The sequence below is a fragment of the Argiope bruennichi genome, chromosome 1, assembly GCF_947563725.1.
Source record: "Argiope bruennichi chromosome 1, qqArgBrue1.1, whole genome shotgun sequence".
NCBI lineage: Eukaryota > Metazoa > Arthropoda > Arachnida > Araneae > Araneidae > Argiope > Argiope bruennichi.
Window position 1 is genome coordinate 45,304,771 of NC_079151.1, and position 537,324 is coordinate 45,842,094.

At 27.7% G+C, this 537,324-nt stretch overlaps 1 protein-coding gene across 3 annotated transcripts; it reads right to left on the reverse strand.

Annotated features, from left to right (window-relative positions):
• Positions 1 to 312: 312 nt before the first annotated feature.
• LOC129969680 (lachesin-like) lies at positions 313 to 276,779 on the reverse strand. Of its 3 annotated transcripts, none has more exons than XM_056084353.1 (10): positions 276,415 to 276,779; positions 47,328 to 47,449; positions 33,747 to 33,957; positions 29,018 to 29,188; positions 27,215 to 27,343; positions 15,109 to 15,396; positions 13,830 to 13,898; positions 9,255 to 9,353; positions 4,256 to 4,351; positions 313 to 859 (listed from the first exon to the last, which is right to left on the reverse strand). In XM_056084353.1, exons 1-10 carry the CDS (start codon positions 276,470 to 276,472, stop codon positions 780 to 782), a joined length of 1,323 nt encoding a protein of 440 aa, XP_055940328.1. In that variant the 5' UTR covers positions 276,473 to 276,779; the 3' UTR covers positions 313 to 779. The 3 variants fall into 3 exon arrangements, with proteins under 3 accessions (XP_055940328.1, XP_055940336.1, XP_055940321.1); XM_056084346.1 differs by having other exon boundaries at positions 314 to 859; positions 4,256 to 4,354; XM_056084361.1 differs by lacking the exon at positions 13,830 to 13,898 and having other exon boundaries at positions 4,256 to 4,354.
• Between the last annotated feature and the right edge of the window lie 260,545 nt (positions 276,780 to 537,324).

Genomic DNA, 537,324 nt, shown 5'->3' on the forward strand with positions numbered 1-537,324 from the left:
ACTGTGGTGAAGTTGTTGAAATAATATATTTCTAAAAATTATAATATACGAAAAATTATTAATACTCTTACATTTAAAGATTTATATTTCAATTTCATACATAATTTTTGGCAGTTAAAATGAAATTATTACATTTTGTAGAAATTCAGTTAATTTAACAAAAATAAAAAATTTCACAATTTGTTATGTTCCTTTATTTACACAAATAATTATATTAGTGTTTTAGTAACAATAATAACATTATTGTTTCAGTGTTTGAAAGTTTGAAACATTTTTCATTATTTAATATTCATTTAATAACTTCGATTTTTGAAAAAAAAATTACGTTTTACTAAATAAATACTTTTAGTATTTCTGTTAAAACTGACTGAATTGTTTTGCTAAGTTATTGAAGCAAAATTTCAGATGCCGGAATATAATTTTAAGTTTGTCATTATTTAAAAGATTTCTTGCAACAATATTATTTGCATTTCTTCTTCGATGCTAAAAACGAACCAAAATTCAATAAATTTGTTTTGTATTAATGTACGCTTTTCAAGAAGTATATGGATATCAGCTCGTTCTTTTTTACCACTGTTTAGGACAAATATTATTGGCTCGTATTGCTATCAACACTTCATTTGAAGAGTTTTTTTTCTGCAAGGGCAGATCTCTTCCATGGTTAAATACCCGCTCTTTCTACTCAGTCTTGTTCGCTGATGAAAGTCAACTGTACAGTAAGCATGCTGTTTGATCTTCTTTGAAAAGAGAAGCAAGAGTCTTTGTCTCTAACTGGATGCTTAGTCAAACAACAGAACAGCCAAGAGGAAAGCTAACTGAACATGGATTGAGAAGCTAATTTGGCACGATCCACTGGAATCTGAAACGAAAAAAAAAGTTTAGTTATTAAAAGATCTAAAAAAAAAGGTTCAGCACACTTCTTTATTAAAATTACTAATTGGAAAATAATTGCAAAGTTACAAAAAAGAAGTATAGAAACACTATATCACTTGAGTTAAATACTCCGATAGTAATTATTTTTTATTCATTGTTTTTTCTATTTTATGGGTAGGATGGGTAGGAAATGACTGAAAATTTGTAAGATAGCTGATGCAATATGCAAACATTCAAATTATACAATCCAAATTTCTTTCTGGATGTGGTATTCTTAGAATAATAATTGAATCATATAAAGTGGGATAATACTAAATAATAAGAACGATATCGCAATGACTTTATAAAAGAGAGTTACGTTTGAATTATGTATAAGTTTTTCCTCATATAGTGAAGAGTATGTAAGCTGGTACGTTATAAGAGCTTTATTACCACTTTCCAGCAGTGCTATATAAAAAAAGAGGATACGAGATATTTCACAGTGTCTTGAAATCATTCATAATCGTTTAGGTGCTTTTAAAAAATTTATGCGAATTAACACTACTTTCATAGAACAATACAGAGAAATGTATTCTTTTGTATGAAACCTTTAAATTAATAATCTCATATAATTTGCATCTTTTATTGTTTTGGTATTTTTTTGTAATCAGTATTGCTGAAAGTAATATATATATATTAATTTTATAAAATATCAGAGTTTTTATTTCATTCTCGTTAGCAATCTGTCATTCTGCTTAATTCTATATAATTAAAAAAAATCTTGGTAAGAATTTGGAGTTTTTTTTAAATACATCCTTGTTTAAGACGTGTTTTATAATATAGTCTTAAAACTTGCATACAATCTATAACATCTCTATTATGTAAGTAAAAACATTAGTAAAAAAAATTATGGAACCAGAAATTAGTTCCAGAATGTGAAACGATATTCTATGAATTTTAATTATATTTTCTTATTCCAGTATAGTTTCTGTTATTATCTCTTTTATTTCTATAAATTGAATTTCCTTCACTTTATTGCCATAAGAGATTAGAATGATAGATATACTTTAGCTAAAAATTTTGAAAATCTTTGGACTAGTAAATTATATTTATAATAATTTATTTCTGGAGAAACTGCTTAAGAAATGTCTCAGATAGTATACATTAACTATAATTTAATATTTAGAAACTTCTTAATGGGCTTTATGTGAATTTCACTTTAGTTAAGAGTATATTTGTTTAGTTCTTAATTATTAAGATCTGTTTCCTTTACAAAATTTCCTTTTACATCTTTTGTGCTTCAACAAATAATTCAACTATTAGTAAAACAATTGTTTCTGGATTCTAAAGACAAAAGTTTAACTTCCGTGAATTGTAAAATAGTAATTATAGTTTTGATTGTATCGCTGTAAAATGGCTTTTGATAATTCTTAAATGATTCTAGACAATAATGCATTTTAACAGAAATTTCTGTCCAATAAAAATAGTATTTAGTTCGCTTAATATTTCATAACTTGTATTTATCCCTGAAAAAAGTCATGGATGTATTAACATCTTCTTTCAATTAATAGAATCGCCAAATTTCAAATTTAATTAAAACTAATTATAAAAATAGTTTTTCATTGCAGGAAAAAAGAATAAAGGAACAAATTAATACGATAGAAAAATAAAAGAGAAAAATTAATATACGAAAATAAAATCCTAAGTGATGATTAGAGGGAGACATTTATCAATAGATTCATGATTCCACGAAAATTTAGACTGCAACATACTATATTCCAATCATGAATTGATAAAATTTTGAATTTTGCCTGCTTTATTATTGAAATCGATTTTTAAAATAGAGGGTTTTTTTAGAAATTAGATTTTAGAATGTAATTTTTCTTCTATAAGTGAAAAGCTTAGCTAAATTAATGTTCACTCCCTGGTTTGTAAGTGAAATTCTTTGTAAAATTAATTTTCCGTTAACTGGTATTAGCACCATTTTCTTAGATCTGTTTTTAGTTGGTTGTATTTTATTAAAATTTGAGAGTGTATTATAATTATATGTTTAAAGTTCTTCACCGTAGCTTTATTTATTCTTTAATATCAATATTCAGAAATTCCAAAATTCGAAATGTTCCGAAAATAAGCTGTAATGAAACAATCTTTATGCAGACTTGGTGTTAGGATTTATGATGAAAATGGAGTTTATTAGTTAAGGAGCAGAAAAGAAAAGCTTCTTTGTAACAAGCTACTACTACTACGGAAATAAACTAGAATATGTTGAATAAAAAGAATTTCACTGTATGGAATTAGAATGCATTTTAAAATACAAAAGCTCATGAAAGATTTACCATCATTTTTATGCATTTAAACAGAAGAAGTGAATATGAAATTACGTGACTCTGAAGAGCAAGAATATATTGTTTAAAAATAATAAAAAATACAATGCACTTAATACTTTTATTATTTTAAGAGTTAATAAAATAATTAAAATTTGTATTGAAGCACTCAATTTAGTAATGAATAATTTTGTTAGTGTTGTGGAATAAGATGGAATGTTGTGGAAAATGATTTCAGAAACAACAGAAGTTAAATAAAAAACTTATAGCCGCAGAAACTATTTTTGATTTACCAATATAGACATTTTAGATTTATTTGCGTCTAAAAATTTAGTTGTACATTTTAATAAAATCACCTACTTTTTTTATTTCTCGTATTCAAAAAATATAAAAACACACATTTTAGTTATTTTTTCTCTAATTAGCTGATTTGCTTTATAGGAGTAAAAATTAAACTCAATAAAAAATTATGGAAAGTTTATTCATTCTGACTTATTATTATTAAGTACAGAATGGTAATGATATTATTTTTCAACTTATAATATTTTTTAGTTTATATATATATATGTGTGTAATCAGATGAATGGCCGAAAAGAAGGAACTTTTGAAATTTTAAATTCTAATTATTTCACCATTGGAGACAATTTAAGTACAGGGAAAAAGCGGTATGAGATGCATAAATCTACATCGCGAAACAAGATCTAAAGAGAAGGACATTTTTCTCTTCAATGATATAACTATGGAATTTTAATAATGATTTCCGTGACGCATTCAATTTTAGGAAAGGGAATCTTTGGTATCTTAAAAGAAATGTTGTAAGTTTTAGAATTTTTTACCCCTTCTTTAGGAGCCTGAGAAAATGCTAAATTAACTAGTTTTGAGCGCATGTTAAAAATAATTAAATAAGAAGTGGGAATTGGATTAGAAAATGCGAAAACATTTTTCAATTAACTTAGCATGAGCTAATTTAGGATAAAAATTTGGAAATTAATTAGGATTTAAATTATATTTTAAGATATCATTACATATAGTAGCACATTGGTAAACAATTTATAATGCAATATAGTTACTATTGTTACCTGTTTGGCTTCCTTGCGTCGGATGTTGGTTCTGTTTTCGCTTGGGCTTGTCACTGTCAAGAATGTTACCATCCTTTGATGAGCTCAACTGTTTCTCTTCTTGCAAAATCAAACAAAAACACAAATAAAATATCATGTTTATGTTACTTGTATGCAAACATTAAAATTTTACTTAGCATAAAAATAACATAACATCAAATAACAATGCATTCAAAGATTTTTTGATTACAGACATGTTTATTGCACTATATAAAACTATATTGCAATATATAACTATTAGGAACTAGTTTAATATAATAGTATATTCCAGAAATTAAATAGTGCCATTACACAATGTATTATTAGTATCCAAGCATTTTCTGTTCAGTGTTCATTTTTACAGTCATGGCAACCAATTGAATGTATATTTAAAATTCAATTAAAAAAGAAAACTAAACAAACTTAAATAAAATAGATGCTATTATTGTTAAAGATATTTAGTTTATAGCTAACAAAATAACTCATAATAAAAAGGAATTGAACTCTCTCCCTCTCTTATGTCTGAATAAATACAAAGAAAATCATATTCGGAAAATGAAAAAGTAAATGGGAAAAATTAGATTTAAGAACTGAATTAAAGTTAAAGTTAATTAATCAGGTTTTTTAGTTCATTTTAAGAATTTAATTTCTTTTATTAGAAAATTCTTCGAAGATTTTGTGTCAAACACTTACGAATTGGAAAGTAACAATTATTAAATAACAATGATTAAATTTATCAAATATGTTGACATAAAATAACTTCCAATAAACTTTAAAAAATATTTTACGGTTTCGTTCTATCATCGCAAATCAATTCTAGAGAACGCTGGTTTCAAAAAATTTAATCAAACAAGGAAACAACCAAACTCAAAATGATGAATTAAAATTAATGAATTTGAATATTTTAATGATGTTTAAAAGTTAAATATTTATTCAATTCAATAATGATTATTATAAAAATTGAAATATAATATTGCCACAATTTAGGAGAACATTTTTTTTTTTTTTTTTTTTTTTTTTTTTTTGCTTTATCAAATACATTTAAAAATTGAAAAACTTTTTGAGGTAATAGCTTAAAAATCCAAAACGACATTTTGAATCTCAATTAAACTTAAGAAAGCAATTATAATAATTGATGTTAAACGCAAAACTATTCTATGTTTCTTTATTTCTTGAGAAAAGGTTTTGATTCTGAATCAATACAAAGAGAAAGATAATATTTTGTCCTTTCAAGATGCATAGAATTTCATTTTTAAATACTGATACATTCTGAATAGACTGAATAAAAATCATGAAATACGCAAAAATTTCATTAAGTCTACCTAGAATAGCAAATTTTTCTGAACAATTACTATTCCGACTAACAAGGAATTTTTGTGCCAAATTTCTTAATATAAAGACTGATATCGTGTGCTTCGAAGCTGTAATGAAATAAATGATAGACATAGAGTCTTACATCTTCAAGTATAGGAATCATTTCACAATTTTATTGAAAGTGATATTCCCATGATCTTATTCCTCCTTCTGACTTATTAAGAAGGAAAGACATAATATGAGAATCTCCTTATAATAAATTAATAAATTTCTTGATAATAATAATTTACTTATAAATTAATTCGAGGAGAAACAAGACTTGTAATATATGTTAATTTATTCATAATGTAAAACCAAAATCGCTTAAATGAGACGAAACCAGAAATTACCTTATCTTATAAGATGTTTAAAGAAAATTAAATATGAGAGTTTTATAGTACTAAAACCTTAAATAATATCGAAGACTAATTGTATTTCTATGCTCAGTCATCTCCTTAACAATAAACAATAAAGGAACTAAATTAAACAATAAATATATGAGAGAACAATTACTGCACATAGTAATAACTATAACACCACTATTTGACGTAAGAATATAGTGTTCGTCACTATATGACTCTAAGAATAATAAATATTAGCAAATAAAAAATATGCAAAATAATTATATTGGACCATATGGATACAATACATGCTACAAACACTTTAATTTTAAGCCTTTCTGTTTGTCATTATTTCATGTTTGTGAAGATGGAGATTTATAACCTGCAATTTATATTTTAAGTGTTTAAATGTTTCTACAATTATATATTCTCGATAATAGTACATTTTTTAAAATTTTTTTTCATCTTAATCTTTCATTTTCCTTAAATTTCAGTTTTTTTAGTTATCAATTAATGGATTAATTTCATTAATACTTGATTCTGTACATCTTATATTGTCTGATAGTCAATTTTACAAACAGTATATTCTTATAAATTTTAATTTTTAATAAAATTTTTTAATATATACTTAAATAAATAGCTCCTGAACTTAAGTAAAATAGAATAAAAGCATGATTTTTTGAGGATTAGTGTATGCATTTTGCTTGCACGAACGGAAAAGAATAAAGTCATTCAGTAGTAAGTTATTTGAAATTTATTATGTTATCCGGATTTCTCTGTAAGGAATTAATTTATAGATATTTAAGAATTTTCTATAATTGATAACTATCCGATATTGATTAATTCACAAAGCAGAATATTAAAAAATATAATTTACTGTTTGGACATTTTAAATGAGGCTGAAACTGAAAGATCGTAAATACGCATGGAATTAAAGAACTATTATGAGGAAGTACTTTTCATTATAAATATTAAAAAATTCTTTGGAGCCTGGAACTTATACATATTTTTACTACATCGGTGATAATGGTTCTTCTCTATCGACTCTACTTTTCAATATTAAAGTCAATAAATTATAAAATACTTTTACTTTAAAGAATAATTTTATTTGAAAGAGAAAAGAGAAAAATAGAATTATAAACTCATGAAAATGAAGAAAAAAAAGAGTGTAGGTTTTGTTCTCACAAAAAAATCATTTGATGGGGAAAAAAATTGGTGTTTTATCTTTAAGATCTTTTATCCTTGAGAAAATTAAGTTCAATGAATAGTAGGTAATTTATAGGAACATAAAAGTTGTTAGTTATCTCCTTAATCAATCTCGGAATCACAAGAGACATCTATCCCTCTTGTGTCTATAGCATTGTAAAGTCAAGAAATAGTACTGGATATGAAAATAATGATCAATCAGTGAGAATATGATTGTTGAAAGAAGAAAAGTATTTGAAACACCTTATTCGAACGAGATAGGAATAATCTTGCTTTCATTGCATATAAAGATAGGATCAATGAAACACCTTCGAGAAAGTTTCGGATCAGAACAAACCTTGCTCTGCATACGTAAGATAAAAAAAAAAGTACCTGACATTAATTGACAAAAATTTAACGAAAAATCAGACAGTTCTTCTTTCCATAGTGATTGAATGAAGATTCTGTGACGATTCCTTTATTCATAAATTAGACTCAGAGAAAACTGTGAAAGTTATTTGCCCCGTGGTTAGAAATATTCTTGGTAACCACATGGCTACACTGCGTGCTAATTCAGTTAGAAACAAGCTTAAGAATTTTTTTTAAAAAATACCCTAACTTTACAGTAATTTAGCTTTTCAAAAAAATGGCTGTGCTAATAAATATCAAGGTGAATTATTTCATTAAAATATGTAAATAATGGAAGATCAATACCAGAATGAGATATGCTTAGTCGAACAGTATATAAATGTACAAAGAGACTTAAACAAAGTACACTCAAGAATGTGATACAAATGAAGCTCACTAAGCGAAACAAAATAACTGACAATTTATTTTCATTTGATTCAATTTAACTAATTGAAGATTTAATTTCCCATTTAATTACAATTTTATATAATTTATTTAGGAAAATGCTTTTTAAATTCAACAACCACACCTGAAGTACTAAATTTAATATATTAACTTAAATACTGGTGATAATTATATGTATCAGGTAGCTATGGACTAAAATTAAAATCGTACTTGTTTTCAGGTCATGAAATAAACATAAAGACTTTTTTTAAAATATCAACTCCCAAATATGTATTGGCCTTTGTTGCCATACCAAATTTAAGACTCTCATCTATATTCATTTTATGGAATTCATTTATGTCTTGTATACGTTACCGGCAAAATATGAAATCTGGCATTGTATATAATTTCTAAAAATAGCCGTTGATTCGTTTCGAATATCCTATTTCAGAGTTTTTATTCTTGATGTAGAACAGTATATTGGCCGTTGTAATGAGTATAACAAAGGATTGTTTCTACCGTCAGGGAATTTCTAAAGGAATTTTAAAACAAGTATAAGCGAGATCGAAATCCACTTTATGCTCTAAGAAATTGCGTAGAATTACAGATTTTCCTACGACACAATTTTACTCCGGTCAGTTGCAAATGATTAGTCCAGTCGAAACGTCAAAAAAGTGTCAAAATATAAAATGTTTTTACTTTTAACGTGTAGTGAAATGTGATTCAAACTGTCATTAAAGTCTGCCATGGCGCAGCAAGTAGGTTTAATTTCTTATTTTTATATGAAAGTTTTGCTTTCTTTAATAAGAAAAGTATAAATTTTGTATTATATAGCTATAATTTTTTTTACATATTTTTAATAAATTATTTTTAATGGCACTCTCATTATTTTTTCAGAATAACACTTGTAGTTTTTAGGAATGCATGCCATTTATTTAATAGTCTATCATGATCTTTATTTATACTTTGATAAAAAGCATTTGTCATTCTATAGAATGCCTAGGTATTATATATAATGCCCAGGGAACGTTCTGTTCAATAATTATCATATTTAATACTTTGTCTAAAAACGTCCGGCATTATATGCAATGCCTAGGCATTCTATAGAATGCTTACGTTTCATACTTTGCCGGTCCTCGAAAGTTTTGAATACAAACATTATGTTTTTCAATCTAAAATCATTAATACAGCATTTTGTATTATGTTTAATGATATGAAAGATTCTTAATAACGTTAAATTTAATTTGATGACTAAATTATTTTAAGTTGGAAATTTTTTTTTCGTTTTCTGAGTTCATAATGCTACTAACCTGATGATAAGCTTTGAGACTCATCGCGAAGTGAATTCGGAGCAGGAATACCGTAGCCCTTTTTCATAGGAGAATCATTCTTTGACACGTCAGAGGAACCTAAAATATTTGTTTAAAACAAGTAGTAAGTTAACAGCAATATCAAAACATAAAAGTTGTGTTTCGCATTTATATAGCTCTTATTTGCACACATTCTTTAAAAAAAACAATGGAACTATTTTCTATGTGAAGTTTTGATAGCAAAAAATGGATTGAAGAGATATTAGAAAAAATATACAACTGAAAGTTAGAAATATGTTTCTTTCAGTTAAAAGGAAATTCACTGGAAATTATACCTGCGATTTTTCATGTATAAAATTTTTAATGAAAATTGTTTATCACATCTTTCACAAAGGCTTTATTTTGAAATGCCTTTTTTTTTTTTGCTATTCTAAGCAGTCTGGATCAGAAATACATTTTTTTATAGCTGAATCACGATACAGTGACAAAAATTCATTATTTGAATTTATCTACATAAATTTATTATTAACAGTGAAGAGAAAAAGCGTTGTACGTAAAGAGATAGTCTGAAAATACACATTTTTTATGCTAGATTGTAAAAATGGGAACTAAAAAATGTTATATTTCTACTATGGAAATAATTTTTTTAAAAAAGGAGCAAAGAAAATATTGCATCTAAACAGCATAATTTTTCTGTATGTGATATTTATACAAAAAGAATTGTAATTATTTCTTTTTATGAAAAGTGATTCTTAGGAATTTCAAGAAAAATTATATGGGAAAATGAAATTTATTAAACTTTGTTTTGACATTTGTCATTTTTTAATGTGGGAAGGAAAATTTCGTCATATTTTTTTAATATATCATAGTTAGAAATTGCTGTAAAAAATAAGCAGACTGTTTATTGTGTCAAAAAATGTATTAAAAAAGTAAATTTTGCAATATTTTGCATATAAATGTGTTCGCACCTCTAAATATATTTTCCTTAAATACAAATATTGAAATTTGGCCTTCTAAAAATATAATATATCAAGAAGAGCCATCTAATCGAAAAGAAAGTAGATATTGAAGATGTGCTTGGAAATTACAATTTGGGAAAAAATGAAGGGTAATTGAAAATTTTTGAACTCGGCTAATATTCTTTTTTGAATTACAGGTGCTTAATTCAGCACCTTTATCACTTAGCATTTGTGTACGGGGAATATGAATTCAGGGAAGTTGAATAGCATTTTTATTACATTTTAATTGGATAGTTGTAGATTATAGTATTTTTTATTCCAGATTGATTAAGTTCCCTTGTCAAAGGTTTCATTTTAATCAAGAGCACGTGAGATTTTCAAAGATGTCTGTTCATCGGAATGAAGAAGCTGAATGAACATATCAAAGAATCACTCTATATTAGTGTCTTAACTATTAGAAAGCCAGTTGTGAGAGGAACTAACAAATAAATGGCACAATCATCAGAACCTCAACATAGAGTCACAATACAAAGAGAAACGAATTGAAATACTGTCAACTCGGATACTATAGAATGGGTTTCGTCTTTATGATTAACGTAAATATTATCCTACACATAAATTTTTAGTATAACCATTTACTGCCAACCAAACTTTATTCTTGTGCCGAATGTTGTACGATTTTTCTCTTACCCATGTACTTTTTCACTTACCCTTGAAGTGATGCATAGAAAGATCAATTTGGAAACAAAGCTTATTGTGAATAAATGAATCTTGATGGTTTTCAAATGTATCCTGATGATCAACGCACGCGCGTCTGGGGACATACAGGTTACTGATCTGGTCGCAAATCACGTCACCCTATAAAAGGGTTTAAGAAAAATACCATTTTTCTCTGATAACTGGGCTCCTTTTTTAGTGTATGACAATCTTATGCCACATCAGTAAGTAAAGGAATTTTTACGTCTTCTAATGTCATTTCTTTTCCTCCATGGCGGCGCTGCATATAGAACATTTTGTTATAAATTATAATAAATCTTTCCGAATGGGTTCTTAGTTATTTCACGTATTCTCTTCCTCAAACATTCCATTTGAGACCTTATTGGGAGGAATCTGATTTTTCCCTGTTTATTTCAACATTAAAAGACAATTTGGGAAGAAATTCCTGTACTGAATACACAGGAACTTTATTATTCTATATCATACCATCTGGAAGTTTACATACAGATGATTACTAGACCAATGTTTCAACGATTCTCTTCCTATTGTTAAAAAGAAATCTGCAATAAATCATCCAATAGTTTTGAAATGATTGTCGTTTTCAGTGAAAGTAGCGTTCTTTATTCATTTTGTACATTATATCAATCTTTCCGGTGCGGTAAAGTTTATAGATTAGAATTTGTTTCAAATATGATTAGAGGTGCTGCTTTACACATGTTTAAATATAACTAAATATAGTAACAAAGTTTTAAGTTATATGTGTCTATTTTATGGCAATACAATTAATGCTGTAAAATTTAAATGGACGATACATTGACTTCATCTATATATTCGTAATGCTTGTTAGATACTGAATTAGCGTAAGCATTGTAACTTGATAATATAAAGGAAAGAAAATATTTTTTCGGTATATTTAAATTATAGTAAGTCAGAGCATGAGTTTAATTGAGAATACCATTATTTACACGGATAAAGCCTTTGACAATCCTTTTGTCCTCTACAACTGTAATATTCATTTAGAAGTATTTCGATAAATTTTTACATCAAAAATTCAGTTGGCCATGCAAAATCATGCTGGAGTTATTTCCAAACAAGAAGATACAAATTTTTACTCATAACCATTAACTGGCTGCTAGAAACCTTCTTATTCGACAATGAACCACGAATAAAAGTCCGATTTTTCACTTTTCAAATTACATAGGCACTTTGACATAAAATTCTACTTGTGTTCACTTTGGTTGATAACTCGGGTTTCACACCACGTTATTGTTAATGTGGAAACAAAGAATATCTTAGAGTTTTCATCGAAAAAAGGTGACAAAAAATAATGAATAATAAATATAATAATGAAGTTAGAAGTAAAATTACAATAAATTGAATAGCTACGAACATTACATCAAAGTATTATAAAACAAAAATTCATTTAAAATTCAATATATTCAATAAAAGCATTTTTCCATATATCTATAATTATATGAATATTTATTAAAAATTAGTGGAACTATTAATTAAATGAAAAAAATTAGCTTGAAAAGAATAAAAAATAATTGTAATTACAATTATTTTGCACATCTTAAACTTTATTATGTTTATTAATTCTAATGAATAATACAAAAATGCGCAAATGTAAAGCAAAATTTCTTTTGATATGTTTGAAAAAAAATTTACAGAATCGAAAGTATGAAATAAAACTTGTTTATCATGGAAAACCTTAATTTATAGCCAGTCTATAAAGATGTATTATTCTTTATTGGATATCTTTATTAGTCATTCATTTTTTTTTGTATTCAGTAAGTCCATAGTAAATAGTTTCCTGCGTTTTAATTTATTTCATTAAAGTAATATAAAGATGCTTGATAAAAGCAAAAGAAGAAGGGGAAAAAAACAATATGAATCTGATTGTTATTTTTTGTTAGATTCTGTAATTTTTAGAAGGAAAACTGAGATTTCAAATTTTATTGCTCTTTTGGCCCTTTGCTTATTTCAATTTTTTTCCTACAAATAAGTTTTCAAACCTCGAATTACTTTTATTCTTTATACAATTTCATCAAGATTTAGAACAACATTGGAATTCTTTATGTTGTTTTGTTCATAATATGTTTAATCATTCTCTCTAAAGAAAGCATATTTATCGAAAAAAGGTGAAACAACCTAGCAAGCTAAGTACCTACGATTTTTTTCACCTTCCGTGATTTTGTACTTTTGGAAACAGTGACCAGCAAATGAGTATTTCATGCAAACTTTACTTAACAATACAGGAAGATATTTGCAAACGAAAACAAAAAAATATAAAATCTACTTTCAAGTAATTTTATCACTGTATAATCAACCGTTTTCGAAGTAAGGAAGTTAAACTAGAACTTTGTCACTAAGTACGGCTTGAGTGATCTCACTATTTAGCTATATTTTATGCCAAAGCTTTCACTATACTCTTTTGAATATAATCTTCGGCATATTGAAATTGCGAGGGAATAGTGGACATCCTTGAATAAGATATTAAATAATCAAACATTTGTCTGACCATAATGACAGCAACAAAGTTTGGAAATAAGTTATTCTAAAGGTAAAATGTTCATATTATAATTTAAATGTATTTTATTATTATAGTTCTTCTATAGCTGCTGGTATGAAATAATGTTTTAACATACAACTAAATAAATTTAAAGTATTAAGACGCAAAAAAAAATCACGCAAATTTTTTTATAAAGCGTGTTTCTATAAAATTATTTAAACTAAAAAGAGCTAGCACACAAGATATTTTAATTTCAAAGTAACTGAAGAAATCTGTACATGAACATCACTTTACTTAAGCAATATTTGCAACGAGTTCCAGAAACTTCTGTTTTATAATTATAATAGATTGTTCAGAGAGCAATGTGTGTAAAGTGTCTTTCCATACCTTTATGTACTGGCACATAAAATTCTTGAGACTGTGTTGAATGCGGTATGCTTGTAGGAGGGCTGATTTCTGTAAAATATTAAAAAAAAGGATTCTAACTCAGAGATGAAATTAAAAAAAATTATAATGCGCAAAGAAGAACGTTGTTGTCAAGAATTATTTCTATTTCGTAAGTGAAAAGAATTTAATCTATCAAACAATACAAAAAATTATCTGTTTGGTTTTTAAAGCAAATTTTTGATTATAAAAGAAATTTCATGTATATTTGTGTATTTGTGTTAAGGATTTGGTGCAGTTATATAAAATGCAATTAAGAAATTTGGCACAAAAATGTGATGCATTATCTGTAATATACTCTTAATTGTATATTCAAAACCTAAAATCATTTTGCTGTTAAGCAAATACTAAACATTATTCAAAAATGTTTTCAAATACACGAGAAAAAATTTACTAAAATACTCTTAATTTTCCTTAAATTTCAGAAAGTTTACTTAGAAATGATGAAACTATAGAGCATTACTCTTGAAATGGGAATTTTTTTATTGTCTGCAACTCAGAAATGATAAATTCTTGTGAATTTCTGTCCTTATCAGTGCTTTAAATTAAACTGATTTCCCGTTAAACACTTTTATGGACAATATTTATAAACTTCATTTAAGTCAGTCTACTTTCTAGGTTGTCATTTCGGGCTACAAATAAAAAAAAACTGGTATTCCTTAAGAAATTCTACTGTTTTGTCACTGTAGTTGAGCTAATTAATGCTTTAGAGGGCCATTTTTTTCTAGTCTTATTATGTTAAAATATTTTTAGGCTTGAAATTAGAATAAGAAAAGGGATTCATTTAGCTCATTAGATAAATTTAATTTGATTAATTAATTAATTTGGTTAATTAATATTTAAGTAACAAATCAAGACACATCATTTTGTCTGAGATAAAGAACTGAAGCATCTCAGTTTCTGACTTACTAAAAAAATTTGTCCGAACTTATGCCACCCTACATAATTTCATACAAAGATTGATAAATTTGGTGGGAAGCATACTTCCCACGGCCTTAGAAAGGGTTAACTGATAAATTTAAAGACATGAAAATGCATGTCTTTAATGTAAAAACACATTTAATAATATATGCTCTCAATAAGCGAATAGTACTTTGAATATTATCTAAAAAATTTTATACGCCTAGCTAGCGTACACTTTAAATTACAAATGCAATAAAAAAGAAAGCAAAATATCACTGCCTTAAATAAAGAACAATTAATGCATAACAAAAGGATTCACCTATGAGTCTGACAAATCCCTCCTTGTCTCCAAGTGTATTCTTGGCAACGCACTTGTAGTGTCCGAAATCTTTTTCCTCCAGATTCTTGATTTTGAGTTGCATGTTGATTCTGTAGGAGTCTGCCTCCTCCGTTAATTCGTATTTCTGATTGTTGAGAAGAATGACTCCATCGTTGCGTATCCAGGAAGTGAGGGGACGTGGAGAAGCCTCCAGTCGGCAACCGAGAACAACATCACTGCCTAGAGCAGCTCCAACCATCTGGTTGAGAACTCGGATTTTTGGTTGAACTGGAAATTGAAATCTGAATTATACAAAAATGTTGAACGGTTGCACATTGAAGATTTATGTAACAAGATGGATGACATATTAGTTAATTATTCCATTTCGCAGGTACTTTGATTCGTAAGTACATGGATTTCACACCAATGTTTGAATAAATTAACGTGTAGAAGTTTCTGCAAATGAGGTAAATTCGCATGAAGAAGAATATACAAAAGGAAGATTCTGAGAAGCCTGTAATCCTTTAAGGGCAGTCAAAGTTGATACATGATAATGCTTTGGTTTTCATTGACTTTATATGTGATAGTATCAAAAGAGAAGATAAATCCGTATATATTGTGTATGATTCAACCATTTAGTTGAGAAATCGTATTTTTGGTTGAACTGGAAAATCTAGTTTGAATTAGTGAAAAATGGTGATTGATTACACAAAGAAGGTTTGTGTGACAAGAAAGATGATACATTAGTTGAATATTCCATTTCGAAAGTACTTGGATTCGCAAGTACATGAATTATTAGAAACTTTGCTCCAACGTTTGGAGTAAATCCACATGGAGAATATTCTATTTCAGCATATAATCCTTTAAGAAAGATATCACAATTGATGCATGGGAATGGTTTAATTTTAGCGGCTTTATTTGTGATAGTATCGAAAGAAATCATTCACATGTATTGATTAACATTTAGTATTTAAGACAACATGTTTCAAACACTGTAAATGCACACGAAAAAAATATACTCAAGTATATAATCCGTTAAGCAAGCTGCCAAAATTGATGCATGGAATATCTTGGTTTTTATTGATTTTATTTGTGATAATATCGAAAGTGAAGATTATCCATATATATTTTAATGCGTGGATAATCTTCTCTTAAAACGATGTTCCAATCATTATGACATTTAAGGACAGATCTATTCATTTCCAAGCTCTCAATTTTGAAATTCTTAAAGACTATAAGCATTTACAAGAGCAATTCAATCGTTCATCCCTCTATTATGATTAAAGAAATTTATTTATCTTCATTCATCAGGTGGTCATCCTACTTAATCAGAGATCAGCGCTCATTCCAAAAATGAAGCTCATTCTTCAGAGATATTATTCTTTTTACTCTTCGGATACAATAAGAAATTTATTTCTCCGAGAAAGCGTGGCACTTTCGATTCTCGTGTCGTAAACGCTACACCACAAAAACAATCACAACCTAATCCTGAATTACGATTTCATTTGTAGTTTAATCTCATTATAATATAAAAATATTTCGCACCTCTCATATGTATGGAAAATAATTATTGTCTTTGTATACATTTTAAAGTAATTAGAAATTTTTTTTTTAAAGAATTCAATATCCTTTGCTGAAAATCTCTAAATAGTCTCATTACTAATAAACAATCATGTAAAAAACGTTTACGTTTATGTAAAATAAATTATATGTAAAGAAAAAGAAACTGGTTTCATTAAGCACGAAAAAAAATGTTTAATTTGTTTCTAGTCATGTTTTACAATTTAACTAGTTCAACAATTTAAAGAAAATTTTTGATTTACACTTAAGCATTATACACCCAATATGATTTTAACTTTATTGTTTAGAGCAAAGTATTTATTTTCAGCTCTTTATAAAGCTGATTTTCCGTGGCGCAAATGTTCAAGATATTAATTCACCAGAGGCGGCAAGACAAATATATCAAAAGCTGAAAAATCTGCTTAAAATGTAAATCATGACTTGAAATGTCCAGTTAAAAATATCGCACTCATTAGTTTCTTGTAGCAAACTCAAATATCCATTTAACATTCGTGGTTTGGCGGAAAAAAATACTAAATGATTGCGAACTCTGGCGTGGAAACTAGTTTAAGAATGAAAAAAAAAATCATTTCCCAATGGGGAAGGCAATTTAATGTAATCGGAATCAAATTTCACTCTTTCGAAAGCCGAGGGGCCATTTATTTCAGTAAAGACACTATCACATTTCGAAAGGGTAATTCGAAACCGGCGCTCACAGAGTAATAATTACCCTCATTTGCCAAAACGCGACTTTACAAAAGAGTCTAGGAGTGGATGTAGGTTTTGGTCGATGCGAATAATCGCAGAAGTTTCGCTTATCCCGCGGGAGCCACAGGGAAAGCGAAAATAAAAGATTTTTAACCCACCATCCGTTGCCAACAAAGCCTGCTAAAAGTGATACAGGCTTTTATGCATTATTGCGCATTATAGCAATAACGGTTTAAGTCAACTACTGTAGAATATAAAAACATCCGAGTCTAATGCTGATTTATAACATAAATTTCAGTTCCTTCGTAATATAAATTAAAATATTTGTTACCAATGATTTCTTAACTTAAGGTTACATACATACTAGAAGATTTTTTTAAAAATATTAACTTTAAAAATTCAGTTTTTTTTTTACAGTAGTTCATTAATATATGTTTAAACTCATTTCAGTGAGAAAAAACCATATTATACTAATTATTAATTAAATAAATAATATTTAATGAACTAATTAGCATATTTTTTGAAACATGATGTATTAAATTCTAATTTGTACACACACGCAATTCTAGTTGGAAATTATGCCTAATATCAGTCTTCATGTTGTCCGCCTCAATCAAGTTATAAAAATATATAGCGTTTTTTTAACAATTTTTTCATCAATGATGAATAGAAGAAGCGAGATTTATTTCTGTAATTTTAAATTTACATAGCTATTAATTTTTTTCAATAAATATAACTTTGATTGAGGCACAAAACATCCACTGTTTCATACAGATTATTTTGATATATAAATAATTGTATTTGTCTAATTTCTTGTTGAGTTATGATTATTTGAATGAAGCAACATAGTGGAAAAATATCATTCTTCATAAAATGAGTTTAAAAAAACCGAAACTAGAGTTTTTAGTGAAAGCACCTCTAGAAAAATAATTATAACTCGAGAAATATTCCGAATATTGACAACATCTTGGCATCGTTTGAAAGCTAAAAGATCAGAGAACATTTTGAAGCAATAAAAATAATTCAATATTTTGAACGATTTTTGAAGTTTCAAATGTGTGCGTACACCTTAAGGTCGCATGGTAGGCAATAAATAAGCGTATTTCTGATGGATGACATATTGCGTATTTTTGAGTTTTTGAAAGAATATGTGTTTTTATGCAAATATCTCAAAGATATTAAACAAGTTTTGATTTTAATAAATAATATATATATATTATCTTGCTAATTACTGATAAGTAAAATTGAAATCTATAGTAGTACACTAATTATTTTTAAATACAGCATATTATGTAAAAGAAATATAAAATCAAATATTTAGTAATTCTGTCATAAGGAACCAATTCAAAAATAGATTTTAATTCATTGTTGTTTCTTATTATGAAGAAAAATTATTCTACTGGTGGAATTTTATAAATTAATTATTATATCATGAAGAATAATATTATACTGAACATAATATTACATTTGGTATGATTTTCAATGAAGCAGATACTTAATGAAAGTTACCGAGAGTAAGTCTGAAACTCATAAAATAGTTTATCATTTCATAATTATGTCACTATTCAGCCATTTAACTGGAACTAATGCTTTTCCGTCATTAATTAAACATTATTTGTCGTCATTAGCTAAATAGAATTAACCCTCATACCTAGATTCTTTTTCCTAAAATATTAACTGGTGAAATAGATAAGCATATAATATGTATTAGTTATAAGTGAAATTCACGGCTTTGTAGTAATTGAAACCGGTAAATCTTGAAAGAACATTCTATACTATAGAAAAATCACCAAAATTTGTTTTCATACTGCTTAGAAAAAAAATATTTAGCAACTTTGGAATGACATTTTATGGATATTTTATAGATTATATGAACGAAACAGAAGCAAAAGCCGTCATATAAAATGTAAAACTTCATTAATGTTTTACTTCCTAAATGAACAACTTTCCAAGGAGAAATATCTATTTTGCGTTGGTTTGAAATTAAATTAATCCGGTTCGATGTTCAATATTCACGAATTTATCACACGAATTTACTACATATTAACAATTTAAATCCATGAATATTTACTAAAAATTTAATTAATGAATAAACAAACTCCGGTATGGGATAACAAAAAAAACAATTCTTATAAAATAAATAAAAAAATAACAAATATTTAAGTGGTTTTAAATTTGATGTGCAGGTATTTGGGTTAAATTGTTTGAAAAATGAAAAATACTTAAAATATAATATAGGAATTTTCAAGTGAGTATCTTAATTATAAAACAGATTATCAACTTACTATAACAAAGATATGGATATACAAAATTTATACAAGTTTGTATATGAATGCAAGTATTTCAGTTTTTCGAAAAATAACTTTGACGATTTAAAAAGTATACAGTTTAAAAAAAATAAAACATGGTAAATCCATCACTCCCATTATTAGTAGTTCAGCAAGAAGAAGAAAAAAAATCCGATGTTTTATCCATACTTAGTGGATTGAACTCAAAATAATACTATAACTAAATATTACTATAATGAATAATAATTGAAGAAAAGTATTTTTAATTTCTTTTCATTACGTTGAATGAGAAAATTAATTAATAGAGAGACATAAAATATAGTTCATTTTGTAAGGCTTTATTAATCAATTGACTGTTATTCTTGTAAAGTAAAAGAAATCTGTTAATTAAATTCTTGTAATGCAACTTCATGACACTGTAAATTAAATACGTGTAACGGACGAATAAATGAATCTTAAACATCTAAGTTGTTGTCCGAGAGTAAAACTAATCTTTCATACTGAATAAAAATACGGGATATTATTTTTGTTCACATTCTAGATTTATGACATAATTAATAAAGTTGTTAAATAATGTATCAAATGCTTTTCACTTTATTTCTGTTCTCAAGAGATTATATTGCTTTTCTCAACCACTGAATCCAGACCTTTGTTGTTCGGCGTTAATACGGGGTTCTTACATGGGCTCTTATTTCATGATATGAATCCATTAATCAAGTAAGTTTAATCTACCATGACGGATGCACTCGAAAGCGAAAAATGTATAATAATAACTAACTGCAATACACAATTTGAAAAATTACAATTTATTGAATAACAGCTGTACTGAACAGTTACAAAGAATTTCGACTTCTGTTAAATCTCCAAAGTCCATTTGTATATTCTATAAGCATATATATATATATATATATATATATATATATATATATATATATATATATATATATATATATATATATATGTATATTTGTGTGTGTGTGTGTGTGTGTGTGTGTGTGTGTGTGTGTGTGTGTGTGTGTGTGTGTGTGTGTGTGTGTGTGTGTGTGTGTGTGTTAAAAAGTGTAATAATGTACGACTGAGAAAAATTGTGAAAAAAAAATATAATTTCTGAATTACAAATAGATAAAAATATTATTTTAAAAGAAAAATGCTGTTATAAAAATAATAAATAACTAATTAAAAAGAACTTTTTCTTTCAAGACAATGTTTAAATTTCAAAAACAGAATAATAATCTCAGCTATTTATACTTCTAATGGCTGAGCACACATATTTAGTTCAATGTGGCAAACAATTCCCTTTCCAAGTCTCCGCAGCTCTTGAATTATATTTAAATCATCGACATCTTGAATAAGCAATGAGGAGCAAAGACGCTATCTCTTAGCAAACAAAGCGAGCAAATTAAATAAACAAAAATCAAAAAGGCATTCGTTCTAGTGTCAACAGTTTTCCTGAAAGCACTTTTCCTGATTAGCGTGCCTGATGAATTTAACGAATTCGGATACTCCCTTTTCGAATTGCTATTAGAAGCAAGAAAGCAAACACCTTTCCATCGATTTGTTGCCCTATCTCCCTTTTCCAGATATACACAAATTGTGTATACTCATTAATCAAATATCCTCACAAACAGCTTCATTTCATTAGCTGACAGCACGGGTGTCAGAGCCCTGGATAGTTTTCTAACCACTGACAGCTTCCCCCATTTATTCTTTTGCTTAATTGCCGCTCTCTTGTTATGAAAAGTGGGAAAGCACTTTGATGGAAATGGTTCGCAAAGACCTTACGGGGCGAAGACTCTTTTATGGCAATTAACTCGTTTTGCTTAAGAGCGGATGACAGCGACGCAGTATTTAAATGCGACTTCTGACAAAACTGTTTCGTTTGCACCAAGTACTTTTTAATGCAATTATTTCGTACAGTATGGTTATTTAGTATTATTTATTAGGCCTCTTATAAAAGTTTTGCAGGAAACAATGTCACTCTCTTTTCTTGAATATAATTTTTGCTACTTAAAAATTGTCAAACTTGGAAGAAGTTAATAGTATAAGCTTAAAAGGTTGGTTTTTGGCCATCAGAATAATGATGAGGTTAGAAAATCTTCATACCTAAGTTCATAATATTTATTTAAATAGTTCACTAGTTCTATCAGTCAGACAATTTTACTTTTTGCAGCAAATAGTAATTCACTTTTTTTTTTCCAAGCATGTTTTACTGAGTAAATTTTTGATTTGGTTTGGTTTGGTTATATTAACGTCCCGTTTGAAGCAACACTAGGGCTATTTTGGGACGGACCTCGTAATTTTGAACCACGGTCAGATGACGAGGACGACACCTGAGCTGGCACCCCCCTCTCCACACCTCACCACACCAACGGGAGGACGTTTGGCATGACGGATTTAACGTGAACAGACCCCCTTACACGACGGTTCTTCGGTGGAATCGGGTCACGAACCTGAAACCCTCCAGTTCCGAAGCCGAGACCTTACCACCGGGCCACCGCGGCCCTGAGTAAATTTTTGAATAAGTGAATGAAAAATATTCACCCAAAAAAGTCCTTCCAATCTCAGAAATTTATTTATAGCCATGGAAGTACAAAGGTAAGAAGACATTAATGCATTATTGAATATCCCGATATTGTACAATTCATAGAAAATCGCATCTATTTTAAACGGTTAGTGAAATGTCGATTTTAAACATATGTGAACCAAAATTTTGTGTTTAATTTCTTTTTATTTGATATAAATAAATGAATGCCTACATTTGCAACAGTATAAAGTGTTTAGAACTTTCAGTAGATTCTATAAATGGATAAATAAAGCTAAGTTAGTTACTTTAATGTTATCAAATATTTTTATTTAATGTTATCAATTTTTTTTTAAATTTTTATTATACTGAAATGACATTTAATGATAAAATGCATTTTTAAGGAGTTGATGTGTATGTAAAAGAGGATCGGTTTAACTGGTATTTCTTATTATTTGAGAGTTCTCTGAAATCATTACTGTCGTCCAACTAGTCTATAGGTATTCCACCAATCGAAAACGGGAGAGACTTCGCAATGAAATCCGACTGGTGCGCATGCTAGTTTCGTTTAACGGTCGTTTAGGGCCTTTCAATATCTATAGAGTTAATGCACAATTATTTATTCTTTCAAAACTGAAATTGATTTTTATTTTTAATAAAAATATCTTTGGTTACTCTCCAAACACTGCACAATGAATCAACACATCACAAACACATTTAATCAGCTTATTCTGGAGACGAATTCCAAATTAGAAAAAATAGTGAGTTTTCTACCTCTGAAACGACATTGATTCATCATATTCTACCTATTTTCAAAAACAAATGAGGATATCACAAAACCTATGGATTTATATAGACTAAAATTAAAATTAATTTAGGGTCCCAACCACTGACTCAACACAAAAATTTTTCTAATCTTCTATAAAAAATTAGCATACTTATCTATAAAGCAGACAAAAATAAATATTATGCTTTTAAATACATTTTATAAAATTTGTAAAATGATTACGTTTCATAGTATGAAACAATTTTGCGTTTGGTTAATTTTTATTTAGTAACGAAAAAAATTCCAGATTGTAATCCATGTACTTCAGAGAATTGAACTTCTTAATTGAAAGTTTATGTTATGAAATCCACTCCAGTCTGCCCGAAACTTTAGAGAAGATTAACGCATAAAACACAAATGGTCATCGTTTGTGAAGTACGACTCATGAATACTTTAAATGATATGTTATGAAGAATGTTTATTTGTGAACAATTTTTTGTTACTTTCAAATCATTCTATTTCTTAAATAACCTTCTATTAAAGTATAGGCAGGATTTTACCTTTGGGCGAATATAATCGCCAAATGCAAATTTCTGAACTTGAATCTTTTTTTTCCTTCCTTTTTGGAAATCGAATGAAGTGCAGATTTTTTTTAAATTTTACTTTAACTATAATTGTATAAAAAATATCTAAATGCACTATTTCTTTATTACTGCCAAGATTAGACGTTAAAGTAGAACAGGAAATAATGTGGGAATATAAAAATAATTTTATCTTGGATTTCTTTTTCTTTTCCACTAGTTGTTAAATAAAAGTTTCTAGCCCAGAAGAAAAAGAAAAAGAATTCTTTTATTTTTCTGTCTTTCGAAAATAAGAGTATGAAGAAACAAAAATAAATATTCTTTATTTTATAATGAAAATAAATGAATAATACCTTATTTTTATATTTTCATTTCCAATTGTTTTTCTATCATAAAAAAAAGATATGCAAAGCTAAAAATTATTTAGAAGAATGTGTGATTCTTTTAGAATTTTTATTTCAATTATAAAATTCTTCGTCGTCTCGTACAAATCATTAACTTAAAATATACCTTTGTTCGTAATGATGCTTTACTATGATTCGCTTTGGGAAGAAGGTAAAAAAATAGTATTGATCGTTTCTAAATCTTCAAAGTTTTTATAAGTATTTTTTATTTCAATTAATTGCAATAAAATAGAAATATTTATACGGACATGATATTATTTTTAAAAGTACATAAGTACGTTGCATTAAAAAACCCCTCAAAACTTAGATAAAACCTCATTCCTTTCATTTTTATTTGATAATTCGAAATGAAATTTATCTTCTACGATAAAATTCTATTATGAATGAAAAAGAAATATTTCTAATTGTATTTCGTATTTCAGATTGCAATTAAATATATCCGTAATTTTCAGGATTAATTTAATTAATTGGAAATGCATATGGATAGCAGTATGGAAAAAGCATCGAAAAAAATCATTAACTACTCTTAGTACATTGAATAACTTATTAATTAAAGTTAATTGTCGAATCATATTTTTCTAATTTGTAACTTTTAAGATTTCCTTCGATGTATTGAAATATTCATTATCTTTTTGAATTTTGGGTTTTATTTTAAATTTATACATGCAGTTTGATAAAAAAAAAAGCCACAGGAGTTTTTTTAGTCAATAAAAGAAAATGTTAAGCTGATCAATGAGCGAATCAGAAAGTTAAACTAAATATGAGCTAAATATAAACTAAATATCAGATTATAATCTTTATAAAACTATTGTGGACCTCTAAATAAATTTGAGTTTTATTATATCATTTTGCCGTTGTTGCTATTTATATCTATTTTTTTCAATAGTTAAAAGGAAATCTTAATATTGACAATAAGTCCTAAGAAAAAAAATATGTTTATAATATTTAATTTTTATGGAATTTATATATGTTGATTTGATTATAATATAAATTCAAATACCGGGTGATATGAGACTAACTGAGATAAATTTGAAACACAATAAAAATTTCATAATTTTCCAGTGACATTGCTAAAGAGGAAAAAAATTTTAATTCTATCATCTGCAATAAAATAACGAAAAATATGCAATTTAGCCAGTACAAATTTATTAATAAAAGTGTAGCAATTGTATTATGCATTGTTCATTTATTCGAAAATGGAATTTCTTTTGGAATTTCAAAATTTGAAATTATAGAAAATTTTAAGAATAATGTCTGAATGAAAAAACAATACTTTAAAATGACTAAGATATTTCGTTGAGAAGTGGAACCCATATCATTGCATTTTATAGGCTGAATTTAGTAAGTTTGTTTTAAAGGCATCACATTTTGCATTAAAATGTGATTCTATGCCCTTTCCGTTACCATTTCGATTGATCCTTGAACAACAATTACAAAGACTATCGTGTAATAAATTTCAATAATAATAAACAGTTACTTATTTTTCGTTGTAAAATTTCAAATAATGAATCATTTCTTAAAATTTATTTAATATTAAATGTTTTTTAAATGTTTATGTCTTATTCCATTTTAAATGTTTGGCTGATAAACAGTCATGTACATTTTATAACAGTAATTCATTGTCGTTTTTCTAAAATAATATTAGGAGTCTAAATTTTAATTTTTATAATTTAAAAAAAATATTTCCCTTGGTTGCTCATTGATATTAACTGAAAATTCATGACATTTCTCCAAAAAGTACATAACCTTAAATAAATAATAAATTTTAAAGCTGCATGTAAAATTCTGAAAATTTCAGAATTTTAAGTTTTTATTTTTCTTAAATTTAACGCCAATTTAACTTATATGTGTTAAATATATCGCATTTTTTTAGCAATATGCCATAAATTGCTAAAAAAATGCGATATATTTATTATATTTTTATTACAATTTATAAAAATGTACATTGTAATGTGAAAGAATAGTTATTCACATGTTATTCGAATAATTTAATCATTTTAAATTTAATATAAAATCTAAACAGATGAAAAAACTTCGAAATCCCGATTTGGGATTGTTGTGAAGAAGTTAACTTCGTATTTTAACTCAACTAATAATAACAACATAAAATAGGCCACATAATCCTTAATAATTAGTTAACCGGATAGCACGTAGGAAGGTAACTCTACTTAAAGTAAATTTGTACCAAGATTCGTGAGAAATACATAATATGCTTTTGAATTAGTCTTTAATTTAGCTTGAATTAATATGGAAAAGATGCATCAGTATGAATAAAACTGAGTAAATTTACTCTTATAATATTCATAGTTCATAAAAATCTAACCTTAGGAATTGTTAATTAATAAATACTTTTAATTCCTTTTCTGATTTATTATTCTAATTTCGTAAATTTTTCTAATTTATATTACTACGGCAATTATGTTATTACTACATTTTTTTAAACGTTCTTTATATAAATTATTAGCAAATGTTTGAATATGAATAAAATATATTGGATGTGTATTTCATTAAATTTAAATTCAAGAAACAAAATGTATATTTTTAAAGCCAAATGTTGCGCGATCACCCTATTATGTTATTCCAGTTGAAATGAACAAAAACAGATAGTTTCTTGTATTATTGTTAGATGAAGTTAATCGATTTAAAAATATTACCAAAAAATAAGTTTTAACAAAATTACACTTTTTAACGCAATGTCTTTTTTACGAAACGACTTTTACATATCTTATTGAGAACGCAAATCACCGAAAATGATACGTCATATAATACTTAGAAAAACTCAAATTTTTGTTCTTATTCTTCTAATTAGTATTTATATAATCAACTTTTATAACCCTAATTAGGTCGTTAACTGATAATTACATAATTAAAGAACCCATCAATCTTTTTAACTGTCTGTTGCGAAGTTATGTTTTAAAGAAATTACACTTTTAAGATTCAGCAGTTTTCTTCTTTTTTATAATTTTTTTAAGAATAATTATATGTATTTTTAATGCTTTTCAGGCGATTTTGAAACCGATTTCAAATGATAATAACGTGAGTAAAATTTATTTTTTAAGGAAATTTTGAATTTCGAATTATAAATTATATTTTTATTTTTAGAAAACTGAGATCTATTCCATTAACTTTTTACTATGCCATTAAATGCAAATTGTTCCATAATATTTGAGTTCATTCTATCAGATATACTTGGGTTGTCCAATGTATTCAGAGAGATGTCACAAGTGATACTTATTTATAAACTTTCGATTAATTTATTAGCAAAAACAAGAACTTACAATTAACATGGAGTAATATCCTTTTACTAACAGAAGGAGGAATCCCATTCGATGCTATACACAAGTAAGCGCCCATATCTTCTCTTGTGACTTGAGTCATATTTAGGAATTCTCCTTCCATTCTAAGCACTATAAAAACAATCAATGCAAATTTTGTATATAAATGCACAATATTGAAACTAAATGTATACAAAATAGTTAAGAAGCACTCTTGAGATAACTGTAGAAACAGAAATGCTTTATTCGTCATTGTAACAAATTCCAATAATATACATTTCAAAACTAGGTAAAGAAATAAGAAAAAAAAATAAGCATATGAATAAAGGAAAAAGAAGTTATAATACTTATTCACATAATAGAAATTCACAATTCAATTAGAATATATTAAATTAATAAATTAATGACAAAATTTAGGATCTATAGCGCCAGCTAAAACCATGGTAAATACATTTAAGAATTGGAATTACTATAAAAGGATAGTTGTATTGTAATTGTATATCGGCTCGTTTGATAATAATGATAACATACAGACCATTTATTTCTCAGAGATTAGAAACTTGTACCTATGAGTTTTGGCTTTCATTTTCGTTTTGAGTATCACTCCCCCCCCCCCTTCTCTCTCTCCCCTGTAGAGCTCTCAAATGAAATTAAGAAATGTGTAAAACTAATGTAGAATAAATACCTTCTAAAATTTAAATTTTTGTCAAATTTTTATGCTTGTAATTTTGTATTTTTATGCTTGTTTGTAAAACTTTACCACTGAAATTACATTTTCAAATTTAAAGGAAATATTTTCAATTCCTATGAACATCAACTTTTTTATTTTTCCGCGTAATTCAGATAAAAAAAAGCAAGAGAAACGAAATAAATATGATTTTTTTTTATAGTTAAAGTTCTTTTGGTATTTATGTATGAATAACGAAACATTTAATTTGCAATTTTGATTCAAATGATCTGAAGATTCTGAAACATTCAGAAACAAAGGATATCAATGAATTAAAAAAAAGAAGAATTACTTCTTTTTGACTAGAAATTATTTGTAACGTTTGATTATTTATATACAGAGTAACGATACAGTAATAATGATATGTTCCAATAATGTTTTCATGGAATTTAATCATTTCGTTTCCATGTTTTGCCACATCATGAGTAATATATTTTTACTATAAAGAAGTCACAAAGAGATTATTTCAATTTACCAAAATGTTTTTATTACTCAAAATGGCCATCCATTTGAAGTTTTTGGTTGCTTTTATTCGGTTATTTTATATGAAGAAAACGATTAAAATAGCAAAATCTGGATTAAATTTCTGGGTTTCATGTATTTGAAGAGAGCTCTCGTTCAAGTGATAGAATTTCATTTCCACAGTATCTTTTATATATATATATATATATATATATATATATATATATGTGTGTGTGTGTGTGTGTGTGTGTGTGTGTGTGTGTGTGTGTGTGTGTGTGTGTGTGTGTGTGTGTGTGTGTGTGTGTGTGTGTGTGTGTGTGTGTGTGTGTGTGTGTGTGTGTGTGTGTGTGTGTGTGTGTGTGTGTGTGTGTGTGTGTGTGTGTGTGTGTGTGTGTGTGTGTGTGTGTGTGTGTGTCTAACCATAGTGGTATTTGATAGAGGTATCGCCTTTAATCTTTCTGATTAAAACAATGTCTAATTACACATCCTAATCACATTCTGCTCAAGCTTTTGAAAGATTTAAAAAAAATGTAAGAAAAAAGTCTTCAATTAGTTCCTTTAATATTAGTAAAAATCTTTGGGTAAAATGATCTTTTAAAGTATTATTTGATTAGCACCTGAACTTTTCTGAGCACCCATTGGTCCTAGATTTATTTCTTTTCCGTCCTCTCTCCTCCAAATAACCCTTGGCTGAGGATATCCAGCGGCCTTGCACCTCATGCTAACCTTTGATCTCTCGTCAACTGTGATGTCCGTACTAGTATCCTCCTCTACGATGGACGGTGGAACTGCAAAGAATGAACTAAATTTTATTTTCTTTGGTCTTTATAGTTTCAGAAACATGGTTCATAATATAGCATTTTAATATTCAATGGGATATAAAACAATGTTACACTTACAGAAATAAAGAACAAAAATAACCATCATTAATTCTTTAGTGCGCCTCCCCCTCAAGAAAATGAAAGTCGCGCAATATATATTACTTTTTTAATTATTTTTTATAGATGTTAGAAATAATGCCTGAAATTCATTATTGTTTTTTCCACATAAAACTTTCACATTTTACTAGCTGGTATTATATTTACAGTATGAACAAACGTTTATTCCGTATAGGAAATATAATTATTGCATTCTAAATTTGTAGCTACATGTGAATTATCGTTTCCATTCTTTTTATTATTTATGTCCCCTTTTTTTCTTTGAAATTATAAAAAAAAATGTGAATGTATTTTCTTTTCCTATACAAATAGTTCCATGATTACTCCGAGGGTTTTTAGTTGGTTCAAACATCCATTAACTTCGATGTTTTCCTCCCGAACGATTTGACCCGTGATGGTGTAAATGGCAAATCTGAGAATTTAAAAATATTAATTAATTTAGAAAACATAGAAAACTTGAGGGGACCAACAAAAGTGATTCAGGTTGCTTCTAAAATCTGTTAGTCTAATAATATAAAGAGAGTTTTACAAATACATTAATGAATGCCGAACTAATGCAAAATAAATGATTTCCGGCCTTAGTGACCAAAAATGACGATTGCCGAATATAAGGGACATTCCCCTAACGAAGTATTTCTGCACTGTTCGTGAGAACATACCCTGTGCTTCGGTTTGCAAAAAATAGAAGATTCTACGCAAGAAAAATCAGGAAACAGCTTTCTTGACTAGTCATTTTTTTATTTACATCGATATCTCTACATGGTTATTTTATAATGTTCTTTGCACTGCTGGAGATTATATAAAATCTTGGAGGGAAGAAACCGTGGAGTAAGTTCAAGTAAATTATCTCTGAAATGTTGATCGTAAAGCTACTTTTGTTGGAGTCAGTGAGATATTGTGCTGTATATTTATTCAGTTTATGATTTCCTCTTTTACCATGCGTTTGTGATTTCTAAAATTTCTGCCTTTGTGTAAACGTTGGCTTTGTTTTTCTGTTTGTTTCTTGTGTGTGCGTTTTTTTTTTGTTTTTTTTTTTGGAATAAAGCGTCGCTGTTATCGAGCTATTAGACATTTTACCATATACCTACCTGACGGATTTTCCGTAACAATAATCTAAACGATAGGGAAAAAAATTGTCTTGAATATAAAAGAGTAAATAATAAAAATTTTAATGAAAATATTAAATATCATTTACAATAGAAGAAAAACACAGTTATTGCATTCTCCCCAAATATGTAAGTCATTAAAATATATAAAAAATATATCTGTCAATATGTGAAGCAGCATGTGCATAGAGGTCTTTATACAAATGCATAAAATATGTATAAGTTTCGGGTCTACAATATATACATTACATAATACAATACATTTTTTTATTATAATATTTTTCAATGTACTAAATTTGTAAGTTCAGAAAAATTATAATTTTCTTTAGAACATTAAACAAAAGGGGAAAAAAATTTAAAAAAAACTTTTTTCCTGTAATGAAATTAAATATTAAAACTTTAAAAAAATGTGTGTTACCGGTAATATACAAAGCGCCGACATTTTATAGAATGACTATGCAAAAAATAAAATAAGAGATACATTTTATATTTCTTATTGCATACATCACATTCTTCAGAATGGCAAGTGTTGTATAGTTAAAGTATGAAAAAAATTGCATTAAGGCTATTATTTTAAAGACGTTCATTCTTCAAATAATAATAATAATAAAAAGAGTTATTTTTAAAAAGTGCTGAAAGAGTGCTATTAATTTTTTTTTAATTCAAAACATGTAAAAAAGTTGTGCAAAATTAAATTTATGAATTTTTACTAGTAAAAACTAAATAAAACAGACAAGAAAAGAAATAATTTTATATTTATTTGTAATTTTATTTCTTACTAGCCATCTTTGATGACCAGTCTGTTCCACGGGATTAATGGTCACTGAAATTTTCAATTAAATAGTTTATGTAACTTGGTATTAATGGTTTTCTTCGCATAATAATTTTAAGCATGTAATTTTGGAGTCATACAACTCATACGGTTACAGAAACCTTACACTATGCCTTTTATTTTTTATACTCTCCCTTAATTTTCTGTCATTTTACCTAATATTTAATCTCTATTTTGAAACGGAAGTGATTAAATTTCAATTAATACAGAAACATGTTAGTAGAAACGAAGTATGTTTTTTGGGGAATAGAATTTTTCCATATTAAAATATTTGTACCGCGGGATTTTTTTTTTTTTTTTGCAGTTTATGCATATTCCAAATTATTATTCTACTAAAAGTTTACGTTTTAGCATAAAAATGTAAAAAAGTTTTTATTTTAATTTAAAAAGTTTTTAAATGGCATAAATAATATAATTTTATTTTGTTTCGATTAGTAAATGTGCTTATGAAGAATTTAGGAAATTTAAATTTTCCTTCATTCAGTTCGATGAGTAAAATATGCTTCATACTACTAATTTTTAATAAAAAATGTCAATTTAGTGTTTTGCAATTAAATTTGATCGAATTATGTAGCTTTGATTATTATTACATTTGAACAATAAACAATTTCATTAATTTAAGCCACTCAATCTCTGATAAATTCTTAGTGCCCATAACTATATTTTCCTCGAAGCAGTCAATCGAGTGCTCTAAAATCACAAGTTTTTATAAAATAGTGATATTCAGATTTTTCATAGCTTAAATAACTTTTAATCACAAAAGAATGTGAATTTTAACTGCAATAAATTAAACTTTTTTTAAAAAAATGTTTCCAAGTTCAAATTCTTTCCTTTGAAAGTACTTAAATGGCAAGTTTTATATATCTTGGTTAAACGGTCTTACTTATAGAACTAACACACAAATATACACAAATTCATCTTTATCGTAAATTAGCATAAAAAGGAATACATGGTAATAGGAGATCTATTTCATAATTTGCCTTTTTTTTCATTTGAAATTCTATAGAATGCCTAGGAAATGTATTATATATTAAAGACTTTAAAAGAATTATTTATTTTTAAAGAAATTCGTTAAAATAGTATCTCTACACTTAACTGTGCGAAATGTCTTGCACCTATCAAGTTTATATAAAGTTCCTGAAAAATTGAAAAATGCTTAAGAATAGAAAATGTAGATTATAGGACTGTATTTCAGATGGATTCGTACACGGAATGTGATAGTATTCTCTAATCAACCGGTAAATAGCAGCCCATTTACCCAAATGAAATTCCATTGTCTTTAGTGCTACTCTTGGCACAATGCCCTTTAAACTATTACGTAATAATAGAGTAATTTTTTTTATTATTTCAGTTCACCCTAATAGACTAGTAAGACGGAAAGGTTTATTATTCAGTTTATTCATATTATCATAGATAGTATTCATATTCTCATAGATTCTTATTCATATTCTCATAGATTCTTATTCATTTTATTCATATTCTCATAGATTCTTATTCATTTTATTCATATTCTCATAGATATAATTTTATTCATATCCTCATAGATTCTTATTCATTTTATTCGTATTCTCATACGGATATTATTCATTTTATTCATATTCTCATAGATTCTTATTCATTTTATTCGTATTCTCATACGGATATTATTCATTTTATTCATATTCTCATAGATATAATTTTATTCATATCCTCATAGATTCTTATTCATTTTATTCGTATTCTCATACGGATATTATTCATTTTATTCATATTTTTATAGATAGAGTATATCTCTATAAGAAAGAAAATATCATTTGTATACAGTAAATATATCTCCATGAAAGAGGAAATATTTTCTCAATAGTATCTAATTTAAAGCCTCCTTTTTTGTATTCTTCAGCATATAGTTAGTCTTAAAATTTTCATGACTAAAGAGACGATTTCCTAATTATAAAAAATTTTCAAGTTCATTTTTCAGAAATATTAGATAGGAAACAATATTGATTTTCTGATGATTGTAACGGTCATTTATAATTTCTTTAAATCATATTGATGCCATTGAAAATAAATGCACTGGGTAAAATCAAATTTAAAATTCACTGCAGATCTTATATAAGGGGAAAAGCCTAGACTTTAGACTACAGAGAAGGACACGTGGAAATCAGCCTTTTAATATTCCTCATGGCATTTCATATTTCATATATGACTGTGATATCACTTGAACTTATTCTTTAAAGCTTACTCCATACTTGAATAAATAAACATATTTGACATCTCAGTCACTTAAAATAGTGAGTTTAATATCTTTTCATATTGACAACTTAAGAGCAGAAGTACATGTTTTTCGAATTCTTACAGCTTTTACATTTCTTATTTTACTTTTGATAAAGACATTTCAAATTTCGAAATAGTTTCTTTTAGTTAACACTTGAGTAAAAATTCATTCAAATGAAATAATTTCAATAATTAAATTTTACAAGGGTATACAAACCAGTCACATCTAGGTACCCCTTTTCACTAATCATAGGCTCTGTGTTAATCTGACACATGTAAAATCCCCTATCCGATACGTCCAGATTCTTGATATGAAGGAACCATTGTCGGTCACTGTTGCTGTTCGTTACTTTCAATCGGTTGTCTCGGGGAATAACATGAGTATGATAGCTCAACAATGTCTCTGTGTCCACTTTGATCCAAGCGACCTAGAAAAGGGCGGATGGCATAAATAAATCACTTGAATTATATATTAATATACTAATGCAAGTAATTACGAATATGAATTGAACAGTGTTACTGGATTGTATATATATATACAAACAAAATTATAAAAATAAAAAACAATACAAGTTGTATGTGCAAAGAGAAAAGTCTAAAACAAATGAAAAAAATAGTAAAGTTTTAAAAAAGTTTGTGACACCAATGTAAAGCTCACGAATAAAATGTTTGTGATGACAAAATGCAATAACGAATGTGTTCAAATCTACGATTCAAGGAACACTGCAAATAAATCATAAATCAATTGTAAAGGTGGAAATAAAATAAATGTAAAACATGATGTAAAGCAAAGAGATAGATGCATTAATTTCTCATTAGGGAATGAAATTATAGAGACCGTAAATAAAATTGCAGCATTTTATGCAAGAATATCGAACAGAATATGTAAAAATATATTTGTTTACCTGAAATACTTTTCGCAGACCAATGTAGGGAGATGGAATAAAAGGTGCAAATTAGAAAACCAAGGTAAATTAAATATGGAAAGTTGCAATATGTTTATAAATTTCATTTTGCTTGATATTTTGTTTTTTTTTTTCCTTCAAAATTATACATATTGCATTTTAGTTTCTCTCAAACAAGCACTTAAGGAATAATATACAGATAAAAAATCTGTATTAATATGTTGTTCGGTATATATTTGCTCCGAAAAAAAGGAAAAGAACCCAATCTTCTAAGACTAAAATTGATGATTTATAAATTATTGATAATCATTATTTAAAAATACTTTCAACATTTTGAGCAATAGCTTCATTGAAAATCTCAGAACATATAAATGGTATTTCTTAGAGGCATCCTTTAACTTATATAAAAAAATAATGAAAGTCTGTAATGAAGACATAAAATTCTATCTTGATACAAAGCATATGAATTAAGTTTATAATATTGAAAATGCAAGTATTACAGATCTATTTTATTGAAACTAATTAATAAAATCAGAGCAATGAATAAAATTTATATTTTGTAATTTTCTTGAAAGTATATTTACTGCTTCAAATAAAATAAAGAATAATTATATATTTCCCTTAAAATATTTTTCAAACTAATGCTAAAATTTATATATGCTAAACTTTAGAAGTTAAAAATTCTTTACAGGGCTGCTGTTAGAATGGACATTCCATATACGCATTTATGGAGAAAAGAAAAATGAATATTATTCGAAAAGCCAATCAAATATTTGGATTTAAAGTGCATTTTGCATAAGAATAAAACATCTCAAAGCAATTAATTTTCTTTATCATAAAGATATATTTCAATATATTTAACAAGTTACTAAAATACATTCTTTGATAAAATTTTAACATTTCTAAATTTCGTTTTTCCATTTTGTAAATATTGAAAATTGAAAATAGAAAGAAAAAAATTTTGTCTCGAGACATTCAAATGAAAATATATATGCATATAATGTTTCTTATATGTCAATGCTATATATCTAAATTAATTTCGATTCATTGCAATTTCCAATTTTTTTACTAATTTTTCAGCTATACGAATGTTGATGTTCAAAAAACAAGTAAAAGGGTTTGAGTTATGAATGTATTATAATTTTTATTTGAAATAACCTTAAATTATCAGTTAGTTTCAGAATACTATCTTACTTCTTAAGTTCTGTACTTTTATGATATATTAGCACTCTCAGAAAAACTATTTTATTTAGTATCCAAACTATCTTCATTATTCTATGCAAAAGGGTAAAAATATTTAAAATTTAAATCCATTTCACTACGCTATCGCAAATATAAATTTCTTTGCCAATTATAAAAAGGAATTACGACATATTTTGGTAATGATAAGGAAATTTCAAATGACAGAAATCAAACAATATTAGTTTCCTAAAAATAGCGAAGAAATTCGAAATCCACTCTGATGAATTTTCATATTAAAGAAATCAAAAATGTTATTAAAAATTGAATTAATAAGCTTTCTTGAACTCTTGAACGCGTTACTAAAGAAATTTTAATATGATTTTTTGTCTGAACATAAAATGACACACTACGAAATCATTTGTTATACAGTTTTTGAAAATAAATAAATAAACAGAAGAAAGAAACAAAATATTATTGAATAATCATTTTACGCATGGAGAAGTGTAAAATTATGCACTTTTTTATATAAAAGAAATTACAAAAATCCCTGCTTCTTTTGTTCCCAACCATTAAGATATAAAGAGCAAATAAAAGACAAAAATAATAAAGAACTGTTTTTATATCCCTAGTATCTCATTCCATCAGATAATGAAAACTGTTCAGCTTTAAAGATAATTCCCAATCCACTTACCTTTTTTTACAGCAATAAATAAATCAGATGAGCAAACATTCGATTAACTTTGTTTCAAAATTCGTAACCCAATCAAAGAAGTTTTTAATCTTTTATAGTTTTATATGAGCAAGTTTTTCTTAGACGTATTTTATTACTATTTCTTCTATTCATTTATATCGTAAATTTCTATTTACAGATTCTTTTATCTTTATTTCTCATTCTTCATTTTCACAGTTCATTAAACTCTTTCTCTGCTTTAGCGTATATCAAATTTCTATTTCTGTGTAACAAAACTATTTTGTTTCATAATATATTTCCATATTTAGATTCCTGTTATTAGAAAATAAAATATTACTTTATTTATTTTTTTATTTTTTTTTTAATTCTTAAATTTTTAGTTTACTGTATTAAAGAAACGTGAGTGCATAGAATTGGAAGAGCGTGATGACCTTCAGAATTTGAAGAAAGTTCTCAGGTTCAAGACCTATTAATTTTGAAATTCAGCGCAAAGAATATTTAAATTCTTGATTATTTATATTTATTATATTTATAATTCTTTATATTTGAATTCCTGATATCAGAAAATAAAGGATGGCTTAACTTTTATTTATTTAATTTCTATTTTTATTTTACTGTCTTATAGAAGCTTGAGTACATAGAATTGGAAGGGCATGATGACCTTCCAGTATAGTTTCTGAACCCGAAAAGTTGTCAGGTTCAAGACATATGACATTTGGATTTGAAAGCATAGAAATAAAAGTATTTTCTATATTTAGATTCCCGCTTTCAGAAAATAAAGGATTACTTAATTTTAAAACTTTTATGCATCTTCTATTTGTAGTTTACTGTCTTAAAGAAATTTGAGTACATAGAATTGAGCGGGCGTGATGACCTTCTGGTAGAGTTTTTGAATCTGAGGAAAGTTTTCAGGTTCAAGACTTATTACTTTTTGATTTGAGTTGGCAGAAATAAAAGTTGACCTACTAGAAAATAAAAACGATCTTGAAATAAAAAATAAAGTTATTCTTACTAAAAATGAGTGAATGTTTTGAGAGTGAGGTGCCAGAATTTTTAATATTCAAAATATCAAGAAAGTCCTTGAGTTTTTAAAAGCATTATTTTGAACTTATAAATCACTTATAAGTTCAAATAGATATCACTTATAAGTTCAATTATATCAAATAGATATATGACTAAGATTATGGCCTGTGATTGCAATTCTTTATCGAAGGATATGTGAATTATATTATTATTAAACATGAAGTCACTGGAATTTTGAATCTACATAGATCAAAATAATTTTTAACAAAATTAAAAGAAAAAAAAACTCCGCAATCATTTGTATCTAGCTAATTTTTTGCTTTCAGTCTATTGTAATGTAGCATGTTTTATAGGATTTATTTGTGAGTTATTAATGCAAGAGAAGATTTTAAGATCTCAAAAGTGTTATATGCCATGTTACTTCTTGTAATATTTTTCACTTCAATATTATTAAATGTTCTTCCTCGATTAAAGTTCTTCATTGTTTATGCAAAATACAAAGGCAAATAAAATGTTCATATTTTAGTTATTATAATATATATTTTATGATAAGTTAAAATTATAAATCTTAAAACTTTGAAATAAATTTTGAGTTTTTTTTTCCTATAGGGATTTTGGAACTGGTACACAATTGAATTGATTATCCGAAATGTAATAGTGAAGCCATTTACTGCTGGTTATTTTTCAAAGCAGTTTATACTTTTCAAACTTACGTGACTAACGCTTTCTGGAGCAACTTAATAACAATAAGTTCAAACATAAACAAAGCCTCAAAGTTTCTTCGAAAAACATTATAATCTACATGTAAAAGAATGTTCCTTTTTTACCTAAGTTTGGTTTCTGAAATTTCTCAATAAATCTGCGCTTTACAGACAATAGAAATTGATTGACATAGCTTCGCTGAAAAGAAATATATTACAATTTAAGTTGAAAGTAATATACTAAAAGATATTATATTGAATATAGGAAGCTGTTTACTAAAGTTCTTTCTGGTATTAAATCTTTTTTGAGGGACTGGGAATTGATTTTTATCATACAAGAGAATTCCAAAGTTATTATCAAAATAAATGTTTTGGAAAGTTGCAACTTTTTATTAAAAATCGATATTTTATTTATTTATTTAGCTTTCAGGTAGGAAAATTCTATATCTACTTTGAAATTAGCTCTCAAGGAAAAAGAGAGGTATAAAATGTTTCTTTCTATTATATCAAAAATTATTTTATCCTTGCGTTTTATTCGGTTTGTGTTTGGTACATAACTAATCACCTGACTCATGGCATTCGAAGTTTATTTTCCCAGTATTGTTTGAAAAATTGAATGAAAATTATTATTACGCATTAGTATTTACATTAAGTTGCCAGTGAAATTATTGTAAAGCGGTAATTGACATCAAAAAAGTTTAAAACAATATTATTTGTTAATTCTGCTTTTAGAAACACCGTTTGTGGCAACACTACTGAATAGCTTTCCTGTTTGTTTACTATTTTCGAGTAACTTAGTTTTTCCGTGACTTGGTAAGCAAACTTCTGAATGCTTAAGTAATGCACGTGTTAACCTTGCATTGTTTCTTAATAGGGCGTCCTGAGATATCAGATGAAGGAAAATTACGAGGAAAGAACAAGCGAGAATTTGACAAGATTAATAGAAAAGCTGATAGTGAATCTGTTATGCTGGCGGCAAAACAAGAAAAATTGAATCAATATTTAGATACTGAGATATCAGAAGGAATGTCCTCATTATAGAACTTTTAATTTTAGAGCACAAATACGTCTATCAGAAATGTATGCTCCCGTCATTTCCTTCAAATTTTTCTGGCTTTCCACCTGCAAAGCTGTGCTTAAAGCTAGATTGTATTGTGGCGTTGTTAAGAAATTTGTGCAATAGCGATAGGATTTGTAATAGTTCCCGCTTTTTGGTCAGAAAGATTGAGTGTCACATTTTCAGATTTGATAGGTCACAACAAAGGCACGATTGTTCATATAACACGTATTACTTCTGATTCAAACAATGATGCCCATGTGCCATTCATATTGAAAAGGCTGCAATTTCCAGTCAGACGAGTTTCTGCCATGACCATCAATAAATCACAAGGTCAAAGTTTTAACATAGTTGGTCTTATAATTAATGATAAAAGTACACTATTTTCACATGATCAAATTTTATATGTCATTGTCCAAAGCGAAATCTAGAGCTGGGATTAAAATAAAATTGGAAGTAGGCCGCATTATAAACATTGTTTTTAAAGATACTCCTAGTAAATATTAAGCTGCATGAATTACTATATTAATAAGTATATCATGATGGTTTTATAAAAGCATTTATTTAATTTTAAAAAAATGTTTTCATGTCATTTTTTAATTTATTTCCTTCCAAAAAAAGAAAAAAATTGATGAGATTTCGTCTGAATTTTAAATAATGCTGAAATATTTCTTTCTTTTTTTTAAAAATTCTGAACTAAAGTTTTTTTTCTCGTAGCATGTAAAAAAAAAAAACTTTCATTGATCTTTGTTGTCTGATGTGGGGGGGGGTCAATCCCAAAGGAAACTTAAAATATTCGAGGACAACTTTGGGGATGGCGAGAGAAAAGGAATTGGGAGTCAACCCCCTTTATCTTTATACAAATAAATAAGTCATTTTAACATTGTTTGCAAACTTTAGTAAAATACCGTAAAAAAGTCCTTAAAAATAAAATGATTTTTCTTTTAAAAGAAGTATTGTATAAAGAGTTTTTAAAAAAGTATCGCTGGAAATTTTAACCAATTATTTTGCTTGGTATTTGTAATTCTTCTCGATCGATTAGATTTCCGCTTAAAAAATGTATATAACGTTTCCAGAAAGAAATCCTCAGATTTCAGAATGGAATGACTTTTGATTTAAAGCTCGATAGTTTTCATTCGATTAAACTAATTGACGTTTAAAAGTTATTTATTTCATTTCCTAAGAACAATATATACCCCTTCTAATATTTAGAAAGAGATGGTTACAAATTATTCCATAGATATGGATCGTTTTATTATTTGTCCATATTCTGATGTATATAAAATGTTTTGAATCATAGTAGCAAAATTTATATTTAATAAAAAATGCTTTACATTTGCGAGAAAAATTATTGTTTTTATTTCATTCATAAACATAGATAAAGCAATCCTAAATGGTACTATTTAGGTACATAATTCAGTTGAAATGAAAATGAAAGGATGCTTAAAATATTTATAATATTAAAAGGATTAGAATTTTTTTACAGCTGAAGAAATTAAATCATCACATCAGACATTAGTGAAATATAATAAATTACATAAAAATTCATATTTATCTTAAATAATTTTAAGAATCATTTTCTTTCTGAATCAAATTTAACGCTTTATATCTATCTACATACAAAAATATCAAGTGCTTCTTACGTTAATAAATGTTCAACACATTGAATTTATTCCACTCAAAGAAATGTTTACTCCCCTGGAAGAAATCCTTTTATTCTTCTAAAAGATCTGACTTTTTCATTGAGATAACTTATTATTATAAAAATTTCCATTGATAAAATCAGAGCTTTAGAAACATTCATTCTTAGAAAACAGATATGTTCATGCTTTGAATACATAAAATAAACACATTTTTTATAAACATTTTCTTATAAACTCTCTAAGAGGCATTACAGAATATTTCAAATAATCTTTTCCTCTGAGTATCTTTCTCCCTTCTCTCATTTTTTTTCGTTCAAAATGATCCTCTCTTTTTCAAGTTAATCATCCGTGAGTTTTCCAATAATTTTTGCAGGACCCTTTCTCGTTAGCTTAACGCTTGTTCAATAGCATGAGAAAAATCTGTTCCAAAGAAAGTCAAATATAAAAACACTTTATCCGCTTACAAACTAAACTGAAGGAAAAGCGGAAAAAATCCTATTTCCCATTGAATGGTTTGAATTTTTAGACACTTCAGTTCTTTTAAAGAAAAGAGGGTGTTATATCCCTTCAATAATGTTATTCAATGTCTTCCTAATGATTACCAGGGCAGCAAATAGGCTTTGGAACTTTATGAATTTTGTTTACTTTTTACACTTGTATTTACTTTTTCTGTTGAATCTGAGACGTTTTCTTCGTTTTATTTTAGATGAATGCATCTAACGTGCATTTTTTCCCCTTTTCCTTACTAATTATTTTTGCTTATTAGCTTATTTTGAATATTGCAACTTTTTTCTTCTAATTTTTAGAAATAAATGAACATTTTGGAAATAAATGATTATATTTTAATTACAGTTAGGTTTTAAAGAAATTTTAATTTATAAGCAAAATAATATGCGAAAAAAGATTATTAAAAACTGATTATTTATATTTAAAATTAAGTATAATGTGATAGTTTGCAGCAGCTGAAAAATATCTAAGCCATTACATTAGATAGTTAATTAATATGAATTAATTAAAAAAACATAGTTAAAATTAAAGAAAAATTGACAGCAGTCTTAAGCAAATATATTTAAATTAAATAATATGATAATTATAAATAATATAATAAATTAAAACAAATATTTTTTGGATAAATTATATACACAACTGCTAAGAAATTATATTTTAAATGACATTGGCATAAAATTATTCTGTAGAAAGCTTGTAAATGAAATTGGTGTAACCACGCAGAATGGAAAAAAAAAACGATGCTAGAACAAGAAATGCCTGAAGAAAATTAGTTCTTTATAATTTTTTTTAATTCAGAAAAATTATAGATTACTATTGTATAGCTTGTTATCATCAATATTTCAATGTATGAAATTATTGACTTTATACCCTAATATTGAATAAATTTTATATTGATAAAAATATGAATGAAAATATATTTTGTTATATAATTAATATCACATATTAATCTGTATATTAGAATAAATACATTAAATTTGATAACTGACGTAAATATTATAATTAATAATCGGAACATAATTATGAAAATGAATCATTTCTTCAAACATTCAAAATATTTAAAATATATAATTAAAAACTATAATTACTCCCGCATTCAATTTTTTTTAAACATTTTCATTAATTGGTACATTCGATACTGTTTCAGATGAAAAAAAAATGTTTTATAACGATAAGTGACCTACCTAAATGAATTGTCATCAAATCTACGGGAATAAAATTTAAAATATGGAAGTGCTGTAAATTCATTAAAAATAATAGAAAAGGATCCAATGGTTGTAACATTTTTGATTCGATATCAAGTCATATTCAGATGTAATCATTAAAAATACGGAATTATTTTTGCAAAAAAAAATACAAGAAATTTATTCAAACAGAGTGCTAAAACGAATTTAAACGCATATTTATGCCAATCGGGATTTTACTTAAGCATTCTTTACCCAGTTAAATAAATCTGGATGTTATATGGGGGTATTATTGAGTAAATTTATTTGATTGACGATTTTTAGTAATATCCTTTTGCATGAATATTGAAATTTCAGCAAACCCAAATTAGCTTAATTATCTAAATAAATAATAAAAAAATGGAAGACAATGGTGCAAGGATTTATGCTAGTGCAGAAAAGAATCTTTATTATGCACATTCCTCAAAAATAAAAAAAGGACATCCCGAAGCCACATTTATTTGAAAATACATATTTTTGAAAGAAAACAAACAAACACTCAACACGCATACACCTCAATCCACTATCTGCAAATTCTTATCAAGTCTTTTAGCATTCGTCATTTTTGTTATTCCATTATGTTTTATTTCATATTACATAGTGGAATTAAATCGTTAAATACATTTTTTTTATTATTGAAAATTACATCAATTCTTTAAAAAAAATTATAGTTTCTTTAAAGATGGTATACTTCAGGATTCGAATAAGGAAATTCAACTGTTAAAATTAAATTTATTTCTACTGAAGAGAAAGTAACAGGGGCTAATTTTGTGATGCATTATGTTTCATGATATCATCATATTTAGCAGGGGAAAATTATTTTTACAATTTAAATCTTTGCGAAAACACAAATTATGAAATATTAAAAATATGAGTCAATAAGGAATTTACGTACTTTCTCTTCGCGGAATGAATATCCTTCTAAGGCAATAGTTGAATTATAAGAAATGAAGTAAAGCCTGGCAAACTACAAAAATTACTTTTTTTTATGAAACATTTTGATTCAATAAGGAAATATTTGTTTCTGTTTTCTGAATAAATACATAAAAAAAATAATTGAATTAGCAAGAAAATGAAAGTTCTTCTTTAAAATGTAAACAAAAACGGCGATGTTTTTTTAAACCATTCTATGCATTTTTATTTCAATTTTATTTTGATTACATTTAATGATATAATTTAAATTTCATTAAAAGGGATTTTAATACTTTCAATTTCGTATATGACAATATCCAAAGAATTTTTAAGCGGAATGATATGTTTACATTTTAAATTTTATAGAATTATACAGCAAACTCAAAAGTCTCGAACAGTTTCGAGATCGATACGTCTTTAACTCCATTAGCTTTCTCCAGAGTACATGACAAAAATCCAGTCTTCTTTCCTCGGAACTTTTTCTTCTTCTGTTTGGTTGGACATAAAATCGAATGTTAATTCACAACCGAACTTTCCCGATCTCTTAAAAAGCTGAGCGTCTCCGCAGTGATGGAGTAAGCCGTAAATAAGAGACAACGGCTCGAGTTCTTTCCGATCTTTTAGTGCTACCTTTAAAATAAAATAATAATAGTTGTAATAAAAAGCAAGACGGTTGAAAAGCACTCCATGGAATGAACGGACTGACAGTTAAAATGATGGGCAAAGGAGTACTCCGCGGAACTGTTCCAGACGTAATTTATCGAGTTCTGGAAAAGAAGCTCGCTCGGATAATGGCGGATTAGAAATGAAACAGATAACAATAAATTCCCAATAATAATAGCTGGAAAACCAATTCTTCAGCAGGCTACTCGTTGAAATCTCTTCGGTTAAAGACATGGAACGGAGGATTTGTATTGCAGTGGAAACCGGATTTATAAAAAGAACTAAATGCTTTAAACTCTCTGAACAGTTTTACGAAGAGTTGAAGTTCTTTACCATTCACTAATACCCATTAAGAAGTTGAAGAAAGTTTTAGTTTTGAATTTTAAGCTGACTTTTCATTTCTAAAATGTTGTGATTTTTTGCGATTTTTTTGAGATATAATAAGATCAGTTTCAAATAATTTAAGTTGTATAGGAAAGAATAAATCTAAGCTAAACAGTACAATCTATTAACTGCATCATATTCCTTAAAATATATTAACTAATTGTGTTAAGACAAATAATCCTAATCCGATTAGTACAATCTGTTAACTACATCATAGTTATAAATTTAGTTAACTATTTTTTTCTATTAAATAAAACATAACGGATATTTCATTTAAAGAATACACTCAAAAAATGGAATGCGGCTTCATAAATTGAAATTGCTGTAGACAAAATAAATAGATATACCACATTCATCTGTTCAATCACCATAGACTAATGTTTAAAAAAATTAGTGCGCCAATTTTGCATTATGGCATCATTAAATATTTCCACTTTTTATATAGACAGTCAGACAAGACTTGTTTGCGATCTGTCATTCTAACGTTAATAAGGATATAATTTTTATAGTATGGTCTGTTTCTAAGTATGGTCGGTACTGTGACAAACTTCTCCTACAACATAAATTTCCATTTAATACCTCTTTTTATTGAATTAAAACTTTTGAGAGAAGTTTATAAATATAATTTTTTTTCAAATATTCAGTACCAATGGAAACAGGGGCAACCTACTTTTCTATTATTGCAAAACATGTCATATGACACTCCGAACTGTTTTTTCACACCATAAATTATATACACAATCAGCAGTGGTCACAATGTTTTCAGAAACATATATAAAATGGAAATTATAAATTTACGTGTTCCATTTGCCTTATGGTAGAAATAAAGATTTCCACTTTATATATATATATATATATATATATATATATATATATATAATCAGACAAGACTCGCTGACAACCCGACGTGGTCTTCGGTTGACCGTCATATGGTCTTCTGTTTATTTTTCTACAAGTACTGTCACAAGTTTTCCTAATAAGCATAAATCTCCATTGAATACCTTTTCCATTGTATGAAACCCTCTAAAAGGTTGATTTTAAATAGATTTTTCCAATATTCAGTTCTTCTGGAAACAGGAGCAGTCGTACTTTTCTGTTGTTGCACACATGTCAGATGAGACTTCATATTTCTCTTTCATGTCACATATTATATAAATTATCAACACTGTTCACTGCGTTTTCAAAATCATAAATAAAATCTAAATAATTACTATAAATATATGTATTCTATTACTTAACATTCAATCATATTTTCGTTCATTTAGCCATTTTCTTTCAAATAAACTCTTATATTATGATTTTCAGGTTTACTCAGTCATTATGACATTATGACATTTTCATATTGCCATTATGACAGTCTTTACTCAGCTTTGTGTCAAATCTTTGCTCTTTTGCAGTTCATGATGGTTTTTATCACTTTCCTTTTTAGTATTTACTTGTAGTAAGATTTATCCCCATTTGGGCAGTTTTTTACTACCTTTGATCTTCCTTTCTTTCAGCATATGTCTGATTTGTTGTTTCCTTTTGGATGTTTTGGTTTGCATTCTTTTTGCAGGTGAAGATTTATCAAAAGATACAAATCCCTTTGACAAATCTCTCTTGATTCTTCTTGTGGGCGTAAAATTCAAGATTTTGCTTTCCCGAAATATGAAAGCTGAAGAAATAATGCCAGGAGATAAAGTAATGTCAGATGTCATTGTGCGAGTTTCCACAGTTTGATTTGATAGAAAGCATAAACAATATTTACAACTATCAAAACATGGCTAAAGATGCAAGTTGTAAAAAAGCATCAAAAGACAAAAAAAATTGGGTTTAAAAAAATTAAAAACTATGAATCGAAAAATTAAAAAGAAATGAATAGAAAACCTAATAAACTAAAATATTACACTTCCATGTGTCTTTTTTTTTTTGCAATGATAATTTTTGTTAAAATAAACACTTCGCATGTTTTAAGAAAAGCAAGTATGAACTACAAGAAGTGCAATAGGGAATAAATCTCAGAAATGTAGTTTAAAAAAGATGGTTCTGAAAATATGAAGAAAAATAATCTTTGAAACTGAAAAAATAGTCTCTCAACAATTTTATATCACCCTTACGATGTAAAGGATCTTCTTTATGTTATGACTGCATAAAAATTATAATTCTCCTTTGAGAGTGTATGTGAAAAGTTTCCGATGATAGATGCAAAGGCACTTTACATCTCTCATTTTTAACTTTTACCCTTTTAATATTAAATAATTAGAAATTTAAAATAATTTTACAGCATTCGCTATCTTTTTGTTGTTTCATTTTTTGCTCCAAAATTCCTAAAATTCGTGCAGTGGCAAACGGACTGGACAAAAGTAGCGTCAAATAAATTGACATGCACAAAATGTGCTTTTATATATATAGATACAATTTCTACAGGTAAAATGACTTTATATATTTTCAGTGTTGAAAATGTTTGGCATATTTTAGCATTCTATTTCATATGGCTTTATGTTTGTTTTATGTGATGTTTTTCTTTTTGCAATTAATTGTATGCATATATATAGAGAGAGATATATATATTAAAGCATAAAATTCAAAATAAAATCCTTTTACCTTTTTACATTATCTAAAATATTGCATTTACATAATTCTCTGAGTAACATCCGTTCATTTTTATACCATATCTTGTTAAATTAAAAAAAATATAAACTTTATATAAACAAGAAATTGCAATTTTATATTATCATTCATTTTTAAATGATTTTTTTTATTCCTTTATTTTAAATGAATAAAAAACTAATGTTAAATTATTTGGAAAATTATTTCAATTATTTTGACTTTTATTAAAAAGAATTCATTATTTTCTTAGCAGCATTTTTTTTTTCTAAAACTGTATGTTTAGTAAGTTTGGATGGAAACAAAAAAAAATTATCTTACTTTGTATGAATCTAAATTGTCAATTGTACATTGCAAAACAGCTTCTCTACCAACAGCAGCGGTTACATTGGGAATAGGTTCCGCAAAGGATGGTCGCTTTGGAGTCTGTGCAGATGTCGACGCTGAAAAAGACGAATATTATCATTTTTAGAGATATAAGACATTAATTATCAATATATATATAATATCATTAATTATCAATATATATATATAATATCATTAATTATCAATATATATATAATTAATTATCATATTATATATAATCAACATTAATTATCAAAGTGAAGCATCAAATATATTTTATCTAATTATCTAATTTCATAAATTATTTCATTTCATAATTTTATATATTTTATCTAATTTCATAAATTATTTTCATCAATCAATGATTCTTTTTCCTGTCTTCATATTATATATGAAAGCAAAATTGCCGAAGTGTAATTTGACATATAAATTTAGAGAAAGTTTATTAATCTGTACAAAAAAAATAACTTCATTTTTTTTTAGAAATTAAAAATAACTAACATCAATTGTAACTCCGCTATTTTTCTAATATTTACTGTAATTCTTAATAAATTTAAAAATTTGGAATACATTACATGTAATCCTTAAATTTCAAATTAAAGTGTTTGAAAATTGAAAATTCCTATCTTCCGTTTATTCTGTTCCTTTTGTTCATTATCGAAATGTTCCTTAAAAATAAAAAAACAATAAAAAATTAAAATTAAAACATTTGAAAATATATGCAATAAGGAGAGTAAATATATATATCATGTAAACATAAATAAAGACAAACAAGACAAAAATGCATACCCCACTGTGCTCAATGATATATAATCATTTTAGATTTATCATTTTTATAGAATACATATCAACAGGTAAATGCTATTTTCAAGAATTGAAAATGGGAAATATATTTGTATGATCTTATTACAAAAATATTTTTATAAGTTTATATTTTATTATACTACTTTGATGTATTCATAAAAAGGGATGTTCTGAGTAATAAAATTTACCTTATAGACGTGAATTTTCCTTTTCATTTGATGGTTCAATATATTAAGAAATAATGATATGGATGGAAAGTAAATTTACTCAAATATATTATCACTTTTACTGCTGGTATATAATTGTAACAGTCCTTTTCATTGTTATTATGGTTTTCTAAAAAGTTATCTATATATTATTTCTTTGCTCTTCGCATCTGTCTTCATTATGTATGATGTTCTATGAAATGTTTCCATTTCCGAATTCTCATATTCTTCTGAATAATCATCTTTTTTCTATATTTGAATAAATTAGTAAAATGATAAATAAATTAAAAGATGTTCCACAATCAATACTTTACACGTATCGGGGGAAAAACCAACTTTTAAATTTTAAGAGATTAAAATAAAGAGAAAGCATTACTGTAGGGGAAATTAATTTAACATCTGAGTAGATGAAACTTTACAATAATCAAAATGGAAATGTTCCCTATTTAACATTAAAAGATATGAATAGTAGACAACTTTTCTTTCTTATTCTTTTCAAAAATAGATAGTAGATGAAAGCCTTTGATCTAAAATAATCATCATTAAATATTATGATTCAAAAAATTATGAATTCAGAAAATATTGACCACTTTATGAAGCTCCTCCTCATCCTTCATTTATTATTTCAAAATAATTTTTTATTCTCACTTTAACCCCAACTTAGACGTTTTAGAACCTTTACCTCTCTTAGGAATAAAATTAGAATCTTTACACATAAAAAATGAAGCAGTGGAAAGAACAATCGAGATATACAAACATCCTGTAACAACAGATAATTTCTACGGAATTAAATAAATTATTCATAGTCATATTAAATTTGGTTGCAGCTGCAATCAGGTATTTTATCAGCTTCTTGTCTTAAATTATGAATAAAGATAAATGCATGGAACTAGATTTAAAAAAAAGAAAGGAAAACAAAATATTATGAACATTTAAAAAAACTATATAAAATTTGTTTAAAGTTTTACAGTCAAATTACAGCCACAAATATAAAATAAGAGGCCAAAATAAAGTTATAATGGCAATGTATTTTAAAGCTACTAGTTTCCACTATTTGCTTAAATATCTTTTTGAAAAATCCAATATAATTTCATAATAAAAAAAACAACATTTTGAAGTAATAAAATAATATTGCCTAGTTTACAACTTCATAACTATTATTTATCGTCTGTTCTTTCATGCATTGATGTTACGATAATCTTTTAAATTAGTTAAAAATTTATTACATAATCATGTGATGTATGTAATTAAAATCATCATTTGAGCATAACTATTTATTCCGATATGAATATCTTTGTTTGAAACAAGAAAAAAAAAAAACAATCAAGAATTAAACTCTTTGCTAGGAATAATTTGATTCGTGTACAGACATTGTAAGATGAATATTACTTAACTTCTCAAATTGCTTTCCTATTGTTCCTTGAAATCATAAAGATATGGACATTGAAACTCATTATAAATTATTGCATTTCATTCGTTTCGAAAATTAAAATTGTTTTGAATCATATTATTAATTACATGAATAAATTAAGTTCAATAAAATTTGCATGCAATAATTTTTTTTCTGTAGTAACTGTTAAAATCTGGTCAATTTAAAAATCTTTCATTAAAGCTTTAGCAAACTGCAACAGAGACGCATTAATTACTGTCTGATAATCAGCTAAAATTTCCTCTCAGAGAAAAGATATCGCTTAAGCCTTTCTGAAAGAAACACTTTAATTAATTAAAACTCAGAAGTTCTTTAAAACACATTGGCGCTTTCTCCCCAACAATAGGTCCGATCTACCCTGAAATAACAAGAGACAGAGCAGTTTAAAGCGACCGATTCCGCTGAAAGCAGTGACCCGAGAAACAGATTCTAGAATCACAATGGATTGGCGACGAGGATTAGATCGCCAAAATGAACAAGTTACAAAGATAAACTTCGGTAAGGATTTGCATGAATGCTACGAAAACAACCGGCAGCATCGCTTGAAAAGTGATGGGATTGAAAAGAGAAAGGCATTGTGTGGACAAGTGGGACAGAAGGGGAGATTTGAAGGATTGAAGTAATAAAATTGCAGTTGTACAATCATTAAAAAAACCAAGATAATGGTAATAGTTAGTAATTGGATTGGAGCTATTTTATGTAATAATATAAAGCATATAAATTTGGAAAATGAATTTTTAATCTTTGACTGGAAAGGTACGGTTTACAATCGCATTTTCTTTACACACAAGGTAAATCTGCTAATGAAAGTAATTAGTATTAAAATCAGCCAATATATTCTACAGATACTTTTCTTGATATATGAATATATTTTTGAAATATATTAGCAGTTAAAAAGTAATTGTGTTTGAACATGCAATTTCTTCCCAAATTGAAAAAAAAATAATATTTTTGAAAAAACATATTACTTTTTTACCTTTTAAACCACATTTATTTTTCCAATATACAAAAGTATATTGAAAACAATATGATGGAAAATCCAACAATTATATGAAAAATAAAAATAAAAAAAAATTAAAAATGGGTAAAGTCAAACTTTACCCATAGTCAATTTTTTTTCGGCATCATTTCTACACAGAAACTTGTGAACTTTCGTACAACAGTTTTCAAGAAAAATTTAAATATACAGGTTAGATTCTGGTATAAAAATCAGCCTGCAAATTCTGTAGATATTTTTCTTGGTGTATTAATATATTTTACATTTTTTTCAAAATACATTATCACTAGAAAAGTTAATTATATTTGAACAGAAATATCAGAATCACTCGAATGTGAACTTTCATTGAAAACAATCTTTTATACAATTATCCTCATCACTAAAATCATTTTCTGCTTCATTTAAAAGTATTTGGAATTTGCTTCATAAGAGGATCAGTAGGTTGAATGATATTTTGTAGACTAAGTTTTAGAGCCATCTGCTAAGACTTGTATAATACTGGCACACTAAAAAAAAGGTGCGGTCTCACAGAAGTCGCGCAAAGAAATAGGTGAAATATTTTTAAAAAGCGTGTGCTGAAACCGGTTGAAAAAATGCATGTGTAGTGAAGATCACGAAACAAGAAGCTACAGGGTCAATCCATTCGATTGAACTAAAAATATAATAGAGGTGACTGATAGTCCATCCTTATGGGTCTGAGATACCGCACCTTCCCAGTTAAGGGTTAATAACTCACAATTATGTACTTTTTTATTTTTTTCTCGATGTATAAATTCCTTGTGTGTCAAAAGCTATACCACAAGGCTTACAAACTTAAGTCACTACGCCAGTACACAATTGCTAGTGAAAGAAATTTCAAACATAAAGGACACAGGCAAAATGAAAAGAAAAAAATCTTGGACAAGAAAATATACAAATACAAAGATAAAACAAAATTGCTCATATACTAACGAAAAGCTACAGTAAATGATATAATACATTTGGTGAAGCATGATCAAATAAAAATGAAATATTCAGAATGCAAATACAAAGCATAAAAGTACATATACAAATATACGTAGGCAAACAAACATAAATAAATAAATAATAGGAGGAAAGTACTATTAATATATGTATAAAAAGAAATAAAAGATGATTTATTCTGTACAAAGGCAGATAAATGAGGAGGAAAAGTTATATTCTTCTTTAGAAGGCAATTCCTGAGTTTACGTATGATGGACTGGTAGTTGTAGTAACTATGTTTTCATTTGCTTTAGAGAATACGCAGAAAATTCCTTGAATTATGGAAATAAAAATGCAATATAAATTTAACAATTTAGCTAACAAACTGCCTGTTTATTAATATCGTCAGAATTCTGAATTATTAGCATTAATGCATAAAAATTAATAGTTTGTATTCCTGGAACATTTTCAAAGTTTGTTTGTCCAATACAGAACCAGAAAAATTAGAGATTTTTTAACATATAATTCAGCCGCAATTTTCTATTCACAACAAAAACGCCTCTCTGTTTTAACAATATTATTTATTGTATTATTCACTTAGTGCATGTTTGTTTTGTACTTTTATATAAAGCATTTTGAAAACACATCTCTAACTACTTATTCGTTGCATCATTTTTATTCGGAGTCTAAACTCTGCTCTGTTGCAATAGTGTTATTTGTTTTTTTGCAGTATTCAATTAGTGCATATTTATTTTGCATTTTTATATAAGTTTTGAAAATACATTTCTAACTACCCATTCGTTGCATCATTTTTATTCGGAGTCTAAACTCTGCTCTGTTGCAATAGTGTTATTTTATTTTTGCAGTATTCAATTAGTGCTTGTTTATTTTGCACTTTTATATAAAGCCTTTTGAAAATACATTTCTAACTACCCATTCGTTGCATCATTTTTATTCGGAGTCTAAACTCTGCTCTGTTGTAATAGTGTTATTTTTTTTGCAGTATTCAATTAGTGCATGTTTATTTTGCACTTTTATATAAAGCCTTTTGAAAATACATTTCTTATTACTCATTCGTTGCATGGTTTTTCTTCGGAGTCTAAATAATAATAACTAAAAATTCAAATTCGATTTGGTGATTTTTTTAGTGTCTTTGAATAATTAATATAATCACAACATCAACAAGTGAAATTGTGCTAAAAATAATTTTAGGCTGATAATTAATTCAACATCTCAACACATTCTGACAAGAAGAAAAATTATTTCCAGTCTGCCTTGCAAACTAGATTAATCTTCTGAACAATTTTTTTTCTATACTGAATAATTTTAACTAGATATACTCCCTTCTGTTTTCTTTACATATTCGGAAAAACATCGCTAATATAACAAAAAAGATTTAATACAACCAATATTCAGGCATTGTTTCGTTAATGACAAAAAATAATGCAAAAGATTAATATTTGAAAATGTATTAACAGAGTTTCGAAAGGCTAATAAAGAATAACAGATTGATTTATATTTTATTAAAAGGTGTTGTTGTTCTTTGATACTACCACAACAGAAAATTATTTACTGCAACAGAAAACCTCATAAATATTAATATCATAATCATTACGTGACTTTGCAACAGCTGTTGTAATATAATATTCGAATAATCTGAATACTTAATTTTTATTTTTTCTCTATTTGTCTCTCTCTCTCTATATATATATATATGCATATTTATTTAGATAATTTAGATATACAATGCACCAAAGATAATTACAAATTATTTCATTTATGTAATAAGACAATTATTATTTTCATTTTACTGTCAGCAATATTTAGTTCAGTTCATTTGATAATCGTAGTTTAATAATTTAACAGAAATTAGCATTATATCAACAATGTGCTTTAGCGAGAATAAAATTTAGAATCCCATTAGTTAGATTAATAATTTATACATAACTTCATAGTTGCAGGAATGTTAATTAAAATGTGAGTTGTTAAGAGCCCTCTCAAAAGCATGAAGATTATGGGTTAATTTCTATTTCCATAAGATGAATTGGAGGCAATATTTTTTTAAAGAAAGATTTTGTAAAGTTTCTTCTGCCAACAATTTTAATTATATTAGAATATTAGACATTTTATGACAAGTCGTAATAATAATTTTATATCACTGATGTATAACGGGAATATGACATATTTACTGTTCCAAAAGTTAAGATCGTCTTATAAGTTCCATATATCTGTGGAATAAAACACCAATTTTCATACATAAAGCTCAACTACCCATTTTGTTTATTTGAGCTTTATCTCTCAATTATAATATTTTATTCCTGTTGATTACAATGTACAGAACATTATTAGTCTGTTTTCACTTACAGATGTCCCTATTATCTCAAGATATTGTGCGATATTTCCACAATGTTATTGGACATTTTGTGGTAATAGGGAAAGTAATTACTTTTTTATATTTATTTGCATATTCTAGAATTATAATAAATGTATGCAATATTGAGTATGTGATGTGGCAAAAAGAGTATGAACTGAATTCCAATAAGTTATTTATAATCATTGCTATATTTCAAGGGCTTGAATTAATAATGAAATATTGCACCAAAAATATATATACACTACAATATTCACATTAACTCATTATGAAAGACAATTTTTTTTTAATTAGAATAATTTAAATTACTTTTTTAAAAAAAGAATTAAAAAAACAGGAGCGTATAATTCATTATTTTTTTATTTCAGTGAAAAAATTATGTTAGTCTTTTTTTCATGCAGGGTAGGGAAATTTGGCATCATTGGAGTTATCCATTTTTAACGATAAATCAATATAATCTTATGATCTCAAATATCATTTAAATATTCTTATTTGGCAACAAACTTTTGAAATATATATGGATGAATCATTGCAATTAAATATCCTGGATGAAATAAATGATTTTAAGCACGAATTTTTGCTTAAATCTTTTACCATATTTCATTTTCATACCAACAAATAATAATAATTATGTTTGCAGAAGATCGATAATTAGTTTCTAAAGTTTTGTGTAGAGGATTTAGAATTGATATATAGCCACGAGTGTTCTGCAATGATTTCTAATATATTTGATGAGTATATTGATTAATTTGTGTGTCATAAATCCAAACCTCATGAAAGGCCGTTTCCAATTCTGAAATGTAGTCTGATGATTGTAAAAGATCACAGAAACTAGGCATTTCACCAAGCAAATCCCACTTATGCTATCTAGGTATAATACGAGGAGAGTTAAAAAATTCTGCTGGAGCTGGATGACCTTCTATTTAGAAATCAACGACCACTGCTATGCAGATAAGTCGTAAATCATCTTTGAGGGATACGGATAGACAGCTGATAACATTTCGTGAAAACGAAATGAAAAAATTAAAAAAAAAAAAAAAACTTTTTTTGTGCATCTTTTGCCATTTAGCTTTACTTAGATCATCAGCAAGATGACTATAATCACAATAACTTACTTTAAATATTTTTTTTCTCTTTCTTTGTATTTCTGCTATGTAAAACAGATTTCATATTCTCGTTATATATTTTTACAACTCGAAATATATTTCCATATTCATGTTCCAAATTCACTGTAATTATGTGAATTACAATACCTACAAGTACTTATCCCTTGTCTTAAAATTCTTATTCGTGTGACAAGTATAAAACATGAACTTTAAATGTTTGAGAGAAATACCCTACAAAAGACACATTGTTAATGTCGAATATCGCTTTCGCTCAAAATCTATTACTGTGCTGTGAACTTATCTGGTATCGTTTAACATCAATAATATGCATTAATAATATATTGAAAACATTTTGCATACGCATAAGATCATACACTCGATATTTAACAAATAGAAAAACATTAAAATGCTCTTTTTTCTTTACAAATATAAATAAATCTGTAGCTCAAAATTAAAAAGAAATAAATCTCGTATCAATATGAATTCCTATATCATATTAAAAAGAAAGAGTTTAGCCGAGACGCTGAACTTACTTATTAATTTTCTTGTATCTTTTTAACAAAAAAATTATATGATATTTCGATTTGAAAAAATTCATTTTAGTAAAGCAGATACAGAAAATACATAATTATCTTCAGAACAGTACTTTTTGTATGATGAGTTTTAAGATTTTTGAGTAAGAAAAAGATTTACAGGAATAATGTGTGATACAAAATAATATTTGGAAAACAATATTCACATTGAAAATGGAATTGGTATTTTAATAAGTATGTCTGTACACCATTAATAGTTAAATGTTTCTGAATTCAGTATATACATAAATACAATTCAATTCATCTGCATATTGATTTCAAAAAATATAAGTTCAAGAATCATCTCCTGTAATTATATTCAATATCAAGTACACCTCAATATAAATAAATTATTTAGTCTCTTATTTTTAATATTTTTTCATAAAATAAGAAAAGTTAAACAGTTATAAATTTTCCTTAAAAATTCAAAACGAAAACTTTATGTTCAAGTCTTTTATCAATTTTTTTTCCTTCGTAAAATTGATAAGAGAAATAGACTGTGTTGAAATCCATTCAAAGATTTTTTTCTAAGACATCAGTATCATAGTTGTCAATTATTTTAAAAATATAACCTTCATTGCCCAAAGAGTAATCTAAATAATGTAATTATTTAAAATTCAAAGATTCTTTGATAAATTATTTTAGATAAATCACATTCTGCGACTTCACTATCTCTTTAGCGATAAATTATAATGCTAATGCTTATTTTGTAGTTATTTGGTCTCAAATTACAAATACTTATTGAAGATGGTAGTTTTAACTGCATCACTTAAATGATAGTGCTAGAATTTATTAGCAGTGTTAACTAGTTTATTTTATGTCCAAGAAAAACAAAGTAAGCGCTGTCCATTAAAGTAACTGTTGAATAGCTAATTGATTTTGATTGTGGAAACTTACGACTTGCCACATTATCAATAATTCCGGATCAATTGTCTTCTCAGCTTGATGGCTTAATTTTGCCGTCAATGATATATCTAATTACAAATAAAGGCAATGATTTAAAGAAAGATTTAAACATCAATGAATGAATTAAAAAAATTAAATATGTTAAACTGATATTATGTGTAAGAATTTAGTAAATAGTTTTATTGCAATAAAGAAAGTTAGAGCATTAATTCTAAATAAGTTAACGAGAGAGTACTTAAAAAATTTTAATTATTAATTTTGGAAATACTTAAATTAGCACTTGATTCTCCTTTAATAAGTAAGTATAAATCTTTATTTTAACATTGTATAAAGAATATAAATAAAATTTAACTCAATAAATGTTAAATATAAAATCTAGTAATATTTTTCCAATATCAATAATCACAGAATTTAATAGATATTTAATGGTTTTTATTAAAGATGTAATTTCTATCATATTATGATTCAATGGATTATATGTATAATATAATTCGATGTTGAACTTATCTTTTTTTGTATGCGCAATTTTTAAAAACATTTTTTTAAAATAAGAAATTTTTAATTTCTGATCTCTGGTTGATTTTATGATAATAAACTACTTTAGACAAAAATCTATTAAAATATTATTCATAGATCGTTTTCTAGGGTTTTCTTTTAAGAAGGAAATACAAAATAATACAGCTGCACTTCCAAAAGCAGTATCTTTCTAAAAATATAAAGTAAATAAAGCAAAAGATATCTGATAAACTTCGTGACATTTCAGAATAAATGGAGCGTAAACTAAAAAGGCAAAGAAATGCCAGAAAAATAAATTTTAATCGGATCCTTAGGTAAGTCAGCATTTTTATCATCGCAAAAAATATGTTACTAAAGGATTACTTCAATAATACTTTCTGAAAACAATCCAAGAACCATCAAAAAATATTATCTCTCTTCACTGGTACCCTCAATAAAAAAATGATTCTAATCCTATGTATTCATAGACTTCATGCAATTTTTTTTATCTTCCTTTCTTGCCTTATGAAATCTGTGATAGCGTTAAAAGATTTAATCGAAAGAAAAAAAAAAGATTTTTTTTTTTTCATCCTGATTTCGATTATTGATCGGTTTCTCTCCGAATCATTAGTCTGCAGGTAGAAATAAATTTAACATTTTTTTTCTTTTCTTTTTTTTTCGCACATTACTATACAAAGTATATTTTTCTTTATTAATGCACCAAATCCTTCAGAAAGCGTAAGAAAGATATTGCGATCGAAGAATCGGAATTTCACTTTTCTTTTCTTTTTTAAATCTTTTTTGGCGTTGTTAGTCTGGTGTTTTACTAGAAGAGTTTCCCTTCGAACCTTTGTTAGATTGCTTGTACATAAAACTGAAAACATCCACATGAATTGTTTATGCCACTTTATGAGATAATGGTTTGGATATTGATTTGAGAGAAATAAAGTTTTTTCACTTGGAGCCTATAATGTCTTAAAATATATCATCTGAATATATAGAGTGTTAAGTAATTCAAAATTTATCTAAAATTCAATTTATTTTGCATGGCGAATTCTGATTTACTTCTGCATTATAAAATAAATGCTATAAAATATTAATAAATAATGCTGACGGAGCAAAATATGCTCCTCAAAATTTATATTTTCATCCATCTATCCTTCATTTCATCATTTATTTAATCATTTTTCATAAGATTTCATTATTTATTTAATCATTCATCACAAGATTACATCATTTATTTAATCATTCATCACAAGATTCCATCATTTATTTAATTATTTAAAAACTTCATTTATTATCAAAACTTCAAACTAAATTTTTACTTTCATTTTTTGTCAGGAAAAAATATACCATCATTACAGACATGGATTTATCTTGCCACATTCAAAGATTCTCATATTATTGTAAAGGATTAATCTTTTGTAGTAATGAAATATTAAAATAGTTTTAAGAATAAAACTGATGCAGCCAAAAAAAATTATATAAATTTTAGTTGTGAAAATGAGATAAAATTAATTTGATAAATAAATATTGCTTAACAAATTTAGGTAATTTTCATTTTTGAGGTAAGAAGTTGAAGTTTCTGAGTTTTTGCTTCTTCAAAAAAATTTATTGGAACCACTTTTTTCGGTACAAATTCGTTTTATTGATAAAATAACACTTAGGGATCATAGAGCTTTTTAATATGTTTTGTGGTTTTTGAAGTTGTTAAAAGATAGCGGGTATACTGAAAATTAGCTTAATATGAAAGCTTAACTTTTCATGAAGAGTTTACTAACTAGGCTTTAAGATCAGTTATCAGAAGACTTAACTCATTTGCATCTAACTAGTTAGGAATTCACATAACTAGTTAACCACTATATTTTAAATGCTTGCATATTTCAAAGAAGTTAATGGACTTATAATCACAATACAACACAAAAAAAAGAAACGCATAAAAATATATATTATAAAAAATGTACATTTATTTTTAATGAACTTTCAAAACATGAAATGATTAAAAAGCCGATGATTGTATTTTACAAAAAGGTTCGGTTCGGGTATTTTTTTTTCTTTAAGAAAAATGTTTTAATATTTTTAATATTATTAGGTATTTTCAAGGTAAGGAATTGATTTTAGATGTTTTAGTTAATTATATAATATTTATGGAGAAAGATTTAAAATTTTTCACATAAAAGTTTCGTTTATTTAATGTTTCATTCCATATATGTAATAGAAAACATTTGGAAAATTTTAAAGGAAATAAAGTAAGGGTGGATTATACTAGAAACATTAAAAATTATAAATCTTTTGTCTAATGTTACGATTAAAAAGAAGATCGGATTAATAATGTTTATCCTGCAATGATGATTCTTGATAAATGAATTTCGATGTCAAGATAGAATATATATATATATATATATATATATATATATATATATATATATATATATATATATATGATTTTTTTTTTGCTCTCTTATATCTAGTTTTCTAGAATAAATATTTCATAAATATTTTGACAGAATTTTTCTTTTAAAAATAACTCCCTCAAATGCATTAGTATTCAGATTGTTCACCAATCATATAAATTGTAAAACAAAAATATTTCTTTCAAATTTGTCTTCCTTTTAAGATTTTAAAAATTATTAAAAAAGCTGAAGGAAATTTGTGATTATAAAATTCATATTCACATTTTTAATTAATTACGAAATAATTTTAATAGAATTATGAACTTATAATAGTAAAATCAAAAAAAAATAGTTTCAAACATACAAAAGAGAAATAAGATCAAGGATCAATTCCCAAACTACTCTTTCCATTATAATATTGTTTAGTTGGAAGAAATGAGAATCCTTTTGAGGATACAGATAAGAAATCATTCATTGTAATATTTTAATTTAGTGAATCTGTATCATAATTCAATGTATTATATCACTGAAATTGCTTGACAAATAATGATATTCATGATATTTGTTAAAAATAAACATTTATCAGATAATTAATTTTAATTTATATTTATGTTGGTCAAAAAATGTAATAAATAATTGTTAAAATAAAACAAGCAACACATAATGAGGTATGCGATTTCTGATAATTCTAAGTTTATTTTAAAATAAAGAACTAATATGGAACAAAAAAAGAAAATTAATTCAGTGAATTTGAGTCTACTTCGAAAAGTTACGTTGTTTTTTGAAATTTTAAACCTTTTAAATTCATATTCCATTTTTGGCCAATGTAAGCATAATATTATTTCCTGATTATTTCTAAATAATAAAATATTTTCTCATGTTAAAAATAATTTACAAGATAAGTTTTTAAATTCTGGTTGACAAATTTTTCAAAAATAATTATTATTTGGTGATTTCAAAAAATATGTTATTTTGGTTCATAGAAATATTCAAATTATTAATGAAGTTTTGCTTTATTTTTTCTGATTTCTTTTGCAACTAACATCGAAGCATAAATTAACTTTCCTTAAATTTAAATTGATAACAAAATATATTAAACTATTGTATAATGATTCGTTAAATAAATGTTTTCTAAAGTATTTCGATCAGTCCATCGGAATTTTAGTGTTTCCCTTCTGAATTGGGCTTTGAAATTTCAGTATTATGGTAGTGCCGAAACTCATAGAGACATTTTGATTTTTTTTTCTCATTATATCAAAATAAATAATTAAATGACAAAGAATAATAAAAAATTCCTCAGTTATAAAAGCTTTGATAAAAAATACAATTGAATATGTTTCTGATTTAAGACATTACCTGAAAGTTTTATTGAATACACTGTATATTTATACAAGTTATTTATAAATATTTTTTCAAAATGCAATAGATTTATACTATTAAATAATATTAAATTTTGTAATAATAAGCAAAACAATTTCCGAAACATTTATGTGAAAACTAAATGCAATATGCAAAGTATTTGTGCATATTGTCCTTTGCAAATATGTCTTTGTAGCTTTCCTAAGGGTTTCTGCTTCTCTCTCATTCAGCTCTTTATAAATCATGAACTCAATAAAGGCCTTGCAAAATAATATCATTTATAAAATATTCTTCGACAATCAACTGCTTTTTTTTTGCTATTTTCCTTAATTAAAGAAGTTTCAAATTGTTTGCATCTTAAAGGTTATCATTAAATTTTAAATAATTCAATGACAACGTATTATTATCAAAACGCGACTAATTCGTTTATCAACTTATGGAAATACATTTAATTATTTTCAGTCATTTTCTTTCATCATTATCCTATTATTAAAAACTTTTTGTGGAAATCGAAAGTAAAAAAATTGTCAAGTTTTTGGAAATTAAATGAATCTCTCTAAAACACGCTTTAAAATATTAGTAAGTGGATATTTAAAGAAAATTAAACGTTTTCCTTGTCATTTACAACTTAGCGACGCAAATTGCAACTGTTCTTTTACTAAGCAATGAAATTTATTTTCACACATTCTGCGAACTTAACTCCATTTATCGAATTCAGTATAATGACTGTACTTAAGTAATTAAAATTAATGTTTCTTTTTTCTCTCTCCCGTAATCATCGTTCTGCGCTAACGCAAGTGATTTTTCTTCTTAATTTGTCGATTACAAAGGTGCTATTTAAAGTGATGATGAAGTACCGATTTTTTTACGCGCGAACGAATTAAGTAATGTTAAATTTAATCAGATAAAATGACTATTTTTTAATGCTGTTCTTTTTGTAGTTCTCTGACTCGTGACCTTTTAGAAACATAAGGATCCTTATGTGATTCATTTTAACAAATTTTAATCCGAATCGTTTTGTTTGTTTGCTAAAGTATTAAAATGATGAATTTTTCTTTTGCTAAATTTTATCATTACGGTTTGATGAATAGAATAATTAAAATAGGTGAAAATAAAGTAATAGATTCTTCAAAATAATATTTAGAAAGTGAAAAATTAAAAATTATTAGATTATTGGGCATAAAATGTCACACTTGAGAAATTAATTAATAATGTCCTAATGGTAACTTGTGTCTAGTATCCAGAATAGATTCTATTAAGTGTAATATGTTTACTTTCATCCGAGCAAGTAACTTAGAAATTTTAGTTTAGAAGCAACTTGGACCGAATAAACTCTTCCAATGATTTTACTACATCTGTTCTTTTGGTGCACTGATCTGTGCAAAACTGATTCCAATAGTTAAAAAAACCAATAAATCAAAAGTTCTGGAAGTCATGAAGGTAAGGAAAACTCTCTTAAAACAAAGTTTATTCTTTTCAACAGTTTCTCTAGAAGCGTTTGTTCTAGCATTTTTTTTAACCATCGATATACATTCTCTTAAAAATTTACACGATACCCGCTTTTTTACTGAGTCATTTGAAAGGCTCCGTTATTATTCCTGGCTGCCTGCGCTGTCATTCATCTTGATCACAAAACTAAGAAGTTTATGCATGTGACTTATTCTCAAATTCAAATTGTAATATTAAAATTACCATTTTAAAGACCTTATTACACAGCGGATATACCCTGGACCGATTGAAAGTTTACTTTATGAAATTGGATTTCAATCATCCAAATGAAAGGGGGTATTTTCAACTCAGGCAAGGATTTAATACAGGAAAAGACAACAACTCCATGAATTATTGTATAAATAATTTATATGCCAGATATTATGTAATTCGAAAATAAATTATTATTGTTGTTTTATTGAGCCCTAGTCACTATAATAAAAATATATTATTTTTTACTATGATAATTCTCTCACGTATACTGTGACATGCAGAATACTCAGAAGGAATAAAGTAGCTATCCATAGTAAGTTAATTTATAAGCACAACATAGATTTCGTTAAAGGAATATTATATGTCACAAAAATATAACTAAAATATTATAAATAATATAACTGAAAATTATCTGTCAGATAGTACGTAATTCGAAATTAAATTATTATGGTTGCTTTATTGTGCTCCAGTTACTATAATAAAAATATATTGTTTTTTACTATGATAATTCTCTCACGTATATTGTGACATGCAGAATACTCAGAAGGAATAAAGTAGCTATCCACAGTAAGTTAATTTATAAGCACAGCACAGGTTTCGTTAAAGGAAAATTATATGTCACAAAAGTATAACTGATAATGTAATAAATAATGTAGCTGAAAATTATATTACTTAATATAATACAATAATATTTGGTAGTTGACTGCATTATCATATATATTAGGATTTAGTTCAACAAGTCAATAATTATACCATTTTTAGATACTTTACTTGAATAAAATCACTTATTTTCTCTTTGTAACATTAATCTACATATTGTCATCAAAATTATCTTTTTTTTTATTTTCAGCTGAAAAAATTGGAAAATCTAAAACTGCATTTTTAAAATTTGTTTCTAACTTTCATAATATACAAAAATATAAATTTCATACTAAAATATAAATTAATATTCATGAGAATATATTTAATCGAACTGGCAGGGTTAAGCAAATAAAAAAAAGCTGAATATTGGAAGAAAAAAAATTTTTAGCTTCACTTTTCTTTTAATCCAAATTCCTAGTAAACTAGGAAGTTGAATTATCAGAATATTGGCCGCATCAAATTTCCTGTAAATTATTTACTGATGATAAATTATTTTATAAACTTGATGCTTATTTCTTCACCAAATTGCTTTTAAATCTCAAATTGTGACAGACATTAAATTCGAGTTATTTTAATAACTTTATACTGGTTTTGTTTATTATGTGCATGAACCTTTCTAATTCAATCAAGATCCATAAAATTGAACAAACTTTTTAAGAAAATTCCAAGATAATTCATTCCAGATTTTATATTATAAAATTAATACAATTTCACTTTCTGATTTCTCATGTAATTAATACGTAGATAATGTGGAAGCAGATTCGTTCCTCCTTGGCTTTCAATAATGATGTTTTAGATTATCTGATGAAACAATGAAAAGATTTGTAATTATTATAATAACAAATTTTATTGCTGAAAATTTTGCAAACAATATTTAAAAAAACACCAAATGTATATAAAGTTACATTTTTGAAAGATAATTTCTTTAAAATACAGTAAAGATCAATTTTTTTGTTTTAATATTCGCTGGAATTGCAGAAATAGACGCCGAAATTGTGCTGTAATTAATTTAAATTCTATTTAAAATTTCAAAAAAATCTCCCCGAAGCACTCTCTTTAAAATTACATCTGTGCCAAATTAGGTCGATCTAATCTGTTGAGAGCAAACATATATATATTCTCATTTATTATTATCTTAACAGCGTATAATTGGTTCATTGAACAGTAATTATTTTCTTAATTAATGAAGTATTTGTTCACACATTATCACATAAGTGATCGATTCAAAAATGAAAAATGATTCAAACTTTAAACATTTTTTCTGTTTAAATGAATTTGTAAAACTTTTGAGATCAAATAAATGTCAGCAAAAAAATTTAATTTTGGAGCTGCAGTAATTATTTTTAAAAAAAGAAATTATAATTCCCTTACAAAAAACATATATTTTATGCTTTCGAAACAAAATTATGATTAAAAGTTAATTGAAACAAGGTGTTTTGAAGTAAAATATTACATACCCATAAAAATGCAAATCCTTATGTTCATGAGCACATTCATTTAAATTTTATGTTCACATTAAGCGAATGTGTCACCTGTTTGAAATAGTTAGAAAATAAATAATTTAGTGCCATATTGTTGAAAATATATTTTTAATATTAATTCTCTCTAAGTAAAAATAGAATATTAGCGTTAAATTATGGCAGTAAAAAATTCATATGCATAGACCAAAGATTACTAAAAATGAAGATTTCTTATATATTTTTAAGTTATACATTTATTTTGCTTTAATTTAAGAATAATAATTTTGATGCAACTTCGGGTGGATGGTGATTGCTCACTTCGATAATCTGATTAAAACTGTAATTCAAACAAAATAAAATTTACTTTTCAATGAGCATTTTCCACTTTCTCCTGAGTGTATAAAAATACTTGAGAAAATCTTATACCAAAAATGTTTGAAGGATTAATCATTCTTCGAATTTTACTCCATTTAATAATCTTTGTAAATTGCTATTTTTCTTAAAGGTGTAGAACATTTGTGATTTATCTCACAATTAAGAGCAACAATTTTCTAATTTTATAACGTAATGAAATTAATTTTAGTTAGCCAGTTAATGGCAGAATGTAGAAAATTAGAATGATTTTTTTTAATTATTGCCCAAAATTCGTTGATTTTCTTTTCATCAATTTAAGATGTAAATCTCCTGTTGAGAAGTAAATTTGAATTATACAGTATCTTCTCGTAATGAAAAATAATTGATGGTCTTTAATTGTATATAAATTTTTGAAAAGGTTTAAAATGCTAATAAAAAATGAGCTTTGAATTTCTAAATTGAATAAAGAAGATTTTTTTTTTCAATTTGGTAAATATCGGAATGTAATTATCAACCATCAAGCTATGCAAATTTAAAGAAAGATTTTTTGTTAAGATATAAAGCTATATTTTTTTTTTTTGTAGAAAGAGAAGGCTGAAAAATATACCTGGACATTTTTTTTAATATTTATGCAAGTATTTGCAACAAATTAATTCCCCTCCCCCGAGATATGTTCATTCTTAAAACCAGGCATTATAGAAAGAACTATAACTCTAAGGATCTATAAAGAGTTAAACATTAAGAACAGTCTACTTCTGTTAAATTGATTTTTATCTCGTGACTATGACAAGAAAAAAAATACATCGATATTCAAATTTTTAGCTGTTACTTGAACATATACTTATTTAATCAAAAATATAAACAATTCAGTCAGGCATTCCCATAATATCAAGACTGCTTCATTGCATTGATGCAAAAACAGCGCTTATAACTGTTTAAAGACTTACAAAAAGTTTTAAAATTTATATTACTTCACAATATCACCAAATTTCTCAATAATATGATTTCTATAGTATTTGAAACGTTTTTGCTTATAATGTTTAAATACATAGAGTTGCACGGAAAATTTGCAATATATTTGGAGAATAATATATATATTTTTTCTTTTTTCTTAAATATACCATAACGAATTTGTAATATTACTTCCCTACAAAACTAGTCTGAAAGTTTTACAGAAATAAGTTGAATGGATACTTGATCAGTAACACAAGTCCTTGGCGACAAACTTGGTAACAAATCTTGTAACTTTGGCGGTACAATTGAAGGTACTCAAGTATGTGCTGGAATCTTGGGGATATCTTTATTGACAGAAAACATTTGAATTATTCTGCAGAATTTGATACTTTGTCCTGAATCGATAGAGTTGAAGCTAATAGTTAACTAAATTATCTTTTTAGAGCGTAATCTCTATCGAGTGCTTCGTGATGTTCAGTTGTTCAACAACAATTTGCTATTTCTGTGAGTTGTATTGATTTTTGCAAATATTGTCTTTGTGCACATTTCAGTTGGACTTTATTTAACTACGGCTTCGGATTTTCATCAGTGATAAAACATCCTTGTTTGTTGTTGAGTTTGTTAAACTGTTCATCATACACAAAACACCCTCAAATCGGGGTAGAAAAAAAATGGCTCATATTTTGTGTGTGTGTATGTGATAAGCGTTCGCCAACCATCAAAAAAATTCTAGACTTAAGAATAAGAGAGATAACTTAACCTATTCCACATATTCTCTTACGGAAAAATTTCAAATCTATAAAGCATAATCCTATGTATAAACTCAAGTCAAATTCTCCCTGTGGTTTAAGAAGTAGATTTTTTTATGAAAGATTTAAATCAGAGTCTTTTCAATTTTTCTATGATTGGTAGAGTCAAAAAAACTGCCTGAGTGCTGATAGCACTTATCTCTTAGAGAAAGAACCGCCCGAAACCATCGAGTTTATAGAAATCGGATTTCGAAAGTCATCATTTTTTTCTTCTCCTCCCTCTTGGACTGTCTTTCAAAGTGCCCATTGGAAAGCAATTCGAGGAGTGCTCTAGTTGAAGAAGAAGAATAAAAATAGATGTCCGACACTTGTGTTTCTTGAGTGTTCCTCGGGAGAAAGTCTAGTGTCAAGAGAAGTGTTAAATTGGTAAGAAATAAAAAAAATGAATTGTAATAAAACACTGACAAGTCGAAGAATTTTTTAAGAATATGAACTTTCGGTCAAAGATTATATATATATATATATATATATATATATATATATATATATGTATATATATATATTTATATATATATATATATATATATATATATATATATATATATATATATATATATATATATATATATATATATATATATATATATTTATATATATATATATATATATATATATATATGTGTGTGTGTGTGTGTTCTCTAGAACGCATTGTATGGATACAAATGATATAAAATTTGAACTTTAAATATTATAAATAATGAACTTGACATTTATTCAGTAAAACAATTAGTACTAAAATTGACCAGCAGATGGGGCCCCAATTAGTGGTATTTAATTGCATATATTAAAAATGATAAACATCATTTGCGTTATAGCGCATGACTATTAGCATTATGCTTTGAATGAAAAGAACTCATATTCAGCACGAGCATTCGTTACTTCTCTAAGCATCAAGTTTATATTGCAAAAAAATAAAATAAAAAAAAAACTGCTCTATTGCTTGAATTATTTTATAGAACGAGTAGAATTCCACTGCAAGTATAGAAGAATTCCATTGTATGAAGTGAATTCCAAGAGACCCAATGTCTCCTTCTGCCTTGAACAAGATGATATAATAATTTGATACAACTGGGCAACTTTGTATTCTTCCATTAAGTGAACGAAATAAATATCATCTTCTAACTTCGAAAATGGGGTTACCATGGTCATTGAAGCTAGCAGTCAGTCATCGCAAGTCAGTTATTTCCCATCTATTGGATATGACATATTCCACTGCATGAAAAATCTTTCGGTGGATTTTGCATTTTCATTCCTATAAATTCAAGCCAAGCACCTATTACATGATGGGGAATTAAAAAAATTGTAAAATTTTTGCACTTCAATTCTTTGTTAGAATGGAGATTGGCATCACTTGGTAATGGAACATTCTTTGGCATTACGAAGCCAACTTTTGCCTGAAAGGGAAAATTTATTCCAACAATTGTCGAATTTCGACAGCGGTAAACTTTCACGCTATCCAGGAATAAACCTTGCATCTTGAAAAAATGACTGCATGTTGTGATTTTACGGCTATTATTACTTGATCGTACCTTTTTTTTTCGGAGAATAGCTGAAAACAGAAGCCAAACCTTTTCCGTCACAGTTAAACTCTACATTGATATGCTTAGGAATTTTATAATAAAGCAACTCCAACAGCGTTGATACCTTCAGAACGAGTGATCAGTCATTATTTTCCAGTAACATGACATCCTTCTTCGCCAGATATCATTTCCTACAACTTTTATTTGAGGGATTTCCTGAAGGACAATATCTACTGTCAAAATTCAGCATTTGTGCTTAATCTGAAGGAGAGCAATCGGCGCCATGTTCTTGATATTCCTGCGGACGTACTCCAGTCAACTGATGAAAGTATGGTTCTGTAGTTAAAGCCCATTGTTGAACATAAAGAGGGACATACTAAGCAGTTTTAATATTAGTTTTTTTATATTATTTAACATTTATAAAAGTATATAAATGTTTTATGTGTATTAATGTGCCATTTACTTGTGAAATTTGCATTAATGAATTTTGTTTAATAAATGTCAAGAGCATCATTGGGATAATCTATAGTTCAAATTTTATCTCAATTAGTACAAAATGAATTCTAGAACCTTCTGAAATGAAAATATTTCTTGCTAATCTTGTGTATTAAATCTATGTTATTTTAATAATCTCATTCCTGCTCTATGTGCTGTTACATAGGCTTTTCCAATTGGGTTCATTTTTCTCAAATTTCGTATATCTCCATCGAACAGACTGTCTTGAAACACGCCAGTATGCACAAATATTTTTTTATTATTGTTCATTAAGATATCTACGCACAATTATGAGTCAAAAATTCATATGAAAGAAAATGTTGCCATCTTTTGTTCGTTGAAATAACCCCGTAGCGTTCATTTTTTGATTTCGCGAAAGAGTCTTAGAGACGTTTCGTCCACATTTATCTATCCGTTACGGAAAAAACTAAAAAGATCCTTTATTTACAAATGAGGCTGCTAAAAGGCACATTTACTAGTTGGTTCTTGTATATTGATAGTTAGAGGTAAAGACCAATAATTGAATCCAGAAAACTTCATCCTCTTGTCTGTTGACTATGCAAGATTTATTCTACTAGATCATAGTCGCAGAACATCTATTAGTTCTTACTAACAGATCATCTTAAATATGTGTTTGTTTATGTTACCATTGGCATTCGGGAAATAGATAACTTAGAACGTATCGTTAAAAAATGAAATAAAATAAAATCGTAAATCAATTGACTCGGTATTTTAGCACTTAGAAATAAATGCTTTACATTTATTAAATTTCGAATTATTTTATTGATTTTTTCTCTTCAAGTTGATTTTATTTTAAATATCGATATTATAGAATTTAATATTCATTTATATGATTTTTTCATACAGTTTCCCTTGATGCATTTGAGCGAAATTTCGCAATGCATTCTTTGGCACCATGAAGGATAAAATGCTGCGCTATTAAAATCTTTCGACTTCCCTCTAAAGAGAATGCAAATGGAATAATCATATTTAACATTTTACTGTCTTAACATTGAAACATATCATCATGTAAAAAAAAAATATATCAATTTTTTCTTAATTAAAAAATGACTTTTTAATCGCATTAATTTCATTAACATGCAATTTCACATTGATTTTAATCAATTTTGCAAAGTTAATTTTGATTAAATTCCTTTTTTTTGTCGATGATCGTCATGCTTTTACCAATGTTAACTTTTTCAGGTATCTTCATCTTTGCTTTTAATACTTTACTGTCTAGAATTTGTAATTACATTAAGACACCTAAATGTGCTGTTACATTAAATATCAAATCTAGGAACTATAATTTAGACTAAAGAAATTACAAGCTGCCTCTTCATAGCAAAGACAACCTCTAAAAATAAAATGTGATATCTTAAATAAGTCAGTTTAATTCTAGAAACTCAATGATTTAATAACGATCAATAATATATTATTTGCTGCAAATCAATCTTTATAAACGAAATTTGAAATTAAAAATGATTCATTTAGTCGAAACCTTTAGATTAGAATTCAGTTCCGGTTGAAAATCTTTAAACTTCTTAAGGGATTTATAATAAAAATTCCACAATGTAAAAATAAATGTATTTTGCTTTTTTACCAATTTATAGAACAGATAAACCAAGAAAAAACGCAGTTACAGAGGCTAATATAAATATATATGTATATACATCTTCGGCTTGATTTCAAATCCAAAATAAAATTCAACACTGCTAATTGTTTAAATTGTCCACGTGAGCAATAATTAAGGCTTTTAAAATGACCATTAAGAACCTTAATTGTGTTTTCGAATGAATGCTGAAATATAACATTCGACTATATATAACATTCGTCTTAAATATAACATTCGACTTAACTAAGGTTTTAAAATAATATCTATCAATTTTACAAACAAATCACATTTTCATAAAAATGAGGGGTTAACAAAGTTTTCAAATAATGCCCATAATGTGTAATATAAAACCCAGTATAAGATAAAACGTAGGATGAACAAATGCATCTTTTGTCATGATTTTTAAGCGAAAAAACTAAGATTGTCAGACGTATTTCAAATTTAGAAAATATTGTAATTTAGAGTTAATGTGTTATCAAACTGATGAAGTGAATTTCTTTTATAACAAAAATATTTCTATGTGCTTATGAGTTATAATTAACGTATTACCTTTCTTTAACAATAAGTAAAACTTACACTTGAATTTTTATGAATAAAATTATATTTTCTTATTCATACATTTCAAATTTTTTCAATTAAATCGAGCACAAAAATAGTGATGTGAGTGGAAGACTAACTCGACATCAACTAAATATTTAACTGGCATTTGAGACTGGGGTATGTAATGCGAGCAAATAAACCGCTAACATGAAAACTATTCTCTGATGAGGCACACTTCGAGACAAAACCTATTTGTTCGACATCCTAGAAGTTATGTGAAATGTTGCAGTTAAAAAAAAAGCAGAAAGTCCCAAAACATCTTGGATGGACTTCAGAATACAAATGAGATTGTACTATGTCATGCACAGTTTGAGATATATTACATAAAATTGTGAAATAAAGATTTTTATTGGCAAAACACATTAATTTAAAATATAACCAATATATATATATATATATATATATATATATATATATATAGGATTTATGAATTTTTCTATCTTTATCCATCTGCTCAGAAAAAACAATTATAAATTTTCATAAAGTATCTGTAAATATGTGAAAATTTAATAAAGGATTAGCTTTTAATTGTTTGTTTTTAAGTATTCATTTTTATTCAATGTTTCCTTTCAAGTTAGATATTGTTTTAAAGCGAAATTAGCTATATTTTTATTGAAAAAATGAAAAAGAAACCTTCAAATTTGACACGTTTGCTAAAATAATTGCAATAATTTTAATTTAGGTCCAATGGGGCGACATTGATTACGGATGAAATTCATTGGCAGTATTAATTAAATATCAATTCAACTAATTAAAATAAACTTTTTTACAAAGAAATCATGAAATTTGATTTTTGAGGGATTATGAAAGTTTTTGCCTAAATGCATAAACCGTAAAACAAAATTTCATTAAATTTTCAGTCAGAAAATGCATTTGTAAAATACGATTTATTTTTTATGTTATTTTTATTTTTCTGAGTTCTTGGTTAACAAATTACTTCACTTAAGTAAGTAACAAATGAAGACTTGAAGTAAGTTCTTCAAATTACTGCACTTGGTTACTGATAAAAGCAATTTTTCACTTACAGAAAACTTTATTTTGCATGAAATATTTCAATTTAAGCAAATTTCTGGTAGGTTAATATATTTTAAGAAAAATGCATTTCAGTTGGAAATCTAAGGACTGAACAAAGCTATTGAACTCTAAAAAATTTCCGATATTCTGTTGAATTTATATCCAGTCGTTTCATTTCGAAGGATTTGTGCAGAAGAATAACTGGAAAATAAGTTCCATGATCCCGGCAAAATCAGAAAATTCCACTCACAGGCCAACTCTATTCAACAAGCATGTCGCTTTTTCTTGTTAAAAGCATAAATATTTTTTTCAATCCTGGAAAAACATGTTTGACAGCATCAAAAGAAAACATTCTGCCGGTCTAAGATACGGCAATTCGGCAACACATACGAATTTCAAGTCTCCGAATCACAAATACGTTATTGAGGAATAAAAGAACCGCAGAAAAAATTTACGAACTTGAGAAGGAGATATATTTAGCCCTACTTCTTTGTACTTGAAACTGCTTTTTCAATGGGATTTACTTTTATATTAAAATTAGCCATATAAAAGGTAGATCCAGTAATTAATGAATGCCAAAATCTTATTTCATGTAAGGTTATGTAAAAATCGGAAACAAAAGAAAAATTAGCTACATGAAATATAATACAAAATAAATTTTCTGCATTTTTTCACTTTTTTTATCTAAATACATTTAAAATATGCTTACCAGAATATTGGTATGACCCACGAAACAAAGCCTGCTTTCCATATTTATTTACAGTGAATAAATGCCACCAAATACATTTAAAATATTGTTGGCTTTTTATGACTTGTTGTTGTAACAATTATTGCGAAATCAAATAAAAAAAAATATATATAGTTGAACCGAAAATTGTATATTGTTTGTAGAACCAATATAGAAATATAATATACTGTAGTATATATAGAAATATGGTATTTGTTGTATCTTAAAAATTATTAGGTTTTTTTTGAAAAATGTTACATAGATAAGCCAAATTTACCCCTCACATTCATTGGAAAAAATTTTCTTATATGGAATTTGCCTTAGAACGCGTATGATGTGTAATAGTAATAGTGTATTCATGTAACAGAAGTCTAAATGATATAGTTTATTTTACTACGCTTTGTTGAAACGTATACAAGATAAGATAACCAGAATTACGCACTGAGGAGGAACAAAATGAAATCATTCGCTTTCTAAATAAAAAGACAGGGATGCAGTTATAGAGATTAATCCTAGGTTCTCACATTATGCGAAAGACAGCATGTTAACACGAAGATTTTTCCTTTCAAAGATGCATTGAATGAAGCTACTTTCTTTTACAACTGGAAAAGATCAGCTAAGCATGCAAAGCTATGTGTCATTGACTAATAGCAATGCAAGATAAATGAAATAAGGTAAGGAATTATGTCTTTATTCACTTTTCGCTTCGATAGTATGCAATCATCACAAAAAAAATAGGATAATTATTTTTTACTTTCTAGAAGGGAAAATGATAACTAAGGTAAGTATTCAATTAAGAAATACACCCTCATACTAATGCAAGCAAAAAGTTCCAAATCTTTAAATATATGGCGAATGTAAATAAATTTGATTTGCCTGGAAAGGTTTCTATGTGTTCAAAAGACACAGCGTATTCACAAAATATACAGTTTTTAACTAGTTTAAATAAGTACAGTTATTAAAGGCATTTAAAACATCCGGTTGGTGGGAAATACCATGGGATGGAAAAAGCACAAAGATTTTTCCTAGTGCCGAATAATTCTCAATACTTCTAATTCTGGTACATCAGAAATGGGCTTATTCTTCGGATTTTGCGCCATGTGATTTTATTTTAGGATAAAGAACTTTCTTAAAGGGGTTACATTATTCTATTTAGAATTGCATCGGCTAAGTACAGGTATCGGCTAAGTATCGGTTGAAAGATATGGCAAAAAAAAAAAAAAAACTTGCAATCTGCATATTCATTTTTGTATGAAAGAAGACAAAAGTATGTAGAGAGAACATGCTGAATATTTTTTAAAAAAAGCCTCACCTAAATATTTTCTATTTCTGTTTATTTTTTCAGAAAATCATTGGAAATTTTCAAACATAGTAGTATTATACATATATAGGTATTAAGGATGCTTTGGCATATTTTTAAATGAAAAATAATTAATGTCTTAAACACAGGTTTATGGGGATTTCAAAATAGCTGACTTTTGAATAAAATTATAATTTATTAAATGGGAGACGTTACATATTTTTCAAATCAATCTTTATGACTTTCTAAAGTGGTACAGTTGGCGAAAACGGCCGAAGAAGCTATTATTCTAAATGCATAAATTCTATAGCTTTACAATATGATCTTCAGAACAGAATTCTTTCCGTATTGCTCTGGTGCTAATACTTAATTTCTGGAACGTATAGTTTAATTTCAAAACCAAGATTTAACAAAAATAGTTTGTATGAATTCGTGCTTCTTAATAGGCTGCCCTTATATGTAGTGGGGAGGTTAAGCATTAACGTATTGTCTCACTTCTCCTTCTCTTCATCTAACTACCATTCAAAATTGAAAGATCTCTATCAGCAAAGCACTATTAATGCATCAAAGCAGAACATTCATTAACATATTAAAATGAATAGCAAAATCATAATGCTGGTCTGCTTAGTTAGTTTGTACTACTTCACTGGAAAGAAGTTCATAAATACATGTATATCAAAGTTATTGAATCAATTCAAGAATACAAATGCTTTCATCTGAAGAACCGACAGCATGTAATCTAAAATTATGATAGCTAAAAGGAAGGGTTGTACAGAATTATATATCTTTGAGAAAGAGTAATGGAATTTATTTATATATTGTTCTTAAGGTAGAAACAGAAATTTCTAAATAATACGTTTACAGAATCGCAATATAAAAGTTTATCACTCGTCATGGCGATTAATGTGTGACACTCTCAGTTTACCGTATACTATGTAGAACAGCACATTGCACAATATTTTACAATATTGCGAGATATTACATAATATTATTCGATATTCAACTGTATTTTGAAAAATTCAGAATGCTGTTTATTATCATAAATATTGCACAATATACAGGGTGTTTATAAAGTCCCGGACCCATTTTGATGTTTAATAACTCATAAAATAATAAAGATATAAACACACTTATGACATTTATTGATGGAATAACTCATATATTTTCCTTTTCAGGTTTGAATATTTTTACTTTTGTAAATATCGTCTGCGCGTGTGGTTAATTTCAGATAATTTCATTTTCCAGTCTAAATATCTGTACTTTTCTAAATATTGTCTGCTTATTAATTGCATTTTTCTCTCTTTTGTTTTTGGCAACTATTGCAATGTTATGTTTACTTTTGATGTGTTTGTTCTATGTAGTACTTTTGTATGTGATGTTTTATTCGAGCGGATATTAAGGAGAATGCATACACCACAAGAGAAAGCACAGATTTTATGGTGGTTCATAGAAATGAAATCGATAGTGCAAGCACAGAGAAATTTCAGAAGAATTTACCAAAAAGATCCTCCATCCAAAAACAGCACCTTGCGGTGGAAAAAGAATTTGCTAGAAATTGGAAGTATCGAAGATAAGAAACGTTCCAGACGTCCTTACACAAGTGATTTTGATGTTGAGCGTGTCAGAGAGACATTTTTACACAATCCTAGAATATCTGTGAGATCAGCGGCAACAGAATTGGATATGCCAATTTCGACGGTGTACAAGGTTATTAAGAAAAAATTAAGACTGCATGCATACAAAGTTCAAATTGTTCAAGTTTTGGAACCGAACGATAGACCTAGGAGGATGGCCTTTGCAACAGATATGCTAAGGAGGATAGAAGATGCTGCTGATTTTGCTTTCTGATTTTTCTTTGCTGATTTTCTGAAGAGCATAATGTTCTCCGATGAAGCATCCTTTCATGTTTCTGGCATTGTTAATCGCCATAAAGTGCTCAAATGGCTCTGTGGATGCCGACATGCTTGTCGCTACCTGGCGTGAAATTGACTATCGACTTGATATTCTCCGTGCGACGAAGGGGGCACACGTGGAAGTTCATTGACAAGGGTCATGAAACTTTTTGAGTCTATTTAACCATTTATGTTATTAATTTAAATCTATCTTTATTATTTTATGAGTTATTAAACATCAAAATGGGTCCGGGACTTTATAAACACCCTGTATGTGCATCACTAGGAATAAGCAGCAGAGTACTGCACACTTAATAATGCCGAGCTGCAAAATACAATGTGTGCCAATATTCAGTACTTCAAAGGCTTTCAGATGAGATCTCATTTGTAAAGAAAAAATGACATGTGAAGTATTGAACAATTTGTTTCGTTTGCAAACCACAAACCTTTTATTTTATGTCCTTATATTTCAAAACGGTCTTATTCGACGATCTTAAAATATAGACCATAATGTTGAAAAATTCCGGGATTTGTTCAAATAAATAAAACTCATTGTTTGAGATTTTATATAATTCGGTTTTTTATTCTTAATATTAATTTACAAGTTGGTCGAATTAAAGTTTTCCTTTCATTCGACGTTTATAGACACTTTTCTAATTTAGTTTCTTTTCTTGTGGACTTAAAATAGAAAAGAAATCAAAATATTTATAAGGAGAAGTCACTATGAATTTAAATAAATACGTTTCAATTGAAAATCACCATATCTTGGCGTACAATTTTGTATCAGTTTCTTTGCTTTACATGAAGAATAACTATTTTATTTAATGCTTAACTTTAAAAATATTCCGCCTGAAAGGTTTCTTAAAAGCAAATATTTGCTCTCTTCAGAATTCAAAAGGATATTCTCTTCTGAAAAACTGTCCACTCCTTTTATGTTTGCAAATATAAAACAGCTCTGCACTTAAAAGAAAATGGTTTCACAAAATCGGGTCCCAAAGAAAAATAAATAATCTCCGTTTACCTACTGACCAAAATCCATCTGATCCTTGGCATTGTAGAATTAAGACAAGATATAGCCAGTGACAAAAAATTATGCAGTATTCAAGGTCTGAAATATTTTTTAATATGCTTTTTCAAGAACATAAAAATAATTATTTTATTAAAATTTTTTTGCCTTCTTATTTTTAAGCTCATTCCAGTTTAGATACATCATAATAATAGAACGCCTTAATATTTAATTTAATAATAATTGAAAAATTTTCTATTTCAAATATTATAATGACAGTCCGTAATCTTAGATTATATGCAAACCTATAACTGCTTACTCTGATCGATCCGAAGACATACGGAAAAGTCTGAATGACCGCAGCAACAACACTGAAGGAACTGCGGTTGAGTTCTAAAGGCCATCACCGGCCACGATACAACCCTTCCCTTGGGAAGTATATCCGTCATCGATAGGAGGAAGCCAAACCCCACCTATTTCTGTACCCACCAGGGAGGTGAGATCCAACCATAATACTCTAAAAATCTCATCCTCAATTACGAAGTGCCCACATGGGATAGATTATATAAAAAAGAAGACTCTGCTTAACTGACGATTATTCAGCAGATGTATGTTCAGACATCCTTTCAGAGTTCTCAGGAACACTCTCCTGTTCCCCAAACTTATCTGAGCGAACGTCTATAATACACAAAGTACGAAGCATCTTATCACACTTCACTATCTTTGCTAAATATATCTTGCTATATAAATGACTACAAATCATTTATAATTAATACCAAAACATCAGTTCAATTTTGTTTTCATTAACATAATTTTATTTAAATATAGACTAGTAAATAATTTTACCTATAAATATAATACTATGGAAAATGCATGCCACATTAATAAGAAGAATGGAGTAAATAAATCAATAAATGAAACTTTGAAAAAAATTACGGAAAAGATCTTCAGAGTTAAAAAATATTGCAGAAAAGATCTTCAATAGATCTATTTAAAACGGATTGTTTGTGTAAATAAGTTGTATAATTACAATCAATGTGAAATTTTACAAAATTTTAAATTAGCTTAATTTATTTTTCTAGAAGAACACGCCTATGAAATATATAAAAAAATTAATTAATATAAAAGACACAAACATATATTTGTCGTTAGATATTTATGGACGAGATATCTTCTTCTTCAAAAAGTAAATAGATTATATTTGCCCCAACATTTTTTTTTTAAATTAAACAATGAAAAGGAAACAGAAAGTTGACTTTGTTATTATAAACCTTGTAGCATAGAGAGAAAGGGTTAAACCGGATTTCAATGACTTAAGGTGAACAAGTCTGCCCTTTCTGTAGAGCTGTTATGTTTCCTGCTTAAATTATGTGTCCTCATTATACCCTGAATAGAGCCTAGAGGGATCGATTGAGCTTCACCATCGATAAATAGAGGAGAGAATTCCGAGCTCTTCTTGAAACTTAAGCCCCTCGAAACTGATTTCCCAAAACAGCTTTTCATACCGAAGGAATCGTTCCTTTGGGTACTTTTGTCACAATTTGCGGGTCGTTCTTCCCGACGATTCTGGAGAAACAAATGGAATCGCAATAAAAATATGTCCCCGAAACCACGTTATTTTTAAAATGACGTTGGTTTTCTTTTTGTCAACGTATTTCAGAGTGACAAGTAAAAAAAAATCTTGGGATTTGTTTCAGTCGAGCAAATTTTTATGAATAGAAAATGTCAAGAACAAAGCTATATTTCTTAAGTTCAGGTCTCGGTAGATTTCACATGTTTATATGATTTGTGGCCATGTTCAAAATGACGTAAATCTCTGTTTTAAAACATCAAATGGAAATATTTTCACTTCCTGGATTTTCATTACTATTAAATATCCAATTCAATTATCAAAATAATTAAGATAAAATGAATTTAATATTTTTACCATATTATATAAACAGAATTTTATTAATTACATTATATCAAAAAAATAAATATTTGAGTTTCCATATTAAAACTTCATTCCAAATACTGGCTTGTAAGATCTGTCTAAATATTAGATTTAAATAATTAAAAAATGTAGCCTAGATAAAGGAATTTATAAATACGGAATTCCAATCTTCAAAAAGTATCACTGTGAGCAAATTCAAAGTTTAAAACAATTTAATTAAATATGATTCATATACATTTTAAATAATACTTAGCAAGAATCAACAATACAATACAATCTTAATTTAAAACGTATAATGCAAATATTTACAAAACGTTTGCATTAAATTTCATTTCTAATTCATTATTGTTAATCCAACTTTCATATTTAGGGCGCTTTTCACTGTTTAAATAACTTCTAACATGAATTATATATTGTTAGGTTTTGGTTTTTCATACTTTTATCTTAAAGAAAAATGAACATTATAAGAACTGAAAAGAAATGGAGACAAAATATGGATTAATCGGATTATATATCCTGGATGAAGAAACAATTGGCAGTTTTCGAAATAGTACTAAAGAACATGTATTCGTCAACCTCTGATTCACAATACGAAATTAAAACAAGCAAGCTTAAATAAAATTGTGGATGTATTATAATCTTTTATATTGACATTTTTTTTCGGATTTTGAATAATAAGCAATATCAAGGGAAATTGAAGAATGAACACAATCATATTGGTAATATTAATTCAGAATAATTTATGGGCAATGTTTTTCTTCATCTTCATTGTTTATAATTATATTACATATTGAGAATGTTTTATACTGTCAATTATTGTATGTAATTATTACATAACAAAACAATTCAATCATCACGAAAAAATTCGTAATTTTGATTCTTCACATACCATTGTTACTTGTAATTTTGCTTCGACCTTGCGCTCTGATGCCACAGTTTGAGTCTCTTTTCAAAGCATAGAAATTGCTTGCAAAGTATAATAGGACGAAATCTCATTCGCAGATACTCGATTTTTAGTTACATGAAGTATAAAACAGGCAAACATATAAAATAAAAATCTGTCGTTTTAGTATCTTTAAAATCTGATTTTAATAACATTTTTGTGTTTTATTTTCAGTGATTTAAGAAAATAACCCAATACGGAAAATACCGTGTAATAAATAATACTGTAAATAAAATGAGGAATTCAATAAAAAAGTTTTAAAATCAATGTAGATAAATAATTGTAGCATACACACAATAATATGTTAGAAATAAAAGTTGTTAAAAATCTAATTAATAACTAATAATCTGATGAATATGAACAACAGTTTATTCAATACAGTATTAATTACGGCAATTCCTATATTTGATTCAAAATAGTTTCTGCAAAATTTATGTGTATAAAAAATAACCAAAATAAATATTGTATTTTAGGATACAAAAAAAATGACGATGCAGAAAACTTTTATAATGTTTCTCGAATGATGGCCGAAAATATATGCTTACTAGAACATGCTCCATAATTTAATTACAATAACTGATCTCTGAAGAAATGTTCAATATTTCTAACCTAAAATAGTCTTTCGGAAATGCAAAATCAATTTCAGCGATATCATAAATTGCCGTGATACATACTTTTGAAAAATAAATTGTAGTTGATACTCGAATCATAATAGGATTGGAGATTAATTTTTTAATTAAATTGAAATTTTTAATTATTTATTAAAAGAAAATAACCACGATGTTAGTCATTATTTGAAGCCAGACAAGATATTTGCTAAATCAATCACAGTTAAATAATTTCCATTTGGTATTATTATATAGAAGTATATTAGAAGTATATTTGGTATTAGTATATTAGAAGTTTTTATTTAAAATATTACATTCATGTTAGAATCTTTTTAAAGATTTATACTTAAGTTCAGATATCTTCATTTCTGTTTCAAATTAAGAGTTTTTATCGCATGGGCTTCAACTAATAAACACATCATTTTCAATTATTTAAAAGCAAATTCGTAGATGAGGTTCAAATAATTCCATGAAATACCGGAGCTATTATTGTTTTCTTTTGTATATAATAAATTATTCAAAACAAAGGAATATTAGCTTATAGTGGTTTAAAAACTTCATATCAAATAAATAGGGATTCAAGTTTTCAAAAACTCTCAAAAAAGGATTTAATTTTACAAAAAAAAATTAAGGAATATAATAATATCATTTTATTTTTTTAGAAAAATTCTTACTGCCGCATTTAAGAGCAATGCCGAAATCCGTAGTACGTTTTACAAACAGTTACAGAATTTTTAAAAAAGAAAAGAAAAGCCATAAATAAATTCTAGAAATATTTTTTAAATTTAAACGCCTCTTTTGCAATTGATGATCTTCATTCTTTGATTTATTTTATTCTAGGAATCTCCACTTTCTCTCTTTCTCTCAAAAAGCACGTAACTAAGTACAGACCAAATGGAATACAGAAGGAAAAAAAAAAGAAAAACACCACGAAAATTTAATTTTCATGCAAAAAAAAGCTGTAGCATAGGTCGTAAAAACTAACCAGAGGTTGAACATGAAAGAAGAAGCAATTTATTATCGGGAGCAGCAATAAAAAGGAAAAAAATCCTAATAAAACATGAGGGCAGCAGAATAAGAAACGCATCATTAAATTTCCTCAGTGCCACAGATAAGGGAGGATACGGCTTTTAAAGAAGTCCGGGGTTTTCTTTCCGTTAAAAATCAAACTTCTTTTCAGGAAAGCGTGAGACTTTATCTAGAGTTATTGCCCCTCAGTTTCAAAATTATTGAATAAATGAGATTGTTTCGCAGTACTTCGTCAATGGAAAAGGAAACCCATGAATTACATTTATGGATATGACTTCTTTGGGAGTATGAAGAAAAGAGGGTCTTCAGGAAATGAAAAAGATTCACCTTTTCTTTCTCTTTTTTGCTAAGTATTCTAAAAATGTAGGATTGTGTTTTCATAGAGAAGGGCTTAAGATGTTTCCAAAGGATATGCTATGTATTGCTAACATTTTTTTATTATTATTTAGATTGTTATAAAGTATTGCTGAACCTTTTTGAATCCGATATGGACATTTTTGACCTCAAGTGAGCAAAACTGCTAGTGCATAATGTTTGAGAAAATGTATTGTTCATAAAAGAAAAATATTATTTAGAAATAAAACGCAATTAGTCTACAAAAAGTATATATATAAATGACCTTCTTTCATTTCTACAATTATAAGGTGTTTTTAAATTTGTGAAAAAAGATAGTCTTAAACTGGCTACTGCTATCTGCCGGATGGCACACGGAAAAATCTGAATGACCGTATCGCCGCAATAGCAACACTGGCAGAAACTGTGGTTGATTCCTAAGGACCGTCACGGTACAACTCTTGCCTAGGGAATTACGTCTTGTCATCGATGGAAGGAGCCAGACACCCACCTTTTTCTATACCTACTAGAGTGACCAGAACCAACCACCATGCTGTAAGCTTCACAATTTCATTTCTGTGGTACCCCCTCCCAGTGAGAGTGTATAGGAAGACAAGAAAATCCACACGTACTGTGTAGCATTAAATATTTAAGACAAAATGTTACGAGTCATAACATTTACGACGAAAAAAAAACAACATAAAGAATTCTTATCTGAACCTTTTTATTTATTTATAATATTTAATAAATACATTTTTTATATTTATATTATTATTACTTTATTTATTACATTTATTAAATGTTCATAAAGTTGTAGAGTGAAAAAGAAAATATAACTATATATTTCAGCCCTTTGTTCGAAATCAACTTTTCAGGCATCCTTAACAAATTTTGTGCTCATTTAAATTTCAGATCAAATAACTAATATTGCCTATGCATTTTTCCAATTGCATTTCTTCGTCCTAACTTTTATAATTTTTCATTTCTTTATCATGATCTGCGCAGTTTTCAGATTCTAATAATTATTCAGTTAAATTCCAGGTTGTTGCAGATTTTCAAACTAGCAAAATCAACTTACAAATATTTTTTGTATCTGAGTAAAATAAATGAGCAGAATCTAGATCTCAGTAAATATCTATAGGGTAATATAAATGCAATTAATATACAAAATCAATTAAGATTTAAATGCAAGGAAAAGAAAAAAGAAATCAAGTATTCAATTTCAGAGTTAATTTTTAATTAAGTATTCATGTTTAAATGAAAATTTAAATATTTAATATTGTAGTGATTATATAACCCTACTACCTTCTCTTTTGATACAACAGATGGCGCTATCAAATTAACATCAAAATAGTAAGTGTCGTGTATTTTCGTGTTCGTGTTTGTTTTGTATAGTGAATTGTAGTATTTAGAAAATAAATAAATAACTATTCCTGAAAGTCATCTATTATTTCCATCTATCTCATAACGAAGCTATACAGAGTCTAGTCCCTCTACAATATTTTTTTTATTTAAAAAAAAAAGGGAATTGTAGAACAAACTGATATCATGCCTTGTATTTTTATCTCGATTATGCTAGAAGGACATCGAAATAACAGTAAGCTGAATTAGTTTGCAACACATCTGAAAAATGCTATATGTTTTTGTAAATCAATTTTTTTATTATTGCAAATACGGAAGAGACACGTTTACTCAGGCAAGGACTAAAGCCCTAGGCAGCTGTTATTCAGCACATTTCCAATTTATTGCAGATCTCAAGAGCAACAAAATCACCTCACAAGTATTATTGCTCCCTGGGGTACTATATGCTGACCGTCGGACATCGATTCGATTTTGCTACAGGTTTCCGAATTTATCACACAGATATAGACGAATTGACTTTTTTTTTACCTCTGTGTATTTTGTAATGGAGTATATATTGCAGATATAAAAAAAATCAAGCCAGATAAGACTCAATTTCATAATTGTTTGAAAGACTTATTTTTTACTATCGAAACTCACTATAAAATTTTAAAAACTCAGGAAAAACGTTCAGGAAACTGACAAAGCTTTGAGGTAATATTTATTTGTCTTTCCTTTGAAAATAAGAATTAATTTTAAAACAGTAACTTAAAAAAATCAAATAATATGATAAAGATTTATAGATTTTCATATTCCAGTATTAAATACAATCTTTCAAGCAGTGGAAATTAAATTTAGGATTGTTACTCTACCAAAATTTCGTAAAAGGTTTAATGACTAACCATTTAAAGGACTGAATTTATTAATCCATTAAAGAATTTAGTCTTTTCATGTAGAAAAAAAATTATTAATGTTAAGTTTTGTTAACAGTTATTATTTTGGGTCAATATTTTCGGTTAATGTATGTGTAAAAATTTTAACGAAAACATATCGATATCAATAATAACAATGATAAATTTACGAATATATAATTAAAGATCATAACAAAAAAAGCCCTCATATATGATAGTTTTTCAAGAATTTATTCTAACATGTTGCTTATGTGTTTATCATTTATAGCGTTTTTTAATAGAAAATGTTAGTTTTTAAGTTCTACTTTACGTATCAAAATAACAGTGATAGAATAATTTTCATTGTTAACTTTATTTTAGTTTATTTGCTTATCTCGTCTTTTCTATACATGGATTTATTATTAACTGTAAGCATGAACAACTTCACATATATCGGTTATAATACAAATATTATACGTATGATACTAGAAGAGTGTATATACACACTGAAAGTTAAAATATGAATATTGAATTAAAGTGATATTGTTCTTATTTGATATGAATAACCACTGTTTTGTAACACGGTTTTGAAGCAAAGTGTAAGAACAAAACGTTGATGAATTTCGTGATCAAATGACTGTTATTTTAATACAGTCGATTCAACGATACCGACTAAGTCAACATTGATCACTTCATTAAATAACCTCAAAAGCTTTATTTTCTAAAGAAATGGCTAATATTTAAAGAAGAATCGAAAGTAGAGTAATTTTTGTAAATTTTGAAGTAATCACATAAAAATCAAACTACTTATTTATGGAAAAACATGCAGTGAAATCAGTGCTTAATTTGATTTAAACACTACCTTTCATATGTTGAATTATAATTAAATTCTACAAGGGAACAGTTTCCAAACAACACAAATTTATTTTGAGGTGTTTCCCTGTAATATAGAATTGTAGGATATAATAATATTATCTGACAGACACTCTAACATTTCAAATCTAACGAAAGAATGTTTTACCGACACATTAATTAAAGCTTGTTTCCTGCAAAAGAACTTTGACAAGATACACATGCGTGATTCTTCAATATATCAGGTTTCAAATTCGTTGTCTTCAGCACTCAAAGTTTCCTTACAAATACACTTACTCCAAGGCGTGCAGCAGTTATACAAATTATAAATGACATGAGAGACAGCAAAAATATCCTTATAATTTTCACTTAATTTCCATAATGAAGAACGCAGTTGCCAAATGGGAAACAATCCCGTATGTGTATTAAAATAGAGTATTTATAAGTATTCCTAAACCAAAATACCGAATTTCTTTTACACCAGAACAAGAAATTCCACACGAATTCATCCAACAAAACCTTAATTAGAGAAGATCCCAATTACAACTCAATTATCCAAAATTTTAGTTCTTCCCAATTACATATCTATGCCTAAATAATATATAATCTTCTAAACATTTGTTTAAAAATTTGATCGATGCTTTTATTATATATCAGATATGAGGGGAAAACATTTTTATTAGAATCCCTAATCATTTTTATCATGTATAAAAAGTTAATAGAGCAAACTTTCTCTCCTTATGCTCTAATGTGTTATTATCAAAAAGATTATTTTAAAATATAATAGGAAATCCAAGCTCCTTGGTCACAATCTTCAGATAAATAAACAAAAAAAAGCATGTTTCTAAACCATGGGTACGTTTTATTGACCTTAAACTTACGAGGAGCTGAATTTCATCTTATATACTCAAAGTGAAATTTCATAGCCACCATGTGGCTTACGAAAACACGACAAACATGGTTCATGAAATATGCAACGCTCTGTAGAAAGACAAAGAGAAAAATTGTTGTGGAAGCTGGGATTATTCTCTTTGAATATTTCTCAGTGAGACTCTAAGTTACTTTTCCCAGGATTCCAGATAATAGAATAATGTCAAATTAAGTTATAAAATCCTTCTAGAGGATTTTATGCCTGGTATATTATTAAATAAAAACTGTCGTCAAACTAAGTAAAACTAATTTTTGGAATGAAAAATGTTGGAAAAAAGGAAAACTATAAGCAGTTTTCAGCCACTGTAAAAATGGAAAATTTATTTAGAATGGTAGGTTTTTTTTAGATTTTAGTTGAGCTGATAGTGCGATAAAGTGATAATATTCATACAAAATCTAAATGAATGGAAGCTTATCTATATTATACAAAAAATTTCTCTGTGATAAAAATAGATCTTGAATTTTCAAATACATTTTTAATATAATTTTAACAAAATGTTTCAGCTGAAACGACTATTTAACTGTATAATTATTGAATTTAAAATTTTTAAATATCAAATACGTTTTAATCTGGAAATAAATGTCGTTATTTCTCATTATATAATAGAAACAGCTATAAATAACCTGATATTACTTTAAATGCTTTTGTAATCAATGTATATTTTTAAGGCAATGAAATTAAAAATCTTTTTATATCATCTTTTTCATTTCTTTTCTTATAAAATTAATTTAATTATTTGTTTTGGATTTAATTTGGTTGTTCTAGTATGGGTATTTATATTCCATAAAATAAGGAAATCTATTAAATATATGATTAAATATTCTATAAAATAATGCATATTAAATATTAAATAATGAATTCTAGATCTATTAAATAATGAAATCCAGATTATTTACATATCTCTATATATTTTTCATAGTTTTGGCATATCCTTATATAGTTTAATTGTTAAGTTTACTTCGATAAAACTAAAGAATACAATATGGATTTTTCATTAATTTTTGTTCATAACATGAAAACAAATAAGTTATCGTATTTGGAAAACCATTGACATTAAAATATAACAGCTTGGAGTTTTTAACCTATTCTTTAATTCAATCTATATGTATGTGACACTTAGTGTCTAATGATGGACGATTCTCTAATAAATGAAAGTTTATAGACTTTTCACCATCATGGGTGTATATTTTTTCAAGCAATTCAAATTTTATCCATGAAAAATATAATTTTTAAAATTTCGCTAAACATTTCTTTTTACTGACATTAGCGAAACGGATAAATATTTGCAAATCTAAATTGTTCAAGTGCAGTCAGATTTTAATAATAATAAATAATTTTAGTAACGGTGTTTATACGTAGAATTAGAAAACATAATTTTATATGCTTATAAATTAAAATTACTGACATATTTTCCTTTGCATATTTGAACTATACCTCTCCAGAAAATTTACGAAAGTCATTGAGGTTGCACCTTAATATCTTGAATCCACATTTTTTCCAAATGTACCTAAAATAATGTTGTTATTAACAGTGGGAAAAATATTATTCATTTAATCATTTTTAGGAAACTATAAGCTATAATAAACGAAGCTGAAAAAAACATCAGAATCCTCATGCATTAACATATGATTTTTTTTTTCTTTTTTCTTTCTTTCTTTTTTATTTTTTATGAAGGGACGAAAAGGAATTGTGACTGCGTTTACGAGAATAAATTCATATATAAAAAGTCCACGAAAACTCCTAATTAATTGTATTAACACCAATGATTTCTTAACTCAAGATGCAAAAAAAGGTCAATTATATTTTCCGACTGATGAAAAGAAAGAACACAAAATATCACTGATTAAAAATCATGGTTAATTACTCCATTGATTACACAATGCATTAAAGTCCTAATAAAATGGAAAACTTGGCAAAGTTCGCGAAAAAAATTCGAAACACTCCAAATGCCAAATTACGAAAAAAATAAATAATTCACCGACATATGCTTTAACTACAACTTTTATAGAGTCTGAATAAAAAAAAAAGTTATTTTTTTCTAAATTATAAAAAAAGAAATGAGATTCACATTCGTGGCTTTTTCATTTATTTGATTAAAAAAACAGACTTTAATTGGAAGGCCTTTTTGTTTTCTTTTCTTAGAAGAAAAATGCAATTTAAAAAATAAAACATTTGACAGCTATGTTAAACACACAATAAATATTTCTACTAAAAATAAAAGATAAATAGTTTTATCGTTAATGGCAAAGTTCTTTAATTATATACATTAAGAATACAACGCCTGGAGTAAATAAAAATAAATGGCTCCTACTTAAATTTAAGTAGAATTAAACATTTTTTTGATATTATTTTGCCTGTTTTTTGTTTAACTTTTTCAGTTCATAACAAACATATGAAGAAAAGAAATCATCAAGGTTCTTTTCTATTACTTTTTAAGTAATTCTTGAGGTTAGTGAATTTTTAATATCCGGAGCATTCAGTATAAAGTTCTTTTAAACAAAATTTCTGATTGTAGTTGTTATGTTTTAATGAACGGATATGTTTTCGTATTTAATAAATTCATTTTATGAAACTCATGAATGTTTTTTATATATAAAGAGGTTTTTTTAATACAATTTTTTTTTATTTTAGATTTCCATTACAAATGGCCATTAAAAAATTTCTAATAACTTTGAGTTATGATTCATAATGCCATGTTTCTAGATATTATAAATTACATTGGTAAGCAAGTAAAAAGTTCGGATTTTTTTTCCTATTCTAAAGGCATAAAAATTTTTCTATTGTATTTGTATAGCGATATAAAATATACTATTGCTTTAGCGTTGCCATAGCAGATAGACCTTTTATCTGACTTTTTTTTCAAATTCAAAACATTTCCAGTTGATTATATTAAATTATATATGTTAATCTGTTTCTAAAAAAAGAATGAATTTGAAATTTTGCTCATGAACATTTCTTAATATATTTTAAATAAACGGCGAAACAAAGGTGTCAATCCAGTAAAAGAACTTTTCAAACTCTGGGCTGGTTTCATCAAATATTTTTTATATAAAAGTTGATGAAAAAGATCATGATCTCAGATCTATCAATGATTACCTGCCCTCGAAATACTCTAGACTCGTGAAAAAATTCAAAAGCATTGTTTCATTATCCATTATATATGGTGAAAGATCTACGATAGAGTTCACCAGCCCGAACTTGTGGTTCGATTTTGATAGTTATTGTTTTACCTGAAAGCTCATAATTTCAAAATATGCAAGCAAGGGTCATCTTGCCACAGCTCTTTGTTTCTTAAAGAACTTTGATGAATGCTAATCCATTATATATTCTTTATGGGAGAAAAAATCTCAATTCGTTCCCCCATTTTCAATTACTGCGCTGATTTCGATTTTTTTTATTATTATTTAGATGATTAATTTCTAGATATACAAACACTGATCATCTTACCTCACCGCTATTTGTTTCAGAAAGAAATTTGAAAAACACTATTTCTTTGTCTATTCTTTATAAGAAAAATTTGTAATGCTTTCTCCCAGCTTCAAACACTGCACCGATTTCGATATTTTTAATTTTTTTTTATTTCATTTGAAAGTTAAAGACATCTAAATACTCAACAGTAATCGTCTGAATCCATACACTCTCATTTTCAAATAAACCACAAAAAAAAGCATTATTTTGTCGAGTAATGTTTCACTTTTAGTAGTCTTAAACTATAAGCGGAAAAATGGGTATATTAATAGGGTTGCACTTCACCGCACGAATTGTGGCAAATTCAAATCTAAATTCTGGGACAACCTTAACAAGGACTGATAATTACAAAGACCACGTATGTCTATTAAATTATTTATAAATAACAATTTTTCACTGATTTGACAAATTCTAGATTCTAAAAATTGTTCTCACGGATGATTAAAAAAATTGATGAATAGAAATCATTATTACGTTACTATTCATAGAAATGAAACAATGAGCACAAATTAAATACAATTTTACAATTTACAATGTCGTTACAATCGCATTCAATAGTATTGTACGCCTAGCTGATACTAATTCATTTCTTCTTTTAATATCGACTCTAGTAACTTTTCGAAGAAACCAATCATTGTAACATTAAAATAAAATAGTTCTTAAAATTCTATAAATCAAACAAATCAAATTCAACAAAATACATAGGTATTCCCCCAAAATATATGTTCGAAGAATTCCTAAAAAGAATTGCAACTCAATTTAAAAAAAATGACTTTTAAGAAAACGAAAGTTCCAGAAGTCAAGAGAAGCATGCAATATACTTTTATGGTTAAATTAAATAATTTTATTAAAGTAGTTTTCAGTAAGATTAAAACATTTTACTGAGTAAGGTATAAAATTGTCTTGGATATGAACAAATGTTTTTAATCAATTTTATCTTCCGCTGGTATTACCAAGATCTAAGCTTTCTAAGACAATGAACGACTTCGATTCTGTATGCATTTTACAACAATAAATTAAAATAGCTTGCTTTGAAGAATTTGTAGAATTTGATTATATATATATATATATATATATATATATATATTTCATTAAATGGCACTTCAGAGATATGGAGATATTTTTAAAAAAAGCAGTACTTCCTTTATGTTTAGGAATGTTTTTAACATGATTACTCTACTCCAAATCATATTAGGTAGAAATTGTTTTAAATAGTTTAATAATTCACGAAATACCTTTATTAATATTCTGATTTTAAATTTTAATTAGCAAATTTTAACGAGGTGATCACGGAATAAATGCTTATTTACAGTTATTGCTCTGTCAATGAAGTCATCTTGCGGCCCTTTTTTCATTCTTTTGACGCCATGCAATCTCACACATCCGCTATCTGCTAAAAATAAACTTACGGTTTCGATGTGCCTAGGGGATGATATAGAATAGCATCAAATTGTTAGTATATCATAAAACATTTGCAGCGAATCTAATAACCCTCGGCGGTCAGAGATCGAAATCACTGAGGGCAACCGAAAAAATATATATATATATATTTTTTTTTGCCATTCTTTTTATGAGAGAATTCTATGATGGGAGCAATTTAATAGATCAACACGCTTTTATTTATCAGAAAAATATTTTCTTTTTTGAGGAATTTTCAAATGATTCTTCGGTATTTCCGAGGTATTTCAAATTCTAGAGCGAAAAATGATCGTTACGTTGAAAACACATTATTGGTTATTTGGGCCTTTCAGATTTAGAAAAAAAAGTCAATGCATTTCAAGAGTCATGTCGAAGTATCAAGTACTAAAACATGTTACATTTTTGTTCCTAATTTTTATAAATATTTACATACTTCTTTCTGAAATATTTAAATACTTATCTTATTTTTCAGTTTAAAGTAATCTTAAGGAACATAAATTTACCAAACTATTTACTAAATATGTATACAATTTCCATCATATACTTAAGACTTCTAAGATTTCTATATTATCCTTAATACTATTATTCCATAAGCAAAAGAATGTAATAGATTTAAAATATATTTTTTATTGTAATTAAAAAAATATATTCCAAAAGTGGTATTGATATGAAATTGAAAAAAAGCCTTTCAATGTAAGTATAATGCATCTGAATTTTTATTACAAGACATTTTAAAATAATTTTAAACTTTCTGTGAAAATATAAAGAAAAAAAATTCTTTTGGAAAAAATTTTGCCACCCTTTTCCACCTAAAATATGACTTAATGAAAAGCTAAAATATGACTTAATTAAAAATTAATAATAATGTAACAAAGTATTTATGACTATCTAAAAATACATCTAATCATATTTATTGCATTCAAATTATAATAATCAAAAATTAAAATAAATTACTCAGTGCCCATCTAAAGGAATTTTTAGTTCAGATTTAAACATTACAACAAGCACCAAATAATGTTTTAAATGCATAAATTACAATTTCTTTTCACAATTATAACGTTAAACACTTGGTGAATAATTTTTATATTGCAAGTAGGAACTTAGAACGCATTTAAATATTTGTATCCTACAAATTTAATAATACCCAAAAATTTCTTGCAAAAAAAGAAATAAGAAATTTTCTTAATAAAATTCTTCAGAAAAAGTATTTTCGTTAGAGAGAAAGCAATATTGAATTGTGATTTTTTTTTATTTGGAATTTTCTTTTGTAAAATTAAATACCCTCCAAATCAATTTCTATTCTTTCCACCATAAGAATGCTTATTCAAAATTAATAATCTTAGAAATATTATAATCATATTTTAGTTTTTTTTTTTTAAATTCTGAAATAAAATTTTTCAAACGCACATTTTATTTATGAAATACTCTTATGCATGAATGAATGAAAAATTTAATTGCTTTATAAAATTTGTCAAATATAGAACAAATTTCCTGTAACCTATTGATCTATTCTTCCATGGTACACACCTATTGGAAATTTTCTCTGGATAAATTGTAGCCTTACGGCAAAAATAATAACAGTTGACTATACTGCCACTATTCCGATGACGGATCATACTTCCTGATGAAAGATTGATGCATGAGGCGCAACTGATTTTAATATCATGCAACTATTTTCATCGGGTACATCTTTTTGTGTGCCAAAAATAGCTCGAAAGCATCAGATGAATTTTGTGTGTGATCATTCGAACGCATTGGATATATTCTGTATGTTATATCTATTATTTCTCAATTTGCGTTCCCGTCTTTAAAATTTTCCCTTCATTTATAACACATTTTTCCTTTTTCGTTATATTTTCAGAGTATCTTTACTTTCATTTTCGTATTTTCAGAATATTCAAACCATTCTAGAACTTGATATTTTTACTTAAAACTTTCTTCTGACTTCCCTAAGTCGGAAAAACACACTTTTTATAAATATATTTGTAGATGAGTAACCATCATTCAAAATTACATCGAGTGGGATGCATACGAGTTGGAGCATGGACGTTATACTTTCTTCGATTCCTACCAAATTTTGAGGGAAATTAACTTAGAGAAAGTTTGTTTTTAACTCTGAGTACAAGTGAACACAAAAGTTATGTAATATATAAAGCTAGATAACAAAATGTAGAAGCGTATCAATCTTTAAATTAAAATCTTCGAGGTTATTAACGGTATATCAGTCTTTATATTTGCATAAATTTAAACGCGATATCAAAAACTCAATAACTTAAATACATTAAATTACTTATTCTATATTTTTTTTACTAAAATTTTACTCTCTTTCAAATTTTAGTATCAACTGTATGATAAAATAATGTCAAAAATTCGTATTCACTATTTTATAACAATATACAGATATGCACGAAGCGTATATTAACTGGAATATGAAAATAAAATCTGAGCTCTTAAGGTGATTACGCTTTGTCAAAAATACACAATTTTTATGTGGAAGGCAGGACGCATAACACCTTCATTTAGATTGTGCGTTACTTTTTTAGAGACCACGCCTTATTTGGGAGTGTGCGTTACTGTTTTGGAGAGACCAATCCTTTTAGTTACTTATGTAAATGGCATTTATGATTTACACTCCCGCACCACTCCCTTCTGCTTAATTTCTACTATTACAGACAGGAAGAAATGGTCTCTTTATATAGAATATTCTTGATTTTTTTTATTTATTTTCTTTAACAGAATCTTATTATTACATCGAAATCAATAACGTAATTAACTTGCTAAATTTAATAATTTATTTATAAAAATAGAAAAGGGAAGATCCAGCAACAAGAGGAACGAGAGAGCACTAAATAATTAGAGAGAATCACTTATTTGAAATTTTTGCTGGAGGGCAATTTGGATACAGAGAATATAAGGATGGGAAGCATCTGGTATGGTATATAGTTTTCTTTGCCTTAGTTGATACAGCAATGGTGTGGGGTCGGGACTTTAATGAAGGAACACACCTTTTATGTAAATGCACACCATGAGATGTAAAATGGTAGGTAATGGTCTTTATATCTCAATCTTAATTCCCATTAGTATTAGGATTGAGCCTTAATTCTCGTTAGTATTCAGTCTCAACCCTAGTTCCTGTTAGATTAGGACATCTTAGTGACAGTTTTTAAATTACTTTCCACTCTTCGTCAGGTCGGCGCCAACTTCGTCGTTCTTACATAAAATATAGAACTGACCTAAAACTTTCATATTCAAAAATTCACATTATAAAATAACATTTCAATATGAGAATTCTAAATTAAAATGTGGAATTTATCGAACGAAAGGATATAAGGACATCATTATTTATATTTATACAAATGAATTATTAAATTATTCCTCAGGATATTTTATTATCGCAAAAAGTGAATCACAAAACTCATTTGTTTAAATCATAGCTTCTTCAACTACCCCAACTTTTCATCCATTTTTTGAAGAGACATTTCTCTTTATTTCAATTTATAACTGTTAAATGGCAGTTGTTAGACAAAGCAAATATTGGTGATAAAAGAAAAGAAAATCAGAATTACATAAATTATTGGTAAATTTAAAGGATATATTTTTTAATTTTCTGAGAATATAAATAATAATAAAAAAAATATGTCACGGAAATTAGAAGATACGGGACAGGTTTTCAACTTTCTATAGTATTTCGTCGCGATCACACTTCATTTTAAGAGATATCATTCAAAATCTTAATTTAATTAATTACAGAAAAAGTTAATCTGTTTCGATGTATTAAATTGACTTCATTAAGCTTTCATCAACAACTGCCATTGCAGCTATGCCATTTAACTAAATTAAAGTTTTATTTTAAAAGGATGTTTTGTTTTGATTTCTTATTCATGTACGGTTAATTCCTTTATAAAGTGACTCGAAATTATTATATAGTAAATATATCTCTAGAATCTATATGTTATGCCACTTCTTATTAATATCAAATATGTACAGGTGTTTTTAAATATTAAAAGGAAGCAAAAACTTGATTCAGTAAAATAATTTGTGAAAATATTTTTTTTTATCATGATACATCATGCAAGAATCTAGAAGTTGCCCTGGTCTCTTATGCAAACGGAATATACCTCGGTCTTCAAAAGAGCAGTAAAAGCAAGAAAGAAATGAAATGAATGAAAATGACAGATAGATAGGAAAGAAAGAAAAAGGAGGGACAAAAAAAAAAAAAAAAGAAGAATGGCAGACCTGACTTGACATTGCCAGATTTATTTCTGTCCTCACGAACATTTCGAAATGCCCAAAGAAGACCCTCGAAAAGAAGGTGAAACTATCTCTCTCGCGAAGAAGATGGTTGTGTGTCATAAATCATATGCTAATAAGCTAATATCTTTTCCGAAGAGGAATCGTGACACAACGGAACATGGCTCAAGCCCGTTGCCATGGTGACGACGCCACATGTGCAAGTATGTGCCTTTAACCAAAAGGTTATTACAAAGCGACAGGTTTTACGCTGGTTTTCTTAATTAAATTTTCCCTACGGGGTTGTGAAAAATTTCCCATTTAAATGCCGAAGCCTCCGATATCATTGCAATTTCAGAGAGACAGTGGTTTGAAAGCATGAGTAACCACTGATATATTGCGCAATATGTTATTTGCTAATGGCATCGAGGAAAAAGTTTTCATAGGGGTTGTGACTCCACTCAAAACATTTGCTTAGAATTTAATTAAATATCAGCAGAGTTTCTGAACAATCATCATGATTTTCTAAACACTAAATTCTAATTGCTCCATAGCAATATCCTTTGATGTGACACAAATAATTTCGAGTTGTTCGAATTGGTTTGGAAGCGAAGACAGTCGTCTAGAACAGACGGTATCTTGCTAAAATTCACTCAGTTAGGTAGAAAATTGTATTTTTAATAATTAATAAAAAGTAACATAATACTTATTATTATTATACTGAAAACATATTGGAACGAGCGGGATCCAAGCATACTAATTCTATTTGAACAAAAGCAGAATATTCAATATTTTATATTAAATATTTAATGAAACAGATAACGGATTTTACAAACAGAAGATTTCTTAAAATTAGAAATACGATTTTTTATTAATATCATTTATAACGCAGAAAAAAAACTCTTACAAAGAATACTCATAGTGTTTAAAATATTCGTAGGGAAATGAAACCCTTTTGTGTCATATATTGTATAAAATATTAGAATTCAGATAATTTAATTATATTTAAATATGTAAAAATTGTTGAAACAATTTGCCTAATTATTTTATTTTTTGATTTTGCATAAAACCTTAAATTATAATCGCGAAAGAAGGAAAAGAACTAGCATTTTAGTAATTTATTTTAGTTTTCTTCATAAGATATTTTAATAATTACAGTGACAATTACAATTATTCATTTAATTATATTCTATGAAAAAAAGGGGGAAAGTTCCACTTATAAAACTGTGTTAAAGTCAATTCATACCAGCTAGCTATTTCCAAAACTTAATACTTACTTGAGGTTAAAATTTTCTCAGGTATCTTAAAATAACAAATTTATTTTAATTACACAATTTACTCATCTAAAAACATTTTAATAACAATGCAATTAAATATTCCATATGCTCTAAAGATTATGCTCTTTAAAAATAAATCCTTTAACATTCATTCTAAATAAATAAAATATTCAAAATACTTTAAAAGACATCCTTTGCGTAATTCTCACTTCAGAAATATTACTGAAATCAGAATATATTATTTTTTTTATTTTTATCTTTGCCAAATATATATTTTTGTTAAAAAAATAAATAAAATAAAATAAAATCGTTAACACAATCTTACACCATTTTTCACTGCAATGTTTTCAACTGCTCTTTTGAATCTCAAAATCAAAATTTGTCTAGGTCCAGCATTATTCGTATTCGAGCAGCCTCTTTTAATCATTTTCAAAAAATTTTAAAGCGATTCTATAAAATGGGCTCTACCATTTTTTCTAAAAGTTTTCTGAACAATTTTGCTTAACAAAAAAACTATTCAATCTTCAACTTTCTTCAAAAATTTTCGGCATTCGGATTTCTGTTTTGTATTCAAGAATCTAAGCAAGAATTTGCTAGAAAGAAAAAGAATGTGTCACAGTAAGCAAATGTCTGTACACATATTAATAATAATAATTTTCTCTGTCTGCATAACATTTTTATTTCTTTGGTTAAGGATTTGGTTAAAAGATTTTTCCTGTGTTTATATGTACGTATTGAAAACAAATATTTAAAAAAGTGTTTAATTTTTACAAATAAGTTGCAAGCTAATTTTTAAATTTAAAAATACAATATTATTTTCAAATTACTTTCCTTAATCTAATATAAGGAAAAAAAATAAATTTTATCATTAAATTTGTTATAGCATAGTTTTGAAGACCAGGTTTTTGATACAATGTGCTTGAAGGCCTTGAATTTAAAAAATAATATTTCATAATTTCTCTATATCTAAGTCTTTTAATAATGTGTTTTCTTATTTCTAATAAAAATAAATATATACATAGTTATACATTTTTTTTAAAGAAGAAATACTGCACAGAATCAATTTGAAACTTATCGTCATTTATAAAGCTTAGTGAATGAGTAAACTATTTCGCAAATAAATACAGTTACACCACCATTGCTTAATTTTGAAAGGAAAACACTCTAAAAAGAGCACAGCTTCTGAAACATAGTCTAAAACATAATTTAAATATTAAATAGTTATATTTTTTTCTTTTCAGACCAAATTCGACTTAGCAGAGTTTAAAATGTGCATAAATATATATTAAATTATCTAATGTCAGGCCATTCATGGTTACGATGTTGCGATTTACTTCCTATTTGATATTAAAATAATTGATGTCATATATATATAATGGATTTAATGACATAACTTTAGAATAAAATTTCATCACATAAAATAAGTAAATATTTTTGCAAATATTATGATCACTACAATAACATTGCTATTTACCACCAATCTATTTTCATATACGTGAAACTCGGAGTGGTATTAGAAAACTGAAACCATACATCTGATATTTGAAAACATTTATTTTGGTTGACAGATTAAGAACAATGCTTTGTTATCCGATTCGAACAGAAGCTTTACATAAGAAGCCATACAATGTTGTAGCACAGATAATCCTACAGTTTCCATACATGATTAAGCGATTTAAATGTTTCTTAAGAGATAGAATTACATACTTCATTTTGCCAGCAATGTATTTTGTTTTGTAATCTGTAATACTAGCATTGTTATTTTAGAATATTTACATGTATAGTGAAAAAATATTTAGGAACCAAAAAGCAGGCTAATTTCTACTTCGCCGGCTGGCTACATTCGGCTTGTTTTCAAAACATGCTGTTACTTTATTTTTGCTTTATTTCTTTGTTTTCTTATCACTTTTTCAATACAAAACCGTAACCAATAATTGTTAATCTTCAGAAATTTTTATAATTATTTTTCTAGTCATAGTGTGCTGTTCATCTTGAAGTAAATTTATATTTTTTCCTGGGATGAAATCAGTTTAAGAAGAAGAGTTCATAATATTTCTTTCAATATATAAAGAAGAGAACAACACGCGTATAAAACATTAAATATAAGAAATAATTCGGAGGATATCAATTACAATTGAATGTTAGGTAAGCCAGAAGATGTCCAAATAAATGTTAAAATAGACTTTCAATAAATAATGTAAAATTATTGCTTTGAAATTTTTTATGTTCATTTATTAAAAATCATTTTTTATAATTTACAATTTTTAAATACCAATTTCCGAAAATTAAATATTCTGAGATGATTTATTTTAATATGAGAGAGGTGCAAAGCAAACTTTAACATTTAAAAGTTTTATTATTTGTTCGTAGCATTGGTTTCATCCTTAATATTTTATATATCAATAAATTTTATCTTTTTTTTTGGGGGGGGGAGCTTTTGACTTTCTGTGCTGCTTTTTATATATCGATGCTATTTTGATATTTGTGCATTAAATTAATAAACTGTTAGAGCAACTTGGCCAGTATTGGACCGTGTGCCATAAAAAGACGCCGATTCAATCAGTCATTCAAAAGTAAAAATTTTATCCGTCTCTCCATACCTCCATTTTATTATCCAATTGAGCTTATTGAAAACTATTAGATATTATTTTAGAAAGTCAATGCATTTTCATAACCGAAATAGTTTATATAAATGAATATTTTTTAAATTTCAATGTCTAATGATTTTTATGTAATTGGAGAACTTTTAAATACATTTAATATAATGCGTTATAAGTATATATGCATGTCATATAATATGTCATTAAATATATTATTTGTATGCCATAGAATATGTATACTATATGATACTAATGTCCAAGCCTATGTTTTTATTGCATAATAAAATCTATATATTTTAATTCCAAACATTAAATACTAGTACAGATATATTTAAAGTGGAATTATCAAATTATCAAAAAAAAAAAACCTCTTGAAATGAATCTCTTAAATATTTAAAATTAATTTATTAATCATAAAATATCCGATTGTAATTAGTTGTGCAAATAAGGGCACATGGCAGTTCCAACATTAGTTTAAAATTTATCAATAAAGGATTATATTATCTTAAAAATGGAAAGTTAAGGACATGATAAAGAAATTTTTTAAACTGAATTTATTCAATAATCTTTCGAGAGAATGAAGAAGTCTGTGCTTATTTGTCAAGCATTATTATCTGCTGTGTTTATCCTTTTGTCATGTAGTTTTTGAGGAAATCTAATGTACCGTTGAATTTGATAATTCTTTTAAATTTCTTTAATTGCATATAATGAATTTTACCTATACTTTTATGAACTATATATGTATTACAGTAGATTTGTAAATTTAATTGTAGAAAAGTCAAGTCTGGTGGTTGTAGAACCGGAATGGTGTTATTCCTTCAAAATCCTACCCAACTGCATTATTCCACCTTATCATATTATGAGTTTTCGCCAATGATTTCATTTTTTTAAATTTTAGATTTTTAACTGATTTAAATTCATTACCAATCTATCGATTATTCCTTAAAATACTTTGGATATAATAAGATAATTTTCATCAATTTGAGTATTTAATTCGTAATTCCTCATTATTTATATGAATATTATAATTTCTTGACGTAAATTTATATAGCCTATCAAGTGATTCCACTAGAGTAGAATTATGTGAATTACAATATAAATCACAATTTATATTTTGAAAATATTACAAAAGTATATTTTCTTTGATAATACTTAAGAGAAAAATTAAAGAGCTAAACACATCAGTGAGGTAATGAGAATCGATTAAAAAATTATTTCTTTGTAAATAGACAAGTTAATTAAAAAAATGCTTGATAAGAATTTGAATTTTGTTATAATTAATGGCATTAACAGTACGGAAGTTAATGTTCATATGCAATAAATGAGCAAAAAATTATAAGCGTTCAATTATTTTTTTCGTTTCTTATTTTATATAAGAAACATAATTAGAGAAATGACGTTTTAATTAATCAGGAAATGATTGAATTTCAATATAAAAATAGAAAAACTATTAATGATGAATATACCTTTACATTGTTGCAATAGAATAAATTGAATTTTGGATAAATGTTGATAGGAAATTCAACATACAACAAGCAATACATTACCACTTCATTAAAATTTCAATTTCGAAAAAAAAAATCATTTCAAGCTCAATTTCAGAACTTCAATTTTAGCCTTGTACATTCAATTTTTAATTGGTTTGATTCCTTCAATGAAAATCTTTCTTAAATTTCCAATGGAGTCGTTGATGTTTTGATCAATAATAAAATAAAATTGAATTTCAATAAAAATAAAATGTTAAGATAAAAGCAGAAATTTTCACTCTTTATACACACTTGCCTTTTAACAATATACCTTTTCAGAAATAGGCGTCTTTGAAACAAGATATTCATTGATATTAAGATATTCTATGAAAAAAAATCCTCTTTCTAGACAGCATAAACGATTCCATCATTAAATTCATGACTGAAAAAGTTCAAAACACGGTAAATGTCATTCTGTCTTAAAATTTTCGTCATAGCGTAATACTAATGTTTCAGCCACCTTGCATTTCTTTGTCGCTACATTCGTGCTTCCAGGAACTAGTGAATCTCCAGATTCAAAGCATTTTACGCCTGATTACACATTTTCATTCATTGCTTTCAGTTTCTCTCACGTGATTGAAATTTCGCCTTTTTCTTAAATTGTATTCAAATCAGTCGTTTTTTTCTTTCTCCTATTTTAGAAGAGAAAGAAGATAAAGGAAATTGGCGAATGCGGAAGACGTTAGACAAAAAAAAGAAGAATGCTGACTTCTCCTTTAAATGAGAGAGATGATCTTTAATAGAAAATTCAGTTTGTGTCAAAGATCAGGAATAAGAAATTTTTATTGATTATTTTGAAGAGTATAAATATGTAAGCCTGATCTTTAATAGAAATCGTATCCTAAGTTTTATTTTTTTAAATCTTTGAAACCTTTTCCCTGCTTTTCTCTGTCTTGCCAGTTATTTTCAATTCCAAAGATGGGTTAATGTAATAGCTGCTGATGAAATCAATGGATAAATGCAATTATTTATTTTAAGAAATTAAGTGTTAGGGTCATAAAATAATCGTTTTGATGCTGCTAATATTAAAAAAGCTAATTCGAGAATTATGATAAAATATAGACATTTTTTTTCATTACGATGTTGTATTAAGCTCATTATATATATGTATATATGTATATATATATATATATATATATATATATATATATATATATATATATATATATATATATATATATATATATATATATATACAATATATATACAATAAAAGTATATATATATACAATTATATATATATACAATATATATATACAATAAAAGTATTTTTAATTTCTTTTCATGAATTTAAAATATAATTTTGGAAAATATAACAAATTCTCTTCGGAAACTGTATATTAAAAAAATAAAGATTTTAGCTAAAATATCACTGAAATAGGAGATCTGTTGTAAGCAATCTAAATAATAACGTGACCCGCTTAAATTCCATTTTAAAAATAAATTACTCTAAATTTTTAATGAAATAATTATACTGTATATTTCTGCAATCAAATATCTCACTAGAAAATAGTTAATTTTAAAAAGTAATTGTAACTTTCGGAATATCATACAGAAAGTAAAATCAATCAATATTTTGATTTCCAATACCAAATATATAAATACTAAATAATATCATTAATAATAGTATTAACTTTCTGATCTGTTGTGAGGCTAGGATCAAATCTGAATGTTCAATTCCAAAGCATCGTGAGTGACATCTAAAAGGATTATTTTCTCTCGTGAAGGAAAAAAAAATCACTATCCTCCTGATTCCGTAAGCCTCCAATTAACCGCCCCTTTGCTATTGTCCACGATCGGTCAGGTGTCCTAATATGGGGCGTATTATGAAGATCCCATACGGCTCATTGCCAGCGAGGGCTCAGAAAGTAGTGGGTTGTTATTTCATCCCTTTGATTCTTTTCCTTTCAGTTCATGCAGAATGATCTCTCCTATTGTCAGTTTTCCCACTCCGTTTCGTCTAGTAAACGAATGCGATCAATGCAGTGGTGGGTATTCAAGCTGAAATTCAACTTTAACTTGCGGATGTGCCTGTTTTATGTACATGTATAGTAATATCGGTTCCTAGAGGGTCAGATGAGAATTCGGATGCTTATATGCAACACTAACAACTGATAAGAAGCGCTTTTTCATATTTGAATTAGATACTTGAAATTTAGATGTCAAGCAGAGTAAATGGCAACGGCGGCTATAAAGCCATCAAATCATTGTGATACGTGTTGTATACAACGTTTTTTTTAATTGCAATATTATCTATCAATTTCTAAGTTTGGCCCCGAATTTGTTCAGAAAAAGTAAAACCAAACTTTTCTCGAGAATTTTCCTATTTATTCTCTATGCTGATTATATTTATGATTTGTTTTGGTTTGCTTATGCTTCATTGGTGTAAGAGCTATTTTGCTAGCATATAACGTTACTCTTGCATTTCCTTAAAACCCACTTGCGTCAGCAGTCAGAAGTAAAAAAGTTGACTCGATGACCAAAAAAATTATCAATGAAGGACGAAAAAAATCATAATTTGATACTGTTTGACGTCTGGAATGAAGGAAAACACACACATTGAGGACGAAAGGAAAAAATATGATATGAATGGAGGAATCGGAGAATTATGATTTTGACTGTATCAGAAAAAAATCGGAGACTATGACAATAAGGATATTAACTTATATGGAATCATCAAATAGCTAATGTTTTACAAGTATGCATAGCGGCGATTGATATTGTTTAAGTGTAAGACTGACGGTGATAAATTGGATGCAACATATTTAATGAGCATTAATTTTGCTAAATCAAAATTGTTTTGATGACGAATGAAATGTAATGGTAAGAAAAAAAATCAGTTCCTTCTTGTGATACAATTTTAAAAGAAAAATTAATTAAAAGTTGGAATGTTTTTTACCTGGAATTGGAAGTTGGATTAGATAATGTTTAATTAAAACATTCGACTAAAATAACGTTCAAATCATTGAATTGAATTATCAATTAGATTATTACTTATATTTTTAATTATGTTTCAATTGTTTTGGAATAAACATCCCAAATTTAAATCTCTATGTTCTGATGAAGAGGACAGCATCTGAATCAGTTTCTGTAAGTTTGGACAATCAATACTATTTCATAAGAAGGGCGATTAATATTATTTCTTTATAAACTATATATCCATACAATATATCCTTTAATGAATTTTTAATTTTTCTTACACCTATGGATCTCTGTTAGTATTTCACCACCAAGCTACCATGTCGAAAATATTATTAGAAACACTGCAGCTAGTATTTGCAATGAAAATTTATGAAAGAAACAGGACTAGTCTTGTTACCACTTTTCTTCTTATCTGCTTTCACAACATCTTTTTCTTATATTTATCTATAATACAATAACAGATGCTGAAAGTCATAAAAGTTCTTATATAGAATTCTCAAAAATAAATAAAATTGATACTTTTATAGCGATAAATCTTACTTACACAAAACATTCTAAATGCTTACGTATACCAAGATTATCTTTAAAAAAAGTTACACCAATGGATTTTTATTCTTAATAGTAGTTTCGATAAAACATATTAAAAGTAAATTTCTATATTTCACTCGACATAAGTACATAAATATAAATAAAAAAGATTTATCTCTAACTTGTGCCGATTATTACAATTGCCTAGAACGTTAAGTGGTGTAAAGTAATATGCTGAAATCAAACTCAGACTTACTTTGTTTTTAAAGCTCTTTTTCTTCCTGTAATCTAGTTTGCTTTATTCGATGAATCCTCAGACCTTTGACAACAAATTTATTTAGGCCGTCATAAAGAAAGTTTTTTATTAAAATTACTATGTTTCAATTTATATAATGGATTTCTTTTTTTCTAGATATTATTTCTAGGTTTAAATTATGAAAGTGCGTGATTTCAGGTAATTTTTTCGCTAGAGAATTTTTACGAAAATACAGTTGGTGATGAAATCTATTTTTATTTTTCTTCTTTAATAGTAAATTTATACATCACACAAGAGATAGAATAGAAAATTTAAGAAAGAGTATCAGCATAATAATTTGAGACTTCCAAAAACCATCTGTATTAAGAGGATGGAAGTTCTCAAGAGTTAATGCTCCAAAATATGTACCAGTAAATCCGCGGTAGAAAAAAAAATTATTCCGAAATTGAAATTATGATGTGAGAAAAGGAGCTAAAGTAATCAGTTAGATACGGGCATTTAGATCTAAAAACATTTCAACAATATTTGTACTTTCTGTCGGTGCGTCTCATAATAAAAACAGAAATATAAGTTTGTTGGAAAATTTAACCACAAATTTTTAAGTATTCCAGTAAAATTATTTAAGTTCCAATAGCTCAATTTCACATCCTCTGAATTAGTGTCTTTTAGATTAATTATATTTATGTCTTTATTAGAAGTAGCACGAGAACTATTTTCAGATAGATCTTCAAATTTTGAGCAGTAGTTAGATAACAACAAAGATATCTGAGCCAGAACCCCCATCTCTTCCACAAAGCTTACATCGGCAGATTCGTTGGATTAGTGTGTATTTAGTCCCTATGGATTTACAATACACCAGGCGAATTTGCAAGTTTATTCTTCGGTGGAATCGAGTTTCGAACCTTTTTTCCTGTCTCAGAGCTTCTCATCTTCTTACGCTACTTATGCTATTGTAAAATGAATTTTGTTAAGCATTCCCTGCGCTATGTTATTTAAATATCTTATCGCCAAATTCTGAAATTTGGCATTCTGTAGAACGTTTAGAACTTTCAGATGGAATCTGAAACGATTAAAATTTCACACATTTTCTTGAAATTTTTCTAACGAATGAGAAACTGACGAAATAAGAAACGTATATTCTGTTATATTTCATGTTACAAATAAATCTCCCTAGCACATGTTTTCTAGCTATCCTTTTTGTAAATTAAACCATCGATTTTTGGTAAAATGATTTTTTTTCTAAATAATATTCTTATTTTTATAAAATGACTTTCAAATAAAAGTATTTTCATTACATTATCACATATACCTTGAGAAATAGCATTTATTTATTCACAAAATTTATCTAAGTATTGTATAAAATGTCTATGGAAACCATATACCAGAACAGAACGCCGGCTTATACCCCCATATCAGAAACCATTCCGTCACTGAACTATTTGATGGACATGTTACGGGAATTTTATTAAATACCAAAATATTTACAGAAGATAAAACAGAAATAAATATGTACGTAATTTACAAAGATATAAGAAACGATAATAATATGAAACTGTTCACTATGGTTTTCTACTTTGAAATATTATAGAAATGTTATCTGAAGTAATAATAGACTGGAAGATATTTGGTGTAAAAAAATTTATGCATTCTGTGATTTTTGATATTGTTATCATAACATAGTAAATGAGGAGGCATATGAAAAAATCTAAAATAAAATAATTTGATTAATGGTTACAGAGAAAATAAATTTATGAATGCATATGAATGTGAAGAAACTGTGGTATTTCCCCCCCTTTGTCCTTGTATATATGACGACACTTGATGAAAGCTAGGGAGGCAAGAAAAGATCTCCATCTTTACTGATAAATTTAATTATCCAATAGAGAAACCATATAACATGTTCAAAAAATTATCATATTTCTCATTTTACCTAAAAACATATTGGTATTCCAAAGACTGTTCACGTTTCATAGTTTTCAAGCAACATATTTATTAGAATTATGAATGAGAGGTATTAATACCTGATATATCCTGTTAGGAGTTTATCAAAATAAATATACCCTCGAAGAAATAAGATGCAAATTATTTCTTTTTGAAATACGCAAAAAAAAGTATTTGAAAAGATATTTTAGATATAAAGGAAATCATTTCAATTTATCCTCACTATAAAAATAATTTATTATTTATAATAAACATTTTAATCATTCGGAACTTATTATTTACTTATTAACGTATGAGTAACCCAAGTTGTTATTGAATGATCGTGTTTGCACTTGCTAAACCTAAAATACTGTTTCAGCTAAATCTTTCTGAAATTGCATCTATTTCAAATGCTTTCATGCCCTCTTTTTTTCCTCTCTTCCTATTTAGACTGCATCTTTCACTGGTCATGATTCTAACAAAGAAATTTTTAAATGTAAATATTTCCATAGTGTTGATTCTAATAAAATATATTCATTACAGAATTCAAGATCTGCTTTCCTTTCCAGAAAATATACCACCGCATACGCATATTCTAAAAAAACATACTAATCCACAAATTAAACGGGCAAATTTAAAAGAATGTTATTCGCAAGTACTTTAATTTAATTTCTAGCAGGCAAAATAAAATTTACTGAATCCTCTTCTTGGTGACAAATGTATGAATCAAATAAATGGAAACTCCCCGAAAAGGTAGCAGAGGTATCAAAGGAAGCAAATATTCCTCACACATGTGAATTAGTGCTACTCTCTGAGCTTTGTTTGCACTTATTCTTACATGTTACTCCTCTCCAATCAAAAGAATCACGGTACTTGATAAGTTATGCCTCATTGATTGTCTTTCACGCTCAGAAATTCTTGCTCTTCATCCTCAGATTTAATTGTTCCCCAAGGTTTGCACCGCTTAGGTAAGAAGATAAGTTATGGCAAAAGTTTGAAACAAAAAAGATTTATTGTTGGTAAGAGGTAGCGGTTTTATTCATATTAAGAGCGACTGTGACCTAGCAGATAAAAATGGTTGGATAAATTTCTGCAAAGTTTTAATTGTTTTATTCTTTAGTTACTTTAAGGCAAAATAACTTAAATAATTTGATTTTGAATGAATTCTCTTAAGGAGGATTTATTAAGAATTTAATAAGAATTAAGGAGGATTGCTGCTAAATTGTAGCTGATTAAATTTGTGTTGCTTTAAGTCTTGAATTGTGAAATTTATTTAATTTTTCATTATGTTTGAGTTGAAAATTATACATAATCGCAGCTTTATCATATATTTTAATTAAAATTACTTACAAAAAAATCTCAAAATATTGAAAGCATTTTTTTCTGCTAGTCAATTGACAATTAAAGATGCATTAAATGTTCATTAAACCAAGTGTCAAACAATTTTAATTAATCTTTTGAAAATATTTCTATCATTCAACATGTTTACGTGATTGTTGTTCTAATCCCATTTGGTCTAAAAAAGAATTCACACTCCATTAAGCAAAGCCTCATGATAACAAAAAAGTGGAGAATCTTTAATCGATCGGAGATTTCTTACAACACTTAAAGATTAATTTGCTTCTAAATTTGAAATAAATAAACTTTCTGATGAAATTTTAGCGAAACCAGGATCACATTTTTATGTTCTAGGAAATTCTAATAGTTAATCTTAGCTAAAATTCTTCTTTAATCATAATTTCTGATTAATGCATGTAAGTTTAGTTTAGTTATACTAACGCCCCGTTTTAAAGCAACAATAAGGCTATTTTGGGACGGATCTCGTAATTTCGAATCACGGTCAGTTGACGAAAATGACACCTGAGCTGACACCCACCTCTAAAAGCTTCCACCCCGCACTATCTAGACGGCGTTTGGCCCCGATGGATTTAGCGTGCACCAGACCCTCTCATGGGACAGTTCATCGATAAAAACGGGTCCCGAACTTGAAACCGAGACCTTGCCACCTGCCCATCTAGCCCCCTTAAAGCAGGTAAGAGAAAATAATATGGTTAGAACTTATAACTTTCCTTATTCCCGCAATTCGCATTCCTGAATTTTGACAATACCTTAATAACCAGAAAGTTCATTGGTCGGATACAAAATTTTAAAACTTTTTTTATTGGGATAACGTCTAAATTTTGAGCGCATCATATTGTAAGTTAAAATTCTTCAGAAAATTAGAAACTACACACACACACACACACACACACACACACACACACACACACACACACACACACACACATATATATATATATATATATATATATATATATGAATGTGATAATACAGGAAATTATCTATATATAATTTATAGGCTTCTACGTTCTAAAATATTGATTTAATTATTAGATCTCTGGTTTCCTTTGACATTAGTTCCAATATAGTAAGCACATTAACATGTACAAAACCAAAGCACAGTGTCGGCAGACTCTTTTCTGAAATATATATATATATATATATATGTTTGAAATCCTCACACTTTTTTTTTCTATCATATTTTTGCCTTTGTAGTCGGTTAGGTGCGCTGAGATCGTCATTGCGTTTAAAAAATAATAATAGATAAGAATTAGATAATTTCTTTAATATCTTGAAGAAACCATTCAAAGCTATTCTATAATAATGAAAAAAAATCAAAAAAAGATTATGTAATAATAACAAAACATTGAAAAAATATTCCCTAATAGTAACAAAACGATCAAAAGTTATTCTATAATAATAAAGAAAATCAAAAAAATATTCTACACACACGTATGTATGAGTGCGTGCGTAATAGTGATAGAGAGTGATACTTTCTTATCGCTTCTTATTATTTTTGATTTCATGGATAAGATGGAATTTCAGCATTTTTTTCAAGATTTATTTGTCAAAGCTATGGCGAGAGCAGAGATTTGATTCATGTAATTGAGCAGAAAAGACGTGAAAGAGAGTTAAATTAAAGGAGTTCAATTTTGCGTTTAGAAGCGCAGATTTCATTTTTTTCATTCCGTGTCAAAATTAATAACCATTCGAATTCCTTGTCAAAATTAATTAATTAATAATGTGATAAATATATTCTTTGTGGCATTTTTTACTGCAAATATTAATAGATAATTTTGCCAAAGATTTTGAGATCCCATAAGTATATGTAATCCTCAGTTTGATAGCTTTTAATTGGTCTTTACCGATTCAATTGCGTATTAGACTCGAAGATTTTTAGTAATATATTATAATGGAACTGAGAGAAGAAATCATTTTTCCTTTGGTATACTGCCTCGTTCTTATCACATATGAGAAATTTGAAAAATAAAATGACGATTACCACATACAGATATTTCAATAAATTTGAAATATAATAAATAAACCAGAAAATGAAAGAGAATATTATAATTATTATAACACATTATTATAAATCAAGATGAATACAAAACTGTGCATTATATTTTATGCATATACAGTTTTTAATTTTATTGCTGCTTGTAATTGTCATTCTTAGTTTGCAAACTCTTATTTAATGTTTTCTCTCTTTTGTTAGACTCATACTTTATGCAGAAATGTGCACTAATTTTACCTCATTTTTTATCAGTATTCTTTTAGGATAATACATTGATGTCCAATCAGTGATTGCGCTTACCCTATTCTATTATCTGAAATGCAAGCTATATATGCATTCATAAATATGTAAGAATACTTTCATTTTAGGAAACATGCAGACATCATAGAAACATTAAAATATCCTGTCAATGCTCAATCCATGTCACAAGATAATTGCAACTCTAAAATTCTTTTAAAAGATACTAAAGTCCATTCAGATCCAGCAGTTTAAAAGTTCCCCGACACTATATTAATATCATCCAAAACGACAAAATTTTTCCTAAAACAAAGGAAGAAAAGAATTCTTTGGTAAGGAATTTCCTCTTTCAGGATTGTTTCGCATTTAATTAAATAATTTTCGCATTTCTGGAATATTTCCTCGCATCGTATTGTTGACTGATCCATTAAAAGTCACAGAGGCACAATCAATGAATGGATCCTAACAATGAAAATAATTTTCCGACAATCGAAGGGATGTAAAAAAATGACGCAAACCAACTCTTCACGGAACAATCAGTTGTTTTTCTTGGCCATCCATTAGTATGAGACTGCATTGTAGCTTGAATTAAGCTACGGGTAATTTGTACGGCCGACTAAATTCTTTGTTTAAGCTTCGTTGTGCCCCTTCCGGCTCATTTCTCTACAAATGTTCCTTTTCCAATTTGCCGCTTGTCTTTCATTTACAATTACGTTTTATTGGAGCGTGACTTTTATTTCTTAAGATCTTTTAAGCTTACGACTTTGAACTTCAAAAGTTTGCGTCTTCCCATTCTTAAAGATTACGGCGGGCACTGGCAAATCTTTCTTAAGCATTGGATGCGACACGTAGCCGGTAGAAGTTAAATGAATGCGTTCTTTATTGTTAAGGTTGATTGCAGGTCAGTGACATTCTTATTGGACCTCAAATCAAAATTAAAAACTTCGCCGAGATTTTTTTTCATTACTCTTTTCGACTTTCTATCCTTTTTCAATAAATAAAAAAGTAAATTGTGCAAACTAATAATAATTTGGGACTCTAGCTTTTTAAAACTTTTTTTTTATTAACTCGCTTTCTACTCTCTCTGTTTATCTATTTTTGTAATGGATTTTAAATTAACTTCTTGAACAGCTGGAGACTTAAACGTAATTCAGAACTAAATGGTAATACAATATTAACAGGCTTTCTTGGCTCTACTAATTTTTCTATTGGGTACAAATTTTGCAATAGATTAAAAGTTTTCACTGCATACATATAGCAACAGTATAGACAACGGTAAGTGAGTTTAAAATCGATTCCAAAATTTCGCTCCCATAAAACGGAAAAGTAAAAAATAACTATATTAATAAAATAAAAATAACTTACCACGTTTTTTTTAAAACGAATAAAAAAAATTATTCTAAATCTTAAATTTACAATCATATACATTTTAAACAATTTGTAAAGATGCAATAAATCTATAAATGGCTAGAGAATTTTTTATACTTTTTTTTCCGTTTTAAAGCAAGGCATACTATTTTTTTATGTAAATAAATATTTCATTAAATGATTTGAATGAAAAGAAAAAAAAACAGATTTGAAGAAAACTGAAGAACTGATCCGAACTGAAGTAAAAAATTAATACCACGTGAATTTGCCTCGTGGCTGAATCAACTCAATGCAATTCCGTCCTTTTGTTATTAAAGTTGCTTTCGGATGTGTGACATTTTCATTGACTCGCAAATCAAAATTAGATGTTTTTTCCAGGTTATGCATCTTTTTTTACTTGATATTCAGGTAAAATAATATATATATATATATATATATATATATATATATATATATATATATATATATATATATATTACATTCATTATTCGTATTAATACTTCAGGAAATATTTCATCATTTACGTATAAAGAAAGCCTGATAAATGAAAGTCAGGCAGCATTATAGTTATTAGTTCCACAATTAATGAAAGTAAATAATGATTGCATACATTATTCTTCAAACACTAGTATTATTTTAAAAACAAAATAATTTTCATAAAAATATTGTATATCATATAAAACTCTTAATAAAATAGTTTTGTTAAAATAATTATAGTTCCACTGTACAAAAGAATAGGAAATATTGTCTATACTATGTTACATTCGCACAAATAACTTATTTATGGCATCTACATTTCTAAAATATGCGTTTCTTGTTTATATTTTTTTTTCAAAAGAGCATTCTGCTAGTAAAAACGTACAGTAAAAAGACTTCATTATAGTAAACTAATTAGGTGATGGTGGAAGTATTTTTCATGTCATCATGAAAAAAAGATCAAGCACTAATTTTTACTGCTTTAAAAAACAAAACGCACTGAAATAAAGACATTAAATAAAATGTTTCGCCGGGCAAGAATTTTCTTATCGATAGATTTAAAACAAAGGCACGAAAATGAGTTAGTTAAATAATGGCAAAATCATTAATCTTTTCCGTCTGAGGCGACAGAGATTAGAATAGCTATTAGTAGAGATAACAAATGCTTCCTCCACGGCAGCGTAGAGTTAAATGCCGCAGAAGGACTCACCATTTCTTCTTTGCAGTCATTAGATAAAGAAACAGTTATTTAGTTCTCATTACACTGTACTGAGCAAAGGCAGAGGACTGATACAGTGTAAAGAGTTTATAAACTTCGCAAAAAAAATTGCAGTTAATGAACTGATAAAAAATGAGGAGTTAGTAAAAAGTTTATCATTATTTATATTAAAAATATGGTGGTTTAATCTCGAAGGAAAACTTAAAAATCATTACACCAGTTAGTGTAATTACGCATGAGGTTTAATGTATATTTATAGAAGAACTTTTATCACTATGTATCAAGAATAAATCAAATAATTATACATCAGTTAAATAAGGAAAAAAAATCCTAAAGTTTATATGTTTTTTTTTAATCTTGTAAACCGCGAGAGGTCTCTAATAACGGGAGTGGACTGGTAAAATCTCTTAATTTAAAACTGAATAAAAAATGCTCCATGAAAAGAAATTAAATTGCTATTTAAGGTAAGCAGTGTTTTTATATGTTTTATCTAATTCATGTAGGCAGCAAACTTTTTTTTCATCATCTTTAACTCATGATAACTTATTTTTATTATAAACTATTCGGTAGTTTATGCTTGACTTAAAAATATGTTTCAGAAAAATTGAAAACTTTATTTTTTTTTTAAATATGTAATAAATGTTGCAGGGTTAAAATAGTATTTAACTCTATTTATTTTATAAAAAAAATATTTCATTAAAAGTTAAACTATTATTTATTTGATGAGTTCTTTCAATTTAGTTGCAAAAGTTCTTTTCATGTTGAAAATATTTATACATTTTCCACCAAATTAGTTATTATAAGCATTTTTTTATTTTTTGTGAGTCATTGGGCATTTCTCTAGATTTACAAATTGTTAGTTTAATTTCTGACATATAGAATATAATATAGATAATTACTGTTAGAATGAGAAGAACTGCTCAATTTAGAAAATTATGAATCACTTCTTTTCCAACTCTGTAAATGTTCCAAATTAAGCAATAAGTCGCAATGTTATTTTTTGAGTAAATATTACATCTATAAATAAATGTAAATTAGTATTTAATTTAACAAAACATTTACTAAATAAAGTATTTATGAATATAATGCTAAATTATTTATGTATTTATATAATAAAAAATTAAGTTTTTTTTTTATTTATTTTTAAAAATTATTTCTAAACTTTAACCAGTTACATCAATCAAATCGAAATGAGTTCAACATTGCGTAACAAAGTGCTTAGAAATCTGAAATAAGTTTCAGGGAATATCAAAGAGGAGTATAAGGGAATTATTTGTTAAATATTATATTAAATAAAAATGAGTAATTTGATTAAAATCATACCATATCACCAAGCACAGAAGTCTATTGAAAAAACTTTTAGTTCAAACCAAATGGGTATAACATCGACAGTAAATAGTAACTATATATTCTATTAGATTTTTTTTTAACATTATATATAATTTTACATGAGATGAATGATAGAATAACAATGCCCTAATCCAACGGTTGATTTAGTGTGAAAAAAATGATTTATATCTTCTAGTATCAACAGTCTAACCGTATCAAGTGTCAACAATTAATTTACAAAACAGTTGAACCGCTTGGCCGCTGTATGGGTTACTACCGATGACTTAACTATGGAAATTGTTGACCATATCTTCTAAAATTGTTTTCTTCCAAAAAGTGTTTTTGCCCCAGCTGAATTCTCTAAAAAGTACTTTTCAATTATATCAATTTCATTTTTGTATATTTTTTCTGCCTTTAATAATGTAATTTAATTTAATACACAATCTGTAGCAATGTTTTAAAAGATATGAAGAAATTCGAACTCATCCAAAAAAATTCTAACTAAAACACAAAGAGTACTTTCGCTGATATTAAAATTAAGATTTTAAAAAAATGATTCCTTTGGACATTAACAGTGAAATAGAATTTACGCTTTCGCTTTTATTTCTTAGTATATTTGTCTTTTAATTATCACTTACATTATTTTCTAAATTATTACTTGAATTACTAAATTCACGGTTTTCAAGAATTCGAAATTTTAAGAATATGCATTCCACATACATTTATTAATAGTTCAAAAGGTCAATAATCTGGAAGAACTGATTAGTCTCCAAAGGGATTAGTATAGGAATAAGAACATAAGTGCCAAAGAAAGAAATACATGGAAGTATATTAAAAGAAATAGAAAAAAAATAATGCAAAAATTTCGAAATAATTTGGTTTCTGATTTTAAAAAATAATGAAATCAACAATTATGAATACACATTCACGCTCTGAAATATTATATAATGAGCTGAAATAAAAAAAAGACCAGTTGAATCTTAATTGTAGCTTTGCAAAGCCTGTTAGTAATATTTTCTGTACGTGGCAAATGAAATTTTCCTAAATTCTCGGGACGTTACTTCAGTTTTCTGTATTAAATCTGATTTCAAAGTTATTTTCCATAATTTTATATGCAAACAGTGCAATATTATTTTTTTCAATCTCTCTATTTATTTTCATATTATAACTACAAATTAGATAAACTTTTACATTTTCATTAGTAATAAATTATTTTAGATTAATTCTTTAATTAACTATTATTATTACTAATACCATAATTATTTAATTTACTATTTATTACCTAATAAAATTTAATTAATTACTTAAACAAAAACCTTCAGACAGTACAATTTTCTGGCGAAATAGAACATTTTCTACCATTTATTGAAATATTAACGAATGAAATGAAAAATTTCAGTCCTTTACAAATAGTAATCAAAATGAATTAATCATTAAATATTCACAAGATTATTGTGCAAGATATTTTTAATTCCTGATGCGAGCCTTCAGATATAATATAATCTGTCTAGGTAAGCACAGATCGACATGTAGTTGGTAATTCTAACCGATTTAAAGTTTTATATTTGAAGAGGTCTTCATCGGGTTCATTTAATTTCTAATAAATGCTCTTTTTTTCTTTTAAATGATATGCGAAACATTATCCATAAAACTAGTTCCATATAAAGAAGTAGTTTTGCAGAAAGTGGTAATTTTGATAAATGTAACAAAAGAAATGCTTATTTATTTCTTCAATATTATTTCAACAGCTTCGGCTTACATTATGTCTGAATGCCGAAAGGTTGCAAAGGTCATTCCATTTTTTTTCTGTAAATCTAATAGCTATTTTATTTTATTTCATTTAAATTTCTATGCTAATCTTGCGTTTCGCCGTATTACAAGGTGAAATCAAATATCATACCTTTCACCTCTTAACTTGAATACAAGGTCATTTGTAAATCTTTAAGGATATACTTTATCATTATTTAAAGTCTATATCATAAGTTTAAAACCACACTGCAAAGTTCCTATCATGCTATTATATTATTATGACATTTTTCATATTTCTTTTCCAAATTTTCTTTAGAAAAATTAACATAGAAAGAAAACTTTCTCAAAATTCGCGTCATAAAGAACTTCGAAAATTCCATGGTTAATCTTTTGTTTAAAAAAACTCAAAAAAAAAATCATCACATTATTTCTTAAATATTTTCTCAGTCAAAATTCAAATACTAAACGCCATAAAATGACTCAATCCAACGCTTTAAAAATTGGTAATTGCGGTTGTAATAGTGAAGATATTGAATTAAACTGAAATAAAACAAAGCAAACACATTTATTTCCAAGTATAAAAATTATGATTAAGGCTGGATTCTTTCCTTTTAATAATATTCTTTGCATTCATAAGAAAGCATTGCGGAAAAAAATAAATTACTTTATTCTCATGCATAAAAGTCAGAGCATTCAATTCATAAAACGTTTTCCACAACAATGGTATTTCTCCAGACTATCTTCAAATCAGCGAAGAAGGAGGAAAAAAACTATTTAAATACCGCCGTAATTGAATAATATTTACCCACTAAACTAAGGGTCGGGTTTTTTTCGCCAAGATTTTCATAAAGCTGTGTTTTCTGTTCGTTATAGCTCTGACAAAGAAAAATAAGAAATTTTAATTAGTTCGGAGATAATTTATTCATTGTTCCTGTAATAAATGCGCATTGTCCTAATTAAACATAATAAACGTTTTTTTTTCAATAATTTCCTTTTCGTAATAAAAAGTTGAAGCTGAAAAACTATTCTTTGTCTGAAACTTAACATAATGATAAAGTCCAACATATCTTAAAGTAAAGAACAAAATGATTTAAATGCGCTTATACTTTAAAGATATTTTTTCTTTGATATTTTGAAATGAATGAATGGAAAGAGGAATTAATTATATGTCTTCAATATTATGGTTGTCTGTTTAATTATCAGTACTATGAATCCAGTCTACAATTATGGTTTTATTTATATTCAAAAAAACACAATAAATAACAATGATTTTTGAATTCCTTTTAATCATTGCGAAATTTATAATAATATGTCAAAGGAACTTTTTTTAAAAAATAATTTTAGAGGATTTAAGTTGCTGCTTTTTTTATCAGACTGAATTTATGTTTTGAACTTAGAAAAAAATGCATGCTTTTATTAATTTCGAGTTTTGATTAGCGGTCAAATGTCTAGTATGCTTTTGTAAATCTCTTTATAGTTCATAAGTAAAAATAATGGCCTTCATTAATGAAGGTGAGTTTTGTGTAATCTTTTGAGATATTTATGCGCATTTCTTCCATCAACATATTTTTAAAATGAATTAATTTAACAGTGACATAAAATAAATGTAATATCGAAAGAGTTTATATAGATAGTACTTATTTTATAAGTCTATGACTTTGATATGTTTTATGAAAACCATTAATAAATTTTTAATGCAACTCCTCCTTGTATTCTTGTGAAAAGTGTAACATGATATGCTAAAAATTTTATTATCTTATGAATTGTTGTTTTGTTTCATAATATTACTTCAAATTTAAATTATTTATATTTCTTTGAACAAAATACATCAGATATGACATTTAGAACTTAATAAAGAAGCTTCTAGAAATACTTATGTTTATAGATGAATAATTTTTTTGAAATGCCAGGAAATATTTGATTCCCTAGATTATAGACTAGATTATAAAACTGTCAGTTGGATTATCCATTATCTCTACAAGATACCATTTATGTATGACAGACTAGCTTTTTATTTGTCTACACTTATCGAAAATTTTATAGATTTTAAGAGACTGTGATGACCTGATTGTAATATCCCGATCTCGGGAAAAAAAGAGTCTCTCATTTGAAACAGATACCAATGATCCATCATGTATGTAAACCTGATGAAAGCTAGATCTGAAATCGAGGGTCGTCTGCCCTACCGGCTTTTTGAAGAATTTCAAAGAAAGGGCGCTGATTTCAATGATACTCTTGTCACATGACCTTAGTTCAAACTAAGGTTCATTGAATGTTCTTCTCGATGCTGTAAATTGAGACACAAAATGGCACTAATTTTTAACGATACTAAAAGTTACTGATAACTGTTATTTTTCAACGGAATGTAAAATTCCGTTAAAGTTAGGAGTCTTTTAAAAGCTATACTATATTTCAAAAACAGCTAAATAATTAATTTGTTTAGCAATGAATTAACCAGTTTCAAATATTTCTTTACATCTTATAAAAATACTTTTAAATTATTTTCTGAAATGACTTTTAAAAACATTAAGTGATCAATGTAACAAAACTTTCAAAATATTTTATAGTGAAATTTGAATTTTGATTATTTTTAATATAATATAAATAATTTTGATAGTTATTTTCATATCTCAACGTAGTAAGCCAATAATTTTAAGGTTAAAAAAGAATGAAATTAATAATGCATGAATACAAATTAGAAATAGTTCTTATCTTTTGGAGCAAAATTGTTAGATATCTTAAGACTTTTATTGTCATTTTTAATTAATCTTAATGTGAAAATTTACTGATTTCTTAAAATTGCTAAATTGTAATAAAATATTGTATACAAATTACTTAAATAATAAAGTAATTTAATAATTATATTTTGATTATAATAGTTCTTCCATCATTCATGTTTTAACTTCTGTACTTTAAATATATAGGTAATATTTCTGTGAAACGCATTTGAAAATAATTACCTCAATTATTTTTACCCAATATCTTATTTTATAAATGTAATATTTCATTATTATAAAAGCCTAGCCATAAAAAAATAATGCTAAATTTTTTCCAATGTAAAATAAATAATATCTCACACATGAATCTTAAAAAAAAATGGGCATGATATTTACTTCTCCCACGATTATAAAACTAAATGTATTGGCTGATTAACAGATAAAAGAAAACTTTCCATTTTAATGAAGTAACTTTTAATGTTAAGAGAAAAATATATTTAGAGACGATATCATTTCAGAAAAAAAGTAATTATATCTACATAATAATTATAATATTAAAGAAAAAGTACAAAGGTCAATCTAGATATTTATATTATTTTGGAAAATAGTAGTTACATTTACTTAAATGATTTTATTAGCTGAGAAGAAAGTTTTGAATGCATTTAGATATTATTTTCCCATGCATATTAATAACTTGCTTTCAAACTGTATATTAATTTAACTTATTTAATAATGTTAATCTGAGATCCAAACTGACATTAATGTAATATAATCTGAAGCATGCAATAAAGTATTAATTGACAGTGTGCATGTTGCATATGCGACAACAATCTGCTATAAGCCTGTACCCGTCTGCTACAAGCTACATCGTTACGTATTGTAATTCCTTGAATATATTCGTTATTCGGATACTATAATGTATTTCATTTCAGCCGATTGCCAACAACATTTTTAACTATACTTTCAAAAGAATGATTTTTTTAATTCTTTGATTAGATTATCGTTATTGCCAAAATAATATTAATAATCATAATGCATATCATGGAAATAAAAAGTAATTTCATTTACCTTTTTTTAATTATTACTTATATGGTTTGCAGTGCGAATTGAAAAGAAAAAAAATCACTATGCTTTTTGTACACAATTACAAAATTTTTACTAATAATTGAAGGTAAAAAGTAATTCTGAATTTGCAATTTCTAAGAATTCTTGATATGAATGAATTCAATAAGTAGATCCCATAGTAAAATTAAGAAGATATATTACAATTTTTTTACGTAAATTTGAATCGGCATTGTTTATTACATTTTTTATCTGAATGCATTTTACATAAAATTTTTAATAATTCGAAACAGCAAGATAATTTTAATATTGCAAATAAATTATAGAACCAATAAAGAAAATATTCTGCTATTGTTGTATGAATTCATTCATGAAATATGATGGATATTCTTTATACTGAAGTAAAACCTTATGAAACGAAATATTTCTTTTTTATTTACTTCATTGATTCTTTAAATAACTGCATCTTGATGTAAAACCCTTGTTCTTTCCCCTCCAATTTGAAAACTCTCCATTTCTTTTTATAATGACAGTCTTCCTTGTCTACAAAATCAATCCAGATACAATTCTTTTTAAAAGAAATCATGTTCTTTTCGAATATTTCTTCCACAGGCTATAACACTATGTAATGGTGTGAGGATGAAAATACTTCCTATAAATTTTAAACTAAAGTTTTTCATTTTTGTTCACCTTTAACTCTCTAAACTAACTCCACGAAACAAGTCGTGTCCCTTTGACGACTCAGCACCAAACGAATCCCAATGTCTTTTGGAGAAACTGCAAAACTCACGAATCACGGACTTCGTGAAAAAAAGGGAGACCGAGGAGGAATAAAGGGGTCCGAGGGAGAAAAATACATAAAAGTCTTTGACAGTTACTCCGGGACATGACATGAAAAGAGCTCCTTTTTCGCTTTCTCAAAGGTTTATTCCAAGTCGGGCTCCAAGCAAGAAAAGACGTCATTCTCAATATCTGTCAGCCCCAAAGTAGTTTTCAGCTTTGTGCTGGAAACTCGCAAGATGAGCGATGCTTCAGTTCACGTACAAGATGTGGATTTGGCGATCTTCTTTTTCTACTTTTTTTTTTTTGCTTTCTTTCATTCATTTGTCATGCTTTTCATACTCGCGTGCATTCCTCAACTGTATGTCGATGCTCAGAAGTTCAGATGCGATGTCTATTGCATCAAAAAAATGCACGAAAAATAATGATGCCTCTTTCATGACTTGAATATCGAAGTAGACATCTAGATTTTTGATTGAAACATGATACATGCCTATTAAATGAGCAGTGATGATGATATATGATAGGATATCAATGAAGATATTTAGTTTCAGAGATGCTTGAATTATTAAACAATGCATAGTTTCATTTGCCAACAATTGTTGCCACTTTTTGTGCAAAATTCAAATGTTAGAGTGAAAAACACCTGAATTGTTTGTTTTTTGTTTGTTTGTTTCTTATGGCACTAAGCCTGAGAGGGACGTCTCTTATTTTTTTATAGCAGCGCCAACTAGGGTCAAGAGTACGACTTTGCCATTTCACGCATCATTCATTCGCTTGCACAACCCCTTTTTACAGGAGGGCACATTCACACATCTCACAGATAGAACAACAGAAGAACAACCATGCCCAAACCGGGACTCGAACCCGGGATCACGGGGAAGACGCGCTACCCCAATGCCAGGACGCCGGCGACACCTGAATTAAATGCCGCTATTTACTTTTCTCAGATGTGCGACATAATGGTATTAGATTTTTTTTTACTGAATATATTTTGCACTATCCCCTCCATTTATAAAACTATCTCAAGCTTTCTTTCATGTTTTCTTTTTGCTTTATCAAATAGGTGAGAGACGAATACAATCATAATGAAACAATACAAAAAATATTACATATTTTTATGATTCAGTTCAATAAATGTAGATCTAAGCATTGATTCAAAAACAGCATAATGCTAATCCCATTCACTAGTTTCTGGTATTTTTAAATTTGAACATTATAGAAGAATAGTAATTTTCAAACTTAGAAACGTTTAAATTTTTGGATAAGTGCTACCTCTTCTTTTCCGTCGTACTTTCTTATCTATTTTACTCTTAATATTGAAGCAGAGATATTTAGTGATAATAGACTGTGTTTTTGAGTTCCCTATAGAAATGTTAATGTCTTTGTAAATACCAAATGCATTACAGAATTTTAACATAAAATCTTCAACATATATGCTTTTATTTCACTAGTTGTAAATTGTCGTTTTCTCCAGTACTTTTTACTAAACATTGCAACAACATAAGAATAATAACCGTTATTTGACAATGTCATTAAGAATTTGTATAACTTTCCTGATATACAATTTATACTTATACAAATGCTTAAATAAGCATTAATCTTACTACCGAAAACAACCAGATTATCTAAACCTGCCAACGTACTTTATTCTTTTGCAAAAGGAAGAAACTCTTGTGTAGTACAAGAAGTTAAAGTATAGTTAAAATTTTCTAAATATTTCTTATCATATATTAATCCGTAATTTAATCAATTATTTTAAGATATCTCATTCTGTCAAAATGTATAAAATAAAAAGTATATTTTTAATATCAGAATATGAATCAATAAATTATTTTTAGATTTTTTTTCTTTGAATGTAAAAAGCAAAAACACAGCTTTATTTTGATAGCTAAAATTATATATTATTCGTCTACTTATAAAGGAAATAAATACATAATGTCAGATGTTAAAACAAAAATTCCTTTCATTATCTTTAATAAAAGAAATTTTTGTTATCTTTAAACTCCCTGGCACATTTTTAATCCCTGATTGAAAACTTAATGAGTGTGAAGCAATTTTTTTAAAAGATTTTACATTTTTAAAATTATTATAAATGTAAAATTATTAACATCATGTTCTATTCAATTAAAACCATGCATACCATTCTTTATAAATTTTGAAATCTTTTGAATTTTACAGATAACTTTAGATAGCATTTTTATAGCCTGAAGCAAAATAAATTTCCTTCATTCATGCAACAGCAACTATCTTTTTTTTTAGCATTTAGAAAGTCATTCCTTTGTATGCATACATCCAATGTCAATCTTTCTCAAAGCTTCTACATGCATGTAGAAGACACCGCTTAAAGTGAATTTATCGCTTTTTTATACGACGACACAAGTTTGACGATCAAAGAAAAGTTTCTTACATCCCTTTTATTTTTCCATCTTCCTCTTTCCTCCATTCTTCACTCGTTTCTCATCTGTATGTAAAGATAATCCTGCATTCGTTCTCTTTGAATGCATGTAAAATAACATTCGCTGGTTTTAAAAGGAAGGAAATGATCATTTTGAGGTTAAAGTTGAGGAATCAAACATCTTCGTGTATTACATGAAACCTGACTTCATGTATATTTATGGGGTTTCCATTTCTACTGAGCATTTGGTATGTATTGATGAGAATAAAGATTTTTGGATTTGAAAATTAGTATTTTTTGATAAATCTATTGCATTAAAAGCTGCTTGTAAGTAGGCGAATATGTATTAAAATATATTTCTGCTCATCTATTTCATGCGAGCTATCGAAGAATGTGGATAGAAAATTATGAACTTATTCTGAATTTCATATATTCTATAAAATACTGTATTTAATTCATTTCAATTTTCCTTTATTATTTAGCATTTTTTAAAAAAAATTTAGTTATAATTTTAAGGAATGTAGATTTTCAAAAGCCGAGTTTATAAAAAACTATAAGTAAATATATTTGAAATCTTATTTTTTTAAAAATTATTTTTAGAAGGAATACCAATTTAAATGAAAGAACACTTATTAGTTTGCTAATAAATACGAAAAGATCATTCTTTTCTTCATGAGACAAAATAATTTTTAATAAGTACATAGATATTTTTGTAATCTAATCGAGAATATAATGAATTTTATTCTCAATTTCTGAATATTTAATTTAATTCTCAGTTTTAAGCCTTAAAGAGAAAAAATGAAAAATACTTTTTTGAAATGCATATATGAATTTCTTCATTGGATAGCCGATCTTATGGTTATTTAGCTCACAATTTTAGGAAAATTTATAAAAATATTAAAGAGAAATTATTCCCTATTAATGTATTTATTAATTATTAAACTTATCTTTAAATTTAGTTTTTTTTAAGAAAGCATTAAATTAATATATATTTGTTCAGAAAATTTATTGGTTAATGAGTTATTTAAAATACTGTTAATAGTTAGAAAATCAGTATCAAGCTATTTAATAAAAAAGGATTACTGTAGACAAGTGACATGAATTGAAAACAATTATTAATGACTTAATTTTTTTTAATTCATTTCATCCTTAATTTATCAGACGAATACTAAGGAGAGATACTTCAACTCATTTTTTTAATTTTTTTCTTAAATTCATCAAAAGTTGCTTGAAAATGGCATATCTTATCTTCTAAAATTCACGAGTTACTTATTTCATTTACCATTACAAAATTTCGAAGATTTTACAACCATTTAGTTTATTTATTTTACAATTGTGCGTACTTGGTTAAAATGGACATCCTTAAAAATTTTATTTTTTCCAATGTCAACCTGGGAATAATATTTCAATTTCTTTTTTGTATTTTGGATATCCTAGCTATTACTTACAACATACATTGACTTATATGAGTTTAATTACAGTAAAGTCATACCAGAATAAATAGCATTGCAAGAATTAGAGAGACGAGGGTATTAAACGATTCTTTCCCTTCCAATCTTCATCAGAAGTTTAATAAGTATGGTACCCAGACAGGACATTACTTTTCTATCCCTTCTTAATATTTTATTTCAAAGAATTGTATAAACCTATTAGTAGTTTAGATCGATGGTTCCTTAAAAAACTATCTTCTGAGATATCCATAGCCTCCTTGCCCAACCCCACCGACCCCGCCAGTCACTGAGCCACTGACCAGAATATCATAAAAACTTAAATATAATTTATGTTAAAAGTATTAAAAAAATACTTTCCTAATTTTGAGGCATGTAAAGTTTTAAATTAATACTTTTTTTTTAATTTTATTTTAATTCAATATTATATTTGTAAATGGATGAAGACAATTCTCTGATTTATTTTTTTTAATTATTTTTATTTGATAGTTTACGAGCTCCATAGAGTGAATGCGATGAAACTAAATAAAACAGATAAGAATTACAACAAATTATCTTTAGCATGGAAACCTTCTGGAAAATGCATATTGACGGAAAATTAAAATATCTGAAAACAAAACTGGGTTTTAGCGAATACTTTTATTATGCCTCAATTAAGATTAAAAGTATTATAATTAGATATAATATCTGAACTCAATCTGATTTTTCTTTCTAATTTTTTCTTTTGGCTTTGGTTTGCAATGAATATTCAAAGATACATGAATTTTTCTTTTCTCCTTATATCTGTATGCAATGTAAAATATTTTCAATGTTTATGTAATTGTAAAAATGTAACTAACTTTTTTGTCTTTCATTGAAAAAATCTGGAGAAGAATTAACTTCAAATCCGAGTTTTATTAGTTACCTCTTGATTTGGCAAAAATATAATTAAAAAAAAAAAAAAACTTTTAAAAGTCCATTGCCAAACTCACGATCAGGAACTAGGCAAGACAATCTCACCACAGCAAGGCAACAGATCGAAAAAGATAATCAATTCATTCAAAGCTTACATTTCTTTATGAAATAGATTTTTACTGAATTTTAAATGAACATGCATTTACTATAATCACTTAATTTTTACAAGAAACTGTAGCTTTAAGTTGGACAGTTAAATTAACATAAATTAGATCCTGAAAAGAGTAAGATAGCCAGAGCCCTGTATGACTCATAAATTAATATTAATTAATATTGATGTTAAGTTGTTAGAATATATATATAGAGAGATAGATAGATAGATAGATAAAGAGGTAAAAATTGACATATATGTTTGAAATGACATGAGGTTTTATTCAACTCCAAAAAGTGCAAAAACGTGCCAACAGATAGTGCTGCGTTGTAAAACGTAATTGAACCCCGCATGAAATGAACTGTACTGAGAAAAAAATGATATGCACCAGAAATAGCGTCATGTTGATTTTATCTAAAAAAAAGTACTGTTAATAAAACTGTACTATCAGAATGGAGAATCAGCTACTGCAGCTGTACGCTCGTATCGCCACAAGAAGTGTATTCATACGGGAAAATGTTATGTGACTAAAATGCTAAGAAGAAAATTATTACTAAGTTCGAAGACGACTTTCCCGTAATGGACGACCAGATTCAAGTGCTAGTTCTGCTCGGACATAGGAGGAAGAAATAGGTGTTAGTGGCTTTGTCTACGCATGGTTAACTCAGTAATGTTCTGTCGGCCCTTTGCCTTTACGGGTATGGTAGCAAATCTCCCATTATAGGACCACCACCGTCTGTGAAACGTCTATCGGGTGCCTCCCACAAATTATCGGCAACATAAAAATACATCAAAGTATCTCGGAAAACCACAAGAGAAGGGAACGAGGGCAAAATGGGCCAATCCGCCAGAACGGGACTTAAAGCGTAACCTCTAAAGCTATTCAGATATTTTGAGATTTTGTCAAGCCCCGTTCCGGGTATGGTTTTAAATCTGCCAACTGATCCATTGCAGGACTACCCTCGCCTCTGGACGTTGGTCGGTAGCTTCTCGCAAATTGTCGGCAAGATGAACAGACATCAAAGAACCCCGGAAAACCATAAGAGAGGGGAAAGTGGGCAAAATATGCCTATCTGGAGATATACACGGGTTGTCGGAACGGGGCTTTAAAAAAAACATAATCTTTTTTCGGAATCAATATAGTGAAGATTATTGTTTTTTCTATCACATAAAAAGCAATCTATTGGCCATTTTTTGCACTTTTTTTGGTTTAAAAAACCATGTAATATGAAGTATGTATCTCATTGTTTACCTCTCTAAGTATAATATACATAAATGTAATGATTAAATTAATTTACGCTCTAAAATAATTTTATAAACGCTCTAAGTATGACTTTACAGGAATTTTAACTTCTAAGTTGCGCGGTCTTTACTTTTTCCCAGAATCAATACACTGTGTGTTAGAATACTATATCGCTATCTTTTTTACCTGGTTTCAGCCTCTCGTTTCTGTTTATTGCGCCATGCTCATCATGCTTTTTAAAATGAAATCTTCTAGAAAATTGTATTTGTATTTGTTTAAATAAAATAATAAACGAAATAAAAAAAAATATTTTATTTCATATCACATTTTGCGCCACGCTCATCATGCTTTTTAAAATGAAATCTTCTAGAAAATTGTATTTGTATTTGTTTAAATAAAATAATAAACGAAATAAAAAAAATATTTAATTTCATATCACATTTTTTGGAATAGAAATAGTTAATAATATAGCAGAATAAATTTAGAAACCTTAATGCAGATTTTTATTTTTTCAAAAATAGTATCGTTAAAAATTGATATGAAGTTTTCTTTTGGCTTACAAACTTTAACAAGAATTATAACCATAATACAATTCTAAATCATCACTTTAAACCAAGATTTCAAAAAGTAATATTTACGAAATATAACACAAAAAACACTAATAAAAGAAAAAAAGAGATTTATATACCTTAATGTTAAATAAAAAGCAAACAGCGGGGAAGAAGTTGCAACTCTCTGATAAAACGTTTTGCAAGAACAAAGGGCAGCTCACCCAAGAGAGCGAGAGCTCGGAGAAAAGCTGGGAGGCAGCAAATAACGATAAAAGGGACTATCATAGCACAGGGAAGAAAAATCAAGTTAAAAGCAAGTAAAATAAAAACAAAAAAAATATCCCACTAAGTTAAAGAAACCTGTGGCAAATACGAATTCCGATATCTCAGAAAGGAATGAAAAAGGGGTCAGGTCGAGAAAAGAAAAAGTATCATTTGTATATAGATAGTTTAAGTAAGAGTGGTGCAAAGATATCTATAATTCATATGGGTAATTCTGTGATATCCTATACTATGATTGCATGACTTTTAGTATGTTAAATAATTAATTTACCATTTTCTGCCCTAATTACCTACTTTATAAAAAAATTTGTTCAAATTTTAATCTACACATCAAGATAGATAGACACTATTCATTTCAATATCCTGCGATGGCCACTTTTCGACGATTCTATCTTACTAAGGGGTGAGAGGCGGAAGGATATGCGTATTTGCGGAATTAACTTTATTGCTAAATGTAAACATCTTTGTCTTTCTTCTTTCCTCTCACCCCTATTTTGTCGAATTAAACCCATCCTAACGCATGCGCAAAGGCGCGGTGGATTTTAGAATCCGTTGGCAAACAATAGATAGTAAGATTTAGCGGCACAAGAGCAATATTTAAATTTACTGCGCCAGTCATACGGTTAAAACATGTAAAAAAAATTATGTAAAATTTTGTAAAATTAGAAAAGGATTAATAAAATTGCAAAGCCAAGTCCCATAACATTGAAAACAAGGTTTCAAAAATGACAACAAATTGAAATGTTAAATAAAATGATGAAAACCAATTGCTTTAAAAAATTAAACACTTTTTTGTATTACACTTTGGAAGTTGCAAAATTCACGAAAAATCTGTCAAATAAATTAAAAACTGTAGATTTAATCACGATAATTAAAATGATGTAGATGCCAGGCAGAAATTTAAAAAAAAATTAACAAATCATAACTGAGATAAATGATGTACTTTATAAAAATGCGAAAAATGAAGTCCAGTTTCATTTTTGTAAGAAAATTAGAATCTACTGTCAGCATTGTTAAAAATTTACTAATTTTTGAAATTATTGTAAAATTCCGATTCATTCTGTGCATTAGAATATAAAGTGTAAGTATAAAGGTAAGGTAATAGCATGCGAATGCTCCATCTTTCAATCAAAATTACAGCTGTCCGACAAGAAGCCACAAATTTCCAATGCAAAAAGAAGCTATATTCTAGTGGCTTAATTTTTGCCATATTGCTGGAAATGTTTGCTTCATAAGGCATAAAATGTGATTCCTCATCCAACTGGTCTGCACTGAAAAAAGAACCATCAAACTTTTGTACGCTTGTACGACTATGATAGTTTCATAATATGTAATGCACCAATGTACTAATTTTGAAATTGATCTAATTACGTTTAATTTTCTTAATCATCTTTTACATTTGAATGTAAATGTGAAACATAACTGTGGAAGTAATTACCTGCAGATATTTAATGCTTCGTCTCTCACGCAGAAACATCAGGTGAGAAATCACACTTATTCATGGCAACAAGCTACATGGTTATGTTTCTACCATATCATAAGAAACCGTAAGTGAGTTTAAATGTTGCTTAATAAGGCGAAACTGTTATTGCATGTTTGACTATATTTGTATGATGTCCAAATTAAATTGCACAAAGCTAGACGCAGTAATCAAATCCTCTTCCCAACAATCAACATGATCAACAATTACTTTGCGCAGGGCCATAATGTATGTGATTTTGCGAGAAAGTTGGAAAGCTGGAAAATAATATCGCATCTCATTCTGGTTTCCAGAGATTCAACAGATTAAGTCTAGATTCGAAGACTTAATGGGGATAGTATAACGTTAATGGAAAAGCATTTAGGGTTTTCTTAACCGCTATGGATGTTGGTCTAATCGCCACTGTTTCTCTTGCCAATGTTGTAACAACTCTATATTTTAAATAGTTTACTATGAAAATAGTACTTCCGTGTAAAAAATAGATGCTTCTAATGAAGCCGTAATTGTGATATTTTTCACTGAAACCGTAATTATGATCTCTAAACTATTGCTTTTCACGTCATTCTTAAACAGATATAGTGTAATATCTCAATTCAAAATTTTATTCCTATCCCTCGAACGGCATGCTATCTAAAAGGATATATATCGACATTTTTTTAAAAATGAATTAACAAATTAAACTTCTTTTCGTCATTAAAAATGTTTAATCAGTTTTTATATGAATATACGAAATGTTACACATTTCTGCTAAAAATTATAGATTTTAACAAATACTTCATTCTTTTTGCATGCAAACTCTAATAGAAAAATAGATATAAAACCTAATTTTATCTTTTAACTTCCTTTTATTAGTGATTCTTAATAATTGGATTAATTTAAATACAAATTATTAATAAAAAATATACGTATCGATATTGTCCTGAAAGTATTTCTCGAAATAATATAATTCTTCTTTTAAAAATTTATAATAAGTTTGTGCATGAAAATAAGGAAATTATGACAGCTACGTTAAGTTTATAACAAAACATAATTGTCTGAAAATTAATGTCACATCTTGCTATTGTTTTTCTGCATTCTTTTAAATAATTTGTAGAGAAACAACGCATTTTATATACAAAGTAACAAGGGCCTTGTGCTTAACAAATTCAGATAACATATGGAAAATGCATACAGCATACATATATTATTCGAGAATTTGATTTTGAGCAACTTTATTATTTTGTAAAAGTATCCTTCTATAATAACCTTTAATCTCAAAAATCTTTAAATGATTTCTAAAATCATCATGTAAATCATACAAAAATATAATAATCTCACATAGGTCATACTAAGGTCAAACCATGTTCATACAAACTATAGAAATGGCGCTATACAGCGAAAAATCTTTTTCCGGCAATCTTAATCAAACCATTTATTTAGTATCGATCACTTGATCGATATATTGATTAATTATTAGAGGATCATCAAAATCATAGTTAGAGAGTTACCAAATGAACTTCGAAAATGATTTTGTCAGCAGATCATTAATTTTTCTCTTTTTATTTCTTGTAAGAGTGTTTGAAACTATATTGGCTTCTATCAATCTTCAAATAGGTATAACTTCTCACGACTGCAAATTTCAACAATTACTTTTCACATCTGTTTTAATATTGCTTTTAGTTTCGTTTAGTTATTATTAATAATTTATGCCATTTGGAGTATCTATAACTTTTAAATCTTTACCTATATATTCTTTGTCGTTTTATAATAAAGCTTTAGAATATTATTTATATTTAAAAATATATCACATTATACTTATAACATGATATATGAACTTTAATTTCTTCATTTCATTTTTTCCAATTTATTTCATTTATAGAGAATTGATTCATAAATATCGGAGAAGCTGTAAATTTTTAGGTGGTGCTATGGTTAACCTTACTTATATTTTCCTTTCGGCATGTCCGCGTATTCACATAATTAAAACATAATTTTTAATTAATTGTATTTTAAAAATTACTTTCGAAGGAAAAAAAAGAAATCTGAAATTGTTATCTGACGAAAATTGCATGCTTTATTGTGTTAAATACTTGGATGTTCATCATGAGGAAATAATCTGGTTATCCATAAATAATGATTATTCGTTAATAACCTGCAATTACAAAATGCCACATATAAAAAAGCTGTTAAATACGAAAATAATCTTATTATTTTAATTAATGTGATTATTAGGTAATACTGAAAATCCAAATAAAAATTCATATAAATAAAAATAATTGCTTATAAAACTATTTTTTTATTTACAGTAATTTAGGAAATAAAAAAAATCTAGTAAGATTTCGTATATTTAATAAAAATAAATATAATAATTTCAAGAATATAATTTTTATTAATTCATTCATTAAAAATTAAATTATTTAGGAAAGTATTTGTATCATTTTAATTAAAAATAATGTGTTTGTGATTATTTATTTTGCATGAAAAGATCATCAATATATTTGTATATATCCAAAAATAAGAAGCAAATACTTTAAGTACATTTTATACAATTAATATGCATTTCAAATTTTGTAAATAGAAGGCGGAAACCCTCTTTCGCCGTTCAAACGCAACTATTCAATATCTGCAAACAATGAAGAGTGGGAATTGTTCTATGCAATTAAGGTTCTTTCCGACATGTACTATCCATGTACATGTCGGAAAGAACCGACATGCAGTGACAATATTTAGTATCTTTTTGTATTTTTCTTTCGGTACTATGCTTACTGCCTTTATTTCAATAAATATTGTATTTTTGAATTTTTTTTATTGCTTATTTTATTTTATGAGAATATGAATTTTGATAATTTTAAAATGTTTTAAGTAAGCAACTACGTTCTGGAAGAATTAAAATAAAGTATAGTACATTTCTGAATTTTTTTGAGTAAAATAAATTAAATAAAATCGCTACGAAATAAAGATATATCAATTAAGGTCAAAAGTTTGTGAATTTTTTTAAAAATATAGAATTTTTGGCTAAAATATGAATAAATCAAAAACTTTTAATAAACAAATTTATCAAATGATTTACCGAAACTTTTCAGATGACTAAGGAAATATAACGCCTAGTACCTAAACTAAGAAGTTAACAGCATTTCTATCTAATCCTTTAATATTATGATTAGACTGATAATTAACATAATTTTTTCCATTATAAACATTAAAACTACTGCAAGATATTTTTTTATTGAACAGGTGTCTTGTTTCATAGTTAACAAACTTCAGAGCCCATTGGTAAAATATCATAGAAAATTCGAACAATAAACAGATTTTAGATTTTAATTTTTAAGGCTCTTCCTAAAAAAAATATTTTAACAAAATTTCGAATTTGAGTAAGCGACATTTAAAGATGTAAAATAGCATTGAAACAGAGGTTATCAAAAATAAAAATAAATATAGCATCCCAAAAAATAAAGGTAGAAATGAAATTCAACCAATTTTATAAATAAAACGTTTCGGATATTAAATAAATGAAATCAAAATGCAATCGAAATTTCTTCCAAAAGTCAATTCTACAAAGTAATCATCTGTCTTATTCTTGATTCAGGGATATTACTCATGAATATGTTTTCTCATTTATTATAATTCTAATAAAATCAATTCCATAACAATTCACAAAAAATAACTTTTAAATAAAGGTACAAAACACAATGAAATTTTAAAAAAAATCACCATTCCTTTTTCACGTGTCTAAAATCCTTCTTGAAGATGCAGTTCTAAATATCGAGCATTCGAAAATTGAATCTAAATTTTAATTTCAATGTCTTAAGGAAACATAAAGCATTACGCTAGTTAACAATACCAAGCAGTTAATATTTTCTCACATCCCCTATTCAAGTGACTTCGTGCTATAATTTTCCGTTACTTGCTTTCTTTAACAGATTTTCCATTACTTTCTTTCCGCAACTTGGTCTTTAAGTTTCTCGTGCCACTCTTCATCGAAGAGAGCTAGGATGAACTCCCTCTAACCGTAACAAGAATCCCCAGGCAATACACAAAGGATTTACCGAACTATTTGGGGGTGCAAAAAGCCCGCGGGTTGTTTATGTAAATTTCGCAATGTTGTTAGCTTAAGCTTGTCGACTGAGCGAATTGTATGTTTCCTCCTGAAAAAAGACCAGTGGAAGAAGCTATTGGAATATGGGGAACGTATACCATTTGCAAGAAGTAAAGATCGTTGGAAAGAGAATATGTAAAGGATTAATTAATTTAGAACTTTTATTTCCACTTTCTCCCTTTACTTCTGGGACGATAAGATATAACTGCACTGGAATGGAAGGATTTTTCTGATAATTTTGAGTAAGAATACAAAGTTAGCTTGCATTAACAAAGTTTTAGATAAACATTCTATCTCAATGTTTCACTTGCAACTTAGTTTACAATTACATTTCTATCACACAGTTACTTCTCTGACAAAAAAATGATTATATTATGTCAATAAAGATATTTTAGTGTGTTAGTAGGTTTATATGTTAATCCAGACACATTTGTATAAAATTTCTGAATAATATTTCACTATAGACAAATATTGACATTTAATAATTCCACATTGAGCATAAGAAAAATGTATTATGTAAGTTACAGGTGCAAATACATATAATACATCTTAAATATTCTACTTGCAATTCATAATTCATCAAAATAAAGCTGAATATATTTTTATAGTAAGGAAAGTAGTTAACGAAGTTAATTAATTCAGGGACAATAAAACCAAAGATAAACTTCTTCTCTAAATGGAAATACCTTGGTTTTATATAAACATTTTTAAACAAGCTAATGTAGGAAAAATGTGGAATTTCAGTTTGTGGTAAATGTGGCGATTCAGTGTTAGTAAGTTTATATATTACTTCAGATTTATTTACGTAAAATTTCTGAAAAATATTTTATTATAGTCAAATATTGTGATTTAATAATTTCACAATGAGCATAAGGAAAATTTATTATATAATTTACAGGATCTTAATCATTTTGCGTACAATTTTTAATTCATGTAAATAAAGCTGAATCTATTTTTATAGTAGGAATAGTACAAAATTATTTACTTCAGTGACAACAAAACCAAGATAAACTTCTCTAAATGAAAATATCTTGATTTAATATAAACATTATAATTTTCGTTTTCTCATATTCAGAATTTATTTATTTTGTATTACGTTATGACAGAAGCTACTCTGAATTGTCCATGATCAGAAAAAGGTGGAAGTTCGATTAAATTTTAAGTAGATCCAATACTTTTGTAATAGACAATAGTCTTTCAATCCAAAGAGTAAAAAAGTAGAAATAAAAAAAGTTAATATCTAGAAGAGTACACTGAAGCTAATGTTCAGGATAATAAAGCAAAATTCATTTATCATCAAACTTTAATTTACACATAAGCCTCGCTTTGTTGCTTAGTAGAAAAACCGATTTCATCACAAAGAATGTAAAAACGTGAAAAACGATGAAAAAAAACCCGCAAAAATCCGAAACAGTTTTCTAAAAAAATGCAAAGCAGTTTGCAAAGGGAATTAAATAAGCGAAACTAATATCACTTCATCATTTAGAAGAACTCATATTTCACAAGAAATTAATACATTTATTACATGAAGCAAAATTAGTTGTTTGAAACTTTTACATAAAGCAGTATAAAAATTAATAAACACGAACGCTGTACATATTTAAACAAAGATGATTTTATGAAGCTGTAAAGAATAAAGATGAGATGAATTGTTGATCATATCCCAAATATTGTTGATTAATTAGTTTGACAGTTATTCAGAGAATAATTTATTTTAATCAGATTTATATATGTTTCCTATATTATTTTGAATTATTCATATCAAAAATTTAGAAAAAAAGTGGATAATTTATTTTCATGATTATTTTATTTTAAATTAACTAAGACTCAGTACAATGACGTAAAATTTAAAGACGAATTATTATGTAGTTTTGTAGTTTATATCATGTCTTTTTCAACAAAAAAACATCTTCGATTTTATATTAAATATTGTTAAGTTTACTTTACAAAAATTATTATTATATTATCAATTTTGATTTACCTTGAACTGAGTTCTTAAACTTGATCTTATACTTCCGCAACAAAAGTAAACACATATACTATTGAAAAATGAAAATGATTCAATTCATTTTTTAAAAATCTTAAATATTTTAAAATTCAGAAGTATGTTGGCATAAATTATTACTTACAAAATTTTTTAAATAATAAATCTCTTCGATGGTTTGAGAAAATTATACTAGTAGTAGTTAAATTTTTAGAAAGCAAAGCATGATTCTTCAGTCTTTCAAACATGATGAACGATGTTAAAATTATATATCATTATTCTGGGTCAACAATGCATACTACTATAGATGTCAAAAAAGATAATATATTTGAAGTAATTATAGAGAATTCGATAGCTTAACAGCTGTGATAAAATAACAAAGCCATAATTGATGCTCTACAGAGCAGGAAATCAACGCGTAAGTAAGCAAAGAAAAGTAGGATGAAATTTTCTGAAGAAAAAAAAAAAGAAGAAGAAGAAGAAGAAAGTAAAGGCACAGAAATAAAGGAACCAAAAAAATAATTAATTGGACCAAAAATAAAGGAATTCGTTTTATCCTTCTACTTTCAAAAAGAAATCCTGAAAGAAATCAAAAGTTAGCAATTGCTTATACAGACAATTCTGTTTTTTCATTTTTTATTTAATTTTTTTGTAGAATTGTTGAAAATAAGATATTTTTATCTCTTCAATCATAAAAAATATCTTAATATTTTATTTCTTATTAATTTCAAGTTGCTTGTGCTTGATGGTCATTGTTTAAAAGACATTTTTTACTATTAAAAATTTTAAATAAAAAGGTTTTAACCTTTGGCCATTTTGATGATTTTCAGTATTTTGAATAAACTCTTTACCAGCAAATTAGGAAAAAAAAGCGAAAAGCATTATCTCTTGATTTTAAATTTATAAAAAATCAATCATATTAATTTGAATTAAGTACATAAATATAAGTAACCAAAAAAAGTTTTTAACGCCGAAGTAATTAACTTTGCTTTTAGCTTTCACTATCAGGCGAGTATAAAACTATTTTTTTATTAAAGATATTAAACTGATTTTTTTCTTTGCAGATGCAACAAAAAGACATCATCGTTTTTATATTTCACTGGTTATGTACAAATTTTTAAATAATGTGCGTTTCCTGCTTTGCTACAAAGTATAAGATTGTAACAAAGTTAATTATTTTATCACAAATTCCCTATTTCCCCAATTCCTGCACTAAATGAATATCTTTTTGACTATAGATTAATTACGATTTCATTCTGAATATATTAATTGAACCTTTTACATTTTTTATTGATATTTGTAATTTGGATCGTTATAAATATTACATCTGTTGTTAGCATCCGTTTTTCGCAGTCAATGCAAACACTATGACTATGAATAAATTATCGGCGATATTCAGCTAATACTTAAAACGTTTTTATTGTTTAAAATTTAATTTTAAGAAAAAATTAAAACATATTAGGTATTATAGCGAATCACCCAGCATTTATCCAAATGTTAATGGCTTAAGGATGTGAGAGTGCATTGCCAATCGTGTTTTTTTATCGTCTTGGCATAAGGGTAGCACGTCTTCCCCGTGATCTGGACATCCCAATTTCGAGTGTTGGTTCGGGCATGGTTATTCTCTATCCTGTGTTCTATCTGTGAGGTGTGTAAAAGAGCTCTCCTTTAAAAAGGGGTTGTGCAAGCGAGGGTGTAAATGTCATCTTCATATGAACTAAAAGTCAAACTTCTGCCCTCTTGAGCTCAGGGGTCTTTATCCTTAGAAGATACTGTACCCTCTTTCCATGGTAAAGCAGACACGACATCATTATCAGTAGAGTTTTGAAACCAAAGAGAATTTCTGTCTGAGTAAGTTAAACATTGCAAGTGTAGGCGAGCAAGCTTTGTGGGTATGTTGAACGTGCTGTAATATGCATAACGATGAAAAGTTCGATGGAAAAGTACACGTTTATCATTTTATAAATATGATAATCAATACTGAAGATATTTTATCCAATTTTATTAAGGTAATCAGTATAAAAAATAACACAATCTTATAAATATTTATGCGATGTTTTCAAGAGTCTAAATCTCATAAGATTTTCTTATGAATAACAAAAACGTTACTATCTAAAAAATGAGAGATGATTTCATTCTGACAGACTTTATATATAAAGAAATTATATACAATATGAGTCAATATTGTTTGCATTTGAAATTACAAATATGTTGACCTAAATAAAACAAGCTTTTTCAATTTTAAATAATATGCTAAGAATATAAATAAGCAATCGTGGTGTACTAGTTTTGTGGCAACGGATGGGTGGAAGGGGTAGAATAGTGTATGACAGTTTCTTGAGTGCTTTTTGGTATTTTCTAAGCTTTAAATAAAAAGTAGGTAAAACTGCATAAACGTGGCATATGGTTGAAAAATGAGATCACGATTACATTTTAAGATAATAAATAATTCCACCAAATAGTTTAAGCAAGTATATATTAACCTGATTATACAACTCAGATTATTTTATTTAAACACATGCATTCATATCATTTAAAATTTAAATCTTTTAAAGCCCCCTAATTAGTAGTAATTGATTTTATAGACCATAATTTATGTAAAGCAATGCCTATAAAATTATTCCTTTGTTAAATACATAATAATTTAGTAATTCATAAAGACAGTTAAAATAATTAATTAATTTAACTGTGCTCTAATTTCATGCCTGAACAATTCTTCAGTCACGGCCAGTTTACTAAGTATGCGAAATGGGTTACTGCCTCATTTCATCTAATAACTTTTAGAGGTCTTAATATTATGCTTTAATTTATTTTTAAAATCCGCATTATCGACTTTATTCAAATTAAGTTCATTTGCATTTATTTTAAAACATTATTCAATTCTAAATTCTAAAAAATTCTGGAAATCATGGTATTTGATGACTTTTAAAAGTTGCCTGATCCTATTATTGAATATTGCTCAAATTGTTATAAAGATATTTTTTTCTATTTTGTTTAAAATAATTTTTAATGCGCATTTTTTATATGTAGTAGATTGAGAATAATTTTTTGTAAAACGATTCGAAACTAAGCATTTTTCTATTTCAATTTATCAAGATGTACTACATTAAATTATTTATATGAAAAATAAATTTTCAATAAAAAATTAAATTTGAAATAATTTATTCCAGAAAAAAAGTCGCCAAGATTTACATTACCCAAAAATCCTGGGCATAGATACAGATGAGTATGAAACTAAAACAATATTTTATTAAACATATATTAGAAAAAATATTAAAAAAACATTACAGCAATATTCTAAAAGTGAAAGCTCTAATTGTTATTTCCCATTGAAAACAATATTCATTGTGTAGCGAATTCACATTAAACCGATTTATCATACCTTTTTTTTATGTTAAGTTTCTTATTTCAAAATATCTATATATTTTTTCGTTTCTTGCAATCATTCAAATAAAAGAGGAAAAAATCAGTTTTCTTAATATACAAGTAATCAATCAATTTCTCTATGATTATCTGTTATGTTATGACTTAATTTCATTTTATGGGGTTTCCTAGTGAGTTTGAAAAGCCTGTTGAATCTCTTGGTCTTTATTGCCAGTGCGCTCGAGAAGCCTGGTGTGTGCGTGTTAGATAGAATTCATGAATATCTCTATAAATGCTGCGAGAAGTGATTGACGTTAGCTCTATCGTGCCATTCGGCACTTCTTGAAGCCTGAAGTATCATCTAATAGACGCGCCTTTATGTCGGGACAGAATTATGAATTAGGTAAAGTAACTAACTAACTTAATGACCTCTGAAATTTCAATATAATCGTTGCGTTATTTTTAGAAAACATGATTTTAATATTTTCATTTAATTTACAAGGAAAGTGCTTTCAAATTATTTGTTACTTTAACATTAAAAAAACACCTCCAATTCTATTATTATATAGTATTTAGTTTGTGTTCTAAGATTTACCATATTGTTTAGAATTGATTCTATTTTTGAATTCTTTATATGCGAAATATTGAAATCAAGTCTTTTAAAAATTACATGTAATAGTAATTTTTTTATATCATTTAATTTGAGTTACATAGTTTATCTTCTCTTAATCTCAATGCGAAGCGTAGAACTTTGTGTAATTTTTTTTCTTTGACCCTTTGAAACCAAACAGATTATTTGAACAAAAATAACTTATCTGAACTGTCAAAAAGTTCACAAAGAATTTTTGGTGGAACCTTGTGTACTAGTCACTTTAATATCATTCTATGGAATACCTATTATATAAGCATGTAAAAGTGCTTCCATTTTTAAACACCAGCTAATGATAATAGAAATATTAAATTAACAAACTATTTTTAACCATCAACTAGTTCGCTGATAATATTTCTTGTGTCAATTTCAATTTAATCTCTTAAACTTAATCTGATGATTACGATTACATCATCAAATAACTAAAAAACCGTGTAAGTTTAGCTGTTGTCTATTTAGCTTTTCAATTACGTATTATATTTCTTGTGCTCATATGACTTTCAAATGGAGCAGAATTCCTCGACATCATTGCGTGTTTAAAAAGGTAATCTTGGTAATCTGTTTTAAACTACATTTTATCTTTTGGCTTTCATTATTTAAATTTAGCAAATAATTTTTAGAAATTTACAGAAAAAGAATTTGTATTTTAATACTTATGAAGAAAACGAAGTTGAATCTCATTTCAACATGAAATTTATCATTGAAAATTATGGAGAAAAAAACCCTGTTTTGAAAAATATCAAAAATTTGAGATAAAGGTAAAACGTTAAGTACATTATTATCAAAATGGTCTAAGAATCAATCAAAAATATTATTGCCTAAAGGCAATAATATTTTTGGAAGTCATAGAAAAAATTCCAAATTTCGCCTGATTTTTAATCAATTTTTGAAGCGTATTTGAAGTTCTCAATGTAAATCTGTGGCGGATTAGATAACTCTAAATCAAATGGTTTATCCTGTAAAACATAAACAGATTCACACAGAAAGCATTTGTGTATACATTTAGGTACACATTTATACACAAACGCTTTTATTATTAAGTAGCCGCCTTTGGCGACCAGCCGGTTCACCAATCTTAATGCACGTTAAAATTTTAATAATTAAATATTTGATGGAACTCCCATTTTAATTGCTTCTTCATTAAAATATTTTAAAACTTCAAATTTTAATATTCATATAATTCACTCATAATATTATAAAGGCCTTCAGCCATAACGTAATATGTACCTCTCTAATTTTCTGTTAGCTCCCGTATTATGCTTTAAATTAAAAGCTTTATGCTTTAAATTAAAGTGAAAATGATTAAACTGCAATAAATATAATATTTTTTTTTTCTTTTTTTTTACTGAAACGCAGCATTTTTTTAAAAATATGAGTACTGAAAACAGAGTCGCTGAGTATTTAAACCTTATGGGCACTAAAGAACATTTCTCTTAATTTATATAATACCTCAAGAAGTTTTCAACAATTTTTTTTCAGATTTATCATGAACAGATTGATTAATTAACAATGTTTAGTTTTAAATGCATCAAACACTAAAAAAATAATATAAGCCTTCAAAACCAAGTCTGTATCCGTTGTCAACAATCAGAACACAATGCGCATGTGTCAGTTTTTAATGCCAATTATGGTAACGCAAATGCGTGTTCTACGCCAGTTGGGGTAAAGCTATACAGATTAGAAATTTTTAATTTCCTTTATTGTGTTTTATTTTAATTCAAAAGTACTTCAGAATGAATCTGAAAGATCGATTAATTAACAATGTTTAACTTTAAATGCATCAAACCTTAAGGAAATAAACAGAATTCTTTGAAATAATCTGCCGAAAATTTCTTAAGCGTATCATCTTTTGCGTGGAAAAAATAACTGAAGCCTTACTCATTTGGCGGTGAGGAAATAAAAAAGATTTTTTTCGGCGGGAAAGTTAGTTTTTAATTAATAATTAATAAACCCCAACTCTGATTTTTTTTTTAAAAAATTCAAAAACATTCCTAGGGATATACCTAACAATTTCCCAAATTTTCACGGCGATTGGATGTATGGTTTTTGAATCTATCGAGTACAAATAGACGGACACACATTTATTTTTATATATATAGATAACGGTGATCAAATTTTGATTTAATCATTAAAGGATATAATTTTTATTCTAAACTAAGTCGTGAAGGACGAAGACTTATAATAGGCGATTGCAAGTATTTTAATCAGCGACATCTATTGGTATACATGCTAACTATTTATATAAACGATAAGGATTTTGGGTTTTATTAATTTACTATTACTTTATTGTTATCATTTTGAATTTTTTCCATTTAGTATTATTGATTTATTCAGTGTATAAATACCCCAATCATAGGACGCTATAAATTACACTTCCGACATTCATTTTTTTTTAATTTAAAGAAATTTGCTGCCGAAGCCAATTAGACACTTTTAGAAACTTATGTGATGCTGCTCTATCATATCCCAATTGTCGGTTTTGTTTTCAACGATTTAAGCGTGGTGCTTTCGATGTCAATAATAAAGAACGGCTTGGAGGACCAAACAAATTCGAAGACAATCAGTTGCAAGTCTTATTGGGCGAAAATGGGAAAAAAAAAGTTGTAGAAAATGTTGGAAAATATTTTGATTGATATATATTGTACGAATTTTTCTCCATAAATACATTTTTAAAAGTGAAAAAATGATCAAAATACATGCAAGCATCTAATAAAGTGGAATCTGTTATTGTACAGGTGCCCCTATAGACCATTTGTGAACCATCCCCAACCTTCCGTTCCGACGTTTCTTGGCCAGCACCACCACGGGAAACATTCGGCTTTCAGGGCACGTCTGGTGGTGTTCATGCTCCCGTGATCCGCAGTCACGATGCCGCCTTGGAAAGGGAGAAATACGGGAGCGTGCGTCAAAATCAATTATGGCCACCGTAAAAATCGGGTTTCTTTACAAAATCTCGGCCGGCCCCTTGCATTCCAACCATGCTCAGAATTAGTTTCTCCCAAACACATGAATGCAATAAAGTCTCCCCTCACCCCTTTTATTTTTGGGCTTCCTTCCCAAAAAGCGCGGTTGCCATTTCGGAGAAGAAGAATGGACCAGTCCCGCAGAGGGAAAAAGTTCTCCGCGCAAGATTGTCTTCTCCTGGCCGCTAATGAGTTCTCCTTTTACGAAAGAGGTTCAGTTTTCGCTGAATATCAATTATCGGAAGAGACACATCGAGGACGCACTATTTTATGGGAAGAGAGTTCCTTTTTTTTTTTTTTTGTATGTGTTTTCTTGCATTTTCTTGTTTAGTTCGATGCAGTTGCTGGATTTATTTGAATATAGTTTATGTGAGGCCAGGCAAGCGTGGAAATGAGTCTTACGGGAATTTAGAGAAAAGACAAATCGTTAAGAAAGTTGCAATTGTGCAATAAATATTAATGATAATAAAATTTCTTTTGCTTTTATTTTGCTTTATATTTAAGACGATACGAATGTATTTTAGAAGAAATTTTAGACCGATACATTCATTACTGTATAAATTATATGTAAAAGGCTTATAAATAATCACTTACTGAAATTTCATTTTTCGGTCTAAATATTCCAATTTTTGGTCTTAGCTATCTTTATTTTACTTTACATTAATTTCCAATAGAAGCTTTAGAACAAATGCATATAAATAATTTCTCAGTTCCACCGGCGACAACAGACCATCCTACGAATTCTATGCACTATAATTTTTTACAATTTCCTCACGAATTCATTTTTGATTATCTATAGAGATATTTTTCAAAAGTGAATTCATAGAATATTTAGAATAGAAATTCTTTCCAAAATATTGTTGTAAGCGTGATTAAACAACCGAAAATTATAATTCCAATAATCCAGTGTGGACAAATTTAAAAACAAACTATTTTGCGAATATTTTTAGTGAGGAGGAAATGTTGTAATCAGATTTTAGAATTACGCTGTGAATGTCAAGAAAAGTTATTCTTGAAGAAATGAAGCAGACTGAAAGACGGTTGTCTTTTCCGAATAAGAAAAAAATATATATATAAAAATGTGATGTTTCCACATAGTATTCTGCAAATTGTGTGATTCTAAAAAAATTCTAGATTCTAAAAATTTTTAAGATAAAAGGAACTTACCAAGAAAGAGATTTTCAAAGTTAGTGATTTTAATTAATTAAATTTATTTAATTAATTTGACTCCTATTTGGTACATATTATAGCACAAAAATATTTAACATCATTGTTTTATTTTTTAAAAAAAAAACATAATGTTCTGCATTAAAAGCTTCATATCTAAATATTTTTTTTTAACTTTAATGATATTTTTCATATTTTTTTAATAAACAGCCGAAGCAAGATATTTTCCCCTATTAATCCACCATTTAAATTCTCATTCCTCTGCTTGAATACGAATTTCTTTTCTAGTTTAAGTTTTAATTCAGAAGATCATTAAATTTGTACTTGATAAATATTTAAATAACAATACATGTGTGCATTCTTTTGTTTCAAATATAATGTAAGTATTTTATATTTTGTATTATTAAAAAGAAAAATATTTGAAAATAAATAATATCTACGTGGTCTTAAATTTCTTATGGAATAAAAGTTTGTGAAATCGTATTAATGATTCAGACTGGGGAGAAAGGTTCTTTCTTTCTAATCTTTATCTTTATAATATCCTTTATAATATCTTTATAATATAAAAATATCTTTCTAATTTTCCTTGTTAATAAACATATCTTAAATGGTGATTTACCTAGGATAAAACATGTTATGGCAAAATGACATACATATCCTCAGCTTGATAACCTTTTTTAGAAGCCATACTGTTATTGACTTTTGGAATTACTCGATCCCTGAATCGCATTCTGTTTTAATGCTTCACATCTTAGTATTAAAATGTATGATTATAAGCGTACATAATTATGGGTATCTGCAGTTTTACTACACGAACTCTGAAACCTGGGAATGATTGCATTTCCTTTAAATACCATGATGTGCTTTCTTTCTAGTAAAATCAATCATAACCTTATTATTTCAAGTAAAGTGATTTCATCTTTACCCTTTGGGCGTAAACACCATTTTTTTAAAACAAATGTGAAAAGTTATTATTGATAATCATTACTGATTTTTGAATTTGACTTTGTCCTCTGAATCTCATTCTACTCAGTAATTCAAATCTTAATGTTAAAATATATGATTTTAAGCTCATAGAATTATAACATTCTATCTTTTTACTTAATAAGGCCTTAATTAATACCTAACTCTTTAACACCATATCATATGTCTTTTTAAATAAATTCAGTTTCAACTCAAAATCAACAATACATGTTTAAACATTGAAGAGCTCTTCAAGCTTTTCCAATAAGTTATTTATATCATCCTTATCGGATAAAAAGCAAATTTCCTCTAAATCATTCCCATATTTTCATTCTGCAAATCCCTGAATTTTTGGATGGTAACAAGAAAACAATCATGAATGTGATTCAGGAAGTGAAAACTGTTCTTCCAAGGGGAGGGTTAAACCCTTCTTTAAAGTGAGAATCAATTTCAAATCAACCCTGCGGAGTTAAGCGGAACAAAATACACAGTGCCATCTTGATAAGTGGCTTTCATTTCGCTTCGCAACGGAACAATTCCGGATGCGATTGTTTCTTCTCCCTTCTTTTCTTCATAATACCCTTAAAGCTCTTGTGAAAAAAAAAAGAGGGAAACGAATTGGCGAAAAGAACTGCTAATTATCCAGCAAACAGCATTTCCAGGACGTACTGCTGCTTTCTTTTCTTTTTAATGCAGTGCTATCTGCAGAAAGGGTGAATGAAGCTCAGTGAAGATGGGAAAAAAAAGAAAGAAATTCTTATCATTAACGCTTCTGTTATAGAGCTTGTCTGAAAAGAATAAAAGAAAACAGTCTCGAAAATGAGTTGGAATTTGCGGAGAACAAAATGAGGAAAATCCTCCTGTGGTCTCGATAGTGATTTAAGTCAGAGATTCAATGGATTTTTCTGAACCATGTAGGCAGTGTAGTAAGGTCAAAAATATGTTGGTTCTTGTTGGCAAGGCTTATCTGAAAAGATGATAGAACTAACTTCTCAATTCTTAATTCATTTTCATTACTTACATCAGTGTTGATTAACTTATTGCTACAGATAACCCAAAATCTATTCAATCGGTATATGGTGAAAAGTCCGACAGGCTCAACTACGGATAAAGATGTTTTACTCTAATAAAATACAGCGGAATCGCATACAAGAATAGCATTAGCAACAAACATAGCTCATAAAGAAAAAATCGCTGTTAAACAATTGCAACAGCAGAGATACACAGATAGATTTCATTTAACTATTTGCTATATTCACCTGTAATCTAAATTTCATCAAAATTCTCGAACATTATGTATTTTTCACCCTTATCTCCACTTATATCTTTTTTTATCTTTTACACCGGTGTCCATTTAGCATCTATTAGAGTTATTTGTGGAACTCTCATTTTTTTCCCATCAAATAAACTTCGCAGGGAAGCAATATTACAAATTTGTAACAATTATTACTACTTGTGTACTTTTTTTTATAGAAACGTGGTTACCGAATGTTTATTTGAGATTTTATCTTAGGAAGATCAAAAGGGAAGACTAGATTCAACTATACATACCACGTATTTGAAATTAGTAGACATTAAATTCCTTGTCATAGATCAGATGTCTTGATATAATTAGTTGTGTTTTTTTTCCCCTTATTTCATGAAAACATATTCCTATAAATATTTCTAAGGTACCTTGTCAATTGAAGGAGTTAGCAAGAATATTTATTGAAAAAGAATTAAATCAATTGAAAAACAATTAACACAATATTAAATCACAATGCACGATATATAAAAATGTAGATTATATAACGCATAGTACACTTTTTGAGGATTAATGAGTGCATAGGATTTGATGTAAATTTTAGGTTGCTTGGAGATAAGACTTGTTTTGGTGTATTAATAAAATGTTGATAGTGGTTTGCTTGAGAGTGAAGAAATTATTCTAAGACACGATTTGGGAAAAGGAGCCCTTCGTTATTATTGGTTATCTTACAGGAATTGCATAAAGTTTCTTGTTTTGATAATGGGTAGTTCCGTTTTTATTATCATTAGACTGGCTGAAAATTTTAAAATATATTAAATGAGAATGAAAGTAATCATCGATGTATTATAAATAACAGAAGATTCTATATGAAATATTTCAGATTTATAAACAATTTATTCAATATCAATGAGCATTTTGCACAAATTCCAAACAAAATAGAGTCACTTGTATCAACTATTGTTGCTACTTTTTTTTCTGGAGAAGATTTCACTATCCCTATACAAAATAAATATTTAACAATTGTGTATTTTAAGAAAAAATGTTAAATATTTCTAGCATATTTTTAAGTCAATTAGTCTTCTTTTTCAATTTCTACCCTTCAAAGGTTTGAAAACATGACAACACTTTAACAAGAAAGGATTCCTTGTTTGGAGAGTTTACGAAATAGAATTAAAAATGTAATGCAGTGAAAGACATAATTCACATCAATTTTTACTGAAGATAATTTTTACTTCGTGTAAGCAAGTTTCCTACTTTATCAAACAGATCAGATATTAAATTTATAAATAGTACGTCTGAAATTGTAATGTTATCTCAGATAAACAATACTTTTTAATTAAAAATGGAACTTCGAAAGGAACATTCCTGTCAACCCAAAACGCTAATTGAATCGAAGTATTTCACTTCAAAAGTATCTGATTAATATTGCCAATGGTTTTTTTAAAGTGTCACATTGAAACGGTTTACAGTATTTTAAAATTACGTATTCTAGATTTCAATTGAGACTTTCAAAAGGTAAGAGATGGCCAAGAACGATGACAACGCACTGAGTCCCGTTCGTGGAATCGAAGGGGAGTATAGATGGTTCTGGCGCCATGATTAAAAACCCACAATGCTTTTTAGTCACCATTTTAAAACAAATACTAGAAACAACACGTTCCCTGCTTCTAGTACAATTTATTCTCAGTAATACTCTCTCTACTGGGCCCTCGTTTCTGATATATAGATATGCATGAATTAATTTTCCAAAGATTAAACACATATTTTATAATTAAATGCACATTTAAATATTATTTAAGCGACTTAAATGTGTGTTTGTTATATTCACCCATACAAGACAATTGATTGTTTTGAATATCTGTGAGGTTGAAGGTAAAAAAAGTTTTTATGTGAATCAGCATTCTCAAAAATGATTTATCACTTTAGATATTTTATATATAGAATCCAAATTAGACTAAAAAACTAAATTATGATATTAGCAAAGAATTTCACATAAAAAAATGAAATGAAACATGCCAGAAATCAAATAAGCAATTTGCAAATCAAGTTCAGTTTTACAGATATAGAAAGCAATATTTTTTATTATTGATATTTTTTGTAATTCAAACGTTAATTCTATAAAAAAAAAATATTTGATTATTTATTATTTCTAATCATTCCTTATCGAACAATATGACATCAGACTTTGTAATATAAATATCCGTGAAATTCAACAAGTTATTATTTTGTTGTGTGAAATTTGTTTCTAGGCAACAAAAATCAATTTTGCAAGAAGTTGTTCTTTTTTGGGGGATCTGTTCTATCCATAGAAGAGATTAAAATGCAAATATAATTATTATCTTTTGTTGTGTCATATTTCTGATCAGATTATTATTTCATTGACTAAAGAGTGTTTATCCTTTAATTCTTATTGAGTACTATAGATTTAAAGCCGGCAGTTATATAATTATTTAAATTTATATGAACTGTATGAAGCTATTTGCTGTAATATTCTCAGAAACTATTTTTACTGAACAACAAAGCTATCAACAGTTAAAAGAAGAACCAGATTGGTATTCTTAAACTCCATTAGCTAATAAATGATTTAATTAAATAATTTTATTATAATTAAAATTAAAAAGAGAAATAATAATTAAAATAGGAATAAATTTTTTTAGTAAAGAACTAATGTGTTATTTACATCAGCTAAAATTAACGAGCTCGGATTTTTTTTTTTTTTTTTTAAATGAACATAGTTAAGATAGAGGAAAATTTTTCTCATATTCTGTTCTCTACCAGATAATTTTCTGAAATAATTCTTCCTTTTATACTCCAAATTTGAATTCATAAAAAAAAAAATTATTTTATTTAAAAACGGAAATTAAAAAATTACATGATGTTAATTAATGAGCTAAATTATTTTTGTATCTAATTCATTAGTTTTTAGCAAAGAAGTAAATAAATGAAGAGTGTATCTAGTCTGATTATTTAGCGGTAGTATTGTGTTTCCTATAGGAGAAAAAAAATGATTTTAATAAAGCAAAATCTTTAATTAAAGATTATTTAATTTCCAAAAAAAAAGTGATTTACTCATCATTAAGAGGAAAAATTTCATCCTCACTAATTGTCAATTATATAAATTTAGAAGTATTTAAGGATATTTTATGGTTTTCTGCTAATAGTAAAGTAGAAAAGGTAAAGTTTCTAATAGTAATAAAGTAAAAAAAAAGGATAGATAAGAGCAACAACGCCTGTCCAAATGACAAGATTATTGAACCTAGAACTACATTACTTCATTTTATACAAATGAATTATTTAAACAAACATTGTACAGTTAACAAAATTTTTATCTCGAAGAAGTAAGTGTATTTTTTTATCTTTCTAGCTTTAAAAATGTAATTTTCTTTCCAGTAATTACTCATGGAAAATTAAATTCACGAAAAAAAAAATTTCTTGTTTTTAAAATTTAAGAAAACATTCTAAAATTAATCCAAATTTTAATGTTGTGCACTTTTCTAATAAATAAAAATAAAACGGTTCTAACGTTTTTTATTAACAGCTTTATTGAAAGAACATCATAATAGTAATTATGATTTGATTTCTAAATAATATATTTCATTGTTATAAAACTCAGATAATTCATATGAGTATTTACTTACAAAATTTTTCTCACATTATTAAAATAATTGCAGATGCATATAGATTTAATTATAATGACAATTCATTTCGAAGTTTTGTAGCTTATTTTATAATTATTGCAATGAAATTTTATAATATAATATTTTTATTATTATTATTATATATTGTAAAAATACTAAAATATATATGCATATTTTATTATTGAATGTTTTTTATAAATTCTGCATTCGCAATTACTGCTGTTCTTGTTGTGATATAATTTGATACATAAAAAATATTCAGACTCTTTCACTTTAAGTTCTTTCTGTTTTGTATTATAGCTGTCCAGCAATAATTGTATTTTGAAAGCAAAAACTTTTGTAGGGTGATCATTCTATTTATATTTCCTTTTATTCTTAGAAGTATGTTTCAATTCTATTAATAGACTCATTCATTAATGCATATTAAATTTTAAATATTCACTGAATTCTCCGACCCACAGAATTCTGAGGGCTTCTGTACTTTTAATGTATCAAGTAAAGAGATTATAAATTAAAAATCTAAGAGCTTCTACCAGAATTTGAATTTTTGAAGTACCCCGAAAGGAATTCAAAATGTACAAAATGTTTTGATTTAAGTAAAATACAAACAATATTTTGAAAGAGCAAATTGATTACTAAAAGTAACTAGTTTACATAAAGAAATTAATATTGACAAAAACTCGCTAAAAGAACAATTTTACAATATCTTAAATATTTTTTTGAAAAATGTATTAAAACAATTTAATTTTTTTTCAAAAATTATTATTATTTTTTAAATGAATTTTTTTATCTTTACATAAATAACAATAAATAACCATTTAGTCAATTTGGCGATGACAATTAATTAATAATTGTCATTGTCAGATTGACTAAATGGTTACTATCTGTTTACTTGAGAATCATCTTCATATAAAAGGAAACAATTAGCTAACTGTTATATCAGAAAATGTCGGATTTATAGATTTCAGCAACAAGGTGTTTAGAAAAGTCAGACAGATTTTTTTTTTCTCTAAATATGTTTTTTTTTTTTTTTTTTATAAACGCAAATAGTTTTTATAAATTGGCAATATTTTTTTTTGTTTTAACATATCGGTATTACAATATTTTTTTTAGCATTTATATTTTTCGTTCCCTAAAATCGTAAATTAAAAATAAAATACAGTTAAAATATATTTACTTTCCTAACACTTAAAAAGTTGACATACTCCTTTCACACAAATATGTAAATAATTATCAAAAATTGAATAATCATCAAATTTTAATCCGACTTTAATGTTTATTTTCATTTATTGCAAAAATATAAGATATATCTGCGTAGTTAAAATCATGTCATGTCAATTGAATAGGAAGAGGGAAAGTTCATGCTACATTTTTTGGCATGCAATATAAATTTACTTAAAAAAATAACTAATACAATTTAACATTGCTTTAAAAAAACGACAATGGATACTTATGTGATAAAAATATTTCAACAGCGCTATTTCAAGCTTCAGCTGTAAGACATGAAGAAACATGTTTTATGTAATCATTTAAGATTTTAGAACTCGTACCTCTCTATTAATTTTCTTTTGAGGTATTAATTTGGTGTATTATTTACAAACCTTTTATTTCTGGAAAGAACTTTATACTCATACTTTTAATTCATCCCTAGAAGCAGGAATTACATAACGAATAGCGTTTTGATTGCTCATAGACTATTACACTAACTCTCTGAAGTATTAATTGATTATAATTTGTCCAGACAATTCAATATTCATTCACCGATTATGTGTAAATAATAAACAGCTGGGGGGTAAAATAAATTTATTATTGAGCTAAAAACAGCTAGTTCAAGCTTCTTCATATAATGTAACAATTAAATTTCTGAAAAGAGCTTCTTTTAAAAAAACACTCACACAATCTTTTTTTTTTAATTTTTTGGAGATGCTTCTATAGCCAAAAACCTGTAAAAACAAATATCGCACAATCAATTGCAATCTGACCCCTCACAGATTTCCACGCACAATCAATGCGAGGTTTTCATTGATTATACCTTTTCCAAACTCAATTCAATACTCATCTACCCATCATGTGTAAATAATAATCAGCTGAAGAGCAAAAGAAATCTATTATTGAGGCAAGAACCAACTAGTTCATGCTTCTCCAAACAGTGGAAACATCTAAGTATATCTTATGGTGCTCTCTTGACCCTGGATATAATCAGTTCCTCAAGGAGGAAGAATGGCTTTTCTTCTTCTAATTGTTGCCCATGAAAACAGTAGGAGAGAATCAGAAGAAAATATAAAAGGAAACAAAAAATACCGAAGCACAATAGAAACTCTCTTAAGCGTTTCCCACTGACTCAAACCACTAGATCCTTACAGATAGCTTTGACGACAACCAAAATAAAAAAAAGGAAGCGCTGAATACTGAGACTCTGGCTATTTTCTCCCTTTTTGTAGCCGAGTACATTCTTTTTCATTCTCATCTTCTTTGTTTCTTTACTATCCTAAGTAAATGGCTATGATTTTGTTGTTTCGTTTTCCTGGAATTTTCTCTTTATTACAGCATTTTTTTTTTCTTCTTCTTTGTTCTTCTTCTTATATTATTTCCCTGCGTGTTTCATTGAAGGGGGCAAGAGGGTAGTGGGGCAACAATCGATGACTCTCTTCCCCATTCGCAAAACAATCTGGTAACGTAATGTATTTGTGATGACGAAAGACTGCTGCGGTTGGAGGCTCATTTCTTTAATGTAGCCAACACTGGCCCATACGGTGGAAAACAAGATCAAATGATGAAAACAACGGCTATTGCCGGATGGGGTCGTAATGGAAGACAAGGCAGCATGGAAAAAAAATCGAACACATTCCAGATCGTCTCCGTATTTGTCAAGTGCTCGAATTATTTTTTTTTCTGTTCCTTTTAATTCTTTCAAATGCTCCAGATGATTTTTTTTTCTTTCAAATGTATGATTTTTTTCTGTATCTGTAGAAATACTTTATTCGTTGGAATCTTGCATTAATGGTATGCGTTTGCTTTGGAGTGGATGCCATTTTAGTAAAAGAGAAATAAATTTTCTTAAGCATGTGCAGCAATCAAAGTTGAAGGATTTTTTTTTCTTCCAACGGAGGGAAATTTATATCGCAAGTAGGTAGAAAATAAATGTGAATGAATCGAAATGATAGTAACCATCTTTGTTTTCTGTTGCTTGATTGATTTCTGACGTCAGATCATTATAAAATAACAGATAACAAAGCGCTAGATATTCTTGATTCGTTACCCTTAATATATTTTTTTCTGTCAAGGACTCATAAAAATGATATTTACTTCATGTTCTTAACATTTTCCTTTTTTTTTTTTTTATATCCGCTATTGAGAATTCTTTAGGTTTTGTTATAAATATATTTTACGATATTTCATATTTCTTTATAAATCATGTTAAGAGGAATTTATGAAAAATTGAAGTAACGAAGTTTCCTATCATAAAATAAGGAACTTCGTTTCTTGAACTATGTTTTAGAAAGTGTTTTATTGTATGAAATTGAATTATAAGATTTTAGACAGTTTCATGGTTGATGTTTGAACATTTTTTTTATCATTTGAAAAAAATCTAAGAAAATTTATTTGTTATCATTTAGATTATATTTATCTGATTTGTTATCAAATATTATTTTTGGTACAAGCTTATTTTCAAATAAAAATTAATTAAAAAAAATTAATTTATTAGTGTAATTAACAAATAAAACAGTTAGTGACTGAAAATATTAAAAAAGATTAAAATATTATATAATATGTCTCGGAAAAATAAAACCAATTAATTAACAAATTTAATACAAATTTACAAAATATAATTTCAATATGCTTAAATGCACATTAAGATTTTAGTACAAAAATGCTATGTTTAAAAAAATGGGCACAAAAAGGCTTTAAAGAAATAATTTTATATATTAAATTTATTGATAAAGATAAGCGATAGCTAATTGAGATAATCGAATTTAAGATAACTAGTTTTTTTCCTTCTTTTATTATGCAAAGTAAATTTTCGTGCATGTTAGAGAAATCTTTATATATTTTTATTAAATTTAATATATAAAGAAACAATAATAAGCATAAAATATTTTTAAAAACTATTAAATATTACTTCTAATCAAAAACTAGAATGAAGTAACTTGTGATTTTAATTCAGCCTTAATTCGTGATTTCAAAATTTTAGGATATTCTATAAAATTTTTGAAACAACTTTAATTAGAAGCTAAACTATGCTCTTAGTTGATTCCTTCAGTTAATATAAGATTAAAAATAAAATAATGACAGATTCACAGGTTTTTTTAAAAAAATGAAAGAACCTCTTTGTAAATAAAAAGTTAAAAATTGAAATGTATTTCATTACGTAACCGCAACTTTCTTATTTAAATTTCTAATATTATAAATAACATAATAAAGAAAAATCAATTAATCCTATAGGCAACTACTTATCAAATATTTAAAAAAGTGAAATTGTTATTAATAACATCTTTTTTAAAAGCCATAGTTCAATTTTAATGCAGAAACTAAACCAGTAAAGTCGAAATTTAATAAGGACAGAAAGTCATTTATAACTTTAGTCCATTCAAAATCTATTATCCCCAACAAGTTGTAAGCATTAATCCTTGTAGTTAAACATCTTTATAAACATACTGCAGAATAATCCGTTACAGTCACATAATTCATTCAAAGATCTTACTTTTAATAGTCTTCTTGTATCAAGAAAAGACAGCATTACCTAAAAGGAAAGAAAAATGCAAATTAGTTAAAAATTTCATTAAAGTTTCTTTGTTTATCTTTAACAGTCTCGACACTTTAAAAAGAGTTAAATGCAGAACAAAAGACAAAGAAGAAACAAATTAGAACGAAAAATAACGCTTTAATTTCGTAGAAGAAGCTTAATTTTCTTCTCCTACATAATTTCTCACTCCTTTTTCATGCATATTTTAAATAGTTTAAGAATTTAAATTCAATCTTTCTAAAGATTTAAGGAGTGTTTTTAATTGAAAGAATTATATTATCACTTATTTATGAGTATAAAATGTGAATAATTATATTAAGGAAAATAATTATATTAAAATAGAATTATTTTTAACCTTCTACTAATCATTTCAACATAAATGGTTAATAAAAATTAACAAGTTAATTAATAAGCTTTTGTAGTAAGTAAACATGAAATTAAAAGGTATTATTGTAATTAGATTTGAGTATCAAAAATTTATTTTAATTGAATCTAAATAAGTATTCGTAAGTATTTCTTAGCAAGTAAAATATAAGGCTTAGCGTCCATTAGTTCCTTTTATAAAATATCATAAATATTTTTCTTTAGAATTTTCTACTTTTGATATGCAAGTTAAGCTATCAAGTTAAAATAATGAATTTTCGTTTTACGTGAATGAGATACATTTTCATAGAGCTTAAGCCAAAAATTGCATTTTTGTATGACTTAAATACTTTATTAAATAATGAATAAAAGATAATGTGGAAATGTATACAGTTTTTATATTCTCTTTAGTTAGTTTATATAATTTCAAATAGTTTATATAATTCCAAATAGTTTATATAATTTCAAAAGAAGGGTTTCCTTAAATTCTGCTGAGATGATATTCATTATAGGAACGTGCAGACACAAAAGGAAGGGAAATGAAAGCGCCCTTGTTTTACAATTTAAATATAATAAAACAGCACTTTAAAGTGAAGTTTTAATTAATGTAATTATACAATAATTATTTCCGGAACGCGAACAAATTCAAATTATTACATGAATACAGAAACCCGAATCATTTAAAAAAGAATTGTAATCAGCTTTACAATTTGTGTAAGCAATTATATTATCTTAAATCATTTAATCATTTTGATACTATTTCATGTAGGTCTTATCATCGAGACTAATAAATGCTAATAATAATTTATGATTTTAATAAATACTAATAACAATCTATGATGCTATTTAATGAGGGTTTTATTATCGAAACTGATGATAAATATTAATAAATATAATAAGCATCATGAAAAATATTAATAATAATCTGTTATTTTAATTAAAATGTCATTTCACTACATAATTAATAAAAATAAATATTATTATATGCTAATCATCTAAGATTAGATGGGGAATATCAATCAAATCTTAAACGATTATTATCATAAATTTTAACAAAAAGTTTGACAATAATTTAAAATTTTATTCATATTAGTACCTTCTAATATTTAATATATATGAATAAAATATAAGAAATAAATTCCTTCATAAGAAATACATGATTATGCAACTAACAGAATAAATGCCGAAATGTACGTTAAATTTAGTGAAAACTGCAAAGGAAGTTAATTTATAAAGAGAAACTAATTATCGAAGAATATTGAATTTGATGCTTCTGTTTCCGAGTTGTCACTAATTGGGCATTTTAAATAAAGTTGAATATACAAATAAATTCAAGCTCTAACGCATGAAAGAAGAAAGTATTTTTCAATCTCAGACCCGATAATAATGAGCATCCACTGCTTTAGAAAAAAAAAAAAAAAAAAAGAATGAAATACAAGTATTCCGAAAATGGCCAAATTTAATTATGACATAACTTTTAAGATTTTTGAGCTGAAAATTATTTGGATGCCAAATTATAATTAATTATTTACATACAACGCTTAATTTTTTTCCGCAAAATGCTATAAATATGGAATTGTGCATTATTCTTTGAGAACGGAGAATTCCCAATATAGGCACATTATATATCATGTTTCACTTGTCTATTTCACTATTTTACTTATATTTGAAACCGAAATCTTTTATCAATTTTTTTATATTTATTTGTTTGATTAATAAAGCATAAAACTAAAGGAATGTTCTTAGTAAAAAGGTTAATTAAATCTTCTCTGATAAAACTGATCCTGTCCTTGAAATCTGTTATTACTTCTGTCTCGCCTTTTGAATCGTGAAAGACATTCACTAAAACCTGCCATCAATATCTTATTCCACATTTGAGCTATATTTAGCTCTGAACTATAATATCTACCAATGGTCAAATGTTCCCTTCCTTATCAAATCCTCTATCCAGCGAGGAAGCATTAAGCAAACAGCAGCCGACACAGATGGACAAAAATCTAAAACTTTTTATGTGATTCGGAACGATAACTCTAAGGGTCACCATAATGTCCACCGGAGAAGCCGTTACTGCGGCCCCGGGCAGGATTACATGCCCTTTTAGTCATCGGTTTCGCTAACACGGAACACCCAACATCCCCTCTACTTTCTTTGCCCTTATCCGGTCCTTTTTTATCCTTCTTTTATTCTTAACCTCATAGCCATGGGCTGGTAGCCGGATAAGAGGGTAACCCGGGTAGGTTTGCCCCGACATAAGGGAGTGACAGCAAATCGATGGTCTTCTGTCTATACAACGAGAGATAGATCCGATGCCGTATTTGTTGTAGAAATAAAAGTGTTTGTGATGAAGATATATCTTATTAAAAGAAAGATTTTTGTGGGAGAAGTTTTTTTATGCGAAGTGAGCGGACAGGAGAGAAAAAGATAAGGTTATCGAGTTAGAGATTGTGATACGGGTCGGAAAAGATCAATAGAGAGCAGTATTAGTATTTAGTACTGGCACAGAATAAAGATATTTTCTTTTTATTGTTGGAGTATGGTAATAATTCTTTAATAAATTTCTGACACTTATCGTACAAGAATGATTGTAAAACTATGGTAAAATATCAAAATTATCAAGGTAAAAAACAGATAAATTAGTACTAGAAAATTATTTTATATTCAAGCCTAGTATTCAAGGACACTCTATGTTTATAAGAGAGGTGATGCTAGTAAAATAATAAACAGAATTCAATACATCCGAAAAATCAGTCATCAAATCTCTACTAAATAAAGGTATTGAAGTTTTTTCAAATGTATTTTCATTGAAGACAATAATAATTTCTTTTAGAAAAAAAATATTTTTTTTTTATTGACCTGAAATTTTCTGACATATCTCTGATAAAAGTGTTATCTGCTTCTTCATCCCCTCATAATACTGAAAACTTTGGACAAAACCGAGAACATAATGAGTGCTCAGATTTTCCTTTACATAGTCCCACACATTAGAGTCATAATAAATAAATATAATAAAGAATGCCAACATTTGTGTATTGTTATCGCAAATTCTTCTATATTCAATAGTTATGAAATAGCTTATTAACCTGCGATTTTTCGCGGATCTCACTGAGTAATTAATCGCTAGGGTTCAGTTAATGGATAAGTTCAAAAGATCGAACTTATATTTTGGGCGTTATTCTTTTCTTCATGATCAGTTGGACAAAAATTGGATACGAAAATGCAATTGTAATCAAAAGATTATATAGAAAGTTTCGTTTATATCAGTCATTCTGTTTTTGAGTTATCACGTTTAGATATATGTAAAAGTACAAATTCAAATGCGATTCTAATGTGTCTGATTCATATTATTCAAAATTTGAAAAGGGTCTAAATAATGAAGGGCTAAAACTGCTGGTCAAATTTCATTAACCTAAGTTGATGGTTGATGAGCTCTTTTTTTTTATTTTATCACGTTTACCTGCAGGAAAAAGTAAGTACAACAAGTGGATGTGGTTCTAAATTTCACAGAGATCTGCACTTCATATGCCAAATCTGTATACCAAATTTTATCCATCAAATTCTTTTCATTTTGTAGTTAACGTATTCATTTGAATTCGGATAGCCAGACAAAAAGTATTCATCAATGGATTTTTTATTCAAAATTTGATGGAAAACTTTAAAAAAAAAATGTAAAGACTATTTACCAAATTTCATTCGTCACCTCAAAACATTTTTGAATCATGGTATTCACAAACAGACAGACATAATCCCAAAATGTTTTTTGTCTCAGATAGCAGGACAAACAGAATTCATCTGAACTGATTTTTCATTCAAAATTTGATGAAAAATTTAAACGGTGTAAAAACCATATACAGAATTTTATTCGTCAGCTCAAAATGTTTTTCAATCATCGTGTTCACATAAAGACAAACAAACATAATTCCAAAATACAGCGGAATGAAATGTGGAGTTTGGTCAATATCTTAAGTTCAAATTTTTTTCATGGATTTTGTGGTGAAAAGCTTATAAGCTAGTTAACAGCTACGCTACACGAGCAACTGCTTTTGTATTGTGGTCATGTTACTGGGCTGCGAAGCACCAGGTTCTGTCCTCGCTCAATCCATAATTTAAGATTAAATATTTTGTATATTTTGTTCACAAGAAAGTAAAAAATATTTGTAATAATTTATCATATTAAATACCTAACAGTTAGCATTTAAGCAAAGGTACAAAAATTTGACATATGATTTAATCTGAATAATTATCAACTAATAAAGGTTATGATAATGCAGTTTCATAGTTTGCTTTGCATTAAAGCCATCAGATATCATTTCACTATGTTCATTCCTTGCTGTGCAGAAATATTGACAAGTTTAAAAGGTAATTTTGATTATGTTTGTTACGTTGATAAATATCGTATTGGAAATGCATAATTAGAACTTATAATAAGCAAATTATCTTCTGGACATACATTGCTTAAGCAATGTTAAAGTTGACTCAACTAAAAAGAAAAATTCAGTCTCTGATCCTGATATTTAGAAATCAATGAAAAAGCTTTCATAAATATTTTAATTTAGATTAATTTAGTGCACTATAGAGTTGTTCATTCTAAATTCATAATAAGGATTTTTAAAAAAAATTCTCTGTCAAAAAAATAGATCAGTTAATTTACAACTAATAAGTGGTCACAAATTCTAATATCATTTTCCTTAATTAATTATTCAATCAACTATGTTAACCTATAATCACTTATCGGTATCACAATTATTAATATTTTATAACATTCTACTGTATCAGATAAATGACAGATTTTATCAATTCTAGATTAGTTTTCCTATAGCTTTGGCAAAACTTGTTGATTATATGAAAAACGCATTGTTCAGCAGTCCATGTTTTACATTCACACATTTCTACAATTTTTATTGGAAATATTAAGAAAAATAGATTCACGTCTGAAAAATCTGGGAAAGTATCGATTTTTTGGGTGGTTTCTAAATTAGTTGATATCGAAAATGTGATTAGAAAATCGAATAAAACGATTTACTTCCCGGAATAATGCATTTTATTAAAAATTGATTCAGGAAATTGCTCTGAAAACTATTTCCATTTAAATTTAGTTTCTCTTTCAATATGTTGAAGTAAGCTTTACTATAAATAATTAAAAATCAGAGCACACAAAATAGTGATGTCATTTAAAAATTTAGAGGTGTGTTTTTTTTTCAGCTGAATTAAAATATATTGAATTAAGATATAGTTTTCAGCATTTATGTTTTGTATACTTCTTAATAATAAAAAAAAATGAGAAATTATTGTCATGTTTATTATATTAAATATTAACCCATTAACCGCTGGTGTTGTGTTGACCCAACGGTCAGTATAAATAAATATAAAAAATAACGATTAAACAAATTTTTGAATAAATTAAAGTTTTATGTTAAAGAATAGCACTACTAACAAATCAGAGAAAAAATTGACTTAAATAAATTATTTTACACCTAATAATCGATGTTTGACTTTAAGCATTTTTTTTTTGTTCAAATTTCCAAACTCATTTTTTCTTAGAAAAAATATAAATTAAAAACAAATTGGAGTCTGGCTATGAAATATATTAGCCAAGGTCACTCTTTGTCAGTACATTCCACAAAGTAGGTGTTTCTGTGGGGGATGAGGGGAAAGTAAAAACAGGTGTTGCAATTCGCGCAACGTCAGCGGAAAGGGGGGTAGACTGTTATCCTTCTTGAAAGATTTCATTTCAGTACTGTGAGTCTTATTGGTAGAAACTTTTTTATCCTCTGTGATTTAAAATGCGTAGAACAAGATATTTTACGTTAGAAGAAGCTTTGGAAAAATTTTCGAACGAAATTCCGATGACGAAGATGCAGATGAGACCGATATTGTTGTCATACCTCCAGAAATAGCAGATGCTAGTGATGAAGAAGAAGGTAATGAAAATATTTTAAATAACGATAATGAAATTTTAGCTAGAGATACTGCAGGGGAAGTTGAAGTTCATGTAAAGAAAAAGTTAGATCCTCCCAAAAGTTCTGCTAAAAAAAAAAAAAAAAAAACGGAAAAAGGAAGAATTACGATGGACAAGAAAGGAACCAATTGATTGGCCTCAACCAAAAAAAATGAAGAAAAAGCTTCAATTGATCGTATCAAACAAATCATAGAAGATAAAACTAGTGCAGATATTTTCAATCCTTTTTTTTTTTCAGTATGAAGAAAACAAAAAGATACTTATTGTTTGGTGGAACGACAACTCTGTTGTGACAATAGGGTCAACGTTTGGAAAAATTGAACCACTAAAAATTTTTTCTCGATACTCTAAAAATCAGAAGAAGAAAATATTAGTAGCCGAACCTCACTGCATTTAGCAATATAATCAGAAAATAGGTGGTGTAGATTTGTGTGATAATTTTGTTTCCAATTACAGAATTAGGGTCCGTGGCAAAAGATGGTGGTGGCCGATATTTTCAAATTTCATCTATGTTACACTAACAAATGCTTGGAGAATATCAAGATTTTCTGAAGAAGGAAGTAAAAAGTCACTGTTGGATTTTAGACGAAAGGTTGTGCTTCATCTGTTACAGACGCCCTTGGATAGTGAGATAAATAAGCAAAGATCAGCTACAGGACGTCCGAGCAAATTCAACCTTACAAAACCAATATCCGAAGGACATCTTATTGTTAAGTCTACAGACGGTAGAAGATTACGTTGCAAGTATTGCCACAGCCAAACTATTTATCGATGCAATGTTTGTGAAGCTGCTTTACACCACAATTGTAGTGAAGCATATCATACTTGAAATTTATATCACCTTATTCTTACATAATAAGCTTAATAACTACATTTATTTGTTAGTTTTTAATAAATTAAAATTTTCAAAGAAGTGTTTTGACTATTTTACTCCTTTTAATAAGCTCACAAAAATTTCTAGTTTCTAAAAGGTGAAGAAAGTGCGGCGTAGTGCTCGGTGATAACGATCAACATTCGTACTTCTTTTCCGCTGACGTTGCGCCAACGCAACACCCTATATTTTTAAAGTTAAGAGCAATTTCCTTATTTTTACATTAAATTACTATTATAAGTGGTCAAAATAATAACTTGTATTGTTTGCATCAAAAACAAATAATGATTTTGAGTTTTGGCGTTTAATGGGTTAAATTAGGTCATTTATTTTCAATTTTTACGGATTTTGTAATAAGGTCAATACCTTGAATGGCTTTCAATTGAAACAAGATTCATAAAACGATAACATAATGGTGAGCGTAAAAAAGGATATATATAAAAAAGGAATGTAAAAAAAAGGGTTTCTTTTTTTTTTTTTTTTTTTCTTCAGCTGAATTTAAACGAATTGAATTAAAATATAATTTTCAATATTTTAGTATGATTTCTTCATAATTAAAGTTCAGGAATTAGAGTTATGTGTATTATATTAAATATTAAAAGAGGCCATTTAAAAAAATGACAAAGTTTTTAATACCATAATCCTTTGGAAGTCTTTCAATTGAAACAAGATTCTTAAAACGATAACATAATAGCGAATGTAAAAAAAAGATAAATGTAAAAAAAATAGTTTTTCTTTTCCTTCAGCTGAATTCAAATGAATTGATTAAAATATGATTTTCAATATTTATATTTAGTATGATTTTTCATAATAAAAGTTCAGGGATTAGAGTTATGTTTATTATATTAAATATTAAAAAAACCATTTAAAGAAATTGACAAAGTTTGTAATACCGTAATCCTTTGGTAGTTTTTCAATTTAAACAAGATTCATAAAACTATAACATAATGTCGAATGTAAAAAATTATTAAATGAAAGCAAGATTAATACGATTTCAAAAAACAAACAAACATTACATTCAAAAGATTTGTGATGAAATCTTTATGTTCAAATCCTAAATAAATTAAAAAGAGTGAATTAGTGACGTTAAATTTTGAATTTTAAACATCGCAAAAAGATACTAATAATGAACAGTAAAAAAATGTAAGTAGTTATTATACATTAATGATAATGAAGTGTATTTTGTTTCCTTTCCAATATATCTGCCGCTTTTTAGAAATACAATTGTGCATAGTAAAAAATGATGCAGTTGTTTGCTTGTAAATAAAACCATCTTGCCTAATTATTCTTTAGAAATAAATTAACATACTACTTTTATCATAAATATACAATGTTTTCTCCAGTAATAAATTTTTCATAAGATAGAACACACTTCATATGGGAAAGTTAATGAAAAAAATATTTTTCTACAGTCATTGAAATTTAGTATTAATACATTTCTTTACATCACTAAGTAATTGCATTTGCTGTTTTTTCAGTAAAAAAGCACCACAAATTTTCATTACAGTTTTGTGTTATTTCCCCCCTTTAATAGCACTATTTCTCTAAAAATTGTCGCTTTGTTGCCACTTTTGTAATTCTTTTCCATTTTCTCTTAATGTTACATTACCGATATTTAAGCAATTTATATTTTGCATGTTGTGTTAAAAATGACATCCCCCCCCCAAAAAAATCATTCACTTCATATTACAATCACAGTTTATTAGAACAGTATAGGTAACCCGCACAAAAGGAACATCGCCACTAATTTCCCAAACTAACAGTTCTAACCTGACAAATATTATTACCCCGCGTTAAATAAATTATTCTCAGTTTTCACGTTCGCTGCAGGCCAGACTGATTTATTGTCCCCACTAAATAACAAAAACGGATCTTCAGTAAAAATAATAAGGAAAGATTTATGCGCTTTGCAGTCTCAAAGAGATTAATAGTCAAGCCGCCAAAACGAAGTCGAATCAACTCAAAGGCCGTTTGCTCTTGTTGTGTGTATCCCCTCAAAAGTTGTCGAGTACACCTCATGCGGTATAATTTACTCCTCCATAAATTAAGTCGCTATCTTCTACATTAATTGAAGGGGCGATTATGTTACGCGGCTTGTTGTACTCTTCCGCGCATTAATCACAGTTCAAGTGGTCTCGGTTGCTGCGCGGCAGAAAATAGTACGCGCTTTGACTGCCATCTCTCTCTCCACATGGACGCTTTTAATAAGCATGAATTATGAAAATCTTTTAGGCGTTTGTGTTTGTTTGAATAAAGGCCGGATTTGTTTTGATGACTTTAATATTAGTTTGCCCGGAATCATTATCATCCATCAGAATAGACGGGTTGATTTCGATTTCAAAATTTATTTTAAAAACTAGAATATTATAATTGAATGAAATTGATTCTAGACTAGAATTCTAGACTACTTACAACAAATATAATCATAATTATTTTTCAATACATTTTGAAATAATGTTTCAATTTTCCTTAAATGACGCCTTTTCTGCATTTTGAGGAATAAAACTTAATACATAGAATTAAAGAATTATATTCTTTTTTTTTATTTAATAGTATTTTCGTATTTCCCACTGCAAACATTTAATGAAAAATGAATTAAGAATTCAACCAGAAATTTGGTTATTATTTGTAGTGAAAAAATGCACTATGATGAAACCAACAAGATTCTTAATTAAGTAAATATTCTGTTTGAAAAACAAGAACATTTAACTAGTAATAAGATAAAACAGGTAAAACATTAAAAATTAACTCAGAGTTTTATTTTTAACTAGAATTAAAAATTAACTAGAAAATTTCATTTTCCCCAAAATTCTGTCTTTAGTCCCATTATTTTAATTAATGGAAGAATGCAGACGTAATTTTATAGCTTTTCTAAAATGCTTCCGAAAATATCAGAATATATTTTTTTTCTAATTGAAATAAAACTGTCTGTCTTAATAAGATTTCATTTTATTCCTGTATATTTAATTCATACTTTTCATTTCTACCTACTCCTTATTTATTCATTTAAATAGAGAAATTTAATTTATGAAAGAATAGATTAATTTAGAGTATTATTAATTAAATAAATATAAAAAATTTTATAATTTTTCGTACAATTAACTGATCTCATTTTAATTTATTTTTACGCAAATTTTTAATATATAGTTATTTTATTCTCTAATCCCAAAACACTAATAAATAAATGTAAAGAATTATTGAGTGATTAGCATGATTCTTTTTTGTAACAGTTTCATGGTGGAAATAATAAAGAAGAAAATGTTCAATATTGCTATTCTTTAACATTATTGAATTTTTTAATGATATCTCAAAAAATCAACCATCTTTATTAAAGCATTACCAACGTTATACTGAAAGGTATAATCATTAATAAATAATATATGTTTTATTTCTTTTAATATAAAATTTTATAGCTTTAGAATATTTTTGTAACAACCAGGCAATTATAGAATTATTTAATAACAAATTATGTCATGATATCCTCACAAAAAAATTTGGATGAAAGTAAATTTGTTCAGAAACTCTCTAATCAATTTTTTCTGCAGATATTTTAAATGTTTTTAACGACTTAAGGACTTACTGGAAATATTATATTCTGCATTTTCGGTAGTGAATAAATTGTAGTGTGATTTTTAAAATAAAAATGAGCTACTATAGGAAGCAAATTATACTTTCAACAGAAGAAACCTGTATTGAAAAATACCTTATATATTTTGGGAAGCTTTAAATCATCAAGATCTCTTTTATAAATATCTTATTCTTCTGATGATGTTATTATCGTTAATATTTCTTCTTTCAAATAACTTAATTTGTTATAAATAAAATTGCATTAAGCAATAATTGACTGTCATAAATATTAAAGAAATGTAAAACAAAAAGTGTAAGTGAAATTTTTCATAGCTTTTTCAAATGAATGAAACATGAATTTATATCGTTTTCATAACAATTATTTAAAATTTTATTATTTAGATACATATTATGACTCCGAATGTGGACGCTCAAAAATTATATAAGAGATCATAAAATCCGTCATAGAGCCATCCATAGTAATATAATCAATATAAACAAAAACGGTTAAATAAAAAGTTAGAAGAAAATTCTTTAATGTTTCATTTTAAATGCTTAACCCCTTACCTACCGAGGACAACTTGCGAGATTCGGTCCCCAGTGCCACGTATAGTTGTATACGTATATAGTTGCGAGACGTAGTATATATATGCCAGGGGCAGTTAACATGTTGACTTAGGGAGACGTATATATACGCCCTCGGCCGGCAAGGGGTTTTAAAGCAATCACATTCTGAAGAGAGGTGAATTCCTCATGGGTTACAAAAACTGTGTAAATTGAAATCAGGCTTTTAAGATGTGCATGTAATTATCATTATTATATTTTTATACAAGAGTTTGATAGTAAAGATATCTTGCTTACAAAACACTGTCTTTAATGGTTATATCTGTATGAAAAATACTTGTGAACAAGAATAGAAATACAACGCTGCTTTCCAGAAGAATCCTTTAAAACAACATCTGTGTGCATAAAAATCACAAATATAATCATACTAAAGAAAGTTCATGGGCTGTATACAAAGTTCACACATATGTTCATACCATACATATAATGCGATTATTTAGTATTTAAAAGTAAAAATAAAAAAAAAGATTTAAAAAAAATTTGAAAAAAAAAATTGGTTAGCAATAATTTTTAGTTAATTTTCAACCTTTTTTTTTTTTTTCTTTTCTTATTTTTCTTCTTCTTTGACCTACCGGATGGTTCAAAATATTCCATAAAGGGAGTCGTAAAATTCATATCTCTTGAAAACATATCCTGAGTAGAAAATTCTGCTTTAAATTTTAAACTATTTGTAATTTACCTATACGTAATACAGTTAGAAATTTATGTATCAATATACTGACAAACTAGTTATTTCTGAATAGACTTAATGTCAGTATTTATTTGTAATACATTTTAAGATTTTTCGGATGATGTATTAAATCATGAACCAACCAATCATGTATTAAATCATATCAACCAACCAATTTCATCTAATGACTGTATTATTAAACTAAAACGGGAAATATTTGCGATAAGTAAGATTCTGGATTTCTTATCCAGGATAAGTTGTGAGCAACGAGAATAAATCCTGATATCCGAGGGGATTTTCTGGAATGCACCATTTCTTAAAATGATTGTTCCTGTTCTATGAGTCACGCGATACCAAAGTCTGCACTTCTAAAATTACTACGTGAGCTTGAATAGTTAAGAATGGATTCTTTGTATGTTATTTTCCTAAAATTCTGTTTTTTTCTGTTCTATAGGTAATGACCAAACCATTTTAACTTAGACGAAAGTAATCTTTGAAACTTCTCACAAACGATCAATGTTTCTTCAGAACGTTATTTTTTGTATCTTCTTTTCACAACAAAAAAAAATAATGATTCAGTGATTGTTAAAACAAATGTAAACTTCAGTTTTAAGTATTTTATCTGAAACTTTCTGGAGAATAAGATTATTTCTCGCTATCTTTCTAGGAAAGATTAAATCATATTTTATTACTTTAAATTACCTAAAAATTAAAGCTATTGTGTGAATTTATTCGACTATAAAAATGCACTAATTTGAAATTAAATTGTTACAAATTTAAGCTTTATATCCAAAATGTTAGAAGTTAAAGGAACTCTCATATTTAATATTTCCAAAATATTTTATAAATAATTTCTATGAAATAGATTTAATGAAATGGAACGGAAACGTAGATAATCAAACCATCTACATGATGTACTATTTTATTATTATTATTATTATTATTGAAAGTGTGCCTCAGAATAATAAGTATTTACACCGAATTTAACGTTATCCGATATTTTTTCTGAAATATTTGTTCAATATATCTTTGGAAATTATTGAATATATAATGCGATTTAAATATTTACAGCAGAAACATCTAATAAATAGTAAAGTGAATAATTACTGTTTTTCGGTATATTGTTTATCAAGGGGTATATTGTTTACTATTACTTTTATTATTTTTCTTATTGATTTATTACTTGAAATACAGAATGCAATCATATTTGAGTTTTAACTGTCCGGCATTAAGGGGGAGGGGGGGGGAACTCTTCTCAAAAAAAAAATATCCGTGATCTAATACAAGTGACAACATGCTAATTTTGAAATAAATACGGTTATAAAATTAAGACAAAAAATGAAATGCATTAACCTCAATTACTACTAAACCATTTATTGCCGAAATAAATAAATAAAAAAAAAAATAAGTAGCAAATATTCATTACAGTAAGTAACTCAAACCGTAAATGCAAGAAAAGAAATCATGTTGATTCAATGAGTAAAAAATTATTTTATTTTGATAATCGAAAAATAAATAATATGCGAAGAAAAGTTAAAAGATGATTTGAGTTTTGCATTCAGAACTGATTGTTTTTAAAATTTAGTATAAATTGCAGATTAAAAACTAAGATTTAATAAGACTAAATTTAACACTAATAAAACTAAGATTTAGATAAAGATTAATTTAATAATCTCATAACAAAACTACTCGAGAATCTCGTAGTTTTGATCTTGATCAGATGGCAAAGAGAATTCTTCAAAAGGCGCATTCAATGTTCCATGGTGTAGTAAAAGAGTTTTGTTTATCTTCTAATAATTCGCTAAATTTATATTCAATAAATATTCTTTGAAAGAATAAGGAATCTGGAAAGTATGGAATGTTTTTTAGATAGTAAAAATATTCTTCAGCTTCAACTTTAGATGTAATTCAATTGTAGTTTCAACTGCAACTATAGTTGCTGTCTCTATTCGTAAATCTAATTCTTAACCATCATGCTACCCTGGATTTGATTAAAGTAAGGGGGAAATGTGGGGATTTTTTAAAAATGTGTTTTTAAAAAATAAGATTTTATTTTTCGAAATCTTGGAAATTTTCCAGGGCTATTTTCTGTGATAAATAAACCAAAAATAATAGAAAATACTCATCAAATTGTATTTAAAATTTTATAAAAAATAATGCTGCATCGAAGCACAATGAAACTTCTAAAGTACAATTGTAAATTATACTAGAGATTATCAACAGACAAATATAATTATGCAAACATATCGTTTAGTATTTTTATCTTTAATCAGCTTAATGAGTTCGCCCTTATTTATAAACAAAACGTTTAATTTTGGATCTTTTATATTAGCTTTAAGCTCGAAGAAAATCATCATTTTGCAATTTGCCTATATAATGGAGATAATTATTTAATTCTCTATAAAGTTAGATCATATTATAATTATGTAGTCATAATAATCTAGAATAATATAGCCTCTTTCATAACACTACGGTAATTTTGATGATATAATTACAAGTTTTAAGTGAGTTATAAAATAAACTAATGAAGTTATGTCGATGCGAAGTTCATAATATTTTAAGAATTCATCCATGAAGTATATTTTACCGAATAATGTTATTATATTATTAATATCGCTATTAAATAGAGTATTTCTGGAAAATAGGCTTAGATTAAAATGAGAAAAATAAATGCCTTTACTGTGGTTTGTATTCGGAAGATAGGATTAAGATTATATCATTTTTAAAAAAGCAATAACAAGTTTCTCAGATTAGAGTAGGTTAAAATGTTTATGAAAATGAGTTTTATTAATTTTATTTAATTTCAGTTGATTTTACTTCATTTTTTTTCCCATGAGATAATTTATTTGGCTTATATTTGTATTCCCTTGTTTGGTAAAAACATTTGTAATTTTTCATTTTACTAAAAATAAAACAAAGAAACTACAGTATCTGTGATAACATAGGGTGATAGGACAAAAAAAGCTCAAATGTTAAAATAAAAAAAGAACATATAGAATTTTAGATTTCGGAAAATGCTTTCATAAAACATGCGTTGAAAAAAACGATGCTACCTTGAAAAAAGAAAATACCCGTGTGATATATCTTTAAAAATGTTATAAAAAGCAGACATGCTTTTAAAATCAGAATACTGCAATGATGAACGAAACAAAGTCACTTACCACTTTTTCTCGTATTTACAGAATTACTGAACTCATTTCAATGAAATTTTATATTTCCATGAGTTGCAATATAAAAAAAGAAGTATAGTATCTCATACTATAGTTATGGTTCCCAAACTGTATAAAAATCGTCAAAGCAATAAAATTTAAAACTATCTTTAGACGATGGATCAAGAAAATGAACTTATAACAGGGTCTCTAATTCCTTTTACAGTTATACTCTTTTACAACGCTACTTTTTATTGGAAATTGCTGGTTTTGGAGTCCTTGTGGTAGTTTCTCACTTATCCAGCAATTTTGTTTTCAGGTGATAGTTGTTTTTGAAGGGAGAAAGAGATTTCGAATCACAATCTCTAAGAGGGTCTAAGACATGTTACATTGATGGCCGGATAACTGAATACAGCACATGTATGGCCATTCCATATACCGTATATCCTCAGTTTCTACAGGATATACGGTATATGGAATGCTTAATATTCAATTCGCTTTCTAGATAAGCATTGCCCACCAGAAAAATGAAATCACACCCAACTACATCTCTTAAAAGAGTCACAAAGCACCTAGTTCACTTCTGCTCACCGGAGATCCTGCTTAACAAAATGAAGCAAGGATCAAGGAAAGATAGTTTCATCCACTGATGATTCTAGATTTATCCTAAAGACCCGTTCCGACGGTCCATGGACACCTTTACGGATATGGCCGTAAGACTGCCTTTTGACCCATTGTAGGACCACTCTTGCCTGTGGATGTCGATCGGGAGCTTTTGTAATTTGTCGGTAAAAGGAACATACATCAAAGAACTTCTGAAAACTACAAATGAGGAGAGAAAGAGGAGAAAATGCGCTAGACTAATCCAATCTTACGTCACGTCGGAACGTGATGTAAGATTGAATTTTGCCACGCTTTCATGTGGAGCGAATCAAGGATCTCTAACTGCTCACAAAGAAAAAGTCCATTACGGAGAGAAAGTTTGAGGGTTTGGAAACCAAACGCCATCTTGGAAGAGTCTACAAACCATCATGTCATTAACAGAATTTCCATGATTGTTGTTAGATATAGGGACGAGATTTTGGAATCCTCTTTGCAAGGGACCAGACTCTTTATGCTATTTCCAGTGGTGCAGTTTGATCTGTTTTCATTTTTATGTACGCCAACAATCGTCATCATAGATCTCATATAGCTTAGGAATTTCTACCGTGAGAGGATATTATGTACCAATCATATCTCCTGACTTTAACTATATAATACTTTTGAAAGAATGATTACAATATTTCTCTGCACTGGCTGATCGATCAAGACCTGAAGCCTACATGGCTGGTGGAATGAAAACAAGAGCCAAACTCATTCTTATTTCCGGCACTTCTTTCCAACAATAGCAAATCGTTTCCTGCACTACAATAATCACTTTTTGTGAGGTGATTATCTTAATTACATCCAGACTATTTCTTAAGTTGTTATTCTACTCCTAAATCCAACTTCCGATATTTAATATCAAACTATATTTAAATAAAAATCTTCAAACATAATTGAAAATGCTACGCTTCTTTAAAAATGCGACAATCTTGAAAAGAAAGTAAATAAACATTACAAAATCCATTCACTTGCTTCCTTTCTTTTTGAATCGGCTCGTTTTCCATAAATTAAATTAGTCACCTTTACCACAGGTACTGATTTATTTTTTGCATCCCTTTTCAACAATAGCAAATCACTCTCCACACTTCCCTTCTCTCTTTTTGGGGTTTGATGATCTTAATTACACCCAACTTCCTATCGGAACCACCCGAATAAATTAAGGAGATTCCCCTTCCGCGGCTCTTTCTATGGGCTCCCGACATAACCTCCTTAAATTTCACTTATTGTTTCCTGCGAACTCAGCTCATCAAGCGTGCACCTTCGAAATTACCCTAATTAGCATCTTGCTGCCATGTTCCAGAGGCTTTAAGTCGGCGACTTTTAATTACTTGGCCGGTTGATTGCCGAAAAGGATCTTTTCCATTGGAAAGTCGCAAAATATAGACGCGTGAAATGGAAACGCATTTGGATACCAGGGGATATTTATGGCGGAACGGGTCGCTGGAGGATTTTTCACACTCTATCGGTAAGGTTTTGGAGATGTTTCATAGGAATATTTTAAAATATCATATGTTCCTAGGGGGATAGAATTATTATTTTGGAGAGTAAAATGAGACCATTAAAGCTTATTTTGAAAAATTTAAAAGTTTCGTTAAAGTAACAATAATTGAAAGAATGAAATAATAACTTATTTAATTCATAGAATTATGTAAAAATGATTTCCTAGTCATGATCCATTTAACTGTTACATTTTTAAATCGTAAGTTTGGATTCCACACTTGTATTTGCAAATGTCTAGACAGATTAACAAATTTGAACACATATATTAAACACTGTCGCAATAAAGAAATTGATCACTTTAAGTTCGAATTGAAGTTAATTAATAGAGATTTAACTGTACAAACAGAAATTTAGAAAGAATAATAATTTTATATAATAAATATAACAATATGTGGCTAAATGATTATTCTGATTTCAATAGTATCAGTAAGATATTCGTAATATTAGTTCAATCCCAGATGAATATTAGAAATAAATCTATTATAATTTAGTTAATGTGTCTGCTAATTTTTTCATACTATTAAATTCATCTTCCCATATTATTTCAAAATGTACATTCTTCATTTGCAGTTATTTGTATATTTCGTTGCTAGGGAAAGTTCATTCATCCAGTCCAAACCTAAAACAATCATATGAATGAATAAAATCTATATGAATTACTTTTGTTTTAACTAGTCTTGCTTATTAGTTGGATTCAGTTTTTATTATAAGAATGAAAATTCACGATTAAAAGAATTCAAGAAACAGAATATTCCAACTAGTAAAAATAAAACTTTAAATATTTTATTTATTTTCTTCATATAATTAGATCAAGGAATAATTAAAAAAAAATTAACAAGTGCAGTCAATAAGGAAAAATGCAATTTTTTTGTTTCAGCAGTTTTTCAAGATGGCGTGTTCCCTAACTGACAGTCATTATATAAATTATTATATCACAATATTAATGTTTTCAGATAATTAAACTGATAAAAAATTCTCTTTAGTAATTTCCCACTATATTTTTTTGACAGAGGTTTCATATGAAATGATACTTTCATGAGTGCTTTTACTTGCAAACCAGACAAAAATTATGTGTTTAGTATCTGCTATTTTTTCTCCCTTATATATTTGTAAACCTTCGTTTACAAAAATAATTAATTATATATGTACTTGAAAATGTAATTTCCCTCTCACTTTATAATAATAATAAAAAAAAAACTTCTGTAAATTACTTTTTAAAAAATAATTTCATTTCTTTCATATCTCACTATTTGTGGTATAATTCCTTTTATTCATTTACAAATGAGAAATTTATTATATTTCGATATTTTTCGAATTGTGTAAGATAACCAGATGGAAATTCTTATCGGAAATACTGCATGTTCTGCGAAAGAGATTATTCGGAAGTCCAGCTAAAAATCAATCCATTGCAATTTATCTTCGAATTTATCACAGTTATTGTTTATTCCATGTGTTTCGAAATAAAGGAAGAAAACATTTCCTGGTTGATGATAAAAAGGAAAATAATATAGAACTAAACTGAAATTATCTGAAAATCAGTTTAATCCAGAAATGATTATGATCAAAACTAAACAGTCCATCAAGCAAGAAATAGGAACTCAAATAAAAAAAAAACTAAATTCAAAATTATTTTGAATAATTTACATCAAAATGTTTTCTAATAAAAATTGGAAAATATATAACAACAGTACTGTTCAGTGCATTATATTTTCTTATACAGCTTGTTGGAATTTTAAACATTGATTCATGGAAATGAAAATAGGTGAATTAAAAATGTATGAAAATAGAAAAATAAACAATAGCATTGTATGATTTACATAATATTTAGATTTTGGAAAATAATAAGTATAAATTAAGTAAATCGCATAAAAATTTCTTTCAGTAATTCGCTATTAAATATATTTATACTTAAAATAGTGACGCCATATAAATTGGACGATATAAATGGTTGCAAAATCTACAAATAAATATTTTCTGTCTTAGTAGGCTCCTTTAAGAAAAATTTTTAATTTTGATTGACAAATAATTCAAGCTATTTTAGAAGTCTTACACCGTTATGTTGATTTCGCGTTTTATTATTTTTCTATTTATATCTTCATATACACAACATTAACACAGGAAAGAGTTTATTTACGTTATTTTAAATTAAAAATGGATGCAATTTTCAAAGTTTTCAACATTGTTTGATTCTGAAGCTAAAAGCCTTATGTGTAAGTACAACAAAATTTCAAACACTTTTCCAAAATCAATCTTATACTAAATACTACTCAACTTGGAAGAAAAATAAACCTAATGAATCTTCTTAATTTGATCATCAACAATGGAAAAAAAAGCCCGGATGAATTATTAGTGCCGACAATGAAAACAGTTTGAGTTTCACTTCAAGAATAAAATATATTGTTGCAATATGCACTTAATTTTTTAAAAAACGATTAATAAATAGGGGAAAATAAACGCAAAAATATATACCATTAAAATGGATATTTTTTTAAATTTTAAAATAATATAATAAACTCTTTTTTGCTGTAATATTTTTGGAAGCTATAATAGACAATTTTTTAAATCTTTAATTAATTAAAATTCAAAATAAACCTTGAAAAAAATAACTTTGAATGCACATTGCTGCTTTTTCAATTATACATGGCCAAAATTTGATTCTAGATCAAAAAGTCATACCTGTAGAACGCCAAAATACAAACACATTTAGCTTTATTATTAGTAGATATAGTGATGATAATGGAAAATAAATCTAGGTATCAATATTTTATTAGAATTTTTTGTTGTTGCTGTTTATTAAATTTTATGCAATTGAGTTGAAAATCTAAAATGCATTCAGCATTAATGCAGCAATTAATAATTTGAAACAAAGTTTTAAGTATTGTCAAATTTAAAATAAAATATTAAATCTTTGTAACTTATTTGTCCATTTTTCTTTCGAAATTATTTTGAGATATTGCATATTTCAAATCTTCGTTTAAATTAAATTAATTGAAATCCGCTTCATTTATAGGAAAGCATGTTTGTGAATTCTGTATCGACCAATTTTTAGAAAGGTTTTAATGTGATCGCATATACTTTACAATAATATTTTAAAGTATAATCATTTTATTCAAAGCTCTGTTTCCTTTAACACATTAATAAAATGAAATAAAATTATTGATTTAAAAAATATCCAATGATTTCCATTGTTCGTAATTAAACATTACGCAAAACATTTATTTTTTTAAAACTCATATTTTACTAAAAAAGACCACTTGACAATATATAATATCACTAGTTTATGTCCTTTAAGAGACTCCCCTTTCGTAATTAATCTAGTATAATGAAAGGCAGAAAAGTGAAAAGTTTGAGTCTTAAGGATTTTTTATTTTCTAATTGCCGCTATAAAATATTCGAAGACTAAATTGTGAATCTCCAATATGACTCTACTGAATTCATAAAGCAGTTTACTGAGCATATAGATCCATTTGTCCATTCAACCACGTGGTTGTGAACATTATAACTCAAAAACTTAAAGTTAATGAATAAAATTTTAGTACTATGTGATCTTTAAACCAAAATTTTAAATCTAAATAATTTTAAGAATTATCTCATAATCATTTCATGTCTATAATGAATTCGATGAGCCGAAAACGTGGAAAAATATATATGGATACAATTTGTTGCTTTTGGACAGATTTAATATTTAACATATATTTAGTTTCATGATTTGGGGAATGTTTGGTATATATCAATATAATGTAAATACAGAATAATCGCCATTATAAAAAGTATGAAATAGATAATTTCTATGTGGTATTTTTTATTACAAGAATAGTAAAAATGATTCATATTTAATAAATGATTGTTCTAAGGTCAATTTATCCATGTATGTGTGAACGTAGTTTCTCAAAAACGTATAGAGCTTCATAAGTGAAGATTTGTTCTGAAATTCGCATAATTTATTTTTGTTTTGTTTAATCAGTCAGTGGAAAGTTGTCCAAAATGGCTAATCATTTGTCTTGAATTTTCAATAATTCTAAACACGAAATACGCTATGTTTTAAAAATATGAAAGAAACCCCTAAAGAGAGGCTTCGTCTCTTTAATTCAAGAGATAATTCTAAAGCTCTTTAATGAATACCTTTCAATCAATATGTTTTTCAAATATTTACTCCATTTCTTTGTATGTAAAGAAATAGCACAACATTTTGTGAATTATATAAATAAATAGAGTTTTTGTCGCCAAAAAACACGAATAAACTTTTTTCTTCGTATAATTTTTTAAATATTTTGGTATTTTTTAATTTTTTTTCATTCAATTTTAAAAAGTTGAGCTTCGAATATATAATGCAATACCTCTATTAAGAATAGGCAACTAATAGACTGAAATGAGGGGTATAAACCGCTAGCCAACACAATCATTGAGTTTCTAGAGTATTTTACCCCTAGATGCGAGGCGAAACCATTCATCATAAGGCTCTCGATACTATTGATCATGCTTTGTGTGAAAGAGGGCGTAAGTTTGAAGAGCTCGCGCCTCAAGCCAGACGCAACATTTGTCACTGTAACCATCACCTCTCCAACCCCTGCCAAAGTGTTCCATTACCCATTCGAAACCACTGTTTTAAATATTTTCCAGAGCGTCCTCGAATGGGTAATTAAGTCCCATCATCTTGCATAATGTGATCCCATAAAAGAACCCGTCCCGATAAAGACCGGGGCTGACTCCACGCGGACGCTTCATTGCGATTGTGTGTGAAATCGACCGAGACCCGTTTGTTGATTGCCGCTTGGGCCAATGAAACACAAACAAAATCCATAATCGATTCATCTCTTAAAATGAAATTTAGAACGTCCTCTGGTTAATGATGCCCTTGCCCATTTCTAAAGAGGGCCGCGCGTCTTGATGTGAAAGGGAATACTTTCAGATTTTACTGTTAATTAAGTAGTGTGATTAAAAGGCGCCATTCACCATATATATGTATTCCTATATCTCTCTATTTGAGGAAAATTTCGATAGTCTTGAGAATTGAGTTGTTGTTTTTAATTAATCGTAAACACGTCATATGCGGAAAAATAGTGGTAAATGGCAAAAAGTAGAGAAAGTCAATCGCATATTCACACATGTATTTCTTTTAGTTAATATATTCAATGTTTTCTATGCAACTTTCTACATCTACAACAAATATTTATATTTGTATTCACTGTAATAATATAGGCTTGAATATAAAGAAGCAAATAAAATAAACTAATGAAATTCCATTTCAAAAATCTTTATTATTCTATCGATTTGTGTGGAATTTAGATTTAGAGAATGCATTTTACAAGTATACGACTATATTTATTTTAAAAAAATACATATATTTTATATTTTCCACTTCTTTTATCTTTTTTATTATTTTTATTTTTAATCCCCCCCGTTTCTTTTATTATGTTTACTTCTAATACAGTTTAAAAGATGTAATGCACTGGAAAATTGTCTGCCTTTCTTGATAAATTTAAATCAAAACCCGATAATCAGTTTTAAAAAATTTTAACTCATAAGCCTTTCTCAAGATTTTAAAATAGAAATGAAATATTGATAGCAGGATTGGATTAAATCCTCTAGGGACCTCTAGGCACATGTTTCGAGCTCTTTTTTCCCCTCGAAACCAAATATACTTTTGCATCGATTTTGATTTAATCTATTATCTACTAGTTTTAAAAAGCAAATAGGAAAAAAAATACTTAATTCTAGATTATTTTCGAAAAATTAGGTTGCAGTATATCAAGTTTTAAAAATGTAGATCTGAAATTTAAATATAAGCAAAATAGTAAAAAAAAGGATAAATCCTTTCTTGATACAATCTAAAATTTATATAATAATAGAAACGATCATTTTTGTAATTGCAAAAAGCCAAAATTTATCAGTATTTTAAAATAGGCTTTTACAAAATTGCAAATTTTAATTAATTTAGAATGATACAAGAAAATGCTCTAAAATAAAATTGGACAAAGTTTGATATTAGTTTCAGTTAAATAGAAGCACAAAGTTGCATATCTTTTAAAGTACTGCAAAATAAATCTCGAGGGCTCGGGGATCCCCTAAGAACTTGCCTACTTTGCTTATTTAATGAGCTGGTCCTGATTGATTGGAATAAATGCATTTGCTCCTGGATTCAATCTGGGGATTACTTTCTCTGAGTACCAGGAATCAGGAAATATGATAAAATCTCTTTCTATTCTCTAAGACATTAGTTTCCAATGTGCTACTTAATGCTACTATATGTGCTTTTTTACTGTAATAAAAAGTCAATAATTTTCTTCTTGGCTAGTTAAAAAAGAGGTTGTCAATTTTCAATATTTATTATGTATTTAAATCATTGAATATTTATATACTTAAGCCAGGTATACTTTATGAAAGAAGATTCAAGAATTTAGATAGATTATTTTGATCTTATCTCAAAAAAAGAAAAAAAAAAATTCTAAATACACATTTAAAAACCAATGTTTAATTTTTCTAAAAGCAATGAAAATATTCCCAGCGTAATTCAGAAGTGAATAAAAAAATAATCCTTCTATAGCAAAAATAGCTATAACGAACGTTTGTACTTTATAGGTATTATATTTTTTAGAAAGAAAGGAAGAAAGAAAAGGCGATGTTTCTGAGCCTATTTGATCAAGAGTATAACATAACTCTAGACTTTTTTGATTATGAGGTTCTGCGAATTGAACTAGTTAAACTGATTTGGGAGAGGTACATTGCATAACGTCAAAAGTGGCAATTTGAGCCAGATCCATTATGTGGGAGTAGGTTGATTACATTGATGAATATTTAAAATATAGATCCGCATTTGAATTTTACTTAAAAACGCAATTAAGCTTCCATTGGAAAAATCAATGATAATCATTGAACGGACAATCATTGAATCATTCCATAAACATACAAATCACTGATAATCATTGAGAGGACAATCATTGAATCATTCCATGAACAGACAAATCATTGAAAAACAACTACAGTGTTGATATTTGAAAAATCCTTGTTTGGAGGACACACAGACAGATAATTCATAATATTGAGCCGTTCAATTATCTTAACTCACTAGGCCAGAGAAAACAATTAAGCTTCCACTAATTAGCCTCCCGATGGCAGCGAACAAATCAATGTTGATTTTTAAAAAAAAATTCTTGTTTAGAGGACAGACGGGATAATATTCATCAGATGATTCATAATTTGAGCCATTCAATTATCTTAACTCACTAGGCATAAGCATACAAAATTGACAAACCAAATATGGATAACCAGAAATAATCATGTTTAGCATGAAAACAATTTAAAATATTTAATTTTGTCAAAAATGCAGAATTGTGCATCCATTCTCACATATTGCAGGTTTTTGGAAAGCGAATTTAATGAAAATAAAAAGTTAATGCTTAACGAATTGAAATTGATGTAAATTTTAATTTGCTGAATAATATTTAAAAATATAATTTTAATTACATATGCATTATCTACAAATTTAATGCTTTCTTGCAGAATAAAAAATATGTCAAGTATTAAAGTCCAATTGTTAACAAGCTTCCTTTTTCCAAAAATAAATAAGTGTTTTAAATTTAAGTTTAAATTATTTATAATATTCATTCGAGAATTAAGTAATGTCATATTTTTAATTCATGATATTGATAAGATTTTACAATGATTTTGACTGAAAAAGACACTAATTTTGATTAAATAAATGAGTTAGTAAATTTCTTTAAAGAAAAAAGGCATTATGATCCGAATCAAAATACTGTCAAGCCTGACAAAATTTGGAAAAGTAAACCTTTATTTGAATCTCCAAAATAATATATTCGAGCTTTCTTCTTTAGAAGAATATTTCTTGATACATCTGAAAGATATGCAAACCAAAATAGATAGCATTTAGTGACAAAAATATGATTCTGAACTGCATATATTTCCTTTTGGTTATATGCAGAATATCAATGATGAGTTATATTTTGAATGTGCTTGGTAAATTTTCTTTCTCCAAAGTATTTTTGATATTTCAAAATTTGTTATGTAACGCGCAATGCATAATAAAATGAATCTGATAAGGAAAAATCTCTTGCGAAAATAAATCATAACTAAGAAAAAAATAAAAAATAAACATCTGAAACTAGCTATTTTACTTTCTACGTTCGGTATTCTCATTTATTTTCTTTCATATAATGATTTGCAGATATTCAATATGTAAAAAATTATTCTTCGAATTCTAAACTCTACTTCTTTGAAGATATTTGATTCTACTTTCGGCTAATAAAGGGTCTACATTTTTTTTTCTTTTCACGTAATATCTAAAATAATCTTTTGTTCAGATGTAAAAAAAAGAAAGTAACATATTTAGAACTTCTCTATTTTTCTTAGATGTTGTTGTAGGGAATATATCCATTTACCCGTAAATACAAAAACTCTTAAGGACAACAAGGCTTAAAAAGAATATCCGCAAATATACGGAGAGCACATACTTAAAACAGCAGATGCTTTTGCTATTGTCAAAGAAACTAAATATTTATTTATCAACAAAAAAGCAAAAGCTCTTGTATTCTCTTTTCGATTTTCCACTTAAAAGTCAAATACTCCGTGCTCTGTCTGTATTTGCCAACTTTGGAATGGCTGAAATTTTTGGTTTCAATATTCACATCACTTATTCTTCTTATCCTTGAGGACAAAATAAGACAATTGAGAATTCATGAATAGATTTTGCAATGTGGAATCGAATCAGCTATCACAAAGTGCTCTTTTTGCATATTTATTTTTTGAGGAGAACTAATTACTGCTTTTCAGAAACTCTATATTTGCTTTTATATCACGAAATAATTTTAAATTCCTTTAAAAAAATGTTCCAATGATTTCGATGTGGACGTTATTTCAAAATATTTTACTTTATAGATTCATCTACACTTTTTTAAAAATTTAATAAATTCATATATACTTTTTACTCAAAATTTTAATAGATTCATCTACTATTTTCCTCAAAACTTTAATAGATTCATCTACACTTTTTCATCAAAACTTTAATCGATTCATCTACATAGAAAAATTAATACAAATTATGTAAAATTTTTATTCTGAAAATGTTAAGTTGTTTCCCAGTAAATTTATATTCATGTTTTTCTTTATATACTTTAAAAGAATCTTGGAAAGAGCATTTTAAAAAAATTGAAAACGTTTCTTGAATTTTGATGCGTCAAAAACTGTAAAATTAGAAAAACTACTAGAAAATTGAATTATAAATTACAAACATCCTCATAGAAAATTCTAGAACAATTCATGAAAGAGAATCATTCCTAGTAGAATATACTATTTTCTATAAATTATTTACTAATTACTGTTTTTTTCTGGCAGTACACATGTTTTTAACTCCATACTTATTTTTGGAAATAACTTTTTAAATTATTTTATTTAAACTTAATTATTTTTTTTGAAACAACGGAAATAAACAAAAAAAATTTTTTTGAAAAGAACAAAAAGAAAATATTTAAAAATCGAGAGCCAAGTAAGAATGGAAAATATATATATACACATATTCTATCCTAATGAAAATGATAAGAATTTATTCTTAAGGAATTAAGGTTAATTTAATAGAAATTAGCTTATTTCCTTTTATAATGAGATAGCACATGATAAAAGATATTCATGCTAAAAGTTTTCTGCTGTTTTGAATTAGAATCATGTGCCACAATAACGAAAAATTAAGTTTGGTAATTATAATTACGTAACACAAAAGCAAGACATGTAATCGTAATTATTAGTTATAAACCATCAAATCCATAATTATGTGGCAACCATTGGCTCATAGTACGAGTTTTTCTCAGAGTAATTAGTGTTAATGTGTTAATGAATAATCTCTGCTATTATAAAACTCATAAAGAAAGAACATGAATGAGTAATTAATTGACTTTACCATCAATCTTCTTAAAAGATGCATTATTTTGACTTAAAGAAAACATAGCATATTTTTATCAAAAATAATGATATTCATTATATAATGAAATAATATTTACTATTTCAGGCATAAAATGTTATTGTATCTAAACTAATGATAGATGAAAATATGTAATTTAATTACAAATTTATAAATGGATTTTTTCTGTAAATTCTAATTTTAATGTATTTGTGATTTTACACGTTTTTAGAATTGAATGAAAAATTACAATACTTTCTGACATGATCTGCCAATATCATATAAAATGTCGAATACCTGCTCGATATATTATTCAAGAAAAAATCCTTTAGGTAACGATAATTTTTATAGATTTTTTTTTCAATAGAAACTAATGTAGTTGGTAATAATTTGATATTTTGACAATAGAGTTTTAAATTATAATTCAATTTTCAAACTGGTTTTTAGACATTTTCGCAAGCATTCTTTTTATTGAAAGGAAGAGATAATTATTTAAAACTTTATAATCATTTTGAAATAATTTAAGGGTTTTGTAAAATTATTGTGATAATAATAAATTACAAAAGAAAAATATTGTTTTACTGAGATACTACTTTTGATTATGCCTTATTAAATATTGTTAAGATTTTAATTTTCAAAGATGGCTGTTAAGAGTAATTTTTAATAATAATATATTACAGTCTATCTATACTTTATGATACGAATAAACGTTTTATTGGTGCAATCACTCCTGGTCTGATTCTCTGGAATATATTGACATTTCAGGAATTTAATTTAATTACATATGTGCATAAAATTTCTTTGGATATTTTGAGTAGATATTTCATATATTAAAGTAGTAGTCTGGTGGGGCAAGGATAATATTCAGACCTCTTCTGACATTAACAGATCTCTGCTGGTTAGAAAGTTAGCCGAAAGTTTTAACCATGCCCAAAGTTTACATACAAGTTGGAGTTTTCGAAAATTTGTGCTTTTAATTGAATTATCAAAACAAATACATTGACACCAGATTACTATGGTACATATAACATTGAGATTCTGTTATCAGTATTTATTCTTCAATTAAGAGAGATAGTTATTAATTTGATTACATTTATAATAGTTCCTGGGAAACCAAGCTTCGCTAAGCATTTTGTGTGTGTTTGTAAAAAATTTTCGGAGAAAATATTTAAATATGAATTACATACTGATTACATATGAGTATTTTTCAATCTTATCTACATATGAACCCATTTAAATAATTATAATAAACATGAATGTACTTAGTTTAACATGATATTCGAATTTGTTAAAACAATATCATTTGTTAAAACAATACATTGTTGCTATTGGGTGTGAGCTGAACGTATTCGTATTCGGATAATGCTATATAGCGTCATCTCACAAACTTTTGAAGTACTAACAGACATCCTATGGCAACAATGCAAGCACCACAAACATTTTTAAGTTGGTGCTATATGATATTTTTAGCATGAGAAAAGATAGAAAAAGGTTCTAACAGTTATTTATAAAATTGTTTTTTTATGTGTAAAATCACATTTTTTCAGAAAAGACACTTATATTGATTAACTTAAAATAGACACTTAAAAAGACACTTATATTGATAAACTTTATCTAAATATAAATTTGATCTAAATGTTAGAGACACATGACTAAATGTCCGAGACACATGAAATGTATACATATGTACAAGAATTACTCATTTACAGCTATAAAATTTTAAAATAAGAGATAAATTTATTAATTGAGAAAATACCAAGAAATAATGCAATATATATATATATATATATATATATATATATATATATATATATATATATATATATATATATGTGTGTGTGTGTGTGTGTGTGTGTGTGTGTGTGTGTGTGTGTGTGTGTGTGTGTGTGTGTTTATTTCATTCTGAAATTAAATGTATATATATATATATATATATATTTAATTTCTCAATGCGTCTGGTGAATTTAACAAAGCATATAGAAATGATTTTAAAAATCACTTCAAATATATAATTTATTATATGGCATATTCACAAAGATAAATCGGTGCACAGTCTTTATTTAACAATACATTTGAATGTTTTGAAAATAAATAAATATTCAGGAACTTACAATAAGTCTGACAAAAAATGAGATTTTATAAAATCGATTGCAAATAATATAAAATATAATTAAAGTATGCATCTCGTCTGAAATAATATTTTTCTTTCGTAACTATTTAAATTTCCTGATTTCACATTCTTATCTTCATCTTTTTAAAAATCATCATCTTTTAAAGCAATATGCAATTCTGTTTTCAAAATTATTGCTTTCATATTATTTCAGAATAATTAGTTCTGTTATTTAATTCCTTTTAAATTGTTTATATTTTCAATAATCCACGTAAACACCTTTTGAAAAAAGTTAATCTAGACTTGTTGTAAAATAATACAAAACAAGCATTTGTATAAAATTTCCAAAGTTTAATAAATTATCTAGCTCAAAACGTTTAAAAATCTTCAGAAGCTTCATTTTTTCTCCCCGAAACTATCTTTAAAAAAAAACTGCCAAACGATCACGAAGCAATAACTACGTAATAATTCCCCTAAATGCATGGATTCCAATTTAAAATGTCGGCAAAGAAGGTGGATTCGCCTCGCCAACTCTGGACCTGGAGTACATTAAACCGTGTTGTAAACACACATTCTTAACGGCAATTTACGAGTTCTCGCTTTCCCAGAATCAATACTACCAACACATTCTTGGGCCTGGCTTTATAAATTCTTCTCTCAGCACCAATTTTTTCCACATCTTATAAATCCGGAGCTCGTGAAAGTTAATGTTCGAAGTGAGGTGCAAGAATGCGAAGTAGTTTGGTGGTCGAGCTAACTCCAGAAGTGAACATAAAAACTCGGCAAGGGATGAGGAAAAAAGTAGATAAGCCTGTAAGTTTTGAGGCTTACTCGTTAGCCTCTTGCTCATAAACCCTCGTTTGGGGGAGTTTTATATCTACATTTCTCTTCTGTAATGTCCGTTCCTCTTTCACTCTCTTTACAAAGAGTTCCAGAGAGTTGTCCAGTGTGATGCAGGGTTAATCACCCATCAGCAACAGAAGGTAGAAATGCGGTCTTTTAATGAGGAGTGGACACTGAGCAGGAATTGAAAGGTTGTGCATGGAATGATGAGATGATATAGACGTGAGTCACAGAATTGTTATCATGGGGGAAAGAGAAAGTGTATAAAATGAATCATTATGATATAAACAATGTATCTATTTGGATTATTAATATATTAACGAATATATATATATAATTACTATATATAAATATATAACGATCTTCTTAGTGTAAGATATTCTTAAATTTTTAAATAGCTTATAAATTTATATAAAACATGATAAGATAAAGGATAAATAAATGCAAATTTCGTTATTATTCTTAAATTTGTAGAAATTTTGGGCCTTTGATATGTTTAGCTGCTTAAGTTTTGCACAACAGATTATATTTATGTCTAATTATTATTTATTTTGTGGGTTTACAATACATAAACACGATGTTTGGACTTTGATTGAACTGAGAAACATATCCTGAAGATAAACAATTTCTATATTTTAGTTGAAAATCGATAAAACATATTAAATACAATGAAAGTGATTAATTTTTCTTACTTCAGGAATTTTTCAGGCATTTCTCAGAAATTTAATAAGTTTTTATTTTATACTTCAAGTGCATTTTCTTTTATTGAATTTTAGTATACAAATAGTTATATTTCTACCACTCCAAATGGTTGTGTTGGCGAGGCATAACCACACATGGCACTTGAATCAATAAACCCCCCTAACCAACTATACAAATAATTATATCTATTTAATTAATAATAAATAAATCTAATAAAATAAATATAAATATTTATATTTTAATAATAAATAAAATCATTTCATGTAAAGTAATCTATGATATCTGGTCAAGAGGAATCATTCTTCTTAACGTCAGTCTTTGCTTGGGTAATATTTAATGTAAGGGCCGGTTGTTGTTAAAGATCCGAAAATACTATATGAAATATCATTAAATATTAAAGATTTTAAAAAAAATTGCATAATAATGAATACAAAGGAAAAATGAAATGAAAAAAAAATGAAAGCAAAATTATACTTCTCCTTTTGTCAGTATTGTCTATACTAGTCTTATTAAGGAAAAAAAGGATTCTGAATTACGTTGCCAGAAGTTACAACTAATACTGTATTTTAAAATAGTGACAATTTCCTTAAGTGCAAACTTTTACAGAAATAGCCTGATAAAAAAATTTGTATTAAAATCTATTCAATTAATACATTCAACTAATAATTTTTTCGGCCTTTCCCTTATGAATATTCATTTTTCTGCATTTTTTTCTTTTTTAAGTATATTCTTGGAATAATAAAAAGGGGCTTCAATTATCCATGCGGAAACGAAGTAGTTTTTTTTTCTTTGTCCTAGCTGATATATTTTAGAATGCTGCGAATGTTTACGTTACAACAATATTTTTTTAAAAAAAATTTAATTAGATCTTTAAAATGCTGTAGGTATTGATAGAAATTTTGGTAGATAATTATCCCCCTGAAAATGCTTTTGCGTCTTAAAATTTAGAAATTTATAGTTTTAGTGATACCATGTTAAATTCAAGAGATATGATATATCATGTATCATATCTCATATTATTTATACATAATTATATACTTATCAATTAGTAAAAAAATATCATTACTCACAAACCATGATATCAATAATTTATTACAAAATTTTAAAAAGTGATGTTATCAATTTATATCAATTGATATTGAATATTGCTACTTTTCGCCATTTATTCATTTTTCTAATTGCTACTTTCTATAATGTATTGCATAGTTTTATTATTATTATTATTATTGATTACAGAAAAAGAACATTGCTGAAAAGCCCAACAATAATAAATGATGTTAGAAAAGGAGAAATAATGCATTTATTATTTTGTTTTATATTTTTATTTTTCCTTTCCAGTTCTGTGCTCTTTCTTGAGTTCACAATTCTTAGCAGGATTTCTTGCAAACCTTCTTGTGTTTACGTGCCTATGCCGTTACTCTTTGTTTCATCAATCACATTCTTGGTCTTACCAGATATTTTTGATGCTGAATTCTTTTGAGTCTGTTTCCAGCATTAGAACAGAACAATTTTTACAGACAAGCTTAATATGATATACTGCATGTTTCTTGAATTAGAACTGCCTTATTTGCGTTCTCTTTAAGTCGACAAAGGAATGTGCCCGTGATGTAACCATACATACTTTATGACCCAAATGCTTCCCACAAGCTACATGACAATAAATCATACCATAACTTTCCATCTAAAAGCTTTACAATGTTTTAAAAGAAAATACAGATTGCTTCAGAATGTTAATGCCATTAAAACCAATAGAGAAACCATATAAAACAATTTTATTACAATTTCATGTAAAACAGTCTTATATACGAAGAAACTTATTTACATACAATATACAATAAAGTCATATATACAATAAAATGGTTAGATTTGTCGTGTTATATAATTTCTTTTGAATTCCAATTATTTTATTTTAGATAGGAACAAAAAAATTGGCTAAGAGCAAAATTGAAGCGAGAACTTCTACTAAGAGAACAATAAGCCAAGAGTTTTAAACATTTTCTTGCAAAAATAAAATCTAGCAAATGCAATAAAAATAATTACATAGTAATATATTTAAGACCGATATGCAATATTTTTTTCTCATTTTAAGGCAAAGTATAGGGAAAAAAAGTTGTTTAATTGAGAACAAAATTGTAAATGTAGACTTTACTCTTTTTATTCGAGTGTACGGTGAAAAAATATTCATGAAAATTATGCCAAAATTCTAGAAAAATAAATGGTCTAATCAAAATTGTCGAACAAAAGCATTTTTAGTAAGAAAAAAAAAACGCTGGCAAAAGAAGAGCTGCGAATGAGTGAGAACAAACGATGAATATATATTAATTATTTTTTCCCTCGTTATAGAAATCTGAATGTCTCAGTGATTAAAAATGAAAAAAAAAAAATCTTCATAACATTTGTTGCAGTTGGAATGAAGAAATATAATATAAAAATTAAGCTGAAGGATTTTATTATTTGTTAAAATATTAATCTTAACAATTTTTATATAACAATTCCAATGAAAAACAATTCAATTTTGAGAATATAAAAATTAAGGCAGCTTCCGATATTTCCATCAGTTTTTTTCAAAAATAAATTCAGAAAAGAATAGTCGATTTGAGACGTTTTATAAACGGGACCGAACGTCTTGTGCTTGCTTTCTTTTGTGAAAAATATTCCAGGCATACACCGTTTGAAAAAAACCAGCCACAGACCATGAGAATATATTTCTCCTGAAATTTCCTTCGTCTAGGCAGGCTCTACCACTAACATTCTTTTCAGACGATAAATAGGGGTTAGGGCTGAGCAGTAAAGCTATCATTTGTCTCCCCTTCCTTCTCTGCTCAGAATCTGGAATTGCTGGGGTGAGGCAATAGCCACGGGTCATCTTGTCACCTCTGTTGGGGCCATGTCTGCCTTTTCTCTGTCCGGAGAACCTCCTCCCATGTTCCCCCCGTCCATTAGTGAAGGGGGGGCGTCGAATTCTGATTAGATGCCATCTGCGCCACCCCCTGGATCAATTTCAGATGATTCGGTGATCGACGGAGAGCTGCTGGATGAATGGAAATGTTGTGGGTCGGGGGGGACATGTAATTGGATGTCAGTCTCGTAACAATGAAAGAAGAACTGACTTTTGTCTTGTTCTGAAGAATTCACAAAAACTAGACTGTTTTATTTCGAAAAAGAACAATATTGAATCATTATCTCTGATGGATTGTAGATAGTCATTGGTGTTTAAGTTAATATGCATCATGAGTAGTGTTTCTATTATATTCTTTGTTCCTACAATTATTGACTACGCTGCTTTCTACCTAACCTTTAATTTTCTTAGGAAATTCGATTTAGTAAAATTATTACTGAATATTCTTGCTTCCTACACTTATGAAATGAGTTCGTTCCCTTGACCACTTTAAATTTGATATTATTTTCAGAAATCTGATTTTCTAAAATTCTTAAGGGGTGAAGTAAAGACAAATATACATATTTCTACGAATCATGTTATCTTAGGAATATAATAAATATAATTATATTTTCAATATTTGGTAAAATGAATTCATTAAAAATAGTTATAATTACTTTAACCATTTTTTGAGGACTTATACTAAGAGAGATTTAATTGTAAAATAGTTTCAATAGTCTTATTTCTAATTAAAATTTTAAAATATTAGAAATTTTAAATATAAAATTTAATTTTTATTGAGTGTATTTTGAAGTATTTGGATTTTTTAGTAAACAGTAACTATATTAACCTACCTACGCCTTTATAATGCATACAATACAGTGATTTCTATAGTTAATTCGAATTATGATACAATTGTTAATGATTCACAGTTCGAACTCTGGACGCTTCCAGTTCTGTTGAAAATCAAATATTAACTACTCCTTTTTTTTATCTCCCGTTCTTTGATTTTTTTTCTATTGTTTAATATTTTATTACTTGATTTAGTTGATTTTTGTTTCTGTCGAGTGGAAATCTAATTGCGTACACTTTGTTGCAATTTTTTAAAAATATTTTTTTTTCTATTAAGCACTGAAGATTTTGACCTTAGTGCATAAATTTTATTTTGTAATTTTATCATGCCATTTTTTCTTACGATTTTTTTTTCTTTTTTAATGCGGGAATTTACTTAAACAAGCAATTAGCAGGCATTTATTTCATTATAGCATCAAAAAACTATTAATAAGATTTACATTTTTAAACTAATGCACACTTTTCATTCATTCAAAAATACATCAAGCTCGATGGATATATTGTTAACAATATGATACAATATATTATTATTATTACTTTTGTTTTATTTCGTTAATTAATTTTAATGATTTTTTTTAATTTTTCTTGATTGAAATAAAATAATGGAAACTTAATCAATTTTTTAGATATATCTAAAATTACCAATTGTTGAGAATTTCTAACTCAATATATTAAATATTTATGATATGGTTGCCAAACCATCATGTCAATATCCTAAATGATTTTTAATCTGTTACTTACTTGAGCTTCCACCATTCGTGTAATTTTCATCCCTTTATTAAATTATAGGCATCAAAGAAATTATTGATAAAAATCATATTTTTCATCTTTTCAGCAAATTTTCAGCAGTAAATATATATTTTTTTATCTTACTTATTTAAAAATAATTCAATTTCATTTGATTTATTTCAGAATTGGTATGAAAAAATAACTACAAATTACCTAAAAAATCGAATTCTTGCGTATATTCATTTCTATTTTATTTTATTTGCGTATATTATTTCTATTTTAAAATATTTTAGTGCTTAAAATAGTTTATGACAAATGTCAGCATAAAAAAACTGTTTTCAAAACTCATTGCTAAAAATTATTTTTAAACCATATTTTTTTAAAAATAGATTTTACTTGTAATTTTAAATATTGTGAAAATGAATATTTAAAATCAATATATAAAATCAAATATTTACAAAAATATGAATTTGCATCAATACAAACGCCTTTTTTGGAAAATTCTATTTATTTTTGCTTACTCATCTTCGCAAAGTTGAAATTTTGGAATCAATTTTTCATCCATGTTCTAGCATGTTAAAGTTCAGAAATTTTGAACAATTCTGCGTGAAGATACACTATGTTAATATTTTCAGAATTTAATTGCCAGAGGAAACATTAATTTAATTACATTTTTTAAATTCTACTGTAATATAGCATAATTGCTGAATATTTAAAATTATAAATGATAAATTAAAACTAAAAAATGAAATCACTTGAAATAAAATACTATGCATATTTTTACGCTAATAAAAATATTATAAATTATAAATATTATTATTACTTTAATAATTTATAAAATAAATATAGATTATGAATTAGTTTATTAATTATCTTCAGCTAATAAATTTTCGGACTAATAACTCTTGTCAGCTTTTCAATTAAAAGAATGAGTCCAAAAGAAAGTTAATTTATTTTATAGTATATGAATGCGGAATGTAACATTTAAGGCAGAGCTCAAAATACAAGTAAGATATTAATTTTTGGGGAGCATTTTATTTATCCCAAGGGTTCTTCGACTATATTTAGGAGACAAAGAGCAATCAAGATACATTAGATAAGTGCTTTTATTGAAGAAAGCCTTTCGTGCGTGTTGTCACGTTTCTGAAAGGCTCTGGTTAAATACAGACGGCTTCAGATAATTACGGCATTAACGAGCTATTATTATGGGTTAACACTTAGAAGAAGTGATGTGTTTCTCTGAATTGCTGTTTGTTAGAATATGTATTACAACAGGACGTGAGAAGATGAGTCTATTTCAGTAGTAGGGGCCTAAGTATATAGATTTCCTCTAACGGTTTTCAGAGTTTTGTCCTTTGTAAATAATTTATATAAATTGTTTCAAAAACGTTTATTTCAATGAAATAATTAAGATGCGTTTATAACTTTTATCTATAAAAATATCCATTTACGCTCTTATTATTTTTCCTTCAAAAGATGATACGTTTTAATTAATAAATATATTTTTCAGCATTTCCAAGCATATTTTATCTCAAGAAAAAAAGAGCCGAACTTCTTGTGCTATTTTTAATGAAGAATCAGGAAAGAAATTGTTGCTATTATTAACAAGGACGGAAATATTAGTTTATTATTGAGGTTCAAATTTATACCAAAAATGAAAAAAAAAAAAAAAAAAAATTGTTGTGGGTTTAAAGCTACATAAAACAATATTCATGAGAAGTAATTTTCACCATTTAGAATTCTGTTTCGCTTTCTCTTATAGTTACTTTAACATTTATTATTTTAAAAAATATTTTATCACTAACATTTCTCTTATTTATAAATCTCCATCATTGTATATTTAATTGTTAATTACACTTCTGCGTTTAATATATGCAAGAAAGCATAACCTCCTCTCACCCCCTTGCCAGTTTCGATTATATATATATATATATATATATATATATATATATATATATATATATATATATATAAGTAACCAATCTTAAGTAAGAAAAAGTTTGAAAACGAAACTAAAATGAAAACGAAACAAAAACAGTTTCGAAATCGCAACTAAAATTTATAACCTATTTAAACTAAAACCAAAAAAAGAACTTCATAGTATTTAGAGAGCGCAATTGCAGCTACTTCTAAAACACAGATGAATTGATACAAAAGTATTAGAATCAAGTTAATAGGAAAAACAAAAAATCAAAAAAATTAAACCAAAAAAAAATTATAAAAAATATAAAAAAAGAATCCGGCCTGAAGACTTTTTCATTTAGAGCGCGCGACGGGCCATGCGCTATGATAAATTCGTTATTAACTTTTTGCATAGTTTAATTTATTTATTAAAATGAAAATATATCTCCCAAACGCCAAAAACAAGGAATTCTCGAAAAAGTAAATATGATCTGAAAATTCTTAAATTTTTTAGGCAATACACTTGACTGTTAATGGTATGTACTGGCCTTTTCGTTTTTAATTTTAGTGCTATTGTTTGTTTTTATTGTTATTTTTGTTATTGTATTTTTACTTTGTTGTGGTTAATTTCTTCTTATTTGTTGTTTTATATTTCCTTTCTGTTAAAATGGTATATCTCTTGAGCATAATTTCAGGGGATTTTCGGGTCACGAGGAATCATTTTTAGACAATGTCTGTTTTTCCTCACAGAAAAAATCCCTTTCTTTGAATCCCTGCCTGAGGGTGACCCTTGAAAAAGTCTTCAGGCCGGATACTTTTTTTATATTTTTTATAATTTTTTTGATTTTTTGTTTTTCCTATTAACTTGATTCTAATACTTTTGTATATATATATATATACGTGTGTGTGTATGTGTGTGTGTTGTTATCTTCACCAGCTACCACTTCTTTTTCTATATTTATAATCTAAGATTTGAAATTGCAAACGAATGCAATGGAATGAATATTTTTTTTATTATTATTATTATCATCTCCAACTCGTCTTCATTATTATATTTAATTTTTAACAGACATTTTACATACACGTTCTTCTTTTTTTCTAGTATACATATTTCTTTCAAGTTTTGTAAAATATACTTAGTAAGATCCCATAGCAAGCGTTCACTCTTAATTGTTGATTACCTTTTATTCTTTTAATCTTGTTTGTTTGTTTGTTTCTTATGGCACTTGCCCGCTGTTACGAAGACAGCGATTTAAGCTGAGGGGGACGTCTCTTATTTTTTATAGCAGCGCCAACTAGGGCCAAGAGTACGACTTTGCCACTCACGCATCATTCATTCGCTTGCACAACCCCTTTTTACAGGAGGGCACATTCACACATCTCACAGATAGAACAACAGAAGAACAACCATGCCCAAACCGGGACTCGAACCCGGGACGCCCAGATCACGGGGAAGACGCGCTACCCCTATGCCAGGACGCCGGCTCTTTTAATCTTAAAGTAGGTGACTAAGCTAAAAAATTTATTTTTTTTAGAAATGTTAATTTTTTTTTATTTAATATTCTTAATGTTTGAACGAACTTCTTTATAAAACCTTTAGAATTTTATTTCTAAGTTTATTTTTTGGAAAGTTACTCTTATTTTTATATTTTCATTCACCTACGTTGTAACGCTATTTTTCATATGTATTTTTATTTTCTCAAATTGTATTCTTTGGTAGAATTTTCATATGAAAAACCTTACATTAAAATCTGATTCATATTTTTAGTTCAAATTTGATATAATAATTTCTCTATATGTTTTGCAGTTCACGAACTAGACAATAAGTAATTAGAATATGAAAGTAATTTCGAAATATTTTATATTTGTTTTAGTCTTTCATAATGTAAAAATAAAGAAAGAAAAAGAAAATGTAGTGTTATTTATCAGTCGAATCGCAATATTTAATGAAGGGATAGAAATACGGTGTTTTTTTTTTTTTAAATTCAAGAACTCGATAATATATCTCGTGAGCTATCTGCAAAATTTTTAGTGAATCATTTGATAAACTTAAAAATTAAAAGATTTTTTTGCTTTATATCCCTTTTTAATTAAAAAATGGCAATTTAATTGGTATATTTGGATTTATAAATATTTTTTTCAAATATGTAAAAATATAATTATCATCGAACTTTAAAAAAAAATTCATTCCGAACTTTGTCGCATACCTAAAATACATTTTACTTTCCATATTTTCAGTGTTCCTTTTTAGTGTTACTTTCGATATTTAACATAAGATTTTATTTGGTCACCACGCCTGTCAATATATTGCTTGCTAGCCTAGTGTCTCTTTCTATGACTCACACCGGTATCCAAGATCCCATTCCACGCTGCCTATCTTCACCTACAACCCTTTCCCCAACTGCTGCATTACCATTATTGTTATTATTTCCCATGGCCGGGCGTGAACACAAGGACCGAAAAAGGCGTCGGGGAAATTGAATTTGCCACCGTTACTTACGCTCTGCTGACGACCCACTCCTTCTAGCCTTGCTTTTTTTGCCTTTCTACCTCGACGAGCGCGACGCAGGACAAACAGGAGTCGCATGCGCCATTGTACACGAAAGAGAGGGAGTTGGGCCAGTTTCCGAGATGAAATTAAAAGAGAAAAAGGGGTCTGGCAGCCTCTGAAAAACACAGCCACCTTACACTAGGCTCGATATTTATTGTTATGGAAATATCACCGGAACGGGAGATGTTCCCCTCGCATTGTCAGCAATTTTTTTTTCTTCTTTTCTTCCATGTTAATTAAAAATATTTATCCATAACATTTTTGGTGCGTGTGACTAAAAATGAAATTTTCGATGCGAATAACTGAATGAATGCCGCTTTTTGAAATGTTATTAAGGCGAGAGTTAATTTCCGAGATATGGACTAATAACGCTGTTTTTCGGTCTGCATAAAAATATTAATTTACATTACAAGGGATTTTAATGAAAGATTTTTTCATATTCCTAGAATATGTATGTTTTACGGCAACGGTCCTGTTATTAGAAAACAAAAAGGAAAATGTAAATTAAATGCATTTAGCTTGGCAAACAAAAGAAAAATATACTTGTTGGCTTAATAAATGATAGAATACTATAAACTTATATTATAAGGTAATGTTTTTTCTTGTAGATATTGCATGTCATAAATATATAGTTTTAATATGTATTTCCTAAAAAAAAAAATAAATAAATAAAAACTAAAATAAATTAAGCTAACATACGGAAAGATTCGTATGAAAATAATTAGAACAAAGTTAATATCTTAAAGTAAATGAACTGAGGAAAGATTTTTGAAAATAACTGTTAGGTGACGAATTTCAGGGAACAAATGCCAGATTCTACCATTCTGGTCATCGAAATGATTGAATTAAGCTATTGTAATGTTAATGAGTATATTGGCCTAAGAATTAAAACTGCAAGAACGAGTGGAACTGTTTTTCTAATGTTTGTGCAAAAACACTTAGAACAAATAGTTCCTTGTTATGGATGAAAAAAAAATCTATACATAGAATCAGAAGGGTTAAATCTGTTGTTTGTTTAAAGTTAACATCTTAAAATAAATTATTTGAAGGAAGGATTTTTTTTTTTTCAAAATAACTGCTTGATTATGAATTTAAGGGAACAAGTGCTAGATTCCGCCATGTTTACCATCGAAATAATCGAATTAAGCCAATTTAATGTTAATGTGTATATCGTCCAAATAATTAAAGGTGTAAGAACAGATGAAAATGTTTTTTTCCTCCGTATTGAAATATATTACAATCTGATTAATTTGTATTTAATTCGAAATAGATTGTAAAATCATCACATTATTGTAGAGGGCTTGAATGAGCTAAAAAAAACATTTTTATCTAACTTTATATCTTAATAGAGTTTTTTAATAAAACTTACTTTTTATAATAGATTACTTAATATCTTGTTCAAGAATAATACTTCATATGCATTCAGTAATGATGCAGTTTTGAAAAACAAGTTATCAAATATTCACAGGAAAAAAGCTCTTTCTTACTAGCCATGCTGCAGAAAACTTACATATAATGCCTTAAAAATATATTCCCAAGGATTTCAACAACACCCACAGCAATCGTTAATACATGTATCTCCTATCAGAATATTCCAGAAAAGAATACAGAGACTTTTCTTTCTGCATACGTATAAACAGAAAAATAACAATTCTTTCGAAGTATAGTTTCGTTCCGAAAAACCCACTACTGAAAAACCGAACTCGGCTTAACAAGCGGTGAATATTTTTGGTATACAGTTTTCATGCTGTACGAAGAATCTAAATGCGCTTATTTTAGTCAGTAAATTTCAAAGTTGATTGTAAATTCTGTCTCATTCACTTTTCCGCAGCCATTTGTTTTCCTTCAAGATGGTGCATGATTCAAGGTAGAATAATACGAAATTCCTTCTCCCTCAAGTTAAAGACCTTAGGGAATTTTAGGAATGTATCTGTAAAGGTATGCATTTATTTATTTGGCACATTCGGAAACTTATAAGGAATTGAATAAGTTAGCGTATAGACATTTCTTTTTTCCATGTTTGCTATTGTATGTGATACATTTTAGAAAATTTATTATAATTTTATAACATGCTTAAAACTAATAAATAGTTATAGTTTCCTTATTTGCTAATTATAGTTAATAGACCTTTTTTAAAGTTTGATACTGTCTGTGATATATTTTAGATAATCAATAATAATTTAATAGCATGCATTTGATATATCGCAATTAATGAAATGATAAACTTTTTAAATAAATAATGATGCATATGAATCCTTTTTACATATCAATAATATATATTTCTTCCAAATCGAGCTCAAGAGAGTGTCAGTATATCTTAGGGGTAGTAGCAAGAATAAATCTTAAAATGTATTTTTTAGTGGCAAATTTATCAGACATTAATTAGAAATAAATGTGATGGAAATTGGATAAGAAGACTATAAATTTCTTATCATTCCTTTTCATTATCTTTATGTCTTACGAAAATTTTATTAAATTATTCTATACAATCCTCGAATGTTAAATAGGCATAAGTTCTAATGAATTTCGATAAGACATAAGTCGGGAAAAATGCAAGCAACACAATCATGCATTAAGCTTATAAAAGACCTCATCAAAATAAGGCTTATGATTTTCTAGCCAAATTTCTCTTTGGATGATAGATGAATTTTTGCAGCTTTATTTCCTAGTGTGATTTTTTTGGTTTTTAGTTTGGCATTTCTACATCCATAAAAAAATCAAAGCAACATATTTAGCATATTTCACTTCTTCTAAATAAAGAACAGATTCACTTTCGTATTACATGCACCAAATTTTCTCTCAAGTCATTTATGGAATTTCAAACAAAAAAAAACAATTTACTCTCTGTCAAATCCTAGTTTAATATTTAACATTTGGAAAAAAAATAGGTAATCATTAATTTACAGTATTTATTTATTTAAAATTTAAAATTTAATCTGCGTTAATTCGAAAGATCTACAATAATTAAACATACTTCATGTCCTTAAAAAAAATCTTCAAAAATATTATTCCTTCTTTAAATTTTTTTTCTAAAATCATTAAGATATTATAATTAGAAGTAGCTTTCCCATCAGTTACATTTCATCCAAAATGTGTCAGAATTCTACAGTTTCAATGTGATCATAGTGTTAAGAATTTGTAATATTGCTTCCCTGACCATCAGGTTTTTTAGTAAGAAAGTCGGATGGTGTGTCACTTGATGATAAACTTAGAAATAAAAATGTGGAATCCAGAATATTTGACTCTTAATTGATAACGTCATCAAAACTTGATTTCTAAGATTTGTTCTAGAATATTCGATCCCCTATCATGGGAGCAGAAATGCACCGAGGAAAACGAATCTTGTGGTGAGTAGCCATGTGAATCAAGAGTTAGCAATTGATTTCCTTGTAAGGCTTTGTGCTGTTATGTTTATTTAAAAAAGATTTGCTGCTTGAGTGCTTCTGTTTACTAAATGATCCATTTTTATTTATGCTTCCAATTTTTTTCCCTTCATTTTGTTATTCTGCATTCGTGTTTTCGTATTGAATAAAGCGTCATTATTTGTTATTAAGCATATTTAACTTTTCACTGAGCACCAACTAAGCGGGTTTTGAATATATTCCGTAACATTTGGTAATCAAACGTTATCCTCCTCTTAGCTGTATCTTTGATTGTCATATTCATTGAATGATTAAAAAATTCATGCATGGATAGGCATTATATTAAAAAAAGCGGTATTCATTTGATCTCACACACATTTAAAAGGCAGACATGCATCAAAACTTAGAGGCAAATTCTTGGTTATTACAATAACTTCTATGTTCCATATACGAGATAATAAAATGCACGCGAAAATAACATACAGTAAAGAAATATTTCTAAACAACAAAAGAAATCTTAAAACTTTTTTCACCTTATATTATACAAAAATGATTATTAAGTACAGTACCAAAAAAGTGCTTTTCCGGAACTGAAATCAAACTTAACGTAGACTTTTACTTTTAATTTTTATATAACGAGTTTTTAACTAATATAGCGTGTTTACTTAAAAAAAAATACTTTTAGAGTTACTGCTGTATGAAAAAAAAAATGTTCATACTGCATTGTTTCAGTTACTGAATATTTTGTACGAAGCACTATAAAAAAAGTTTTCTACTTTAAACATCTTTTGGAGGAAAATATCCTGAAGCTCGAATTCCCAAACTTTTAGAAGGACAAATGTCCGCAAAAACAGGACTGAGTATCTTACAGCAGCATATGACAATATATAAAAAAGGTCTCAGGAAAATGTTTCGAAAGATGATGGGAAAAGCAAGAAAAGAGAGGGAGAAAAAAATGGTATGCATTAAAAATGATGTTCTAACATATGTCTTTCTTCACACGAAAGAAAGAAATATTTATTTTTTGTAAAGAAAAATGCAGTGCCTTTTGGAGATTTAGTTTTAAAAAAATATTTCTATTTCTTTTAAATCATTGATACAACTGCATTTATTTCAAGAATTATGTGTTCAACCATATGTTATTATATATTTTATAATCCTGAATAACAAATGAGTTTACAATTAAAAGGGTTTTTTTTTTTACAATTTACATTATTTAATAGACTAATTGAAGATTTTCCAAACTTAAAGTTTAAATTTTAGTCGAGAAGAAACAGGATTCAAGCAACTAATGAAACTCTTTCTTAAAACATGTTGCTTTAAGATAATATTTAAAATATTTCATAATACACTTTCTATGACTTTTTACATTTGGTTGATTTGATTAATTTCTAGATTCATAGATGCATTGAAATTTTGCTAAGGCTAATGTGAAAGGGCCTCCTAAATTTGAATATGAGGAATTTTATTTAATACCTCAAAATTTTTGCATACGTGATCCATAACTAATACACTCATACCTGATCAACATGAGATTTGACTAATGAAAGCACATGCAATATGAGGCAAGCTCTTATGCATGATGAATGGGTTTTCAATTTTAAAACTTTTTCAAATGTATTATTGAAAGGAAAATTTAAACTTCTTTAACTATTAAAAAATAATATTTTATACCACAGAAAACTGAGTCTTCTATAATTAAATATTTTTGGACTTTATAGTACTAAAATGTTCAAGGGAAAGCATTTTGGAATGTGTTTATGAAAACATTCTGTGGGAATTGAAGATGAAGCATAAGTGTGAATTGGAATCCACCAATCTCGGTAGCTTGGTAGTTACCTTTTATAAGTCTAAGAATTTTTTTTTATTTTTAAATTACCTAACTGAACCATTTTAGAAAACTAAAAAAAAAAAAAAAAAAAAAAAAAAAAAAAAAAACACCTCTAAAACTTAAATCAGTAGAGATTCCGACTCATATTCAAAAGTCTGAAAACGAAAATGAAATGAAATGTGAAATGATTTCAAATATTTGGAATATTGATACGACACACACAAATACCAATTTTTTCTCTTTTTACAAATGAGAATTATATAATCAGCTTACAGGCAAATGTATCGATCATTTTCATAACTTACAAGTATATAATCTTCATTTTCGAATTTTAAAAACACTTAAAAAATGTAATATCTTTTTAGATAATTCTTCCTTTACATTACTTAAAGGAATTGAAAACTTTCAATTTTAAATCTAGGAAGCAACAAATGTATAACAAATATTTGACTTGATAAATTATAGTTTATTTAATTCCCTATTTCAAAAATTTCTAAGAAAACTTTTTGTATATAAAGTAAATATAAATTTTTTGTATCTTTTGTATATAATTTAAGATATAAACTTTTTGTATCTTAAAGTAAACAAAGTTATAGATAAATGCTATATTTAAGATAATTTCAAAATTACTAGATTCAGCCGATAATATAAAGGTAAACATAAAATTTTAAAAAAATCGATTACAAATATTTTAATGATTAATTGTTTTAATTGAGAAGATCAATTTCTATAAGCTAAAATTTAACCGAGAGTAAATTTTAAAATTCAAAATCTTTTTCTAATTAGCTCTCGAAAATGCTATGTTATTCAATGAATAAATGCAGTATATGTAAAAGCAAATTCCAAAATTTTTGAAAGTTTCGTCATTCAGTTAATTAATGATAATCGCAAAGGCCAATAGAAGTGAAAAAATTGTTGAATCTTTTAGAAAAGATGTTCCGAACTATTTCATTTGCGAATATCAAGTGCTTTTGATGGTCTGTTCCTTTTATGTACCGGAACCAAGTTTAAACAAAACAGCATTCTTCATTAAGATTAGCATAAAATAATCTTGATGGCTCAGATTTATCCAATAACCATAAAATATGTTGGATCTGAATGAAAGTGCACCATTACACTGTAAATATCGCCAATGCCAGCAAATGGATGAGTTTCATTAAGGATTCTATGGTGATAATTTTCCAAATTTTTATATGAATACAGTGGGCATTGTTCCGTTAAGTTTTAAAATGGATGCCCTTATAAAGTCTGAAAAATGATATCTATAAATCAAAGATTTTAAATTGGCATATAACCCGATGTTGATAAATTACTGAAATGCATTCATTTTTCGATGTCGGCACTACTTTATTGCCCTCTATTGTTGATTTAATTGTCATGCCCATAGCAATGTTTGGATCATTTAACTACAATGATTGATACAAATTATAAATGTGGTGCGTTAACTTGATAAATTAAATGTACACTAATTTGATACAAATGTGGATCAGAATTATTTTTCGGGGGAGGGGGACGAAAACAAATATTCTTTTATTTACTAAACATAAAAAAAATTAACCTAACCTAAACAGATTTCATTGAATGCTTCAAATTTAATATTAAAAAAAACAAACAGTATATTTATTTTTTTATATATATATACAGCTTTACGACCTTAAAATTTCCCCAGAAAATCGAGAAGTGAAGCATTTAAAAAAATTTAGGCTTTTGTTTCAGGTCTTTCTTTAATTTTAGATATCGTTACATTACTTTGTTTCTTGTTACATATTTTATACAAAATTATAAGAAATAACATAAGCACCGAGGAAGAAAAGCAAAAAGTATTTGAAAAATGTTTAATATGCCTCATTAAGATTTAATTTAACTTCTTAAAACCTACTAATTTTTGAAGATATTACCTAAATTTTAGTGTAGAACTGTTTTCTTACTCACAAATTGCAATATAATGTAATTCTGACATTAGTTATCAGTTCCGGAAATATAAATACGTTGTAAAAAATATTTAAAAGATAATATTTTTTCTGTTAAAATAAGTAATTCCTTTCTCGTATACGTCATATAGAGAAATTATAGTAATCATCCAAAAATTCGTAATGGAGATTTTTGACGAATCTTCCGCTTTAGACTTCCCCGATTTCGAAAACACATTTTTAGAATCTATCTGTCTTTGACAAAGATAACTGAAAAACGTTTCCATCTAGACAAATAAAATTTGATATACGGTCTTTATATCAAATTGTAGATTTATATCAAACTTTGAGTTAAATCCTCTCAGAGGAAATTCTGTCTGGCAGTTCGAATATAATGTAGTGCAATAATTACAAAACAAAGATGATAATGATGATGTCGTGTCCACGTTACCACGGAAAGGGGGTGCAGTAGTTTCTGAGGGTAAAGACCCCTGAGCACCCGAGGGCAGAAATCTGACTTCTAGCTCATATGAAGATGAAACTCACACATTCGCTTGCACAACCCCTTTTTACAGGGGGGCACATTCACACACCTCACAGATAGAAAACAGATAAACAACCACGCCCGCACCCGGGACGCCTAGATCACGGGGAAGATGCGCTACCCCTATGCAAGGACGCCAACACAAAACAAATATAGCTAATTTGATAAAAATAGATACACAGAATCTATATCCTAAACACCTGTCGAATGTTGAGCCAAATACATTGAGGGATTGACCGTCTGTTGGCCTGTACTGTCAGCGACACGGTAAATACGATAGTTCAATGGCTTAAATATATCAAATTTGGTTATGAGATTATGACTAAAGGTATGGGCCAAATTTTTGTTTTAATCGGCAAAGAAAACGCGTACAAAACATAGATTCTACTTTCGGATACTATTTACCTCATATCAGGGTTTAATCGCCAAATAACTGGCCAAAGAGGACACAATAGATTCAATAAAAATGCTAAATTTAAGCCAAAACTTAATATTTCTTAATTTTTGTACACCAATGCTATACGAATCGTTCTCTAGAATAACACCTTTATTAGGGAGTATGCGAGCAAGATTTTGGGAGACACTCTTGCTGGTTTTTAAATAAGGGGCATTTTAACATATACTAATATATTGAACTTGATAAGAACTTCATGAAAAGGAAGAATATTGTTAAAGAACAAAAATATCCTTCTTTAAGAATATTCTTCAGAAGGTATATAAGTAATAAAAAAACCGTGTTTCTCAAAATCATAATACAGAAATAGATATATCTTATTTTAAAAATCCAATATCATAACTTTAAATTAGTTATTTATATAAGCAACAGCAATACTTTTGATTTGTACTTGGTTTCTTAATGAGATATTGATTTAAATCTTATTTCTCTAATTATAATTATTTTTTATCCAACTTCAGAACTTTTGACACTTTTATCTCGAAAATACGAATATTTGATAACTTTATTACTTATGCAAAATGCTTACTTTTGACACAAGTCAACGGAATTAATTCATTCAAACGATAAAATCGATGGAATTATTTTACCATTCACGACTTGATGTTTGCACAGTTTATGCCGCACACATCTGTATTAAATTTTACACTTTAGAAACATCGCTATTTATAAAAGAAAACGAATGCAAGAAAAAGGCGAGTTGTCGTCCTACTTTCAACGAATACCACTTGCGCCACTAATGCCCATATCAAAAATTTTATGAATCCAAGAAAGAGGAAAGAAATCATATTCACCATCGCTTTCAGCCGTCACTTTAAAAAGCCATACAAATCAGATTCCGAGAAGACGTTCTAAGCATCTTTTGCTTTTTGAAACGAATGGGAAGAGGAAGGGAAAAAAATATTTAAGAAGAAAACGAAATCGGAAAAGCGCCCGTAATTAATGGAGTTGGATTACAAATTGGAGACGATTTTTCAATACACCTGCCGAGTTATTGAAGACGGCGTTATGTCCTCCAGGAAAAGCGGTGCTGAGGTTAATAAATGTTATTTTATTTTCCTAAATACTTTTTACCCTTTTTACGTTGTTCATAACTTATCGAATACCGATACGACTACATTGTACGATAAATTAAGTTTTTATAAATAGTTAAGCAGCATTTTCTACTTCATTTTTCGCATAAAATAGAATGACAGCAGATGGTTTCAATAGACACATTTTCTCTTGTTTTTTAGCAACTTTTCAAGTAAATAGTATGGATTGCTTCACACCCCGTCGCTTACCAAATCAATAATGTTTTCCTGTTTGTTTTTTGTTTTTTTAATTATTTTATTAATGCGTTCGAAAGCGTTGAATACCGAGTTTATCACAATCTGTTTTCAGCAAATAAGGGTGAAAAGTATTAAATTATTATTTTTCTAAAGAAATGTTTCTCAGTGTGTTTTAAATAAATAACAAAGGATGAAGGAATATTATTTCAATACTATTAAGTTGGAAATTAACATATTAATTAATTTCTAAGAAGTATGGCAATGGAGAATGCACATTAAAATTAACGAATTTTGTAAAATGTCCTCATTAAGAAATTTTTCAAAAATCAGTGACAATAAGAAAGGAAAATTTTGATACTCTCATTATTTAAATTCAAACTATCAATTTATTTACATTTTATAATTCTTTTGATTCTCATATTATTTTGAGAAAAATGATATTTCTTTCAAGCAGAATAATTATGAAATATTTTTAGGTTTATATTAGTAAAATACAGCTAAAAATTGCTACTTATTTATATTAGGACATCTTTTAAATATTTCATTATGACTGTTTCCTTGATATTTAAAACAAAAGTGCTAATATATTTATATGACGTGAAGTACAAGTCATACAAACACAATACGAGTTAAATTTTTTACATCTGCTAGTCTGTATATAATGGTAACGCATTTTCTGCTTTTATTCGGAAATTCTCGTTTTAACAGTTGATTTTATTAAACCTATAGCCTTAAATTAAATATTTATTTATGAATTTCTTTTTTATATTTCATTTAACGTTTATTTGAAAATAATAGTATTCATTAATTTATTTAAATAATTAAAAAAATATTTTGAATTTAATGGAATTTCTACCAACAGCTTTTAAGTGAAAGACTTACTTTATATCTTTTGGCAAAACTTTTGCTAATAAATTTCATGACTTCTTAGAAAATTAATAATTATTTTTAAGATTAAAACGCTTTTAATTATTTAAGAGAGTGAACATTTAAGTTAGAAGGAAAATAAATAATAAAAATGATGTCCTAATATAAATAAACGTTATAAACGTTAAACGATGATAATTTTAGAAATTATGACAAAAATCTTCTTGATCAAATAGTGGTTATAAACATTTTATATAAACCTTAGCCTATTTATTATGGACACCTCCAAAACACAGTCAAGTTTTTTCTTTCTTTTAAGATTTAAACTACTATTTCGAAGAGCTGCTTACGATTCGAGATATATACGATACCTCGTGAACTATTCAAATAAATTAAGTAATAAAATCAATGATAAGATAATGGATACTTCAAATGGACTCCAAGTGTTCCTCCTTGACAAAATACAAAATATTCCACTTCAAAAGAATCATCGAAGAAACAATAAAATATAACTAATAGGAAAGAAATTATTTTGCTGCACATAACTTAATGAAAATGACGAATGGAACCTCTCCTCATTCACCGAATTTCAACAATGTAATGGATAGGGCTTGAGAAAAGTTTTGTCGCAAATATAATCTTGAGGCTTTTAATATTTTTGATGGTTCTGGGACAGAAAGAGAGAGCTGTTATTTCTCTTTCAAACTCATTTTATATTGTTAATCAGGTATCGAACTGGAGTACCCGTTATTTAATCTTTCTGGTTAATATCTCATAGTTAAGAAAATTTTTAACAGAGGATTTTTTTTTCTTTCATAAAACTGAAACGAGAGTCAGTTGCAAGCCTGAAATTGTAAATTAGGGATAAATAGCTATACATTTAAACAATATGTGAGCTTTTACCTACTGCTTGGTCAGGCTATCTTCAAAAGTAATTTATCAAAAACAATGTTAGACTTATTAGCTATTTGCTGACGAAAATAATTTTATTCTATAGGCATCATGATATAAGTTAGCATTTAGCTGCAACGCGTCTTTTATACATAGGAAATATGTTCCCAAGCAACTTAGAATCTTACAGTTGAGATCGATTCTTTAATTCATTTTTTTCTTTTTTGAAAAATTTCTTTTTGTATTGAAAAAAATTAGAAAAAATTGTTTACTGTGTTTGTTCCACAAAAAGCTTAGTTTCCTTTAACCAACATGTGGTTGTCACTGGAAATTGGTTGCCAGAGAGTCTCTTATTCGTGAGCATAACAAATCTCCTCTCCATGCTCTATAGGCTAAAGCTAGATGCCATTGATTTCGCAGATTTGAAGTTAATAACATGAATGCTACAGGCAAATTGGCTGGTAGCTACCCCAAGTGATTGATTTAATATCGCCCTCTGTGTCACTTAGATGCCAACAGAAGTTCGAATTTCTGCTTAAGATGCAGCACAGTATGGTACACCCATGTAGTCTATTTGGGGAAGCGGAAGGGGAAAGATCTAGCAGCTTGTGCATATGATCTGTCGCGTAGTGGTTCATTACAGTCAGACGCGTGTCTCCTTCAATATGTAATTTCTAGTGATCATTGGGTCCAACAATCATGCACATTGCATACATTTTTTTTCAAACGTTCTGTAATACTATGAAAAGAGCCATCCTCCAAACTTAGCAAGTTACTTATATGCTTTCTTTGTCTTCTTAAAACGCCTTTTTTTAATTAAAATGTAGCCTACAAAGACAAAATTGTAAAATAAATAATGCTTATTAAATTTGCATGGTGTTTTTGAAACAAATGTGACTTGCATGCTTTACAAGAGACACTAATAATCGTCTAGCATGAATGCATGAATGCGAATATACATAATCTTTCTGTTCTGTAAACACGCTTCCACGAATTTGTTTATTTTGTATAATGCTTTCTTGATGTTGCGATTTTATTTTCCGTCGTATGCAAACACACACACTCAATACAATAAATGCCGAACGAAAAATAAAAAAGGCTAATCAACATTTTCAATCTTAATACGTTTTCACGGAATGGAAGTTGAGTATTCCTCTGCTATTAAATTCTGCTTAGCTGTATTTTTTGAAAAGAAATAAATTCAATAGCATCGCGCCAGAGTTTGTATTTATTTCATTTATATCTCTGGAAATTCCTCGGGTTATAAATAGTCTGAAAGCCATGATCAAATTCCTTTATATAGATAGTGATTTGAAAGCCTGAAGTAAAATTTGTTTACTTAAAGCAAATGTTTATAAAAGGGAATTAAATCTTTGCCACAGATAATTGCATACTCTTCGTTGGGCCTTTTGGAATATAAATTTCTCTCGCTCGAATAAAGCCGCTAGCTCATGTGATTCAGCCACGTTAAGCCGCTTATCTTTACAAAATGACGAAGTCACGTGATACTGTGATGACGTCAGGATATTCTCGGAGTCTCTTGTGGGCTCATTGTATGGAATGAAACCGATACGCTGTTGCCAAACGGTTCGTGAAATATTCACACAATAATTTAATGTCTTTGAATCATCAGTTACTTAAAATGTGTCAACAAATTCGAACTATTTAGTGTCGAATTGTTACAGAAAGTGACAAAGCTGAAACGATTAGGAATATAATTGTCAAAGCAAATTTATTAATCATTTTACAGTAAATAAATCAATTACTTTTGAATTCTTGAGATAAAGAATGGGATTCTTATGATTTTCAGCACATAGAATTATAAATTAATTTTTTTATATAAATTCTAGTTTAGGACAATTTAATGCTATTTTTATTTAAGGGCCCGCCGAAATATTTCATCAAAATGATTATTATTATTTTGCTGAGATGAAAAAAAAAAAAAAAAAAAGGGGAGAGAGAACATATCATACCAATATTTTGTATTCGAAATGTTTATATCAAGTGAAAATTACGGTTTTTATTTTATTATTTGCAAAAGAAATCAATCAAAATTAAATGATTACACACAATGGCCCTTTAATTTAGTGATGTCACTTCTTCATATATTGTACATTCTCAATAAAAATGATACAATTATGAAATATAACGCTTTTATACCTTATTAAGAGATAGATACAATTAATGACCACAACAAATACAAATATTATTTTTTAAAAATTTAGGTTTATTAAAAGTTATTTCAAAATAACGTGATAAAATATTTACGTAATAAAATATTTACGTGATGATATATTTATATTATAATATTCCTTACACGTGAATGAATTTAAAAAAAATCGAATTTATCATAATAATTGATATAGATAATATTATTCCCATGATAAATTTTAATAATACACGCACACACACAAACATATATATATATATATATGTACATGGAAATGTTTTGGATATCAGAGTTTCAGATTTTAGTAATGCATTTGTTGGAATAAACTGTGTATAATACGAAATTAATTAAATAATTTTTGGTTAATCAAACAAGCAGACGTAGTCTCACCGAAACTTTCTCGCCAACTCCGTAATGAAAGTTTTCTCCTTCTCCTCAAGGCTTAAAAATTGTGGTTCTTGGGAGCGACCGCATATCTTTCAGAATTTAATTTTCATAGCTCAACACATGGACATTCTGTGATTCATAATATAAGGAAACATAACGGACATGCCTTTTGAAAAAAGTATTTTTTGATAGATTGAAAGCAAGAATTGACATAGAACTATAATTATAATCGCTAGATCACATTAAAAAATTTAATTTATGTAAAGCATTGTATCTTTTAGCTATCGCATCTATACTTTTGTAAATATATTGACTAAAAGATAATCTAAAGTTTGGCATATTTGACGCTCATCTAAACTTCAGATGCTAAAATTGGGTACCAAATTTTGTCCATTTTGTTTTCATGGTTTTTCCGTTATTGTGTTCAAAGATTAAAAAAAAAATCTATGAATGAGTTTTGTTCAAATTAAATAAAAATCTATAAAAGTAAAATTTTAAGAATTTAGCTTTTTTATAATTATAAAAATTTGATATAATGAACCTAAGGAGCAAATTTAGTTCAAATGCCACAATATCTAATTTCATCCATTTAAGTCAAAATGTTTCTCAGTTATTTTTCTCACAGAATAAAAAATATGCAGATAAAATTTTAAAAAAATACTTTTTTGTGAACTCAAAGAAATATGAAAAATGGAAATTCATCTAAATCTCGAGGTTAAACTTTGAATGATAACAGTGCTTCCTCTCTGTATAATGTTTTGTATGCTAGATAATTATATATGTATTTTGTAGAATAATACCGAAGAATAAATTGTTAAAATAACCTTGTTTGAACTACATCCCTTTCTTTATGAAAGGAACAAAATTATCATGAGATTAATCATTATTTGAATACTGGGTATTATCACCTAAAGATAATAATTAAAGATGAAAACTTGCATGTACAAATACTCAACTTCCGAAGAATAGCTCTTTTATTACCGATAGAAATTACTCATAATTGTGTTTCAAAGTTTAAAGAAAATAAATAATTTATCATAATCCACTAAGCATGTATACATTTTTCCGCAGTTGAATAACATTTTTCAGAAGTTTTTTTTTTTTTTTTAATTTATTAATTTTTTTTTATTTTATCCTGTGTATAGCTTAGTCAAGCGAATAATCTTTATTAACTCATGTAAAAAAAAAGTTTTGTTTTCATAACCCTTTAAAAATAATGACCGCATTCGTGGGGAAAAAATCATAAAACATTTATTTTACCGCGGCCGATTAATTTTATCCCACTTTTTTTCACTTCCTCTATAATATGGTGCTATCGTGAACTTTAATTTAACTTCCTTTACCATTTCCGTGGAAATGCTCTCAACATTTCCTACGCTCCAAAATTGATAGCTTATGTTCTCTCCTATCTTTCACAATGCTTTTCCGCGCTTTCCTTCATTTTGCAAACAATAAATTTTTCTTGCAACAAACAACATAAAAGATAAGTCAGTTGCTAACTTGCTTTAGTTTCTGTTTGTTTGTAAGTAAAACATTAAAATATATTTCTTTAGAAATTTAAGATAGATAGCTCAGAAATAATTGGAATGAGAGAGATAAAGCTGGTTTAGAAAATTGTCAAAGTATGGACCTGCAAATTTAATGTTTCATTGAATTTAGTTTGTATAAACTAAATTAAATGTTTCAATTGTTTTTTTTTAAATTGTAAACCTAAAAATTTAAACGGTTCACTTAAAAATTTATCTCTTATTTTAAATGAACAGAAGGGAAAAAACTTGCTAATTGAAAAATACAACTTAAGTATTTCTACGATTGATATTCTGATTTTTTGTCACCTCTTTAATATTCATCGGTTTAAAAAAAAAATGATTTGAAAATAATTTCTTTTTGGAAATATTTTTGATTCAAAATTAGCCTTGATTAATTAATTTTAGAATTTCTTAATTAATTAATCAGTGATATATAGCAATTTATATGTAATTCTAGATTTTAATTTAATTTTATATTTCTTGAAATCTACGAATTTTTTTCTGAAATAAATTTATAATAATAAAATATAAAGTATGTTAAAATCTTATGCATAATTTTTGAATTCTGAGAACAAAATAATTATTAGCTATGACAAAAAATACATAATAAATAATTTCTGAATTTAATTGATTGGTTTAAAATTCCTGGACTCACAATAATAAATTATAATTGAATCTTCTATTTATGTATTTTCTCATTTAATTTTCATTTTAGCATATATAATAAATAATGTTGAAATATAATTCATGAATGCTATACTTAATCAATTATATTAAATAACTTTATATAATCCGTAATATATAATTAGGGGGATAAAAGTATTTTGAAAAAATGAGGTTTAATGAAAGGCATTCATTCTTAATTTAAGAGATAATGGATTAAATATTTATTTAATGAATATTCACATATTTTTAAATCTTAAACATAATACATTTGACATATTACAAGAAACTTTTATTAAAAGAATTATTAAAAATTGATATCCGCGATCAAAAGTTATGATTATTTACTTTTAAATGTTAAAAAAAAAAGAAGAAGAAAAAAGATAAGATTTTCTTGTAATACTTTTACGATTTTTATTAACATTCTTTACTGACCAACTCTCTCACAACTCTTATTTACTTCATGTTTTCTCTTTACAGAGTTAAAAGAAAAAAAGAAATCATTCTTGTTGAAAACTTTAGACACATAAAATAACACTCACAATAAAAAAAGGAATTACTAAGATGCGTATACAGTCATCTTTGTAAGACATAATGAATTTTCCTTACCTTAGAAACATGCATTTTTGTCTTTGTATGAAAGAACCCTGATCATTTTTTTTCTTTTTATCTAGATAATAACCCTTGCTTTAGAAAAAAAAAAGGCTTTTCTATAAGGACAGTGAAAAAAAGCAAGGAGGATATTCTTTCGAAGGAACAGAAATGAATAAAAAACATCGTTAATTTTAATGGGAACTTTTAAAAGCTTTATCATAAAACAAATGTGTCACGATGAAAAGTCGACTTTTTTTATGTTGCCAAAATCTAACGGGAAAATGATGAGAAATATAATTAACAAAATATATAAGTTGATGAAACTTAAATTTAAAACTAACAATAAATTTAACTAGCAAATAATTTTATTTAAAACTAGTAATATCTAAAATCAGGGAATAAAAATAATTTAACAACAATTTTAAACGTCGTACAAAAAATGTATTAATAAAATTAATAAATTGTTAGTTAAATTATTGTGAAATATGAATAAGCAAAACTATCTAGGAAAATTATGAATTAATTAAGATCTATCTAACTATATTATTTTTTATTCAATAAAAAATATGTTTCCGAAAATTAAACTATATACGTTTTTAAAATTCGAATTAGTTTTTTAAATTTATTTTCTTTTAAAATTGACTTTTGTAACTTAACTTAGAAAAAAAAATTTGTAGCATTTCAAAATGTAAATGAAAAAAAAAAAGGATTTTTTTAGTTCAATGATTTACTAAAATTAAATCTTTGAAATATTTTTTTTTTAATTTTAAGATACTGTGTTTAAAAAGTTGGTCTTACATATTATATAAAACAATTTACTGAATTAATAATTAAATAAAACAAGCAGTAACAATAATAGTTCCTACTTTTACGAAAGTAATTATTATCAATTTGTTTTAAATCACTTGTTATACAGAAAAGGGAATTGCAATATGGTTATTTAATGTTATTATTTTATAATAATAACAGATTCATTAGTTTTTAAAAATATTTCATTTATTAGGGATGCCATATTAAATATACAAGCTATTCATGGAAACTTTTATCACTGGTTTTTCCACGTAATATTAAACTTTCAAAATCTTCGTGCAATTTTTCTAATGCTATGCCTTCACTTTCGCTGAATCAAAGTACATATAGGTTTTGACAAATTATTCTTAACGCATCATAGAATATACAGTGAGTTTTTAACAGATAAATACTAATCATGAGGTTTTCTGGAAGTGAAATAGAAGCCGAAGTAGCTTGATTATAAGCTTCCATTCATAACCTAAAGATGGTTCAAAATTACAAGACCGACTCTGCATAGCGAATATTTAGCCTCAAAGCGAGACATTCATATTAATAAAGTTAACTCAATCCAGAGCTATATGTTAATTATGGTAACTACAAAAAATTTGATGAGTACCTGATGAACATACAACATAATATTTAGTTTAGTTTAGTTATATTAACGTCCCGTTGTAAAGCAACACTAGAGCTATTTTGGGACAGACCTCGTAATTTTGAACCGCGGTCAGATGACGAGGACGACACTTGAGTTGGCACCCCTCTCTCCACACCACACCAGCGGGAGGACGTGTGGCATGACGAATTTAACATGCAACAGACCCCCTTACACGACGGTTCTTCGGTGGAATCGGGTCTCGAACCTGAAACCCTACAGCTCACAAGCCGAGACCTTACCACCAGGCCACCGCGGCAAAACAGAATATTTAGTTGCTTTATCCATAAAATCATTTACCTCTTTTAAAATATAAAGTAAGCTAAAATATAATCAACTAAAATATTGTAAGCTGTAATTTATCTATTTATTTGATTGTTACAAATAATTTATAACCATAAACTTACTACTGATTAATCAAAAAGGAATTGCTGTAAACTTTATTTTATTGAAAAATCTATTTGTAATAATGAACAGCAATTTCACCAAGCCATTGCGTTTGTTATTTTATCTTCTAATATTTCATTATTTTTAATCAATGTTTATTTCTATATTCTTTGTAATGCATGTTTAAATATCTTACTTATTAATTTATGTTATAAATTGAGAAACATATTTAATATTCCATATTTAATTATCTATTTTACAGTGCAATATATCTTTGACGTATATCATAATTTATACGTTGAAGCAATGAAGTCAACACATTTTACTTCATTCTTTACTTTTTATTCTTTGCAATGCATGTGTAAATTCCTTTCTTATCAATTTGTGTCAAAAACCGAGAAAGGCATATCGTCCTATTATTATCTTTTTCAATGTCAGGCAGCTTTCATGAATTATTCATTAACTAAGATAATTACGTCGTGTATACATAGAGCAATATCTATTAAGAGATGTGGAGGTAACATAATTGCCTTAATAACTACTGATTGGAAGATTAATATGATGCAGTTAGTGTTACAATTAATATAAGCAGCACACCATCATTGAAGAGATTGTCGAAATGTTTACATCATAATCAAACTCCTTAAAATGATTGTTTCAGCTCTCTCTTGAGAGGTCATATTAAGGGAATGCTTCCACTTATAGTGAAACAATAGAGGGAGAAAGCGTTTCTGAAATATATCGTTGCGACAAGCCTATTTAACAATTAATAATATCTGTATGATGGTTTCAGTTCCTTTATCTAGACTTATGATTAATGCATAACTTTGAATAATTGTATAATACAATAATTCCTTATAACAAATATAAATTTCAATACAATCTCATACAAATGTTGCTTGGCTGGTAGTAATAATAGACAGGTCATAGAACTATATGTTTTTTTTTTTTTTTCATAATTACTCTTTGTTAAAGAATTGTAGTCTTATGCTTTGTTTGCCAGAAAAACGCATTTAGAATTTAAATATGAATAAAGTCTTTTTAAAAGCTATTTAATATTGCTAATAATTTTTAATATCCTGTTTTCTGATGAAGCTCCAATAAAAAAAGGAAAAAGAAAGAAAAAAAGAAAAGAAAGAAAAACGGAAAGAAAAAGAAAGAAAGAAACCGGCAGAATTACTTTAAAATTAGTTGGTATATCTTCGGTGCTCAATGTGTGAGTAAAATTCTTTTACATATTATAAATCTAACACAGAAACAAATTTTGTATAAAATATCATAATATACAAACCCCTTCTTTTAAAATAAGAGTAAAGGAGAAATTTAAAAATATATATATCTTAGAATAATTCAAAGTTTTATCGTTCAACAGCAAGGGAAAAATTATAAATTTATTTATTTCAAAATCATCTGCGTTAAATTTTCTAAAGAATTAATGACAAGTGACAGAAAAAAAGGATCAAGAATAAAATTGATATTGTTGAAAAGGTAATTTTTTTTTTTTAAATCTTAAGATGGTAGACAATTTTTTAAGAATAATTTTCTCAGAAATTATTTTTTGAAAAAAGGATAACTATTGATTAATTTCTGTTAGCCTGAGGCAACCACTATAGTGGATCATCAGTTTCACTCTCAAGCTCTTGGATTTTTCCAGCTTTTAGGAACTGCTTAAACCAAATGGAAGTCTAATAGAAAGATATTTATTAAAATGAAGCAGAAACGTAAAAAAAGTAGTGGCAGAGTAGTTCAAAGTTAAATTTTACTGTATTTAAATTTTAGAATTAATAGCAACTAAAAGAAATGTGTAATAATGAAATTAATAACATTGAAATGGTAAAATTTTGAATTTTAAGTTGAATGAAAAAGTTTTATATAAATTCTTCTAAAGCTACTGTTGAAAAATGTGGTTTTTATTAGTAGCTTTTACTTAATTAAATAATTAATTACCTCGAAAAGTTGACAGATTTTTTTTCTCTTGTGTTAAATAATGCATGTTGAAAATTTAGTTGATTTCGATCTAATCCTGGATAAGTGGAGGTACATACAAACATACATGTATATGTACAGACATAGCTACAACGATTATTATTAATATTAAGATTATACAATCTTTAATTATCAAACAAAATCTCTAATCAAACAACAAAATAATTTAAATGCTTATCTATATTCAGGAATAATTATATTAATTCACAAATTTGATTCTCTTATCCCGAAATAACTGCGTTGGTGAATAAATTAACTTTAAAGAGCAATCTTATAATAAATTTTTTTTTAAAAAGAGAGATAAACTTTCTTGCTGTTTGAAGAACGTATTTTGAAATTGAAATCAATAGTGACTCTCCGACCCGCCCGAAGGCACACGAATAAATAATAAATACTGAATGACCGGACCGCTGCAACAGCAATACTGGCGGGAACTGTGGTTGAGTCCTAATGGCCATCACCATCCACGGCACAACCCTTCCCGAAGGAAGTACGCCCCGTCATCGATGGGAGGAGCCAGATTCCCTACCTTTTTGTGTACCCTCTAGGGTGGCGAAATCCAACTACTATACCGGAAGCCTCTCATCCTCTTTTCAAGGTGCCCCCTCGGGGGTCCAGACATATAGAATAAAAAAAAGGTTTAGAACTATAAACAGTCGCTTTTAATCGTCTTCTTGAAATAATTTTTTATTTGTTTGATTACCTTTATCCAGTAACAAATATGCAACAGTATACATTTATATATCTTCACAATTGTACCAGGTACCTCAAAAAAGTAATATTCCCTTTTCTCACAAGTCTATCTTTTCAAAAAAAATTTAATCCATTCAGGCTTAATCTTTATAAACTGTCTATAGAAATATACTGCCAAAATTTTTCAAAACTTTCGGTTTTTTTTTGGTATTTTTTTTTTCAAAAAATATTATTTATTTATTTATTATTTTTAATTTCTTCGCACTTTTCAAAAATTTAGATTTCAGAAATAGTTAGTTTTTTAGGTAGTTCGAGCTTATTGCTTGAATTGAATTTCAAAATTTTATTATTTAGAAATAGATGACCAACCACTTTTGTAATGCAAGAAATTATATAAAATTCAAAAAGAATAAGTTTTTTTTTTTTGTTTTTTTTCAAACTCATCCGAAAAATGTATATCGGACTTTTTTTCAAAAACCTGATATTCATTTTTTTGGGGATGAGTTTATTCTTTGCACATTTTAATTTTATTTTCAACAGCAGTTAATACATATTGATCATATCAGTATTGTATCTGCTTTCTTTGTTTTCTGTAGACTGCAAGAATAATTTAGTAAAGAAGAATTTCTGATTTTTTTTTTTTTCCTCGTATCCTTTCTGAAATAAAATTGTGCTCTTGACTGCTGTTAGACTGACTTGCATTTTAGCAAATGCTTGTTACTTCAATATATTATGTTCATGTAGGATTTTTCTGCTCTCTTTCCTACAGTCATAAAGACCTGAAATTACTACTTGATTTTGCTTTCGATTTGGCAATTTTATTGTGGTTTAAGCAGTTGAATATATCAAAGAATTATGAAAAATTTCAACTATAAAAATGTTTAACCAAATGAATTGGAATGTAGAATTGTGGTTCTAGAATTAACATTCTTTGTAACTGAATTTTATGATTTCTGGGAAATCTGATATAAAATTGTTGAGGTCATTCTATTGTTGAATGGAATAAAAGTGACAATACAAGTAACGTCGAATCGTGCTTTTCTGAAAAAGGAGTCCATCACCCAATAAGTCAATTTTGTTTAGCAGAAGGGATTGGTAAAAAATAACATTTGCAGTCTAATGGAACAGTTAGTAACTGCTTAATGCAATCTTTCGATGATATAAGCAATTTTTTTATACTAATGACTAAGAAATCGATGGAGAAATCGTGGAAGCTATTACTTCGTTATTTATCCATGATTAAAATTACTGCAGCATCTAAAACTACACTTATTATTATTATTGAACTTTTTTATATTCTTCTTTCTTTATTTGTTTTAATTCCTTTATTTATTTTGATAGATATATTAAATTTCCCTGCTGATAATTACATTACTGATAAAACATTTCATTTTATTAGGAGCGACAGTCATTAGAATGTCGCACCTAAACTAACACTTTTTATTTTGAAAATGGCAAAATTTGCGGATTTTTAAGGATGTGCTTTCCTGTGTGTACCAGAATATTTTTAAGCATTTTGTTTTATATTTTATGCATTTACAATGTCGTTTTATGAAATTCTTCGGATGAATCGCTATCTTCAACAAAATGGTCTATGTTTCCAAGACAAGCAGAAAAGTGCGAGAACCAAAAATAATATTCAAAAATCAGATTATCGTCATGACGCATGCTCCTTTAATTTTTTTATAATGAATTTCTAAGATAAGTTTGAAGTTAAAAAGTTAAATTTGATGTGAAAAAAAATCGTCTATCTTTGTTATCTTATAAAAATTCGTTAATAGATAGTTTTAGCTTAAAAATAAAAATAAACAACTAAGTAATGAAACATTAACAAAAAGAAATTGCTTCTTCAAACCACATGAAAAGCTGTCCATCTGACAAGCACTAAACACGCATTATCTGTGCGAAGTTTCCAAAGAAGAAAAAAAAGTTCTTTTGAATTCAATTTATAAACATTTTTTTTCCCCAACCTTTCTTATACTGTAAGAAAAATTCGTTATTTATTTATGTCAACCACTAAACTAAGTGACTTCGAAAGAGAGGGGAGGGGGAGGAAGAGAAGAAAAAAAAGAACAAGAAGGAATACCCATCCCATTCCAGCGACATGTACCATGTCTTTCATCCCCAAATAATGCGGTGGAGAATTCTTATCAGCTACAAAAAGATTTTTCCCAGTCCAACCCACCGATTGATTTGTTGGGCCGTGATTTATGCGATTAAAAAGAAAAGAATGTGGTGCCCCTCCCCCTTTGCGGAAGGGGTCGAAAACGTGAGGACACAGCTAGTATTTGTCATGTGTCGTGGAAGTATGCAAGGCTACGAGCCTATTATGATTGGCCCATCCGTCTTGTTTTCCTCTTCTTTGTGTTGTTTTGTTTCCCTCCTTGTTTGTGGGGTAGTACGTTCAAGTGGGAACGTCTGAGTGTTGTAGGAGACATCATATGCTTGAGGAAATGTTGATACTTTCGGGGAAGTGCGACGACAAATCCGCTGTTCGGAATGCTACTCATGACATATTTTATTCTATAACTTTGTTTATTTGTGAATGTTATTTCTGTAGCAAATACGAAGTATTAATATAAAGCCAACCAAAGCTGTATTATCTTCATAAATAAGAAAGTGAAGAGTACAAAATTTCTTCTGTGTCTGCTGAAATATAGTAGAATTTTCAAGACATTTTATACGTATAGTAACGAATTTCTTTCAGCTGTTTCTGCTGAAATATAGTAGAATTTTAAAGACATTTATACGTATAGTAACGAATTTCTTTCAGCAGTTACAAAAATGTCTCATTGTTTCCACACCAGTTTTAGTTTTTGAAAATTCAATTCAAATTCGGGACACACAATTTTCTTATTCCGCCAGTAATCAAAACCAAATATATTTATTGATTATAATTTAATCACTTTATAAGCAGTTTTCCGTAGCAATTGTAGAAAAAATGAAATAAATTATTTTGTTACATGTCATTGTCAAGAGATTTTATTTCAGTATATAGCATATAAAAAAAAATGTTGAATAATAAAATTGAAAAGTAGCAAAATTATAAAAAAAAATATTTTAGCACAAATTAAATACTAATTAATTAACTGATCCCAAATTTAAACTACACCTGAATTTACATTAAGTTTCAATGCATGTTTCTTGTAAATTAAAAAGAAAGCATAAAGTTATATTATTCTAGAAATCCCGAAAAAAAATCTATCGAAGCCTCCAGATAGTTACTTACTTTGCCTATTTGTTTATCCAATTTGTATGATTGCAATATTTAAAAACCAATTGCAATCATTTATGTGGAATATTTAGTAAGAAGACACCCTTGTCTAACAGTACAGATGCATCTAAATAATTCACAAAATTACAGACGAAAGAGTCAAGTGTTAAATTTCACTGCATATGTTATCAAATATCTTAATTTTTAAGACGTATTATGTATTGTCTATGCGTCATACATATTAAATAAAAAACATTCTAAGAATGTGAAAGAATAATTTCGCTTACATCTTCAAATTAAGTTGAGAAATAAAATAGTTATAAAAAGTATATGTATAACAATTAGCGAATTTTTAGTATTCTATTTGCGATTTTTCTAAAAAAAAAAACATTATTCATTTTAATTCAGGGCCACACCAAAGATATTTGGAAAATAATTTCTAATTTTTGAACTTCATTCAAATGATGGGCCGAATATATGAGTCGATGTTTCAATCAAAATACTCTCATCACACTAGTGAGCAATCATGTAACCCTTAATAGATTTAGAATATTACAAATGAGATGTAATATTCATGATTAACATGACAAAACATGAAGTCAAAACTTTAATAAAAGATTATTGCCACTGCATAAATTCATAAAGAATTAAATGATAAATATTATTAAAATTTTGTAAATTTCAAGAATTTTGTTGAAAAATTAATTGCGAAACTTTTATTGCAGTACGGAATTGTAAAGAAACAAAGGATTACTATTTCTGAATTAATGCAATATTGTAAATTTTTGTTTACTATTTATTATTTGTTTCTACAAAAACTTACTTTCATTTTATCGATAGGATTTTCTAAGATACAAATAAAAATAAATTTAATAGTTCAAATTCAAATTTAAACATTCGGATAAAAAAAATAATGATATATGATTCTGAAAGCACATTCCATTATGAGTAGGATTAATATGGATTTTATTATACGATCGTATTAATAACTAAAATGATAATGAATGGATTTTCCTTACAAAATTTGTTACTTTTAATTCTTATTTGAAGAAAAATATTATTTCTAAAATACATAGATAAAGCTAAAACAAACAACCTATCTGAAGTTTATCTTTTAATTTGAAACTAAAAACTGAAAAAAAAAAAGTATAAAATCTAATGTCAGCCTAAAACTCCAATTTAAAGAATTAGTTTGCAGAAAGTTTTTATGCTCACATAAATGAACGTAACAAAAGGGACTGAAAGCAATTAAGTTAATTTTACCAGATGTATTAAATTAGATAATTTAATTAAGTCATTATCAATTGTTTCATTAGCTTATTCGGAAATATTATTGCAAGAATTTCGGAAAATGATTCTGGTCTGTTTACTTAATTCAATGCAATCCTCAAATCTGTTTAATTAAATTAATAACCCTGAACATGAATGCAAAATACAATCGCATTTGCATTTAGTTATGCAATTTTCAAACATTGCGTTAAGACAGTACGTACAAAACTTAAAAGTGCCACAAATGATAATGATAATGAAGCTTCGAAATTCATTCAGATACAAAATGAAAATAAGCATTTGATTTTATTGTTAATGTTTTCTGAATGCAAATAGGAAATTGAATTACCAAATCGCATTAGTTCCCAAAATTAATTTTTATATTAGTCTAGGAACATTTAGATAAAAATGTTTCCATTATTTCTCAAAATGCTTCAAAAAACTTACTTGATTTTTCTTCCAAACAATTATGTACGTGTTACTAATGAAGGTACCAAAACTGAATATAATGTTAAAGTCATTATTATTATAAATGAATAAAAACACGCGATACTTTTTGTCATTAAATTTTTTTAGTAATTTATTTATTATTTATCAAAGACTGAAAGCGTAAAATAATAATTTTAATAATAAAATAATAATAATAAATAATATTTTTTTTATTTGTCATGTAAGAAGTATACATAAAGAAAATATTAAACTTGTCATAAAGGATTTGAACTCGAGATTTCAAAAGATTTCCACGTTTGGGGTAGATGGAATTTGGTTTATAGTCTTTTTACCACTTTTGAAGATTTCTATTTATATTGTGAAATAAATTCTTAGGAAGTTTGTCTATCTAGTTATCCGAATATGAGTTACCATAATAACATCAAACGAAAAGATCCAGATCAACATATTTGGTAGATTAACATGCGTTGCTGTTGCTTCTGATGGTACTTGTCATAGAGAAGCCCACAGAGAATGTCAGTGATTTTAACCCGAGAGAGCGTCTCTTGTTTCAGTAGCGCCATCTAAGGCCACGCGTACGTCTTAGCTACTCATGTGTCACAACCCTTTTTACGTGGTGGACTTCATTCATGCACTTCATTCATGCACTTCATTCACAGGAAGACGACACACACATTCGCTTGCACAACCCCTTTTTTCAGGAGGGTTCTTTCACACACCTTACAGAGAGAACATAGGGAAAGAACAACCATGCCCGAACCAGGACGCCCAAATCACAGGGAAGATGCTCTACCTCTAAGCAAGGACGCAGGCAGATCAACATCTTAACCGATCAAATTAAAACAATATCTGTCAAGAGATTGATCCTCTTTTTGGTCTGTGTTTTCACAAGCATGTAAAAGCGGTGACACAAAATCACAATAATTTAAATATATGGAATATCGCTTTTAATTTTGTGAATACAATTAAAGTTATCTCTTAAAATTTGATTTCAATCGGTTGAGGGAAAGATATTAATGGATAAGAGAATCGGTGCTGTGGTACTTGTGGTTTAGCCTCATTTCATGCGCTAATCACACACACACACACACACACACACACACAAAAAAAAAAAACTCCCCAAAGACTTAGATTTAAAGAAGCTATTTCGTAATTATTGTTTGCCAATGACATGCTGTTAATAACACACATGTACCTATTTAAGAGAGTATACGAGAAAGTTTCCTGGAGAGCATTTCTGATGGTTCTAAAGATTTGTTTGATTGATTTTTACATAACTAATACAAGCATTCATTATATTCTTTTCGACAGTGGATGGTTATTATAAACTTTTCTTAAATTCCTTAAAGATATTTTTCAAGCAGATTCATACATAAAGAAAATCTATCAGATCTTTTTAATTGTAACTTCGATATAAAACAGTAGGAGTGGTCACCATAGAAATCTCTCCTTCTTTCTTGCATATTCTAAAATAAAGGTCTTATTTCCTTTCTCCCCTGCATCAAATTTCGGGCTTTAAGTAATGCAATGAGTGTCTGGCATGGCACTGGGTAACGATAATTATGAAATCTTTTGCTTGAATCTAAATCTTTACTGAATCTAATGAATAAATATGCATTGTGGAAGCCTTTTGGACTAATCGACTGGAGCCAAAATATGACACAGAACTGAAATTGTAATCGCAAGATCACAAATCATATTTAATTGATTTAAATCACTAAGATGATAAGTTACTGCATTTATATACAAGCGAAATATAAACCGACAGATGGTCAACGGTTTGTCAGATTTGATTCAAAATTTGATTGGAATCTACATTCTAGATTTTAAATCTGTGCACCAAATTTTATCTATCTCTCTCATTGAATTTTGTAATTATCGTGTTCATTTTTATCCGAACAGTTAGACAATAAGACTTCCTTTGAGTGGATTTCGTTCAAAATTTGATAGAAGTTGGTCTAAAAATCATGAATTAAATTTCATCCATCATACTCTATTATTTTTTCAGTCATTGTGTTCACAGATATACAGACTCAATATCAATAGAACATTTTACGGAATTTAAAATCAATGTTCAAATCGATACATTATTCATTTTGATTTTGTTTAGAGTATTTGATGATTAATGTCTCAAAAATCTAAAATAGTAAATTTAATGCCAGTTCAGAAATAACTTCAGCAAATTAACACTTCATCTTATACATTGATTATTTAATTTATTAATTGAATTAAATTTTAAAAAAATAGACAAAAATCTACATATTTCTGTAGATTATTAGTTATTTTGCTATTTATTTTGATAGTTTTAAATACGTGTTCAAACTGCAGACTCATCATATTTTATAAAAATCATACTATTGTAAGGTATTGAACATGCTGGATTCGATATGTTCAGTAGAATTTCAAAAGGAAGAAATGCACAAGACATCAGTATTAATAATGCTCGTTAATGAACAAAAACATAGTATTAAAAAATTAAATTTAGCGTTCTACTCTAAGTACATATTTTAAAATGTTTCTGAATATATGATTTAAATAGCATATATCTTCAAAATCAGTAGCATTTGATGTAAATATATTGAATAATTTACTTACTTGAAACTTTGTAACACTTCAAAAATGAGAATATGCTTTATCATGTCTGTGAATTAAGTAAAAAAAAATAGAATGTTACTTAATTATCAGAATAAAATGAAGAGGATAATGAATGCGATCTCTCACAAAATTTTAAAAAAATTGCTCATTGAATATAACAAATTAACGTAAATAATAGTTTAAAAAAATTCATGGTGATTCAAATAAAAACAAAAAAAAAAAAACAAATAAATAATACAATTAATATTTCCTTCTTAATTGAGTTACACACATATTGAAAATAAGGATATAAACATTCCTAATAATAGTTGAGAACTAATCAAAACTGAATCTTGCTTCATTCCAAAAATTGCCCAGTAAATTCAATCAGTGAAGGATTCCCGTAGAGGGACTAGCCTTATCTTTTAATGTAATTAACGTAGATAACGAATAGAACTTTTCATTAGCAAAGTGGTGATTCTGACGCTACGTTAACCACTGTGGGACACGATTTATAAATATTGAATTCATTCAATAAAAAAGGAAGAAGAAAAGGGAAACCCACCAACCAAAACACCTCTTTAAATCAGCTTCGGAAATATTGCAAGATAAGAGCTTGAAATGAGAAAATTCCCAAGAGATCAAGAATTTCTTTATAGAAATAAAGAAACCAATCTCGAAGTTTTCCTGGAAATAAAAGTTCTATAAAAAATCGTGTCTCTTTCTTTTAAGGAAAGAAATCATTTGTATCTCTCCCCAACAACCCCAAAATGCTAATTAAGTTGCTATTGCTAAATAGAAACTACTAGAAAATGGCGGTTAAAAATTCATTGTACTTGTGCTTTTTTTTTATATTCTTCTAAATCTTTTTCGAAGTTTAAAAGTACTTAACAAATTGCTGTAAGTGATTAGAATTGATCTTGATGGTTTTTCTTTCTTTTCTTTTCTTCCTTTTTCTTTATATGATTCGATGCCAAAAGTTTAAGATGCATTAAAACACTTCTTTTAAAGTAAGTATCTATTCAAAGGATATGAAGTATTTAAAAGAAGTCTCGAGCGACAATATAAATGACGATTTTAATAGTTTTGAAGAATTGTTTTTGATAAAATGCCTCATAGAAATAACATAAATGCATTATTCTCGAAGGACCAAGTTATTAAAAAAAACTTTTATGCTTAAGGACAAAAGAATAAAAAAAGTATTAATGGTTGAGTTAATGTTTGGTGATGGTAAGGCTCAGATTAAAGTTGAATTTAGGAATTGTTAAAAAAACAATATGGTGTTCTTCTAAGCGTTTTTATTTCATTGTTTCATTTTTTTAGTGTTTTTTAAGTTAATCCATTGCTTTGAAACAATATTTCCACTGTTATTAAATTTGAAATAAAAATAATTTTATTTTTATTGCACGATTGTTACTTCTTTCCAGGAGAAGTGTAATCCTCGGGATAATGGACTTTTGTATTTAATACAACAGCGGCTTCTTATGAATTGCAAATAATAATTCCGTAATCGTTTTTTTTTAATTGAAGATTTTTTTTTTTAGTTTTAGGTCTACATTAAGAGCATATATAAGGAAATAAAACATGCATGTGTATTATTAATTATGGTACATAAGAAGTTCATTTAAAGCAATTATTTGCTAAAAATAGTATATTTTTATCAGAAAATAATTTTATTTGTACAATGATATTTTTGTTCTTTCATATGTATACATTGTGGAATCTGACAGGAATATATGTATTCTAATAATAGGTCAAACCTATCGATCAGTAAAATATAATTATTTTTCCTTCATTAAATACTTTACGCTTAAGTAGAATTTTATGCAGAGCTTAGCAGAACTTTGAAACTTAAAAGAACTTAATTATGTTTCTAATTTCAAACAACTCATGAAAATTGACTGGGAAAATATGTTGTTGCTTTACTAAAAAATTCATATAAGCTTTGTGTTAAACTTGTTATACATATAAACTATTTCAATAAAAATACCATTTCTTTTAGTATATTATAAAAATTGCTTGCCAAAATGACATTACAAATTATAATATTATTATTATGCTCATAAAATTCTATTTGGATTCTGAACTGTTGACTTACCTCTTGCATGAATTATTTTGAGCTGACATTAGAAGCTATTGCGATCTGAAATATTTTGTTACATATTTCAAAAAATCACTACATCAAAGTCAATTTCTGATTGAGTCTTATAACCACTGGTTTAGCTTATTTTTTATGTATTCATCAAACTGAAGAGAAAATAAACGCCATGAGAAATCCAAATATATAAATAGTTCTACTTTCCCAAGAATTCTGGTCTTCAAAAATCTACCAAGATTTAAATTTTCTTCCAAACATAGGATAAGAATTTACATGTCTTGTCGCATGCATGCATGCATATATAATGTTATTCCTACAAATATCTTCAATATTACATATTTGGCACATTTGAAATGCCTTCATAAGAAACTTTAAAAACTTCCGTTAAATTTTATTGATAATTCATCAAACCAAATATAATTAGATGTGGAATTTTGATTTTTTTTCTCTTAGCGATTCTTGTTCCAATCATAAATAAAAGTGATAATAAATAAGCTACTTCAAATTAATGCAATTAGCTAGCTATATATATGAGGAATGTATCGCTGCAATTTGGATCTGTTTCAAAATACAGAGCTGCTCCATTTACTCAAACTTAACCAATGAATATTTTTAAAACTTAAGAACTTTAAGCTGTTCTATGAGAAGTATAATTGATTAAGGACATACTTAGTGTACAATCTCATTCCTAATGAAGCGATTGTTAAAATTATAGTCTATTCCGTGATTCCTTGATGCAGCCTCATTACCAATCTAGATTATTTGAATCGTGATAAAATGCACATTTAATGCTTGAGAGAGTCTTAATTGATTCGCAATAAGACACAAATTGCTATTTTGACCATTAGGAGCCGATTGCTGTCGGCCAAATTAATTTCCGGGCAAACTGAGTAACGGATGTGAGAGTTTTAGAATACCGGCACACCACGGGGGTAAAGAGTGGGTCTCTGCTTATTGCCTTTTCTAGGATTTATTTGAGAATAAAGTATTTTCCTTATTACTCGCCAATAAATTTATGGATTATGAGCTTACAAGGATGCACCATATTTTCTTGTAAGCCTGGTTAAATATTCGAGTCGGTAATATGGGTTTTGATTCGAGCAAATGAAATGCGACGTATTATGTATGCTTCACGTGAATATAATTGACTGTAAAGTAATATATATATTAGCGAATATGGTTTCGCTTTTGTATGTATTACTATAGCCTTTTTCTTATCTTAAAATATGGTTAATCAATTTTAATTAAACGTCACTTAAAATTTGTCATTATGAGGTGGAGTTTTACAGGATAAATTCTTTTTTTCTATGAATCATTTAATTCCCAAAGAAAAATTTAATTTATTGACTTATTCAATAATAAGTGAAGTGTTTACACCAAATATGTTAAAGAAAGAAAGATCCTAAAATCACAATATCATTTAACTACTACTATCATGTAAAAATATTCTATAAAGATTTATTTTGCCTCAAAATATTTAATTCTAAATATTTTCCTGTAAATGTCGAATAATTTCAAAGAACATTCGTATTAAAAAAATCAGGAATGAATTTTTTTTGTCAGTTAGCTTCATATTTTCAACTGAACAAAGAACTTTCTCTTCGAGCATATCAAATGTCAATATCTTATTTATATTTTAATACAAGAAATTTTGCTTTGCCTTTTTGAACATTGTGACGCAGAAACTACCCGTTTAGGGTAGTTATTTTTCGAAAAGATCAGTAATATTATTATTATTTATTTTTAATCTGTGATTTTATGTCTTTAAATGTGACTTATTAAGATATTTATAAGTAAGTTGCTATTAGGGAAATTTTCATGCAAGCTTGGCCCATCTTATATTTCCGGATCCATAAAGAAATAGCATATTATGGTATATAATCAATTATATATACATTTTTTTTTCTTATACCTAAACTGTTACTTTTTTCTTAGTTGAATTTAATGTAAATTCCCAGTAAAGTGTTTAGAGAATAGCATATGAACTATATTTCCAAGATATTATTCTATGACATATTAAAATTAAAACTTCAAAAATGCCACTAAGTTAATAAACTTAGTTACATTATTTAATTACAGAAATGGTCATTTTCATATTTTGCTTTTACTTTTCTTTATTTTTTTATGATTATTTTTATTTGATTACATTTTGAGTAATATCTGATACTCACACAGATAAAATTTGCACTTGATTTTATAGCATAAAGACGATTCACATTAATTTCAAAAATTTCGCTTCAAATGAATCTTTTTGTTATCATTTTCAATAAAGTGACTCCTCTTCTAACCTTCGACATAAGTTATATAACGGGAAAGAATAAAATATTAGTTGCGTCTTATTCACATGATTTTCCCCGACTGATATCTAGTTTTAATTTCAAAAATATGAAGGGATCACAGTTCAAATATAATTCGAAAATGAATTAAATGCATATTTAATAACGTTTAACTTCAACTTAATGCAACTACATTTTAATTAAGTTTTAGAATAAAACAAATGATTAATTTCAAATATATGAAAGGAATTGGCATGACTAAATTAGGAAGTGAATTTAGTTTCTTAAAGTATTTAAAATACAAAAATCCATAACTACTTGAAAACGATATCCGTATAAAAGATTACGTTTATTGAAAGTTTATTATGTTTATTATTTTATATATTAGTCTAATTTTTTATTAAATATTGCTTTAAATAAATCATTTCTTTAAATGTTTCATAAAATGCCAAAGAACGAAGAAAATAAATTGTTTTTATAAAGGCTTAATACAACTATTAAGCATCTATAAAAAACAATTTATTCTGTATCAGAGAAGACTTCCCATTAAAAATCTTAATATAAACTTAATTAAGAAAAAACTAAGCTGGAGAAACGTATAACAGCTGGATGTTAATGTTTTTTCTTACTCTTTATAATAATTATTATAATTATAAACCTTATCCTTATTCTTAAACTGTATAAGATATTTTAAATCTCATATTTTATTTCATGTATCGAACAAGAGAACCAGAGGTTTAAATTAAAAGTATATGTATATACAACCAAGTAGGGTGATAAGCGCCCCTTCGAAGGGAAGTAAAACTAATATTTATTTTGAATTCGCGTTATCTGGGTAAAGTGGTGCTATGAAGAAGCATTATTTCTGTAAAATATTGTTATGCACACTTTATCACAAGTTTAAGTTTGACCTTATACTACTATCAAAATCTTTCCGTCCATAAAAATGATAAGACCGTCTGCTCCTGGCTTCATCGTTTTGATGCTATCTAGTAGAAAGACGTAGGGTTGCTTTATAGTTATTCTACGTTTACAACCTGCTCTTAAGGTTTTTCTGCGTAATGAAATGTCTAATATTTGAAAGAATATCTGTTTAAACCATATTGTAATAAAATTAGAAAGTTTGTAAGTAATTTTAATTATTTTTATTAAATTGGATTTAACGCACATAATAAGAACGCAGATATAAAAAAGTGAAATCTTTTGTTAAGAAGCTCACTCTCAATAAGTTAAATAATATGTGATCAGATTTCATGCAATAACTTATTCAATTATTTCTAAATATTTTTTCAAAAATTTACTACTTAGTTAAGACCATATATTCTTATTAAGTAATGATGATGATAATCCGCGTTACAATGGAAAGAAGTGTGCCGTAGATCCTGAGCACCGGTAGTCAAAAGTCTGACTTCCAGCTCATATGAAGATGAAACTCGCACATTCGCTTGGACAAAAACTTTTCAAAGGGGGGGGGGGGCTTTTTGACACACCTCACAGATAAAACGCAAGATGGAGAATAAACATGGCCGAGCAAGACTCGAGCCCGGGACGTCCGCATCACGGGGAAGACGTGCTACCCCTAGGGCAGGACGTGGCTTTTCTAAAGTAATATAGATTGTTTTTAAATATTTTAAAAATTATATCATAAATAATCTTAAGATACAGTAAAATAATCTTGTTATAGTACAAAGGAAAAAAAAAATAACTATTAACTTACTTCATAAAATACATTTCTCTTTAAATTACGCATAATATTTCAGTGTTCTGACTAGAAATATAAATCTCCTTTACTTTGAAAGTATAACTTTCTAATTAAAATGCGTTTTAAATGTTAAAAGAAATGAATTTTATATTTTTACTATGCATAGTATCTCAAGGAATTTCTTGATAAGTTTAATAATTTGAGTAAATTAATTAACTTACTCAAAAATTTAGTTTTATTATTATTATCAATTGTGAAGTCTATGTAAAATGAAAAAGAAAAAAACAATTTAAGAAAGTATTTCGGTTTTATTATTTTCAGAAGTGGATAAAATATTAGAACATTTTAACAATGCATTTTGTGAGATACCTTTCATCCTTTTCTTTAAAACAAACCAAAATTATCAGCATTAAAACAGATCAAAATAAAATAGTATTTAAGTTTTGAAAAAATAAATTTGGGCATGTTTAAAGTAATTTCAACTGCTAGGCTGGATTTATTTATTATTATTTTATTTATTTATTTTTATTTATTTATTTTTCTTAAAAGATAAGCAGTTTCTAAAAATATGGTACAGTATCTAATAAGAAAACATACTTTTTTTAGCCTAAAAAGTAAGTAATAGTTAAAAAATTCGCAACAAACTCTTACATAATTATTAGTTTAATGAATGAGAATGTAATTCCTTTTCAAAATGGGGCATTGCATTAAGAGCCTTTATTAATAAAACGTACTTCTTACAATTTTGATAATCTATTAATACTTCTAAACTGAATTTAAGTTTTCAGCATTCACAGCTTATTTAGAAAAATAGATATGTCGTAATATTTAATAAACATAAATTTAAAATCACTGAGGCCTAAAAACTATACTATGATTTCATTTAACTACAATTTATTAATATATATCCCCCCACCACCACCACCACCATTCTTTGCATTTTATGCATGAAAAAATAAATAAAACGCAAGGAAGGAGTTGAGTATACTTTATAATGCTAAATAAAAATAAAGCTTTTCACTAGTTTGCTTGCTATGAGATAATTAAAATAGGTAGAAATAATTTATAAATATCTATTGTCAATGAATTTATATGCTCCAATGTTGAATAAAATAAATTCAAAACAAAATTGTGAGCAAACTTTCTGCAAATCTGGGTTCGTTGACTTTCAAAATCTCTTACGGCACCTAGTAAACGTAAACAATTACAGGATGACGTAGGCACCTGATTCGATATCTTACTTCAGAGCTATCTGATAACAGCAAAGCCATGCACTGATTTGTCCTGACGACGAGACAACGTGCCATCATCACCTCTCTAAATCTCCAATGCAAAGATTGATTCAGAGAGATGCAGCTGTCGCGTCTGTCAGAGCTACTTTCTCAGACAAATGTTGCCTGCCCCTGAAGGACAGATGGACAGCCACCATAACATTCACTCGAGTTGAGGCGAGGATTAACAGCCGACTGAGTGGGTTTGGGGAAAATTTAGGGAACAGCTTATCCCCGGCCGCAAACTCTGGACCGAGAACAACTCATCCTTGTAATTTCCTGCGAGAACTAATTTGCTTTAGTTAATGCCGGGCCCAGCTCGGATTCAGTGTGCGGAGGACGATTAAATTTAGATATGATATACGCATTTGCGCCTCGCTACCTCATGGACGCAGGCCAATGCCAACCCGTCTGTAATAATTGTTTCCTGAGCGACGCCCCTCCCAAACCCCCGTTTTCTCACCAGACAAGATGTGGACTGTCCGGAGTAAAGTGGTGCACTTCCGGTGATTCCTCATGATTTAAACATTGTCCAATCTGGATCGACTAATGCTGATAGAGGCACATTTAGAGTCGAAAAGGGATTTCAATTAGAAGGTATGTTCGCTATGTTTATTCAGCGTACTTGACAGATTTGTATATCACAATCTGTCTATCTTTTTCTCTGCTAAATAAGGTACTTATTTTTGTTCTGAAATGTAGGATAAGAAAATAGTTCATTAAATATAAGTAAAAAAAAAAAAAATAAAGCTACAACTGAAATTATAAATTTTGTTTAAAATTTTAATTTGATGAATTGAATAAAGCTTGAATTTGATAAAATAAATAAAAATTGAATAAAATAAGAATTGTGGGGAAAAGGAATATTATAAAGAAATAAATTCAAAAAAGGCGGGAACAAGGTTAACGCATGTAATAATCATAAGAAAATGCGCAAAAAAAATTTTCCATGCATAAAAATAAATGCAGATATTGTGTTATTAATTAATGAAAAAATGACATTGTTGTTTAAAAATATTATTCATATAATCTAAATAACATATACTAAGTTTTTGCTTAATGTTTTTTAACACTTCCATTTTAAAATGTAATATTAAATAATCAATATTTCATTCTAATATGTTTTATTTTACATTTACAAGAAATGGAATAAGAATGTAAAAATAAAACAAAAATGAATTAAGCTCATTGTTCTATATATGAAAATAAAAATAAATAAATAAAAACTCTGTAATTATAATAATGAGCACGAATTTTAATTTGAACCGATTGGTTTTTGAAAGCAAATCATATATCCTATATATTTAAAAATTCATCGCAATATATGTATTAATTTAAAATTTAATTCATTTATTAGTTTTCAAAATATCATTTTTGAAATATTAGAATTCTTGCTTCTTAATTTTTCTATTAAGATTTTAAATTGAAAAGGAATAAAAATTAAAAATGAATTAAAAAAGGTTTCATTTGAATTAAAAATTATTAAAACCTTATATAATTTTTGTTTCAAATTCATATGATGCAGTTACAATGTTCTTTGCTTGCGAAATTATTACATTTTTATCATCATTTGTACATATTTAAGGCATGTTTTCTAAGACCATTTTCTTTCAGCCAATTTTATTCAAAATACTGATAAGCTAGTAATCTACAATCAGTAAGATTGCTTTTAAGGATAAAAAAAAATGTACTTTAGATAGTCTAGTATTTATTTGTAAGTTTAAAATGGATAATGATATTTATTAAAAGTAGATATTTACGATAACATTTTCTTTTCTAAAAAAAATACATATTTGAAAAAAAAGGAGCTCAAAAAAGTTCAAAAAACAGCTGAAGAAAAGAATTCAATCTCACTTTTTCTAAAACAAAATACAGTAATTTTACTATGAGCACAACCAGAATAAATCGAATGAATTCATTCTCACTTGACATATACTTTTTCAGTTTTATTTTTTAATTTGATATTCGTCTTTACAAGAAACTATATTATAAAATTTAATTTCATGCAATTCAGCAAATTATTTGTTTTTGTTGAATTCAACGCAGGCAAGCGTCTATATTTGAGTACATATTTATTTATTCATATGATTTTCACAAATATTTTATATATATCCATATAAAGTAGCAAGAAACGTAATTGCCTTATATGTTATTACCCAAAAATTGTTTTCTCAAATAATATAAATTATATAAGTTACGCAAGATTATAACATTATTCGATACAAATTTACAATAAATAAATAACTACTAAAATTAATCCACATAAGAAAAATTTATTATTTCTTTTGTTTAATACAATTTCCGTTTCCGACTGCCTCCGTCATTTCACGATTGAAACGCGAATCAATTGAAGAAATGTCTCAATTTCAGATCTCGAGCCACTTTCGCTCGCAACAACTTTTCGGAACACTTGATCAAATATTTCGACTCTGGGCACCGCTTTTCACCGTCACGAAACCCAATATTAACAAGTTCCAACAATACACCGTTCATCCTTGTAATTGCTGGGATTTATAAACCGTGAAAATGATAATTGCAAGTCCGAAGAAAATTCGCTTTAAAGATGGCGTGTGAGAGAGATTTTGAAGGATATCTGCATTGTCATGGAAACAAGGTGGACTCCAATACTTTCTAACTGCTCCGGAGCAAGAATTATCACATGTTATAAACGAATGAGGATTCGTTCCTGAAAGATGATGAAAGTTTCAGCAACTCTGCAAGATGAGAGGTGACATTTATTAAGATCTAGGAAAGAGAGCAAACGATGTAATGGGCTAACTTCTGCTAAAGTTTTCGATAATGGGTTGCAAAACAAAGATGGCTTAATGGTTGGGACAAGAATTTTAATTTGAATCTTAGTTAGTTAGAAGTACTTTATTTCTAAAGTGCTTAAATTATTATTGAAGTGGTGGTCGCGTGGAGAAATATAATGTCTTCAAAATTTTTTTTGAAATAAAAGCAAATTACATTCGATACCCTTTTTTTTTAGCAACCATGTTGTACTTTCACTTTTAATTAAAATTTTAAGATTTTAATATCTTTCACTACATAAGAAAAACATATAATAACTTTTATCGCATAATAAAATTTTATGAAGTTACACATTATAATGCCTTAAAACTGTTCTGTTTTTATGTGAGACATATATTATGCTTTTATTCTAATTACCATATTACTGCAAGGCGAATACTAAAAATAAATTGCTGTATCAGAGGGGTAAGAAAAAAAAAAAGGTGCATTAAACTTAAGGCGACGGATAAAAAAATGATTTTTCATGCATGATTCTTAAATATTTTGTGCTGTTCTTCGTTAAATGTAGTTAATTTTAAGTATTTTTTTTTTTTTTAATTTTAACCAGAAAAAGAACAAAGAGTAAATTTATCTAATTTAAAGATAGAAAAATGCCTCATGAAAAGAGCTTTCAAAAGGTAAAATTTGCGTTAAGGAAATACGGGTTTTTATAAAGATAATAATTTAGGACTGAAAAGAAAACCGCATTAATTAATGGCTTCCAAAAATAAAACTTCATCATTATATTCCAAAAAAAAAAATCAGTTTGAAATAAACAACGAACAAAATTAGAAAAAATAATCACCGATAATCGTTTACATATTCAAGCGTTGAACTCATTTTATTTCTTTTTAAACTCATTCTTCCAAATAAAGATAAATTTGGAGACAATTCACATTTCTTTCTAGCACAAACTCTTGATGAACTTATGGCTGAGAACTTCCAAAACTGGTAAATCTCAGATTTCAGCATGTGCAGCTTCACAATCTGTTTCTTCACTAGAATAAAGTAAACTTTTTATAATATACAATAAAGCGGACGAGAATAGTTCTCAAGTGTTATCCTTTGTCAGTTGACCTGCTCTTAAAATTAAGAGGCCTTTTTAAAATAACTTTTAAATGATTTACTAACGTAACTAAATATAATTCTCTATCGTCTTTTTGCAAAGTACTAAAAACGATTTTGCTTAAAATGTATAAATAAATAAATAGTGTTCTGATATTACAAGTATATAATTAAGCTGCTGAACACATGCTGTTACTCATGCTGAAAAACTTGTGAATTTTCACGCATAACTGCGCTGTAAGGAGTAAAAAAGATAAATAGCATCAAGATACATGCTAAAAAACATGAATAATTAATTTGAAGCTACTTGAAAAATAAGCTTTATATTTCTAGTGAATTATAAGCACTTGAAACGGCTTAATGCTTTTGAACTCTTGTCTATCAAATGCTTTTAATGGTAGAGATTAAGATACACTCCCAGTTCTTCGATGACAGAAACTTGCCATATTTGAACTTAGCCTTAAAAAAAGGATGTCATGTTGAATTGTTTTTATGATGGATTTGTCTCATGATTTTTTTAATTCAAAGTGAGAATGAAATAAAAATGAAAATAAAAGTGCTTAGTCTTCTTGAAAGTACTTAGATTCGCTTCAGTCATTCTTTCAGTCGAAGATTAATTAGACAGATTGCGTTCGCAGATGTTCGAAGTTTCATATCCGATTGCCCACACCCAATTTCTTTGTCATAAAATCATTAGAAGCATTTTTCAGCTGGGATGTGGTGATTACAATAGTGTCTGGTTACTAAAAGTTCCAGGATATTTGACTGGATAGAAGGAAGAAATCAATCAAATAATTTTAAAAAATCAGGATGTCGTATTCGGAAAATATTATTTTGATTATTTTTCATATCAAATGGCCTGCTTCAAGTTATTCATTTCTGTAATTTGTTAGGGGGGAAAATCCAATTGCTGAAAGATTTACATATGAGACTTGTTATATTTTATTAAATATAACATAAATAATATAATATAACATCAACTAAATATTTTTCATTGAATGCATCATTTATTATTATTTATTGTTTTGACAGGTATTATATAAGGTCCATCTAATCTTCTGGATACATTGAACGATTAATGAAAAAAATGTCACTGGCTCAGAATTTTTAATTAAATTTAATTGATGCAATATTCATATAATATTTTCTTTTAATTTTTCCAACTAAAATTATTATTTTTAACCTTCTTAGGTTCTTCTTTTTTTAGGCAAGAAAATATAATTAATATCACATATTTAGATAAGGAAAAATACAAGTTATGCAATCATATAAACTATAAAATACGTCTAAAATATTTTTTGAAGAAACAGACATGGAGTTCTTTAACGATTTTTATTCTTCATAATTTTAATGAAGGAGTGAAAATAATATATATATATATATATATATATATATATATATATATTATCGTGTTTTCTTTTGAAAAGCCATGACAAAAACAGAGTAGATTGCCGATGAGTTAGGCAGAAAGAAGAAAAAAGAGACCTTGAGTAAGCATTTTGAGCCTATATTGATTTAGAAAGAATCTATGGACATAGTGTTATGGTTCTGCAGGGAGATTAAAGTACTTGCAACTCAGAAGTTAAATTAATTATGGAACCATAGTTCGAGAAGTTATGAAATTATTTATAGAAAGTATATTAATTAAGAATTATTTCATACATATACCGTCAGGAACAAATACGTTTAGAATGGATTATTCAACTTTATATTTTCCTTACTTTTAATATAAAATTTTAATTTGAACTTTAATTTTAATACCAAAGTTTGTGTTTATTACTGTGCAGAAAAACATAATATAGAGAAAAAATTAAGGTCCATTTATGAATCTAAAGAATGATATGTCTTAGCTGACCAACAGGAATTGAAGGTTGAAGATTAGTTTCTATCTTCCGGTTGTGCTTTCAACCAGCAATATTTTTAAAAAAAAATTGATTTGATATATAAAAAAAAAAAAAAGATTTGTGTTTTAGCTATGAATTACTCCTAGCATTCTAGTGGAGGTTGATGGTTTTTCCAGACTGACAAAGTGCTGTATATCTTTAATCCAGAAAAACTGTCCTATTTTACTTTTTACTACAGAACCTTGATTCACAGATTCGACTAAATATAACAAACAATTAGATGTCAGAAACAGCAAATGCAGGTTGCTTTTACACTTTACATAAATCTTTTACTTACTATATTAGATTTTGCATAAATCATTAATTGCATTTATTGAATATTTATGATATTAATTTATTTGTTTAATATTTCTAAATCTATTTTTATGCATATTTTGGTCTACTTTAATAACATCATTTAAAATTTCCAGCTTAAAATATTCTGTCATACAAAACTTTTGATAAAAAATTCCACTCTTCTCAATATGCATTTTTTTAAATATTTAGAAATTTTGATACAATATATTTCCTTACATGTGAAGAAAAAAGTATGATTTACTCTCTTTATATTACTAACACCTCAACGTAAACAACGAGCCAATCTCCTCAGTTACTCTCACAGTGTCATTGCCTAAAGATGTAAGCTATTCTTCCTAGAGAAAAGAAACCATAAATAAGATATATCGTCGAAAAAAACAGGAAAAAATAAAGAACTTGGCCTCCATATCTCTCTATCAGACACGACTACTTTACACGGACTTTTATGTTACTCATAACCGACTACATTGTCATCAGAGGTATAGAGGAGGCTTTGTCAACAGAACAATGTTGACATTTCCCAGAATCTTCTGAGTAAGGGGCACAGTGAAAAGGAAAAAAAAAACATTGAAGCTAATGATCCCATTGAGTACACTCCATATCGGCTCTTTATGAAGCAGTGATATATTCAGTTATTACAGGTTCTGTATTGATAAGCTTTGGATGATTTTAATCTAATTAATTTTATTTTATTTTTTTTCAATAAATAATTGATTATACATAGAAATAAAGAACTTTGTTTGATTTGCCCTATCGTGGAAAGTTATGAAATGTAGCATAAGAAAATAATAAGAAATGTAGCAATCTGATATCTTCAAATTAGCAGAGGAACTATATGGCTATTGCGATAGGTTTTGATCATGTAAATGTATCGTTGATGAGAAATTGTGGATTTTATATTTTCTGGAGATAAATAGTTCATCATGAATTCAGGTGATATTTCCTTTTACGTTTCTTAGCATAGAAAGCAATTATTATTCATATTATATATAATATTAAAAAAAAGATAAATACATGACGGTGCAAGAAAAAAAATCAGGGCGGTTGTAATAAACTTTGCTGTTAATGAATTCTAGTGAATTTTAATCTAAAATGCATTCTGAATTCAATGCATAATTTTTTACTATTGTTGAAACATGTTGAAATATTGACATAAAAAACAACATTACATATTGAAATATTGACACGTATTAAAAAAATTGTCCTTTTATGTTTTTCTTTATGTAATATATGGTTAAATTACATAGAAAAATATGGTTACATTGATGTGTTAATATACTTGTGGCATGCGGAATTTTATTAAGTTCAATATATTCCTTTAAAGCTAAGTGCGTTTCAACTAATTGTTGAATTTATATGTCAATATGATTACATCCGACAGAAAAAAGTAATTCAGAACATGCCTGCTGCATATACTGAAGAAAATATATATATATATATATATATATATATATATATATATATATATATATATATATATATATATATATATATATATATATATATATATATATTATAATTCAGTTATTATTATTATTTATAATACAGAAACAAATGATAGCATCCTCAATTGCAAACCGTAAACTTTCACTAATACATAACGAAATTTTATTTGCGATTTTTTAAAATTTTGGATTTATTTATTTATTTATAATTATATGAAATAATTTGAACATCTGCATATTAACAGCCTTTAATCACAATAAGAAGCATATCAGAAAGATTTTAATTTTTGGAAAGGAAATATTCATCTATATAAAGCAAAGGATCCCCTTCATTTAAATAATGTTTTGTTCTTTACGGGTTTTATTTAAACATGGTTGTTGATATATTCTTGTCATCACCCCAAATAACTGGATATTGATATATATATATATATATATATATATATATATATATATATATATATATATATATATATATATATATATATATATATATATATATATATATATATATATATATATTGAAAAAATATATTAATAAAAAAATTGAACCATATTGAAAAAAGAAAACCTTTTCGTCAAAACACAGTAATATAATTTTTAATTTCCTAGATAAAAGATTGTTTTTCCTTATTTATTTATTTTGTTATTTTCAGTAATTCAATCGTTACATGTAAAATGAAACAGCTGATTTTCTTTATTCTATTAAAAAAGCAAAAGCAACCATTATTTTAAAACATATGCGAATATAAAATAAATACTTTAATGCAAAATAGGAAATAACCTGAATGGTTACTAAATCAATTTATTAAACAAAAATTAACTTATATTTATTTCTGTATTGTTTTAAAATGATCTGATACAAATAATAAAATTTCCATGAATTCGTTTTTTTAGAAACACAATGTTTCAACTATTCATGAACAGTAATGGAAGTATATCCAAATTTGTATTGACTCATATTAATAAGAATATATTTGTATTTATTAATATTATGATATTTATCAATATTATTTGCATTTATTAATGTTTTACATTTTTACAGTAAATCATCAATAAATATCCAAATTAAGACTTAATATTTCCAATAATAAAAACATTTTCTTCACTTGGAGAAATACTCTTTCGAACGTAAAAGTTCAAGCAAAAGTAGAATGACACAATCCATTTTGTAAAAGGAGTTAAAAATAAAAATGATAACATTAAGGTATTTTGAATTCAGATTTTAAAGTTCACAAATATGTTCATTTTATTGAACAATATTCATATTTCGCAATTATTTTCGCATTTTCAAAACAAATTAGTTATATTAATTTTTCAATCATAGTATTCTTAACTGTCATAAAAGGTATTTATGTTCTGATAAATATAATATTTCAATAAAATGCAAGTTTCTCCTTTTCTTTTAACATCATTTTGCGTTTTAAAATCCAAATTATATTTGGACTAACATTTCATTTAAATTATTTTAAATCTAACCAAAATAACAAAGCGAGACCTTTTTAGAACAAAATTAATTTATTTTTTCATCTTAGAAATTCTAATATTGTGAGGGGCAACGTCATTGAAGAAATATTTGAAAAAATAGAAAAGGGAAATAAATGTGTACAAGACAGAATTCCTTATCAAAACTGCTTTGTATCAACATGATGTATTGAACCATTATTAGAGGACAGTTTTAGTGTAATAATAAGAGAAAAAGAAATAAATTGAGTCTCATTATCTATAGGAGGTCATTTCAATAACATCTCTGAAATATTTTTCAAAGTAATATCAAGTCAAAAACTCGTTATAAATGGAGCAAAACAACGAATTCACAAAAAAAGCCATAATGGAGATTTAGTCTTTTTTTAGTCTAATAAAATGTTTCCATTTATTACTTTTGAGAATTTTATTTATTTCGGCGGCGGATTTTAATCAAATAAAAAAGGAAGGTAAGCTCATTCATTAAGTGCTATTCTTTAAAATAAATGTTTCAGCTATTCAATTTCGTAGTAATTTTAAAGTTAATAATCTAAAAAAATTATTAACGAAGAGATTTGGTGTATTAAATAAAAGGTTTTCTTTTTTTTTAACACAAGAAGCATAACGGGGAAATGTTGAATTAAAAAATTAAATTTAATTTGCATTTATACGATTATGATTTTTTTAAACTCTTTATTACTTTTTACTTAAATAAGTTTATTTTTTACTTACAATAAAGATTTTGCAAATGATCTTTTAAACGCAAATGCTCCCATTTCTTTACAATGAAAAATATCTAATGGAGTAAATAGAGACATGAAAAAAGTCTCCAATTCTTCAAAGTCAAATTTAATGAACAAATTATTATAATTGTTATGGGATATATGTAATTAATAGTAATTAAACTCGAAAATTTTTTTATTAATTCTTAATATATGTTTATCTAAAATTTTCCTTAAAAAATCATTATTGCAATTGCAACGAAATAAGTAAATAAATTCAGACTAAGTTTAATTTTTTTAAAAAAATTTTTATCATACACAGTGACGTATGATCGATGTACACATATTTGAAATATATTAAAACGATCGAATTTCCTAAATTTTAATGTGTTTTTGATATGACTAATTTATTTCAGGGCTTCCTAATTTATGGGTAGTCATTCTTAATAAATTCAAGTGCTTTAATAATAGCTGAGATATTTGTAAGAATTTCAGGAGAAATTAACTTTATATTCGACATGACTGCCTTCTGTTATTAATTAAAATACAAATCAGATATTATTGAATAGTAATATTTTAATCATCATCTATACTTATAATAAAGCTCAATGTGTGTGTGTGTGTGTGTGTGTGTTGGCGCTCTACAGGTCAGGTCATTTGACATACAGCTATCAAATTTGGTACATGTATACCTTAGAGGTCGGGAATGCGCACCTGGGGTCCCTTTTGTTGAAATTTTAATTAGAATTTTAATTATTAATTAAAAACTAACTTTCCTACCAAAAAAATTGTCCATTTTCCCCACCGGCAACTTTTCCGCCAAAAAAAATCTTCCATTTTCCTCACCGCCGACTTTCAGTTATTTTTTTCTCCCAACAGAATTGAGGCTAGGGTTAACATTTTTCGGCGGATTATTTCAAACGATTCTGTTTATTTTCTTAATGTTTAATGCATTTAAAATTAAACATTGTTAATTAGTCCATGTTTCACATTCATTCTGAAGTACTTTTGAATTAAAATAACACAGAATAAAGGAAATTAAAAATGTATAATCTGCATAGCGTTACCCCAACTGGCGTAGAAAAATTCACGCACTGGCGTTAACGTAACTGGCGAAGAAAATTCACTCCTGCGCATTGTTTTCTGACTGTTGACATGGCAACCAACGGATGATTTAAATTATTTTTAGGTTAGTTGCAGGCTTTTTTAAGTAAATTGTATTTATGTTAGTTATATATTTTTTGTATATGCTTATAGTTTTAAGTACATCGTTTTTTAAGTAGTTTTTTTAACCTATTTTCAATGATTTAAATTATTTTTAGGTTAATTGGATGCTTTTGTAATTAAATTGTATTTATGTTAGTTATATACTTTTTTGTATATGCTTATAGTTTTAAGTACATCGTTTTTTAAGTATTTTTTTAAACCTGTTTTCGACCGATTATTTTAAACGATTCATTTTATTTTTTTAGTGTTTGATGCATTTAAAATTAAACATTGTTAATGAATCGATCTGTTCATGATGAATCTGAGAAATTTTTGTTGACAAATTCTTGAGATATTACATAAATTAAGAAAGATATTCTTTAGTGCCCATAAAGTGTAAACGCTCAGTGACTCTATTATCAGTAATCATAGTATTAAAAAAATGCTTTGTTTCAGTAAAAAATATTATTATATTAATTGCAGATTAATCATTTACACTTTAATTTAAAGCATAATTTCTATTAGGGGTAACAGAAAATTAGAGAGATACATATCAGACTATGACTGAAGGCCCTTATAATATTATGAGTGAATTATATGACTATCAAAATTTGAAGTTTTAAAATATTTTGCCGAAGAATCTATTAAAGTTGGAATTGCGTAAAATATTTAATGGTACGACCGGAGTTTAACCTCCTGCTTGGAGCAATTTTTGAAAATCGCCAACAACGACCTTGCGAAATGTTCAAAAGCAAAGGAGCAGATGTTCAATTATAGTGCATAATAAAGATTGCCAGCTTTGGAGCGTTATCGCAACTTGGCGAAGAAGGGGGTTAAACTCCGGTTCAACCTATTTAATTATTAAAATTTAAACGAACATTAAGATTGGCGAACCGGCTGGTCGCCAAAGGCGGCTAGTAAGTAATATACCAATGCATTTTTTATTATTGAAAAAAGCATCATTTTTATCCTCAGTTTCGCTAAGCAAAAGCAATACAGGCGATTTTATTTTTAAAATGAGCAAGTTGTTATAGATCATAATCCCGAAATAGAAATACAATCGCGATGTTATTGAAAACAGAACTACTGGTAAAAAGAGAAATTATTTAATTAGCTTAGTAAAAAGGATCACGTTAAACGCGGACGAATTAGAGTTTCACTTTTTTTAGTTTTCTCAATTATTTTTTCTTTTTTAGTTATTTTGAAAAAAACGTTTTATTAGGTCACTATTTTTATTATCTAAATTGGTTGAATAGTACATATTTATCGATAATTTGAGAAAAAATAATTTAAGATTTAATGAAGAATCTGCCAAAGATAATTCATATCAAAGAAGATAAATTAAATAATGAGAACACATATTGATATAGGTAGACAATACATAATTTATATAGATGTAGTTACACAAATTAAAAAAAAAAAGCTTAGAAGAGAAATTATTAGTGTGCCTTGTTCGAGAGAAACATGAATGTGATTTTATTAATGTACATTTTTTATATATATTAAAAATGAATTTATAAAACAATTTAATCGAGACATTTATTTTTGTCAAAGTTCACAGTGATAGGAATAAAAATAAAGCATGAGATTAAAAGAATATTTTTATAAAATATGAAACACGCAATATGCTTGCAAACAATGTATATTTTCTTAAAGAAATCTAAAGTTAGTATAATCTCTAAAGAGTCTGTCAAAAATATATTGTGATTGAAACCAATATTTTTAAGATTCAATTGTTCCATAAGCATTCCAAAATTCTAAAACCCCTCAACTTCATATTGAGAATATTTAGGATTTTACATAAATATCACTTTATATATATATATTTTAAATTAAGATACTAAATGATAACAAATTTTCTCAATATATGCAGTAATAATTTCACATTTCAATCTTATCACATTCCTTTTTACAGGGTTTAAATAAACTACGGAAAACTACTGCTTGGACATTCTATAAATATCTCCATATGAAACTTCTTTTGATCGAAATAGAAGCACGCTTTCTGTTCTTTGATATTTCCTTTGGAGCCAGCAGTTAAAAGCTATTCGTTCTGTGATTTTCCGTCTATTTCACCATCTACTCCTCTACTCCAGTGGAGCCAAAAAAATTCCGAATGTGGAGTGAGTAACGCAACGAGAGATCTGTGCAAGGGAATGGGGTGGAGATCGGACACACGCGATTGCAGAGATCCACGACGATAGGGAAAATCTCGAGGGTCCTCTTTTCTTCGTAGACAAGAAAGCGTGGACGATAAAATACAAGAAGAATAGTTACCTCTCCAAGACTGGACCTATGATTGGTCGGTTGCATTGAGGAAAAGAAGCCCCCTCAGGGTAGAAGAAAAATTGAGTCGGTGAAAAGAGGTGTGTGGAGATAATATTTCCAGTCTTCTCTTAAACGAAAGCCCACGCAAATAGGAAGGAATTTTCTTTGCCCACTGACGAGACTTATAAAATGAAAAAGAAAAAATACTTTTCATGCGAAAGTTCTTAGTTTGAATGGGTACCACTTAAAACTAAATTCTGAAGTATTATATTCGTTTATGTGAATATGAATAGCTTTTGCTATTTAATTCTTTTTTGTACTCAGACATTTTTGCATAACTATTTCAGAGAAAAATTACTCTTTTTGGGAATGCATACAAAAATTTGGATTTTTGATTGTTGAAAACGGTAAAAGCTAATATAATTTTATCATAATATGAATAAAATAATTTGTTTTTCGTATTTTTGCACTTCATTTATTCTGAATCCCAAAATATTTCAATACTGAATTCTTCTTCTATGCAGGAATTCGAAGGAATTATTCTTGAAAGTCAATAAATTTATATTTAATGAATAAATTCCTGAAAGATTGCTTGATTAAATTATTGTTAATCATAAAATTAAAAACAGTATCACTTTTATATTTATTTAAATATATGATATGGGAAAATAAATACAATATTCATTTTGAAAAATCAGGCAATTCTGCACATTCTTCTTCTTGTGTACAGACGACCACCCTGCCACCACTGAACGAAGCGGTATCGACAAGATTTGTTGCGGCCGACTGCTGTTGCAACTATGCACTATAGTATTTTTTCATAAATTTTTGATTTATATACTCTTTAATACCATGAGGAAATATCATTGAATTTGTTGACGAAAACCAGATAATAATTAATTTTAATAAATATAGAATTTTAAACATCAAAAACTAAGAAAAGGAAATTTTCTATTAATATTTTCATTTAAAGTACTCAAATTTTTATGTATAGCAGCATTAAAAGAATTTCCAAAACTCTGGAATTCCGAAATAATAGTATTATTTTCTTTAAGGCAAATACTTCATAAGTAATTTAATAGAATAGAAAATAAGCATACACACAAAATATTTTTTATGCATCTTATTTTAAATGCAAAAATTTATAAAAACTTTACTAATTTCTTTAAAACTAGATAAAATTCCAAAAATTAGAACAAAAAAAATGCAAAGTAATATTATTGATAGACCTACATGGAATATTATTTAAGCGAAATAAATGCACACCCTACTGTTATATATTTTCCTTGGAGCAAGCAGATTAAGACTATTGGTCTGTAACTTGACGTCTATTTCAGAATCCAGCTAACTTATCCTAGGAAGAAGGAAAAAATTCCGACTGTGACAAGAGAGATCTGTGCTAGGAATGAGGTGAAGATTGGACACAGACGATTGCTGAGATCCACGACGATAAAAATCTCGAGGGTCCTCTTTACTTCGTAGACAAGAAAGCGTGGACGATAAATGCAAAAAGAATAGTTACCTCTCCAACACTGGACCTATGATTGGTCGGTTGCATTGAGGAATAAAAGCTCCCTCAGGACAAAAGAAAAATTGAGTCGGTGGAAAGAAAAGGTCAGTAGAAATAATTTTTTCACTCTTTTCTTAAAGTAAAGTCCACGAAAATGCGAAGAGATTTTTCCTTGACCACCGAAGACCTTATGAAAAGAAAACTAAACGTGAAAGCTATCAGTTTGATTGCGAACTTCTTAAAATTTAATTCTAATTTTTTTTTAATTCGTTTACCGACAATGGGATATATTTCCGGCATTTAAAACTTTCTATTAATTTCCATATATTTTTAACAAAACTTAATCAATTTAATTGAGATATATTGTTTCCAGCTATTTGATAGATAGGTTATTTTGAAGTAAATACCTCAATTTGGTTAGATATTCCTAAACAGAATTGTAAATGTGAATACGAAACGAAATTTGCAGTTATTTGTAATTTTGCACATTCATAATTATTTATATCATTGAATTTATTTCAAATGGTGAAAATCTTTACTCTATAACAAAAAAGAAACTATATCACTATTCTTTTCAAATTAGTTGCCCAACGATAAAAAAATGAAAATATATTCTTTCATAAAACAATTTAAAAGAATGTAATGAGCAGAAACAGTAGTTTAGCTTTAAATATAAGGATGACGAAAATGTAAGAGGCAGCTTTGATTAATCTTAATAATTAGGACATTTTTATTTTATATTTAGTAAATTGCCAAGAACATTTTATAAAACTATCTTTCATTCAAAAAAAATTATAGCCTTCAACTTAATAACTGAAAAAAAAATATGTAATTTAAAAAGAAAGCATGTGAAAGAATTCAATTTTCGAAAATAATAAAAATAATTTCCTTCCAAATATTATTATATCTTAAATGTCTTTTTAATTTGTAATGTAATATTTTTTAACCATTTCTCAAGTTGAAAAGATATAAAATAAAGTATATGATGAATTATGATATTATATAAATGAAATAAATCCCAGTATTTTAAATTAGTTGATATCTTTTTAAGCTTTTAATGTCTTCATAATCTTCTAGACTTATTATTTATTTTTTCGAAGACTCATTCATCATACATTTTTCACTTCTGAAGTGAAAAATATTCATTGAGAAATATGTGAAAATAAGGTATATGGTAATAAGTATATACAAGTCATGGCAAATTGATTAATCTAAATGATTGTTTGATCTACTATGTACACACTGCTAAATTACATTTATAACAATTTTTTTAAAAAAAGGCAGTTTTTATCTTTTTTTCTCCTTCTATTGATTGTTTTTCCGTAAAAAATGTGCATGATTCTCAAATTTATTTTAAATAAGGAAATTTATCTATTAAATATAATTTTTAAATCTCTATAACTATATTTATAACCTGGTTTAATAACATTTTTAAAATACAAAGATTTTTATTTCCTCTCCAAAATTTAATAAACGGAAAGAAGTATTTAATATTTTATAGTCAGTCAAATACGATAATTTGAACCAATTTAATTTATTCGTACTTTTATTTAAGACAAATTTTTATGTAAGCGTTTCATATTTTTAAAAGCGATATACACTTGAGAAATCAAAATCCCCCATAGGAGTGATTGTTTAGTTTGTTAAATACATGTTCCGTTATAAGTTGCAACAGGATTTTTGAAACAGATCATAGTAAGTATTAGTAATGATAAAATGGCAAGAATGTAACCTAAGCTGATACCCATTTACCAAACGTTATCGATGCTCTAATGCGAAGCCTCGAAGCCATTTTACATACGTCAGTAGAAATTCCTTACTCCAGGCGCTCACATAAAACTGACCCTCGTTAGATCCGGGCCGGGAAATTCTGATGCTAAGCTCATACTAAAAATCCTAATATCCAATCGATTTTTGTGATGATTTTAATAAACGTTTCTTAAGAATTATTGTATCTGGGCAAAGCATTTAATAATGATGAGCATGTTGGTCTCTACTGGAAAGAAAAATTGCTATCGAATGAATATTTCAATGTCAAATTTATAAAAGGGAACTGTTTTTATGTTCAATATATATATATATATATATATATATATATATATATATATTCATTTGTATGTAGCTCAAATGAGGCTACGCATTTTTATTTCCTTGTACATGAAGTGTACAAAGAGAAAATATTGTAAACGTCAAAAAATTCGATCCTTCTAGTTTCAAATATGTTTGCGTTCGAAAAACACAATTTTGGAATTATGTTTGGCAGTCTATGAACATGATAATTAAAAAATTCATTGAACTGCAGCAATGAAATTAGTATGCAGATTTAACATCTTGTAGATTTTTGTTAAAATATGGGTGTTTCAGAGGAAAAATATGTTTATCAAACACATTTACTCAAAAACATGAAAGAATTATATAGATAAATTTTGGTACTGTAATTTGACATCAGAATCGTGGAGGTATTTTAATTTATAGGCCAAATCTGGCAAAGAGTGTTTGTTGGTCTATATATTCGCATGTATTGATAACTCAAAAATACAACAACTTTAGATAGATAAAATGCAGTTTTCTATACGGAATTGAAGATTTGTAACAAATTTTAGATTAAAACGGTTAAAGGAGTTTAGAATGCGACATCATTTTATTTTCATCATTATATTGCAAATCACAGAATGCTCTATAATGCGAAAAATTCAGGTGTTGGGGAGGCACTCATACTTGGCGGAATGCTGAGGCATTTGAAAATTTGCCGTCTCAATTTCTACACTATACATATCCGCCAATAAATTTAAGAAATACAGAGGAGAAGAGAAAGAGCAACATTGTGTAGATATATGAGAAAGTAGAGAGTAGGAAACTCCAACTGACTGTTCCAATTATGCAGTCCTTTTTCATTTGTTTTCTCAAAGTATATCGTTTTATTTTCAAGTCATATATCCCATTCCAGTTAGCTAAAAAATTTTACGATTCTATATAAAAGGGCAAGAAAAGACACCACTTCTGTAAGACCCCAAACGATCGTTCAATGAATCTCCGGTGGGCACCCGAAGCGCCTGAATATCGCTTCAAAATTTTTCTTTCTCTTTGGTTAAGTGTGATTGATTGAATAGCCGTGATAAGTACTTAGTTCATTAGAAACACTTGTCAGGATGGATTTGATGGATAAGAGGTGGAGGAGGGGGTTAAAAGAATTCTTTAAGATACCTGAGCGAATACTGTTTAGTAACCATCAGTTAAAAGTGACCTTCTTTCGCATATCAAAGATTTAATAATATGACCTGTCGTTGGGATTTTTGAGAGGATAGAGAATGTTTGTTTTCTTTTGAAAGACTCTAAAGGCACTCCAGTATTTTGAAATACCTGAATTCAAATGATTTTAGAAATGAAAATGTTAATCTGAAAAATGTGTTCCTTTATTTTATTTCAAATTTTTATATTTAATTTTAAATTATCTTTTCCATCTGTGAAAGGACTGGAAGGATTTCAGAGTTTCCTGTTTATTATGGAACAAACCTTCAGAAATTTAAGCCAGAATTCGATATTTTTCATCAACGTGTTATCGTCTTCCAAACTCGTTTGATGACATAGTAGGGTTTAACAACAATTTGGAATCCCATTGATATTTAGGGACCTAGTTGCGATCGCATACAACAATGCTCTCTTCAAATAGCTATCCAAACTTCAATCGTTCAATATATATGTGAAGCATATTGTGTCACAAAAGATTAAATCTTTTCCCAACAAATTTTCCATCATTTGTTCGATCTCACGTGTTCCGGAAAGCTCAGAAAATGTAATTCCACTTTCGTGTAACCTGGATTGAAGAGAGAGACGGAAGGGAATTACGAATGTACAGAGGGAAAAATATAACAAAAAAAAAAAAAAAAGGAATAAGAATTCCCAGACGAGGTACTAAGAAGATGCACAAATTCAATCATTTTATGATGGGGTCTGCGTATTTTCTATCTATTTTTTCCCTTACGCCATCGCTCTCTTTTTTTTCCCTTGGCTCGGCAAAGAGGGAGAAAAAATGTTTGCAATTTTTTAAACTTAAATTTAGTTCTCCGTGAAATATGGAGAACAAAGTTTTCGCAAATACTACGTTTATAAAATGTTCGGTTATAAAGAGAAGTGTAACAGTGAATAATCGGTATTCCCCGACCGCATTTGGTTTTGTCATTATTATTTTTTTCCCCTTTTTTGTTCTTTTTCCATGGTTTTGCTTTAATAGGAATGCAAAGCTGTGGTAGTGCTACTTAACCATAAATTGCGCCGAAATTTATGTCCGTTAGAAAGAGGTAATGCGAAAAAGTTGTCACGGTTCTTTAATGATCCATAAAATAGGATTAAGCCCTCGTGCTTTTTTCGCACGATTGCATAAAAATTCATCGCTAATTCTCAGCTCGCCAATCTCCGGTGAGGTGTGATGGTTGGAAAAAATTTATTTCTCCACTCCAAATTAATAAATTACCCCCAAAATGCATTTCCTTGGCTTAGAGAGCAGATCTTTTTAATGCATACCGTAAAGGTGGATTAAAGATTATGTTTAGATGCCACTTCATTTGAAAATTAGACTCATATTTTCTTATTCCCTCAGTTATTTCAGATATTCAAAAAAAAAATGTTCTTTGTAAAGAATTAAATCATATTTTTATCTAAGAAAGAAAGCTGAGTTCGAAATCTGGTAATGGATAATTATTGAAAATTTTAAAATATTTTTAACACTCTTGTAATCAAGTAAATTCTGAAATAAGAATAAAAAAGATTTTGACCAAAAAAAAAAAACATCGTTTCTAAGGCTCTAGTTTTTATTTATTTTTTCATGCAAATTTAGTTCAATTATTTTTTTTAACCAAAATTATATAATTAGTTTTCATATTCTTTAAATTCATTTTTTATTAACATAGTATTTTCAAAACCTATCAATATTTTTTGGTAGAATAAACTATAGGTATGAACTAAATACAGGTTAGTTCATTTAATTATAACGATCTTAAACTTCATGTGAAATTTCGTATTCCTTTTAATGCTTAGTTGCAATAACCCTCGTATATCGTCAATGGATTGGGTACGTTTACTAAATTTGTTCTGACTTTAAAGGTATTCTCACAATTAGAATGAAATTCAGAATGTCAAGAACGATCCCACTTAGCTCTCCAAGTTTCCACGGATCAGAAATTTAATTTAGGAAATCAAATTAAAACACTCAACAATGGCCGAGTTGAGGCATACAAGCAGCTGCTTTATTCGGAATACATTGTATTTGATTCTACTCATTCGTTTCTATATTGTTTTGTTAGGGCTAATATTATTTTAAGCATACAAGAATTTAAAAATCTCTTTAAGAATAAGTAGAATATTCGGTTAAAATTTTATTTCTAGTGTATCACATTACATTCCATAACATTTTTCTTATATAATATATGCACACATTCTTTTTACTATAAATATTGATTTTTAGAGCCAAGTATAAATTTTACGTTCTATTGCATAATTCATAATTTTCATATCACTTTGGGGACTTTATATATATATATATATCAGCAAGCTGTCTTTGAGGCATTGATAACTATAAATGTACTTCAAATTTGGTATGAAATCTGTCAAACAGAAAATTATGTATTTGTTCATATGTATGAAAAAATATGAAATGAAATAAGCTAAAAGAAGTGTTATAATTCAAAAACGTATATTAAACGTAGTATTAAAAAGAGTGGTTAATTTTTCAACAAATCTTTCAAAGAGAAGAGTTATTTTGAAATGCATGCTCGTGTTCAGTCCACGATGTTAACGAAGGTGAATAAAATGCATACTTTTATGTGTATGATTCTGAAAATCTTCAGATGAAGAAAACTTCAGACGGATTGACTCTAATTCTCAGAAAATTTTTCTCTTGAAACAGAGAAGCAGCATTTATTGCCGTTTCAAATCTTAGAGCAGTTTAATGAACTTACCAATAGATTAGTGAGTTATGCTCACTTATATTAATTTTAACTGAATAGTTTCATGACTTGAAATCAATAATACCATATCAGTAATTTTTTTTGTTAAAGTATTAATAAATTAATTACATATGGATAATGAAAAAATAAACGAGAACACGAAATATAATTCCACCACTCAGTATTCTTACAACAAATTTCAACTAAATGATTTGTCTTTAGTTTTATTGCAAGCCTCCTTTGTTTTGCAAATAAGATATACTTAGAGCACGTAATTTTATTTCTTAATTACAAAAATAAACAATAGGAACATTTAAAACATTTAAGTAGCATTTATTCTTTGACGAGACTATTTTTCATCCTTTTCCATATTTTTGCTAAACTAAATGAAATCAAATTGCGGAACAAACATCTAATTCTTATTTTAAAAGGGCATTAGAATCAGAAACAGTGTTCGCTCGGTGTCAAAACCAGAAATAATCCATGTGGTAGCATAAATGAGCTTGCAAATCATTTGCTGCACGCATTATTTGCATTCCAAACCATAAAAACGTTCATAAAATGGAGAAATTAAAATAAACGGATTGCTGCTAACCTAATGCATTCAAATCGCTCCAGTGTAGAAACTCCGGAGGAAAAGGTATTAACATAAACAATGTGTGTAATTTGAGCGTGAAATTAATTCGGAAAGAATCTGTTTAACTTCTAAAGCCATCGTTCGAGGCGAATTGCTCAGACCCGTTGTCTAGAGAAAGACTAGGAAAACTTGACTTTGTTTATAAACGTCGCATTATTCTCGTGTATTTGCATTCCTTAACGGACAACTTTTGAATGCATTAACTGCATCAAGATCTGTATTGTTTGAGCTTTAAATTTTGGACCAGGTTCGTTTCCGTTTCAAGTCGTGGGATTTTCTCACTAAATAACTTCATAAACTCTTAAAGCGTATAAGATTAAGCATCTGCGTAATGTGCGAGGGTTAGGCAATTAAAATTTCGGCTTGCAACAACTGTATTTCATTTTACCTCTGGATATATTGCATGCATATTTTAAAAAATGGCGTGACAATTTTGTTAGTCCAGTTACTTGAATTATTAAATCCTGAAATTTGCATCATATCTTGTTCAGTATATAATGGTTATTTTCATTCTAAATTGCTCGGAACTAACCACGAATATTTTTCTTTGAATTTCTTAAAATTTTATTAAGAAACTTCTCTCAAACTTTCATTGTGTTCATACAATTTAATTTTTATAAACATAAATTTTTTTTACGAAAAAGATTCTTTCAAATATTTACAAACTAAAATATCAGATTGCTAATATTTTTGTATTTTCTTGAAATGCTCCACATTCAAGAATGCTTTAGTTTAAACATTCTCAGAGAATGTTGCTAATTTCTTCAAAAAGAGAATGATTGCATACTTTGTGAGATGCATAAATTATATATTAAATCTTTGCAGCAATCAATACAAGTATGTGTGCTAAAACCATCGTATGGTACAATAATTAAACAAGAATGAAGAAAAAAGAAAAAAGAAATCGTTTTGAAAGAGTATCCCTAGGCAGTTACGCTTAAAACAGAACCAAGATTGTAAAATTTATAGCAACGTATTTAAAAATTTACTTATAATTTCGTGTCATTCCTTTAATTTAGCTTTCTTCAGCTATCCAAAATTTTGGATGTAAAAAATCACGGTGGAGACTTAACGGAAAAATGACATTTTTCATATTTGTCTTCAAATTCAACGGTCTGGATCGTTAGAGAAAGATTTTACATTATATTTCTTGAGTTGGTGACATATATGTTTTTTTTAGGTTTTTAAAATGTCAAATCTAAGTCATTAAATGAAACAATAATGATCACTCATAGAAGAATGCTAATTCTGGTAACAGGATTGAATTAAAGTTACACATAATATTCACTAAGCCGTAAAACAAGATTTCCTCCAAGTTAAAAAATGGAGGTTGATTTACATATGCGTTACAATAAATTGGTGAATTGTAAAAAAAAAAAAAAAAAAAAAAATGAAAATCTCAAAATGGTAACTTAGAGAAAAATTTCAAAGATGGATAAATTGGACGAAAAACAATTTAAAGATATTGATATTTATAAAATATGGATAAAGATAATGAAAGTCAAAGATAAGGTCATGAAAATTCAAGGGATATCAACATATTGGATAATGTAGATGTTATATAAAAGGTTTAAATTATTAAGAAGGAAAAATATATATGAAATGAATCATGTTATTTTCCAAATCTTAAAAAAAAAAAAAAAAAAAAAAAATGAGTAGTTTTTCATAGCTATTTTTAAAATTGAGTTTATATTTATTTCAAATGTATAGATACAAAAAATTTCTTTGCTTTTTTTTTTCTCCTTGAGAAAGAAATTGGGGTTCACTCATTTCTCCATTGCATTTTTTTTTTTTTTTTTTTTTTTTTTTACATTATGACAATATGTTTATGTGTTATTATTCAGTTTTAAAGCAGATGTTAATTCTAAAGATATTTTAATAAGTCTATAAAAGTTTCAAAAATTATGGATTGCTTTAATAGTAATTTGTTATAACAATCAAAAACAGTTCATATGGATTATAAAAATTAAGTTTATGTAAGCAAAAACTGTCTTACTTATAACTAAACAAAGCAAATTTATAATTTACGTGCAGAATAGAATAAAAAATAAAACAAAACAAAACTGGAGGGGATATATCAATTTAAATTATCTCATAGATGTGAATAAATATTAATTATTTGAATGGCAGTTTTAACTCATTTATCTTCATCAGTAATTCTGGTCAAAAAATTGAAATGTTGAGCATTTTAAAGGAGAAAAGGCAATTTTAATCTTTATTGAGTCAAAATGGCAAAACGTCTGGATTGAAGGAGAAACGAAGACAAAACTGGGGTAAAGGTCAAAATAAAGTCAAATTATCTTATAAATATGAAGAAAAAAAAATCTCCGAAAATACTTTAGCAAACTCGAGTTACATCCAGAATCTAAGACTAAACAAAAGTTGACAAAGGAAAGCCATAAAAATTCCTGTCGATGTCTCTGGGACGGGCATCAAAGAAGAATACTCCCGGCGACTTTCATCTTGGGGAAGTGTATGTCTTTAGATTTTCAACTCGTTCATAGATCGAGAGAAAAGTCCCCGCTTTTTTGATGCCGTCGGATGAGAAATCTTCCCCAGGCGACGGAAGGAGAGGCGAGATCGCATATTATCCGACTCGGACCCTTTCAGATGACAAGATTGCTGTCTTCCTTTTTCGGAGGCCTTGCCAATCTTAATCTATCAAGAGAAAACGGCGACAAGAACCCATCAGCAGACAGAGAGAAATAGACGATAAAGGAATGTGTTGGAAATTTTAGTCTCCTTCAAATGGCGATGTCGAAAGTGCAATGCTGGATGGAAGTTGACAAGCAGATATTCATAAATAATATATTTCAGATGTGTTAAAAGTTTTGGCCTGGCAAAATAATGAAGCATCATAAGATTTCGAATTTAATATCCTAATTATATAATGCCAGACTTAATTTCCAAATATGCAATGTTCATTTGTAGAAATAAATTAGCTTATAAAGTTTAACATGGTTATAGTTGGCAGTGATAAAAAATTATATCTTATTCGTCTGTGACATTGCATAAAATATCCAAGATGCTTTTCAATATTCTGAATCTAGCATAATATCGGAAATGTTATTTTTTTCCTTTTCTGTTATAACATAAGAGCTAGCAAAGATAGGTATATCTATTACTATCTAAATCGCGAGCGTGACTTGTGATCGTGTAGAACTTTCTTAGATTTTAAATGATGATGTCGTGTCCGCGTTACTACGGAAAGGGGGTGCAGTAGCTTCTGAGGGTAAAGACCCCTGAGCACTCGAGGGCAGAAGCCTGACTTCTACCTCATATGACGATGGAACTCACACATTCGCTTGCACAACCCCTTTTTACAGGGAAACACATTCACACACCAAATAGATAGAACACAGATGCAGAACAACCATGCCCGCACCGGGATTCGAACCAGAGACGTCCACATCACGGGGAAGATGCTCTACCCCTATGAAAGGACGCCGGCTAGATTTTAAATGCGACCAGCTTAAAGAATTGTCATGGAAGGGGGAATTTTTGATACTTTTTAATTAGAATTCTTTCTAAATTTACGAAATATTAATTAGCAAAATTATTCAGCAACTTTTTAAGCCATACTTTATGCAGTTTGGAAGGTAAATTTTGCCAGGATCATTTTTTTTTTCCTTTTATCATTATATTTATTGATTTAAGCAAATTAAATAGAATTTCGCTCATTCCTTTAGTATTGACCTACGGACTATTGACCTCCATGCCATTGCATTCTTTTCGCGCCTTGTTTTTTTTTTTTTTTTTTTTTTTTCTTTAAGTGATTACATCCTCAAATGAGAGAACATACATATGCATATAGATTTATGATATGGATTTAAATGAAGCCTGGATTTTTTATTATATTCTTAATCAATGAGGTCTTAAACAAACATAATTGAAATTATTAACCTAAATAAAAAAAATATTTTAGTTCTACTTATTTTTCCCAATTGCTTTAATTCTAAAATACAAATACATACAATCAGCTTTAAAAGCCTGGCTATTTCCTCATTTAATTATTAGCATCAGTTTATTTATGCCAACCGACTTTCATGAATTACATCATCAACTAAAACATTTATATTAATTTATACTTGAAAATAAACTAATAAAACTAACTCTGATTTGTTGGCCATACACACAAAATGGTGAATAAAATTGACGAAATCGGTTCGATTCTCAAAGCTTCGAGTTGTATTACTTCGTATTTTACGTATCTGGTAATTAATGTTCATAGGACGGACTGCATAGGTCTTCATTGTGACGTTCAGATGTTATGAGCTTTTCAATAAAATAAAAATTGGTGAAATCAATGCAGTGATTGGAGTTGAGAAATTTGTAGATTTTTTTTTTTTTTTTTTTTTTTTTTACATATATCGATATTTTTTTCTCTTTTTGAAGAGTGATAGGGGACACGCAGCTATTGATATTATATCTATGAATTATGAACTTTCAAAATTAAATAAAAATTGACGAAATAGAATTAGATTCTAATATTTGCATAGGTTAGAAGGTGGAATAAAAGGATATATTAGCTTTCTAGTCAAAGAATTAGCGAGTCTAAATTGGATATTTATGAGGCACTTGGCACATTTAAGTAACCTTAATTCTGGTTTGATATATAGGATTCTATAGTTTCTAATTTGGGCTCATTATTTTTTATTTCCTTCAAGTATATATGTATATATGAACAAGATTTTTTTTTATTTCTTGTTTTTTTTTTTTTTTTTTTTTTTTTTTTTTTTTTTTTTTTTTTTGCTCATACATGCAATTATTACATGAAATCATTATTTTATAAACTTATGGCCGTTAATATACTGTTTAAATGGTAGTGGAATTCTCAAATAATATTCTAAATATCTATTGAAAAGAGATTTATGTATAAAAAAAAAGAGAAATTCCCATTTACCCTAAATGTGTAATTAGCAAATTAATTAAATGAAAATGAAATTAAATAAATTCTTTAGGTTTCTTTTTGAATTGTTTCAATAATTCGAAAGAAAGTTCAAAAGTTAAAAATCCCCTCTTTGAATGTTTTTGTTTGCACCTTTCATTCCGTGAAAGTATAGAAAAAACATATACCAGTGCATTTCATGAAGCATTAAATTTTGAAACTAATATATGAGAAGCAACAATCAAATGAAAGCAATAGCTCTCATTTCAAGAACGGATTCTATTTTCATTTAAATTTGTTTCGATTGATAAGAAATCCGTTATACTTTGCAAAAGTATCAGCGAATATATTTAACTTAAAGACTGATTCATTTAAAAAAGAATCTTGCTTGTATCAAATAATGATGATGAACGGTCTTTAAGCGCATATGAATGAACTTAGATTGAATGCTGTCAGATGGATTTAGTTGATTTATGATTTTAATTAATCATTTCAAATTTAAACATAATTTGTTCTAGAGATATTGCAGTTCTTTATCAAAAAAAAGATAATGAGCTTAGCAATCTGTAAATTTAAATTATAATGCATGTACAGTTGATCCATAGTAGTAAATTGAATACGATGCAGATTCAAAATAACCCTTTGTGTCTCTGTTGAAATTCATGAGTATATGAAACAGCGATTTTCAGAATTTGAAGCCGAGATTGAAAAAAAAATCTTATATATTAATAATATATCAAATGAAAAATAATAAATCAAATGAAAAGTTATTTATCTTGCAATGACTCTCATAATGCTGTAATACTAGTAAATAAAAGAAATTTAAATAATATTTCTTCAACATTTTAAAGTGGATATCGCATTGATTCTCAAAAAATTTTCATAACAGAAAACTAATCAAGTCAAATAAAGAAATGCGATTTTGTTATTATATAGAATGAAAGTAAATGTTGATTGATATTTATATGTTTCCCTGATAAGTTATTCATTAACCTAGATTAATTTACTCATTTAATTTAATTCTCTACTTTGATATAAATCTGTCAAATAGATATTCCAACCCTTTTGAATGCTAATTAAATATATAGAAGTTTAAGAGATAAATAGTTTTCACCAGTTTTAATTAAAAAGTTAGTATATACAACTTATTTCAAATGCAAAGGAACCTCTTCCATTTAAAACAAGTAAAAGGAATATGAATTGTGATCTAATTTGTGATAACAGCAAATTGGTAAAAAAACATAATCTTTAATATTCTAGACGTAAATATTTTTTTTCATATGAGGAAAAAACGTTTTGTTATTAAAAAAACATTTTAATAGAAAAATCAATAAAGTTAAAGCGATAAAAGATTCACTATTCATTTTTTTTTTAATTTGGAGACGACAAACCTTTAAATAGATTGAACGAAAAAATTTCATTTTTAACGTAATGATTAATAACGTATTTTTAACGTAATTTTTATCACATCATACAACATTATTCATAATGTTACTTAAAATATTTAAAATTTTGGATTTTATTTTAGATTAATTCATGAAATTGTTGTATTTTAATTACAAGCAAATCTTAAAATTTATATATAAGTTACCATTATCAAGTTTAAATGAAATTTCAGATTGATGATAAATTTATGTTAAAAACATCATAGTGGTTTTTGGAGGCACAATATATAGGTTAAAAAATGCCTACCAGTTTTAAACGTTCTTTCAACTTTTTATCAAAAACTATATTAATTTGATTTCATATAACATAAATAAAATAAAGAATTCGGGGTTTTAAAAATTATATTAAGATTTCATATTATTAAAAATATATTATATCATTAAAAAATTAATATATATATATATATATATATATATATATATATATATATTACCGTTAAAGTATGAAATCCGTTATTTTACAGAATACCTAGTTATTCCATGAAATAAATGATCGTGTCCGTTAAAGTGTAAAACTCTCTTGTATTTCATGGTTTAACTAGTTATTTCATAGAATAACGATCTGCAGCCCGTTAAAGTGTAAAATTATCTATATCGTATATCTCGTACGACAAATACATTTACCTTCCACCCCTACTGCATTTATGTTTTTGTTTGTTTGTTTTAGAAATAATGTTCTTTGTAATTTCAAGTGCCATTTTAGTAATCCTTGTTGTAACAAATCATTTTATGGTACGTTTCCATAAATACCATTTATACGCTGCATAAATTAGATAAATTCCTTCTTTTTTCATTTTAATTGTCTATCATTAGTTTAATTTCATTTTAGATAAATTGTTTATTTTACACTTTAACTGTCTCTCATTAGTTAATTTATAGAATAAATACCTAGTTATTTCATAGAATAACTAGTTAAAGTGTCAAATTAATAACATATTACACACTTTAACGGACACGATCAGTTATTTCATGGAATAACTAGGTATTCTATGAAATAACTGCATATATATATATATATATATATATATATATATATATATATATATATATATATATATATATATATATATATATATATATATATTGAAACATAAGGAAATATACCTGCTTTATTATCAGAATAATGCTCATTTGGGGAATAAAAATATACTTCAAACATCAAATTTACAAATCAGTTTTTCAACCAGGAAATAAAACTTTATGAATGAAATGCTAGTTGCTTAGAAAGTTCGTTGAATTAGTTATTTCTCTTTCTAAAGCAAATAAAAAAAATCCCTTTAGAAATTAGTTTTGAAAAAATATCTGGTTGTTTCAGATTTTTTTCTTTTTTGATTAATTTCAAATGAATTATTAAAGCTTAAAATATATTTCCTTTTATCGATTATCAGCAAATGAAAGATCTCTCATCCAAAAAGCAATAAAAAATTTAATACAAATGTATCAATTTCAATGGTGACTCTCGATTCTTCTGAAAGCTATATTAAAAATAGTGTGCAGATTCACTTCAATAGTTCATTCAGCAAAACCTACATCGTCCTCGGCATAACTTTCGATTGAATCGGGCAAATTCTCATTGTACGCCACTGCCGCTTCAAGCTTTTGAACATAAATTTTTAAAACCTACATTATACTGCAGAACAGGAGTTTCTTTTATAACCAGAGACATTGCCACGACCACCCTGGCTAGTGCACGCATGGACGCGTGCGAGACTGACACATGGCATGCGTGCGTCACGGTCAGCAAGCGATCACGGGAAAGTGGGGGTGGATCGTCTGCCAGACAGAATCCTTTTCATCGTCAAATGCCACCAACGACGACGAAAGAATAAATCACAGAAATCCCCCCCATAACTTGAGAGTATCTCTTTCATTAAATAAAAAAAAGAATAAAGACGATAGATGAAAAAATATGATAGGTTATCAATCTCACTCCCTTTTTTAAGAGTTCGTGAATGAGTTCAATTGTTTTGGTATATTTTTGAACTGATGTCATTTATTTTCTTTGACTTTATAATTATACATTTTAAGATACAGTCGAAGATTGTGGGTCTAGAATGGATCATTTTACTGATAAAAATCAGGTATGAATGATTTTTGTAGCTTAATAGGAATTAACATTTTTTCCCCACTTCTTTGTAGCAGCCGTGATGAATTTTGTTGTTAATTAGAAATGACTAAAATAATTTTTCAAATTAGCTTCGATTTACCTTTATTATTAATTCACGATAAGTAAAAAGTTCAAAAATAAATTCTAAATATAATGGAATGTTTTTATTCTATTTTTACGCAATATTAGAGTCAAAATAAATCTCTGCCTTTCATACACTACATCAGAACAGTTTTCTCTAAGATTATTTTTAGGTAATTAAGATTATTATTAGGTAACTAAGATTATTCGCAGGTTATTTATCTGAAATTATCATTAAAATGTTCTTGCCTTACCATATATCTCCATTCAAGGTATGTAAAATATATACCAATTGTAATATGACAAGCATAAATTTGCGATCTAAAAGACTACCTGCTATTTGGGAATTTAAATTTTGAAACCTGAGAAAATTATCTCTCCTCAGCTTTTTCGCATACTCTTTAATAAAGATGCTGTATTCCTATTCCGAACTGGAAGTCTTTGCTCAAATCCATAAGCTCCATGAATGGCCAAATTTTCAGTTTCAAACATAAGAGTTTTGCTCTTCGTAAAACGTTTAAAACAATAACATGCTCTTCGGATTCTTCTTTTTTCTAATCGATTGAAAAAAATAAATTCTATACAGATGTACAGACTTAATAAAAAGGATCGCATATTAAAATTCATTTATTTAAGTCGTTATTTCTTTCAGCTGCCGTGATTACATTCAAACAAACGTATAGATCGACAGACGGTCAATCCTTCAAGAAATTAGATTCAAAATTCAATAAAGATCTATACTTTAGATGTTAGCGCCATGTAACAAGCTTAATTTGTCTAAGCCTTAAAATTATTGAGTGAGGGCGTTTGTTGGAAAACCGCTGACGTTTATAAAGTTGTCAGATTTTTATAGACTTCAGACAGGCAGTAAACAGATGTACAGACTTAATAAAAAGGATCGCATATTAAAATTCATTTATTTAAGTCGTTATTTCTTTCAGCTGCCGTGATTACATTCAAAGAAACGTATAGATCGACAGACGGTCAATCCTTCAAGAAATTAGATTCAAAATTCAATAAAGATCTATACTTTAGATGTTAGCGCCATGTAACAAGTTTAATTTGTCTAAGCCTTAAAATTCTTGAGTTAGGGCGTTTGTTGGAAAACCGCTGACGTTTATAAAGTTGTCAGATTTCTATAGATTTCAGACAGGCAGTAAACACCGTAACAAATACCGTATAAATCTGATACTGATCTAAACTTCAGATGTTAAATGTTTACTCCAAATTTTATTCATCTAGCTCTTTACATTTTGTTGTTATTATCTGTATCCGGACAGTCATGTAAAGGTATAAAGTTGAAAAATTTATGGAAATGTACAAAGCATGAAGAGAATAAAAATCAACAAATTTTTAGCGACTACATACCAAATTTCATCAGTCTACTTCCAGAGTCTTTGAGTTATCTGGGTCAGAGGCAGTGATATTTCCAAAAATATATTTTTCGGACTCAGCAGGACTTATTACGTGCGATTTATTTATACAGCGATTATAAATTGTTATAATCGATGAAAAATTCGAACTGTAGATTTTCACGAATTATATATATATATATATATATATATATATATATATGCTCAATCTTTTCATAAGTGTAATGAACTCTATATATATAAAAAAAAGAATACTTTATCGAATTTTATAAGACATGAAAAAGAAAACAGTATGTCTTTATTTCTTAGCATTTAAAGAAGAGTATTAGGATGAAATAAGGTCTTATTTTATATTTGTTTGGTGAACAAATTCAATATAATTAGATTCTAAATAATGAATACTGCATAATTTGAAATAAAATCTCCAGCTTCAAACATTTCACTCAAATCTTTGCTAAACAGATTAAAAGTATTTCATTCGTCTACCAGTTAATCTGGCTTAAAACTCATTGCTCAAAACTATACTTCAATTCAAGCATTGAAATTAAATTATGATTTGTTGAGTCATGTTAGTTGAAAAGAATTTAACTCTTTGTATAAGATTTTAATCTGAGTAAAAGTTTCTATAATACTAGTTGAGATAAATTTCCTGCGATGTATGGGGATTTTCTTATTGAATCTATATTACATTTTGAAAAATTCTTTCTTGCGTTAAAGGTTTTTCTGATACAAATTTTACTACATTGGATTATCTTGTATCAACTCAAATTCCGAATGCTTAATTTGAATAAAATCAATATCGGCTATTAAAGGATCACAAGAATTTGACTAAATTTTCTAGCAAGTAATATATAAGATCTTAAAGAATCAAAATTGTAAAGGAAAGTTCAATTTACTCTATTTTAAAGTTGAAATATTCACAAATGCAATTATATATCAGATTGGAATTAATCAGTTCTTTCGTCTATTCAATATGCAAATTTTATTAGTTTGAAATGATTCTTCAAATTCTTTCGCTGAAAATTATTACGAATTTTCCTGTTTACTTTCTGGTCTAACAGCTGAATTTTTAATGAATTTCCTCGCTATGCAAGCGTGAACATAATTGCTTTCGCCTAAAATTTTACTTAGTTGCGCTTAAAAATATTTTTACTATAGCATTATCCTGATCTTTATTTATTTCTCAAATTTTTACTCATATCACTCTCATAATATTATTACTCTCCATTATGTTTTTCAGATTTTAAATGGTGCGTAGCAAATGGGAGTTCATTCGATACATTTTTGTTTGAATTCCTGCTTTCCCTTTTAAATGGTAATAGCATTTAATGCATTTTACAGCAAAACTTTTAATTATATATCAAGAATAATAAAAAAACATATTTCCTTACGAAATATTTTAACCACTGATTGATTCTTTTCTAATTATGTGATACAATGTAAAGTCTTTTAATTAAAAGCAATAAAGAAGAAAGAGAAAAAACAAAGGAATTTATAAAGTGGAGACAGTATTAGAGCGAAAATTTAGCTTATATTCGTAATTGTGGGAAGTAATTCTTGAATATTAGCATTCAAAAATTTTTCTAGTATAAATCATTGAAATATTTTTAGACTTAAAAATTAGTTTATTTTATAAAATCTGCTCGACCCTCGGGGGGGGGGGGCACCTCGAAATGAGGATGAGATGCTTCCGGCATGGTGGTTGGATCTCGCCACCCTGGAGGGTACACTAATAGGTGGGGGATCTGACTCCTCCCATCGATGACGGGACGTACTTCCTTCGGGGAGGGTTGTACCGTGGCCGGTGGTGGCCCTTAGGACTCAACCACAGTTCCCGACAATGTTGCTGTTGCGGCGGTCCGGTGATTCAGTTTTTATGGTTTAAATTCGTGTGCCTTCTTGGCGAGTCGGAGAGTTAGATGGCTGACTTATAATAGCTGCTTATCTCTAAAGGTTAAGTGTAAATATCTGAAATCTATTTCCGATATTAAACTGTTATGGCTGATATTTAATCTTAACGTTCATGAACAATTTTGTGATTGATATGATAGATATTTCGAGGACTAATTTTTTTCAAGAAATTTTGCTTCAACTTTCAATTAATTGAACGGAAATGTGTAAGATTTACAAAAAATGTAAAGAAAAAAACTGAAAGTATAACAAAAGGGTTATTCCGAAAAATGGTTGTAGCATTCAACTTAGCGAACAATTTACCAATTTTGTCCTTTTGTTACTCAACCTGCCGAACCAGCCGTGCAAATTCTATATTGGTGTGGTAACTTCTATTTCAATCGAAGGGTGCAGAATGTAAAGCGAGGACTACCTTGGTGATAACTCGTTTTGTATCCTACACACCTTATTTGAAATAGAAAGCGGCTCACCAGGATATAATTTGCGCGTCCAATTGGGTTGGATCAATGGTGAAAGTGTTAAACTTCTAATTTGTTTTCGAAATCATACGGACAGATATCTTTGAAAAATGTTTAAATACTTGAAAATATAGATTTAAGATTTAAATCAAATTTGTAAATGTGATATATATTGTATATTGGTTATAGCTTACAAAGGCATGCACAAAAATGGAGATTGTTGTTGATAGAAACTTGACTTCAAGTTGAGAAGATAAAGAATTCTAGAGTCAATTCCATGGGAAATTTACCGTGTTAAGCTTTCCTGGCGGAAGTTTGATTTGCCATCATAGACCAAACACCCTTCTATTGGACAGATTAGAATTTTGGAAAATAAAGCGCCGGATGATTAGTGTAATAATGTTTCAAAACTGAAATACATAGTCACAAATTCTAAGTTTAGCATCAAGTTCTAATTCTAAATTTAGCTCTATTTAGCATCAAGATGGGATTCTTATCAAAAAACCACATCCAATACTTCATCACAAATTTCTGAAAAGATATTTCAAGATTTCTTACATGGTAATTGTTTAGAAGAAAGATATTCCAAATATTTTGTAATAAAATCTTTCATGAAAAAACAGATGGAAATATACTGAAAAACATAAACTATTTCTGTTAAACTTTAAAAATAAAAAAACTTTACTTACTCAATATAGTAAATTAAAAACTTATTTTCATCTTATTCTAGCTCATGTGTTTCATTTCCTTTTCACATATATTAGAATTTCACTCAAACATTTTTTATCATTTCTTTTGAGAAAGAAAAGATGGAATAAGAAACGTTTCATATGGAGGGAAAACTCACCTTTCTGTTTTATGTGGAGCTACTTTGTTATTTATTCCTCCGTTAAAAGAATGCACGATGTTATCGAATGCTTCGCCAATAAAGAAGTCCATTTTTAAAGTCGAAAAAAGTATTTGAAATGCACATTTCATTTTTACGCACCAAAGATTTTAGCCTAGAGTTCTTTTCGAAGGAAATTTAAATGCAAGAATTTGTTTTCTGGTGAATAAATTTTTATAAACAAGTGAGTTAACCGCAAGTGTATTAAATGTACCACATGAAATACTATAACATATACTAACTGGTACAAATTGGGTACCTTTTTGATAAATAAATGCATTTTTATTTTTGTATTTTCTTTGAAATTTTGAAAAGGAAAATTTCTATAATAGGGTGCTCTTAATTTTCCTGTACAAAGAGTCTTTGGCAATTAGAAATTGGACTTAAATGTCAGTTAATTTTTGGTAAAATTTTCTTTGCTGATAATTAATAATTTTGGCTGACATTTTTAAGATGGTTTGAAATATTCATATTTATTATCTTGCAAAATTCTCTGAAGTAGCAAATAACTTCATCACCATCATACGATAAAGAAAATGAAAAATATCATCATGAGTAATGTCAGTTTCAGCTAGAGTTTAGTTTGTTTTCTAGAACATTAAAATATAAGACAATGAAAATTTATTATATTGAACCCAGTTCGAATCGGCAATAAAACAAAATTATGTCTCTAATTAAGATGAGTGGCTGTAATATATCATGTCATTCATTACAGTTCAAAAATTTATTTTTGCAGGAGAAGCTGAATGATAGAGAACAATGTTATTAAGCTATTATCAAGCAAATTTTTTGAATATTTGGTGAATTCTTGCATAAAAGAAGCTTAATAATCTGAATGCAATTTAACACACTAGTTTACATCAGATATCCTTGTTTAATTCTGTAAAATTAAATTAACAATTTGAAGCAACACAATAGCTATTTAGCCAATACTGATTTGAATTATGGCTAGATGACAAAGGTTTTCTCATTTTTTTCGAAAAGTTTCGATACAATACACGCAAATAGAGTCAAGCCATAATAATGGAACTTCAGTCTTTTATTAAACGACTGATTTTATTTAAATTTATTGGTGATTTCTACTGGAAAAAATAGTAACATTACTCTACAGAAAATATATAATGAAAAAATAAGATTTTAAATTAATGACTCTTCTGAAACTTTTGAAAAATTATTAAGAAATTAATCTGATGATTCTTATTTCTCTATTGGTTGTGTAAATCTATATATAAAATAATATCTGTTTTTTTTATATTTTGATTGACCAACAGCGAGTGCTTTATTTTATTATTTTCAAATGTCTACCTCTCTTTCTTTTTTAAAAATAGTTTTTTTCGGTTTTCAATATCTTCATCATTTAGAAGATATCACTTTTCTCTATTAATTTGGAAAAAACACCTTCAAATATCTAAAGAGTAAAGAGATATGCTCAGCCAATCTTTCAAGCGCGATGCAATTTCAATTTTTTCTTAAATGACTGATTTAGTTAAAATTTATTGACGATCTCTATTAAAGAAATTGCAACATAACTACAGATAATATAATGAAAAAGCAAGATTTTAGGTTGGTTATTCTCCTAAAACTTTTGTAAAATTATTATGAAATTAGTCTAATTATCTTTATTTCTCTATTGGCTGTGTAAACTGTCTGTTGTGGAATGTCTGGATTTAAATTTTTCTAGTCCAACAGCGATTGCTTTATTTTCAACTCTCTCTCTTTTTTTTAAATTCATTTTTAGGTTTTCATCAATTTCATCATCAGTTTATGTTTCATCGTTCAGTTAAACTAGCATTTTTTTCTGATATTTATAACAACTTGTACACAGTTTTCAATTTACGCTGTGTAAAGAAAATATGGTGTTATATTTTAGATGGCGTGGAGTGTTTGAATCTTATTATATAAATCAATATTTAAACATTAGAGGAAAAATTTTAGAAATATAACAGATTTTAAAATTTATGGAAAAAGTAAAATGAAATAATTAAAAATTGAAACATGGATTCTAAGATAAGATTTAATAAGATTTTTTCCCACAGCTGTTTATACTTACAAAAAAATTACAAGACGAAAGAAAGCATAAATTAAGGCTTTTTAATCATTTTTTCTATACCATAGATTAATTAAAACTCTTAAATAAAGATAAATGGATTCTAGTCGCGTGAATTTTTAATTTAGTTGCATGCTTTATTGAATAATGCTTTCTGGATTAATCACATTTCGAATTAATTTAAAAAAGACTGAATAGGAATATTTATGAAAAAGACTTATTTCCATTACATGGTAATTCCTATAATATCGTTAAAACTGAGATTGCTGTAATTTAGAATATAATTATGTTTGTGATCTTTTATTATTACTCAAATAAAAGATTATCAATAGCATACCAAGTATGAATCATATCCGGAACTATTCTTATGTTCAACCGCTGAAGTCATTTTCATGTTGGTTAATTATTATTTTTTTAAACATTTGCTTATGTAATGAAATCTTTGTTTTTTATATCAATAATTAATTTTATGTTATTTTCAACATTTCCTTTATCTTTTTCCTGCCTTTTTTTATTATTATTTTTCTTAGAGAATATACCCCAGTTGTTGATAATGTTTGGCGAATATCTAAAGTCACTGAAAAAAGGGATAAAACAATTTCTAAAGACTTCCTTAATAATCTCAGAAATTAATTATTTTATCTGAATTTTACATAATTTGAATTCTTCACTAAATCAGGGGATGAAAAGTAAGAAGAAAAAGAAATTTTCATGGAATAAATTATTTTCCTTATAATATTTCTACATCTAAAAAAAATATTTAAATTTCAGCAGTTATTAATTGAACAATATTTTGTATCTCGTAGAAATAAAAATAGTAAATACTAAGTTCTGATTGTTTTCTGCTTTATATGAGAGGAATTTATATATTTATTTAAAGATATATACTGCATTTTTTCCCGATTCATTTCCTCTTATTCTAGAAATATTTTTTTTTTCTTTTCATATTAGATTAGAAAAATCTTTATGAATAATAACGAAATTAAACTTATATTCAATTTTCTATCTGAAGAAACTATTCCCTTCTAAAATATTTCCGATGAGCAAAGGGCATTTCTTTCAAGCAGTATGTCAGAACTATAAGATATATAATGTAGCAAGAAATTTGAAATAAAATAAAACTGATAGATTTTATTACTTCAAAATTTGTGGAACCTGTATTTAGCTACTTACATTACAGAAAATATATAATCTGATTTCAGATTTCTATTTTGGTAAAAATGTTCTTAACTTTCTATGAACAAATGTAATGTATCAAAATCTTCGCCTTTAATCAATAGTTGGCGTATTGGTGTGTTTATTGTTGTGCAAATTGTGATGTACCGGTTAATGTTTCTTCGTCCTCATTTTATATATCCAAGCCAGTCTCTTGTAAACTAACCTAAATACAAATAGAACTTTAAAATAAGGTGTGCACAATTAATTAATAAATTTCAAAGACTTATACAAAAAACTTTATTAAAAAAAATTAAACCCATTTATGTAAATTAGGAATTTATTAATTTTTTTCCTGTCTTTTTCTGAAGCATTACGATTTTGAAATTCTGAAAATGTTATAATTCATGATTTTTTAATGGTTCATCATTTCTAAAATATATCTAGTCAATTCTGTAGGATAATTAAATTTTTAGCCCATGCACGTGGCGCCATCTGGTACTTAATTGGCGGTTTTTTTTTAATGAGCCCATCATAATTATAATATTATATTATAAAGGGGAAACTAAATATTAAAAATTAAAGAAAATAGAAATTATATTTTTCAGCACACAAATGAAATTGCAATTTTATTTTGTTTTGTTTTTCTACAATTATTTTCTTTTGTTTAATCCATACGAAACATAAAATGAAAAAAGCAATAATCAAATAATTTTCTTAGTTTTGTCGAACATTCAATTACTGTGGTTCTTTTCATTCACGAAAACGATTTTCCGAATTACTTTTGACTCTCATTCTGATTATAAACAAGATTATTCCAAAAATAGATAAGCTAATCGAATACAATTTCGTATGAAATCAATTTACCAAAATTGTAGTGTACTTTCTAATAATGAGTGAAATCCGTCAAAGATGGCCGTACTTTCTTCGTATGTGTGTGAATTCGGTAACTAAAAAAAAAATACAACGTATTACAAATGCAAAATTTAGTACATGGTTTTGAAACAAAAATTAGCTTAGCATGGAATTTTATATCTGATCAGCCTAAAGAATAAATTTTATAACAAATATTTTATTCTTTACACTGAACTATGAAACAAAAGACAAAATGAACCAAATTCTATAAGTATGCGTTGAATACTTATAAAAGAAGAAAAAATGAGAATATTCCTAATAATTAATTGGAACAAAAATGCATTCTGCTTTATTGTGAAACCTATATATATATATACGTACCATCATTTTTATTCAATAGTGTTAGAGCGCATAAAGATATTAGAAATTTGAACAGAGATATTTCTATTTATGAGAGCTCAAATCATCATTTTAAGAAGAAGGCAAAAATTTCCTGCAAATACTCTTAATTATGTAATTAATTTTGTTAGCTAGTCTTTAATGGGAATCTAATGAGTATGCTAATTATGAGTATAATTCCGTTTGTGTGTTAAATGAGCAAATTATTTTCACTGATTTAAGAAGCAATGAATGGCACAGCATTCTGCGACATCGATTTGACAATTGTTTTTTTTAATCCTTTTGTATGGATTAATAACTTTCATAAGCAATATTTTCTTTAATTTAATTTCTAAGAACCTTTCAAAAAAATAGTTTAACGTAATGTTATTAATTTCGTTTGTCATTATATCTATTCTTACTAATAAAAAAGATGAATGTGTGTGTCTATGTTCGTCTCTCTCTTTCTCTGTGTGTTTGGTGTTTACCAGGCTGTTGACTTGTATTAGCAAATTAGATACATATATGCCTGGATAGGGAGAAATGTACATGTTTTCTGTATTTTTGAAATTTGAATTAGGATTAATTAAAAGTTAAACTGAATTTTGGCGTTTTTCCACGATAATATCCGGTCGAAAATATTATGGCACAAAAATTAATTTTACACCAATTTAAAATTTTAAAACATTGCCTTTTTGTATCGCAAAGTTTTTTTTTTCTTTAATTTTGGCAATTTTAAAAAATCTATTTTGCTTTATTTCCGGCAATAAGTTAGTCGTAATTCAAGTCGTTTTGATTGCTTCATCAAATATTTAATCTTGTGCTTTTCTTCCATTTTTGAAATTTAAAAAAAAAAATGAAGAATTTTGTTTAATATCTGTGCAGGCTAAAATTTGAATAAAAAACATGTTGTTGTTGTTTTTTATGGCACTTGCCACGGATAAGTCCACTGTTAAGAAGACAGCGATTTAAGCCTGGGGGGAGGGAGCGTCTCTTGTTTTTTTAATATTACCAACAGTACGACATTGCTACTCACGCATCACTCATTCGCTTGCACAACACCTTTTTACAGGAGGGCTCATTCACACATTTCACACATAGAACAACGGAAGAATAACCCTGCCCAAACCGGGACTCGAACCCAGGACGCCCATTCCACGGGGAAGACGCGCTACCCCTATGCCAGGACGCCGGCTTAAAAAGCATAACATTGCGATATTGCAAAAGTTAGAAGATGAATGAACCAGATATTTACATTTTTAATGGCGGTCTCATAACATTTTTAATGTTATGAGACCGGTGTTCATTAGAAAAAATGATACACACAATGAAATAATTGTTTTACACATTTATGTAAAACAAAATAACACGACTTCAATGTCGGAGAATGCGATGGAATTATTAGCATGAAAATATATCTAAACCATTTAATTGGAATTAAATATTACTAAATTTCTCGAAGGACGAAATGGACACTAACGTTGCTAGTTATCGCACACACACACAAAAAAAAAAAAAAAAAAAAAAATATGCCAGTTTTAAATTTAAACTCAACACCAAAATGTATTTATTAACGGATATTAATTTTGTCTGGACATTAATCAAACCTATTAAATATTAAGACAACAAAACAAAAACAAAAATTGGTATTTTGTATTCAAAGATTTTTCCTAATCCCTTTAAGGTAATTGTTGTAATAATAGGCGATAACAGGATGATATGAAGTATAATTTGATATGGGGATATGAATGATATGAAAGTAGCTATTCGAGAAAATAATATGAAATTTTGATTACGGGTATTATATGGCATGCGCTCATGAATATTAGGAAAAACACTAATCCAGCTCTTACAGCTAAGGTTAAAACGACATACATAATTTCGAAATTTTCTAATAGTACCTGTTGCTTTTCTTTCTTCTGAAAAAGGGACAGTCATTCTAAAAAAATTAAAATTAAATTAAAAATGCGTTTTTCTCGCTTCACAGATATAGTAAAAGACGAAGAAATACTGAAAAAAAACAGCTTAATAAAAGACAAATAATCAATAATTATATAAAAATGTTTATATTTGGTAAATTTCTGATGTTCCCTACCCTTAAATACAATGAATCTTTACATGCGGCGATTTAAATGATGCTGCTACGCATATCACGTTAAGAAGAATCTATTGAATGTCACATCGGCAAGCTTTTTTGAAATCAAACACAGTTAATGGATTTGGTGTCAACACTTTTAGATTTCATGCATCCCCACAGTGATAACTCCATCAGAGTGAAATTGGTTAACCTGAGTCACGCGGGATCGTGAATTGGTAGGAAGTTTTTCATCAAAATGAATTGATTACAAAACTTTATAGAAGACACTATATGAAAGGCAGCATCATTTTGCATCTACCCAATATCAAATAAAACATTTTGTAGTTGAAAATAAGAAATGACATAATTATGCAGCATTGATTAAAAGGAATTGTTAATATATATCTTCGTAGATATTGAGCATTAATATCTGAAAAAGTAAGGGTCAAGTATGAAGATGCTTCGTGTAATGGAAATATGATCATATCTTTGGAATTTGAATCTCTCTATGATTTAATGTTACCATTCAATGAAAAGTGTGCCTTGTTTGTCCAAAGAATGCGTAAAGGCCAATTGTTACCAGATAACTTGCTGCATATGGTTGTTAATAAGCATAAGAAAATGCATTAATTGAATGTCAACATTTGAATAAAAAGAATGCAGAATTGAAAAACAGAGGAATTCCTCGCGCCGTGCTCTTAAAGTTCCACTTACATTTACAATGCAATTTTTTTCTTTTACTTCATGCACTTCTGCAAAACTTCAATAGTAACGGGTAGTCGTCCAGAATAAGAACGATCTCACTTGAAAATGTTTATTAAAATTTCGTATAGCTGGCAATGAACAGGTTCTCGTTGTTTGCAGTGTCTTCTATAGTAGACACACACTGTCTTATTGTCATATTTTTTGCATTCTTTTGTTAAAGTTTCACCACAAAAAACATACGTTTCTAATAAAAATGTAGAAAAGCAAAAATAAATCATTATGCCTTTTATTTGTGCAGGGTAATGGCACCAAGCATGATAGTGTCCAACGTCCGCGCAGGAAATGTCTATACCTTTATATTTTCTTTTGATTTCAAGTGAAATTCAGAAAGCTAAACTGCGAACTGAACACTAGGTGTAGATTGTGATGTTATTAGAAAAGCAGTTTGTTTCCTGGTAAATATAATGGTTCTTGTTTTTTAATTTTTTTCTTTATATAAAGCAGCAGTTTTAAGCTCCATTTTACTGACTACGAGGATAAGGTTTTCGTGAAAAAAATTTCGATACTGTTATTTGAAATGTTCGAAAATTCGTTACTTTATCCATAATTATGATTCTAGGATTATTAATTTTTGCATCTTGCTTGTGTAACTCTATTATTATCTCCTTTATAGAAGCATGCATTCGTAATTTTTTTTAAAAAATTATAATCGCCCTGCATATTTTGAGATACAAATGGAAAAAATGTTTTTACAAAGCTTGAGGCCGATTTCGAAAAAAAAAATATTATTTTATTCATGAAAAACAAAAAACTTTCTCCGTTCTTAATTTTTTCTAACTAAACTGATGCCTTGTTTTAAATATAAAAATAATAATTTAAAAATATCTTAAAATTTTAAATTGTGTACAGATGATAAACCAATCACATACTTTCTATTAATTCCATACTCCAGAAGAGGAATATTATAGACATCTGAGACATTAAATAAAAGATAATAAGGAAACAAGATCCGGTACGTGCCTTCTTGCTGTAATTATTAAGGACCATTACAGTACTTGAAGGTATCTCTTTCATTAAATATATATCTTTATATTATGACCATTTCTTCAAATCATAAACAAAAGTACAAGAATAGTCGAGAAACGGAGAAATTTTAATAAGTCTGAATTATTATTCAAATTAGCCACCTTCGAAGACTACCTATTCATCATCTATATTATCAATGCCAGTCATCTTTAATGAACTACATCTTACATATTTAATTATATTTGATAATAAGTGACTGGAATTAATTGGTGAGCTATATTTTTAAAATAGCTAAATTTTTCGTTAATTTGCGAAATCCGTCTAATAGTTCAAGCTGAAGCTCTGCCAAAATTTATTTCTTTATATGTCTTGGAACTAGATAGTAATGAAGTAAACCAATAATGACGTATCTAATGATGATAAGATTTCACATAAACTGCATCTCGGCAAAATATGCACAATTATTATGTCTCGGAGAATGTATTAATCATTATCCGTCCATAAAATGTACAGTGAACTCGTGCTTGAAATTTCTCTCCGAAGAGAGTGAGAGAGAAGATATTAATGATGACTTATCAATCATCATGAAAGTTTATGTGAATTAAAAATTGATGAAATCGTAATAGTGGTTGGAAGTGGGAAAACTGTATCGTTGTCCTTTTTTTATACAGGATGTGCAATAAAACTTTTTTTTTTTTTTTTTTTTTTTTTTTTTTACGAATATAGGATGAATGGATAGTGGCAGACAGATAGAGCCTTTCACATGAAAAGCAATGGCTAAATTAATTCCCTAGCTAGGGCTGAAGAACTTTTTTTCATAAATAATTTAAATATTTAGATTAATTTAATTCATTAAAACATATTTTTCTCTCCCTTCAGTGGTATTCTAATCCAAATTTATATCATAATTCAGAAATGCGATCAGAATATTGCTAATAAGCACTTTAAGGATTTAGCCAACAGTTCTATTAGCACTTTATAATTTTTTTTCCATAAACGACACATCATTAGAAAAATGGAAATAAAAATTAAAAGAACGTAAAATGATATGCATCAGTATTCAGAAATATATTGCTACTAACTGCTTGGATAAGTCGGAATCATTTAATTACTTTTGGGTCACAGCCCAGACTCACTGCCCAGAAAAAAAAAATCACTTTTTAACCCTTGAAAACAGCGTTTTCTAATAACATTATATTACGATATTTTTAGAACTGCATTCCATTAAGGAAAAGAAATTAACTTTGTAAGATAAAATTAATTTGAATTTTTAATTAATAAATAATTTACAAGCCAAGACCATTCGCTATAATTTTAGGAATAGAGATTGGCGTAACTGACAAACAGATCCGCAATTTGGGCCACGAAACTGCTTAATTGTTTTTTCTAATTATTTCAATTTTTTTAATAAAATTAATATAAATTCTTAATTAAAATAATTAATAAGCTAGGACAATTCGTTATAAATTTGTGAAACTGACATAACATAAGAACAGATGAAACCAGATCTGTGATTGATGACGAGGAACTTCTTTGTTGCTTTTCATAAAATTATTTAAAAAATATTTTTGATCATTTGAATTCCTTAAAAAACAGAATATTCTCCTCTTCTCGGAGAATATTCTGTCCTAAATTGGACCGAGAATTTAGAAATGCAAATAGAAAACTGAAGATAAATAATAAAGATTTAACTCACAATTTTCTCATAATTTTATAAAATATGCCTCTAAGCTACTCAAATTAGAAAATATAAGCAACAATTAGCAGGACGTAAAGAGATTCAGATAAGAAAACTGATTCAAAAATGTATTACTGTTTACCATTTGACTGATTCAGAATGACTTTTGAGACATAACCTAGAATCACTGTCTGGAAAAAGAGCTGTCGGTCTTTTTAACCCTTGAAAAGGATGGCTTTTTTTGTAATGGCATAATAGATTTTTTTTATCTGAGATTCATTTAAGAAAAGAAAGTAATTTAGCTTGTTAGACAAAATTAATTTGAATTTTTTATTAATAAGTAATTAACAAATCAAAATAGTCCTTTTCAATTTTTAGAATAGAAATCAAAACACTGGGGATTTTTTTAGGATGACGAAATCTCTTCAACTTTCTTCCAAATTTAGGGTTTTTTCCATCATCATTCATTAATAATAATCAAATAATATTTATAATTCAATTAATAAAACAATAGTTTATGGTAAAGTTATAATTAAGATTTTTATTGCGAATAATTTAGAAATTGCAGCTCTAATCATAGTCGATAAAATAATTCATTATGAATATTTCAATACTGACAGATTTGGTAGCATATATATATATATATATATATATATATATATATATATATATATATATATATATATATATATATATATATATATTCCATGGTCTCAAAAAGAATTATTAATTTTATAGCAAACATCGCGATATGATAAAGAATTTCCTTGGGAAAGCAGGATTTAATTTTGGATTAACTACAATAAAAGATGTTATTTCCTTTCTTAAGTCCAAATATGGAAAACATAAATAGAACAGTTTTGCCTATTTGATATTACAATGTATCTAAACATTCATTTAGAGGGTAAACTAATAATGAATAAATTCCAATCAATATATCAATAAATATTAATAAGTTAGATCAATATATGTATACCTATATTTATACATATATGTTCAAAGTCTGTCTTTCATGCTTAGAGAAAAAGACAAAAAATTTGAGCTGATCAGATTTCTCAAATCCTATGAAGCATATAATTATAATTAACATACTCCGTAGCTTCTGGTACTATTTCCAAAATCCAAAATTAAATACAAATAACAAATGAATTATGTAAATGAGCTGTGTTTAAAGCATAAAAAAAGCGAAATTTAAATTTGCATGTTTTTACATAATATGCTAATATACTTTAATGTAAATTATTGATTTGAAATAAATTTTATGCTAATTACTTATGGATATAACACGACTTATATTTCGTTATACGTATCGATGCAAATGTACCAGATAATGTCAAATTTATTTTTAATAGTATTCTTAAAATTTGAAATTAAAAGAAACTGGTGCATTATTGCTTCTGCACATTTTCGTTAAAAATAAAAATTATACTTGATTCATTAATTAGTTAAACGCATTAATAAAACACTATCGATATATAATTATCTGAATTTTATAATTCTTGAAAATGTAATTTGAAGCTTTATTTATAATTATTATTCATAAATTAAAAGTCTTAAATATTCTCATGAAACGAAGTCAAGGTTTTAACCCCAATATCTTTTGCTGTGATTGGTATGAGAAATAAGATTCAAGAAGTACTTTATGCGTCATGCACAAATTGATGGGAATCTGATTTTGTTTAAAAATGTGCATATTTAAATGAATTGAACTGTAACTCAAATTATTTTATTCTAATAGCATTTGTATGAAAAATCGAAATAATTAATCAAATTAAATAAATTATATGGAAACTATCGAAAGTTCCAGCATTATTCATTTTAACATTTGTAAAACTCGCATATTTCGGTATTTTTGCCTATTGTATATTTTTCTCACCAGATAAATTTAAAAATTATTTTCAGTATATATCAAAATGACCTAAAATTGTTTTGAGTTAAGAAAATAAAAAAATAGAACGAATATAAAAAAATAAAAGTATAAAAAAATAGAACGAGTTGTAATTCTTTAAAAACTTTCATCAGTCTCCATTTGCTCGATGCCGTCCGAAAAACTAGTTCAAAGTAATTTTTTTTTTTTTTTTACAGCGCTTCCTTTCGAATGACAATTCATGATATAAATTGCTTTGATTGCATAAAATATTTTACATTTGCTGCTTATTCTTTTTCTATTCTCATCTTACGAGGAAACATCATTCATCTCACTTTTACATCATATGAATTCACAGAATCCTCTTCTTCCAAATGGAATGCTTCATTTTTCATAAAACCATAAATAACCATAAAGCAAATAATAGGAAACAAAGTACGAAGCATAATGTCATATTTCACAAGTATTCGCTTGATAATAAATGATGGAATGCAGTTGAAAAGTTGCTTTCACACTTTGATAACTTTACAGTAAGATAAAGTATGAAGTTATATCATTACAGAGAAGAATGCGAAACTTTGTTAGGATCTTTTCGTTTTGTTAAATTAATAAAAAGTTTGTTTTTGCGTTTCAAAATACCATAAAATATTAAATTAAATATTCTAGATTAAATTAAATATTTTCTAAGTTACTCTGGAATTGGAATTTTCTTTGAATTTCTAAGTTGGTTTGGTATTTTATAAAAATGCAATTGATTTCCCGATCATAAATTAAAACTTCAAAATGAATTTTATGAATGGTTTATTTATTTGAAGTAATTTTTCTTAAAATTTTTATGTAGTTGTTAAAACAAATGCTGATTTAAAAATTAATAGTTTTAGATATCATTTCAAATAATCAATAAAGGAATTGTAAAAATTTTGAGTACATTATCAGAACGTTAATTTTTAAACTTATGCAAAATTTACATGTTAATTTCAAAATATTTTAATTTAATTTCATAATTTCATTTTACTTTATAAATTATTTTATTTCTATCTAACTGAATAATTTATTCTTTTCTTACATTTTAATAGAATTTCGTAAAAATTTAGTTTTGAGAAGGATTTAATTTTTCCGCGAACTGTTTATAATCGAAAAATTTGAGAAAAAAGTTTGAAAATGGATGGCGCATTTAAATAAAATTAATTTATTTTATTAATTTGCATGTTATATTCTGAAATATTTTTATAGATTTTTTCAGAGTTTTTGATTCGGAAAGGGTTTGAAATTATATTAACCACTCTACGGAAATTTTTTCTTCACAATTACAATAATTTTATGAATGCACCTATTTGCCATTTTCTCCCATGGCTGTGAAATAATATTCTATAAATAAATACGTCTCGGAATAAGAAAAGAGGCAATATGAATGCTAAATTTCCAAATAATGAACCATGCTTTGAAGGTGCGTTTCTTGAATAGAATATTGACAAAAGCAAAAACTTCCATATTTTTTTTTAAAAAAATAGTCTCACCTGTTAAGACGATGCACAATCCTATCAAAGCGTATCTTCCGAACACCATCTTCGACATCGTTTTAAAACTCCCGCGTCGAAACGGAGCAGCAGAACAGGTTCTCGTCCTAGGCCAGAAAGTTCAACCAGTGCAGTCCACTCTCTGGAATGGAACCGCAGTCATTTTGTCACATCTGTCAGTGGCACCGTACCGAAGAGAAAAAAAAAAAATGTAGAAAAAACAAAAATTAAAAAAAAATCGCCAGGAGAAAAAAAGTGTCGGTGTATCTTTGGAAGATATCGCGTTACAAAGTCGGGGGTGTTCTCGAACACGTTGTCAGCGAAAGCCCTTTGGACGATGCAGTGCTATCGTCGTCTGCTCTGTCTGACGGACTACTGTGTTCTGGGCCGTTATTTCGCGAGCGGTAGGGGCGCACGGCAATCACGCCGCCCCGGTGTGCTTTTTACTTTCGGGAAGGGTGAGGGGAATATCGGAAGTTTTAGGGTGAGTGCTTATTATTTTTAAGGGGTGAATATTTTTCGTTGTTGAAGCCCATTTAAATGGGCATCGTGCTTTATGGAGGTGAAAATAGGACCAACTACTTAATAGGAAGCATTTTTCCCCTTCCCTATGAAACTTTTCCATGTTTTTTTTAAATTTATTTTTTCAGATTAGTCATACATGTGAGCTTCATTAAATTTCCAAATGACTAAGTATTTAATTAATTATTTCTACAAATCATTTAATTAATTCTTCCCTTAATAAAAAAAAGAAAAGAAAGAAAAATTTCATCAGAATGGTTTTTCATAAAAAAAAAAAAAAAAAAAAAAAAAAAAAAAAAGAAAAGAAAAGAAAAATCAATTTGAATAAATTTTTTGGCATAGAAATTGCGGGTAAACTTACTATTATAATATTGTCAAGTCATTTGTAGCTAAGAAGCGCCTCCTTCCTTAATGTTTTTTGAAATTGCAATATAAATAATTACTAATAATCGTCTTTTAAGAAATACGCATTGATTCTAGTAAAGTTTTTTTTCGATTTCTTATGAATATTTTTACACGAACTAATTATTTGAAATATTTTACATAAATTTCAATTATACAATACTTATTTTTAACCAATTAAATTAAATTTAAAATCGAGAATATTGCTTATAATTTTCCTTTTAAGATGCCGTTACATAATATAAAGAAAGAAAGAAATTTGACTGAACTATCTTCTTCGCTAAAAAGAATTTTTATTTGAAAAAAATAACGTTTTTTTTTTTTTTTTTTTTTAATTTTATTTATTTTTTTGGCTTTTGTATTTGCACCGGGGAAACAAAAGTTGAATTATAAATTTGAGTCTAAAAGGAATTATGAATATCATTATAGTGATTGAGAATATTGCTTATAATTTTCCTTTTAAGATGCCGTTACATAATATAAAGAAAGAAAGAAATTTGACTGAACTATCAGGAAATGAGTTAAATTATTTTTTAAGCAGAAGAAAAAAGCCTTTTATATCATCAATTTTTAAATTTAATGAAGGAAAATGGAAATTTTAACATAATTTGAATAGTGAAATTCAGACAAAAATTAATATTCAGAAAAATTGATTTGTTTATTAAGTAGGAAATTCCTATTTCTTGTATTGCTATATGGCTTCTTGTGTTAAAATAAATCTGATTTAAAAGTCACAGAGGAACTGTTTGAACAGTTAAATTCCAATTGAAAATCAAAATTACCCTAATTAAACTTTTATTTTTAATTCTTAGAATTTTAAATACTTTATGCTAAAAACTGTGTGCACATTATTTTAAATTGTCTCATTTAAATTTTCCATTTTAATTCCTAAGTGTTAAATGCTCATTCGTAAATATTTCCCCTCAAAAATCTTTCTTTCTATCATTTTCAATTCAGCCCGAGTGCTTAATGTTAAATATATTTTTAGAAAAAAAAATTCAATTTCATAGGCTAATTGGTAACCTAGTAAAATCTTGATGGATTTTTTTTCCACCATCATTTTATCACAATACACATACAAAAAAAACAAAAAAACATGCTTTTTTTTTTTGCGTTTTTATAACCTGTCAAGGGTTAAAACTACAGTCGGTTATTCAACTGAGATTTACGTTTCCTGTATTTATTTTAGCGCATCCTTCTGGGAAAACTTACTCACACACAATACAATATTTTTCCGCAACATATTTCTTGTTTTTCTTAGATATATTTTTGCTATTTTCAAAGCAACAGTTCAACTCTTTACAAACACTCTGTCATCATGCAATGATGAGAGAACATATCCAGTTCTTTAAACATTTGGGGGACTTCCTCTTAACACACTCTCACTAAAATGTATTCTGAAACAATCAATAAATCGTCTAAGCTGAATAGATTTGAAAATAAAACTATTTTTACAAAATTCCACCATTATTCAAATTCCTCAAATTGTATAGCTCTCTATTGAAAGGTTTGTATATTTTCTCTATATATTTCATAAATTTCTATTGCCCTGAAATTATTAAAGTTCTATAATTTTTGAATATATATGAAAGTAGCTTCATCGCAAGATATAAAGAACTATTTGCATTTGAAATTCCATTAAAATGTTATCTATTATAGTAAATTACTTTTACTAAAGTTGCTAAGTATTTCTTGTATTTTGTTTAACCTTAGAATTTAGGTATGATGTCTCTTTATCAAGCCCAATTCTATTGATAAACTTAAGGATTAATTTTTATTAGTTACCAATTATTTAAAAAATATATACATCAACATTCTCTTTGTGCCTAGCCAGCAATACATATCCTATTTATATATAATATTTGTATATGCAATTTATTTCAATTTAATATATAGTATTTATTACAATATTCCATCTTTACATCATTATTCCTGCTTAATTTTTGATGAGCTAAAATTTTACAATTTTATATAATTTACAATACATAGTACTTCCATCATACATATTTGATGATATCAAAGTATTTTAATATCAATATAGCATAATTCTGAATGAATTAATTGATATATTTAAATTCATACCTTTCACAGTTGCGGAAACTTAGAATTAAATTTGAGGAAAAAAAAATTATTTAAATTCCATAGTATTTATGCTAGTTAATTATAGAACAAAGGCTATAAAAAAAGAAAATTTAAAATAAAAAAGTACGTCTATTTTTTTTTTTGTTAATTTAATAAAAGCTTGTTTTATAAACTTTATATTTGGTTTATTATTTCAGATTTTCTTCAGCTCTTTTTATCGGAAATATCTGGCAGAACAAGCTTCGCTCGGCATTTTTTTAAATTCGTGTAATCGTAAATCGTAATTGTTTCCATTTAGAATCGAAATCATTTTTCGGAGAAAATATTTGAATCACATACTGAATACATATATTTTTCAATCTTACCTACATATAAACTGGTCATTTAACTCTTTATTTACCGTATTATTTTAACATTAATTTAAAAAAAATTATTTTTGAGTTTTGGTACAGAATAAAGAAGAAGACATTTTTTTAATTGATTAAAATAATTAAATTAATTACAAAGAATTTTGAGATGATATCTACTGTTTTCTATTGAAAAAAACATCCTTTGTGTTCCTTCAAATACAGTTAGAAAACTAGAAATATTGTGTAGATATCAGGCGGATTTGAATGGTAGAAAGTACCGCCGGGTAATAAAGTGTTAAATAAAAAAAAATGAATGCACTTAATTTAATAAATCCGAAACAATCTACTATATTACAATATTCATTTTTCTGCCTATTTATTTTTACTTATATTTTTTAACGTATCCTCACTTTTAGCATGGTAAAATCGGGTCTTAGAAGGCTCTACACGACACTGGCTTCATGAGAGCAGATAAAAAAGGGCTCTAATTGCTAGTTATAAAAAAAGTTTTTGTATGTGTGCGCGTGTGTGTAAAATCGCGTTTTTTCTGGAAAGACAAATAAAGGTAAACTTGAAAAGCAAAAGTACTAAATATAAATATATAAACAAAAAATAAATAAAGCAAAAACCGTGACACTAGCCAAGAATCCGCAACATGCCATTTATGTTGTTCTGACCACGACACTTTAATTTGAATGTACTTATTTAGTTAGTCATAAAAAAAAAGCTTTTTTTTGTGTGTGTGTTAAGTCGTGTTTTTTTTTTTTTTTTCAGAAGAGACACCTATATAGATGAACTTAAAAAGCAAAACTATCTAAATATAAAACTTGATCCACACCCAATTTATTTCATGCGTTTTCACAAATTAAATAAATTTATATATGTACAAGAATTGTTCGTTAAAAGTTATTAGATAATTTTCGATATCAAATACGAAATAATAATTCTTTACTTCTTCTTTTCCGTTTCTTTGAGAATTCCTATTCCGTTTTGAGCAAATGTTAATTGCATTTTTAATAAAATTATTGAAATTCCATATATAAGAATTCATGGAATATATATTGTTGAAACGTGAACTCATCACAACATCATTATTTATAAAAATCTCTTCATATTTATAAACACTCAAGGGAAATATTGAAGTGGTAAAAAAATGCTTGAAGAATAAAAATTGTTTATGAATGTATTTCAGTATATTTCTCTAGATAGGAAAATGGAAAATTTCCTTCGTAATATATTTTCAATATTTCAGGTGCATTTTTCGGAATTAAGGTTTTCAAAATGGATCAATATTCTTAGAATTTTAATCTAAAAGTAATGAAAGTTAGTTTTTTTTCCTCTTTAAAAATGAATGATTCACAACTAATATTAAAAACAAATATTTGTTGTTTCGATGTATATATTCGAAAGTACTGGTATGTGTACTTCCGAAATAAATATGTTTTCGGAAAGATATTTTTGTCAATATTTGTGAATATTTGAAAATTTTTATTGAAAGTAATGTAGTTTCAAAAGTTATTAAAAAAGTATCATACACATACTTTTATATAGTAAATACGATACTCCAGGAAAAGGTGACAACCACTTTTTCTCAACAAAATCAGGAAATTTGAAAATGTTCCTATGTAAACAGAAATATATTTACTGAAATTTTAAGAAAAAAAATTTACGGAAAAATAAAAATAATTTGAAGAACAGTTTTTTATAATTCATTTACTAAAAACGCCACTGAAAAATTTATAATCAAGCAAAAAGCCTGTTAATATACTATACTATACTATTCAGTATTGTTGTATTAGACTATTACTATATTGTTTAGGTTCCTTTCCCTATATTCTTATTCATTTTATTATTTCAGGCTAAATTTTGAGTTTTCTTGTAATACATAGCTTTTATTCAATCGTCTGTATAACTTCTATATTCAAAATAAGGAAGCTGTCTAACATTCTGACAGATATATCATTTTCCGTGAGGTTGTTAGTATTTCCTCTCTTTATTTTATCGCACTTTTCTTGAAAAAGATTGAATATACATAGGAAATAGAGGAAAAATTAATTCATCTGAAAATATTTAAATAGTGATTTGGATCAAATACATTATTTTACTTTAAAGTCAATCATCCTTAACTTCATCTTTCCAGACTGAAAAAAATGTTATCTCTTTTGCATCTTATTTCATTGGAAATATTATTTGTTTTATTAATACTTACACACAATGAAGTCCTCAAAACATTTAGTATCTAGCTAATAATATTTATGTATATATATGAGCCACCATTTCAGATAAAGCAATAATAAATTAATTTTCATAATAAATTATTTAGTAACCTTGACTTAATGAAAGTTTTGAGCAATTTTACATAAATTATAAATAATTATTTTTTAGGAAAAAAATCCACAGAATTTCAATCACTTAGAAACTTAAATCCCATGACTTATTTAAATTTTAAAAAGAATACATTAGCACTCAATTTGTGATATAATATTGTAACACTAAATTTAATCTTAATGACATTTTTATATAGTTAGTTATTATTTAGTTTTTATTTAATTAATTATTTAGACTTTTTTTTTTAAATTTATTTTTAAAAGTCTCACAAAGAATATAATTTCTTGAAGATGTCTGAGCAATCGAACCTCATTTATTACTATATTTTTATTTTCCCAAAACATCATACACATCATGATTTTAAGATCATCATTGTTAGAAATATTCAACAAGATTGTAACAGGCTTTGTATTTTTCTTGTAAATTTTGTGTTCCAAATCAATCTTAAAAATACAAAATGCCCCCCATTCAAGTTAGAGTGGTATTTTATTTTCCTGAAGATATACTTTAAACATTAATAACGACTGCTAAAAAAATGGAGAACTTGATAAGTGATTAACTAGTTTTTCACTTGTGACAGCTAAACTCCATTACGCTTTCAGGATAAGCACTCACTTCATTTCTGTCGGGAGGTTTTGAAACTAAACACGTTTTCCGCTCTCTTTTTGCTTTTTACTTTTATTTTTTTTTTCTCTCTTCTACACATCTCATTTTTTTTTTTTTCAAAACGAAAAAGAAGTGTAAAATAAATTGAAATGTGACAACACTTTTTTTTATCCTCGGCTTAAGAACTTGAGTATCTGGCTACACAATTAATTTCATAATAAATGTCAAGTAAAAATTATACTCATATCTATAAGTCGTTTATAAAGAGAAATTTTTTGTTTGTATAGAAGTTACTGCTACAGAATACAATCTGTTATTTTTATAAAATAGTGATAAAATTTGGTAAAGCGAAATGTAATTCCATTCTATGGTTTAAAATGACGACATACAAGTGTTCTTAGTGCCATAAAATGGAAGAACATGACATACAATTAAAAGTCTATTTTTATTATAATTTTTTAATTAAATTTATTAAATGTATTAAAACTTCTTGTTAACATTTATACAGTAAAATATCTTTAATATGTCCTTAGAAGCACTGCTCGAAATAAAGGCATACTAACGATTACGATAAACTATTGAATTTTGATACAACATGAAATAAAAAAAAAATATGTAGACAAACATGCAAGATAATCGCATAATTCTACTTTTTTTAAAATAAGATTTTATATTATCATAAATTTATTCATAATATAAATTCATTCTTATCATTCTTATAATTTAAAAGATAAAAGTCAATAATTTTTAAAATTTTTGGTATTTTATTTTTATTTTCTCTTATGCGTAATCGTCAAAAAATTTGAACTCGAGATTTTGTAGGATCTCTACTTTTAAAACCGTTATAAGTTCGAAAAACACATTTTCGATGCTTTATCAACCTTTTCACGAAAATCCAAAAGCGTTTTGGCATATTTTCTTTGTACCAAATTTTTAGATATTTGCCAAATTTTGAGCGAGAAATATTCTGTAGAAGCCTGGCTGACCAAATATAAGTTAAATCGATAAAAATAAAATAAAGTGAGTTAGAGGAATAGAATTTGGCGCAATTTAATTATTTAAAATGTTGCTTGAAAAAGTGGCTTCTATTAGCTTGAAAACTAAATTCATAAACACCATAACTTAGAAACGCAATAATTTCAACATATGATATTTGGTATGTCATTTTTTACAATATTTGTATTTCTATGCAAATTATTGTCTCAATTATTTGGAAAAAAATGCTTTTAAAGAATAAATTCTATTCCCGTATATTATTAACTGCACACAATAGATTCAGAAATAAAAAATGCTAAAAACATAACTATGTGATTAATATTTTGTAATTATTCTTTTATATATATATATATATATATATATATATATATATCTTTTTTCTCGTTCTCTTATCAGAGAACCAGTAAAAAATGTTTATTGCCGCCTTACATATTAGACACAATGAACTAGAGCTACCAAATTTAGCTTAAATACATTTGGTTGTTTGGTAATGTGCATCTCAAAGCGGCTTTAGAAACATTTAACTAATCAAAAATTAGTGAAATTATACTGTTTAACAGTATTTTTTTTAAAAAAAATTTCAAATATTTATTGAAAGAGAGTTAATGCACATATATGTCTGCAATGTGTAAACAAACTTATTGCTTTAACAGCTACAGAATTTTAGACCTCAGGTAGTAACACTGTTTCAATGCATTCTGAAGTCCGAATTTTTTCATCTAATATAGAAAGTATTTATTTAATGTTTTGTGTTATTTTGGATGATTTTTCGCATGAATTTGCATGTAGCATCATTTCTAAAATATGCAATAAAAAATTAAACATCTTTCGAAGAGAGCAAACGAATTTATTTTGAAATCTTAGCATGATTTACAGAATTACGATTTTTTTTTATTTGTCACTTTTCTAGAAAAGTTTTAATCCTTGAAACCAAAATTTCTGAATTCAGCATTCTAATTTTATCATCTTTTTTTTAAAAAAATGATGAGATCTTTAGACCACTTCTCTTTAATTTGAAACAAGAATAATCGAAATTGTATTTCCAATGATTTTTAATTAATTGTGTTCCTGACAAGCTTAAAGATTTTCTTTAATGAAACACTACAGACGCGGATTAATAGGAAGTTTTAATTCCTTACTGATTCGGCAAGAAGTCAAATTGGAAAATCAAGAATTATGAAAATCATTTTCATACAGTTTATATTCTAATACCATCGGCCACAACAATCTTTCTAATCTCATTTTCTTTTTCTTTTTTTACAGCTTCATTATTTTCAGATCTTTATTTCGATTATTTTTTCTCTCTAATTAATTAAAAGATATAATTTTTATTATGAAAAACAAACGTGTAAAATCATTATTAGTATTGTTTGTTTTGTTTTCATAGCTTTATTTTATATTATTCTGGTTTTGATTTTGTTGACATTAATCAAGTTATGGCTAATGCCATACAGGTTCTGCAGCATAGTAAAGATGATTTTAAATTATATCTCTATTAATATCAAGAGTAACTGTGTACTTGAGAATATATGTATGGGTGTTCTATAGGGCAGAGAGATATCAGAATTGGCACACATATAATTTGATAAAATGGAATATGCATATCTTTTTGCGAAATTTCTATTGTAATTGAAACAAAAAACACAGATAATTTGGGGGGGGGGGTTCAAAGATAGCAAACATTTCAAAATATGTGGTTTCTTTTATCAGAATTTTCAACAATCGATTTCATTATTGCAATCAAATTCAAACTGTTCAATAAAATTCAATATTTTATCAATTATTTATTCATTTTTCTATAAGTATTTATTCATTTTTTTCTATTGTTAAAAGCAAAAGGAAATTAATATTGCTAGTCATTTTTTGAAATGACAGTTTTGTAATGAGCCAGAAATTGGAATTAAGGAATTCCATGCATATGATAAACCAAGAAGCAGGCAATATTATTAAAATAAGACGAATTTCTTGCCTGTCAAATTATTCGTTGAAGAAGTGAGAACATCACGTTTCGCATAATAGATTCAACTGAAATACTCCTTGTCATCCAGATGATTAATAAAAGCAGCTGCTGTACGAGTTTTGATTTATCATGATGTACAAATTAAAATTAGATTCTATTTATTTCAACAATTTTGACTGATTAATTTAAAGTTTTGAACGAGATTTAAAAAAATGCCGCATAAGAAGCTGGAAATGAAGTGTTTTACTGTTTTTATAAATCATTTTACTGTATAGAAATAAAAAAAAGCAATTTTTTTTCATTTCATGAAACATTTTAACAGAAAAGATGTCCTATTTTTTTACTTCTATTTTGAAACATGCTAATAAAAGGAATTCAAATTTACATTTCCACCATTTCTGAAAATTAAGCAAATAAGAGACAATTACCCAAATTAAACAGAGGCCGGCCACCCTAACAGTCATTTCTCTCCTTTTTTTCTAGAGCAGCTTAGAATAAAGCTTAATACAATATTTCAGAAATTGCTTTTAACTTTTTTTTGCTATGCATGGTATGTTTTACTCCTAGAAAAAATCTATTCTGAATCCATTATTTCTTAAATGCAGTACATTTGTCGAATAAAAGATGTTGAAATGAAAGTCATTTATAAGAATTAATCTTATATAATATGATATGATATTTGGGTTGGATTTAAATAATATATTTTTTTAATTTTTATTTTTGATTTTAATTCTGAAATAATAATTTTATGTGATATCGTTTTGGTTTCTAGAATCATTTTTGTTTGTTTTCATTTTTGCGAACATTCATATGATGAATGAAAAATTGAAAAAAAAAAAAAAAAAAAAAAAAAAAAAAAAAACACAAAAATTGGACACAGTGAAAACTAAATAAAATCGCACATGTTGATTTGGATGGTGGCATTTTGAAAATGTTTGTGTATTATTTATAATGGAATAATAATATTAGGGCACCAAATAAAATATTCATATGAAAATGTAACATTCAATTCACATAGAAGCACACTTTTAAAAATGTTGATTTAGAAGTATAATTTCCTTTTAATATGTGAAATATTGAAAAACTGAGGTGTCTGTATTATTTCAAGTAATTTCTCTTTTTTCATTTTCTGTGATTCTCCGTAATTCAATATTTCGAATCTAAGTATTATATTCAAATGCTTGATATGCCTTTCCACTACCGATTTTAAGAAATAAAATACTCATTTCCTAATAAATATCTTCTGAAGCATAATGCGAGTAAAAGTGGAAATTTATAAATAAATTTCACCGTAAATTTGACTCAAAAGAAGTGGACTTCAATAAAGAAGATGAAGAGCTTCCGATATGATGATTCTCACTTCCGGGATGGTTAAGTTTACTTCTATTTAGGGTTGGATTCTAATGGAAGAATTTTTATTGTGACCAGTGATAACCCTAAAAACTTAACAGTAGAATCCGTATACAATATTATTCAGGTTCTTTAACGCCTACGCAGGGAGGAATAGCACGATTATCTCTAAAAAACATTGTGGAGACTAATTTCTATAAAATATTCCAATTTTATACCCACTTTTTATTCATCCATAAAATTCACTTTTCGCTCAGTTGAAAAAGATTTTTAAATTCTCTCCACTACATTTTCTCTCTACTGATGATAAAAAAAAAAACATGAAATTTTAAATTCTTGAGATCTTAATTAGAATTTCAAATAATTAAAAACTAAGCTAAATTTTAGTATTTTCCCTGCATAATTTCATAAAATATTATTGCATGGAAATGATGTTTTACGCGGCTTCAAAAAAGTTGTCTTTTCAATTATGCCAATTTAACAGCTATGCGATTTTTTTTTTTTTTTTTTTTTTGCTGAATTTTGGAATTTTTAATTTTTTACCTTACAATAGATTACATTGGTGTCATGAAATTCACACCATTGCCAACGTTTAATCAGTTATTATCTAATACTACGATTAACTTGATTTAAAGCATCAAATTATTAAAAAAAATTTAAACTTCATTAAAATTGAGTTATATTTGTATAATTTTTAATTTGTTTTATATATTTGTTTATTTTTGTAAATTGACACCTTGTATTAAATGTTTCAACAGTTTGAGACTTAATATGTATTTAGACTGAAGTTCTGCAGATTCTTATTGAAAATGATACTCATCTAAGTATGTAGTATCCAAATATTTGATAATACTGGGCCTGATCATATGATATTCTTCATAAAAGAGTTAACATATTTATTTATCTCTTCTGTAATAGTATATCAGTTCAACACGATTATTTAGAGTTGTTGTTATTTTCTGGTGTATTTTTAACTATAAAACAAGGTTTTTCTGTATGAGGTATACTTTATGAGTTTGTGGAATCAAATTGCTTTTTATTTAAACTTATGTAAGGCAAAATAGTAAGGGCATTTCATTCATTTTAATAATAATTCTTTTTTTAAATAGAAACATATTTTTTTTCAGTTTTAGAGTCCTAAAATATGAATCTCAATTGGTTTGCATTTCTCCTGTTTCATTAAATTGGTGAGATCGTTGTCTTTAACACTGAGAACACGCATGATGAAAAAAATAGCCCGAAGTCTCTCACTGGAGTATAAAACTTTAATTTATAATTTCATCATTAATACAAACTAGGAATTTTTTAAAATGCATCTATTCTAAACAATATGGTCAAAAAATGTTTTTCATACAAGAGCGACGAAAACGAATTTTTAAATAAAAAAAAAAAAAAAAATGTTACTCAGCACCTTTCGAATACACAAAAATTGTGTCACTTGCTCTCATTTTGTTTAAATTTGTGATCACACATATGCGAACAATGACATGGAATTGTCTCTTTTCTTTTTCAGAAATATTCGCATTTAAATAATCATAATTTATAATGATTTAAAATTTAAAGATTCAATAAAGATTGGTAAGGGAACTGTAAGAATGAATTATAGAAATGGCATTAAAAGAATCATAGTGGTATTCACAGGTTCCAATTTAATATTTGATGAAAAAAATTTAAATTTAAATTCTCGAGAAAAAGCAAATTCTATAAAAAACCAATGCAATACGGAGAAAGTTTAATAAATTATGTAAGAATAAATTAATCTATGAAATCAATTCATTTCCTTTCTAATTATTCTAATTAATTATCAAAGAATCACTTTTGTTAGCAGAATTGCTTAAACTAGTCACTCCTTTTTTTAAATTGCAGTTCAAAATTAATTTAGAATGAGATTCAATTAAAATAAATTAATTGCACAGTAACATTGCATGAATTTTTCGATTTAATTATGATAATAATAAGAAATAAGTGAATTAAACAAAAATTTCACTTAGATCACATGCATACATTATGGTTTAACAACTAAAGCATATTTCTGTAAATCCCCCCTCCCTCAAAAAAAATTACAGTTTAATAAAGGAAGGAAAATATTACCATATATCATTATCATACTCGGAAGAATTTATTTTAAATTTATTTAAAATAGGAAAATGTTCTTTTAATATAATCTAAGAAGAAAATCATCCAAAGAAACCATCTAGCTTGAATTATGAAAAGCAGAATCTAAAGAAAGAATTATAACAATTTTTGTGCAACAACTAATTTTGTTTGATCTGAAGTCCTTATAAATAAAACATTGAAAATGTGTTTGGGAGAATTTTATTTTATCTTTGTCGCTTTTCAAAATCAGATGAATGAATAGTTATTGTTATGAAAAACCAAAATACATTTTTATTTTCTACACCTACAGTTATAATTGTCCTTCTTAATCTTCAAAGCTTAAATAAATATCAGGATTGCGTTCGATATATTTTTAAGGTAAAAATTGCAATCCTATCCTTTTAATTTTTTTTAATGAAATTAAAGATTTTTAACGTCGTTATATCTAAAATATGTATTTGACTTCAACATGGTAAAAGCATTGTTACCTTCCATTTAAATGCCAAATGAAGGTCTAAACAAAAACACATGAATCAACAGACAAATAAAACAATGTCAACATCAGAAGTCATTTCATTTTTAGCGGAACCAGAAAAGACTTTTCTTTCTATAGCCACATAATATGTTCAAATAGTAAACGAAGAGAAGGAAAAGGCACACGATCCACTGGTGAAGTCGTTATTCTTCCCAAATCTAAGAGTAAAAAGAACTGAAAAGTAACGACCTCTGGTCAGCAAGCATTTCAGGTGGAGGAAGAGAAAATAGTGATCTGAAGAAAAGAACTTGTTCAAAGTATAAGGAACAGACTTTACGGAACAAAAATAATAGAAAAAAATAAAATCCTTGATAAGAAAGTGAAAAGAACTTGTTTCACCGTTAAAAGACACAGACAAGACGTCGACAGTTTTAGTTAGGATAAAGTGTAGAAACAGTAACCCAGGACAATTTGTGTACTTTATCCTTAGCTTAGTCTATGCGTGTGTGTAGTTCGTTGGTAATTGGTATCCGGCCGATGACACATAATCTCCGTTTAGCTGCCTGCACCAGTCGAGTGCGGTTTCAAATGATACGATTGAAAAAGTGCCTTTTCTTTAAAGCATATACGAATTTCTGTTTTCTTTACATTAACAGTCCACTGGAATCATTTAAAATTATGTTTTCTTGTAAAAGGTTATAATAAATTAATAGTTAGAATTAAAATTATAGATAACATATATATAAATGCTTATAATAGTTTTAATGACTATTGCAATTAAGTCACGATTTCTCAAACCATAGATTGTAATTAAGGTAGCGAGGATTTAAAAGAAATTTAATGATGCAAACTTCAATAAAAAATTTTTACTTCATTTCTAAATATACGGCGATCGCCCCCCCCAAATTGTCAATAATTTAATAAATTTGAAATGTTTCTTACTTTTTAATTGTATCTCAATTTTTGTTTTGGAAAAAAAATGAGAAAAAATACTATAGATGAAAATAGGATCTCATTTTATATATATATATATATATATATATATATATATATATATATATATATATATATATATATATATATATATATATATATATATATATATATATATATATATATATATATATATATATTTAATATTAAAGAGGGTTTACAGGTCTTAAAATTAACAAAGCACTGTTATGTACAATAAAACAATAAAAATCGAGGCACAATTTCATGGATGGTACATAATTTTCGTTTTTATATGAATATTCCTGCAAAATTAAATATATATATATTTGTTTTTCTTGAAAATTAAATTTACTAAATATCGATAAGTGTTGGAAATATATTGGTTTATAAATTTAATCGCAATGAAAAACGTACAACTATAAATTTCTTCAAAAGAGATATAAGAAGAATATTTTTTTTTAAATATGAGAATATATTACATTGTCTCAATAATAACCGTATTAAATTTTGCGCTTTATAGAAAGCATCTGCTACATTATTTATTCAATACCGAATTTTATCTAGAAAAACTTTCCAATAATTAGAAGCAATATTTTACTTACTATAAGTTTAAATACTCAATGCTGAGTCTGGAGCAAAGAAAAACAAACTGAGTTTGAACATATTAAACAAATAATGCAGGTCAGTTGTAGTTTACGTATTAACGCAAAGAATAAATTCTTTTTAGCAATTATAAATGCAGACTTAATGAAATACCAATAAAATGTGATTAAATAAAGAATATTGACAATATATTAACTTCTTATTTTTTTCAACTTTTTATAATAGGGTGCATTTTTGCTTCCCTTTTACCATTAAAATATTCAAGGCTGAAATTGCTCATATGTGTTCAAAAATTTCCTCTTTTTTAATAACATTTCAATTATCCGAAGTATGATCAATATTTCAATCAAACTGTAACTTTTTGCTGTGTAACTGTAAAGTTCCGATCATAAATTTCCAAAACGAACCTACTTTTCAAGAAAATAACACACATAAGATCTAGCAGCTTCAAAAAAAAAAAAAAAAAAAATGAATTTTTAACAGAAGAAAACTATGTCAAAGACCAACTGTTTCTCTCTGTGAGTCACAGCTGGCCAGTCTTTTTCACTTTTGGCGAAAAGATGTCCAAATAATTCTATCAGGCCAGTCCAATTCTCGTCTGTTTTTGGTGAACTCAATCCAAACATTTAAGGTCGGGGAGTTCCGATCTTATCGACGTGACCATCAGGGGTGCTCTCACACTGATTGTGTTTGCGTGTTGGGTTTTCGGGCCCTTTTCTGATTCGCCCACTTTTCGGAGACGATGGGTCGGATATTTATTAGATTAAACTAATGTTTATCCACCTCCCGGTGGGAATTCCCTTCCTCATAGCATCCACAAGGGACTAGGGACCCTCTTTTTCCGGAAAATTCAGATTTTCAACCTGCAGACGTGGACTTCTGGAATATATCTCCGATGTATCCCCAACTGATATGTTTATTTTCTTTTTTGTATTTTTCTTTTACTTCCTTTTATAAAAATAATGGAATATGATGTTTTCAGTTCAACTTTTAATCGATTGAACTATCTTAGTATTATTCCATCATTTATGTTATGAAAGTATTAAGGTTTTATGTCACTCATATACTGCAGTAAGTATAGTAGATAAGCAACATATCCAAAAGTATAAATATAATTAAATATTTTTGCATTGATAAAAAAAATTTCATAATATTTTTAAATGATAACTTTATTTCAATATTAATTTCAAAAATAATCCAAAAAATTTAATTTTTCTCCATAAACAACGGTGTCAAACACATTTTATATAAAAGTCGTTAAATTCAGCCTCATAAAGAAATAAAAACTAAATCTATACTATTTTAAATCCAATTATTCGAATTTAAATATTACGAAATTTTACTATATCTAGCAAAAAAAGCAAAACTATATTAACCATTATTATTATTATGTTATATTTATTTATATTATTATTAATATATTATAATTATATTATTATTAACCATATTTTACACTATATATAACTCATATTATAATTATATTACTAAATATGATTTTAAAAACTATATTTCTTATATGAAAATACTCTAATCACATTTCACTTTATGATAACTCCGAAAAGAAATATTAATATATTACTTCAAAGCATAATTTTAAGAGAAATTTGAAATAGTGAGAATTATTTATTTAATAAAATGTCGGAGATAAGTAATAGGCTAAGTATATTTATAATATTTTTTAAAAAAATATTTAGTAAATACTTTTTTTTATATAAAAAGGCATTTCATAGAGTTCATTTAATGATGGAATATATTTCTTTTTAAATTCCTGATTAAAAATAAAATCTCAGGAAAATAACTTCAATTTTCCAAGATTTCATGAAATATCTGCTCATATTTTGAAAAAAATCAGATTGAAGATGCAAGGTTTAAAATGATTGTAAATGCAAGGTTTAAAATGAATACATTTGCGTATCTCAATGGTGAATTTTGTCGATGGGAATACGCATGGGATGAAATTTCAAGAAATCCAGAAACATATTAAGAAATTGGATTGATGATTTTAAAACAATCTCAAGTAAAAATTAAAAATGTAATTTTTGATATTGTTATTTTTATAGCAAATTAATAGGGTAAAATAACTTTATTTCAGGTATTCCGCTAATTTAAGGTTTAAAAATGATTTAAAAATATAAGGATTCTAATAGGAATTTATTTTAATGTTTGTTTAAGAGTCTTTCAGCATTTTAATTTTAATTTCACTTGTAATATATCCTGAAAAACGGAAATAAAGGAAATTACTTCAGTAATGAATAATTTTTTATATATTTCTTAATATTTATTGTATAATGAGTAAATAAATGAACTTTATATAATTGATTTTCGGCTATTATCTTAAGAGTTTAGGACTATAATTCTAAAAATTCTCATTCGTAATTCTTTCAAGATTAAATATTTAATAAATCATATATTTAATTCCATCTGAAACATTATTATAAATCGTAGGAATCAATTCATTTAGAGTGAGATAATTCCGATTAATATGAGGAAAGGCTTTGCATAAATTGCGTTGCGGTTAATCAATCTATACAGAGTGAGATAATTCCGATTAATATGAGGAAAGGCTTTGCATAAATTGCGTTGCGGTTAATCAATCTATACAACATAAATTTTGAGCTGCCAGCTCAAGCAATAATATTGCATATTTTAAAAACACAGCTAGTTACTTATTTAAATTGACTCATTTTCTTAGTAAAATTCCATTATTAATCAACAAAGATCTCCAGCAGGGAATTATAAATTGCTACTTAAAATAAGTAATACAATTACTATTATGTACCATTACAAAAATTATATTTAAAAAAAATGAGGGTATTACAATAACACCAATGAAAAAAATGAACGAATAGTTTTTTCATCATGTGAGAACATGATGTGGTTTTGGTTAGGAGGTTTTGAAGCTCTATATTGTGTAGGCAATGAATAAAGCATAAATGGCAATTTGAATCATCATCTTTTAATCGCATGTGTTTTTTCGCCTGCTTTTACCAGCATTGTATTATTATTATTATGTATGCTTCTTTGAAAGCAGATGCTTTTTTAAAGGGTTGACCTGCTTTTACCAGTATTGCTTTATTATTAAGTATGTTTCTTTGACAGCAGATGCGTTTTTAAAATGTTGATGTAGAACTATGACTTCATAACTGTTATTTTCATGGAATGTAATTTTTTAGGAAATTAATAATTTAATTTTTAAATATGTTCAAAAAAAACTTCATTCGCGTTTAATAAGAATTTTGATAAAAATATTTTCCAAAAGTATCAGTTTTGATAAAAAAATATTTTCCAAAAGTATCAGTTTTGATAAAAAAAAAAATATTTTCCAAAAGTATCAGTTTTGATAAAAAAAATATTTTCCAAAAGTATCAGTTTTGATAAAAAAATATTTTCCAAAAGTATCAGTTTTGATAAAAAAATATTTTCCAAAAGTATCAGTTTTGATAAAAGTAATGTGGGAAACATTGAAGTTTCCCACATTACTTTTATCGTGGAAGTGTTTATCGTTTTTCCCACTTTACTTAAGTGGGAAATATTGAAGGATTTGACTCCTGTTCTAAGATTCCATTGTTGTCCTAAGATTGTTCTAAGATCCATTATGAAATTTTTTTATGATCTCAGAAATTAGCAAATAGCAGTTTCTGTTTACAAAAATATCGTTTTCACAAAAATTCTATATAAATTAATATGTTTAATCATTTATTGGTAAATAGTTTATCATTTGGAAATCGCATTGTGACGGAAACGCTTGTTATTCAGCTTCCAAACGTGGCATTCTGTTTGTGAGAACATGATGTTGTTTTGGTTAGGGGTTTTGAAGTTTGAAATCACGTAGGCAATGAATAAAGCATAAATGGCAATTTTCATTTTCAATTTTTTCTTGGCTGGCAAAAAAGTTTTGGTACTATCTTTTCAGAACTCGTAAACCGGTTTAAATTGGTTAATGACTTAACTCGATTAAGACAAATGATGATTTAAAAAATAATAATGTTCTCACATGATAATTTGAAATTTGCGATAGTGGATTTCATTTTTTATATTTCTTTTTTTATTTTGTTGTGCTTTTAATAACTTCTTTTTTAGCCTTTAAACTTTTTCAGGTATACTTTTTGAAAGGTAACGACCTTTAAAAAGTGACAATTTAAAGTTGCCCCCCCCCTTCCAAAATAAATTTTTCATTAATTTAAATATCAATATTTGTACTAGTTTCTGTAATTCATGCCAGTAAAAAAGTTTTTTTTTCTGATTTTATTCCTTTTTTCCCCTGATCTGAATGATTATATTTACATTGTGTTTGAATTTATTTTTTATATTTATATATATTTTGTGTAGAAGAATAAAATTAAAGTAAATAAAGTAATAGTAATAAAATAAAAATAAAGTGAAATAATAGAATAAAGTAAAGTTTGATAAGCTTCGTATTTGTTATTATTTATTTTATTTTTATTATGATATATTATTGAATACATCTATGCTTTGATTAAGTATAGTTGAATAGAGAGTTGTTTATACATTTTTTTCCCTTATTAAACAAATATTTCTATGAGAAATGTTATTTTTAAGTTTTATTTCTTTTATATTTTATTACATTAGCTTCCTGTTTATGGAGCCACTTGTTGCAATTATATAATTCTATGAAAATACAAAAAAAAAAAAAAAAAAAAAAAAGCCTGTTCGAATATTTTAAACTTCTAAAAGCCTCTAAGCATATTTATATTGCCAAATGGAATTGAAAATTAGAATAAACAGATAAAAAACTAGAGCTTGTTAAAAAATTACTATTATACACTTTAATAATTTTGTCTAAATTATTTAAAAATAAGGAGAATTCCTCATAAAAAATAATGTATTATTATAATTCGTTTTATAAAATGATAGTAATGGATCAAATTTGAGTAGTCAGTTAAAGATTATTCAAGCATTAACAACATTTAAGTAAATTTAATATTGCAAGTATTAATATGCATTTTCAGATGTATTTTCCTAACGCTTATTAGTCAAATACGCTTTAAGACAGGCAAAATAATTTTAAGGAAATCTCATATTAGAAAACTGTCAAATTCAAAAACCATCATCCATACTATCTCGCCATTACGATGTTATCTCTTTTATCATATTTTAAAATTCAGAAATTTCTGAAGTAAATTAAGTTTATTTTGAAATTAAATGATTTTTTTTATTTTCATTCTATCAGAAAAAAATATTTTTAAAATATCTGATTTTCAAAATTATAGGTGTTTTAACTTGAGTTTAACACCTTTCCCAAGCAACTCATAATATCATGTTTTTATTTTCAAGAAGAAAAATTATTCTATTATTATTCTTGTAAAATGCGCATTTAATAATCACAGTAGGGAAATTTTGGTTTCTTCATTTTTAATCTTAAAATGCTAAAAAAACTAAATATTAAATATAATAATAATTGTTGAAAATTAATGGTGAAATTTTCTCGTTTATAAGTTAGATATGGAATAACAGCGGCTAAATATACAATTTTTTATATAAATAAACCAAGAAAAATTATTATAATTATTTTCAGATTATTCTATAAAGACTTAATAACGCTTGAAGTAAAGGAAGGTAGAAAAAACTCATTTCAATATTAATTATCATTTCACTATTCTCTCAGAAATATTTATATAAATAAATGCAACAGAACTATCAAGTCTGCGTTTAGAAATGAAGTTGCTTCTAAAAACCAATATAAAACATAATTACCAATTCTTGGCGTATTTCCCTTCTAAATGATATTATTGTTATAATTATCACTGACAATTTCAAGTAGTCTCAAATGTGTTTTGAATTCCAATAACTGTGTATTCCACGTAGGGTAGACTAAACAAGGTAAGTGAAATATGAATGATTTGATACAATGATTTTACTATTGACATTTTTCAAAGTGATGCAAAAGAAGTCAAATATTTATATTATTGCATTTTAGTTACAATGTACAGCTAAATTTCTTTATATTTATTCCTATAAACGATTGCATTCTTAAAAAATTTCTTACTAACTTTGTATTGAAAATTAAAAATATTAACAATATGCCATTTCACACAAAAGAGTAAATATTTTCATACCATAACTATACATTTTTCTAAAAATAAAACTAATCTACTAAAAACATTAATATAAACAAATTATTTTTATTGTATGATCATCTGACATTATTTTAGCAAAATTTAAATGAATGGTTGATAAATAAATCCGATTGATTTAGAAAGAAGGAAAAATCTCTAAAATACAAAGGCGATATTACTCATTTTTGAGCGAAATCAAATTGTTATTTAGCCAATCACTGCAGCAAAGTCTTTTTTTAAATTCCTTTTTCGACCGCCTTTTTTTTTAAGTACCCCCATGAAATTACTTTCCCACCCTCAAAACCGTAATTAGTCACCCGCTCCAGCATGCGTTCTGCGCAGGAACACAAATATTCCTTATTTTATATCGATAAATCATACAGTCCCATCTGTCTACTTACGGAGACCACCAGAAGCGAACCTCCCTCAGAAACACAACGCAATCCATTCTATCCCCTTGATCCACACCTCCCCCATTGTACAAAAAGGGGGAGGCGGAGGGAATTCACTACCCACTTGGCTAACATGTTGAGCCATATCCGAAGCAGGGTTGCTGTAGACTCAGAAACGAAGCTCTTTGAAATAGGACCGGTATATCGAAGTACAGAAGAAACTTATATTGAAAATAGCTCTACATATATAAAAAGTTTGTCACGAAATGTTGAAGAAAGACAGAATTCCATAATTAACAATCTATGGATAAATTCTGCAATGAAGCAAAATTTTTAAAGAGAAATTTATGTTTTCGATGTATTAAAATATGAGTGTATAAACATTTTTTTTGTGTGTGCGTATCAAGATTTTTGGTTTTAACTTTAATACACTATAACCGCTAGATTGTATGTATCAGGAACGTATTCATCATCTTTATTTTTTTCCTATAACTGATACATTTAAAATCTTTCTTAAACGCAATTGCGGAAATAATCTCTCTTTTTGTGTATTATTTTGAAGGCAAATTAGGGTAAATTTTTTCCTCAGGGAAAAAATGAAATATTCTATATCGCTTTCTAACAAATTTTGAATTTAATAATAGTAAGAAATAAATAATAATAAAAAAATATTTTCCTTTCTTTCTTTCTTTCTTCCTTTGTTTGTGTGTGTGTGTGTGTTAGGCAAGCATTGCAAATATTGATCATTTCATCCATTCCTTTAAGTGAAGTATTATATCAGTGATTGGTATTATCCATCTATATATTCATCATTAATAACATCGAGTATTTAATTTTCTTTCTGTTCATGTGGAACAATTAAAATTTCCTTTATATACATTGGAGGCAACAAAACATACCACCTTTTCACCAATCATGTTTGAAAGAGTTTCAATTTTGTATAACTTTAAAAACATTCTACATAATTACCCAAATAATTTCTCCCTTTTTGTGGTTCAATCATTTTGTAAGTAAAGTTAATCGTCAAGAATAGAATGAAAGTTCATTCCTCATTCTTCCACTAACAACTTCTCATCTTAATAGCTTTAATAGACGAACAAACCATAAGTTTGATGCATCAATCATATGCTCATCATTGATAACATTGAGTACTTAATTTCCTTTCCTTTCAATAGGAATGTTTAAAATTTTCTTTGCACAATTTTGTGGCAACAAAACAATTACGACTGTTTCGCCGATCATGTTTCTAAGACATTCAATTTTGTAAAAAATTAAAGAATATGTACTAATATGACAGTGTGTGATATCTGGACTAATTTACTAAAACATAATAATGTAACTTAAGTAAAAATGTATGGACATTTCTAAACTTTTTTAATGTAATTTTGGCATTTCAATGTCACTGATAGTTTTAATGAGTTGCCGTAACAATATTATATCTGTTATAGCTTTTGGATGCATGAATTGCATTCTATTGTTTTTGGACCATTTTGAAAATCAAATCAGTCAATAAAAATGTTTTAATGCATGTTTACCCTTAACTTGAACATTTGGACTTATAATTTTCTGAACATAATCAATTCTTAAATTTTCGTACAATCGTATTTTTGCCTTTACTTTCTTTGTAGTGTGTTGAGAATCGAGATGCTTTATTAACACATTTTTACTTTCTCGTATATAAAGAAAAGGTATTGTAAATGTAAGAAAATTCGAACTCGAGTTTAAACGAATCTCCAAGTTTTACCTTTCTATGCCTGAAAAACACAATTTTGGGATTGTGTCTGCCTATCTGTCTTTGAACACATAACTCTGAAACGCTTTCGAAAGAAACGGGTGAAAATTGATATGAGTCTTTACATCAAATTTGGAGATTTCTATTAAATTTTGAATAAAATCTATTCGGAGGAAATCTGTTCTGTCCTATTGTCAAAAATACAAGTCCGAAACAAAGCGAAAAGAGCTAGATTCATAAGATTTGGTTCATGAAATCCTCATCTAAAGCTTAGATCCATATAAAGTTTAGAACCAAATTCATCAAGGGATTGATTATATCATTTCTCATGCGCTTAAACCAGATTAGCTCAAAAGTGCCATAATTGAAATGAAAGAAATGTGATATGCGATCTTTTGCCTACAATTTTATTTCGATGTCAAATTTTGGCTCTAATTGATATAAAAAAAGTGTTGCAACTACATATTATATTTTCTAGTAACAGTGTCAGCAATTGATTGCAAAAGATCGCACGTTTGATTCATTATAAATGTTAGATTCATGCCAAAGATTTATCTTGCGTAATTAATGCTCACAAATTATAATGCAGTCATTGAACAAGGATAGGTTTCCTATACTATATAACTAAGCACACAACTTTCATTTGACAAAATAAAAATATCTGCTCTCCTGGTGTTCATGATGTTTCCCAATATCCATAATTCTACACGAATTGAAGATGGAATAACAGCTTCATTAGGTAGTATGGGAGAAAGTTTCGGGAAGACCAAACCGCTTCTTAATATCTAATGTTAAGAAGCTGTAAAAAAATTTTGATTTAGGGCAACAATTTGTGTATCCTTACTTTTCTTTTGTTGCTATGATCAAAGTAGAGTAAAGGGTAGTAACAACAGCATTTTGTTCGTATTACTCTTACAGAATTATGAAAGAATAAGAACTCTCAAATAAATTTTAATTTGCGTAATTATAAGAAGGTCGTACTGATCTGATACATTATATTACACAATATATATTTAGTAAACTAATTTAATCCATACTCTCCACAAAATTGATTCATCTTTAAAAAATAAATTACTAATGGAATTTCAGAGAAAAACAATAAAATGATCATTTATATCAAGAAAATATTTCAGTAGAAAGTTCATAAATCAAAAATTATATTCATCAAACATATTTTGTTCTTTACGTCACACTATTTTCTAAACACTATTGATTTCTTGGAAATAAAATTTATTCATTCCAGTAAATTCTCAGTAGAATTTTTAATTTATTCTCATGCTGCTAGGAGGAGATAATTTATATTAACACTAACTAAACAATATGCAAACACTACACATATTTTTCACAAGAAGGAGTGCAATGGGTTTTATTGCTTTTAGGCAAAGAAATAAATACAAAAAAAAAAACATTCGATTTTATATAATTTAACTTATATATTTTTTTCTCTTAATAAATAAAATTTTAATAACCTTAAAAATAATAATTCTCATTTTAAAATATCATTACTTTCCTACCATCAATATATTTTTTAATTAAGAATATTAATTGTACATTAATTATATAATGCAAAATGCAAACCCCCGTCAATTCTGTCCATATAAAACTCCTAAAGTTGTTCACCGTTTATAAAAGACTTAAACTAAGACCATTATAATATTTACTTCCTTACGGGATTTAAAGTTAGTAGTAGTTATGCATTTAATCGTAATAATGCTATAATAAACTTCAAAACACTATTTTTAAACATAGCTATTTAAAATTCTTACACTGCATTCACGAAAATTAATTATTTCGGTGTTTAATGTCTTTTGAACAATGGAATGGGATTTCAGATGACAAATTTCATGCTTTTATGCACAGTTTTGACATTGAATCTTACAATCATAATGTAGCTTTTCGCTCATTAGCGACGTAATAACTAGAGGTCAAGACGTATACAGATGCCTGAATGTCAGTTTCAGGACAAAAAGTCTGTTTCATTATGTTACCTTTTAATGTGAAGTATAGAGTGATTGTGAAAAATATTAGCCATGCCCTAAGTGTAGTATATCGTTGTTGAACCACTGATGATGACTTAAAACAGAAATGTGGTGTTATACTTTAAAACTAGTCAATTTCACCAAGCCACTGTGACTCCGGATTAATTCTTTCAGGCACCCTTAGGCAATGGAAATCTCGAAAACCTTTTAGCCTTTACTGTTAAAACCAAATATTTTTTTATTGATTTTAATTTATCTTTACATAAATACATTTAAGTATCAAATTTTGTATTCAAAACAATTTATCTTCACATAAGTAGTTTTGAGTAGCAAATTTTGACAATGCAAATAGCAAAAAGCTTAATTGCAGATCCTTTTATAAAAGATCAGTGTACAGTATATATTCAGTATATCATCTAAAAATGTATAACGGAAATTAAAAGTAATTTTAAACAAAATGATAATGAAAAGTAGTAAAATCTTTTTAACACAATTGAAATAATATTTAATATAGGAAAGGGCAAATCACATAAAACTTACAGATGGTAATTAATTAGGAATGATAATCGAATAATGTTTTAAAATTAAATAAAATAATATTAGATTTTAACTTGAATAAATTCGATTACATGGCTTTTATAATTAAATGAAAGCAAAAAATTAAATTACTTTTGAAATGCAGCAAAAAAATTAACAGGAAGGAAAATGCCAGTCGAAGATTCTAGGTATTTTCTTGTTTCAGTAATTAATTAGGGATGATAATATAATAATGTTTTAAAATTAAATAAAACAATATTAGATTTTAACTTGAATAAGTTCGATTAAACGGTCTTGATAATTAACTGAAAGCATAAAATTAAATAACTTTTGAAATGCCTCAAAAAGTTAACCGGTTAAAAAATGTCGTTCGGGGACACTAAGCATTTTCCTACTTTGACTATTCAATAATCCGACCCCGTTTATACCGATTTAAAAATTAAAGTTTATTCACTTCTACCAACAAGAAATGAAAATCATTGTCTGATGATACCAGCGATGTGTCGCCAAAAATTGCAGCTTGAAAACTTAACTTTAGAATCTCAATTCGTCACTCATAAGTGTGACCACCTAATCTGTCACTCCTCCGACACCACTTGACTCTCTCACAACGTGAAAACCGCTTATGGCCCTTTCCTATCCCCCTGGCACTACTCTGTCTGAATCATCTTCTACGCCGATTTCATCCTCCTACCTCCCCCCCCCTTACCCCTGTTTGGTTTCTGGACGAGACATGGGATTCACCTCTCGCTGTCATATCGTTCTCGATACTAGTGTAAACAGTCTCGAGACGAGACACAAACAGTTGCGCTTCTTTGTAACAAAATTGCTCTCACGATTTCTGATGGCGATTTAGTTAGATTACTTCGTAGCAAACATTTCACAAATGATTTACTGTGAAATTCATAAGCTATCTGCTATGTATAGCACCAAAATGAATAAATTTAGTCCTTACTTTGATAATTAGGGATGTGTTTTGTTTATTCAATGTCTGGAAAATTCACATTTTAACTCAAACGTAGATAAATGAGAATTATGTATAAGGAATTGCATTTCAATATTTTTTAATTGTTTCTAACAATTATTATAATATTCCAATGCCTTTTTATTATCTTAATCCTTAAGCCTACGGATTTATTTAATTTTCTAATTTTGGTAATTTATTTCTTAATAGAGACATTTATTGTAATTTAAATCAATGAGAGAAAGTAAAGAAGACGTGATTTTTGTCTTTAGTTTTATTGGTTGCTATTTTTATATTACTCTCTAAATATTCAACCCGCTTTTTTCAAAGTTGCATGTTCATTATATTTTGTTCTCATATTTTGTTGAACATCCGTGGATAAATTATACTTAAGATTCCAAAAATATGATTTAACACAAAAAGGTTTGATTCATTCCCCTTAAAAACTAATGTTTTTTTTTCAATCTAAAAATAATTCAAGGTAAATGCCCATTAGAAAGGCTAACAGATACAACTATAATATTCATTTATTTAATGTCTGAATCAAGTGTATAACTGTAAGCAAGGAATAAAAAGCAAGCAAACATTTCTGAAATAGAAAGTGGTCATACCTTAAGTAAATGTTGGTGGATTCTTTAAAGCAGTGATAAAATTTTTAATATTTCATTTCGAATGATCTCTGACCCTTTTTTTAGTTAACCTTATTAAAAGCTATGTCATTTTTTTTCTCTCACGAAACTTGTAGTCTCATTTCTAGGAAATAAATACAAAATTTTAAACCTTTGAACAACGAAAATTAAATCGTCTCATAATTTTTCACCTAATACAAGGACTTTTTATCACTACAAAATTAAATATTCGTAATTTTTTTAATTAATTTTTTCCAAAAAAAATCAATTTACTTCTTTCCACGCTATAAGTAATTTTAATAATAAGAATTAAAAATAGATAAAATCTAAAAATGATGCGCCTTCATAAATTGTACTTGAGAGGAGACATTCAAATGCAAAGAGTTAATTGTCAAAAAAAGTCTAGATGATAATTTTTCCAAAGATGAAAATATTTTTAACTCCAGTTTTTCTTATTTATAATACTTGTTAACCTATCATATTTTGTTTCTTACATAATGTTCCAGTAAATGCATGCGTTAACTTAAAAAAAACCTCTCAAAGGCATATTGAAAATGCATAATACGTACAAAATACATGGCATAATTCTTAAAAAGGTGATATTATAACTATTGATTTTTTTTCTCTTCTATCCAACATGTTTATATTTTTAATATATAGTACAGATTGTTGGAAGGTGATAACATCCATAAAAATGTGTTTATTAAATCACCGCATATTTATAAATAAAATAAACACTTTTGATGTGAAATATATTTTGCTAATTCGTTGCTTCATTTTCCAGATACAAAATATTTAAGTAAAAAAAAAAAAAAACTTATGAAACATCTTGCTTATTCAGTTTATCAAATACTTAGGATGTCACGTAATAAAGGATTTATTAAACATAAATAGCATAAATGTTCAACTTATCTAAGCACATTTAGAAATAAAGAAAAATGAATTTTAAGCTCTTGCTACTGCCTTGCTTATTGCAGCCCATTTACATTAAAAAATTGCATACTTTAATTATTTTTTTATCTTTTTTTTTCAATGTTTATGAGGGAAATGACTGAATCTCAAAAATGTTATCAGATTTTTCGACGAAAAGTGCTTATAAATGACATGCTACTCCCTTTTTTCATCATCAAAAGCATCATCACCCATGCGTCTACTTGAACTTCAAGGCTGTCTCTCTCACCAAATGGCTTATTAGTCATAAAACTAATTCCGATACAGATAGTTTCGACTTTCATATTTTCTCATAAAATTTCCGTGGTTTTCCCTCGAAGGAAAAGTCAAGGATTAAAAACAGATCTGGGCTCTTCACATAATTCAGAAAACCGCTGTGCTGTAACTCAATTTTTCTTCGCAAACTCCTTAAATAGACACGGAGTTAATTATTGCAGAAGCCAAACCAGAAGTCTTCTCAATTAATTACTAAGACTTAATTACTTTCTCGTAACAGAGGGGTTGGATGGAAGACCTCCTGTGATTACAACAGAACAAAATGAACACTCCTGGAGGCTGCTTCAAACTTTCAACCATTTTCTTCCTCTTCTGATTTCCAACAAGAAGATAAGTAGGAAAAAAAATCTTTCTCTTGAATCTTAAGAGTTAAAAAAAAAAGTCTTTGAAAAATGGTTTGCACTTAGGTCGCTTATTTGTAGATTGACTGAAAATGAGGTAGTAATCGGGGAAAGGCCATTATCGATGAATTCACGGAGAAGAATTCAACTTTAATGATTAAATTTAAAAAAAAAAGCGGAGTAAATTATTAAAACATGGTTATTAAAAGTTGAGCCTCTGCTTCTCAATTTGTGCATAAAGTAAGATAATTAAGATGGAACACTAAAAATAATCCGAAACTCTTGTTGGATACCAAATTGTGCTTTTGGTCTTTATTAACATAAATTTTGCAATTACCGTTTCTTAATTGTCGATTCTAAGTACGCTTAATAGCTATGTAGGCCAAGATGGCAATTTTTTTTTTACTAAGCACCTGTTGAATGTTATTTGCCACTGATAGAATAGAAGAAGATTTGTTATATTATTCCAGTTTTAATTTTGCGCTTTAATCAATTAGTTAAAATTCTGAAGCCATACAGTTCAATACTTTCAGATGATTATTTATTATTGTTTTGTGTGCAATTAATTATTATATTTGAATCTAAGCAATTATGAAAAAAAAATTATGAACTCAAAAATAATAATAATGAATAAATAAATAGAAATTTGAAAAGAAAGGCAGCTAAAAATGATATTTTTTACAGATAATTAAAAATAGATCCGATTCATTGCTTAAATAATCGTTAAATTAAATTTATGTTCTTTTATAAATCAATTAAAACATAGATTTTTTTCAAAAGATAGCTCTTTAGATAGATTATAAAATCAAAGAATCATTACTCACAGCAATTACTCTTTTCAGCATTTATTTATTCCTATTTTCCTTTCAGAAGATGTTGAATTTTAATTATAATGAATGATGAAATTTTAATGAATTAATTATAATGTTTAACTGAATGATGAAAAAGAATTTTTCAACTTAAATTAAATGAAGTTTAATTGTTGAAATGATTTTATTCTCCCAAATCAATAATATTAAATTAATTCAAAAATTTAAAAGGATTTCATAGACAGAACAATGAAAATGTCTTTTTATTTTGTTACATTAAAAAAACTTGTAAAAAGAGTTAATGATGCATGAGATATGCAAAGAGAATGCGTTTCGGTGAAATCAATTGTTAAGAATTTCTTCTGACGAATTAAAGCATCTAAAGAATTAGAACTGATTTTATTCTAAGTTATCATCCCACATTTCTGAAGAACACAAAAGAAAAGAATCTTCCTGTTAATAAAGTCTAAAATGAATTTTGAAACTGTCATCAACATCTGTGTAACAGCAGTATCTTTTTTTTTTATATTATTCATCACTTTAGACTTTTTAAGTAGTTTGCGCTACTAGACAGCAAACTGCTTTAAAGCATTAGAAAAATATTTTAAATTTGCATTTGCGCATAGTAGAAGAATTTGAAATCCCTTTTAAACTCTTTAGTGAATATTCAAAATAGCACAATTGATTCCGACAGGAATTAAATGGATTTTTCCTCTTATTTATTTAAGACTCGCAAATGAGCTGAAATCAAATTATGCGCCGAATTTCAAACTCTAATTATTTATTATTAAGAATAATTATATTTTCGCCATTTTTAAATGTAAATTGCATAAATATTTTTGGATGATGATTATTATAAAGGTTTTTCTTAGATTTGAATAATTCACCTGTCAGTATTGTAAAGGTAATATTGATTTACATTATAAATTGATTTAATCATTATAAAATCGAGATATAATTGGTCCATAATTATAGCATTTAGATGACAGAACCAAGTTCAATTTTGAGCTCAAGAGAATCTGGTTCAATTTTATAAAAAAGTCTAGCTGAAGGAATGACACATATTGAATGAGATTGCTTTCCTTGAGAAAGACGCGAAGAAATTAGAGAACGAAAATTGCTATGGAGATGATACTTTTCACTCAGTACCTGCATAAAGTAAAGTTAGAATTAGCAGGAAAATCCAACAAAGTACACCAGAACCAGGGGTTAAAGAATTTAATATTCTTTTTTGCTTTTTTCTCTGGATATTTGTCAAAGAAAATATCATATAGTCCAAGATTTATGAAGTATTTTTTTTCCTTTAGCTCTTGGATTTTCAAATCATTATTTTTCGTTATAAGAGAAATACTTCTTATTTCATAATGCTGAAATCCAAGTTTGAAAATACAATCATTATAGTTTTAAAAAGAAAAGAAACGAGACACATATTTGTGTAACATTTCAATAATTCTCTTTTTGTTTGTTTGTTTCTCTTTACATGCTGTTAAATATAAACAGGTTTTTAAGACAGCATAATACTAAAACGCATAATTGGAATTATTTCGATTGTTAGATAATTACAGACAATGCAGTTAAAATACAATTTCATCGTTTGTTATCAGGTGTAAATTACCAATTACCCAATTCGGAAGTCAGGAATAACATTCCAAAATATTTCTTTTGCAGCCAGCTCAGTTTCTAAAATATTGTGTAATAACATTTTGAATAAAGAATATATTTTCACATAATATGCCGAATTGCATCTAGTTTAAGGTTTTCTCATGGCCCTCCAGAAATGAATTGATCACATCGCATCTTCTGCTAAAGATACTAATACTTTCGATGCTAAGGCAATAGTTACCGCTATTAGCTTGAAGAATAATCTGATTTTCTTCTTTCTAGAAATATATTCGAGAAAAATAATTGATATTTTTTTGGTTTTTTTTTCGTTCGTAGCGTCTTTATCATACGAATTTTTTTTCCAAATGCTCAATGTTTTCAGATATTTAACACTATATGGTTTTTCTTTGATATCTATTATTCCTTCTATGCAAAACTTTTCAGTTTTTCTATCATATAAACTTTCTAAACAAATATCCTCTTTTTCAATAGTATTACTAACTGAGGCTACTGTAGAATTTGCATCATTAATGGAACCAGAAGAATCTACTATTTCTAATATTTCTCCGGATGCCTCAATCTGAAGCACATACTTTTTCGTGGATTTTCTTTTTCGTTTGAACATTCTTATTGCTTGTTTTACTTCACTTTCTTTTTTTTTCTGGAGTAAATGACAGGATTATGCATCTCACTGGTTTTTGAACGCCACGACAATGCTGCGACAAGATACGAAATGAGATCATTTCTTTGTCTTTAGAGAGTACTGTACAAACAGTACATCAGTTAGAATATGTACAATTATATTCCGTATTATCGGAATTAATTTTCCAACAATAAACATTGCAGTATTATTTTGTTTACTCCAAACTGTCATGCTGCAGTCCAAACTGGTATTCAATTTTTAAAACTGCTTCTGGAAATGCTTTTGCGTTATTTGATTTAAGTTTTGATCTGTTTATTCCACCAGGATTTCTAGGCATCTAAATATACAATTATGAATATGTAATTAAAGCGTAATACTGATAAGTTAGGAATTCTCAGTCCAAAAATAAAATAATGATGAAAATGTGATTAAAATAATGTGCAAACGTAATTTAAAATTATACATTTGCTTTTAAAAATATACTATTGATACACACTTTCCATTTAAAAAACTTTCAACAACAAAGAAATTGATTAATTCAAAATGTGTCAGATAATTAAGGCCTTTGTTCTATTTACTATGAAAAACAAACGTTCAAAAATAACAATATAAAGAATATGATTGTTGTTGCACTTAGGTCCATGGCAAAGTTTGGGCTATGTAATTTCATAGAATTGTCTTATACTGAAAAAGCTCACATGAAGAAGAGACTTATTTAATATCAACTCAATTAGTGTTCCATGCTATAAATAAAATTATGTACAATTCAAAGAAAAGCATTTGATTTACCTTGTAAAACAATAGAAAGAAGAATTGCAGAGTATTAATTCAGGTTATTTAGAAACTTTTTTTACTTATATCTTGTCAACCTTCTCTTACAAGATTTCGAAATTACTGGCAAAGTAGCAGTAAGTGATGTCTATCCTGCAGCCCAGTGAAAATAATGAGAAAGAATTAGATATTATTCAATTAAAGTGCGGAAGCCCTAGGTACATGATGGATCTAGTAATACCGATCTACCTTATGATTTGTCTCACTGAGTCTCTCCAAAATTTGTAAAATAAATTTTCTTTTCATTTTTGCAACTGCATATGCAATATATTTTGCAACCATAATGATACTGTGGAATTAAAGGGGAAGTTATTTATTTATGCAGCATGAATCTTGGGAATTTCTTAGGAAAATTGTTTCTGAATAGGAAGCGGTTGCATTAGACATTTATAGTTTGATATTCAACGAAAGTTTCGCTTTCACAGATTCGGGCGTTTCCGTTTATGAAATATTTAATTGTTATGAAATATTATTTTCAACTTTTATGCCAAGATTATTCAGTAGAAAGTGTTCTGACACGAGTTAAGGCGGTTTCAAAGATGTTTTTCAGGTCATTGAATTTTTCAGAATCCCTTCTCTGTAGCTTTCCTCACCGGATCTCCAATAAAGTTCAAAACCTCAGGAAAAAACAAGAACTAGAAACCTTCTTGATTTTTAATAGCCTCCTTTTTTTCAGAAATATAAGTATTTTTTTTATCAGGGAGCCTGTAAAAGGTTAGCTTATAATGGCATAATCAGCTGACATTCTTATTTAGAACATTAGCTGTTAATACATTTTAATATAATTCACAAAGCTTTCATTTTTATCTGTTCGTTAGTTAACATTTTTAATGGCGCTTTTCGTCGTTGAGGTTCTATTACGGAAAAAATATAATAAACGAATGTTTCGGTTTATTCTATTCATTTTCTTTCGGAGCAACGACATAATTAACAGCTTCTCAACTGAGAAAATTGGATTGTCATAATTCTTCATCTATTGTGATGAAAGCAATGCCCTAATAAACGCTGATATTTTTACATTATTACCTTTTTATAGCCATCAATAAAAAAATGGAAACTATCTGGAAACACATGTCTACAAATAATATACTTTGCAATTTATAACGGTTGTTTTAAAAGAGTGTTAAAAAATGAGCATTCAAGTTGTTACAAAATGAGCATTGAAGTGAAAGTATCTAACAACTCTGAGACGAGGAAAGATGTTTCGTGTTATCAAATTTATTCTATAATTTTTATAGTGAGATCGAATAGTAAACATTTTCTTAACAAACAAACAGTAACACATTTCTGAAGTGAAGTTAAAAACAAGAATTCCGTGTGGGGGCGGGGATCACTCTTTTCTTCTTCTTTCAAAGACGTTAACTCTGGCAGATACATTATTTTTCTTTTTACAAAATCAAATTGAAACATTTTGAAATACCTTATGAATCTCCTTTCAATGGAACCCTTGTGCTGAAATAAATCTTCGAATTAAGTGTGTTTTTCGAATTGAGGCTAGATCTGCTGATCATGCACGTAAATGAGAATTTAATACTTAGAAACACTGTTGAAGCAGATTTTTAAGTTTGTAACTCAAACAATTTGGAACTCTATTCCCTCTCTTTCATTTGCTTTTAGTTATAAGGAGTCTATGGCTTACGTTTCCATTACGGTTCTGAGAAGAGCATTATTTTTTGTGAATGAATAAAATATATTGTATTTATATATTCATAAAATAAACTTTTCTGTGATTCCTACATTTTCTTCCATCAAAATTGACTCTGGAAATTAGAAGAAGAATCGATTACATATAAATTTGAATACTTTACTTCCATGCCATCGATTCTGTAGTAATTATTTCTAAAAAGAGAATCTTTCACTTTATTTATAATAATTTTTCATTGCTATCTTACGGTTTGTCTCTATAGAGGTTTAGAGGTTTTATCTCCCAAGAGAGGTTTGCTGATTATAAATTTCTACTTTTTACTCAGTTTCTCAATTAGCTGGGGAGAAGGTCTGTCACAACTTCATTTTTTGCACATAATAATTGTATTCTAACCTTGTTCTACGTTAGCCTACTTAAACTCATGTAACTAAATTGGCCTTGAACCTTGCTGTATCCCTTATTGGTGTTAGAGCTGAATATTTCTTCTGCTCTCATTTTCATTAATATGAATGCTGAGAGAAGATGCATTCGGGAGTCGTTTCTATTAGGTTCCAATTTCCCACAACGACAGCTCCCCGATGGCTGACACTAATGGAACGCATTTAGTTTGGTTTAGACCCGCCATCTTTCCTACGTCATCCAGTTTCTCTATATTATCTTAAAAAAACTACTCGGAGGATGAATAAGCAATTTTTATTTCCCATTTTCTTTTAAGAAATAACTTAATTATTTTTCTTTCTCTAATCTGTCATTTTTTCCACACAATCAAGCACTCGTTCTTCGTTGCGATTTGATAACTTTTAGTTTCTTGATCTAAGTTCTTTCATAAAATTGAACCAAGTTCCTTCATGCTGATAAAAGAGCTAGATTCCTGATGCTTAAAATTGAGTCAGGTTTTAACACCAAAACAAGTTTGGATTTTATTGGCTAAAGTACATTTTCGTTTTATCACCTGCAGTGTTTCCAAATTAATATTATTCATATTATTACTAATAATAATTTTATCTTATTTGTTTTGTGTTTTTTTTATTTTAAAGATGCCAATAAAATTAATTGGATCAGTTTATAATTTTAGTTTTTTTTTAAAGTCATTTAAATTGCTGTGCAATAAATATTTATCATGACTTTTTTTAATAAATAAAGAACACAGTCGATGTTCTAGCTGAAGTTTTGGAAACTAAATTACTGCATTAGAGCTCGAAGGTGAATAAATGTTCAATACAGATTTGAAAGGAATTTTAAGAAGTCTTATAAACAATTCACTGGTATTTTTTATTAAAATCTGAATTATAATCAGTTAGTCTAAATAAATCATTAGCTGCGCTTAATAAGTCAAAAAGACATTTAAAAATAATCTTCAATAACTTCCTTCACACGAAACGAAAGAGTTACAAACTAACGAAACATAATATAGAGGACAGAAAATAGAACTAAAATGAGAAATTTCATAGTATTCAAACGGAAAAATTTTATCCAAAAAAGTGACATTTTAATGACTTTAAAAAAAATTCCAATCTTTTTTATGTATTTTGAATTGTTGTAAGTAACCTTTCCATTGATATTAAAGCTATCATGCAGAGGTTTGTCAGAATTTGTGAAAAATCTTAGTTAGTTTCAATTATATACATCGATCCAATTTTTCAATAAATTAAATTAAAGTATCGTAAATAGAATATAACTGATAATTAAACATTAAACTAAGATAGCATTAAAATATATTTTTTGTCAAGATAAATATCGATTTAAAGTTGCATAAATTAATAAATTACTAACACTACATCATTAAAAACTCTTTACTTTTAAAAAACTCCTGAATATTTCCTTCAGTTATAAGGATTAATATTAATTTTATTTTATTTTTTTATATAATTTTTAATAGAAATTAAAATTTCTGCCATATTATTTGAATAATTGTGATAAATTGAGTGCACCAGATGGGCACTAAAAGTGATTATTCCAGTATAAATTGGTGTAAATCGATTTGCAGTTGGCGCCTAGAATGCAAATCCTAATATTATACCGTATAGCAAGGAAACAGACAGGTCTCAGCTTATATAGGTTGTGGGATGTCCGCCTACGCGTGCACTAACATAATCCAAAATATAGGCAGAAATGTGACATGGAAACCCTAATCCTCTGGGAATAGGGGGTCGTCGCCCATTGATCCTCCCTGATTTATGCATTAATTATTCAATCCCTTTAAGTCCTGTACCGTAACAAATTTCGCTGCTGTACGGGACGAAGAATACCGTCATTAAATAAGTAAAATAAATAAATAAAAAATAAGTAAATGGTGAAATCCCATTTGAAGTTGAAAGCGGAGATAAAGTGGAAATCCCGCCTCCCGTTTAGGGACCTGGATGTTTCAAATAACTGAGGTCAAATAATTGCGTTCGGTAGAAGAGTGATGGAGAGGGTAGGGAAAAATTATGAACCCTAGGTGGGCTTAGAATTTTATGGCTTTGCGGAAGCTATCCTTTTCGTTTGAAGTAAGAAAAAAAATGAGTAATAATTTCAGGCAAGATGATGAGAAGAGCTTTAAAGGAGACATACCACACTTTGTAGTAAGGTTTAAAAAGGTGAAAAAAGTCAGTTTTTTTTATTTATTTTTTTATTTCTTTTGCGTCGGATATATAATTTATTATATTTGTTAGAAAAGATATTTTTCGAGTTAAAAGCATGTAGGTATGACTTTTTTAAGATCGAAAATTTTATTATATTTTTAATTTCTGCAGATATTTCTGTTTTCTTTTTTCATTCTAGTATACATAGTATATAGAAAGTATAATAATTGTCAAAAATTTCGAACTCCAGATTTTGATGAATCACGAAGATTTAGACATCGCTGAGGGCAAAAACACATTTTTTGAAATTGTCCATCTGTCTGCCTGTAACAAAAATAACTGAAAAATGCTTTGATCAAGACGGTTGAACTTTGTTATAAATTTGCAGTAAAATCTGTCCAGAGGAAGTCCATCTGTCCGACTGTTCAAATGTAAGTTAACACGATAATTGCAAAATGAAAAGAGCTATACATAAAATTCGGTACACAGATTTTACATCTATAGAATAAACACTTGTAAAATTTTGTGCCAAATCCAATGAGGGATTTGTTTGTCTGCCTGTACTTTCAGAAAAATGTAAAAGCGATAGTTAAAAAGTGCAAGAATTTAAAAATATCAGATTTATTAAGGCATTTTGTGATTACAAATGCAGTTTTGTGTCAAATTTTTTTCTTTAATAGATTGGGAAAAACGTGTCCAAAACACAAATATCTCGCCAAGGATTTCATTTTTTGAATACTATTAACGCATGCCAAAGATTAATTACCTAATATCTCGCCAAGGATGACTTGATAGATTCAGTAAAAATGCTAAATTCACTCAAAATGTTAATATTTCGTATCTATTGAACGCCAATGCCCTGCATGGCGTTCTCTGAAAGGACAAGTTTATTGAATGAAATGTAGAATCACCCTCGTTAAAATTTAATTTTAGCAGTTCAAAAATCCATCAAGAGATTTTATTATGATTACTTCAAGAGTCGATTCAAATTGCTCTCATTCGGGAAAAAGAAAATTATAAAATATGCACCTGCCGTTTGACTATCATAATTGCAGAAATATTAGCTACAGAAACTTTAAAAATAAGGAATAGATAAGTAAGTTATCTAAAATATAGAAAGCAATGGAATTTTATTTCTATATGCCATCTTTTTGTTGTTGTGACTTATGGCACTTTTACAAGCCCGCTGACAATATATCATGTAAATGTATCATGTTATTTATATATTTTTGGCAAAGACTGGCCTTTTCCAAATGCATTGACTATCATATTCATAGAAAATACAATCGTTTTTCAGAATTTATCAATAAATAGAGGACAAGTTTACAAATTGCTTATTGTAGAACGTAATTTATTTATTTTTGACAAAATCAATAAAAAGGAAATTTATGTTTTAATAGCATTTTCTAAGATTAAATTTCATTTGTAATTGTAAAAATTAAAAGCAATAACTGGAATAGAAAGTATGATTTATGTATACTGTAACATATTTTGTCAAGTATCTTGGTAAGTACACTGATGCGGTTACCATCTGATTACTTGAACTCGCATTAAACAATTTAGCGGTTAGATAACGCAAAAAGAATTCGGGAATTTTTCTTATCTTTTTTATAACCATTTTAATACGAGCTTAAATAATTAACTTTGAAGCACCAGGGCTAATTAAAACTTAGCGTAACTCTCTAAGAAAGAAACTTCATTCTCTCGGAGATCATTTTAAATCGTTGCAAATTCATTATACTCTCACAGAGGAAGGGAATAGACAAAGAATGCTAGTACCAACCAGGATCGTAAGAGGGGTGGAGGGAGGTAGAAATAAAAGAAATTCACACATACGAGAAGGGAATTCCACTCAGGCATCATCATTTTTCTTTTTTCTTCTTCTTTTCTTTTTCTTCTCTTTTTCCTAGTGAGAATGAACACACGCTTTACTCTGATAAATTCGGTCCGCTCTTCAAAGAAACAACACGTGATGCAGTTCTCACACCCCGTAAGTGCCTTTACTCCAGATTTCCCAATTTTGTGCACTCCCTCGCGTCTTTGAAAATGACGAAATAACTATGGGGAAATTTTTTTAAGCAATCATTTTTTCAAAACATCCCCCGCATGATGGGGAGGCCGATTTTTATTATATTTTTTTGCCACTACTTCATTTTTTCCTCTACTCATGCTTTTTTTTTTTTTTTACTTTGCATAAGCGTATGAGAATGGAATTCTCTTAAGTATAATGGCCTAAGTTTGTTTTTGTGATTCTCTACTTGAAGATGTGCAGCACTTTATATAGTTTATGCAATTGAACTGCGATGATGTAAAAACTGTGATAACGTAAAACGAAAAATTTAATTAATAGAAATATCATTCATTCTTAATAAAAAAATTTATAATTGTAGAGTAAAAAAACATCATAACTATTTCAAGAATACTAGTTTATTCCTTTAATCACCTGAATCAAATGTTTATTGCATTTAATACTTTGTAAGTAGCTCAATTTTTAAACTACTTAATGAAGAAACTTGTTTTAAAGTTTGAAAGTACACCTTCTTTATTAAATGGTTTAAAAACTGAAAAATCCTGAATTTATCCCATTTATACAAGTAACTCAAGAAATAAATTGCCATACTTGAAATAATTAAGTATTTGAACAAAAAACGCAATCAATAACTCAACCATCCTTTGAAAACATTCGAAAATATTAAACATTTGTCTTTAGCATAATATTAATTATGTTTTGTTCTATTTAAATATTATTTAATAATTTAAAAACTCATCATGGATTGATAAACAGCATTTTATCTTGAAATTTTCAAATATTTCGTTTGACATTTAGAAAATATTTTTCAAATTAAAAAGAATAAAAATGCCATTCATAATAAAATCAATAGAAGAAAACTAATACCGACTATTTTTTTAAATTAGTATTGTTACCTCTTAATTACACATCAGGATGTCATTTAGAAGCCCGGTAAAAATAGATTTTCAGATATTTGTGTATAATGTGAAATGTGTTCAGCTGACATGAATAAAAATATTTAAAATTGTTTAAGATCAACTATGTCACTTATGTTCGTAAATATCCTGACCAAACATAACACATCTGCACTTCAAGAGGCTTTTTACTTTTCCCGACATAGCTCCATATGACAAACTACAAATATTCTTGAAAAGACTATAAGAAACCGTACAATATGAGGTGATCTCGCCTTGGACAATTTCGAACGAAACGCTTTAACATTGTTTTCAATACTAATAGAACTACTTGGAATAATATAAGGCAGCCCGCTGTCACTACATTGAAGGAGATTAGAATAAAATTGTTGTATCTCAATATGAGTAAATGTTTGTGAATTAAGGTAAACTATTTTTATATGCATTTTATATAATTTATTTTTGTATGATAATGTGAATATTATCATTGAGAATGTGTTGAATATATTACAATTTTCGATCTCCATAACGCGAGAGCTACGTGAGATCTGGTGCAAACTAAATCCGTCGGGGAAAACATCTTTCTGCTGATGTGGAGAAGGGGGTGCCAGCTCAGGTGTTGTCCTCGTCATCTGACCGCTGTTCATAATTATGAAGTATGTTCCAAAATAGCACTAGTGTTGCTTTGAAAACGGACGTTAAATGTAATTAAACTAACTAAACTAAGCCCGTTTATACATAATTTTAAATCATTAACTAAGAAAAACGCTTAAAAACTTAAATATTTGGTCTCTTATTTCATTCCAAAAGTTGGTAATCATTTTGACTCCTTAGCACAAAAAAATAAATCTCTGATGGGAAAAAAATACAGGGTTCTCACGAATTACACTGCGAGGAAGCCAATTACTTCAGCAAATAATACAATTATTTCAATTTTTTTTATTTTAATTATTTGATATTTTAAATGTGCTATCTGTTTTAAAACACATTATAAAAACAATTATTCTAAGGTCCCAAACTCTTAAAATACAAAAATTCCGGAATTTCGATGGAAAACAGGTAATAAATAAACTTCTCATGTATAAAATGTTACTATATATATCTCATATAGATTTGATTCGATATTTTGATATTGCTGCTATTTATGTTAAAATAAAGTTAACTGAAATAAAAATACACCTTATTTTTCAACCACATCGAATAATGTTTGAAAACGTTTAAATGTAAGATATTTGGATGGCATAAATACTGTTCTAGACTCCACTGAAACTATGATAAAAAAATGTTGCAAAGTTGACCAGATTTCAAACTTATTAACTTTGACACAAATGTACAAGCTACTTTTATTCTAAAAGGAAAATGTTTCTAAGACCACAATGTTTTCCAAAATAGAATAAATAAGAAAATTAAAAAAAAATAATAACAAACAGGATTAGAACAATAGAATTCAGAGCCAGAAATAACCACAAAGTTAGAGACGATTGATCATATAGTGTATAAATTGACACAATGTAAATGATTTGACTGGTCTGTTCATATGAACAGAAAGGAGTAGAGCATAAAAGTAATGAATGCTTCAGATTATCCGCTAATGAAAAGGCCGAAATATCAGTTTATAGAAATTAACTTTGTTTAAAGTATAAACTCATAATAATTAAGTTAAAAATATCTTTATAGATATTTTTTTCACCTAACAGATGATTTTGATGCCTTCTCCCCTCTAGTCCTTATTTTCTGAAAACGAAAAAGGCAAGAGGTGAATGAATGCTTCGGGCGTCAGTGTAACGAGGCGCCATGGAACAGAAAAAACAGTCCACTTTTAAAGTCAAATATGGAAAAGAAGAAAAAAATTCAAGAGCGCTATTTTCACTTGAAAATCTATTGCTTATACATATTGCTTGTATATTTAACAGAATCGTGCTATTAAATCTTCCAGAAAATTACACATTTTCCATTTCATAATAAAATCAAAATGCAGCTTCTTAGCCGAAAAGTTCTGAAATAAAGTGGAATGTCATTCGGGATAAATGAAAATGAATGCATTATTTTGAATTTTTGAAAATGAACATTATTTTTTTTAAATTTATTATGAAATTAATTCGCAATTGTTTTTTATTTCCCTCATATTTCACTTCGCTCATAAATTAGTGAAGAAGAATGAGGAAGTGCTTGTAAAGTTACGCAAGGGAAGGAAAAAAAATCCCTTTCGAGACACAAAAGCTATTCCATTTGGTTGTGAATGTGTTTAATTCTAAATTTTTACTTATTTCTTCCAGAAAACGAATATCACAATTAAATGATGTAGGTAAATGCAGGTATAATCATAAACTGACTCCTCCGACCCGTCCGAAGGCACACGGAAAAACTTGAATGATCGGACTGCCGAATAGCAACGCTGACGGAAACTGTGGCTGAGTCCTGAGAGCCATCATCGGCCTCGGTACAAACCTTCCTTAAAGAAGTACGTCTCGTTATCGACGAAAGACCCTCCACCTTTCCGTGAACCCGCAAAGGTGGTGAGAACCATCCATTATACCAGAAGCTTCTCCTCCTCAATTACGAGCCCCCCCCCCGTTGGACTATAAACATGTTTGTGATTTTAGGCTATTATCATTGTCATTAGATATGCAATGGTGCTTTCAGACTCTTTCAATAAAATATGTTTATCAACGCATTCATCAATTTCTGAAAACCACATTCTGATGTATAATAAAAATAAATACAATTTCCAAACAAATTTTAAACTAAAATCTTGATAATTGTCATCAATCACAGAATAAAATTGATTAAATATAATATTTTTATCATAAAATTAGTATAATTAGATATTGTAATGAAGTGACTTCTTTTAACGTTAAAACCTAATCTGGTTTTCTATACCAACCCAGGTTTGTTCAAGAATCTCAATTTTATTCCAAGTTTAAACATTAAAGAAACCCTTGGGAGACTTATTTCATTTTTAACCTTGAGACCAAACCTCGTTTCTGCTGAATAAAGTTCTACTTTACCTAAGTCTCACAGGAAATGATAATTTTCTTCAACTCTTTCGGAAAGAAAGGCTCACGTGGGCCTCGGTAATAAAACGCAAAGGGATGAAGTAAAACAAGAAGCAAGGGGGTAGGGCAATGCTTCTTCAATCCCTTCCTCCTTTCCACGACACACACCATTTCATTGTGCTCTTTCTCGTCGATTAACGATACAGTTTTAACCTTTCAGTCGTTATCTTTTTTTTTTTTTTCATTCTTTCTTCATTTTTCTATCTTTTCTTCGTTTACCCCAGCTGAGATAGGAAGAGAGTTCATATTTTGTTTTGTTTTCTTTTTGTTTCAGAAGAAACCAAATTTTTTTGAATTATTATTTTGTAAAGTAAATACGTCTATGTATTGGAGCTTTATTTTCGGTATAAGGTAGAAACAAAACCTCCTACAGGTTTTCTTTTGTTTTTTTGCTTTGCTTCTTTCATAGGATACTGTATGTCTTTAAAAAAAAACTCAGATAAAAAAACTTTTTTAACCCCCTCTCCTGTCAGGAGCATGGAATCTGTGGAATGTGCTGGGGTTACCAAAGAAAGGGTTGGAAAGTGTATCCACCCACCTATGAAAGGTCTCTGAAGCTTCAAAAACATACGTTTTCCAGTCCATGGGGAAAGAGAATTCGAAAAATTTTTAAGTGAAAAACTGTGTGGCATTTATATTGAAAAAGGAAACGAAAGTCGCTTTTTTTAATGGCGTTTTAGCAAAGAATAGATATGCCAAATATCTGTATTCGCATTTTACCTCAATTAAATTTCTTGAAATTAATGGATATTTTATTGTTTCGATATTTAAAAACTAAAAAAAAATATTTCAAAAGTAAAATTTTTAGTCAATCCTACTTGAAAGATAAGACTATTTGCTATTTGAACAGCACCAAATTTTTGTGTTTCGACGACGTTCAAAACTTTTGAACGTCGTTACTCATTTAATGTTGCTCCTGACTCCTTTAACTTCATAACCGCTGTACTCAAAATGAAAGCAAAATATTCTCTTATGCAAATAATATTTCTATTTGTTGCACTAATTTACTTTGAGAAAATATTTTTGAAAATAGAGTGCTGCTACTTTATAGCAAGATCAAAGAAAGTCATTCCTAGATTTTTTTTTGTCTGTGTATATGGCATTATAAATTTTGATATTAGAAATTAAAATTAAAAAAAAAAAGTTTTACTCAGCCTATAAATGGAAAGCATGATTTCTTCACTCATTAAATATTGCATTTGCATACTAAATATAAAAACAATTCAGAATGTTCATAGGCTAATACTGAATTATGATCTATATATATTTATAATCATTTACAGGTCAAGAGGTCGAAGTGGATAAATATAAAAACAATTCAGAATGTTCATAGGCTAATACTGAATTATGATCTATATATATTTATAATCATTTACAGGTCAAGAGGTCGAAGTGGATAAATATAAAAACAATTCAGAATGTTCATAGGCTAATACTGAATTATGATCTATATATATTTATAATCATTTACGGGTCAAGAGATCGAAGTGGATATTTTTCCCACGTATTTTTGGAGTTGCTCATGTCTTTCTATTGCTTTTGTCTTTTTATCTATTTTTTAAGCATTTGTCTATTCCTTCTTCAAATTAACAGCATAATAAGTAATTTTAGAATAAAATTTATTATCATTTATTAATAACTTAAAATGTATTGATGTTTATTGATTAATAACTTAAAATTTATTGTCGAGGTTTCGAGAAATGTATAATTATTTGATCTGTTCTGATTCAGGCAATGCCTAATAGTATACAAATAAAATCAAGGTGAAAATATCCTATATTCTATATTTAAAGCTTTTTTACGTGTATTTTTACTAACTATTATAGATTTTACTGTGCAAATACTGCACAAATGTTTAAACTTTATTTAAATATTTGTACAAATAACCTTTTGTCAGTTAATGCTCCTAGCATAAAACTATCCACAGTGAACTTTGGTGAAACGCTTTGAAAAATTCTTATATAGATCTTTGCATACTCTTATTTGGTTAGCACGTAAAAGGAACAGAAATCTTTTTTTTATATTTCAATAAAACATAACCCTCAGCTCCGAACCAAAAAATGAGAAAATTCTAAATTATTGAAATGTTTTGTAGTTATCAGAGTTACTTCATTCCAGCAAAGAAAGTCTAGTTATAAGAAACTTCAAACCAAAAAGTTATAATAAAAATTGTAAATGGTAAATTATTTCTTATATTTCATGAAAGAATTGAATCTAATTAAATAATATCTTGTGAAACTTATCATATAGAACAAAAAAAGAATCCACTACAGACAAAAGATCGAAGTGTAATATTTAATGTTTGGAATATAAACATATGCTTACTATTGACTGTTTGAGTTAAGTTATGTGTCAAATCTAGTTGTTGTTATGCGGATATCTTTTTTAATTCCTTTTACATACATGTTAAGCACGGCTTACTCGAGTAGATTCTGAAATTTACCAGATTTCCATTCATTTCCAATCTAGCAAATGCAGCTTGAGCTTAAAGGAATATAAATTTCGCAGGGCATGCTTCCAAATATTTCGAGCAGAAATCCCCGATCTTAGTACCATGACTAATTTATCCCATCTCCAAAATGGACAAAAGGAGATAACTATTAGATAATTTTTCAAAAATTTATATCTGAAGCAAACCCACCTTTAATCTCGCAATTCAAACGAAAGCTTAGCGAACCTAGTTGCACTAAACCTTTCCATTATGCTCGGCTTTGGGAGCTTAGCAGTACCTCGCATTTAATCACTACAGAATTCGCGGTCTATTTCTGCAGTGGACGCGGTTCACTGAATACGCTCCTTTCAAGGTAATAGTAATATTGACATCAGTAGCTGCTCGATTAGTTTATGTAGTCCGGCGAGCCCTTTAGTTAGGTACTCCATCACCAACTGAACAAAAGGGTTTCCATATCCTTCGGCAGAGCGCTGCATTATATGAGGATGGATAATCAATCTACTTCTGGCCATGATATCAGGGCTCTCTAAGATTTTCAGAAGCAGCGGCTATTCAACGATGCGTTTCCATTCGTCCTACGAATGGACTGGGTGCATAGATCCTTTACATTGTTGACAATATCGCTTCATTGTTGTCAAAGGAATACTTCTTATTAAAGTAGGATGGATGAACCTCAGTAAAATGATATTTGCAGAGCTTTAGGGTTGTTTATACAAAAATTATGTCGTATTTAGCCAGCATATGCCGTTACAAAATATTGCTTTATTTAACCATTATATTGTGTTCTAGGAAATAATATGAAATTTGTATGAGCTAACGCTTTCTTTGTACTTTCAAAAAATATATATTTTTAGCAGAATTTAACTAGTAGAAGAGAAGGAAGCCTTTTTTTTAACAATATTTTGATAATTTTCAAAATGTAATATTGTTTTTCCAGAATTTATAAAGTTGCTTAGTTTCAAGATTAAGAAGTGGAAATGAACATTTAGGATTAGACTAAATTGTTTTGGTATTACATCAATTCAAATTTTTGATACGTATAACCCTGACAGAAGCAACAATTCATCTATCAAATTCTACAATATTTTTTCGAGCTTTGTTTATTTTTTATAAGACCCGTAACTGTAGTCAATCTGACCTATAGCGCGATATCAATAGGATTAATGTGAAAAGATTCTATACAAATTGTCCTTGATATCGTGGATTCAGGGAGACAACTAAAACATTTATTATATTACGTTTTCACCCAATTAAATGCGTAATGTTTTATCTAAAAATCAAAAAAGTAATTTGTAACTATCATCAAAAAAGTAATTTGAAAATAATTACTTTGTAAAACATTATTTTGAAAGAGTAAATAGAAATAATTTAAATCTTAACAATGTGCATAAGTATTCATAAGCGCAGCTTTTTCCACGAAGATGCCTTTAAAGATAAAAATAAATACTGTTTATTCATATTATGAATGTAACATCAGAAATATAATTTATGAAGTAATATTAATTCAGCAGTCAAATCATAATTTATTTAAATATAAAATATGAAAAGAAAATAAACACAATAATAGAGACAATTTCGTGTTGAGCCTATTTTATTTTGAGGGTTGATGGTTTGAAAAAAGATTAAAATTAAATTCTATTGAATGCGCCTATTGAAAAGAGTCCAAAATGAATTGTCTTCAAGCAACGATGATCGGATAAAGACGTTTGATGCGATGTCAGGAGGCCAGTGATCTCAGTTTTCAGCAAAGTCTCTTCAAAATTCGATGAATTTCTTTCATTATAGAAAGACATAAAGTCACAAGTAGGATAACCGCAAGCGGTCTTAAAGTCACGTCCGAGTACAATAAAGTCCATCATCAGGAAACAGTATCACAGATATTTGCAAAGCAATAAAAATGGTCCGCAGTGTAAAAATATATATATACAAACAACAAAAAATTTGTACAAAAATCTATATACACTATGTACAAATGTCCATGACTGGATTTCTTTTGGAGCTTGATAAACTTTTGCTTTATTTTTGAATCCGGAAGGTTAGATAATTAGGTACAAGAGGCTGTTCTGAATGAGGATGAGATTTCTTGTAATAATGAGGCTCTTTTCACAGTTCATAATCGTAGATTGTTTGACTTTTTTTTTCTAATTGCCTTTTCTGAAGGTTGAAGAACAGCAATTATTTTTGGATCGGGATAATCAGAAGTCCACAAATGATAATCAAATAATTTTCAAAGATTGCTATTGTAGATTGTTCGCTGAAATATTTATATATGCATTCATTTCAAGTTAAAAAATGCTTGATGTTTCATAATCCACTCTGCACAGGCAATAAGTTCGTCTTGTTCAGTCATTTCCAAATGTGCCAAAGGGTCATCGAAAGACAAATATTCGAAAAACGGATTGGTGAATGGGTTTAGGTTGATTTTCGTGGTAGATGCTTCTGGATGAGGAAAGGTTAAAGCTTCGTCTATGTTAGAATTTGAGTCAGATTCTTCCTCGTTAAGTGGCAGAAATATTTCATCAACGGAGGTCCAAGCATCAATTTTGGCATTAATTGGCTTGTGATCCATTGATGTTTGGCACCCATTATCTCGTTTTTTAAATTCATTCATCAGAAAATTTTTCAGTATCAAAATATACGGAAGAAAGAAAACGCAAGCAATCCAATCGTTCAGTACAAAGACTCGAAAATAAATCCACATGAATGTGGCCACAGAAGCATATTCTAGCACACCCATTTCTAACTACGGGTAAAATGTTTATCACCAACAAAAATACGTTCTTAGAAGAGCTCAAAATCAAACTCAACACTTCGAGTCGTTTCAATTATAGAAATGACCAATTTAACAAAAAATACTGCTTAAAAGACTCTCACTGTTTAAAATTGCATTGTTTCTGTAAAGTTAAATAAACACTGATATTATTTTTATTGTTACACAATACCGGAAAACAAAACTTAATATCCTATTTCAACCGCTATTGTAACTTCTTCTGTTGTAGAATAAAGCGGTTGTTTATTGTTTAAAGTGGAGATTTAATTATTGCAGAAATAGCTCTTTAATTTTAAAAATCAAATATATTACACATTTAATTATAATTATGTGTTTAAATATTTATTTATAAATATTTTTATATGCAAATAATTTAGAGATTTAACTGATGGCATGCACTTTTGTGATTCAAAATTCCAGTGATGATAGATGGGGAAGGGGATAAAGTGAATTATGCAATATTTCCTTTCCATTTGTGAACATTGCATACTTTTTAGTATAAATTTGTTACTCATAAACTGTATTCCTAACTCCACATCAAAATTAAATAAAAATCGTTATGAATTATAATGAGATTCAAATATAAAATCTTTGATAACCTCTATTACGAGTGAATAATTAAGTGAGTGAGTATTATCCAAGGGCGAGATCCCTTCTCTGGATATTTTGCGCCGATACCACATAAAAACCTTAAAGCTACGGGTTAAAGCTATGCAAATGTAAAATTATTAGTTGTTTATGATATATTCAATAATACCCAATACATAATAATGCTAAAATAACATCTCATCGACAATTTAGGGAGGAAAACGAAGTTTCTATAAAGTGTGTAGTTTTTTTTTTGGGGGGGGGGTCTCAAGATTCCACTGATCCAAGAAACCGACAGGGTATGGAATATCAACTTACGAATACAAGTCCACTCAGCATCATAAAGAATGACATATTTGTATAATTCGTTCTCTGATTTTTAGCATTATGCGCTGTTTTATTTCTTTAAATGCCCACTTGAAAAGGAATCCAGAAGAGAAGCATTTCAAAAACATTTTTAAATGGATCCTTAAGCAAATTCCTATGATCCAAAATTTAGGCAGCATCTCATGTCTTTCAAATGGGGACTAGAAGTGATCTCCAAGGATCGGAATAAATCATCGCCTTTTTAAATATATTACTCGCAATATACTTTATAAAACGATATACACAAGGTGTTGCCGAATTCGACTGACAAATTCAGAGGCATCTTGAGGATGAAGAATCGCATTACAACATAGGGTCCCAAATGACGTTAAAAAGGTGAAAATCGCAAAAATATAAGGAGTCGGAGAACTTTTGGAAACTGTAAAAAATTAATAAAAGAATAACAAATGCTGTTTCAACTATGAATTTTTTAAAGTGAAAGTACATTCTTAAAAGTTTCTTTTCATGCTGATAAGATATGGATTTGGTGATTTAGGGGGTCGTAAATTACTGAAACCGAAAAAGTACTTATTTGCAAATATATTAAAACCCATATTGCAAAAATATTAAAACTTGAAGAAAAATAAAAGCTAGAAAATGTAAGGAATTTTATATTCTATAATTTAATACGAGCGTGTAATGTGAGAACTGGGTAGTTTTAAAGATATTCAAGAAAAACTTAAATAGGAACCAGAAAACATCGCTGCAACATCAGTACCAATGTTCCCATGAAGCGCTGTCAAATTCGAAAGACAAATTCAGAGCAAGGATAGTAGGCGTTAAGTAGATGATAAATTACCAGAAAAAATAGGGTCGCAGCAAACGGTTTTCAATGAAAATGGCAAATTTGTTGGAGTTTGCACTCTGGATGCTTGATGCCACGCAAGAAGATGCGCATTTTTCTGCTAGAGTTTTATTCTCAGATGAAACCTGGTTTGAGAGAGAAGGTGTCTTCAACACGCACAATTCGAATATTTGTTGACTTGAAAATCCCCATATCACTATCTCATTGAATGCACAGCACAAGTTTGATATTAACATCAGGGTAGTCATTTATTTGGACCGTATCTTCTGCACGGACACCTCAGCGACACAAAGTACCTGGTTTTCTCCCAGCACGTTCCTCCGGATTTACTGCAGGAAGCAGAGACAATTGTACCCCAGACATTTTTTTCAATGCATGATGATACACCAGCACATTTTAGTTGCATTCCTGAAATCTGACTTGATGTTTGCGAATGAAGTTTAACGACCATCAATTCTAAAAATGCTCATTAATGAATATTTGATTTCTGTTTTTATTTTTGATCGAAAGCATGGAATATTTACATACGATAAGGCTTCTTCTCGACTACCTTGTTCCTAATCCTCGCATTCATAGGGCCATTCTCGTCGCCAGACTCATTGTCTTTTCGACGTCTGTTTTTGCGATTTTCATTGAATAAACGTTTTCTGTGACTCTATGTTTTCTGGCAATTTCTCATCTACTTAACGCCTATTATCCTTGCTTTAAAGTTGTCTTTCGAATTTGACAATGCTCTCTTTTAACATCGGTACTGATGTTGCAGTGATATTTTCTGGTTCTCATTTTAGTTTTTCTTTAATATCTTTAAGACTCCCCTGTTCTCATACTACAAGCTTATATCAAATTATAGAATATAAAATTCCTTACATTTTTTAGCTTTTATTTTTCTTCAAATTTTAATGTTTTTGAAAATATGGGTTCTAAAGTACTTTTTCGGTTTCAGTAATTTTTGACCCCCTAAATCATCAAATCTGGATCTTACCAGCATGAACTTTTAGAATGTGCGTTCACTAAAAAAATCATAGTTAAAACAGCGTTTGTTATTTTTTTATTAATTTTTTTAGTTTCCAACTATTGTCCTATTTTATATATTTTTACTTTTTTCACCAATTAAATGTCGTTTTGGACCCCATGTTGTATGGTGATTCTTTATCCACCTGATGCTTACTATCACCCCTCTGAATTTGTCGATCGAATTCGGCAACACCCTGTATATATATATATATATATATATATATATATATATATATAAATTTTGTTACGTCTATCATGTATATAATTATATCTACAAAAGTGCTTTTAGTTAATTGTAACAGAAATGGGTTATAAGTAATATCATTGGTACTAAAGCTTTTAAATACAAAATAATAATAAAAAACTAAAATTGTTATTATGACCACAGACATTAAAGAAAATTTTTATGCTTTTATTTCTACAAGTAGAAAAATTAACTCGTGGAATAAAAGTGATCTCTAAAAAAATAATGATATCTTTACTTATCTTAATAAAAATAAATGTATGTGTGTCTGAGTTTTTGTATACCGAAGTTCTGCAAGCCACACTTTCTTCAGCAAAATATCAAATTTTTGCTTTAATGGACGTGCGCTAGTGTGTCGTTAAAGAATTATTTCTTTATTATTAATATTGCTAGCAATAATTTTCAAGTACAAAAGTGGAAGTGTAGAATGTAATTGTGCGCTCTCACATTTTATACCATGAGTGAAAATACAAAAATATATCTTTAATTTTCAGTTAATAGTCTTCATTATATTTTTGTTATTAAATGACCAGCTAATGAATTGAAATTTTATAGTGCACAATCGCCTAATCACAATATAACGATCACTAGAGTAATTCAACATGTGTCGATAATTTAAAAATAGCTTTTATAAAAATGCTTACAAAACCAATCATACGCTGATTAAATTTTGACTGGCTAATCGAATGTTGATCAAATCTATTCAAACACGTCGGAATTAAGCACAGTATGTGGATTTCATATGCACCATGAGATAAATTGTGATTGCCATGTTTGCAAGCTTCTAATCTATTCCACTTTATCATCTGGTATATAGCTGTGTAGTTATCTTCAAGATTACACAGATGCGCATTCGAATAATGTTATAGAGTTCAATAAGGTGCTTATTAGAACAGGGAAGTTTAGATTTGGTACCTCAGGTGTTGGTATAACTGAATGGATTCTATCTCTTCGATCTGTCTAAGTTATCAGCCTCTGAAATCTATACTGCAAATCATGCCGTTGCAGTTTAGTAGGCAGAAAAGAAGTTGATTGTTAGACTAATTCTATGAATTTTCAATTGAACAATTTTTTTACTAGAAAGTAATTTACATTTTTAAAAAGGTAATAATTACAATTTTAAAACTGTCAGACATGAAATTTAGAATGTGTCATTAAACACATTTTAAACCAAAATAGAATTATTATTAATGTTTTTTATGCTTGTTACTCGTGTTATTTTGAAATCCAAAATAATATTTTGAGTCCTTTTGAACTTTTAAATATTTAGTTTCAGTTGTCATGTTAAATGAAAACAAATGCAAATACATAAATATTTGTATAAAAAGGAAGTATTGTAACAAAAAAAAAAGGATACTAGTTACTCAAAACTTCCAGGTTTTCTTAATTTACATTCCAAAAGATCTAAGAACTTTATAGTAGAATGTACAGTTTGTGAATCAAGGAATTCCTTTCCAAAATTTATTTCTGCGTAAAAAAAATAATAATAATTACTTTTTCTTTTAATACAAAAAATTTTATTATCGAAATAGGTGTTTTAAGAAATGTTTTTATTCCATTTTAAAATTTTTATTGCTGATATGGTCGGATAATTCTAAATGCATTGATTACATATTTTTTTAATATTTTTTTCTATGCCCTAAGCAAATAATTTTCTAGAGAAAGTAATTACATTTAAAATTTATTAAATGTTAAGATATTTAGATGCCTTCCTATATTTAAAATTAGATCCAAGATTCATTAATGAGTCCTTCTATTTTTTTTCAATGAATCATTGGCCTATTTTGTGGATTTTTAAAGTCTTATACTTAATTTTAAAGACTATATTCACTAATTTACATGTATATGCAATTTAATTTAAAGAAATCTTGTCAGATTTTCAAAAAAAAAAAAAAGGAAAAGAAAAGAAACAGGCTAAACATCAGAACCTAAACAGAGCGAAAGGAAATATCACGGATATTGTTTAGTGCATAGTTAAAAAAAAATAGTTAATGCAGATTTAGCAAAAATATTATGCATTGTGTTTTAAAAAAATTAAACGTGCTTCACATTTTTTAAATGTATTTTAAGTAAGTTTAAAAAATGTTCTGAACTTTTTACAACAAAAGTAATCATTTCAAAAAGAGTAGACGGAATTCAAGATTGTAACTAAAATTTATGTCAATAAAATAATCCGGATATTAATTTATTTTTAAAAAAATTAAAAATTTTATACTTTTATGCGAGATCCACAGATAAAATTTGTAAGGCAGAATTTTTTTCTTACAAACGTATTCGTTAGAAGAAAACGAATAGTTGCATTTTTTAAAATTAAATTGACTAAAATTATTGTGAAAAAAAAAGGCTTATAATTCTTTTTCTTGTTATTTCAATTGGTGTTTCATAAATGAAAATGAAGATCATACACAAAAACTCTATTATAATTATCTCTAAAAAATGTCAACAAACATGAAAAATTTACATCCAGAATAGATATAAATAAAGTATTAGAGAAACTGATAATTTATAAATGAGCAAATATAATTATAAAATCTAGAAAAATGATAAAAGCAAAATATTTTACCAACTGATGTCAAGCTGTCTTCCATTGCAATGGACTTATTTTCTTAAAGTGTTAATCTAAAAATTTTGAAAATGTAACTGTTTTGATAATTATTACGGGGATTAATAATATTTTGTCTTAATAATGGATAATTTAAATTATACTATGTTTATTTATTTACAATATATAAAAAATAAAATCCGGGAGAATACCAAATAAACCCTATAAATCATTATCCGTCTGCATGATGCAATATTAAATGGAGTTAAGATACTTGTACTATAATATCTTCAATAAGACTTCAGACTTTATTATCAAAAGTTGTAATAATATATTTTATTAGTATTTAAATATATCTATTTCAATACTTATGTTTAAAAAGGAAATATGTCCACTAATATTTTTGTTGAAGGTGACTTCAAGACTGGTGATTGGATTTTTAACTCTTCTTTGCATAATGATGGAAATTTCCATTTAGTGAACAAAAAAATTGTACTTAGAACAGGTGTACGGTCGATTGGTTGTAGCTGGTAACTTTTTTCACAACTATTGCATAATAAGGAACATAGCTGTAAAAAAAATAATAATGTTTCAATAATTATAGGGGTTTGACATTTCACTGTTTGTTGTAATTATGGAAACGTGCGATTTCTTGAACATTTTTTTATAATAATCTTAGGTTTTATTGCTAATAAAATCGATAATGAGCGGAGAAATTTGCAGAGGGACATTGAAAATTTTGTACTTAGCTTAACATGTAAATTTTTCATGATGGTTCATATTTCCATCATACTATTTATTAATTATTTTATCTAATATATTTATACTGGGATTTTTTTAAACATTTTTCCTTAAATCTAGAGCATGAATTATATCACTCCGATTTATTTCACAAAAAAAGAAAAAAATCACGCAGAAAAGGGTTAAACAGTGATGACTATAATACAAACCCTGACCATGAGGGCAAATAAATAGTTATTCTTTACTAAAACTAATAAATAAAATAGTTATTCTTTAATTATACAAGGGGTGTTTAAATGAAAAAGTACAAAACAACATTTTGGGTATAAATGAAGACTTAATTCAAAGTTTACACCATAGGCCTGGGCACACGATCTCATTGATTAATGAGCCAAAGGATTCCTTATTCCCAGAATTCATGTGGCCGTGACGAGAACCTGTCCTTCACAGCGTCCCTGAGTTTGCTGTCCAAGAATCCTCTACTTGTTGAATTCCTCAAGCACAGAAGAACCATTAACTCCGATGTGTACTGTGAGATACTCCGAAGACTACGCAGGTCCATCAAGAAAAAAAAGACCGGGGCTACTCATGTAGGGTGTGGTTCTGCTCCATGATTACACACGTCCACAAGTCTCCAGGGTCACACATGCGGAACTGGCCAAGTTCAAGTGGGAGTAGCTCGACCATCCGCCTTATTGCCCGGACATGTCGCCCTGCGATTTTCATGTGCTTGGTCCCCTCATAAAATATTTGAAAGGGAAGCGCTTCAACTCGGACGGCGAACTCAAGGAAGCTGTGAAGGACTGTGCTTCGTTAAGGCCATAGGAATTTATTAATCAGTGAGATCGTTGTGTTCAGGCTTATGGTGTATACTTTGAATAAAGTTTTCATTTATACCCATTTCATTTGAACACCCCCTGTATATATATATATATATATATATATATATATATATATATGTCTCGATAGATGAAAAAATATCTTTAACTGTTAAAATTCAGTCGGTTATTGACAGAGATATCAGCTTACAAATTCCGCCTTTATTCTAACCGACTGACTTACAGTTGTGATTTATTTCTGTCTGGTTTCTCAACCAATACACTTGAGGTGGAATACGTCGAATTTATTCACAGCATCATTCGAATATATCTCGGAATAAAAACCTCATTAAATAACCTATTGTTCTAGGAAACTGAATCCGGTGCTTATCTGGAAATATTTGACTTCTTTCATCGTATCACGTGCGATAAAAAGAAAGAAGCTCAGCCCTTACAGTTATTTTTTCTCGCACCCCCTCATACGTGGCTTAGCGGGAGGCTTAAAAAATGCGAAAAAGGTTTCAAAACAGAAATTCGTGACTCGAAAGATGGAGTGGAAAAAGCATGAAATACCAAATCCGGGATTTACTATGGCGTTTGGCCGCAAGCTTTCCGTCTCGCCAAACAAAAGTGTCGGCACAAAATTCTTCAGTGAGGGGCGTTATGTAAATTGAATCTGCTGAAAACTTGAAGTTTTTGGATATTTTTGTCGACATCAGCTTTTTTATATTAGGCTTTTTCTTCCTATTTTACTGTTCCGGTGTAAACAACAGAAGTAAGCGTTTTCAAATTGAAAGGAGAGAAAGAAACCTGTTGGAATGGTTGTTGACTGATCGGAACTTCGGTGGCACTAGAGGATCAGCTCCAGTTTTCATTTATAATTACTTCTGTTTGTATGAGAATGGAAATATAAATATAAAAGCCAAATATTATTCAATAAATATGTTGCATAATATAATTTATATTTTCCGTCCTGTCCCTCCTCGAAAGTCTTTTACTTGAAAATCCTTAAGCTGAGTCTTGAAGTCCAAATAGTCATCCTGCCATAAAAATTTAGATTGGAGTTGCTGAAAATTCCTTATCAATGGTCTTTACTATACTGAAAATTAATGACAAATTTTTTAGACACAGCGACCTGAGTGGAGTTATTGATAAAGTGACCTTGAAAGTGGTTATTAAATAAAACAATAATATAAAAGACAAGAAATGACAATAACAAAGACCAGAGTTTTTGATACATCAGCGTTTTTGTGAAAATAGAACAAATTTTAACAGCAACATACTGTTAATCATTACTGTAAACTGACTGCAAGAGCTTTTGCTTTTAGTGCCTATTTAGCTTGTTTCATTAACATAGCATTTGAAACTATATTCGATCTCTTTGGCGACAGTCCTCTCAATTTTGAAACATACTGAAATAATGAAACTACACTTGAGTCGTTCTTTTTACTTTCTTGTATGCGAAGCATATAAAAAGAGAATGTTGTAACGAATAACAAATTCATACTCGAGAGTTTAATAAAACCCACACTCAGGCTTCTCTAAAAAAATTATTATTTATTTCTGAATTATCTTTGTCTACTTGCGAATATGCAATTCACAAAGCGCTTTAAACTAAAGGAACAAAATTCGGTACGTGGATTATTTCTATCAAATTTTGATCGAAATACATTCACAGAAATTATGTCTGCCAGGTTATCCGATGTCAAGCGAATATCATAGGGACAGAACCTAAAAAACAAGACGAAAAAAATTTGGAACACCGATTTTGCACATAAAATGTAAAATCTCATCAAATTTTGAAATAAATCAATCAAAGTGTTGACTGTATGTTAATTGATACTATCTCCTGTAACTCAAAAATTGTAAATCAAAGAGTCGACGTCTAAAAACAAATATATAAAATTTGGCGTCTTTCATTTCTCAATTTGGTGAACTTACTTCTAAAATATTAATTCTGTCTCCAATTTCGGTTTCAGTCCTTTGGATAGAAAGCTGTCAAAATGCATTATCATTTTTTTTCTAACTTCCAAAGCACAAAAAGCTTCCATGCGGGGCTTTAAAAATTATAGTATTAAAAAAAACCTGGACATTCTTGATATTCATGGTTTTTTCCATGGTCCAAAATTTTATACATGGTGAAATGGTACATAACATTTATTAGAGAATAAGAGAGAACATTTTCGGAAGATCACATCCGATGATTTTTAGAAAACATCCATACTAAACTAGAGGACAAAACTTCGATCCTAGATGGATTTAAAATGAACCAAGTCCTTATATAAGGCAGCTCTTTAGTGGAAAGTCTTTAAGACCGTTCAATTCAAAAGCAGAGTTATGGACATAATGCTTTTCTTTGCAATAAAGTAATCTTTAAAGTAATCTTATAAAGTAATCAGATGATATAACATATTTGTAAAAAATTTGCTTTGTAGAAATAAAGATTGAAATTTCTTTCTCAAAACGAAGAAAGATTTTGTTTATTGAAATTTGTTTTGTGGAAATAATCAAATATGACTTCTCTTACACTATTTATATAAAATTCAAAACACATGTTAATCCCACATATTTCTTTAAGAATTTCTAAGGACTATAGGAACTTGGACAAGTAATGCTGTTAATGTACATTATTTTTCAAACATGCGAAATTTACCTACAAGGTTTACTCAAAAGTTTTCAGAAGTTCTGAGAAAATTTTCTACCGAAAAATTTGCCCGCGGAAAAAGTCCTTTTAATTCACATCATGAAATATAACAATAAAAATGTAATGATATATCTTGCTCAGCGATATTTTTTATTTTATTTTAAAAACTCTCTACGAAATTTCGAAAACATTTTTCAAGCATCTTTTAAAAGAAAAACTCCATATAATTCATTAATTCTTCATAACTCCATTTTTAATTCAGGAAAAATCTTTAGATTTTATTTCTAAACCAAATTGCTTATTTTGACGAAATTTTAAAGCACACAATTTTTTTCCTTCATTAGTAGTTTTAGAACTTCTTCACAAAAAGAAAATCTTAACAACAACAAAAAGAATAAAAAAATCTATAATCAAATAAGTTGTAGTTTAAGAAATGGTTAACAAAATGGACCAAACTACTACGCTGAGGAAATCCATTTCATCCTCCTCCTTCCCCAAATGTTTTGCATCGGACGCGTACAAATGCTCCCTCTTCGTCAAATGCGTGCCGCTAGTTCGAAGGGAAGGAGAGGGATGCTGGTTCTCAGAGGGGTGACGCAATGGCGGCAGTGCGTGACACAAATGACTCGCGTGACCCATGAGATGAAAAATGTTCCCCCAAACCTCCCGCTGCTCCTTCAGAAACTGCTTGTCTTACCCCCACAAAGTACTCATTTTTCCTCCTCAATTTCTAGAAGTTTTCTGTGCCAAGTGGCATTAGTCGGAAATTTAAATCACAGATAGGATTCTTTATTTTTTTTTTCTATCTTTTTGTTTTATTTTCATGTGTAGGTGTACTCTGGAGCAAAATTTGAGACAACAGTGTTTTGCCAGGAGAAAATAAAGACAGGGAAGGTACAGGGAGGGGGAAGGAATGGAGAAATAAGTTATGTCTTCACCTAAAGGCGGGGTTTTGTACTTACCTATGAAAATATCGATTGTGGAACACACTGTTTTGCACCCTTGGAGAAAACAGTATCTCTTTGTAAAGAGCAAAGAATAATTTTGTCTAGACGATATTCTTGTAAGTTATAAAAACTAAGCAAATATCCTTTAATTTAATCATATTAGACAGAATTAATAAGAAAGCATGGTTTTTTTTTTCGAAAATTTTCTTTTTCTTATTTTCTGCCTAAAAGATGCAAAATAGATCTCACTAGATAAATTTCGAGCAGATTCATTAACCCTTTATAACTCCATTTTTTTTTCTAGTCTTAGTTAATATATTTTCAGGATTGAGATTGACTTATGAAAAGTGATTCATTTAGCTTATTGGATCAATTTAATTTGATTAATTAATTAATTTGGTTAATTAATAATTAAGTAAAATATCAAAACACAAACTTTTGTGTGAGATAAGGAACTGAAGCATCTAAGTTTCCATAGTTCCTCTAAGTTTGTCAGAACTTATGTCAACTTAGATAACTTCATATAAAGATTGAAGAATTTGGTGGGAAGCCTACTTTCCATGGCCCTAGAAAGGGTTAAAAGATGAACGATACTTACAAAATTTAAAATTAGTATTCTGATTTCAATCAAAAATTAATCTTAAAAAAACTCAACTTACATGAATAAAAGAGTACTTTTAGGCTATTTAGACTAGAAAATAAGTTAATCAAATCAAAATCAATAATTAAATTTAGTTTTGCTGTGCAATATAAATAATTCAAGACTTAAAACAATTATAGATATAAATAGTAATTGGAACGATATATTTTTTAAAATTTTAACTTCAAAATTGAAGACTGGATAAAAATAGTGCGAAACAGTAAGGCGAATAAACGTAGGCAGAGATTATGTGTTTTCTAAATTTTGAAACATTTGAAATATATCTTTTGGCTAAAATTTAATGATAAAAAGAAGAAATTAAGGTGATCGAATTGAATAGCTGGACTTTCATTAAAAATAAAGAATAATAATTAATTGATGATTTATCAACATAAACATTTTAAAACATTAAAATAATGATAAAAAATCGAGTTGTTACTGAACGCCTCTATAACAAAGTTCAAAATCATTATCCAGTATTCTGAAAAGTGTTTTTTTTTATCGAAATATGTTAATATTAGAATCTTCAAAATATAAAAAATGGTTTATAAAACTAATTATTTTCTCTTTACTAAATAAATATAACGGCTCAGAATTTTATATAGGTGTTAATGTTATACTGTAGGTGTAAGAGATATGTTACAAATTAAAATAGATTGCCTCGCTTTGAAAACTTAGTATGATGTATATTTATTTGAACAACATAATTAATTAATTCTCTATAAATTCATTATAAATATCTAAAATTGTATTTGATTTCTGCTCGAAGAAACATAAGTTTCTTTCTTAAGCGTTCTACATTATAGTAATATTATCAAATCACAATAAATAAATTCAGTTTTTGTCTTATTAGTTAAACTAATACGCCTTTTATACAGCATATTTTTAATTTGTGTTAAAATACATTATCAATACAAAGATTGAACTTTTCTTTACAGTAGATATTTATTTTTTATTTTGGTGAAAGTCTTTTTATATAGTTTTTATCTCTTCTGTCATTTGCTGATATGAATACATTTTTTTAACGTTAGTAAATTATTGAAAAAAAAAATTCTCTTTAATATAGGTCTGCTAGAAGTCGTATCGGTCTTTTCACATGTTGCATGACTTTCCATTTTAATCATGCTCGAAAAATAGCAGACTGTTCCGGTGAGACAAGCAATGCTGGGAGTATTTAATGTGATTATCTGTGCATTTTAAGCTTTAATTGAAAATTAAGTCAAATTGATTAAGGTGATGCATCTACTAAGTAAATTAATCATGTCTAAATTTAAAATGCTCTGTCGCTAATATGACAGGCAATGATTTAAAGCAGTAGCTTTCAAATGCGAAAATTGCTCATTTTTCCCTTCCTAAAGGATTAAAAGATTGGTGATTGGACAGTTCATTTGTTTGCATAAATTTTAAGCTGTTTCATGTGAAAAGCCAGATTCATATAAGAAAATAGGTTTACAATTTTTAAAAGCTGTTTGACAGGAAAAGAGGACTGTTAAATTGTGTCCTATTTTGTATTTACTTTTATTAAATAATTCAAAAAACCAAAATTTCTGGTGTCATATATCTATAGGAATCTTAATTATTTCGATGTCCTATATCTTCAGTACATGGCGAGGAGGGTGATCGTGGTGGTCTGATGGGAAGATTTCGACTTCGGAACCGGAGTTTTAGGTTCTCGACCCGATTCCACCGGACAACTTTCGTGGAAGCGAGTCTGGTATACGTTAAATCTGCCATTCAAAACGGGAAATAGGCACGTTATATCCGGGGTCAGGGCCCAAACGTCGTTCCACTAGTGTGGAAGCTTGAGGAAGGGGTTTCAGCCCAGATATCATCCTTGTCATCTGTTCGTTGTTTGAAATTACGAGGTCCGTCCAAAACTAGAGTTGTTTTAAACAGGGACGTTAATATAACTGAAGCTGACTCATCGCATGGTGAAGACCTGTGCAAGATGAAGAATAACATAATTTGTGTCCATTTTTCTGAAACTTTGAATATATATATATATATATATATATATATATATATATATATATATATATATATATATATATATATATATATATATATATATAATTGTGATATCGTTAGATGAAGCATGAAGGCCTTCGACTAATAGCTGTGCAATTCGGAACGCATGATGGTATCTTCTGCTGTTCGAAGCGACCTAAGAGTACCTAACAAAGTAGCATCAGAGAATCTGAAGTCTGAAATCAGCATCAGAAGTCTGAATTTGAATATAAGGGGGCAGGTTGAATTCTTAGGAAGCTTTGGGTTCACCTATAGGTATACGTGTATTTCGCTTGAAGGAAAAATCAAGAAAATAACCTTCATCCTGTCCTCCATTTGATAACAATTATTTACCAAAGCACTCGTCTGTGTGTCAGATTTGAATAACACCGAATAGAAACACAGCGGAAAGATGGAATGCATGTGGGATAGAAACACCGGATGACAACATGTCGATTGACTTTGACATCAAACATCAGTTTTTTTCCTAGCTGTTTTCCGGCGAAGATGAGGACCGAATGCTGATGATCGAGATGATTTTGTGAAGGGTGATGGTTTAATTATTCATTGTGCTTTGCAGCCAACTGTCAACTCCTTAATAACTGACTCCCTGACTATTTTAATTGTTTGCACCAGTCCTAAAATGTTTTAATGTTTCTCCAACGTCTGTTTCTTGTTTATAAAATTAAAACATTTTTTAAAAATGAATCCTTTGTTCTTTCTTCAGTAAAATTATGCATCATTCTGTATGCACGAAATTTTTTCATCCTATTAATATTGGTGAAGTACGAAAAGCTTTTATTCCCTCAAACAGTAAACAAGATTGTTTACTGATTATGGGACAAAGCTAAAAAAAATCACTAAACAGTTTAGTTTAGTGTTGATTTTTTTTTTTTTTTTAGTTTTTATCAAAGACTTTCCTGTGAATAAAACCAAATATCATTAAATTAAAACAAAATAAATAAAACGATTCCATTTCAAAGCATAATAGTTAGTTCAATATTAAAAAAAAGCATAATTAAGAATCTGAACACAATTATTTAAAAAAGTTGCAAACAATGAGTAGATATTTTGTATAAATAAAACTGCACCATTTATCTCTATTTCCGAATCAATAACATTTTGAATTAATCGTAAAAGAATATTAAAATACGATTGCGTTAATCAGTAGAAAACCACATACAATTTGTAATATTATCATTCGTCATTCATTATGATTTTTATTAATTAAAGTAAATAAAATTAAATTCTCTAAGCGGTAAATACCAAACTTGGCTGCTTTATTAGTTACGTGATTCTTATTAGTAAGAGTAACTAATTTTCTACGAAACGAAACTTTTAATGTGAATTCCAAGCAATAATAAAAAAAGTAATTATTCTCTATTACTCTCTCTAAAATTATGCATCGTATCAGATTATAAAAATTTCGAAGAAAACCTTTTCCTGATCATAGGTAACTTTCATAGCCATGATTAACTTATAAAAAAATTTCAGAAAAGTAAAAATTGAAGCAAAATTTAATTAACTCAATAAGAGTCTCCATATTTTTCCGAAGTTGCGAAAGCAATATTGTTAATAGATTTAAGATTTACGGCTCTTTCTTGAGGTTTTCAATCATCATAATGTGTCAAGGCTTCTAATCCTTAATTACATCGAGTGATAGGAACGTGAAATAAGCAACCGTAATTACTTTTTGGAGCGTAATTACGATTTTAATGAACGCTGCAAAGAATCTTTCCCGCTGGAGAGTATTTTTCTTGAATGAACGGAATGCTCCAGTTCGATATTTATTTTATAAATCAATATTTGTAAGTTGCGCAGTCTTGAAATGAAATTTTAATGTCATATAATTTTAAATACATATTTATTACTTTTCTATATGTAATATAGAGAAATTTTGCAATTTGATTAAATAAACTAAATAAAATTTGATTTTTTTAGTAATGATAATGATAATAATAATAAATAATAATATTGATATAGCTTACGTTAGTTACTTTTAATTTCTATATTATTGAATTTCATTTTATTTCCAGTATCGCTTTGGCCTTGTGGCATATTCTCATTTTGAGGATCGCGGCTTGATCCACGTAATTGATTGATCCAAGAAAGATTCGCTTCACTGTCTGGCGATTTTAAATCTGCTCCTCGCATTCGTTTAGTATATAATTAGAAGGTCATTTAGGGTCTTCCTCGTCACTTGACAATGGTTAGAATTCGACAATGGTTAGAACTGCACCATTTATCTCTATTTCCGAATCAATAACATTTTGAATTAATCGTAAAAGAATATTAAAATACGATTGCGTTAATCAGTAGAAAACCACATACAATTTTTAATATTATCATTCGTCATTCATTATGATTTTTATTAATTAAAGTAAATAAAATTAAATTCTCTAAGCGGTAAATACCAAACTTGGCTGCTTTATTAGTTACGTGATTCTTATTAGTAAGAGTAACTAATTTTCTACGAAACGAAACTTTTAATGTGAATTCCAAGCAATAATAAAAAAAGTAATTATTCTCTATTACTCTCTCTAAAATTATGCATCGTATCAGATTATAAAAATTTCGAAGAAAACCTTTTCCTGATCATAGGTAACTTTCATAGCCATGATTAACTTATAAAAAAATTTCAGAAAAGTAAAAATTGAAGCAAAATTTAATTAACTCAATAAGAGTCTCCATATTTTTCCGAAGTTGCGAAAGCAATATTGTTAATAGATTTAAGATTTACGGCTCTTTCTTGAGGTTTTCAATCATCATAATGTGTCAAGGCTTCTAATCCTTAATTACATCGAGTGATAGGAACGTGAAATAAGCAACCGTAATTACTTTTTGGAGCGTAATTACGATTTTAATGAACGCTGCAAAGAATCTTTCCCGCTGGAGAGTATTTTTCTTGAATGAACGGAATGCTCCAGTTCGATATTTATTTTATAAATCAATATTTGTAAGTTGCACAGTCTTGAAATGAAATTTTAATGTCATATAATTTTAAATACATATTTATTACTTTTCTATATGTAATATAGAGAAATTTTGCAATTTGATTAAATAAACTAAATAAAATTTGATTTTTTTAGTAATGATAATGATAATAATAATAAATAATAATATTGATATAGCTTACGTTAGTTACTTTTAATTTCTATATTATTGAATTTCATTTTATTTCCAGTATCGCTTTGGCCTTGTGGCATATTCTCATTTTGAGGATCGCGGCTTGATCCACGTAATTGATTGATCCAAGAAAGATTCGCTTCACTGTCTGGCGATTTTAAATCTGCTCCTCGCATACGTTTAGTATATAATTAGAAGGTCATTTAGGGTCTTCCTCGTCACTTGACAATGGTTAGAATTCGAAAATATTAGCCATTGCCAAACATGCGTTTCAGTTGTTTAAAAAAACACTAATATTAACATTTAAGTGTTTTTTTTTCAAATTTATATTTAAATTACTTACATAATTAACACCGACAAGACATCAGAAATACGCATCTAGAGGTCTTACAGTATTAAGCAGATAGTTTCCAGCTTTTCAATCTTGTCTCAGTGAAAACAGCAAATTAAGCAGTTTCATTTTGTTATGTAGAAGTAATTATCTTCCCAAAAATAAGATTATATGTTTTTAATTAAAAAATCTGAATTGAATTTTACAATTTAACAATATATTGTTGTAAATATTTAGAAAGGAAGTTAATTAAATATATAATATCAAAATATAAAAATTCGTTAATTTCTCTTGCCTTTTCTCTTTCCGCTACATTCCGTCCAAGTTTTGGGCATGCAAATACGATAGTAATTTCATGTAATTATTGCAATGAACAATAATTTGAAAATAGGTATTCAAATACTACCTTTAAAGGACGACATTTTTAACAAAAAGCTAACAATATTGAAATATATTAGTTAATAATTTCTTCTTTTACTATTTGAAATCATTTTTTCCAACTTTGAATCGTTATTAATGCGTCCATTTTGTGTAAGTATTTATATTATAGATAATCAGCAGCTATAAGGAATTTATTAATATTATTTAATTTGTAACTCAATTTATTATTTAATTTGTAATTTTTAAAGGCTGTAACGTATTGTTAATAATGTCTTCGGAAAACCAAATTTTAAAATGGAAGAAAATCGTGCTTAAAATTTAATGAATTAGAAAAAAAAGCACGATAAGGAAAATACAGCTGTATTTCAATATTTCACATTCTTTCACAGAGTCAATATTCTTTAACGGGATTTGCATAAATATCATTTTTATTTTATCTAGAAATAGAAATGGACAGAATGAATAAAAAAAATTAAACTATTAAAAAAACAAATAAATAGCAAATTTGAGTTTCTGAAAAATAATGATCTGTAACGAAATCTTTTTGCATAATAGTTGGTAAATTTTGTAAGATGGTTATTCATCAACAAAAGAATAAGTTGAAACTATAAATCGGTTTATTTCAGAAAATGATCTTTTCATGAACACTTTTTCAATTTTGAAGTTTTGTAATTTAAAAGGCATCTTCTTTACTATCTTATTTCCCCTGAAATTCGAATTTTATATTCTGATAATGTTTGAAAATTAATTATCACTGCAATATAGATCTTATTTTTCGTGTTATTAATTAGCATAAAGCATTTCTGATTAGAATTTATATATGTTTCTTAAAATAATATAAATTGCTTTCAAGTTTCTTCAGCCTTTTTCACCTAAAGTAAAAACTTTTCTAATTTGAATTTATTTGTATCAGTTTTGGTGAACAATTTTTTTTTCATTAAATTGTAATTTTTATTTATTTTATTATCCATGCACTCCACTAAACATTTTAATGTAAAAATTGTATTTAAATATAAAAAGAACAAAAAATCTTTAACAAAGTAATGCTATTTTTAGGAATCGGACTCCAGTTTTAAAATATCAAATTTAAACAAACTTTTCATGCAAAAATTTAAATCCCAAGATGCTTTCGAAATTTTCTCAGGAGCTTTTGAATTCAATACTTCTTATTCCATTCTTTCCTTATTCATATTTCTTATATTCGGTACTGTCTGGGAAAATGAAAAACTAAATCTTACCAGTCTATAGGCCTAATCTGCATGAAAAATCTTGCTTCCCTTTCAGAAATTTTATTGAAAAATTCTTTATATGTTAAAGAAACAGCAGTTTTAAATCGTTCTACGAGCATTGCATTTTCGTGCGTAATATTTTGTTTCTTTTAAGTGCAATATATATGCTATAAACTCCTTATAAAAATTCAATTTCAGCAAGAAAAAATGTACATTTTACTTTGAAAACAACAAAATATTTCTGATAAAAAAATAGATTTAATTTAGCTGAGCATTGTAAAAATTAAAATTCAAAATATTATGCATTTTTTTTTAAATATTTTACATGAAAATGTCCTTCTTTCATTAATATTATTTCATTAAATATGATAGATAAACTTTCATAATAAAATTCAGTTGTGTTAAAATTATACATTCAGTTTGAAAAACTGCAAAATAATGCTTATAATAATTAGTATAGTTACTTTAACTAAAATTATATAAAAATTAAGAGACTCTCTGAAAAAGAAGAAAGTTCCTTTACACTATTTTTTGTACTCGATTGTATTATTTTTGTAATCAAGATTATAATTCACTCACAAAAATTTAATTATAAAAATAGAATACACTTTGGAATCTAATTAGAATGTGAAACGTATTTAATTTTTAGAAATTAAATTTTAGTATTTTGGGATAAAAAATTAAATTTTACTTAGCTGAGGGGTGTAAAATTAAAATTCTAAATTTTATTCGCTTTTTTTAAATAGTGCATGAAACTTTTCGACTTTGTTTAATATTATTTCATTAAATGTATAAGCTAAACTCTTATAATAAAATTCATTGCATTAAAATTATATATTCAGTTTCAAAAACAGCAAAATAATACTGATAGTAATTAGTATAGTTACTTTAACTAAAATTATATAAAAATCAAGTTATTCTTTGAAAAAGAAAAGAGTTCCTTTACACCTTTTTTTTGCACTCAATTATATTATTTTTGTAATTACGATAATAGTTCATTCACAAAAATTTAATTATAAAAATAGAATACACTTTAGTTTTTGTTAGAATACAAAATGTATTTAAGTTATTTTAAATTAAATTTTTATATTTTGAGATTGAAAAAAAATATTTAATTTATCTGGGCTGTTTAAAATCAAAATTCTGATTTATTCATTTCTTTAATAAATTCTACAAGATAATTTCTTGCTTTCGTTAATATTATTTCATTAAATTTAATAGTTAAATACTTATTATAAAAGTTAGTTGTATTAAGATAATATATATTTTGTTGTATTAAAATTATATTTTATATCTAATGATAATTAGCTTAGTTATTTCAACTTAAACTATGTAAAAATCAAGACATTCTCTGAAAAATAAGATAATTAATTTCTTTTACACTTTTTTTGTAAGTAATATATCTCAACTATAACATTTTTGTAATCATGATTATAATTCACTCACAAAAATTTGATTACAAAAATAGAATACACTTTGAATTCTGTAGAGATTCTAAAGTGTATTTATTTAATTTTTTTATTTATTTTTAGATAAAAAATTCAATTTTATTTAGCTGAGAGGTGTAAAATCAGAATTCTAAGTTCTATTAATTTTAAAAAAAAGTTCTACATGAAAATTTCCTGCTTTCGCTAATAGCATTTCGTGAAATGTGTTTTCTAAACCCTTATAATAAAACTTAGTTTCATTAAAATTATATGTTCAGTTTCAAAAACAGTAAAATAATACTGATAATAATTAGCATAGTTATTTCAACCTAAACTATGTAAAAATCAAGATATTCTTTGAAATAGAAGAGTTTCCTTTATACCTTATTTTTGTACTCATCTGCATTATTTTTGTAATCATGATTATAATTCACTCAAAAAATTTAATTATACAGATAGAATACACTTTAGATTCTGTTTAGAATCCAAATTGTATTTATTTTTTTAAATTAATTTTTTTGTATTTTCAGATCAACATTTAATTTAATTTAGCTGAGCAGGGTAAAATCAAAATTCTGAATTCTATTCATTTCTTTAAAGTATTCTATACAAAATTTCCTGCTTTCGTTAATACTATTTCATTAAATGTGATAGCTAAACCCTTATAATAATATTTAGTTGTATTATATATTCACTGTTAAAAACAGCAAAATAATACTTTTAATAATTAGCATAGTTATTTAAACCTAAACTATGTAAAAATCAAGACATTTTCTGAAAAAGAAAGGAGTTTCCTTTGCACCTTTTTTTTTAATGCACAACTGTATTATTTTTGTTAGCATGATTATAATCCACTAACAAAAAATTAATTACAAAAATAGAATATTCTTTGGATTTTGTTTAGAAAACTGCAAAATTGTTTTGATAGAAATTAGCATTATTAAAATCTACATAAGCGGTGTAAAAATCAATAAAACTTCTTGAAGAAAAGAAATTTACATAGAAGAGCAAAAGCATAAAACTTCCAGACGGAAGAAGACGATACAAAATAACAGTCTTTCATAAAAGAGGAAGGAAGCACGGTCATTTATCCAGTCAGAAAGAGTTCACTTTAAAGAAAAAAAAAAGTTTTTTCGCTAACGAGTTAGAAAATCTCATCATACCGTATCAGACTCCTGACTTGAGAATATACACAACTTCAGTAGTTAAAACTGGCTCATTATTTTTCCCACATCGCGGTGAATTTTCTCAGTTGTTCTTCACTTAAGACAAAAAGTATATGTCGTGCGTTTTCAAAAGCGCATTCGTGAGAACTCCTGCGTAAATTTTTATCACCACGTGTCACTTTCACAAGAAAAGTTTTCAGGAAATCTGTAGTATAAATTCACCTGGCGAAAATCGGAATTGTTTTTTTTTAATTTATTAATTTCATGTTTAAGAACAAAGTAAAGATAAACTTTTAATAGTTCTAATCTATTTCATAAACATGAAGTAATCAATTATACCATCTTAATCACGAATAAAAGAAATATTTCAGAAAAGTAAATTATATTAATTCAGCTCTTTCTAAAATTTTGATTTAATAAATTACATACATCCTATTTTTAAATTACTGTGTGTGTGATATTATGTTAGCTTCAAAATCATTGTAGTATTATGCTTCAATTTGCATATAAAAATAACTAGTACATAAAATATTTTTAAAGCAGTAAAAGTTTATGGATAAAAGTTTGTATTTACCTATTACATTACATTATAATAATCGGATTGTAATTCTTATTTCTTTAATATTTATTTTTAGATATTAATAATAGCTAGAAAATGGAGAAAAGAAAACTACATAAAGTATTGTTGGAATCAGCTTAAGTGAAATGTCCCAGAAAATAGCAAATACTGTTGAATGTGCATATAAAAATAACTAATACACAAAATAATTTTATAAAGCAGTAAAAGTTTATAGATAAAAGTTTTTATTTACCTATTACATTACATAATCGATATAGTAATTCTCATTTTTTTAATATTTATTTTTAGATACTAATAATAACGAAAATACTCAGAAGTTAAAATATCTAAAGCATTGTTGAAATCAGCTTAAGTGAGATGTCCCAGAAAGTAGCAAATGCTGTTGAATGTGCATATAAAAATAACTAATACACAAAATAATTTTATAAAGCCGTAAAAGTTTATAGATAAAAGTTTTTATTTACCTATTACATTACATGATATCGTAATTCTTATTTTTTTTATATTTATTTTTAGATACTAATAATAAAGAAAATACTCAGAAGATAAACTATCTAAAGCATTGTTGAAATCAGCTTAAGTAAGATGTCTCAGAAAGTAGTATATGCTGTGGAATCAAAGCACGTTCTGACCCGGAAGTCATTTCTTCTTGGGAGTCACGTGACTATGCAACACAGTTACTAGCAACACACATATTTCTTCTTTAGGAATGAAATAAAGAGGGCCTTAATATATATGTTTGGATTTTTATTTGTTCTTCATGAATTAGTTCCCGTTGGATGGATATATAAGCATACATATAAGTGCAGGAAGTTATTCAAATTAACTGGCATCATATTTTTCAAATACATAAATATTCACACATAAAACTAATTCATCCTATTTTTCAAATATATTTCTATTTGAATGAATCAGGAATACAAACTACTCAAAATATATCAAATGTATTCTGATAGTGATATTGATAAATATTCATTATTCAATAGGAGGGAAATTAAAGGCTGCCGAAGAGGAGAGTTTGAATATTTAAAATAGATAATATAGAAAACTTTGAACATAAACTGATATTACTTTTCTTGGTTACAGTTGATATGGATTTCGCACTCTGAAACATGAAGACGTTATATGGAAACACGTTCATATACAATAATCTAACTTTCAAAATCAGTGTCCAATGAAGATTATGAAAAGTAAATATATCAATTTGTAATTTTTCATTCTTAATAAAAGCCAACATTCTAGTTTTCTAAAAATTCATTTTATTTAAAATTTTAACAACAGAAAAAGCAACATTTTTAATTCAAAGACACAACAATTCATTTTTCTTTCAAAAAATAAAAAGAATATATAAAAACACAGAATTGGATGTTTTTTTGTTTTTTTTTTATAAATTGCATTAAACTGTGATTGAGTTTATGCAATCATAAATAAAACTATCTAAGTTTAATAATAAATTTTATGTAACACATTTACTTTCGATTGATGAGCATATAAAAATACTTATTTCTTCAGTAGTTTTTCTTCTATGTTTGTACTTCTATGAGCATACTGTGAATAGAATTCGCTTAATCTTCAGTACGAACTTTATAAGTAATAATTATCATTTGCTTCAAGAATACAATTCATGACTATTTTATTTTTTTACAATATATATATATATTACAATATATATATATATATATATATATATATATATATATATATGTGTGTGTGTGTGTGTGTGTGTTTTAAATAGCTGCATAGCTGCATATAATTCAAGAAAAAATTTAAAGTATCTTTTTCTTTGAAATTAAAAAAAAATATATTAAAATGTGTCAAATGTCTACATTGTGAGTTAAACAATATCCTATTGACATAAATCACGTTATAAGAATTCTGCAATAAAAATAAAAGTCTCTATTTAGCAATATATTTTTTACAAAGCAAAAAAAAAAAGAAAATATCTTGATCGCAATTTTAATGGTAGAACTAGTCATACAACCACCGTCCTTGTATTTTTTTTAAGTTACCAGTTTAAATTTTCTAAATCTGATACCGCTATTATAATCTATTTGTCTTTTCCGCAAATTATTATCAAAAAGTCTTTAAAAATAATTTCCAAACATTCATTGATACCCATTGGAATGGTCATGCGAAATTTATAAATGAAAATTAAAACATGTAGAAAAATGACTACAAGATGCACTGAAGGTTTGAATCATTTTAATACTATTTTGAAATACAAAATTAGGTATGTTGCTTAAAATCAGCACTCGACATTGGAGGGTTTACTAAATAATCGAATTGGAGAGGAATTTAAATTAGAATCTCAAACGCAAAATTACATTTTCATTTAAAATTATGTTAAAAGAGAGCTCAATCATATTAGCTGTGACAACATTTTTCAAAAGAAGGAAGAACCGAGCTTGACGAACTCTGCTAACTGGTGGATAGATGTGCTTTAATTTTTCAGCTTAATAATGCATCAAAAGATTCTTTCCTACTTATTACATGAAAAATCCCGCCGTTAGCAAATTTCACGCCCAGTTACACAAAGCCGAGCTGTAAAAATAATGCGCAATCGCAGCAGGTTGTATGTGTAGCAGCATCAAACATCACTTCAAAACAGCAAACGGTAAATGTCACAGATTCCAATAAAATTATCGAAACTCATTTTGGGCGTCATTTCCGACTGCCCTTAATGATTATCGCCTCCATATGCATATTGGAAACATTAATCAGCGGGGAACCCAATTTCCCCGAGAATAACAATTGCTTAAAGAGCTTGCCCAATGTTCTGGCGGTAGGCGAGCTAACACTGTCTTATTGAACTTGCTTGGGAGCCTTCGCTATTAAATCTAGCTGAAACTTTGCGCACTTTTCTTGGTTCCCCGCGGTTATGAGACTGTTAACTAGTATAACTCGCATTTTATCTTTGATGCAGAAGTTAAATTTTAATAATATATATATTAGCTTATCTCTTATTTTTAATGACAATCAGTTCTTATTAACATAAAATAAACTTTCATTTTTCATGCCTTTTCAGCACTACTTTTTCGATGTTTTGGCTTTTGCTAACTTTTACGGAGAAAAACGAGCACTTAAAAATATCGATTTTTTTAAAACATATATAATATGCTTGAAATATTTCGTAACTGATAGTTTCTCTGACTATTCTCACCCACAAAAATGTGCTATGCAGGGTGTTTCAAAAATGGAGTGGTGTTTATTTCCTTAAATACTGCACTTAGAACAATAACAATTTTTAAAGGAAATTTTTGGTTTTTAATTACTTAAAAATTTTAACCAAATTATAACATGTTTTGATAACATGTAGAAATAATCTAGTTGCTACGAAGATTAATAAAGTTATATATGATTCTCATAGTGTAAAAAAATCAATTAATAAAATGTATTCTTAAATTTGTATTTGTACAACACAAATTATTCCATTAGAAGCAATATTTAAGGAAATAAATACTTGTCCCAAATTTTTTTTCGGTACTCTTCGATTTTCTAACAATGCAATAATTTTAAATAAATGTAGCATTAATTAAGCATTTCTGCTAAAATTTTATTGCCATTTAAAATCTGTCTTTGAGTAAAATCATTATTTAAGTATTTATTTGAGTCTATGTATTATAATTATTATATTATATTCGTGATGTCAATCATCCGTTTAATTAATAATTGAAGCAATGGAAAGTTTGATAATTATGAGGATGCTTGGAATTATGATGGTGGATATTTTCTGTCTATGAACACTTCACGAAGCAGAATGTGTTTTAAAATTATGCAGCAAACATAATATCTACAGATATATACCACAAAATATACTTTGAGAAATAATAATTGATATCAAAGAACAGTTTTGGTTTTTAATTAATTAAAAATTTAAATCCAATTTTTACGTTTTTGGATAATTTTGGAACATTTAATCGAAACAAAAAATTATTTTTCTATATTTTTGAAATTTAAAATAATAATTATTATTATTATTGTGAAATTTATTTATAATTTAATAATAGTTTATTTCAAAATTTACTTATAACAATGTTTAGTACTATTGCATTGAAATTTAAACCAATATTTTTAATCAGTTTTCTTAGTTATTTTTTTTTCTCCACTGATTTTGTAAAGAAAGTAGAAGAAGCAATGAACAATAAATTTGAATTTTTTGACTGCAGGCCAGTGATTTAATATTTTTAGTAGCTTGAAATAATGATTTTTAATACATATTTGAGAAGACATAGAGATGATACTTTTTTATAATGTCTCAATTTCAGAATAAAATATTCCCGAATTAATTCTACAAATCACTGCCCTATACATTGGTTTAGATAAATTTGCTGTCAAATTTGATATGTAACTATGGGTGTCTTTTAAAAGCTTGGAGAATGAAAGATCAATTCTGGTATCCTCGTCTTCAAACCAAAAATCTAAATCCAATCCATAAAAGCGTGAATTTAAAAGTGGGAGATTAATGAATATAACAATAAAAAGATAAACAAATAAATAAACAATATAAATAAACAAATTATAACGTTTGCGTTCATTTGAATGATATTTAATCCAAAAATTTCTTCAAAAGAATGCTGTGTTGAACATAAATGGTTAGGAGGTTTCTAAATGAGAATTCTAGATATAAACCATTCATTTAAGAAAATATAAAGCTTAATGTTTTACCATCTTAAGATGCAGCTCGGAGATACTTAAGAAAGTTAAAGGAATTACTCCCTATTTTGGACAAAAATAATGCAATTACTCGGTCCTAAGTAAGTGAAAATAAATTTCATTACATAACCAATTATCGGTTTTTTTTCTGTTTTCAGTGCTTTTATTTTTTCCCCTTCATTTATTCACAAATCGTGGTTGCTTTATTTCTTTCATGCAGTTAATCTGATTTTATGCATATTATATATATCGTTATTCACGGAGTAAAATTTTATTTCTTATATTCTATGAGATACTGAATTTATGACACTGGTCATGCAATTTACCTTTTGTCCTGCAATAAATTTTCATCTTTATACATTAAAATTTATAATATATATATATATATATATATATATATATATATATATATATATATATATATATATATATATATATATATATATGATCAAAGAAATAATTCCTGGCTCATTATCATAATTGTTTGCTAATTGGTTATTGATTGGCCTTAGTTTTCTGTAGGAATTTGATCAATTTGTTTTTGAAGTACTAAATGGTTAATAAATGACTGTAATAACTATAACACAATCGAAGTCTGAAAACAAGAGGAACATGTTATTGGACTGGATTCATTGAAGCGTAGACAATTAGTACAGATTGGAGAGTTGGATTGTTAAATATGTTGAAATTCAAAAGACCACTTACTCTTAAGGCGTGAAAGTTTGGTGAAGAACTACGGTTTATACCAGTATCTGCCAAAGATTCTATATGATTTGGATTACCCCTGACATCAAATTCCAAACTAAACTAAACCTAATTTATCATTCATTTCTATTCCTCATTATATGTGTAGAATTAAAAAAACACACCTTCTTATTCAAAAATGGGAAAAGAGGAAGGAAATTGTATGTCTACGAATGAAAAATGAAGAAAGTGAGATCCTTTTTTTTTTTTTAAATGTAAATAACAGGTGCATAAAATACCCCACTGTTTTTCACTTTGCCACCATTCATCGAAGTACTTTGATCTGTTCATATCCCTTGCATCGGTGCTATTAGCTGCTAGATAAATGTCGCCTGAAGCTTCACTTCTCACCACATTTGTAAAGTGAGGTGTTCCTCATTAAAACGTTTAAGTTTTGTCTATTTTAAATAAAAACTTAAAGTAAAACTTTTAGTGAGATTTCTGGAAAGGTATATAGTTTTAGTTATTTCAAATGAACAAAATACTATCTCTTAAGACAAATATTTTTTCATTATAAACTTGTGTTCTTTCAATTTGCAATTTTCTCAAAAGAATGAAGTATTTGTTAACTCTACATTTGATTCATCATTTCTGAAATTAAAGCATAATTTCTTAAATTTCTTCTTGTAATTTTTTAAAAATATTGTTGTCTTCACTATTTCTAAGCTAAGCAGAAATATATTTAATTTTAGATTTTATTTTATTCAATTAATAAAAATACTGGATTCCTTCGTTTAAGCAAAGTACAAGAATTTCTGATGGAGCACAATCATAAAACTTTTCTGGGTTACGTTTTGTTCAATTGAGACATCAAATAGTTGTAATTTTATGCTCTAAAATACATATTAGTTACTGAAGCGTATATAAATATTTTTTTTGTTGTGATGAAGTGTCACATCTAGTACATAAAGCTGAGATTGCATATCTATGATTCAGATGAAACTCATGAGATAATTTTTACTTAGAACAATATTTTTTCATAAAATTGTAATATTTTATCATGTATATTGAAACCGGAAAAGAGACTCATAGGTAGTCTCAATTGAGCATGCATAAAATGTGTTGGAATAGCGATTTATTATATGCCATTCACATTTCAGATTTTTACCAGAAAGCTGTATAGCATTCATTTTGTGATAAGATGATATACACACCTGAATCATGTGGATAATTCTCAGTTCAACATGGAATCTTGAAGCACATGGCAAATATTGAGCATACACAATGTCATATAAACAATATTTATTCGTTCTTCTAAATGATGTATGTATTCTCATTTGCTTCAAGGAGAAGTTCTCTTATCTTTTTCATGTGCAGTGTGATGTATAAGCATTCGTACAGCAATGAATATGGATTGCTCGTTGTATTTCTTTTATTTAAGTCTTCGTTATTCATGTACAAATCCATATATATAAATTCTTACATAAAATTATCTTAAAGCTTTATATTTTTCAACAAGAGTAAAGCATGAAACAACTATTGGACGGAACACCTGAAAATTTCACTCCACTCCGTCTTCTAAACACGTTCCAAAGTTCACTTGATCCTGTATCCTCAAGTCTGCCATCTATCGATATCAAAAGAAATTCATCCATATCGCAAGATGCTTATAGCACTTCACTGCCCACAGTCTTAAGACCTTCAGCTGCTTGTACTGGAGTTATTACGTGTTTTGTTCACTATGAAAATCCTTTATAAATAGAACATCAAAAGAGATATCAAAGAATTATGTGTCTTTGAGATCAATTTATGTGGCATAGTTTTCATAAATACTCATGATGTGTGTATCATTTGTATTTTGTTCTGTACTTTTTATTACACAAAAAAACTTCATATTTCAAGAATTTTGGTGCTTTCTTAAACTGTTATTCTGCTTTATTATGAATGTATCAAGAATATGGATTATTATATTGTGTTTGATATATAATAGATAACTTTACTATAAAAATAATTGGCAGGTATGTTTTGAAATGTACGCCATTTTTCTTTTATTTCATTAATTTGAAAACTAATTAATCAATTCTAGTTTTTTTCATTTAGTGTTATCTAAGAAGGCATTTACTGAGATAAATCATAATGGGAATTTCATCTGTAGTAACTCGTATGTTTTTTATAACTTCAATGGTCTCCAACAGCGGAGAAATCTATTTAAACTTCTGCTGGAACATTTTGAGGAGAAAATATCTAACAAAATAACACTGATGACCGGCTCTAACTATATATGTATCAACACTTTAAAAACTATTGGATTATATAAGTTGACCTCTATCTTTTACTTGTAATTAATACTGGAATACTGCGTCTTATGAAATAAAGCTGTTATGTGTGGAATAGAGACTTTCAATGACAATTTTAAAAACAATTTTTGTATAACAAAAACAATTCTTACATCCTTCAGATGGCACAGAGAACCAAATCATGAATATAACTATTTTCGCTCATTCAATTGGCATCATGTTATCTTTTATGAATTTAATAGGAAAAATCTCCATTCTGTTTTGGTAGAAATAGAACTTTGTTTCTTTTTAATGGAATGGAAGTAATACTTTACATTCAAAACACACTTTTATTATTTCATAAATCATTTATATGTCCAGAAGTTTAAAATGTTGAATTAAAATTATTTAAATCTGTATGTTTTAAAATTGTAAAAATTATTGCATAAACTGTTCAACTGGAACTAAAGATGCTTATTGATGATAACTGAGTTCACACAAAATGTTTATTAGCTCAATGGGTGAATCTAATTGTAAAACCAATTATAAAAAAATGAAGCTCATTTGAGTATACCGTTCTTTGTTAATTATTTTTTGGAATTTCAATAATTTTAATTGAATTCAGAAATATATTTAAAAAAACAGGTTGAATTCATTCTTTATGCACATTTTATTAGTGATTTACCCCACCATCAGAAAGCAAAGGCATAGCAAACTTTAAAAAAAATAAAACATATAGAAATGGAAAATATTTTTTTCCGATAACCGTTCGGTGCATTTCTATTGGAAGAAATTGTTTCCTTCGCATTTCTGATTATCCTCGATCAAACACAGGCTGCCGTTTTGATCCGTATATTCCAGTAATTTCTCCATAATGGACAGCGAAACAATGCAAAATCCATCAGTGCAGACGATGAATGTTGCTCTAAAACTTTAACAGCAATCATTTGTCGTTGAGTTTTAAAATCGACTACCTTTCACAGCGTATGATTTATTAAGCTATCCATCCATAAGCGAATATCTTTAGGAATAAGGTCCCCACTTTTCCAATTCATTGCCCACTTCACTTCAGCATCCTCCCCCTCCTCAACAGCAAATTCAATTCGGAAATTCATGTGTGTAACGATTTACTTGAGAGCTGAGTTCACTTCATTTGGGGAACTACTTTCCGCCGCGCTGCCTATTGCGAATAAAGGAAACATTTTCCCACCAGTGAGTGAAAGGGGGGAAGTTGAGATTTCTCCTCTCGGGGAATATGAATTGTTTCTTCTTAACAAATGATAAAAGCTGTTTGGTTATGCAAATAAGGATTGGGGTTTCTGTTTGGGGGTTATGAGATTCGTATCTCGAAGTTTTATTAATAATCTTTTGACCCGCGATTAAGACGATATCGAATTCATAACTTAAAATACTTTTGAAAACTAATCTTGTTTGTATATATAATACAAAAATTCCATTTATCAAAATGCGGTTTGTAATTGATCAATATCAGTAATTCGATAGTATGCTTTCAAGCGTAGCTAGTTTTTAAATAATGCAATTCTTATTTTTTTTGTATGTCATGTAAACATGATTTTTACATGAATTTATGATTTAAAATATAATTCATTTTTTTATACTTATAGAAAAGATGCTAGTGATTGAAAATAAAACTTTTTAAATAATTCAAACATGGTTTCCAAAAATTGTTAATATGATTTCATACCAATATTAATCACGTCTTTTGACAAACATTACTTCCAAAGTTATTAAATGTTTTGCTTATTTTTCATATGCTTCAGATTATTTGTTTTAATGAATTCATTATAGCTTGATTGAATAAAAAGAAATGAAACGTTCGAAAGGGAATTATTTTTCTTGTACGGGTCGAATTTTTTCTGTAAGAATGTTATAATTAGAAATCTCTAGATTTTATTTAATTAAATTAATTTATCATAAGAATTCATGATTTATTAAACTTGTCTCTTGCATAAATATCTTCAATAAAGTTGATTAAAGTTTTTAAAAATCAAATACTGTGTCTTGATTTATACCATTGTCAATTTTATTTTGATTCAGAATAATTGAAATTGAAAGTTTATAAATTCTTGATATAATTTTAGGTAATTAAAATATGTAAACAATATAACGACTACGATGATGAGAATAAGGTTTTGCCCTGGTATTATTTCGCTCTTTTGTTAATGATTTTCAGGTATTAAATATAACAAAATATAGGAACATGTCTGGGTTAGAATTAGGCAATTCGCTTAGTAAATTTTTATACGTAATTAATTTTGTATTGATCATGGTAATATTTAATACCTTTATTATTAACGAATCAAAAATATACTCAAAGATATATCTACAACAAATGTTCTATAAATGATTTTAAACAGGCAAATTAGTTGTAAACTGCTGAGGAGCTTGAACTACAGTTTAAATGCATTGTTTGCTAAGTTGATTTTAAATGTTACAGAATTTTTTTTTTTTATTCAAATCTAATGATAATAAAACGTAAAAAGCAGAAATTCTAAATTGTTTGATAATCAATGCAAGTTCATTAAAAATTTCTTCGGCATAATGCCATATATATATTTTTTTTCTTTTTAAATCAAAGATTTTAAACTTTAGAAATGGTCATTTGAAAAATAGAGGGATTTTACTTTTTTCTTTTGAGTGTGTTTTTTCTTTCACAGAAATTCATAAATATTTGTCTCCCAAAACATTTATTTAGTCGTTTCAAATTATTGTGTTTAAAATTATTGTAGTATTGTAATTATTGTAGTTACTTTTATTATCCTTATATTTTGTAGAGATAGTTTTAACACAAAAAGTTAAAGCTATAATTATTTTCCTTATATTTTATAAAGGTTTTTAAATTTTATTTTTTATTTTTAACGTAGGCTTTTCAAAAAAAATATCTTTTTATTCTATAATTTAAATGAACTTATCTTATAGCATATAAGAAAGGAATTACACATATATTTCAGCTTATTCTTATTACTTACATTCATAAAACGAATATTTTTTTTAATTCTTCATTGCTTGAAATTTCGAGGAAAGTTAATTTAATTAATCAACTGATTATCAACTGGCTATAAGCCGCTTTTCGATGCAAATACCATTTACGAAATAAAAACCAAAATGAAAACGCAATTATTTAACAAAATTTTATTAACAAAACTTTAAGTCTTAAACTCAGATTCCATTTAACATGTGGAAAGTTTAATTCTTTACGATTTTTTAATGTGGAAAGTTTAATACTTTATTCTTTACGATTTTAATAACAGAAGGGAATAGGGTACGAATTTGAGGAAGATTTTGCTGGTATAATAATTATTTCTAAATCATTATTCAACAATACAAAATCATAATTCATGCAATGAACATTGGAATGCATTTTTTAGGATATATTTCGTTTTGAGCCATTTCAAAATCTACTCGTTGACAGAAAAAATAATACATTAAAAATAATGAAATGTTTAACCTATAATTTTCAATAAAAGTATTAAATTGGGTTAAGGGAAAGAAGGAAAAATAATACACGCCTTGTTTAAATTCTAATAAGATGAAGAAAAAAAAAGTTCATTTGGCCATATTAATCGCATTAAATATTAAGTTAAAAACCAATGTTTTGTTATGATACTTGTGAAGACAATGCTGGAAAGGTAAATGTTAAGAAAAAATTCCGAATTATGAGCTCAAACCATTTTGGACAAATCATGTTGCTCATACTAATCTTATTTAGGCAAGTTTTCCTTCTCTCTTAGTATGGAGTTTACGATATATCCACGATGTTGTCCGATACTCTTAATGTCATAATATTATTGTGAAGATAATTGTAATGAAACAATTGAATAATTTGTGCTAATAGGCATAAAAATTTTATATTGGAAGGCGCACTTCCATAAATGAGAGAATTTTGAAATGTTATATGAGAAAAAAAGTTTTTTAAGACTTTGTTATTATTTTACGTTATTTACTATTTGTTGTAATTTTATAATTATTTAGAGTTTGTTACTCACGTCACGCAGAAAGAAAATGTAAAGAGTTTATATAATGCATTTTAGAGAATTAATGATTTTTTTTCCTCTTAAGTTGAGTAAAACCCTATTTCTCCATAATTTATTCCATCCTTTCATGGAATAGTTGTTTAAATTCAGCTATTTAAATCTATAACTAAGACAAAGCAGAATTACTTTTAAAAACAAATATAATTTGAACCTGTATATCTCCTGTATATCGTACATTCTAGTATGTATTGGAACAAACGTTTGAAATAAGAAATATCAGTTAAGAGGTTACATATAGTTCTCTGTCAGTAGGTAAAATTTCTTGTAAAGGAATGGAGTTAATTTCTTTATATTTGTAGAAATTTAATATATGATTCTTGTCAGACCGTTCTCAAATTCAATTTTAATGCATACTTCATCATTTTTTTCCTTTTATGTGTCAAAATTTTGAAGAGGAAATGGAGGATATTATTTAAATAACACCGAGTTTTAATGTCATAAAATTGTTCATATTTTCTCAAATATTGCAAATAATAAAACCTTACTTATGAACATAATACTTTTCCGAATCGCATTAGTTTTGTGAAATACTCGTTAAGAGAAGCCAGTTTTTGCACAGAAATCCATGTGAAAGAGAACACGTTCCAAAAACAAAAATCAAAGAAATTTAAAATAATGTAATTTATTATTTATATGCTTGCCTTTCTTACATGAAAGCTGATAAAGACATTTGCCTGTGGCTACGATACAAAACTGGGCTAAAGTGAGAGGCGCATTATTGTTAAACTAGCCACCTTTGGCGACCAGCCGGTTCACCAGTAATACCGCTCGCTACAATTTTCAATTAAATATTTTAAGTAACTTGTCTCTTAATAGCTTCTCAAACAAAACATTTTTAATCTTCAAATTTTGATAGTCATACCAAATTTATACTGTTGTTTAGATCGTTTCGTTCAATTTACTATATATATATTTTGCTAATTTGTCGCCCTTTCCGGTAGAACTTCAACTTTAATTTAAAGTGGAAATGCTGAAATTGCAATTAATATAAAGATATTTTTTAATGAAACCAAGCGTTTTATTTTATTTATCATTTTTCTTGTTATTTATTTATTATTATTATTATTGAATATGAGTACTGCAAACAGAATCGTTCGGTATTTAGGTCTCATAATTTGTGTAATATCTCAAAGAATAATTCAACAAAAATTTCTCAGATTCAGCATAAAATTCAGTTTTTAGTTTTGCTTTCAAAAGGATCGAAATGAAATCAATAATAATATTTTGTTCCGGCCTATAAATATATTTCAAAAATTATGAAGTCTAAATTTTATGCAGTAAGGTATCAGATTCTGAGAAATATTCTGGACACGCCAAATTTTAAATAAATGAATGAATGTTTCTATTTTCCACGATCAACTAAGACTGATTTATGAAGTTTTGAATGTTAAAAATTTAGAAAAACTCAACATTTTCATAATCTTATTCCAATTAATCTTGAGAAACCTGCGCGCTGATTGGCGTATTTTCTTTTAAACAATCGATGGAAAATCTAAAATTATCCTTTTTTTTTTTTTTTTTTTTTGAATACTGATATTCAAATTTTCATAAATCAGTCAGTTTAAGTGATTGATTTAGTTGATTGGAAATTAATTCTTCATTTAAAATATTAGTGTTTCAAGAACATTTTGTTAAACGTGATTTCCACAGCAGAAGCTTTATGTAAAATCAAAAAATCGTTATATATTAGAGTATTTATTGGATCAAGTTACATAAAATATAATCATTTTCCATTTAGACCATTTTAGAAGATCTGTGTCTATTACTAAAGGTTTACAAATTAGCTGTGTGGCCTTGATTTGAATGGATATCCTGTTCATATTAAACAAAACTTGCCTTAAAATGAAACTGATTTATTGGATTAATAATATAGATAGTGTAAAAGATCATAAAATAATTTTTCTTGAATTTATTTTTTAGAAAAAAATAATATTTCATATTTGTTTCATTTCCTACAGGCACGTGAAGAAAATCATATTTTTGCAGATTTCCAAAAAGATTTAATTTATTTTTAAATGGAGCTTTAATCAATGTGATGGCAACACTTTGAAAAAAGGCTAATTTTTCCCCATGAATACGAAACGTGCTCGTGCAGCTTAAATTTTATTTTTATTTTGTACGAAAAAAATTGTTGAAAAATATAGTTAAAATATTTATTTAAAAATTAATTAAAAATAGAAATTTGATTTTAAGGTTAAAACATTGGTATCATTTAAAAGATAAATTTTTGATCTTTAACTTGATCTGATTGATAAATCTTTTTTGTGCGGTTATATTTTCGGAAGTTATAGCAGAAACACGCTAAAATTTCGCTTATTTTTTAAATAAATATAATTCTAATTAAAAATTCGAAAAAATAACCCCGAGGTGCACATTCCCGGCCTCCAAGGTATACACGTGCCAAATTTCGTAGCTGTTGGTCGAACGGTCTGGCCTGTAGAGCGCCAACACACACACACACACACACACACACATTGAGCTTTATTATAAGTACTAGCCGCCTTTGGCGACAAGCCGGTTCGCCAATCTTAATGTTCGTTAAAATTTTAATAATTAAATATTTTATGCAATTTCTACTTTAATAGCTTCTTCATCAAAATATTTTAAAACTTCAAATTTTGATTATCATATAATTCATTCATAATATTATAAAGGCCTTCAGTCATAAAGTAATATGTATCTCTCTCATTTTCTGTTAGCACCCGTAGAATTTATGCTTTAAATTAAAGTGGAAAGAATTAATTTTCAATTAATATAATAATATTTTTTACTGAAACAAAGCATTTTTTTTTATAATCTGATTACTGAAAATAGAGTCACTCAGCGTTTAAACTTTATGGGCACTAAAGAATATCTTTTTTAATTTATGTAATATCTCAAGAGTTGGTCAACAAAATTTTCTTAGATTCATTATGAGCAGATCGATTAATTAACAATGTTTAAATTTAAATGCATCAAACAGTAAGAAAATAAAACGAATCGTTTAAAATAAACGTTTGAAAACAGGTTTTAAAAAAACTACTTAAAAAATGATGTACTTAAAACTATAAGCATATACAAAAAATATATAACTAACATAAATACAATTTACTTACAAAAGCATGCAACTAACCCAAAAATAATTTAAATCATCCATTGATAACGGTTTTCATAACAACAATCAGAACAGAATGCGCATGCGTGAATTTTCTTCGCCGGTTACGTAACGCAAATACGTGATTTTTTCTACGCCAGTTGGGGTAACGCTATGCGGATTAGAAATTTTTAATTTCCTTCATTCTGTTTTATTTTAATTCAAAAGTACTTCAGAATGAATCTGAAAGATCGATTCATTAACAATGTTTAATTTTAAATGCATCAAACATTAAGAAAATAAACAGAATCGATTGAAATAATCCGCCGAAAAATATTAACTCTAGCCTCATTACTGTTGGGAGAAAAAAAAAACTGAAGCCTTTCTCGTTGGGTGGTGGTTGAAAATGGAAGATTTTTTTGGCGGAAAAGTTGGCGGTGGGGAAAATGGAAGATTTTTTTGGCGGGAAAGTTAGTTTTTAATTAATAATTAAAATTCTAATTAAAAATTCGAAAAAAGGAACCCCAGGTGCACATTCCCAACCTCCAAGGTATACATGTACCAAATTTGGTAGCTGTATGTCAAACGGTCTGGCCTGTAGAGCACCAACACACACACACACACATTGAGGTTTATTATAAGTATAGATTATTTGTAGCTCGCATAATTACTGTTTTATAAGATTAAATGCTTTCAACATAAGATGCAATAACTTCCTATACTTCCAGCATCGCCTATATTCCATTGGAAAGCTGTTGCTCTGTTGCGTCATTATTTCTTCCTGCCTTTAACATTTTTTTTTTTTTTTTTTTTTTTTTGCTATGACAAAAAAAAAAAAAAAATGCAGCTGCATAAGGTCTTCGATTGTTCTGAGTATGTTTTCCCACCTTCTCATACAAGTTGTTTTTATCCACATATAACATCTCGAACTTAATCAAAGATAAAATCTAAGACTCTAAATGCCCTTGCTGAAACCCTTTGGTGTTACGTTCGTCAAAGCTATCCTGTCTAATCTTCTTTCAATTAAATATAACTGACTCTCCGAATATCTATGCCCCGCTTGTTCTTCCTCTGCCTTTTGTCTTGTTAATGCTGAGCTTAACTCTTCACTAATCGGAAAGGCCGATTTATTTTAACCGAAATTTCAGAACACCAATAAAGAAAATCGTGGAAATTTTTTTTAAAGAATAGCCCCCTTTCGGAATCGATGCTGGAACAAATATCTAGCTGCGTATTAGCTCGCGTAAAATTCCGACATTAAAACACTGATAACCAATGAAAATCGTCTATTGTTGAAACTTAAAAAATAGTTCAAATTCCTGTTGGTATTTTTGGTTTTCTTGTGGTATTAAACTGCAATTTAAAGCATCTAAAACATTAACGAATAATCGTAAAATGTTTTTACTAATCTTTCTTATTAATTTTCTAAGGCAAGATTTCGTAGGGATGAATGTTAGCTATAAAATCTACTTTGAGCAGTAAACAGTTATTTTTCCTGAAATGTTTACATAAATTTTGTTTAGTCCTATTGGAAACATTGTCCAGTGTATTCTCGGTTTTCTTTGCAGACACATCCTCATAGACTTATACCATTGTTCGCTGAGGTGAAGTGGGTCATCCTCATCTTTTCGATAACTTCGCTTATCCACCGTCCGAGAAACAGTATTCTCTTTGCCCCTCCCATCCGCAGAATGAGGAGTAGTCATAAAAGTGCTAACCCTGGAAGAATTGATACAATGGTCGATTTTTATGCTCGGGGCTTCTTTTTCTTTTATGATCCCGGCGCCCGGTGCTTGCGTGTGAAATTGCTTAATGGGACGCACACTCCCGATGTGCAAGGCGGAAAAAGAGGGAAAGTATATGGTAGCATGGACTTTCTTCTCTTTTTTCGCAGGTTTTTCTTCTTTTCCTTTTCCTTTTTTTTTTTTTTTTCTCTAGTCTATTTCACTGAAATTTCACTTATTTCAAATTGCGCTATTTCAGTTCCTTCACTTTGCAGTAATGTATTACATGAAGTACCGTTTCCAGGCAACTTTCTATAAACTTTGTTACCCTTTTTTTATTTCTCTCTTCTGAAACGACCATTCTTGTAAAGATAATTCAAAATGATTTTTCTTTTTATTTTTTGCTTGATGGATTGGGAAATCAGCTAACTTTTCTAAAATAAAAATATTTATGAAAAAAAAACAAAAAAATTCTAAAAACTATTTTCGTAGAATTTACTACTTAAATTGAATTTATGCCGAAGCATTGGCATTTATATTCGGTGAAACTGTTTAATTATTTATTTAATTATGTTCTTTGTCTTTTTTTTTCTTTTTTCGTTTTCTCAGTTAAGTTCTGGATATATATTTAATTGACAAATTTACTTCAGTCAATGAATTAATTCGTACATCATGGGAGTTCATTTCGACAAATGATTTTATTATCTACGTAGTAAATCATAGTTAAGTAATACTTACTACTCAAGTCTTCTCAGTAAGTCATATATTTTACTAACTACTTGGTATTCCATCGCAGCGAATGACATAAATTGTGAATCATGATTTTTAACTCGTATATTGTCACATAATCATTTTATTTACTGTATTACTAATATTTATATTGTAACGAAACTTGTTCTAACTTACCGCCGATTGAATAGCTCAATGGTAGAATGCTATGAACTGAAAGTGAAAGTTCGTATCTGATAGCAGGAAACGATTTTTTATTGAATTACTTTCTGTTATCTCTGATTTGTTCTAGAATGTTCTTATAATTTCTGTATCTTTCTAAATCTGGAAGATTCGAGTCATTTCGTCGTGTAGATAAAAACCTATGTAAGCTATATACGATAATTTCATCTACGCAACAATATGCAATATTGTAGTGGTATACAGCGCTTGAAATTTCCTTTTATATAATGTCGAAAAATTATTACAGCAAAAATATTTGTTTACTCTCTTCAGTTTATTCAAAAATTTATTTTGTCAATTGTATTGAAATTTCATTCATTTCATCTTGCACCTTCTACGTTCCTTTATTTTTGTTTGTTATGTGTTTAAAAGATGAGATTGTTCGAATAGTACGCTATATATTTCGATAAAATTTATAACAAGACATAAACTAACAAATTTGATTAAATAATAAATGCATATTTCAGAAATTCAAAACATTTATGAGATAGTTATAAGATCAAAACATTAGATGTTTATCATCTCTTTAAATTTCACCACTAAAAAAAGGAAGAAATCAAATGAAATTAATTGTAACAAAAATGTAAGCTTAGAAAGAAACATGATCTGCTCTGATTTAATAACAAAATGATCTTTACTAATTTTAACTAAATTTGATTTCTGCGTCATTACATTGATTAAAAATTTAACAAATTTCAAAATCAAGCAAAAACCTGTATTTAAAAAAAATTCAAATCCCCAAAGGAAACACGCGATATATATATATATATATATATATATATATATATATATATATATATATATATATATATATATATATATATATATATAATTTATAATAGTTCTGGAGAAAAGTTTGCAAAAACAAAATTATATAACACAATGCAAAATAAATGTCAAAGTAATCCTCTTAAATTCAAAAATCAACGCATTACGATTTAAAATGGAGTGCCTCCACAACATTTTTTTTATTTATTATTGTTTAAAGCGGTGTCACGCAACAGCAATAGTCCAGCCATCTGGAGAGAGAGTTAATCTTTTAAAGTGCCTTCTGATTTGTCGATTCTTGCTCTCAAGTTGAAACATCGCATCCGGCCACATAATAGTCCCGGATAAACTGGATGTATGGAAGGGGCTTTAATGCAAGTGTAGATGGATATAAATAAATCTTCTTCGAAGCAGAACTTTTCAAGAGGAAATGAAGGAAATGTAATTTTACCCACTTTGTCGTGCCCGGAGTCGCCAAGAGACACATTTGCATAATTCCAGGCACTGTTAGAAGTCGCGTGCTTCCTTTGGGGATTTGAAGAAGTTCAAATTCTTTTTATTTCATTCCGTGTTTTCCCCCCTCTTTTTTATTCCAATGCTCGCCATCGTTTATTTAGTGTTTTTTTCTCAACAAAGTGTTTCTTTTTTTTCTTTTTTTTTCAGATGTGAGGACATTACAGCAGTGTCTACTCTTAGTCACGGCTGTGTGTTGTCAAGAATAGAATTGGTTTGGAGCATATAAGTGTATTTTAAGCATTTGTTTTTCTTTCTTCTGCTAAAGGAAAATATAACACATGAATGTGCCATTCAAAATAAATCTTGAGTGTTTCAGGAGATTGAAATTTTTTTTCTGAATTTCTTGAAAGGAACTTATAAGTTTTGGTTGGAAAGAAAATTGTAGTTTTTACATTCTGACATGAATATAATTTGTAATTTTGAGATTCATATTGTTGGTGAATATTTTGTTGTGAGCTAGCGTCTTTTTTTTTTTTTTTCTCTTGAATGTGACATTTGACGGTGACATGTTTTAAAAATTGTAATGGAATTTTATACGGAACTATATGAATACTATATATAATAATACTATAAAATTATATAATACTTTACCATATCCATTCATACTTTTCAGCTATTATGTAAAATATATTTCTAATTTAGCATTTCCAGTTACAGTTCTTGTAGGATTTGTTGGTTTTAGCTGTGCAAAAGATATTTTTGGCAGCAGAGATCCCATTTATGAAGCAATATGCAAGAATTAATGTGATTGTCGATTTTATGATTTTCTTTAGGAAATTATATACTTGAACTCGATACAGGCTTTAAAAACAAAAATATAATATATGTAGTAAATACTCATTAATACAAACACTAATACATTTAATTTTTTCCAGAATTTATTTTATTGCATAAAAATGATTTAAAACAAATGTGCTTATTTGATCAAATATCTGCAAACTAGACATTTTTTCTATATTTCATGCAAAGATGTAAATACATATTACACTCCTTCTTTTGCCATCTTCTATCAGTGGCGTAATATTCAGACTGCTGGAAAGTATGGGTGACGATGATGTTTGTCTTCGCCATGAGGACAAAATATTAATGAGTTTATGGTGTTTTTTAAAGTGAACTATCCTGAGGAGAGGAAAGTAATGTCATGTCCGAGGCGCCATTTTTATTTGCTTGACTAATCATAACATCTTAACGATAACAGACGAAAAAAATTACATTGTACCGATTACACTACTGTCCTTTGGTACGCCACTTCTTTTCCTGAATTATTGTGGTACTTCTAAAAGAAATTGAGAATCATTGTCTCTTCAGAATAAGGGAATAATACATGTATAATATCAATGAAATAAGCAAGTAGTGGAAGTACTGGAATGTGTTAATTAATTTTAGTATTAGGAAGGACCTGTGAAACTGCGCTATATCTAGATAGAACACCCATAATGAAACTCCATGATGGAATCGGGTACTTCGATTGCGTTGCAAGAATTCGAACTAGATGATAGGTATTTATTATAGACTGTTGATTAGATGTTATTTTTTGCTTGGTATGCCGAAAGTGTTTGAACGCAATATTACAAACTACAAAATTTGATATAGACCACATTATTATACATGAGGAAATAAAAACAAATTCTTGAGTATATTTAAAAATTTATCAATATTTGTACATATTAATTTTATTCAATTATTTATAGACACCTAATTACTGATATTACAGTATATAATTGATTATAAACTAGATTTATCAGATTCCTCAATGAATTTTCAAAGTTTATGAAATTTCGTATGTCTAATTTCATTTTATGCTTAATTATTTTTGATTATTCATTAAAATGCAGAATCACTAAAACAGAAATCATTTTAAGAAGGCGATTCTATCCTTCAATTTTTTTCACATTATTTTGCAATTTTTATTTCTCTTTCATTTAAATTCAATTTTCAATTCTCTTATAATTACAAATAAGAATTTGTTGAGTAGAAAAACAAAACTTTGGAAATATATGAATTCTATAATCAAGAACTGTTCTCCTAAAAATAAATTTTTGATTTCAGAATCGTTATTGAAATTTTGACAGCAGTCAGGCTTATATAATTTTGGAATTTCGTTGTAACATCGTTGTACGAAAATCACAAAAATCATATTAAATATTTAACTGTTGTGTGATGGAAAATTGCAATAATATATTTTTATTTAGATCACACATAAGATTTCTTATTATATATTACTTTGAACAGATAAGATTTATAACCAGGTAAATGTTTTTTTTAATCTATCATAGTAATTTAAGACAAACGATGGCTAAAATTTGCTTATTAAAATTAATTATATACATGTTTTATAATAAAACCATTCAATCTTTCAAAAAATAACATCACACATAAGACATATCTCACATAAGATTTCTTATTATGTATTACAACAAGCAGATAATATTTATAAGCTGATAGACTGTTTTTTATTCCATCATAGATACTTGATGGCTAACATTTACATATAAAAATTAATGATTTTAGATTTTATGATAAAACCACTCCATTTTTGAAAAATAACATTTTCCATTAAGATCTAATTTTACTATTTATAATCTAAATATAAAGGAAACCGTTAATTTTCCTCAAGCCGCACTCTTATACGTAGATAGGAAACTTCACCAAAATAATCGAGAATTTCTTTTCATAAAATAATTTACAAAACCACTACTCATTCATTATTTATATCCAAGGTTAAAAGAACCGCTTTAAAAATGATTACCTTTAACCACTCGAAGCAAGATTCAGCCACATGTTGTAAATCAAGCAAAATGTTAAATGACTTGTTCTCGAGGTAAAATGAACAAATAAGTTGGGTGTTCTAGATTAATTTAATGCATCTGTAGTTGTCGTCGGTCAGTTTTCATTAGGAGCGGCCGGGCACCTGATTGATGATGTCTCTTTTGAGTTTCCTTTTTGTTCTTTTCTGGAGAAACAAAAGGAGGAGATTAAAAAAGGCGTAGCAATGGAGATACTGGTGATTAAACTGGCAAAATGAAAATTATGAAATGAATGTATTGTAGATTTTCTGCTATTTCGGTCGCATAACATGGTATAAGCAGTGTTTGGCCTTATTAAGAACTTTTTTTTCTATTGTAAATTGAGGAATAATTTATTTGTCAAAATCTTGGACATTGTCTGGAATTTTTCGTTTTGATTTTTTCATCAGAGATATGCCTTTTCAAATTAGTGTTATCAGCTATTAACAAAATGCAAAATAATTTTTAAAAAAATTGAATGAATTTACTCTGTAGTCGACGTTAAAATTTGTATAATGGAGCCTCCAATCTTCTTAGAATGTTCTTTAATAAATATAATTGTGTTCTATTAGTTATTAGATAATAAATAGTTAACAATAATTACGAAAGTGTCTATTAGAATACGATCTTTGGCGATTAATCGCTAAAATTAACATTAGAATACCAAAAACGAATGGGTATTTCAGTGCCTTTTTTCTTACCGATCAAAATTAAAATTTGGCATTGAACTAAATTGTAGTTAAAAATCATATACCAAATCTTATATATTAAATGTTGCATTAAAAGTAATTATTGCATTATACTATGTTGAGCAATTTACAGGAATCTTCTCAATTTTTTGAAAAAGTTTGAAATGGTTTGAAATAAATCTGATACCCATAAAATAGTAGTTGATTCCTTATTTCATAAACAGTGCCCATTTAATGCTTTAAGCTATAATTGAAAGAGTTCTACATGATGCATAAAAAAACTAAAATTAAACAATACTTAATATAATCCAAAATATCAATATGCTTTGTATAATTGAATCTACTCCACTATTTTCACATAGCAATAAAATACACTACTACTGAAATTTACTGTACAAAATATCTGAATAAACAAAAAAGGAGATGCATCAAATGTGCCATAATAAAAATTACAAAAACTATATGGCTTTTATTATGTTCATGCCGAATTCTATCCGTTATAAAATATAATTTAAATTCACTCATATTCTCATTAAATCTATTTATTTCAAAACAAACATTGTCATATATAGCGATGTTTGTGTGGTGTCTTCATTTGCCTTTTAAAATGAGTTTTTCCTTGAGAATTAAATATTGCATTGCTTATAAAACGTATTTAAAACATTTTGTAATTTCAAAGAAATTTAATGGAATTTATTTCGTTTCGAATTAGTTAATTTAAATTATACGACTTGCGGAAATATGCTCTATCTGTTAACGCAGAAAGAAAGAAAATAGCATATTTATATTCCCTGATTCCTAAACACACACTTATTAATATATTGCAGTTTCTCATATTGATACACATAATATCATTAAACCAAAGTGACTAAAAATAAAAAGAGTCATTTTTTCTAATTTTAATATTTTGTTACTTTTTGCAGCAAACTCTATTTTCGAATTCACAGACTTGCAGTTTTAAATACTCGCTATAGCAATAAATAAGATACGCCATTCAAGAAAAAATTAAATATGTTTCTGCAGTTGAAAAAATAAAACGCGGCTACTGAAAATAATTTAATCTGAAAATAATACTTTACTGATACTTTGCTCTTGATTGAAAAAAAAGTATCAACATTTTGCATAAAAGTAATCATTAATCTAAAAGCCACACCCATAAAAATTATGTCTGCATTTAATCTTAAAAATGCTTCCCTTTCTTTTGGAAGAGATAAGATTTTTTTAAGCCTAGAGAACTTTGAATAAATTCAAAAAAAGAAACGAAAGAAGCGACTTTATTTGGGCGTGAAGGGTATTTAAAAGTATTTGAAGATTCTTAACGATCTTAGTATGGAAATGTGAATATGCCGAATTTTAAAATCGATTATCGTGGTGAAAGAATTATCGTGATATCTAAATAACCAACTTGATTTATGAGTAAGTGTTGCCCTAACGACAAAGCACAAAAAAAAAAAAATAATTTTATTCATGCATGTTATTTGAAATTCATGGGAAGCATCTTCCATTGATGTATCGATTACTTTTCTTCCAGATCTTGGCTTATCTTTTCCACTGCCATTATATTTTCAAACAAAGCATGGTATTGTAATTATATTTCTTTTTAAATTAAAAGCTACAAAATAATAGCTACACTGGTTTGAGATAAAGTTTCTCTAGGAGATATCCTAGATATAACGGATTTTGAAGAAGATTAATAACATTATCTAAAAGTAGAAAAAACGATAATAAAGAAATATAGCTTATCATTATAAAATTAATATTAATTATCAGCTGAAATATAGATTAACAAGCAACTTGTTTCTAATCTTGTTAAGCATGTTAAGGTTCTCGTTAAATTACAATGTATTTTCTGCTCAGCCTATACAATTCATGATACTCTGCATTTATAATATATATATATATATATATATATATATATATATATATATATATATATATATATATATATATATATATATATATATATATATATATATATATATAAAAGTTTATTTCGTATATCTAAGAAACGATTCTAAATAAAAAAAATTGGATCAAATTTTATATTTAGATAAGCTTTCGCTTTTAAATTTATCTATATAGGTGTCTCCCTGAAAAACAACCCCTCGATTTTACACACAGAAAAAAAAAACTTTTTTTATACTAAATATTAAACCTTTTTTCTATGTGCTCTATTGCTGACAAGGTCATGTAGTGTCATATAGGGCCCCATTTCTACATGGTAAAACTGAGTGTAAGTTCAAAAATATAAGTAATGATAGATAAACTCTAAAATGAATACTGTAATATCGCAGATTGTTTCGAATAACATGTTAAACTAGTTGCATTCATGATTTTTTTTCATTTAAAGAACCAGCTCCTATGTAGGTAAGATTAAAAAATATTCATATGTCATCAGTATGTGATTCGCGTCTAAATACTTTTCTCAAAAAACTCACACATAATTATATACACACACCAAAACAGCCGAGTGAAGTTCAATCTTCCAGATACTACAACATAATACGAATACGTCGATTCTCCTTATAAAAATCTCTATACCTTATGTGTAAAACAACGGATATTATATAAGTAAAACTCTTTGTTCTTTGTAAAGCAAAAGTTCTTTGATATTCTGAATGTCGGGCTATATCATGGAGATACTGTAAAATATTTATGAGTATTTTGTACTAGTAGGGAAAAGCAAGAAGAAGGCAAAGTTTTGAAAGTTATGACAAAGTCTTCAAGCGGGAAAGCTTTTCTCTCTCTCGTTTTTGAGTTCAATATTTACGAAGAGAGAGAAATAATTCCCAAAAGGCATTTTTCGAACTCATGGAAATTTAAAATGTAATTTCATGAAAATCTGGAGACCAACGTTTTTGATGATTCCAATACTGTTTTCTTCGTATAGGACTGCAATAATTTGTTTCCACATATTAGAAAATAAAATAAAAAATAAATAAATAAGCTGCAACGAATATGTGCAACATATGTAGAGTGACGATAGTGGAAGGAGGTCCCAAATATGATTGAGCATTGTCATTCATATTATTTAAACAGTAGATTCCATTTCGTGGGAAGAGATGCAGACAACAAGGGAATAAAAATTCGGATTCAAAATAATAACGTATTTAACAGAACAAGAATCAGCTTAAAAATAGAAATTATACTAAACACAGCATACAACCACGCGCGCAGGCATGATTCATTATAAAATATGGAAGGCCATTGGTGGAGCACCAATCTAGGTATTACGTTGCTTCTTCGCCATTGGCTAATAGATAACAACATCAAAGGGACTTAACAAACATACATGCAAATGCTGTTAATCAAATATATCTGGCTAAAATGACACACTACCTCTAGAATCAAAATGTCACCAAATGTGATATATGAAATGTCACCTGTACATGATAGTTAGAAGTTTGATTTATGATGAATGAAAAAAAAAATGGAATTCCAGTACTGAAAAGAAATCAGTCATTAATGAAAAACAGCTAAGTAGACAGATGCATTTAAATCATTACAAAGCATTCAAAATTATACAATATCTAAATATTATTATCAATATTAGAACATTACTTAAAATTAAATTGTAATAAAGCTAAGAAAATTGATATTGATTGTGAATTTAAGGCGATATGAGTAAGGAAAAATCAGAAAGTTGCCTTTTCTTAGTCTTTGGAAAGTCTATCATGAAGAATTAACCACTTAACTGTTTTTTATTTATTTATTTATTTATTTTTACTCTATAATAAGATGACACCTTCTATTTTAGGAATATTTTCTTATTTTGATTCAAATAGAAATTCATTGAATACTTGACTTATCTATGTATTCGAAGTAATTTTAATATTGAATTATAATCCTTATGAATCAACTATCAAAATTCGATAAATCGATGCACGTATGGCATACAAACAAAACAGTTAAAGGGTTAAATTCTAGTATTTAAGAAGATATTTAGAAAGAAGTGAACGGTTGTTATGAAGAGACCAATCATTTTAAATTATTAATTTTATTCGTTTTCGATCCAATTAAAGGAGCGAGTTAGTTATGCAGAAAGTGAGAATATTATTTATAATTACATGCTAACAATGTCCAAAAATTTCAATGCATAAATGTCGCTTTGCAATTATTTGATTTGTAAAGAAAATGCAGATATAGAAACAAATATTCCACTTTCATTTTACAGACTATTGAAAAAAGGAAACTAATATCAGAGTCTCAAAATTTTCAAAATGAGTTTCTTTATCAAGGAGACTGATAGTTTTCAAACACTTATAGGAAACACATTATGCAGCGTAACAAAATAAAACGAACTCTACTTTTAATGCAGACGGAAAGAATATTATTTATATCCAATTGCTGATAGTTCCAATTAATTTGAAGAACGTATTTCATTTATTAGCAGATACGTAATTTCAGAACTTGAAACGAAAAAGGACACAATGATTGAATTATACCGCGTTTAAGTTGAAAGCTTTAAACAGAAGTTCTTTCCGTGAACGATACAAAAAAAAAGGATGAAAATAGGAATCCGTGTGGAAAAGGAAGTGAAACAAAAAAATAAAACTGTTATAGATTCCCTCGCAACATATACCTCTCACTACTGAATCTGACATTTCTAACCTTAATGAATTGAATCTCCAACTTCAGAGGGAAAAGTGTGGACTGGGGGAAAAGGGAAAAAAGATCAATTGAAATTATTGGATCCGTCGCTTCCCTTCAAAATGAAACTTCGCTGCTGCTACAAGTGGTGGAAACTCAATTCCGTCAAGGTACTTTCCACTTAAAAGTCCCGAGAAAAGAGGATTTTTTAACGGAACTGCGATCTGAAGGAACGGTTTTAGTTGAAAATAAAATAACTTTTTTTTCCCTTCTGCTTTACGTTTCCTTCTTTTTCATTTTCCACTGCTATCTTTGCAGTTTCTATCTAGAAATTTTTGCAATCTGGTTACATCAGTGAGGAAAAGTATGAAGAGTGGATGGCAACAGATGCCACCATTGACTGATTCATCAGAAATGGTATACTGAACCCTTCCTGATTTGACAGTTGAAATATTTTTGTAATCTAGTGTGCTTCGATCGATACATTCCCAGAGGAAATAAAATTTTGTGAATGTACAATGAAAAAAAAAAAGAAAAAACGTGACAAACTTTATACTTGTAACTTCCAACTTCACTTTTGGCGAGAAAAAAAGATGTTATGTAAGAAAATGGTGATGATATTAATCTTTGCAACACACATACACATACATTTGTTTATATTGAACTAATTAATTGCAAAGTACCTCTTAAGAAATTTGATTTTCTCCATTTTAAGAGTTATAATTGAATATAATAAATTATAAAATTCTTTAAGAAGACAATCAATAGACTTTTCTTACAAAAAAATAATGTAACATTTTCGATGAATACTACAAATGCATTTCACCTAGATAGACGTGACATATTTCAAATCTTATATAAAGATTTTTATAGTGTAAGAACAATATACAAAATAATTTAATCTCAAATGATCTGCTAACCATTTTTGACTTTTAAAATTACTCTTCGCCCATTTATTTAACCATGGGTGCAAAGATTTGGAAAATTTATTAAATTTCAATTATAACGTTGTTCAAAATGTGATTTTTTTCTTAATTTGCTAATTTGAATAAGATTTTGAAAATGCTGTCCTACAACAGGAGAGAAAAATAATTATTCTTCATAATCCACAAGGATATAATTCAACTATTATGTCACGTTTTATTTATATTCCTAGAACCTTGATTCCTATTCATCATTTTTGAATGAAAGGTGATTGATACGATGTGTTCTTTTATTTCTTTTTAAATAATTATAAGTAGAAATGAAAAGATAAAAATAAAGAACATATTTCAAATATAATTTAAAATGGGGAAATTGTTTTCTTTAGAAAAAGAACTTCTGAAAAATGTTACAGCAAAATTGTTGCTGAAGATATATTGGGAATTATTTTTTTTTCCTTTCATGATTTCCATATTCATGCACGTTGCTAATATCCTTGCAATCATCTCAATTGCGCATATAATATTTTCAAGTTTGAAGAATATTGTGAATTAGAAACTGAAGAGAAATTCTTTCAATTATTATGCAAATATTTAATAATCGTGTGTACAAAAATTGCGATATTTTCTCATTCGTCTGTTTTCCCTCTATAGTTTTTGTTGCTAATACATTTTTAGAAACACAGAAGACTTTCCTCAGTTATTTTCAACGTTAATGGAAATAAAACTGAAACCTCACAAATAGATATAGAAAAGCACAACATTATTAACTGGAAACAGTTTAATAGCTCATATAACTTTTGTATTTGATTGTAATATATGTGAAGCAATGCTTATATCCTTTATTTTGACAAATGAGATAATAGTTATATGGAATGCAAAATTTGACCTTGCAATATTCCTATACGATAATTCATGATCCAAATTTTTCTGCTAATAACAGCGATTTATTTCAGTCTTGTTTCGTTTATTTTTTTACAACAGGAATTAATAAGTATCACTCTTAGGTTTAAAATGTATTTAATTTTGGTAAATTTTGCTATAAACTATCTATTTATTCAAAATCTATTTAAATGTTTTCATTTTGAATTTGTGAAATAATTTTTCCATTAATAAAATAAAACTAATTTATCCATTCCCAAACCTTTCTAGACATATAATTCATTGAAAAAACAAAATAGATAAATATTATCGTTCCACTTCATTTTACAAATTTTGAAAATATAAATTAAATGATATCAAAATTAAATTGGGGAGGATAGGGAAAGTTAAGAGCTGGGACATCATAAAAAAATATTTATTTTCTGTTCATATTACTGAAACTTACTTCTTTACGTATATTTTGAATATTTAGTAAAATAATATATTTTTATGAACTAATTTACATTTTGTCTTTATAAATGAAACCACCGAAACCGAAGTTTTTCAAATTCTGTTGTCAGCCCAAGATGACTCAACCCAAGATAAATGGATGAACTTGCCTTTTTGCCACAAGTGGTTTTATTATTTTTCTGTTTGGCGTTTACATGCCTCTATTACTTATTTTGTGCGATATTTCTGATCAACATGATTCACAAACTTTTTCAAAGCGCACTGTAAGTCGCATAACCTACAAATAATATTTTAATAATATCACCTTTTCGAAGATTTGCTATTCCAAAGGAAATATATAAAACGCAACAATCAACAAATGCAACAGTCTCGAGATAAAAGTTCAAGAAGTTGTTACTAAGAAACAGAAATATCATTTCCTGATATTCGTAACATTGCTAAAACTCTCTAAGAAAGTACCATGGTATCATATTTTTACTAGCAGAATCCTTAGCAGTAGCAGATAAAACATTGCAAAACGTACACATTTGGCAAGGGAGAAGATTTTAAATTTACCTCCAATCCTTTTTAAAAAGTACTGATTTTAAATCATCTGAATTTACTATGAGCTATAGTTTTAAGCACAATAACTCTTTGATTACAGTCTATTCTAGAAAGTGTGCTTAACAAAGTTTAATTAATTTATGCCTTTTATCATTTAAGAATAAAAAAATACTTGTCTATTATCAGGATTGTTATCTTGTCTGATTTTAAAGTTATATTTGGCTAGCAAGATGAAGTTTTTATAACAACTTTATATTGATTGAAAATAATATCTATTATATTAAAATGAAAATTTATCCATTTAAACGCAGTAAAAAAGATCAATAAAAAGTTTTTTTTTTAATAATCTATGAAAAAAAATTACCAAAAAGCTGAATTTATTAAAAATGGCCAACTTTTAACATCGTGATTCTGTCCCTATGGCTCCTACAATTTCACACTTACACAACATTTTCCGTAATAACTCAAAAAACTTCTGTAAATATATACATATTTTAAAGTTTAACTATTTTGTTTCGAACTTAATAAAATAATCTGATTGTATTGAATTCTGAACGTTTTACAGGCTTATTTATTTATACAATTAAGTAATCTTAACTTATTCAGTTACTTATACTTAGTTTACTTACGCAATTAATCAACAATATGCTGTAAAAGTTCCTTCCTCTAGAATACCAATACATATCACATTTAATAACTCAACATTTACCAAAGAAATATAATAATTTGATTAAACCTTAAGTATACAGTTAAAAACCTAAATACAGAAATCAACAAATGATTTAGAAATAGTAGAAAAATATGAATCTTTCTATTAGCAGTTGATATATGAGCTAATAAAACGAACTATTCCTATATTTTTTTAAAGCTAGCATTTACATTAATATATGAGTTGAAATATTTCAATTATTATTGAAATATTTCAATTTTAATTATTGTGATAATTAAATAATCAAGATATCAGAAATTTTATTTCTAATTTATTTTAAATTCCTTTTTAAGTATTTCCTTTCCCCGATTTCCTGACATTCAAATATTTTCAAAAAGCTTTTAACCAAAATGAAGTCGCTTTTAATCAGTCGTGTTTATAAACTCATCATTGAAAATTAAACTAATTATTTGTAAAAATTAAAATACATCTTTAAAAATGATTGAGTTTTCTAAGTAACTGTCTTCCGTTTGAACATAAAATACGCAAAATGCTCATCAACTTATTCTAAAAGATTCTCCCTCTGTCAAAAGCAGCAACTCGTATTAAATTTTCACAAAAAAAAAAGATATTGATGATGTTTGAAGAGCGTAAAAATCAATGAAATGCATTAGCCATTAATACGTCGCTGGGTAATTTAAAAATGAAGTTACTAAAAGGGACATTATTCTATTACCTCAATATTCAAAATTGATGCACTTCCTCAAATAATAAAATTCCTCGCGTGAACAAAACATAAGATCGTTAAAATATTTCCTTATCAGAAATATTCTACTGACAAAGTACAATGGAAAAACTTTAATTGACATTTACAATTAATCTTACGATAAATTCTCCCTCGAAGAAAATTGGAGTGGATCTTCTTTATTATTATTTTTTCTCAATTCTTTTCATTTTCTGATACTCGAAAGATCCTTTTAAAGCAAGTGTATGGGAGGGGGATAGGCACTGGCTACGATTTTAGAGCCCTTAAGAAGCCTGCCACGGAAACAAAGAATAGTTGAAAGGTTAGTTCAATTTATTTATTATTGGACGAATAACTCTTTATCGATCCAGTCACATAAGAGGAGTTTTGAATTAGTGGATTACTCACGAAGTGAATCTATGTATTAAGAGGATTTTGACGAGCTATTCATGGTGTGCTTTGTATTATTTGGATTTATATTATTTCATTTATATTATTCTAAAAGATTAAACTACAGAAATACTTACAAACTAGTGACTAAACAATAAAGGAACTGAATTTATTTTTTAATTTTCATTCTACATCGTTGCCTTTTTCATTTCTCCATCTAATATTTATTTTCGTATTTTTTTTTTCCTTTAAAAGTGTTTAACATTTCAAAAAAATTAATACAAACATTATTTTAACGTAGTATTAATTTTCTAGTTCATAAAACAATTGGCAGACTTTATGATGTCAGATGCCACTTATTTTGCCATTAGTATGGTCAATAACCAGTTGCCATTAGTATGGTCAATATTTGCATTGTTTAGATTTAAATCAATTTCATATTTATTTCCAAATTCTGTAAAATTATATTCTATTACTTTGTTTGTTCCCGCTTTTTTATACAATATTCAGCTCTTATTACATTACTGCAAGATTAATGGCATAATTAATGGTTAATAATACACGGGAATGGAATGCAAATATTTTGGCTACATATTTTAGATTAATACAAATTTATATTAATAAATAGAAATCACAGAAAGAAAGAACAAGAAATATATATATATATAATAAGCAGAATAACACACCGAGAGTTTATACCTAATTCTAAGAAATGAATCAGAAACTTGAAAGAAAAATACCTGAATATGCCTAAAACATGTGAATAGCTTTATAAAATTATAATGGAGTTTCCCATCCATAAAGTTTTCAAAGATAAAAACATTATTTGAAAAAGCCTAAACATAATTAAAAGTCGGATTCAATTTTCATAATAGGTGAAACCAATTTGACAGACAAGGAACATACGTTCGTTTGTCATAGATAGAGTGTTTATTTGTGAAGTGTGTAAGTAGTCTAAACGAACCAAAATCTATTGAATATTAGCGTCTAATATTGGAAGAATACAAAACAAGGGATTTTTTTTAAAGGAATGTAATTTTGTGTGGATGGATCTAAAATCACCGTTTTTCTTAAACTCACACACTAAAATATTCCACAATCTCTTCTAATATTACACAATAAATGCTTACCTTGTAGACAAGCTGACATAATTATTACAGCTTTATCCTCCGATTTTTTTTATTTATTTATTTATTTTTGTAAACGCCCATATAATTCGGGAATCTGTAAAATTCTTTACAAATTTTAGTGGAGTCCTGTTATATGTAATAATGTATTTGAAAGTCCATGCGTACAATGGTTGAAACAGAAGGGATTTTCGTCGTTTTGAAAATTCCTGAAATACAAAGCTTTGATCTTTCACAATCTATTTATACTTAATTGTGATTGAACTTTCTAGAAGCATGTTGGAAATATTGTTTACTTCCATTTGTTCATCTGGAATGGAAAATAGGCTGTGTTGAGAAACAGTTAATTTGTGTTGGAAACGTTATGCTAATTCTAATATTTACACGAAATATGAAAAGTTGTTCCCTCTCTTTATGATAGTCAAAAATAATTTATCTCTGAATGAAATTGGAAAAATAGTTTCAAACCATCGATTCCTTTGATTTTTTTTATGAAAAAAATATTATTCTACAATTTTTATTGATGAAGATTTATGTTAGTAAAGCAAAAGTAGGCACTATTTCATCTTATAAATTTGTAAATGGAAGAAGGTCAAAAATTTTAATATTTCTTTCTTCCTTATGTGTCATTACTATGAAAGATTCATGCTCTTGTAGATAAAGAAACGCTACAAGATTGATAAAAAAAAGTAATCAGGTGAAAATATAATTTCATCTTATTATTGAAATTATTGTGCGAGTATATAGCATTATTCGCAACAAGTGACGAAAGCCTCTCGAAATTATGCTGTCAACCAATACGCATTGGTATGTTGGAATTCCCAAGACACTGTCCACCGACACTAATCATTTTCCCACCTTTGTCCAAATGGTTGCAATAATCATCTCTTATATTTCGCCAATCATTCGGTATTGAATGGTTTATCGCCAATTTGGCGAATACCATTTCTTTGGATTTCAGATTTTATAATACAACTCAGATTTCAAGGGTAATGAGTAATTTTATATAAATCTAATTTTTTTTAAATTACTATAAAATGACCCTTTAAGCAAAATTTATATTTAAAATATTATTATATCATGTCTGCATGTTTTACATTAGAATTTGCTCACTTTAAATACATTTCGTGAAAATATAAACTTCATATATTTTTTCCTCATTTATGCAAACGTTATCATTTAGATTTTACAATATTGGCGTGGAATACTTTTTCTAACAATTTCCATATCAAGTTCCAATACTTCACAATTACGTTTTTCAAGGCAATTAATTTGATTGCCTTGTATTAGAAGTATACAGATCTACACAATTCCGTCGAACGTATAAAAAGAAATATTCCAGATATTTAAAATTATTCTGAAAAAAGGAAGTAAAATACAAATAAATATCACCTTTTATTAATTCAAAATATCACCAACATTTTACCAATGTAAGGAATATCTAATTAATATTGCATTATAAACGGATTATTTTAATAACAAGATAGATTATATCACCAAGCTATTTGATTAATAATATTTTTTTAAAAAATTCAGATTTATAAGCAGAAAAATTTTAAGAAGGTTACTGAAATTATAAATCACGTTATTTTGCATTATCACACCAAATATTCAAAACATCTACATTAAACTGCGAAGCTTTTTAAACAGATCATAAATAAAGGTTTCTTTATAGTAGCCTATATAGATAGAATTATAGAAAAACTAGGAATAAATGAGGAATGTACAAAGAATGTGCAGTGGAGGACTGTACATAGTTCATGTGCATTCTTTTGGGTGGACAGACATTCTTGATGAAATGGAATGCAGATATATTGATAACTATGTGAGTTCAACTGCATCTTCTCGTGAGAATTGAAACCGGTAGCTATTTAATCCGAGTATTGTCTTGAAGCATTTTAATTACAATGAAAACGAAATCAGGACAAGTTAAGAAATTTGAATGTATAAATCCTTCAAGAACCATTTGTAATGTTTACAGTTTATTTTAATTGTTTTAGTTGGGTAAAAGATGATTACATTTTGCTATTTCAGGTACTTATTTTTTTAAAAAAAATGACTTTAGATGCTAAAGAAATTTAAATTTATACTTAAAGCCCATGATTCACTTTATTAATCGCCGATTTACGAAGATCTGTCACTATAATTACATCAATAATTTAGAAATTCCTAGATATTCCATATTAAGCAATGAGGTCAAAAAATAAATGATTTTAGTTCCAGTTCTTTTTTTAAATGTGTATGCAACAACATCATCAATAATGAAAATCTTTTGATAATTTAGGAATCAGAAATTTTTATCTTATATCTATTGATTAATGGAACTTACTTTTAAACTACAGCCATAATTTTTTTTCCAGCAGGAAATATTCAAAAGATGATTCAAACAAGTTAAAAATATTTGTGGGTACATATAGAGAGAAAAGTTAAGTTGAATCTAATGAGTACTAGCGTAAGATAAATTATTAAATGAAAACTCTGCTTGCTAAAAACAAATTTCAGATACATTGCATTAATCAGTTAACCTTCTTTTCTATTTAGTATTCAAGATTTCTAATCAGAAATTGAAAAGTATCCAATAAAGATAAAAAAAATGAGTATGACGAAAAAAGAAAGTTTCTTACCAAAACAGAAAGATGCTACATTTCTATTTTTTTATTAATTAAAACTGACTTTTTTATAGCTAAGATATAACACGAAAATCATTAACCGTTAGACCTTTACTGTTAATTAAACATGTTAGCGATTTAGTAATTATCGTTAATTTTCTTGGCAAGTGAGCGGAAAATATTTTTATTAATTAATATTTAACGCAATTTCTGGCATGGAGGCATTAGGTGTGATGTTTAAGTCGTTTAACATTTTTTTACGACAACTTTGGGGTTGGGAAAATGCATAGTTTCAAGTAACGTGTAACGAAGTTCAGTCATTCTTCTTTCTAAAATTATTTATCTCTTCTACAACTTCAAAACCATTTTTTTTCGCCTCTCCTTGTAAATTAGCTAATACTTAAGTGTCTAACGGAAGCACATGTCTTATGAAGCCAAATTGGACGAAAATAAAGGAAAAAATAAATCATTTTCAGCTGAGAAAAATTTATCTAGCCTTTGAAGTAGAATATATGGCAAAGCTTCAAAGTTAATTCAATTTTTTTTTATTCGTCTTAGAAATATTTTAAGACTCATTTAAAGTATTAACTATTTCTTTCCGATAATGATGTTAGACACCCGGATTTATATACTAGTTGAATTCTTAAAATTGTAGAGGAGTATTTATAGATAATCTTATATATGACAATTATTATAGAAGAAATTAGTAATTCAGAAATATTATCAGAAATGTGGATTCTTAAAATCACTTTATCATTCACCTTTCTGTAATCATTTATGATTGCAAAAAAGAAGTGATAGCAATGATTACAAAGAAGTGCAATCATAAATTATTGCTAAGAAGTGAATGATTAATCATAACTCGTAAGAAATGATATAACAGCATAAAAGGAATTACATTTTTACATATAATAAATTTCCAAGTTTTTTTTAAACTTTAAACTTACAGGATTAGATATAAACTTAAATTTACTTTTCAGAGATTATTTTTAAACATAACTATTGGAGAAAGAAACTATGACATCATCGATAAGAATTCATTCGTTCATTATCCAAATAGTTATCATTAAAATTCAGATGTTTCTGAAATTTCACTTTGTATAAACTTACAGTTGCTTACCCCGCGATGTCGAAGGGTTAGTAATAAGTTCATTGTCTGTTGCATCTTCCATTTTTCGCAGCTAAGTATGCTTATTTTTACGATTACAGATTTATTACATCATATTATTATTATGTAACATATAATATTAGTTTACTCTATTTAAAAAGTATTGAACTTATTTCCAATCTTCGCATCTAAATAGTGATTTTAAAAAATTACGCAGTCAGAGGTTTAAAGTCATTTTAATTGTGCGAGGAATTCTACCGGATGAAAATGAATTAGTAAATGTGTCAATAATTTTCAAAGCCACCTTCAAATTTGTATAGCTGACCAGACAACAAACAAAATGTGAATCCATTGCAAAAAAGAAAAAAAAAATACAATGAAACACACAGCAATCAAATGATTAAAAAATGGTTTTTATACAAGACTGATACTTCAGGAACCCTTAGGCTAAGTAAGTTTCAAGTCCTCCTTTCCCTCTCTAATTTTAGACACCAGATATTTTTTATTGGTTTTAATTTTAATCTGTTAAGGCAGCTTTAATTAAGTTTTGTAATTAAAACTCCTTAATAACTTAAAGTTTTAATTTTAAATTTTGGCAAATTGAAAGAACCAAACATTTGTTTTCGTTCATTTTCAAAAAAGTTTGTTTAAAAATCTGAAATATATATATATAATAATAATAATAATAATAATAACTCCAAACGGAAATTTAAAAGTAACTTTTAAAAAACAACGACAATTTTAATGCAATCTAAATACTGCTTAATTATAAGATCAAGCATTTTTTAAACTTAAAATGAAGCATATCTAATTACAATTATAAAACTTGTTAAGGAGAATTAATTAGGGTGTTAACATTTTATTATTAAATTATAATTACTCTGGATTCTGTCAGAAAATCTTGACCCCATGACCCTTATAAACAAAATTCCTCTGAAAATGAATCCAAAAATGTCAGTAAAAATTCGAGCCCTTAGAACTGCGGGTCCTCAAAACAGCCAATTATTTTGTCTGTTTTATAATCCGGCATTATTTGTACTAACTAAATTTCAATTAAGATTCTCCTACTTCTTTATCCTTTCTCTTTACTTCTTTATTTTGTAAAATAAAGAAGTAAATACATCAATATTTTAAAAGTAACAACTGAATGATGTCATATGCATTTGAAAGCAAAAGAAGCATTCGCTATGTATCAGAAATGATGAAAAAAAAAAAAAAAAAAAAAGAATAAAAAATGTATTTGTTTAAGTGCAACTTTTTTATCTACTTTTAAATATATTTCCACTTTCTATAAATTTTATATCATAGATTTCATCAGAATACTTTGAATTATTTGGGGCTCATTTCTCTAGCTCGAGTATGGGCTACAGATTATATCTTAATGCACGAGAGGACAGCATATCAAAATTCAACAAAATAACTAACAGATGTCGTATATTAGGAACATATCGTAAATAATGCTTCAGGTAAGTATTTCTCTGAAATGAAGAAATTGAAGAACGCAATTCGCTCATTTTGCTTTTCGTCTTCGGGGGAGTATCTTTACCAGCACCACCGAGACGTGGGCCGGAAGCGGGAAAATGCCCTTCCATGCCTTATGGCAAATCAATACGCTTCCCCCGAGCCCTTCAACCCGAGTGCCCTTAGATTTAATGCCCGCGAAACAATCGCTCTTTCCGAGGAATCCCGCTCACGTGACGTCATTTTCGATTTCGCTCATCACCCCCTCCAAGCCTTTTGAAGGGTCGATGAAGGCCCGAAATTTGGAACGGAGAGCGGTTTTCGACCAAATCTCTCTCATGATGGGGAGTTAGGACTCGCTGAAGGAGAATCGTTTGGCTATTTATTCCATGTGCACTTGTTCTTTCACTCTTCTTTCGGTTCCGCTGGAAAATCACTAAGGAATGCAAGTCCAGCAACTCGTTCTTTTTTTCCCTTTCAGTAAATACTTCAGTTGACCATAAATGCTCTTCATTGAATGATTACCATCATTAGGCTTTAATAAAATTCAATTAAACCATGACTACAAAAACATTTTTTGGAGCTTATTTAGCTTTTATTTTCAACTGAAATTACTTGCTTTTTCAGGGCATGTAGTATATTTCCATAGAAATGTGAATTTAAATGTTTAATTGCATTAAGTAATGAGTTGAAGGTATTAAAGAGGTAAAGCATTAAATGAACCATGATATTCAAATAACTTAATTTGCCTAAAGGTTTTCATCACAAAAATCAAATTATCTGTCCCCCTCAAAATATTTCTGGGAATAAATCAAAATAAATAAAAATTGGAATTATGGATTTAGGGACAGACTCTTAGGCGCACATTTTGAGATGGAGCATATTTTTAAAATATTGTAGGGGAAAAAAACTGAAATGTTACTCGATTTCAAAATTAATTATTTCCTTCTACGTAATCTGTTTAATAATTTGTTAAACAATCCCACTTTTGCATAGCTACCGCACTAAAGATACAGTTAAAAAAAGACAGTATCCAAAATAGCAACTGATTCCAGGTGACATAATTGTGTGAAGCTTGTAATTAGGCTCCTATCTGATTGAAGCATAACTATGTTGTTTTGTAAATTCAGCATTATCATACAATTCCTTTAAGTTCAGAAATAATTCTTTCTGGAATGTTTAATTAAATGTTAATGACAACGTCAAGTTGAATGTAATAACGTTAATGACAGATATATATGTGTGTGTGTCTGCAAAGCATCAAATAGTTTGATAAAAACTAAAAATTTTTATTCATCGTCTGATTATTTATTTTTTATGAACCATATTGTATGCGTATTTATGCATATAAAAATCATGTATTTATCCGTAGTGTAGAATTTTATCACTTAAAATAAATAAAATGACAAAATAGAAAAAAAATATTTACATGTATGAAATCATTCCCTTATACAGAGTGGATTAAATAAAAAAATAAAAATAATAAAAAAATGAGGGAAACCGATGGTTTAGAGCATTTCAGAAAATTTGAAAGGCGAATCACAGAAATTCGGCCAGGAGGTACAGAAAGGACATCACTTGCAGCTCAAGTGGCAAGTAAACTCAAGCAGAGCGCAAATTAGTAATAAAATAAAATATGTCCTCAATTACAAAAAGACTCGATGGTCGTGTGAGAGCATTGGCTTTTGATTATTCAAACAGCGCACAAATCTCATGGAATTCTGCAGGAGATCTCCTTGATCTTGTTTTCTAATAGATATAACAATATTTATTGCAGCTTCCCGAATGTTCAGTTTTGTCACCAACTACTAAGATCGGAGATCATAAGTTCCCTTCCCATTTCGGATTTTTTTTTCTCCAATAGTCTCTTATCTCTATTAATGATTAAGGAGAATATGTGTATGTAGAGCGCATAACAAGCCTCACTGTAAGCGCCCAACAAGCTTAACTGACACCGTTTCTACCATTTCAAAATTAAAAAAAAAAAAAAAAAAAAAAAAAAAAAAAAAAAAAACCTATTTTTTCATCATATCTGACATTTTTTTAAAAAATTTAACAGCTTGAAAAATAAGAGAGCATAATTTCTATTATTATAATGATATTTAAATTACTTTCATTATTTCACTTAATATTTATTTAAAAACGTGACTTATTTATTGCTGAAGTTTAAAGAAATAATCTGTTTATATTACTTTTAATTTACTTGATGAATAAAAATATGAAATCATAGTACCACGAATGTCGACATGGAACTGGATGGTTATCCGGGTATTTATATATTTAATGGCACTGCGAAACACTGATGTGGAGTCTGCTGGGGAAATTCATTGACTTAATAAAGAGATGAGGCAAAAAACTATTAAACTAATACAGCTTTAAACTTTATCATTATTCGATGCCTAAAAATTATTTTTTAAAGGAATTTGTAACTTCAAAGTTATCTATAAGAAATTTAATTGGAATCATCACAATAAATTTTTTCGGCAAATCAACAGGTCGTCAAAGGTGGTTAGTTTAGAAATAATTTGAATTGCTTATTAACATCATATTAAGAAATAAATAGTACAAATGCGTTTAAAATAGTTCAACACATTAATTTATAAAATTCTAAAACTCTTTGATGAGTTAATTTAAAACTTTAGATTTTTTTGATATTTTCTTTATGTTAAGGAAAAATGAAATTAATTATTTTAAAGGATAAAGCATTGTGATATTTTTAGTAGGGAAATATATCTCACTTAGCAAAGTACACCTGAGGGCTTTGGAAATACTTGATACAAATTAAGAGCCTAAAGCTTAATAAAACTTGTCAAACTCAGGTTATCACATTACAAATCCAAGCGCATCAACAGGCTCGTTATTACCTCCAAATACAGTTGGTTGTCATTTTTTCCCCTCTTCTTCACGTCCTTAACTTCATCAAAACTTAGTTTTCTTGTAGCAATCGAAACATCCTCCGGGAATAACGAGGTGGGCTCTTATTACCTCAGCAATCGTCCTTCCTGAGCTCCTGAAGACGATGACCGCTTTGTTCCATTAATGGACTAGCCTTGGATCCCGCTCCTTCTCGGAGTCTCTTGATTTAGGTGGACAGGGCATGTGATGGGGCGTCTTCTGCTCGAAGCGAAATGTATTTGGTCTTAATGAAGCTTCTCCTTTTTCATCTTTCTACGCCTGATTGAGCAGATGGGGCTGCATAAGCAACTAGTCCCATCTGCTTAGCTTTTTATATGTCCTAGAACTTTCAAGATTTTAATTTGTTCGTTTTGAAATTATGAAATATTTCAATAAAGAAATTTTGACGTTACAATTGACACACTTTGAATTTATATCTTTCAAACGTTATGTTCATTATAATCGAATTTCAAGTAAAATTAAATAGTTTATGCTTAATATTTAACCCATAAATGCATAGCAATGTAGATTTGCTAAGTATGTTTAAAACCTCATATATCTTAATGTAGCAGGCTTTTCACTGTGTTTTTTCTTTGTATTTTAAATTTTACCCTAATTATTTTATCTTTTCCGAACGCAAGTATAATTTATGAGAGTTTATTTCTTCATCTGTGACAATCTTTATTGTTGGCAGGCTATCTGCATATAATTTTATTTCGGAGCGTGTTACGAATTACGATTACTTACATAAAAAGTTATAAAAAACATATATGGAAAATTGTTTTCGGATAGAAACAAGGTAATAATAACAAATAATATTTATATTTCTGTATATGCTGATAAATTTATGCAAGAAAAAAAATGTATATTTTTGTGATAAAAATGTATCAATATGCAAAATCAGTTCTACAAAAGTTCACTAAACCTAAAAGGTCATTTTATCTTTTGCTGTTTATGGACCATGGAAAGACGGCCGTGGCCACTGGTCAATATTTTCAAACAGATTGAAGTGTAAAATCCTACTACACAAGAGTATCACACAGTGGCCATATAGCAAATGCAATGTTCTTTTATGTTTAAAAGCTAAATGTATATTATGTTTGAAATATTATACTATTAGTAGATTTCTAGAACTCAATGACTGATTGTTCATGATGATGTAGAAATACATCAATATGTTTTTTGAAAATTAAAAAAAAAAAAAAAATCTTAAGTGTGGGGTTTTTTTTTTTTTTTGTATTTTTTCCCCTTAACTACACCCATTTTCCAATTCATTTCAAATTTTATTTATTAAAAATAAAAACTCATACAATTAAGGGTTAAATGGTTTTATGATTAAACAAATACTGTGACAAAAATAAGTACCAGCATTCTGGTTCTGAGTCAGTGAACTTCGATGATTTCATTTAATGCACGATGCTGAAATAATTTTTCTAACTCATTACTTTGAAAAAGATGTAGATTCTTAAAATATATTATTGTAAATGTTAGATATACGACATGAATTTAAAGTAGCGAAGGCACCATTCTTTCATATTTGTTTCAAATTTATCACAAATCTAGGAGTCATTAGCTTTTGTTAAAATTCTCTGTAAAATGCGTTTTTCCTAGTATGGAGTGTTTCATGCAGTAACTCATTATTTTCAGTAAATAAATAAAGTAAATAAATAATATAAATCAATAAAGTACCTAAATAAGGTAAATTAATAAGTTAATATAAGGTAAATTAATAAGTTAATAAGTTATATCAATAAAGAATAGCTTGCGATCGAAACAAAAGCTCTTCGTCTTTTTTTTTTTTTTTTCATTTCATATAATGTGGATGCTTTTCGTACAATTTAAAATTGCTCTCAAAAATTTTTTAATGCCTTATCGAAGCATCATGTATTCATACTGGCTTCTTCAAATTTTAAAACATTTTTAATCATTCACCCCGGATTAATTTGTTTGTCGATTTGGTGTGATTTTTCAATAGATTTTAAACTTATTTCCCAATGAGCTAGAGACTTGAGACTTTAAAATTAGTTCAGAATAAGATGACAATGCAATATTAATTCGCTTTTTTTCTTTGTCTGTTTGGTTAAAATTTTAAAATCTATTAAAAATTCCATTAAGTTTTGTCAATCCGAATAGTTAGGTGATAGGGAAATTTGATTTAAATTAGACTGTAATTTCACACGAACATAATACTAAAATGCAAAAAGAAACAAAAAAATAACACTTATAAAAAATAGCATGGCACATTTTTAAAGCAGACTAAAAATTATGAAATAATTTTATTCTGGCTAGGAGAAAATTATTTTTCCTTAGTCCATTTTAAATAACGTGATCCATTATTTTTAATGTAATTATTCTCTGCTTTTATTTAAAATAAAATAACTATCTTTATTTTTACCTGATTCATCCAGGAAAGTTCTAACAATAAATGTCATCAGCATTTATTTTCAATGTATTAGGTGATTTGTACATTGTTATTTTTGTTGTTATTTCAAGACTCAAAATGTAGACCTTGCAGTGTTATTTTATAAACATTATGCCATGTAACTAAGCTATTCATCTAGAAATTTCTGGTGAAAATTTTTTTACATCTTTGCCTCACTGACTTAAAACAAAGAACAATTTGAAAGCGCTCAAGCAAAGCCAAAATGAAAAAAAAAATATATCTTTTTAAAAAGAGGACTTGCTGTCGTAAGATGCAGCGCTTAGTTCATGAATATATTTTTTCGAATTCTTTCTTTGTGATGGAAGCTGTAAGAAAAAGGAAAAAAGAGAAAAGAAACAGACATAATACATTCAGGTTTGTCACTGACATTTTCCCACAACCTAGTTTTCGAATAACATCAGTAATCTAACTTCTTCTTAGTCCCTGATGTAATGACATCTCAAGATGTATCACAATGAATGAGTGACACTTCCAAAGAACAGTAACAAAAAAAAGTTATTTTCAGCTGCGAAAAATGCAATTTAGAGCAACAAAAAAAAGTAAGAATAATACGAAACATTTCGGAAAAGATATCTGAAGACAAAAATATTCTTTTTCTTCCCCTCCTTTTATTGATTGTTACCACCTTTTATTGTTTATCTTTATACGGATGAATCTTCATATTACTGGCAGATGAAACAAATTGACATCTCCTGAATCGAAAATAAAATCATGAATTTCAGAAATAGCTTACTTTTTAATATTTAGGAAATTCGTTTTAATTTTTTCAGTCTGAAAGGCTGTGAAAATATCTCCATTTAATGTAGAAATACATTATTCGACAGAAAAATCAATTAATCAACTCCAAAAATTTTGTTCGGAAGCTTAATGGAAAAAGCAATGTTAAATTATAATTCCTAATATAGTAAAACTCCGATTAGTTGAACACGGATTAACAGAAATCCGGGTTATTCAAAATTTCTCTAAAATAGTAATTTAAAGAATAAAAATTAAAAGATTATTTATTTCCTGGTACAAATTACTTTGCGGGAATTCCCGGATATGTGAATAAAGATATTTGAAAGATAGGTAAATGAATTGTCACGGGAAATTTGGAAGAAATCATGGACTCAATGAAATCTTCATCATCATCATCAAGTCAATCAAAACTGTAGAAACAGGGATGCAGTCAATTGAATGAAGAACCTGAGACAGAAGACATGGATGACATAATGACATCTGACGATGATTTTAGAGACTAGAGTTGAACTTAAATTAATAGTTTGTTATGTTTTCAACTAATTTACAAAAATATTTAAATATTTTTTTTTCTTTTTTGAAAAGTAACTTTAATGTAAATTGATGTCTATTATTTTCTGATATTACAGCTTTTTTTTTTCTTTTAGAATGAAACTGAGACTACAATACACATGTTACTATTATTTGAAATTGTTCCAGAAACATCTGAATAATGTAATGATTCATTGTAGATTGATGCCTTTTTAATGAAATGATGAAAATGCATTGTCAGAACAAAAACATCGGAATTAACTCAAAAAAAGTATAAAATTATTGATTGTTTTAGATAAGTAATTCATATATTATAAATATTCTTAAGTACGTATTTATCTGTCTGCTTTAATCCTGAAAATGTAAACATAATTTTAATGAACAATTGGTATGCAAAAATCTAGAAATAGACTTATGAATTCATTTTATATTCAAGACATTTAAAAAAATGGATATTTTAATTCAAAATAGCTTCCCCTTTTATTAGCTTATTAACTATATTAGTAAATTGGTGAAATTAATTGAAGTTAGATACAACAATCAATTGAAGAAGCCATCGGTGTTATAGAGTAATGCATATGTTGCAAGGGTAAAGACAGGATCAAAAAACTTAATCAAACGACAGACATTAATAGAAACATTTCTAAATAGAGTACACATTTCCCCCTTTCTTTGCTATTGCCTTTAAATAACTATTACAAAATTAATTTCAATATAAAATACAATTTTTTAGTATAAGGAAAGTATAAAAAAGCTAAGGGGTATCTACTTTATATGCATATGAAGTTATGATGCTTCACAGTTTTAGTAAAATATATAGTTATCAATAAACCGTTGAAAAGAGTTCAATAGAATATAAAAAACATACTAATGTATGGAAAATCTTAAGTACCAAACGGTTGGACATTTTTATCAAGATATTAGAATAAAAAGATAAAGAAGAAGCAATGTGTGAACCATTTTTTCTTAAAAATTTGTACAGATAACTGATATTAATTTCTGAATAAAATTCATATATAATTATGATTACAAAATTTTATATCTCTTGGAAACTAAATCTTTTAAGAAAATGAAATTTGGAAAGATTTTTCTAATGTAGACAAGACATCTGAAAATAATATTTGACGTTATGATGAACAAAATGTAAAAAAGGCACCAAACAATCTAGATTGAACTTACAAGTTCAACTGAAATCTATTTATTGCAGAAAACGGAAATGCAAAAGCCAAATAATAAGAAATTCATATACTATTCACGAAAGCCTGATTTAAATCATTTCCAACAAGATTTTTTGATGAACAAAAGCAAAAAATCAGCCATAATAAATATAATTTGTTACTGATAGGTTCCTATGACTCCCGCGAATAGCAGCTGTCCTTTAAACTTCGCTCATCGCCTGACGTAATTGGGATTAAAGGGCATTCGCGATGAATAAATAATACTTAAAATGGCTGTGAGTAAATAACTGAAAATGTTAACAAGATGTGTTTTAAAAATTAGATCACTCAAATTAGAATAAATCATCCATAAAAATGTATGACCTATGATTCATGATATGAATGTGAAACCCGCAGCCACAAGAAAATAGCAATGAACTTTTATTCTCAAATACTAAGCCGGAATTTCAAATTTTAATGTGAAATTACAAATGACCTAAGGTAAATGGTATTTAAGACACTGCATTTGATTGTTCCATGTTTATAATTTGCCTTGAAATATAAAACAAGCTCACAACTATTTTGTTTTCACTGTGTCTGCTCTCTGATTACAGACATCCTCATTAACCCCTCAGTCAACCCCCTGGCACGAAATAAATAGATATCTAGTAAAAAGTTATTATAACGAAGTCAAAAGTATAACTGAACTCATTTGGATTCTTTTGCTCAAAAAGTGGCTTATGATCTTCAAACACCATTCTCTTCTGAAAGAGTGTTTGTTCTCAAAAGCAAAAAGAAAAAAAATCAACAAAAAGAAGATTGCATTTATATTTTCACGGCATGAAACAAATAAATAAAAGTCTATTTCGGAATCTGAATTGGGAATCCAACAGACAGGGTGATTCAAAACATCATTTGAATTTCGTGAGAAGGTAGGGAATATCTCGGGAAATAGATTTCACACAGGAAAGCATGTCTGCAAACTGCATCTGCAGGGACAATATGGACAAGTAAAGTAAACACAGGGAAATAATAAAGTTAAGTGGTAACGAATGTGACGATCATGGAAAAATATATGAAACATATATCGATCAGTTTCATTTGGATTTAAATGTAAATTTAATTAGTGAAGTATTTTATTACTTAATCAAAATAAATGAAATAAGTTTTTGGCAAAATTGCAATACAAAATAAAATGGAAGTGCAGAATTTTAGTAATAAGAAAAGTTACACATTTTCTTTGGAAGTCTTAGTCAAATCCTTTCCAAAAGGACTTCTTTACGCACAAAGAAAAAAACCCCAGCCATAATAAATTCAAGTTTGTTACTGACACTTTTCTGCGAATCTTCTCTTCGAATAGCAGCCGTCATCTCACCTCCTCTCATCCCCTGGTGTAATCGGGATTCAAGGGGTATCACGATGAATGAATGACACTTTAAAATGACTGCGGGCGGATGACACTCGTAAAAAGAAAAGAGCCGTTTGCAGCCGTGACAAAACGCAACTCTCAGTAGACAAAGGGGTGACGAAAAGAAGAAAAGAAAAGAAGGAAAGAATATAAGACAATTCAGTAGGAGATAGGCTCTTCTGAAGTAGAAGGAAAAAAAGTGTGCGCATTGGCTCGAGAAGCTTAAGAGCGACATCCTTTGACTGTTTGTTTAAAATGTTATAAATCACGGAGTCTGAAGATCTCGAGCTATAAAATGGGAAACCATGAAGGGTCTAGAAGCCAGATGCTTTTCTCTTAGTAGGACATTTATTTCTTGAATTCTCTCCTTTGGGAATGTTTAGAGAGGCAGCAAGTGTCTCTTATGAAGAACACTTTTAAGATACGCGTTTCACAGGAAAAATGTTTGTAGAGATGAGAATAATTTAAAGTGCGTATTAAAAATTTTAATTCATTTTATATAACTATCTACTAATTTGGCTTATACAATATACATTTCTAGAACGTGTAAAACTCTTTAATTTAATATTAAAAGATAAATAAATAGAGACTGTAGACAAAAAAATTGAATAAAAAAATATATTTTTTGAATTAAAGATATTTTCTATAACGCTTTATAATGAATATTGTCTATTTTTAGACACCAAAAGCCATCGGGAACTTGTGTATACCGTGTACAGTATGCAAGATATCATACAGCAACTCAAAATAAGGTAAGTTGAACGAAGGAGAAAGATATTTTCAATTTTCATCAATCGATATATAAAATCATAACACATGTTTTGAATTTAAATAACACATGTTTTGAATTTGAGCTTGATTCTAAAAGAAAATGAATAGTGGGAAACATAATTACAAGAAATATCTTGCATTGAATTTCAAAAAGATGTTTCATTTTGATAATGAGCAGAAATAGTTGACTTTTGAAATTTAATAACACGCTATCAAATAAATTAGAAATAAGATTTTATTGATAGTATCAAAATTTCTCTATGAAATATTGTGGATATTTTGTTCATTTTACTTAGAAAATTCGTGAATTTTTATCGACTTTTCCGGTTTCAGTTACATAAATGAACAATTGAAATAATAACAAAAATCAAAATATCTATAAGACAAGATTAAATCATAAATGTTAATTTATTGATAATATGAAAATTTATCAGAGAAATATTGATATCATTTTATTTTATTGAGAATAATTGTGAGTGTTCCTTCATAAACATTCTCCAGTACTTGCACAAAAATAATTTTTGCTATTACCGTTAATATAACTGAATCTAGAAGATAATTTTTTTTCTCATAACGTTGCGTTCACAATTTGGTACATATCTAAGATTTTAGGGAACGATTACGTTCACCATGCATGAATGAAAAAATATCTATAGTACAAAAAATGGGACGTCGGTCTCAAGGAGGCCTACAATTTTGACTTCAATTAAAATTTGGAGGCAAACATTTATTTTTTTTAAAAATTGAAATTTTCTAAAAAGAGATAAATAGACAAAATTGTAGAAATTTTTGCACACACAATTTGCTATTAGAAAAAAATTTATTTTGATTTAAAAAATGTTCCAAATTTGATTTATTTTGATTTAAAAGATACTTTTTTTTTACTGTACGTATGGGATTAATGTGTCGTTCCGCAGTTAACGTTTTACTAATTCCGGACAGACTGTAATTTCACTCTGTGGTCAAATAGTAACAACCACACCTACACCTTTTAACTAATCCTCTGCGTTACACCACTGAAATTTTGGTCCTCACTAGTACTCTGTATTCTGTGAATCCTTCATGAAATGAATACCAATCCATGTTCTCGGTCCTAAAACCACTTCTTTGTTATCAGGCTTTCACAGCTTATTAACTTTTAAATAAGCATGCATTTATGCATTTCTTAAAAAGCGTAACAATATTTGAAATGCATATTAATCTGGCGCTTATTTTATACTTTTTTATTAATTCTTTGAGAAATAAAATATTCAAACCAGTAATAACTATTAAACAAGAAAGAGTAATCTTATTAAAAAAAATCTGAAGACAATTAGTGTTTATAACCAAAGGTTACAACAATTTTTTCCCTTGATTACACACACACACATAAAAAACATTGAAAAAATATATAATTTGGCACTCGATTGTTCCGATATACTAAAAAGGCATTTATAAATATTTTTATAAAATCACTTACGTCATTACATGTGATCACCTTTGATACTTCGAAGAATATCAAGGTTTTGTTCCAGTTATTGGCATGTATGGTCTAACATTTCAGCAATAACTATAGACACAACATTTGGGATTTGAGTGTATCAATATCTTCAGTAGCATTGTAAACACTTTGTCTTTTATGAATAGGAAAATTGGCATTGAATGACCGAATGAGATTAATGGAACTAAAAAACACATTGGGCTTTTTCCTCCTTTAACGTCATTTTGTTGACAATCGAATATGAAATAATTATTTCTGCATTAGTTGTGATATCTATTTTATTTTTAGTATGAAAAATTTTAACTAAAAAAAATATTCCACAATAAAAATTCTACAGAATAAAATTCAAGGAATCTATCATCATAATTTTTTCGTAATTAGAGAAATACTTTATGACCGCAAAGTTTATATCTAACCAGACCAATGAGGTTATTTGCAATTACATAGTGAAACGCCAAACTAACCATAAAAATAAATTTCGATAATTTAATTAACTGAAACGTAACAAGTTTTATTTGATTTTTGCTTCTTTACTTTAAAATAAAAAATATGCTCCCTGAAAGCAAGCGATATGCCTGAAATCGAACCTCGTGGTAAAATTCCTCCTAACTCAAAATGTGTTGCTTAATCCAAAAATGGCATTGTTGCCAGGGAATCGTTGGTGAGTAACGTGCTCTGCTTGTGAAGCAGAGATCACCCAAGGCACGATCACCGCAACATTGTCGATTCCTCTGAATACGAACAAGGGGACCCTTTGTAGCCACTCTGGAAAGGAATTTACATGTAAATCGTAGAGACTGTACCCTCCGACCCTCTGTACCAGTTACGGTTCGTTGACATTCCAGAATTTCGTCAAAAGCAGAAAAGGAATGGAAGGGAAAAAAAGAAGAAAAAGAGAGAGAGAGGGAAAATGCGACTAGAAGAGAGATTGGGAAAAGGGGAGACGAAATAAAGGGGATTTTTCTGCTGGTCCTTTTGATTCAGAAATCCTGCAAGAGGTTTGCAAAAGCATATATTTGCAAATCTACGATTTGTGATTCTGCCTGAGGTTAGAGCGGGATTTAGGTGCTGATTCGGCGCCATTGCTAAGGGAAGAGTGAAAAATCATATCCTTTTGAGAAATCGAATAGAAAGTTTAAAAGATTTCGGGTATTGAAAAGTTACTTTAGTTACGTTCGTGCGGTGAATAATTTGCTTTAGAAAGTGACTTTTGTAGAAATGCCTCTGGTATTAGAACAGTTTTTCTCATATATTTGTTTATTTGTGTTCGAAGTTCAGATTTTAGCTTTCTAGGAAACTGGAAATTTTAACCCTAAATCCTGAACATTGATCTAAAGCTTTCTATGCTGCCACCTTAGATCTATTCGCTCATAGAGCATATAATATTGAAGACAATTTTACATTTTAGCGGAAAAGATTATTTACTCTACAGTTGTTTACAATCAGAACTGAAACATTTTGAACTAAAAATTATTTACGTTTAAGAAATTGAAATCTCCCTAGAGAGAGGAAATAAACTGCGTCAAAAATTAAGATTTCTCTAAAAGCAATCGTTGAGCAAAATCCATCGTTGACCAGTAAATGGAGTAAATATGGGATAAAATAAGTTAGTTTTATTACGTTATTTTTATATTTCTGAATGTTTAGTCAGTTACAAATATTAAATACTCTTTCATTTTTATATAAAAGGTAGATAAACTTTTCATCGAATCAAAAATTATTTGTCGATTGCCATAGATCAACTTGAGAAATTCGTAAATTTATATATATATATATATATATATATATATATATATATATAATTCAAAATTAAGAAGGATAGAAAATGATAAATCTCTGAAAGCTTAACTGAAAAATTTTAATGTGTGTAAATAATAAAGAGTGTGATATAAACAATATTACAGATAGTTATAGAATTACTTAGTCCGTATCAAACAAATTTTACGTAATAATTAATTTATTAGGTTGAAATAAAATGATTCCTTATTAAGTCTAAAAATGAAATATTACAGAATTGAAATCTCATAATAATTATCCTGATATAATTTAGGATATTTTATCTATTTATTTTGCTTGTTTAGTTGCCATCTCGTTTTAAATATATGTAAAGGTAATTTTTGAAAAAAATCTTATGATTTTAAACCTTGGTAAGATGACGATAAATCCGATACCCATTTCATCATGAAACTTGAAGTATCACTAATTATGTTTAATAATTAATGTTTATTCATTAATGTTTAACTAATTAATTAATGTTTAACTAATTAATTAATGTTTTCGGAATTTAGCTTTTTAATTTCAACTCATTGGTCTCCGCAGAAAAATTCTTTAAATCTCTGTATGAATGTAGATCTTCCAGCCTGCCCCCCAACCCACTAGTAATTGGTAAAAGTAATTTTCTTTTATACGAAAAAGTTTCAATCAAAAGTGTCAACCAATGAATGTTGAAACTAAGAAACTAATTCCAGGCAGTAAAGGTTAAATTCGCTTCATGTTCAACGTTTATTATGTAGAGAAATACATTGCATTAACAAAGTTAATGGAAAGTCCCAGAAAAATCCCAGGCAAATTCCTAGACGTCCCGGTCACTTTTACGAAGGCATTAACCCAAAGGAAAGAAAATCCCCCTGTCGCTAGGGGCCATAAAAAGGGTCCTGCCATCGTTTCCTGAAACGCTTAATGAATCTGATCACATGCATTATCCCTACGTCTTGTTTACTTGCCCGTAATATCCCGTAAAGAGCTCGTCCGAGCGAGAGGAGCAACACAAAAAGTAATCAAAATAAGCAGCTCTATCTGATTAGGCAAGAGGTCCGTAGTTAGCAGCGCTGCCCGCTTTTTCGTCTTTAGTTTTAAATTGCGACAGATGTTCCGTTCTCCGTATACTTTAATGCCAAGTGACATCAGTGGTGGTCTTTTGGTTTCAAATGGGATAGTCTTAAACCTTCGTAGATTGCCTTAAATTTGTAGTTTGTGGAAGAGTTTAGAAAGCCTCTTTAATGAGACTCTTTTACTTTCAACGCTAATCGTTAGATGCGTTTTGTCCGTTAGATAACCAAATATTGATAGTCCTAGCGAATATAAAAAATAGAATGTATATATATATATATATATATATATATATATATATATATATATATATATATATATATATATATATATATATATATATATATATATATATATATATATATATATATATATATATATATATATTTAATTTCCAAATAGTTTACTATATATTATCTTCAGTGTTGTTTATAGCTTCCAAACGAGTAAATATAAAAAATTCCAAGTGACGTCAGTGGTGGTCTTTTGATTTCAAAAGGGATAGTCTGAAACCTTCATAGATTGCCTTTGTAGCTCGTGGAAGAGTTTATAAAGCCTCTTAAATGAAATTCTTTTACTCTCGCTCTAATCGTTAGAAGTATTTTGTTCGTAAGATTACTAAATATTTTTAGTTCAAGCAAATATAAAATAAATAGACATTTTTTTTAAAGTTTCCAAAATGTTTATTATATATTATTTTCGGTGGTGTTTACAACTTACAACTTACAAGAGAAAATAATAAAAAAATATTTTGAGATTCAAGAAAGGCATAAACAAGTTTTCATAGAACGAAATATCTTTTCTTTAAGAAGAAATAGTTATGTTTACATGAATTATCTTTTTTTTTTTTTTTTTTTTTTAATTTTGAGCAAGAATGAACTTTTAGAAAAAATAATTTTTTATTTTCGTCGATATATGTTATTCTTTTGTTTTTGTTTGTCTTTTCAAAACTCGTAAATAATTTTAAATGAAATTCTGAAAATTCAGAGGAATGCACACAAATCTTACTAAAAGAAGAAGTACATTATTCTTCGACAAAAATTGCTATGCGAAGAAAATGTTTTAAATTTCCAAAAATAATGACTAGTATTAAATTATTCAGAGATCCAAAATGCTGATTGGGGGAAAATTTATATCAGTGAAACAGGAAAGTAATATTATTGGATATAGAAAAATGGGCTGAATAGTTCAGTTAAATTAACGGAATTATGTTAATTATTCGTTAGGATTATTAGTTAATTATTAGTTAGTTAAAGAATTTATGAAGCAGTTGAGTAGAGAGGATATGTTCAATAGAAATAATAATCAGCAGATTCTGAAATATTAGTTAAAATTCTAATAGAACAATTGCAACAAAGGCAGCAACTTGAATTTAGTCCATTACAGCGAAAAGCAAACGAAAGTTGAAAGAGAATTTCTTAAAAAATTAAAAATAAAAAAAAACATTTTATTATTTATTCACTCTATAAGCTTATATTCTTGTCATGAAACAATTCAAAATTCTTCTAAAAGTTCTATTTTCTTTTAATTCTTGCATTTTATAAATTTCCATCATCAATAGAGAAGATTTTTCATTTAGATTAATTAATGATTATTTTGAAACCTTTTTTAATATACTCTTAAGAAAAAGTCATCAAATTTACTTCTAAGTTAGTGATTTTATTATTACGAAATTGAAGATTTTGAAAGATATCAATTATTTCAAATCCGATCATGATTGATCTAATTTGTAAAGAGTATAAACACTTACAACAAAGAAAACACATTAACATTAAACATATGGTCAAAATTATATATGTTGTTGAAAAAAAATACCTAGCAACGCTCATTAGTTTGAAAAATTATCAATTGATTTATAGAGACTAATAAGAAAGTATGCTTATCGTGCAAATATAGACAGCGTAAAAACAATCTTTAGGACAACAGGATATAGCAAAAACAATAATTACAGTAAAATTGTAAGAAATTCGCCATTTTTTCTAAATATAAAATACTAAAACAGAATTTAAATTTGTTGGGATTAGGTTGATATTTGACACGAATATGCTTAACTCTATTTGAAAAGCACTTTTCTACATCTATTTTGAAAATAATTCGCAGTCAATTTGAAATTGTTACCAACACATTTTATAAACTTTAGTAGAAATCATTCTAATAATATATAGAAGTAGCTGTAGAATTGTGATCGTATCTTTGCTAATTTTATTATCGATGTTAATAATTAAGTTAAATTTTCAAAAACTATTGCTTTAAAAAACTTATTCTGAAATTGCATGGTCAGTTTTTCTTCTATATATATGCGTGTCAACTTGTAAAACTCAATTTATTTGACTAAAGGAAGCAATAATTTTTACATATGGACGGAAAGCGGAAGACATCTGTTTGCACTAGAACACAAGAGCAAAGCAACAGAATATTTTCCTTTTAGTGATATTACAAAGAGATTCTGATGGGAATTTCTTCGACACATATCGACTTCAGAAAGGTGGTCTTAGGTATCTTTGAAATGAATACGTAGGTGCTAGGGACTTTTATCCCTTTGCTCGGCGCATCAGAAGTCGCAAATTCAGTAGTTTTATTAAAGCGTATGTTAGGAATAATTAAATAAAAATGTAGCATTTAGATTAGAAATTAAGAGAATTTTTTTTTTTTTGAATTTAAACAACATGAGCTAATTTAAGAAAAAAATTAGGATATTACCTAGGATTTGATTATTTGGAAAGAAAATATATATTGGAAAGATAATATTCCTGTTTATGTAACTAAACATTATCTGTTTTACTCAATATGGAATGTAATGGTTATTTATAAATTGATATGTCTTCCCAGGTGATCAATTTTATAGAAATTAATAACAGAAAGAAATGAAGATTTTGTTTTACAAAATATGAGTATATAGATTATGATTCATCTTTTTTATCTTCTGTCTGTCTTTTTTTCTACATTTGTATTTTTTTATTTTTTGAAATAAAAATTTTAAAAATTAAATTCATTCTAAAATGCGTTCAAGATGAAAAATATAATATACTCAGGCAAAATGTAACTTTTTTAGATAAATGTACAAAAATAATTAAATTTTATGCTTCAGTGTTTTCTAACTGAAATAATTTTATAATTAATCAGAATTATTTGAGACGATTTCAGATGCTGGAAATGACCACAAATGCTGTCTAGAAGAGTTATTTGAAATCATCAAGTGTAATAAAAAAAACACCTCTACTTCATATTGAAAATTTTAAAAATAATGAAATAAGTAAAATGCCATCATAAAAATTACCACCGAATATCAAGTTTTATAGTATAAAATGTTTCCACCTACCAATTTCTGTAGAAAACTCGGTATACTTATTTTTGTTTTCTTATTTGATTATTATTGAACAAAATTAAAATCATTATACATCATAAATCTGCACGATTTATTTTATTTAAATTGTTATTTTTCAATCAAGATTCAGTTATTTCTTGTATGAAATGAAATTTTCATAAAAGGAGTTATTATTTATTCAGTTAAAGTCATTATTATTTATTTAAACATCCAATTCTAAATGAATAGCAGACTCATTTCTCTAGATGTTTCCTCCTAAAAGCAGAAAATAATTTGTTGTATTTTCTGTACTAAACAAAATTCTCCGTTGGAAGATAAAGTTCGATTCCTTTTTGCATGCATTGCTTTGAATTGAAACAAAATTAAGAATTATTCTAAAGCAAATTGTTCGCAATTTTTAAATTTTCATGAATGCAATTTGCTTGGAAATACTTAATAACATACAAGCATTATACTTAAAATGAGTGCTTCATTCAAGAAGATTTATTTATTTATTACTTATAATAGATAGGAATAACTCTGAACATGCACTTATTCAGTTCTTTTACCGAATTAAAATGCGAATTCTCCTTAACTTATTCCTAATGAAGATGGCAGTCTGAAAGGAACGTCTTCCCATTCTTTTTGTTCCGCGTATGGAACTAATTCTTCCATATTCTTTTGTTTGCCTCCGTTCCAAACCGCAAGTAAATATCAAAATTTTAAATCTTTAGTCCCTATTCTTCGTAGAAGCAAAAGAAAAGAATAGTAGAAAAGAGCCCCAGCTTTTATTTACTAGTATTCTATTCAATTCCTCCGCAAATAAAAGATACATTTCAAATTCTCCTCCCAAAATTAGCGGCAATGCCTTTATCCTATTGCAGAGAATTCGATCGTATGCATCTGCGAGGTTTATATATGACGGCCATAATCAAAATTCCGATAGTTCTTCGCAACAGCAGAAGTAGCACTATCCGAAGGAAAAATCCTCCAATAACTGATAAGACTTCTTATCCTTGTGCAAGCAGTAATAAAACTCCGGCTTTTGAAAGCGAGGCGAAGAATTCGCGAAACAAAACGTAACGGAAACACTGACGATAAATAAAGATAGTAGACCGTATATATTCGCGTGCACTGCATCATAAATGAAGCTACGTCATCAGAATGGCAACGGGGTTGTGCTCGCCTATAGAAGCTCTATCGAACGCATCAAATCTTCCATAAAAACGAATCGACGAATTGCAAACAAAATTGAGTGGGCCTTCCTTCCGATATCTGGCACCCGATAAAAACACTCCATGATTCCAAGTATCAGATTTCATCCATTGCGTTTATGCAGAAATGGCTCAAGTCGTATTCACTCTCTGCTTGGTATGTGGAAAGTATGAAGCTCAGTATCTAAGCCTAGCAAAATGACGTTTTCCGATGCCAGAAATATGAAATAACATTGATTCACGGAATCCTGGTGCATAAACTATATTAAAAAAGGGATTCGTATTGTCTGAAATATATAAAACAAAGTTAAGATTCATTGCAGTTTAGTAAAAGGTTGATTGGCAATCTTAAATTTTCAAAAACAGGACAAATGTTACATTTTAAAAGTAAGGAATAAAATCGTAGAACGCAAAGCAGCCTGATAAATTTTAATATAGTCAAAAATCTGAGAATGGAATTGACTAGTAATATTGAATATGTGATATGCTACAAAACTATATTTCCAATATATTAAGACATTTAATTTAGGCAATTAGATTGAATTCTTAAACGTTCATTTAATTTAAATTCCAATTACAGATTTTTTTTTTCATATTATAGAAAGAAATATTTGCTACTTGCTAAATCTTTATAAAAATGTTTTACAATATAAATGACTAAAAATTTGATTCATAGTTGATATTTGATTAAAAATGCATTTTTCAAGGTCTTCTGGGATTTATGTATTGTATATTTAATATTAATTAAAAAAATAATATAGAAAAAAAGAACACATTTTTAATATAATTTAAATATTGTCTAATATTAGGATCCGATACGCATTTTTTAACAATAAGACATTTTTTATACTTTTTTTTTTGGAATTATAAATTAATGCTACATAAAACTTTTAAGGAATACAGTTAGAATAAGAAAATTTAAATAATTCTCTACTTTAATAGTATAAATCTGAGTGCACGATCTTTATATTGGCATTTTCGGCATTATAACTTAAATAATGCTGGTTTTAAATGAAGAAGTTCGAATGCAAGATTTTTATATTGGCAAATTGGCCTCAAGACTTTAAGGAGTTGTCCACTTTGCATATTTAATAAGAAAATTATGACAATAACCAAATGTTATATAATCAGATAACACATTTTAAATCTTAATATTTTCTGTGACCAAGTGAATATAGAGAGCGTTTAGCAAAGCATCAAAATTGCTTGGCCAAGACCTTGAGTAAAAAGGAAATAAACAAAAGACAGAAAAAGGAACAACAGTAGGTTCATAAGTGTAATAAAGTATTTTATTCATGAATTCTCATAAACCAAATGCAAAACTGATGCAGAAGGTTCTGGAAGTTAAAATCAAAATTTCTTGCATAGGTTTTCCGTCGATGATGCGCGAAAAGTCTTATATTCTGTGTGATTCCTGTCAGAAGTTTTATTATTTTTTTATACTGTAATATTTTTCGAAGTGTAACTTTTAACCCTTACTGTACAAAGTAGCAGAGCATTCAATTTCCCTAACTCGTTATATAATTTCACCAAAAAAAAAAATGAATATTGATAATAAAAGTCGCTTTTTTATTCAAACATTTTATATAGAATCATTTTTATTTCTTTTTCACTGGGTTAAAAATTGCCAGATTTAGATGGACTAGAGAATATGCAGATTTCACGAGATAAGCGATTCAATCTGAAAACTTTATATTTGAATCAAGCCATCATATTTTCATATTTCCGAAAGCTTTCTTTAAGAACAATTTTATTCTAAATGTATGTACGCAGCATTTTAAGACACTTACAAATATATTATGTCTTCTATATCACTGTGAATAAGACGATAAGCTCTCGGTAAATATATTTTTATTATAGGCAGTTTTTTCCTACATAATTAATGTTTAACATTTCTATATATTTTGAACGTATTTAAACACTCTGAAATAAGTTTTAGGAATTAATTTTAAATTAATTTATCGCCAATTTCTTCAAAAAAAAAATAAATAAATAAATCTTTGAAACTTTACGATAAATGATAAATAGCTAGACTTTATGTAGCAATTATTTATATGCATACTGATACAACACTATTGTTAATTGTTATTTCAGATTTACCAAGTAGAAATGCTAAACTTAGTCCTGTAATTTTGTAATTGTCCCACCAGTGAAGAAAACTACACAAATAAAAGTGAAAAAGATCAAAAACACAAAAGAAAAAATTAATCTTATAATACCCCTCCCTGATCTCTCTACTTATATCACTAGCTCTGCATAGATAAATATTATTTTTGAGCTAATAAACAAAGCAAACAAAATATATCTATATCCCTTAGTATTTATTAATTCCTTGGCAAACAACCAAAACATATTCTACAAGAAGAGAAATTCTCCATTGAGAGTTGTATCTAAAAGATAACAAAGTTTATAACTGAATATCTACTCCTTAACAATGGTTATCAGTGACCACTAACTACTATTTCCATATCTGATTCACTATTCCACCATCTGCATTATATTGGAATACATTTTGTCAAATAACCCCAATGCGATATGTTGTAGTCCGTTTTATATGTAGATATTATTGATGCAGTTTCTCCATAAATCAGGTGTAGATTATTCGTGAAAATGCTTTAGTTCAGGCACATTTACTGTTAAATAAATCATTTTAAATTACATTCTAATAAAATAAATACTATTTTTAAACAATTTTTTAAATAAAATATTGCCTTTTTTTTAAAAGATCGAGCATTTAAAACTAGTTGATCATAATCTGATCAATACAAACTTTTATTTTTATACATATAAATACAAATTGCTCACATTTTTTTAAAAACTTGTCTAACGATTCGAAGATTTAATAAATTAAATTGAAGAATTTTAATATGTTTATGGATATAATTTTGTTATGATACTTCACATTAACTCCGATTTGCGTTTAATATCATAAAATGGAATCAATCTCAAGCGCTTGTTATTTTTCTTAAATAGTGATAAATTTGATAAGATATTTTATCTGAATAATAAAAATTATAAAAAATAAAGATGTTTATTTCCTTTAGTAGTTATTCAGTTTTTATACTTTTCTTTCTAATTTTTTAAATAATCATGTCTATCTTATTTGAAAGATCTAAGAATGACGAATCAAAACGAGCATTTCTGCTTTCGTTCAGTTGATTCTATTATTAAACTGGATAGTCAAGGTTAAGCTTCATAGTAAACTGCTGAATGAATACAGCAGATTTGTATTCAAATTAATTACAAAGAAATTTTCGTTTTTTGTTTCAAAATATAGCAATTTGTTAAATACAGAAACATGGCCATATTATTTGTAATCTTTCAGGAAGGTATTTAAGTTTAATTGGATTTATTAGACAATATGTACAATGCCTTAAATTTCAATCATTTACATAAAACCACTGTAAAGACGATTGATCTCAATGATGTATTTGAAGTGCATCAATAGGGTATAAGCAACTCGTTAGTAAAACTGAGTCTCAAGCTACGATCATTAATTCTTACACTTTGCCAAACATTAATTCTAATAACAATTATGCAAGGAATACTTATTTCTTTTGTGTCATTCTCTTCATTAATTAATATTCAAAATTTTACAAGGAAACTTAATTATTCCCAAAACATTAATATAATAAAAAATAATAATCCATGCTTATTAAAAAAGTGTTTATGTGAGGGTGTATTTAGAGTATCGAGATAAATTGACACTTACAGCCATGGAAATATTCAAACAGTTAGGTGTCAGTCGCCAATATCCTGGTGATGTAATTGTCACGGAGAAAAATAAACATGAGAAATCAATAACTAAATTCCTATTTCAGTTTCATAGTTTTTTTTATGTTCTTGCGGTTTTGATTTCTCTGACATTTATTGTATATCAGGAAATGATTTGCTGTTCTGCTAAAACTGGATATTAGATATAAAATCTAGGAAGAGTGTGTTTCCTTGAAATTTTGTCGCAAACTCTCTAATAAAGTTGTTATCTTTCCATATCCGCATAAGAATGTGGACTTTGTGCAAGTGCTCAAATTGTTATTTTCAGAGTTCCGCGCATGGGAATTGTATACAAGTACAGTAAAAAAAAAAAATAATGCTTCTAAAAAAAACTGAATTTACCGCATGCTAGTGAGGAAGTAAAGTTCTAAAAGAGCATAGTTAGTTATAATAAGTGTTAGGTAATAGGATATTAAGTGTACAAGCTTCGATGGTTCTTCTGGTAATTAATCGGCAGATTCGGTTAATACACAAAGTATCGCAAAACAGAATACATATTTTTGACATTTTTTATCGACATTCTGAAATCAATATTAAATTCAAAACTACAAATGTAGTCACAAGATCACAAGCCAAATTGCATTTACCTAAGCTGTTACGTTTTTAAGTTAACACTCTTAGATATACACAACAGCACACATAAACATATGGTTGATCTTCTGATGATCTTATTCCATATTTGATACAAATGTACATTTATACAATAAATATGGACCCCATATTTCATCCATTTAGCTCTTTTTCCTTTGTATTCACCATGATAATTTTTATTCGAATCGCTGCTCAGATAAATTTCCTCAGAATGGATTTCGTTAGAATTTTCTAGAAATCTAAAAATTTGGTGTAAATAGGTTGTGCTTAATTTCATTTATCTAGTTCAAAGCAATTTTGAGTTAGTGTATTAAAATATATTTATGAGGTTTTCAATTGAGAGATGTCTAAAACTCGAGATTTTAACTTTTGTTAAAATTTCGACTTTAAATTTTTTGACAATTGCAATATTTTTTTTTTATTTGTATTCTAGAATGTAATAAAGATGAGCCCAAGCTTCATTATTATAAATGCTTTAGAATCTAAATTCCCAAACTCTTCAAACATTTTAATTATTTGAAATATGAGCCGAAGGAAAAAAATTGTTTATCTTACACCACTTGAGATTAAAATATTGGAACCAGGGTCAAACTTTTCGCATCCTTCATCAGCGCACTTTCTCTTAAAACTGAGCCAACCGCCAACTCCTTGTTTACTATATTACTTAGAGTAAGAAGGGGTAAATGAAACTAGTTTAAGTAAATAGAAGAAGCCGCAAGAAAGCGAATCTTTTTTCTTGCTTGAAAAAAACTGGACTTAAATTCTCACGTAAACAGTTCTTTCAGGGTTGAATTATTCATTAACTTCTAAACAGAGAACTAGGTTTCTCTTTTCAATCTGGTAAAGGTTGTATCTTCAGGAATGGAAAAAGAAAGCAAAAAAGTATATGATTTAAGAAAACTTCTTTGGTGAAAGAGGCATTTAACTTTTGGATAAAGCGAAAGATAAAAGAATACTATACTGTAGAAAATACTCGTCGCTACTTCTTTCCAATACAAGTTTTGTATCTAAATAAATGTAACATAGAAAAATATTTGGTTAAAATGATTTATATTCAAATGAATACTAGAGACACATTTCTTTTTATTGAATTTTCGTACACATTCAAGGAATAGATAAGTATTTATTATACAAAACGTAATTCTTCAACCACTGCTTTAAAAAAAGTATAATATGATATTTATTTAAATGAAGATAGAGCTTTTATTTATTGCCATATTGTATTTCTTGCGAATTCCATGTATCAATAATTTTTGAACACATCTAAGCATACCTATAATTTATTAATTTAAATTCAGCAAATAATTATATAAAAGCATTTTAAAATTAGAAAGTGAATCATTAAAATGTATTTAAATAATTTTATATCTTCATGTTTCTTCTGTCATATTGTAAAAAAAAGAAGAAAAAAAAAAAAGAAACCTGCATTCGAAACATTATTCTTTATATTATTCTATTTTATGCCATTTTATTCTATTGAAGAATCTATGATTTATACAAGTAATATTGGAAATAAAAAGCGACAAAGCTTTCAGTTTGAACTAAGTAAATTATGTTACTGAATGCTTTTCTTCATAATAAAGTTAATTTTTAAGACAATTCAATTCCATTTCAATTCACATAAATATGAAAGAGAAGTATTTTATCTAAAGAAAAAGTTAAAAGCATGTTCAATTTAACAAGCCTTGCTTGTACTTACTTAAATAAGATTATTTTATTTACCCAAAATTAATAAAAAATAGATATTTTATTATTAACGCTTTCTTTTTTGAAAAAACATAGTATGATATAAATAGTGCTCTTGATAATAAGTGCAAATGTATTTATTTCCTATTTCTTCATGGCAGATGCTCTATGGATAGAATAATGAATAGCCTTAATGTGAAAAAAAAATCCTAACCTTTTATTTTTTGCTTCAAGAGAAAATAAAATAAATAAGCATCTGAAATTATTAAAGGCTATAAACTAAAAATGAATTTGGCTCATATAATTCGGAAACATACGAAATTATTCTTGCATTAGCTCAATAAGGAATTTTATTCTTCTTTTGAAATCGAAATTTTAAGTCTGAACTATTTAAAACTACACTGTTTGGTATCTTTTATAAATTGTACCATTCGTTAACTTCATTTCTACTTAAAATATTCATTCAATATCAAATTTCTAAGGTCATACAATTTCTGCCAGAACGCATTATAAGATTTTCAAGATTAAATTTTAATCTCTTCTATATATTTTTTTTAATTTAAAAAAAGAATTTTTTAGAGATTTCAGGATATTTGACATAATTTTAGTGAGGATGAGAAGTCTCTGGTATGGTGGTTGGTTTCTCCACTCAAGTGGGCACAGAAATGACATGCGTCGGCTGCCATCTACCAATGACCGGACGTGCCTCCCATGAGAGGGGTTGTAAAGTGACCGGTGATGACTTGGGACTTAATCATATTCCTCGCTAATGCTATCGATTTTTCTGTGCGCCTTAGTGGCGGGTCGGTGCTCAGTTTGGTAAATAAGAATTCAACGCCACATCTCTCTTTTTTGGTAGACGCTGCTTCTACTGCGTTTAGTAGAAGCTACGATGTATCATAACATATCTTGCTTATGTGTTAAATACTTGTTGACTATATTATTCAGTAGCCTCTTCAAATCCGCATATATTTATAGCGTTTCCTTTGCATTGAATATTAAGATGGAGAGAAACTACTCTTACAAGAAACTACAATTAGTTCAAAAGTGGTTTTTGTCAATGCAGGAATGTTGATGAAATGGAAAAACAAAATATGGGGAATACAATACAATAGGTTATTCGATACATTCTTTAAAATAGAATGTCAAACATATGACTTTTGGAAGTTGAATATCTGAAATCTATTAAAACCATTGAACTGTATCAGGTACTTTCTTTCAATTTTATGAAAGTATAAGTAAGGAATAGTAAATGTTTTCAGATAAATATGATTATCAATTTTAAAGTTTGTCTAGTATCGTATAAACATATGCAGCATAATAAATTCAAACAAACGTTAGACCAAGTGGATAAGAATTCAAATAATTGCTGGCGAGTTCAGCAAATTTTCTGGATTTATAAAACAACGATACTAAAAGCTAGTAAAAAAAATAATATAATTCTGTAAATGTAATGTAAAATAATTCAGTCTTTAATTTTGCGCTTATATTTAATAATTCCTTACTAATTTTATTTAAATTTAAAATGTCTATTTTTAAAATTAAATCATATTAACAAACCTATTTCACCTTAGGAACCTTATCTAAATTTAGCTAACAGTTATTCTATAATCCACCATTCAGAATTATGAGGCAAAAAAAAAAAAAAAAAAGAAGAAGGAAAGAAAACTCTTATCAGCAACATACAGACAGTATATGCCGACCACAAAAATTACTTCCTTATAACAATATTAAGCAAATAAAGCAGAAAAAAGTGCGAAAACATCTTATCCATTAAATAAACGAATAAAACACTTCTGCACACTCAGGCAATCACCAACATCTAACGAAACAGACCACAGATTTGCAACGTAACCCTCATAAATTGGCAATTTAGGATCCTAATCGGATTATAACGCGCGTTAACGTTGACGTTGATCCTGGTCATAAACAGATTTAACGCGTTCATCTCGCTCAAACTTGGAGGGAGGATTTCGAGACCAGATCAAGTTAGGGGTTCGCCGAGTTGGAGCTGCTCTTGACATCTATTTGCCGAAGGGACGAAATGACCCTTTGCTGTCCCGTGGGGAAAGCAGATAAGTGAAGAAACTCTTTTTACGATCTTTATTAGTTCCGGAAAATGATGTCTACTGATAAAATTTGGCGGTTTTTTTTTTTTTTTTTTTTTTTTTACTTGTTTTGTTCTCAGCTTGTGTTCCCTACAATATCCTTACTTGTTGTTTATCAATTTTATCAAGGCTTTTAGATTGAGCATCCGATACTGGAGAGGATAAGACAAAACACTGGAGTTGGTCGTTGAGATTTTAGAAAGAAAATGATAAAAAAAAGGTAAAATAAAAGTTTAGGTTTAGAGTGATATCGTAGATACAAACTGAAGATATCTGAAACAAGAAGTAAATAAATTTAAAAAAAAGTATAAAAGATTCTTCAGATTAGAGCGATGCGAAAAGAGGACTATTCATCTGAACTTCAAGCGAATGATTTATAAAATATCCAGGTCAAAATATAATACTAACATTTTTTATGAAGAACTGTAGTTGTAGAAACTGCAAAATAATTATTCTTTAGAAATGTAAAATATAATAAAAACATATATACAGTTTCAACAATATCTAGTTTTTAATTTGCTTGTTTAGAAGTAACTAGATGTATTTGAAATAAGAAAAGAAATATGCACAAAATTGGTTTCCATTATAACATTGCCTATGTGATAAATCATTTTCCATAATTTAAAAGAAACTACTTTCAGGAAAATAAATAAAAAAATAACTTATTTTACTTTATTTTAAATAATAATAATTTAAGGAGTAAAAGCAACTTGAATTCAAAAGATCTTTATTAACAACCCAACGTTAGAAATTATTTCAAAACATATATTTATTTGCAGATTTTATTACACAAATGATTTACCAGTCCAGAAATACTCTTCATGAATTGTTTTCCCAACTTCAAGTATGTTCAATTTTGCTTTCGCATTTGAAATAATTTCAATAACACAAAGCTGTTTTCTTTCATCCAAAATAAATCAGACTTCTTTTTTTTATCAGAGACATAAAGGTCTACAAGTTGAGATTAATCACTAAAAATATGCGGTAGAAATCATACCTTTATTTTTCACGAATTCTAGAGAAAAGCAAAAACCATAAAAGAATTGCTGCTATGAAATATTGTCTCAACAACTGTAGTATACAATTTTTACAGTTTTCTTCCACTTTTTCCAGACAGTTACAAAGAGCAGAAATGAGTAAATGACAAAGACGAATAGGCGGAACTCTCACCCTTACTTTTAATAAAGTGATTTATTCTGTCAGTTTCATTCTCTGAGAGAGATGTCTAAATGATTCAAAACGAGACATTTTCCTCCAAAATATAATAGTAACACCTGAAGAACTATTATGGCTTTGCTATGTGGGCCATACTAATATTTTATTACTTTGATACAACATAATGTTAGTTGTTTATATATATATCAATAAACCTTTTAATAATTTACAGTTTGATTTATCGAAATAATAAATACGTCTATAGATTCGTGGCAAAATCAATCGCGGGCTTGAACACACAACCTCGGAATTCATTTATAACCTCAATTATAGGAGACTCTAGTGTTAATTAAAATTGCAGCAATTCTTTTAAAAAAGCAGAATTATTTTTAATTGCTTCCTTATTCTTTCAATTTATTCAAGTTCTAATATAGGATGTTTCGTTGCCATCTTAACTGTTTTATATATCAAGAATATGTCTATTTTATAACACTTATAAATGGAAATTGATACAACAAATCAATCCTATAGATATTGTTATGGATTTGCTCTTCCGTCGGGGTTCTTTTTGATTTGTTGGTAGATGAAATGAATAGTCCTTTAGTGACAAACGGCGACTTTTATTAACATGAAGACGACAAATAAACAGCAGAGACACAGACAAGGAAACACACAGTAGCACACTACAACAAACAGTAGTCCACAAGTTGCAATCGGCAGCAATAGCACCCACAGCACACAAAGCGGCCACTCAATGGCCTCTCCAAACGTCTGCAAATATCCACTGTCTCCTCTCTGTAGCTGTATCCCAATGCCGGCTCATTACTACAAGACTGGTTACTCCACACACGACATGATGCTGCTTCTACAATAAACAACAGGACTCCCCACACAGCTCAATTCGGTAATCACGTGAGCTCTTCGCCGGACTGATCAAACTAATCACCGTAGACTCTTTACACGATTGACTTTGGCTTGAGACTGCCGGCCTTTTATAGTTCCGGAGGCAGGCTGAGAAGTTTCTGGACCAATCAGGCGTATCTTGGTTCCAATTGGCTGAATCTCTAAAATTATGGAAGTTTCCATTAATATCTATTTTGTAGCCAGAGTCGCCAATCCGATCAGCATCCAACACAGCTGATCGTAAAATGGTCTTTCCAGTGATTAAACCAACCATGCTGGAAAGTAGCATCACATATTTGTAACAATATGCATAATTACTTCTGAGGGGATGTATAATTTACTTAAAGAAGTAGTGTACATATGGTAACGTTGGATTGTAAATGCTTATTCAAGTACGGTAGGTGACGTGGCACAGGCGTCTGATTTCTGAACTTCTCGCAGAGACTCTTTATTTCAGCATTCCATAATAATGTTTAATAATCATATCCAATGACATCAAAGTTGTCCATATATACAGAGCGTGCTATTCAGAATAAAAACTAATATGATAATGACATCACAGTTCCATTCAAATTCCGTCTTTTAAGTCCATAAAAGGATCTTTTTTTTCCTCCCTTTTTTTATAAAATAATTTCCAAACAAGGAGTTTTAAAATTGATTGAAAAACACGGCGTCAACAATGAAATCATTAGTTATAATTTGATGACTTTTGCTTCTTGCTATGGAAGAAATTTGTTGATTTTTTAATCTTGCTATGGAATACTGGAAAGAGGAGTCTGTGCAAGAACGCTCAGGCGTTCCATGCATGAGCAACGCCATATAACGTGTCTGTCAATTATTTCCGATATTACATTATTATATGATTTCCAGTCATCTAGATGGACACTGTTCTTCCAGAAATTCATAGTCCTGGTTCTGAGATATCTTGTATAACACAGCCACATACACAATTTGTCTGATGTCCATCACTTTAAGTTAGTTTAAATGTTCTTTTGGTCGCATTAGAATGGGCAGCTTTATTTGATCCCAAACCTAATGAAAAGTTCAAGTAAAATCTCCTACAAACTTCCTACTCATACTAGTTAGCAGAAACTTCATCCATTACTGGATTATTGGTTCCATTATCAGCTACTCATAAGCATTTCATAGAGTGCAGAACTTAAGATTCGCCTACGCAAAATTTGAGATAGCCGCTGTCGTGAGGATACATTAATCGATGAATGCTGCCTTTTATCAGATGCTAATTTTATAATATGAAGATAATATTTCACATTTTTAAATAATATGAAATAATGTAGGAACGAATTTAGAGAAAAATTAACCTAAAAAATATTGTTTTCTTGTCAGCAGATATTTATCACATTTAATGAGGTATATTAATCACATTTGTATTAGTATGACAAGTATTTTTTTTCATGTATGTTATTTATTTAAAGATGAAATGTCTCAAAGTAGCCATTTTTCTCAATTTTCATTTTGTATTTTCATATTACAGATGGTCAAACAAGATAACTGAGCAAACCGGTTTTTATTAACCATGATAAATTCTATAGCCTAATCAAAATGTCAAGCCAGTGTCAAAGGATAGTTGTTCCTTTGTGCTGAATTGGAACCTATGGTGTAATGGTCTTTTAAGAGCTATTAAAAGGAAGGATTAATTATTAGATGTTAAGCGGGAGCTAGAATTGCTGTATTATGGATATAGTAAACTGAATATTGCAAGATATGCATACATAGGTATACAATGATGCTAAATGCTTAAAAGGGTTCATAGCTCATTAAAATCGTTATTTCGTATGGGCATATGAAGTCTCATGAGCAACAAAGTAACATTTCAACAACAACTTAATATTGATGATAAGTAATAGTTTGATTGACAAATATTTTTATCAACATGGAGATGGGTGAATCAACCCTATTTTCTTTCAAGAAATTTGAATTTTAGCTTAAATAAACCGTATTCCAATAATCTCATTGTTCTTATATAATACAGCATCATTATTAAATACATAATGAATCAAAGAGTGAAAAACATGACCCAGAATATGTTGTAGTTAAGATACTTGTAAAATGAGACTAAATAAGGCCCTTTTTATAATGTAACACAAAATTTATGATGATGTTAACATACGGTGTTACAGAAATATTAAGCACTATTATAGACACTCCTTTAAAAGTCGAAATGTGTAACTGCAATCACTAGTTTCTGTGAAGATATTATTGCCTTTTTGTGCTCCATATTATCTTCAAATTAGTCGAACATTTCTTAAATTACCATGAAAACTACTTCACTCAACTTGTCAACATTTAACATGAAAAAAATATGCATATCATATTTTTCGTTCTCCGTAAATACTTTGAAATATTTTGTATTAATTGTATTAATAAAGCCACTAAACAAAATAAGAAATTTTTAAAAAAAACCTTAAAAACATAGCATTTTTTTATTTTTATAATTTAAGCTTTTATAATGTTAATCACTACTACTAATATATCAAAAACAATTCTTAAACAATTTCTTAAATTTTTGAACACTTAATTAATTAGATAACTAAATTAATTAGATAACACTTAATTAATTAGAAACAACTAAAATTATGTTTCTATATAACTGAAAATACCTCAATAAAGATAAAAAACATATATATAAAAAAACAAAATGAGGAAAGAGCATTATTTCTTAAGAAAATGTCTGCAAATATTTCATCACAAGCATTTCACTCTCTGCTGAAATCTCTGAATAGTTTTCAAGAAAGTTAAAAATTTATAAAGGGGATTCCCGTCAATTGCATCTGAACCCAAATCCATAGTTTTTACGATGTGCAGTAACATTTCGAATTGTCTCGAAAATTCAATTTATGGAAGAACACTCAGTGTTTGGAGATATTTATTGCTTTTATCAAGAAATATTTTTCCCCGAGCATAAAATATCGGTTGAGAAATTTATCACAAAATACATTATTTAAGCATTAGTCGCAGGACATTGAACAGGACACATCCTTTGATGTCAGGGGTAAGGAGGGACTGTGTTTTCCCTGCTGGAATTCGTGACCCTCTATCAACCATAAATCTTTGTTCCCTCTTGTTTTGTTTTCTTTTTATTGAATGCATGGCAGAAAGGATGGGAACTACCTTTCTAAGTAATTTTTCAAGCTACGGAAAAAAGGACAAAAATTTGTTGAATTCAATTTTACAAATATGATGTTGAAATATTCAGACAGAAAAACGAATTGCATTTGCAGTCGATTCAAATTTTATGAATAATATAGGTAATGAAAACTATCATATTGTAAATGTTGTTAAAAAGAAAATAATGCTTTTACTTTTTTTTAATTGTGCTTTTATTCAACATTAAAGTTATTACGTTTAATGCTTCATACCATTAAATGTTTACCTCAGAATAATCATTAAAAGTGTTGAGAATTAAAATCCAACGACGGATATTTTCTTAAATTTGAATAATTATTCATACGATTTAAAATCCTTTAATGCGTTTGAATAATTTAAAGAGTTGAGAATTAAAGCCTCTAGCAGTGTTGAATATTGTTATAATGTCATCAATATTATATCATTATCCAGACATTATATCTTCTAATTACTTTAGAAAATAATGTACACTTTTATGAAAATATTATTGATGTGAATAATTTATGGATTAATCGTCATTATTTAAGAGTTAATTTTATAAAAAAGAATTTTATCATTAGATTAAGATAATTCTTATGAATCTATCTTACAAAGTAGTATCAATTATTTTCTTTTGCACGATAATGTTTGGCAAGTTACTTCCTGTAATATTAATTAGGACTCCTATCAGTTAATAAAATATATAATATATAAATAGCCAACTATTTGAACAGCTAAAAGAAAAACCGAAATAAACATATAATTAAAAAAAAACGGCTATGCTCTTTCTGCCTAATCTAAATTCTATAATTTTATTCAAAAATCTCTTAAATCTTGCTTCATAATTCTGAATTGATCCGTTGTTTCTTTTAGAGACACGTAACCGAGTTAAGGGGTTTCGTTTGATAATAGACTTCAGAATTTGCAGTTTTAGAATCGTGAGCTAAAAATCTGATTAAAGTGAGAATCTTTAAAACAGGATAGGCAGAAACAGAAAATTCGTAGTTTGAAAATGAAGAATTCGATTAAATATTACATAATTATTATGTATACAATTATAGAAATAGAAGAATGTTTCGCTTTCAAGCGATTTTTTAAGATAATATTTATTTGATAAATTCTCATTACTGTAATACTTGTACGCTATACATGCATGTTCGGGTAGTTACATAGCTGAAAATTCATTTTTGTCATTTTATATCAATAATTATTTATTACTATTGTAAAAATAGAAAAATATACCGTTTTCGAGCGGTTTTTTGGCAATAACATCAATTTGGTAAACTATCAATATTCTGAGGCTTGCTTGCTGCCTTAGAGTATTGATAGTTTACCAGGCGCCATATGTGCATTCTTGTGTGTGTTTGTAACTGGTGGACCTAGATTTAAGATTTATGATTCATTTCAGCATTATGTGCCATATTATGTGATATTAAAAAGTTCGTGTAGAAACTTTTCAATATAAAAAAAAAAAAAAATCTTCCTCCATTTTGTAACCAATCTTCCACCATTTTAGTCCAATTTTCCCCCATCAAAAAACTCGATAAAATACATGTTTCTGTTTCGGATTCGTTGTCTCTTAATAATGGCATTTGATCGACAAGGCAAATATTTATATATTTTCCTTTTAAAATAGGCAATTTACAAATTGATGCCATTAACGAAATATGTTATAAACTATATATCACTTTTATATTGAATGCTATTTCAATCAATTTCACTGTAATGATAGGTAATGTCTTTTTGATTAGGCTTGCTATTACTTGAGAATCAAACGTTTTACAAAATATGCTACGTTCAGTACTGTAGCTAATTAAAAAATGATCTGCTTGAGTTAGATTCAGACTGAGATTGATTAGCAAATTGATTGATTGAGTTAGACTAACAAATTGCACAAGGATTGAGGCTTCATAATTGAGATAAAATATTAACTTCAAATTTAATTTTCAAAACTTTCTTTTGTGTGTGTGTGAATGTATGTAAATCGACCAATCCGATACTATTTGAAATCGTGTAGCAACATTTTAAAAATAAAATTTGTTTTCCAATTTTTTAATTTTTTGTCTGATAAAAAAATACTTACAGACATTTTTTGGCGACTTTATTTTTTCAATGATGTCGAAATTTTTCAAAATGACGACGAAAATATTATAGTGATGAGAATGCTTATAAATATAACATAATTAGTGGTTGCAAAAAGAATTTGAAGATTTTTTAAAATTTAAAATTGAAATATTTATTTTTTAACCCAAATATGTAATGAAGTATATGTAATTTTTAATGCAATGTAATGTAAATGTAATATGTAATTTTTAATGCAATGTAATGTAAATGTAATATGTAATTTTTGAATATAGAATATAAATTTAAAATTAGCAAATAATACTAAAAGAAATATTAATTTTGGTCGATTTGCATCCCGATTTTTTTGTAGCATCATTTATCAATCTATTGCGTCAGTCTCGTGCATAAATTGTTACGAGATTCAGGATGTGCGTTTTTAATGATAATTATTATATTTTGCCTTTGAACGATCCTTTTACAAATATTCATTGTGTTATACGATATCTGCAAATTGGTTATTAGTTTATAATTTTGTATGAAATTCGTTATAACTGTTAAATAGTAACATAGAATTTTAGTCTTGCAATGCGTTTATGTAGTTTATTGTAGAAAAGTGTGTCTGGATAATAACAGCTTAATATATGAATATTTCAAAAGAAAATGTACTATTAAAGGCACTCATCCTCTGCTTCGAATAACAAAATTCACTTCATTCAAGTTTCTGTACAGTTCATGCGATCTGCTTCACAATGCATGAAGTCACTCCAAGTTCTCCTCGAGAATGCCACAACCCTTTCTCCGTCCGCTCTGTTCCGTTTGCCACTTTTAGAAAGTCGTTTATTTCAACCACTGCTATTAATCTCGAACGGACTAAAAGAACAAATTTTGATTAATTATCCTTTTAACTCCTTATCATGCAGAAAGGAGGGGAAGGTATTTGAATATTTAACAGTGGATGGAGAACGGGCTCTCGGGTGTGAGGAAGAGCAGAAAAAAAATAAAAGGAAGTGGAGGGTAAAGTCGGGTCTAAAACCGAACGTCGAACCAATCTTGCGTGAAGAGCTGAGAGTACTAAGATGGATGGACATCAAGCTATTCGTCTTCCTTTTCTTTCGCCCATCCTACCTTCCCCTCTCTTCCATCCAAATCGATCTCAAGGGTGGTGCACACATTTCTCAATGATATTGGGAATTCCTTCATCAAAGGAGGGGTAGAGTGGAAGTCCCTTTTCACCATTCACCACCTCCCTCTTGCCTGCTGATGATCAGGTATTGGCAGCGGCTTCTGGTCGTCTTTTTCGATTTTTTTGCCCCCCTTGTCTATTGTGGCCAGAGATTCCTCGGATTGTTCGCATTTGGTGGGCGACTGCTTTAAATCAATTGGTGGGGGTTAAATGGGGGTGGGAAGTCTAGGATGGAATAGTCATGATAGATTTTTTTTCCTTGCCATATTTCGGTCCAACCTCTTTTCCAGCCTTAATATTTAGGGAATGGAAGTATTCTTTCGTAGAGCTTTTTTTCAGTCGGGCTTGTGCTTTCAAATCTTTTAACCTAAACTTGATTAATCAATTCGGCGGAGCATCTACAGCATGCTGTGAATTCTTTCCTATTTGCATAGGTTGATTTATACTTTTCAATGCCCCTATTTAAAATTTATGTATTTATTTGATTTTACATAGTTGTAAACACATATTAAAATTTTAATTGCTGTTGCTAATCATTTGAGACTACCCATCGCTATTCTAAAATTTACTCAATCCCCAATAAAATTTTTTGCATAATATTTACATTGAATTTCTCTTCCATTGAGGGGAACCTCAGAAATGAGGATGAGAAGCTTTCGGAATGGCGGTTGGTTCTCGCCACCAGAGTTGGGGGTTGGCTACTTCCTATGGAGGGCGAGGCGTGCTTCCTTCGGGAAGGGGTGCACCGTGGCTGGTAATGACCTTTAGGATTCAACCATAGTTTCCACCCAGTATTGCTGTAGCGGGGGTCCAGTCAATCAGATAAATCCATGTGCCTTAGTGGCGCCAGTTAAGATTAAGATTAAGGTTTCATTGTAAGTTTAGAGTAGCCAGTTAAGGTTAAGGTTACATTGATATTCTTATGAGTTATTATAGGTTACATACATAATGTTACGTATCAATTTAAAACGGCATTGACATTAGATTATTATTTTACCCTATGTTAGGAGTTTTGAAAAAAGAAAGCCGAATTCACTATTGTTTGACGAATTTTTGTTATACGCAATTAAACTAGAATTCGGGTATTAAATTTTGTAATTATGTTTTGTAACTGTTTAGGACATTTCAAAAAATTTCCATCTGTTTATTTAAATTATACTTTTTTATTCAACTATTATCATTTCTTAAACATATTTTTGATGCGTCTTTAGGTGTTTAAACTTGAATCAAAGACAATCTAAAAATATATTACAGGAATTTCTTATTGATTTTCTATGGTAAAAGTCTAAATAATTAATCAAATTACAAGTTGTAAAAAATAGTCAACGAATTTTTAACCATGGAAGAGTGGTTTAATTTATCTCTACTAAAAATTATTTCTTCTGATGTCAATCAGAAAATCCAAAAGCAGTTATTTATAATTGCATACCAGAACGAACCAGATGGGCGTTTAAGCTTACAATCAAACCAAACAACCAATTGATGCCGATACTCCACTGATGAGTTCTGAACCGTTCTATTCTCCTCAAAAGGTCACACAGCGGCAATCGCTGAAGCGGCGATGAAAACTTGAGAAATTCTATCCATTTCCATCAGCGCGTCCATTCATGTCCCATTGAAAGAATTCTTAATTAGGCGTTGTATGCAGGTCGAGGAATCGAAATGAATGGTTTACGGGACGATAAATCGCGACTCCGACCGACCATCCGTCTCGATATGCGGAATGACGTCGTCTTGAGAGAGTGTGTTGCGTCATCGATTAGGCCACAAGGGGCCGCCCTTGTGTTAATTAGACTCAACCGCCGCCCACTTTAGAAGACAACGGGTATCGATCCAGAATTTGGTGTCTCAGCGAATCATGCAAATTACTTTATCGGTCATTGTGATTAAAGGGAACGGAGGGGAAGTGTGCTGAATGGAATTGTGTCAGAATCTGCGAGAGGAATATATTCGTGCCCTGCAAGACGCGGCAATCGCATTTATGGGAGAAAAGTTTCAGAACATCTTTCAAGTGGATAATTTACATCCATTAATGGACGTCTTGATCAAAGTTGGAGTTACACAATTTCAGATTTTAATAAGATGTTGCTAAATTGCACATGTAATAATGAAGTTTCTCTGTTTTATATCTTCTAATTGTCTTCCTCTCTATCTTTCTGTATTTATCGGTTTGTTTCTAATAATTAGAGAATAATCTCTTTCCTTTCAAGCCAAGAAAAAATACTGTAATGAGGTTTGATACATCAACGGATGTAATGAACTCTACTGCAGTAAAATTACGCAATTATGAATTTTGAAGAAATATAGAAGCCTAAAAATTGCAAGATTTGACACAAGCATATTTTGGGTGATATCTAACAATAATTGAAGTTCTTGAAATGCAAATACGATTAAAAAATATTTGAAATGAAATAATAATTATGATTATATTTTGAGATCCATTAGCAACAGTAAAAAAAGAAAAGAAAAAAAAAAAAAAAAAAAAGGAGAATTGAAAGCCGTTTTTTAACTATTTTCCCACATACAGTTTTTTTTAACTGGTCATTTTAATTTCTAAATACAACTTAGAAAAAAAAGATTAATTCGGAAACATGGAGTAACTATCGATGATGACTTCTCATTCATAGCTATCAATGATATTGATGGAATGGATATTAATGATAATAAAAACGTTATCATATCATGTTATTGTTCAACATATTATTAATAAATTTCAGAAATTCTGATTATACCATCATATTGTTTGTGTTTTAATTTAATTTACATAATTAAATGTGCATTTTTAAAATTAATATTACACTAGCACACGCACAAATAAATATAGCTATCGATTTCTTTGAACATATAGAGGAGAAAAATGTCCACAAACAAATGTAACAATGAAATCAAATGAACCTGTCTCGAAACAAATTTCTTTTATTTCTGAATTCACTGTGCATTTTTCAGGAAGCTATAGTTTACGATGTCTTAGTTTATGATGTAACATCGCAACATAAACTAAGACATCGTGTTCTTAAATGCTTCTTGACATCTCTTAAATTGAATTATGCAATATTTTCAGCAACACTTTGGTAGAGAGTATTGAGATATAAGAATGAGTTCAGTTAATAGTTACTAACTACTCTCATTTGAAGATGACAAAAAGAAATGATTTTTCAACTATGAGATTCTTTAACCATTTCTTTCAATATTGTTTTTTCTTTCAAAGTGCATTACTAGAAGAAAAGTTTTAAAACATATTAAAAAAAAGAAATTCTTTGAATAAAAATTTTCAATAGATTGAAATAAAATCATTTGTCTTATTATGCTACACTAAAATTGTCTACTCATGAAATGTGTTTGGGCAATTTGCTTTAAGGCTCTTTAATCTTTTTTTTTTTTTTTTATATTGACATAAAAAATTACTGAGTACTGGTATCAACTCGTACAAATACTGTAACGTCCTGATCTAGACTGATCAAATAACGAAGCAGAATTTCCAGACAATTCTTTATTTTACAGACCTGTATATACAAAGAGCAACTTGTTCTAATTTTGGATAAATAAATAGCTATTTACACCTTTAGTAGAAGATACAACAGTCAAAATCGAAGGTTTTTCGTGGAACTCAGTTCTCTATCATGTCAACACGATAACTCCAGGGGTAGTTTCTCAGACTCCGAACTCGTGGGCGTAGTCCAACCGTCCTCTGCAATTCGTTTCTTCTCTCCCTCTAAAAAAAAATAAATTACGCGCTTTATTTCGGCGACAATCTCCGCCTCTTAATTTACATTGGTCATTTGAGCTCTCCTTCGGCCAATCGGGGTTCAGCCATATGCTCCCTCAGCGGTGCCAGTGGATCGGTGAAAGGTCCTTTCACAAAGAGAAACATCTAGCATCCAGATGTTTGGATAACCTTTTCTCTTTGAAGGTACTATCAATACCTCTGGGACGAGGAATTCCATATGTGGTCTGTCATTGTAATGAACAGATGCGAGACCATCCAGGTGAAAAGATCCACCATCTGGCTATCTCGAGGTTTTTAGTAAGTATCGACACAGCTGGCTGTAAATTTCTTATCAGTACTGGGAAACGGGGAATGTTACAATACCCATTAATCGTGAAAGAAGCAGCAGTGCTTCGTTATAATTATTTCTTTGGCATAGCGTTAAAAGGATAATTATAAAATCTGACTATGAAATTATCGATAATTAGACGAATGACAGTTTTGAGAAAATCCATCTTCTATTTTCTTCATTCATAAATTTAGTAAACAATTTTTATCCGTTAATTACTCCATCTCCTTTCCTAAAATTATTAAAACGAAAGAAATTTCATATTTTTAATATGTGCAAAAGAATATATTGTACAGTACACTCCCGATTATCCGCGGAATTGGGTGGCGCGGCCGCCGCGGATAACAAAAATCGCGGATAATCCGAAAAAAGATAAAAACGGGTATAGCAAAAGAGAAAACATTCATTCCAACTTTGAAAAATCGTTTTATGTACAATAAAATGTAAAATAAACAGCAGGAAATGTTTAACTAACACTTAATATTTTAGTATATCACTCAAAACTAACTTAAAATGCATTTTGTTAATGAAAACAAAAAAGTGCTTTGTACTTACGAGAGGCGTCAAGGATACACAGAAAAATTAATACATATGTACTGTTTTAATACTGTAATGCATTATGTAATTACAAAAGCATACCTGTAAAACTGCACCTCTTTGAAGAAATCAGTCAAAAAAAAAAAAAAAAAAAAAAACTTTGTGTGGCGGGCGCGGATAACCCTCCCGCGGATAATCGGGAGCCTACTGTACATGTAATATTTTTTATTGAAGAAACAGTTATTTTTTAAATATGTTATTTGTTTACTTAATGAACAATTAGTTTATAAAATAAGCATATTATTACATTAGTTTATTAGTGCTCTTACTGTGATAAATGTTTCATTAAGGTAAGGTCTAATTAATTTAACAAAACATATATACTTGCATGTAAGTAACACTCAACTTTTAAATTTGTCTTATAAATTGTACTCAATTTTATATGAAGTGCTAACTTTTTAAGATTTCAAATTAATGTATGTTCAAAGTTCACGTAATCTTAATGGAAGTTAAAATAGTCGTAAACTATTTTATTAAAAAAAAATATAAACACAGTATCAAAATTATTGGAATATTTTTACAATATGTGTACAAAATTACTTATCTATTTAACATCTATAATATAAAATAGCAAATGCAGGTGTTCAGTCATCTATCTGACATCTTGACACAAGAACTGCTGCGAAATAGTTAATAATAGCGATATGAAATTTGTTCATGATTCTTATGGTTTCATTTCTAAGTCAACTGATTTATTTTTAATTTCGAAATAATTTATTTCTATCAAAACAATTAAATGAAAAAATTAATTTCGAAATCTTTATTGAATTTATACTTAATAACTTCGGAAATAATCATTGCGGGATGCATTTATCAATTTAATGTCGTAGTTTAATAACATGACATAAACCATTATTTTTAAAAATTTTTATTAAGATAAGGTTTAATTAATTTAACAAAACATTTTCCTTCCCATTATTTTAAAAATATTTAAACGGCAGTAATCGTTATAAAAATTCAACCAAGTTAACAGTTTTCTGTTTCTGAAATGGAATGAAGTTAAGTGAAAAGAAGGTACATTACGTACACATTTAATTACAAAGAATGCACTTTTATATATATATATATATATAAAGCACATATGTGTATTAAACGTTAATGCGCAAAAGAGCATGAACGTTTTACGATCCAGGCGCAAAAATACGAGAAAATAGATAGCTCTATCTCGAGCCATATCATTGAAAATCATATGAAAGAGTTTCTATTGTTACCATCGCAGTGACGATTAAAGAAAAATGGAATAACAGGAGTTTCTAGATGTATGTGAAGAGTTTCAAAGTATGAAACCGAAAAGTAGAGATAAGTTTTGCTTCCGTGCGAAAAATTATACTTTATGACACTAAATGACCTAAAATGTATAATAGATGCGTCAGCGATAGGCTGTTTTATTAATTCAATGTATTATATTATAAAGCAAACACTTTTATCACAAACAACGTCATATATATCAACTTGCAGCTATATGCTGAGTGATTATAAAAAAAATTATCCTGATATATGCAACCGTAACTTTCACAGTATTCACAAGAGCAAAATAAAAGTTTGGTTCCAGGTATTTTGAGACAACTGCTCAAGGATCATATGAAAAACTAAAGTTAAATTCTAGCAGTTATGGTTACGGTGACAAAATTTAAAAACGACAACACCATTTCTTTTATTGGAATGTTCTCCGTAGCAAAAAAACTACAAACAGGATAGAAATGATACGAAATCACCTGCATGAAAGTCACCAGCACTAGACAGATTAAGAAAGGAGGAAACAACTGTAGTATACTTAACCAGAGACGTAAAGTTCAGTAGATTCTTTTGAGCATGGTACGTGCTTTGGTTCCAGGTACAATCTGCCGCGTGCAAAGTGTCATAGGGGTTGAAATAGGTCAAATATAAAACTGCTGGAACAAAATAAAATGCTTTGCTTTCTGTTGCTTTTTTGCTGTTATTGGTCGTTTTTCTCTTTCTTATTATCTCTCTACCGCTGGGGATTTTTTTTTGTTACAGGTATTGCAACAATGCTATTTATTGATTTTTGGTATGGAAAATCTATTTCCAATAAAAAAAATGGTGTTGCCATTTGGAAATTTTGTTACTTTAACCTTAACTTTTAGAATTTAACTGTTGTTTTTCAAATGATTCTTGAGCGCATATATTTAAATATATTGAACCAAAACTTTATTCCATTCCCGTGAACAGTATGATAGTTACTTTCTGATACATCAGAATAGTTATTTTATAATCACCCGGTATTTGGAAATACAATAATGGAAAAAAAGAACGATATAGTTTGAAGTAAGGTCTTGTATTCGGAATGGCTTGGTTCGAAATCCAATTCCACCAAAGAAACGCCGTATTAAAAGGTCTGAAACAAGCTAAATCCGTCTCTGAGAAATGTCATATAGTTGGTTAAATGAGGGAAAATTAAATAGAGGATGGAGACTCATTTGCCATCCTCTTCATTTCACCACGATTAAAAATTGAGATTCATCTAAAAAAATTTCTAGTGTTGTCTCTAAGCGGGACATTATACACAAATCAATACATATCCTACACACTTGCAAAAACGGAGAAAAATGCGATTCATTCTTATAATATTATCCGAATTTTTATTAAGGAAAATCGTGGAACAAATACTTTATCAGAAACAAAATATTATTGATTGATTTACTCAATGTCTTATTTTGAAGTTCCATCAAGAACAGATTTATTGATTAACGAGGAATTAAGTTATAATCTTTCACCAGAATATTGGTCATTATTACTGCTGAATTCCATGCTAAACAAACATATATTTCAAAGAATATAGATATAAGTTTAAGATTTAATAAATAAAAATTAAATTTATGGAATTTAAAATATGTCTATCAAAAAAGACTGAGCAATGAATCTTCTCTAATCTTCGTAAAATGTATTCTTATTCTATTCATAAACATTTGCATATTTTAAGCAGCTATGCACTACTAAAACTGTAAATAATTCAAATTTTTTTTTTTAAATTTATATTTAAAAAAATAGAATATAATTTAAAATATTTTTATAAAATTGAGACTTTTCTGAAAGAAAGAACTATAATCATTGTCGAATATCTGTTAAAAATAAATAATTAAAATACAGTCATAACTTATGACACAACTTTATATAACTCTACTGAAGGGTTTTTTTTCTAGGAAAAATTATTTCTTTTTAACAACTTGTTTTGCATTATATGAAATTTGACAACTGAAAAGTTAATGGAATAATATGCCAAATGAAGTGTTGCAAGTTCACAGTACGAATATTAAAACAAAACAAAAAATAAATGTAATAAAATATTTTTTTAAAAAAATTATTGATTTAATATGTGTTTTAAAGTATATTTCTATTAATACATTCAAAACGATTTGTCCAACATTTTACCATTTTCTACTTTCAAGTTTTGAATTTATTATTCGTTATTGGAATTTTAATTTCATTATGCAATGTCAAAATCAGAGTTTCTAAATTTCATTATCAGAAGTTCGAATCAATTCAAAATTTAATTAAAATAGTTGATTACCTGTTAATTTTTTTTTAAATAATAAGATAGCATATTTTCATCGAAAAAACAGAAATACAAAATTTCAAGATTCGTAAAGAAATGAATGATAAATTAATTGAAAAATTATATTTCCGAACATGAACAAATGGATAAAAGTGATAAAAAGGCAATAAATTACAAATGAAAGAGTTTAAAATATTTCTTGAATAGTACATTGTAAAATAGCATTAAAGTTATTCAGACTTCAAAATAAAGGCAGTTTGTTTTAAAAGACAGTATAATAAAGTAGATTAAAAACTATTTTCATGTGTTGTCTCTAATGTTAACTTGGAAGGACTAATACATGAAAATTAATCGAAAAAGCTTTATGATTTATTTATTTTCTGTTCCGATGATGTAATTAAAAATTTTGTAATATTTCAAAAACAATTCTTTATTATCTGGTGTTATTATCTAATGTTTGAAATGAAACAGATTAAACCTTCAGATAAAACAGATTCTATGAAGGATTTGAATAAAATTTCCGAATTAAAAAAAAATCCAGAAAATATACCTGAATCTGTTTTGAAAAGATGGCTAAATATAAAAATTCTACAGAATTTATAGAGAAGGCTATTAAATACATAAAAGAAGAATATTACAATTAAATCAGCTAAGAATTACTTTATTTTGTTTAGATTTCATTTGTAGCTATGCAGGCAGGAATTTCATTTATCAATTACTAACCAACTTTCGCGGCCAGCTGGTTTGCCAGTATTAATGCTTGTTAAAATGTTCAATTAATATTTAATGTAACTTGCTCTCAAAATAGGTTTTTCAGCAAAATATTTTAAGCTTCAAATTTTGATAGTCATTTATTCCCTTATACTGTGTTCCTTAAGCCGTTCTGTTCATTATATTACACGTCTCTCTCTAATTTTCTATAATGCCCATAAAATTCAATTTTGAATTAAAGTGGAAATAATGAAACTACAATTAATATAAAGACTTATTTTAGTGAAACCCAGCATGTATTAAAAAAATGAGAACTGAAAACAGAGTCGTTCGGCACTGAAGTCTTATTTGCACAACAAAATAATTGTCATAGTTTATAATACCTTAAAGACTTATTCAACAAAAATTTCACAAATACAATGAAAAAATTCAGTTTTTAATTTTATTTTTAAAAGAATAAAAATGCTGTCAATAATATTTAATTATATATTTTATTTTATTTTATAATATTTCATTTTTTTTTCGGTTTATAAATATATTTCAAAAAAATTATAGATTTTAAATTTTAAACAGTCCTTTGGTCCTAAGAAATCATATTCTGCAAAATATTCTTGATTCTCCAACTTTTAAATAAATGAATAAACGCCTCTATTTTATGCGTTCAAATCTGGCCGATTTATTAAGCTTTGAATATTACAATATTAGAACAATCAACATTTTCATAATCTAGGCCAATCACTCTTGAGAAAATCTAGGAGATGAGACATAGTTTTCATACAATAGTGATGTTGCAATTTTCATAAGTAAGTCAGCTTTAGTGTTGATTTATTTGATTGGAGTGAAATTCTTTTTATTTAAAATATTAGCGACTTAAGAATATTTTGTTAAACATGATTCACAGGGTAGACAGACAATGTATGTAAAAATATAAAATTCGTAATTCGTAATTTTTTTATTCAATTTACATAAAATATAATTATTTATTTCATTTAGACCATTCGTCAGCAGATGTATGTCAATTAAAAAAGGTTTACAAGTTAGATGTTTGGCTCCGATTAGAGTAGATATTTTGTAGGTGTTACACCATGTTCACCTTAAATAAAACTGTTTAATTGAATTAGCAATCCAGGTATTGTAAAAGATTAGAGAAACGTTTACTTGCATTTATTTGTCCAAAAACAGACACTTTTATTCAAACTGATACAGAATCGCAGTCAGTTCATACAGACACGTGCTGAAAATAACAGTTTTATATGTTTAATTTCAAATGATAGTTAATTTTTTTTTTTTTTTTTTTTTTTTTAATTTTGAGCTTTTGTCAATATGATGGCAACGCGTTGATAAAAATTAATTTTTTTCTCCTTATTAATGTGCAACGTACTCGTGCAGATTAAATTTTATTTTTTAATTTGTGCAAAATAAATTGTTGAAAAATATGATTAAATTATCTTAAAAAAATCATTAAAAATAGAAATTTAATTTGTTGATTAAAACGTTAGTATAACTGAAAAGATTATTTTCTTTTTAAATTTCAGTATGATGTAAAAATTAGTTTTGAGCTGTAATAATTTTGAAAGTTATAGCTGAAAAACATCAAAATTTCTCTTAGTTTTGAATTAATTAAAATTCTAATTAAAAATTAAAAAAAAATCAGTCCGAGGTGCCCATTTCCGACCTCCAAGTTCGACATGTGCCAAATTTGGTAGCTGTAGGTCAAACGGTACGATCTGTAGAGCACCAAAGCACACACAGACACATTGAGCTTTATTATAAATATAGATATAGATTTAGACAGGCTGAAAGTTCTCATTGTCTTCTTTGTTAATGAAAAAAACGGAAGTTAATGAGCAGTTTCATAGTTTCATATCATTTCTCTTATTTGATTATAGGTATATATATATGAAATCTAAACTTAATTCAAATGTTTAAAATCAGTCAATAAAAATTAAAGATTCTATAATGCTTTTAGCTCTATTTTGACATATTTTGAAGCATTTTGGATATTTCTGCAGGAAACACATACAGTGGTGGCCAAAAGTGTGGACATTTTTTGAAAGTTTCATGTTTTTCAACTTTGCGTGCTTGTAGAATATATTAATTTTCACTTAAATACAAATGTTTGTAAATCAAATTGAAGGTAATTTAATGTAGAATTTAATGACAAAAACAGTATTACAATATCTGTATTACGAAAAACGTTACGCTCATTTTAGTAGAACAAACAAACACAAATTGTTTTGAATAATGACGTGTCTTGTAATATAAGCGTACTAGCCAACCACAAACTCTGTTCTGAGGAACGATCAAATATCTGTAACTATAGTTTAGGTTATTTGGATGGTAAAAGATTTATTGTTGTGGAAATATTTTGCGGAATGATGTACACTAGTATAATTAAATAGAGTATTGCTGTTTTTGAATATTTTTCCTTTTTTTTAAATTAAACTAATTTTAAATAATGTCACCCACAAGAAGAACTGATTGGACATCTACAAAAAGAAGACGAATTGTCATATTGAGAGAAAATGACCTCTCTTATGCTGAAATTGCAAGACAAGTTGGTGGTTCAGTGACTTGTTCTGGTGTACGAAAGTTCTGTTTACGTTATGAAAAAACGAAATCAGTGGAAAATAAGGCCAAATCAGTCCAAAAAAATACACAAGTGCTACTGCCGATAGAAAAATTAAACGACTATGCCATCAAGATAGAAAAATATCATCAGATGCCATTAGATGTGAAATGAATGCTGCGGGTATTGCAGTAAGTTCAAGAATAATAAGAGGAACGTTATCAGGATTTGGACTACAAGCTAAAATTCCAAGGAAAAAAAACATATTTAAACCAAAAGGAACGCGAAAAACGAGTTAAGTGAGCAAAAGAACACATTAAATGATCAAAAAATCAATGGAAGCAAACAATCTGGAGAGATGAGACTAAAATATCGCTCTTTGGTAGTGATGGTAGAAAATACGTGAGACGTAGAGTAGGTGAAGCGCTTCATCTTGATTGCATTTAAGCAACTATAAAAACAATAACAAATGCTATGATTTGGGCATGTATGACTGCAGATGATGTGGACCGAATTCAAGTGATTGATGGCATCCTGAATGCCAAAAAATACATCGAAACTGTCCTGGAACCAAAATTGATACCTTCCATCAGGGATTTCTTCAGCAACAAAGCACCATTTATTTTTCAGCAGGATTCAGCTCCATGCCACACAGCAAAAGTATGCAAAGCATGGTTTCAAAATAAAGGCATAGATGTATTACCATGGCCAGGAAACAGCCCTGATCTCAATCCAATTGAAAATGTGTGGCGACGTTTGAAAATTCTTGTACGAAAAAAAACGTTCATCCAATTAAAGACAACTTATTGAATCTTTAATTGATTCTTGGCAACATGTGATTACGAAAGATGAACTCCAAATGAAAAGACACTGCGTCTTAAAAAAATAAGGGTTATCCTACGAAGTATTGATTGTGTATCACTTTAAAAAAATGCAAATCTAAGATAGATTTGACTAAAATGAGCGTAACTTTTTGTGTATTTTACACAAAAAGTTACGCTTATGAAACTACATTAAATTAGTATTACTAAACATTGTAATACTGTTTTTGTTATGAAATTCTACATTAAATTACTTTCAATTTGATATATAAACATTTGTATTTAAGTGAAAATTAATATATTCTACAAGCACGCAAAGTTGAAAAACATGAAACTTTCAAAAAATGTCCACACTTTTGGACACCACTGTATATTTATTTCAGAAAATATCACCATTTATTTGATATTCTGCTATTTTCTTTGTCAGAATTCCTTTTAAAACAAATAAGTAAATCTAAGAATCCTATTTTTCTCCACCAATAGAATGGAAAGCTTTAAAATTCAATTTCAAAACAACATCCACGGATTTGTTATTTAATCAAATCTGAATTTACGATCTACCCTGATTGGCTTCGTACTTTTCGTCACATTTTAAAATTAAAATGGATAGCTTTATCGAACGTTCAGACAATAAATCCTATCGACAAGCAGCTTTCTGTCAAAAATGAAAGGGACTGTTTGCAAATAATTTCGCTTTTGAAAGATTTTGTTTCATTCCGGTTACTGCTTTGATGACTTTTGCGTCGTCGAATGGAAGAATGGTTTTAATTAAAAGCGTAGCTTTGTAGCTCAAGTGAAAAGGGATAATCACCATACTAAAATTTTGGAATTGTAGGGCCGATGTTTATTTATTAAATGCGTAAATTTCAGATTAATACTAATTTTTTCGTTAAACTATTGATATATAATTGGCTATGTAAAAAAATTAAAATTCAAAGGTAAAATTTCAAAGATATACACTGTTTTCGCAGTGTATATATTTTTGAAATTTGATATCCATGTAATTAGATATACAGATATTACAATTGACCATATAACATTTGAATATATAGATTATATTAATGGTATATACAGTTATAAAGCTTGCACTAACATCGATATATAATTTCTTTCAATTGATTTTTCACATCTGTTTCTAATGATAATTCTTAACTTCAGTAAATAAATTTAATAAAACACTGTAACATTTATTAATTTTATTTTCAATAAAAATATGCATCTGAAACACTTGAATCATTTTCAAATTAAAAGAATCGTTCCAAGCAAGTTGTAGAATTAATGTTAACCTTTCCAAGTTAGGTTTTTATTGAAAAAAATTCACTTAGGTGAACACATGAAATAATATTCTTTTATGTAGAATAAATTGAATAAGATTAGGTTTCTTCAAAAATGATATTGTATTCGGGAAATCTAGAAAAATAAATTTAATCAAAGGGCATTTTTAAACTAAGAAACGTTTGATTTTTTTTAAAAATATTAAGTGGTGCAAATTTAATTTTTTGAAAAAAATTAGCCCTTGATGATTTTAATTTTTCGCAATATAATGCATACGAACAAAATATTCAACGAAATTTTTTCATTAGGTTTATAAATCTAGTTAGTGTTAGTTTGAGATGAAGTATGGCCCTATTACTAATTAGGTGGTTCGATATCTAATTAGATATATTAGGATTTCCTGTGTAGAAATATTCAATGTCTCCAAGACATAATTTATCCTCTATAATTGCAAACACATATAAAAGGGAAAATTGATGAAGAAAAGTATATGTTTGTGGAGGAATTTAACATATGGAGAAAGCTAGGTTTTTATATATAATAGCCAAAATTAATCTTTGCAACAATTCATTGAACAATGAGATATATTAGAATTTTCTATGCAGAAATATTTTTAAGTCTCCATGTTATAATTTATCCTATGTAATTGCATTCATCTACGAAATAGAAAATTTAAGAGAAAAAATATGCGTTTATAAAGGAATTTAGCATTTCGAATATGCTAGGTTTTTATATACAATAGTCAAAATTAAAGTATAATCTTTGGTACAATCAATATCGGAACTTGCATTGTGAATCAAAACACTACCAATCCATGTTAAAGCAAATCAACATATTTTTATCGTTGCCTGTTTTGCATATACCTGTGCACACTATATCAGAACCGCTTTACAATTTACAATTATTGAACACTAGTTCATATTTATTTTGTACCACTATGAATAAATTTAAATCTTTTTGAGTGATGATGCAAGCTGCTTTATGAAAATTCATGTTTGAGGACAATTCATCGAACTTACATTGAGAATCAAAATACAACCATATCCATGTCCAAGCAAATCAATATATTTTTGTCGTTACCTGTTTTGCATATACCTGTGCACACTATATCAGAGCCGATTTACACTTTACAATTATTGAACATTAGTTTCTATTTATTTTGTACTACTATGAATAAATTTGGATCGTTTTGAGTGATGATGCAAGCAACTTTATGAAAACTCCTGTTTGAGGATAAAGCAATGTTTAATCAAATTGAAATTTTGAATTGGTAGCAAATTTAAACCATACACAGATACATAAAAATAACACTATTTTTTTTTACACTTTCACAAATTTTTTCAAAATCTTTTTTTTTCTTTTTTTTTTTCACAACGATTGTTTTTTAAAATATTTTTTTCCCACTTGCTTTAAACTTATTTCACTTCAGCTCAAAAGCATGCAGTTCAAGATTCCGAGACGTCCTTCATTGATTTCCTTAATCATTACGACGGAGTTTAATTAACAGCTGCGTTTGGAAGCGCTTGTTTTAAATGGAAATCCGATAAACGGAAAAAGAAGAAATTCCGGCCAAAGAAGACAATGTGTTTCCTTCAAAAAGAAACGCCAGAGATGAAAACTATTAACCACAAAAAGAATATCCGAATTGATGAGGCGGGAAAGTAGGGGGAAAATTTGAATATTGGATCTTTCTGTATAAGATTTATTCGACTAATGTGTTTGAGAAGTAAGAAGCATTAATGTAATTAATGTTCGATAAACCGGTACCGAACAATGGAACGAGGATTTTCGGAAACCACCCGCTCTATTTAGGACTTCCGCTTTTCTTTATTGCTATTTTTTTCAATTCTTCTTATTTATTGTGCTTTTAGTGGGTGTTTGTTGTGATTTTAATGGATTTGAATACAATGGTGAAAGATTTTTAGAAAAGATGAAAAAATATCAATTTAGAAAAAGTAGGGAATAGACAAGTATTTTCCATTAAGGAAACAATCGGGAACAAAGTGAAGCTTCATATCTGCTTTTAAACGTCGATTAAATTGTATGGTACATTCACCAGTATATACTCGAAATTAACTCTCCTTTTGTCACTATTTTTCCCGATTTCGAATGCTTAGTTGTTATTACATTAGCATTGTAATATATTTTTTCAAGTAATTCTATTTACTGATTCGATTTTTTTAAAAGTTATAACCGTAAGGAAAATTTACTAATGAAATTTGCATTTACTAGACAAATTTATTTTGTTAGTGCAAGAAATAAAGGAATGTCTGTTATCTATGTATAATTTTTCTTACATTGATTTGGTTTGGTAATTTATTAACAAACATATTAGTAAAGATTTCAACCTTAATTTCTTTTAATTTTAAAAATTCATTACCTCTATGCAGTAGTCTTTAATTAAGTTTGATGTGGGATGTTTATTTTGAAAATTATGACAAAACTGAAGGTATGATTCAAAGATAATGGAAATTTACACTAAGAATTTTCAGTTGTTATCAGCAGGCATTTTTACAAATTGCATAAATTGTTTTCTACAAGCTATTTAACATAATTATTTTATAAATACACATACAAAATTACCATTATATTATATTTTAAATTTATAAATTTCTACACTTCTACTTATTTCATTTGATAAATCCTTTTATCAATTCAAAATATTGCTATAAATTTGTAATGTTGCTACCCAGCATGATTATTTCAATCTCGAGAAAGACAATTTTACGATTAGCTAGCTCTGTTGGATGCTGATCGGATACCGAATCAGTGATTTCAGGGCTTGTCGACTACCATGGTGACCATTTGGCGAAGAATTTGACGACTTTGGTGACATAATAGATAATACCGGAATCTTCCAGAATTTTAACAATAGAGAAAATATGTACCGATATATGCCTGATTGTTCCAGAACATTCGCGACTCTGCTCCGAAAATTATAAAAGGCCCACAGTCTCAAGCCGAAATAAATCGTGGAAAGAGTCAAAGGCGAATTGTTCGATCAGTCGAGCGAAGACCAAGTGTTGTGTGGGATTCAATTGATTGCTGAATTGAGCTGTGTGCCGATTCCTGGTGTTTATTGTGGAAGCAGCATCGAGTCGTGTGTGGAGTAGCCAGTCGTGTAGTAGGAGGCGGTAGCTGGATACATCTATAGCGAGGATATTGGGGAGAATTGCTGGTGTTAGGAGTGACCGTAGAGTGTGGCTAAGAAGATTCCCTCCTCCTGCTGAATTCTGTCTGACCGCTTTGTGTGTTGTGGTTGTTATTACTATCGATTAGTACTTGTGGGCTGATATGTGTTGTCTTCATTTCGACTATATATTTGTTGTCTGCGTATTCTCGCCTTCTTTTTTAATGAAAGTCGCCTTTTGTTACTGAAGCCTACTGATTGTGTTTCTTCATCGACCAACAAATCGCAAAGAACCCCGAATTTCATAACAATATCAAGTATTAATACACTTTAATAATAATTGTTTCATTATTATGCACAATTTTTTAATAATACGAGTGAAAAAATATTGATAAATACATTTAAAAAAAACTACTTTAATTCCCTTTTCTACTGCACCATGTTTTGTTAATAAGAATGATATATATGAACTGTTTTATCTGCTGTATTTAAATATAAAAAGATGAGGAAAAATGTGCCATATTTTCTTTGTACAGTACTAGCCTTTAAGACCCATTTGTATCGGTTTTTAGGAATTGTATAATTGTTTTTGTAATGTTATTGAAATTATTAAAATATGCAAGCTTTCATATAATACATAAATAGGTAGAATTCCAGGTCTAAATACTTTCATTCTGCTTGATAAAATATTAACTTCCCACATTTTGACAAAAGAATCTGCTAGCGGTATAAGAATGTAAGCGGTATAAAAGAATCTGCTTTTATAAATGTAGTTATATGAAGTTTAGTGATGAACACTGTTCATAAACAAATGAAAATCACTCTGAAAAAATATTTCACATTGGTATTTTAAATATTTCTTGTCTCCTCCTGTATATCATATTTAGATTAAACACAATACAAGTTGCACTGCGCAATGTGTATCAACTTATATTTAATAAAAATCAAAAATTGTAAATCGAACAGGAATCCATTCATTCTTTTTTATTTCTTATTTTCTGGAAGTATAGAAGAACATGCTTTTTAAAAGAACAACTTTTTTGTTAGAAGAAAGTTTTGAATCAACAATTATTTTTTAATTATGTGACATTAAGGACATTAATAGGGCTCAATATGTGCAATAATTAAATCGTCTTATTTTAAAAACGCCAAGCAGCCGATGTATACAAAAAATGACTATGCGCTACTAAGAGAGTCCTATATCAGATGCAGAAACGCTACTAGAAGAAAACTAAGAGAGAAACAGAAAAATAGTCAACAACAAATTTTTGAATAGCTTTGATTTCGAAAGAAAAGACACTGCATACACGCATTGATTTCCAACATTATTATGAAAGAGACTGTGTAAGAAGGAAAATTACATGATATATCGTACAACCTAATCATACTTCGGAAGATTTAGTAGATTTCATGACAAATTACATAATTTCGCAGTATTTAACAACAACCTGACTGAAACATTGGATCAACAAACAATCAAGATGGAAGTCTAAAATAGCCACTTTGCTCTCCGAGTCTTACTCGATTAGATTTTATCTTTTCGACTACTTTAAAGAGTAATAACACGAAATTCCCTCAATAATGTTACAAAATCTTGTCGTAAAAAAAGTGAAAATGTATCAGCTGGTATGCTGTAAAATATACAGTTTGTGATTCTGTGTAGAATCAAGTTGGATATAGTTGCAAACAGAGAAAAAACAATTACCAACTTTAGATACGCCTATTATTAGCCAGTTGCGGAGTACTTCTGCAACAATGCCACAGTATTGTCACCTCACAAGACATTGTAATGATTGTCATTTGCAAGTTAAATCTGTCATTATGAAGTAAATTAGGATTGTTTTATTATTCTTAAAAGATTTGTTTTCAATTCTGACTCGGATGAAGTGATTGGCAAGTTTTCTTCCGATTTTATTGCTAACATATATTGTAAGTGGTCTCATGATGTAGCCAATTGGCGTTTATTTTATATCGATGCAGCTTCTTTTAATTTGAATTCTCCAATTATTATTATTTAGTGAATTCCCTGGTTATTTTATTTTTACCTATAGATTTAGTAAAAATACAAAGCTCATGAGGGGAAAAAATCCAAAGTTTTTTTTTTTTTTTTTCCCATATATTTAAGGCTAAGAATTGGGAATCAAGAGAAATAGAAATTAAAACTACTTCTCAAATTCCAAGTATTTGTCCAAACAGCATATATCCGAATATCGTGTAGGTTATAGGTTGTTTACTATATAATTAAACTTTAATAATAAGATTTATATCCAATTTATATCGAAATCTTTTATATAAGTTTAGAATGTTAGCTTTATTGAAAGAAAACTAAAAGAAGAGAAAACTGTAATCTGTTTCTTAACTATCTTAAAACATCATGAATAGGCATTTGAGGAGAGTTTACAATGACTTTGGTTTCGTAAACATTTGAGTAATTAATTAATATTGACTTTAATATGTGATGAGGCTTTTTAAAAGTCTTACACACTAGCGCATTCAATTGCTGCAGGGATAGTCATAAAATTCTTCTTTCTATAACTATATTGTCTTTAAGTGCCAACACGAGATCACAAACAAGGCATCTTTAAAAACCCCTCTCGGAGATAGAACCAACTTGCTATATTCTAGCAGTTAATCGGAATTTAGTGCTTTATTCATGCTCAAGTAAAATGGGCGGCAAAGTACCCATAACAAATTCAGCACCGCCGTCTTCCAGCAAGTAAACTACTCCTTAACAGCCACAAATAACTCAAGCTTTCTCGGAAAAAGTTTAGGGCCTTAAAAGCGACAAGCCTGCCAGAACCAATTCCGCGGATCCAGGTATAAACGGAGGAAGGCATGACAGAAACTTAAGGTTTATTAAGGGACGAGAGGCGCTAAAATGAAAAACATTATGTCGTCCGTCCGCCCCAACATGGAAGGGAGGATTGGCATCCCTGGTCGTAAGCCAATTGTATCGGAGCTCGTAAAAGTTTATTGCTCTACATTTATAAATGGTGAAGTAAGGGTTAATGCATTCATCGGCGAATTCGCGAAAATGCGTCTTTTCCTGACATACCCCGAAGACGAAACTAATGAATATTAATAGTACTAGAGTACTGAATGGGATAAAGGATAAGTGCGTTATTGGTGCTTTTAGGTACTAGGAAGTGACAAACAAGTTTGGTTATAAAATCTTAAAAGGAGATTTGATTGGCTGTATGCAAAAGGTCGAAGACTTAATAAAGAAAATGGGTTATTTCTTTATGGTATGGCTGCTGAAAACTTTACATCAAAAGTAATATAATATTTATAATATTTCGCGAAAAAATATGTATTTATTTTAAGAAGTTCAGCTTGTTGCTGAATGCATGTTTTACAAAAAGAATATTTCCGCACTTTTGGCGGAAAAATGAATAAATCATCTTTCTTTCTTTTCCGAATACGTTCGAAATGCATTTCTGATTAAGTTCGATTTTTTTCTTAAATTCTCATATTGAGAATTTAATTTTGTAAAATTTTAGATTTCATTTCGTTGACCATTATGAAGTTTTAGAAATTTAAAAGTTGACAGTTTTGTATTTGTTTCAGAAACAGAATCACGAATCTTTGCTTTCTTTCGTTAATAAATTTTTCCATGACCTTCATTTTTTTTTCTTCGAAGTGGGAGTCATTGCTTGTCTACGTTTACCTAATACTTTTAATATGTGCCTAATATGAAAGCAATATATATATATATATATATATATATATATATATATATATATATATATTAATAGAACACATACATTTCCAATTTCTTCTTTGGATATAGATTAAAAGTAGATAAAAGATTTCGCAAGTAAAACAAAATAAAAGGAGGAAAATATATGTGCGTGTGTATTTGAGTTCTAAATGTTAGACTATGTGATCTATTTTTTCCTAACTTGTCATTGGAGAGCAAACACGCGAAAAAAAAACAATTTGGAACTTATTCTTCTTTTTTTTTTTTTCTTTTTTAAAAATTTTAACTTATTCAAATTTAGTCAAGATTTTCTGCTTTTTTTTAAAAAATTAACTTTGTAAAATATTGCGGTAAAAATTAATTTTTACAACTTCATACAATTTTTTTTAAAATTTATTTTCAATGATATCGCATAAATGTGGACAATTTTTTCTATAATTTGACAATTCGGTTAAATATATATTTTTGCAGATTTTCTAAAATTATCTAAATTATTGCAATTAAAATGAAATCGCTTTTATTTTATTCCTTCTTCTAAAATTAGTCGCCCTAATTTATCTGTGATGTTTGTGTTAAAAACTAGAAAGTGAAATTTTATTACCGCAAAATAAAACTTTTTACTTGAGACAAATTAGTGACACAAATAGGAATTTAAAAACATTGTAATATCATAAGATTCAAATTCATTGAATGATCCGTGCATACAATAAACATAATAAGCTCAAATCTATTAAAATTAAAGAATTTTAACATTTGTTTCACTATTTGATTCGTAAATTTAGTTTGCTCAAGAAATCATTAGCATCAAAAATGCATAACAGAATTAATTGAAACTAAGAACAATCAATAACCCTAGCAAGCCAAATGGTTTTCATAGGCTGCAATTACGGCAAAAAATTTTCAAAATCAAAAATAACTACAATGAATACGAATTTAATTTTTATTATTATTTATATTAAGAACCTGTTTAAAGCATCAAAAACAGAGAGTTCTGGAAAAAACTATGGTCTGTCCTCTCTCTCTAATAAAAACTATATTCCCAAAATATAATATTAAGGCCTCTCTATAATTATTAATATCATCAGTATTGATAATTAAAGTATTGCAACAATAGTGATACTTCTATTTAGTTAACAATATACAAATGCAACAATTTATTACAATGCATTCATTTCCTGAATGCACAATCTTTTAATATTTTTTCCTCTGTCACACTAATTATATGGTATTTTTGAAAAGTTTTGGATCACTGATTTTAATGGCGTCAGTGGCGCAATGGCGAAAATGATATTTTAACGGAAACTTAATCTACCCTGCCCATTCTCAAATTTTAACAGCGACACCAACAAGAATTTTAAGTCAAAATAATAAATAAATGAAGCGGAAAAGATTTAACTTATTAATATTTCATAAATTTATAAGAAAAAATTAATTTCTTTCTTAGCAGTTTATTAAAAAAATTTCATATGCAGTCGTTCTTGTGATCAAACACATTAACATAATACGATAAAGAAATGACCAGTTGTTGCACCAAACTATCTCAAAACAGAAAAATGATATGTATTTACTATTTTTTTTGTATAACTATCTTGAGTTTCCGCAATAACAAATATTTGATGATAAACCTTGTTGTCAACGAAAAGGTCATCGGATAAAAAATAATTTTATAGAAAAAAAATTCACATCATGGATTATTAATCATTTTCTCTAATATATTGTTTTCCTTTCAACAAGTCAAAAAAAATTTAAAGTTTCTTATTCTTTTTTTATAAATATATATAAAAAAGAAAATGTATAAATAATTCATAAACAGATACCACGTCTGCACCAAAACATACTACCATCGCATGTTAAAATATTCAATCAAACATAACACATATAAATAAAAAACACTCCGCGGAAAAGAGATTGGCTCAGCGAAGAGGCAGAATAAGTAATAAAAAGAAGTAACATACCAGTAACATAACAGCGGATGAGATAAGTAAGAGAGAAACAACCAGAGGGGGAAGAAGAAATCATCAGCCAGCGTAAGACAGAAGACGTCGAAGAGAAGGAAAAAAAATGAGGAACTAAGAATAAAAGAGTTGGCTGATTGTTCGGGATTAAGGTAAAAATCCAGAAGGGTGAGTTGATCAGGGCAACTTCTTTTATTTTAATTTCTGCCAAAGGACCAGCCCTTTTCTTGCTGGCTCAGGACAAATTTTTTTCTTGTTTTTGCTGCCGTAACTGCCTGGGCGTCACCGACCTCGTAGGAATTTAATATTGAGTTAATTATCTGAGAATGGATCGATCAAGATAGTTTTTCATTGGAATTTTATCAGAGCTGCTGTCACCTTTGGATTATAATGGACGAAACTGTCCTCATTTTTTTTTATATATATATAGGTAGTTAATTTATTGTGTTACAACATGTTCCTGCAAAACTTGACTTTGATAAAATACTATTTAATTGTTGTTTACAAATATATTTAAATTAGCGAGTCATATTTAAATTTGTCAAATAGACAAACAAATAAATAGTTAATTAACAAACAAAAAATAAATAGTTAATTACGATTTTAATTCATATGGTTATTTGTAGATTAATCAATTTGCTCGGAGAATTTCGTTTGATTTTTGGCATTGTTTCGGTCATTTTGGATTATAATGGACTCGAATTCGTGCATTTGTTATACAAATACCATATTTATTCTACCACTACATTTTTCAATAACCGGTGAATTGATAAGATTTTATTACAATCGGTTTCTTTCCATATTTAAATTATTGCATCATTTTAAATATATATTAATAAATTAAACTTTTAAGTATTACATTATGTATAAATATAAAGTTGATAATCTATAAGCTAATAAATGCTAGGAGCATTTCATTGCAGTTTTGGCATATTCCAATAACAGTAAAAGAATTACAGTAAAATAAACTTCTTGCAATAACAGTAAAAGAAACTTCTTGCAATTACTGTATAGATATGGAATTCATTCTGTTACTATATATTGATATGACTTCATATTAATCAATTGCTTTTAATAAATTTATGCAGTTATTGACTCAATATATTTATTGTTTAATAGTAAATAATAAGTGTTTTTACTGCAATCAATTTTGATTTCTAACAAATGTTTATTCAAAGAATTTTTTTTTATTGGACACTAAAAATCACTTCTGTTTACTTTTATTATAAAATTGTTCTGAAAATATTGTTCAGCAAAATTATATCTTTGGACATTAATATTGCTTCTTCTATTATTTTAAAAGAATGTACATCCATTTTTCATAAGTATGTATAGTTTTGTTCCATTCCAATATATTTCTGCTATTGTGTATTTGATTCGTTTTTAATAATTGATTTTTAAAATTTTACTTAAATGCCTAATAATTTTCTAAAATCTGAATAATTCACAATATTGCGAATTATTTCATATTCATCATTTAATGTTCAAATTTATTTATAATGATGAATATGAGGAGAATTTTTATTCAAAAATTTGTGAGTATATTCGCCATTTTTGGGTTGTGGGGGAAAAAAAAGCAACTGATATTTATTTTTTTAACATCTCATTAAATAGAATTTTTGAAAATATTAAATTCAGATATTTACCTTATCGGTAAATTTAGAAACCTTACATGTATAAATATTTAAATGGCAATGGAAAGACATAAAATTCGTATTAATTTAAAATAATTAAAAAAAAATCTTTCAAGTTGAAAAATCAGATGCTTTAAAGATTTTAATAATTTTTATTTTGTAATTATAATTAAATAGTACATTTTGGACAAATGAGTAAAAAACCATTAAAAAAATGAAATTGTTAAAAAATCTTTCAAGGATATGGTTCAAAACTTGACACAGTTATATGACTTGGATGCTAAAACTTTCAATCAAATCTTATACATTAGCTCTTTTTGTTTTATAATTATTGTATATAGCTTTATTCTTTATTATAAAATACAAACTTTTTATAAATATATTTGGTCCAAAATTTGAAAGAAATATACAAATTTTGACATAAAGATAAATAAACAAATTTCATCTTTCAAGAGTTTTTGAATTATCGCTTTCGCAGATAAACTGATTAACGGACATAATTCCAAAATTTATTCTTTTGATCTTAGGGAGAAAAGAAAATTTGTGATTCATCAAAATCTCTAGATTGAGATTTTTGACGACTACAATATTTTCACTTTGTATACTTCGTATGTGAGAACTTAGGATACAAATATTTTTATTGTTCACATAGTGTTATTTTCTTGCACTGAACAATTGTATTCTGTTCAAAGAGAAATTCCTTTTCTTCATTTGAAATTAAAAACAATAGATAAAAAGAATTTCTATATATATAAGGTATGAAATAACATTTGGCATAAGAATTTCATCAAGAACTGCATATCACAGATTTTTTTTCAATATTATATAAAATTTATGCTTAAAATATAATCTGTTAAATGAAATAATTGAGTCTATTCTAGCATTAAGTTAATATAAATTATTGATGTCATGTTCAATAATAAATATTTGATTCATACGATGAAAACTCGTATAATAAAACTTACAAAAATAAAGAAAATCTAAATTTCTGGGTACAGAAAAATAACACAGATTTTTCCTTTGGAATGAATAAAATCTACAATATCAGAAAAGACAGTATAAAGAAATAACATATTTTTTTTTTATAATCAGCATACTTTTATTTTTACCATCCTCCCCAGAAATACAAATACCTTTCATTTTGTGGGTACCTACTTACAAAATTTTCACTTCAATTATTTCTGAATCAAATTGGAATTGTTTTTCATTATAAGCACCATTACATAAGTGCATTTATGCAATAATTCTAAGAATTTCTTTAAATTCAGTAAGTTATGGTCACTGATATAATATTGAAAATCCGCTGATATTATATTTTTAAAAAAATTGCATTTTTAATTTCGATTTGAAGAACAAAATTCGTGAGCTTGTAATGATGTAATTTTGTCTGCTTTTGATTTATTTTCAAGTATAATTATGTTTCAAACTTTAGTTAATATTTTAATTTTATATTAGCATTTTGAAGTTGTATTTGGAGGCAATAAACATTTTGATGTGCTTTCAGCCTCCGAATTTGTTTTTATAAATGTCTTCGTAAGATCCTTAGTAAAATGTAAATGTTGTGCAATTTAAAAACCAGGATAAAAGTCTCTAGGGCGTGCTTATTCGCTAATAAGAGACTTCCCGAAAATTTCCTTATAAAGTTGTTACATTTTCTTTCCTAAATTAAAATTGAAGGTAGGATGAAAATAATGAATTCATTGTAAAATAAATGGTAGGAATCCACATAGACACAAGGACGAAATATTTATAATCTTGAAACCAACAAAATCAAAGGGAATTTTTACTTTAACCGAATTCTCACAGGCCATGGCATTTTTCAAGGCTTATAAAGCCAGAGTTTGGCAAAGATGAAAGGGTTTCTGTGGAAAAGCATCAGGTACAATTCCCCACATTATTAAAGAGAGTGAACTTTGGAATAAACAAGGTGAAAGTGGTCATCCGGATGAATAGAAATGGAACTGAAAGCCTTGTTGAAACTCTAACTTGTCAGGAACATTACCATCATGTTTATTGAGAACCGGTTGTTGTTTGAATCTGTTACATTACATCTGTTACATCTAAACATTATGTTTTTTTTCACTTTCTGTATTATTTTAAAATTATATTTTTTACTTTTTTTTCTATTGTATTCCAATTGTTCCTTTCCTATATTTATAGTTGCATTATTACCCTATTTTTATTTTTATTACCTATTCTTTGATTCCGTTTTTTTTTTTTTTTTTTTCTTTTTTATTACAAAAGACCTATGTATAGACGAGATTGCTGCTACCGGATGGATTGCTTCTCTCTGAACCATTTTTTTTCTATTTGGTTTGACTTGGGAGGAATTTGGATCCATGTGCACCCCCCCCCCCCGTTAAAAACTGAGAATCTTCGACAAGTCCAAGAATATTTATTATTATTTTTTTTTTTTTTAAGAATCTAGACTGGACCAAGGCGAAAGGACAATCGGAGTATCTTCCATTTCCGGCACTTTGCTAAAGTAACAGAATACCAAACCAATATTTTTCGCGCTTTCTAGTATGCTGAAGTAAAACGAATTTGTATCTCAATCGCCTCCTCTGATGCAGCAATATAATTCTGGAAGCCAAAATTTGATATAGAACTGCAATTTTGGTAACAAAAGCATATGTCAGTTTTCGCTTATGTATATGGCTCGTATGTATGTACGTTGTTTACATACGCTTGTATGTATAGACAGACAATCTTTTGATGGTTATAGTTCAAAATTTGACACAAATCTGCAATTCAAATGACAAAACCTTGACAAAGATTTTACCATTTAGGTATGTTTGTTAGTATTTATCGTATTCAAGCGTATTCTGAAAATAAAAAGCAAAATTCCTATAAAAACATTTTATCCAGAATTTAACAGAAATATCTGAATTTTATTGTAAATAGAAGACCAAATATTAAAAAAAATTTAAATTTTATCTTTTTAAGTCAAAGTATTTTTGATTATTGTAATTAAAAACAAATAGACATTTGATCTCAAGAATGAATGAAAAATCGATATTTATCTAAATATCGAGATAAGCTTTTTTAATCATTATTTTCTTTACATTATTAAACTTCGTGTACGAGAATGTAAAATCAAAAATATTTCTTTTTATCTGTTTATATAGTGTGACGTTTTTAAATATGTTCCACTTCTTCTATGGTTAATTAATTATTAAAATATAGGTACAATATTTTCTGAAATGTTAGAATCAATTTATTCGAATCAACCATTATTTTACAGCTGACTTTCTAAACGAAACGTTTTTAAAAATACTTCAAATCATGAACCAGAAAAAAAGGAATTATTTTATCTTTTCAAATTATTTACAATCTTATTGGAATTTAGTGAACAAGTTTGTAATTATCAAAATGAATATTTGAAAATTTCTAACACTTATTCGATATTTTATTTTAATGAAATAATTTTTCTTTACACCAGAAAATAGAAATTCTTATGTTTGAAGTTTTGTCTTTTATTTGTAATTAATTAAAATGATTAAGAGAGTTAATTTTAATTTCAGAAATGCTTCCTTTATATGATTTATGTTTAATTTGATTAGTCTTAAATTTTGTGCTGATTTTTTACTTGCATCAAACTAATATAGGAAGTAAAGTTTGTGAACTGTTCCAAGAGCATTATTTCATTTTTATTAGGAATACTTTAGTAAAATTTTAAAAGCATATCAGAAATCTCCTTTTAAAGTACACCAGTATCCTGAATAAAATAATATATATATACCCTAAATTTAAAAAAAAATCGAATTAATTAATGATAGTTCTTTCATTTATCACTTAAAAATACAATTCTATTCCTCATGGATTCTAATAGAAATGAATCTTTTCAAATGAGATACAAATATTTCTATACATACAACTATAAATATAATAGAAATTCTACCAAATATATAATTATTATTAACATATATAGAGACCATGTATTGTTTTATCATCTTCTTCAGAAACCTCAAAGACATGAAATGAAGTTTGTAGGCTCTTTGCCTCGTTTGATCAGTGATTATTCAATGGTAAAGTTCCCTTTCATAGCATTGGTGATTTGGGTCTCCATGCTCTATGGGAAAGCCTCATTTACCGTGGATGTGAGTCTTCATTTGGGTGGTCTTTAGAATTCTCTGAAATGACGTACAATGAAGATCGAGATTCCCTCTAAGAGTTAGCGATGGACCAATAGAAACAATGCAAGGAAAGCAACGTCAGCGTTTCAAAGCATTGGCTCAGGATTTAGGTTGCTTTCTGATGGTAACAGTACAGTACATAAATTGGAAACTAGAAATTGGAGATTCCATTGTTAACATTCAAATAATGAGTTATCAATTCAGCTATTAATATTTATTATTTAATCCAGCAAGTTTCCTGATTAGTTGTAGAATTAAGAAATTTAAATAAATTTCTTTATGAATAATAAATGTGTTTGTTAATAATTATTAATTCATGTTTTGCAGACAGCTAAACATATATAAATGCATTGTTCTCTTTCTTTATTAATAAATAATATACAAAATTTTATTATTTTTCAAATTTTAAAAGCACAATGTATTGACATAAAAAATCTTATTTAAAAAATGCATTTTGTTTATATATTTTTCATTTATTATTATTATTGCCTCTGTGAAGCTTTATATAATCACTAAAAATTTGGGTCATTTATCTCAGATTACCTAGTTCTCCAAACGAAAAAAAGATTCCTTCAAAGATACTTAGAATTTTTATAATTTTTCGAAGTTTATTAAGGGAAAATTAGTTTTAAAAAATCACCATGGACATTTTCAGCACAAATTCCAAATCTGATGTATACGAATATTGTATATTTAAAGGGAAAGTGAAATTATTTGTATGTTTAAGGCATTTATAGATTTTAAATAATAAATTTTCATAAAAATTCTGCTCGAGAAATAATAAAATCTGACCAATTTATTTTTAAGGGAAAACTGAAATTATTTGTATGTTTCATTCATTTACCGATTTAAATTATAATTTTTCATAAAAATTCTGCTTGAGAAAGAATAAAATCGGACCATTATTGTCTGTTTGTCTTATTCCATACCTTTCCTCCATGTTAATTTTTTTAATCATCATTGAAGATTTCATATAAAAACTGGTCATCAAAATTAAAGTGATTAAAAAAAAATTCTGACAGAAAACATATTGAGGATTAAAGTGATGTGTTGCTGATTAAATGAGATGCTGATTAAATGAGAAATTTTAAATTAATAAATTAAATATAATGCACTAAATCATTTTAAGTAATTCTTATTATATAGCTATATTAACTTTTGAGTGTTTGGCAGAATGCAGCAAATGTTCAATATACGATTAAAAAAACTAATACATAAATTATAAATAATTAATCAAATCTCATAAAATTATTCTATTTCTGTAGATACTGATTATTTATAATGAATTTAAATATTTTTATTTGCACAGTTTTTGATGATATAATGAACACGTAAAAAGATATATCATTATAATATATATGATTTGTTTTGATTATAATATATTGTTTTGATTATATGATTGATCATTATAATATATATGATTGTCATGATATTCCAATTTTCTAAATTTGTTTGCAAGTTATTCAGGAAATTATAATAAAATTCATAAAAAGTGTATTTTACGTTCCTGCTAAATAAGTAAATTTTTTTTTTCGGAATTAAAAAATATTACTAACGATGCGTGGAATAATTTCATAAATATTCAGGAAAATTGAGTATAGATTTTTATCTTAATGTCTTTGAGAAGTTACCCTTAGAAAAATATTGAATGTACTTTGATATTTGTTCATGTTATTTTGCTGTTTAATTAAAGCATTCGATTTATATATATATTTAAAAATTTGAAGTAATTTTAATCGTTAATTCTTACACATGAGACTGTATTTAGTTATATATCACTTATATGTATTTGATATTTTATTATATATAATCAGAATAGTAAGATATTATATAATATTCCAAATTATATAATATATTATTTAATAAGAGCGAATAGAAATGTCCATAGATGCCTTATTAAATTTTACTTTGGAGATTACCATCAGCAGTTTCAGGACAATTAAACGTTATCGATCTTTAAGTTTGCATATTAGGAAGAAAAAATCAATATTTCATTTTATTTATAGAATCACATGAAATAAAACAAAATTTCTCAGAAAACAAAATATTTTTAATTTTAAATCAAATATGATGGGAAAGAAAATTTAATTTTGTGATTTAATTATTTTATAAATAAAATAGTTTATTTCAAATAAGTTTTCTTTTTAAGTTATCAGCTATAAAACGTTATCACTTATATTGTCAAACTAAAAGTTTGTTTTATGTGCTCAAGAAATATTTGCTTTCACCGATGAAATAAATTTGTTTATTCCTTTAATTATTTTTTTTTTGCTGCCAAAGTGTTATACAACCATCCATAACAATTCACCGTGTGTTTAACTCATCACTTATAGAAAAAAAATGCTCTTATCTTCCTGATGAATCAGTCAGAAGGAAAACCAAATCAAACGTATAATTTACCAGACAAATCTGAATGTAAGTGGCTTAAGTGAATTCATAAGCAATCAGAACGATAAACATAATCATCTGTAAGTTTTCTGCATAGTTTTGCAAAGTATTTGAGCAATGCAATCTTTAAAGGAGTTACTTTTCTCCACAGGAGCAACGATAAGATAAAATGTGTCCAGGAACTCTTCTGAGGGCACCATTAATTATTGCCCAACACCAACAACGTAATTAAATGCGTTTGCATCTCATTACGCTCAAGATTGCTGACATGTTTGCAACTATCTGTCCAAAAGACTCGGTGGGCGAAGGAAGGAGCATTTTCCACATCAATATCAGAGGTCCGTTGTTGTCCGGATCAGGCGGAATTCAGGCCATCTGATTAAAAAGTTTCTTTCCATCTGATAATGGATGTCCGGGAATCAAGAGTTCGGATTAGAGTGTATCGAAATTACTGGGTGCGTAAATGGAAGTGCATTGGAAGATTCTGCGAAATGAATGGAAGGGAACTGGATAAATGGAATGGACGCTGAAATAAATTAAGAAGAAAAGTAGGAGAGATCTTTTGAAATGTATGTATTTTGTTCAAAGTTCAGAGAACTACTTTAACTTGATACGAAGTTCTAGCATAGGCCCGATAAACTATTTTGAAATGAATTATTCAATTGATTATATCTTATACCTGGTCTCACGAATAACTCTGGAAGTAAAACGAAAGATTCTAAATTATTATTTATAACAGGTCATTTTTAACACATTAGCACTTTCTAAAATGAAGCATACGAATTGTTGATTTACGAAAAACGTTGTGCTATGAAAAAGTGTTTTCATGAAAAGTTTATATTTGCAGAAATTATTATTAGTTTTAAAATATTTCTTATATGTATTATAAAATAAGCCTTATTAACTTAAAGTTCATATTAATATAATAAAAAAGATTTTTGGGATATTTTCAATGATGGAATTGTTTTCTTTATTTTGAAACATTTTTGATGAAATTCATTACAATTAAAACCATAAAACATTCTGGAAATGAATATCCACTCAATAAAACGGATAATCTCGTATATATGATGCGCAAATAAAAAAGAAACACTTTTTCTCTATGCTCATTATTGAAAATACATAGTGAGTATACATTTCTTTTGTTTTTACACAAATTTTTGAAATAATTCAAACTCTTTACTAAAATCATTATTTATTCTCCCTTTTGTGGTTTACTTTAATGAATTAAATTCACTTATTAAATTTAAACTTTATAAAATGTGTTTTGTTAAAAAGTGTTTCTTCTCATTATTTTAATAAAAAAATTAACATATTTTTATAAATATATTATTGTACGATTTACTATTCATTAATAAATTATTTTTAAACACTTTAAAATCAAAATTACATTCTTTTTATTAGCTTACTCAATTTTATTAAAGAAAAGAAGTTAAATATTAAATTAATCAATGTTTATATTAGAATCATAAAGTCTTAATTTAGAATTCATCATCATCATTTACAAATAGCAAGTGTGTGTCTTATATATTTTCTCTTCTATAAATAAAATCTTGCGAAAATATATCTGTAAAAAATGTATGAGGACTTCTACTCTAATCCACGCATAAAATTGCATGTTTGAATTTTTATCAGATATCTCGCAGAATTTCACAACCTGACTTAATGTTTGAAGCTGCATGCCTGTGAGATTTCCCTCGACTTGTATACATTCACTTTGAACAAATACATTCATTCTTCAGTCAAAGAGAGGTTGACATTTCGATAGGGAGTGAGGGATTGAAGGACGGTGGTTGGAATTCAGCAGAAAGACATTCTAATCTTGGAAGGACATCCGAACGAACAATACAAGAAGGGTCGGGCGATATTTCAATATCGTGTGGGATGAAATAAAGAATATTTGAGAAGACGGCGTAGGCCACTCTGCGCGCTGGTAGCCTTTATAAATATGAGGTCAAGTGGTCTGAGCGGATCAAAACCTCTTTTGAATAAGTTCATATTTTCCTACTGAGAAAGATATACTAAGAAATATCTTTCAGACAAGAATGTGTAAAAATATTTGCAGACAAATAATGCATCGTGTATTTGAAATGTTGTGACGAAATGGAGAGAGTTGCAAACATGATTTTTAGATTGTATATATATATATATATATATATATATATAAATTAATTATAATGTTTTATGCTTGGAAATCTCATACTATATGAAATGGAATAAATTTATATAGTTTTTCTTGAATGAAATTATTTATTTTAAGATATGAAAAAAATCAAATGCTTAAATGCATTTTTAAAAATATTATTTTCAGAACAATATTTTAATCATATTTTATTACTCTACATATCTTTCATCATCGATCATTATTTCTTATCTTAGCATTTTCTCTTACTTTCATCTATTTCTATATGAAATGAAGAAATTAACAAACGAATCTGTAATTACTAATTAATAAATTTCTTTTATATAGCTGTAATTTTTTATTAAATATCAGTATCTTGTGTATCGTGAGTTGAGTACGCTACTTTTAAAAGATATAAATTCAATAACTTTTCCTGTATTAATTATAGCACTCTCTAAAATAATTCCCCATCAAGAAATATATAATTTTCATGACTATTAATTGGTCTTAGTATTTTCGCTCATCACCTGCTGATCAAAACAATTGATATATTTTCCAAATTTTTCACTTCAGAATAGAATATTATATGCATGTTTTTAATTTCTACAGATTATGTTTTTATCCATAGCAATACCATTACGAAATGGCGGCTTTTACCGATTTAATAACAAAAAAAATCATAGCACTTTTAGTTGAATAACTATTAACATCGAAGTTTCTGCGGATGGTAGAGTAAGTCAGCCATCTAACTCTCCGACCCACCACGAAGGCACACGAATTTAAACCATAAAAACTGAATGACCGGACCGCCGCAACAGCAACATTTTCGGGAACTGTGGTTGAGTCCTAAGGGCCGTCGCCGGCCACGGTACAACCCTCCCCGAAGGAAGTACATCCCGTCATCGATGGGAGGAGTCAGATATCCCACCTATTAGTGTATCCTCCAGGGTGGCGAGATCCAACCAACATGCAGGAATCATCTCATCCTCATTTCGAGGTGCCCCCCCCGGGTGTAAGGATGGTAGGGTAAAGAAGGATTAAACAAATTTTTTCAGACAAGAAGATAAGAAGATTCAGAAGATAAGAAGACTAATAACTACCACCATGTAATTTGAAATAAGACTTACTGTCACTTGCAAATTCGCTTTGAGTGTCTAAAGCATCCTACAATAAAAAAAGTGGTGGGGAGAATAAAAACAGAACTATCAGTATATTTACCAATGAGCTTAGAAGTAAAATGAGATCATGTTGCCTAATGATAGGAAACTCAGCCTGTCCGTGTTTTTAAAAGAAAGAGAAAAATGATTTTTAGAGAGATGCCAGTGATATAAGAAGAGCTATTAAATTTTGTGCTAATATAATGTAGATGTCCTTCGTTTTTCTTTTTCTTTATATGTGTTAATAATATTAAAAATTTTATGTAAATAATGTTAATTACTGAATTGACAAATATTTGAGCAATGAAATATTTGAATATGACTTTATATATCTGACATTTTATTCTCTTGAGTCTCTAGAAAAAGTAAATGCAGAATCTGAAAGAGTAGTAAAGAGAATGGAAAATATGTGGTAGTGGAGCAAATGAATGGGCACAGCCTTTTATTAGTTTTGTAATGTAGAAATGATGATAATAGAATGATCGTAAGATATTAAATCATTTCTATTTCTATTCCTACTTCCTATCATCAATTTTTTTAATTATCTCGTAGAAAAAGATATTTATATTCCTATTTCTTAACATTATTTGCTTTCAAATTATCTGCTTTTATTCCTACCTCCTAATATCAATTTACTAATTTCATTCTATTTAAAATTTTTTCCCCTCCAAAAATAATTTTAGCATTTCCCAGGCAAAAGTTATTAATTCTATAATCAGAAATTAGCTTGCATAAGTTTTAAGATAAGATAGAAAATAACATATTATTTTCAATTTTAAATAAATAACACAATAAAATTTACAATTCAAAGCTGAAATAACGTTTAGTAGTAGAATTCATAATTAATGAAACAAGAAATATTAAATTCTTCTAATTTCAGATTTCAAACTAAAAGTACAGTAATAAATATTTAAAATGGACAAAATGACTATGATATGTATGAATGGATAACTTTAAAGTAGAATGTTGAAAAATTACAACTTTCATTTCAATAGACGTTCATGAAACAAAAATAAAAAAAAATAATTCATTAATAAAAATTTAAAATTGACGCACAAGTAGTAAAAAGACGAAAGGTATTTCCAGAATGTAACCAGAAGCATCTCAGTTAATCTGGTAGCTTTGTTTTTTAGAGCCTTTCACGTAACTTCTACATAATTCTAATAACGCATATGAAAATGTTTTTGTTAAATTGTAATTTCGAATTTCCTTTATACGGTATAGTAAGGAAGTTATGACTTTTCATGTGCATATTATTTCCATAGTAAATTTAAGAAGGCAAATTGTACAAAAGTAAATATTTGTCTAAATTATATTTTATTTATTTATACTTTTGCATCGCAAAAAAAAAAAAAAAAAAAAAAAAAAAATGTTGCTCAAAATTTGTTAGCATTTTGGATATGTTTAATCTGAAACGTCTAATAAATTTATTTCGAAAAAAATATCGATTCCCTAAATAAATAATGTATAAAACTATAGATAAAACAATAGACAGTAAATATATATAAAACTATTACAATAGTATTACGTAAAACTATTAATAGAGAAATAAGAAATGACAAAGGGAACAACAACATTTCACTCATACTAATAGATTGCCTTGCGTGCAAGAGCATCTGCTTTTTGTCCGTAATTTATACTGGTCTTTTTTAATAGTTGATTAACTGTAATTGTAATTTATGAATGTCTGGAAGCACAAAATTGTCCACGCTCTTTGCAAAAGAAAGGATAATATTTCCAGACCATTCTATTATTGATATTGACTGGTTATACTCACAAAACGAATATCAAATGAAAAACACATATAATGTAGTTTAGAACGAAATGAAAACTTATTTTATTTATAATAATTATTCAGGTATGGTATAAAGGGGATAAATGTGCAAATAAGAAGGAATACAATCAATAATATTTCGGTACACTATTTTGAAGTAAATCGAAATTCAAAAAGATTGAGTATTCTAACTACTCATTCAGAATAATTGAGGAAAAATATTATAAAATTAAAAAAAGAGCTGGTTTTAACACGAAACTTGAAATATATTTTTGTCCTGACATCCTGGGTATGTTAGGAAAACTCTTCGTGATTAGTTTTTTTTTTTATATAAGATGAGATATATATTTAAAATATGAAAAGCATTGAAAAGTGAAAGTATTAAGAACATTAGGTTGTGAATATTTTCAAGATCACTGCTATCGTTTAAAAAATAAGTAGTAATCCAGTTTTCTATTCAAAAAGTAAAAATCTTTCCTTGAAAAAAATGTGAAATGAATATGTCGGATTCTGATAAGCCTCTATTTTTACAGATATACCATATTTTATTTTATTTATTTAATTTTGTTAAATATTTTTATGTTAGTAAATTTCATTAAAATGATGAATGTTTTGTATAGTCTACGAAACATTCATTGGTACAAGTGATTTTAAAAATTTATCAATTTTGAAATATATGGTTTAATAATTGTAAAAATCCTGCAAGTCATATATGAAAACGAATATTACTCCAGAAATTTATTGAATTGATATATCATATTTTACTTAAACTAAAGTAAGCATTTTTTTAAATTAATTTTTTTTGTGGCTATGTCAGTTTTATATAAGAATTTATGATTATTATAATGAAATATATTCTCTTTCTTTTATTACATATTTAAATAAAAGATGTTACATAGATAATAATGGGCATTTTGGAATAACACGTAGTTGGTCAAATGTAAATAAATAAAAGCTGCAAATAATGAATTAAAATATAATGAAAGTTGTTTATAAATTTAGCTTTGTCGGATACTGCATAAAATAATCCTAAAAGTTATGTTAATAAGAAACATTTATGTCTGTTATAGAACATTAACAAATATAAGCAATGAAATTTACTGTTCTCATTAAGTTTCGGAATATTATGAACATAAAGATGAATCTTTAATTACTGAAAAATAACTTACTCTTCACAAAAATTGCCTTATAAAAATGCGTCGTTTATTCCTGGCCATTCCTTATGCCATTTTGCCATTTATATTTCTAACCAAGTCTACCCCCGGTCTTTCTTTTATGTATAACATTGAGTTTCAGAATATCACAATGCTTTGAAGAAATTGAAAGTGCGCAGCCATCGTCCAATATTCGCCGAATTCAAGAATAAGGCCTTTTATCCAACTGAATCGACAAGAATTTTTTTTAGCTATGGGAAAGATTTCTTTGATTACAGATTTGCGTTCTATCTTTTCCTCACATCACTACTGCAATGCACAACATTCCTGGGAGATAGATATTGGAATCGTTCTATACCAAGGGTCTTAAGAAATACTTCCTATTTTTTCTGTATGCAATTCTCAGATGTAATATCAAAAGCAATTTCTGAATCTTTTACATGTTTCGATTCAACGCAGTTCCGCTTCAAAAACTAAACGTATTTCTGACGTTCTTTGCCGGATAAAATGCTGGTCAAACAACATACTTCCTGTTATACGTATCGTATCATTCAAATGGTATGAAAATATGAACTTTTATTCGTGTTATATGTTGCATGTCATTCGTTATTCACTTTTTCTGTTTTGAAGAGTTATAAAAATACATTTTCTTGTGTTTGAGTCAAAAAATAGATAGGACGCTGCCTTTCAACTGAGGTTTTTCTTGTTCATGCGAAGATATTTTTTAAATATAAAATTGAATTCATTTTTCTGTAAGGAAATAAAAGATATTTCTGAATGGTTGCTTTCAAGTTTCTTATGTTTACGAATATTTGGTACTCTATGTAAATAAGAGAAAAATAACTTATTTTTTGTTTATAAATTTGTTTTGAATTCGCTTTTGGTCTATTCATTGAAGTATAATATATAATGCTTTGTTTATCTATATTTACAGAAAAAAAATTACGAAGTACATAAATATTTATACAAGCAGAAAGCAATGAAATTCATTTATATTTTTATTATTCATTATTGAATTTTGATGTTGTAATTATATTTCAGATGTATGCTTTATTACACGAGATATAAATATTGTGTGATTTGAACAAGAATACTAGATATTAAAAGCATGGTTTATAAGAAATATTGATAGATAGAACATTTAATTTTCAGATTTAATGTATAAAGAATATTATTTTCTTCTAGAAATTAGTGAAATTATTGAAAATGATATAAAAAATATAATATTGACTAGCTATTTGAAATAATGTAATTTATTACATTAACAAAAGTCATTAATATATCACAAAAATAATATAACTATTAAACATCTTTTCAGCATTTAATCATCAACTAAATTTTAATTTTAGATATAAGGGCGCATATTCATTGATATATAAATAAAATAAAACTCACAAAAAGTTTACATTTCCTTATACAATGTGTTTTTGACTTCGAAAGTTGTAATTCTTTTAATAATCTTATTATTATTTTATTATAAAGAGCTACTTCGTGATTAGAGCGTTAAAATATTATTAGAGAAATATGAATGCGTTTAAAAGAAACTAATTGATTTGAATTATGTATTAATTGAAAAACTGATTCCTTATGTTACAAAAGGATTTACGTTGATGTTTTCAATGCTGGCAAAAAAGTGTGCTATATATATATATATATATATATATATATATATATATATATATAGCACACTTTTTTTCAGAAATGTAAATTTTTCTTTTTGTTCATTAACTACATTTTTTCCTTAGAACTTATTGCAACTATCTCAATTTATGAAAATATCATCTATGTTATTGCCAATATATAAAAATCAGTATTCTGTAAATACTTAAGTATTTAAGTATTTTATAGAAGGATATAACTGCCTGCAGAATATGAAGCGATTACACATTTCTTAGGTAGACATATCAAACCGGAGAAGTATGCGATACATCTCTAAGGTAAGAAAATGATCCTGTTTTGAAGAACATGGATGAGATTATAATCCATGACTGAAACAATTTTATGATGACATGCTTATTTCATTTCTGCTACATGTCATGTGTATTTAAAGAAAACTGGTGATGCATATGATACACGAAATATCTTCAAAACATTTACACCTTTTAGGTCATGATGGCGAAGCTGATAAACACTATATTTTGTGTACTATGCTCCTAAACCAATAAATTGCTTGAATAATTAGCGAAATCATGTACTTTTCCTTTCATATTTTGCTTAAGTAGCACTTGTCTTTCCATAAATTAGCTTAGTATTATAAATAAGACCAAGGGAAAGTATTTTGTAATATTTCATACTTAATCTCAAATCACCAGGCAATCTATAAAATTCTTAAATGCTTTATAGAATGCTGTGCTTCATCCATTACCGGTATCACATATAAAATTTCTGCAGATAATGACCTTGAAGAGAAGCTATTGTAATTAAAATTGTACATTACAAATCTCATTTATTAATGATAGTGGTTTAGCGTCATTTTAAATGAGTCTCTTATGAACAATTTAATATTCATCATCCAATAATATTGTGTTATTAAACTTTTAATTGCAGTAATTATTAATGTTGTTATTATATTATTTCATTGAATCTGTTCTTTATGTAAATGAGTGTTCCTATTGTATCGAATTACATGAAGTTACAGCGTCATTAAGCATCTAACTGCACATTGTCAAATCTAACCTCACATTTTTATTTCTCAATATGATATTTCTCATATTTCATTCCTCAATATGGCACATATGATTTTTCATTGAATTACACGATATTGTACAAGAAATAATAGTAAAATATAGCTAACATATTCATCCAAATGATTCAGTATTTTTCTAATATACTAAATATATTAGAAATCTTAATATTCAGAATGAATAAGGAAAAAATTATAATATAAACGACTAATTAAAATTCATCACGATTTTAGCAAACAAAATACTAAAACATGAATAGAATCTTCATTTCTTTGCTTTAAAGTAAGAAAGAAATATAATTTAATTAAGTATTTATGATGACAGAGATATTTTTCATTCCAGTAATAAAAATGTGTTAACAATCGAAGAAAAATTGAACGGATATTTAAATCTTAATATATATAAATTACGTGTCACGTTGTTTGTCCGCGATGGACTCCTAAACTACTCAACCGATTTGAATCAAATTTGCACACCGTGTGCAGTTTGATCTAACTTAAAAGATAGGATAGCCTTTTTTTTGAATTTTTAATTAGAATTTTAATTATTATTAAAAACTAACTTTCCCGCCAAAAAAATTGTTTCATTTTCCCCACCGCCAATCTTATCTTAATATATATAAATTACGTGTCACGTTGTTTGTCCGCGATGGACTCCTAAACTACTCAACCGATTTTAATCAAATTTGCACACCGTGTGCAGTTTGATCTAACTTAAAAGATAGGATAGCCTTTTTTTGAATTTTTAATTAGAATTTTAATTATTATTAAAAACTAACTTTCCCGCCAAAAAAATTGTTTCATTTTCCCCACCGCCAATCTTATCTTAATATATATAAATTACGTGTCACGTTGTTTGTCCGCGATGGACTCCTAAACTACTCAACCGATTTGAATCAAATTTGCACACCGTGTGCAGTTTGATCTAACTTAAAAGATAGGATAGCCTTTTTTTTGAATTTTTAATTAGAATTTTAATTATTATTAAAAACTAACTTTCCCGCCAAAAAAATTGTTTCATTTTCCCCACCGCCAATCTTATCTTAATATATATAAATTACGTGTCACGTTGTTTGTCCGCGATAGACTCCTAAACTACTCAACCGATTTTAATCAAATTTGCACACCGTGTGCAGTTTGATCTAACTTAAAAGATAGGATAGCCTTTTTTTTGAATTTTTAATTAGAATTTTAATTATTATTAAAAACTAACTTTCCCGCCAAAAAAATTGTTTCATTTTCCCCACCGCCAATCTTATCTTAATATATATAATTTACGTGTCACGTTGTTTGTCCGCGATGGACTCCTAAACTACTCAACCGATTTTAATCAAATTTGCACACCGTGTGCATTTTGATCTAACTTAAAAGATAGGATAGCCCTTTTTTTTGAATTTTTAATTAGAATTTTAATTATTATTAAAAACTAACTTTCCCGCCAAAAAAATTGTTTCATTTTCCCCACCGCCAATCTTATCTTAATATATATAAATTACGTGTCACGTTGTTTGTCCGCGATGGACTCCTAAACTACTCAACCGATTTTAATCAAATTTGCACACCGTGTGCAGTTTGATCTAACTTAAAAGATAGGATAGCCTTTTTTTTGAATTTTTAATTAGAATTTTAATTGTTATTAAAAACTAACTTTCCCGCCAAAAAAATTGTTTCATTTTCCCCACCGCCAATCTTATCTTAATATATATAAATTACGTGTCAAGTTGTTTGTCCGCGATGGACTCCTAAACTACTCAACCGATTTTAATCAAATTTGCACACCGTGTGCAGTTTGATCTAACTTAAAAGATAGGATAGCCTTTTTTTTGAATTTTTAATTAGAATTTTAATTATTATTAAAAACTAACTTTCCCGCCAAAAAAATTGTTTCATTTTCCCCACCGCCAATCTTATCTTAATATATATAAATTACGTGTCACGTTGTTTGTCTGCGATGGACTCCTAAACTACTCAACCGATTTTAATCAAATTTGCACACCGTGTGCAGTTTGATCTAACTTAAAAGATAGGATAGCCCTTTTTTGAATTTTTAATTAGAATTTTAATTATTATTAAAAACTAACTTTCCTGCCAAAAAAATTGTTTCATTTTCCCCACCGCCAATCTTATCTTAATATATATAAATTACGTGTCACGTTGTTTGTCCGCGATGGACTCCTAAACTACTCAACCGATTTTAATCAAATTTGCACACCGTGTGCAGTTTGATCTAACTTAAAAGATAGGATAGCCTTTTTTTGAATTTTTAATTAGAATTTTAATTATTATTAAAAACTAACTTTCCCGCCAAAAAAATTGTTTCATTTTCCCCACCGCCAATCTTATCTTAATATATATAAATTACGTATCACGTTGTTTGTCCGCGATGGACTCCTAAACTACTCAACCGATTTTAATCAAATTTGCACACCGTGTGCAGTTTGATCTAACTTAAAAGATAGGATAGCCTTTTTTTGAATTTTTAATTAGAATTTTAATTATTATTAAAAACTAACTTTCCCGCCAAAAAAATTGTTTCATTTTCCCCACCGCCAATCTTATCTTCTTAATATATATAAATTACGTGTCACGTTGTTTGTCCGCGATGGACTCCTAAACTACTCAACCGAATTTAATCAAATTTGCACACCGTGTGCAGTTTGATCTAACTTAAAAGATAGGATAGCCCTTTTTTTGAATTTTTAATTATAATTTTAATTATTATTAAAAACTAACTTTCCCGCCAAAAAAATTGTTTCATTTTCCCCACCACCAATCTTATCTTAATATATATAAATTACGTGTCACGTTGTTTGTCCGCGATGGACTCCTAAACTACTCAACCGATTTGAATCAAATTTGCACACCGTGTGCAGTTTGATCTAACTTAAAAGATAGGATAGCCCTTTTTTTGAATTTTTAATTAGATTTTTAATTATTAATTAAAAACTAACTTTCCCGCCAAAAAAATCGTTTCATTTTCCCCACCGCCAAATGAGTACGGTTTCAGTTTTTTTCCCCCAACAGTCATGAGGCTAGGCTTAAGATTTTTCGGCTGATTATTTAAAACGATTGTATTTATTTTTTTAATGTTTGATGCATTTAAAATTAAACATTGTTAATGAATCGATCTTTCACATTCATTCTTAAGTACTTTTGAATTAAAATAAAACAGAATAAAGGAAATTAAAAATTTCTAATCTGCATAGCGTTACCCCAACTGGCGTAGAAACACTCACGCATTTGCGTTACGTTTCGAATCCGAATGTTAGAATTATTTATGATCCTATCCGAAAACGTTTCTCAGGAATAAGATATCGTTTTGCACAATTATTTTTTAATGCATACAATAAATTTGATACGTTGCAACGGATAAAGTATCACGATCTTATGTTTGAATTTTGTATTACTGTGCACGGTGGCAATTCTCAGAAATAAGATGTTTTATTTGAAAATGATTAATTACAAACGTTTTGACGGATCCTGATTAATATAACATACTAAAATTCTGCTTTTTTTTTTAATTACAAAGAAGTTTGGAAAAATACTTGGAGGTGCACACGGATAATTATTACTTTTCTTTTTGAATGAATTCCGATTCTTTATTTGACTGTTTACTAAGAAAAATGTTGTACGTCAATAACATTTGTTACCTTCATTGAATTTTCAATTAAATGATTTTATTTCTTTTGTTAAGCATAGCGTAAAAAAGGTAAGTGAACGAGCCAATAATAAGTTCCTCTAATCGGATAATAAAAAAATATTAACTCATTTGTATGCTAAATGAAATTTAATCTTTTTTATATAAATTATTGAAGATATGATAATAAAAAATGGTTACAATAATCGTTTCAGTTTTTCATTTCTTTACTAATAAACTGCATGTACGTATCAAGTTACGTCAGCTATCATCAACTCAGCTATCATTCACTTCAGCTACAATGCTTATCATTATTTAATAAATGTTTCTGAAACTGATTTCATTTTGTAAATGAATTCTGAATTATTGCAACAGACAAATGTATCAATGACGGAATAAATCTCATGGCAACTTCATGTGTGGAATATAGAACTTTTTTTTTATATATCTTTCCTTTAAGCTGAAGAAGCCAGAATCGGTATCACTGAAGTTAGAGGATTTATTATACATCATAAAGGGTTTATACTAAGAAGGAAGGTTTTAAGAAGTAACAAATTATTTGTTCATTATTTGACAGTCACAATTATCTGTTAGCTCCAAGCGATTCTAACAGATGGCGGTATCTGTTGACTGGATTGAGTAAGTATTCTAACAGATGGCGCTGTGTTAAAAGTACCAACGTTTCACATAAGCTACAATTTAATGGCATAACCACCACGTGTTGCTGAGGCTAAAGTATAAGTTAAATTTATTTCGTAGTAAACGCAATACAATGAAATTCAATTGTTCTTACTTTTTCAATTTTTGGTATTAGCATAGCCGACCACGTGTTATTTAGACTGAAGTATAAATTGAATTCATATTATAGTAAAAGTAATGCAGTGCAATTCTTCTTGCTTTTTAATTATTAGTGCTTCATTGTTCAACAATCTTTAATTAAAATGCATGTTTAAAACAATCATCCTTATGGCAAAGTGTTGAAACACTTCGATTGGCCATAAACATGCGCGTACAATTGCAAAATGATCCATCAGCACAAATATTTTCTGAACAATTACTAGATATTGGGAACGGTAAAATAGAAATGCAACCAAATACGCAATGCATTAAACTGCCAGACAATTTTTGCACTGTTCTTCAGGGAAAAAATGAATTGATTCAGAGTATTTTTCCGGATATACAGAGTAATTACTTGAATCATAACTGGCTCAGTTATCGGGCTATTTTGGCATCCAAAAATGTTGATGTTGACGAAATTAACCACATAACCTTCGATTAAAGATTGGTTCACCTATTATTCTCCTGCTTAATTTGAATCCATCTCGATTATGCAACGGTACGCGTTTAGTCATCAAAAAGATCACCGGAAATATACTTGAAGCTACCATTTTAACTGGAAAGTTTAAAGGAGAAGTGGTCCTGTTGCCACGTGTTCGGATGATACCATCAGAATCTACGATACCCTTCAAAAGGTTACAGTTTCCAATTCGTTTAGCTTTTGCCATGTCTATAAATAAGTCTCAAGGCCAAACAATGTCCATTTGTGGTTTAGATTTGGAAATTCCATGTTTTTTTCATGGGCAACTATATGTTGCATGTTCACGTGTAGGAAAACCGTCAAATCTATTTGAGTTAGCTAAAGACAGGTTAACCAAAAATATTGTGCACTGATTAGGGCTAAATTAAATTGAAATTAAAAGTATTTATAATTCAAAATAATAAACATTAAGATAGTTTTAAATCTTTTATTAATAAACATTAATAAAAGATTTAAAACTATCTACCCTACCTACCTCATTTATAAGTTTAAGTGTTACGTGTTTTTTACTAACAACTTTGTAATGTACTCATTTGTTACAAACTTGAAAACAAAAAATTAAGAAATTTAAATTTATTTTTTTTGTATTGATTTTTGCTAAATATCAACGGTAGTCGAAAATCAATCATGGAGGTCCCCATGTTTTTTTTTTTTTTACAAATGGCATCTGTGTAAAAAAGCATGGTGGTCCCCATGATTGGCGTTCTCCTACCGTTTCCCTTGAATAGTTTACTACTATGTAATATAATAAAAACCTTAGCCACAGCAACGAGTGGCCGGGTCTGCTAGTAGATAATATTAAAAAGATAATTTTTGGCATTTTATGCGGTGCAAAATAGAATGTACTGTTGCGATAACATTTTTATTTAATTTTGTTTATTTATTAAAATTTTGAATAAATCTTTTAAAAAAATGCTTTGTGAAACGAATGTTATCATTCAATATATAGAGTTTCTACCCTGATCTTTTTGTTTAAATCATTGTTCGGTATCTCCACGATATTGTTCGATATTTTGAATTTTGGTCAATATCGTATTTGTATCATGACAATGTTTTTGAATATTTTGTACTGTAAGGATGCCCATTATCAACACAAACACGAATAAACACATATTCTCAAAATAATTGTCAGAGACAGGAAATAAGGAAAATTGAATGACATAAAAAATTCTCACAATAAAGGCAACTTTCAGAACTTTTACAATTTATTTTTGTAATATATCGATTATTCTGGCATTTTTTTATGAATTTATTACTTTCAAATTTGCGAAGATAGATTTTAAAAATAAATTTTCGATTTTACCAAAGTCCTGAAATTGTAAATAATTATTGGAATTTGATAATATTATAATATAAAAAATAAATTCGAATTTAATTATTATTAACTTATTTTAACTCCAAGTTATAATAAATTTGAAAAAAAATAATTGAAAAATAAATGTCAAATAATGAAATATAAATTATACTAGCTGACCCGGCAAACGTTTTTCTGCCATATGAATTATTTTTAGTGAATATTTTGGTTATTAATTAAAAAATAACGAATGTATTGTAAGTGTGTGGAGATGGAATCTATGACAGAAAGAGGAATGGAGCGCTGTAGATGATGATCACCAATAATATAAAAAAAAAAAAAAACCCACCAAACATTCATTTTCTCAATACAATGTATTTCATTAACATAATGAATATACACATTGTTTGACCTCTTAAAAGTTCTTAAAGTGAAAAAAGTAATATTTTTTTCCTAAAGTATAAATATGAAATATAAAAAATCAAAATTCATTTTGAAGAGCAATTGAGTGTACGATATTTTTTTGTCAGTCCGTCTTTAGCCAACACAAATAAGCTCGATGGTTTGCCCACGCGAGAACATGCCACGTATAATTGTCCGTGTGAAAAACATGGTGTGCCCGAATCTAAGCCGCAAACAGACATCATTTGGCCTTGCGACTTATTGATTGTCATTGCTAATGCCAATCTAATAAGAAATTGAACACATTTGAATTCATTTGGCATGTCTGTGAGAATTATTGGAATTCGTGGCAGCAAAACCTTTTCGGCTGGGAATTTGCCATTGAAAATGGTGGTTTCGATAACGTTTTTCATCAATTTTTTAATGACCAATCGTGTGCCATTGCACAGCCATGGTGGGCTCAAATTCCGAAGTAAAATGACTGGAGATATAGCTTTCAGTCGTAGAGGGTGTGGTGACATGCCTGGCAAATCCAGTGAGTTCAAAAACTCTGTTGGATAATTTACAGCTTCGTTAGCATTGCAAACTGTATCGATTGATTTGTATGATACCAAGTCACCTGGCAACGACTGCTGTATCTTGAAGTTTAAATCTCGACATCCACATTTTTTGCTACCAAAATGGCTCTTTCTACCAGCCACGAATGATTTATGTATTGTGTGCGTACATCGGGAAATATGCGGTCAATGAGAACATTTTGAGAATCAATGACAGTGCAGAAATTAGTGAGCAATTTTATGCATCCAGTATTTTCATAGACAACTTTTCCAACGCCTATATCTAACAATTGGTCCGAGAATGTGTCAACAGATGGATATTGTAGCATTTGGACAATGTTTATGCGCGCATGTTTATTTTTAGCTGGACTTTTTCAACATTGCGCCACAGTGGCGAGGATCTCAAGCAAGTGTTGATCTCATCAGCGTACGTTGAACGTGGATAGGGACACCCTTATTACCTAACGTTATGAAATATACTTTACGATCTATTCTCATACCTACCAAATAGACATAAAAAATTCATAAAAATCGGTCCAGCCGTTTCGGAGGAATAAGAACACAAACACCGTGACACGAGATTTTTATATATTAGATTAATGCATTAAAAACAAACAAAAAAAAATAAGAATAATAAATTTTAAAAAGATTTGCCTTATAAGGTATGCCTTTATAATACCACCATCTTATTAGTTACACCATCTTCCCCCTTTTCATGGCCTTATAATTACTATGCAGAAAGTAGAAAATGATTATTTTCATCATAAATGAAGAGAAAAAGAAACAAAATTAAGAAAATCTTAAAGTGTATTTTTTTGCTACACAATTCACAATGTTTGTTAGTTTCATTGTCAAACGCTTTAATGATTTTGTAATAGCATTCATATTTTTGATAAATGTTTTTTATATTGTTTTAAAACTGAAAAAAGATATTTATGTATTTAAAATCTTTGGTTCTGAAGGAAGAAAAGAATAATACATTGAACAAACAATGATATGTAGTGATATGAAACTGTGAATAGTTCTGTACGACGATAATTTATATGATGTGGAAATCACTTAAGAAAAAAAAAAAGATAATGTTAGAAGCGACAGTAAAAGACCGTTACACATGATACTAAGTCTCATGTTTTCCTATTTTGTTCATTGAGCAACTTCTGTCACTGAGAAGTTTGGTCGACTATCGAACGAAATTGAAAAAATTATTTATCAATAAACATTTATGGTCCAATATTTTTTTAAAATTCTTTTCAACAATTGTGAATGAAAATGTTTAAAGAATATATTGGCATAAGCAATATTATTGAACTTTGCAAAGAACAACTGAATTATTTTTTTTATATTTTATTTATCATTGCTTAGTGTTAAATTTTCAGTTTTAATAATTTCCAGATCGTGGCGAACATGTTTGCTAATACATATTAAAGGGAAAAAGATACATTATAAAACGGATCATATGACATTAATAACTGATGATAAAATAACTGGCTGATCTAATAAGGTACGATAAGGGGAATACGATATTAATATGATAAAATAACTGACTTATTTAATAGTTGCTATAATAGACATACAATAAGAATAATAAGATACAATACAATAATTCTGGTTATATGTCTATAGTCGAAAAGACTCGTTCACTCGTCTATAATAGCCTACTAAAGAAATTTTGAACTTTTACATATTTACAAAACAATCATTAATAAGTACGCAAAATATATATTTGTTACACCAACAAAATTTTTTAAAATTTATTATTAGAAAACATTTTCTACAAAGTTAAGAAGAGCAATGAAATAAAGTAAAAAATGTGATAAAATAAATAAAATGTGCTATAATAATTTAAAATCTTTGTGAAAAGAGAAGATTTTATGTATTTTTAAATAATAAAATAGTTAGAAATAAATTCACGAAAAAAATATTTTTTATGGAAACACTTAAATGGACTTTAGAACTGCAATTTTTACAAAGGAATTTCGTAATATATAGTATAAGATTACATGGAGAAAATATAATATATACAGAAAAGCATAAATAGATCTTTAAAATTGGTCGACTTGCAGGTTTAAGACTGATATCTATGATTGCAATTTCCAAATTTACATCGGGGAGCGGCCATATAAAATTTCGATTCAGCAAATAAAGCTTTTAAAAATGGACTCTTTAAGAGCAATAGGCAGTCAAAGCCATAATCACAGAATAAAAACCGCTTCTAGAAGCATTTCAAATTTTAGAGCATCGTAGTAATAACTAAGCTCTATTAATCGAGGCCTGCAGATAGAAACTCCAATTTGCATGCCCTTAAAATAGGGGCCGTAAAAACAATAGAATCTGAATTCCGGATCAGTCAGCGATTTTTACGACTTTCAACAACGTTATCAGTGAAATTGGCTGCATAAAATTTCTTTATCCGCCATTCAGTGAGCGGTTTTATTTATTTTAGCACATCCTTTCAACTTCGCTTTAAAAGTCCGATCGCCAAGCAGAGCCAAAAAAATAGCAAGAAACAAAAGGCCTGTTAGAATAAATAAAATATCCACCGTTTTTTTCCCCCAGGTCGCTTATTTTTGTGTGAAGAGGACTGTTACCCCTTAAAGTTTTCAGGTCATTTTCGTTTATCACCAAAACACCATAAAGTCAAATATCCAATCAAGACAGATTGTATTTTTTTACGATCCACACCTGGAGTTCGAGATGAAATAGGAAGTTTTATGCCTTCTCTTCCTCTTTTGCTTTTTCTTTTTTCTCTTTTTCTTTCACATGCACATACTCGTGAAACTGAACATAACTCGGCGGTAACCAGACTACTTATCCAGTCTGATAGTGAAAAAGAAGGGGAAAAAAAAGAATACATGGAAGATAGAAGAAGAAAACAAAAATTCATTTTGTGACGCCAAAGGGCGTTTAATAACTATCCATGACGGTACTCAAGTCCATGTTAGTCACCTATTAAAACAAATGAGATATCCCTTTGGCAGTTGTTATGGCTCTGTCGAGGTTATAACTGTGCGATGAGGTGATTTGATTTTCTTTCTGGTAATCAAGATTGTTACAAGAAATCCTTCGTTCGACAGTTCAGATCGAAATTACAATTAATGCATAGTAGTATTTCAATAAGGAATACTTTTTGCTATAATTCATTAAACATCAGTAAATCTTTACTTTGAATTTTATGCAGTTGTAATATCTGTAATACAGGTAAATTTAATCCCTTTTAAGGCGATGGTAAATATCTTGCCGCCCCCTTAAAATATCTTGCAAACATTTTAGCACTAAAACTAACCAGAAACGGATAATAGTATCATGTTCACCATGCAACGTTCTATTGCGTGTAGCTTCTTGTTTCATGTTGTTTCACCAGAATAATTAAAAATAATGCATTTGGCAATTTACATTGTACTTGTTTTTTCTACCACCTATTTCATACATAATTAATATATTTTAAATTTTGAAATAACTAATAATTAACAGTTTTACAAAAATGCATATTTGTTTGTAATAAAAAATTATATGTATTTCAAATATTTTTTTATTGAATAAGTCAATAAAATTTTATTGCTTGTTTTGGATGATAGTAAATAAGTCCCCCCCCTATTATAAACAACAGCCACAATAATAAAATTTAAAAAAAAATACTTTTTTTGGTCATAAATGAGATTTTTTTCTCTAATTATGGTGTAAAATGTAAATTTTGAAAGAAAACGGCTTGTTCCCTTTTAAAGAATTAAAAAAATCCTTCACAGTCTAGAGTATCCGAAAGTAAAAACAATTAAAACAACTTTCAGGTTTATGAATATGAAAAAATATTTGAATTTTATTAATTCTAAAAATCTTTGTTTCTTTCTTATACAACGGCTTTATTCCAGAAACGTTTTCATTGTGAGTAATATTTAGTTTACTGAACAAGCTGACAAAGTAAGCAAATATGTTTAATTTGTATTGAATTATTTCAAATATTTACTGCTTAATTTAATTTTAAAAACAAGTAATAACTATATTTTCTCACCATTTAGTTGAATAGTATGGCAGTTTGATTCTACAAAGCTTATTGAAGAATGTTGGGCAGGTGCCAGCTGAAATCGGCATTAGTTTAAGCCTTTTATCGTTAAAGTAATCAATTAATATTTTCCATTCTGAACAATGCAAGTTCTATTGTGAGTAAACCTCTTAAATTTCAAACATAACCAAACTACGATTGCAATACATCATTTAATTCTACTCCCTCCTGCTTTCCATTCTAAAGTGAAGGATTACAATAGTTCAGTATAGAAGTTAAATGTTATGACTATTAAATGTATTGTATTAATCCTATATTTTGCTAAGCGTATCTTTTTCGATAGTAGCCTTTAAGGCAATTCCAAATCAGAATAGACTTTAATCAAGAAATATATAAGCAAAGTAAACAAAATATGCAAAGCTTTAAAAAATAATTTAAAATTATAGTTTATATTTAAATTAACGTCACAGCTATATTGCTGATTCTAATAAACTCATAAATTGTAGCCTTTTAGAGCTTTTATTTAAGTGATATATACACCAAGAATTCAAATTACAGTCAATTTGCATTCAGAATAATCTTGTGTTTTTAATCTACAATGTTTATTAAAAAGCACAAGAGGTCGCTGCTTGTATTTCATTTTGACCTACAGAGAGTGCACTCTTATAATCATATTCTTCTGATGATTAAGTAGAATTTGTTATTAAATGCGTGATTATAACATGGTTTCTCTAATTATACAGAATATAATAACCCTAAGAGCAATGGTATTTAGAGTCATATAAATGGGTTCTTAGTAAGGTAGCTTAGCAGTAGGCAATGAAATCAGTTATAGCGTCACCTAGTGGCAGAATTTAGAGTTAGGAATTTTATCTCGGTAGCAATACAAGACACGGTACAAAGTTGGCGATTCCATTATTAAACTCATAATAACTTAATTTTATTTAGATATATAAGTTTCATAATTATATATGTAACGGTTCAAATCAAGAAGAGGAAAAAGTGCTCAATAGTCTCTCCCTTCATATTATAGTGTGTGTGTGTGTGTGTGTGTGTGTGTGTTTGAAACTGTTCCGTATCTCTGTATACATCATTTTTTTTTTTAGATTTATATATATATATATTTCTTTTTTAGCTTTATAGGAATTCTTATGTTTATTTCCGTTATCTTATTATGGAATGTAAAATTAATTTTGGTCTGAAAATTTTTGAGATTTTATAATTTATTTAATCGGCAACTAATCAATCATTTTGATTACAAAGGATATTATTCCAATGTTTGACTTACAGCCTGACTAAATATATATCAAAATAAAGTAATCCTAATCTTTGAGCAATAAACGCTGACTTCGCGTCTGGGAAAATTCATAAATTTCCGAAGAATGACTTTGCTTCTTACACAGCCCAATGTTTATTTTCTGGAAAGCTATTAGGCAGGAGAAGAATCTTTCCGGATCAAGGAACGGCTAGTGGCAGTAACATGCAAGCTGCATTTAATATGCCAATATTGGCTTGGTTTACGATTTCTTGGCGTCAAAGCTTTCCTTCTTCTTTTCCATAAAATCTATAGAATCTCATTGATATGTGAGATATTTGAAAGTTGTTTTTCTTGGATATACTAAAATCTTAAAATACTTTGAAGTCCAGTAAGTACATATTAATTAACTCTGTTTATGGAGAAAAATTACTTATAAATTGGTAAAAAGAATTACTTATAAATTGGTAAAAAGAATTACTTATAAATTGGTAAAAGAATTGATTAACTTCAGCAAGAAGAAAATCATTATAACTCTAATGATACTGTTTTGCTGCTAGATTAGGCTACAAAACATATTACATACAATAAATTCATCAATTTCCCTGGAAGTTATTTTGGATGATGGCAGTAATAATCATATGATATGAATAATCAGGCGATAAATTAAATATTTAAAAGTTCTTTCCTTGTTCAAGAACTTTTATATGGTTCTTTAAAAATAAGTCATTTTTATGTCAATATGCAGGAAAATCTACATAATATTTGATAAGTCATCAATATTTATTGGCATAAATGCTTGAAGCAATACCTTTGAGAATGTAGTGCATTTGCATATTTCATAAAATGTGATTCATATGCATTAAATATTTATAAGAAAGATAGATACATTATGATACAATTCGGAGCACGAAAGAATAGCTGCTTATTTATAAATTGCATTACCTCTGTTTTATTTTCAAGTCTATGCTAGTTTAAAAGTTTTCAAGAAATAAACTTGAATTTTTAAAATAAGTATATAACAATCAGCGAAAATGATTTTATGGAAATAATTGAATAATTATAAACACTTTCTTCAAAATATTTATAAATAATTATGAGTTATTATTTTTATTTATTACTTTATTTTATTTATTACTTTATTTTATTTATTTTTATATTATTGATTTATTATTTTTATTATTTATTTATTTATCATTTTTAGCTATTGGTTTTTGAACGTTTATCATTGGTTTAGGACTTCCACTATGAATATCATAATTCATATTATATATTGTGTAATTGTTGCTGTAAACATAAAGAATTTCAGTTTTATTCTAACAAAATATTTTTTTGGAATTTTTCCATGGAAATGGATTGTCTATAAATTTAAATGCAAATGATAAAGTGTCATACATAAATAACATTAAAAATTTCTTGAACCAAATCTTTTAAATTATATCATAAATCTCTTCTCATAGGGTTGAAGACATAAAACAGAATATTAGTTTCAGCAAAAAACTTTTCAATTAACAAATATAGAATGCAGCCATGTTATCTTAATCACTATATAATCCTAGTGAAACTGAAAAATATTTCGCATATTATGCCAATAGTAAATTGACTTTAAAATGCAACCGAAAAAATAACTAGGAGAAATGATGCATTTTGATTTCAGTTTCAAAATTATACCTGCAAAATATACGAAAAATCATTTTTCTTATTTAACAATAAATAAATAAATAAAAAAAAACTATAACATAAAACATAAGACATAAGAAACATATAAAACTATAAAATAAAACATAAGAAACTAAAGAAACATAAGTTATTTGAGACTTAAGCGTTTCAAAAGCGACAGTTTCTAATAGTAAAGAAAAGAGTAAGGAACCAACATAATAAATTTAAAAAAAAACCATTTTGACATTTTTCATGATGAAATATAAGAGAATATAAGGTATATAAAGAAATGTAAAATGATGTATATAAAGAAATAAAAAATATTTATTAATATAATATAAAATAATAACTAGGGATTTTAAATATAACGAAGTTAAACGGCTTCAGTTGTGAAAGAAATAATTTCGGTTAATGCTGGGATTTTACTTTACTTACTGGGAATTACTTTTATGAAATAATGCATCTTTGAAATGAATTTCTAAGCATTAAAAAAAGAATTTAATATATTTCCATGCAAATATAATGATAGAAATGAAAGATTTTTTTTAAAACAAAGGATATCAATTCAAATAATACTATCAAATTAGTTGAATTGTTAAAACACATCGTTTTACTAAGTCCCTAGTATTTAATTAGAAAACAATGGACTTCAAAATACCTTTCGTGATTGTTTATTTAACATCTAGAAAAGCAAATTCATATCCTGCAATGCAATTTTCAGACGCAAAGCACAAATCACGAATGTTTGTGGAACATAACATTCTTCCACATCATTTCTTTACGTGTTTCTATCTGTTTTTAAGAAATAAAGCACAAAAGAAAACAAGAAAGAATGGGAAGAAAATAACCGAGCTGCTGTTCTTCGATGTGGAGTTTACTATAAATTTTTCTGTCTATTTTTCCCTGAGTATTATTAAGTTCGCGCAACGAATGGAAAACAGGACCCTGTGTTTTTCTTTACCAGAGAGCCTTGAGTAACGGAACAAATATGTTTGAAGACGATATGAATTTGTTTTCTTCCTTCTGACAGTGAGCAATGTCTTGTTTTGTGAAGATGAGTCTTTGTTCTGTTGTTGGCGCTCTATCATTCTTTTGATAGTCCGATGCTATCTTCTCAACCAGAGAGATCATTGCGGTTCTCTGTAATGGATGATAAGGGAGGTTTTTCATTGAATGTCTTTACCTCCGGTATGATTGATGGTGGTGAATGGCTGTCATTACGGTACAATATGAGTTTTTAAATTTTCACCACCCTGCGTCTGTGTCGTTTTTATACAAGGTTTATAAAAATTCAGGGCTTCTAACCAAAATATAGATGAGATATCGTCGATCATATATTATAGAAGAATAAAAAGGAAATGAAGGTAAATCAATTTCAAATATAAGTTTCATAGAATGGGAGATAGAGGATATATTTTATCAATTAAATTTTCTTTTATTAGAAGGCCTCTCTAAAATAAATCTTTGTAAATGTAAGTACCATTTATCAAAAATGATATTTAAGAATGGCGGTGATTACATTCTCTTTTTCACTTTCTCGTATACATTGTATAGAGAAAGTACAGTAATCGTGAGAAAATTCAAACGAGATTTTGAGCCAGAGAGCATACTTTTATCAGGATTGCTACGAACTGCAATCACTTAACAGCACTGTAATTTGTCGATGAGATCTATTTACTAGCCTTTTTCTTTCAAGAAATACATATGAAATAAAAATGAAATCTAAGATGTGAACAAATGCTTAAGAAAGTGAAAATGTTGCTGATTAATGTCCAGAAACTAAGAAAATTGGTTCAAGAATTTACGGATGTGCATTAGCAACATCATGAAATCATTATTTCTAATTTAAAATCCAAAAAATGATAATTTTTTTAAAAACTGGTTGTAGATTGAATTTGTTGAAGAATGAGACATCCAATTAATTTAACAGCAGATATCAGTTCTTTAAGTAGCTATATATAGCCTTCCAGATTACATAAAATAAAAAGAAGAACGGCTAAAATATGTTTGCGTTAATTTTTTTTTAAATAATATTTTGACCAAAGTAATAATTGAATTAAAAGATACTATTTTCAATGTGGCAATCACCATAATTTTTAATTAATTAAAATTAAAAAAAATACTCTGAGGTGCAGATTTTTGACCTCCCCTCTATGCATGTGACAAATTTGGTAATTATAGGCCAAACTATCAGTCACCAATAAACACACACACGCACGCACATATGCACACATTTTTCTTTCTTATTATTTCAAAGACTGTAATGTCAATCAAAGAAAGAAAAAATTGTAAGGTAAATAGTTTTAGAATCCTAAAATGAAAGTCAATCGATATATTTAATTTACAAAATTAAATATAAGTATTATAATATTATATAATGTTATAATACAAAATAAATATATTTACAAAATTAATAATAGTAATTTATAAATTAATAATATTAATATTATTAATTCATAAAATTCATATTAATATATATAATTTACAAAATAAAATATATCCATTACAATCTCTTAACGAGATGACAGCATTATTCTCAACGATCAGCTGTTTATCTTCATTGGCTCGTGAATTTTGCTAGAATTCTTAGAAAATAAATTATTATTAAGAGTTATTAACTCTTTAAAGGGCCATTTTTTTTAGTCATATTATGTTAAAATATTTTTAGGTTTGAAGTTAGAATAAGAAAAGGGATTCATTTAGCTTATTAGATAAATTTAATTTGATTATTTGATTAATTTGGTTAATTAATAATTAAGTGACAAATCAAGACATGTCATTCTGTGTAAGATAAAGAGCTAAAGCATCTAAGTTTCTGTCTTTCTAAAAAAAATTTGTCAGAACTTATGCCAACCTACATAAATTCATAGAAATATTGATAAATATGGTGGGAAGCAGACTTCCCACGGCCCTAGAAAGGGTTAAATTATAAATCTGATAGCAAATGGGCTTGATCTACAAAATTCATTACCTTCAATGCATTCTCATTTCCAATCATGAAATAATACAAAAATATCTATTGAAAGTGGCAATATTTTATTCATCACAAAAGCTGAAAAATACTAACTTAATTAACGTATCATTTAATTCTTTTTCTTAAAAACTGCAATTATCTAAAAAAAAATGCTTTGATAGGCCCGAAGCGTAGTCAAAATAAAGCGTAGAATAGCAAATCAATCTTTTATCCAACAACATTGTAAATAAATAGAGCATTCTCTCCAGAAAAGAAACAGCGTTTGGTCATAAATAATTCTGTCTGTACTCCAAATCTAGGTGTCAGGTAACGAGAAATAAAGATTGGACTTTCGTACTTCATCACCAAATGCATTCAGCGCGGCTCTTGTCTGTGGATTCCAAATAATGTGAAAAGAAATAAAATCCACGTAAATAAAATGCTGCTGCCGAGCGATATATATATATTTTTCATTCTATGCAAAAGGGGGGGAAAGGGTGAAGGCGAAGGTTGGCAATCTAGTCTCCTTCAAATGTTATAATCAAGAGTGAAGCAGTTTTTCTTTAAAAAAATCTCTTTGCATTCTAAATCTTAAATTTGGAGCATTCGCACTCATTTCTTCCACTTTCAAAATGAAGAAAAAGTTCCTTAGGAAAAAAAAAGAATAATAATAATAATAATAATAAAACCTAAAATAAATGCTCGAGAGTAGCAATGCGTCAATAAAAGATGTCGTTTCTTTCGATCTAATATGCTTTCCGTAAACCCCATCACTTCTGAAGTTTCGTGTTTTTTGATGTCTTGAATTCACATCTTCGAAGTATAAAATAAACACGCCAGACCGTCTTTGAATCTATAACAGCATATGCACGAGTTTCCTGCTTTCCAATTTTTTTCCCCTTTATTCATTTTTTTTTCTTTATTGCATATGAAGAATGTCTTCCTTGAGATATTTCTTATTCCTTTATTAAGCTTTCTGGAAAGCAATCTAAAAAGATTTTGCCTTTTACATCTAACCTTTCTATGCTTTTTATTTTCTGTTTTCAAAATTTTTGCATGTGTCACAAGCTCGCTTGTGACTCAGAAGTGTTTACACTACCTGGGGCGAAATACTTGCTTTTTCGCATAAAAATATTTATCTGCTACTAGCAAGATATTTGCTTGTTGTTCGGGTGTATTTTGTACCCATCAAAAAAAAATCGGATATGAAAAATATGAAAGAGATTTTTTAAAAAATGTATGCATAAAATCTATACCCCTTTCCTATAGTTGGGACAAATATTTTACATAAGTTAATATACATTCCCCCAAAAGAGATTTTTTTTACTAAGGTATTTTCATTTTACTTTGTATTAATTTTATACGAAATATGTTTGAATATGGACTGAAATTAAATATACTCTATTTTTCATTTTCCATTTAAATTCTTAATACATCAGTGAAACAACAGTGAAGCATATATTTTTCATATAAATTTAAAATGTGCATAAAGTGGTTCTATCAGGAAATGAAAAAATTTGAAATCATAAAAAATAAAAATTTTATATGTTATTCAGCTGGTGGAGTTATTATTTGAAGTATTTTAAGCATTCACAATTTTGTCTTGTCTAACAAACGTAAAAAAAGAAAAAAAAAACTTTTAGCGTTGTAAAAATTGGAAAACGTATCTTTTGCCTGTCAAGATGTACTGCGATCAGTGATGACCATCATTACTCAATTGTAATACCCGTATCTATACTGCCGCGGCAATGATCATTCAATTTATCCTAAAGCATTAGGTAGGATAAGTAACTCCGATACACATGTTTTATGCTGTTGTGAAGAAATATTTATCTACAGCGGATTTTATTTTAGTCATTTTGCTGTTATATTCAAAATAGAATAACTCTATTGATACTGAAATGCCTTAACTGGAGTAACTAAAATTGGAGCGGACGTCTGGGATACCTGAATATCTCAGCGAAATGTCTTTCTTTATTTCTTAATTCCGATTGGTCGAATAGAACAATGCGCATGTTTTGTTTGTTAGAGACGTTAGTAAACGCGTTTATATGGGTTTAGGGGTCATGCGTTTGATAATAGATGTCAATTAAGCGAATATCAACCCCGTAAGATCACGGGCTGTGCTTCGGGTGTTTGAAGTGAACAAGCTTTGTATCAGCACGTGAAATTTCCAAAACATTTCATTTTCACAATAAAAATCATTTTAATTCTCCATGAAAGATTATTTTAATTTTTAATATTTAAAGATTATTGTAAATGAACTAAGTTTAACAGGCTTCACAATGCATATTCGATCCATACCTAACCGGTTAGACACTCTAAGATGCTTTTAACATTCATTTCCTACTATTTTTTCATATGAATTTAACTTTGTCTGGTGTAATACTGTCTAGACATTGGCACTAGAGCAATTAATAAATTTATCATACTAGCTTTTAAAAACAAAGTTTTATTATTGTACTAATAAAATTACAATTTGTTCTGTTATTTAATCTGTTTGATATTTATTTGTCTATGATTTGTAATTCATTCAGTTATTATGGCATCTTGTAACCGAATTATTTTTCAAATTCATAATTTGATTGTAAGTATAAAATGTATAATATAATTAAATTAATCAACTAACTGATCGTTAAATTTTGAAAACATTAAATTCGGTTATTTTATTTATGAATATATGTGGGGGAAAATTTAAAAGATTTATCGCATAAGGAAATGCGTGAAAACACGATTTCAAAATTTCATCTACTCAAAAATGAAACAAGTTAAATTAAATAAAAAAGTTTAAAAAATAAAACATATTTTGAATCAAAATTGTGTTTAATTCAACTATTTATGTGCAATTATTAAAGACTGAATTATATATATTTTTTATAACAAGTAAACATAATCATGCTCAAACGTAAGCATGCAGTCTGTGGAAAACATTTTTTGAAACCTCGACACAAATGGAAAACAAGTAATAATTTTTTCCTTGTTTAAATGATTCAATAAAACAAAAAAAAGAGTTCATTTGCTTTCACATATTATCATTTCAATTTTACTCGCCAAACAGTAAAAATCATTACTCTACTAATAAAGTACTGGGACATTAAAAATTAGAGATTTTTTTTTTCCACCGTCGTACCATAATTTTTCCAAATTCCCATCTAACGCTTTCTAATATCCAATCTCAGAAGATATTAACAATGATGATGAGAAAGAAAGACTGATTTTCTTTTTCCTCATGCTTTCCATTAGATTAAGAAACTCTAACTTTTAGTGCGAGACAATCTTTCAGTCCATGAATGAATACTGCATTTTAATGCAGCCATTATTTTTCAAAGCCACGGTAGTATTTAATGATGCTCCGATCTTCTTTAACGAAATGTGTGACCCCAGGCAACAAAATTTCTTGAAAAGGAAAACTGTAAATGAACGCATTTCTTTCTTTCAGAGCTGAGACATATTTTCCTCTCCGTATGCGTCTTTAAATTAATTTTCCAACTCATAAGTCCGTTATTAATAGTCGCATAGCCGAAGGCAGAACTAATAATAAACGTCCTACTGTGTTTGGAAGAATTCGAAATTCGTTAAAAAGGTTTTTAAAGATAAAGTAGAGAATTTGAATTATTTTCACAGAGGGACAATTCTGTTACATATATCGTAATCTTAGACTTATTACAGTAAATATTCAGCACAGATTATGGAAATATATAGACTGGAAGCAATGATTTGAATCCTAAGTATATGCTTTCTTTGTGTATTTCGAAGCAAAAATAGTTTAAGAAAATTGTTTAATAACGGAAGGTATACATTTTCCCGGTGTTTAATATCGATTTTTCTTTAATAAGAATTTATGCTTCGTACTCTTCGTTTGAATTTGATGTAAATCACTGAAACTGAAATTTATTAAACATTTTTTTTGAATAAATTACAGTTTATGAAATTTGCCATAAAATACAGCCTGATAACTTTATTCTAAAATTTGCTGCAAATTCAGTTAATTTATTTGGACATTTATTTTGCGAAAAGTAATTCACTATTTGTTTAATAAATGGTGAATTTGAAAAAAGTGCTTACATTTTTGTTGTATTGATTTGAATCTGTTGATTTCACCTGTCATTGTTGTTAAGTATTAAGATTTCCCGATTTCTAAGAAACGTAATGAGAATCGCTGTACATATTGATTTAGGGTAAACTAAATTTGAACTCATAGTTACACAACCTAATATTGATGTAGGAGGGGAAGTTCAGCTCAGGACCGTTCTCGTCATCTATAGGGAACTCAAATTTGCAAGGTCCACCCGAAATGTCTATCGCATGTTTTTTTTTAATTGAGATGTTGGAAGGACTAAAATTATTTTTCATTTTTATGTTGAGTCACAGATAATAAACTTAATTTCTAGAATCGTGATCCATGACAGTCAAGTTGATAGAAAATTATAAGTTCGTATCTTTTGATATTTGAATTTACTTTATTTTGAAAGTTAATAAAGTGTATAGATCGCAGAGAAAATTGCTATGTTTTCATTGGATTGTTTTTACCTTAGTGTTTTGTGAATATAGTTATTGCAAACCTACTACAAAAAGTCCGAATCCCTATTTAATTCAAAATATCGTCAATACAACATTGAATTATGAATATTGATCGAAGTTTATTCTTAATATATTTGTATGATATACCGGGTGTCCCATAAATTTGTAAATACTTTAAAAATTCATAAAAATTGAAGGAATGAGTAAATTTTAATGCGGTTTGCGAAACTGTTATTCTTATGAAGGGGAATTTTTTTTCATACAAAAAAAAAAAAAGAAATAGTTCAAAAATTTGTCGATAGAGGGCGCTAAACACAAGCAAAATATACAATTCTACGGGAAAAATACTTTTATTTGCATGCAAGCAATTGTTTACATGCTTATCACACCAGTACTACAGTACTTGTTCTACGTGTCCGCCATCACCACAAATAACAGTTTGGAAGCGGGAGGCAACACTGGTAACTGCATCATACAGCATATCCGGATGAATGCATGAGATTTCGTGGCGAATGGCTTCCTTTAGCTGCACTAACGAAGTTGGCCTATGGCGGTACACCCGAGACTTAAGGTAACCCCATAGCCAAAAATCAAGGGGGGTTAAATCTGGTGAGCATAGGGGCCATTCATGTGTAAAGTGACGGCTGATTATCCCCAAGCAGCAAAAGATCGTTGGCCAACCATTGGCCAAGCATCGCCCCACGGAACGAGCGAGATTGGGGCGAGATCGGAGGCGATCTCGCCCCGACATTGGTCATGTCCCCCGGCGGTTCGCCACGCGATGGCCGCCCCGACTTGTTTTCGACGAATTTGCCGATCCTTTGGCGACTTGTTATTATCATGGGCGACGTTATACCAAGCATTTCGCGACCTGTTTTATCAATGGGCGACCCAATACCAATCATTTCCCCATGTGTTTTAACAATCGGCGACCCAATACCAATCATTTCCCCATGTGTTTTAGCAATGCGCGACCCAATACCAATCATTTCCCCATGTATTTTAGCAATGGGCAACCAAATGCCAATCAATAGGCAATTTATTTCTGAACACTTGCTGGTGTCAAATTGAAATATTAGTTTAATGGTTATTCAATTTTCTCAAACTCTAGAAACTAGTGTCATAATATTTAAAACTATCATACTTTCAAAATTTTGTCAAAAGACTGAAAATACGAGATATTTTGAATAGTTTACTTTTCTTTTTTACCAATTAATAATAGTGTTTATTTATTTTGATAAATTTAAAATTCCATAAAATACTTGTTTTCGATAAAAATTCATGGAAAATGTCATTCTAATAATTCTTCCAACTTTTTTTAACTATTATTATAGCATAGATTTTACCACAATCTTACCCTATAAAATGTTTTTACTGCTCTTTAAAACAAATAAACAAATGTTAAAATTATCTGAAATAATTTTAAATTTGATCCCCTGAACATCTATCTACATATAAGATTTATTTCCTTCATTGATATTTCCTATTTATTTTCATTGTTTAATGCATGGGAAGAAATGTTAACATAATCATAGTTTCAATTATATAATTAATCAGTATGATTTTAACTGATATTAGAAATTTAAAAGTAGATGTATTATATATATTGCCTATATCATTTGTTTTTAAAAGCTATTTTATAAAACTTCGAAACAGAAAAATATATATTTCTTATTAATTTTTTTTTTTTTACTATACACACTTTTATATTGCTTAATGTGAGCAATAAACAAATAATTCCTAAAGAATAATGAATAAAACACAAATTCCTATTTTAACACCCTAAAATTTAATGCATTGGTTAAAAATAGTTTCAAACACTAAATTATATAATTCCTATTATATGTTTCTTCAATAGAAAATATTTTACAAGCACAAATTAATAAGTTACTTCAAATTTCTAATATTTTCATAATTTATGTTTAGTGAGGTTTAGATTCGTAGCAAAATAACAAAATTTGATCAATATTAAACCCCGAATATTTCACAAATATGTTTCATAAAAATTCCATATACAAAAATGTCACGCTTCTTTCAATTTTACTGATTCTATTTACTATTGATTTTACAAAATTACTTCATGAAGAAATTTTATACCTCATTATAAATTTTAGTGTTAGCTAATGTCCAATAGATAACATTTTACAAGCACAAAATAATAATTTACTTCAAATTTCTAATATTTTTTTATTATCTATGATTAGTTTGCTTTTATGGCACAAGAATTAAATTTGATCTTTGATTAACACTGAATATTTCTCAAAAATTCCATACACAAAAATGCAGCACTTCTTTCAATTCTACAAAATTCCTTATATTTACTATTAACATGTAAAGTTTCTTCAAGTTGTAGAAATTTTACACATTATAAATGTTAGTGTCGGTTGATGTCCAACATACAACATTTTACAAGCACAAATTAATAATTTACTTCAAATTTCTAATATTTTCTTGATCTATATTTAGTTGTTTGGTTTTGTAGCACAAGAACCAAATTTAATTAATGATTAACACTGAATATTTCACAAAAATTCCATACCCAAACATGGAACACTTCTTCCCATTATAGGAAATTTTATTTACTATTAATTTACAGAGTTACTTCATATTGCATTAATTTTAAACCTCATTATAAATGTTAGTGTTAGCTAATATTCAATAAACAACAATTTACAAGCACAAACTTACTTCTTATTTAATAACTTACTTCAAATTTCTAATATTTTCATAATTTATGTTTAGTGAGGTTTAGATTTGTGGCAAAATAACCAAATTTGATCTATGATTAACTCTGAATATTTAAAAAATATGTTTCACAAAAATTCCATGCACAAAAATACAACACTTCTTTCACTTATACGAAATCTTATTTATTATTAACTTACAAAGTTACTTTATGGTGTAGAAATTTTATACCTCATTACAAATGTTAGTGTTAGCTAATGTCCAATTGATAACATTTTACAAGCACAAATTAACAATTTACTTCAAATTTCTAATTTTTTAAAAAATCTATGATTAGTTTGGTTTTGTTTCATGGCACAAGAACCAAATTTGATCTATGATTAACTCTGAATATTTCACAAAAACTCCATACCTAAAAATGTAAACACTATTTTCAATTATACAAAATTTCTTTAGACAAATATTTTTTTAATTATTATTTTCCCCTCTTTATTTTTAGGAGAAAAGAAAAACAACTATGCAAAACAATTTATTTACAAAGACCTTCATTAAATAATATTTTAGAAATACAAAGTAAAATAATAATTTACTTGAAATTTGTTACTGAATTTTCTGTAATGACTTATACACCCAAGCAAAATCCTGAAACTATGACTTATAATTTAGAAGAATAAATAATATTGACACAAAGTAATTTATAAAAAATTTATTTAAACTTTATTTATTATGTAATACTTGAAGAGTTTGAAATTTCTAAAAATCCACACACATTTATATAAATATTATATATATGTATAACTGAATCTTCAGCTACATATAAAAAATTATACATTTATTTATACATTTCATTTTTCCTTTTTGCTGAACCTAGAAAACAATTATAATAGTAATTGAGATTTCACTTCATTTAAAAGTACAAATAAAACATTTGTTGACAATTGGAGATGAGTAATTAACAAGCAAAAGTCTTATAGAACTTCATAAGCATAATATTTTTGTTCTGATACTGGACTGTGTAAGCAAACTTTATAATAATGTTTAGGATAATAAAGAAAAAAAAAACTCAAACTAATGGGAGTAAAATTTATGTTACTGTTTTATGAAATGCGAAATACTTTGAAACTATTCATATAAGAGAACTCAAAAGTGCCTGCATAATCTCAAGTTTTAAAGAAATTTTTTTTTGAAGTTTAAAATAAATACATTCTGCTAAACTTTTTTTTAGCCTCATGTCAAAATAAAAATAATTACAAATGTTATTTCAATACCAAAATATAAAAATGTTATTTAATACTTTATTAAACTTCTTTCATAGAAAAATTGTAAATGAAAAGGAAAATTAACTAAGCTAAACAGAATTAAAATCACTTGAATTGTCGGTCTGAAAAAATAATGAGGTTGCCATTAAAAAAATTTATTCAAATTATATAGAAAAATAAAATGTGTACAAAACAAAATTTATGCCTTTCTAATTAAGGCAAATAAGTTTTCAGATAAAAAAAAAATCAGAAATTAAAATTTACCTACTTATCATTTAAGCCTATCACATTGCAACATTTTGAAGTTTTACTACATTTTTCACGAAAAGACATTACATATTTTGGCACTTAAACACATACATCTGATAAATCCTTGATTGCTTCCACTGCTCTGAGTAATTGCAACTGACCAGAGAGAAATTTTGTGATTTGGAATATCTTCAATTCTAAACAAGTTCTTAGGATATTAAGTGAATTGGGACATATAATTGTCTCTCATATAATTGTTTTAAATTTCCTTCTGATGTTCCAAGTCGGTAGAAACCATACTCTGTCGCATTAATTGTAACTTCCAATATTTTGCTCTTTTTTGAAGTCAGGAATAGAAACTTGCACAGTAGTTTCCAAACAAATAGTGAGAAATTTTTTATTGTTTATATTTATAGATCAATTTTAAAATTTATTTTATCTTTAATTGCATTTTCAGTTTTGAAACAAAGGTTGCACAAAAGTTTTATTTCATTGAATGAGAGATGTATTTCATACTTTGCCAGGATGTCATTTGGCATTCTATAGAATGCTTAGAAAATGTATGAAATACAAATTGTTTCATACATTACTGGCTTGTTTTAGGCATTATATACAATGCTTGGCCATTCTATAGAATACTAGATTTCATATTTTGCTGGTAATACATATAAAGAATTATACATATACTTTTCTTCAAGTTCACTCTTCTTTTTGCAGATTTGATGAACCTAAAAAACATATTCCTTAATTAGAATAATGATTGAGCTTTCACTTCTTTTAAAAGTACAAATAAAATATTTGTTGACAATTGGAGATATGTAATTAAGGAGTAAAATAGATATATAGAACTTCATAAGCTTGATAATGTTTTCAATCTGATAATGAACTATATAGGCAAATATTATAATAGTGTTTAGGACAATAGAGAAAAATAATATAAACTAATGGGTGTAAAATTTATGTTACTATTTTATGAAAGGTAAAATAATTATAAACTATTCACATAAGAGTATTCAAATATAACTACATAATTGCAAGTTTTAAAGATTTTTTTTTTTTTTTGAAATTTACAATAAATATATTCTGCTAATCTATTTTTTTAGCCTTATGTCGAAATAAAAATAATAACACAAATGTTATTGCAAAACCAAAACATAAGAACGCAATTTAATATTTTTTTAAAAACTTTTTTCATTAGAAATTGTTGTTAACAAAAGGAAAGGCATTGTAAATGAAATGGAAAAATATCTGCAATAATTTAAGAACAGACACACACACAAAAAAGATAGGAAATAAAATCACTTGAAAAGAATACAAACAAGAAAAGAAATGATAATCGTCGATTACGCCTAACGCTAATAATATCACGTGCAACTCCATGTTAAGCAACGAGTTCGAACGGCTTCAACAAAAATAATCTTTTTTATTCATTATTTAGAATAAATAATATATTATTTACAAATATGTAATAATAAAAACTTTACACTTACCAAGTTTCTTGAAATGGTAGTATGCGTTGCTGGTTGAATTTCAAAATCCAATACACGCCAGGTGATTCATGGGAAATTTCTAAAATATGTTCGCATAGCGCCACCTAGGAAAAGCAACTTTCCCGACATCGAGGCGACTATGGGCCGATTGCTTTGAGCCGGTCTTTTTCACTAAGTCGCCGTAGGAGTTCGCCCCGATGAAAAAGCGATCTTCAGAGGCGACAGAAAAAAATATGGTCAAAATCCGATGTCGCGCCAATGCAAAGGTGACATTGGCAAAATACAGGCGGCGTATATCAGATGGCTGCGATGCTTGGCCAATCGTTTAGCGACTTCTCTTGCTGCTTGGGTCTGTTCTTCAGTAAAAGTTCCTCTCAAAAATGCCTTCACTTTCGTGTCGATGTGAGGAGTTGCCCCTTCTTGCATGAATGTCACTGTGTCAAGGACATCGTGTTCCAATAAGGACGGTATCACTTCCTTCTGTAACATTTCCAAGTAACTTGTTCCATTAACTGAACATATCTTCCATCCTGCTTTTTTACAGGGCTTTTCAAAGAAAAAAAGGCCTACAATAATGGATGCAGTGAAACCACACCAAACAGTAACCCGTGGTGAATGCAGGGGCTTCTCAGTGTAAGCATGTGGATTCTCATGTGCCCGTATTCTACAATTATGGGTATTAACTGCTCCATGCAAAGCAAAATGAGCCTCATCTGTCCACAATATTTTCAGCAGCCATCACGGATCATCTTCAATTTTCGCCAAAGCCCAATTTGAGAATTCCAATCTCTTAGCTGTATCATTTGGTAAGAGCTGATGTAGCGATTGCAATTTGTATGGGTACAATTGCAATACACCATGAAGGATACGGTACACCGAAGTCTTTGGTATACCAGTTATTCGTGCCACTTCTTGTGCTCTACTGACTGCACTTGTAGACTGTTCCCTTAGCGTGTCCATTTGCGAAGAGACATCGGGGGTACGGACTGTTGTTAAACGAGGTGCACCACTGCTTGGCCGATGACACAAACTTCCAGTTTCTTCGAAATGGCGTACTAGGGAAACAAGTCCAGCAGGAGTGATTGGACCTGAACCTTTCTTCAATCTTTTCTGGGTCCTAAACTTTCGTAAGGCTTCAGCCGCCGATTCGTTGCTGACATAAAACAACTTTACCAATAGTGCTTTATCCACCAGTGTCAACATCTTAATACAAACCTTATGCAAACCTTTAGAAATGATGTGTCAATCGCTCACTCTGCCTTTCATAAGACTTTAATTTGCATATTTCCACTGATTTGCTTGTGTGCAGTGCCCTCTATTGACAAATGTTTGAATTATTTTTGTTTCTGTATCAAACAAAATCTTCCTTCATGAGAATAATAGTTTCGCAAACCGCATTCAAATATACCCAGTCCTTCAATTTTTATGAATTTTTAAAGTATTTACAAATTTATGGGACACCCGGTATATATGTGTGTGAAGTTCATAATTATGTTATTTTTAAAATGGCAGGGAAGCCACTGTGATACTTTTACACGTAATGCCAAATACATTCCTGTTTTTTTAAAAAGAAAAATATGAGATTAACCATTTTGCTTCCTTTGGGAGACACAATTCTACATCAGTGCTACTGGAAAACTATATGTATGTTAAGTAGGAAGTTAGTTTTCGGAAACGATTCCGTGTGCAACAAAAACAACACATTGTTCTAAATTTTCACTTTAAACCTGTGAAACATTTTATAGAACAATGTTTACTTAGTATGCGAGCCAGCGAATCAGTGAGAACGAGTTTAATTAAGAAATTCTTATCGTAAACTCTCAGTTTTTAATCGCCTTGTGGCACCCTTTTCATTGTTGACACTTCTTTAAGAAAGGATCTGCGCTGATCCCTTGCCACATCCTAAGAGATTAAATTAAAATAAAGTAATTTCAGTTCATTAAGTTGGCAACGCACGTGAGGGAACGAGAGAAGAAGTATTTGTAATTGTTGTTGGCCGGTGGATTCGTCCTACGAACTGAGATGGGTTTTCGTTTTTGCGTGGTTTTAGTGGAATTAATTGTTTTCTTGTACTTTTTCTTTCAATTCTTGTATTCTTTACAGAATAGGTATGAACTGTTTTGGAATCGATAAGGAAGACAAAAGATTTAATTTTTCCTTGGTAGTTTTCTGGAATCTTAATTGAAATTACGATCACGCAGCTCTTCTTTTACATAATACGGTAGCTTACTTAAGTAATCGAGCTCAAAAAGAATGTAAATGTAATAGTGAACATTAAGGGGGGGGTAATGAATATAATCTCTTAAAATAATGAATACCGTGATCTAAACAAAGAACAATTTTAAGTATGTTTTTCAGCATAAGAATTTTTTATCTCCTTTGAAATGCGTTTTTCTCTTGGGAAAAAAAGAAATTTAGAAAATATAATGCATGTTAAAAAATGTTGCACGTCATTAGCTTTTTAATGCTACATAATAATTTCTTGACTCTGCTTACCTCATAATTTTTTATTACATTTTATCAATACCGTTTTGAGATTTTAAAATCTTCTTCATGCAATAAACTGCATTTGAAATCCTTGCGAAACTAACTTGAATGCTATTTATCTGTTTTCTTATCAAGCCATTTCTTAAAGATATGTATGAGTTTTAAGTTTTCAGAATTCTGGGAGATAAAAGCATATAACTATCTTTACTAAATCTAAAAAAAATCTATGCTACATCATTACAGATCCTGTTGTATGAGAATGCGACTGGCTCCTAAATGGCCATAAGGCAGTCATTCACTGAAAGTACCTTACTGAGGTAATCTTTGGTCTATTCTGCAAATTCGAATACAGCTGATATGAAACTCGCATGTGTACAATTTCTGTGAGGTAATTCTATCAAATGATACTAAATTGCAGTGTTTATTTAAACTGTTACTAGACGTTATGTGTATTCGATTAGAGAAACATACCTAATAATATTTATACTTTATATTTTCAGAATAGTCCGGTATTCAGAATGTCGAACAATATCGGTGAGATATCGTACAATATCTTGTGTTAGTAGGATGTGGAACATTCAAGTATAAAACCGTTTTGAGCTGTGGTGAGAAGATCTTTACATCTTTAGAAATATATTGAACATTCAGTTTATAAAAATTCAAAAATATTTTTAAAGTATTATTTAATTTATTTTGGAGACAATCACTAAAAATTTCGAAAAATCTGTAGAAATACCTTGATTTATAATACCAGTTATACCGCAAAGATTATATCTGAAACACTTGAAGCAAAATTATATTCTTAAATAAAAAACAAACAAACAATGCATGACTTTTATTCCTGCTATTGAGATTTTATAGCCTGAATACCTTATTTAATTTATTGTCCATTTTCTAGAAGTTTGCATTTATTTTGCTTTTGATTTTTAAAATGTTTTTCTTATTTTATCTTAAGAAATCAGGAAATATTTTTCATTTCCTGGATGAGTACTCAGAAATTTGAAGTTCTATATCTCATCACACATATATAATTTTTTTTAAAGATAATTACTTAAATCTTCCCACATTTGTTACTTTCTTGTATCTAATAACATGAAAGTTCTCTTTATAACAGATTCACCTTAGAATTGAACAGTTTTAGCATTAAGAGTTTTTGATTTGAAAGCTATTATATATAAGCAAGGAAATTCTAGCATTTTATATTTTACATGGACACATCACAATGTTAGAAATATCCAGTAACTGACAAAAAAAATCATTTTTTTGCACAGAACTCGATACAGATTCCACAAAAATGGAAGGGTACGACCCTAATTTAAAGTAAATTCAACTGCAGAAAAAAACCAAGAGTTATGTTTTGAATAAGGTTGAAAATCATTCTAATGAATTTATAGAATGGAATTTGGATTCAAGAGGCTTTATAGAAATAATAAGTTAGAAACTCATGCTAGACACTCAAACTATTAATACAAGTACGTTTTCTGTCAATCAGCATTTCAGAAAATTACAAAACTACTTTCAAAAAGGCCAATTCCATTAATTGCATTCATTCAAGGTGAATTAAAATGTTCCATTTAGATATTGATGATATAATTGCAACTTTATTTGTGAATAAAAGATTGTAAACATCTATGTTTCGATTGGACTTCAGTTACTGACCCAACGTGTCTTAAATTATTATACGGAATGTACATCTGGAATTAGCAATAAGATGATCCATAATCACAAGTAGTTCATATTTCAGCAAAAGTTTTAATAATAAAAAAAAGGACTTTCAATTATAAAATGAATGGCTTTTGATATTGAGCAATTTTATTTCTAAATATTTTATATCATCACTAGACTTAATGGATCATCTTATAAAAATATTCTTTTAGAAAATATTATTTGGATTCACAAAATAAAACCGCCGATTTGAGATTTAAACATTAGAAATAAAATGTTTTTACTTTATTGCAGAGAGAACTAAGAAGGCGCTACTGTAGCGATCTGAGCAGGGTGAGTATCAAATTCTTTTTCGAAACTAATAAGTTGCGCTTACTTAACTTTCTATAATAACTATTTTCTTACTTCTTAATTTTTCCATGTATTTATTTAATTAATTAAATTTAATGTTACATTCAAACTGATATTTTACAAGTTTTAAATATTATAGGTAGAATTTTCTGAAGATATTTATGGCTCTTTTTTCTTGAATTTTAAAATATTTCATAAGCCTAATAGTAACGATATAAGGACACTAATCATAGTATTTATATTATTATTACAAAAGGGATTTTTTTTTATTTAATCCTTATTGTATTTTACATCAATTTTTTCAGGCGAGATTCAAATTTTAGAACATTGAATTTTTGTAGACTTTAGGAAAGTTTTCGATTTTTTTATCTGAATTTTGTTTCTTTTATTTGAATTATTTCAAATTAAATAAATAAATATATTTCATAAGATTAATCAACTTGTATTTTTTTATCAATGCTAATTTACAAAAAGTAAATATGATATTAGCATTGCCGCTTGATTATTATTTCAAAGCATAAAAATTCTGAAGGTGTTTTTTTTAATTTTTTTTTTAAAAATGAATGACGAAAATAATTCTGCTTACGCCTTTTCTCGTGAATTGGAGTTTAGGAAAGAAAACATGACCCTCAAATAGAAACTCTGGCAGCAAAAGCAGCTTAATTTAAATAAAACAAATAAAAAGAAATGGATTTATTAAGAAAAAACCGAAAATGACGGATCATGTTGTTTTAAAAAATGGTCTTTGAAAAGTTTTTCAATTTTAAAATGCAAACCAAAGTGAAAACAAAGATTAATTAAAAACCTAAAAAGGAACATATAGTTTTATTAAATATTCATTGCTCACTTTTTAAACATTATCAAAACTATCACAATCTTAGTTTCTAATATAAGTATACTTACTAATCTTGAGTACTTTAAATCTAATATTATATATATATATATATATATATATATATATATATATATATATATATATATATATATATAATGTAATGCTATTTCGAATCCTGTCGGCTAAATAATATGTAACGATTATTTTGTTTGCAGCAGAAGGCAGGTTTGAAGCATTGAGGAGACGTTGCATTTTTAATTTCGTTTTATTTTATTTCGAGTGGCAGGCATGATTTTTTACAAGACGCAGCAGGACACAAAAGTAGAAGTAAAGAAGAGCGAAAAGGGCCGAGCAAATGATCACTAGCCTTATATAACATAGGATTTCCGGCCACGTGTCGATGAAATGACCTTTGGCAAGGGCAAATGAAGTATCACTTTCATTTAATACGTAGTACTGATGGCGCATTAGTTTTACAGAGGAATTAATTAAATCGAAAGTGGAACTGGATCACGAAATAAGAGAATATTTTACTATGGTCTAAATTAAGAGTTTAAAACATCATTACATTTATATATATATACTTTTTTTTTCTTAAGCCTATTAAATTATAGTACTTCATATTTGTAACTGGTAATCATACATGTTTATTCTATTAAGCTGCAAACATTTACACAATGAAACTGATTTTAATTATTAATACTCTGTGTAATTAGACCAACTGATCTATATAAAGTGCATAAAAACATCCTCATTGAATTATTTAAACCGTTTTCTTCTTTTGAGGTCCCATGTTCCATTTACAGTATAATACTAGATTAGTTGTCCTGAAAAACAAAACAAAAACATCTTAGACCTTTTAATAAACAAAATTTTAACTTGTTTCAGATTTCTTTTACTTACAAATAATTGGCAGTTTCAGCATCGTTTTAATGCTGCTGCTATAAAATATCAGACTTCTATGCTTTCTTATAATGCAAAGCTTTTGTTAATATCAGTATTTATGGAGAATAAAATAAATATTTGTAACAAAGAAAATTGTAATTTTCTTTAAATAAATGAATTTCTTTCTTCTGCAAAAAGGAAAATAATAATTTCCAAAATGTGTTGACATATTTTTTATAATGGAATGCAAATCAGAAGCTCAGTCAGTCTCAAGAGATTTAATAACATTTTCTTGGTAATATCGAAAAATTTCATATCAAAATATTTATAAGCCATAATGGAGTAATAATGTTTGTTATTAAATATAAATAACAATTTGTTATTAAACATAAATAACAATGAATCGAATTTCTTTAATAATATTTCCTTTAACTTTGAAATATATATTAAAAGATATGAATGTCCGAAATAAAAATGAAAACTAGTCACACACAGCAAGATATGTTAAATTTATTTTATTTAAAGTGCGTTTAATGCATGCTAAATACATTTAAAAGCAGCAATCATAAATTAAAAAGTAAATAATAAGTATTTATTAGGAATACTGGAATAAATATTTTAATTAAATATTTTCAGCTGATTATGCTCATATATTTACCTTAAGCCTACATAATAAATTTAATTTAATGAATTCCATTCTGTACATATTATCGGAAAAATTCCTTCAAAAATTATTCCCCCATTTTCATAAAGAGATAAAATCAGAATTTATTTTTATCTGTGAATTTATTTGAAAGCTCATAAATATACTCTAGGAAATATATTTCGTATTCTTAAATTTAATCGCGAAAAAAAGTGAAACAACATTCTGATTTTTATAATAAATATTTTATAGCTTGTGGTATAATATAAAGAGCTATAAAACTAACATTCCATATTGAAAATTTTTTGCTGAAATTAATCTTGTTTTGTTAGTTTTGGATCTTTATATACAGAGAATGTCCGAAAACATCTATAGAGTCGAAGTCCAAAAAGTATATTTCTTGTTGCTGGAAGCTTCCTCAGATCTTCTAAAAATTGAATTTCGATTTTCCTATTCCGATATCTATTTTTTGACCCTCCTCAGATCAAGAAAATATTTTTTTACAATATTTACGTGCCTGTTACAAATATGACAAGCAATTTTCCTTTCACTTACAGAATATCCGAATTTCTTCATGTATTGAGGAATTCTGAAAATACTTGACATCTTGCTAAGAAGGAGTTAGAAGTAAAGAACTTTTACACTTGGGGGCTCTGGTATTTTTAATATTTGTATTGAAATATTCAGAAGTATTAAAGATTTTCTTTTTGCTGTACTTAATGACATTCTACTTTAAAAAATGTTATCAAATCTCTTACTATATTTTTATAAGCTTACTTAGAGTACTTAAAATTACACGATGTTTTAATTTAAATGAACTTGAAAATTGCATTACTCATATGACAGACGATTCTTAAAGGATGTTTTCAATAAATATTTCAACTAAATCAATAGATAAATATTTCAAATGAAAGAATATCAAATATGTTTTCGTTATTTGGCAAAAAAATATTAATTATAATTTTCTTCATATATGGAATTTAAACAAATCAAATTGAATATTGACAATTATTTTGGTATTAAAATCATTAGTTTAATCATTAAAATAATTTAAATATTTATTCAGAATGACATCTCTTCCTACATTAATTCTTGACATAATAAATAATCCCTAGTAAAGATTTTACAATTTTTTTTTACTACTGAATTTGCTTCTATTGGTAAATGGAAACAAAATCGAATCTGTTGCTTTCTTTAAGACTGGTGAAGGATAATTTTTTTAAGAATGAGTTAATGGAATTTATGATTTCTTTTTAATTTTAAATTTGGGAAATTATGGAAAAAATATATTTCTTCACCTCCAAGAAATCCATGTCAAATACTAAAGGTCTCTCTCGCTCTATGAATCTGTATATCTATCCATTGGTGTTTTACAAAACAAACTGTTAAACCTAGGCTTACAAATTTAACACAAATAAACTTTGCAGCAAAGAAATGCGCATTTTGGAAGGATCCTGTCTGTTTTTCTCAGTCTGGAATTTAATTCTTAAGGAATTAAAGCAATGTTTCTAAGCGATAATATTCGAAATCATTGTAGCAAAAAAAAAATGATTTTTTTATGATTTTAAAATTTAAAATGCTTTTTTAACGGTATGAAATAAATTATAGTACAATTTTTTTCTGTTTTTATAATTATTTTAAGCCATATTAAATATACTTTTATGTGATTTTTGACAATACATTTAACTATTGCCAAATTCTCGACGGTTTAATTTTTCATAAAACATTTTATTAAATGTTTTCATCCTATAAAAGAGAATAGAAAAATTGAGAATTATGTTTATTTTTTGTTGAGTTTCCATGCGAAATAAGAAACCAAATTTCCGACATGAAAAAAGAAAATATATAATTAGAAGACAAATTGTAGGATAGTTACTCATTTAATAGCAATATGATGTGATGAGATCTCATTCTTTTGAGTTGATTCATGTCCATATTAAACGTTAAATGCATGGAGCTATTAAAATTAAAAGGTTTTAATATTTATTATATTTTGCTGCCTAAAAATTTTATAAGAGATTTTAGAACATAAAACATGAGATAAATTGAAATTAAACAAAGCCAATTATCTCGAAAAACCAACAAGTCACCAATAGTAGTTTTTTATTTAATAAATGCTACAAATAGGAGCCGTGTAGAAAAAATTAGAAAATATAATTTTGAAACTCCAAATTTTTTAATCTAAGATATGGTGTAACCTTATTTTCTTTCATATTTGCTAACATTTAAGTTAATAGAATTAATTTCTGGAATCCTTTCGTTTTAATTTTGATCCTATGATGAAACAAAGGCAAAAAAGTAAAGATGCAATTAGTTATCAAGATTTCAGAGACTGAATTGAGTTGGTAAAAAAATACTTGACATAGTTTTTCAAATTTCATCTGTATTTCTAACGATTCTGATTACTTTATCTTGTCAATTATTCTCTCAATATAAATTATATACATTTATTCTTTCTTGTCCAATGATTGGAGTAAAATATAGCAAAATTTAAGTTTACAAGAACTATTCAAGCTTTTCCATACCTTGTATATCACCTTAAAAACAAAGGTTAAAAGTTCAAAAAAAAGTGTCTTTGTTATAAAAGTATTTATTTTTATTTATTTTACTTGAAATTAGATTTTTATTATGTCAGGACTAGATTCGTATTTTCAGAAATTTATATCCATCACATACGTAATTAATAATCTAATACTATTAAAATATATATGTTTCATGTGAAATAACCAGTAATAATTTTTATTATTGTCAGTGTAAGTTATGTAAAAAAGGAAATGCAAATAGCACAAAAAATTTCTATACCATCAAACATGAATGTCAATTATTTCTGAAACAATGCCCTATTATGGTGATTTTCGAGAATTATAAGATAAATTTCAAACGCCAACATATTTATTAAATTTTTCTTTTGAGAAAAAATTTTTAAGAAATTTTCTAAACTTCTTAAGTCTTTTATATGTATCTCTTGTGTATGTGGAAGATTTGATAAAAGAGTTATCAAATTTAAACCTTTTCAACAAAACTTTTAAAAAATTGAAATATGCAAAAGCAATGTTTGAAGAATGATCAATTTATGGAAATATAATATTATAATATTTTGATACAATCGAATGCATCGTTCGACTACTGATTTCATAAAAAGTAATTTGGTTTATTTATAAGATTGAAATTAGAAATATTTCAGTTCTTTGTTTTTAAATTGAAACTAAAAAATATAATATTTTTGAGTCAGAATATACATTTAAATTTTCTGAATGATAAGATGGCAGATCGAATTTCCAACATATAGAAAAACAACTTTTGCTTTCAGTTCTTAAGAAAAAGGAATCAAGTTTATATCGGATTCTCAATTTAGAAGTATTTATATTTCCAAACTATAAATTTAAACTTTATATCAACACAAATTCTAAATTTAGTTCTTGAAATATGAGCTGTATAAATGTTAGAAAAAAATCCCCAAACAATCTTAACCCAAAATCACATTTGACGTTTTAAATAGAATGAATTCAGTAAAAAATAGTACAACCATAAATATTCTAAATGATGTTCCAATTTAAAATCAAAACTCTCTTTGTATATTAATCATTTGTTATTTCACATTAATATCCATTAAAATTGAAACCAAAAAGAAAAACGCAGGACTTAGAGAGTATACATACATTTTATCTAATAAGCTGAAGATACAGAAATTGTAAAGAAATGTGACAATTAATATTCGTAATTATTTTTAGATTAATAATGCAATTTTGAAATGGCTAATTTATTTTCAGTGTTACATTTTTTTCTATTTTTTCTAAAACCAAACATTCAGTATCATTATGAAACTCGCTTGCCATGTTTCTTACGCGTAATGCTTGAAGTATTTCTAGCAATGTAATCCGTCATTGTCATACTACATGAAGAAGACATAAATTTGCCCAACCGTTTTACAACATCTGCTATTGTTCTCAGGAGGTAAGGATAGTTGTGTGAAGAATGATAGCATTTTCGAATTTTTATTTATTTTAAAAGGTGAATAACTTTAGATATTCGGGTTTCTCTGATCAAAACATTTGATTAATAATGATGTATTGCTTATATTTTTTACAGCATGAAATTCCAATAAAATGTTAGGATAGTTTCAGGAATTTATTTATAAAAAAATAATTTACAGAAAATATCAAAGTATTGGATTTTTTATATCTACATAGAGAGCTGAGATTTGTTATTTTATTTATGATAATGTTTCCATTCTGACTGAGTTCAGTCCTAATGAGCAATAATTATTTATCCAATAAACATTTTTAATTAATAATAATGAATAATATTTTTCTAATTATGTTAAAACTTTCTATAAGAACATGTTATTTAATTAGGACATTAATTTGAATATCACTACTTCAGGAGCACCTCACACTTAAGATTTATTTTTAAAAAAATGTTTCAAATCTATTTGCATTGAAATGAATTGGTGAAATATTAAGTGGTGCACTCAGATATATTGGAAACAATCGAATAATTATTGTCTAATTGAAGAAATCCATGAAGTCAGAGTGTAATTTAAGATAGTTCATACCTTCCAAGCATACGTCATAAATTTAATCACTGCAGGATATTAAAAATTACTAATATAAATAATAATAGCATTATTGAAACAAAAGTACATATTATTACTTTCTTCGCCGAACTGAAATCTACTGCTAAAATCTAAAGATAGTTTCGAATCAATTGCAATTGATAAACATTACTCGGAAATTCCATATTCAAATATATATATATATATATATATATATATATATATATATATATATATATAACATTTACAATCCTTGCATTGGTAAAAGTAGGTGATGATTTAAATAAGACTTCTTAAGAAAAAATAAATCTGCTTTTTTTTCTAACTTACTGTGCATTAAAATTTTTAATGTTGTATACTATTTTATCATCATTTGTGATTGAAGCCAAAGGTTAAGAACTATTTAAATAGTGCAATTTTATTCTCTAATTATCTTTCGTATTAAAAATACTTTTAAAGATTAAGACGTTAAAGATATAGGCTTTTAAATATTATGACTCTGACATAAAGAGACAGTCAATACAACAAGGGAGTCTGCACGTCAATTTTAAAGTAATTAATACATATCCACTCTTTATATATAAAAAAATAGTGCTGTGATGAAAAAGTATCGGAATGATAGCAAAAGAAAGTATTAATTTAATGTTCAGAAATTATTGCATCGACTTTAGAGAGTAATCTTGTGCGGGTTTGAGGTTCGAACTCGTAACGTTAGGGTTCATAGCCGAGTAACATAGCCGCTAGACAAAAGTGTACACTCCTCTCCGGAAGTTGTTATCTGGCTTATGATGTTACCACCACAATAGTCCCCCACCAGTGAGTCGGTAGAGTTTATCGCGCCAGTTATGGCGAGCGACGAACGTGATTATCGCGCCAAGCGTTATGGCGAGCGACGAACGTTGTTAATCGCACCAAGTGTTATGGCGGGCGACCGCGAGCGTGTGTGGGTGGTTGCTGCCGGTAGATGGAGCCACGACAGCAGAACGAAGGATGCGGTTGTTCAGAACCAGGGTCACCAATGTGCGGGTTTGAGTTTCGAACTCGCAACGTTAGGGTTCATAGCCGAGTAACATAGCCACTAGACAAAAGTGTACACTCCTCTCCGGAAGTTGTTATCTGGCTTATGATGTTACCAAAACAATCTTTTCTTACTGCAATGTACTTGTGCTAACGTTTCTTTGAATTATTAAATTATGTCGTAATCAGTTAACTGAGGAATTTGTTTTTCAAAGTCCCCATTTTTAAAGTCAAGCGATGACGCATACACACAAAATTTACATACAATTACTTATGAAAACTGATAATAAAATGAATAATATTTATCTTTTATTAAATCTTATTCTCTTATGTAAAAAAAAATTACATACAAATTGAAGATTTGGATTGACGTGTATTTATGTCGATCACATTTAACTGGTTAAAGTCGCTTTTGAAAAAAAAACCCTCAAACATCGTTGCGAATTTTCATCTAATGAAATAATGGTGATCAAAAAAGACAGAGAATATCCCGAAAGTTAATATATATATATATATATATATATATATATATATATATATATATATATATATATATATATATATATATATATATATATATATATATATATATATATATATATATATATATATATAAGGCACCATGTTAGATGTATGTAATGATTGGTCACATTTGTTCAATTATTGGTTAAAAATTCATGAATAACGACTGACTATGAAAAGTTTCAATACTGTAGTACAAACCTGACGAATTTCTCACCGCATTTCATACCATTTCCGACAAATTGTTTCATGCAAAACATTCAAATGCCACATTCATGTAAGGCATGTTGATAAAAATTCATAATGACAATCAAAGAAAACACAACGACAGCAAAAAATAATCAACATTATCTTGATTTTGAAATGACTTTCAAGTACTCTTTCTGACTTTGCTTCATCTTTCAATATCGCCAAACACTTAAAGGTTCAGCTGTTTCAACATAAAAAGCATATTTTAACTTTTCTCCCTCTATTATAATGTGTTGAAGAAAGAAATTGAAGAAAACATATTTCGGCACATCTTTTGTTTTCTTCCTGTGTACATCTTTTGTTTTTAGATGAAATTTAAGCTTTGTTTGAACAACTCGAAAAAGTTAGGCATTTCAATCCTAAAAGATATTTTGAAATTACTTAACAGGAAGAAAAAATATAGTATTCAATGATTATTACCAAATGACAATCATCACGCACTAATTTTCTGACCTTATCGATGTTTAAATCCTTAATAGTTTATTTGATAAGCTTTTGTAGAAATTTCATTTTGTAAGATTTTCAAACATCAATGAGTAATACAAGATAATTACATAAAAATCATTATGTTTTAATTGATATAATTGTAACAGTACAAAATAGATTCTCATGTGTTAATTGGAGAAATAGGCATCACAGATTAAATTTTTATTTCTAAAATTTACTTTTTCCCTCATTTTTAAATATCTGATAAAATACAAATTCATTCACGAATACATGAGCAAAAAATAAAGATTACAGTTATTTTCAGGACCAAATATATTAATAGGACGTCTAACTAGACTATGCTCTCTTGTATTCTAAAATGCATAAATATTTGCACTTACTTCATATCAACGATCATATCTAAAATAATGGGAAAATATGGATGCCAAAACACCGAATAAATTACTTTCTATAATTCAAAATCAGTGACTGCTGTTACGGTCGAATAAAGACATCTGATAGGTCAAATGTTTTACAAGATTTTCAGTGGAGAGGATTTTTTTTGTTTGTTTCAGGTGTAGTTAGTAAAAATTCTTCATAACACTCTTGTCGTAAAAAAAATATTTCTCATTTTTTTTTTTTTTTTTTTTGAAATCAGGAGATGTTACATAGTCTGTAATTGTATACAGTTACCACAACAAATAACATTTCATTTAATGATATGCTCCAAAGTTTTATGATATGAAAAGTTTAAAGATATGAAATTTCCATTTAACTTGTGTATCAAATTGTACCTCTCTAGCTATGTAGTTATTGAGTTCAATTCGAACAACTAAATAGCAAATTTCCACTGGATGAATTTCATTCAAAATTTTAAAAAAAATCTACAAATTTAGTCTGAAGTTCATACACCAAATTTCTGCCATCTTACTCAAAAAGTATTTGAGTTATGGTATTCAAAGACCGACAGACAAACAAATGGAGGAATACACCGACAGACATATGGCAAAAAAATATGTTTTTCGGTTCAGGAATGTCTGAAAAGTGTCGATTCCTTAAAATTTTGAGTTTTAATTTTTTGACGATTACAATATTTTCTCTATATTATTTATTATACCAAAAAGTAAATAATAGCAACAATAATAATAATAATACATAAAAAATAGAAATTTTAAAAAGTCAACAAAGCAATTGAGATTCGTTCATTTTTAAACAACGTCATGTCTTTCATAATTTCCATTTCTTGTTTTAGAATCCTTCCTTTTCTTACGATATGAAAAAGTACGATCTACAATCTCAGACGAAATTTCATATTATTGCTTCTATTCTAATAATACTGATGCTAAAATATATCATATTGTTTCTATTCTGAGGATACTTTTGGAAGCAATTTTTGTTCCACTCTTAGAATGAAATTTCTCTAAAAGAGTTCCAAGAAAATTTGTTTTTTCATTTTGTTTACATCGATGAAGAAAGACATAAAGTAGAGCTATAAACGCTTCAATTCTAAGAAAATATCGGATAAAAATAGTTCTTTCAAAACTGTGTGTAATGTAAACTGTAAACTAAACTAAATGTTGTTATAAAAATTAATGTTGAATATCACATTTAGTTATTTTTATCTGGAGGTAATTTTTGAGTTTATTTTTTGCATCAGGATGATTTTAAAAATAGATTTTTGAACATGCTGGGTATTTTAAGTTCTTAATTATGTTTCTTTTCATATACATACATTCTGAGTGTTAAAAAAGCTTCTAGTTATTTAATTGCACATTATTATTTGCCAAAAAGTGATATTTCATACTTTCATACTTGTTTGTATGATAATATTTATATAAATAATTTACTAAAAGATGAACATTCTAAACTAAATTGAGCATAAGTATTAAGCTACTCTTTCCCTTTAAATAGTTATATCTTAAATTGTTATTCCCTTTATATAGTTATATTCAAAACAGAATATTAAATATGTTGTAATTGGAAATTGATATGCTGATTTTATACTAATGCTCTAATTGGAATTAAATCTGTTATAATTGCAATTAAATGCTAATTTTATGAAAAAGAGTGAAATCTTTTCATCAGAATCTTTTATTATTTTATCTCTTATTATAGTTGAAACTGCTATGAATTATATATATATTTATATATTAAAAAAATAGCATTTTTCTCTTTTGTGAGATGAATGGGTTTTTTATTCCATCGAATATTTCAGTTATAATTCATAATGGGAAACGGAGTGCGTGAAAAAAAATGCTTGTGTGCTTTAATAGGACAAAATTCTTTAATATGTCTTTGGATTGAGCCTTATTTTAAATTTCGCGCAATTAGATGCTTCATATCTCATGGTTCAGACTAGGTTGAGGTCTGACTGAGCTTTAGTTAAGGCGATACAAACGAAAATTACTTTTTAGCAGCAATTTACACTTATTTAGGGTTGATAAAAACAAAACTTATCCAGTCATTTATAAATTATTACTCAAGTTCAAAACAATTCCGACGAAGAGAACAACAATAACAAAAAAAAAAAAGATTTCTATACTCTTCCAAGATTAGCAGTTCCGTCGTTTCGTCTCAAGAAAGATACCGAAGATCGCATGTCATACTCATTCGATAAAAGCTTGCTTTTCGATATGAATATAAATTCTTAACAAAGAAATTCTGGAAAAGACCACAAAATTGTAATTATTTCCCTCGTGTATAAAGGTGAGTTTTTTCTTCAAAGAAAAGCAATCTAAAATCTTTCCCACTTTAGATTCTTATAATCTATAGGAATGTACTGTCTGTTTGGAATAATTTTCTAATACAATAATTTGTTTTCAATTTTTATATAGAATTTTAATAATCTCAGATTATTGCCAATGAATAAAATTACATTACTGAAAAAGAAATACAAAAACTTTTAGATGTAAAACCAAACCTGTAATAATGACTTTTATAATCAAACAATAAATAAAAATAAAGGTTCATTTCATGCATTTTTAAATTCTAATACAGAAAAAAAAATAATTAAAAAAAAATCAAATTCAAACATGTTTTTATTTGAACCGCCCAGTGCATAACAAAGAAATCCAGTATTTGGACACAAATGAATACCTTTTCTTCCCATTTCAAGGTGGTGGGCTATTTCTTTCAAGTAAAGCGACCCGAAAAAGACTTTATTCTTCTAATCAAAGGAGAAAAGTGAGGCATATTTGGCGACCTCACGCAAAGAAGTCGAGGCAAATCTGTAAAATCCAGTTTTCCCCACTTCGCGTGCTAAAACTCATTAGACAGTGAAAAGATGGTGGAAATCATTTTAACTTTAATGCAATCCAGTCGCACCTGAAAATTTACTTTCACTACCGAGCTCGCCACGCAGCGAGGAGGAACGACCTAAGTCCGATCCACTCGGTGAAAAAGCGAGAAGGTTATTCTTTTTTTCTTTTCCAAAGGATTCTCTGAATGTAATTTTGAAGCTAGGTAATCTTATCGGACATAACTCGGAAAAGAATGGGGGTTTATTGTCTTTTAGTGTCATTACATGTAAGCACTGTAATCCCTGGAGGTGTGCTGGCTCTGAATAAATCATTCCTACACGTCAAGACCGGTGCAGTTTGTAGAAAAGTTTTGCTCGTATCTTGTTTTATTCCTGGAAGGTCTTAAAATTCAGGAACTTGGGAATGACGCATGGCAGTAGGAAGTTAATGGTAATTTATAGTTAAATTTGTTAGGTGTGGTGTAGATGAGATGTAGATTTTTTCGAAAATACATAGCATTAAGGATATACAGCTATGAGAAAAGTAAGATATATTGACCAACTTAAAGAATGTAAAACTTAATGAAAAAAAAAAAAAACTTTTTATTATTTACCTAGGTGCTCAAATTGGATTATATTTAAATATAATTTTCATACGAGTTAAGACATTTATCATAATGACATACAACATTTTGCATCCCCTTATTAAAATATGCTTCAGCTTATGATAATATGGAGGATTTAACAGTATAGTTATAAGTATTGTTATACGGGTATAGCATGTCAAAGAAACAGGCTAAAAGTTATAAAATAATATGAGAACTAGAAAAAGAAGTTTTGGAATTTCAGTCGAGAATGAAATATTACCACCATGTTTGTATGATGAACCTTATCCCCGCATCTCTCTTATGGGAATGCAATAGAGGCACGGTTTCAAGGTAAAGGTCATTAAGAAGATTTACCGTAGCTTGTTGAGCCATTTTATTGAAATCTTTTCTAAAAAAATTAGATTAATAAATGCAGCAATGGAAATATTTGTTCCGGAATCCATAGTTTTTTATCCTTCGTTTTAGCGTGGTTTCAAAACTTATGTGAGTGCTTAAAACCATGCAAACATTCAGTATTGTTATATGTCATTATTTAATATGAAATTTAAATCAGTTTATGTTAATTAAACAATTTACAATTTTTTATGAAGGTATTTTTAGGACTTCTTTCTCATTTAAAAATCTTGCAAGTAAAAAAGATAACAGAGACAAGTCTTTAAAATAATCAATAAATTTCTGAAGTTTGAAAATTGGAGTCAATTTCCTACAGAAATATCTCACAATAGAATATATTTCCGATTAAGCATTATTAAAATATTACTGTGACATTTTTCAATAGCATGATTAACCACATTAATAATCTAAAAAATCAATGAAGAGAAATTTCAATAGTCTAGGTATGGGTAAATAACATTCAAATAAATTATAGAATCTCCGTTGCTGATATTCGTAGCGTGTGGTATAGTTATTTCTCTTTTTTTTATTTACGATTAATATCAGTTACATAAAATTAGAATTATTAAGCCTGTTATAATAAGTATAAAATTAACTATATTTTCTACTTATCATTATTATAGGCTATATATATTATAAATGCAAGTTGCATTATCTATTCAATGTTCATAACAATCAGCTAATAAACTCATTTCAAATTTTTAATGTTTAAAACAAAGGAAAAGTTATTTTCTTTTTTTAAAAAGGTCAAAACCAAAAAAACTTGCTGATTTCATGTAAAGATTATTCTTTTCTATTGTATTTCCTTATTTTTCTCTTTTGACCTTCATCACTGATTTTTAAAATTTCATTAATAATTTTAATAGTCTGGAAGAAAATATTTTATCGATTCTTTTTTCTATATAAAAGCAATTACTGGAAAACACATTTATTTTGAAAATTCTCTGATAATAAGTGCTTTATTCAAATGCATTTATTTGCGAATTAATTATGAATTCATAGAAGGAAAACCGAAAGAAATCATTGCATTTTTTTATTGTCACTTGGAATTATATTTCCTTCTATAATGAATGATAATGAGAATGCTATTTCGCATATGCTGTCTCTAATCGTCAATATGATTATAGGCGCAAATATGAATTATAATGCGGATTTTATAAAACGTATTTCATATAAGGCTTATTTTTTAAAAAATATTTTAAATTTCATAACTAATAATTCATAGAAAACTTTGTTTCCCGAATTGAATTACTCGTAGAAAATTGCAATATCTGATGATATATAGTTAAATTTAAATTACACTTCTAATAACTTTGCTGCAATCACTATATATATATATATTGGAATTTCTGATGTTTCAGGAAAATTTTTTAAAGAAAATCATAAATAAAATTTTAATAAATTTCAGAGGAAAAGTATTTTATAAAATTTCACTTTCATACCAGAAAATTTATTATTTTATTATTATCAGTAGGTAATCTTCGAAGCTTATTCTCGAAAAATCTAAATTTAAAATCTTATTTTTATTAAAATTTCTAATTAAATTGTGGGAAAAGTTTACATGAAACTCATTCGTTCCGTAAAATTCAGTTAATTCAAAGTAATGAAATATGTTATCTAAAATTTTATCTTGTTTGAATTTAGTAAACATCGAGTCTGATTACTTTATAATTGAGTATTCTGTACTTTTTAGCTGAATTTATAGTAAACAGGTTTCACATTTTAATACTTTGATTACTGGGATATTTCTTTTAATATTAATCATTTAATTGATGTTCCAGTGTCTTATATATTCATATTAGTTAAAGTTGATTTATTTATATATATTAAAATCATATGAAGTTGTGTTTTGTTTCATCACTATGGCAACACCTTCACATGAAGATTTCATCAAAACAGATAATAGAGGAAATAACGAGTTTTAATAAAAGGCATAAATTTAGCCTCAATGTTGAACAAAAAATCTTTTCTCCTAAAATTAATGAATCGTATTTAAGACTTCAGAGATCTTGAGATACGTATGATACACGAATGTTTATTTTTTATTTCTGTAATCTTATTTTTCTTCACAAATTATTTATCTTGTAGTCATAACATGGGTATTTCCTTTTTTAATATTTGGGTGAACCATTACTGAAATTTAATCATTAAATTTACTATAATTTATTTTGATAATACCAGAACAGAAAAAAGAAAAAAAAATTAAATATTAAATATTAAATAGAAAAAAAATTAAGATTAATTCTTGGTAAATTAAATACTTAAATATTACTATGCGCTCTTTTATTTTACCTATGCATACCCATTCCAAATGAAGAATTTAGCTTATTAATATCCTTCAATTTGATTGCTAAAATTAGATCCTCATTATAATAATCATATTCCTTTCTTTCTGGAAATGTGCTTATTGAAATCTTTGATTCTTACCGATAGAAAATATCCATAACATTAACTCTTCCACGTTCAAAGAAATTTCCCGCTTTTTTTTTGTTTTTTTGTTTTTGTTTCTGAACTTAGGGAATATAGGACGATGAAGTAACAAGGCGATTTATTGATAACAAATTATGTAATTATTACTTTTGTGACATGCCTTATTATTCGAATAAACATAACGTAAAGTGCAAGCACGAGATGAAAGATTGATATATGTAAGATTTATAGAAATGCTTCTCACTGAGGCCTGCTAGCCACAGCAGGATATCGGTCAGCTAATAATTATAAAAATAAATATATATTTAATAATTATAAATAAAAGAAGTCGCAGACGCATTGTGAATTTCCATGTATCTGGATATGAATTCTGGCCTAGAAACAATATTCGGTAGATGCATACATAGCTTTATTTTGCATTTTATAATTATTCAAAAGCTATTCATACATTTGACATAATTCTTACATTGAGCTCATTGACTTCTGTCTTTCCTTATTTTATTGTTATATTCTGTGTAAATGCTATGACCGACTGATTTTAATTCCATGAATTTTCTTCCATCTGTTACAATTCCCCCTGGAGGCACCTCGAAATGAGGATGAGATGTTTCCGGTATGGTTGTTGGTTCTCGCCATCCTGGAGAGTACATGAAAAGGTGGGGGTGCAGCTTCTCCCATCGATAACGGGACGTACTTCCATAGGGAAGGGTTATACCATGATCGATGATGACCCTTAGGACTCAACCACAGTTCCTGCTAGTGTTGCTGTAGCGGTGAACCGGTCATTTAGTTTTTTTTTTTCCCCGTGTGCCTTCGAGGCGGGTCGGAGAGTCAGTGATATGACTTCCTTCTGTCACAGACGTCCCTTCATTAGAAGTTGGCACCAAAAAGGAGCAACGAGAAGTGCTCATTAACTTCTGTCTTCACTTAATTTATTGTTCTATTATTGTATAAATGCTATGATATACTGATCCTAATTCCACCCATTTTCTTCCTTTTGTTACAGATAGATCATATCTACTTCATTAGAACTTGACACCAAAGATGAGCAACGAGATGCGATCGAATTACTCCAACCAGAGGATATCAAAGGTTTAAAAAAATCATCATAGACTACTGCCCCATTATAGGGGAAGTGCAATATCATGCAAAACCATGCTTTTGTGGATCGAGAAGTTTGCAAATTGCCGAAACAATTATAACGCCTGGAGCGGATGCAGGGAGATCGTCAACCTTCAATGATAACAGACCAACCACACATGATAACATTCAGCAAGCTCAGGAGATTGCTCTGGGTAGTAAGCTATTTACACAAGTGTGACAACGATTTACAATGAATTTCTGAAACTTTAATATCATCCGATTAGAAGAATTGGAATTCTGCTCGTTTTTTCTTTTTGATGCAAACATCTAATGAGGCAGTAATAACCAATCTATAACAGAGGAAGGAAAAATGGCGGTATAAGGATAAAATCTTAGTAACATTATCACAACAGTATAAGAATAAAATATCAATGTGATTGTGTTAGAAGTCCCATTCTAAAATTTTTGACTCACCTACTTAAATTCTTTATTTCAATATTCTTAAGTGCTTAGTGTCTTTAGAAAATTATAATATTACACACTCCTAAAGGAATGAAGGGTCAAGAAGTATGCTTAATCTAGAAGAGATTCGAAAAATCCGTATTTTCTTTGTTGAAAGTAAGCAAATGTATTAATAAAACATGAAATTTCTTATTAAATATTTGTTTTTTTTAAATTAAAATTTCAGTACTTCACTTTTAATGTATTTCGTACATTTTTTCAAACTAATGTGTTTCTGTTCGAAACTTTTGAGATTTCGGCAAAGGGTTTTTAACTCCTAACATGTGTTTCGCATAGCATGATCATATACTGCTTTTGCGCCATGAAACCGTCTAACTAAATAATGAATTATAATCATTTTAAATTATATATGAAATCTTTAATCAATTAATTAATATTTCAACAATCATCCTCTTAGTTCAATAATTTTTTTATGATATTTTATGCTTGTGTTGTCGTTTTCAATTACAAATAAAATAAAAATTAAATAAAAAAGAGGGAAAATAAGCTAAATGATCATTTATTTAACTTATCTTTCATGAGTCATAATATGTATATATATATATATATATATATATATATATATATATATATATATATATATATGAGAAGCGCTGACAGTAAAATAAAACTCTAATGACTTTTTATCAGAGTAACTAAGAAGTTTTTAAAATAATGGCCTAAAATATTTGGGAGATCGCGAGTGAATAAATTTCGAAATCATATAAAATTTTATTTATTTAGTTGAAATGCAAATTTAAAATTAACCTATATTATAATGATTAAAACTTTAAAATCAACACCTTATGATTTAAAGTAATTAAACTTGACTTGGATCTTTTAATACCATAAATTCGTTATATATTTATTAATTTGCATAATTTAAGAAGCAATTGAATAAATGTATGACATCTGAAAGACAAACCAAATCTATATAAGCTTCAAGAAAAATTTAAAATAAGTTATTTATACATTAGCCAGCAAAAAAAAAAAAAAAAAAATGGTATAGTCACTGCCACTAATTTAATACAACATTTTATATGCAACAATAGTGTCAAAAGTGTTAATGAAAATATTTTTATTCTAAGAAATAATATTAAAGAAAATACACAGATTTTTATTCCACAGATTTGATACATCTTTTCAATATTTTATATGCAACAACAGTATCAAAAATTTTAATTAAAAATATTTTTTCTTTTTAAAAACAATTCTAAATAATAAAATCATGTTTTTATTCCACGTGTAAATGATACAATTACCAATAGACATAAAATTACCTATAGTAATTTCCAAAAATAACTCAAAAAGAAATATATATATATATATATATATATATATATATATAGTGAATTTTCAACAAACTGAAATGTAATTATAATCATTTTGGTATTACAAACTATTTTATTCCAAAATGTTAAGGTACAGTTATTGTTTTCCAATGCAATAATCTCGAACATTTCCTAAAACTGTAAATGAGAAAGAGGAAAAAAATGTGAGACTTGACTCTTTAGTTCAAGTTGAATCCCTGATAGCTTTACCACCATCAACTCATACACCACTATTCCTTCAATCCTTTCCCTGTTCAAACCTGCCTTCCTCGCTAGACTATTAACGAGGAACATCCACTATGATGGGATATGCCACCTCCACTCAGGGTTCACAACACAACCCTTGATGTAAAACTGCTGATACCGTTCTGCCGCTGAAGGATATGGAACCAAGTTTTCCGATAGAGAAGTTTGTAGTTCTGTGCTTTGTGCTGGCGACATTAATCAGGAAAAGGCCATTATGGCCATGACAGATAAGCGAATACCTTGCAGGGTGTGATGTAACTGTTTCTTCTCTCTCGCGTTCGTGTCGCACCAATGATGATTATATTTAGTCGAGTGAGAGACACGTTTCTGCTGTAGATAGATGGTGTGGGTTTGGGGAGCAAGGGGAAGAAAGTACGTGTTTTAAAAAACGCAATATGTTGCATTTTGTAAGCAGCATATGAATGTTTCTGCAATTAAATAAGGAATGTTCAAGTATCAAACTACATTTACGTTGAAGAAAATAATAAATCGGTTTCCTTTCTTTATTAAAATTTGTAAAAATGTATAAATAATTAATGAAGAGTTGTAAGTATCTTAAGACTAGAAATAGATTGTTTAACTGGATGGGGGGGGATTATAATGTGAAATTATGTAATAAAATTTATTATGAGTAGAAAGAAACAAATTATTATTAACTCCTTTTATTTGAAATAGAAAAAAATTGAGAAAGTATGGAAATAGGAATTTCATTGAATAATTTTTGCTTTACATGCTATTTAAAAAAATCATTTCAGCAATCCATAATGTTTTCTCTGTATTATCAGATCGTTTTTCAATTCAGATTTGATAATTGTTTTGCTTCTAATAAAATTCAATTAAATATTCGAATTTCATCCCCATCAAGATATTAATTTAGCTTGAAAATTTGAATAAGTAAAAATCAAAACAGAATAATCAAGAAATAATGTAGAATGTGTAATATGTGACTATTATTTACTTTTAAGTTTAAATGCTTGCTTGTTCAAAAGTATTCTAAAATATGATAGTTCCTCTATTATTATTTCAGGAAACAGATCAGAAAGAAATCTATATTAATAAATACAAAAATTCAACTCTTCAAACATTGCAGTTATATTTCATTTAGCATATCGTTTTTAATAAGAAAAATTTAAGAATAATAAAAAAGTTGTTTGAATTTTCTTAACCGTAAACGAAAAAGGCTTTTCTTTTATTGGACTTTATATAGCAAAACTAAATCTTGTTAAAACGTTTTGGTGTAAAAACGGTTCTTACATACGTTCTTACAACTATTAAAATTAAATTACTAGTTTCAAGAAATAATATTAAATGTATATTTTAAAGAGAAAGAATTGCATAAAAGTTACAGGCTCAAGCCCAATAGCCACTTAATGTCATTAGATTTGTCCAGTTTCTAGGAAACTATCAATCAAAAAGCAAACATTATAAAGTACAAATAAAAATAAATATTTTCTGAACCAAATTAATGAAGTGTAAATTTAAATAAAATCCTCTAATTCTGCTACAACTAAATCACAAATGAACTTAACCAATTTAGAAATAAATATTAAGTTTAAATGCCACAAAAAGAACCCAAAAGAAGGAAATGATGAATCCAGCCTGAAGACTTTTTGAAGGGTCACCCACAGGCAAGGATTCAAATCAGGGATTTTTTTTTTTTCTGTGAGGGGATTAACTTTCGTATAAAATATTGAACCCTCGTGACCCAAGAAACTGAGGTTCTGGAAATAAGAATTAATACCACAAAATTATAAAAAAATAAATTACACAGTAAAAGGCAAAATGTTATTTCAAAATTTCTTAAATTGAAAAAAATTTTGGCAAAATTGTATAAAACCAAATGACAAAAAGACCAAAAATAAAAACAAAGATATCATTAAAATACGAAAGAAAAACACATAACAACTGAAAGTAAAATTCCCAAAAACTGTGTGAAGAAAATAAACCTATTATGCAGACACACCACGTTAAATTAAATTAAATTTTCCCGCGTTTAAAGCTTCATACGCCTACCACGCTTTGTCAAAGTGTTTGATCATCATAAGAAATAATTGAAGGATTTCAAGGCCATCTATTGAGTTATAAAATTAATGTGAATGAACTAGAAAGCTTATCTTTAGTTGTGAAAAAAATGGAATAAGTTAGAAAATAAATAAATCCTTTCTTATTAAAACTCTTTATTGAAATGGTTTTGGGGAAAATCATTAGTAGTTAAGTTTTTAAAGAGTTTGCTTCCTGTTTCAATATAAGAAATTTTATTATTACAATTGTTTTATCATGTTAAATTGTGAGAAAATCAGATTTTTGAAAACTTTAGTTTAAATTAGAATGGCAATTACTAAGTTTAAATTGTGTAAAGGTAATTCATCTCTTTTCTAGTAAATACCTACTTGCTCCATTAGAAATTTCTATTTTTTAATTTAGATAGGAAGCTCTAAATTGATTTTCCTTCGTTTTCGTAAAAACTAAATATTTTGAGTAACAATCAATAACTACATTGGCACTATCTAAATTTAACAAAAGTGTGTCAACAATATATCACCAACCGTTTATTAAATTGGGTTTAATTATTTTTTCTCATAATAATGTAGGAAAATATTGGCTAAAGCACTTGATAAAGCTGTTCCCATTGGAATTCCCTTTACTGGTTTTTAAAAATTAATTCCATTAAAAACGCAATTTTCGGCAATATTAAATTCAAGTCAGTTACTTTTTGTAATAGTATCTCTATTTAAATATTCGTCATATATAAAAGTACAGACATCTATTGATTTTTCATGAGATAGATTAGTGTATAAATTTTCAAAATCACAAGTATTAAGCTTATTAATATTGTTATCTTTTAGAAACTCCAAAACTTCTTTGTTATTATTGATTATAAAGTGATCTTCATCTGCCAGTGCTACAGGGTACTAATCTAAATTTTAATGGACTTTTTTTTATGAAATTGTACTATTCGGACAAGTAAAGATAGTTTAAAGAGCAAGACGTAATCTTGGTTGTTTTTTTAGCGAAAACTAGCATTCTTTTATCTTTCTTTTTTCGGGTACTATTTAAAATATATGTCGAATTAGAGTTGTTTCATTAATTAAAGTTCTTTATAATAATATTTTCAAATTAAACAGAAAGTATTTGCTGATTTATCTACTACTTTAATAATAAACCTTTCTTTTTATTTCTTTTTTCAATTATTTGTTAAAATAAAGTCCCCGTTCTTTAGATCTTCCACTATCTGACTTCATCTTTGTCTTAATTTTCTCTAAAATCCTCAATTTCCATTCTCCGAAACTCTCAGAAAGCCAATGGTATTTACTAGATAATTTAGAAATAAAAATATCCAATTCTTGTCCGATAGAAATTAGAATGGTAATTACTAATAGATTTTTCGATAAATTTGAATACATTTGTACAGATTTTTTAGATAGGTAGATTGTATACATTTGTATAGATTTTTTAGATAGGTAGATTGTATACATTTGTATAGATTTTTTAGATAGGTAGATAGTATACAATTGTATAGATTTTTTATATAGGTAGATTGTGTAGATTTTTTAATGATTCTTGTTCTCTCAATCTAAAAAAAAGTTAGCAAGATAAATTATGAATGCTCTGAATTTTTCAAGCTTTGTGTTATATAAATTGTGATGAAAGTAATTCTTATATTTCCCTTTTTTTTTTTTTTTTTTTTTTTTTTTACAAATTTAAAGACATTAAAGGAAATTCAGTTGGTATTCAATTAAAATTTTACAATTCATAAAAGAATCTCAATAAACACAATCTAAAAGTTTATTTTGTTTGCAATAGAAGGCTAAGACAAATCTGAAGGTCTCGATAACAAACTGTCTTGAAAATCTAGGTTATCAAAAGATCCTTAACATAACAGTTTAATATATGATTTGAAATACTGAATGGTAATTAAATATTTAGTTCTCAAGTGGAAATATAACTGAATACAGAAATTCATTTAAAATAATAAGTGGTATAGTCTTTTTTTTATTTTATATAATGAGTTATTTTGTTTTAAATAATAATTTTTTGGAATAATGCAAGACCTATATGAGACGGATCATGGAATGTTAATTCATTAAATATAAGGCACCAATGAAAAAATCCCATTTTTGAAACTTTATCAATACGTAAAGTTGGAGTGTTAGGATCTCAAAGGCTGATTTAAAATGAACCAGATAATTTTACTGCTTTTTCTAGATATATCTTTCTATCCTCGCCTTTGTGATTTGCTAAGACTTTAAAGTATCTTTTTATGAAAGACTGAATCTCCTTTATATATGGTGGATTTACGCTTGAAAAGAAGGTGGCAGGCATTTGAAGATCAAATTGAATTTGATCCACATTTAATAACTATTTCCATTTTAGATAAAACCAGTTACGAAATAACATTTATCCAGCTCTCTGCATTTCTTAGGTATCTTTCTTGTTTGCCTGCACAATGCATAGTTCTTCTGCGATATATATATATATATATATATATATATATATATATATATATATATATATATATATATATATATATATATATATATATATATATATATATATATATATATATATATATATATATATATATATATATATATATATATATATATATATATATATATATAGCTTTTATAGAAAATATATGGAGCTTTTTAGATGAAGGATACGTGCCAAATTTCATCACTCTTGCTTAATGCATTCATAATTATCTTGTTTAGAGAGACATACAGACATAATTCAGATATAAAAATTGGTACTCTGAAAGATTTAAACTTGGAGATTTGTCAAAATATAGAAATCGAATGGTTTTTAACTATAGTACTATTTTTTTTGAGTATTTCTTATAAGAAAAATTTAAAACAAATTGAAATATTTTTAAACTGAAATTACAAATATTCAATTTAAGTTTTTAATTTTTAAACATTCATAAAATTTTAAAGGACACAAATGTCAAGCACATCCTACTGTACGGTTAAAAGATGTGCCAAAAAATAAACTTTTTTTCCACATCCGGATGTTTTAAATAAAAATGCTCAGATTGTCAATGCACAAGGCGTAAATTTGATGAATTTGAAACTGTCAAATGATGGTGCAGATTATCAATTTTAAATTAAAAGGAGCAAATCAGCGTAACGAGGCGCTGCCTGCTGAATACAACTCTACTCCATTGAGTTCACACATGGCCTGTCCACAGATGACATATATACCGCTCAAAACCATTGCCCTCGGAATTACGGGCCGCATCACCTTTACCTCTCCGCTGGCACTGGCCGCGCGTACCCAGAGGTATTATGCTCATGTCATGCGCATTAATTATGTCGCATTGATGCACAACGGCCGACTGCAAAGCGAATAGAATTAACGTGCCGTTATACAGTTATCGGTTTGCAATCGCTTCATCAACTTATAATAGATAACACTGGTTGGTTGAATTGTGCATTTGACGCTGTTAGTAGTACAGGGAAATTATAAATTCAATTACGTATACGTCTAGACATCATAGTAGATTAATTCTATACATTATGCATTTTCACGATTTTATAAAACTGCTGTTCACTTTTGTTGAAGAACTGATACGTTTAATTGCACTATAATTGTTGTCATCATGTCTATTTTCTATGGAAATTACATTCTTCTTAGAAAATGGATCATTAATACTTCAAAGTAATTCATTATTTAATGACGATAATTCTTTTAAATCTTTTGTGAAACAACGAATGGAAATGATTCGTTTTTAATTAATTTTTCTCCAAAAACGTTTTGCCCTTTTTGTTTTAATTTAATGTTAAGCCAATATTTCGTTTTAAAGATTAATAAATTAATTTGTTTTCCTTTGTTAAACACTTTTAAATAAATTACTAGACCATTAACCAGTGACTAAGGATAGCAGAATGCTATTTTTAATTACGGAAATTTTGTAAGTTCATACTTTTCTTCCATTCAATTTACTTTCTTACTTTTTTTTCTTATTCTGTTTTTACTCTGGAAGTTAAAAAATAAGATGTATGACAAACAAATCAAAATTTTTATTCCAATAGTAGGACTAAAAGCTTCTTTAAATGATAAATTAAATTTTATGATGCAGATTCATTTATAATCTTCATCTTTTCATGAAAACAATAAAATAAAACGAAAGTTAGAAATTTCTTTACAAATAAGCAAGCTAAAATATCGTTTCTTGATTAAATTTCTATAATTTATGACTAAGTTGAAGTAAAACTTAAATGATTCTTTCACCAAATCTATCAAAAAAAATTCATCATAAAAAGAAAAAAATTAAAAATTCTTAAATGATATTGTTAATTTAAAAGAGAAAACAAATATGCTGAATATTTCAGCTTAAAAAATTGCAAAGGCAGATTTTTTTTCTCAAATTATAATATACTAACGCTGATAATACTATGTAATTATTTTTCCTTCTTCCTCTAACCATGTGGGTTGAAAGAAAAAAAAATATTTACAAGAGGCATTATTTCAAAAAAAAAAAAAAAATCCTCAAAACGAAATATTTTTCCCTCAATGAGCCAAAATAGGCATTATAGTGTATTTCTTAACGAAATTCATTGAAATTTAGACCATTAAAATAACAGTTGAAAGTTCAGAGGTTCAGTGAAAATTGGTTGCTATATTCAGTTACATTGGTTGCTTGAATCTAATAAACATAATTTTTTCTATAATAATAATAATAATCTTCAATGTAATACGATAATATTGAGTGTTTATTCAAGGGAAATCCACTATGAAATAATCAAAGATTTTGACGATCATAGCAGACAGCATGCCACAAAATGCCTTCAATCCCTCGAATCTGGCACAGAAGTATCATACGCCAGATCTCATCCTGACCATCAAACCCTAATTCTTCAGCAGATTTCCAAATTTAAAACATGATACTATTCGACATACGGTCGTTAATTTTCCAATAGTGATTACTTTCCTTTTGCTGAGTTAAAGATGTAATCGTCAGCAATAAGGGTCTTCTCAGGAAAAGAGTTAAAGATAGAAGCCAATAACTGGCTAAGTAAATAAAGATATGATTTTATCATTTCGGCAATTAAATGAAAAACTCCTGCATTGGAGTTCATGTTACTTTCTGTATAAATTTCATACCAGAAGTTACTATATCTAAACGTCATTTTAGTATGTTTTTCTTGAAAACCTTTTTTTTTCTCAATATTCTGCTTTGAATTTCTATAATTCGAATAGAATCTCTGAGATTAAGCCTTGTTTCCAACGATCACAAATGATCTTTTTGGGTTGAATTTGATCTGCCTTTATCAGACTGCAAGACTATTTTCTTATTCATATATCTATAAATACATACATATCTGTGATTGATGAAAAGAATTATATTTTTCGAGTATTAATATCAATGATTTTCAATGTCCTGGTGAGTTTTGCAATTGAATAAAAATCTTTCAAACAATGATTAGAATGTTACTCCCATGGAAATTCCGCGTCGGAAGACGATCGTTGTAAGAATATTGAGATTGGAGGATTGAATGGGGAGATGGCTCAGAAGATGAATTCATGAGCATAATTTCTTTTAGCAATGAAACTCAGTTGAAGAAATTTTATGCTAATCAAATACGAACCTCATGGCAGTGACATCATTTCTTTTCTAAGCAAATCAAATTAGAATTAAGTGGTTGTTCAATCAAAATTTATTATGACAATGAGTTTCATTTTTTCCGTTGTTAATGTAGTAGAAAATAAACATAATTATTACCATAGAAAATATTGCTCTCTGAAGTTACAACACTACATTATACACTTTTTTCGATATAGGATTTATTCTTCTTAGGATGCTGCCTGTAAAGTCTAAATAAAAAGAAAATAGTCAGAATTTTTTCATTTGAGAGGATTTTCTGTCTTGATCATTCACAATACTAGAAAAATATTCTACGAAAACCGAAGCAGTTAGAAATAAAATGACAATTATTTTTTCAAAAAAAAAAAAATGAATTCTTGCGATTTTATGACTATTCGACAGATAGGATTGAAAAGGCTCTATATTTTTACTTTAATATTTAATAGGCCTAAATTATTTTGTATTATTCGAAGCTTTTACTTTTCTTCCTACACTTTATTCTACTCATCCCACAGTTTTAAACTTAATTTATATCTGATGACGTTTTAATAATGTTTTTGCAGACACTTTTCAAGAGCTTGCAAAAGTATGTCAAGAATATAAAAAGATCCACAATATAACTTAGATCTGATTAACTTCATCATAACGTTCCCGAAGCATCTGAGCTTTTTCAATTACTAATTCCCAGACAAACAAGACAGTTCTATTAAGGAACATTTTCAAAATTTCATATTCGAAACCTTTTTGCTATTGACAAATTAAATGCCTCACAAGCATGTCACCGTTCTTCTCTTTTAAACGTGGAGGCAACCATGGAGACATTGACTCTGGTTAGAACGATTCTTTCAATTTTTTTGAAGATTCTCCGAAAATTTCGAATTCCACTTATGAAGATGCATTAAATATCATGCAATGGTCGCTGTGGATATCATTCGCATGCAATAAAATTTCTCAAATCCTCATAAGGAAACTAATCATAATAGAATGATCACATTAATGGTTGAAACATAGAATCACCAATTAGGAACCATGATTGCATCAATATCCTTTTTGCCGATAGTTAAATTCGTAAAGGAATCGTCCAGCGTACTGTTACATCGGGTTAGAATAAAATCTAATAGAATGGCATTTGATAAACTTGCTGCTTTTCTATGTCTAAACTTCTATCAAAGATAATTTGGAATTCCATTTGTGATTGGTAGATTTGGTAGTAATTCAGATCTCTTATTCCTTCCAGTATCAAAAAGGCTGATCAAATCAAACTATAATTTTCAAAAAATCTGATCAAACTAATTTTTTTGTTAAACGAAAAAACTTTGTTATATATAAAATTTGGAATATATTATTTTTATTTATATCGAAGAATAGTGAGTTATATATTCATATCAGAAATTCTATTTTTACTTAAAAAGAAGGCCCGGTGCATATATTTTAACAGAACTTTGCTATTTTCAAGTTTTGAAAAGTTTTCGAATTAATATCAAATTATATTCATGGACTGGGGTTTTAAAGAAGTCAAATTTTTGATGTATTTAATTACTCAAGTTGCGTGACAGCTGTTCGCTGCAATATGCAATGCTAACGTTTAAACTCATTTATTGCGTGATACATTATTTCGTATTCCTTAAAAGGATCACTTTTGAGATATTCTAGATCAAAATTCCAGGATTAGATTTAAAAATTTTAATTTTCTAGAGTTTATAAGGGATAAAAGTGTTTAATATTTTTATCAACTAGGAAGTTCTCTGCTATTAACTTTCTATTATCTAATATAACTTTGCTCCTACATGTCCAAATATTGAAATGCAGATAAAATGTTTGCAACTGAAATATAATAATAAATACTTAAAACTGTTAAAGTTGTTTTTCAAACAATGTTATTATTTCTTAAATTAAATGTATATATTAGATCCCTACATTTCTATTATCCGGAACAGTGACATAAAGATATTTTAAAAAAAGTATTTCTGATAAATTTCAAAATTCTATATTAAATATTATGATCATTAATCGATAAATCACATGATCTTAACAGGCAGTAATAGTAAATTTACAATTATTTTCTACCTCTGAACAAATAATCGAATGAATGCAGTTCGAATTCACTGCAGCTTGAATTCACTGAAATTTGAATTCACTGCAGTTTGAATACACTACAATTAATTCACTGCTGCTTAAATTCACACACAATATTATTCAAGATGGTATCTAAGCAGTAGTAAATAATACTCGCCAAGTCACATCCTTTAAAAGTTGTACCTAATATCATAAGTTATTTCAGAGTTATTTATTTATGCCAATTCATAATAATGATGAAACCACTTATACAGAAATATGCCGCAATATATAATATGTATATAACGACCAGGATAAAAATGTTCGAATATGATATGCACATTTCTATTAATTGGATATTAGAAAGTTTTTATCTTTTCATTCTAAGACGCAATCTAAAATATACAAAATATATATTTATTATCTTATTGATCTTTAAAAATTTAATTGTCATAAATGTGTCAGTATTTGACTCGTATAAAACAGCTAAAGAAAATCTTCTTTACGTATCATCTAATATAAAATCACTTGAAATGTTTTAGGCCAAAAAGTAATGATAAAATTATATAAGAATGTGAGAAAATAAAGCACTCCTTTAAAAATTGGAGTTGCTCAACAATGATCAATAATTAAAAAAAATCATCTAGGGTGAACAAAAAATTTCAATTACTTCACTTCAGATATCAGGCGTAATTTGAAATACATAGAATCATAATATTTGAATATTCAGATGTCTACTCATGGTCTAAGATATTCTTTGTAGTCCTGGTGGCGTATCTTAGTTTCATCCACATACGAAAACCTGAATCCCGGTAATAACTTGATTGAGTGGAGTGACTTCTGAGCAAAGTGGCCCAGGGCACACCGAGGATTCAGGTGATGACAAGTAATTGTCTTTCTCGGCTCTTAATCCTGAGAGGGTGAGTGGGCATTGGGGAGCAATTTGAGGTCGGTCCCTGGTCTAAAAGCTATTCCAGAGTCGATGTGGATAGAAACTAGCGAAGTGAAGTCGCTCTCTTGATTTAGTGGCCGTGATCGGAACTGGAGGCAAGATACTGGGACATCGAAAACACACTGGATCATTCTCTGGTCGATGGTCCAAGTACCGAGAGAAGAGCTTTTTGTTTGGGAATCTCACTTTTTTGCTTCTTTTCTCTCTCTTTTGCTCCTTTCTGATTTTCCTTTCTCTGTTTTTTGCTTCTTCTTTAGTTTTACTTTTATACCTTTCATCTTCCTTTTTATAGTTTTCTCCCTCACGCTCTGTCACTCCGACCATCTTTTTCTTTTTTTCTTCTCCTTCTTTATTTTTATTTTTCTTTCCCCAGGAAGGACTCCTCTCCTTCCCTTTCATCATTCTTGATTTTCCTCTTCAGTTATTGCGAATAGTTTTCTTCGGGTCTCGGTGTTATTTCTTTTGGGCCAGATGACTTCTTCTTTTGTTTCTTCCATAAAAGTAATCCTCGCCATTTATCAATGTTGGACTGCGGTGTCTGGGACTTTTTGAACTTGGTTTTTCGTTTCTTCCTTTTTTTCTTTCTTTTGCTTTTCGTTTTTCCTAACTTCTGTTGAGATTTCGGTTGCGTTCCTGATAGTTTCATTCCCTTATACCCTTGATAGGTTATTACTGCCTCAAATAAACGGAAACTCGATGTTCGTGTCCTAGATTCTGCCCTTGTTAGACATCGTCATGTGTTGATCAACATCAACAGGACTTCATCTGCCCGAAAAATAGAAATAAAAAGCATTATATGTTTTAGATGAAACGATGTGGTCACTAAATTGTCATTTGATCAAAGATTAAATAAAAGGTATTTTATGAAATAAGTAATTTTAACTAAGCCTATGCTTTTAGGTATTTAGAAATTGCATTGGATTAACATTAGAAAATTTCAAATTTTATGAAAAATTTGGTGTCATGTATAGATTTCTTAGAAGTTCATTTCTTTCATTTCTTCATTTTTTTTTCATTTGAAGAAAATAATTATCATTTTATCTGTGATCGAAAAATATGTTATTCATTCTGTCCACTGAAATTTGGAAAACGATTAAGAAATCAGCATTATTATTGATAAAAAAACTGCGTTTTTAATATCTAACCTACAATTATCTGATTTCCATATCATGCGTTGTTTATTCTAAATTCTCATTCTTATAAAGAAAATTTTTTTGCAAAAAGATAAAATAATCATTCCATATATGACAAGATTATAATCATTGATACATATAGCCAAAATTTAAATTCCTCTTCATTTTTAAGTCTCTAAAGGAAACGAGTATTTTGTGCTTATATTTTGTAGAATAATAGAAATGTGGAATAGCATTTTTTCTCTATAAAATTAGTTTTTACTTCTCACCATGAAAAAACATATGTCTGATGGCAAGGCCTTGTTTATTTAAAAATTCTTAACTTTGTCTTTACACATAACTTTTAAATATAATTCTTCATATGATAAAATCGTAGCCAATGACCCTCAAAATAAAGAATAAAACATTTTTGCAACCATTTCTTGATTTCTACTCTAAAATTTGAAACATTTGTTCCTATTCCTATGTCACTATACACAAAAGAATTTCTTGCTTTTGAATATTTTGGTTTTAAAAAAAGAATTAAAGAATCTTGAACCTCTAATCTGAAAGCATGCAGAATAATAAAATTTTAGGTTCAATTTGTTGACCATTATTTTATTTTTAAAAATTTACTTTTAATTATGCAAGTTTTATTATGCTATGTATAGTTACCCTCCGAAGATGTATTATTATGATTAGAACGCTCTTGAATTTCAATATTATAAATTTTATATTATAAAAATCGTAAGTAACGAATATATCAAATTCATACAGTAAAAAACTTCATTGAAATAAAAACTGCATAAATAAAATTTTATTTTTTATTTCAAGTACAAGATATGTTTTTCGTGCTGTAGCATTTTCTGAATTATTGAAGAAAAATTTAATATTTCGATTAATTTTTGATTTAATTTTAAACTTTTTCTTGTGGACCATCATAATTTTTTTTCTTTATTTAGCGACCGGTACAGATATTGTACCAGTATCTAGTTGGCATTTCATTCCCCTGAGTAAAACATCCAGTAATACGCTAATTAATTACATAAAATATCTTCCCTATTGTGTCATACCCCAAAGGATCAAGCAATTTCAGCCAGTAAATATTATAATCAGTATTGGTGCTAATGTGTTTCTGAACCATGTCTTTGGCAATTTTTCGTATTCAGAAGCATTCTTTTGATGTATGGAATGAGTAATAATAGTTTCATTCGTAAATTCCACTAGGATGAAAAAAAAAGTATTTTTTTATCATTTCTTAACTTCTTACTATCAGTTTTCCTGCTTCATTAATACTGATCGTAATTGCGATTATTGACCTATTTAGAAAATTTCTTGTAGATGCAAGATTATATTTTCAGGGAATAGTTGAATATTTTTCAGAAATTAAGCATATTACTTTTCAACATAATATTATTGAACTATAATGTGACACTGGAAAGTGGTAGCATAATTAAGTGACTGATTATACTGACATGCATGGATTAAGGATTAAACAATTATTAATGCACGTATATTAAATAATAAGTAAACCATACCCAGATTTACTTTGGATGAATTATATATATGAGTATGATAGTTTTTTTTTTGAATTTTAGTAAAATTTCAGAAAAATAGAGTTTTTGTTATAATTCAGTTACATATACAAACTCTAGCACATTTTTTTAGAACACGACGCATGTAATTATTAATAATAAATAATACATAGTAAAATTTTTAGCATGCATTCCAAGTGTTAACAATATAATGAGAAGCGCTATTATTTATATTATAAAAGGGTTGAACTACGTTTAGTATAAAAAGATAATCGATTTTGGACGCAGTGATTTAAACATTTAATAAATAACAATATTTAATTGCGCTTATTCTGTTGGTTGGCAGAAGAGTGTAAACTTATGACGTAGAAAGAAAGAAATGAACACTTTTAAGCAGAAAATACAAGCAACTAGAAGCTTAAAATATTATACGTAAATCGCTACCTTTTGTATGAAAATTTGATTTGAAAGAAGTATAAAGATAAAATGATATTTATATTATTTAATAAAATTCCAAAAGACTTTAATATTCCAAAATATTTACAGTGCAAATTTTTATTCGTAATATCCATACAAATAATACTAAAATTGGTGAAGTTTTGTTTTTAACTATACTGTAGAAAATGATATAATTTATTTAGTATTGTAATATTTAATTGAATAGTTCCAAAGTGTACGAAATTCGACCAGAATGAATTTCATAGGTGGAGTATCGCAGGAATAGAGATTATATTATGGGAACACATTGAAAGAAAATCACAAAATCCTGTTAGTAGTTAAAATCAGAAGTAGCTCCATTATGCGTGGAGCTTGTCGCAAAGCTGAAGCAGTACGCATATACCGAAAGCGTTTGCCGCATACACTTTGTCAAGTAATTCATTGTTTAGAAAATCGGACTGTATTGAAAAAGTGAAGGAATTGCATTTCGCTAATAGATTACAGATAGAACCAGTCAAAAAATTAACATGACCCTCTGATGTCATTCCCATTTTCTTCCTATGAGTAAACATGAATTCCATGGTATTTGATACACTACATATGTTAACATTCTCATCTCCAAGATCTTGTACACAGAGCAAGTTTCCATAGCACATCACTATCAACTACTCCAAGACGCATAAAGTCAGAATAACCAGGCCTCAAGACAGCATAAGCGGGGATTATAGGTTGAATTCAAAGATCCATCACCAGCCACGGTACAACCCTTCCAGAAGAAGGCATGCCCCTGTCATTTGTAGGGAATAGCCAAAATCCGATCACTTTTATAACAACCAGACAGGGAAGTAGGAATCACCATGCTGCTGACTTCTCGTTCCTATATGAGATGCCCCCCCCCCTAGTTTCCGTGGAACATTAGCTCATTTGATTGTATTAAAGAATCCATATGTCGGCAGTGAGAAAATTACATTCATAATTATATGCATAATTAAGCTCATTTATATCGATAAAGTTATGATAATTTCTTGTCTGATATTAATTTTAATGTCTGAATCAACTTCATGCAAAGGCATCAACTTCATGGTATAGTTTATTTTTCAGATTCAAAGCTCATTGCAATGTCTGACAGATGAAAGCACACAATGAGAGCAAATTAACATTCATAATTCTCTGTGTCATATCACCATTTTAGACAAATCTCTGAAGCTATTAAGGATTCTCTTTACTATAAAGACAAATGTTGCAAGATTTATTATTTAAATTAATGGTTCAAAATTATAATTTATGAAAAGGAGAAATGCCTTTTGTTTCTATTTAGTGCATAATTATTATCATTTTAGGACTTTCTTTTCTCAGATAACACTTTAATTTCTTATTTGGTTGCCCTGTTCAGTCCTTTGTCCCTGTTTGGACAAAGGATTCCTACGTAAAACTAGCTATTCGAAGGAACTACTTTTTGTCGATTAATCCGCGACGAGATCTAAGCTAATTGGAATAATAGTATTTATTTAGCTAAGAGAAGATTGGCTGAACTTTAGCTCGCTACTGCAAGAATTCGGCGGCAGTTAATGAGAATAGTTTGTTTAGTAAATAGTCTGGTTTGGCAACAGTGTTTTCCTAATCAGGAATAATTCCTCAGTTTATTTTAGTTAAAGTAATGTTGAATATATGTATAGCTTCTTAGGGGAAAAAATTAGTAAAATTTGTGTTGTTGAAAGGTTTTTTTTTTATTGCAAATAATATATAATTCTATTCAAGAGTTATATCATTTTCTTAAATTACAGAGTAATGAGATAATGGAAAATTGTAGCTCTATAGATACATTATTTACTGAATACGCTCTATAGATACATTATTTACTTATGTATCTGAACGATAAAATAATTTGCTGTAAATAATGTAACAATATTTTATTATAATAAATTATGTAATTAATTTTTAGAATAATGTAATTTTGTTATAAATAATGTATCCATTTATCTAATTTATCAAATTATCTAGTTTGGAAAGTAAAGACGAAAAATTGTCACTTTAATAAATTTGAATTTACTTCCTCAAAATAATTTAATTATAATATCATTACGTTATTGACAGCGTATAAAATTTTCAGAACAATTCTTATGGAAATTTTGATATTTTATGATTTTCATGATAAAAAGGCAAATACTTTGCTGTTGTACCAAAAATTATATTTGAATAATTTGTATTATATTTGAAAAGTTTCCTGAAAAAATTACAAATAAGTAAAATAATTCACAATATCTTAACTTTGAACTAAAAAAAAAGTTCATAACTGAATACTAAGAATTAGACAGCGATATATTAATATTTAAACTTAGAAAAATTTCCTTTTTCAAGTAAAAAATTTTAGCATTGCAAGATTTAATGAAATTTACCGAATTTCTTTCAAAATTTAAATTTAATGAATATAACATTTGAATGAAAACCATAAAAGTTAGAACTAATTAAAACAAAAAGTAAAGCATTTTATAGAATAAATTATGCTTACAAAAATAATTTTATTTCAATTTAATGATTTTATAATTATATGACAATTTCAACAAATATCAAAAAAAAAACTACTAGTGCTGTGATTTAAGTATTATGCTCTCTACCTGTGTCTAATATACAAGACAATGCATTTTTTAAAAGTATACGATAAAAAGTATCAAAAGAGAAGAAAGTTACTTCTTTTCTTCAAAACAAATAAATAATTTTAGCCCTTACTTGTTTTTTTCGTCAGTTGTAAGTCCTTCGTAGTTATAACAAGATTTAAATCAGTCTTTCCGTTTTGCAACTCATTGATTCTTTTTTGATTAAAAATGAAGCAAGCGAATATTTTGGTTAAATGTTAAATCTACGTCAGAACTTTCGGAATTTTGAAATCAAGTTAACATCTTGAGTTAGAATTTTAAAAGAAACAAGAGTCTTTTTCATCATCCATCATGCACAAAAACTTCTGAAACAAGTGCGTTATATGAAATTATTTAAAGGTGTTTTGAGCTCTTACATCCATAGAACTCAGATTGCGGAAGCCTAGAAGAAACTCTAGCTGCTTGTTTCTTAAATATAAGTAAACAGAATGAGCAGGATAACATTCAATTAAAAAAAAAAATCAATTTTACCATCATGAGGGAACAAACTAGTCAACGAATTTCCTTGGCCATCCAGGACTTGGTTCAAATTATGGAAAGCTAGTAATGACTGCACATTGAAGTCCCAAGGCATTTTAGGTGTAACTACTTGAATAAGACGAAAGCTACTCGGCATTGGCTTCTAACTTCTCTGTAAACCTTACTTTGTTCGGTCTCCCATCATGCCATTTACAGCCTTTGAATTCCAAAATTTTGATTATCAATCAAGTTACTCCAGTTTAATTTAAAATTTTCTTATCTCATATTTCCTGGAATTCGCTTGCAATCTTTTATTGATTCTCCGTTCCTCAGTCTTGCATTAAAAGTAATGAGTTCTTCATTAATGGGTTTATAGGTTAGATCCGGTCGCTAGATAAGATGTGATTGCTCAATTCTAAATTTATTCACTTGTATAAATGTCTTTTCGCTTAAAAATAAATTTATTATTGGGTACTCTTGAAGTTTTGATTTGACTGTATTATAACTTCGAATTCCTTGGTTTTTAAATTAATTGCGTACTTTCAATTTTTGGAGTCAGGTTCACTTTCTGAATAAAAAAAAAATATATATAGTGTTTATTCTGTTTGTGATCATCGAATTAAATTTACAAATTTTTTCCCACCTATTTATGAAATATTTCATAAATAAATGAACAGTTAATTGCAATAGGTTTAATGAATTTAGAAAATTATTAAATCATTTACCAAAGATTTAACAATGGTAATGGTAATCATTACAATCATTACCATTATTATTCCAATCATTTACTGAATATCTGATGTTTTGTTTTCAGACTTTTCAAAAACATTTCTAACGATACTTTTTTTCCAAGTATACAAGCAAGTCATTGTTCCTTTAGAATTAAATTATTTCTATGAATTTCTAAAATTTTCGAATACAAAATTCTGAAAATAAAATAATTTTTCTTTTTAATTTTTGTAGTTCATTAATGATTTTATTTGCTTTAACAAAAGCCAATTTCGAATCTCAATGATATATGTATACAATGAAAGCAGTTTTTAGTAGCGTTCAGATATCGCAGAGGAAATCTAAATAAATTGTAATAAAAAAAAATTCAAATATCAATTATTATTCGAAACAAACAGCTTTGATTTGGATAAGTTTAAACAACTCTCACATAAATATATTCAATATCTTGTGCTGATAACGAAGCTACCCAGGTTTTAAAAAGTCAAATAACAAACAAAAATCTCACGATTACTCAAAATATATGCAAGCTAATTGAACAAAATTCTGTGATACTATTTAATATCTGCGTATATAAGGTACAAAATATATAGTATGACGTACATAGTATGTGGTATTTATATTTTGTGGTATCCTTATGAGCTTTGGACAGACAAATCAAATACAAGAAAGTTATCAATAATGAGTTGCATTCCTTATATTGCAATATAGATTTAACATTCTTGTGTCATTTTATTATAGATGTCAATGAACTACAGGGATATCAATGTCCATTAATCAAATAAGGTAATACTAACCCATGTAGGGATTGAGAAGTCAGTAGGAGGTCAACGAAACACTTCCAAAGGGCATCGAACAGAGGCTAAAAGAGTTGAAATCCAAGATAGCATGCTAAGAATTCAATTTGGATCATAGTTTCTTCTTATAAAACATGAAGAGAGTGAAGATGAACATTAGATGTTTGCAAAATAGTGTCCAAATGGACAGAGACATTCTTTTAGATTCAATATATCGTCTCTATATCCTTGAAAACTGAGTTTTTCTGGTATCATAAAAAAAGTTTGTACGATCACCTTATAAAATTTAACATTATGCTTTCCTTTTCTCATATATTGAGGGCGGAACATATCGAGCTTCTTTCCATATGTAAAAAATCGAGAATCACTCTATAAATCAAAGTAGGATTCATCATTGAGTAAGTAAATCCTCTATGAACTTTCACACCAGTTTACATGACTAAGTGCCAACTCAAAAACTCTCCCCTGCAGCGAAAGGTAAGCGGGAAGTACATCTGTCGTCTAGAATACTCCTTTCACTACTGACCCGGCCCTACCGACTGAGTGAATTCGATCCTATCTAGCCAGTTTCTGCCTCAAGCGAATGACATAGGATGTAAAATGAATTATACCCAAGGATGTCCTCTTTTTATATCCTACACCCTTTGTGTGAAATAGAAATTTATCCACCATGATAGAATTGTCCTGCCCGTTTGGGACAAGTCAGTAGTAAAAAAGATGCAGTTTCATTTATGCAGTCTTCTACTCACTTTCATTGGCAATAGTGTCACTGTTTCAGGAATAAGCATCAGTCTAAGATGAGATGGAATCACCATTTTATTTCGATTTCCATCAAGATGAAATCACCGGTGATCTGTAAAAAAATTACTCTTTTGCCTACTCGTAGTAAGTCGATGAGAAGCTGAGTCAGCGATAAAGATATGGCCCCACAATAGTTTCACTACGGAATGGTCGATAGTTGACAATGACACATTTTGCAACCTTTGAGTGTCATATACCGGCTTCTTGTCGGCTTGTGTTTATATAATGCAAATGCCACCTGTACTCATTTTTACATTCCGTCTTTCTCGAATTTTTGTTATATACTATTGTTCATTAAATAATGATTTCCTCCTAAACTCCTATTTTAACTATATCGTATTTACTAAAATCGATGGCAATACAACACTTTTGAATATTTCTAGTTGATTCAGAATGCTTCCATTTATTTTAACTCCTTAAAACATTTTTCTCAATTTATTGCTTAACATTTTAAACCAATATATATATACCTTTCTTCAAGAGCCAATTCGATTTACAGATAAGCTGACAATCAGTAAACATTTTAATATAATTTTGACTTTTTACATCACATATTTGAAATATTGTAAGTGGTTAAAATTTTAAGTTCGAAGAGGTTGATAAAAAGCGTTTTCAGGAAATTAAAGAAACTTCTAATAAACGAGTCTAACTTACAAAATGTGTGAAATAGAAAAATTTAAACATTTTAGTTGCTTATGAAAGATTTGGTCAGTAGAAACTATATTTTGATAGCAGCAATTGTACTTCATGCCAATCTTAACGAACGATTTTAAAACATTCACCGCACATGATCTATCCATCTCTAGGTCTTCTAAATCGGCCTAATATACTAACAAAAGAGATCCTCAAAACAGTTTATAAAAGCTGAAAATTAAAGAAGAGAATAAGTGAATATAATGAATACAGCTTCTTTAAACATGTAGGCAACCTAACAAGATAAAAAACTAAATACACAGTGGAATATTCTTAATAATTATTCAATATATTTATTTGTAGCCACTGAATAAAATAATTGACACCTCCAAATATATGAAACACAAAATCAGAAAATGTTAAATTGGAGCAAATTTTGAAATCAAAAATTATTTATGCGTTACTGAATAACTCACAATCCAATAACTTGGAATGTGTCAATAAATAATTTATTCTATTGAATTTAGGCAGACAAGTTGAGTAAAATACAATTTTTTAACAAAACGGAAATCAATTCTGGTTAAAATCGTTAAGTCTACATTCACAAAAATAAATTTAATGAGAAATGTTAATCAGTTTCTAGAAAATATATTATTTTCCAATATTAAAAATAATTTAACAGCTTTGAAATCTATAAAATTTGAGGACAAACCCTTTAGATAATTTCCCAAATTTTGACAAGACGGTTTTAGTTATTTTAGTATCATTTAAAGGTTTTGGACAAGCGATTTTTGCAAGTTTCATAATGCTATGCAATGAGTGCAGTGGTTCATTTTGAACATTATCTTTAAAAAGCAAAAATTTCTTTTGGTGAAAAAATTCTTGAATAACTTTTTATTTCACACATGTAAAAGTCAGTCAGCAAATTCCCCACAAATTTGATTATTCTTTTTTAACTTTTAAACATTTACCACAAGAATTTTTTTTTTTTGATTCAATGATCACTTTATTTTGAATCTCTCGAAATTAAAATTGTAAAGTACAGGGTGCGCCAAAAATATTCGAACAAAGTTATTGCACCATTGAATAGAAGTTAACTAATTTATTTTCATCTATCACTTCAATTATGAAATATTTTTTAATATATCTATTAGTTTACGCATGGTTTTTTGGCTTTTCTACAAATTCAAGCAAACGATCTACAATTTTAGAATTGTTTAAGCAAGGAAAATGACAGTACAAAATCGTTCGTTGGCTTAATGTGTTTCGGCAAACAGTGCTTGACGCAATTTATTGTTTTAAAGAGTTTGGCAATGATGGTCCACCTCCAGGAAATGGACGAAATCGTATAATGAACACTTACAATAATCTTAAGGCCATCAAAAAGTGAGTTCAACGAAATTTGAGGATTCCCATGAAAAAGATCACTCGTGAGACGGGAATAAGAGACCGATCAATGCGGCGAATGCAAAAATAGACCTTGGACTGAGCCTTACAATTTCCAAATGTTTAGCTTTCCATTTAAGAAAACAAACTCGTGCGGCTCTGAAGATGCCGAAAACTTTTAAGATAGGTGCAAGTCAGCGCTAGGAGATATTTCATTTCACTAATGAGAAGCTCTTTGCCATTCAACAAGCTCATAACTCCCAGAACGACGGAATCAAATCTGTAGACAGTCCAATCATCTCGGCAATAGGTGAACAATGCCATCATCCAATATTGTTTATGGTCTGGGGAGGAATTTTCACAAGCGGTGAAACACCTTTGGGTTTTGTAGATGAGTGAGGGAACATCTCTGTATTTTGTAGAATTTCTTCATGACTAGTATCAACTCAATATTACAAGAGAGTAAAAATGAATTCTACAAAGAAAGTAGAATACTTAGTTTAGTTTCCCATATGGGAAACTTTATTGTTTTCCTTCGAAAAACAAGTGTTCTATACTCGAAGGTATTTTCTATCCTTATGCTAGATCATGCTCAATAAAAGTATTTTCCTTCTTCAGTGAAAATCCGTGAATCGCCATATACTTATACTTCAGCAGATTCCCCCGACTCTTTCATCAAAAGATGAAAGAGTCGGGGATAGAATATATCTTGACCAGTTCCTATAGATCTGTGATGAAAAACCTCCCAAAATATCAGTAAAAAAATCAGCAAGAATGATTGAATAATATTTCATTTGTTATTATTTAAAATTAGATTATAGATTGCATAGTAATTAAAAAAATTAGAAACGGTAATGGAAGTAGAATTTTGATTACATGAATGTTAGTTGTAATTTTAAAAAAAAATCTTCTGAAAAATATCATTATTTTTTTGTAAATATCTCACATTCTTGTAAAATTATTGAGAGCTTATAAACAAATTAATTTAGATACAATCTTGCTCTTTTGATAATGCATTTTTTTTCTAAAATCTTTAGAAGTGATTCTGTTTGAAAATACAACATAAAAGTTACCCCAAACTGCCTAAAGGTTTAATTAAAAAAATATGCATAAAAATTTAAATTTCGAGATTCAAAGATCACTGCTTCACCATAACGATTATCTGTATTCCCTCTTCCATGGCATAATTGGCTGCATATTTCTTTTTACGTCGATGCATATCTATGAGCACACATACTCAAACTGAAAACACTTTATTTTATGAGTATATTTCGTTATCCTAACCCTGCTCATTTATCTGAGAATGATTTTAAGATACCTTTCAGCTAGAAAAAACTTTTTAAAGTAATTTAAAATATTTTATTTCATGGAAAATTCAGAAGTTTCATATTTTAATGGGTGTTATAAAATGAATATTAGCAATTATGTCACTGCTAATCAAAGAAGTTTTAATTGCCCTCTGCATAAATTCTAAATTGCTTATATCCGCATCTAAATATTTATATTTAAAAAAAATCTGCATCAATAAATTTAAATTAATTTTTAAAAAAAATTAAGGTAATTAAAATATCCTATTTTAAAGTAATATCTTAATCTTACAGTAGTGTGGAGTATGTATTACTCCTAACTGTAAAGTCATTAATAACACGCATTTGAACACTTAGAGGCAATTTATAAAAACTGATATACTTTGAAGAAATTTAATTAAATTAGCTTTCTGAAATTAAGTGCTCTCATCTTCCTATAAACAAATTAGAAACTTTGTGGAATAGATCTAGTCTCACATTTTCAGAACTTTATAAAATATAAATAAATTGCTGGCGTGAAAACCAATATCGTTTTAAATATTTTTGTGAATCCCAAAATCAGTGTTTCAAATATTAACTCTGAAATATAGCTTTATATTCTAAGACAAAAATTTCACTGTAAAAAAGAATATTTAGAAAGCAATTTTTAATCCACATTTCTTAATTATTGTACATTCCTTTAGTTTTTTTAAGGCATTATTAAAATTGTTACATCAAATAGAACCAAACCTCCCTAAAAAAAGCCATGATAAATTTATTGAAAAATGCTCGTTGTTAAAGTGGAACAAATACTGTATAGCTCAATTCTATTTATAATAATATTTTTCTTGCAAAATCTTTGATGATGTATGATAACACACACATATTCCTAAAAATAAAGCCTAAGAAGTTTTAAAATTTAGTTAATTTGGATCACAAATTTTAAAATTTCGGAGTTAATTTCCTTTTAAACAAGTTTAATTATGATATTCTTCCAAAACTCAAAGCTTTCAAATCTAATTTTTCCTTGAATTTTCAATCTCTTTCTATGAAATATTCAATGATAAATGAGTTTTATTGAAACAACTTTAATGTTACAAATATGAGTGCATATTCATTTTCATAATGCACATGGATAAAATTGTAAATAGGACAAATTCATTGACAAATAATCCAACAAAATAGTATATTATGAATAATATTTGAGGACGATATAATGAAAGACGCAAAGGATATCAGAAAAAATAATTTTGGATTATAGCGCTTATACATCATTGAATCTAAAGGATCGAAATATCACATAAAAGTGGATCAGAAACAGAAGAAATGATCACTTCATTTTGATTATAGATGAATATTTTCATTTAATTTTCTTTTAAGTTTACAGAAATGTTGTATTAATAGACCTCCTCTTTCATTAATTTTGCTACAAAAGGCAAGCCGTATAGAATCCTTTTAACCTAGCTATTCCTGCTCAATTGTTGCTTGCTCATAGAAAATGTATATGTGACCTGAAGTTTCTTTGCAATGTATTGAATAATTATATATATGTATATTTCTAAACTTAACTAATAGTAAGGTAAATATTCTAAACTACATTTAATTCCAAATACAAGATTAATTTAATATCACATTTATAGCCAATACCGAAATTTATTTCACTTCAAGGCTGAGACTGATGTTCATATTTCACAAGAATGTGAATTTATAAAATTCTAGAATTTCTGTTTCTTTCTTTGGTTTTAGTTTTTTCTTTGGCAGAATTTTCTTTAAAAAATTCGAAGATTTTGAAATTAAGTCAAGTAAGATCTGATTCTAATATCATTTTATATCAAAGCCAAAGTTTTATAATAATCTGTTAATTTCCAATATCTATTTCATGATATTGTCAATAATTTGAATCACGAATTTGATGTAAGGGGAACGAAAATAAATTTAAAAGATTATTGGACACATATCATAATATATATTCTATTATAAAAATAAAACAGGAAATGCCTGGAATAAAAAAAAAAATCTTTTATCATGAATTAAAAATATCATTAAAATAATTTTTTTTCAAAACCGGAACATCTTTTTCAGAATCTGAACCCTCTCAAAATCTGAATCAAATGCAAATCCATGCCTTCAGTGTCGCCATCTATTGGAAATATATTAAAATGAATCAAATCAACCTAATAGGTTGAATTAATAATTCATGATTACAAGTCTTATGTATTTATCTAAAAAATTATTATGAGTATTTTGAATAATTTTATAAATCTAATAATTAAAATATTATATCTTAGTTATCCTTAAATTCCAAAATTATTTTTCGGAAATTCAGAATACACTCCCAACAATAGGTGGCAGCACCAATCAACCTAATAAAAAACAATGATCCTTGCAATTTTATTAAATTTGAACAAAAAAATTGATGAAATTAATAAATCAAAATTAATTATGATTATGCATTTGAAAAAAAGTAATACATGAATCTGTAATTAAATATATAAAACAGTTTCATCGATTAAATAATCTGCAGAATTAAATTTCATTTGTTATTTTTCGTTTCATGGCTGCGAAAGACCAAGAAATGAGTTTTAAAAAAATCTACAAATACAAATGTTGCAAAGATGAAGCAGTATTTGAATTAAACTTTAATGTATAAATAATACAACGATTGCTTTACAGTTAGTACATTTTTAGAACTTTACATTTATCAAGTGAAAATAGCATTAATCTATCCAAATGATACATGAGTTAATGATAATTATTCTTTTATTTTATTCATTCGTTATTTTAAATTGAACTATACTAAATTAATTTAATTTAATTTAATTAATTTAATGAAATTAATTTTAAATTTCATATTTAAGGAAATTATAATATGTAAAAGATTAAAATAATCAGTAGAGAAGATTAAATATAAAGACAAATTTAGAATCAATGTTACAAAACTGACCTATCAAAATCAATGGGAAAATAATTAATATTTGAAATTATTGTTAGAATGTATTTGGAATTTTTCTTAATTTATACGAAAAAATGTTTGACTTTCTATAAATCCCATCCTTTAAAGAGTAAAAATAAGCTACAAGGTGTAAAGAGTAAACCATATTAATAATAAAAATTGAAACCAAAAGATATTTCAAAAATGATTTCCTTAAAAACTGAAATTCATCCTATACTCACGCAGACACACATTCAATAAGTAAAAACCTATCATTGTGAAATATTCTTAATCAATAGAATTCGAGAAAGCTACCTTTCTCCATCGAAATCACGGTTCCCCTTAGTTTATTTTCTCTGCTAATTAATTTATAAATGTGGCATTCTTGGAATTTAATACTTTCGAATAAATAAATAAATTTGTTTTCGTTTCTAATATTATAAATTTCTATATTGTATTCAATTATAGAATTATTTATTCAGCTAAAGAAACTTCTCTAGATATATGATTGGCATGTCTTTCAAAAAATAGAATTTTATGCCATTGTCCTACCACATTTTCTTTTTTTTTACTACAACAGTTATGAAATATATATTTCATTCATAGTCTAAATATACATGGTATATTTTATCTACTTATTTGTTCATTACCAATTTACAATTTTCAAAAACTCATGAAATGGATGAAATAAAATCACCCTAAAACTTATTTTGTTTAAAACAGAAATTATTTTTCTATTTTCTAGTTTAACAAATTCAAATAATTTTATACATTTTGAATGAGATAATATTTTATGTTCCGTAACATATTATCCCCTGTTTAGTTCCCGAATTAAAGAATACTTAAAATTTATACTATAGTTTTATTAGTATTTGAGTCTACTGCAAAGAAAGAAACGTTCTTGATAGTTGCGATCCACTTTATCCAGGTTGCTACAAATCGGTAATAGATGAAAGAAGAAACTACTTCAAATGCAGAAGTCTCATTGTATTTTAAATCCCTTGTAATTAAAACTATAAATCTTAGATATCAACGTCTATATACCTATGTCGAATCTGCAAAATATTTATCTTGACATGTTGACGATACAAAAATAGGTTAAAAATTGTTGGAAAGATTGTGGTATATTCCAAAAGGGCCAATAATCAAACAAATGAACTTCTATGTCAATCATATGAAATTCGGGTGGCATTACTTTGCTGTGTTGCCAACACTCCATTTGAGCATGTGTTCGAATATGTTAAGTTTTCTGAAGTAACAAGTAGTATATTTTGGGCTCAGACTGAACACAGAGGCTCCAAAATTCCATATTTTTTCGAAAAGATAAGAATATTAAATCGTGTACATTCAATTCCTCAATTTAGGCTTTGTTATAAAGGAAATTAAGAAAATAATCACAGATTTATTTGAAACGATAAACAGAAGAGATTTTGAACATTGGAAAGCATTTGGGAAAATAATATACACAGACACCATTTATTATAAGAGCCTGTAAGGATGTAAATGCTCAAACAATTAGGATCATAGAATGCATCCTTGGAAATTGAATTAAGTTTTTAAATTTCAAAGTAAACTATAATGTGTTTATTTACTTAAATACATAAAAATGTAACAAAAAAAGTGCGATTTAGTTTTAAAATATATCCAAACTCCTGAAGTATTTACATTTTGAAAAAAACTAAGCCTTAAGGGAAATTGCAATTTTAACATCTATTAATAACATACAGTGTGCATCAGAACGCTAGTTTGACTTTTGTCAGACAAAAATCAAACTGTCAAAAATAATAATAATTCATTAGACAATTTGCATTAAGGTTATGATTCACTTTTATGTATATGTATTGTATAGCATAGCTATAAAGTATATATTTAAAATAAGAAAGAATTTGCAAAAATATTTTAGAATTTGAATACTTAAGATCAATTAACTTGATTTTTTATGCAATACATCTAAAATTATTTACTTTTACTTTCATCATCCAAATAATTAATTTAATGTTAATATCACGTAATCCACATGTTTAAATTAATATATATTTTATCCTCAATAAGTTAAAATATTGAATACTAGAAGTTCTGAAATCATCAGGCAATTCTAAATGGAATAAAGTGTGTGGCAGAAATAAAACTGTTCAAAGAATCCATTTTCTTAAAGAATCTTCGTTCTAAGATAAGTTCTTGCAGGTTAGGTGCTGTATCCAATTTAAAGAAACTGCAGTTTTGTAAAATAAAAAAAAATAGTTATAGAATTTTAGTATTTATGTTTGAACATTTTCTAAAAACTGACATAGGAAGTAAAATTTTACTCTTAAAGTAACAAAAGTTATTGCATTGAAGATAAATAGTTTTGGACTTTTTTTTCTCTCGATTCCCATAAAAATGATTTTCATAGACAAATTTAATATTAGAAAAAGAATTTATTTCCTGAAAAGAAAATGTATTATTGATTTTGCTCTTTCAAGATAATCTCTAAATTTTAATTAATCGTAATATAGAAATTTTTATGGCTTTGTGGTTAAGATTTTTTATACAGAATTGATAAAATCAAAAGCATAATTTGGCTTAAATAAATAAATCCTGTAAATGGAAAACTTCCTTCGAATGTGAAACTCTCCACTTTATACATTTTTTTAAAGGGACACAAAAAGAGTTAAAATTATAGCTTAAAAGATTAAAAAAAAAAAAAAAAAAACCTCCATTAACACAAATATATACACATTGGACAAATTCTCATTCCATCCACAATTTTTTTCTTAGCAGTTGCATTCTTCAAAATTTTCATTGCGAATGCAACTTTCTGTAGTACCATTTTTTACATTTTGGAAGCATTTCAGTGCGAGGAATGTTGCCCAGTTTTCGATGAATAGATTTAAAAGCAAATGCATTTCGCCCTTTTAAGATATACTATTTCCAAAGAGAACAGTATATCACA

What these genes read in the sequence shown, in the direction of transcription:
- LOC129969680 (XM_056084346.1), bottom strand. Translation starts at nt 276,472, where the DNA reads ATGTCGAAGATGGTGTTCGGAAGATACGCTTTGATAGGATTGTGCATC. An exon ending in ATTGTGCATCGTCTTAACAG is followed by an intron (nt 47,450 to 276,414) that starts GTGAGACTATTT and finishes CGTCTTTTTCAG; the next exon opens with CGTCGACATCTGCACAGACT. An exon ending in GGGGTACCTAGATGTGACTG is followed by an intron (nt 29,189 to 33,746) that starts GTTTGTATACCC and finishes CATTCTTTGCAG; the next exon opens with TTCCACCGTCCATCGTAGAG.